Source organism: Podarcis erhardii (genome assembly GCF_964252035.2).
Source record: "Podarcis erhardii genome assembly, chromosome: 6".
Taxonomy (NCBI): Eukaryota; Metazoa; Chordata; class Lepidosauria; order Squamata; family Lacertidae; genus Podarcis; species Podarcis erhardii.
The window spans coordinates 18909568-19444306 of NC_138510.1; the positions used below are offsets into that span (position 1 = coordinate 18909568).

Consider the following 534739-nt stretch of genomic DNA (forward strand, 5'->3'; position numbering starts at 1 on the left):
AAATTTGGTTCATCACATTTGCACATCCTTTTGCATGGGATTTCTTAAAGTCCTCATGAAGACACATCATGATGGCAATATTGAGGGACCTGGAAGAGCCTCTTGGGCTCCTGGCAGCTGCCCAAGGATGCCAGGTGCTGACATCAGCAATAATAATAATAATAATAATAATAATAATAATAATAATAATAATAATATATTTATACCCTGCCCACTCCGCCACTCTGGGCAGCTTCCAACATATTAAAATAGAGTAGTCTATTGAACATTATAAACTTCCACAAACAGGGCTGCCTTCAGATGTCTTCTAAAAGTCTGGTAGTTTTTCTCTTTGACATCTGGTGGGAGGGCGATCCACAGGGCGGGTGCCACTACCGAGAAGGCCCTCTGCCTGGTTCCCTGTAGCTTAGCTTCTCGCAGTGAGGGAACCACCAGAAGGCCCTCAGAGCTGGACCTCAGTGTCTGGGCAGAATGATGGGTGTGGAGACGCTCCTTCAGGTATACTGGGCCAAGGCCTGTTTTAAAGAGCCAGGTTCTGTGGGTCAGGTGAGTGAAAACACCTGACGCCTCACAGACAGAGATCAATCTATGAATTCCACCTCTGTGCAGTTTCAAAGCTGAAGCAAGGTGACAGATGGAATCCACACACTGAATAGAGGCTTCAGAGAGCACTCAAACATGATTAGCCTAATCAGCCATTCATTCAGTGTCTCCCCTGTCTAGCCTGCACCCCAAAAGGGATGAAGTTCACAGAAGTAGGCCAGCATGATAAAACGGAGACACTGAAATTACCATCATCATCAGAAGAGCCTCAAATCTCTCACACAAGTACCCCTTTTGAAAAGGCCTCTGTTGAGTCCCCTCATTTTGTCTGATGTTAAGGACAATGCCTTTGATTTTAGTCCCTTTTATTTGAAAAGCATTTCTCATTGTCATTCAAACATGCTTCCTTTCCCTTCACTGGAGCAGCTGTTGCATTTCCTCAAGTCGGTTAAAAATATATTATTATTATTATTATTATTATTATTATTATTATTATTATTCTCATTATATGAGATTGGCCCATTTTATCTCTTACCAAGGGAGGCCATTGGGAAGCATCATCAAAAGAACAGCTGGGAAAGAGCCCTCATGAAAACAATCAAATAACTGAACCTTAGTGATAACAAAGAGTCCTTGAAGAAATGCCACAGCCCATGGCATCAAAAGTGATCGTTGGCATGATTAGAGCAAACTTCCCCTTCATCAGGACTGGGAAAGGGTTGAACATTCCTTGGTACCGATATTATTTATTACATTTTATTTTTTTATATAATTATATTTTATTAATTTTCCATCAAAAGAAAATGCAAATCACACCACATTACAACTTCTATAATTTTTTCCATTTTTGAATTCCTTCAGCCTCCCTGCCAATCATCCGAATTATATCTTCTTTAATTACACATTTCCAAATTTTGCTGTTGCCTGTATGCCTACCCCCCACTTCTATTTTCCCTTTTTACAATATTTCTTATGTTATTACAAAGCTTCTTTAAATGCCACTAACGTTATTCCATTATCACTTATACACTCCCAATACTCAACTAACTTTCCCCAGTCCTCGATGAACTTTTGATCTCGTAGATATCTGATCTTCCCAGTCAGTTTATCAAGTTCTGCATAGTCCATCAGCTTCATTCTCCACTCCTCCAGCGTTGGTATTTGTTCTTGTTTCCATTTCTGGGCCAGTAATATTCTTGCCGCAGTTACTGCATATTGGAAAAGTTTATGATCCTTTCTATTTATCTCATTTCCGACAATTCCTAAGAGAAAGGCCTCTGGTTTCTTAACAAATGTATATTTCAACATTTTTTTCAGTTCATTATATATCAACTCCCAGAAGCTTTTTACTTTCTTACATTCCCACCACATATGGTAAAATGTACCATCCTTTTCTTTACATTTCCAACACTTCTTACATGTTTTATACATTTTTGCTAGTTTTACTGGTGTAATATACCATCTATATATCATTTTCATAACATTTTCCTTTAATGCAGTACATGCAGTAAATTTAATGCTTTCATTCCATAGTTTTATCCAATCATTAAATTGTATATGATGGCCCATTGTATATCTCTGGCCCATTGTATCATAACTGATTTGACTTCTTCATCCTTTGTATGCAATTCCAACAATATCTTATAATAATAATAATAAATTTTATTTATATCCCGCCCTCCCCAGCCGAAGCTGGGCTCAGGGCGGCTAACAACAATCAAAATAATCCAACGATTCTAAAAATATTTCATTGTAAAAATTAATTAAAATCAAATTTATGGCAACCAATAAGCAAAATTCTGTGCAGATTGCCAGAGGAGGGGGGTCAGGCTGCACCCTGACCAAAGGCCTGGTGGAACAGCTCTGTTTTGCAGGCCCTGCGGAAAGATGTCAAGTCCCGCAGGGCCCTGGTCTCTTGTGACACAGCGTTCCACCAGACTGGAGCCGCAGCCGAAAAGGCCCTGGCTCTAGTTGAGGCCAGCCTAACCTCTCTGTGGCCTGGGATCTACAAGATGTTTTTATTTGCAGACCGTAAGTTCCTCTGTGGGACATACCAGGAGAGGCAGTCCCGTAGGTACGAGGGTCCTAGGCCGTATAGGGCTTTAAAGGTTAAAACCAGCACCTTAAACCTGATCCTGTACTCCACCGGGAGCCAGTGCAGCTGGTATAGTACTGGATGAATGTGATCTCACAGCGAAGACCCCATAAGGAGTCTCGCCGTGGCATTCTGCACCCGCTGGAGTTTCTGGGTCAGTCTCAAGGGTAGCCCCACGTAGAGCGAGTTACAATAATCCAGTCTGGAGGTGACCGTCACGTGGATCACAGTGGCTAGGTCAGGGCGAGAGAAATAAGGAGCCAACTGCTTAGCTTGGCGGAGATGAAAAAATGCTGCCTTTGTTATAGCTGTAATCTGCGCCTCCATAGAGAGGGAGGTATCAAAGATTACACCCAAACTCTTAACGGACGGTGCTGGCACTAATTGCACCCCCGCAAGAGATGGGAGTTGCCCCCTCAATCCCATATCGCCCCGTCCCAGCCAGAGGACCTCTGTCTTCGAAGGATTTAACTTCAACCGGCTCCCACGCAACCATCCAGCCACAGCTTCCAGACATCTGGTCAGTGTGTCTGGGGCCGAGTCAGGATGGCCATCCATCAACAGATAGAGTTGGGTGTCATCGGCATACTGATGGCAACCCAGCCCAAAACTCCGGACAAGCTGGGCGAGGGAGCGCATAAAGATGTTAAAAAGCATCGGGAAGAGAATCGCACCCTGAGGCACTCCACACACCAAGGAGTGGCGCGATGACAATTCTCCCCCAAGCGCCACCCTCTGTCCCCGACCAGAGAGAAATGAGCACAGCCATTGGAGGGCTGTGCCCTGAATCCCAACGTCGGCAAGGTGGTGGTCCAGGAGTTCGTGATCGACCATGTCGAAGGCTGCTGACAGGTCTAGAAGAATCAGCAGCCCTGACCCGCCTCGATCCAGCTGCCTGCGGAGATCATCTGTTAGAGCGACCAGAGCCGTCTCGGTCCTATGACCAGCACGGAAGCCGGACTGGAATGGATCCAGGGCCGATGTTTCATCCAGAAACCTACCAAGCTGTTCAGCAACCGCTCTCTCAATCACCTTACCCAGGAATAGAAGATTTGAAACTGGGCGGTAATTGGATAGATCTAAGGGATCTAATGATGTTTTCTTTAAGAGCGGGCGCACCACTGCCTCCTTCAGTTCCCCTGGGAATATCCCGGTGCCAAGGGACAAATTGATGATATCCCCCCAGGGGGGCCCGCACCTTGTCTGGACACGCTCTAATCAGCCAGGACGGGCACGGGTCGAGAGGACAAGTGGTGGGCTTTCCAGCTCGGAGGAGTCTGTCCACATCGGCTGGGGATATCCGGTCAAAGTGGTCCAATATTGGACCCGAGGACAGTCGAGGGGCCTCCAGTTCCTTTATTGTATCCAAATTGGCAGGGAGGTCATGGCGGAGCAACAGGACCTTCTCCGCAAAAAAGCTCGCAAATGCCTCACAGCTGTGTGTCAAATTGTTATTTAAATTTGGCTGTCCTTCAAGGGACGTTAAAGACCTAATTATACTAAATAATTGCGCTGGGCGAGAGCTAGCGGAGGCAATGGAGGCCGAGAAGTAGGACTTCTTAGCGGCCTTCACTGCCATCTCATAGGTTTTCATAAAAACCCTATAAGATGTTCTTGAGGCTCCGTCACAGGCACCCCGCCATACTCGCTCTAGCCGTCTGAGGTCCCGCTTCATTTTCCGGAGCTCCTCGGTAAACCAGGGAGCCCAGTTTCTGCGGGGTCGCAGAGGGCGCTTAGGTGCGATCTCATCGATGGCTGCCAGGAGCTGGATATTCCAGCCCTCAACAAGCTCAGTCAATGAGTCGCCAGGGGGAGCAAGGTCCCGCAAGGCCTGACGGAATCTATCAGGGTCCATCAGCCTCTGCGGGCGAGCCCAAATTGGCTTGCCACCTAAGCAGGGTGGGGGTGGAAAGTCAATCCTGGCTTTTAGAGCGTAGTGATCAGACCATGGCACCTTCATCGAAGGAGACATGATCACATCTATACCGACGCCAAAGATCAGATCCAGCATGTGGCCTGCTTGATGTGTGGGGCCCGAAACAAACTGGGAGAGCCCTAGTGGATAGAATTTTGGATAGAATTTTATATTCATTATTTATTATTTATTATTGAAATTTAGAATCTTTCTCTACATATCCATGTTCTTTAAGATCTTTTTTAAACATTTCATTTATTTGAAAATAATGCAACCAGTCATATACCAACTTTTTTACTTCTTCATAGGGTTTCATTTTCCATTTCCCCCCTTCTTTAACAATCAAATTTCCATATGTAATCCAATTCTTTCTCATATTAATTTTTTTAACACTCATAACCTCTAATGGAGACAACCAGTGTGGAGTTTTTGGTTCAAGTAGGTTTTTATACCTATCCCATATTTCTATCAACGATCTTCGGAAAATGTGGTTCTCAAAACCTTTATGGATTTTCTTCTTTTCAGCCCTTATATACGCGTGCCATCCAAATCTGTTATCAAATCCTTCTATGTCTAGCAACTCTGTGTTTTCTAATTTTATCCATTCCTTTAACCAACAGAGACATGAGGCTTCATAGTACAGTTTCAAGTCTGGCAAGGCGAAGCCTCCTCTTTCTTTAGCGTCAGTTAATAACTTAAACTGAATTCTTGGCTTCTTACCCTGCCAGATATACCTTGAAATCACTCTTTGCCATTCTTTAAAAGTCCCAGTCCCCTTGATTTTTTGGAATCGTTTGAAATAGAAATAATAACTTTGGCAGCACACTCATCTTTATTGTTGAAATCCTCCCCCAAAACACAATTTCATTCGTCCCCACACTTCCAGATCTTTCTTTATCCCATTCCACACTGGTATATAATTATTCTGATATAAATCTATATTCTTGGGGGTTATCCAAATACCCAAATATTTCACCTTTTTCACCACCTCTACATTTATTACATTTTATATCACATTTCTCCTCCAAGGAAATCAAGGTGACATGAATGGTCCATTCCCTTCTCTGTTATTTTATCATCACAACAACCTTCTTTCAAAGCCAGCCAAGCTGAAGCCCAACATTTTCTCTTGTGAGAGTACAGTGGTACCTCAGGTTACATACGCTTCAGGTTACAGACTCCGCTAACCCAGAAATAATACCTCAGGTTAAGAACTTTACTTCAGGATGAGAACAAAAATCACGCAGTGGCGGCGCAGCAGCAGCGGGAGGCCCCATTAGCTAAAGTGGTGCTTCAGGTTAAGAACAGTTCCAGGTTAAGCATGGACCTCCGGAACGAATTAAGTACATAACCAGAGGTACCACTGTAAAATACAGAGGACGCTCGGGTTGCGAATGTGATCTGTGTGGGATGCACGTTTGCAACCCACAGCGTCCACAACCCCCAGCGGCGCATCTGCACATGCGTGGGTTCTGATTTGGCACTTCTGCACATGCACAAAGTGCGATTTAGCACTTCTGCACATGCGCGACCGCGAAAACCTGGAAGTAACCCATTCTGGTACTTCCGGTTTTTGGTGATCCGTAACCCCAAAAAACACAACCTAAAGCATCTGTAACTGTAAAGTATGACTGTACTGTGGTTTCTCCCAAAGAGTCCTGGTTAGGCACAGAGAATCCCCTGTTAAGAGATTGCTAGTCCTTTCTCACAAGACTACACACAGTGTGCACAGAAGAATAAAGTCTATGGGGCGCTCCTAGTTTCTTGACTAGTAATGCAGATATTCAGGTTAAGCATGCAATGGGGCGCAAATTTGAGGCAATGGGTGAAAAGGTGATACAGGCTGGATGACCAGGTTGGATGGCTATCTGTCATGGATGTGTTAGCTGAGATTTCTGCATTGCAGGGGGTTGGACTAGATGATCCTTGGTTCCCTTCCATCTGGGACATGCTGGGGTGTGACCTATAGAGGAGATAATCAGCCCAGGAAAGGATTTGACGTAGCCATCCTTTGTAAAAAAGAAAGCCCTGGATGGTTGCAGAGTTTGCTTTTCATTAGGATAGGCTAAACACCCTGGGTTCCTTTGGGAGGAAAGATAGCATATAAATTGAATAAATAATAATAATTAAATTCTCTATTTAATACATCCAGGAGAGGAAAAACAAGGGAGGTCAAATCAATGCAGATACACATTAAAAACTGGAAATTCTGACTGGATGAAAAGCCAGGCATTCTGTGCAGAGTTTCTATTGAAGTTTCTATTAAAATGAATAGTGATATTACTCAGCAAATAAACTACCAGAGCTCAGAGTATTGGAGTGCAGAGAGAAACATTATTTCTGAATGACAAATGGTGCAAAATACCAGACCATATTACTTTGGGGACTCGGTGGGCCAAATAGTGCCAGATGTTTAGTGGTGGTGATATAGATTTTCAATTTTTAATTAAAAACTAAGATAAAAAAATCCCAAAAAAAATCCCGTGGTACAAGTGCTGGCAAAGGTACATATGAAGACAAATTCAGCCTCCATTGTGCTTCTTGGGGGATATAAATTAAATGTACACTGTAACAGGCAGTTTTATATGAGCAGTAGTCCCTTTATGGTTTTAATTAAATGTCACTCAGTCGAGTCAAATCTTTTTCTTCAAAGCCTCTAAAAAGTGCTCAGTCCTTCCGGGGCGGAATGGCAAGGGGAACGATCACAGGCATATGAAAGTCTATGAGACTGCATTTTGAATGCACTCTGAAAATGCTAGCCATAAAGATGTACTGCACTTTTGCCTAACCAGAAATCTGTGGTTTTTGTTTACAATACGGTTTGGTAACCTGTGGCTCTCCAGATGTAGTTGGACTACAGTTTCCATCATCCCTGACATTGGCTAGGTCTGATGGAGGCCACCAGCGTCTGGAGGTACCAGGTACTCCATCCCTGGCCTAAGGAGTGAGAAGTAGAGGGCAGCAAGAAGAGAACAAAGAGGTGGAAGGAAAATTCCCTGTGGCCGACCCACAGGGTTGGTGCTTGAATGATTTGCTCCTCTGCCATAACAACAGCCTGTTTCAAAAAGCAAACCATGAAGCAACATTTGAACATGGCTAAATCTTGTTTTCTTTTCAAGGTCAGTGTCTCTAAATGGTCTGCTTAAGAAGGGTAGAATTATATTTTCTGCCTCTCTCTCTCTCTCTCTCTCTCTCTCTCTCTCTCTCTCTCTCTGCATTTTGAAATGAGCTGTAGCAGGCCTTGGCTCTTAGCCCACAAAATCCATTTATTGTCTAACACTAAAAGGAAATGGGGAAACATTGGTATTTTTATTTCTTGCAAAGGAAAAGAAAACATTGATACATACCTTGTTCCTAGGGAATGACGATCTCCAATTCTCCACACAGGGACTTCAATCACTCTGCTGTGGCACCAACATCTTTCCAAATCTCAAGGCTATCATCAGTCATCATTTGCAGCTGACAATGTATTTGCTATTTTGAACTACTGAGCCAGACTTTACAATCCTAATTCCATGGCCTACTTGAGTTTGGATGACTTCACTGCTACAGATCCCATAAGTCAAACATTTTTTATTTAGCTTTTAAGTTTTTAAACCACATCACAATTTTTCAAGGTAGGAATACATTATATGCAAAATCCTCTTGTGAGTTTCACCATCTAAAAATTCTAAATGAACAACTAAGATTGTTGGCAACAATAAAAGTCTAATGGCCTTAATTACTGAGAGATGCTTCTCCTGATGGCTTGGAATGCAACCTTGAGAAGTTATCACCCATCACATTTTCCAGGGCAGAAGGGCAATGAGGCAGCAAAAGATGGTTTTGTGGTTTGAAATATCAAGGAAGAGAGCTTTGAGTTGGCTGAAGTGCCTTTGGGCACTCCTATTCTGCCTGAGAAGCATAGTTAGCTGCTATGTTGCCTTCTAAAGAAATGTGTTTCTTTCCACTAGGCTCTAGTTGTGTTACTTGTAAGCAAAGCCAATATTACATAAGACCCTGGCACTCTCTCATCCAAAAGAACCTAAGCTTCATACCATTGCCCCAAAGTTCTCATTTTTAAGTGGGGTACACTTCACACTGCTTCACACTACCATTTTACCAAGGGGAAGGGAAATGGATCTGGCCAGTGAACCAGTTCTAGAATTGGCCCAGCATCCATGGGCTATTTTAGACAGGTGGGCAGTCAGTGGTGGAGTTTCATGCTCTGGTACCGGGCGGGGTGAGAGCAGGCAGGGTGGGTCTGGTGCGTGGCACCGGGGTCTGCCACGTGTCCCAGGGTGTGGCGCACCACCCACGGGGCGGGGCACACCGTCCACAGGGGTGGGGTGTACGTCCTGGGGCAGAGCATGCCGCCTGCAGGGGTGGGGTGCCCAGCCCCCCAGTGGGGGACAGCCGCAATGGCACCCTGGGGATCACGCTGCCAGGGGTGGTGAGCTCCCCCCACACTCCTCTTCCTCCGCCAGTGTAGGCAATGCATCCAGCCCGTCAATCACCTGCCATAATGCGGTCTTTGAGGCTGCTGAGATTCCTGCAACATGAATAAGTGAACAGAGTCAAGGAATTGCGAAGTAATCAGGGCCTTATTCGCTTTAGGAGACAAGATCATAATATTTACTTGCACTTTTCAAGCAGCAGCCCATTTATGGTACAACTGTTGCTCACTTTTCAAACAAAGCAAAATGAACCAAGGCAACAGTCTGTGTGAGAAATTCAAACCTTTCACCAGTTCACACCCCCTACCACTTTTCAAGAGAGGCATAACCTGAATTCCATTTCCTTCACTCAAAATTTGTCCCTTATATACAGTTATCTCATCTTTAAACTCCCCCCCCCCATTTTGCCAATAATCGTTCTTCAACACAGCCACTTCTTTAGCCACACACACTGAGAGAGAATTAAATATTTATTCCTCAAGACCGTAATTTTGTGCAATTACTCAATGAGGGAGACCCACTGAAAAGCTTCTTATGCCTGACAGAAGACAGTACTCTGGTCTAGGGATGGACAAATCTGTCAATTTTTCTAATATTCAGTTTGCTCCATCTTTGCATCAGTTTTTGAACTTCTTTTTTAAAAAGTCTGCATGTACCTTTGTGCACATTTTATGTGCATCTCTCCCAATACTATACACATTTCTTGAAACAATTTCACCTAATATAATGCATCTTGTACATTATTTTCACTAATATATACTTTCCCCTTATACTGTACAGGTTATTTTGGTATTCTTTTTTGTTTATTGGAGAAGTGCATTGCAAAATTCAGAGAGGTGAAAGATTCATTCATCCATTCATATTTTTATCTGTATTTCCACAAAAATTATCATGCTCAAAGCTGCTTTCAACAAAGAAAACAGGAAAACTTCTCAAAATCTCCCATTGCAAGAACAATTTCATAATAACATAACAAGGGAGCCAGACAGTTTCACCTTTCCATGATGTTGGTCACAGTCCCTTTGCTGCTGCAGTTTCAAAGGATAGCTGTGTTTCAGTTCAGGGATTTACGTAAGTTCCCAGTAAAATGCAAAGTGAACAAATTCATCCTTCATCCTTATTCTGGGCACATTCCTCCCCACATATGATTTCCAGGCTCAGTGTATCTCACTTCAGTGGAGGAGAAAAGCCTGCTTGCTGCAGTTCCTGCTAGCCTTCTTGTGGCTTCCCCAGGGCCTCACATTCAGTAGGTAGGAATTACTTCTTTGTGTCTGTAACACAAAGGACTTTGTTGAATAAATATATTGAGTGAAATCCAGTGCTAGTCATACGCCGAGTAAACCCATTGAAATCAGTGAGTTTTTTCTCTTGTCTGTTTATTTCAATAAGGCTATCACTTTATTCTGCCTTGGTCAGACCACACCTGGAGTCCTGTGTCCAGTTCTTAGCACCACAGTTTAAGAAGGATATTGATAAGCTGGAATGTGTGCAGAGGAGGGTGTGGCATTTGCCCTCCTAGGTGTGTGACATCATACTGGGTTCATAAGGAAAGGGTTAACTAATTGTAAAATGACTAACCTATAGGAACCCAAGGGGAGGAGTTAGAGTTAGAGTGGTTAAGAAGTCAGTCTGGAGTTAGAGAAGAGAGAGGGGGGATAAGTCTGTGGGTTGGGCTAGTTTGACGTGAGAGAGTGAGAGAATCTGTTAAGAGGAGTCAGTTAAACAGTTGGGATAATCACTCAGAAGGTATTGGGAAGGTAAAGGCTGGTAATGGAACTAAGGTTAAGAAACTGACAAGAAAAATTATCTGAAACCATAAACTTGTTAATGTTTATAAAATAAACTTGTTTAGTTGGTTTAATTTTAACAACTGTCTGTGTGTACCCAAGAGTAACGGGTTGGTGGCAGCGGGGAAGTGAGCACAGTGGTGGCACAGGGATCAATAGACCGTCAAGCGTCCAGGGACCCTGTGTGATCGCCACAGAGGGCAACCAAGATGATCAAAGGTCTGAAAGCCAACCCTTATGAGGAATGGCTGAAGGAGCTGGATATGTTTAGCCTGGAAAAGAGGAAACTGAGAGGAGACCTGATAACCATCTTCAAATATCTGAAGGGCCGTCACGTGGAGGAGGGAGCAAGCGCTGGAGGTTAGGACACGAAGCGATGGATTCAAGTGACAAGAAAATAGACTCCAACTAAACATCAGGAATCACTTTCTGACAATAAGAGCTGGAGGATGGAGCAGCAAGCCTGTTTTCTCCTGCTCTGGAGGGTAGGACGCAAACCAATGGATCCAAGTGACAAGAAAGGGGATTCCAACTAAACATCAGGAACCGCTTTCTGACAGTAAGAGCTGTTCAACAGTGGAACGGTCTCTCTCAGGAGGTTGTGGACTCTCCTTCCTTGGAGGTTTTTAAGCAGAGATTGGATGGTCATCTGCCATGGATGCTTTAGCTGGGGTCCCTTCCAACTCTACCACTCTATGCTTCTATGATTCAACGAGTCTGACTAACATTGAGTATAACCCATTAAGGGGAAGCTTGCAAGCACAGGAAGCCTTCCTCCCTAGCCCTATATCCCAGGAGAAAGACAAGCAGGTCATCAGTTGGCCCAGAGCCCAGTGCTATGCCAGTTCTACCAGGTCTCTCTGCCAGCCCCACCAGGCAAATATACAGAGCTGTTTGCAACATGCTGCTTATCCTGCATAAGCTGCCTGGCAAAGCAAAAAGAAAGACAGAACCAGAATGCAGTGCTGGAGAATATGTGTTGAATACACAAGGCTGGTCAATCTGTTTGCCACTTGCAGAACCTGGAGGTTGTGAGGGAATATGTGTCAAGAGCAATGCTGTCTTCCACCATTCATGTTGCTTCATCTCTCCTTCGGTTGCCCACCTCTGTGCTTGCCAACCGCAAACCATGCCTACCTTCCTGCTTGCTGAATAAGGTAGAGGAGAGGTGGGTTAGTGAAGGGGCCAATGGGATATTCTGCCCTGGTATACAGAAGTTTTCTGTGTTATCAACATACAGCAACAGAGAGCTGTGTACACGTATGAGGTTTCCCTGGCCAGGAATCAGAGTTCGGCTAAAGGGAAGCAAGCAGGAGTCCTGAATATTCACATTTCAATATTTTGTTTGCACTTAGCTGTAGATCAACATGCACATAAAGAGAGGAAAGGAAAGGTGCTTTTGAAACATTAAAAAAGGCTGCACTATAAAATGGCTTTGTATCTTTTTCTTTACAGGGTCTTTTAGTCCTGTACTACCCAGAAAGAATCATGCTATAATTTCCACCATGTAAGTGCTCAGTGGGTTCAGCTGACCTTTAGAAAATATGTTCCTTTCTTTCAGCCCTTTCCTTAATGACTAGTTGATTATTTTTCACTCAGAGGCCCACTGGGTGGTCTAGGACCGCCCGTTCACAGTAGGAGTCGTTTGTACAAAGAAGAAGGAATGAAAAGGGAAGGGTTTCTGCTTGCTTTTCTGCACAAAAGAAGACCACACATGCATTGACGATGGACCGTCTCCATGAAAGGGGTGATGGCAAGAATTCAAGGAAAGCATGATTAGGCAAGATGAATGAGTAACATACTGGGGTACTTTGGGATGTCTCCCCCCTTGCCCCCCTTTTTTATTTCCTATAGCTCTGACTACTATTTTGCTTATGAAAAAAGGCAACAATCCTGCGGTTGCTCTTTGCTCTTTGCCATCAAATCTCCCCATAGGATGGAGGGAGCGAGTCACATTGGGTTGTATTCTACTAAATAAATGTGCAAGCAGATCCTCTTGCACCATGGGACTTCACTTCCTTCCCCACCCACCCACACACCCCGCCTGCTCATACACCCTGTTCCAGAGTGTTGTGGGGAAACCCAGTACAGAGTTAGGGGGTGCTTTGGAAGAAGAGAAGTGGGGGGGGTATCCCTGTTGTGTAAGACAAAGTCATTCCACTCATTCCAAGTGCTGCTTGCTGCTACACTGAATGTGACCCACACTTTCCAATATTTGAAAGAAAGGAATTTGAGACATTGGTTTTACACCATGTAAAAAGATCTGTGTGAAGAAGAAGAAAAGTGGGAAGAGAGATTGATTGTTAAACCACTTGTGAAGCTGTGAGGGAGGGAGGGGTCCCGTCATAACTCTCTACAAGCTACACTTCCCAGGATTCCTTGGGAGAAGCCGTGCCAGTGTGGTGTAGTGGTTAAGAGCAGCAGATTCGTAATCTGGGGAACCGGGTTCGTGTCTTCGCTCCTCCACATGCAGCTGCTGGGTGACCTTGGGCTAGTCACACTTCTCTGAAGTCTCTCAGCCCCACTCACCTCACAGAGTGTTTGTTATGGGGGAGGAAGGGAAAGGAGAATGTTGGCAGAGGCAGTATGTCTCTGAATGCCAATTGTGAGGAATGACAAGTGGGGAGGGAGACCGTACTTGGGTCTTGCTTGTAGGCTTCCCACTGGAATCTGGTTGTCCACTGTGTGAGAACACAAAGCTGGACTAGGTGGGCCACTGGCCTGTCCTTATGGCAGAACCAATGACAGAGGGGAGATGGCATGGGAAGAATATGGCCTAAGTAGGGATGGGAAAATCAAACACTGCTGATTAAGCCAGTGTGGTGTAAGGGCCAGTGTGGTATAGTGGTTAAGAACGGTAGACTCATAATCTGGTGAACTGGGTTCGCATCTCCGCTCCTCCACATGCAGCTGCTGGGTGACCTTGGGCCAGTCACACTTTTCTGAAGTCTCTCAGCCCCACTCCCCTCACAGAGTGTTTGTTGTGGGGGAGGAAAGCAAAGGAGAATGTTAGCCGCTTTGAGACTCCTTCGGGTAGTGATAAAGCGGGATATCAAATCCAAACTCTTCTTCTTCTAATTCTAAAGTGGCAAGATGGTGTTTTTAATGTATAGTGTGGTTCAAGGGTTGGCAACCTAAGGCCTATGGGCCACAAGCGTCCCACAGGGGTCATTTAACCGGCCCCCGAGCTGCCCCCGAACTGAGCGGCCCACTCCGCTGCATCGAAAATCGCGTCTGCGCATGCACAGATGCTGGAAATCGCCACGATCTGGCCCACAGAGGGATCGCCACTGGAGTGAACCGGCCCAGACAAGGAAAACCTTGCTAATCCCTGGTGTGGATGGAGCCTTTGTATCATGCCTAGTTTGGCTTCAGTGAGCGCACAAAATAGAAAACTGAGTGATATTTCATAAGCAGTTTTGAAGGACTTTATGCACACACTTACTCCCTACCATGAAGTTCAAATACAGTGATATTCAGAATCATACTAAGCCCAAAATACCTACTTTTTCATTACCCACTTTTTTGAAAGGCAAATGGATCTGTAGAGAGGGTAGCATAATTCAGTTGGAGACTCTAGTGCTGGGTGGAAAGGAGGGGATAACCCCCATCTCTACATACTGACCATTTTTAAAAACCTCTGGAGACCCAACTGTTGACCTCTAACAATCTCATCTTGTAGGACTCTTAGTAGTCTCTGTTTAGTACATGAATTTAATGTTTCTATTTAGTCTTGGAGCTATGATGTCTTCATTTTTATGTTGTCATTTTAGATAACACCTTGCCATATATTCATTTCCCTTTTTTTGTTATATCATTTGCTTGCTCTGTTATGCATAGGAGGGTGGCAACACGAGAACAGGCCTTCTCTGTGGTGGCTCCCTTGTCTGTGGAATTCTCTCCCCAGGGAAGTTCACCTGGTGCCTTCATTATACACCCTTAGGCACCAGGCAAAAACATTCCTTTTTAACCAGGCCTTTGGTTGATTTGATTGACATCTATGCACTTTTAAAATGTGGCTCTTTTTGGGTGGTGGTGGTTATTGGGTTGTTGTTTTTATTTTGATTATGTATTTTCGCACCCCGTCGTGGGGATTCAAACTGCCAACCTTCCAATCGGCAAGCCCTAGGCTCAGTGGTTTAGACCACAGCGCCACCCACATCCCTAAACAGCTCTATCTATCTATCATCTATCTATATCAATATGATTTTTGTGCTTAGTTTTTCCAACCTATAGTAACAGGTATTATTATTAATAATAATAATTGAATTTATAAAGAGCTATATATAAATTTAATTAATTAATTAATTAATTAATTAATAATGTTACTATAGGTTGGAAAAACTAAGCACAAATCATATAGATGATAGATGATAGATAGATAGATAGATAGATAGATAGATAGCGCAAAATATTCAGGCCAGCAGCTGTTTAAATCTGAGAAATCAAGAAGAGGATACGATAAGGTACCCAGAATTAATTAGAAGCAGGCTTCTCGAAAATGTGAGGTGTCAGATATTTCTATCTGATAAACTCATGAATTATATAACAAACATAATCTACCAGAGTATGAAGGTCAGAGGCCTGCAAATCCTCCACTGGAAAATGTTCTCTGTGAAGGAAGAGCATATGTTTTCTGCCAGTGGAATTCTCTAAATTATTCTGATGCTATTTTCAACCTGTCAGCTTTGTAACACAGAAAACTCCTTGAAGCCTTGTTACCCTTCACAGAGCAATCCTACAGACCAGGGTTAGGCAACATGATACCCTCCAGATGTTTTGGATTACAACTCTCATCATCAGCTAACATTGGCTTTGCTGGTTGGAGCTGGTGGGAGTTGCAGTCCAAAATACACCAAGGATGGCAGAGGAGAGCACTATCCTGGCAGAACAGCTGCCATATTCTATACCTGCTCAGCACAGAAAGGGAGCAAACACACAGCTCAGAAACCCCCCAAATAGCATAAAAATGGCAGACACACAACCAGCATCCATTGGTGAATCAGGGACGGGGACAGGGAAGGAAAAAGAGCCCATACGACATGGCAAGTGCATCCTCTGGCCAGAATTCCTATGACGAGAGCACACACGGGTCCCTTGGGGCAAAGGTATGATCTATGTAATTTCACAACAGTAGACATAGAGATAAATGCCGTTTGGGGCAGAAGATGAACTGCAGTGGAACGGAAGCAGTGCTGCATGTGTCAAATACAGGGTGGAACAGAGAATAGTGCTTCCTAACATCCTGAGCAGCAACTCAAGTGCACAGAAGCTGCGAATAAGGCTCCGCTCACCTTTTGCATGCCTGGGGAAAAACCAGTCCTACCAGAAGCAAATGAGAGGGAACTTCCAATATTTACATGGTGGTGAGCCTGAGGAGGCCCAGAGGCAAAAACAGCCCTCTAAGCATCTCTCTCTGGTTGTTGGAGTGGTTCCCAGGCCACACAACCCTGCATTACACCCCAAATATTTTTGCCCAGATAAAATGTGTCCTTGACCTCTGATAATGCCTCTTGCTTGTCTGGGTGGAGGATACTGCAGAGTGTGTGAGTGTGTGTAAAAACTAGATTATTACACAAAGGTGAAGATGGCATCCATTGCTCCATCTACGGGTGCCTCTGACCCTACCTAGAAAGGAATGCAACCCTAACCTGAAAGAGGTTCCCCACTATGGCTATGCTCAAAGCTACACTGCAAACACCCCAGAGTAATTCCATAACCACTTAGCCACAGTGGCAAATAAAGGATAAAGATGCCATGGGTCATTTGCCTTTCCCCAGCCAGTGGTGGTTGGCAGAGAAGCGTAGGGAGGCCAAGTGTTGCTCACCTGCCTTCCGAATGCCAAGCACCATTGCTGGTTGCTGAAATGGGGTGGCTCAGGGTGCCCAGCATGGTGCAGGTAGCAGGAGCATGGCATCTGCTCTGCCACCAGACCCCTTCTCCAGAACCAACAGTGATGCTCGGCAATGGGAACACCATCAAAGCACATTATTTCCACATCAAAGAATACAGTATTACCTCAGGCTAAGAACTTAATTCGTTCTGGAGGTCCGTTCTTAACCTGAAACTGTTCTTAACCTGAGGTACCACTTTAGCTAATGGGGCCTCCCGCTGCTGCTGCTGCCGCCACCACCGCGCGATTTCTGTTCTCATCCTGAAGCAAAGTTCTTAACCCGAGGTACTATTTCTAGGTTAGCGGAGTCTGTAACCTGAAGCGTCTGTAACCTGAAGTGTCTGTAACCCGAGGTACCACTGTACTGGGAACTTTAGGTTCTTAAGGGTGCCGGGAATTGTGGTTCTGTGAGGGGTGAACTACAGTTCCTAGGAATCTTAGGGAAAGGGAAATATGATTTAAATGTATTCCATGTACGTAGCCACAGAGTAAGTTTGCTCGTTCCCTGTGCCACCTCATCCCACCCATGACAACAGCCTGTTTGGACCGTTCCACCAGCATAACATCACCAGAGTACTTTACGTAGTGCCAGCATAGCACTGCTTTTGCCAAATCCTGGATCCCTTCAGCCAGCATAAGCTTTGGATTGTTCTGTGAGTCTTTTACTCCCTTATCCAGGACCTCAGTGGCTTTGGAATTTGATACCCATTGCTTAAGGAAACAGTTTATCCAAAGAATTCTTAATTTGCTCACAGAAACTTTCCCCTGGTTTTAGATCCACATTTATTTCCCACCTAATTCTTTCAGCCCTGCACTTTTTCAGATCTTTTATTAACATTATTAAGCTCACTGAGAGAAGAAATATCATAAACAACCCAGATATTCTCTTAAAAGCCCATGCGTTTATTTTTAAATCACCCTCTTTGTTTCAAAGGAAGAAAAACAAGGTCTTATTAATTTTGCATTCAAAGTCAGCCAACATCAACACTGTCACTTTCCAGGTAATTTATGTTATTAAAAATAGCAATGGTACCTTAAATATAGCACCATGAGGCAAACAAGGAATGAATGTAAGCATCAACTATGTCATCACATACCTAAACATTCGTTTTGGAACACCAGCTGACAGTATGTGTGGTTAAAAATTGCTGAGACAATAAGTATTAATAATTCTCCTTTTTGTTTACTGTGGTAATTGGGTTATGATTTGTAACATATTTCTGTTTGTCGTCTTATGGCTAAACTAGGGTTAAGATTTGACCAATTACTAAATAAGATGGAGGGGGCAGTCTATTTCCAGTTCATGTCATTTTCACATGTCTTCATTCATAAGCTTCCCCGTTCCATTTCTGTCTTCTGCAGGTGTTGTTTTTTAGAATTCACATGAAAAGTCACATTTGAATATCTAAATTTAACACATTGTTGATTTATCCCCCCCACAAATACGCATTTCTCAACCTATTTTTTTCTTTTAAAGCATACTTTCTATATGTATTTCATCCTAAAATAACATTTATACACAATTTTGTACTTTTTAAAGCCATTAACTCCAACAGTAAATTTGGAGAAACGTGGAACTGGAAGAACAGCTGTGTTCAAGTCCATACATGAATCTGAGATATGGAAGTAAGCCAACTTGTTCTAGAATTTATTATTATTATTATTATTATTATTATTATTATTATTATTCCTGGGGGATGCATACCCCTAAACATTTTGTGAATCTTTGTCGTTGTGTCCATTTACTGTATTTATTTCCCCCAATTTGAACTATAAAATGGTGGTTTTCTTGAGTCAAAATGAGAGTACCTCTAAACATTTTTTTAGTTTACACTTCCCTTACTCTGATTTCGGCGACCCTCTACATTTATTTACCGTTTCCCTTATTTGGTCTATGTTCCTATGCAATTACTTGCTAAGCCAAGCAAAAAATACTGCATTCTGATCATAAGCTTTAACATCTCCAGTTCACAAGTGTGAGTTGATCTGGACTGCTGACGCTTGTTTACTTATTGCAACCACATCCAGACCACAAGCACTAAATATCTCCACTTGTCTGGACTGCTGACATTTGTCTGTTACATTGGTTTGGGGAAAAGCAACACCCTCATTCCTCACACCCATAACCTGGGGTCTAAGTCAGCACCGCTTGCAAGAGGTAACTTATGAAAGCCTCCTAAGCTTAACAGTCATGGAATGAGGGAGGTCCTCTGGTGGATCAAGAATTGGCTAAGAAGCAGAAAGCAGAGAGTAGGAATAAATGGACAGTTCTCAGAATAGAGGGAAGTAAAAGCGGAGTCCCCCAAGTATTGGTATTGGGATCAGTGCTTATTAACTTGTTCATAAATGATCTAGTCCTATGAGCAATGAGGTGGCCAAGTTGGCTGACGATGCTGACTTGTTCAGGGTCATTAAAACAAAAGGATATTACAAATAGCTCCAAAATGGCCTCTCCAAACTGAGGGAATGGGTGGTAAATGCAGTTCAATGTAAACAAGTGTAAAGTGATCAGGGCCAGATTTAGGTTTGATGAGGCCCTAAGCTACTGATGGTAATGGGGCCCTTTATATGTGATATTTTAGGGAGCAGGCTAGCAGGCGGGGCCTATTACTTACATCATAGGAGCCGACAGACACAAAACCCTGTTGCTGTATGTAGGTTTTATGTTATTTTTTTTTATCGTATATTTTAGAAATGTACATCCAGTGGTTTTTTCCTTTAAATTTTTTTGGGGGGCCCCAAGAGAGTGGGGCCCTAAGCTATAGCTTGTTTATCTTATACGTGAATCCAGCACTGAAAGTGATGCATATCTGGTTGGAAATAAAATCTTAATTTCACATACACACTCGTGGGGTCTGAACTAGCAGTGACTGATTAGGTACGAGACTTTGTGGTCGTGGTGGTTGAAACTGTTGACCCAGTGTGTGACAGCTATGAATTCCTTGCTAGGAATTATTAGGAAAGGAATTGGAAATAAAACTGCCAATATCAAAGTTTTGAGCAGGAAGCTGCTGGCGCTCTCTCTCTCTCTCTCTCTCTCTCTCTCTCTCTCTCTCTCTCACACACACACACACACACACTTTAGTCCATAATAACATCTGGAAATGGCTGTACAAGAAGCACTTTATGATTGACAGGTTCACACATACACTTTTTTCAATACAAGGTCTAAGCTATATTTGTTGTCATAACCAAAAGAGGAAGCAGTCTTTACACAATTAGCTTCTTTATTACAAGAGCCTCGAAGCATAATTAATTCATGGCTTCTTCCATAATATTCTTTTAATTAGTGATAAAAAGTAGTAGTATGCCTCGTAGACAGACTAGGCAATAAATTAATAGGTATAGAACGTTATTTAATTACTGTGCTCAGTTATCTTGTTTTAAACAGAACTTGTATTTTTTTAAATACACTCGAACAGACAACCACAAATACGCTAAAATCACACCTTAAAGTATATTCTCTCCTACTTTCATTATTCTGGTTTTATATGTCAGTAAAAAATAAAAGCAAAAATCCTTTCTTTACATCACAAGAAATTCACCTTTAGATTCATCTTTAGAATGAATCTGTTGGATTTGGTGCAAGGAATTTATTTCATCGTGACCTAGAGTAGCAATGAGACACCTGCAGCCCTCCAGATGTTACTGGATGTTACTGGAGAACAAGTCCCATCATCCCTGGTCACTGGCCACACCAGCTGGAGTCCCCCCAACATCTGGAGGGCTAGCTCTTATCCAGAAACATATGCGGATTAGAAGAGCGAAGCTTATCACTGTGAAAGGGCAAAGGTGCTGTAGAGGAGATTGTCTGGAAAGACAATTATCAACCCATTTTTTAAACTTGTCCTGGGGCACTACAAACCCAGGAAAGGGAGAGAGAGAACAAAGAGCCCTTACTGATTCTGTGCTGCTTGAAATTATTCAGACACAGCAGTGCCAACACAGGAAGTTGAACAGGATGTCACTCAAAGTCAATGTAATTCCTGCTGCAGGCGTTTTTTGCTTGTGTCATTGCGCCAACTACAATGATCCCTGTTAATCAGTGCAGTCCCTGAACTGCTTTCAGGCAACAAGTACACTGGGAACATGAAAAACACTAAATCCTATAACTCATCGAGTCTGGTGACATGTTACACTCCCCCATGATTGCGAAGATGATCAAGGGTCTGGAAGTTAAGCCTTACGAGGAGCGCTTGAAGGAGCTGGGTATGTTTAGCCTGGAAAAGAGGAGACTGAGAGGATATATGTTAGCCATCTTTGAATATCTAAAGGGCTGTCACATGGAAGAGGGAACATGCTTGTTTTCTCCTGCTCTGGAGGGTAGGACTCGAACCCATGGCTTCAAGTTGCAAGAAAGGATATTAGGACTAAACATCTGGAAAAACTTTCTGAAAGTAAGAGCTGTTCAGCAATGGAACAGACTCCCATGAGAGGTGGTGGACTCTCCTTCGTTGGAGGTTTTTTAACAGAGGTTGGGTGGCCATCTGTCATGGATGCTTTAGTTGAAATTCCTGCATTGCAGGGGGTTGGACTAGATCAGCTTTGCGTCCCTTCCAACTCTAAGATTCTATGATTTATAAAACATGGCCATACACAGCAAAGCTCTACTGTTTTGGAATTCTGTCAGAGATAGCCAGAGTTTCATCAGCAAACACACATGGAAGTCACCTTTCTCTTCCTGTTGTCTCTGCTTATGAGTAGACCCACCCCCTACCTCGGGGTACCTCGGGGTACCTCAGTGGTACCTCGGGTTAAGAACTTCATTCGTTCTGGAGGTCCGTTCTTCACCTGAAACTGTTCTTAACCTGAGGTACCACTTTAGCTAATGGGGCCTCCCGCTGCTGCCGCGCCTTCGGAGCACGATTTCTGTTCTCATCCTGAAGCAAAATTCTTAACCCAAGGTACTATTTCTGGGTTAGCGGAGTCTGTAACCTGAAGCTTATGTAACCCGAGGTACCACTGTATTCTGTATTAACAGCCATCTCCATCCCTCTGCAGTGAAAAAAAATGGCACCAAGAAAGAACCCAAACCTTAAACATTATGAGCCAGTGTGATGTAGTGGTTAGTGTTGAGCTGCAACTTGGGAGACCTGGGTTCCAATCCACACTCAGCCAGAAAATTCGCTGGGTGACCTTGGGCCAGCCACCTACTAGCAGCCCAACCTTCCACACAGGGTGGTTGTGAATGCAAAACAGGGAGGAGAGAACCATGCATGTCACACTGAGGCTGGATCTAGACACATCAAAGAAGCGTTTCTGTTAAACGCGTTGTAAGCTTTCTATGAGAAATCGGGTTGGCAAAAACGGGACTCCACAGCGCCACCTGATGTCACAGTGTTATAATGCATATACAATGCTGTCAGGGCTGCCCGAGGTCCCAGCTCACAAAGAACCAACGCCAGTTCGTTCTTATATACAAAAGTCTTTATTGAAGTTCAGTTACGATTTCAAAGTCATGGCGTGCAGCTCTACGTCTCAACGCTAGACCGCTGAAGCTCCATCTGAATCTCCTCCCCCCAGACACCAGTTAAAGACTCTAGCCTTGCTCCACCTCTTCCTCTGCTCTTTCCTCCTCTGGGTCCGTCTGCCCGCTGGGGTGTTGCCCTTTCTGGACTCTTCTGATGCTGAGTCCCCGGATTCTTCCCCCTGCCTCCGGCGTGCTTTAGGACCTGGCTCCCAATCCGGGCTTCCAGCTGTCCCGCGCGCCTGTACATTTGAACTTGGCGCCCGCGCCCAGTCGGCAACCTTCCTTCTGACCGTTTCACTGCTCCTGTCACTGCTTCCCCCCTCGGGGGGGGGGGGTAGCTGGACCTGACTTCCCCTCCATTCCCTCACTCTCCGATGGAGGCTCATTTTCTCTCCCTACTGACTCATTTTCTCTCCCTACTGGAGAAGACGCTGGCCCTGATTCATGGGACTCCTCCCCCCCACTCCGCTCTGGTGGGGGAACTGGTCCTGATCTCTCACTGCTGCTTTGGGAGTCCCCGCTGGCCCCTTGCTTCTGGTGTGTCCCCCCTGGGACCCCCCTCGCCCTGGCCACTGGCGCTCCCCTCTGGGAATCTTCTGAATCGCTGGAGAAGCTCATGGAATCTCTCGGGCCACTGTCATACTCCCCTAAACTGCCCTCAGATTCCTCCCCTTCGCTCTCCGTTTCCTCTCTCCCCTGTGTCTCTGCTCCTGAGCCCCTGACAAATGCGTATAAAGCACTTTTTCTTTACCAATCTAGCTGAGTCTCGTGTCCCTTGCAGGAAAGTTGGGGTATAAATTGGTACAAGGTATGGGATGTAGGCTCGATAGTGTTATATGCCGCCCCAATCTCCAAGCAATGAGAGACTCCAGGGGTAAATAATATTTTTAACATTGTTTATAGGTTGGTCTTTATTGGTTTTGGTAAGAAAAATAGAATGAGAAAGTTAATTGTATTGTTGCACACCACCCCAATCTCTGAGCGGTGCAAGGCTCTACAGGTTCCAGGAGCTTAATCCAGGGTTTCCTTAGAATAAGAAGCAGCAGTGACTGCAGTGTCTTTATGATATATGGTTTATTTGCACATATATACAAAACCTGAGGCTATGGTGGTGGTGTTCACAGCATTAACACCTGCAGAAGTTCTTGCTTCTCCCATAGCCACAGCCTTCAATTCCAGCAGAAATCAAGCATGTCTCTCCTTCTCAGGCTTCTGCCTGTGGCCTGCTTCCAGTTTCTAGCTCATACACACAACTCTGAGTTTTGTCCTTCTCACCAAGAGCCAGTGGAGGGGGCCCCACCCATGTACCCTCTAGCACAGGGACACTTCCTTTATTACCCTAAAGGTAAAGGGACCCCTGACCATTAGGTCCAGTCGTGGCTAACTCTGGGGTTGCAGTGCTCATATCGCTTTATTGGCCGAGGGAGCTGGCATACAGCTTCCGGGTCATGTGGCCAGCATGACTAAGCCACTTCTGGCGAACCAGAGCAGCACACGGAAACGTCATTTACCTTCCCGATGGAGCGGTACCGATTTATCTACTTGCGCTTTGATGTGCTTTTGAACTGCTAGGTTGGCAGGAGCAGGGACCGAGCAACAGGAGCTCACCCCGTCGCGGGGATTCGAACAGCCGACCTTCTGATCGGCAAGTCCTAGGCTCTGTGGTTTAACCCACAGCGCCATTCGCATCCCTAGCAGCCAATAATTAGGGAACGTTACCCAGAAGCAGGCCTGGCTACTTCAACAATGGAGTCCTCCATTGGATTTTAACCCTTTCTGGATCCATGAATTAGAAGGGTCTCAGGCATGCAACCTAACACACATAACCCGCCAACTCACAACAATATGTTAACTCTCTCTTGCTGCAATCATTGATGCTGTAAAATACTTGACTTTTGCTGGTTTGTTCTCTGTATCTCTTATCTCTCACAATTCTTTTTAATCTTTTCCCGGAGTGCTTATTGCTCTTATATATTACTGCTTAGCTATCACCGCAAACATATTGCTACCACTTTTCCACATTTTGACAAGCCACATAAGGAGCAAAAAGTGGCTCCTTTTTGTGCATCATAATGAGCCTCCCCAAAATAACCAAGACAGTGATTTTTGCAAAGCTTTACCCATTAATGTAGAAGGAAAAAAGAAAAAAGAAATATATCTGACATTTTTAGGTTTGTTAAGAACCTCTCCCACATGCGAAAGATTGCTCTTAATGCAGGGCAAAATTAAGTTCTAATAGCCCGCATTTTACCTTAATCGTTCTGAATTATCATTGCTCCTTGCAGAAAGGCTCTCAGGTCTGGTGACTCGGCAGCAGATAAAAAGGTTAGAAAACATGTACCTGACAAGTGCATCAAAACTCAAAGCAGGTGCTACCTGCTTTTGAAAATTTTTGAAAGGTCGGTCATGATGAAGCAAGTCCGCATTCTCAGTGAACATCATGCTTTTGTGTAACTTTGTCACACTTACTAGAGAAATAATGGCAAGTGAAGAACTTGGCAAGTGAATAACAGGGTAATAGGTTTATTATTAGCTACCACAGGCACACACGACTAGCCTCTAATCGGGACTGGCCAGAAAATATTGTTGCCTCAGCCCCCCCCCCCCTCATCCCTTGGCTCTCCAGCTGTTCTGGGACTACAGTTCCCATCATCCCTGCCCACTGGTCCTGTTAGCTAGGGATGATGGCAGTTGTAGTCCCAAAACAGCTGGAGGGCCAAGTTTGGTCACGCCTGCATGTATACAGAAGCCAGCTGGGCAGGTGATGAGTTGGCACATTCCACCACACCCGAGGGCTGTAGGCTAGCTTAGAGGATGCTGGGCATGCCGTGTGGTACCCACAGCTCTGACCTGCAACACTTCATCACGGCTGCCTGCCTCCACCCCCGACCCCAAGTGATTTAATAATCAAGGCCTTTTCCTAGGGAACTCTAAAGATCATAGTTCTATGAGGAGAATAATCCCTTTATAAACTACAGTTCCCAGGATGCTTTGGAGGGAGCCATTACTGTTTAAAGTGGCATGATACTTTAAGTATGTAAAGTATAGATGACACACATGTGGGCTCATAAATATACTGGTTCCATTTTAAGAACGGTCTACACAGTGCCATTTTTCTAGAAAAAAAGAGGTGCCAGAACTCACCATGAACGCTTCTCTTGCTCTCTTAGAATGGCAATGGTGCCCACCTAAGAGGTGCCAGAACTGAGTTCCAGTAAGTTCCAGCTGAAAAAAAGTCCTGGGTGGGTCTAGGAATATTTTTTCAATATCATTTTGAAGCGCGCCCCCCCCCTCTCTCTGTTGTATTAACTACTTTCCCCCCATTTCCCCCCTCTTATCTGACCTAAGCATTAGGGGCTTGAGGAGGGGGGCTGTCAACCTGCAGCAAGACCCTCTGACGTTATCAACTGCAGCTTAAACCTCAGTTTATCTTTTCAACCAAAAATAAATCCACGCTAATAAAATAAAAACCCTTTTCTGCAAAACCAGTTAAAATAACAGTTACCTTAGCGACATTTAAGAATTCATTGCAGCCCCTCCCTGCCAGCTATAATGTCAACATGCCTTTGATTTAGGAACGACAGTTCCTATGACAACTGATGCATGTAGATAGAAGAGAGTCTGGACTCTCCCAAAATGTCAAAAGCGTATGTTGACACATAGGTTAAAAAACAGGAAGGAGCGGAGTATCCAGTGCAAATATAGTCTATATGTATTTGCCACCCTGGGTTCCTTTAGAAGGAAAGGCAGTATATAAATTCAAAATAAATAATAATAGTAATAGTAATGCCAAACCTTTTTGAAATATGGTGCTGGAGGAGATTCTTGAGAGTCCCATGGACTGCAAGAAGATCAAACCTCTCCATTCTGAAGGAAATTAGCCCTGAGTGCTCACTGGAAGGACAGATCCTGAAGCTGAGGTTCCAATACATTGGCTGCCTCATGAGAAGAGAAGACTCCCTGGAAAAGACCCTGATGTTGGAAAAGATTGAGGGCACAAGGAGAAGGGGACGACAGAGGATGAGATGGTTGGACAGTGTTCTCGAAGCTACAAACATGAGTCTGACCAAACTGCAGGAGGCAGTGGAAGACAGGAGTGCCTGGCGTGCTGTGGTCCATGGGGACACGAAGAGTCGGACACGACTAGACGACTAAACAACAACACATGGATGGTTGGATATGAATCATTCCCAACAGTGGGAGAGGAGACACAACACTGCTGTGTTCCACACCCAGAGTCCTGTACACCCCAATAGGCAAGCAGCGTAACCACTCATCTTACACATAGGTGGCCCCTAGTCCACAGTTCCAGCTAACTCCAACTAAACTCCCAACTCTCTTTTTTCTCTCTAAATTCAAACTGTAAAATTGTCTGCTTCTCAACCAGCCTCCTATACAGCACAGGTTCCAGACCCCATCTCCTCAGGTAAATTACCCATTCAAGAAATGCATCCTTAATCAAAGAGAACCATTGGTATTCTTTTGAGAAGTCCTACATTACTGAGCATCAGGTGCCACTTTAAGAAAATTGCAATGATAGGCCCATTCACAGAAACGAAGGCAGCCAAACTCACAATGATAGTCAAGGAATCCTTTTCATGTTCATAAGTATCTGTCTCTCGTTCTCTAAATAATCTTAAATGCTACAGCAACTCACTCACCTTCCAGCAGGGGAAAAAGGTAAATTCTGATACCCTGGTTGCCAGAAATGTTTGGAAATGCTGTCATATATACGTAGTTCCTCTCCATCCTTTGAAATATAATAATAATAATAATAATAATAATAATAATAATAATAATAATAATAATTTATTATTTATACCCCGCCCATCTGGCTGGGCCTCCCCAGCCACTCTGGGTGGCTTCCAAAAGAATATTAAAATACTGTGATACATCAAACATTAAAAGCATCCCTAAACAGGGCTGCCTTCTGATGTCTTCTAAAAGTCTGGTAGTTGTTGTTCTCTTTGACATCTGGTGGGAGGGCGTTCCACAGGGAGGGCGCCACTACTGAGAAGGATCTCTGCCTGGTCCCCTGTAACTTGGCTTCTCGCAGTGAGGGAACCGCCAGAAGGCCCTCGGTGCTGGACCTCAGTGTCCGGGCAGAACGATGGGGGTGGAGACGCTCCTTCAGTTATACTGGACCGAGGCCGTTTAGGGCTTTAAAGGTCAGCACCAACACTTTGAATTGTGCTCGGAAACGTACTGGGAGCCAATGTAGGTCTTTCAAGACCGGTGTTATATGGTCTCGGCGGCCGCTCCCTGTCACCAGTCTGGCTGCTGCGTTCTGGATTAGTTGTAGTTTCCGGGTCACCTTCAAAGGTAGCCCCACGTAGAGCGCATTGCAGTAGTCCAAGCGGGAGATAACCAGAGCATGCACCACTCTGGCGAGGCAGTCTGCATGCAGATAGGGTCTCAGCCTGCGTACCAGATGGAGCTGGTACACAGCTGCCGTGGACACGGATTTAACCTGTGCTTCCATGGATAGCTGTGAGTCCAAAATGACTCCCAGGCTGCGCACCTGGTCCTTCAGGGGCACAGTTACCCCATTCAGGACCAGGGAATCCTCCACACCTGCCCACCTCCTGTCCCCCAGAAACAGTACTTCTGTCTTGTCAGGATTCAATCTCAATCTCTTAGCCACCATCCATCCTCCAACCGCCTCCAGACACTCACACAGGACCGTCACCGCCTTCACTGGTTCTGATTTGAAAGAGAGGTAGAGCTGCGTATCATCCGCATACTGATGTACACCCAGCCCAAACCTCCTGATGATCCCTCCCAGCGGCTGCATGTAGATGTTGAAAAGCATGGGGGAGAGGACAGAACCCTGAGGCACCCCACAAGTGAGAGCCCAGGGGTCTGAACACTCATCCCCCCCACCACTTTCTGAACACGGCCCAGGAGGAAGGCGTGGAACCACTGTATGACAGTGCCCCCAGCTCCCAGCCCCTCAAGACGGTCCAGAAGGATGTTATGGTCGATGGTATCAAACGCCGCTGAGAGATCCAGCAGAACTAGGAAACAGCTCTCACCTTTGTCCCTAGCCCGCCGGAGATCATCAACCAGTGCGACCAAGGCAGTTTCAGTCCCGTGATGAGGCCTGAATCCTGACTGGAAGGGATCCAAATGGTCTGCTTCTTCCAGGCGTGCCTGGAGTTGTTCAGCAACCACTCGCTCAATCACCTTGCCCAAGAATGGAAGATTTGAGACTGGGAGATAGTTGGCCATCGTGGCCGCATCTAAAGATGGTTTTTTAAGAAGCGGTTTAATAACCACCTCTTTCAGTGGGTCTGGGAAGGCTCCCTCACGGAGGGAAGCATTCACCACCCCACGCCCAGCCCTTCCCGGCTAGCTTTTATAAGCCAGGATGGGCAAGGATCAAGGAGACAGGTGGTTGGTTTCACTCGTCCAAGCAGCCTGTCCACATCCTCGGAGGTAACAGATTGGAACTGATCCCATGCAATTTGACTAGACAGGACTCTAGCACTCTCCCACCCCGGCCTTGCTCCCACGGTGGCGTCTACCTCTTCCCGAATCTGAGCGACTTTATCTGCAAAAAACTTTGCAAAATCATTGCAGGAGATCATGTGGCCCATACTGGGCCCCGATGTAGCAGGTGGTTCCACTAAATTGCAGACCACCTGAAAAAGTCTCCTGCTGCTGTTTTCTGCAGATGCAATAGAGGCGGTGAAGAAAGTCTTCTTCACCGTCGCTACCGCCACTTGGTAGGCTCGACATTGAGCTCTAACCTGTTGCTGGTCACCTTCAGAATGGGTCATCCGCCACCGGCACTCTAGCCGTCTCAACGATTGTTTCATTGCCCTCAGATCCATGGAAAACCATGGGGCTGTCCGGGCTCCATGCAATTGGAGAGGGCGCTTTGGAGCCAAACAGTCAATAGCCCTGGTTAACTCCACATTCCAGCGGGCCACCAGGGAATCAGCTGAAAGGCCATCATCATGGGATAAAGCATCCCCTACCACTCTCTGGAAACCATTTGGATCCATTAAGTGGTGGGGGCGGACCATCCGAATCGGTCCCACCTCCCTGCAGAGGGGAAGGGTCACGGAGAAGTCCAGTTGCACCAGGAAGTGATCTGTCCATGGCACTTCTTTTGTTTCACTTTTAGTTAGTGTCAGATCACCAACATCCGTAGAGGTAAACACCAGGTCCAAGGCATGTCCGCGGCTATGGGTTGGGCCAAACTTATACAGGGACAGCCCCATGGAGGCCATGCTTTCCACGAAGTCCCGAGCGGCCCCTTGTAAGGTCGTGTTGGCATGGATATTAAAATCTCCTAGGACAACCAAACTAGGTGTCTCCAGGAGAACATCCGCCACGACCTGAAGCAGCTCGGGCAGGGAATCCTTGGTGCAGCAGGGAGGTCGGTACACCAAAAGGAATCCTGTACTGCCCCTATTGCCCAACTTCCAGAACATGCACTCGGAAAACTGGGTCTTCCCAATAGGACGCCTGGTGCAAACTAATGACTTCCTAAAAATCACTGCAACCCCCCCTCCCCGCCCACAAGGCCTGGGTTGCTGTGCGTAAGAGAAACCTGGTGGACAAGCAGTGGCACGGACAGGCCCATCTGCTTCATCCAACCAAGTCTCTGTTACACATGCCAGGTCAAATCCTCCATCCATGATCAAGTCATGGTTGGCAGTGGTCTTATGAATCATTGACCTGGCATTGCACAGCAGCACCTTCAGGTCATGTGGGTATCCCTTGCTGATTCTAGTATCCGTCCGGTCAGGACCAGACCTGGAGGCAGGGATAGTCCTCAGACAACGACTAAACCTGCCTCCTCTGTAATGACATGGTCTGGTCTTAGCGTAACTCCTCCTCCTACCCGTGATCACTGAGATCGGTTGTCCCAACGCATCCCCCCTGTGGAACATGCCCCAGCCATTTTGTGGGCTGGGGCCCACTCCCCGGCAGCCCTGACCCCTCCCCTTAAGAACAAAATAAGACCTTAAAACAATAAAAACAAAACAAAAAAAGAAACCCCAGAAAACAAAAAAACAATACAAATAAAAAACTGTAAAAATTACAAATCCATCAAAATCAAACAAATTCCCAACTAAACATCCATCCCACCCCCACCCCCATCCCTGCATATATAATAATAATAATAATAATAATAATAATAATGAAATAAAAAGGAAAAGGAAAATTTTAAAACATTTTAAAAAGAACTTTGCACCCCTCCGGATCCCCCTGAGCCGCAGCAGCAGTGACAGCAACCGTCCCTGTGAGGCCTGTGAGGCCCCGCCCTGGGCCAGGTGGTAAGTGGCAGGAAGGAGCAAGGCCCTCAGACACTCACTCAGGGGAGTCTTCCTGGGCAGCAGGAAGCAAGCAGCAAGCAGTCCTTGTGAGGCTTCTGGCCCCGCCCTGCGCAGATCATCTGTTCCCACTGTTCCTGTGACATGAGAGGAAGATTTAGAGCAAACTAAGCCTGAAGGAATGGCCACAGGAGGGGACTTTACTTCAGTGCTAGATAAAATCTTTGAAAAATTGGATGGCCTGAGCAAGCAAGTGGCTGAACAATCATCTAAAATTGACCAAAACACAGTCAGTGTTAACAATCTGACTCAACAAGTTAGCTTAAATGCACAATCTATTGGGAAATTGCTGGAGGCCACTACATTAAATCGTAAAACAGCCGAGGAGGCCAAACAGAAAGCAGAGGCCGTGCAAGAGGAAATCAAACCTATGCGCAAACAGATTGGCGAACACCAGGCATATCTGTCTATGATAGAACTAAAAACTAGGGAAAATAACTTGAGATTGAGGTCGGTTCCAGAACTTGAAAAGGAAGACTTAATTGAGTATTTGACAAAAGAGTTTGCAGAATTTTGGCCTTTGGAAGAGGATAAAGACTTTAAAATTATAAGTGCATTCAGACTTGGAAAGGGAGGGAGGAAGGTCAGGTCAAGAGATTGCCTGATCTCCCTCAGAACGAAGGAAGAAAGAGATAAGATACTGAGTGCGCACTTTCAAAAGACTCTTGAGATTCAGGACTTTAGAGTGGAAATTTACAAGGACATTCCGAAACACCTTCTGGAGCTTAGATCTAACTACGGAGATCTGGTGAAACTACTGAGAAGCAACAGAATCATCTTCAGATGGGAGTTCCCCCAGGGACTATCTTTTAACTTTAGAGGGAAAAAAGTTAAAATCAAAACAGTTGAAGACAAGGAAAAATTTCTGAGTGATTACGGAGAAGACCTTCAGAAAGAGACTGAAAAAGAATTAGGAGCCCCAGGATCTGGACCATTAAGTTCATTACTTACACCCTTGGGTCTTGACGAGCCGGAGAAAGTGATATCACCGCCAAAGGGAGAAGAACTTTTGGGAGCCGTAGGAGGAAAATAGACCTATCTCAACATGTCTCTGCAACTATTAAGTTGGAACATTCATGGTTGTAACTCCCCTGAGAAGAGGAAGAAGATCTTTCATATATTAAAAAAGGAACAATTAGACTTAATTTGCTTACAGGAAACGCATGTGATTAGGCTTCACAGGAAAGTTTTAATTTAACAAAAGATTAGGCCAAGAATTTATCTCATCGGACAGAGTGAAGAAGAGAGTTGTTATTTATGCAAAAGAAAGCCTATCGCCAAAATTCCTTTTTAAAGATGAACAAGGAAGAATTTTGGCAATTGAAATTCAAATACAAGGAGAAAAATTCTTGCTTTTAGGAATTTATGCACCAAATGAGGGGAAGTCAGAATTTTACAAGAAGCTGCATGAGACAATGCTGGACTACATGGATTATAACAACATCATTATGATGGGCGATATGAATGGGGTGGTATCTACAAATATGGATAAAGCACAAAGACAAAACATAACAAAAGATGGCAGGCTACCTAACACTTTTTTTGATCTAACTGACAATATGGATTTGATTGACATTTGGAGAACAAAAAATCCCTTAGGGAGAGAAGGGACATTCTTCTCTGAAGCCAAAATGACCTGGACTAGAATTGACCAAATATGGATAACTAGAGGACTGGCACCAAAGACTAGAAAGGTGGAAATCTGCCCCAAAACTTGCTCCGACCATAACGCCGTGAAGATGGAAATGAAACTAACATTAACTGGTTCCTTCAGATGGAAGATGAATGACACCTTATTAAGAGATCAAGAGATTGTTAAGAAGGCCCAGAAGACTTTGAGAGACTACTTTGAAGTGAATCTGAAAACTACAGTTGAAAAAAGAGTAATCTGGGATGCAAGCAAAGCGGTCATGAGGGGGTTTCTGATACAACAGGATGCTATAAAAAAGAGAACCCAAAATGAGAAAAAAGATAAAATTTTGGAGAAAATAAAAGAAGGAGAGAAAAAACTAAGATTGAAACCAAAGTCACAGGAGATTCTGAGAGAAATTAAATTATACCAAGTACAATATTTGAAATTGATAAATCAGGAAATTGAGTGGGAAATTAAACAAATGAGACAAAAGACTTTTGAATCAGCAAATAAATGTGGGAAACTGCTAGCGTGGCAGTTGAAAAAAAGACAGAAGCTGAACACGGTTACAAATCTTGAGGTTGAAGGGAAAAACATTCAGAATCCTGTGGAGATTAGAAAGTGCTTCCAGAGATACTTCAAACAACTCTAAACCCAGGGGCCACAGAATGAGACTGAGATAGACCAATTTTTAAGAATTAATGGATTACAAAAAATATCTCAAGAAAACAAGACAATATTGAACTATAAAATAACAGAACAGGAGATTGAAGGTGCCATTCAAAACATGCAATTAGGCAAGTCTCCAGGACCGGACGGACTAACCTCCAAGTATTATAAGACTTTGAAAGACTATTTAATTCAACCATTAAAGGAGGTGTGCAACGAGATTCTGGAGGGAAAGAAGGCGCCGGAGTCATGGAAAGAAGCTTTCATCACACTAATACCAAAATCTGAATCTGAAAAGACACAACTCAAGAACTACCGTCCCATATCCCTTTTAAATGTGGATTACAAAATCTTTGCAGATATTTTAGCCAACAGATTAAAAAGAGTTTTAAATGAAGTGATACATAAAGATCAGGCAGGCTTTCTCCCAGGCAGACATCTCTCTGATAATACAAGGAACATTATTGACATTTTGGAGTTATTGCAAATGAATATTAATACAAAAGCAGTTTTAATTTTTATTGACGCGGAGAAGGCCTTTGATAATATTTCTTGGAATTTTATGAAGAAAAATCTTAAGGGAATGGGAGTGGGACGGGGGTTTGAAAATGGCATAGAAGCAATTTATTCAGAACAAAAAGCAAAATTGATAGTTAATAATGTGGTGTCAGAAGAGTTTAGAATAGAAAAAGGAACACGACAGGGCTGCCCTATCTCTCCATTGCTATTTATTTCGGTCCTGGAAGTACTCTTGAACATGATTAGAAGGGACCGGCTGATCCAAGGAATTAGGGTCGGAGCTAAACAATATAAACTTAAGGCTTTCGCAGATGACTTGGTTTTGACATTACAGGAGCCAGAATCTAGTACGAAAAGGGTGTTAGAATTGATTCAAGAATTTGGTCATGTGGCAGGATTTAAACTGAACAAGCAAAAAACTAAGGTTTTAGAGAAAAATTTGACAACAATGGAAAAAGAAAGGTTTCAGAAGGAGACAGACTTAACTGTGGTTAAGAAAGTGAAATACCTAGGGATCAACATGATGGCTAAAAATTTGAATTTATTTAAAGATAATTATGAGAAATGCTGGATAGAAGTTAAGAAAGATCTAGAAATTTGGTCAAAATTGAAGCTTTCCTTGTTGGGTTGGATTGCTGCTATAAAGATGAATGTATTGCCAAAAATGCTGTTTTTGTTTCAAACTTTACAGATTGTGGACAAGATGGACTGTTTCAAGAGGTGGCAAAGAGATATTTCTAAATTTGTCTGGCAGGGCAAAAAACCCAGAATAAAATTTAAAATATTGACTGACGCTAAAGAAAGAGGGGGGTTTGCCCTGCCAGACATGAAGTTGTACTATGAATCAGCAGCATTCTGCTGGTTGAAAGATTGGCTACTTCTTGAGAACACTGACATTTTGGACTTGGAAGGGTTCAACAATGCTTTTGGGTGGCATGCATATTTGTGGTACGACAAGGTAAAAGCTAATAGAGCATTCAAAAACCATATTGTCAGGAAAGCTGTGTTTAATGTCTGGACAAGATATAAAGACCTATTGGAAAACAAGACCCCAAGGTGGCTATCACCTATGGAGGCTAAGGCTCTGAAAAAACTCAATATGGAGGCCAAGTGGCCGAAATATTGGGAGATACTAGAACAAGATCAAGACACATTGAGATTGCAGAGTTTTGAGAAACTAAAAGATAAAGTGTGAGATTGGTTACATTATCATCAAATTAGAGAGGCCTTTAACTTGGATAAAAAAATAGGCTTCCAGGTGGAAAAATCGAAATTATAAACAGAATTGTTAGAACCTAAAACTAAGATACTCTCGAGAATGTACAGCTTGCTGCTAAAATGGAATACTCAGGATGAAACAGTTAAATCAGCTATGATTAAATGGGCACAGGACATTGGTCATAACATTATGTTTGCTGACTGGGAAAAGTTGTGGACCACTGATATGAAGTTTACGGCATGTAATGCCTTAAGAGAAAATATTATGAAAATGATCTATAGGTGGTACATGACCCCAGTCAAGCTTGCAAAAATTTATCACCTGCCTGATAACAAATGCTGGAAATGTAAAGAAACTGAGGGAACATTCTTTCACCTTTGGTGGACATGCCCAAAGGTTAAGTCCTTCTGGGAAATGATCTATAATGAACTAAAAAAGGTATTTAAGCATACCTTTCCTAAGAAACCAGAGGCCTTCCTTCTGGGCATTGTCGGCCAATTGATGCCAAAGAAAGATAGAACACTCTTTATGTATGCAACAACTGCAGCAAGAATACTCATCGCAAAGTATTGGAAGACACAAGATTTGCCCACCCTGGAAGAATGGCAGATGCAAGTGATTGACTATATGGAACTGGCAGAAATGACTGGCAGAATCCAACCTGGGAAAAGAGTCGGTGGAAGAGGACTGGAAGAAGTTCAAAGAATATCTCCAAAAACACTGTAAAATGTTTGAATGTTAAAATGATGTTGGACATAAAGATAATAGGGCATCAGCGACATGGTAAAAAGAAATATGTAAAAATGTTTTGAAGAAAAAAGGGGTAAGACCAGAGTATTATTATGTCGAGACTAAACAAATGATATAAGGGATTAAGTTATAAAGAACATGTGATAAATGGTTTTAAAAGGAAAGGAAACCAAAGGCATAATAGGTTGAAAGGTATAATATTGAATAAGATTGGAAAGAGGGTAGGGAATTGCTGAACTTGATTGTGTAAAGGGGAACACAGAAAAGGGAGATGTGAGGAAGTCAGGAAAGAGGGTTATAAAGACAGTAAGCAAGAAATAATTTTTTCTCTGTTTTTTGTTTTTTTCTGATTATCTCTACTTTTTTTTCATTTTTGGACTGTGTTGTTTTTTATTGTCTTTCTTTTTTGTTTTTTCTGATTGTGATATTTGTTTTATTATGCAAAACCTTAATAAATATTTTTTTTAAAAAAGAAACCTGGTGGACAAGCAGCGGCACGGACAGGCCCATCTGCTTCATCCAACCAAGTCTCTGTTACACATGCCAGGTCAAATCCTCCATCCATGATCAAGTCATGGATGGCAGTGGTCTTATGAATCATTGACCTGGCATTCCACAGCAGCACCTTCAGGTCATGTGGGTATCCCTTGCTGATTCTAGTATCCGTCCGGTCAGGACCAGACCTGGAGGCAGGGATAGTCCTCAGACAACGACTAAACCTGCCTCCTCTGTAATGACATGGTCTGGTCTTAGCGTAACTCCTCCTCCTACCCGTGATCACTGAGATCGGTTGTCCCAACGCATCCCCCCCCTGTGGAACATGCCCCAGCCATTTTGTGGGCTGGGGCCCACTCCCCGGCAGCCCTGACCCCTCCCCTTAAGAACAAAATAAGACCTTAAAACAATAAAAACAAAACAAAAAAAGAAACCCCAGAAAACAAAAAACAATACAAATAAAAATCTGTAAAAATTACAAATCCATCAAAATCAAACAAATTCCCAACTAAACATCCATCCCACCTTCACCCCATCCCTGCATATATAATAATAATAATAATAATAATAATAATAATAATAATAATGAAATAAAAAGGAAAAGGAAAATTTTAAAACATTTTAAAAAGAACTTTGCACCCCTCCGGATCCCCCTGGGCCGCAGCAGCAGTGACAGCAACCGTCCCTGTGAGGCTTCAGGCCCCGCCCTGGGCCAGGTAGTAAGCGGCAAGAGCAGGGCCCCCAGACACTCACACAGGAGAGTCCTCCTGGGCAGCAGAGCGCAGCAGTCCCTGTGAGGCTTCAGGCCCTGCCCTGGGCCAGATGGTGAGTGGCAGGAAGGAGCAGGGCCCTCAAACACTCACACAGGTGAGTCCTCCTGGGCAGCCTGTGGAACATGAATTCCACATCACAGCAGGTCTTGGTTTGAGTGAGGGGTGGGGGGTAGGATTTCTGATGGCAGAGAAGTGACAGTTCTGAAAATGAGACAAAGCACATGCATGCCCTCCAACATTTCTCTGATGAAAATAGGGACGCCCCATTCCATAATTATAATTTTACTATTTATACACCACACATCTTACTGGGTTGCTCCAGCCACTCTGGGCAGCTTCCAACATATATAAAAACATAATAAAACATTTAACATTTTTAAAAAAATACTTCCCTATACAGGATTGCCTTCAGATGGCTCAGGGGTCAGATAACTCCATACCCTCCAACATTTCTCCAGTAAAAATAGGGACATCCTAAGGAAAAGTAGAACATTCCAGGATCAAATCAGAAACCAGGAGGGCTTCTCCAATTCAGGGATGTCCCTGAAAAATAGGGACACTTCAAGGGTCTGCACATGTGAAGAGGGCTTCTTCTTGTAGCCCAGACACATAAATACAACTTGCATTTTGCAATGTTCTATTTGTTTCTGGCTATCCCTGCACAACCCCTCTGCTCCAAAAATTGTTGGGACAAATGAAGCACATAGTCACTTGCATACGTCAGAGACCTTGCAAGGCAGAGAAGCCAAACAATAATATAAAACATGGCTGGGGAACCTGAGCCAGATCGACTACAGCTCCCATCATTCTTGATCACTGGCCATGCTGACTGGGGCTGACTGGGGAGCTGGAGTCTACTAACAACAGGATGATTCCCCATCCTAAGTCTAAATGGGAACAAATGGACCACAGCAAACCACTGACTTGAGAACAAGCCACACTTCTGTACTATGTACAAACTCAGGAAACTGGTTTGTTCTAGCCAGAGTTAATTTAAGCAACCCATGAGTAAGTCATGTATTCTGATGGCCTGGTTTGTTTCAACTAATTTTGGCTAGAATAAATCACAGTTCCCCAGATGAGTGCATAACATACAGTTGTGTGTTGTGTGTGTCTGTGTGTGGTTTTTTTTGGAAATAAAATTTTATTTGATTTTCCAAAGTATAAACATACAACAAAACCAATTCCGAATCTAATTATCGAGATTACTCTGAATCTCCTGACTTCCTCCCATCCCTTCCATTAATTCTATTTTCAACTGCATATCAATTTTCATCTTCTTAGATTATCTATACATTCTGTTACATTACAGGGGTGTTTAAAATCCTGTTAATGTTTTGACCTGTTTACAGTGATTTTGTATATACATTATAAACATTTCCCATTCTTTTTTTAAATTTATTGTCTTTTTGATTCCTGAGCTTCCCAGTTAGTTTTGCCATTTTGGCATAGTCCATCAACTTGATTTGCCATTCAGTTGTGTTGTGTTTTTGTTCTAAAGTGGAAGTGGAAGCTTTCACTTGCCTCCTCTTACACACAAAGCCACAGCTCAGTGGTACAGTGGTACAAACCCTGGTATTCTTCTTCTTCTTCTTCTTCTTCTTCTTCTTCTTCTTCTTCTTCTTCTTCTTCTTCCCTTCAACCAAAGATCTCAGGGCTAGTTAAATGCACCAATGTGATCCAAAGGGAGAAAGGGATGGGAAGAGGAACCTGTGAGCATAAAGTTAGAGATGTGTTCTCTTACTCCTCTACCGTTATCAGACCTCGGTCCCTCCCAGTACAGTTGGAGACAGCTGGCAGTGGGTCAGACCAAAAATGAAACAAGTAGGAGGCTAGACTTCTGCCCTCAGATGCAGTGGAGATAGCTGCAAAACATTGCTAAGGTACATGAAAGGAAACTCATTTTTGTATTTATAGGCAATGAAACTTTTGTGCGGTTCAGGAGCTTATTAGCTGAGACACGAGATAAGCCAAAAAAGGGCACATAAACTCATGCAATCTGCTGGGATTCTGAACAAACTTGAGCTAAAAATAACCCCTCATTATGACATCTACAAATTCAAAAGGTTGTTTATATTGTGATCACACAACACTTGAGTGGCTTTTTTGTTTGTTTGCTGGCTTGCTTGCTTGCTTGCTTGCTTTTATTGCTAACATTTAACTTTTTGGCTCAGTTTTCTGTACACTTCTTTGCTTTCCTCACTCCATTTTTCACCTGTGTTTTTTAATTTGCACTTCTTGTTCAGAAGATTACTGCTGGAAATGCGCTAATTAAGTTCAAGCAGGGACAACAAAATATCCAACTGAAGGTGTCATTTGTATTGGGCCAATACCCCAATGAAATACATGAAAGAAGAATCAATAAAGGGAGGTTGGGGAAACTGATGCAACAGAGCAAAAGACTGGGGAGTTTTTCAAAAACAGAGACTAAGAAGTACTTCCAAAAATCTATAGTATGAGATGTGTCACTTCTGAATACTGCTAATGCTTGAAGATAAGACAATGGAAGGGAGCCATCTTAAATTACGCATATATTTGCATTAAATCTAGCTCTTTCATTCTATTTATAGACACGGAACATATGAAAACCAATTTACATGTTAGTAACTTTCGGAAATGGCTTGAAATATTTGCATAATTTAGCCCAAGATGCTGTGTGAAATTAGACATGCCCCTTATTTTACAGAAAGTAGTTATATATTTCAACTAACAAGCAGGCTGTGGGAGAACTTTGTGAGGACTACAAACCAACCAGAGGATAATTAAATGGTTGTTGTTCTCCTGCAGGACTGGCCCTACCTTTAGGTAGAGTGAGACCACTGTTCCAGGCAGTGGGTGCTGGGGGAGGGGGTCAATGGTTTTGAGAGAGGGAGGTGTTTAAAATAAATAAAAGGATAGGAAAGTTTCTTCCTACAATATCTCTCCGGACTTAAATTTTTAAAGGAAGGCAGACTGGACCCTGCCTTTCTGACTTCTGAAAGTCAACAGGAGAATGCTGCAGATTTGGTTTCAAGCGATTATGCAACAGGAGAATGTTATTAAAGGGAGCAGGCATAGGCCAAGTACAGACTCTTAACTGAATGCCAGAATTCACCACTAAAGTGTTTTGTGAAGGAAATTTCAGAGTGAAAAGCCTGGAACAAGAACACTACAAAACAAAGAACACCTGATAGAACAGAACAGCCTGAAAGTATCTATATTTGATACTGAACATTTGCAGGCTGTTCACAATAACAATAATGCAAAAGATGACTATGCAAACAAATACTCCGGTTGTGGTCTTCATGGGGTATCAGAGGAGCTGTACATGAAGATCCAAAGTAAAACGCGTGCTCTAGCAGTGAGTGACGGCTCCTTGCTAAGCCCTTCCCGAGTTTGTAACTTTTTCCAGGAAACATATGATTGGACACTGTGGAAAGCAGGTTGCTAGTACATATGGGCCCTTGCCCTGTTCTAGCAGGAACTCGTATGCTTTCTTAGGGGTGTAAACCATGCCTGATCATCTCTTAAAACAGTTTTCCTGAAATTCATCATGCAACCATTTTGTTTTACCTGAGGCAACTGATTTCAACCAAAGTCCTACTGAGGCATTCACCAAAGTTTCATGTTGTAAAGAATCATATGAGTGGGTGCAGAAGAATGCTGCCAAGCTCTGCCCCTCTGGTGCAACTTCAGTATTCCATGTACAGTTCCTCACTAATCTTAGAGTGAAAATTTGCAGCAGGGAGTCTATTCTATTCACGGGCCTGCCGAATCTGGGTTTCAAATCATGCAGGGAGCCTCCAGAAGCAGAGGGTGTTCCCTGCTTCAAACTCTCACCCTTAAACTCATGGAGAGTTCTAAATTGAGTAGAATTGATGTGCCACAGGGGGTAGATCTTGACAGCGCACACCTCATGCCTCCCTGCATAATTGCTTACATGAGGCTGCATTGAACAGCCAAATAGGGCTACAGACTGATTCCTACACAGAGGTGTCATGCGAAAGCACTTAAAGAACTTATGTTTCTTAGGAATAATTGCATGATAGGTTGCATAGGAGTCAAAGATACACTTGCTCTTTCCTGATCATCCATAGCACTTTTTAAATGTTATCTCCCATCCAAATGACACGTTTGCTCATGTTTTTACAGTGGGATCCAGCTCGATCCAGCACTCTGATTACATGACTAACGAGAGCTACACTAGTGACATTTTGAAATATACACATCACTGTGCTTTACTTTTGTAAAACAATAAGCCACCAGAAAAACAAAACTGACAGATGGCTGGCAAACAACATCACTGAGAGTGATGTGCTCAGAGGAGGTGGTAATAATCCAAAATGATGTACAGGTCGCAACTCAAGTGTTGTTGAAGTGCAAAAGGCAGCATTTTGAATGACCTCAGTGGACTTCAGAGCAGGTTTCTATAGTCCTGACAGGTATAAAGGTTTAGCGCTGCATCTGGCATAACATAGTTCTTATCCATATATATATATACACACACATACACGTTCTCAAGAAAAACACCCCGATTTCCCAAATGGTACACATTCTCTCTTTCCGATTCAGTCCTAGTAAACATCGTTTCTGTTTGCATTGTTGAGCCCCATTACAGCTAAACTACTGTTCAAAACCACCAACTGGTCCTGAATGTGACAGCCCGTTGCCCAAGAAATATGGATTCTGACAGTGCCTGCACTTTTAGACTTTTTGTATCTTTTGTACAACACAAAGACCTGGCAATTTCATCCTTTTCCCCCCAATTGCACATCACCCAAATAGTGATATTTTAATCCAACGCTATTCAGTGCCTTCCTTGTTACTCTGGAGAGATACAAAGTTATTTGTATTGATTGAACCCTCCTAGGTGGGCGGGTTTCACTCTTTTAAAAAAAACACACACACAGTCTAATATTAGGCTTTGTATGTTGCAAAGTAAACTTTTCCCCACATGTAGGGCAAGCGGTTTCTATAGAAACGAATGCTTTTCTCATTCCACATTAGAGTTGCTATAGCAACATATCAAGAGTTATAGAAATATATAAGAGAAATTAACTTCTCAATCGTGTTCTCCTCCTCCTTTTTTTTCTGTGCCCCTTCAATTTTCTAACTATGAAGCCTTCATTTGTTCTCATAGTTTTCGAGTATGCAAGATGTTTTCCCAGAACAGAAAAGCAGTTCTCACCAGGTCCTACTTCAGTCCACGTCTTCGTGTGTTTCTTCAGCTGAATTAAATGACCCACTCCAAATGGATTGAGCACTTCATGTAATGCGTTCAGGTAACAAGCCCGGATCAGCTAAATTGTGCCTATTTAGAGTGGAGTACCTAGTCACAGAACATGATTATAATAATATAGTTATATGGCGGACTCCAAAAGGTGACTCACACTATTGTGTTGGAAGAGAGCATGGATTGAAATGTTCATATGCAAGAAGGTGCTGGCCTGCGGGCAATAACATGGCCTTGTGTTTTGCTTTACAGACTGCGGTCCTCTTAGGTAAGGAAATATTTGTATTATCCTTCCTTCACACACGCTAGTAAGTGATGTAGCAGAGCAAATCCCCTCTAGACTCATGGAAGCTAGTTGATTAGATTCGTTGGAATCTTTACAAGATGACTAATCCAATCTGGGTTGCCCAGATGGATTACTCCTGGTGTCCCCTTTTCTCCCTCTTAAAATACAATAAAGACTCACGAGACTGTCTTTAAAAGTATAACAATAAGTTTACTCACAAGTTGTTCACAGTACACATCCTAGAAGGCAGGCTTACATCCTTTGTGAGGATTGGCCAAAGTGCTGCTGGCTGAGAGCCGGCAGACAACAAAATGGATGAGATTTAACTTAGAGTTGAATCGACCAGAGAACAAAATGGCTGTGTGACTCTGGTTTTATAGGGTCACAAACATCTGCTACGTCACTTATAGCAGGGACAGGAAGTTACACATCCCACTCTGTCTGTCCACTCTAGGAAGTAAAGCATGTTGTATCTGACTGTACCGATGTAACGCATCCTACACTCTGTTAGGAAGCTTCTTCTATTTGAAAGGCTTTCTGATCCATGCCCAGTTTAAAGATGAAGAACCACCCTCACTCCTCCGTTGGGGAGGAGAAAATTGTAAACAGTAAGGTCAGAAGGAAAGGAGATACAGAAAAATACAGACAATGATAATTAACTTTATTAGCAGCAGACAACACAGACATCCTGGCATTGATAAGCCAATAAACGCATGTAGTGTGATAAATATCCACCATGCTGATTCAGAACTGAACCCCTTGATGAACTGTAGTTCAGTGGTTTCATGCAGTCTCTCCTTTTGAAGCTCTTTTGTTCAAGTATGACCACTTTAAGATTCATTGCAGGATATCCTGAGAGGTTGAAATGTTTGCCCATTTATTGAACTTTTTCATAGGGATCGGCCAGGATGTAATTCACAAAATCTTTTTTTTTTTTTTCCATATAATTTTTATTATTAAACATAAAACAAGACAAACGACAACAACAACGAAAAATAATATATATATATACAGTAGTTTCACATCATTTTCATCACTACATTTTCTTTCGTACTTCCCTCAGCTGTCCCGTAAATCATCCGTATTCATCACTTTCATTACGCATTCCTCAATCTTGTATTGACATTATTTATCTCTTTTCCTCCTATTCCCTTTAATCAATACTTATTACTTTTTTACAGTGCTTCTTTAAATCCCTTAAGCGTCATCTTTCCTTTACTTAAACATTCCAGATACTCTACATATTTCTCCCAGTCCCCGATGAATTTTTGGTCTCTTAAGTATCTAATCTTTCCTGTCAATTTATCTAACTCTGCGTATTCTAACAATTTTGTTCTCCAATCCTCTATGGTCGGTATTTCCTGTTGTCTCCATCTCTGGGCCAATACCACTCTTGCGGCTGTGATTGCATATCTAAAGAATTTGCAGTCTTCCTTTTTTATTTCCTTTCCTATTAGTCCTAGTAAAAAGACTTCTGGCTCCTTTCTGAACGTATACTTTAAGATCTTCTTTAACTCATTGTATATTTTCTCCCAGAAGTCTTTCACCTTCCCACAGCCCCACCACATGTGATAGAAAGTACCCTCCTTATCCTTACACTTCCAGCATCTATTGCATGTCTTATACATCTTCGCCAATTTCACCGGTGTCATATACCATCTATAAAACATCTTCATCGTGTTCTCTTTTAACGTCATACATGCCGTGAATTTTAAGCCCTCCTTCCATAATTTTTCCCATTCCTCAAATTGTATATTGTGGCCCACATCCTTTGCCCAACTACCGACTTATCATTACCGACTTAACTTCTTCATCTACCAGATTCCAATCCAATAACAGTTTATACATTTTTGATAAATTTTTCGTATCATTACCTATAATCTCGCTTTGAAATAACGATTCTTTATCCATGAAACCTCGTTCTTTACTGTCTTTCTTAAACACCTCATTCATTTGGAAATAGTGCATCCAGTCATAAACATATTCCTTCACCTGCTCGTAATTCACAAAATCTTAGGCCGCAATATATTTGTTGGCCTGTTAGGTACCACGAGAGTCCTTGTTGCTCTTGGGACTTGTGTTTCTCAGATAGGTGGTCTTCATGTCATCGTTGGATGCTTTCTTTCCCAGCCTAAGGCCAGCAGAAACAAGGTTTTAAATCCTCCTCTAAGCCAAGCATTTCTTGCATAATCAAAAGCCCATTACACCTGACATCATTAAAATTACGAATTGACCTAGCTTTTGATTAGTACTGCTGATTCATGAATAATACATAGTTGCTGAAAATGCCGACTTCTCCCCTTTCCTTCATCTCAAAAACTCAACCATTGTGAGAATCCAGTGGGTTTGGTTTTGTTTTCTTGTTTAGGCTTCAAGCTTCTAGCTGTCTCGCACTGAAACAATTGCAGTGACTCTCATTGAATTGCTAGAGAATAAGAAGTTACCTTCCGGATAAGGTCAATGTTCTATATCGTCCAACATCCAACTCACACTATGGCCAACCAGATGCCTCTGGGAAACCATCAAGCAGAACTTGAGCACAAGAACAACTCTCCCCTAATGTGATTCCCAGAAACTGGAATTCAGAAGTTATAATGCCTCTGAGAAAATTCAGTTCTTTGAGGATGGCAACTTCTGGTTACTTCGAGGCAAATGCAGCTCAGAAAGTTTGAAAAGAATCTGGTTAATGGGTCCCACAGGAATAGTAGGCCAGGGGGGTGATAGAACCCAGCTGAAATGCATTTGTATCTGTTGGACTTACAATCTATGAAATTATATTCAGTAATGATTAAAGAACCAAACTCTCACTAGAGTCAGTTAAATGTTATTATGTCTACACACTGCCAGGGTGTAGCTTCTCTTTCCATATAAGAAAATTAGGGCAGAAATAATTGGTGACCTATTTCAAATATGTTTTCTTATTGTTCTGAGCATGGCTTGTGAATGATAAACACTGCAGCTTCCTACATGCTTAAAATAGCTAATCAATACATTTATAAATCAATGAATTATATAATAAAACCCCAACTTACATGGAATAAAACCACAGGAAGACCACCTTCCCAAGAGCATAATTTCTCACCCAATGTTTCAACCTGGTCTCCAAATTATTTCATAATTATATCAATAGTGGCTGGTCAATTAAAAAAACGTAAATTAAATTCATTGCGTATTTGAATAATAGCTAAGGAAATAAGCTTGAAAAATATGTAATATCCTATTTACTGCATCATCTGGAAACTCACAACAATGAGTTTCAGCCAGAAAATGAATGAGTCTGATTGTATATGCTGCTTTCTTGCATGCTTTGGACAACATAAAGTGCTGTATTAGATTAGTTAGTCTAATTTTGTTGGACTTCCTAAATCTAGTAAAAGTTGTAGGATCCAATTTCCTGCAAAATTAAATGAGAGCAGACCTATATCTTTTTCTCTTTTTTTACCTTCACTTCCATGGACAGGGTTGAGGGTGGAATGAAGTGCAAGGAATAGTACGTAAATAGTTAAAAAAAGAATTGCGACTGGCCAGATAGTGAGAAGAATTTAGTTTACAAAATACACAAGAGTGAAGTGGGAAAGACGCTTGCTCAGCCTGGCAAAGAGTGCATTTGACACTGCATGCTATTAAGGAATCCAACTGAAATCCCAGCTTTCATGTGGAAATGTTGAGGTCTCTTTTATTTTGCATCAAATTTTGCCACGGGAAGTAAGAGGAAGCTGACTCAACACCTCATAGCTGCATAACTTTCAAAAGTCCTGAGCACTTCCATTTTCTGGCTTCTGGTCAATCCCACTATTGCGGTGGAGGGCAGAGGCCACTGATGTTAATCTATTCTTTGGAAATCAATTGTGGGACAAGCCTGAACAGTGTCATTCTATCCAAGACTGGAGTGTATTGTGATGCAACATCAGCAGCTGTTGACATTTATTCCATAATTCCAGTGGCTCTCCTTTAAAATAATATCCCCCCCCCCTTCTCTAGGGTTCAGATTGCACTCACTGCCACAATGATTTTCCTGGTGATTTATGAGCATCTGAGGAAGAATTACTATTAGTATTATTATTAGTATCATCATCATCATCATCATTTTAATTTATTTATTTGGTTTTTCAAATTACAGCTTTACAATCACATATCCAACATACAACATAAAAACAAGATTCCAAAGAATCTCCTGGACTTCCCTCCTCCAGGATTAGGATTATCATAAAAGATGCAGGAGGAAATGACCAACAATAGGACCCTCAAAGGGGAGGAGGGCATGTGAGGATCTTTAAAAATTGCAGAATCTGGTTCTGTTGTATAGTCAGTGGCAAGATATGGTATATACAGTGTTAGTAGAGCCACGGCAGGTCTGAGTTTTCCATGTGCTAGTTTACAGTTAACTCACAAATAAATCTGTGCCTTCTTCACGACATTATCCAGCTGGATAGAAGATTAACTGAAGTAACACTTTCTGCTACAATGCTGTCATAGATCTAGGGTGCTAGAGCCTGCCAGTGAATGGTAGAAATTAATAAACAGTAGTGTGGTAAGAATTCACTTCTACACTACCTCGATCATTATCCAGGTGAGACCACCTTTTAAATAAACCACAGAACCTAGGAAACTGTTTTCAAGCCCAGCATCCAGATTAGGGACCTGGCATTTATTATAGCCATTGCAATAGGACAGAGCTCCCTCAACTCAGCATGCCCGCTAACAAGGTCTGCCCTGAGGCACTTCAGAACAAAAGCTTATATAGTAGTTCAAACTCAGCAAACAAAGAGTCATAAAACATCTTCATATACATTAAGAAAGGTTACAGGTCATGGGGATAGATAACATGTATGGCAGGCTTCCTCAAACTCGGCTCTCCAGATGTTTTGAGACTACAAATCCAGTCATCCCTGACCACTGGTCCTGCTAGCTAGGGATCATGGGAGCTGTAGGCCAAAAACATCTGGAGGGCCGAGTTTGAGGAAGACTGATGTATGGTGTCTTCCTGCTCTCCACTTCCCTTGGTATCACCTTGGGGTTGACCAGAAGTGCGTAGGCCTTTTGCCCATTTTAGGTATCGGATGCCCCACGTTGCCCTGGCAACGTGGCCTATGATTAGTCTTTACTGAGATTCTTCCATCTATCTTTCAGGAAGCTTCCAAGGATTTCTGATCGACACCCTTGTGCTAGCTCATAACTGACATTGGAAAGCATTCTGACATTTGTGCCTCTTTGGGGGTCAGATAAGAAGTGATGGGATCCAGTGTAGGAGGGAGAGACTGAAAAATGCAGAACATAGGCTCCCCATCCCTGGCTTGAAGCCTAGCAGAAGCAGCCAACTGGAAGGAGTGCCACTGCAGACCAGGCTTACCTGGATGATGAGGGGATGATGAGGCAGGGTGGTGGTAAGGTTGGAGTGGTTTGGGTGTGCTAGTAGAGGCCCACCATCACTGAAACCATGGCCCACCTCCTCACTGTCCCAGGGCATGGCAGTGATGTGCTGGCCATTGCTCCCGATGGTCTTCCCAAGTTTGAGCCAAGAATATTTGCTCCTGCAGCAGGAACACAGCCTAAACTGAATGTGTGTTGCCCTCCTTTCCGCAGCTAAAGTCACCAGCAGCCTGTTTTAGAAGAAATCTTCTCCCCATCCATATTTTTTATGCCCTCCTAATGCCCCTGCCTTTCATTTTGTTTCAGCCACTGTCCTCAGATGTACATGTTCATTTCAAGTGCTTCCAAGTCAACCCTGAAGTTAAATAATCTCCCCACCCCCCAATTCTTTCAAGCGTCTTATGGAGATGCTTTCCCAGGCTCACAAACCTTAGAGAAGAGGCAGTGAGCAAAATCGAAATGGAAGCATCTGAGACACAAAACACAATTGAGCATTTGAGACACAAAACACAATGCCTTGAATAAGAAAATCTTTTTCCTGGGAAATGAAATCATGGTGACTAACAAGAAGGATGGCATGCGTTTTCATTTCTGGCAGCTTCTATCCCCTTGAGAAGATGATTGGGAAACGACTAAAACGAGCAAGATCTGCCTCTTGGGAATCTCAGTAGAGAAAATGACCTGGAGTTTGATGTTACAAGAGGCCAAAACCAAGGTAGACATCCTGCAGAACCAACTAATATATGAATTTCCACTACCCTGAATTATACTATTAGACTGCCGTCATTCTGAGGTCTTGGCAAGGCATGGTCTATGGGTGGTCTCCACATTTACAGTGACAACATCCAAGTATCTGTGGACAGAGTAACATACAGTGGTACCTCAGGTTAAGAACTTAATTTGTTCTGGAGGTCCGTTCTTAACCTGAAACTGTTCTTAACCTGAAGCACCACTTTAGTTAATGGGGCCTCCCTCTGCCACTGCACAATTTCTGTTCTCATCCTGAAGCAAAGTTCTTAAGCCCAGGTACTATTCTGGGTTAGTGGAGTCTGTAACCTGAAGGGTCTGTAACCTGAAGCATCTGTAACCCAAGGTACCACTGTATAGTCACCAAGCTAAAAGAGTTAACAAGGTGGATTTACCCACATCAGTTTCAAGCTACAGATAGAAATTTTGCAGATCTGACATCAGGATTTTAGTCCTTGGTGCTGAAGGAACAGATTACCCAAACCTGACTGTGCAGTCTCCCGAACCGGGCCCCAAAATTCCCAGATTCTTTCTTCAAGGATCCATTGGCTAAAATCCATTAGCTTGAGCTGTATAACACAAACCCAGCTGAATAAACACAGCCTTCTCCTTTATCAGTCCATAAAGGCTTAATGGGTGGCCTTGTCAGTTCCGAGGGAAGACGGGATGGCGGATCTAGGTCTTATCTTGTCGGTTATAACTATCCTGACCACGCTGATGCACAGACCTTGCAAGACAGGCCTGTCAGCCCCCGCGCCCAGGGATGGCGCCAGGAGTACTCCTATAGCTGGGTGACCTTTGTACCCCAAGATAAGAGTACAGAAACAGGAAGGTCTGTTCATGCTCAAGGATGCTCAAGGATGCAAACTTACGTGTACAAACACACACAAGGCTGGATTCCTGGGGAGGGGGAAAGGAGACCTGAAGGGGATATAAGCTGTATGTAACTGCTCTTTAAGTGTGCTTGCTGTGACTGATCACGCAATGCCTTTCTGCTATCCGGAAAGCAGAAATAAACTCTTTCTCTGAACCAACCCTCGGTGTCCATTGACTCCTTTCTCCCTCCCGGGAGCAACGCTCACCCAACCAATGGGAAGGGTCTGAAAAGGCTACATTTCCTTTGGCTGGTGTGCTTCCTCCCCGCTGCCTCCCACCCATTTCCCATTCCCAATCCGGGCATGTGTCAAATACTTCCCATATAAAACAACCAAGGAAGTGTTAGCATTTCCCTCCTCCGTTGCTGATGTGTGACTGTTACATCACGTCACATATCTGTGTTTACTTTCTAGGCTGAAAAGCCTGAAAATGGAAGTGGGCCTTACCTCTTCCGCTCTGCTGTGTTTTTATACTTTTTACTTTCTGTTCTCTCTGGCAGCTAGAGGGAGAGAACGCCATGATCGTTTGTCCTGCAAATATTGCTGAATAAAAGCTTAGAATGAACACACAATTCTCCACTTCGTTTCTGCTGATCTCTGCTGAGTGTGTGTGCACATAGGCATCTGCTATGTGTCGCTGGAGCATCCTGGGTGTTATGTACTGAGTTGAATAGGATCCAAAAGGCAGCAGTCTGATTGGTCCTAGAACAATAGGGTCCAGAATGCAGTAGTCTGATTGGTCCTAGAACAATAGGGTCCAGAATGCAGCAGTCTGATTGGTCCTAGAACAATGCAGCAGTATGATTGGTCCGCAGGAGTCACCCAATCCAGCTCCAGGTGGAAGTGAATCCGCAACCTGATTGGCCTACAGGAGAATCCCAGAATTCGGCTCATTGTGCGGCTCATTGTGTAAATAATGTATATAAAGCAGATATTTTAGGGGAACTTTCATTCCTCACTACTGTGAGCTGAATAAAGTGCATGAAATCCACACCGGGACTGTTGATTTATGGACATCCTTGAGCTGCGCAACACCAGGAGGCCTGGAGAGATTTGTCTCATCCCAGGGGCTGCGTGGGGCCCCCAGGGGCGTATCCTGACAGGAAGGACATCTATTTTTACCGGTGTAACATAGGCATGCAGATTGCCTGAAGATTTAACTTAGCATGCTGGCAGGAGCGTGTTGCCTACAGAGATGCTTCATAGGAAGCATAAGATCCTTGTCCAAAAATATCTTAGAAGGCAATCACATTAAGAGAGAGCTTACGGTATTTGAGGTTAATTACAAAAACAAACAGGGATAAGTAAAAATATATCAGCTTTTACTTAAATCAAATACAGGACAGATAACAGAATACATGGTGAAGGGAGCACAAAATGCTAGGCAGAATATTCCTTTGGATATTTGGGGAGGTCTCTGGAAATCATCTCATAAATTTTCATTAAATATGAGCATAAGAGAAGATGCTTCAAAGGCATCAGGAAACATCATTCCAGCAAAGATAAGCAAATTTGGTGAAAATTGTCCATCTTTGGGCTGGAAATGCCACAAAGAGTTAGGGGACTTTTTCATATGTGGTGGAAGTGTAAGATGATGGACAGTCGTTGAAAGATAACAAAAAAACCAGTTTCCAAAGATTTTAGGAGAGGAGGTCCCACTTCACTTTATATGGTTTTTATTAAATTATGTTGAACAATCAATGAGGTCAGAAGATAAAGAGCTGGTTTCTTTTGTGGCCACTATGGCCAGAATTCTCTACACAAAATACTGGAGATTACAAACTGTAAAAAATTAAAGAATGGGTTGAAAAAAGGGGGGATTTCACAGCTACAAATTCACATATTTTATAAAATGTTGAGAAAGAACAAAGAGAAGAGAACCTTTTGGCAAGGTGGCTTATCAAATTTATTGATCTTAGAAAGAGATATGATTTAGAATGAAATACTATTTATGGATTTACAATGCACTAATATTTGAATTATGAAAAATAGATACAGACATATCTTATTTATTATGAGAAATGTTCATGAAAAATGGAAATGATGTTCTAGATTTTCCTAATTGGGGAAGATGGAGCTTATATATTTTTTCCTGTTCAGCTTTTGGCTAGCAACATTATTATTATTGGATTAAGTAATTATGGTTTTGTGGAGTACTCTGTTATGACTAATAACGTTATTCCTCTGCAATAAAGCTATGTATGCTGTTAAAATGATAATGATGATGGATGATGAGAATATATTTTGAACTTTGAGTAAAGGAAGTGATTCTCAATTGAAATATACTAATAGGAGGTAGTATTCAACTAAGTTTTACTCAAAATAGACCCATTGAAATTAGTTTGCACAACTAAGTTATTTCCATGAATTTAAATGGTTTACTCTGAGCAAAACTTTGTTCAATACAACCAAATATATTAGACAGAAAATATTTAATAACTTTGATAAAACCTAAGTATACGTAGTCTTTCATGAAGAAATGCACTTATTTCAATTACATATCCTTAATAAAATAAAGATTTACAACTATTAATCAGCACTGAGCTCCCTTTTGTGGAAGACAACACTGATTAACGTCTAGTTTAAAATGTCTGTATTGTAAATCTGCAGTTGCTGCATTTGTTGATCATATTTGGCACATCCATCCTTGCATATCAATCCATTAAAAGCAAGCTATTTAGCTTAATGTAAATAGAAAACTCATGGGCGGATCTTTTTGCATAATTCATGGGCACTGCTTATGTTTACCAAGCTTCCCATAAATTGGCATAATTGCCTACATTGGTGTGGGATGTGAACCACCAATAAAATCGCTTACCAGTATGAAATGGCCAAGCAAGTCCACTGACCTTCCATGACTGGTTACAATCTTCAGGTTTTATCTCCACAGTACTAACATGGTTTGTTCAAAGAAGGCAGCTGAGCATGTCTGGAGCGTGTCTTCTGAGAACTGCAGCTAATGGCAGAAAGGTTTTGGACGGCAGCAGCTGATCTGTTGAGGCTGAGCTGCCCTCCTGATACTGGCATTCCTGAGGTTGACCTAGATGGCATTGGGTGGCGCAGGGTGGAGGTAAGGTATGGGCTGCACGCAGGTGCCATGGGAGCGCTGGACTGGCTCTGCTGGTGCATCTACACAACGCTGACCTCACTGTCGCCCTGCTGCACCCCAGGAAAGCTACAGTGACACATGGATGGATCCGCCCAACCACATTAGCTGCTACTGATTTTGAATCAATCACAAGAGGCAAAGCAGCACAATTCTGTGCCAAAAAATTCTCCTCCCGCCCAACCATTCTCTACCAATTAACGTGTAAAGAAATTGCATTCAAAAAGGGAAGGTGAGGGTGTTCAGAGTTATAGCTCCACTTATCTTATTTTCAAACTAAGATCAGGGCCACTGGTCCCATCACCTCCTGGCAAATAGAAAGGGAAGAAATGGAGGCAGTGAGAGATTTTACTTTCTTGGGCTCCATGGTCACTGCAGATGGTGACAGTAGTCACGAAATTAAAAGACGCCTGCTTCTTGGGAGCAAAGCAGTGACAAACCTAGACAGCATCTTAAAAAGCAGAGACATCACTTTGCCAACAAAGATCTGTATAGTTAAAGCTATGGTTTTCCCAGTAGTGATGTATGGAAGTGAAAGCTGGACCATAAAGAAGGCTGATCGCCGAGGAATTGATGCTTTTGAATTATGGTGTTGGAGGAGACTCTTGAGAGTCCCATGGACTGCAAGAAGATCAAACCTCTCCATTCTGAAGGAAATTAGCCCTGAGTGCTCACTGGAAGGACAGATCCTGAAGCTGAGGCTCCAATACTTTGGCCACCTCATGAGAAGAGAAGACTCCCTGGAAGAGACCCTGATGTTGGGAAAGATGGAGGGCACAAGGAGAAGGGGACGACAGAGGACGAGATGGTTGGACAGTGTTCTCAAAGCTACGAACAAGAGTTTGACCAAACTGCGGGAGGCAGTGGAAGACAGGAGTGCCTGGCGTGCTCTGGTCCATGGGGTTACGAAGAGTCAGACACGACGAAACGACTAAACAACAACAATCTTATTTTCATCAGAGAAATGTTGGAGGGTATGGGAAACCTGTTAGATGGCTTGGACTCCATCTCCCATCATCCCCAACCAGCATGACCAATGATCTGAGATGATGAGAACTATTGTTCAACAACTTCCTCAGGGCCTGTCTTTGCTCTAAGACACCGTATTGTGTAGAAACTGGCTTTATACAAACTACAGCTCAGTTGGTAGAGCCTGAGACTCATGAGACTCTTAATCTCGTGTCATGGGTTCAAGTTGGGCAAAAGATTCCTGCATTGTAGAGGATTTGAAGACAGGATTCTCGTGGTCCCATCCAACTCTACAATTCTATGATACAGTTCAATGAGGTTTTTTTGACACTGTTAAGTATGGTAACATAAGAGAACTGCATTTAGTACATCGTTCTTTTCACTATTAACCTATGTTAGCACATCAAGGCTCTGACAATGTTTGTTGTCTCCTGGTTGCCTAAGCACAACAAATATCAGCAGCTCACTCCCACTTAACTACTTATCAAGAAGATGGATCTTGAATGTGCTTGCTGGATGTTGGCAGCTAGTGTTAAGTAGGTATAATCAGTTCCATTTTGAGGTTGGCACGAAATATTCTTAAGGGTTTTCCCCTCCCAAAAAAGAAATCTTTATGGTCATGTTATTAACACTCTTGCTTTAGAAGCCAAAGCAGGACTGGGTTTGGTTGAGAAAATTAATTATTGTGTATAGGAACAGAGCATGTTCAACAATGTGTTATTGTGAGGAAGAACAAACATACAAAAGAATGCTTCCTTTTTCAGCTGAGAAATGTTGGAGGCTGTGATTTGAGGGAGCCTTTCTCAACCTGGGGCTCTTCAAGTGTTTGGGAACTACAATTTTCATCAACTGCAGGCAACATATGCCAGTGGTAAAGGACAGCAAGAGATATATTCCAAAACTTCTGAGAGGCAGCAGTTTGGGGGCAGCTGCTTTAAGACTTGGATGTTAGTAAGAAAAAGTTCCCTTCTTTCAATGTCATACACAGAAAGGCACATTCAACTTAATTAAATTAGTGTCTTATGATTTGCTACTGTCCACAGTCTCTCTGCCAGTCTCTCTGCCAGATATACAAGCCAGTTCAAGAAGCATTTGCTTGGCCAGTGGCTAAAGCACTAAAACCATCACAGCAAATTGTACTTTCCTGCAGAATTTCTTCATCTCAGTCAAAAGGGAAAGCCCTGCCAGTACAGGAAGTTGAGAACTTGATTTGAAATTGCAAAAAATCACATTTTCAGAGCACATATCAAGCGTTCCCATCTGCAAGGATAGGGGTGGTGTTAGTGTAGATATTACATAATCTCAGTTTATAACTAGTTTTCACAGCTGTGGAGATTAGGATCGTGGGACCAGACTCTGACCTTGAATAAAAATGTGTTTAGAAGAAGTTTTGGTGCTTGTTCTTTGCAAGACAAGCGCTTTGCTGGAGCAGGTGCATGAGAAGATAGACTTGGTGACTGTTGCAGTCAAAAACCTTGGACAAGCAGCGAATACTCTTATGGAAACCATTCAGGAACCAACCCAGGAACCTGTTTTGACAGGGCAAGTGCAAATGCAGAAGACAATGGAAGAGGTTGCCGCTGAACCTCAAGTAACACAAATGGAGAGACCCGAGGTCCTGCAGGAGCATAACCCGCTGTTCTTGAAGACTGAATTTGGAGCGGGCCAGGGGGGGTCTGGAGTTGTGGGGGCTCTTAATTTTGGAGGGACTTTGAAACATGCTTTTAAATACTTTCTGGACTACACTGCTGAATGTGGGGAATGGGACTGTGGGGAATGGGCTGATCTGCTGAGGGGAGATAGAGATATTTTTGGGTTGGAGTTTCCCCGAGACCTACTCCTCAATGAGAAAGGAAAGAAATTAAGAAAGAGATCAACAAAAGACAAGGTAAAGTGCAGGTATAAACAAGAAGAAGATCTGCAAAAGGGACATGGAAAAGATTTAAGAGCCTCGGACACAAGATTACCAGGTTGATGGACTAGATGGAAGGGACAGTAAGGACTGACATAACCCGAGACCAGGAAGAAGAGATGTTGGATGAAGATTGGAAGAAAGTTTTTAAAAATTTATTTTGGGAATTAGTGTAAAATTAACAAGTATTAGGAAAAAATGTTGGAATGAAACTATTTGGCTTTAGTAGAAATGATATAAGGAGTTATGTATAAATAAGTATTAAGTTTTAAGCTTTAAGGTATTTTATGGTAAGATAAGGTTAAAATAATTTTTTTAAAAAAATAGTATTTATTCAAATTTTAAAAATTACAAAGAGAAACAATAAAAAATAAAAATAAAAAATACATAAGAAATACAAACAAACAATTTAAAAAAACCAGATCAGACCTTTGCATAGCTTTCTTTCCTTTACTTATTTCCTTGACCTCCTCACACCTCCCTTTTTTGTATTCTAGTTCAGTTAGATGTTTCAGCAAATCCTTTCCAGCTTTGTTTTTATCCTAATAATTTATCTTAATATAATGTAATTCTTGTCTTTCACCAATTAATAAATCAATTTTAACCTAATCCTTTATATCATTTCTGCTAAAACCACTTCGCTTCATTCCAACAACCTTCTAACATTCCTTAATTTTGCAATGTTTCTGTAAATAAACTTTAATTTTTTTCCAATCTTCTTCCACCTACTCTTCACCTTGGTCTCGGATTCTGCCAGTCATTTCCGCCAGTTCCATATAGTCCATCACTTTCATCTGCCATTCTTCCCGAAGATTAAAATAAATTAAGGTAAACTGAACGACAGAATATAGTGAAAGATGGAAAGGATTTGTTGAGTTAATTAATAGGTTAGACTGTTAAGATAAATTACCCAATAAAAACTGAGAAAGATGGAAAGAATTTGCTGAAACAAATAACTAAACTAGAATACAAAAAGGGAGATGTGAGGAGGTCGATGAAACAAGTAAATGGAAGATAAAGATATGGAATATTGGATGTGTGTGTTTTTTTATTGTTATTGTTGTACTGGTTTTTATGTTTTTTTCTCATTTTTTTCTATGTATTGTAATATATGTTTTGTTAAATTTTTTGTTGTTTTCTTTTCTTCTTTTCTCTGTAATTTTTAAACTTCTAATAAATATCATTTAAAAAAATATATAACTAGTTTTCAAGTCACAAACAGACAATTACAAAACACATTTAATAAACATGAAATTAATCCTATTGGAATCTGACAATAATGAAGTTAATTTTGACAGTCAACAAATAGGCAAGCTTCTCTTTCCAGTAATTCTCCCCAGGGATGCTCGCCTGGTGCCTTCATTGCACATCTTTAGGTGCCGGACAAAAATGATTCTCTATAACCTGGCCTTTGGATGATTAACACTCTATGGTCTTTTAAATGTGTTTGTGGGTTATTGGATTGTTTTTGTTTTATTATGTATTTTGTGTTCTCATTTTGTATTTTTTTTGTTTGTGTGTTCACACCCAGAAACCTCCCCCCTAAATAAATTCAGACTTGACTCAAATTTTGGTTTTTGGCAGAATTTAGGCCACAACTTTATTGATTACAGAAAGTGGCTGATTGCATAGGCTCCGGTTCAACTAGCTCCCTGCCATGCAGGTAGCGCTGACCCAGGGTTCCAGCATAGGTCAGCCAAGGGTGAACACCTGGATAAGCGGAAAGCCAGGAACAGGCTATCTCTGCCACCCAAATGTCCCCCTGGACTCAGGCACGGGCACAACCCCCTCTCAGGGGTTGACCAAACCATCGAGTCCTTGGATTCCTTTAACGGAATACCCTTCACATAGATATGGGAAGACCGTTCTCCCATCCCTATCACCTGAACCAGACCCTATCCGCAACCTTACAAGTTGTGATGATTTGCTACGCGGCAGGCGAAACCCAAATGGCAACAGCCAATCAGCCAAGTGGGGAAAATTCCTGCCGGGACCCTGTCCCAACAATAGACGACACACAACAGCATAGCAAGTTCAAGCGCAAAGCTCTGGGTCACGTACAAGGGTATAAATAGGTCCCTCGAAACGTTTGGACTGCGTCCCATTGGCCAAATTGCACCCAGCTTCAAGGGACCTACCAATCAGGTGTTGTGGCTGACCAATCGTACCCACCCACAACACAGGGAGTCGGTTGTCCAGGACTCACCGCAATATGTGCCCTCTTTAAGGGAGGACCTGATTGAGAACCGCCCTATGATCTTTAGATGAAGTATACAAATACCATCAACACCAACATTTAATGCCCCCCCCCATCAAGTAAATATAGCTGATTAACTTACACATAGTTTCAAACTAGAGACATCAGTGATCAGCAAAAGAGGCATGAGTTTTATATGTCAGTGTGTTGCAGCAAAGGTTGGAGAGGAGCAAGCTGGAGGGTTTGTCTAATCTTGTTGGACTCTTTTTGATCTAATATGATTCTTCTTTGCCAGTCTTTCCTAACTGCCACTTCGGATTCCTTCATTCTCATTTGCAAATGGTCATTTAATGAGGCTAGCACAAAGACGTTGGTGCTAGGCATATTATAGGCACTGTAAAATTATTTACAGTTATTAAAGGAGGATAAATGATGATAACTCCAGTACTCTCTCTTCTCCAAAAGAAAACAACTTTGGGATGACTGTTCCTAACTTTCCACCAAGCAGAGAAGAGAGAAGAAAATAAAAGATAGTCTTGCTGTCAGCATCAACACTTCGAATCATTGACTTTTAACTAGGGAAGACATCCTAATGAAAATCAACATGTTTCTGAGCCTGTGTATATATTTTTGCATTTATCCTCTTTTTGCATGCAGTTTGTGATGTACCCTTTCGGAAATAGCAGCCCAAATAGTAACCCGGGCTTTGCATAATTAGCTATTGTTGAAAGTAGCTGACTGTTTAATGAAGTTCCAACTCACAATGCAACTGATGAAAAACAAAGAGAATATCTGAGACCTGCAGAAAGCTAATCAATGTTAGATGTCAAAAGTAGGAGGGCTAAACAGACCGATTATGTCATGTACTGAAGTTCTCACCCTGCGCCAGCAGGGGGATACTGTAGATAGTTTTCACTCAGGTCCACGTCAGTTATTTTAGGCGGGAAACCCTGGGTTGTTGTTGCTACAATGTTGACAGCCGGCTGCCTATAAAAGCAGGCTGGCTGAGCTGTTTGCTGTTCAGTTCTGTCCAGCTTACAAATAAAGAGCTGCTCTGGAGAAATCGCTGTGTCGTCTGCTATGTTCGCCCACAACCTAACAGATTATAATAGTCAATCCTTTGTTTTAAAGCCCGTCCATATATATACAGTTGCAGGAAAGACACATCTGGATGGACAGAGAATTGATTTTCCAGTCAAAGCCCAATATGCCAAGAAATGAGGATAGTAAAAGAGATGAAATAGTAGGAAATAAAATACCCAGCATTTCATGGGCCTGGGAAGCAATAAGTTAGTCCAAGTCATCATCTTGCCTGAGATCAAAGGCAGAGGGAAACGTATGCCCTGAAAACTTGTGAATAGATGCCACACAATGGCTTCCAGTTTGTTTCTGGGTCCATTCAACATGCTCATGTTGGTGTTTAAAGTCCTAAACAAGTTAGGCTACAAATATCTAAAAGACAGCCTCCTTCCCTACAGTCCATCCTGGGTATTAAGATAAACAGAGGGTGCCCTTTTGATAGTTCCATCTCCCTCAGAAATTCAGGGGACTGCTCTGGGAGAGGGCATTCACTGTGGTGGTCCTTAAGTTGTGGAATTTCCTCCCTAAAGAGGCGCATCTGGCTTCTTCTCAATATACAGTAGTACCTTGGGTTACAGACACTTCGGGTTAAAAACTCCGCTAACCAGGAAGTGGTTGCTCCAGGTTAAGAACTTTGCCCCAGGATAAGAATGGAAATCGCACGCGGCAGCAGAAGGCACCATTAGCGAAAGCACGCCTCAGGTTAAGAACCATTTCAGGTTAAGAACAGACCTCTGGAACAAATTAAGTTCTTAACCTGAGGTACCACTGCACAGCTCTCTGCTAATGCTGAAGACACATCTCTTTACGCTGACTTTTGACACCTGATATGTTGTCAGAGCTGCCTCTAGGTCCCAGCTCACAGAGGACCAACGCTAGGCTGTCTTAATGTACAAAAGTCTTTATTGAAGTTCAGTTTCCATTTCAAAGCCACAGCGTGCAGCCCTACGTCTTAAACACTAGATCGGCGAAGTCCCGTCTGAGTCTCCTCCCCTCTGACACCAGTTTAAGATCCTAGCCCTGCTCCACCTTTTCCGCTGCTCTCTCCTCCTCTGGGTCCTCCTGCCCGCTGGGGCATTGCCCTTTCTGGACTCTTCCGACGCTGAGTCGCTTAGCTCCTCCCCCTGCCTCCGGCGGGCTTTAGGACCCGGTTCCCAGTCCTCATTCTCTGCTGTCCCACGCTCCTGTACATTTGAACTTGCCTCTCGCGCCAACCCAGTGACCTTTCTCCTAACCGTTACACTACTTCTGTCACTGCTTCCCTCTTCCGGGATACTGGCCGGATCTGACCTCCCCTCCGTTGTCCGACTCTCCGATGGAGGCGTGGTCAGCTCTGCCTCGTCTTCTCTCCCTGGTGGGGAATGCACTGGCCCCGATACTTGGGACTCTTCCCCCCCACTCTGCTCTGGTGGGGAAGCTGGTCCTGATTTCCAACTACTGCTCTGGGAGTCCCTGCTGCCCCCTTGCTCCTGGGGCGTTCACCTTGGGAACCCCCTACCCCTGGCCACTGGCGCCCCCTTCTGTGAATCTTCCGATTCGCTGGAGAGGCTCATGGAATCCCTCGGGCCACTGTCATCTCCTACGCTCCCCTCGGATTCCTCCCCCTCGCTCTCCATTTCCTCCCCCTCCTGTGCCTCTGCTCCTGAGCCCCTGACATATGTGTTTTCAGGGTCTACGCCATGGGTAGGCAAACTAAGGCCCGGGGGCTAGATCTGGCCCAATCACCTTCTAAATCCAGCCCGTGGATGGTTCGGGAATCAGCATGTTTTTACATGAGTAGAATGTGTCTTTTTATTTCAAATGCATCTCTGGGTTATTTGTGGGGCCTGCCTGGTGTTTTTACATGAGTAGAATGTGTGCTTTTATTTAAAATGCATCTCTGGTTATTTGTGGGACATAGGATTTTGTTCATAATTATTTTTTTCAAAATATAGTCTGGCCCCCCACAAGGTCTGAGGGACAGTAGACCGGCCCCCTGCTGAAAAAGTTTGCTAACCTTTCACTATTCCTGTGACTGTCATCCGTTTCGTAAGTGGGTGGAGCAATGAATGCAAATGTTACATTTGTAAAGCAATCTAGTTTCTACCCACACTTACACAGCCCTCTCTATCCCCCATATAAACAAGCAAAAGGCATTGTGCTAAACCATGCTTTAGTGTGGCATGCGGACGTGGTCTTCGTGTACCGGACTTCTCACTTTTACCACCGCTATTATTGCCCTCACCCCCACGTGTTTGAAATCGAAGCCCAAAAGTTCCACTTTTCAGCTCCAACTCTTCACCTTCTGGCACAATTGCAAATGAACCGAAATACTAATTAATTTGCATTAATTAATGAGATAAAAATGGGGATAGATGCCTGAAAGACAGGACGCGTCAGCAAGTTTACAAAGGCAACTGTCTCAAGACAGCAGTAAGGTATATAATTGGCACAGTCAATTAGTGCAGTCAATTGGAAGAATCCTGAAAGATTTAACCAACCAGTAGACAATTAATGACATGAAAACTCTCTTCTTAATTCTATTTATAATCCTGTTATGTGCATCAGTGCATACTTTTCCCTTTTCTTGCTGTATTTCTTATGCCAGAGGTGTGTGTGTGTGTAAAAGAGTAAGGGAACAGGAACAGGACAATTGCAGAGAAGCATTTTCATGAAGTGCCAAAGGAGTGTTTAAACCTTCCATATGAATGGATTCTCCCCATGAGATCAGCTGCAGGCCAGTCACTGCGCTGGCATTACAAAACAAGCATCCCTGTGTTTGTCTCGCAAAGCAGTTCTGCCCTAAGGAGTTGTTATTATTTTCTTATTATTCTTAGATTTCTAGCAAACAATTTCCTCCAGGGGAGCCCATGGCGGCAAGTTAGGATGGGAAACCTCATTAACTGTTGGCCTGGATAGTCACAATTACCAGGTGAAGAGCAGTGGTATGCAGATGGGCTGGATGTGCAGAATTGCATGGAGAAGGGATGCAGCAAGAGCAAGTTGACCCCATCTGGACCACATTGGGAGCCATTCGGCTCATCATGAAGCACCTTTGTGTGTGCAATGATAGGCCCTGATTTAATAGTCACCTATTATAGTAGGACTACAGCCCCGCAAAAAAGTAGGTAGTTAGCCCAACCCACCATGTGATATTTTGCTCCACTTGCCATGACTCCACTGGCGGAGGAAGGGGGAGAGGTGGGTGCGGTCTACCCCAGGTGTCATCCCTGAGGAGGGATGACATTGCTGTCGAAGCTTCCGCTACGACCAAGCTAGAAAACCTCATCCTCTGGTCGAGTCCTTCAGAATTGCCTCCGACGATGATTAACGACCTGAGCCTCTGATAAGGCTCCAGGCACGTTCCCTCATTACGCAGAGTATCCAGCAGCAGGGAAGGACGAGAAATATGAGCTACATTGCAAAGAGTTTCATTTCTAGTTACACAGACAGAAAAGAAACATCCTCTCTCTGTGAGAGCAGAGAGCAAGCGAACACAAAGGAACAGGAAACCAGTAGCATCACATCCGTCCCCCGTCTCCTGTGAGACTTCCAACAGTCTGGAATGTCTGGAATGCAAAACAGAGTCTTGTGACTCCAAGCACTGCACAGTGGCAACACACAAAAACCTAACAATCGCCCCCCCCCAGGACGCTTGCCGCTTGCTGCAGGCGGTGCCCCCCTAGGATGCTCGCCCTGCCCCCGGGTGCACAGCATGTGCGCCACTCCGGGTGCCAGAGCAGCTAGCTCCACCTCTATAGGCCAAGCCACTGTTCTTCAGCTGGTGGCACGGGTGGTGTGGGTGGGCTCCCACCCACCCCACCCACTACATGCCCTGATCTACATGTGCCACAACAGCGGCAGTACCTGTCAGGGGGGTCACCTGGAGGCAGGACAGGCCCCCTGGCAAACCCTTCGGCGTGCCGCTTGGGAGGTCCATCAATCTTCTTCCCCGACGTGATTCTGTGACTCATGTCTTAGGATGTGAGCACACATCGCCTTAGCAGAGTCAATGACAGCAGAGCTAGGCTTGAGGCATGAGTACTAAGCTACTTTTATTATATACAAATCAGGGCAAAGGAAAACCATGGCTCCTCTCTCTCTTCTTCCTCGGAGAGAAAGGAAATGCAGCAGTACAACAGAGCGGAACAGTATAAAAACAACATCCGCTCCCATGACTCCATCAGTGATGGAATGTAAACACAGACATGTGATGAAACAATCCCATCTATCTGCACAACGGGGGAATGGAAATCCAACATCACCACCATACAAATATATGGTTAAAAGCTAAGAAATGGGTCCCCAAATGCATGTTTGGGTAAAAGGCAGTCTCAGGTCTTTAAAAGTTGGGCAACTGCTATCCTAAAGCTACCTTGCCTCTCAAGTATGTGTCTGAAGAGATTAATGCTGAAACATCCTTTCCTCCTTGAGATGTTTTTAAAAGGTATCATCTTGCCATCAGCAGCTGAAATAATGATCTTGTTCAGCAGGCTATAATCACCCTTCACAGTCTTGCAAGGAACTTGGGGCGGCTGGAGTAGAAATCTTAATTCTTGTGCCATGTTAAAACCTGTGTCTCTGATAATAAGCTTCCATCTGTTGCAATCAAGGGAGGGGGGATTGTAATGGAGAATGGGGAGTGACCCAAACACTTCAAGGAAATTACTGCACACAATTACATGTGAGGTTGTGATTCAGAAAGGTCACTCTTTTGAAGGTTTATAATTGCTGTACTTTTAGAAGTGGTATTTTTTAAAAAAATAAATCTTGAAAGCATTCAGCTGCTGGAGGCAGGATGTTGAAAGAGATGGACCAGGAGCAGGACCGTCTTAACCATAGGCGCCAGGGGTGCAGTTGGCAAATGTATCTGTGCATTTGCCACTCTCCAGGATTCTTGCACACTCTGGCACAACCAAGAAACAGAAGTAATTTTAGGCCTATATAGACAGAAACTGGTTCTGTGTTTGCAAAGGATGGAGAGGAAGCCAACCACGTTTCCATTTGTTTCGTGGATGTAAGCCTTTTGTTGATGGCAGAGAACAACCACAATTTTACAGTAAATGTTATCCCTTTGAGCTTCTCATTTTAAACCTCTGGTGCATGTGGATATTTATAAATGGGTGTGGATGTGAAGATAGGGGGCAGCAAGAATATTATTGGCACAAAAATGGAAGCAAGAAGAATTACCGACGAAAGAAGATTGGAGTATGAAATTGATGGACTATGCAGAACTAGACAAATTAACGGGAAGAATTCGAACCCGACGGGACCAGAGATTCACAGAAGATTGGCGTAAATTTACGGACTATTCGAAAAGTAGTTGTGATGACCAGATTACATTTGTAGGTTTGCAGGAAGTTTTGTAAGGGGAATAATTGGAAATATTGCATTATTGAACGAAAAGGATGACGTTAGTTACAACAATTAAAGGCAATATGAACTTAAGAAATGCGGAAGAAATTATAAAAATGGAAGGCCACCAGAGGTGCTGATGGAAGTCCAAAAAGATTGTGTAAGATGTGAAATTTGGTGAAATGTATAATAATTATTATGTTTGAAAATTAATAAAAAATATTTTTTTTAAAAAAAAAAAAGGATGTGAAGATAGAAGACACCAATAAGTTTATCTCCTTTGCTACTAATATCCAGGGACATCCAATGAAAGTCATTGGCAAGAGATTTGGAACAGACAAAAAGAAAGTAATCTGAAAATGATTGATTCATAGAAATTAGTGTCACAGGACTAGTGTGATGAATGCCACCATTAGTTTAGATGTTTTTTAAAAAGGTGATTAGACAAATTAATGAAGGATAAGTATATGAATGGTTAGTGGTCATGAAGGCATATGCCACTGAATATTAGTTGCTTGGGAGGAACAGCAGCAGCCTGGTTTGTGGGCTTCCCCAGAGATGTCTAATTGGTGACTTATGAGAAATAGGGTGCTGGACTAGAAAGACATTTGATTTGATCCAGCAGGGTTCTCCAAATCTTTTATAAGCTGTATTGTACCACTGGAGTGGGGAGAGCAAAACAAAGGACTCCTCCACACTATTTTAAAAAGCCTCTTTTTCCAACCTTCACCTGTCCTCTGTAGTACATTGTTCTTTTAATTCTTGGTCTGGCAGGAGGGAGAAAAATCATTTCCCACAAACTAAAACCTCATTGTCAGACTTAAAATACGAAATCTACAAGCTGCAAAGATTGCAGGTTATTTGTGAGTGCAAATGTTTAAAGTAACGTCCTTTGCCGTGCTGAACCAGTGGAGCAGGTGATGATAAGAACCACTCTAACAAAAGCAGAACGAAGGGCTGATAATGCAGCACAAGCTATCTTTTTGTTGTCGGTATATGCTAGTGCTTCCGCACTTATAAAGCAGCTCTGTTGCCAATAAGTGCTTTCTATTCCTTTTGGCTTTTGCAGGAAGGAATTTGCATTTTCTCCTTGATTACCTTGCTTGACATTTGCAATCAAATAATGGGGCAGAGTTATCCCAGAAATGAAAGGCGTTTACTTGGGGGGGAAAACTTGCAAATAATTTATCCCAGCTTAATCAAGCTTGTTTTAAGACAATTGCTCATAAAAGTATTGGGCTGCAATCCTAGCATAAGGAGATCTTAAGAAAAGCCTGCTGGATCAGGCCAGTGGCCCATCTGGACCAACATCCTGTTCTCACAGTGGTCACCTAGATGCCTGTGGGTCAGTGGCATAGCATGGGTTGCCAGTACCCGGGGCCACACAGAGTGGGTGGGAGGGAAGGAAACAGACAGAGTACACATGTGCATTCAACTGCCTAACAGCGTCTGCGTCACCCAGGAGATTACAGCCACAGAGTTAAGAAAATAAGAGTTCTGCCGTTGTCTGGAGAGGTCATTTCCTAGTTCACATCGAGAAGCTGTTTTCAAGAGAGCCTAGCAATGAAATCATGCAGCTGTATTGGAGCAGCACCAGGTGTTGAAATTGTGCATCCATAACAATTTTGCACCCAGGGCAACCAACCCTGGGCCCCTCCCCATGCCATGCCATTGCTATGAGTAACCTGCAAGCAAAATTTGAGCACAAGAGCATTCTCCCTTCCTATGCTTTCCAGGAACTAGTATTCAAAAGCATTGCTGCCTCCAGCTATGGAGGCAGAGCCTAGCCACCATGGCTAGTACTCTCCGTACCTCTCTCTTCCATGACTCTGTCTAATTCTCTTTTAAAGCCATCCAAGTTGGTGGTCCTCACTGCTTGCGGTGGGAACAAGCTCCATAGTTGAGCTGTGCGCTGTGTGAAGAATTACTTTTCTCTGCTGAACCTTCCAACTTTCAGCTTCGTTGGAAGCCCACAAACCATGAGAGAGGGAGAAAAACTTTTCTCTTTCCACTTTCTGCATGCTGTACATACTGTATCACCTCTTCCTTACCTTTTCTCTAAACAAAAAACTCCCAAATTCTGCATTCTTCATAGGGGAGTCACTGCATCCCCTTGCTGAGTCCTATACGTACACACTTCCTTGGAAGCAAGCCCCACTGAAAACAGCAGGGTTTCCTTCTGTGTAGGCATGTAAGGCAAGTTATGCAGTGTTAGCCTAAGCTTATTTACTTAGGAGTAAATCTCCATCACTTATTTTGGGTTTATCCCCTAATAAGTGTGTTTAGGACTGCAGCCTTCAAAAAGGTAAAACGAGACTGCCATTGCTTATGACAATGTGTTGCCCTCCAGATGTTTTTGGATTAAAGCTTGCATCAGCTGCATGATGGGAGTTGTCGTTCAAAATCAGGAAGGCACAACATTGGCTACCCCTAACTTATAAGATGTACAAGCAAATATGATCATGGTGGTGAGTTTTTTTGTTTGTTTTGCCCACTATCATCTCTGGCTAAACAGGTTTTAAAGGTTTTGGTAGTACTTCAAAAACTGTTTGGGCAGTGATTCCCTCTGCAGCTTTTAACACCACTGTAGTGAGAGGAAGCAGCAAGTGAATAATGATGAGCTGCTTCCAAATTATTAAGAAGGAAAAATCTGGTAAACTGAACTGTGAGGGATAAATTTAGCTTTTTCTCCTTATAAACTCCTCTCACTTCTCCTCATAAATTGCCTGGCACTGTACTGTTTGTACAACCCATGCAAGATGTCCCACCTTCCCAAAGAACCTAACTTTTTTTAAAAAAAAGGAAAACAGTGTTCCCGTTTGATATGCGCTGGCATCTGATAGGCTAAGCACAGAGATTTCTGGTGAGTGTGTAGATGGGAGTTTTTCCAAGTGAAAGCTCAGAAAAATGTCAAGCAACCTTAATGGGTGGCATACTTCCAAGGCGCTTTTTCACAAATCCACGAGGAATGTATAATTATAATTTGCTCTGCTTTTTCAGACGCTGTATTTATAATACAATGACAAAACATGCAGTGAAGTCCTTTGCATGTTTACTCAGAGGTATATTCAATTATGATGTTGTAGGTTTGTGTCAATCCAGAGTCCCTTCCGATTCTTGGTGTTCTGTACCAAGTATGGGCAGGGGTGTAGCTAGCGGAGGGGGCCCCACAACCATCCGTGCACAGGAGTGCCGCACGGGGGTGCCACAGCGATCCGTGCATGGGGGCGCCATGGCGAGCTGCCCACGGAGTCTGCCTGGCAGACGCAAGCCCCACACTGCTGCTTTGGGCAGCGCAAGCCACTGCGTCACTCCCAGGAGCGATGCGTGGCTTGGGCGCGCTGCAGGCCAGGCCCCACGGTAAGTGCCGACCCCCGCGGTGTGCTATTTTGTCACCCCCCTCAAGGATGACACCCAGGGCAGACCGCACCCCTGCACCCCCCTTCCTATGCCCCTGAGTACAGTTTAGAATCCTATAGAGGATTCTATTATTGAACTAGTCTGGCTGTTTATGTTAGCCAGATTTAATATGTTTCCCTCAATGATAGTAAGAGGAAGATAGTTAGCTCGCCCAGAAGCAGAGCGTCTCTGCACATGTAGTAAACAGGAACCTGATACTTTGGAGCATATTTTCTTTTCTTGCAATTTTGGCATTTATGCCAGAAGACTATTATTAGAGGCCTTACAACTTAACAGGCTCAATTCTATTCCACCAACAGTTCAGGACCTGCTCTCGGACAGGAATGATCAAATTACTTTAATAGTGGCTGAATTTTTGAGTGCTGTCCATGTAGAAAGACTGGGCCATTATAAAGAGATTTAGTGGCTCTTCATTGATCGGTGATGTGGTAGTGTTATATTGTATTATTTATGCAAATTGGTCTTCTCTGGAGTTAAAGATCTGACTGGGACAAACTTTGTTATGCTGAATTCGTATTTTGCACTATTTGTATACGGTGTTTGTTTGATAACGTGTGGTTTGCTACACCTAATAAAGGATTGACTTTTTAACTAGTCTGACAAGGAACATTCCTTGTTATTCACAAACGTGCCTAGAGAGCTGGTGTAGTGGTTAGCTTATCAAACCGAGGAAAACTGTAGTCAAAATCCCTTTCTGTAGGGCCCCAGCTCTCTGCCAAATCCACACACAAAGGCCTTCCTTTCTCCACAAACTGAAGTTAAATAAGTACTGTGCGTTCTGCAACATTTGTCCCCACAATATCTGAGAGCCAATTTTCCTATTAAGCCTTTCTGTGTCTCCCTTTCATCTGATTAAGTGCATTAGTCAGAAACAGATAGGATATTTGCCATTAACTTAATACGTATTTGTCACCCTAAATGATGTGTTTAGAATAAGGCTGCAGTGAAATTACACACCATTATAGATGACACCATATCAGAAATATTCTATACACAGATTAAAATGCACAAAGAGCCTTTTCTCTGCAGCTATAAAAGCCGCGGTTCCTCCCAGGCTTAAAGTGCAAAGGATAAACTAGCATTGTCCATTTTGTAAGACGAGAGCGCAAGAAGCCCCCTGCTGGATCCTGCTCTCCCTTTACCCTCCAAATTTCCATTTTCCAGGGACAGTCCTGGAATTACTGAAGCCATCCCAGTTTCTGATCTGATCCCAGAATGTCCCGGTGTTCCTTTTTTCCTCTGCTCCACATCTCGGAGAACAATTAAAAGTGGTGTGTTTGTATGTGTGTAGCTGCAAAAATGGAATCCTGTTTATGTTGAAAATACCAGTAAAATCCTTGCACCAAATGAAGGAAATGGTGAAGCTGGCCTACGAAGCTCTTCCTAGAATTTTGAAGGAAATTGTCACCAATCCACTTAAAATTCATTGCTGTTGAGAAAATTTACTGTTCCCATCCTTAATCCTGTGGAAAGCCATCTAATTCGATTTTAATTTGATCCTGACTTGTTTTTAGGAGGTAATTTAATTTAATTATTGTTTGATTTTATACCAGTGTTATATATTTGATGTTAGCCGCCCTGAGCCCAGTCCCGGCCAAGAAGCGCAGGATACAAATAAAAGTTGTGTTGTTGTTGTTGTTGTTGTTGTTGTTGCAATGCTTCAGCAGCCTGCCATTTTTAAGGAAACATGTGGAGTGTTTATTTCTTTATTGTAAACGGAGTTTTACACAGTCTACTGAGAAGTAAGTCACACTGTATTCAATGGAGCTGACTCCCAGGTAACTGGGTAAAGACTGTGCAGTCTTACACTGCAATCCTAAGCATTCTTCCTTAGAACTGAGTCCCAATGAGTTCAGTAAGATGATATGTTTCTGATCATTCTCACAGTTTCCATTACTGCTGCTGCTACTACTGCTTCTGAGAGCCAGTGTGGTATAGTAGTTAAGAGTGGTGGACTCATAATCTGGTGAACCGGGTTCGCTTCCCCACTCCTCCACATGCAGCTGCTGGGTGACCTTGGGCTAGTCACACTTCTTTGAAGTCTCTCAGCCCCACTCACCTCACAGAGTGATTGTTGTGGGGGAGGAAGGGAAAGGAGAATGTTAGCTGCTTTGAGACTCCTTCGGGTAGTGATAAAGCAGGATATCAAATCCAAACTCTTCTTCTACTACTACTACTCCTAAATTATTATTATTATTATTATTATTATTATTATTATTATTATTATTAATTTCCTACCTTTTTCCCTGACAGAGACTCAAGGCAGCTTACAGCTAAAATTTTATTTCATTCCATTTATCTGTTGGATAAATATACAATCCCTTCTCTCATACATTTTTTCTTTACAATAATCCTGTGAGGTTGTGAGGTTCGCTCAGTGTGACAGGGGGAATTTCTGGAAGGCAGTGTATCTTTGGCAAGTAAACCAAGAAATCATGGTTTTCTTGCGTTTTCGTAAAAACAGCTTTCTGTGTGTCTTGTGGTTTTTACTTTTTGAAATATGGCAACCCTACCTTAGAGCAGCTGCCACGAGGACCCTTGTGCCTTCACAGAGTCCACCACGCTGATGGCTGTCCACCCTCCTGGACCCTTCAGGCCCATTGAATTTCTGCAGCCACAACATAGCTGGCATCCACCATTTTGTTTTTCCCACAATGCCCCAGATGTTGTGTCAGTCCATGCCATTGCGGGAAAAGAACACAAATGTCACCCAACCCAACCCCCAACCAACACCTCTGGGACATTGTGGAAAAACAAAATGGCGGATGTAAGAAGGCTGTTACTCAGCAGAATTGTCATTCCTTACAGTTAAAAAGAAAAAATTGAGAATGGCTGCATATACATCCTACACATTTAAAGCAGTTTACCTTTCACAGAGCTGTAATTCCCAGAACCCTTATGATCTATTTTCTTGAAAAAGCTCAATGACTACAAAAATACCTCAACAACTTTTTTACTTCTAGAAATATGGCAACCCTGAATTTACAGTACCAAAAATCTAGCCTCCTCCCTTGAAACTTTGGGGACTCCCCCCCCCCAACATAAGGGGGGAGACAATGAGAGTAATGTGCTAAGGGACCCTCAAACCTGCCCTGAACCTATTGATTTGCTTTTACCCATATACTGTACCGGTATTCATGCCCCTGTCCTGATACAAGTTCATGTTCTACATATTCTTCCCGATAAAGGACTGAATAGCATTTTCCAGGGAGGGGAGCAGAAAACTCTGCAGTGGTCGAACTGCAGAAAATAGGCAAGCTTGTTGCCCGTGATAAGCAGAAAACAGGCATAGATAATTACGAGGGTGGGGGGATGGGGGACGAGAAGAGACATCAAGGCAGATACTTATTTTTAGATAAAGACTTGGAGAAGATTTATGGTACAATTACTATGAAACACCATTATCAGATTCTTGTGTCTGCTTAATAAAGTCCTTATTTTAGAATAATGTTTCCTAAACTTAATTTGTAAGGGCAGGAGTCATTAACCAGATAGCTAGACTGCATTTCATGGTAATTTTGCCCTATGCAAAGACGTATGTGCAGAATAACCACATTATGTATGTCTCGCATCTTGGTGTATTATAAGAACGATAAGAAGCACAGACACTGTTTGAACTTCAGGTTGTCTCCCCCGGTTCATTGTTACAAATATTCGCCCCACGCTAAATGAATTCATTATCTTCCTTATTCATGACCCTCAAATTTAGATTAAAGTCAGTCTAATTGCATGCCTTATCCATTCCTTAAGACCGTACAGGCCAGCTGCTCTCAGATCCTTCCTAAACTTGATGCTCTTGCCAGTAGGGGAACAATAGACCAACTAATTTTGGACAGCTCACCACTACTTTACCAATTAATTACTTAATTAATTAATGCCCAAAAAAAGAGGGTTGGGGTGGGAAAGCTGCATACTCGATTGGAAAACTAGCCCCCTTGGGAGAGGCTGGCCCCTCTCCCAGGCTCCAGGGGCTTGTTTGCTGGTGATCTACCCTGGCTGGCATCCCGGCAGTCCAGGGAGATCTTGATAGGCGACACCTCCCTGCGTGAAAGGTGCACATCCCCTTCTTCCTTGCATACCAGCAGGAGAAAGAAGCAGCACGCCCCGCGCTTTGGGCAGACATCGGCCAGCCCCACAAGCTCGGGGGACAGCGGGGAGGCGCAGCGCCGTCATCCCGCTGTTCCTCGACCTGGTTTGGTTTCCCCGACCTGATTTGGGGGGGGGGAAATAAAGGGGAAAAAATTTCCTTTATTCCCCCCCAAAAAACTAGGTGCGTCCTATGGGACGGAGCGTCCTATGGGACGAAAAATACGGAAAGTTGGGTAACACAAAATCTGTAACAGAGCTGGGCTTATGACAAATAGCAACAACTAGGCTTCTAGGCTATGAAGCTCAGTGGGACAGCATCTGCTGTGTATGTAAAAAGTTGCAGGTTCAATCCCCACCATCTCCAGGTAGAGTTGGGAATGTCCCAACTGGACCACCAGGGGAAGTGAAGCTGCTCATGGAGTGATATCTCATAAACAGGGTTTTTTTCCGCCAAAACTCGCCGGAACTCAGTCCAGGCCCCTCTCAAGTGGGCACCATTGCCGTTCTAAGAAAATGACGGAAGTGTTCATGGGGAGTTCCAGCACCTATTTTTCTAGAAAAATAGCACTGCTTATAAAGATGTGTTATCACTCCAACCTCATCCTATGAGTATTGGCTAGAATCCAATACGAAACCATGCTAATGAATTGTCAGTGCTGTTAACACAGATTGTCAAACTTTTGAGTTGGCATTATGGGCAATGGCAAACGGAGAAAGACATGAAGTGAATGGTTGAGAGCATGATACACACACACACATGAGGTCTCGCAAGAGTTCAGTGGCATCTTGCGCGATCTCACTGGAAGCCACTGCCATGCAACCCTGGCGAGTGAGGCTTTGACGGGGTGTGTGGCACAGCAGCCATCTCAGATAACAAAATGGGTCAGGCCACCCCTGACTACAGTACTAATTATACTTCCAAAGACATTTATCATGTTTCTATGGCAGCAACAGCATTCTTCTGTGCACATTCAGGGGAATTGCTACCTGTAACATACATATGAGAACATCCCACAAGCTCAGTGTGGAGAGCAAGGAACTGGGTTGTTTTTTAATCACACTTTCTCCTGCTTTTCACAGTGCCTCTGAGCATCTGATATTGGCTACTGGCAGACAAAGGAAACCACTAAGTGGGAGGTTGGTTTCCTCCAGCTATTAGGGCTGTTTCAATGTTCTTAATCAGGAAGAAAGGAAGTGTCATCATGAGTGTCTCAATTTATGCTCAAGTGGCGCATCCTGTGGGTATTTTGTTGCTGTTGCTGTTGCTGGCATCCGTCTGTCTTGGGAGACAATGGAGTGCGCATCCAGGGGCGCATGCCAAACTGCCAAAGAATTACAGCGCCCACTGTGGCTGCCGAGATGGATAACTCATAACTGTTGCCTTCCATGTTGTTTTTGCTGCGTTAGCAGCACTGAAGTGACCTCCTCAGGGTCACTTGGGCAGTGGGCCTGAGCAGTGTGTATGGAGGTCCTGGGCTGCCCAGATGACAAGACCCCCTCTCTGATGTGGTCCAAAGGAAAGCAGAGCAATATGCTTGGCACCAGCTTGGCTGCAGGAGTTGCCAGAAGGAGGCGTAAAAGGCACCATCCAACTGTTTTAGGGAGTCCACTCTGGATTTGTGTAGGTTTTACTCATTTCTCTTATCTTCTCCCAAACACATTCCCCAAAGCAGTGGGTACCTGTGGGTATAAAAAATCAGAATCAACTGTGGCCCCAATTAAAGAGCACCTTGATCTATTGTGGAGGGTGAAGAAGGGGAAATCTTGTTCTCACAGGCTCCAGCATGCGTCTCAGGCGACACTGCACACACATGGGTACAAACCTAAACCTACAAACCGGCAGCCCTTCTGATTTTATCTGAGTATAATATTTCCAGGTTCAGTGGTGTGGTCAAGCACCACTCAGTTAATTTATTCGCCACATTTCCCACATACTTGTATGCAGTTCACCCAAAGCAGTTCACCCCAAAAAATAAAATTGCAGTCTAAGTTAGGGATGGGGGAGGAATTTTATTCAGTTCACATCCGAAAGCAAACTTACCTAATTCACACTTCCTGAAACAATATGTGAATTGGATCACCGCCACCCTTCAAACTTCACACTTCTCTGAATTTTGCAATTATATTTAAGTATTTAACTTAAGTCGTTAATATCCCACCTTTTTCTCTAAGGAGCTCGTGTTGGTGTACATGGTCCTCCCCCCCCCCATTTATCCTCACAATGACCCTGTGAGGTAAGTTAGTCCAAGAGGCAGTGACTGGCCCCAGGTTACCCAGTGTAAAGTGGAGATTTGAACCCTAATCTCCCAGCCCCTAGTCTCCACACTAGCTCTCAACACAGACCTCCAGCCAAGTAATGTGTAGAGCTTTCCAAATTTTTCATGTTGGTGACAAGCTTTTTAGACATGCATCATATCTCAACACAGAAATTCAGTTTTGCTAGCAAAATGCAGTCAAACTAACCCCTTTCCAGCCCCAGATGGAAAGCGGAGAGCATTTGCACAACGCACCTGCACACTGCAGTAGACACATAAATTTGTCATGACACACAGTTTGGAAAGCTCTGGTGTAGAGAAATGCATATAGTAGGACAAAGTGCACATGCAAGTATATGTAAAAGTGCTGACCTTTAAAGCCCGAAACAGCCTCGGTCCTCTATACCTGAAGGAGTGTCTCCACCCCCATCGTTCAGCCTGGACACAGGTCTAGCACCAAGGGCCTTCTGGTGGTTCCCTCCCTGCAAGAAGCGAAGTTACAGGGAACCAGGCAGAGGTTGCTATCCATTCTGAAGCTATCCATTGTGAAGGAAATCAGCCCTGAGTGCTCACTGGAAGGACAGATCCTGAAGCTGAGGCTCCAATACTTTGGCCACCTCATGAGAAGAGAAGACTCCCTGGAAAAGACCCTGATGTTGGGAAAGATGGAGGGCACAAGGAGAAGGGAACGACAGAGGACGAGATGGTTGGACAGTGTTCTGGAAGCTACCAACATGAGTTTGACCAAACTGTGGGGGGCAGTGGAAGACAGAAGTGCCTGGCGTGCTCTGGTCCATGGGGTCACAAAGAGTCGGACACGACTAAACAACTAAACAACAACAACAACAACAACAACACATCGTTATTAGCTGGGATCATCCTATGACACACCGAGGCTGGCTGCAGAGAGTTGGGCACTTGCTGCGACTCAGAGCAGGCAATGATCCCCCTGCCCCTGGGAAACATCCATTGTGAATTATTGAAGGAACAGCAGCAGAAAATCAAATTAGCAGCCAGGTGTAACTCAGAAATCCTCTACATTAAAGACAACAACAGAACTGATATGGTTCTTAAACTTTGCTGCATACATCATTCTGGGTTGCTTTTTCTGGGTTGCATTGACTTTTTAACATTCAGACCAGAAAATGGCTTGCCTCTTCAGCATGTGGCACAGGGGCAGCCGCCATGTTGCTGACTACAACACCGACCAGCCCTGACCAATGACCATGCTGCCTGGGGCTGATGGGAGTTGGAGTCTATTGACTTCATGGGCGGGCACCGTGTTGGCTACCCCCGTAAGTGAAAACATCCAAGAAACCTTAAGCCCTTCAAATGTTTTCCTTTCCTTTCATTACAGACTTGGAGATGATCTGAAAAGACGTCAGGGACCAGCTTCTCCAGCCATCCCCCCACCCCAGCTTGGGTCATAACTGTTTCCCTGCTGAATAACTTACTAATCCCGATCCGCCCCCTCCCAAAAGCAATTCCCTGAAACGTATTATGGCTTCGTAAGCTTCCATTCCTGTAAATACTCTTGTTTTGTCTTTATTGGAGACAAAGCCTATTAATATTTTAAATGAATAACCCCTTGCTTTTCATTGAGCCTTCTAGAGATGCTTGAGGTTGTTCTGCACCTGCTTTTCTCTCGCTTTTACAACAAATGTTTACATCACCTGTACCGCGAAGATACAAACGGCTATGTATTTTATTAATTATTGTGTATTTGCAGCCAGCTCCATCGCACAGGCTTGAGGCAACAGCAACACGATTAAAATGCAACAATGAACTATATCCCCATTACAATTCAATTAGTTGCTCAAAACATAGTTTCAAATCATCAACCTTCCCTTTAAAACCTGCTCTCAGTAAAAAGGCCTTTCAGTGTTTCTGAAAGTTGCTTGAGCTTTGAGGAAGTAAAAGAAAGAACATGTGGTTTGCATGCAAACATAAGAGGCTGGTCACTAGGGCGAGGTGGGGTAGAGGGTGGGAAGGAATTTGCAAAATAAGCTAAGGCTGCCTTATTGGGAGAGTTAGAACAGTAACCAATGTGGAGCCATCCAGACAACAGCTCTCAACATTCCCATTGCATAGTCAATGGTCAGAAATGGTAAGACCTGTAGCTCAACAATGCCTGGATAGTATCATATTGGCTACCCCTGATATAAAAGTAGGTGACTGTTCTCCAGCTTTCAGTAAGGCAACCCAAGCTGAAACAGTTTGCTGCCTGCTTAGTTTTCCTCTTCCCTCTTCATTCCTTTTTCCTTTGGTGTTGTGTATTTTAGATTAGAAGGCTGAGAACAGGGACTGTCTTATTCTTATCAATGTTTATGTAAGCTGCACTGGGAGCGTTTTTTGCCTTAAGGGGCAGAGGTGAAAATGCTTCAAAATAAATAAATAATTTGCAAAGCCAATTCTGCATCTATCCCACATCTAGAAGTCTTCACCACTGAGCTTTACAGAAGCCACTAAGCTTAGAACAAAACAGCCCTCCCCTTCTGCTTGTGGAATAAAAAGGATGCCGAGGATCCACGAAGCTGGAATCACCCTGTTCCACCTTCAGCGTCGCTGCTGACTGCAGAACGACGCTGGTTTTATCTGCAAGGACCAGGGAGCTGGTAAAACAAGCTTTCAGCTTCAGGATTCAAAGGAACAGAAGGTAAGGTAGCCCTCAAGCAACAAACAGTAATGAAAGGGGGATTAAAATTTTCTTCTGGCGCAAAATCTTCAAGGAGGAAAGACCAGTTCATTTATTCAGGAAATCCCTTGCTAGTTTAATATGCAGTTAATTTACGGAGGTGGTTGGATCTCTGTTCAACATCTTTAGGGCATCTATTTCTCCACCTGAATTCACTGGTGATGGTATGGAACACTGCCCAAACAATATTGCAAAACACTGACAGAAGCACTCTAGCATCAAACGGGCCATATTTCAACATCTTGTTACAATTTTTTTTAAAAAAAACAAGTTGTCATGCTTCATGTGTAGCCTTCAGACTGAGAAAAATGTGTCACAAGAGGGTCAGTGCCTATATAAGCTCTTTAAAGGTAAAGGTAAAGGTACCCCTGACCATTAGGTCCAGTCGTGACCGACTCTGGGGTTGCGGCGCTCATCTCGCTCCATGGGCCGAGGGAGCCGGCATTTGTCCTCAGACAGCTTCCGGGTCATGTGGCCAGCATGACTAAGCCGCTTCTGGCGAACCAGAGCAGCGCACGGAAACGCCGTTTACCTTCCTGCCAGAGCAGTACCTATTTATCTACTTGCACGTTGACGCGCTTTCGAACTGCTAGGTTGGCAGGAGCAGGGACCGAGCAACAGGAGCTCACCCCGTCACGGGGATTTGAACCACCAACCTTCTGATCAGCAAGTCCTAGGCTCTGTGGTTTAACCCACAGGACCACCCGCATCCCATATAAGCTCTTTAGTCCTGCAAAAAACAAAACCCTTAACCTGTATGATTTGTAGTAAGGCAATGCAAATGCAATGCAAATGCAAATGCAAAGCTTGGCAACGGCACCTAGGCTGGACATACATAGTTCCAAAAGCTTCCTGAGCCACCAAACCAGTAAAGTAAATATGCACTGTATATTCTATAGCCAGTGTAGTTTAGTGGTTAGAATGCTGCACTAGGACCTGGGGGACCAGGGATCAAATCCCTGGCATGCCATGAAACTCAATGGGTAGCCTTGGACCAGTCAGTCTCTTACCTCACAGGGCTTGTTTTCTCTTGCTCCAGAGGAAATATGCTGTCAGTCAGAGAAGACACAGCTGGAACCTATGGACAAATAGCCTGACGCAGTATATGGCTGCTTCCTGTATGTTGCATCAACTGTACCTCTGTCAAAGGAACAGACTTGTCCAATGAGCATGAACAACTCGCTCTATATCTGGGAATCGGAACTAAACCAAAGTTTTCTGGTCCAAGCCCACAGCTGCAGAATCAACATTCAGCATTCATGGATGGCCTTAAAAAAAACCACCTGAATTAATCCCTCCCCCCCCCCAGTTAAAAAATAGTAATAACCCAAAGGTCATGTTCCTCAATATACCGTTAAGTTCTGCCAATTTCCTGGAAAGTAAAAGAAATTTCATGTGGTGTGCCATTTCCAAAGCTCCTGTGCTAATTTAATTGGAAGATCTTAATTCTGAAACTTATTTTTGAGCTGCCAGAGAAGCAAATTCTCATTCAGTTTTAATGGTCTCGAATGGGTTTTGTCCGACAGATTCCTTCCCCCCCCCCCATAGTCCTTTGTTAAAATTGTTCTTTTTTAAAATATAGCCTTAGGTTGCCTCAACATGTGTCGAAAGTAAGATACAAGGGCTTTTTAACAAAATAAAGGGTCATATTATAAATAGGAGCATGGTAAGCAACACATGTGCAAGAAGCCTGCTGTTCAGGCAAAAACACAGAAATGCATGAGATAATAATAATAAATAATAATAATTTATTTATATCCCGCCCTCCCCAGCCAAAGCCGGGCTGAAAGCAGCTAACAACAGTAAAAAAATAGCACAGTTTACATAAAATCACAGTCAATTAATTGAAATACATTCTAAAATCAATTCATTTAATAATAAAATCCCTCTGTCCAGCAAAGAAGTCAGCCTACAGCAATGCAGCGTCACCTAGTGGCCCAAGTGCACAATGACTGCAAGAGTTTCTGCAGAGTAAATATCTATATTTGTAGGCGCGGGTGGCGCTGTGGTCTAAACCAGAGCCTAGGGCTTGCAGATCAGATGGTCAGCAGTTTGAATCCCCTCGACAGGGTGAGCTCCCGTTGTTCGGTTCCAGCTCTGGTCCACCTAGCAGTTTGAAAACATGTCAAACGTGCAAGTAGATAAATAGGTACCGCTCCAGCGGGAAGGTAAACGGCGGCTCCCTTGGCCTATAAAGCGAGATGAGCACCGCAACCCCAGAATCGTCCGCGACTGGACCTAGTGGTCAAGGGTACCTTTACCTTTACCTTGGACGGAGATTTTATTCAGGAAACGGCATAAATAAATCATTTTACTTTTCAGTGCATGGTTCTTGGAAGCAAACCCCTCTATTAAAAGTGGATCAGAGCTGTGTCTGAGAGGGGCTGTGGGCCAGTGGTTTTTAAAAAACCCCACGCTTTGAATGTATGGTTGCGGGTTCAGTCCCTGTCCAAGTAGACCTGAGAATGACTCCTGCCTGGAGAGTCAATGTGTGTGTAGACTCTCTAGTTGGGAGGGCCGACTTTTGGTGGGTTGTTGATTTTAACACGAATATATCCATCGACTTGTTATCTATACACCAGGTAAAAGACACACTTAGAATTAAAAAAAATGATGAGCCCAGGAATATGTTAGAAGCGCCTCCAAAACGGCCTCCCACACAAAAATCCACTCCCTGCAATCTCCCCACGCCACGCTCCTTTCCTCATTTCAGTGTTATAATGCGGTGTGTGTGTGCTGTTAAACAACATGGGAATCAGAAATCCTTGTTGATCTACCACAAAACACCCTACCAGCAGATCTCGAGCTACCCTCCGCTTTCCCCGGATCCTAGGCTAGCTAGACGGACCAGGGGATCCTATTCCACCTAGCAGAATCCCACGTATCTGCACAGGGAGGACAGCCGCAACTGAACTGCAGCACTAACACGCTGCAGCGATTTGAGGTGGGGGGGGGGTGTCCTACAGAAATTGCTTTCCGGAGTATGGTAGGGCCCGGCTGGAGTGGAAGATGCCGGCAGCCTCACACACAGAAATCTAGACTATAAAGCGTTTGCGAGAGTGAGGGGATTCGTTCCTGGTATATACTGCGAGGCTCACACGCGTGCCGCTCCAAAAGGGAAAAGTGTCTCCACGACCACGTGTGTGTGTTTGCGCGTGTCTGCTGTGGTTCACTGCAAACCTGACCTCTTCCTCTTCCCGGTTTATTCCACGGATCCCCCTGCCTTTACGTGCTTAGTGGATTGGAGGCGGGTTACAAAAAGATGCATACGTCGTTGAAAGGGAAATTAGCTGCGGAAATATATCGCCGCTGAACGCTATGGAGGCGACCTACGGAACGAGGGACGCACTTTCCCCTTAATTGCATGCGGCAGAAGGAGAGCTGCGCACACGCCGGAGTCGAAGCCCTGCCGCCGGGTCTTCCTGCTTTGCAACGCTTCACTCGATGCGCGTCCCGCGGAAAGAAAACCGAGAGCTTCCTTCGTGGGAGCGGCGCTCCAGCCTGGAAAGGTGGGATTTGCTTCTTCCATGCTCACGTTCCGCGGGGATGCAAGTTGCACGCCCACTTGTTGCAGTGTGTGTGTGTGCGCGCGCGCGCGTTCCTGTTGTATGTACAGTACAGACCTGGATGCGAGAAACGTGCGCTGGCTCTCTGCCAAGCAAGAGCACGCGTCCACTGGGATGCGCGTCGGGGCGTGCAGACCTGTTGCAGGCAAGCGCGTCCCGGCGCCCGTTGCGCGCAGGGCGCACTTGGCCACCGGCTGCCGACCTCCCCAAAGGGCGGGCGCGGAGGGTCGCGCACGCGTCGGTCTCGTGTGCAGGGTGTGGCCTCCGCCTCTCTTGCGCGGGAGCTATACCCCAGGCCGGGCTTCCTTGGGTGCTGGAGCCGCCGTTGCCATGCCCGTGCGCTCTCCTTCCAAAGGGCGCCAGCCGAGGGCGTCCCGTGGGCTCAGCCCCGCCGCCGCCTGCGCTCCGGAGTCTCCGTCCTGCTTAGCGGCGCTGCTGCTCACTCCCGGGCTGTTTCTCCACCTGCTTTGCCCGCCCAGGAGGAGTCAGGAGGAGAAGCGGAGCGGCTGTTGCAAGTAAGTGAGCGGATCCCCTCCCTTTCATCGCTTTCCTCCGACAGACGATCTTCTAGGCGCGCAGCTCCTCGCCGAACTTCTCGGGCAAGTTTCTCGGGGGCAACTTTCTTCAGTTCCGGGAAGCAAACCAGCGGATCGGATTGGGGAATCCGGCATCCGGATCCGCCGCCGCTCCAAGCTCTTGGGTCATTCCGGGATCGGTCATTCCGGGCTCAAAGCGCCTAATGCAGGTTTACAGATCCCTTAACGGCGATTACTCTTTTTTCAAGCCCACCAGCGCGGAGATTTAAGGGAAAGTGCCGGCGTGTTGTTGCCCCCCCCCCTTGCGCGCCCCCCCTTTCCGTATTGGAATACGGAGCGAGGGGTTAATCCAGATTGAATGCGCGTGGTCTGCTTTGACTTTCGGTCCCAGAGACACTTGAAGAACTACCGGAGCTGGTAGTAGGATGGTGTGGGAATAATGGTGAAATATTTTGCTCGCTATAAAATTATCCACACATTCCTCTTACATCAGTCACCGTGTCTGGGAACTGTTCTCTTTTGGTGAAGATCCGCTTTCTCCTGCTTCTTTTCTGCCCCCGCTATCCCATCGGTATGTGGTCTGATTTTAGGCACGATTACTGAGAACCAAAAGCCTCCCTCTCCCCAATAATTCGGTGGGATTCACTTCCAAAGCATGCATGGGGCTGTAGCTTTAATTTTGGATCGCTCCCTTCATTTCCCTCTTTTTCACCTTCCACAGCCCCAAGGCAAGCCTCTCCAAACTGCAGTTATGGAGCCCCACCACTACAGCAGGTTGAATCCAATCTATCACTTGGCGCAGGCTGTCGGGTATGACTTGGGTGCTTTGGAAACGTTGACTGCATCTGGTACCATAACTGCATTGGATTCCATGTGCAAAACCCCAAAGCTCTTTTATTTTCACATCCCCAAACAAGACTTCTTTGCTTGGGGGGACAGAAGTGCTTTGGAACAACTGAACTTCTGCAGTTGTGCACCTTTGAAAGCCCAGGTCTATTTCCCCTCAGTTGTTTTCCTTGCAATCAGTTGAGTGACAGCTATCTGTCAATTTTTTGTGATAAATGTGGCGTATTGTTGATATGGCATATTATTGACATCAGTTCTCCTGCCTCCGGTATCACACTCTTGTTTCGTGTCGCATGCTTTCTCTCAGTTTGAGCAGTGTGGTGCATTGAAGTTGGGAAGGTGAATGAATTTCATTCTGATACTTTATTCTAAGCTAGATTTTCTGTTAAAACCAGCTTTATTAGTTGTCTTCATCACTGATTCATCTCGTTTGTCTGCTCTTTGTGGTGTTTTCTGTTGCTGAAAATCATCATGTGTTTTAGCATTTCACTGCTCTATTTCTTGAGGTGCATGTTAATAACTGTTTTGCGGCTTGGTAACAATTTCTGCAGGAGGATGTAGCCTATCTGAAATAAATTTGCAGGGGAAATGGTCACATTCCCATCCTATCAACATCCAGCAACAATAGCTCTGTAGTTGGAATTAATAGCAGAGTGGATTCTCTGTATTTGCAGAACAACCTTATGGGAAGAAATAATGTTTTTCTGCAAAATGTATTTCTTCTCCTTAATAGAGTCTGTAATAGACTTTCTGCAAAGCCCAAATTTCGACCACTATTGAATACATGTGTTGATTTTCCCCTGGTCTTTAGGTACTGAATTGTCCTGCTCCAGTTAATAGCTGCAGTGAGATAGTTAAGCATAATATTTATTTTCAGATATTGTAAAAACTTGGATATGCTGATGGACTCATTTTGTTATGCCTTTCAGGTCTGCCTTGTAGTGAACAGCAAAAGTTTAAGGTGACCTTGTCAGTGTGCATGTCTTAAATCTGCCAAATCAGAATTTGTGAGGTTGCCTTGAGATGGGAAATGAGCTCTTTGTGGTGAGGTTTAAGGTATGTTTCAACTATTGAAGAACAATCTCTTGAACCCTAAACTTCCTTTGAGCTTTACTGAGCGTAGCGTACATAAACAAAGCGGTGGTATACAGTGGTACCTCGGGTTAAGAACTTAATTCATTCTGGAGGTCCGTTCTTAGCCTGAAACTGTTCTTAACCTGAAGCACCACTTTAGCTAATGGGGCCTCCTGCCGGTGCCCCACCGGTGCCATGCAATTTCTGTTCTCATTCTGAAGCAAAGTTCTTAACCCGAGGTACTATTTCTGGGTTAGTGGAGTCTGTAACCTGAAGCGTATGTAACCTGAGGTACCACTGTATTAGAAGAGCCCCCTTGGATCACACCCAGCCCAGCATCAACATAATACAAACATAGAAAGCTGCCTTCTGTTGGGACAGATAAGTGGTCCTTCTACCTCAGTACAGTCTACACTGACTGGCAGCAGCCCACCCCAGATTTTAAACAGTTGTCTTTTCCAGCCGTAGCTGGAGATTCCAGGGATTGAGCCTTTGACTTTCTGCATGAAAATAAGTTACTCTATTATTCAGCTACAGCCATGCTTCTGTTGCTTTCCAGCAGCTGTTATTCAGAAGTAAGGATGGAAAGATCTGTCAAGTTTGAGATTTTTCCAATCCTAAATTTACTCGTTTTTTTAAAATCATTATGAAATTCTTCAGCAATTTAGGGCCAAATTCTCCTAATAAACACATATTTGTATGCAGTTTTGTCTAATTTACACATTTCTGCAAACAATTTCTCCTAATATTATGCATTTTTGTTCGCTGTTTCCATGGCTAAGCACATTTTCACCTAATATTCGCACTTACTTGGTTGGACAACTGCATCTCAAAATTCAGATAAGTGTGAATTTTGAAAGATGCCTGTGTTTTGGCCCTTGTTTCAGAAAGTGTGAATTTGGTAAATTCAGCCTTAAATGCGAGCCGAATCAAATTCCTCCTCTATCCCTACTCAGAAACATGCTTCCTCTGAAACCTGGAGGTAACATACAGGTATCATCAATTGATTTTTCTTCCCGAAGGAAAAGGCTTTCAATGAGACCTTCAGAGTGCTTAAACAGCAGATAGCTTTAGTTACTTGTAGCAATGTATTTTTTTGGCAAAGCCCATTCATTATATTGATGCTTAACACTGCACCAGGAGATGATTTGCTATGGTGGTGGGTGGAAATAATAAAAACGGTAGCTAAGACCGTTCCAGACGTCAGACGTCTGTTCAGACTTTTATGACTTGCTGCAGAACCCGTTTTCATCCATGGAGTGAATCGAAAATTGCTTGCACCATGGAATAGTAACAATCCCTTTTTTGCAAGTTCGGTGATTACATCAGAGATGCACTGCAGAAATCCAAATGCTGCAGAGGGAATTTGGAGGGGTGTGTGCAGATGATCAAGAGTGGAATGTTAACACTGAAGTTGCTGCTTCTGTTTCTTGCAAATGTCTCTGGTCTCTTTAGCCTGGCATTGTCTTGGATTCTTGCAGATAAGAGGACTGATCACACAGCTTTCTAAATTTGATAGCGGGGGGGGGGGGGGGGCGGGATCCTTCATCCTGCTGAGCCTGATTAGTTGCTTAGGAGATGTGCCTATGCATGTTTACAGAGAAATCTGTGTTCAGTGCTACTTATTCCCAAGTAGGCGCACATAGGATTGTATATGCGTCTCCCAATTCGGCCGCTCTTAATATGGTCTCTCTATGCATCCCGTTTGTTCTCATGTGAACACACACAGAAGCAGCACTGCAACACTGTGGACTAAGGAAGCTATTCAGTAAACTTTTTCTCAATTAAACAAATAATATTTTTTATTATTTATACCCCACCCATCTGGCTGGGTTGACCCAGCAATTCTGGGCAGCTTCCAACATATATAAAAGCATAATAAAACATCAAACACTTTAAAACTTCTCAGTACAGGGCTGCCCTCAGATGTCTTCTAACAGCTGTTTATTTATCTCCTTGACATCTGATGGGAGGGTGTTCTACGGGGTGGGCGCCACCACCGAGAAGGCCCTCTGCCTGGTTCCCTGTAACTTCACTTCTCACAGTGCTTGGTGCTGTATTCGCTCATAGATTGAATTGACGGCAACACAGCCCTTCATGCAAAGGACCAAGGCGTTAAAGGAGGTTTAGTCTCCACATCCAGAGAACAGTAACAGAGAACAGAACCCTTTGTAGAAAGATGCTGTCACAGCGCTGGTAGGTGCTATAGCAGGTGAAACCATCTAAACATCTTGAAAACACAAGAGGCCCACACAAACCTGGAATATACCTTGCCCTGCGGTAGCCAACGAGATGATGTTGGACTCCAACTCCCATCATCCCCAGCAAATATGGGTAATAGGGATGATGGGAGTTGTAGCCCACAGCTACCCACTGTAAGCGACTCTCCCAGCACACAGGTTGCGTGGTCCAGTCCTGCCATCTTTCTTGGCTGCCGCCCAGTGGCTGCCTCTGGTAATGGCAGGTTCCTCTTTCTTACCACCATTGGCCCCAGGTGGCTGTGCTTTCATGCCTTCCTTCATCCATTGCTATTTCATCCTATTTTCCCGCATCAAACCATTAATATGCCCTCATCGCAAATAGCCTCTTTGTAGGCTTCACGCTTCTTTCCGTGCACACACCACTTTGTTGTCTCTCTCATCCCTTCCATTGGCTGTACAGTGGTACCTTGGCTTACAGACGCTTCAGGTTACAGATGCTTCAGGTTACAGACTTCGCTAACCCAGAAATAGTACCTCGGGTTAAGAACTTTGCTTCAGGATGAGAACAGAAATTGCGCAGCAGCGGCACAGAGACAGCAGGAGGCCCCATTAGCTAAAGTGGTGCTTCAGGTTAAGAACAGTTTCAGGTTAAGAACGGACCTCCAGAACGAATTAAGTTCTTAACCCGAGGTACCACTGCATAAACAATATGCAGTGCATGGGGAATGTCACACAAACCAAGACCCTGAAATGTCTGTTTATTTTTCCGTTGCAGAAATCTTGTAGCGGGAGCAGCAAAGGGATGTGAAGCCACCTGGTGACCAAGATGACTCTCTTACCAGGAGAAAATTCGGACTATGACTACAGCGCCCTGAGCTGTGCTTCGGATGCCTCCTTCAACCACCCTTTCTTTGCTGAAACAGAAACACTCAAGGGAGTCTTTTACCAAAGGGCCAAACTCATCCACCCCTCGGAAGAACTATACGGAAGCATTCGCCCGGAAGACCGGAAGCACCACATCATCATCAACGTGGGTGGCTTCAAGTACTTGCTCCCATGGACCACTCTGGATGAGTTCCCCATGACCCGCTTGGGGCAGCTGAAGTTCTGCAACAACTTTGACGACATCCTCAACATCTGCGACGATTACGACGTGACCTGCAACGAGTTCTTTTTCGACCGTAACCCCGGGGCGTTTAGGACCATCTTGACTTTCCTACGGGCAGGGAAGCTGCGGCTCCTGAGAGAGATGTGTGCGCTTTCGTTCCAGGAGGAGCTGCTGTACTGGGGCATCGAGGAAGACAACCTGGAGTGGTGCTGCAAAAGACGGTACCTGCAGAAAATGGAGGAGATTGCGGAAATGAACGAAGCGGAGGACGAGTTCGCGGACGGCGAAAACCAGTGCGAAGCTGTGGCGGAGACGAAAGCCGGGCGTTGCATGAAAAGGTTGCAAGACATGGTGGAGAGGCCCCAGTCTGGGATTCCGGGGAAGGTCTTTGCCTGTTTATCGGTGCTGTTTGTGACTATCACTGCCGTCAACCTTTCCATCAGCACCATGCCTGGCTTAAGAGAGGAAGAGGAGAGAGTAAGTTGATTTTAAGATGCGTAGTTGATCTTAAGATGCGTAGGGAGTTGTCTTCAGGCATGTGGGGGGAAGCCATCTAAATGGAAAGAAAGTTGGTGTGATGGTTTTGCAGACCATCAGTGCAAGTACATGTGGACACCAAGTATATGTGGACATGCAAAACTGGTTTTTTTAAAAAATGGGTGGAATAACAAACTTGGAGATTCATTCGCAAAGCTGCTCCATGATCATGGCCAAACAACCAGGGCCCGTTCCTACTTCCATTAGGGTAGGGGTGGACAGCCTCTACTTCTGCCTCACTTCCTGCCTTGACGAAAACCAGAGGGAACATTGCATTATTGCCACAAGAGCTGGTAGGAAGGGAGACAGGTACGTGCTTGACCGAACCACATTGCATACACCTAGGGCAGTGTAGGGACCCTATAGGGCAGGCATAGGCAAACTGGGCCCTCCATATGTTTTTTGGGACTACAACTCCCATCATCCCTAGCTAACAGGACCAACGGTCAGGGATGATGGGAATTGTAGTCTCAAAAACATATGGAGGGCCCAGTTTGCCTATGCCTGCTCTAGGGGAGCGACCCTTTAGGACTAGATGTGGATGGCAGGGGGTGGGGAAGAAATGTGCATTAGGGTATCTTTAAGATCTGCCCTTTGGTTCTTGCTTTAGCACTGAATTGAAAGGGGCCACGACTAATTCTGCTGTAAGACCCCGTCGTCTGGAGTCCTGTGTCCTGTTCTGGGTACCGTACTTTGGGGGAGGATATAGACAAAATGGTTCAAAGGAGGGCAGGAATGATGGTCAGGGATATGGAAAACAAGTCCCATTGAAGAAAGTTGAAGGAATTGAGTAAGTTTAGACTGGAGAAGAGAAGACTGAAAGGGGAGGGGGTGATGGTACTGCCTGAAGGGCTGTGACATTAGGGATGCTCACATATTGCATTCAGCAAGCGTACATACTGCCTGTGCATGCAAATAGCTGTGCTGTGCAAATCAACAAGTGTACTCTCACACAAATGCTTGTGCATATGGAGAGAGCTTGTACCCGTGTTCAGTGTAGCACGTGAAGAAACATATAGAAGAGGAGAAAGACTTTACTGCCTCGGTGGTGAATTCTTCTATACTGGAGGTCCTCAAGTATCTGTTGCAGGACGTTCTCTGCTTCCCACTGGCTTCAGGGAGTGAAGAGTTAACCCTCCCTGCAGAGAAAGAGAAGGGGCAGCAGAGAGAAAGGGGCAGCTCCACCTGCTTTTGCTCCCAACCCCGGTCTGAGGATTTCCTACCCTTGATCATAAATCATAGAACTATAGAATTAGAAGGAACCACAGGAGTCATTTGGTCCAAACGGGAATCTTTTGCCCAATGTGGGGATCAAACCCACAACCCTGAGATTAAGAGTCTCGTGCTCTGCCAAGTGAGCTATGCCAGCTGTACAACTTCAAAGTGTGGTTAACACAGCAACATGAACAGGCACCTGGGGATCAGGGGGCCAGTCACATCTGGCTATGCAGACAGCAGTATTAAGCACAGGGTTACTGTCAGCACCCCAGAATCACTCAAGCATCAAAGAAAGTGAGGGCGTGATCACACTAGGCTTAGCAAATGTCCAGAGCCCAGATTTATTAAAAGGGTGTAGCTGGCCATGCCTAAGTTTAGCATGGTTTATGTAGAAAGGCAGTTTATAATATAAATCTATAAACCTTTTTTTTTTTTTTTAATGTAAACTCTGAGGAAACTTGGATAACCTGTCCTGGCAAATCATGTGGAAAATTTGACAAGAGCTGATAGCTGCATGTTCTAAAGCGAAAATTTAAGCCTAGTGAACAGCGCAGGGACATCTGGTGCTAAACAGGCATCATGGGGTTGATTATGTCCTTGGAAGAGAAAACCAGGTAAGAGTAGGTTGTAGGTGATTTGGAAGCACTTTGAAACAGCCAGAACACTTCATTTTAACCCATTTTTAATAAAAGTTGCAGATCAACAAGGAGCGCTATGTTGTATTGTTGAGAGTTTTTCATTTTGAAAATCTTTATACCCAGAAAGGTGGCCTTAAAATATTTTAAAATTAAAAATGAATACATAAATAATAGTCAAAACAAAAAATTCCTTCCAGTAGCACCTTAAAGACTTAGTTGGTCTTTAAGGTGCTACTGGAAGGAATTTTTTGTTTGACTATGGCAGACCAACACGGCTACCTATCTGTAACATAAATAATAGTCATACCTCAGGTTACAGACACTTCAGGTTGCATTTTTTTAGGTTACGGACTGCCGAAACCCGGAAGTACCAGAATGGGCTACTTCCGGGTTTCGGCAGTCGCGCGTGCGCAGAAGTGCCAAATTGCAACCTGCGCATGCGCAGGCGCATAGCTGTTGGTTGCGGACATGCATCCCGCACGGATCACATTCACAACCCGAGCATCCCCTGTAAAGTGAAGATGCATCACATAGATACACTCGCATAGGTGGCTTTTTAAAAGCATTGGGCAAACTTCTGCGTTCTTAGCAAAACCTTTCTGCCAGCCGTTTCGTTGCTTACGCAGTCCCCTTCTCTCCCACTCCAGGGCGAATGTTCTCAGATGTGCTACAATATTTTCGTAGTGGAATCCGTCTGCGTGGGGTGGTTTTCCTTGGAGTTCCTCTTGAGGCTCATCCAGGCACCCAGCAAGTTTGTGTTCCTGAGGAACCCCTTGACCCTGATCGATATCGTCGCCATCCTCCCCTACTACATCACCTTACTGCTGGACAGCACTTCGCTGGGCAGCAACAAGAAGCCGACCTCCGGCAACATCTATCTGGACAAGGTGGGCTTGGTCCTCCGCATCCTGCGTGCCTTGAGGATTCTGTACGTCATGCGGCTGGCCAGGCACTCGCTGGGCCTGCAGACTCTGGGGCTGACGGCCCGCAGGTGCACCCGCGAGTTCGGGCTCCTGCTGCTGTTCCTCTGCGTGGCCATCGCGCTTTTCGCGCCCCTCTTGTACGTGATCGAGAACGAGATGGCGGACTCTCAGGAGTTCACCAGCATCCCTGCCAGCTACTGGTGGGCCGTGATCACCATGACGACGGTGGGATACGGTGACATGGTACCCAGGAGCATCCCAGGCCAGGTGGTGGCCCTGAGCAGCATCCTCAGCGGCATCCTGCTCATGGCCTTTCCCGTCACTTCCATCTTCCACACGTTCTCGCGCTCCTACATCGAGCTGAAGCAAGAGCAGGAGAGGATCATGTACAGGAGGGCGCAGTTCTTAATGAAAACAAAGTCCCAGTTAAGCAACGCATCACAGGGGAGCGGCATGTTTCCGAGCCTCTCTTCAGAGACCAGGAATGACGGCTGAAACGGAAGTTTCCATGTCTGCCCTGTTGCCGAGCAAACAGCGACAGGATTTCTCTCTCTCTCTTTTTTTAATCTCGGCATTTGCTTCTGGAGGCTTTGGGGAGAGATGGCATTGTACAAATAAACACGCAAAGGGCTTTTAGCCATTATGACTGTGGGGACTTGTTTCATCATTATGTTGTATTAGCCTTGCTATTAGGGGGTGGGGGATAAGATTGTTGCTTTCCAGTAGGTTGCACAATTTGGGATCATGAAATGGAGATTTGTTTATTTTTTAAAGGAAGAGCAGCGTGCATCGTTAACCAAAAGGAGAACAGTGTAAAATTACATACTGGGCACAGCTGTTGCCATTTGTAATGTAAAGAGGCAGGCCGTTTTCCAAGAGAGAACTGACTGTGAATGTCAACATTCTGATCTTTCAGTTAATTGACCTTTTGTTGTTTATTTTTACCAAACTTTGTGAACTATAACATCTCGCAGATCCAGATTTAATCCTCGGATGTATAACCCCGTTGTTTGTACTGGAGTTAGGAAGTTTGTGGGTCACATTTGAAGCAGGCTTAGGAATGTTTTATTTTCTTGCAACTCTTCCCCCCCCCAACTTGCTGACCTCCCAAGCTTCAAACACAGGACCCATCAAGCAGTTTTGGATTATATTCTGAAGATAAGCAATAGCAGCGTCTTTCAGCTATAATTTAAATTGCAGCAGCGAGCTGCTTGTTTCTAAGGCCACTTCTCAATCAGGGCATTTCAACCTACAATTCTCATTGACTCCAGCAAGCATGGCCAGTGGGGGGGGGGAGGGATGATGGGAGTTGTAGTCCTACAACATCTGGAGGACTACCAGTTCTCCATCCTACCTTCAATGAAGCACCCACTTACTGCTGAGTCAAGTAGCAGTTCCTGATAGGCGGTCAGGCACAGCCCCAGTGTCGCTGGATGTGATTTCTCTCTTCTGCGAGATGCTCATTATGTAAAGTGTCTCATACCCGGTTCCATCATGTATCCAATACCAACAGGAGTTCACAGCTTGCTTTTAGCACCATTTCCCTTCAGACTGGTTAGGCATAGAAAGAAGACTTGGAAGGGGGGGGGGACTTTATAACTCCCCTCCTGAGTTCTCGTGTGCATCATCCTCTGAACATTTATGAGAAAACATAAGGCAGTCATCCTCTTGTCTCCAGGATACTGATTGTGCTAAATTGACCTGATACAGCTGTCCTTCTGTTCCACACCCTCTAATGTTAGTAACACAAAGCTAGATAACAGAAAATCCAAACAGAATATGCACCCAAATGCTACACCAGTCATTGTCTCACGGTTGTTTTCTTTTGCGCAGGATAGAAGGAAATAAAACTCGCTATGTCTTAATCCAGCTCCGTTGCCAAAATTACTAGTGTGATAGCTGCAACAACTTCTGGACATATGGCTCCTTTCAAGGAGCAAAGGAAAATACCGGAAGCAGTTGCTGGAAAAGTAGAAACAAGGATATTATATGGATGAGTCATTGGAAACTTAGTAAGTCTCCCATGAGTGAAACCTAAAAGGCGTAAAGCCTTTTGTTAATTGCCTTGTCCTTCCTTAGTGTGGTAAGTGCACCATGGCAATTGGATTAAATATTTTCAGAACACACACACACATCAACCAAGGGTCTGATACAAATTGAGTTTCTTTTTCAAGAATCTGGGCATTTTTGCCTGCCTGGATTGCACCACACGCTTGGCGAACCCGTTGTGTGACTTGGCCACAGTCACAAAATAATGGCTGTGTTTCCGCTGAGGAAATACACAGCTTTACCACATGAGCAGCCCTTGCAATTCAGGCTTGCAGCAAACTACTTGTACTCAAGTATCACAGCCAGTGCACTGTGTCCAGTTTTGTCAACCCTGTTGGATAGCAGTGGCTGCCTGGGATTGGGAAGCAAAGATTACCAAACAATTTTACAATTGTGTACTGGTTCCTTTGGTATCTTGAAATGCTTGGTCTGTTACACACCCTATAATCAGTGGTTATCAACCTGTTCCCTGGAAGTTTTCCAGCAGTGGCCCAATGAGAAGGCAAACAAGCTTCCCAGAAATAGTCCTCCGCAACAGGCCCTCTGCAATATGCAGTTTCAGGGGAGCATATTCTATTTGTATAGGGCGATGGGGAGGACCAAGAGGCATGGCCATAGCTTTGCATGAACAAAACAGACTCCCCCAGAATCCTTTGCAACATAAGAGGTTCCAAGGCAAATATGCAGAGGTGGTTCTTCAGCAGATGAGTCTCATCCTGAAGGTTTGGTGTTTGAATATCACTGCTCTATGAACCCCTGGATCTCGTCCAACCATTTCTTCTTAATTGCTCTTTAATTGCCAAGATCTAGTTTATTGACCTAGAAGAACCCACCTGATTTCCAGCTAACTAGATATAGTTATTCATTTGTATTGGTTTATCACTTAATGTAGAGGCAAACAATGTACCTTTCTGGTATCTTCAAATCACGTTAGTATTCATGTGCAAGATCAGTTCCCAAAATGAAAATTTGAGAGCTTAGAAGCAAAATAGTAGAATGATAGGAATGAAATACCATACTTTTCCCTGTATAAGACCAGGTTTTTTTCTTTAAAAAGTATGCTAAAAAGTGGGGGTCGTCTTATACATGGATAATGCATAGAGTGAATGTTTGATTGGTTGTCAGCAGCTATTTGGCGTGTTATTGGTTGCTATGTGAAGGGCTGGTGTTGATTGGCTGATGCTGCAGCAATTGGGCAGGCAACTGGCAGCTTCTGCAGGTGAGGGGACAAAAGGTGGATTTTGTGACACGTGCTGGTGAGCGATTTTTGGCAATCATCCCTTAAAAAAGCTCCATAGCTCTGTTCCATCTCCCCCCATTTTCTTAAATTTAAGTCCCCAAAAATAGGAGGCGTCTTATACATGGGCGTGTTATACACGGAAAAATATGGTACATTGCTGATTTACAATGCAGTTGAGAATATGATGGATAGTTTCGTCCCCTTATGCATACATTAGCATTACCTTGTAGTATTTCAGATTTGTGTCGTGCAGTCCAATCCTCTGTACAGTACGTTTATTCTAAGCCTCGCTGTGTTCAGTGGGGTTACTCCCAAGTAAATGTGTATTTTATTTCAGTCTTAATGACCCAAGAGTCAGACTCCAGAGTGAACTGGGGTTTGGTGGTATTCTGCAGGATTCTGGATGCCAGACCTGCCTGCCAAACTAGAGCTTCGAATTATGCACATTTACTGGGGGTAAGCCCCACTGAGCGCAGCAGGAAGTAGTTCTGAGTAAACATGAAGGAAGATTGAGCTGTCTGGAATAAGGATGGATTTGGCTTGCTTTGGTTTTGTATCTTGGTAACAAATTACTTCTAAGCTAGGAATATGTTCTATGAATCACTCTTTAAGAAATTGCTTCTTTTCCCCTTTCAAAACACCAAAATGAGACCCACTGTGGCTTCTTGCAATGAATACAGTTTATATGTTTCAACTTCCATAATGTATTGTGTCCCACTGCCAGCTATGAATATTTTTAAAATGATAATCAACCCTTCACAAAGTACAGTCTCATTTCGGTCTTTGAAGCCAGCTTCGGTGAAACGACAGAATTATTTTAAACTTTAAAAAAAAAAAAATCCCCAGCTCAATTTTTGCAAGTCCTGAGAGTTTTAAAAATATTTTGCTTTCGAACAGCATAAACAGGTTACACCATTCCTTTGGGAAAAAAGGTGGTATAAGTTAACATCCAAACTATATACACACAAACCAGTATACCTGAGGGAGCGTCTCCACCCCCATCGTTCTGCCCGGACACTGAGGTCCAGTGCCGAGGGCCTTCTGGCGGTTCCCTCTCTGCGAGAAGCCAATTTACAGAGAACCAGGCAGGGGGCCTTCTCAGTAGTGGCACCTGCCCTGTGGAATGCCCTCCCACCAGATGTCAAAGAGAAGAACAACTACCAGACTTTTAGAAGACATCTGAAGGCAGCCCTCTTTAGGGAAGCTTTTAATGTTTAACAGACTAGTGTATTTTAATACTTCGTTAGAAGCCACCCAGAGTGGTTGGGAAACCCAGCCAGATAGGCGGGGTATAAATTATTATTATTATTATTATTATTATTATTATTATTATTATTATTATTATTAAAGGTAAAGGGACCCCTGACCATTAGGTCCAAGTCGTGGCCGACTCGGGTTGCAGCACTCATCTTGCTTTATTGGCCGATGGAGCCAGCGTACAGCTTCTGGGTCATGTGGCCAGCAGGACTAAGCCGCTTCTGGCGAACCAGAGCAACGCACGGAAACGCCGTTTACCTTCCCGCCGGAGCGGTACCTAATTATCTACTTGCACTTTGACATGCTTTCGAACTGCTAGGTTGGCAGGAGCAGGGACTGAGCAATGGTAGTTCACCCCGTTCGGGGATTCAAACCGCTGACCTTCTGATCGGCAAGTCCTAGGCTCTGTGGTTTAACCCACAGCACCACCCGCGTCCCATTATTATTATTATTATTATAAACATATATGAACCTCCAGGTTCAAGGGCAGTTTGCTTCTGCATACCAGTTGTTAGAGCAACAAGAAGAGAGGTTTCTTTCCTTCAAGCCCACATTGTACCTGGGAGACCACTGTGGGAAAGGATGCTGGAATAGATGGGCCTTTGTTCTGATAGAGGCAGTACGAAACAGTAGTGCTTCTGAATGCCAGTTGATGAAAACCACAGAAGGGGCGAGTGCTCTTGTGCTCAGGTCCTGCTTCTAGGCTTCCCACAAGCAGCTGATGCGCCACTGTGAGAACAGAATGCTGGACCCCTGGCGAGATCCAGCAAGCTCTTACTTGTTTCTTATATCCAATTAGTTTTTCATAATCTCCTTTGGCACAGACCAGACAAACAGCGTTCGCCAGAACCTTTCATGTAAAAACCACCACAGCGATTCAAGATGTCTCTGAAGCAAAGATGCGTCACAGTGCAATGGATTTTCATTTAATTCTCTGCCCCTCCTAAGCGAATCGCTCGCTGGATCAGCAAACCTGTCTATTTCCATGCTTTGGTGTTCTGGGAAGCTTAGCGTTATTAAACAAGAGTTTGCCCACCGCCGGTTCAAAGAGCATTCTCTCCAGGGTTTGGTTCTGGTTTGATTGTTTTGTTTTTTAGTCTTGGCTAAATGGACAGCCAACTTTTTAGCTGTATCTTAATTCAGCAGAAAGTATTTGTGCTTGACCGAGTCATAGCTGTATGCTTTGATGCATATGTTGGGGAAAGGAAACGGGCATGAATTGTGTATGCACAATCCATGTGGGCAGAGTTTTCCAGTCTGTGTTAAATCCAGAGTTGCCGAGGGGAACAATGCTGGTCTCCACCTTATGCCTTTTGTTAAAGGGTTTAGAGTTTATGAGAATCCTATGTGAGGTTAACTTTTCCACACATAATATCCAACTCACAGCAAGTACAATAATCACACACTAATTCTCAGTGCTCCCATCATGTAAGCACTTGCTGTGCGCAAAACTCGGAGGATGAAATCCATTTTTTCTTGGCCCAGACAACTAGCTTCTGCAGGAAACCCATCAGCCAGTATGAATTTCAACCAATTATGGCTGTGCTTCAGTTTCTTCATTTTCATCATCAGTGTTTCATGTTCCTTCTAGGCCCCGTGCGTTTTCATGCAGGTGTTTCCTCCCATCCATGGAGTGCATTATGGGATTTGTAAACTTAACCCTATACAAAGACCAGAGACGGCCAACGTGGTGCCCTCCTTTCAGCTACAACTCTCATGACTGAGACTATGGAGCTGGCATCTAGCAACACCCACATTAGCTACCCCTGCATTAGACATAGCAGCAATTTGTCATTAAGAAGTTTTCTGAGTTGACTCCCATGTCCCATTGGAAGAGCTCTGTACATTGTGGGTGAGCAACTTCACCTGCCATCCACTCCAGCCAGCACAGGCAATGGTCCGAGATCATAGAATTGTTGAGTTGGAAGGTACCACATGGGTCATTTAGTCCAATCCCCTGCAATGAAGGAATCTTTTCCCCAACGTGGGACTTGAACCCTCAAACCTGAGATTAAGAGCCTCATGCTCTACTGACTGAGCTATCCCAGCAGGACAGTTGTTCCCCACCCCTGCTGTATGTGTTCAGCATACAGTGAAACAGTGCAAGTGTTCATATTGTATGCTCAAGATCTGTGACCTGGCGCCTGAAGTAGCTTGACACCCGAGATCCCTGTATGTCCTTGTTATGATGCCAGATAGTCCCAGCTCAGTGAAGTACTTAACACAGGATTTGTATTTAGATCTGTTAATTCAAGGCTATTGGGTAGTAGTCCACATATAGAGCTCTCCAGGAAGCTGAACCTCGTGTTCAGAGCTTAGTAGCTGTGCAGCTCAATAGAGCCCCTGATTGGCATGTCATGTGCTGCATGCCATGTATTCCGGTCTATTTTTTCTCAAGCATTGCCTAACCAACAAAAGCAGTAGGTTAATCACGCCACTGTTCAAGGGGTACAAGTCGTGAGCTGCAAAGCCTGCAGAGGCTCTGACTGACCATATCTGAAAGATTAATTTCTCCTCTAAGATGAGCTGAAAACATCTATTCTGTGGGTGTGCCATGCCTCCATGCCAAGATGGCTAGAGCGTGGTGCTGATAATGCAAAGGTTGCAGGTTCAATCCTCTTATGGAACAGCTGCATATTTCTGCATTGCAGGAGGAGGATGATTGTGAGACGAGCTCTTGCCCATTTTCTGCTATATTAATAAGCGAGGGAGTTGTCCAAACAGAGTCTCTTAAGTCTAAACTACCTCACAGAGGAGTTCAGTCGGAGCCTGAGTTGCAATACTACTGGATTGCCTGTTAGAATTCAGGCTCGGTCAGAGGTATGTGCCTATCTGCAGGCACCGGCTGAATTCCTTTGACCTCCCTCCGGCGAGGTCCGTTCCGGCGATTTTCCTCAGGCTGTGAGAAAAACACACCAACTGCTTCTCCTCCTTCTCCTCCTCCCTGCATATCCCCAGGGAGGGGAATGAGACTCAGACAGAAATGTAACTACATGCTTTTTATTCCTGTCTATAGCAGTCATATAGTAAAAGATGTCTGCTCTCTTCAACAAAACAGAGAGAAACTCCAAACTCCACCCATGTACATCCTGTACAGGTCATATGACACACACTGAGCTCATATCCTGTGCTCAATAAGGATGGACTGCCCCTTTGTTTCCATGGCAGCAGTCACACACATCCTGTTTGGCTTTCCAGCCACAAGCAGCTGTCTGAGCTGTTAGAGCCTTTGCTTGCTGCTGCATTGCTGCTTTAGAATAACATTGCCTAACCGTCTACAGCAAGTGTCGGGAACCTTTGGCCCTGCAGCAGCTGCTGATCTGCAGTTCCCATCAGCCTCAGCAGGCATCCCATCAGAGATGATGGGAGTTGTAGTTCAGCAGCATCTGGTTCCCACACTAGGTCTATAGCACCTTTGCAAGGGAGGAGGAAGGGCAGAAAAGTTGGAAAAAATGGTCCTGCCTCCACTGTCCCCCTTGATCCCACCTCCAGTGCCCCCTTTGGCCACCCCACCAGCCCCCACTGCATTGCCCTAGGCTGAGCAGTGGATCAGTCAAGTGGGGGAAGAGCCATAGCTCCCTGGCAGAGCATATACTCTGCATGCAAAAGGTCCCAGGGTCAGCCTCTAGCACAGGGGTCAGCAACCTTTTTCAGCTGTGGGCCGGTCCACCGTCCCTCAGACCTTGTGGGGGGCCGGACTATATTTCAACAAACAAATGAACAAATTCCTATGCCCCACAAATAACCCAGAGATGCATTTTAAATAAAAGCACACATTCTACTCATGTAAAAACACGCTGATTCCTGGACCGTCCGCGGGCTGGATTGAGAAGGTGATTGGGCTGCCTCCGGACCCTGGGCCTTAGGTTGCCTACCCCTGCTCTAGCACTTCCAGGCAGGGCTGGGAAAGAGGTCAACATAAAAGCCTGGAAAGTCAAGGCTAGGCAGTGTCACCAGTGGTCTGACTCAGTGTAAGGCAGCCTCCTTTGCTCCCAAGAGAAGGAAAAGGACTGCTGGACAGAAAGGGTGTCAAGGAGATCCTGGTAACCCAACCCCCCCTCCCCATTTCCATCTGAGGCTCTGAGTAGGAGGTGAAGGCATTCTCCTGATACTCATAGCAATATAAACCCTGCACAACGCAATACTCCACATTCCACTTCCAATTGGTAAGAGTCCAGAGTAGTTGGAGAATATGAGCTACGAGTGACTTGCAGACACTGAATGAAATAGAGAATCGGGGATGGTCTTTTTTTTTTTACTATCACAAGCACTGCCAAAAATAGCCCATGCATATTTGTGCTTGTCAAGGTGACACAATTTTCCTCCACCTGATCTTGCCAGTGCCAGCCTTTGTCTTCCTAACCATGTGTCCTTGGGCTGAGTGCACACCATACATTCTCCAACAATAGAATCATGAGCATTCTTTGTTGTTGGTGCTGTGGATTACAGTTCGGGGGTGGGCAGGTAAACCTGTTCCTAGGATGTGGAAGGGGGAATGGGTTTTTAATGTATGGTTTGTATGCAGCCCTTGGCTTCCTAACTTGATAGGCTGCTACTTTTGGCATTGGCTTGCTTCTGCTGCCTAAAGTTTCAGCTCAGAGTGGCAGCTGGGTCCGAGCCAGAAGGCTTGCCAAGTTGCCTGATGATTTATTGGCTTCTTAATATTCTTATTCAGCTCGTTCAAAAGGAGTGCTCCTCATCTAAGCAACAGCCTACGAAAATTTATAGCTGAAAACCTTGGTGGGGTTTCTCATCTTGACCTTTTGGTAACTTCTAATATTTCACCTGAATATTGTTTTGCCCTTTTAGGATTTCTCTGGGCTCTGGTCTAAAACTCACTGGGGTGGTAAACCTGTGTCTAGACTCTGGTAATTCAGAGTGAAGGTGAGGCTCACATGACAGGATGCTCTGCCGTAAGTTAAAAAGAAAACCAGGATGTTAGGGATGACCTTTCTTCCTGACATCTAGTTTTGTGTGTACAAAGCCATGGGGAGTACTAGATAGTTATAAGACACATGACAAATCTGCATAAAAATTGTACATGCTAATTTTACATAATATAGCCTCCCACATCAATTGCCTCTGGTCAGTGAGTTCTAGGCCCAAGTAATCACTCCAAGCATTCAAATAAGTTGCTGGTTTTCCTGCACAGATTTGTAGAGTTACCTTTCTCCACCTCTGTTCTTTACCTGATGACAAGTCATACATCAGCAGGTATTTGGGGGCCCAAACAAGAGAACTCCACAATGTCTACATCCGATCACATTCACCATGTTCCCGTGCATTTTTACTCAGAAGTTAATAGGCCTGCTTACAATAATTGCTCCGACACTTTCAAATACTTCAAAATATTAAAATGTGTTCATCAAACAGTAGTGCCTCTGCATACTTATTCCTTCTAATAATGAACTTGTATGCTTGCATGCCCAATTCTATCATTCTGGTAAAGGGAGATGGGAAGGATTTCTTTCAGTACTCTCTGTGCTTTGTACTTTGTACCTAAGAAAGGTTGCTCTCAAATACTATCTGCAGTAAAATCCTGTGCTAATCTTACTTCTGCAAATTTGGCCAGACAGTTAGCACATCGCCAGTGACTGTTTGCTAAATTCGGCTGGCAGGTCAAAAGTCCATTTCCTGCCTTGTTAGCTTGCAAAAACATTTTAGCTGCTGTTTGCAGATTTAACCAGACTTCATAAGGAGGCCAGGAGGCGCCTTCTTCCTGCCTTATGCTTACTAATGCAAAGATAAGAAAAGACACAATAAGCAAGAGGGGAGGGGGGAGTGCTTAGCTAGCAGAAAGGCACGTATGAGGGATGTTTAGCAAGCATTAAAAATGTGTTTAGCAAGCAATATAGATGTGCCATATAAGGGAATAAGTTGAACATTTGCCAGCTGATTGGGCAAATCTGGAAAGGGTATGGGAGGGGGGAAGAGTGTTCAGAAAAGTATAAGAAAGTCTGCTGAAGTGTTTTGCTTTACAGCCAGTCTTTCAGGAGGAATCCTGCTGGTTGTCGCTGTGCACAGATTGCAATAAACTCTTTTCTCCAAAGAAGAAGTTGCTTTCCTGGTACTTTTGTTCCCTCCATGGTCCAGGGGATGGCGAGGCTGATGGATCCCTAGGTAAATAAGGCTTCATTTCTTTGGGGGCTCGTCCGGGATCAGCCCCCTCCCCAATACGGACCGGAGGGCCAGGCTCAACCAAGGTGAAGAGCTCAGGCAGCGTTTGCAGGCTCCCGTGCGCACCCCCACCTGTTTCGTGGGGGGAGCCAGCCACACTGTTCTGGAGTGGAGACACCTGGTTGAGGGAGTAAAGAGGACGGCGCTGGGGGGACAGGTCCGCAGCGGAAAAAGGTAAGCCCAAGGAAAAGGGCAGGAGGCTTGATCAACCTCCCCTGGTTGTGGCAGGGTGTCACAGGCAGTACAGTGCCAGCCAGGAATAAGGGGATTGGTTGTGCAGTACAGTGCCAGCCACCAGGAATAAGGGGATTGGTTGTGCAGTACAGTGCCAGCCACCAGGAATAAGGGGACTGGTTGTGCAGGAGAGTGCCACCAGCAAAAATTTGGAACAGAAGCAGGAGGGGAAATTATATTGATGTGATTTGTATGTAGTATGTTGCATGTCAGATACTCCGGTGATTGAATTGTCGAGTGTGGGCCGGGGTATTAGTGCCCCTTGGCCGAGCGGTTGCAGGATTGTGCGTTTTCTGCCAGGGCGACCTCGTGCAGGCCACAATCTGTAGTATATGAAGTGTGAGAGAATTTTTACTGTGAATAGGAGCGGAGTATCTGGAAGAAATGGGTTCTGGCCAAAGTAAAAGCACCCCTTTGGAAGGCTTTTGGGGATTCAAGCTGATGAGGGGAGGATGAGGACATTGTGTAAATTAGATTGGCCCACCCAAAAGAATAAATTGGCCGTCCACCGGGACCCTTGATTTGCAATTCATTAATCCATTAGATCAGAACATTTTGAATGTCCATTCTGATCAAATCCCCTATATTTCCACATGGAAGACCAATGTGGAAAAGAACCCCCCCCCCCGGCTGAAGTCATGCTGCCAAGAAGTCTCAGGTAGCCATATCTGCTCAGTCAGGAAGACAGGAGGACAACCCCCAGTCCTCCAGGATTCAGAGAGGGAAGAAGATAAAGTTTTAATGCCCCCACCGCCTTATGCCCCGGCAACAGCCCTGGCACCACCCCCGCCACAGGGAGCAGATGGCCCAGCCCCAATCCCGTGGACAATGCATTGTTAGACCTGGGCAGAGATGAAGAAAGGGAAGAAAGAGAAGAGGATGATGAGGATGAGGCATTTGTAGGAAGATTGGTTAAATTGACAAGTGATGGAAAGACATGGACAGAGGAACAGGCAGAATGTTTGAGAAAGTCTGTGGAACCTTATGCAGGAGAAGTGAACGTCAGTCCCCATTTGTTAAGAACAGCAGGATGTATAGGGGAACAGAGAAGAAAGTGGTAGAAAGAGTGGGGAAGGCAGTGAAGAGAGTGACCCTCCATAGGGCACATAAAGCACAGGAAAAGGGCGCGGCCAGAGTGATGCCTCTACGTAGAGTATATGACCCTCCAGCCCCCGCGGGACCTGATGGGGTGGTGCCCAATAGAACTTATACAGTTCAACATGCCCCCTTCTCTAGTGCAGATGTCTGTAATTGGAGGAACCAAAACCCTTCATTTGAAGAAAACCCTGCCAAAATCATTAAGCTGTTTGAGGGAATTTTTTAAAACCTACAATCCCACTTTTGATGATGTGCAATATTTGATGGATACCCTGCTAACTACAGAGGAGGCTAGGCGAATTCATGCTGGAGCCCGAGCACACATGAGAGCGCAGGAGGCAGGAGATCAAGCTGTTGGAGCAGGATATCCTGAAAATATACGAATTGGGATTATCAGACCACTGAAGGGCAAAATACCCTCACCATTTATCGCTGGAATGTCTTAAATGGCATGAGGAGGGCAGCCAGAAAACCCACCAATTTTGTGAAGGCCAGAGAGATAGTGCAAGGGACAGAGGAGGCCCCTGGAGCCTACTTAAAGAGGCTGAAGGAAGCCTACCGCCAGTATACCCCTGTGGACCCAGATAAGGCTGCCAATGTCCCTATCATAAAAACTGCCTTTGTAGCCCAGGCAGCGCCCGATATTCACCGAAAAATCCAGATGGGCCACACCCTGAAATGGATGTTAGAAATAGCCCAAACCACTTATAATCAGAGGGAAGAAGAGGCCCAGAAGAAAAAAGGAGAAGTACCAGGCAAAAAAAGTTGATGGCCCTGAGGACGGGAGGTCCGCCGTTAGGAGAAACCGCCCGGGGAGGAGGGCGAGGCCGCTTAGGAAAGAATCAGCATGCCATCTGCCAAGAGGCACCTATTTCCTCTCCCAGGCTAAAATGAGGAAATGTCAGATGCTATTATTACATCCGCGTTAGAAATTCCAAGTCACCACAGCCCTCAACCCAGCTGCCCTATTACCGGTAGGAGTAGGTGAGGAGCCCACGCATGACTACATTGAAGTAATGGATGAGGTGTACTCTAGCAGGCCTGACCTTAAAGATGAAGCAGACCCCCAGTGGCCATCATGGTTTATGGATGGAAGCAGCTTCATTGAGGCTGGACACCGGAAGGCAGGTTATGCAGTGGTAGCCCTGGAAGATTAGGTAGTGGAGGCAAAGCCACTCCCACCTGGAATATCAGCACAATTGGCAGAAATAACAGCGCTCACCAGAGCCCTAAACCTGGCAAAGGGGCAGAAGCTGATAATGGACCAGCCTTTGTTCATTCAGTGTTGTAGGAGCTGGCTAAGGCACTACAAATCAATTGAAAGTTGCATACAGCATACAGACCCCAGAATCAGCGTTCCAAGCTGACACAGGAAACTGGGTCTAATTGGGTGGCCATGTTGCCCTTAGCATTGCTCAGGGTCCGCAGTCTCCCTTCAAAGCGGACCCACTTGTCACCCTTTGAGGTTTTGTTTGGGAGACCAGTCCCATATGTTAGAATGTTAACTCCATATGCTAGCCAAGATATGCAATTGAATAACTATGTGCAGTCACTCTCCCAAGTTCTCTCCTGTTTCCACAGGTGGACCCAGGCTCGCAACCCCTGTGTGTTGGCTGAATCAGTTCGAGCCAGGTGATGAAGTGTGGGTAAAAGATTGGGCACGGACGCAGCTACAACCGTGCTGGAAGGGACCTTATACCGTCCTGCTCTCCACACCCACAGCCGTGAAAGTCGCCGGCATCACCCCGTGGGTCCACCACACCAGAGTGACCACTACAGATTGGACTGTGCAACTAAATCCCGATTAACCCCTTCGGCTGACCATCTCCAGACCCTCCGCTGACGACCGCTCTGCTGATATCACACCGGAAGCTGATATCTCTACGCACAGCTGAAGAATTGGATGGGAGGGGCGCCCGCGGGCAGCGTCCCCAACGTGAAAACCCGTGCTGGGACTGATCCAGGAAGTCCACCAGGACATTTAATACTTTCATAAGGACTTTTCCTTTTTTCCCCCCTGTTATCTGCTCTATGCCCCACAGCCCTGACCCCACTGAGCCATACCGCCCTTACTGGCCTGCTGGCCTCTGCTACGAATGGTTCGTCTTGCCGGTGGTAAGAGATGGCATGCTCTTTGGCTATTGGAAACTGGGATTTGATGAGGTTGCCGTATTGAAACACCCCACTGCCCCGTTGTGGCTCCTCTCCCACACCACTGTCCAGCACGCGTGGGTAGTGCTCATACGGGAAGTTGCAGAGACGGTCGAAATCTATCGAGTTCTGGACCGCTCTTGCTGTTGTGGGAGGGTAGTCAACTGTTATCTGGGGGGTAGAGCATTGTACCAACCTCATCTGATAGACCAGGTCCTACTCTTAATCCAGGCGTTAGATGGGACGGAACCTATCTTAATGCAAGTGTTGCAGGGGTGGGAGCCTTAACCAGGTGTGCATTGAAATTGCTGAACAAGTGCCAGTAAGAGTTGCCACCCCAGGATTTCAGCTTCCATATGCTCTGGTCAGTAGGGAGGCAGCACGAGAGTTCAATCCACCCAACAGGGGTAGTAGAAAAGTTGACCCACATAGTGGGAGCATCAGCTCACCGGTGGGCTCTCATCCTTGAGGCTCAACAGGTAATCGAGCACAAATATCAGTGGGCTCTTCAACAATGAGCACACCCCCTGAATATTGCTGGGAGGAATCATGGAGTGATTGGGGATGGTGGATGGGAGTTATTTCAACTGCCCTTGCCACATGGATGTGTCTCTTTTTCTGCTGGCATGAGCGTCATAGGCTCTGCGGGAGACGACGGCCCGATCCTTCTATCCCCTTGATGATCCTCCTAGTGTTCCTCGTTCTCCTAGTTGCAGGAGACAAGGAAGGTGCTGCACCTGGTGAACATGGTCAGATGGGGACTAGATTATTGAGTAAAATATCACGAGGAGAAAATTACCATAAGATGTGGAAAGACAATATTTATATCAAGGATATGTTCAAGTTCACCACAATGTTAAATCTCTCCAATTGTTGGCTGTGTATGCACATACCACCTTATGCTAAACGGCCAGGTTTGATGCTACATGGAATTCCCATTGGTAACATCTTCAACATAGAGAGGAGTTTGTGTGTTAGTTCATTCTCATTGCTGCATGTATATCCCAGATAATAATGTCAGCATTTCGGCCACAATTGACCACATGGAAACAATGATAGCTGAGAACCCGCTAAAAACTACAGAAGGTGATTCTTGGCTGCCCGATGGTAGTTGGATCAGGAATATTATGGTATTAATAGCAGGGTCACTTATAATCCTTTTGCTTCTCTGCTTTTGTATTCCCTGCTTGATGCAGTGCTTGCAGAATATGATGGAAAAGATGATGTCTCGCATGATGGGACCTCGCGTGATTGCTGTAATGAGAGAATATAGACCCCTACCCCAGAACGAATCTAAGTAATAGATTGTTCAAAAGAAGAGGAGGGAGTAAAGGGAGATGGGAAGGATTTCTTTCAGTACTCTCTGTGCTTTGTACTTTGTACCTAAGAAAGGTTGCTCTCAAATACTATCTGCAGTAAAATCCTGTGCTAATCTTACTTCTGCAAATTTGGCCAGACAGTTAGCACATCGCCAGTGACTGTTTGCTAAATTCGGCTGGCAGGTCAAAAGTCCATTTCCTGCCTTGTTAGCTTGCAAAAACATTTTAGCTGCTGTTTGCAGATTTAACCAGACTTCATAAGGAGGCCAGGAGGCCCCTTCTTCCTGCCTTATGCTTACTAATGCAAAGATAAGAAAAGACACAATAAGCAAGAGGGGAGGGGGGAGTGCTTAGCTAGCAGAAAGGCACGTATGAGGGATGTTTAGCAAGCATTAAAAATATGTTTAGCAAGCAATATAGATGTGCCATATAAGGGAATAAGTTGAACATTTGCCAGCTGATTGGGCAAATCTGGAAAGGGTATGGGAGGGGGGAAGAGTGTTCAGAAAAGTATAAGAAAGTCTGCTGAAGTGTTTTGCTTTACAGCCAGTCTTTCAGGAGGAATCCTGCTGGTTGTCGCTGTGCACAGATTGCAATAAACTCTTTTCTCCAAAGAAGAAGTTGCTTTCCTGGTACTTTTGTTCCCTCCATGGTCCAGGGGATGGCGAGGCTGATGGATCCCTAGGTAAATAAGGCTTCACTGGTAATGAAAAATATCTCAAAAATAACTTGGCAGTCTTGTACTTGCAGGATTGCCTAAGCTTCCAGAAGTATACAAGTTTGGAATTTAAAAGAAAAGAAAAAATGCTTTTAAACCCCAAAATGGGATTCTAGTACCTTGAACAGGGCTTTCAGCTGGAGAAATTTGAAGAGATTATCTCCACAGGTGTGAAAAGCAGAACCTGCCGAGTTCTGTAGTTCAAGCTCCTATTAACTGTTAATAGTGCAAGAACACACCAGGATGATTATTTCTGGTCGGTTGGCAGCCAAGCCCTCATCCAGGTGACCCTGCCATAGCCTAAAGATTAAGAATTTAATTAGCATTAATGAAATCTCCCTCTTCGTTTCCTTCTGGCATCAATTTCCCCTTCTTTCTTCATTCCTTAAACTGGCATAATGCAGAACCCTCCACAGCAATCACCATCACTGTCAATAGTGCAGGGCACACCTGATAAACTGCAGGCCTGGAAGGAAAAAAATGGCATGTTGAGCTCGCATTCGACTAGCAGCAGCTGTGTCTTCTCTCTGCCTAATAGGAATATCACTTCCTTTCCACTTTTCGGACCTGCTCCAGATACAAACGTCAGCTAAACAGAAATAAAGAGCCCAGCCCTGCTATCCGTTATGCTTATGTAACTTTCATCAGTTTTCACAAGGCTTCAGGCCAAAGTCAGCTAGGTAATTTTAGACCCTGGACTTAATGGTCTTATGTACATGGTTCCAGGTGCTCGTTTTATTGTTTTCAACTTCAAAAATGTAGTATCATTTCCTGCTACAAAATTGTGCGTGAAAATGTGCCTAGCTTCAAGGCAGCAGAAGCAAACAAGTTTTTATTCGTGTAGTCGTGATGGTGCTATGATTTAAGTGAGTTTAAAATGCAAAACTGCACTTACTCAATCTTTCTAATGAGAGGCTGGTAAACTCTTTTTTCAGGCTGAGGGTCGCATTGACCTGTGGTCCAACCAGAGTGGGGGATGCCAAAGGGGGAGTAGCCAAACTGTAAAATTGATGGTGGCAAAAACTACGGTTCCCTAGGCTGTGGGTAGGAATGGGGGAGGAATTGGATTTAGTTCGTATTTAAAGGCAAACCTGCATAATCTTCACTTAATGGACCAATATGTGAAGCAAAACACAGCCATTCTTCAAAATTCACACTCCTTTTAATTTTGCAATCCACTTCAACCAGCCAAGTAAGGTGTGCAAAAATGCATAAACTCAAGTAAAGGTGCCTAAAAATCCATGCATTTGTGAAAACGGCATATAAAAATGCATTATATGAGGGGAAATTGCTTTCCAAAAATGTACCTATTAGGGGAAATTGCATACAAAATTGTGTATATTAGGAGAAATTCGCTGATAGGTTTTCAGGAGGACTTTTTTTAAAAAAAAAATGCAAATTTATTTGGAAATGTGGAGAATTGCAATTAAGATTGGAAAAACAAGAAACAGAGAAAGCAAACCTGACAAGTTTGCCTGTGCCTAGCTGTGGCACCTTGACTTCGGCCTGGAGGTCCAGCCATGGCTGTGCTGCTGGTTGTTTGTAGTTTGGTCCTTCCTTATACATCAGTAAATAAGCCCAGGACCTTGAATGTAAACAGCCTTACATAATTTATCCATATAAGCATGAAGCATGCTGGTAAACAAACACCTGCAAATAAATTATACACGCGGCCACAAGAGCATCCACTACATACTGATGAACTGTTGTTCTCTGCTCTGTATTACATCTTTGCAACAGCCTGAGGCTATATTTCTTTCCCAGGTTTGGATTATATAAAACCTCAAACTGGTGCCAATAGCATTCTGAATGTGTGTCTTTGTGCTGCAAAGTTATAGGCTCACCTTTATTTGGGGAGCCACGACACTAGGTGGCTCCAGAATACCAAGATACAGTGTCCTTGCTCCTGTCTCAACAAACCAGTGAGTGACTATATTGCTCCATCTATTGCTCAGGGTTCTCTGTAAGCACCAATATTTATTAATATGATTCAGACATGGCAAAGCACAGCATACACCTTGAGCCCATGACTGCTCTCCCTGAGACTGTAGCTGAAGAGTTTCCTCACCAATTTGGGAACCTTGGCCACTGAATCAAAACTTGCAGGAAAATTAAGCTTGGGTGATATTGTTGAATTATTTGCTAATAGAAAAGTCTGCAGAGCCCTGTTAAATGTGCTGCAGGCCAATAGACTGATGATCAGTCATAAGCAGTATGTTTTCATTCAAATGTAATAGCACTGTTAAATAAGTAGTTTAGTAATGTATCAGTGCTAAAAATGTTAAGTTTGTTTATTTTCACTCGGTTTTGTGAACAGTGTTGTTTTTAATAAGCGTATTAGCTATCCCATTCTGATAAATGCTGTTGATTTATTTTCAATCTTGCCCAGCCTAAGGGAAACCTAAGCCACTTCAAAGCTTGTTTAAAGAAACTAGCAAAATTTGGCCTGTAGGAAGATTTAAGGAGGGCAGTCTTTGATCGTGCATCTTGCCCCAGGTCCAGCACCAGCTCTCACCTGCCAGCTTCCACTGGGTCCATCACTAGACATCAGCCAGCTTCCAACCAGGGATAGAAGTTGCCTTAAAACTGCAATCCTGCTCAGGAAGAAGACCAGGCCATGCTGAATGTTGCAGCTGTTACTGGCTGTGTTTTGTTGGGGAAGAAGGTAAAAGGCCCACCTTTTATCCACTCAGCTGAGGAGGCATCATCATAACCTCCTTAGGCCTCACAATTGTGGATAGAGTGATTTGTGGGCCATATTAAGCTAAATCAGTGGTTCCCAACTGGTGGTCTGCACATGACAGCACAGCATGACAGCACAGCATCCCAAATCATTTGAGATAGTGACTAGGCAGGTCTCTCATGTGAGGTCATGGCACCCCAAAACACATGTGTTTTGGGGCGCCGTGCTGTCACGCAAGTCATGTAAGATGCACATCCTGGTTGTTGAAGGCTTTGGTGACACCACTTACATAACATAAACTTCCACAAAAATATCAACATTTTCAAAAGTAAGGGGTCAATGACTTGGCTTTTGAAAAACAGGGCCCTCTCAGTATTTAGCAAATTGGGAGCCACTGGTCTAAATTATTTATAGGCAACCCCTCACCTGTACTGATTCCAGGAAGCAGCATTCCATAAAACTGTTCCAGGGGCTGCATGCCAGCAGTGGGTGGGGGTCAGAGACAAAGAGGAGTGGAGCAACAAATTTGATTCTTGTCTTTGTACAGGGGGCTCCATTCCAGCTGTGCAAAAGGGAAATCCATGCACTCTGTGGGAGTGCTTTTTTCTTTTTTTTTATTTCTGTGGTTTTGTCTTGTTACTAGACTGCATCTCACATTGATGCTTTATATGCCTTACAACACACACACACCAACAGGAGGACAAGGAGAGCTTTTGCAAGCTGAAGGAGTAAGGAGAGAGGATGGGGCTTGGGAAAGCTTCAAATAAACCAACATAATCACCTCGTCAGTAGAAATGCCATGTGGTTCCTGCAAAAGAAATGAAGGAGCAAGTAACCTGCAAAGCAAATTTTTAGACAGTGCGAATGAGGCTCGAGGCAGCCTTCTAACCTAACTGTGCAGTCCAAGCAAAATTGGAACCTGCAATAAGTGTTACTTATTTTTGCATCTTACACTGCCACCTTCAGGCCCTTTGCAGAAGTTTTAAAAATATTTTTATTATTGCTATGAAAATGTATACCAAGTGATACAACAGAGTATTAAGAGTACTGAGATTGAGAGGAGTAATACTGCAGGAGCTGAAACATTTGAGGGGGTGGGAAGGCGGCAGGATAGATGGGTGAGTTCAGAGGCCCCTATTTTGCTCCCAGAGCTACTTTTCACAGGGAACTCAGGGATTGGTAGCTCTGAGAGGAGAATGGAGCAAACTAACCCTACCCAACTCTTGGCCCCCTTAACAAACTACAGCTCCCAGAATGCTTTGGGGGAAGCCATGACAGTTTAAAGTGGCATCATAGTGATTAAAACATATGGCATGAGTGTGGCCTAAGAAGCTGACAGGATTGCCACTCCCCGGGCTGGGTGTAAGTAAGAAGACAAGGCAGGTGGGGCTGCCAGAAAGCAGATTAATGGAGCAGCCACCATCATGGAGGCTATTTCAGCTGAATCTGGGCTAACAGCACAATCCCACTTCTCTCTGTGTGTTGTATGTTTATGTTCAATCAGATATTAGTATTTATATTTACATCAGCAGAACTATTCTTATATAAAAATAACATAAGGCACGGCCAGTTCCCACAACTATGAAATAAAAAAGCAGAGTCCTCCCGATGCTTCACAAAGCTGACCTTCCTCCAGCAGAGAGGACTAACTCTACCTTATGTAGCAGCAATTTTATTTTATTTTTTTATTTTGCTGTACAGGATTAGTTTTATTTTCAGCACCTGGGGTCAAGAAGACCTCCATTTGTGTAAGACGGAACCGATTTCTCAAGGTAACGTCATGAGAGGGAAAAATTTAAATTTGGAGACAGAAGCAGAGTTCTTGCTCCTTAGCAACTGCACAAATACATTCGGTGTGTTGGGTAGGGACAGCAGTTATTTTGCAACAGAGGGGCCACATGTCAATGTCTACAGGAGCCTGCAACGGTGCCCAGCAATTTCTTCCTTTTGTGGTCGATGGTGAGTGACCCCTGGCAGCTGGACACCTGAAGAGCAATTATTATTTATTGCTTATTTGACCAGAGTCAGTATGAACACTTTGGGTGTGTGTGGGAGGGATGTGAGCTTCAGGGCGGGGACATACCCACTGCATTCAGCAAGGGATAGAGAGGCCATGAGTAAGGTATCCTCAGCCCCTTAGTTGAGAGGAAGTGGGACTGAGAACTACTAAAGGAACCTGTTTTTTACAAAGCCAGACCCTGGATCCATCTAGTTCTATTATGCACTCTGACCACTGGCAGTGGCTCCTGATGGGCTTCAGACAGTTGCCCAACCATGCTGACCCTTGATGCCAGCCTCAGTCTTATACAGATACTCCCTGTTCCAGTCTCTGTCTACTGTAAGTGTTCTGGTTATTTCACCAGAGCAGGGATGTGGTGGTGCCATGGTCTAAAAACCGCCGAGCCTCGTGGCTTACTGATCGTTAGGTTGGCAGTTCAAATCTGTGTTACGGGGTGAACTCTCATTGCTCTGTCTCAGCTCCTGCCAACCTAGCAGTTGTAAAGCATACCAGCGTGAGTAGATAAATAAGTACCGCTGCAGCAGGTAGGTAAATGGCGTTTCCATGAGCTCTGGCTTCCGTCATGGTGTCCTGTTGCGTCAGAAGCAGTTTAGTCATGCCAGTCACATGACCCAGAAAAGCAGTCTGCAGACAAATGTTGCCTCTCTCAACCTGAAAGTGGAGATGAGCACCGCACCCCATAGTTGAATTTGAGTGGACTTAACCATCCAGGGGTCCCTTAACCTTTATTTCACCAGACTGCAAAAAAGGGTGAAGAATTTCTGAAAGAGGTGGTGAGCAAAATCCAGAGTAGCCACACAACCCAGTGACGGTGTAGGACCTGAGGAATCAGAAATAAAGATCTCAAGGGAGAGAAGGAAATTGCCCTATGCCAAATCAGACCCTTGGCCCATTAAGCTCAGTGGTTCTGCACTGGCTAAGCATGGCTCTCCAGGGTTTCAGGCAACAGCCTTTCCCAACCCTATCAGGAGATGGAGAGGGATTAAACCTGGGACATTCTATGACTGAGCTACAGCCCTTCCCCTGGTGGGCATCAGGCTAGTAACATATGTTGGCATGCCCTGGCATGTTGAAGTCCATCCTTGGATGAAATCATTTCCTTCATGTTTAGGGCTCTCCAGGCTTAATTAACATTTGACATTAAGCTTAATTATGTGTTCAAAGTCTTGAGCTGTCCAAGGCATTGTATAGTTCTATTTGTTTTCGAGCCAGTTCCTCCACAGACATGCTGTGGAACTAGTCTTCTGAAGAAACACACATGGAAAATATTACATTGGCATGAGAATTCTGCCCAGGGCAGACATAATTTTTTACGAGCAGCGAAGGAAGTGTCCCCCACTGTGTTCAGTACAACATGCATTTCTGCACCAGGAACCAGGATACATTCTCAAAAGCTGGTTCTTCAAGCCTTTGCTGAGGTTCAGTGTGAACTGAAGGAAGTATAGCCATGGAGAGCACCTATTGGATAGTACCTGTGACATCACTAAATGCATCTTGCCACCCACCCCAAATTCCAGAGCAGTTTTGCAATGTTTTGAAAGATGCTGTTCATTATTTTATAAATGAAAATATTATATATAAAAGCATGAAAATATTATAGCTATAAAGGTCCTTAAAGTGGACAGCCTACTTAATACATGAGGGAAAGGCAAGATTGACTGCTTAAGCAGCATGTAGGTCTGGCATGTTGTAGGGCCAGAAAGACCCCTCAAGTGAAAGGTCCACTGTGACCACTGTCCAAGTGTTTCTCTTTTGGACCAGAACAGGTCATACTGCAACTCATAAAGACTGAAATCCACAAGTTTCCTTAAGAGAGAAAGATCCTTTCAAACTGAAAACTTTACATTTATCATTATATACTCTATTGTGGTGTTTAGACTGAACCCAGGAGGAAATTTTACAATGACTTGGCTGGTTTTGATAACTTACTTGTAAATAATTCACTTTCTGCCTAACCAAGAGAAATACGTTACTGTCAGAATTGCAATATTTTCTTGGCTGCACAGAAACTGAGAACAAAATGTATTGCAACAAATGCCATAAACTGTCAAAATGTACATATGTATTAAGATGTGTCTTTAGACATATGGACTGCCTACCATCACCCTGCTTGCTTGCTTTCACTTCTGCTACAGTTCAAATTAATGCTGTATATTATTTGCAAAGATGCTGAAGTCTTGTAACGATGTAACTGGTTAAACCAGCTGTTCCTATTTGGGTGAAGTTCAGTTCCCATCACCCCCTAACCATTAGATATACTGACTGGGGCTGGCGGAAGTTCAAAAACATGTGAAGGTCACCAATCTGGGAGATGCTAGGTTCAAGCGTTGGCCTTCATTCAGCTGGTAGATCAAGACCCACTCTTGGGTCACAACTCAATGTAAACCGGGTGACAACAGTAGCACAGCCACCATAGAAATATGCTGTAAAAAAATTAAGAAGTGGGTGTCCAAGATGCACAAAGGTGGGTCCTGAACATCTAAAGCATCTCCACCCCCATCGTTCAGCCTGGACACTGAGGTCCAGCTCTGAGGGCCTTCTGGCAGTTCCCTCACTGCAAGGTTACAGGAAACCAGACAGAGGGCCTTCTCAGTAGTGGTGCCCGCCCTATGAAACACCTTCCCACCAGATGTCAAGGAAATAAGCAACTATCTGACTTTTAGAAGACATCTGAAGACAACCCTGTTTAGGGAAGTTTTTAATGTTTGATGTTTTATCATGTTTTTAATATTCTGTTGGGAGCTGCCCAGAGTGATTGGGGAAACCCAGCCAGATGGGTGGGGGAATGTATGTATGTATGTATGTATGTATGTATGAATGAATGAATAAATAAATAAATAAATAAAATTATAATTATTTATAATTATAAAAGGTTGAAGACTACTGGGTTAATCAAAACATATTTTGACTGAATGACCTGGATAGGTCAAATGATTCAACCTCAATCTGTAAACCACTACCCATCTAGCCAGGTCCTGTATCTATAGCAGTGACTAGAGGAGGAATGCAGAGAGAATAAACACCATGGTGCATGTGGATACCTTCATCTGCCCAAGCTGCAACAAAACATGTCTCTCCTGCATTGGTCTCTACAGCTACATAGCCTGCTCTTCCCTGGCTCAAAAACAAAACAAAAACAAAAAAACCCTTGTTTGCAGGCAGACATAGTAGGAAGAAAAAGAATGGACAGTTCTTTCTACTGTTCCATTAGAAGACAATAAAGCAACATAGCCTAGAAATAGCTATGAATCCAGTACAGTCTCCGTGTTCTATTTCAAACTTTTCTTTTTTTATCTAAGTCAGTGAAAGATTAATCAGGCTCTGTGCATAACAAATAACGTCATGTGGATAATTAATCAAGAGCTCTAATAGGCTTTTCAATGCTTGGAGAAGTATCCATTCATTCACCTAATTATATGAAGAGTAAAAGTCAGCGCCAGAAATTTCTTCCATAATTAGATTAAGTCTCTTGATCGTGATACTTTTTAAAAGTTTATCAGCCCTTGCCTCTTTATTTCTTACTTCCGTTTAAATCTGGCGAGTAAAAGTGGCTCATCTTAACACTTTGCTTTACCCTTTAACATTTCGCAGGTGAAATCTGCATATTTTACAACACCGCCAAGCTTGACTATCGGAGGACTCCACTGTTCACCTCTGGCTGCTGTTCTGTTTCATTAAAAATTTACTCAGCAATTGCCTGACCTATGAAGCAGTGCAGAACTGAGTGTGACCGTTTATTTGTTCCATTTATTTCCTGCCTTTACTCCAAGGTGGTAAAGGCTGTGCATAGTTTTCTACCTAAGTATCCTCACAAGAACCCTGTGAAGTAGTTACAGATAGGTAGCCGTGTTGGTCTGCCATGGTCAAAACAAAATAAAAAAATTCCTTCCAGTAGCACCTTAAAGACCAACTGAGTTAGTTCTAGGTATGAGCTTTCGTGTGCATGCACACTTCTTCAGATACTTCAGATTCTTCAGTGTATCTGAAGAAGTGTGCATGCACACGAAAGCTCATACCTAGAACTAACTCAGTTGGTCTTTAAGGTGCTACTGGAAGGAATTTTTTTATTTTGTTTTGACCTGTGAAGTAGGTGAGACTGTGACATAGTGACTGGCCTAAGATCACCCAGTAAGCATCGCAGAACGGCAGAGTTGGAAAGGACCCCCCGGGTCATCTAGTCCAACCCCCTGCAATGCAGGAATCTCAACTAAAGCCAGGTGGGGTCTTGAAACCAGGATCTCTTCCGTCCCTTTCAGCCTGGCACTCTGACCAATACAACACACTGGCTCAAGTAAATTTAATAACTTTCAGTAGAACATATAGACCCACTTACAAAATAGCTGCAGCTTAAACTTATCTAGATAGGCAGCGATGAGGAATGTAGAAGCACTGGCATTTCTGTGTCTCTCTGTGTCCATTTTCACAATGTGCACTGGAGTCAAGGTGCATCTGTCAAACTGAGATTAAGCTTCTAGAGAGCAGGGTAAGGGAGCTGAGCCCCCCAAGAACGGCAACTGTACTGCATATTTGAGCAAACATTATTTTCAAAAGAAATCCTCAGCGGTTTCCCAAATGAGAAAAAAAAAGGAACAGCGAGTACTTGAAACAGGGAGAGAAACGAAAAAACTAGGCCTGTTGGAGTGTCTATGAAAGGGCATAATTTTTGCGATCCTCTTTGTTGTTTTGAGATCCAGCATGTTTTTCAGATGCTGCCTATAGCGAGCATGCTGGCTTAACATTCGCTTTTACGCCGTTCCCGAGAACAACATTGTTATCTGTTAACAAGGCTCGTGGGGTGCTGGATTTTATATACTAGCAGTACTGGAATCAAAAGAACCTTTACAGCTGACTTCAATAAAATCAGGACTTCTAGTTCCACTGCTGTATGAGAAGTACTGAGAGCAGGGGAAAGCTCACAGTTAGCTGAGCAAGTACATTATGCATGTACATTATACATGTGCAGGAAGCTTGGTTTTCCGCAGTACAAATTATAGAGCAGCAGGGAGGGATAAGAAGGAATTTACCCTACATCACATCCTGGCATTTACTTTTGAAGAGAAAGGGGAGAAGGAGCAATGGTTGAACACTAGGTGGTTGCATCCTGTTGTTGTTGTTGTTGCTGCTGCTGCTGCTGCTGTTGTTGTTCTTATTTCTATACCATCCTTCATGCAAAGATCACAGGACAATTTACAATAAAATGCAGTGGAGCTCCATGGGCACAATGGGACTTCCATTTCTTTTTCCTAGTGTGCATTCCTCAACCCCCAGAGCTTATTTCGAGGGTGCAAGAGAGGAAGTCCTGTTGCCCGCATGCAAGTTCCTTGTGCCAGCAGTGCTGCAGCATTAGAAACTGCTCTAGGCAAGGAACAGAAGTAATAAGTTCATTGGGTCCAGAGCCTGGCGTGAAGCATATGTGAGCAAGGAGCAAGTGTTCATCAATAGAAGATTAAGGTAGAGTCTGGGCGAAAGGTGAAGCAATGGGAGAATGGATGCAATTATACTGAGTTCCAGCTGTCCAAGGATTCAGCAAGAGGGCGCCAAAACACATCATTCTTAAGGCATAGTTTTGTATGTCATTTTAGGCACGAATCAACATGAAGTAGGAATATGGGCACTGTTTGTGGCTTTGTCTTGGATCTGGCTAGCATCCCCAGATGGATGGATACTATAGATTCCAGAAAGAGAAGAGGGACAAGTCCCAGTGAGACTAACCTCAAAGACTGGTAGATCAACTTTGCACTGTAACAGATGGATAAAGCAGGATGATCAGGATTGTCAGGAACTGAGCAAAAGAATCGTTTTAGCTATTTAAGATCTGAAGGTGTGTCAGCAATGTTTGTCAGTAAAGTTTAAGTTATATACTTAATTTTTCCAGCAACTGGGGGGGGGGGGGACCTCTGAAAGCTCAATTTGCATTTCTCCCCTGGATTGGTAGAAAAGTACTTTAATCGGGACTGATAATCCTGATGCTTTAAGGGACGGGGCACAACATGAAAATCTGATTATTTACATTTTGTGGTAAAGGTTATCCATACAGGAAACAATCTGATTCTTTAAGAAACCTCCCCAATTTTCTTTGAAAGCTAAAAACTAAAATGCTTTAAGTACTGGGTAATTTTAGGTAGGATAATTGTTCCCCTAATGGGACATGAACTGGAGAAGCATTCTGAATATCCAACGGCCTGAAAATTAACCAGCAATGTTTGTGATCCTATCGTGCCTGTGCTACTTAGCACTGTCCACTCATTTCAAAGAAATCTGCATAGGCACCTGCAGCACCACACTTGAAATGAATGCAGGCAACACAGAAACTTTTTGCTTCATTCTTTTCAACTGTCTGCAGCCTGCCTTTCTGTGCTGCTTTTGAACTGCTAAAGTATACGTACCAAATTGCTGCTCTCGAGTTTATATCATTTGCACAAAATTCCAGTCCTCTCAAAAGAACTGTCTAAAACGAAGTGGCTCATTCTCATCCAGTATATTGAGATTCCCGTCATGAAAGTTAATCATCTATTACCCTGCAGCGCCACCTAGCACACATTGATTTAACTGTGCAAACTTTAAAATGCAATTTTGCACTAGATTTCACTGCAGGCAGATTTACATGCTATACTATTCCCATGATGTAAATCTGCTGTTAGTAAATTTGCTGTTAGTATGTATGTGAGGGTTTTCCTCAACAGCCATAGAGCTAGCTCATGTGTGGGCTGAATCACACTAAGAAGTGTCCAGGTTACTGCCAGTCATTGTGGCTGCCATCCGTCTGTCTCGGAAGATAATGGAGGAGTGCGCCTTTTAGGGTGAAGTCAAACAGTTGGATAGGTACAGTTCCTGCTGTGGCTGTAGAGGCTGACACAGGAGGCACGTGTTTTGTTGCAGCTGTCACAGAGGAAGGCATCCTGTTGTACTGCTGCAAAAGCACCATGGTGTTTATTTTCTCTGCGCTCCTTGCTGCAGTCATTCCTTCTCTGGTCACTATGGATGCACAACCTGACTGCCTGTCTCCAGGCACTGCGGTCTTCTGCAGGGAATTCCCGCATGGCAAGGTTGGTGTTGCATGGTAGCAGGTATCTTTGTAATGCAGAGTTGGTCTACCAGTCATTACTAAGGAATTTACTGCAGAGGTACAGGCTTGCTACAAGATGTGCACAATGGGTGGTATTAGCCACATTATAACAAAAGTCTGTAGAAACCGCCAGTGTAGATCTACAAGTACAAAATGTAATATGGAAAGCACGAATGCCAATAGCGAACATGAAAACACACATTCAAATCAACCGTAAGAGCCAATGGTTTCTCAGGAATGTAATTGTAGTGATATACATCTAAGATTGCAACATGATTTTGAGTTGCAGCCTAGCTAGGCCATGTTTCTTGAACCTAGACATTTAATTACACAAATGTAAGCTTCAACTGTAAAATTGCATCACATGTCAAAAGTCTGTAGCATGCTGGATAAGGGCACTAAGAGGGAGAAAGAATGAATGTAGTATCACAGCCTATTAAAGCTGTTAGAAACATTACCCATTTTACAGTTAAGCCATATAGAGTGGTATCCAAGTCAGAGTCCAAATAGAAACACTGAAATCAATGGGATTCAGTTAGTCATAATTAACTTGTCCACTGATCATAATGATCTACTCCAAGATGACTTTGTCAGGTACCATCCATATCACTTTGTATTTTCCCCTAATCTCCCATAGCTTGGCTAAATACCACTATCATGCTCTCTAAAGCAGTAGTTTTCAACCTGTGTGCTGTGGCACCCTGGGCTGCCTTGAATGATGGTCAGGGATGCTGCGGGCAACACTGGCCTCTGTTGCTCTTTCCTTCCCTCCCTCCTCTGATGCCCTCTCCCATCCCTGCCTTTCAAAGACTTGCACAGCTGTTTGTTGCAGCAGCCCTTGCTACAAATTCCCCAGGCAAATGGTGCCTCTGGGGCTGGGTTGCCAGGAGCTGAGGCAGTTGGGAGTAGCTGTGGCAGTTGCCTGGAGGACTCCTAAGGAGAGGGGAGATTGAGGCTGAGGGAACACTCCACAAGGGAGGGTGTTTGAAAAAGGGTAAGAGGCTGCCAGCTCAGCAGGCAAGGGATGACATAACTGGGCTCCTGAGCCCCACAGGGGTGCCGCAGAAAGAATGTAGTTGGTCAAGGGAGCTGTGAACTCAAAAGGGTTGAAAACCCCTGCTCTAAAGTATCCAGAAAAGATTTGATTGAATTTCTAGTTCACATGCACTCCACCCTACAAAAAGTAGCCCTATTTCTTTTCATTTAGAAAGAAACAGGATCAGTCATAGCTAGTAAGTGTATGAAAAGGGGACAAGAACAGTAAAGGAATACTGTATAACAGGAGACAAAGTGCCATTAGCATGCATGGTGCTCAGTACTTCAATCTAAAAGACTAGATATGCTTTTCTGTTTAAATTTTATTGTAGTATTCTATTGATTATGGCATGATTTCATATTGTCAGCTGCCTCAAGAATTATTGTGACCGAGGTGGGATATGAATGTTTTAAAGTTCTCTCTGTGTAAAAGTTCACTACTTAAACTCATAATCAGATACTTTAAAAAAGATGATTTGGGAATAATAAATTTTATAGCAAGCAACAACTGAAGTGAGAGGGACTCCCCAAACTCCAGCTTTCATCTTCATATATCTAACGCCTGTGTCTGCAAAGAAATATTTGGGGTGGGGAGAGTGTGAACAGTATCTGTTCAACTATCAATAATCACATGGCTCTCAATCTCCCTCCTATTGTGACCTTTATTGCACAGCTGTTTCACCCTATTTTCTGTCCCAAATCTCCAAGTTCTGTTTGACATCATGAATTCTGAACACAGAAAAAAGCAACGCAAATGCTTGTGAATACCTTTATATGTTCAGTGTGCCAAATTCTTTTTGATTTATGTATTTATTTTGCAGCACTGAGGAAGCACATGTTCTGTTAGTATTCTCCCAAGATCTGTTAGTTGAGTATACATATGAGCTTTGAACTTCATGCCAGAGGAAATTTGTACACTGATACAGAAGTACAGGCATAGAGATGAATACTATAGCACACAACAGACACCATCTTCTTCTTGTGCAGAAAATGGCTCTTTCCGAAATCCACTACTAGTTGGGTTCAAGCGGATATGAGGGGGGAAACCTCAAGTTATTGGTTATATAAATGTCTACCTCCAAGTTATTTAGGAATGCCTCTCTCACATGATTTTATAGCTCACAACCAAGTAGGTCATAAAGAAAAGATGGAGAGTCTGGAACTAAAGGAAGAGATGAAGTGCTAGATAACAAAAGTTCCCAGCAATAGTGTGTGGGAGAAAGCAAAGTATGTGTGCAAGATGTAAACCCCATACACCCAACAGGACTCAGGATCAAATATTCTCCAAGATGTAGAGGCAGCAAATGGCATCCAAACTGATATAGTGGGATGCAGAAAGAAGGAATACATGAGAAAGTTGAAGAGTGCTGTCTCTCAGCTTTGTTAAGCAAAATACCGTATTTTTCGCTCTATAAGACGCACCAGACCACAAGACGCACATAGTTTTTGGAGTAGGAAAACAAGAAAAAAAATATTCTGAATCTCAGAAGCCAGAACAGCAAGAGGGATCGCTGCGCAGTGAAAGCAGCAATCCCTCTTGCTGTTCTGGCTTCTGGGATAGCTGCGCAGCCTGCATTCACTCCATAAGACGCACACACATTTCCCCTTACTTTTTAGGAGGGAAAAAGTGAGTCTTATAGAGCAAAAAATGTGGTAATTATTAAAGACACACAAGGGAGATGATAGAGAAAAGTGAAGGGGAGACTGCCATTTTCAAAGTTCACTGGATCCGTGATGTTCAATGCTCTCAAGAGTATTAGATGATACATAAATGGAACCTGATATATGCCTTGATGTGGCTTTTGTCGCAGCTTGAGACAAGCATCAATACTAGTAAAAGGAAAAGTACTAGAGATTCAAAAAAAAAGGTGTAAATAAACCAGCTTATTACGGAAGCAATTCTTCTGAAACAATGTGAGTTGCATCTAAGATTTTCTCATCAGTAGATTCATTAAAAGTAAAAGGCCTAAGTTAGTGATGTCCATTAATTGCATTGGGTCTACTTTGACCATGACTAGCATCGGCTACAACCCCATACGACTTTTTAACAAATCGACGCACACACACATTTGTCTTTTATAATAACAATAATAACTTTTTTTCCTAAAAAAGAAATTTCACATATTCCAAAAAGGCTTCTGCAGGATTCTTACAAATATTTTCAGCCACGACAGTGATCAATGAAACACTTGAATAAAAACAGACTGCTATTGCTCTTAGAAAACATCAATACTGGGGGAACTCTTCGTCGATTTTGCTAGCCCATGCCATCAGCCCTCCCCTGATATCCTTGACAGAAATGGGACCAAGTCCATTCTGAGACAACCCCTGCAATATTCGCACAGCCTTCTGAGAGTCATTTCCCAATTTGCAGACCACGTAAAGGGGGAGAGCCGCGCTGTCACTTGCCCCTTGCCTCGCTTCTTGTATCCTCTGCCGCAGGGACTTCAAGGATCCTTCGTCTCCTCCTTCCAGCTTACTTAAGGGCACGTGGAGGGAATGCGGCAGGCGGCAGATGTCCACTTCCACCGGCGGGCGCACGTCTACCAGCACGTGAGGAGCCCGGCTGTCCAAGACCCTTTTGTACTCCTCCACGGACACCCTCTCCTCACTGCTCAACAGGTGCAGCGCCCGGCACTTGTCCGTTGCCGATGACCCGCAGAATTCCTCATAGTCCTGGAGGGCGGTCACCGTGGGGTGGTCCCCGCACACAGCGCACCTGGGGTCCCTGGGCCTGAGCTTGATGTGGCGGAACCTGCCTTCCAGGGCGTCAAAGAGCAGCATGGACCCGTGGCACGTGGTGCCCATGCCAGAGGCGATCTTGATCACTTCCAAGGCCTGGAGGGTACCGAGGATGCCCGGCACGACCCCCAGGACCCCTCCGTCGGCGCAGTTGGTGACCGTCTCCGGAGGGGGCGGCTTGGGGAAGAGGCAGCGGTAGCAGGGCCCCCCTCGGTGGTTGTACACCGCCAGCTGCCCTTCGAGCCTGAGGGCGCTGGCGGAGACCAGGGGCTTCCCGGCCAGGACGCAGGCGTCGTTGACCAGGTATCGGGTGGGCACGTTGTCCGAGCAGTCGGCCACCACGTCGTGGTCTCGGACTAGCTGCAGGGCGTTGCTGGGCGACAGGGCCAGCTCGTAAGGCACGCAGCGCACCCGGGAATTGAGCTCCCCCAGCGCCGAGGCCGCCGAGCGCGCTTTCGGGGTGCCCAGGCGGCTCTCCCGGTGCAGCACCTGCCTGTGGAGGTTGTCCAGCTCCACCACGTCCGGGTCCACCAGGCCCAAGCGCCCCACGCCCGCCGCCGCCAGGTACTGAGCCACCGGGCAGCCCAGCCCTCCGCAGCCCACCACCAGCACCGAGGAGCCCGACAGCCGCAGCTGGCCGCTCACGCCCAGCTCCGGGAGAACCAGCTGCCGGGAGTAGCGCCGGATGTCCAGCCGGCTCAGCGGGCCTGGCGCCTCCTGGGACACGCTCCCCTCAGCGCGCTTTCCCGCCGCCATGATTTACCTCAGCGCCTCACGGAGAGGGGAGAAACGCCTCAGCGGCGAGCCGCGGGTGTTTGGGAGGGAGGGAGCGGAGGCCTCGCCTCTTCCGCTTCCGCGGCTCTTCGGTGCTGAGGAGGCCGGTTGGCACGCAGGCGACGTCGGCTCGGCCCTTGCCAGGCCTCCGCCTCCTCCGCCGCCGCCATCATGGCCGCCTCCCGGGACAAGTACTCGGTGCTGCTGCCCACCTACAATGAGCGCGAGAACCTGCCGCTCATTGTGTGGCTGCTGGTGAGGAGTTTCGAGCAGAGGTGACTGAGGGGAGGGGACCTGTTTCGTTTCAGCGACTTAACGATATACAAAAAAAGCCCCTAGCGCTAACGAGCTCCCCCCGGAAAAATCCGCCCCGTTCCTGTACTCCGCGTTACTTAACCTGGAATAACTAGCCCCATCCCCCGGACCCCCGTTCCGTTTCCCATCGTCGCCGTTGCGAATTAGAATCCTCCATATCGTGGGGAGAAGCTTTTCTCCCGAGGCCGTTTTAAAGGTGTTGGGGGTTGTGAATCCGTGGTATATGTACCCCGAAGTAAGGGCATGATGGTGTTGGGTCTGCTTAGCTTCCAGGGGTAAAAGATGTACTGTATCTGCTTCGTTTGTTTCAGGCACCACCCTGTAACTAGGTTTTAAGGATGCGTCAGACCCATTACGCCCCCATAGAATATGTTTAGACATGACTTTTGTTTGTTGGTTGTTTTAGAAAAGCTAGGACTTCGCAGGGCAGCCCTGTGCGTGTAAATCCAATGGGGTTTTCACACTTAGGGGAGTGTGTGCATAGGATTAAAGCCTGGCAGCACAAGCTTATGCATGTCTACTTGGAAGTAAACTTTCATTTGTGTCCAAGTGAGATTTCCTTCCAAGCAAGTGTGTCTAGCATAGGAGTGAAACCTAAACATTATTTCCCCCCATCTGCATGTAAACTGGATGGTGATTTTCCAGGACATTCCTATATTATTATGAAAATCAATTTATTAATCACCTTCTAAACCACTGTCTCAAGGCAATCTATAGACGGGTTTATGTGTACCTGTAAGTAAGTGTCAGAATGTAGATTTTGTAGGTTTTCATTAAGCAGTTTTTGGATTCTTGCCTATGGTGAAAATTTTCAGCCTGTTTTCACAGATGGAGCAAGTGGTGTGTAGATTACCAGCAACTTCTGAAACATGATTTTTCACCAGCTGTAAGCACATTATTGCGTGTTGATCAAGAGCCAAAATCCAATCTGATAGCTTTATTTATTGAGTAGTAGCTTATTTGGAATGCTGGCTTTAAGGGCCAGATCCCTTGAATGGGACACCTGGAGTAGTATTTGCGAAATACTACTCTTTGCCAGTAGTATTTGTGAAAAGGATCTGGGGGTCTTGGTAGACCACAGGCTTAGCATGAGTCAACAGTGTGATGCAGCAACACACACAAAAAGCTAATGCTGTTCTAGGCTGCATCAACAGAAGTATAGCATCCAGGTCAAGGAAAGTAATAGTACCACTCTATTCTGCCTTGGTCAGGCCAGTACTGTGTCCGGTTCTGGTCACCACAGTTTAAGAAGGCTATTGACAAGCTGAAACATGTGCAGAGGAGGGTGACCAAAATGATCAGGGGCCTGGAAACCAAGCCTTGTGAGGAACAGTTGAAGGAACTGGGGATGTTTAGCCCAAAGAAGAGGCTGAGAGGAGATACAATAGCCATCTTGAAATATCTAAAGGGCTGTCCCATGGAAGATGGAGCAAGCTTGTTTTCTCCTGCTCTGGGGGCTAGAACTTAAACCAATGGATTCAAGTTACAATAAATGAAATTCCATTTAAACATCTTAAACACCTTAAGAACTGCCTCCCTTAGGAGGTGATGGACTCTTCTCCTTTGGAGGTTTTTAAGCAGATGATGGATGGCCATCTGTCATAGATGCTTTAGTTGAGATTCTGCATTGCGGGGGTTGAATTAGATGACCCTTGGGGTCCCTTCCACCTCTAGGATTCTAATCATTCAGTTTCTGAATCAGGCAAATGCCTGAGGCAACTGTGACCCATGAAATGAATAACCAACATTGGCCAACAGTTCAAACCCTACTGTTACTCTGCGGTATTTACTTGGAGCAAGGGCACTATGAAGCATTTCAGTTCCATTTTGAGAGGAGAGTGCATTGTAATAGAATTAATAACACCATTTACTTTTGATGAGGAAGCATTGGCTATTTCTTTCTGTTCCCCTACCCACTTTCATAATACTGTACTTTATATACTTTAACTTTTGAACCTGGCTTTAAAATGTAATTCTCTATTTTTTCAGTGGAAATGATTTCGAAATTATAGTAATAGATGATGGAAGTCCTGATGGGACACAGGAAGTTGCTGAACAGTTGATAAAGATTTATGGATCTGATAAGATTGTGAGTCATATATTTATTTTTTGACTTGACTTGTTTGCTGTTACAACACAAGGTGCTTAATAATATTATTAGCATTAAGGGATGAAATTTGAATGCATGGGTTGTTCGTTTTTTTAACACTGAATTGTTTATCAGTTTATTCAGGTTGATAACATGGGTAGCAACATTGGGAGTAGTTTGAAATTTCCTGAATTAGCATATTTGGATGCAGTTTTAATTTTCACTTTATAAAGTTGTGCTAATTCTTAGAGTTGTCATCACTTGACCTCATAGGATGCTCTAATAGCTGTCTGTGAGAAATCTACCAGATACCACTTTCCCCATAATTTTTGCATTGTGACACACACAGAAAAGTTTGCCATGTTCAGCCCTACAACAGGGGTTCCAGGTGCAGTGTTAGCAATGCTTCTTCAGCTGCATATACAGTGGGTGATATTCAATGTTGGTTGTAGTCTGAGTAGATCCATTGAAATCGGTGGACTCTACTTGTCCATTAATTGCAATGGGTTCTACTCTGATTGTGACTCAGTTGGATATTATCCAATACATTTTCATCCATTTGATACTGTGCCCACCCATATTTGCAGAATTAAATCCTTAAAGGCATATATGCTGCTGAATACCTCTTGATGAAGCGTTGCTAAGAAAAATTGGAAATGCATTATTTTTAAAAAATGCAGTATATATTTCTGATAATGAACAAACTTACTTGCACTAAGCCCCTGCAGTTTTTATGTGAGCGCCTAAGAGAGCATAGATGTATGGCAGGTGTATGGTCTAACACTGCTAGTCAAGCCTCCCTTATTTTGAAGTGCTTGGTGGTGATCCATACTTTACCCTAAGGGTGGGGGACTTTTTGGGCTCTTTGGGCTGAAATCAACAAGTGGGTGGGCTGATCATCTGTCAGTCACCTGACATCGCAATGACTTCAAAGACCCAAAGTCAGCACCACGCACAGCTGATTCAGCCAGCTTTGGCTCTATTTCCCATCTTCAGCAGACCATTCTAAACTTGGTCTACAGCTCTATATTCTGTAACTGTTTTGATCTGAATTAATGTCTGTGTAATCCAAATGTTAAAGGCAGCTTGCTCTGTAAATATGGAAGTGTAGCAGCCCTATTTGAGAGAAGAGCAACTGTGGTAATGCTAATATTTAGCTGAAATGATAATAAAAAACCTACAATCATGGATCATTTAATGCAATTAATCCGTTACTCATTTCCTCCACTGATATTTTACAGCTTTTAAGACCCAGAGCAAAGAAACTTGGATTGGGTAAGTATTCATTAATTTGAGGATTTACAAGTTTTATATTCTGACCTTGAACTCCCAGGGCAGTTTACCATTTTAAAAAGCATGAGTTTAATCATACCTTTAACTCTGTTGGTTAGCATGTGTGTTGGAAACTTGGAAAAAAACTTACATATGTATATATACCTTTCTGGGGGTAGGAACGCATATTTGTTGGTTTTCAACAGTGTCCAACATATCACAACTCCAGTTAAATAATAAGCTGAACCTACACAGTTTTCTTTAACCATGAAATTACACTGTTTATCCCCATTTATACACTACACCTTGGGGGTGTAGTAGCTGCTTGAAATTCATGCGTGTGTGACTAACTGTTGCCTGGGACAGGCTGGAGTGGGATTGCAGATTGATCAAGCAGCCATTCAATAGAAATGTAGGGCATTTTTTATTCCATATGTTGACTTTAAAAAGAAACTGAATCAGCCTTGTAGCTGACAGCTCACATACATGATTCTGAATGTGGGTGACAGATCTTGCCTTTGTATCATTTACACCAGGGACTGCTTACATTCATGGAATGAAGCATGCCACAGGAAACTTCATTATTATTATGGACGCTGACCTCTCACACCACGTAAGTGTTTCTGTTGTATCTGTGCATACATTTCTTTAGCCTTTTATAAAGTTTTCTTTATTTAACTTGCATTGAGCTGCAGTATATTTTCATTTTCCCACATCTCTCTTTTGTGTTTCAGCCAAAATTCATTCCAGAGTTCATCAGGTGGGTAGTATTTTTAATATTTTTAGTATTTTTAAAATATTTCAGTCAGACCTTGACATTTATTGCCCAGGTGCATAGGAAGCTGCCTTATACCAAGTTAAACTATTTCTCCAACTAGCTCAGTATAATCTACACTGACTGGCAGAAGTTCTCTAGGGTTTCAGGCAGAAATCCCTTACAATCTTACCTGGATATATTGTGGAATGAACCTGCAACCTTCTTCGTATGAAACAGATGCTTTGTCCTGTCTGCATTTACATTTGGTACATTAGCAATGGGGAATAGATTGAACAATGCAAGAAATCAGAAGAGTCTAAACTTTAATTTTTGACCAGAATTGGATACAGTTTACAGCAAGGTCAGAATCCTGCCAAACTTCACAAGGATAGCAGCACAGAAATGTGAAAGTCCACAAAAAAAAACCCTCTTAAAATTATGGTGGCAAGGGGGAACATATTCTGCATGTGCTTTTGAGTTTTTCTGAAAAATAATGAGTTATGAAATATTTTCCTCCAGAACGGTGAATAAAGTTTTTAAGACTAGGTTTTCATAAGCATACTCCCCCAGAATGATTTCTAAAAACTATGCAACAGGTAAACTTTTATGTAAAACTGTGAACAGTATCGGATCCCTGTGCACCTAGAGTACAACTCTCAAATGCAAGAGCAAGAATCGTTTTTGCCTGTAGGGGGCACTGCCGTTGTCACAAGAGAAGGGAGAATTCAGGTTTTCTTTGCTTATGGGCTTCCTTTTGTTGATGTAGTTGGTGGATCTGTTTCTGTCTTTTCTGTCCTCTTGACTTGACCTTAAACTTGTCATCGTTTGATACATATGAAGAAGCAGAAACTGATAGTGATAGCTTAGAAAATGAAAGTGATTGCATTCATGTAGTATTTATTGAGTCTTGCTCCCCACCCCTTTTTCTCTGCTATTTTTATGGAAACGAGTGTTTTGTGTGCTTGAAACAGTGAGGCACTGGAGGAGGCATAGTAAAACAAAGAAAATTATTATACTGTTGATTGTTTCTTCTGTTATTATTGCTTTTTGCCTGGTCCTCAAACTGGCAAAACTAAGATGAGAATTAAAAGGGATTAGTTTGCCAGTTGAAATTACTCCCTTTTACTACAGCCTAGACCTGCCATTCACAAATGGACCCTTTTTCTCCCCTTCTCAACTTGGTGCCTTCCTTAAGCTGAATTTATTGTATTAAATCGGACCTAGATTACTGGAAGTTAATAGATTTTTGTTAATGTAATTGTGTTTCCCTCTTCCTCTCAAATGTTTACATAGAACACAGAAAGAAGGTAACTTTGACATTGTGTCTGGAACACGATATAAAGGAAATGGAGGTGTGCATGGGTGGGATTTGAAACGAAAATTGATCAGGTTTGTAGCTACTTCTTCCATCATTCAAGGTCTGTGATAGAAAAAGCCACACAGGAGGATTCTGAGTTCTGTTATTAACTCTCCTCCTCCTTTTGTACTGTTCCAGATTAGCCTTTTATTCTTGCTTTTTTTATTATTCTTGCATTTCCCCCCCCCCCCTCCTACTTCAGAGATAGTAAACCTGTGGGCAGAGATTTGATTATCTTTTATTCTTGTAATTCTCCTGGTTGTGTTTGGCAATATATAAACAATTTACAAACTGGGATAGATAAATCTTTTTTGTTCTACATGCTTCTTTTCTTGGCTTGATGTGAATTAGCAAACTCTTCCAAATTATGCATTTGTATTGACGCAGGCCAATGTTACTATAGTGAAATCCTATCTATAGAACAGTGATTTTTCAACATCGGATTCTAAATGTTTACCAAAACTCCTTATCTTTCTTGGCAGCCGTGGTGCCAACTTCCTAACTCAAGTTCTACTGCGGCCAGGTGCATCCGACTTAACAGGCAGCTTCAGGTGTGTTGCTTCTAATGTTGCATTCAGCTTTCAAAGATGAGCAATAAAATTAATGGTCAATTTGAAATGGATAATAATGTCAGACATGGATTGAAATTGTAAAGCTTGTTTAATTTTGGGAGTAAAGACTGCAATTGTGGAGTGTTTGTATAACGGAAATATTTCAAGAGGTTTTGATTTTATGTACTTTCTCTGTAGGTTATATAGAAAAGATGTTTTACAAAAACTGATGGAGAAATGCGTCTCAAAAGGATATGTTTTCCAGATGGAAATGATTGTCCGGGCCAGACAACTGGGTTTCTCTGTTGGAGAGGTAAAGAATGTTAAATCACAAACACTACATTTTAAATATTATAAATTTACCTGACGGATAATAGAATAATAATTGGCTAACAGCTGCAAAATGGCCCAGGAGGTGTAATAAGCCTGAGAACTACTAAATCTAATATTGTGACAGAAATTACACAAATTATGTAATGTTGTGAGGAGCGTGGCAGTCAGCAACGTACAAATGTAGGCTTGTGGTAATTGCTGTTAAAAATATGAATATTTAATTTGTTTAACATCCTGTACTGAGACAGGTACCCGCTTGAGTTCCATGTGTTCACAAAAATGTATTGAATTGAGCCAATAATCCAATGATCTCCAGTCATAACCCCTAATTCAGATCAGTTATACAGACACTGTGCAACTACAAGTTAGTTCTCTCCAACCTTCCAGCAACTATTTAGACTTGGACTATCAACTTAATTGCTATTAATGAATTAGGGATAAAAGTTAATCCCTATCTATGCCATAGTACACTGGAAAGCCCTAATTAACAAATGTCTACCTAATATGTACCTAACTTCAACAGTCATTCCTTATTTTAACAAGCTTTAAACAACAGCAGGTGTGGGTGCTTCTTTTGCGGATGAAAATCTCTTCTTGGCACCCTCGCACAAACATGGTGGCCTGCCTTTGTTGTGGATTCTGCTCTGTATTTTGGAAAGTTGTTTGTTCACTATGCATTTGGACATCTCTTAAGATACTGGGCGAAATTCAGTTGTAGTGCTAAGGAAATCATTCCTTCCATTTCTGCTTTGCCCTATGGAATGATCTCCCCTTGGCTCCCCCAGTGTGTTGTTCTGGGCACTCTTCCAATCCTCCAGAATGGATTGGGGAGGCGTGGGGTACGAGAGGGAACAGGGGAACCCCATTGTGCTAATGGGAGTCCTTGCATTGGCTTCCAGTAGCAGAACAGGGCAGTTGAATCTCATCCTATGTAACCAAATTTTGCATGATGTTTTCCTGACATCAAGGAGCAGGTTTTTATCTATGCTTAGATACCATTTTGAATCAAGATAGTGGACTGAACCTTTCAGAACTGCACTGATTTTAATCACTGATTTCAAAATTGTACTTCTTTTTTGGTTTCTTAGGATTCCCAAACAGGTACAAGACTGCTAAGAAAATAAACATGTTTTATGAGATTATTTTTTTAGCATAAGCGTTCTAGACTGACTCATTCCACTACATTCCAAGCTGCTTTTTCCTGCACTGGCAAGAGCCTCCAGTAGGAGTCCCAGATTCTTTAGCAATTCTGTCTCAAGACTGTGCCCTTGTTGTCGGTGAAGCAACTGAAAATGTACTAGACAAGCCTCTGCCTTTGGCTCTCCATTGGCAGAAGAAACTATTGCCTAGAGATGCAAGAACTCATGTTTGGCAGAGCGGCATGTGTGTGGGAAGCGTGTTTTTTTCCATTTCTGCCTGCCAGCTGATTTCTGGTTCAGTATGCCAACTGAGAGTACCTAGCCAGACTTTCTGTGGATTCCACCGTCTGACTTTGGGCCCTTGGGTATTATTTAACATATAGTCTTACACGCTGGAATGTTAAAGTTCCTGCTTCAGTATAGTGAAAATAGCTGGCATTCTAAAGCACTGCAAATCAGTGTTTACTATATTTAAATGAATAGCTACTGAATTAGAACCATATGCAATATAGTTATTAAAGGAGCAGCACTTCAATATGTTTGCTACAAAAATAGAATGTATGTTAGGCTTACTGGTAATCTTATTTAACACTTAGAAGGTATATACAGTAACATTTGCCTCTCTTGTTCTCACAGCAACCCTGTGAGGTAGGTTAGTATTGTTCCCAAATTACAGATAAGGGGCTCAGGATGAGAGGTAGTAACTTTCTCAGGGCTATATGAATTCACATGCTTCTCCAGATCAAGTCTAGTATTCTGTTCATAGGACTGTGCTAATTCCCCTAACAGTGCGATCCTATGCACGTTTATCATTGAATATTTCCTGCATTCAGTGGAAGTACTGTGTTACTTCCAGATAACACTTGGCACTGCTTTTGTAAAGGGTCACTCTACTTATTGTGCATATATTAGCTCTCAATTGAATTGCCGGTATTTGTACTTTTTGCATTTTGTTTCCCCCTTATCCCACTATTTACAACCATATATAACGGCAACTGAGAATTACACTTCATGCATCATGCTAGAATAAAGTGTGCTAGTTTTTAAGGTGCTACAAGAGCAATTGTTGTCTGAGGCTAGTGTGTGTGTAGGATTGTAGCCCAAGTATGTATCCCTTGGAAGTATAACACTAATTGCAGGTATAACACTATTTTAACTACTGTTGAGATGGTGATGAATTCTGCTGCAATATGGAAAACCCACCACCACATAGATGGGGATGCTGAAAAGAAAGCCAAACAGGATTTTGTCTCTGCTTTTCCCTTTGTTTAAAAGATTTATACCCTGCCTTTTGAACAAAGAGTTTAAATAATATTTTTGCCAGGCTGTTTGCAGCCATGCCCAATTCAAGACCTTGACTTTGACTTACAAAGCTGAAAGAGGGCCTCTCCCTATATCTGCTCATCCAGGCATTGACATCTGCAAATACGGCTTATTGGGTGGTGATGCGAGATAGGACCCCCTCTGCAGTACCACCAGATCTCTGTAACTCCCTCCCTTTGGGGGTGTATCCCTCACTGATGTCTTTTTGTTCTCAAGTCTTCTTTTCACCAGGTGTTTGTGGGTGGAGTGTAAGCCAGAGAAGTAATTTTTTACGCCTGCTGTAATTACTTTTTATGTCTCCTGTAATTGCTGAAGTTATTGTTCTAATCTAGTGTTTATGCTGTTTTCTTGTACTCCATCCTGGGGTCCAACACAAATGTTTCTTTAAAAAAAACAAACCAACAACAAAACAATTTAAATCATTAAAACAACATAACAGACAGAATAACATAGCAGGACATTTTGCTGCAGAAAATCGTCAGATTAAAATGCTGTCAAAAACCTGAGTGAACAGAAAAGTTTTCAGCCACTGCTTGAAAGACCATGTTAACCACAAAGAGAAAGGAGAGCCTTAACTATTCTTCTGAGCCATTGGAGCTTCTGCCACCACATGCAAGATCCAGTCGTGCACACTAGGAACATGCTTTTACAGGAGATGGTAGCTGAGATGCTTTGGATTAGAACTAGATTTTGAGAGTGAAAATGGCTATGATAACATAGGTGCCATCATTTCATACCTTCTCACCAAAGCAGATTTTATTCTGGACATGATGCTAGATGGAGCTGAAGTGGCCCTTTTTTTCTTTCTATTACTTCTTGAACTTGTTATGTTAAAACTAAAATAATTTTGTGTTTTGTTTTTTTAATAGGTACCTATATCATTTGTGGACAGAGTCTATGGCGAATCTAAACTAGGAGGCAATGAAATAGTTTCTTTTGTAAAGGGACTGTTGACTTTGTTTGCAACTACATAATTTATTAAAGAGAATCTTCCTAGCATTCCATATACCTTTGCATTGGACTGAAGAAATTATTTTTATATGGGATAGTGGAATCTTGCTAAGTTTTCTTGTGGCTATATATAGAAAATCATTGCTAATTTCTGATTTGAAGAAAAACAATACAGTGCATATAATTCGGGCGGCATTATTTATTAAATGTGAATAATGATCACTGTGTAATGTTTACTATTCAAAAATAAACCCATTCCATTTAAATTGTGTTTAAATTTTGGGTATGTGTGGGATGAGACCACCTGCTCTGAATGGAGTAAGCTATTTGCATCCTTCTTTAACATGATATTCATTGTTTAAAGATTCACATGTCCGCTGGGGGGGGGGTGGAATGGGCCTATGCATGTTAGATTTTATGCATGTAGACTACATTTGCACGTTGCATCCCAGGGAAGCTGAAGGTGGATCAAGTGCATTTGCCCCTCTCCATGTGCATAAGTCAGAGCAACAGAAAATACCATTCAGTCTGCCCCTCCATGTATTTAAATTAAGTGCATTTGGACCAAGCAGGATCACACCCCTGATGATGAGCTAATGTGAGGAAGGCAGGTCCTATTTAGTGCTGGGTGTGGTTCTGCCTCTCATGGACCCAACCCAGCGCTAAGCAGCCTTGCTGCTTCTTCTTCCCCCATCATATGGCACAGAGGGGAGAAACAAAACTACATTTTGCAAGCAACTGCAGCAAAGCAAAATAGTCACACTTGCAAACTGCATCCTTGTTTCTCCTGTCCTTGTCAATGGACGGGAGGCGACAAACAACCACTTTGTCAGCTCTAGTTTCCCCAAGCACTGAACATGGGGCTGACAACATCCCTTGCAGTGTGGTTCCCAAGCGAAAACCCCCATGCAAGTCCCCAGGCTGTGGGGGCTCCTTCAGAGGAGGTGCTGCCCCATCCAGCATGGGAAATCAGCCAGTTTCTCAGACACAAGAACCACTTGCCCCTAAAACCTCCATTTTGCCAGGATTCAAGCCTAGTTAATTTCCCAGCATCCCCTGGTCCAGGGCCTGCACAGCCTCTTGTGATTCAGATGTTGTGGAGAAATAGAGCTGCGTTTATTTTATCAGCATATTGATGGCACTTGACCACAAATCTCTTAGTAACTATTCTCAACAGCTTCATATGGATGTTAAGCAACATAAAATGCCTTATGGCATAACTGCTAGAGGTCCAAAAAAACACACTCCTGGTGCTAAACTTTTGATTTGGACCTTTAGGTAGGGCCTGAACCACATTATGTAATTCATAATTGCATTGCTTTGGAAAATTACTACCCCTCGCTAGGAATTATGGCTGGACTTTAGCTTCCTTGAGCATTTCTATGCAAAAGCAAGGCAGGATTTTTTAACAAATAATGTTCGTTTGGGACGAGATAGGCAAAAAAACTCCAGAAGCACTTGGATATGGACACATGTACAGTGTGGCCTATTTTTCATGGGTGCACCTACATAAGATTTTTTGCAGCTAAATACAACAGTGCATACTTCTCTGAATACAGCTAGTGCAGTAATGTCTTCATGGCTGTACACTTATCCATATTTAGATTACTGCTAACATTAATAGAATCCTAATGTGAACTGTTCGTGGAAAAACAAAACAAAAAGTACACTCTGATCCCCGGCAGTAATTTTTTGTGCAGTATACCTCTGCACTTCAAGAGAGTTTGGTTATTTGTAATTCATAGTATACATGAAAGGAATATGGAAATCAAGCTCCAGAGTTCAGGCTATATAGAATTGCAAATTTTCTATCCATGAATGGTTAGGTTCTCTTCTGGAAAATATAGCAGGCCCACAGGTACTCCCAAATTGTGATTGCATTGGGGGAGCGGGGATAAAACTACAACCCAATCTGTTATGTTTGTGTGTAGTGGTGAATGCAAAAGAAAAGGAAGCTTGCTGTTGCAAGACTATGTATTTCCTGGTGCATGTGTTGTGCTTTATAAATGTTGGTTGGTTGTTTTTCAGACTCCAGTCCAAAAGCAGGACATAAATCCACCAAATAAAAAAAAACAGTAGTGTGATGGGACCTACATCTTAAGACTTGTCTGTTCACTGGAATAGGCACATATAGCCAATGCCATTGAATCTACCACCCCATTTTACAAGTACCCAGTAAGAAATACCATTTTTGGTTAATTGAATATTAATATCTGCCAAGTTTTATTCCTCTTTTTTCAACAATACAATGCAGTTTAAATTGTTAATAAGGGAGCTATGAAGCCATAATAATAATAATAATAATAATAATAATAATAATAATAATAATAATAATTTTTTATTATTTACACCCAGCCCATCTGGCTAGGTTTTCCCAGCCACTCTGGGCGACTCCCAACAGAATATTAAAAACAAGATAAAACATCAAAAATTAAATAATTCCCTAAACAGGGCTGCCTTCAGGTGTCTTCTAAAAGTCAGATAGTTGTTTATTTCCTTGACATCTGATGGGATGGAGTTCCACAGGGCGGGCCTAAGCTTACTCCAAAGAGTACAGATACGTTACGCTAATAATAGGGAAAAGCACACACTAAATATGTTCTCCTTGACCTAACACAACAAACTATTTCCCAAAAGGCACAATGCAAATGGAGAAATATTTCCAGAAAAAAATACCTCAGCAAAGTCTATGGAAGAAAAATGCACAGCATCTGTCAGTATGCCAGTCTCACCAAATGTTTAGCTTGCTTAAAACAAGTAATATCCTTTGTACCGCAAATTTGGTATGGGCCATCCACCAAGCTTGCTTTTATTACACTGCCAAGTTTTAAGAGTTGAACCATTTTTTAACTATAAGCCTTAGAACCTCGTTCCCCCAGCCATGTCTCATTATAATGACAGTATGTGATCCAACTCCCTCACCTTTAAGATAGTGCCCTGACTATAGTACTTCATATCTGAATTCATGTTTAGGAAGCTAAGATGAAAAAGGTTGACTTTAGTTTACTTTGAACCTAGTCAGCGCTTGATCAGAACTTGAGTTCATTGGGCTTAACATGGCACCTAAAGAAAATAATGTAAGGCCAAATATGCTTGGAAAACTAAATTTAGTATCATAGAATTGAAAGGGACTACAGGGGTCATCAGTCCAGCCCTCTGCAATCCAGGAGCAATGTGGGGGGCTCGAACCCACAACCCTGAGATTAAAAGTCTCATGCTCTAGTGACACAGCTATCCCAGCAGTAATTCCTTAAATGCACAGGACTCAAGCCAGGTATTACCAACCTTCTCTTCACAAGAACCCTTTAAGTTAGCCTGCTGTTATGTCCAATATGCAGAGGAAGATTCGAGTCGGGGAATAGATGGTTTCAGGCAGCTGCTCTCACACATTCCGATAGGAGCATAGACCACCATTCTCTTCACACCCTCTTGTTAGTAAGCCAGTTCTCTAACTTACCTTTAACAAATTCCATTTACGTCCTCGGTTGTCTGCATGCTGTCATTATCTTTGATTCCTTCAAAGTGACTGGAAACAGAAATGTACTACTTGAATGGAAAGCATTCCTTTTAAACGAATGCCTATTTGCTCATGTTTAATTGCTGGTGTTTACTAAAATAAGCTCTAGCTTTTCTTTCTCTCTCCCTTCCTTCCTTCCATCCTTCCTTCCTTCCTGTGGCCAGTTGATTAAGCGCCATAGTGTCATACTAATTGTCTGAGCTGATGGTGACTAACCAGAGTGGTTTAAGAATCATTCCCTCTTCCATTGTGACTCTGGGAATTGTAGTTCTCGGAGTGGAACAGAAGTCTTCTAACAACTCTCAATGCCCTTAACTAACTAGGGCTCCCAGGATTCCTTTTGGAAAGCTATGACTGTTTAAACAGGTATGATACGGCTTTAAGTATATAGTGCAGATGTGGCCTCCTGCCTACTTTTCGAAGTGTGACTCTAGATGTGCTTAATCTTGAAGTAGCTGGCACCTGTCTGTTTCAAGAGACAATGGAGTACGCATCTGGTGGCTGAAGTCAAACCGCTGCTTGCAGGCTTTTTCAGTGGGTGTTCTGATCATAGGCGATTTCACACAAGTGCGCAATGGCCTGAAATGGCCCCCCACATAAGGGGGGAGTTGGCTGTCATAATAATAATCGTAATGATACATCATCATTATTATTATTTACACTAATACAACTATTATTATAATAGTAATTTTACACCTGTGAACATAAATTGACACAACTCTGATCTCAGAAAGGGCAATATTTAGAGAATATTTCAGTGCCCTCAAACACTCTGTCGACAACCTTAATGTGGCCATTCTTGAACATAGGAACTTCAAAGGGAGACTCCAGAGTGAAAAGACAACTTATCAAGAAGTTCAAATCTATCACCTGAGGCCTGACATTTCTTTTCTTTTCCCATTACAAGTTTCAAAAGGCTTAAGGATGCCAGGATGTTTCTGTTATCAACACCGCTTTGTGAATGATCTCTGTCATTATTTTGCATACGTTTAAGATAATTGTCAGTTCGCTGCTGTTTGCATTTGATTTCCCTCTCTAACCTCGCTGCTTATAATTAGGGACACAGGAAATTGTCTTGCACTGAGCAGGGTTCATCTAGCTCAATATTGCCTAAACTGACTGGCAGCAGCTCTCCAAGATTTCAGACAAGGGACATTCATAGCCCTACTTGAAGCAGCAGGGAATTTAACCTGGAACCGCATGCATCCAAGGCAGTGGCGTAGCGTGGGGGGTGCAGGGGGGGCCGGCCGCACCAGGTGCAACATCTGGGGATTAGGGTTAGGGGGCGCAAATCCACGGGTTAGGGGGCGCAAATTACTTGCCTTGCCCCGGGTGCTGACAACCCACGCTACGCCACTGATCCAAGGCAGATACTCTTCTACTGAGCTATGGTCCTTCACATTCCCCACAACCACAGACCCTCCAAGTGTCCCTATTTTCCAGGGACAGTCCTGGATTTACAGAAGCCATCCCAGTTTCTGATTTGATCCCAGAATGTCCTGCTTTTCCTTAGGACGTCCCTATTTTCATCAGAAAAATGTTGGGGGGTATGGAGTTATGCAACCCATGAGCCAAGGAGAAAAGTAACTACTCAACCTTTAGAAGACAGGTGAAGACAGCCCTGTATAGGGAAGGTTTTTATAAAAATGTTTAATGTTTTATTATGTTTTTATATATGTTCGAAGCTGCCCAGAGTGTCTGGGACAGGCATAGGCAAACTTGGCCCTCCAGATGTTTTTGGGACTACAATTCCCACCATCCCTGACCACTGGTCCTGTTAGCTAAGGATCATGGGAGTTGTAGTCCCAAAACTTCTGGTGGGCCGAGTTTGCCTATGCCTGGTCTGGGGCAACCCAGTCAGGTGGCCATGGTAGAAATGAAATGAAATAAAATAAAATATAAATGATATGCCTATTTTCATCAGAAAAATGATGGAGGATATGCAACCATGTGTATGTACACTTGCCAACTTAGGATACTCCATGCACCTGATGAACTTAACTCTAGCCCACACAAGCGTATACCATAATAAAATTTGTTACGTCTTTAAAGTGCCACAGAACTCTTACTCATACAATGGTACCTCGGGTTAAGTACTTAATTCGTTCCGGAGGTCCATTCTTAACCTGAAACTGTTCTTAACCTGAAGCACCACTTTAGCTAATGGGGCCTCCAGCTGCTGCCACGCCGCCGGAGCACGATTTCTTTTCTCATCCTGAAGCAAAGTTCTTAACCCGAGGTACTATTTCTGGGTTAGCGGAGTCTGTAACCTGAAACGTATGTAACCTGAAGCATATGTAACCCAAGGTACTACTGTATTTGAATTGGGATACGTATCTAACAGAAGCCTTGGTGATGAAATGGAGAGTGTATTAGATTTAGGCCTCAATTCAGCTGTCTGCTTCAGCCAATTACAACAGAAAGTCTTCCTGGGCAAGTGACCCTAACTCGGACTCTTGTGTTTGCTTTGATGTGCATATGCTCTTCCCGCACATGCAGGAATAGCATATGCACATTTCATTTCAGTCAAGGGATATCTATTCATTTCAATTCATTTTAGTCAAGGGACATCTATGTAGAACGGAATAAAAAGGCACGGAGCTGCATTCTCCATTGAAGTAAAGAAGGAACGTTTTGCAGTCAGAGAAAAACTCACAAGGAAACGCTAGTTTGAGCTGTTTTACTCCGAGCTTCAACTCCCTGTGGGTACAATGGAAGCAACAGCTATCTCTCCCAGGGATTGTCTCAAAGCCCATGAAGCCACCATCGTTTCCTTCTTCATGCAGTACACCGTCAAGCTATGAAATTCGCTCCCTCAGTGATGGCCACCAACTTGGATGGTTTTAAAAGAGGATTAGACGAATCCATGGAGAGGGCTAGCTGGCTATTCCTTTTCCCCTCCACAGCTGGAGACAGCACAGGAGGGGAGAGTTGCTCTTGTGCTCCCATTCTGCTCTCTGGTTTCCCACAGGCATCTGTGAGAACGGTATGCTGGACAAGGTGGACCATTGGGATATCTACGTAAGGAAAGACAGAAAGAACATATGACGTGTAGAATGTTTTGCAGTCTTTAACTTTGCAGCATGCTGGTTAAGTAAAGTTCATACCTGGCATAATCTCGGGACTGTATGGAGCCACCGGGCTTGCAACCGAGGCAGCTAAATGATACAAATGGAAGCAGTTGCAGATAGGGCTCTAGAAGGCAGTGGTTCACACACATGGTACCACAATGTGAGCACGGTCCATCTGCAGCCAAGGTAATACTTCTGCAGGGGCCAATAGCGGGGGATCAAATGTCATCTCAGCCACATAACTCACTAGGTGGCCTTAGACATGGACGTGGCCAGGGTGCAGGGGCAGCTGCCCCCGCCTAAATCAAGTAAACAAATAACAATACTTAACTCAAAGTAGAAATAATCAGAATATTTGAAATTGAAACATTTACCGAGGTCACTTGTGAGACATTTGAAGGCAGCCCTGTTTAGGGAAATTTTTTATATTTGAAGTTTTAGTGTTTTAGTGTTCTGTTGGGAGCCACCCAGAGTGGCTGGGGGAACCCTGAAGGATAGGAGGGATAGAAATAATAAAATTATTATTATTATTATTATTATTATTATTATTATTAGGATGATGTTGCGGTGCATTATAGTGATGCCCGACTGAGCGATAGGTGTGGCTTTGTGTCAGAGGTAGCTCGGTTCTGGAACAGGTCAGGTGGGTGTCCTATCCACATACACACACACACCGCTAAATCCTAGCTACGCCCATGGCCTTAGACAAACCATTATATATACTTAGCATACCTCCTAGGTAGGGACAATAATGGTCCTGGCATAACAGTTGGGGCTGTTGCAGTAATGATTGGTACAATTATCCGGGAAACACCTTGAACCCTTGAAATTCTTGTCTAAACAAAGCTATTATTCATAACATATATTTGGAGTACTACTGATGGATTGTGACTGGCAGTACATGTGTGGACTGGTGGGAAGGCCCACAGGCTGTTCAAATCCTTGGCCATGTATTCAACATGTGCTCTGAGCACAGATATGCTTTGCTCATACTGGATGTTGTCCCTATGGATGGAAGCCAGACCACCCAATCTCAGAGGCAGTGAGCAGGTTCTTGCCTCACTGAAACACTCTCCCTAGGTGCAGAACTTTAAATCCTCCCCCACAGGAGTAATTCCCATTAATCTTCCACCGTTTCCCTTTCTTTTCTCTGTAACGGTGCTTTATTCTTTATTCGTCATCCCTGCCAAAGGGTTGTGATCTGTTTTCTTCAGCCTTCCCCATTCTGGCGCCATTCAGATTCCGTGGACCACAGCTCCCACTAATCCCTGTCCATTTAGGCTGATCCGGCTAGTGCTCACGGGAGTTGTAGTCCAAAAATCTGGAGGTTCAAGGAATGGCAACCAAAATGAGCAAGGTGGAGTAATTTATCTATGACAAAATGTTGCAGCATTTGGGACTTTTTCATTTGAAAGAAAGGCAAGTAAGAAGCGACATGATAGAAGTTTACAAAACTATACATGGAATGGAGGAAGTGATGGAGAAAAAGCTTTTCTCCCTCTGTCATAATTCTAGGACTCATGCACATCCGATGAAGCTGAATTTTGGAAGATTCTGGACAGATTTTTTAAATTATTCGTTCTATTGCAGAGTTAAACTATGGAACCCGCTCCTGCAGGAGGCAGTGTTGGCCAACAACTTGGATGGCTTTAAAAGAGGATTGGACAGATTTATGGAGGATGAGGCTACCTATGGCTCCTAGTCATGACGGTTATGTTCTGTCCTCACTGTCAGAGGCATGACTCTGAATACCGGTCGCTTGCAGGCTTCCCACAGGCATCTGGTTGGCCACTGTGAGAGAAGGATGCTGGACTAGATGGGCTATTGGCCTGATCCAGTAGGCTTGTCTTATGTTCTTAGGATGAAAGAAAGGCTTTGGTGTTTTAATTTTTGTACAATGCTTGGGAATTTTAAGAACAAGGATAAATAAAAGTAAGGGTACAGTTAAGAGAAAGGGTGGCTCCAGATTTAAGCAGGCATTTGTCAACCTTATCTGCCAATGTCAGTGGGTCCTCCCAGGATCAGGCCCATGACTGCCATTTTTAATTTGCCACAACATCCTGGAGAGTGCAGTTTAGTGTCACTCCAGAGCACTCAGAAATCAAGATGGCGGGTCCTGCTGTTATACATACATACATACATACATACATATGTACACACACACACACATATACATTTTTATTGATTTTTTAACATATCAGTTCCAACAGTCATACAACAAATCTCATACTTCTCAACATATCTTCTCAACATATCTTCTCATCTTATACAATGTTTTTAGACTTCCATCAACACCTCTGATGATTTTCCGTTCTTTATCACTTATTCTGCATTCCTTAATTTCTATATTGCATTTAATTGTCCTTAACCAATAATTATTTTCATAGTCTTTCTTGTAATATTTCAGATTTACAAAACCTCTTACAGTCCTACTAGTGTAATCTGTTCATCACAATTACAATAGTTCATATATTTACTCCAGTCCTCTAAGAACCTCTGATCCCGCAGGTTTCAAATCCTTCCTGTTAATTTATCTAATTCTGCATAGTCCAGGTGGGTCCTGCTGTTCAAAGTGCTGGGCGCTGATACCAGGCCTGCTTAGGAACTTTATTGGGGAGGAAGGAAAATCTGCCCTCCACCCCCTAGTGTTTCCTCTGTCCAAGCAACTTTTCCCGCCACCCCAACACTTTGTTCCACATTGCAACTCATTTATAGTAATATCTGCACGGTCCCCTCTGCTAGACTGAGATGGAAATGCTGGGATAATGAAATGATATACTAATAACTTTCCTTCATATAGGTAACCATATTATAATTAATCACATATATTAAGGATAATGATGATGCTTGCCAGTACAGTGATGCTAATGGCATGCTGTATAAAAACACATGCTATACAGCCACAGCAGCAGCATCTGTGGTATTATTGTTATTATTATTGCATCTGTTATTATTTTATTTATTTATTTATTAAATGGGTATACTGCCCTTCATCCGAAAATCTCAGGGTGGTTCATAACATAAAAATACAAAATAAAACCAGAAAGTACACAATGGAAACAAGAACAAATCAAACCAAACTAATACTGTTCCCCCTTCACAAACACATTTAAAAGATATCAGGATTTACAAGACAGAGAAACCAGTAGAACACTTCAATCTCCCAGGACATTCTATACAGGATCTCAAAGTAGCTGTCTTATTACAAAAGAATTTCAGAAATAGACTGGAAAGAGAAGTTGCTGAATTGCAACCAAACTTAAAACCATGGAGAGACCTGGTCTGAATAGAGACGTTGGATTCTTATCTCATTCTACATGATAAAGCTATTTTTAGCCATCTCACCCATTGCTTTTTCCTGTAAGACCAATTGCAGTTGTTAACAGTTTGTCAACAGGTTTACCATACCTATCAGCCAATCACCCATTCCCACCACCCTTCTGAGTAATACCCCTCCCCACCCTCTCACTATATATAAGGGTCTGGTGACTTCTGTTTCAGTGTATCTGAAGAAGTGTGCATGCACATGAAAGCTCATACCAACAAAGTGGTACCTCGGGTTAAGAACTTAATTCGTTCTGGAGGTCCGTTCTTAACCTGAAACTGTTCTTAACCTGAGGTACCATTTTAGCTAATGGGGCCTCCCACTGGTGCCGCACCGCCAGAGCATGATTTCTGTTCTCATCCTGAAGCAAAGTTCTTAACCCGAGGTACTATTTCTGGGTTAGCGGAGTCTGTAACCTGAAGCATCTGTAACCTGATGCGTCTGTAACCCGAAGTACCACTGTAACTACAGTGGTGCCTCGCAAGACGAAATTAATCTGTTCTGTGAGGCTCTTCGTATAGCGGTTTTTTCGTCTTGCGAAGCAAGCCCATTGACAGCTTAGCGGATTAGCGCTATTAGCGGTTTAGCGGCTTTTAGCGGATCAGCTGATAAGCAGCTTAGCGGCTTAGGAAAGGGGGGGGGGAAGGGGGAAAATCCCGCAGGAACTCGCAAGACATTTTCGTCTTGCGAAGAAAGCCCATAGGGAAATTCGTTTTGCGAAGCGCCTCCAAAACGGAAAACCCTTTCGTCTAGCGGGTTTTCCGTCTTGCGAGGCGTTCGTCTTGCGGGGCACCACTGTAACTTAGTTGGTTTCTAAAGTGCTAATGGAAGGAATTTAATTTATTTAATTTATTTTTATTTTGTTTCGACATTTAAAAGTACATAGACTATTACATTAGGCAAAGGCCTAGTTGAAGAGGAAAGTTTTCACCTGGCACCTAAAGATGTGTAATAAAGGCACCATATGAACCTCCCCCAGAAGAGCATTCCACAAATGTAGAGCAACTGCAGAAAAGGCCTGTTCTCGTGTTGCCACCCTCTGGTTCTCTCATGGAGGAGACGCACAAAGAAAGGCCTCATATGATGATTGCAGGGTCTGGATAGGTTCATAAGGGGAGAGGCAGTCCTTGAGGTATTGCGGTCCCGAGCGGTTTAAAGCTTTATAGCTCAAAAACACCCCTTTGAATTGGGCCCGGAAACTAATTGGCAGCCAGTGCAGTTGCACCAAGACTGCCATCATATGTTTAAACGGTCTTGCCCTAGTGAGCAACCTCACTGTCAAATTCTGCACCAGCTGAAATTTCCAAAGACAGCCCTACATGTAATACTTTGCAGTAATCTAACCTACAGATTACCAGAACCTAGATCACAGAAGTTAGGCTAACCCTGCCCAGATGTGGGCACGGCTAGGCCACCAGCTGAAGGTGATGGAAGGCACTCTGTGCCACGGAGGCGACCTGAGCCTCAAGCGACAGCAAAGGATTCAGAAGTACCCTCAAGCTACGTACCTGCTCCTTCAGGGGGAGTGCAAATCTATCAAGAACAGGCGATCTCCCATCCATCCAGTCTAGGGAACCATCCACTAACAGGGCCTCAGTCTGTGCCAAAGCAGTTTATGTGCCAAAACTGGGCTTAAAACCCAATTGTTCTGCTTATATTATTGCTACTGCTGTGTGTGGTTAGTATTTTCACCTCTTGAGCCACGCTGTTGTGCATGCTTGACATAATCGCATGCACAATGCAATTACGTCACAGTTGCACTGTCCTATATAGTTAGTAATCAGACTGTTACTGCTATTATATGGTTACTGTTAGGCTAGTGGTATGCAATGTATGGTTGCAGCTGCTGTGTGTGGTTGCAGCTGCATTACCCCAGGCACATCTGCCAGCATAGTGAGGGGCTACTAAAGCAGTAGTCACTAATAATACTAATAATACCTTTATTGTCAATGTACAACCTTTGTACAATGAAATTAACTTGCACTATCTGCGCTGTTGCAGCTTTTTAAAAATTGTGACAGTTGAAATGTCCTTAGAATGGCTTCCCCTGTGATATTTGGTCTCTAATTCGGCGATATTGAGTGTTACTGTCAAGGAGTCACCAAAGATTGGCCCAAAACATTTTGTTTTGTTTTGTTTTTTAAATGATATTTATTAGTTTCAAGAATTACAAAAAGAAAAAATGAACATACCACGTTAAACAAAAACCAAGCAACACACAATATGAAAAAAAGAAAAAAAACAGAAAAATAAAACCCATTAAACCAAAACAAAATTAGAAAAAAGAAAAAGCATCAAATCTCCTTTCTATTCTTTCATTAGCTTGTTTCCTTGACCTCCTCACACGATTATCTATTTCAGCAAATCCTTTCCCTCTTTTAAAATTTTTGTCCTGTAAATTGTCTTAATATAATGTAATTTTACTTTTCCTCCTTTCACCAATTAAAAGTCAGTTATTCCCAAATCCTTTATATCATTCCTGCTAACATCATATATTATTATTCCAACATCTTTCTAACAAATATTAATTTTACAATGTTTCTGTAGATAGTCTTTAAATTTCCTCCAGTCTTCCTCCACCGACTCTTCTCCCTGGTCTCAAATTCTGCCAGTCATTTCCGCCAATTCCATATAGTCCATCACCTTCATCTGCCATTCTTCGGCCCAAAACATTTTGCTGCACTCAATGTAATTGTATTACCTGATGCTACAGGCATGCCACAAGATCTCTCGCAGTGTTCAAGAAAATGCTGAGGTGCATCTCTGAGATTATGCACTCCTGCCACAATACCACAGCTTAGGTTGCTTGTGTAGTCTTAGAATTATAAAATTGGAAGGGTACTGTGGAGGTTATCTAGCACAACGCCCTCCTTAATGCAGGATGTAACCATAACATCACTGATAGATGGTTGTCCTGCCTTTGCTTAAATACCTCCAGAGACAAAAAAACAAACAAACCACCATCTCCAGAGAAAACCTTTCCACTGTCAAATACAGTGGTACCTCAGGTTAAGAACTTTATTCGTTCTGGAGGTCCGTTCTTAACCTGAAGCACCACCTTAGCTAATGGGGCCTCCTGCTGCTGCCACCACTACACGATTTCTGTCCTGAGGTTAAGTTCTTAATCCGAGGTACTATTTCTGGGTTAGCGGAGTCTGTAACCTGAAGGGTATGTAACCTGAAGCGTATGTAACCCGAGGTACCATTGTAGTTCATACCGACTTGAAGTTTCTCCTAAGGTTTTGCTGAAATATGGTTCTCTGCAATTTTCACCCACTGGTTCTCTCCTGCCTTGTGGAGCAACCGAGAACAAGTCTTCCCCAACCTACACAACAGCCCTTTAGATACCTATCGTGTCTATACTTAAAATTATCTTCTCTAGGTTAAACATACTCAGCTTTTTCAATGGCTCCTCATAGGACCTGAATTCCTGACCTGTTAATTGTCTTCGTTGGTCTCATCTGGACATACTCCAGTTTGCGAACCTCCTTCTTACAATGCCGTGTCCAGAGTACCTTTGACAGGGCCTGACCACTGCATAATGGAGTATAATTATTACTTCTCACGCTATGCATCTGTTAATGCAGCCTTAAGAGTGTGTTAGCTTTTTTAGCAGATGTACCACATTGGTGGCTCATGTTTACTTTGCTAACAGCTGCAACATCTTGATCCTTTTTTGCACGTGCATCCTATACTGCATTCTGTATTTATTCTTTATTTTTTTAGGTAATGTAAATGCTTAGTAGCCCATGCTAATAAAATAAAGGCCTGTCCAATAAAAAACACCACTGGTATGCTATCTGTTAATGCCACCGTGATGTGATGTGCAGCAGTTCACCCGTTCTCTCTTGATGGCGCGTCAATGGTGCCATGCCGCATGCTGATGGGTGATCACCATTGTGCAGGAACAAATCTGGCTGCGTGTTACTGGGAGGTGTGAGGCACACTACTGGTAGCTCACAACACAAAAGGCTTCTGCTGCCTTATTCCAAGAGCAGCCGCCAGACTGTGGCACAAGGATGCCTCTGCCACCCTCTGGTCCTCACACTCGCTCTTGCACTAGTGCAAAGGCGTGTGACCAGCAGCTTAGCGGCACGAGGTGTCAGGATGCTCGCTCAGGTGAAGCTGGGGTCACGTGGCGGGCTCACCCCCGAGTCACGTGGCCGCGGGCTCACTCCGGACTCTTCCCCCTCCCGCGCGCCACCTCTTCCCCGGCGTGGTGACCCCCTTCCCCTCAGGGAAAGATGTAGTGCCGGCTGGGGGCGGCGGAGGGATAAGCGGGCGGCTCCGCGTTCCTCTCTCTCCGGCCCCAGCCGCAGGGCGCGGCGCCTCCTAGCGGAGCCGGGGCAGATCCCGCCGCCGGCTGCCTTTCTCGCGAGAATCCCCCCACTCTGACGGGGTTATGTAACCCGCTCCCCTCACCCACCCACCTACTTTTTTAAAGGGCCCGCTTCTCCTCACGCCGGGAGGGGAGGCGCGACTGAGGGAAGGGAAAAAAAACAACCAAGTCCCATTGCCGGGGTCCGGCCTCCTCCCGGCTCAATGCCCCTCACAGGAAGGGGGGGCGTGTGCGCCCGTGCCCGCGAGTCCCCCTCCTCTCCGGCCGGACAATGAGTCCCATATGCTAATGAGCGCCCGCGTCACTTCCGCTCTTTCTCGGCCGCCATCTTGGCCAGGGCAGGTTCTGGGCAGGAGGGACCCGGCTGTATTGTCTGCAGGGCGCCTAGGGAGCCCCCCCTCCCCTTCCCCGCGGCCCGGAGCCCGACGCCCCTCGCCCCGGTGACGGAGCCGCTGCCGCCGCCGCCGCCCCCTCATCCCCGCTGAGGGCCCAGCCCCCGCCCTGCCCCCCGCGCAGCCGGCCCCCCCCCCCGGCGCAGCCCGCCATCCAGCCCCCTTTGTCTCCCCCGCACCGCCGGCTCCGCTGCCCGCCCGCCCGCCCGCCCTGCCGGGAGCCGCTAACGGGAGCAGCAGCGCCACCGCCGCCGGGGGAAAGAGCGCCCGCCGCTGCTGAGGAGGAAGCGCGAGACCCAGCCAGGTAGGTGCCTGAGCGCGCGCGGGAGCCCCGCGCAACCCGCCCTCCCTTCCCTCGCCCTCCCTTCGCCGCCGCCGCCGCCTGCTTTCTTTCTCCTCCTCCTCCTCCGGTGCAGCCGGGCCCGGCGGCCTCCGATGCTCGCATCTTTGCACATGCCGCTAAGAAGCACTCGCTCCCGGTCCCTCCCTCCTTCCTTCCTCCTCCTCCTCCTCCTCTTCATCTCCATCCGTCCGAGGCCGGGTTGTAAGGCGCGGGAGGACGCCTCCGTAGCCGGCTTCCCTCTCCCTTGCTCGCCTTGACTCCGGGCGCCTCTCCGTTTGCATCGCGCTCTCTCGCTTTCTCCCCCCCCCCCACCTCCCGTTCCTTCCAGGGAGGCGGCACATGGATGTTGCGCCCGACCGCGATTGCATGGGCTGCATCGTGGACCGATGAAGGAGGGAACGAACGAACGAACGAGGCGGGCGGGCGTGGGGGGGGTGGGCAAGAGGATGGCGAATGCAGCCCGTCCGCTCCGAGATGCATGCTCGGAGATTCGCCTTTTCCTCCAGCAAGTGCGCTGGAAGGAGAGGAGGTGCGCGGGGGGGGGGAGGAGAGGAAGCGAGGAAAGCCCCCTTACGACTGCAGAGTTGGCGCTGGAAATTTAGAGCAGGCTGCGGTGCAATGAATGGAGAACGGCCGCCTCCTCTGCGACCCCCCCCTCCCTTTCCTACTTAGAGGTGTCGGGTGTACTGGAAAAGGCGGGATTCGTAGCTGTAGCAGAGTAGCAGCTCCAAGCGAGTAACAGGCACCCATCCACCCACGTAACTCTTGTTTACTGCATCCATCCCGCGCAGTAGTTCTTCTAACCTATATTTCAGACAAAGAAGAGGGAAAAGGAGGTTGCCTTCTGCTTCTGTCGCAGACAAACACCACCACCAGGCACTTTTCCCTCTAACGTGCCTTTCTACTCCGGTGCTGTGACTATTTATGTATTTGTCCGTCTCCCCCATCCCCAGTTCAGTTTTACTTAGGCGTGTGCGTAATCAGCGCGTGGCTTCATGTTAAAACTACCGTTGCTTGGGGTTTGTGGCCATCGAAGGAAAAAAATACCAGCCCCCACCCAAACTGCACCGCAGCCAAGTCGGTGGAATGGAGAAATGAGCATGCAAGTCAGTAGGGGGCGCATTCTTTTCACTGGGTAAGGCTGCTGCAGAGAGGGGGGGGGAGGGCCCCAGATGCACGGAATGGAGTTGCCACACAGCGCCTTCTATAGGCCTGGGAAAATGGGCCTATCACTGCAGGCTCAGTTGCTCTGACAGCAGCACAGGCAAAGATTTAAGAGAGCAGAGAGCATTGATTTTAAAGAATCTGGCCACTTCCATCTGCTTTCCTGGAAAACGATGACCAAAGTGTCATCCTGATGTGGTACCTAAAATCTCTGCCGTTCTTGATGCACCTTACCTCCCTGAAGCTTTTGCTAAAAGTCATGGAGGTTGATTGTGTCTGTGCCACTGAAGCAGCCTGATGGTAGTTAAGAAGTTGCTTCCCAAAATCAAGGTGGTGATTTAAAGGAAGGGATGTAACTACAATGCATGAGGATGCTTTAAGCCTTTTCTAGGTTTAACATTAAACTTTGTTCCAGGTTTGAACATAAAACTTCATGATCAGTAAAGGAACTACACTTCAACTCATTTGTGATTGGGGATGCCATGCGTATTATTTACTTGCATGGCTGTTTCTTGTGGTGCAGTTCATGATAATAGAGATTATTAGGAATTTCCAAATATGCATTGCCTTTCCTCAGGCACTGTTTTTTGTTGAAGAAGTATTGCAGATATCTGTGACAAATATGTGATAAAAACTCGAGTTCTTGGGGAAAACAAACAACTCCTACAAGTTTATCCTGTGGCACATGCCAATTTTATTCTCAGAATTTCAATGTTTAGTGGAGGCAATGTGTCAGATAAAGAAAAATGCCACATGTGCAGTATGGTGTGACCTACATTTACATTATTAACTCCCTCATGCTTTGTGTTATAAGAGTACTAAATTCAGGTTTTTGTCCCAGGATCTCAAACACCACTTCCTTCACCTGGACAAAAGTGGTTCTATGTGAAAGGCTCTGGTGATAGATGCTAAAATGAAACGGAGAACTAGGCAGAAGCTTTAAAAGCTTATTTAAAAGATAGCTGCTTAAAAAGCAAGACCAAAATAAGTCTACTAACATTTTGTGTTTGTTCTAGAGTGTTTTGATGGGAACTGGAAGCAGTTGGATAGCAACCAATCAACACATTTATTGCAATGTGCAGTGAAGCCAGAGCATCCTAGAAAAATGAAAGAACCATAGCTTCCAAGTATGTCTGGTTGAGGTTGCTTCCTTGAACTATGGTTGTTTAAAGAGTTGACAGTGTTTTCAGTGTCAAGAGTATAAACACCTGTCAGGAAAGATGTGCATTTTATCACAGTTAATGTACTCTGCAGTTAAAAGAAGTACTCTATTGAACTTAATTCAGACAATATCTATCCACCACATTTGTATGATTCTGCAGGAATTCGTCCTAGTTAATATTTTCTTACATGTGCTTTTCCCCTTAATGTTGAGAAACATTCCTTTTCTGCTTGATTTTTTTTAAGATTTAGAAAGTTTCAGCTGTGATAAATATGCCAACTGTGAAATTCGACATATTTGCTTGCTGGAATATTTTGGACAACTGTTCTACTCTAGTAACTGATAAGGAATTGTTCTGATAGGTCATGAAACCCACTTTGAGTTGATATGATTCAATATAGACTCTATTCCCCCCCCAAAAAAAACACTTTTATACATGTTTAAAATTATGAATTTTGGAAATCCCAGGAGAGATAATGCTACATAGCCTAGTTCTGTATTGCATGATGCTACTGTGATGTCTAATAAACGAAATGCTAAAACCATTTTACTTGAGTTTCAGCATGTGGTGTCTTGAATCCTATTCTACATGCAGAAAACTACTCAGCTACAGCTTATTTTAAAGTCAAGTGTTGTCGGTTAGTAATGGCAGAAGGTAGAAAATGTGTCATGAAGCACACATTTTTTGCAGGTTTTGTAATTTTAAACAAATTAAGAGTGGTGTCATCAGGAAGAAAATAAATGCACAGGAATTCAGAAAGAGTTATTGACCGTTGCTGCAGAAAGCCCCATCCCCAGGTAAAACCCAAATATTTTGAACTTCCCAAAGTGTAGGAGATGAAAAAAACAAATATGAATTTTCTTATAGTGCTCTCATTTGATGCAGAAAGTTCTGAAATCGTTGGAAAAGGATTGGGCATTGTGTGTGTGTGTGTATGTGAAACACTTTCCTAAACAAGTACTTCGTTGGCTCCCTGCAACATCAGTCACCTGGGATGGGATGGGGAGCACACATTTCTGTTCTCAACTCTTAATTGTAATTTGAGATGGGCAGGCAGAGCCCTACTTTGCCTACAGTTAGTGCAAAGCAATACTTGAACATTTCAGATAGTTGTGAATGAAATATGCACATCTCAGTGCTCTGGGCAGTGGCTTTGAGATATTTAAGATACAGTACTTTTAACTGGAATAGTTAAAAAGATTTGGATTGAAACTTGCAGTGTTTGTATGTCAGTTTGGTAAAAATCCTGGGTACAGCCTTGTTTTATGATGCAGGCTGCTGGTGGCAAAGTTTAGAGCATTGTACATCTTTTTCATGCACAAGGCTGTGGATGCAATTCCTTGTTTCTCCAGTTGAAGAATCTTCTGCATCGGAGCAGGGAAATACCTCTGCCTGAGACATTAAGAGTTATTACCCATTGTAGTGGGATGCATAGTCAAGCAGATCTGACTTGTAAAATGCAGGATTGTTTTATTCTTATTCGATGGATGGTAAATGGACATTAAGACCAAAGCAGGAAAAAAATCAGTATCAGATTTGAAGATCTGCTGTCAGGCTGCAGTTACACTTACCTGGGAGACTCAGTAAGACTTGCATCTAAGTAAACATGAATAGGATTGTGCTACAATTCACTTGAAAGGCCAAAAATAGAAGTACATTAAACATTTTACTTGAACTGTGTACATGACAAAGCACCTGATTTTTTGCCAATACACTCCAGCAAGTGAAGACAACTATCCCATTCAAAAGTTTATCTTGAGGGTTGAAGCACCCTCTGGTGCAAAATAGGATATGATGTAGAGGGCTGCAATTAGTTAGGGGTCTGGTGAAAATTGTGTGTTTTGTCTTAAAGTTATTCTGATAGTAGGCCACTACTGAATGGAACCTTATGCTTCCCTGAAGTAAGCCACTGTCAGTAATTAACTTTATATGGTCAGATCGGTGTAGTTATCAAATGATATTTGGTGTTTATATACTTTCCTTTTAGCTTCCGTATCTGAATATAACCTATCTATATTTATTAAACAGAACAAGCTGCAAAATGGAATTGTATAGTGATTTCAAAATAATTAAACAAGTATTAAGCAGTATGAAAGTGTGATCATGTACTGTACACAGTTACTTGTTAGTCTTCTTGAATTTACGGGGATTTGCTCAGTCATGTGTCCAAGCCAGTGTGCCTGAAGCCCTGAAGATTTGCAATGTATTTTAAAAGGGAGAAAGGCAGAGAGTATTGAAACTAATCAGCTATGTGTGAGTGAATGTCTTACACTTTAGCTTGTTCTGTTTTCTTTGTCTTTTTCAATAACCTGTTTACTGTCCATGTGCCTGTCTTCATCTGTTCCTATCCTGTTTGATTCTTAGTCTATATTTTTCTTTGTTGTTGTCACCACAGGGCATAAAAACACACAACAACTTTTGTTGGATCCAACTATCCATTCCATTATCCTGTTTGCATTAATGCTTGCTTATGGGTGCATTTTAAGAAACAGCCACAACTTGGTCCAAGAGGGGAATATACTGTATTATTGCTTGCTTGTTCAGGGGTGCATGTGCAATGTTCCTGTCTGACCTAATCATCCAAGCTTTGTTTTGCTGGAGAGTTTGAATGCTTGCTCTCTACAGTACTCCTCTCCTCACATACCCAGTTGCCGGAGTTCCTTGTTTGTTAAATAAGTTACCCCATGAAACTGGCTGAAGCACTCCCTAAGAGAAAATTTGCAACTCATGATCAGTTCAGACATCATGGGAAAATTGGTTTAACAATCCAGGAAGTGTCTTCTATAGCCAAGGGGTGGGGAGAGAAAGGAAGTGCTTGAGGTCATCAGTTATTCCTGCTTCAGTAAACCATAGTTTGGACTGGGAATTTTGCATCAGACCTAGCCAAGGCACTTGATAGCATAAAGGCCAGGGATACACAGAGGAATGCGTACCATAACTCTTTCAATGTGATTTCCCCCTGGTTAGATTTTTGAAGTCAAGACATATTGTAGCTCCCAAGTTACATTGGTCATTACTATGCTGTGAAAAGTATGCCTACTTTTCTTAAGTTCACTGCAGTATTAGACACCCTTATTAGGTACCTTATAGTTTCTAGGTTTTGCATTTGTCCTTAGTACCCACAACTTAGCAGTAGGGAAATAACATACAGTGGTACCTCGGGTTAAGGACTTAATTCGTTCCAGAGGTCCATTCTTAACCTGAAACTGTTCTTAACCTGAAGCACCACTTTAGCTAATGGGGCCTCCCGCTGCTGCTGCGCCGCTGGAGCACAATTTCTATTTTCATTCTGAAGCAAAGTTCTTAACCCAAGGTACTATTTCTAGGTTAGCGGTGTCTGTAACCTGAAGCATATGTAACCTGAGGTACCACTGTGCAATTGATGGTCTAACATTTAGGGTTTTCCCTCTGGCATTTCTACTCTAATTTTTCATATGAAATAGTGGCTCCATAATGCTTTGTTTTATTTTTCATCTACTTGTTCTTACACCCTCTCTTCTGCTGCCATAAATCATTACAGTACTATACTAGGTACCGTATGCCCTATTGATATACATAGAAACATTGATGTGTTCTAAATTGTTTCCGGTTCCTTTCTTGTTAGAAATACTGTGTTAGGATAAAGTGGCTTTAAGCCGTGATTACAGCCAAAATAAGTACTTTGTGTAAGACAGGTGTCTCAGTAGTTATTAGCCATTATAGCTAAATGATAGCAAATGTCAGGGGCAAATAGAGGATGGACATTGTTTTCATGCCCTGCTTGTGCGTTTACAGGGATGGATGTCTGACCACTATCAGGAATAGAATACTGGAGATAGGTAGATCTTTAGTCTGTCAGTAAGATACTAAAACATTTCCTTCATGGAAATGAATGAAAACAACCTTTAATTTCCAACATTGGGCAACAATTTGTTAGGAAAGTGTATTGTGTAGTATAGTAAAATGTTTACAACAATGGGTAGAATTCAGTGTTGCACTCTTCCAGTTGCTCTATGTGTCCAAGCATTTCAGCTTGTTAATTGGAATACTCTCCCCTCTTTCCCTGCCTGCTATTCTGAGGGTCCTCCCTTGAGCCAATTTTGGTGGGCATATGAGCAGGAAGCCCTGTTGTGCAAGCTGATGTTCTTGCACATGGCTTCTGCTGGTTAGGTGATTCCTGCCTATTTAAAAAAAATGGCAAGCTACTTTTTGCATTTTGTCTTTATTACTATTTAGTAAAGCACCCAGACGGCTAATTATGAAAGTCTGAGCGTTCAACATAAAACTATGTAGGGCACAGACCAGCCAAAGGTAAGCAGTTTGAAGTTGTACATGTTTGAATTGGGAGTTCAGCATGCATTTCATAGAATCATAGAATTGTAGAGTTGGAAGGGACCCCCCAAGCGCCATCTAGTCCAACCCTCTGCAATGCAGGGATCTTTTGCCAATTCCATCCTGTATACAGTTACCTGGAAGCTAAGCCCCACTAAGTGTATAGAATTGCAGCCTTAAGCTCATGCCTAACTGTCCTGTTCAAAGTACTTACCTATGGCTAAAGTGTTCTCTTGAGTATTTTACTTCTTTTACAGGGATTTCCACCCTGCTCTCTAACCCTAAATGGACTTTCAGAGCAGCCAACAATTAAAAACCAGTAATTTAAACAAGCATTTATTTAGCATGTCATGAGTGCCCAAAGCTATGTATGTTAAATAATTACAGTCACAGCAGCCCTGAATTAACAGACTAGTACAGTCGTACCTCTGGTTGCACGTGGGATCTGTTCCGGAGCTCCGGTCGGATCCCGAGGAATTCGCAACCTGAGGTGCCTGTTCTGCGCATGCACGTGGTGCGGTAAAGCACTTCTGCTCATGTGCACAGCGCATAGAGCACTTCTGCGCGTGCACGCAGGTTTGCCATGTGCGTAACCCAAAGGATACGCAACCAGAGGTGTGTGTATCCAGAGGTACCACTGTCTTAGACTGAAGTTGTAAGTAGCGTGCCTTCAGCTGCCCAGAAAATTCATGGTTCAGATTGTAGTAAGCAGGCTGGGCTTTAGTTGTAGACAACAAGGGATTAATGATATGTTAGAATAGGGTGCACTGCAGTACACAAGGTTCTTCACCTTATTGCAGTTCCATACATGTATTCCTAAACAGTGCTGCACCCCCCCCCCAATAATAATGATGATGAGACCAGCAGCTTGCCTTGTTTTCTTAGTGCTAAATCTCACAGAAGCCTAAGGCCCTCCAGTTGTTCAGCTCCCATCAGTCCCAGCCAGCAGTCAGAGATGGTGGGAGTTGTAGTCCAAAATATCTGGACCAATACTTGTTACCCATCCCTGCTGTAGGCAGGTAGCAGAAAGTCTGTGTGGACGTCCCATCCCCGTCCGTCCTGTCCCCCGCCGCTTATGTCACAACTGTTTGAGATACCTATTTACCTTAGTATTTAATTTGCATCAATAGTTATCTTCATATCTGTTGTGTGTCCTTCAGTTCAACCCCCGTGACACAAACAGTCACAGGTAGAGTTGACAGAAAGTGCTCATGGCGGTGTTTTCCTTTGGCTTGCACCCATGTATTTGTCTAAGCAAGTGCATAATTGGCGAAGGTAAAGGACTGTTCATAGGGATGAAAAAATGTGTCTTGTGACCTGATAACAAAGCTGCCTACATTTTGAAGAGACTTTGCATGTTTTCCTCTTTACATGATGGGAAATACAATGGCTTTCCCATTAATTTCCACAGCAATCAGTGTGATAGCTTCGTGAAGAGTAATACGTAATACAGATTGCTCTGCAGCTTAGTGCTTCATAAGGAAACAGTTAATTCCTTTTCTGTTAAGAAGTTAGGATGCATGCCCGCTAGATGGCGTGTCAGCTGCCAGTGGAAAATTCCAGAACTCGCCATGAGTGAGAAATGTATGTGAGTCAAAAGGATTCTGTTTGCTAGGCTGCAGAACAGATGGGAAGACTAGACCAAAAAAGGAAGGTGGTCTTTGTAGGTTATGTCTCCCTTGAAGCCCTCATCAAAGTCCTTCCTTTTAACATGGCAATCAGGTGATGTATCAGCAATTGTCTAACCTGTGGATCACAAGTAAAATAACCTTGGTGCTGAACATACTTTAGTGCCTACGCCAATAGAGTTTTCTGCGTTCCAAGAATCCTGAGCCCAGCCCATGCTTGAGTGTAAGCTTTCATCCTTCCATCCTCCTCTGTATTTAACTGGAAGGTTTTGGGAGAGTTGGGTAGTCACAGAAAAATTCCAAGGGAAGTGTTTTAATAAACTTGCAACTGGAATCCTCAGAGTTAGTGTAATTCCTCTTTAAAAGCGTATGCCAAATAACACTTCACGTGTTTCTGTTTAAAAGGCTTCCTAGCAGAGCAGTAACCCTGGGACATGAAGTAACCAGTAGTGTCAAAGGCACAAAAAAATTAAACCCTCCAACGTTAAGCGACAATTTGAAAATTGCAGTCTTTTGGCCTAAATGTCGCTTCCTTTACAAGCTTCATCTCTCTTGCAAACGTGCTTGTCAATAAAAACTTTTGAAGGAATAGTGCTTCTACTCCGTAATTTCTTAGAAAACTTTCTAACTAGTGGTTGAGCCCTCTATAAATAGAAGTGAAGCTTATTTTGCTTTGTCTTTCAAAATAAAAGCAAAGTTAAGTTTTATAGCTGAAACTAACTTCACCTTTACACAGTTATAAGGGTTTTGTTTATAAGTAATTCTAACTAATTTCACTGTGAATGGTTAATACTCATATTTTCAGAAAATACATGTGCAGACAGAGGGAGAGGATTGCCCCCCCCCCACAGTAGGACTGCAGCAAGTGCATCCTCCGTTTTGAAGTGATGTTTTTATGGTAATCAAATGCCTTTTCATGAAGCATGCAGTGTTGCTGAGTGAAATTGATGAGTTTGAAAAGTAATTTAAACTTGTCACAGGATGATGGTAGCTTTCTTCGGACAGCTTCAAAGTAAAGTACTTGCTATTAGAAAGAATTTCTGATCCAGATGGTCCTTTGAAGGGGTGCACCAGTGTCTCCTAAAAATGTTACTGTTCCATAGTACAACATCAGTATATTTCTTGTATGTAGAACCAGCGTAAGCAACTCAGATAAATAACCTAATCACCAAATTGCACCTTAAACCTATGATACAGTTGCCCGAAACGAATGTCTAGGCACCATTCTTTTTAAAAGTAAAATTTTTATTACTACTACTACTACTACTATTCTACTATTTTCATTTCTATTCTATATATATTAAAGAAAAGATCTCAGAGCGGTTTACAGCACATTAAAGCATCAACTAAAACAATCCAGAATAAAAGAAATTCAAGCTTCAAGGAAAATATTTCAGGTCCTTCTCTAAGTGGCATTTTGCTTTCCGCATATTTATTTACCTACTTAATTTATATAGCTGCCCCATAGCAAAAATGCTTTAGGAAGCCAGTGTGGTGTAGTGATTAGAGTGCTGGACTAGAACTTGGGAGATCAGTGTTCAAATTCCCACTGAGTCATGAAGCTCACTGGGTGACCTTGGGCCAGTCACAGCCTCTTAAGCTACCTCACAAGGTCGTTTTAGGGATTAATTGAGGAGCGGGGTGAATCGTGTATTACTCGGAGGAAAAAGGTGGTATGCAGTGAATAATCTCTTCTACTTACCTGCAGATGGATATGTCTGTTGCCAACCTGGCATCCAGAGATCGTGGTTGCAATTAGGCTTCTGCCAGTTGCAAAATGCTCCTGGCACCTGGCTAATTTCCAACACTAGAACAGCTTACTGTGATTTGGATTGGAGTAGCTGAAGGTGAAGGTTATATGGGGTTATGCTTACCTTTTCAGAGTGGCTTTAAAAATGTACAATATATGCTGTTGAACATTTTGAAATTATTGTTTCATAGACTGAATTTCTTTTGGTCTGTGACCAATATCCAAAGAACCATGAATTGTTCCAGAAACCCAAAGTGGTTTTGGATGTTTATATCCAGCAGTAGCCCCTGTCCCCTGCAGTGTAACAAACTGCTTTTGCAACTGAGTGGATTTTCAGAAGTGGGTTATGATGAGACAAAGGAGTAATCCTTTCAAAGAAAAAAAAATGAGTTGTTGGGGCACTAGTACAATTGTAGCTAGTACAATTTGGATGCCTGGGCTTAAGAATTTTTTTCTGGATCCTGGCTCATGCGTTTAAATTTCACCTATGGTTTTAAAGCTACCACGCCGTAATCATATATGCTATAGTGCCATGTAAATAAAACAGATTGACTTGAGTGGAGGAGTCTTGTAAACAGATGACCTAAATCTGATCTCATGAACGGTCTTGGTTTGTTTGGTGCTTACATCAACAGCAGTGTTAAAAACTCAGGTAAATAAGCAAGTCACCAAATGACTCCTTAAACCAGGATTACAGTCACCAAAGTGGAATGCCTAGTTGCCATTTTAGGGCCGGACGGTTTGAAAGTTGTATTTTTCAATACAACTTTTTGGTTCCTGAAATTCATTCTGATTATGCAGATAAAACATCACAGATAGAATTCTACAGGATGTGTGGTTAGTGTCTGAAAACAGGCAAGATCCAAGGATCTCCAGGCATGCCCCTCCAGATGTTGGGTGCCATCCTGGTGCCTGGGTATCTTCACTTGGTCACACAAGGCCAATAGCTAGGTGCAAAATGTGCCTGGCAAATTTCGAATGCTGATCAACAGGCTTGATATACTCTATAGAAACTTTGTTATTTCAGAAGGAAAGTTAATGATCCCAGTTCAGCGAGTCACATAAACCTCTATTACCTTGAATAGTTCATGGAGCCGGTCCAGGCAAGATGTATTTGCTTGTCTAGTGTGTCACCATTATCTCAAGCTATTCTTCTTCCTGAAACTTCGGTTGCCTGTTATGCCTGGAAACCTTTCCCAGAATACCTCGTTTCCCTTCCTTAATTCAAATCCCTGCTTCAAACTCATATTTTCATGATGGTATTGGAACAATATCTGTGATCCCATGCCCTACTGTAACTAAGCCTAAGTCACCAGAACTGATATTAGAGTAAGTAACTGATGCAAGTTGCAGTAGAAGCAGATTCATAGCAGCGATCATTTCTGCATTCTTTGGTAGGAAAAAAAATTATGAGGAGTGCTTGTTGAATAAAGCATGTTGCAAGTCAATAGAGTTGTTTAGCCAGTAGCAAGTTCTGTAGACATTATCTACTCATAAGGTGTACAGATTTTGTTGTACAGATTTTGGATTGTGGTTTTCTTTTAAGTTGATAATGCTCCTGCTACATAAATGCGCTACTGCATGTAGATATGCTAACAGTTCCGACCTCAGTCCTAAGCCCTTTTAATTGGAAATGTCCTCTTGTCCCCAAAAGAAAGGGGGAGTCACTTGGTTGTCACCTCAGCACTAGAACTTACTTTAAGATGACCATACTCCAACAGTTGCAAGATTCCTGTCCTTCTAAAATCTCTATGGAAATCAGACATTTTTCAACTTACATTGAAAGGACAAGAAAAACTCCACTAGTTTACTATAGCCTGCTTACTACTTATAGACAAAAGCCTGTTTATTTTAAAATATGACTGTACTTGGATGATCATTTCTATGAAATGTGTCCTTGTTGTGCTCCAGATACATCTTTATTTTGATTTTAATGACCAAGTATGTCATTATGTACAAAGTTGACTAACTTTTAGAAATACTGTAGGTCTATCCTTTCATTGCCTGGGACTGTCAACTGCATCACATAGAGAGTTATGGAAGACTTACTGGGATGGGATAGTGCATTCGGAAGCCCTATTTGTGAACTTGGGATGAAAGAGGAGGGCATGCACACAAGCCTGCCTAGAACATCCCTGCATGTGCTGGTTCCACTTCCGTCCTTTGCATGTTCAGCATGAAGATCTGAAGTGACAGTCTCTCAAGTAAAGGTTTTCTGATTCCAGGGAGGATTCTAAGCATACTTGCCCAAATGCACTTAGAATCCCCTTCAGACTTCCGTGCTGAATATAGAAAGCTCTGAAGTGGAACCAGTGTGTGCAAGGATATTGGGGGCAGGTTTTGTGTCCCTCTCCCCACTTTAAGCCCACAGCCATTATTCCCAAATGCCTGAATAGGATTATAGCCATCAACAAATTCTTCCTGTTGGTGCTTTCTCTGAAAGCATTGGGAATTAGTTAGCTATTAACTTAAGCATGCATAGGTTCAAGTGCTGTGAGCAGCAATGGAGAAAAGTAGAACTAAAGGCATGCTAATGTATAGAAAAAGTATACGAGTCAGTGTTTTGATGAAATCTCAAAATATATATATATATAGGTTGAGATGCTACCCTGCTATAAGTACTACTTTGGATTTTGCTTAAAATGTAGGCTGGTAATGAACGGACTGTGGCATAAGTCTGATAACATTCCAATTTATTGCATGCTTAAGTGTTCAGTATGCTTATAGATGAACTCCTTGGCTTAATTTTCAACGAAGTACTTTGCTGCATTGGCAGATGTGGATTGGCTAGTGAGCTACGTTTTTGATCCAAGTAGTTACTTTTTTTAATAGTGCCACTTTCTACTGTAGTATGCTTTTAGAACTAATTGTCACAGCCATAACTCTAAAGTCTACCTCACTTTAATTTTATTTAACACTTGGTTTTGTTTAGGAGGATATGAACTTTTGCCTATGCCTGTGCTGTGACCTCACATAATAGGCATAATACTCGCTGAAGTGGGAGGTTCGGTAAGGACAATGATTTTTTGGAAGCTTTTGCACAAAATGTCCTCAATAAGTCTGAAACCAAAGCACCATTAATTTTGTACATAAAATGTCCGTATTATGTGCCCTGAATAATGAAGAGACTTTTAAATGTTCAATAATTGGTACTGCACCCAAGTGGTGTGTAGATGAATGCTTACTTTGGGACACGGGTAGGCAACCTAAGGCCCATGGTCCACAAGTGCCCCACGGGGGTCTTTTAATCAGCCCACGAGCCGCCCTCGAACTGAGTCGCCCGCTCGGCGAGTCCCCACTCTCTGCGCTAAACCAGTGTGTTCCGGGGATTTGCTTCCGCGGCGCCGGAAATCACATCTGTGCAAATGCAGACACTGGAAATTGCGGCCTCACACCCTCACGCAATCGGGCCCACAGAGGGATCTCTGCTGGAGTGAACCGGCCCTGGTGAGGTAAACCTTGCCAACCCCTTCTTTGGGACATGGGCTTTCATTGCCCATATGATAAGCTGGCAGAGATAACTTGCTGGGAGCTAAGTAACGTGGTGCAAAGAAGAGAATTTCTGTTTCCAAAGGTGCTTGCACAAAACCAGAGGTAAAGGAGGTGTACCACTGATGTTATATGAGCTCAGGCACTGTATAAAAGATTATAACTACAAGCTATGTCCCTCTAGTTAATCACCTTTCGTTTTTTTAATTAAATAAAAAACCTTTATTTGTCCAAATACAATGCAACCTAGAGAGTTGGAAGTAAATGAAGAATGCAACCATCTCTGAACCCAGTGTACAAAACCTTGGAACCAAAACAAAAGACCCACCCCAATCCTGGCAATACAATTAGGCAACAAATAGATAAGGAAAATACTGCCTGAAGCTGCTGAAGGCTAATCAGGGAAGCAATGAGATTAACAACCAAATTGTGAAGGAAATAATATGCAATATTAATAGGCCATGTTTCATTATAACTCCTGTCATAGTGCCATAGTCTCAGTCAGTATTGTTTAACAATCCTTAAGGTTCCTTAGTTTTCAAGAAACATTGGTTTGAAATCTAGGCGGGTTCCACATATGTTGCTACTACCCTGAAATTGACTATGTAGAAAGTAATATGACTGGCTGAAGTTAATTAAGCAGATTTGAAAACTATTTAGCAGCATAGTAATACTTGAGTCACCTTTATAAATAAGCAGTGTTTGAAGCCCAGATGGTTGAGTGTCTCTGAATGAAGTTGCTCTTAAAGAAGTTGCCAAGTTAATGCATTTTAAACAGAGATGTAATTGCACCTGTTTGAAAGCTTAATTGAAATGTTTCCTAGTTTGAGTTCCATATTTATGAACGAATATAAATACCTTATGAACGAATATAAATACCTTTCTTTTAAACTAAAGAATTCATTTTTGCATCTTCATTCACACAGACATTATATTCCTCGCAATTAATAATTTCTCCAGAATACTATTGGCACCAATTTATTGGTGATGTTTTCAAGATGGAATTTGCAACAAACTTTACAACGAAGTTAGAAGGAAGCAATGTGACAAAAGTATTCTTTTAGGCAATAGGCAAATAAATGGCCTTTTTCTCAAATGACTCCTACTGCTGCATATGCTAGAGCAGGGCATAGAATATTTATCTGTAATGACTTCTGGCGAGATACTGTTTTGCTTTTGTAGACTTTGGAAACTACAGTGGTACCTTGGGTTAAGAACTTAATTCGTTCTGGAGGTCTGTTCTTAACCTGAAACTGTTCTTAACCTGAGATACCACTTTAGCTAACGGGGCCTCCCGCTGCTGCCGCCACCGCCGCCACATGATTTCTGTTCTCATCCTGAAGCAAAGTTCTTAACCCGAGGTACTATTTCTGGGTTAGCGGAGTCTGTAACCTGAAGCCTCTGTAACCAGAGGTACCGCTGTATTTTGTAGCACCCAAGCCACACAGTAATTAAATAGGGATGAAGTGCGTGGTAACTCAAGAAAAGGCTTGGAGAAGGGGTCTCTTAACCTCCCTTTTTGTCAGCTCTTGCCCACTGATCTGCAGCAGCACTGGTATCTTATAGTTTTGGTCCTATTGAGTCCCAATATTTCTTGATAATTGGGGCTTGTAAACAAACATTTACCTGTGAGAGTTTATTTCCTGAAATGTAATCCCATGCTGTTACAGGAATGTGTATATACATGAACAGCTAATGTAGTTCCTTGCCATGAGTTTGTTGTCCTGGGCAACAGTAACATGTGAATGAACTCTAACATTAGCTCTATCTTTGCATTTGTTCTTGTACATGTTCCTGGAACTGTGGGAAATCAACTGCAGTGCTCCTGTAAGTAAGTGTAAATTGAGTCCTGGTGGACTGCTTAAAATGGTATGCCTAAAGGAAATAAAATGCAAGTAGGACTTGAGGCTCATTCCTCTTCCTGCACCCCCAAGATTATTATTAGTGTCATGAGTCCTGTGGTGGTGCTGGGGTCAGGAGTGGAGGATGACATTGGAGTGGGTGCTGAAACCAAGGAGCAGAGGTTGGAGAAGGCCAACCTCTTCCAGGACTCCTATCTACCCTCTTCCCTCCTGGAAAGAGGAGCACAGCAATGGGGGGGCATTAGCCCACCGCTAAGGGTGGAGGAACCAGTATCAAGGGGACGGTACAGCCTGGTTGCCCAAGACCCAGAATTGCTCCTGTTACTGGGAATAGACACATCCTCCCAAATGCGGTGCTCCTCTGACTAGGCTTACCTAAACTATTATAATCTGAATTGGGGAACTGGAAAACTATCTGGTACTAGATCACTAAACATCTACTAAAGGTGTCAGTATGAAAAAATAATTCTCTCTTGTCTATCCTGAAACTGATAGGAGATTCAAGGTAGGCAAGAGATCATTCTTGTTCCAACTGCATAATTTGACAATGGCCACATCCCAGGAAATGGTTTCAGCTGGCTGGCTAAGCCAGTTGTGGGTAGGTCATGGGTCTCAAACCCTCCTTGAGTCAGGGATGTGCCCTGCATGGAAAAACAGGTTCTGATGAATTGAGCAGACAAGATCAATAGTGGGCCAAATGGTCAAGAAGGCGGTTTCAGCATGTGCTATAGAAGGAAGGGAGGGGCAAATGGGGCTTGTCAACCTGGGAAGGTAGCCCATCAAGGAGAAGAAAAACCTCCACTGCCCTGTTGGCTATACTCATTTGTGAGAAAGGCTTCAGGAGTAAACCCTGAGAAACAATCCTGGCAGGCTGTGTGATTCTTCATTGGTTTGACTTCACCCCAGAAGCACACTCCATTGTGTCTTGAGACAGACAGATGCCAACAACAGGTACCAGTTGCCCCAGTTGAGATTATAGTAGTTCAGGTAAGACAAGCTGAATAAATGAATAAGGATGGGAAACACACTGTCATATATAATAAGAAAGTTGGGTAGGGTACTGAAGGATAAACAAAGGACAGGCTGAACATATGCCACCAAACTCTTGCTAATTAATAGTCAGAAAACTGAACAAAAGCAGCTGCTTTTGACATTTTGCTACCCATCCCTGTGAGCACTCTGATTAGAAAGGGTTGGGTGAAATTCTAGCCTTTGATTGGAAGCTAGAGTAGCCATTGAGTAAACTGTAGATCCCCTCCTCACCTCCCTGGCAATTTCCTTATGTGGTAGTGTTTTCCTTTTTTGCAAGCCTTTGAGACCAGGCTGTTTGGCTTTTAGATAGGTTCAGAATAACTCGTTTCAGACCAGATCTGAATCACTGCAAATTGGCTCAATTAGGTTCAGAATTTGAGATTCATCCAAAGTGGTCTTTCAGTCCCAGTTACTATGTCCCATTTGAGAAAACGTGGCTATTCTTGAAGAGTGAACCTCATTTTCCGTGCTGGTGTTTGTCTTTTAGTTTGTAGCTGTAATCTTGATTGAAACACATATTTATTAAATTGGAATAAACTGGAAAAGTTTATGTTATAAAATGCAAGCTATGTGTCTGGTTTACTGTTTAATAAGTTGATTTCCAGAGGGGTAGCTACGATAGATGAGGTTTGTCTGCTTCTTTTAAGGTGTGGTGAAGTGCAGCACAGTGACAGGCTCTGCTTTACTAAAACAATTTTAGGTATCAGTCTATAATGATATGATATGGCTATATTTAGGATTTAGAGCATTCTGGCCTTATTTATGCAGTTAAGCTGTTCAGGTGTTTCTGGGTCTGCCTTTTGATGATACCAACTATTATGTATAAACTGATTTTAAACCTAGTTAAGAACTGAACTGCTTTTTATGTTGCTTTTCCATGGGAGGTTATTACAACATTTGTTTCCAGATAAACACAGGAAGTAGTGGAAGGAAAGCACTTGCTGTGATAAACTGTTCTTAACCAGCCAGCACAGTCTGCAATTCAGTGTTTCATGTTCTGACACCCACAGTCTAGTAGTTGTCTGTCGGCAGGAGCCGCAGACGGTTTCCCCCAAGAAATTCAGTCCAATTAATAGTATTAGATTAAAGCTGCATACTTTCTAGTGCTTGTTTTGTTGTGTCAGTTCATTCTTGCTTTTCTCTTAACAACTGTCTGTGGTTTCCTGTATCATAATGAACGTGGGAGGACAATGCCACTATCTTACCTCCATTAGCTTGGTCTAAATGTTGGGATGAAAAATTCCTGCCAATTTTATGGTGCAGAGAAATTCAAAGGGGAAATGGGATCAAGAAAGTAGAGACAAAGTCCCCCTGTTTTGTAATACTGAAGCGTGGGGTCACTCATTGAAACAGATAGAAGGTTTAGGATACACAAGAGATAATTTTTCACACTGCATAATTTGACAGTTGAGTTGATTTGTAGCCATCTGATAACAGATAGTTTTCCAGTTGTCTCAGTCATGACTATAATAGTTGAAAAGTCCCTAGTCAGACTGTTCTGACCTTATAGTCTCTGCTGTAGTTTTGAAGGTGAAATTATCCTGAGGAAGTCTTGCACTGAAGAAGTGAAATTCTCTAACCTCAGGGTGCATTTGTTTTGAATGCAAATTGGTCCTTTTAAAACCCCTATGTGCACATTGCAGCTTGGGTATGTTGCTTGAGTCACCTATGTACTTCAGTCTCTGAGGTCCAGTAATGAAATTTATTTATTTAGGGTTTTTTTTTATACTGCTTTTGATGCTTGTTTACATAATAAATGGCGGCTTAAAAGTATGTTCCAGTAAAGTCATTTCAGAGTCTCCTCAAGGGATAGCCTTTCATATGTAGATCTTTCATACTCATCAGATTGTCTACACAGATTCTGGCTGTCTTGGACAGCAGTCCTCTCAAGAAATACCCAATCCTACCTCCAAATCAAATTTGGAGACAGATCAGACAATTTGCAAGGGATTTCGCCTGCCACACAGCTCTTTTTTCAGGTGAAAGAAATCTGTCACATTCCCCACCCCCCAAAAATGATTATGAAATAATTTCTTTTAAAATGGACAAAAATTATAAGACTAAGTTTTCAGAAACTGTGTAAAGGTCTTGTGTAAGATGATGTACAGTATCAGATTATTGCAATTCCTATACAGTGAGGACAAATTGGTCCTGAATTGTACCCCAAGAGTAGCACTCTCAAATGCAAAAAACAAAGATGCATTTCTGCCTCTTGGAAGGCACTGCTATTGTCAGAAGAGAAGGAAGGAAGATTTAGTCTCTTCTTTGCTTGTGAGCTTTCTCTTGTTGACATAGTTGGTGGATTTGCTTCTGTCCTCTTCTCTAGGCATTGAAGGATTGAGTGAGAGAAAGTACAGAGCTACATAATTTTGTTTCTGTATAATTCACGCTGCTGCAAGTATGTTGGATCCAGGATTCAAAGGCAGAAATGTAAGTGACGATAACATTGCTTCTGCATTTGACTGGACTACAAAACACACAGCACACTTAGGGCTTGATTTTGGGATGGTACTTTTCAGATGTTGAAGAGTACAGAACATCTCCAGGTATTTGGCCACGTGTTGTTGTGTGTCAGGTCTGGAGCTTCAGGGCATCTTTGGAAGCTGGCCTAGAAGTTTGACTTAGCTGACCACTATATTGTTTGAATGAGTCTTTGACCTAATTAATACCTAACATTCCTGGCTCAGTAGACATTTGGGGCTCATATCCTCATCCCTCACCCTGTCCCTCTCTCTCATGCTGGCTTCAGCCCTGGTCTCTTTAAACCAGGCATGGTCAAACTTGGCCCTCCAGCTGTTTTGGGACTACAGTTCCCATCATCCCTGACCACTGGTCCTGTTAGCTAGGGATGATAGGAATTGTAGTCCCAAAACAGCTGGAGGGCCAAGTTTGGCCATGCCTGCTCTAAACCATAGTTCCCTGTTAAACATCTGCAGCAGGGAACCATGGCTTATCATTTATTTACTAATAAGGACCTTAAAAGCAGTTCTATCCTGGTTTGAAGTTGTTATTAGTAAACTGTCCCACAGCTCTTTATTTTAGACATAGTATGCAAGAAGAAATGCATGGGCTGGCTTATTAAACCAGAAACTATTTAGCCAGAAATATTACAAATGAATTGGCCTATTATTTTCTTTGGGTCAGATCCAGAGAACCATGGCTGAATTTCCACACAGAAATGAACCTCCCTAATTCACAAGTGATGGGATTGAGAATTAGGAGAAATCTATTTTGCTTATGGGACACGGGTGGCGCTGTGGGTTAAACCACAGAGCCTAGAACTTGCTGATCAGAGGGTCGGCAGTTCGAATCCCCGTGACGGGGTGAGCTCCCGTTGTTCGGTCCCTGCTGATTCCAACCTAGCAGTTTGAAATCACGTCAAAGTGCAAGTAGATAAATAGGTACCGCTCCAGCGGGAAGGTAAACGGCATTTCCAAGCGCTGCTTTGGTTTGCCAGAAGCAGCTTAGTCATGCTGGCCACATGACCCAGAAGCTGTACGCCGGCTCCCTCGGCCAATAAGGCGAGATGAGCGCTGCAACCCCAGAGTCTGTCACGACTGGACCTAACGGTCAGGGGTCCCTTTACCTTTACCTTTATTTTGCTTATGCAAAGGAGTTTTTTGTTATAAATATGTGCTCCTGAAATGAAGTTGAATGAATTTGGTTTCCTGTTCTTTTATATTCGGCTTGCTGTGGCAATTTCTGAAATAGCTTAATCGAGCACTTAAAGATTGCTCCTTTAACAGTTTGTAATGCTTCAGGTGTAATACGAAACGCTTATAAAAAGAAAAAGTAATCCGTATAGGGCAGGGGTCTGCAACCCGCGGCTCCGGAGCCGCATGTGGCTCTTTTACACCTTTGCCGTGGCTCCGGGGTGGATACTAGCGAGGGGAGGAGGCGCATTGTGCGCCCTGACACTCCCCACTGTGGCGGGCGCTGTACTGGCTGTGACGTCACATGGGGCGGTGCGTGCGTTAGTCACGCACCGTCCCGACGTCACCTTCCCGCCTGCCCGCCCGCTACATTGTAAGGGGCGTGTACGCTGGTCACTGCATTGAAAGGGGGCATGTACGCTGGTCACTGTTTTGAAGGGGAGTGAAGAACACACACACACACACACACACACACACACAAAGGTAACTTGTTAATTTAACGTTTATTTCTATGAGGAGGAGTAATTCTGAGGGGTCAAACAAAGAAATAATAAAAAAGTGACAAAAAAGTTATTTTTATAATGACGAGTTTTGCGGCTCCCAGTTTTTTTTCCCTTCGGAAACGGGTCCAAGTGGCTCTTTTTGTCTTAAAGGTTGCAGACCCCTGGTATAGGGCCTTAACAACTTTGCTAAGCACTGCCATGCAACTTGTATATTTAGGCTGGTTCGTAAGTGATATAATGAAGCTATACTTTCATTTAAGATTTACAAGCTCACCCAGTCCAACTGGCCATTGAACAGTTTTGGCTGTGGCTGGCTTTAGTCCAGCTCTTACCTAAGTAGGCAATGGTTGTTAGTGTCTACATAAGGTCAGAAATCATTACTATGTAAACAGTTTAGCTTATGATAGATTATTTTATCAAAGCATCACTATGAAAATATTCACAACTTTGAATTTGTTGAAATTGGTTCTTTTTTTTTGCAGGCAATACCATTTATCTAATTGCACTAATATTGTCAGTATTACTAATGTAAGCAGAATGCCTACTAACAGGCAAAAATAAATGACTTCTAATTACATATGTGCAGTGCAATCCTATGCATGTTTGCTATTAGCAAGAGCCGGTTGTTGTGTGATAAGAGTGTCAGACTTAGGGCCTGGGAGAGTTTCAAATCCCCACTTAGCCATGAAGCTCATTATGTGATCTTGGACAAGTTACTGCTTCTCACCCCGGCCTACTTTACAGAGTTGTTGTGTGGATTAAATGAGGAGGGGGAGAACCATGCAATGCCACATTGAACTCCTTGGAGAAAAAAGTGGGATATAAAGATAAGAAACAAGCAAGACTTACTCCCAAGTGTATTTAGGATTTCATCCTCAAAGTTATGTGCAGAATCAAATTACAAACAATATAAAACATTCAGAGACAAAAACACATAGTGAAAAAAGCAAAAACAGCATTAATTCCCACATGTTCATAGTTTCATCTGGTTTGGTAAGAACGCATGAAAACTGGGAGTTTGTTGATTACTTATTTATGTATTATCATTGTAAAACTTCTATACCAGTGTATGCACTTTAAGTAGTGATCAGGTCCACCCCCCCCCCCCAATATGGAATTGATTGATTGAAACCTGAATTACAAAATTGAGAAACAAAATTGGTGACAGAGACCATGCATTTGGCACCAGTAAACCTCTTGTGAGAGGCTGTTCATAACTTTGGTGCCACCACCAGAGAAGGCCCTAGTTGCCAGCCACCTCACTTCATTTGGTAGAGGCCCTCAGAGCAGCATGTCTGACTAAGATCTTAAGGATTGGATAGGTATATTTGGGAAAAGGATGATATTTCAAGCAGCCTGGCTGTTAGGCATTACAGCCTTTGGCTCCCCAGATGTTAGATTACCACTGGCATCATTCCTGGCTCTTGAATACATTGGCTAGAGTTGATGGGAGCTGGAGTTCCATAACATATAGAAGACCACAGATTCCTCACCCCTGCGTTAAGGGCTTTGAAGGTTAAAACCAGTTCTTTAAAACGGTGCCCACAAACTGACTACAAGACATTGCAGCTGGCAAAGGGAAAATCTACTGTCTTGTGACTTTGAGCCAGTTCCTCAGTTTCGATTTCCCCTTTTGTAAATGAAAGAGCTCTATACAGGAATAAATATAAGTGGAGATCGGCAAACTCTTGTATATTTGTGTGTTTACAGGCTTGTTCCTGGCTATACGGACCTAGATTTGAAACAATAAAACTGCTAGCACATTTGCAAAGCTAAGCAGAGACTGGTATGGTTTCAAATTAGATGGAGGTCTGTTTGTTAGAGATTACTGCATTGCCTGAGGGGGGTGTTGGACTAGATGACCCTTGGAGGTACCTCCCAACTCTACAATTCTGTGATTTTAGGAAGGTACTAATTTCCACTCGTTTTGTCAACGTTTTCAAAATAATTGTCTCCCTGACCTCTCTTAAAGACAGTATGTGGAATCCAGTTGGTGCCCTTGTACACATGGAAGGGCTTTTGGTTCAGTGGAGGCATCTATTAATGGAATATGTCAGGGCACCTTCTGCCAAGTTTCCCTTGCCTGTGACTCCGCAGTGCCCACTGCCTCTGCAAATCAGCACCACAGAGTTGGGGGGAACCATCCAGAATATGTTGGGAGGTGGTATGGAGAGCAGCAGGGGAATGGGGGAAAATCAGCAGAAATCTCCTGTGCTCTCCTGTTAGCTGGATCACCTCTGCTGGATCAAAAGCCTGTCTGTGAATGCAAGATTACAGATTGGATTCCTCCCAGTGGGAACTAATTGGACCTGGATGGTGCCAGAACAACATTTTAAATAGGAACTGAATTGAAACTTTAGGTGGTTTCTTGAGAAATCATTTAGTATGTGGCCTTGTAGCTGTTAAAACTACCTGTCTTAAAAACAGCTCCATTTTCCCTCGGCGTTGTGTGATGATTGTGTGATTAAAGCTTTTCTGACCAGGAATGTTCCATGACAGACAAGTAGCTGAACCAAGCCATTACCCAAGATGCTTCATTTCAATCCGATGAAGCTAGAATTCTCAGAACTATTTCAGACAATGCAGCCTACCTACCCGAGGCTACTATTTTGTTGAATTGATCTGATTTTTTTAAGTGCAATTTTTAAAAAATGTTTTTCCTTCTGTTGTTTTTTTAAAATTATTATTCATTATAATAAGGTCCCGGGATGGGTTACAACAATTAAAAATACAGTTTAAAGTGGTTTTAAAACATGCAATTAAACAGTTGCGAAAAAGTAGGGTTAGTCCTGAAAATAAACATCTCAGGAGTCAAAAGCCAGGGTAAAGAGAAGCATCTTCAGCATTGCCAGACACTCCTCTGGGGCAAGGAGTCCTACAGTTTTGAGGCTGCCACAGAGAATGCTCTCGTTAGGGCTACCACCATCTTGAGGGTGTCAGAACCACCACTGCCATTTTTAGTACCTGAGATGGTCTGTAAAGAAGGAGGCTACTTTTAATGAACCATCTCGTTTAGATCTATGGAGACATCCTTGCTACAACCCATTATCTGAAGTTGTCTTTGAAAATATACATAAGATGATGTCTAACTGCAAAAATAATGTTGAAACGTATAAATTAATGGTGGTTGATGTGCTGAGCATTGCCAATTCAAGAAACATTCGAATCTGCCTTGTACTTTTAAGACCATTGATCCATCTAGCCCAGTATTCCCTTGCTCTGATTGGCTGTAGTTCTCTTTGTTTTTCCCCAGTCACTGCTACCTGAAATTCTTTAAGAGGAGATGCTAGAGATATCTGCCCAGCACTAGCCATAACCTAGAATAGATGGCTTGAAGAAACACTGGCACTTCTTTTCAGTACAGAGATAATGATCTGCTGATAGATCTAGCCCAGAATTCTCCGCTCTGACTGGTAGCATCTCTCCAAGATGCTAACCAAAGACCAAAGTCAGTAGAGCATGAGACTCTCAGGGTTGTGGGTTAAGCCCCACATTGGGCAAAAGATTCCTGCATTGCAGGGGGTTGGACTAGGTGGCTGCTGTGGGCCCTTCCAACTCTACAGTTCTTTGATTATGCTCATAATGGTATCAGGACTCAGCTATGCAACTCAGGGTTGTGGCCCCTTCCAACTGCACAATCCTATGATTCTTAGCTCTGCTTACCTGAGATCCTTGGATGCGGGTGGTGCTGTGGGTTAAACCACAGAGCCTAGAACTTGCTGATCAGAAGGTTGGCGATTCGAATCCCTGCGACCGGGTGAGCTCCCGTTGCTCAGTCCCTGCTCCAGCCAACCTAGCAGTTTGAAAGCATGTCAAAGTGCAAGTAGATAAATAGGTACCGCTCCAGCGGGAAGGTAAACGGCGCTTCCGTACACTGCTCTGGTTCGCCAGAAGCGGCTTAGTCATGCTGGCCACATGACCCAGAAGCTGTACGCTGGCTCCCTCGGCCAATAAAGAGAGATGAGCGCCGCAACCCCAGAGTCAGTCACGACTGGACCTAATAGCCAGGGGGCCCTTTACCTTTACCTTTACCTGAGATCCTTTGTCTGAATATGCTGTTAGAGAGCTTTCACACAAATTTGATTAAATACTGTAAATTTGTGTAGCTCTTTCAATAGTATTACATACAAAATAGGAAATTGAATGGGTTTTTATGGAGCAATGGGGACTACAATTATATTATTTCTACCACTTGAGTTTATCACTCTGGGAATTTTGATGACCCACCCATTCTCAAACCTTAATATTTCTCAGCATTAGCAGATACTGACCCTCAATATTTTTTTCTCATTGGGTATTTTTTTAGAGACTATTCAGTCCTCAGATGAGGTGGGTAGGCTGCTTAGTCTTTTCCATACACCTCTTCAGATGAATCAGTGTCTCCTTGGGTAAGGTATGTATTGTTTCAAACATTTTCTTTGAATTAATGAGAAAAGAAATTGCATTAGAAAATTATCGCAGAGGAGAGAAGATTTCATTGAAATTCTCATGGGCAGTGGGTGTAGGGATTTTGTTAAACTTGCCTGTTATCTGAGTTGGCCAAAGGGTGTTAGCGTCATTCTAAAAATCATCTTCCTAGTACATTGGTACCTCAGGTTAAGTACTTAATTCGTTCCGGAGGTCCGTTCTTACCCTGAAACTGTTCTTAACCTGAAGCACCACTTTAGCTAATGGGGCCTCCTGCTGCCGCCGGAGCACAATTTCTGTTTTCATCCTGAAGCAAAGTTTTTAACCCGAGGTACTATTTCTGGGTTAGCGGAGTCTGTAACCTGAAGTGTATGTAACCTGAAGCATAGGTAACCCAAGGTACCACTGTAGTCTGCACTCTGCAGCCCTCCTGTGTCCTGGCACTTTAATTAAAAGTTAGGGGAAGACTGTCTCCTGCCATGAATTTTTTTCAGATCAGGAAGCGTGGACAGCCAGGAAGGCTGTGGAGTTTGGGAGAAATTTATACAGTTGGGAAGTGGGACCACTCTTGCCACCTTGTAACGATAAGGTAAGCTCAAAATCCTACATGGTCCTCTTTCACAAAGGAAGAGCACTTTTGGGAAATTGGAGGTTAGATTTCAGCGCAGCACTTGTTTCTGGGCCTTCTTCACTATCTGATAGTAACATCCTCATTTTGCCCGGGTGCCTCTGAGAATGTCACATACAGCCATGTTTGTTGGCAGACCAATGTTTCATTCTGATTCACCATTGGCAGCATTAATGGTTCTTCTACCAGAAGTCATAAGGTACAGGAACAGTAGCAGAAGAGGAACTTGCAGGAATAGGAAGGCTCTGGGAACTCATTGCCTTCAGCAGCTACAAAGAAGTATGTGACTAGTTGTTTATGGGTCTAAAGGATGGTTCCTTTTCAAATGGGTCCTGGAGAAGATGCAGAAATCAGCAGTCTAGGGTGATAAATACTGATATTTGATCTCTTAGAGAGAATTATTGGAAAAATAGTCTGTGATCCCTGACCAAAAGCCTAACATACTTTGCACATGAGCTGCTTTAGTCAAATGGACTTCCTCTTGTTTTAGTTCCATGTGAAGCTACTTATGATGCTTAAATGTTGCCTTGCTGGATTAGATCGAAGGTCTACTTAGGCTAGCTCACTAACTCCAGCCTTTTAAGTATCTGAGTTCTAATATTTTGAGGTGCTAGAAGTCAGTTCTATACTACAGGGTTCCCGAACTTGAATATCTAGCTTCTTCCATCATCCCTTGCTAGCAGGACCAGTGGTCCAGGATGGTGGGAATGATAGTCCAAAAACAGCTGGAGACCCAGGTTTGGGAAGGCCTGCTATACTCCACATAGTTTTGTCAGTCTTAACACGCAACCCTTAATCATTCCCTCTTTTCCACTTCTAGTACTAGCCTTAGTATATTACTGACCCAATTTTCAGTATCACTGTATTCAGTTTCGCTGTCTCATTTTCTGTCCCTCATTTTAAGGAGCAAAAGCATTCTCCACTGGAATTAGGAAATGTACGGGCATCAAAAGGAAAACCTTACAGTCTTTTTATTGTAAACTTCCCCTCTTCATGATTCTTTTAGTCTCTCCCCCCCCCCCCACACACACTTTGTCCCTTCTCCACTCTGGTACTTGAGATACGGCAACATGATACTACAAATGTGGGCATGACGGGCACATAACACTGTTAGGATGGTAGTTTTCTTTTAAATTCTTTCCCTTATTCTCTCCCCCCCCCCTTTTTACTACCAAAGCTCATTAACGAGATACCTAATGAGCTTTGTATTATAACCTCCATATTTTTTTCCATGTGGCTGTAGCCTCTTTTAAATCCTCTTCAGAATATTTGTATTTAGGATATTGTCTCTCTCAACATCATTTAGACCAGGGATTTCCAGCCCAGCAAGCTCCGCCTTGCAGGCCTTTGTGCGTTTTTGCTGGGGTGGAGGGGCTTGAAATATAATAATAATAATAATAATAATAATAATAATAATAATAATAATAATAGGCACTTCCTATTATTATGATGGGAGAGATGCATGTTTGGTTGTGTAAATGTGAACATAAAAAAGAGCCTATGGGATCAGGTCAATGATCTATCTAGTCATTGTGGGAAACCCACAAGCAGGATTTGAGCACAAGGGCACTCTTCCCTCTTGTTATGAAGTGTATGTGTGAGAGAGATACTTGTGTGTCTGTGGTGTGTATGTATACAGTTAGCGTGTGTGAGGAGGAGTGGGTTAGCCACCTTGTGCATTTTTTCTCTCCTGGGGAATGCTCCCTGATATTAGACAGCAGTGGACAGCATCAGGGTGTAGATCTGGGTATAATCAATACTGTGTGATTGCCACAGTCAGGATGAGCAGGCCACTGATGACATCTCACAGGAAGCATGAGGTGGGGCAGCAGCAGCAATGACTGCACTCTCTCTAGGTTTCTGTTACGTTACCCCCATCCCCAGCAGTCACAGCGCTGCCTTCCAATTCAAAATGTACCTGCTGATCCCAAAAGATTGGCGACCCGGTAAGCCTGTCCAATTGTTGCTCAGCTCTCCCTTCCCTGCTAATCCCTTTCTTTATCTTGCTTACATTACCTGGAGTTCAGTTCTAGGCTTGGTAACAAACAATTATTGAGGGCATTTCTTCTTCACCAGCCAGTTTGTTTTACCTTGAAGGCTGCATCAAAGTGTATTAAATAAATATTTGAGAAGAATTGGGAGTCTAATAATTCTGCTGTTGATTCAATTCTTCAAGAGTATTCGCAAAGCAAGATTAGAATTCTAAGCGGAGAATGCATTGATTCCAGGCAGTCACAGTAGCACAAGATTCTTCAGTCATAAGGAAAAAGATTTTGGGTTCTAGATTGGAATTGTAACAGGACCTGTAGTGAGGAAATGTGCGCAGGACGAACAGTTATTTTATTTGCTTCAAGGCTCAGCTGGGTCCAGTATGGTTTCAAGTTGGATTGGGGACCGCATGTAGAGATTCCTGCATTGCAGGGTGTTTACTAGATCAGTGTTTCCCAACCTTGTGCCTCCAGCTGTTTTTGAACTACAACTCCCATCATCCCTGACTAGCAAGACCAGTGGCAAGGGATAATGGGAATTGTAGTCCAAAAACAGCTGGAGGCACAAGGTTGGGAAACACTGCACTAGATGACCATAGGGGTCTCTTCTGTGATTCTATTATTGCTTTGTAACTCATCTTTTCCAGTTGCACTTTGTGAATATAGGTCATATTGAACCATTCTAATTCAGTGAAACCAGCCACCTTCTTCACAAGTGAACTTGTACCATTATTAGCAAAATGCTCTGTGAAGGTAAAGATGCTTCTCTCTCCAGTTGTGCAGAGATGAAAATCACAGTACAGTGGTACCTCGGGTTACAGATGCTTCAGGTTACAGACTCCGCTAACCCAGAAATAGTACCTCGGGTTAAGAACTTTGCTTCAGGATGAGAACAGAAATCATGCTCTGGCGGCGCGGTGGCAGCGGGAGGCCCCATTAGCTAAAGTGGTACCTCAGGTTAAGCACGGACCTCCAGAACGAATTAAGTTCTTAACCCGAGGTACCACTGTACTCACAACCAGAATGAGACGTGCACTAAAATCTTGAATCTTCTGAATGCTATGAAGTGATCCTAGGCCCTCATAACTTTTTGTGAGCACAAAAATAAAGCAGCTCCTTTTTTCACTGACTCCAGCATCTTAAGGTGGTGGTCTGTTTGTTTTTTAAAGCATTTGGCCTTTGTTAATCAGATCACTATGCATGTGGTTGCTAACTTCTTATCCAGATGGTCAATGTGTTTGTGAATTACAGACACATCAAGAACATTAATACGTTCTCACACAAATGAAATGTTCATGTGCAAGTGTATAATCTTTTAATTGCGGTAGAATTATAATAAGGTAGAGCTGATACTTCTACTGTGAATGGGAAACACTTTTGTATTCCATGGGAACCTGCTTCATTAGGCAATCGGTTGCACAATATTTTTTCCAGAGCGGCCACTTGTAAACATGTGATGACAGCTTTTTTTTTGGGGGGGGGAGGTTTTAGTTTTGCAGGATAGAATCCCAAACAAAAATTTAAAAATCCTAAAACGAGGGTTGGGGGAGAAAAAGTTACTACAATTTTGCTGATAAGTACAAAATCTACCAGACAACTAAACATTTACTGGAGTGTTCAGAAGCTCAGATAGTCAGAATTCTCCCGTCAAGTGTGGATTTTGTGCTTCACAACTATGCAGGTTTCTAAGCTACCTTATTTAGTGTGGTCTTGTTTCTGCCCTGGCCAAACATGTTATTGGAAGTGACCTGTTTTGTATGAAGATGCCCTAAATACTGGTCATGCATTAGTGTTGTTGCGTTAGGTGAAAACACTTGAGGGAGGTGAAGCAGAGGCAGCGAGGAGTGTGACTCACTGAGAGCTTCAAAGGGCAGATGAAGAGGACTGCAGTTGATCCCCTCACCCCTGCTCTACAAAGACCAGTAGCTACAATTGGTTTAAAAACAAAGTTCACCGGAACTTGCTGCTGTTTAAACAATGCGCTTTGCTGAGTTGTCTGGAAAGCAGGGGGCATCTTAACAGGAGTGAGGGCAGGAGTCTTCTTTTTTGGTGATCACTCCGAGTAAGATTGTCTTCCATAAACACGGTTTTAACAATGACTCTGTATGTGACAATGGAGGCCAGTTCTGGACCCACACGTCCTTCCACAGTGGGAACATTGGTTTTCGGGTGGGAGTTGATCATAGTGTGGATTTGCCAAGCGTGCCTTCCTCTTAGCATGTTTCTCCCTTGCAACCTGAGTTTGAGTGTCTTCAAAGCTCATGACACCTTTGATAAATGCTGTTTTCCAACTGGAGCGCTCGCAGGCCAGTGTTTCCCAGTTGTCAGTGCTTATACTACATTTTTTTTAGATTTGCCTTGAGACAGTCTTTAAACCTCTTTCGTTGACCACCAGCATTACGCTTTCCATTTTTAAGTTCGGAATAGAGTAGTTGCTTTGGAAGACGATCATCTGGAAAGCAGGGGGCATCTTAACAGGAGTTAGGACAGGAGTGGGCATACATCTACCTAGCAGTTGGTTCTAGCTTGAGGCAAGCTGCTTTTCAAAATAAGCACTTCTTCATGGTTTGAATGAACCAGATTCTGCAGGTGCATTGTGGGAGGTCTTAGTGTTTGCAGCCTAGTATAAATTATCTCCTACATGCCCCAGGCAAAACCTTCAATCCTGCCAGCTATCAGAATGAAATTACAAGGGCAGCACAGAGGTGGCTTGTTCACAAACACACGCAAGCACATACACAATGGACAGCCCTTTGGCTTTTAAAAATCAAAATCGATCCTCATCAGTTTTACTAAAATAGGGGCAGGCAATTTCCTTGTCCCCAAAGACTGCATTCCGTGGTGGGCTATGGGCCACATGGCTGTAGTAGGCATGGCCTGGGCTCCCCCCACCCACATACTCCCCAGCTTAGTCTCTCGTACTTATCCTTCCCCCAGTGTCTCAGTGTGGAGCGAGAGAAAGAGGTTTAAGCCTTCTCTCCTGGAGCACTGAGATCCAGTAACATCTTCCTCCCTGCTGCAAGCTGCTGGGAATATTTTGTCTGGGCAGTGAGAAAAGGAGGGCACATATGTTGGGAATTCAGGGAGCAAGCCATTGCGTGCATCTTTCACATCCTGGATTTGAGTATAGTGGGTGGAATTCAATGTCATGCTCCTCTAACCATTCTCTCTGCACTGAGCTGGGGGTTCTTGCCCCCCCCCCCGAGCAAATTTTGGAGGGTGTGTTGGGGGAAGAGCAGGAGGGGGCAGCCCTGTTGTACAAGTGGAAGTCCTTGATCAGTGCTTCCACTGATAGGGCTGGTTGGGTGAATTCCACCCAGAATGTTTGTTGGGAGACTAGTTCATGGGTGACACAGGCATATGAACAATAGTGATGAACTGTATAATATATTGCAAGTCAGGTACACTAAGAGGGTTGGCTGGTTTGTTGCATGGTAGAAACAAAATATATTTGTTTCTCCACTTAATATGAACAAAAAGAAAGACTTGGGTGTTCTGCTCTTTCAACTTTTGAATGTTTATTGGCCTTGTGTGTTAATTCTGAAGCTTCTGTTAGCAATTCAGAGGGCAAACAGTCCCCAGTTTTGATAATAGAATATACATTTTTAGTCTTCTGAGGATACAAATTTTCTAGAATTGGTTTTTGCTTCATTTGTAATTTTATGCACAACCCTAAGTACAAACAGCAGATTGTAAATCGCCATCCTCCAGCTACTGTCATAATTATGGTAAGTGGTGAACTCTTAATACAGAGTCTATTGTGTGTGCTTATTCATACCTGATATTGATCAAATACCTTCTCAATTTCCTTAGAATCGCATTAAGACATAAGGTCCACTAAGGAGCAGTTTAATGTTATTACTGTGGTACCTTAGGTTACGTACTTAATTCATTCCAGAGGTCCGTTCTTAACCCGAAACCATTCTTAACCTGAGGTGCACTTTCGCTAATGGGGCCTCCCACTGCCGCTGGCACACAATTTCCATTCTCATCCTGGGGCAAAGTTTGTAACCCGAGGTACTACTTCCGGGTTAGCGGAGTTTGTAACCCGAGGTGTTTGTAACCCGAGGTACCACTGTACATTCTTCAAATGCATCATTCTATGGGCTCATAGAAGGATATTTTAACAACTTTAGCAGTTGTCATATGCTTGGGACAGCTGATGCATTTATTTATTTTCTCTCCTGCCCTTTCTTAGAAAGGAGCCCAAGGTAACAAACAAAACAGAAAAAAACAAAAAACCACAAAACGTTTAAATAAGAATCACACCTCCTCACCGCTAGATAACTTGAAGAGTTCCAGGCACAATATATTTCAGCAGCCAAATTCTAGGGTACAATTGCAAGAATGTTTAAAACTCTGCCCAAAGTGAGAATTAAGATTAAGCCAGTGCTTTAAGTTGTAAGTATTGCCAGGATACTGATGCAAGCAGTTGAAATTCAGATTTAAGGTTCTGATGGAGTTTGAAAAAGCCAAGTTGTTGATTAGTTATGAGAATGCTGTATGGGTTATGGGAGTGGAGTGGGATGTGTACATAGGGGTGAGTACTGCTGCAGTTTTGTGTATGTGTGTATGTGTGTGTTGCACTATTAAGAAATAAGTTTCAATAAACTTGGTAATTTGAAATCCCTGGAATTTGTCATACTAGTTTCTAAACAAGACTTTTCAGAAGAATGAGCTGAATTCACAATCATTTGGATTTTGAGGTTCAAACGCTTTGTTATTTGGTTGTTGCTTTGATCTTTTAGGTAGTATTCTCTTGAAATCATTGTTGAACTGAGCATATTTATCAGTCAAACTCCTAGCCTGTCTGCTATTCTTCATTGCGTGCCCATAGCCCCGCTTCCTTCATGCACCAGACTGAAAAAAACAAACTCTGCAATTTCACTGAGCTAACGTAGCCTGTTGACGAAGAGGGTAATGGTGTGAGCAATCGCTGATTTATGTGTTCTTCATGAAAATGGAAAACTATAGCATGACATAGAAAAGAGTTAACATCAGGCACCAGCTATTCTGTTTGCCACAGCGAATGTGGGACTCCACCGAGGTGCATGTGACAAGGGGCCGCAACTTCCTTGCAACTTCAGACCTGCAGAAGTAGGCTGAGATAATCCTGGCCATTGCTTAGCTGTCCTTTCCACCTTCCCAGCTCCAAAGTTGGAAGAATGGCCAAGGCTTGTACATCAGCTGTCTGGAGTCATGCAGGCAACAAAACAAGCAATATCCTAAAATCAGCCAGCCTTGTATTTTACAGAGCAGACAAGGGAAGGGTTCAGGGGAAAGGGTGGGGTATAAATTGAATTATTATTAATTCTGAAGGTGCCTTTGATTCTTTCTCCGCATTGACCCTTTCTCTTGGGAAAGGTGAGTTGTGTGTTGGGAACCTTTTCCCCTTCCCTCCAGAAAGGCCACTCTCCTCAAGCCAGCAAACTCCCATTTCTAAGGGAGAGGAGCTGGTGATTACAATTTTTGGCTTTTATACTTTTCCAATAAGACATTGGGCTGGGGTCACCTACTAAGTCTGGCTCTGAGGGGAGGGTGAACTTCCAGAAAGAGTGCACTGCCATGCTTGCACTGATGTCCCCCTTAGCGCAACATTGAATTCCATCGTTTGTAGTTGTCTTTAATTTCTGTGTATTATATGTGCATGTAAAAACATGTAAACAATTGACTTGGCCAGCAAAACCATCCAAAAACTGTAGACCTTTTGTTAGAGTAGCATCTTTTGTTGGGATGAATTTGACTTTTCCACATGAGAGCGGGTATGCAACTATCGGTCATAAAGTTGGATGTGTGTGTATTTGACCAAATCTGGATACTATATTCTCTGTTCCTGTAAGGTGTTGGTTGTTTTTTAAAAACTTTTTATAAAGTTTACTTACCTTCCGTTTGTTTTGAACTGACTAGAATCTGAGGGATATGAATTGCATAAATGTAAACAGAAAATTGAGTGATAACAGACTTTTTGATCTGAATTCCAAGTGCTTTGGGACAAAACGTTTTCAGTAAATTATTTTCTCCCCCTCCCTCTTCTCTCCCCCCTCCCAGTAGAAACTATGTTCCAACTTCCTGTCAACAACCTTGGCAGTTTAAGAAAAGCCCGGAAAACTGTGAAAAAAATACTAAGTGACATTGGTTTGGAATACTGTAAAGAGCATATAGAAGTAAGTACAATCTTCCGTTGAACTCTTGGGTTGCAGGGCTGTATCTTCCGTTGGGAATATTATAAACTGAAATGTGAATTAACAGGAGAACAGTGCTTGACTGGTATTACAAAAGTCGCATGAGTTTTTCGCTTCTTGGCTGTACGTACCTATCAAGCCAAAAACTGTGATTATCTGCTTGGCTGCCACCCCATCAAGGGAGCCATCTCCTGAGAGACAGAGAGACATGGAGCTTTCCCACCTAACCACTTCTTGGTATCTTTGTGGGAAAGGTTGGCGTTGGCTGGTTTCAGTCTGTGCCACTAAGACACACTGGTTGGCCTCTGGATGGAGAACTTCTGTCACATGCTGCACTTGTTATATAGAAAATGATGATTATGATGATAATTTTTTATTTGTACCCCGCCCATCTGGCTGGGTTTCCCCAGCCACTCTGGGCGGCTTCCAACAAAGACAAAAAATACACTAAAATGTCACACATTTAAAACTTCCCTGAACAGGGCTGCCTTCAGATGTCTTCTGAATGTCAGGTAGTTGTTTATCTCTTTGACATCTGATGGGAGGGCGTTCCACAGGGCGGGCGCCACTACCGAGAAGGCCCTCTGCCTGGTTCTCTGTAGCTTTGCTTCTCGCAATGAGGGAACTGTCAGAAGGCCCTCGGCGCTGGACCTCAGTGTCCGGGCAGAATGATGGGGGTGGAGATGCTCCTTCAGAGATGCCTCGTAGGTAAGGGGTCCAAGGAGTGTTGCTGAAGAAACTCCCAAGGAGTTGTTTCAAGGCAAAAGGATGATCTCTCTGTGTTAAATATCACAGCATTAACTGTGGTAATGTAGTACCCGTGTCTCAAACTGCTTCTCCCTCTGCAGTGGAGAACCTCTTCTGCCTACTGAAGGGTGGAAAACCAACCGTGAAACTGAGGTGGTACGGCTAGCAGGCAGGAAAGGAGAGGGAGAAAATGGGAGATGCTACAGAATACTGCTTATTTCAAGCCCAACACGTTTTGGAAAACCTTGCTGGAGGGCATGTTTTTATCAACAGTTCTGACACACCAGGGGTTACTGCAGTATCCTTTGTATGTTAGAATTGTTGCTAAAATCTGCCCTTGAGAAATGATTTTTTTTCAAAATGCATTGGGCTAAAAATGAACGCTGTCTTGTAGCCCTTCAAGTCCCCCCCCCCAATCACTTTTTTTTTGTCTGCTGAATTGTGAATCTGATTTATGCATTTGAAAACTGTGCAGCTGTAATACTAGATTCTCTTCTTTAGCTACTACCAAAGTTTTAGATTACTTCAATTAAATGGGTGCGTGCACTTTTTGCGTATAACCAACAAAATGGATTGACGTTAATGCCCAATTTATCAGTAATAAAATAAACAACGATGCACACTGTCTGTTTAGTGTTCACAACTGCAGCACTTAGAAGCAGCTATGATTGATTTCATTGGGACCAATTTAAGCATGAAATACTTTGTAAACTGGACAAGTTATTCGACAATAAATTTGTCAGTCTTCAATGTGCCACATGACTCTTGCTTTTGGACAAACGTTAAATGCATATTTTGAAAAATGTGGGCTGAAATTTCATGTTATCTGTGATTTTTCACACAATCGTTTCTAATTTTTGTGGTCTGGTATATAGGTTCTGCTCCTGCACAGGACAGATCTAGGAGGATTCTAGCCCTCTAGCCAGGGAATTGGTGCTCATGCCCTCTCCTTTTGAGGATTGGCAGTGAGAGCAGCTTCATGCTCTGTGATCTTCTGGAAAGCATTCTCAGTAAGGTTCTCACTGAGCCTAGCTTTTTAGAGACTGCTCTTTCCGTTTCTATGCCTTTTACTTTAAGGTACAAATAACCTGTGGACACACAAACTACCGTACTTTTCTGTCTATTAGATGCCCCCATATATAAAACTCCCCCTATTTTGGGAGACTCAGTTTTGCCATTATCCATGTATTTGACGACCCAAGTTTTTTGACATGATTTTTGTGTCAAAAAACCTCATCCAATACACAGAAAAATACGGTAATCTATGCACCTGCAAATACTTCCTTGCTCATATGGTCTGGCAAGCTCATTCCCTCAAATAATTTTTCATATGTGATTATCTGTATAACTTATAGATTGCATAAAAAAATTAAACTGACTTCGTAGGGGGAAACGAACAGGGGCCAGACAAATTTAAGCAATTAGTCATCTTCATTTCAAAGGAATGTTAAGAACCTGTCTTCTATTGAAGTGGTTGTATCATGCCCTTAATTAGTAAAAAAAAAAAGTGCATTAATTAGTAAAAATTATACTCCCTGGGAAGTTTTCTGTTAATGAGCCCTTTTATTTGTAATTTTTGGTACCTTAATAATTCTTCTTGAATTTTCAAGATCTAAAGAAATGAACAGGCAATCATTCTGTGGTTTGTTATTTCTATTTATGCTTTTGTCAATCTTCCACTGTTGCAGGATTTTAAGCAGTTTGAACCCAATGACTTCTATCTGAAAAACACTACATGGGAAGATGTTGGATTGTGGGATCCTTCACTTACAAAAAATCAGGTTGGTAACAATGTGGTAAAATGACCTTAAATCTGAAACCAATTAAGTTTGGAATCGTGTTTTTATGACAGACGTTAAGTGCTTTACAACCTAAATTATATCTGTTTACGAAAGTAATAATTCCTACTGATTTCAGTGAGATTTATTGCAAGATGTGCGTGCATAGGATTACAGCCCAGATGTCAGCAGAGGTGGGACAGAAGAAAAAGAGTGTTATAGTATTATGGGGATTGGTCACTATGGTGTCTATGGAAACTGCAGTTGCTGAGTGATGTCTCAGGACTGAGTAGGTCTGTTGAAATCTTTTGGCAGTGAGTGTACTCCTGAATATGACTTAGTTGGATATTACCACTAGTAGTTCAACATAATTGAAGAAATTTAAACTTAACTAGCAAATTTGGTGCCCCTTTTAAGATAAGCAGAATTGAGAAAGAACTGACAGCAGGTAGTTAAACTCTGATATACTACCAAAACATTGTTAAAGAAACTTAACAATGGTTTGGTGGGTCTGAATTGACAAAGCATAGTTTATACAGTGAGGGGGGAAAGTATTTGATCCTCTGCTAAATTTGCCCGTTTGCCCTCCAACGAAGAAATGACCAGTCCATAATTTTAATTGTAGGTTTATTGTAGCTGTGAGAGACAAAATAACAACAGGAAAGCCCCCAGAAACCCAGAAGACAAAAGTCAGAGATTGATGTGCATTATAATGAATGAAATAAGTATTTGGTCCCCTATCAGCCAGCCAGATGTCAGGCTACCTGGTATCTTCACTGTGTGTAACGAGCTGAGAGTAGAAGCACCTGCTGTAAGGGAGAGGTCTTACCTGTAATCCCACCTCGTTACAGTACCTGTACAAAAGAGACCTGTCGACAGAAGCAATCAATCCAGCAGATTCCCAAGTAGCCACCATGACCAAGACCAAAGAGCTGTCCAAGGATGTCAGGGACAAGATTGTAGACCTGCACAAGGCTGGACTGGGCTACAAGACTATTGCCAAGCAGCTTGGTGAGAAGGTGACAACAGTTGGTGCAATCATTCGCAAATGGAAGAAACACAAAATAACCGTCAACCTCCCTCGGTCGGGGGCTCCATGCAAGATCTCATCTCGTGGAGTTGAAATGATCATGAGCAAGGTGATGAAGCAGCCCAGAACTACATGGGGGGGAACTTGTCAATGATCTCAGGGCAGCTGGGACCATAGTGTAAGGTTATCTGATTTTTTCTAATAAATCTGGGGACGCAAATAAATTAAATTAAATTAATATAATATAATATAATATAATATAATATAATATAATATAATATAATATAATATAATATAATATAATATAATATAATATTTTTTTAAAAAAGATTTAAAAAAAAAATAAGAAAAAAGTCAACACCACAGATCAAAGTTTGCTTTAAAACTGAGCTGGCGAGGAGGTCCTCTCTGTGAGTGGGAAGACGGCACTCAGTGGGGACCCTGAGATGCAGCCGAGCCTCCTGCTCTCACTGCGGGGCTGCCCCAAATCTCCCAGCCACCGCCGGCTGAAGTGCTCCAGTGCTCCTTGCCACTGCCAGATCGAGTCCAAATCTTTTGCACGAACACGCCCATCCTGCACCGCTTCTTTCTCTTTCTCTCCCAGCCCACCTCCCTCCCCCCATCCCCCCTCCTGTCCTCCCCAAAGCCATGCAGCCGCAAGCAGCTCAAAAGGAGTGGAAAATGGCCAGTGGTGGCAGATCGAGCCATTAGATTATCTCCTTCATGTTTGGTACCTAGGTAAAGGTAAAGGGACCCCTGACCATTAGGTCCAGTCGTGGCCGACTCTGGGGTTGTGGCGCTCATCTCACTTTATTGGCCGAGGGAGCCGGTGTACAGCTTCCAGGTCATGTGGCCAGCATGACCAAGCTGTTTCTGGTGAACCAGAGCAGCGCACGGAAACGCTGTTTACCTTCCCGGCAGAGCGGTACCTATTTATCTACTTGCACTTTGATGTGCTTTTGAACTGCTAGGTTGGCAGGAGTAGGGACCAAGCAACGGGAGCTCACCGCGTCACAGGGATTCTAACCGCCGCCCTTCTGATCGGCAAGTCTCTAATCTGCTTTTATTTGCCAGAGGCCCCCTCCCCTCCCACCAGCTTGGGTGGGTGGCAGTGGCGAAGAAGAAGAAGAGTTTGGATTTGATATCCCGCCTTTCATTCCCTTTAAGGAGTCTCAAAGCGGCTAACATTCTCCTTTCCCTTCCTCCCCCACAACAAACACTCTGTGAGGTGAGTGGGGCTGAGAGACTTCAAAGAAGTGTGACTAGCCCAAGGTCACCCAGCAGCTGCATGTGGAGGAGCGGAGACGCGAACCCGGTTCCCCAGATTACGAGACTACTGCTCTTAACCACTACACCACACTGGCTCTCTAAGAGCGAAGAGGCAGAAGTAGCAGGGTGGTGGAGAAGAGAAGAATATTTGTGTGTGTGTGTGTCCCTCTGTATTTTTTGGCTGCCGCCGCTTCTCTACGTAATAATATGTTTATATGATTAGCTGAGCCCAGGCGTGGGTAGAAGAGAGAAAAAGAGAAGATTGGCGGAAGAGGTGGAGGCTGGAGGTGGCTCCAGTTCAGAGCTAGTGGAGAGTCCGTGTCAGGACTTCGCAATCCCCAGTCGCACACAGAGAGAGGTGCATGGGCGAAAGGGAGCTGGCAATTCAATCCACTGGGATTTTTCTTTTAAGGGTGATTTCACTTGCCCCCCACTTTCCTTTCCCTCTCTGTCTCTCTTCCTTTCTCTCCCCATTGCTTTGAGTGCGACCAGCTTTGCTCTTGATCTCCATTTATGGGGCTGCCGCCGCCGCAGCAGCAGCAGCGTCAAGGACCGGGGAGAAGCAAGGAGGGTGGAGGGAAGCAAAGCTTGAAGGAGGATTGGAACTGGATCCTGCCATAGGCCAGGGTGCCTTGCAGGGAAATGTAAATAAGGCCAATGGAGAGAAAGGGGGCTTTTCTTTCCAATTTTCCCTCTCTTGCGTGTGTGCCTGTGCTTTGCAATCACAGCGACTTCTCCCCACTTCGCCTCCCTGCCAGACAATTGAGTTGATTCTGGCTGCTTCTGTTGGCGTCATTGTTTCCTGGGGACATTTAATGAAATCCGGGGACATTCCGGGGGTGGAATTGGTCTGGGGAAACATTTGCAAATCTGGGGACTGTACCTGGGAACCGGGGACGTCAGGTAACCCGACCATAGTCACCATGAAAACAGTTGGTAACACACTACGCCGTGAAGGACAGAGATCTTGCAGAGCCCACTAGGTCCCCTTGCTCAAGACAGCACGTGTACAGGCCCGTCTGCAGTTTGCCAATGCACATCTGAACAACCCAGAGGAGAAGTGGGTGAAAGTGTTGTGGTCAGATGAGACCAAAATCAAGCTTTTGGCATCAGCTCAACTCGCCATATTTGGAGGAGGAGGAATGCTGCCTACGATCCCAAGAACACCATTGCCGCTGTCAGACATGGAGGGGGACATATTATGCTTTGGGGGTGTTTTTCTGCTAAGGGGACAGGACACCACCGCATCGAAGGGACGATGGATGGGACCGGACCATGTATCGTCAAATCTTGGGGGAGCACCTCCTTCCCTCAGCCAGGGCATTGGAAATGGGTCGAGGATGGGTATTCCAGCATGACAATGACCCAAAACACATGGCCAAGGCAACAAAGGATTGGCTCAAGAAGAAGCACATTAAGGTCCTGGAGTGGCCTAGCCAGTCTCAAGACCTTAATCCCATTGAAAATCTGTGTAGGGAGCTGAAGGTTTGAGTAGCTACACATCGGGCTTGAAATCTTACTGACTTGGAGAGGATCTGCAAAGATGAGTGGGGCAAAATACCTCCTGAGATGTGTGCAAACCTGGTGGCCACCTGCATGAAACATCTGAAATCTAATTGCCAACAAGGGTTTTGCCACGAAGTACTATAACTCATCTTTTGCAAAGGGATCAAATACTTATTTCACTCATTATAATGCACATCAATCTCTGACTTTTGTCTTCTGGGTTTCTGGGGGCTTTCCTGTTGTTATTCTGTATCTCACAGCTACAATAAACCTACCATTAAAATTATGGACTGGTGATTTCTTTGTCAGGGGGCAAATGGGCAAATTTAGCAGGGGATCAAATACTTACCCCCATCATTGTAATAGGCCAACAAACTAGAGCTGGTAAACCATAATTTAGTTTGCAAAGCATAAACTATGGTTTAGCACAATTAATGAATTGACATACCATAGTTATGGCCTTTTGTTTTCCTTCCAGAAGCTGCTGCACGATAGAGAGGAGTGAATCTGTGATTTATGAAACTAAGAGGGCAGAAAATGAAAGCAGTCTAGCAGCCTTGAATTATGGTTTGGCTGTTGTGTGTTTGGAGTCTCAAAACAGTGATTTGAGTTACACACTAAATTTAGCACAAACCATGGTTTGATGTCTGAAGTGTCAGAATATATTTACCGGAGCAATCTGAGTTTATCTAGTTACAGAGTGTATCAGATTGAAAGTTTGGAAACTTTGATAAAGCCATAATTAGATGTTGTACCAATACAGAGATTCTAAAAAGAATTTGTGCATGCTTAAGTATTTTATCACTGCTTGAGAATCTGGTATACGCTGATGAATCACTGGACTGGTTCAGATATAGTGGGAAACTGCGCTTTCGTGTTATGAGAACATGTGGTGGCACAGCTTAGGTTTCTGTGCTCTCCCATTACTTCTCTGTACATGAGAAGAGGAAATGGAAAGCTGCTTTCGTTGTTGAGCTCAATAGAAGGCATGTCCTGGTGTTTTTACTTCTGTGCATGCTAACACTTATGTGAGAGAGAATAAGAGCACCCTTGCAAGCCCTACTTCCTCTGAAGCATAACTTTTTTCCAAGTCTTCTACAAGTTGGGAGGATCAAGTTCTGAAACTGGGAGCCTCCTTTACTTCGGGAGGCTCCTTACACAATTTAAAACCCTTAGTTTGAAAGTGGTGTGGCTCTATGAAGCTTTCAGTCTCCTGAAGCACAAAGTTGCAGGAGAAGGGGGGAGGAAGCATGCAGCCCAAAGGTCACTGCAGCTCGTTCTCTTAATGGGAAACCATGGTTTGTAGCATATGCTAGCCCTACTCAGAGTAGACCCATTGAAGTTAATGAACATGGCTAACTTAGGTTCATTATTTTCAGTGGGTCTACTCTGAGTAGCACCAGCATAGGATACAACCCATGGCTTCCTATTATGTCTTAAGCAGGCAGCTGTTTGTAATTGCTTGATTTGCAGGGGCTGAATGATCAAAAATAAGGAAGATGTATTTCTCTGTGGTCTCGGACTAGTCTTTCTTAAAGACTTTCTATGAATTGCCTGATTTTTGCCAGCTAAAAAAAAAAGAAAGTTGATTGGATGATAGTTTCATAAGTTTGCCTTGAGGCTGTGATCCATTGAGTCAGAAGGATTAGGAAAGGGAATGCAAATCAAATGCAGTTTTTCTGATACTTAAGTTTTTCTTTTTTCTTTTGTTTTTAAGGACTATCGGACAAAACCCTTTTGCTGCAGTGCATGTCCATTTTCTTCAAAGTTCTTTTCTGCCTACAAAAGTCACTTCCGGAATGTTCATAGTGAAGACTTTGAAAACAGGATCCTTCTCAATTGTCCCTACTGTACTTTCAATGCAGACAAAAAGACTTTGGAAACGCATATTAAAATATTTCATGCTCCAAATGCCAATACACCAAGTGGAGGCATCAGCACTTTTAAAGATAAAAACAAGCATGATAGCCTTAAACCTAAGCAGGCTGACAGTGTAGAACAAGCTGTTTATTACTGTAAGAAGTGCACTTACCGAGATCCTCTCTACGAAATAGTTAGAAAGCACATTTACAGGGAACATTTTCAGCATGTTGCTGCACCTTATATAGCAAAGGGAAGTGAGAAGTCACTCAATGGGATTGTACCCTTAAGTTCCCGAGAAGAGGGCATGATTCACTGCAAACGCTGCCTTTTTATGCCGAAGTCGTATGAAGCTTTAGTACAGCATGTTATTGAAGACCACGAGCGTATAGGATACCAAGTGACAGCAATGATAGGGCATACAAATGTGGTAGTTCCCAGATCCAAACCTTTAATGCTAATTGCTCCAAAACCACAGGATAAAAAGCCTATGGGACTTCCTCAGAGGATGGGTGCCCTGTCCCCTGGAAATGTCCGGTCTCTTCCATCACAGCAAATGATGAACCGACTGAATATACCAAAGCCTACGTTGAATTCTGGAGGAGTAAATATGATGTCCAACGTCCATTTGCAACCGAACAACTATGGTGTGAAATCGGTACCGCCAAGTTACGTTGGTCACACGGGAGGAAGGCTAAGTTTAACAGGTAGTTCTCCAGTTTCCCTATCCCAGCAGTCTCAATCAATGAAGCAGTATTCCCCAAGTGGAAACGGGCGACCTTACCCTCTTGGAGGGGAACCGAGATCGCAGGCTACAGCAAGGTACTCTCTTTCGTCTGCCAACTCATCTTCACTTTCATCAGGCTCACTGAAATCAACATCATTAGGTCAGTCTCAGGCAGCATCCAGAATATTAACCCAGTCCACACCCAAGCCTCTTGCCGTTGGCCCTATATGTACCACTTCCGCCAATACTTCATCAACTCAGAAATGGAAGATTTGTACAATCTGCAATGAGCTCTTCCCTGAAAACGTGTACAGTGTTCATTTTGAGAAAGAGCACAAGGCCGAAAAGGTGCCCGCAGTTGCTAACTACATCATGAAAATACATAATTTTACTAGCAAATGTTTATACTGTAATCGCTACTTGCCTACTGACACGCTGCTCAACCACATGTTAATCCATGGTCTGTCTTGTCCCTACTGCCGCTCAACGTTCAATGATGTTGAGAAGATGGCTGCTCACATGCGAATGGTTCATGTCGATGAAGAAATGGGGCCCAAAACTGATTCCACGTTAACGTTTGATTTGACGTTGCAGCAGGGTAGCCACACCAATATACACTTGCTTGTAACTACCTACAACTTGAGAGATGCCCCTGCCGAATCCGTCGCTTACCATGCTCAAAATACCGCTCCAGTTCCTCCAAAACCACAGCCAAAAATTCAGGAGAAGTCAGATGTACCTGTAAAAAGTTCTCCTCAAGCAGCAGTCCCCTACAAAAAAGATGTGGGGAAAACCCTTTGCCCTTTGTGCTTTTCAATCCTGAAAGGACCCATTTCTGATGCACTGGCACATCACTTAAGGGAGAGACATCAAGTTATTCAAACAGTTCATCCAGTAGAGAAAAAGCTTACATATAAATGTATTCATTGCCTTGGAGTCTACACGAGTAACATGACTGCCTCAACCATAACCCTGCACCTTGTCCACTGCAGGGGTGTGGGGAAGACTCAGAACGGTCAAGACAAAGGTAATGTTCCCTCCCGACTAAACCAGTCTCCAGGTGCAGGACCTGTGAAACGTACTTATGAACACATGGAATTCTCTCTGCTGAAGAAAAGAAAAATGGATGACGACGATTCCCCTTCCATCTTTGAGGAGAAGCCTGAAGAACCTGTAGTGCTGGCTTTAGATCCCAAGGGTCATGAAGATGATTCTTACGAAGCTAGGAAAACATTTCTCACCAAGTATTTCAATAAGCAACCGTATCCCAGTCGGAGGGAGATTGAAAAGTTAGCTGCCAGTCTCTGGCTTTGGAAATCCGACATTGCTTCACACTTCAGCAACAAAAGAAAGAAATGCGTTAGAGATTGTGAAAGGTATAAACTGGGTGTCTTGCTAGGTTTCAACATGAAAGAACTGAACAAGGTTAAACACGAAATGGATTTTGATGCCGAGTGGTTGTTTGAGAACCACGACGAAGAGAATTCCAGAGTCAATCCTAGCAAAACTGTTGATAAAAAGATAAACCTAGAGAAAGATAATGAAAGTTCCTCAGACAGTTTTGAGAACATAGAACAGGAGTTCAACGAAAGCAATAGTCCATTTGCAGAATCTGTGTCTAACTCTGGTCGCAAAACATCTATTAATAGTATAAATGAGACACCGGATGAAAGCATATCTAAGGAGACAACTGAAGAAGCCACTTTGGAGTCTCCGGAAAAAATAGACCAAAAGGAGGATGGAGACCCAAAATACAAGGAGAGTAGCTCTGCAGAAGAACCAACAAAGCTGGTAGCTGAAGGTTCAGACAGTGAAGGTGACCAAGAAGATCAGGATGATCCCATTGAATGGAAAGTAGAAGCATCGCCATCTGAAAGCGTACCTGGTTCTCAGCAAGTGTCTGACTTTGAAGATAATACATCTGAAGTGAAACCAGAAACGTGGACGGATGAATCATCCCAAAGTGAAGATGCTACTAATAGTAAACCAGTTGCAGAAACGAAAGGTACTGCCTCTGAGAGTGACGAAGAACAGTCAAAGTGGAAGAATAGTTCCTATGGAAAAGTGGGCGAGTTTTGGTCCAAGGACCAGTCACAGTGGAAAAATGCAACAGAAATCGAAGAGAGCTTGTCAAATCAGCAGATGGAGTGGCAGAACAGCACAATTGACAGCGAGGACGGAGAACAGTTTGACAGTGTGACTGATGGGGTTACGGAATCGATGCACAGCACCCTAACTGGGGTAGAGCTGAGTAGTCAGCAAGCATAAGCTGTTAAAACTCGAGACTCCATATCTTCCACTTGACAACCGTCTAAACATTTTCATTTCAGAATGACTGCTAAGTTCATTGTAAACTGGTACTGCCTTTTGAATGCAAGGTCACCTGGTTAGTGGCTGCGAGGCTGCCACACTGATTCCAGTTCTTATTTCAAAGTATGCTGTTGGCAAATCTCACTTGAGAGTATCTGCTGTGACGAGCACAGTAACTTAATGTGAAAATGGATATGTTGGTGGCTTCCAGTTGCTCACTGAAGAAAAGCAAAGGTTTTATTTTATTGGCATTTTCAACATATTTCACTCTGTATATGTTCAGCTGTATGTCTTTTTAAACATTACCCTTTTTCACATGGTAGTTTTAGGGCCAACATATGAGCTACCAATTCAATGTGTATAGTAGGACTCTGGGGAAATTGTTTTTTTTCATGTATCATTCTGAATAGTTGAAATGTATATTTGTACAGTCTTTTAGACCTATTCAAGTGATGCTTATGCTATTGTTCTTGTGTACCCATCATAGATTTGGTTCTTTTTTCCTTTTTTTTTAGTGTTGCCCTGCTGTGTAATAAATGCTGTATCTAGTTTACCTAGCAAAAAGCTTGAAACTGCTATAGTAAGAATTTTGACAGACTTAGTTTTTGCACATAACCTTGTACAATCTCAAAACAGAGGCCAGCAACATAAAAGTATATCTGGACTCTATTGTATTATAGAATTTTCTTGTTCTTGAATATCCTTGACATTACAACTGATGACTATGTATTTCAGAGCCATTTTCTGAAATCTTTTAAGCTAAAAAAAAAAAAAATCACATGCAAGAAACAAGTTTGCAGCTACTAATTTTGACACCTTTTAGATCTGTATAAAAGTGTACTGTGTTAAAGCAGCATACGGAAATGAGTGCTGCATTTTTGGATATTTAGTTTTATCTTTAGTTAACACCAACATGGTGTTGTATTCATTTATACCATCTAATATATGACACATTGTTGTAGTATGGATAATTTGTGATCTTTATTTCCCCTTTGTATTCATTTAAGCATCTAAATAAATTGCTGTATTGTGCTTAATGTAAACATTTGCTTTATTACAAGGTCTGCATCCCTCATTCTAAAAACTCTGCTTCATTATGTTGGCTTTTGTTGAAAGGAAGCAATCTTGGATGATGATGCCTTGAGAAAACGAAAGATTTCTCCTGGAGCAGTCTCATACAAATCACAATAGGTGGCCTATATGAACACGAATCCTATGGAGCCTCAATCAAGTAATAGACAAATACAAATGTAAAAGACTATATAGGTTAACTGATGTGCAAATATGCAGCACAGCCAATTTAAAGTTGAGCATTTCAAAGTCCCATTGCTTTCTGTGGCGAAGTTAAATGTATACTTAAAGATGGGGCAGATGAGCAACATGAAGATAAATCAAGGTAGTAGTGAACATTGTAACTTTGGAAAGTGTTCATATATCACATATTTCTAATATAATTCATGCATTTATCAGCAAATGTTAAAAGTAATATACCAGGGGCATCTTATTCCATACTAGGAGTGAATACGTAATGATATGTATTTTCCCCTAATGATAGGCATAGGAAAAAAATACTCCCAACATCCCAGTTTGAACAGAGAGCATTCTGTTCAAGTGACACAGCTTACTCATTTTCTCAGTTATTGAAAAATGTAAATGTTTCCCCCTTTTTCTAAGACCTCACTTGTGCGGAAAGAAGCTTTTTAAACATCTTAGTTTTGCTTCATTGTGTTGCGATGTTCTGGAGTCAAGGATGCATCTTGTTCTAGCAGGAAGTGGCAAGAATACAACCTGGGCAACTGATAGTGGTGGACTCATAAGGCAAAAGCTCACAAGAAACCTTACAAACGTTCTGATGGTATATATTGACGACTACATTTGCAGAGGAGGGTAAGTTAGTCTGTATATTTGCAAGTTTTTTTTCCTACCAGTTCACGGATATAAGGTATTAGACAAGCTGGCAGTTCCTGGCAGTCAGTTAATCAGGTATTTGGAGTCGACCACAAAGCAATTAGGTCCAACTTGCATATTCCAGGCCACAGCCTGCCATGAACATAAAAGTCTAATATTTGCACTGGTGCCCTTGAAGCAGGTACTGTTTGTATTCACTCCTTCTTAACCTTTTAACAAAAAAACCTAATCCTTTTTGCTAGAGTTCTCCCTAATGTGTCAGCATTCCATATGCTAATAGGATGTATTCCATGTACCTGCCACATGTACTTGCATAACATTTCATAGGTTCTAAACTACTTAAACAGGACCTCTTTTCTGTGATTCATTTTTGGTTTACGCCATAACTGCTTCACATTTGCAGCATAATTTGTGAGTGTGTAATGCAGCACCAATGTCAAAAAGAGATTATAAGTTTTCACACTAGGTTTTTTATTTTGTGCACGTGATACTATAATAAGAAGCCAGGTGTTCCGTCAGATGTAGGCAACATGATTCTAGAAGACATTTTTGTGAGCCCTCTTGGGTAACCTTGGATGAGCAAGATTGCTTTCATTTTATATTGCATTCATGAAAATCAATAGATTGCAGCAGTCTGATCATATATTTTTAATATAGCCTTCAGTATTGATCACTCGAAAGGATACAGTCGTTTACTTCTGCAGTCTAAAATCTACATCTCCAGAAATTAGTAATAGTTGTGTCAATGTGCATTGCTAGTTGTGCATGTCTTAAATGTTCTAAACAGTCCATTGCTGTTGTGAGCAAAACCAATGGAAAGAGCTGGAAGATCCTAAGGTATGGGCTCTAGTAATCGCAATATCTGCAGCAACAGTTGTGTACATACACTGTATAAATGCAGATACACAGCTTGTTTTTAGCTACATGGCAGAATTTAGGCATCCTCGAAGTGCCATTCATTTCAGTAGAGGCAGAACCATACACACAAAGGCCATGTGCTGATCAACTGCCTTTGTTAAAATGAGTGTTAATTCGTTTCATCCCTTTTAGTGAAGTACTTTGTATAGAGGGATCAGAAAATGCTTTAAAATCACATTTAATGGAGAGCTGGCCCAAGACATCTTGGCACCTGAGCTAAACCACAAAATGGTGCCCCCCTGCCTGCCAGAAAGAAGGGTGAGTGAAGATCTGTATCAGGAATAGAGATCTACACTGGGATCTGCTGTTGTGTGGATTCTGCCTGAGGCAGCCTCACCTTGCCGTACATGGGCAGTACCCTGTTTCATATGGGGGAGTCTGCCTCGTATGGCTTATATGTACTGCTTCTGATCACTTACACCTTTGTAGTTGAGCTTGTAACCAAAGGTTCATGCCTCAAAAATAAGACACTGGATGCAATGGTCTCTTTAGTGCGCGTTACGTATTTTAATTTGCTTGTTTTGAACATGCTGTGGTTCAATAACAAGCATTTTCCAGAACTAAACCATTCAAGTTACATTTCAGAAGAATTTTGAATATATGTGCTATTTGGAAGGGGGGAGGTAAGTAAGATTGTGCCACTTTATTAGGCAACTTTCAAAATCGGATTTCTACACTGCAACAGCCTTGGTATAAATGAAAGATTGTAGCAGTTAGGCACAGAGTAGGAAAATAGCTTCTTGCTGCAATCCATGGTACTTAAGGTAAGTAAGTTTCATCCAATTTTGACATCTTAAATGTGCTATTCCTGCTTTGTTTACATAAACCTGTCTCAAATGCCAAATGGAAGCAAAGCAACAAGACTGTATAACGTTTTTGTCATAGCGCAAGGACCATCAATACTTGAAAACCAGCAAATCTGGGGATTAGTTTCTCCCTCATGGGAAAGATAAAAAGGCAGAAATATTACCACTCTTCCCTTCTTTGGTCTAACATCTATTTTACTCAATCCCTGTAGCTGTTCAGATCAAGTTCTCTCAAATGCTAGAGACGATTAAATGCAGCCTTAGTGGTTCTGGTACTTGCTCCCTATATATTTGATAGGAAAATAATCTTCAGTTCTGTAGAGTTCTGGCAGGCTGTAAGTGTGCTGCGAAGCTGTGGCATGTTTCTGAAAAAGAAGAAAGACATTAGTTCTCCCTCAGCTGGTCGCCAAAGAATTAGATTTTAATTAAATTGCTCTTAACAGATTAAATCAAATTTAAATGTATATTGTACATAATACCTAAGTGGAAATGGTCTTCTGAGCATCAAAAATAAATTTGGGAATTCTGAATATTTCCAATTGCTGCAACAAACTAATGGTAAAAATTGTTTTAAAACACACACACACCCCAGCTCTAGTCCTGTTAGCAGCATGAGATCCAAACGAAAGTTGATAAAAGTCTAAGTTTGAGTTGCCTGCAGATTTTACTGGTCATGGGAAGAACCAATTTTGTGATGAATTACCTTTTGAACGTTTGTTAAATTACTGAAAATCAAGTAATCTTACGTTTGATTTGGTGCAGAAGAAGATGGCACCTATCCTGGTGACAAGTCCTTCAAGCACCTCAAATCTTGCTGCCTTTGCTTTGTATCAGCCCTACCTCTTAATCTGCGGGTGTATCGAGTTATGTTGTACCATTTGAAGCTTTTGTTTTGTAAATGTATCACACTCAATACATTTAAGCTCTCGGGTCTATGTTCCAATTCTGTGCTAGCATTTAAACAGTAAATTAACACTGAAATCTTTCTGTGAGTGAAAGACCTTTCTGGCTTTTAGGCAAGTAACTTGGGGGAAGTGATTGCTAGAGAACTGGCGGGTGCAAGTAGAGTTTGTATTAGCTTGGCAAACATGGGTTTTTCGGATTCTAATGCCCCCACCGGCAGACTTGGAAGCAGAATGAAATATTCCTCTTAATCCCCCCCCCAAAAAAAAACAGCCATACCCAAACTGGACCATGTGAGGCCTGGACTGACTGATGGCAGTCAATGCATCCTTATTTCAGTCTGGCCCTTTGGAATTAATAACTTTCTGAACTTGGCCTGTGGGGCATCTGCATCCTTGTCACAGTGCCAAGCTTCATCAGACCAGGTTAATATAACCTAATGTTTTCCCCCTAAAATGTGGCTAGTCGGATACTGAGCTCACAAGCAGGGCATGAAGGCAATAGCCTTCCCCTGTTGTCTGTCCCCAGCACTATCTGCCTATGAAGGAAAAGAAAAACAAGTTTCTGTTCTGTTCTATAATAACTCAAAACTCTTCAGCTTTCATTTACATATAAAACTGAAAGGATGGGTAAGTCTGTTTAGAAGGGGGCTGGTTCTGGATTGACAGGATGAGGGGGATTCCTAATTCTTGTGCACTGCTCAAATAGCAAATTTGAGTCTGAAATTGTGTTTTGCTGGACTTCCCAGTAATTAGATTCAGCATTGCAGCTTTCAGACTTTATGAAACTTCAGCCCAAGAAAGAAGCTTAACAAGATACTTGAGGACAAGAGAACTGAGGCACCAGGTAGTGAAATCTGCTATACTGCCAGCTGTCAGTGAAAGCCTATTAGGGAGGGTCTTCTATTCTTAATCTCCTCCTCCAGAAACTGGGCAGGGGGAAAGGAATGAATAGTCAACAAGGCCTTTGTATCTTTACTGTCTCCTCTTCAACTTTTAGTTACTGATGGCTTCCTCTACAAGAACCCTTAGCATTTCACCCCAATCACATATTTTTAAAATGCAATTCATTCTGAATTTCACTTCGCCATTCCCATCACCCTAGGTCGGTGGAGACTACCACAAATCCTAGACCTGTATAATAATAATAATAAAAAATCCATATTTTATTATCATGATGGGGGGGAAATTCCATTTAGCCATGCAGAAGCACTCTCCTAACAGCCAGAGGTCCATAATGATTACACATCTCAGTGGAATTTAAGGCATTTGATTCAGCTATAAAGTTGGAACAGGTTGATATCAAACTTGACTCTCCCACTGTAGTAAGGAAATCGTAGCTGTGGCAAGGTAGGTGACTGCTTGAATAACATTCCCAACCTTACAAGGGAAATGGATAATGGCCTCTTCTCCGGTGGTTCCAGAGTGGGACAGTTTTAACTTCTGGAGAAGTATCTCCATTGTAGCAAAGTGACACCAAGGACCTCACCTAAGTGCCCAGCCCAGCAGGTAGCTTTATTTCATTTGTGCATCAGAGAGTGAGACCCTTTCTGACAGAGACACTGGCTATGTTTGGTTGCACCTCCAAAGCCTGAGCGCGTTCCTGAATTCAGATGGCCGCCTTCTGGTATAGTTAGTTTCTCGTGCTTGGCAAGAAACCTTCAACGCGGCGCAGGAAGGCAAGGGGCTGGCACCAGAGCCAAAAAGGCTGGTGAGCACTGCAGTTCCTTTGCAGCTCTTTGCTGATCTCCAGCTTTTGCATCCGTGGCGAGGCAAAGGTGCTCCGTCACGGCAACCTGCCTTTCGCATTGCATGACTGCACTTCCCATCATTGCACAGAGCCTCCCTGAAATGCTGCAGAGGAGGTTTAACTGATAGTGGCACATCTCCGTCACACAGTTTGAGAGCCAACACCCCCACCCCTGGCTCATCAGCCTCAAAATGGCATCGCGCCACAGCACAGTGAAGGCTGTTGCACATCAGCACTGAAACCAGCATCTAGTGGCTTCCTCCTGACGTTTTCTCTTGGTGACTCAGAGTCAGCAAGTGCATGGGAGGATTGCTGGTATCGGCTTTTTCCCTTCCATGCAGCCCTCCTTTCCACCGAGGTGCCGGATCAAAAATGTGGAAAGAGCACCTCTGCAGTATTGAGGCTTAATTAAATGTGATAAAGGACGCCAGCGCACTTCCCCTTCCCCTCCGGAGGCCCAAGTTTGGAGTGTGACCAGTGTCTGCACCCAAAGGGGAGCAGCTCAGATCAGAAGAACATGGAAAGGACAGGGAGCCCTGTGTAGCTTCTGAAGTGAAGGAAATGGAGATGAGCAGCGGCTCCCAGGCTCCCTCCTCTTCAAAGCAAGCTGGCCATTCTCTCTGAAAAGCAGCAGTACTGCTGCTCAGGAGCTGAGCAATAGGTGGAATAAGTTTTTTTTCTTTGTAATGCTATTTTTGTGTTCAAACAATAAGATTGGGCACTAGCCGCCTTATTGCCTAAAGATCACATCGTTCTTTTCATTAAAGCATTAAGGTTACCAGTTGACCATAGTTTCATTCTGCTGGTCCAGCTTCCTTATCCTTCTAGCAAGTTGAAGGGAGTGGATGCATTTTGTTACCTATCCATCTTAAAGCAGCACTGGCCTACAGGTGACTCCTCCCTCTGTTGCTGGCATTTCATCAGCCAGTGCAGCCAATGGTCAGGGATGGATGATGGGAATTGTAGTCCAACATCTAGAGGGCTGCTTGTTCCCACCCTCATGTAAGGTAAGCCAACTGGTAGAATGAGTGCCAAAAGGCTTTTCTGGGCCCAGTACACTGTACATGGATTGCATTTTCTGCATTCACAAATGGTTTGCATATTATTTGCCATATGCAAATTTGCACCCGCTTTTGCGGGTGGAACTGGGCCACACAGAAGGAATTGCTTTGGTAGACACAATGTTGACAGGTGAATCCCCAAAATTTGATTTCCATACCAGAAAAGGTTCTCTTTGCCTAATTTGTGCTTGCCACACTGCTGCTAAAGGCTCAGGAGCCCTGCTTTCCACCCTAAAAAATGCAAAGAACAAGTAAAGAGAAAAAACAACAAACCATTTGGGCAACCTGGTAATACATTTTTTTTAAAATAACTGTATATGTGTGATATAGTATCCACAGACAAAAAAGGTGATGAGACACCAGAAATAAAAAACAAAGCCAGGTAAATTAGCACGCCCCCCCCCCCCGATTGCTACATTCCACTTGTGATACTGTACAGCAGAGCACAACTAAAAACCAGCTTGTCAACCTTGAGAAACAACAGTGAGCAAACACAGTTTCACATTGTAAACTTTCTGCCATGAACCAGCCACCAACTCTCATAACAGGAGGAGGCATACAATGGCTGCAATTCTAGCCCTGCTTAACTGGGAGGAAGCGCCACTAGCTTCAACAGGATTTACTTCTGAGTAGAACCGGTTAGGCCTACACTCTGTATCACAGGCATCTAATTTAAGTCCTTTTAACCAGACAGATGCTTCTTTGTACTAGGGAGTGTTTTTTTACCCTCCACCCATGAAGCTCCAAGACTTCAAGCAAACTTAATCTGACCTGGTTATTGTGTGTTTACTAAGATGCAGAAGTCCCACTTGTATTCAGCTGAGCTTATTCTCAGGTTGGTGTGCACAGGAGACTGATTCCTAAGAGGAGTCACCTTAGGCCAGTCACTGGTGTTGGGAGACCAAGGAAAGCAAAACACTCTGCTTTTTAGTTTTTACTATTCGCCCTTTACTGGTAAAATAGAGGAAAGAAAAGCACATCTGATCAACATATTTCCTAATAACTTGCTAAAAAAATAAAAGCTACCCCTACTTTTCCAGTGTCAAAGCCATAGGATTTTAAAAATGTTAGATTAAATTTTTTTGTTAGAATTATTAATATTATATGCCTTTCTTTATAGCATAACTTTAGAACTATAAGTTCTGCTTTGTAGTAATACTGAACCCTTTTGCCCCTTAGAGGAAAGCCAAGACCGCAATCCTGTACCCACTTATCTGGGAGTAAGTCCTGCTAAAGGGCAAAGGAAGATGAGGGGAAATAGTAGATCTTTAAACTGCAGAGGTTTCAAAGGGAAGAAAATGAGCCACAACCAGGAAATAAAAAATTGTACTTGATGGGGAAACAGCAGCTCTTTAATATCCCAGGCATTCCAACCACCTGATGTCCAAGCATCCATTAGCTAAAGACAATGAAAGGTGGGAGCAGCGAGCCTAACTCATCTCACACAAATCACTCAGAAGTTTGCCTGCACACTTTTCTTTAAATCTTCCCCTAAGCCTAGTGACTTCACCTTTTTAATAATAGCATGAAAGCTTGCAGTCCAGGCCCCCTGCTAGTCCAGCACATCATTGCCCTCTTGCCTGCCTCTCAGCAGCCACAGGGGCAGAATTCACACTTTTACCACCAGGAATTTGGGGAGGGGAGGGGGAGGGAGAGAGGTACTTCTGCCTGAGATGCCAATGTTGCTGATAGCCATCAGAGTCAATATTACACTATATGGGCCATTGTAAAAGCCATTCCTTGTATCTTTTTTATTACAGTGGTGCCTCGCAAGACGAAATTAATCCGTTCCGCGAGTCTCTTCATCTAGCGTTTTTTTCGTCTTGCGAAGCAAGCCCATTGACGGCTTAGCAGATTAGCGCTTTTAGCGGCTTAGCGGATCAGCTGATAAGTGGCTTAGCGGCTTAGAAAAAGGGGAGGAAAGGGGAAAAAACCCGCAGGAACTCGCAAGACATTTTTGTCTTGCGAAGCAAGCCCATAGGAAATTCGTTTTGCGAAGCACCTCCAAAACGGAAAACCCTTTCGTCTAGCAGGTTTTCCATCTTGCGAGGCATTCGTCTTGCAGGGCACCACTGTATTATTATTTCATAGAATTGTAGAGTTGGAAGGGACCCAATGGTCATCTAGTCCAACCCCCTGCAATGCAGGAATCTTAGCTAAAGCTTCTATGGCAGATTTATTTATAGAATAAATGAGATCTCTGGGTATAGGGCAGCATATAAATTGAATTATTATTATTAATAATATATCACCATCCCATAAATTACTATCCAAGTTTGTATAATCGAGGGTTACCTCTGCAATGCACTCTCTGTTGATACTGTTCAAGCAGTGGTGGGTTAATATATATTATCCACACATTCTGGAACTGTCAACTAAGAATCCACTGTCTTCCAAGCTTGCCTATAACCCATAAACACCAAACTGTTGAAATCTTTCATACCTTCTGCTATGAGACAATTTGCTTGGGACGTATCAATGAAATTGTTATCTACGGGCTAAGAAGTTCAGTCAGGAAGGGCATGAGAGTGGTATTCTTGAAGACCACTCCAAAGAGAGACGCTGAGTCTAAACTAGTATTTTTTCTAAAGATACTCTGATAGGAAAGTAGTTTGTCAAACAGTACCATGGGGCAATTCAGACAGATGGGATTTTTTAATGTTGGTGTGCCAGCCATGGTGTTGCCCAACTGTCTTAGGACCCCTAGACTTCTGGTGCCAGGCTAAATTAAGGCAGATAAAAGGATTATTTGCCCACAAATACTCATGTTCTCGAAGTGTGAAACATTTTCTAGGAGCCTATACACTACTTAATAGCTTTCACTTTCCATTTTGTTCATCTCTACTCCCAAACACTGCTTCTTGAGAAGCTAAGAACATGGAGAAACAAAGATAAAATACCTACGCTGTATTCAATCACAGTGAACTGGTGCTCACTTGATAAGACTAACAAGGGAACCGTATTTTCAAAGTTACATCCATACTGAGGTCCAAGCAGCTGGAAAGATTAGTTCCTATTTCTCCTGGGGTTCACAGTCTAATAGCTGCTCAACAGAAGCAAAGAATAAAACATACATGGGGCACCTTGGCAGAGGCAGGTCTGTTAACAGCACAAAGTGACAGCAAGCAGCACTAGGCCAATTGTTAAAAAAAGGTGAGAGGCCACATCACAGATGATCTGCACAAAATCAGCAGGTTTTGCTGTCTACATAACCACCATTCTAGGGTTAGACAAGATTATCTGCTTCACCATATAACACTCCTCATACTTCTGTTTTAAGACCAAAGCTCAATCAAGAAGAACAATTCCATACTTTCAATATCACAATCTGTGTTTGTGGGGCAAGTGGCTTTTTAAAACAAAAAACACACTAATACAAAAGGAATGCATACCCAACATCTATTTCTATGTTTAGAGGGTCAGACTCCTAGCACTTTTGCGTTGGATTTCCCCTGAGTCGACAGTAGTTTGTAAGAAACACCAAAGAAGTGGGGAGAGGGGAATTCTTACAGCATCTGTCTCTGTGTCTTCATTAGTCACTGGCTTCAAAAAGGGAAAATGTGTTAATATTGAGTTAATTTTCCTTTATCAGCTGGTTTGGAAGCCTGTTGTCAGAAAGTTGGGATATCAATATTTTAAATAAGTCCAAGGTAACCTTGGGATTCCCAACCCTACGTGGCAGGAGGGAGAAAGGTTGTTTTCTGCTGCTCCAGAGAAGCGGATACGGAGCAATGGCTCCAAACTACAAGAAAGAAGATTCCACCTAAACATTAGGAAGAACTTCCTGACAGTAAGAGCTGTTCGACAGTGGAATTTGCTGCCAAGGAGTGTGGTGGAGTCTCCTTCTTTGGAGGTCTTTAAGCAGAGGCTTGACAACCATATGTCAGGAGTGCTCTGATGGTGTTTCCTGCTTGGCAGGGGGTTGGACTCGATGGCCCTTGTGGTCTCTTCCAACTCTATGATTCTATGATTCTATTCTACATTTATAGGAAAGCATCAGCAGATAGGAGGTGCTTCATGTGACTTCTGCTCATGACTAATTCTCTACAAAGGTGTCTTCCTCCCACAGCTGTTTTCACAGACACACACACACACACACACACACACACACACACACACACCATTCCCTTCTCCCTTAAGCTAGGCCCAAAGATCAAAAAGTGTCGCTGGTTGTGAACTCAAGGGAGAGGAACTTGCAGAGAAAACATGGGCAGGCAGAGAGAAAGTTTCAATATTCTGGCCCCACATGATCTCAGAAAATGCAGGTCTGGAATCAAGCATCTGCCAAAGTAACATGTAGCTTGGTCCTTGACTAGGCATTGTTAAAATTCCTTCCTACGTTTCCAGATTCTGAAGGGCCTGTATAACCACTGCCCATGAACTGCATTCTACAAAGAACCTCAGTGTAGGTGGAGTCAGAGACTAATGGCACAAACAGCTTGGGAGTTGGCAACCTGCCAAGAAGAGGCCTTCTGAGTACTTAGCAAAGGGAAATGCAGATTTACTTCAGCACATATAAAAAGTAGTGGCACAGATAGGCAGAAAGTGGGTGCCATGGAAGAGAATTTTGGTGCCATGCTAAAGCCCAATGCACTGGACACAAAAGTTGTAACCTGAGCCCTTTCTGGGCATGCAAAATCAGGAGAAACTTGTGCTTGGAGGAGAAAAATCAACGGGTTATGAGCATCTCCATCACCCAGTAAATTTGGATATATAACCAACCACCCAACACTTTAATAGTATATAGCATTAAGGATCACAGTAAGGGTAGGCTAAACGAGTCATCCTGAATAAGCATAGCGTCTTTATGAGCAGTAAACAATGATATATTCTTTAAATTATATCAATGACCCTTTTCTACTTGGAATATGAGTTTAGAAGATATACAGTTTGGGATTTTAAGTTCCTAAGGGTCACACCCCCTGACTTCCTTATGAGGCTTGAATGGGGAATGGGGGAAGGAAATGGAAAAGAAAGGGTTTTCCCCCCTTAATAATAATAATAATAATAATAAATCCTCCTCCGCCCATAGCAGAGAAAAAAAGGGGGGCTTCATATGTGTATTGGAGGCAGAGAATGTGAAATAGTGGCATAGAGACTGGCTGCATGGGTAGGAGACAGGTGCCATGGAAAACACCAGCCACCGCCTGACTACACAGAACTGAGCTCATCTCCATAGCAATTAAGGAGCCTTCATTAAGACACTTCTCACATAGTTCTAGACTTTTGAGGGCTAGATGGTTACTCTGAAACCATAAAGGCACCAGATGCTAGAGTCTATACTTGAAATCACAAAACATATATATAATACACACAGCCCTAAACCTGAAATTGGGGATCAATGTGGCAGTCCTTATGACATTAGGGACCTCTGCTCAGCTCAAGATCCCTGGCTTCTCCTCTTTTCAGCCACAAACTTAGCTAAGCTTTCCTATATGAAGTTGCCAGAAGCGACATGTCTATAAATGAGGGCCTCTGCTTGTTTTCTATCTGCTGTTTGTGATCAACTTGACAGTCTGTATCTGCTGGCACTCTGGGCTTCATGCAAGGGCATTTTGCTCTAGTTTCTAACACAGACTGTGCAACGCTGCCTCAGAACACGACACACTTGCGCTGAAAGGAAGAAGAAAAGAAAACGCTGAGGTCCAAATCAAAAAGCGCTTTAACATGCTTCATCTGCTGCATGGTCCCCCAAGTGGAGGGCTATTCTTATACCCACTGCTGCGACTGTGGTATCCACAATGGCAGACAGCTGCAGAGCTGCAGTTTCCCAGCTGATGCCAGAGGTAGTCAATTAATGAAAAGTCTCAATTAACAGCACCAGGAGGCAGACCACTATTCTCCACATTTACACACAGAGGGGAAACTAAGTTCAGGGAGGCTACAATCCCCGCTCCAGTTATAGATAAGACATGAATGCATGACCCAGAATCTGGAGTCAAATGCAGGAAAAATGCTAACTTCAAATGAAAAACAAGCCAACCATGCGCTACACCACTATGAAAAGGAGCCACTTGTGCAAACAAACTCTGCTACTTGAACCCAAAAGGGAGGGGGGTAATACAAAAAGGTCAGTGTGTGGCCTCAAAACCATCCTGATTTCCAAGAAAGGCAGAAAACTCGCACCCTGAAATAATGGAGAACTGTTTGTCAAGTAAAGGGTTAAACAGCTGCAACCCACACCCCAGGGGTCCATATAACTTTTTTGGGGTAGCAGGGAAGGTAATATTGGTGCACAGATCCTGGGGAGAAAAAAAAGCCTATTCAACATGGCAATAGCATAGCCAGCTAAGAGGGAATAAAAATAGTCTTGTGTATGACTATGTGAAAACTCTCTCTCTCTCTCTCTCTCTCTCACCATAGAACTGGCACTGCAGCATGGATGGGGGATGGGCAGCCAGAAAGAGAAGCTGCAGTAATCATGGCGACTCCTGCAGGCTGAGCTCTGCTAGGTAAACTACAGTGAAGCACTGTGTAATAGCAACCGCTGGCCACAGCAACTGCAAAGAGAAATAGCTGGAATTTTCCCGGCAGGCCAGGAAAGCTTCGCTCCTACTGGCCAGGAGAGAACACACACAAACACACAAAATGCGCACACCTTTCTTGTCGAATTAGAGGCAACAGGAGCCTCGGTGTTCTGCAGGTTAAGGGCAATTGCACGAGGGCAAAGAAGTAAAGGCGGTTTAACACTCAACCGGAGCAGAATGCGCAGCAAAGCTGCCGTTGCGGCAACGGGATCGTTGGATATTCAACTGCTTCTGTTAGCAGGAATGTTCATCTACCAACAACCATTCTGAAATAGCCTATTAGCGCCCGATTATTTGAAATGAGCTACTTAAGAGCGACTAGGGCAAAAGCTTAGATTGCAGTGCAGTAAGGAATGGCCTGTAATCCATGCAGGAAAATGTAATTATACCCACGTGTGAACGTACTGACTCAAGTTTTTAGACTTTAATAGTTTGCTAAAAACGACTGTAGTTTGTTCTGATCAATCTATGTTGTTGTTGTTGTTGTTTCCATTTATATTCTGTCCTTTATCAAAAGATCTCAGGGCGGTGTACAACGTTAAAAACATACAAGTTGTGCCATTTGTTTGGTTCACAGGAAATGCATAATGATAACAATCAGCGGGTAAAGAAAACGTAAAGGATGCGTCCAAACCAAAGGTTGTGGGAGGAAGTCTTTTCCCTTCCCCTTAAATCTGATCTTCCTTTGATCTTAATGTATCCCAAAGCCTTCTTTTCCACCCTCTTTAAGCCTGAGCGAATGGAATTTTGACATCAACTTTGGTCCAGGAGGCAGATCCTTTTAGGGATCTGGTCCATGGAGCCAAGAAGGTTCCTTCTCTACATGATCCCACCTATTCACCTTGGCTAGGGAGAGCCATTCAAGATGAGCCTGCCTCCTTGATCCATCTGGGGGAAAGCTGGTAGAAGCTTCCACATGCTTCAAGAAAACGGGTGGATAAATAGCACAGAAATATAAATTCTACACTTTTCTAACCCATACCGAGGTTGAGGTAACAGATACTTAACCTAAAGAAGGAGTCTGATTACTAAATACAGTTGTACCCTGGCTCCCAAACGCCTTGGTACTCAGACGTTTTGGCTCCCGAAAGCCACAAACCTGGAAGTGAGTGTTCCGGTTTGCGAACGTTCTTTGGAACCCAAACATCTGACAGGGCTTCCAATTGGCTGCAGGAGCTTCCTGCAGCCAATCAGAAGCCACGCTTTGTTTTCCAAACGTTTTGGAAGTCGAACGGACTTCCGGAACAGATTCCGTTCAACTTCCAAGGTACAACTGTATATCAACACATAATTATATTACCTTTCTTCAAAAAGCAACAACATATGCCCACCTCCCTTGTCTGACTTGTCTTTCAGACTGTAAGTTTCTTGAAGGCAGGCACCTGTCTCTTTTTTTCCGAAAGATGCTCTGCGTTGATGGAATGGTACATATAATAGGCTTTGGGGACAATCCTATGGCAAGATTGACTGGAATGAGCAGACTGGGATGCAGAGGATCTCCATCAGCATCAAGTCCTTGACCCTGGCTCAGCCAAAGATACATTGGCTTAATTTGCTAATCAGGGCTCAGCCATCTAAGTTGAAGCTGGCTGAGCCAAGGCCAGTGTAAGTCCCAAAAGGAGGGCATTCCAGGGGTGTGGCAGGCACAGGACCCGAGAGTGGTGACTTAGGCTGCATCTCAAGCCTGCCCAGCTCAGCCATGTGACTTGGCAACCCAAAGTAGAAGACCATTTTGAAGGCTCACTTGTTTTCCTTCTGCTGGGCTTGTGCCCTGCTATGGAACAGAGTTTGGGTCTGCTGCACTTTACTTTACTTTGCCTTAACTTACCCCACATGCCTTTCACTAGTTGCTTGTGCATAGGACTGCTCCCCGAACCATTATTTAATTCTCAAGGAAGAAAATATGACAATCCTAAAAAGAGGTTCACATGACACACATGCCATCATGTTTATGCTATGTTAAGTTGCACCATTGTGGTGTCATGCTGGTCACAACAAATGTGGTTTGCACATTTTCTCAATGGTAAGAAAATCAAAGAAGAGAATAAGGTTATAGACATAATATACATATAGATATTTCCTTTAATTTCTCAAGTAAAGTAAGTTTTACTCTCCCAAGTTCAGCTGACTGTGCTCCTAACATAAAAAAAATCTTGTCATATTCACCACATGAGAAAGCAAACTGTCAGTACAATAAAGGGTCATTAACCTATTCTCTATTTCATTGGAGAGATATTTAACTGAACTTTAGGAGGAGGGAACAGAGAAATTCAGAGTCATCTTGCATGTCATGCTTCTGGTTGTTTTGCTCATGTGTAAAACGCCATTTTGAAAAAACTGTTTGCCAGATAATGAAACTTTGGAAAATTATATTGAACAAGTTAGCTATATATGAAAATGAAAGATGAGTCTGTAGGTTGACATTTTCATAAAATTACCCATTCAACTATGAACAATTACTTTCTTCAGAAGGAAGTATTTGTATGGTAGGCCACTGCCTGCCTGTTGTTTCATATATCAACCCTCTGTTTTGCCAAAGGTTTGCCTCAGTTTAAGCATGAATATAAGAGAAACGCACCCTTTTTAAACTAGGGGCTAGGCTTCTGAGCACTATTTCTACTTTTTCTTGAATAAAAACTAGCTAGAATAAAGGAGACAAATATCAAAGAAGTCCATGTTTCCAAATCCCTGATATCTGAAAAGTTTGTGATGGGACCATCCATAAAATATTTCCAAAATATGATTGTTGTCAGCCCAGTCAATAACAATGTACACTATTCAGTGCCTTCATGTTTAGAACTTGTCAGTTGAACATATCAAAAATAAGAAAGCACATCATCAGATACAGGGCCGTGTTATGATAATAGTATTTAATCTGCATTTGCTAAGAGCCCAATCACTGCAAGATTTATAACAGCTTAGGGTACAGGAAGCCATGCACAGCTGCTCTCTATTTTTTATTGTGTTTTGGAATGCTGTGAATATTTGCAATTTCGGGGTGAACAACAAAACTGCACATCCACTTTCCCCAAATGGCAGCAGGTATTACAAATATTACCAGATCTGTAAAAAAAGAAAGAAAAAAATAAAAGAGGCAGCTTCATCGTGCAAGCTGTTGTGCATTTGTGTCAACTGCACCTGCAGTGCTAACAATGATAAAGATCTGTATTAAATTACGGTGCTGTGTTTTTGAATGGGCAACATGACAAGCATATGTGATGCACATTAATGATTGAAATCTACTTTGTGAAAACGGCATAGCCACTTTTGTGGACAAGTGTCACAATCGCGTGATGCTAAGAGACATGAAAGCAGAAAAGGCTGTGGAAATAAAAGGAACAGGTTTTGCACACCCTTATTAATTTTCATCTCCTTATTAAAAGTGGGTAATTTACATTGTGGACAAATGAATGCGTTGAGAGGAGGGGGAGGAGCTGGTTCCAAAACTTCACACTCCTCAGTTATTCCTCAAGGACTCATTGATCGCCGAACCTCAGCACATATCAGATATTTCAAGTGGAACAAATTCATTAACTTGTAAACACTACTTAACTAGCTGCAAGTCCATGACAGAAGCCTACATCATTGTTAAAATCAGCGTCTAGGGGCAAGGATTGTGTTTTGTGTGTTAATACTTGCCATCTGCTCATGTTGCATTTTCACCACAGGAAAAAAAATATGGAATGGCAAGAGAGTGCTTCTAGCTTATGCGGAGCTACTGTTTGTATAGATGTACAAAGTTGAATGAAGCAAAGCAGACAAACCCACACCACAGGGAAAAAAAGAGAACCTGAGCAAAGTTGAGTGGCTTTTCAAGGTATTGCTTGCGCCTTACAACCACCACACTGGGGAATCCTTTGGAGGGAGGGAGAGAAAGGGGAGGAAAGTGCCTGTGCATATTTGATACTCCAGACAGCAAGAAATTTGCCTCAGGGAAAAGCTCTGTGGAGAGAGTTGGGGGAGGTGCGGTGCGCTGAGAGTGGAGCGAAAATGCCTTGTGTTGGGAGGCAGGCGAGAGATCAGCCAAACGTTATGACTCCTATAGGCCACAGTGAAGAACAGCACCTTTGCTGCAACCACCATTACATCACAGCCAGAGAGCTGCTAGCAGCCTACAGAAAATGGCCATAATCCTACCCAGCCAAAAGCAGATGCAGCAGCACACACCCCACCTCTCGCCATGCCGCTGGAGACTTACATAAGTGCTTCTGCTCACCAGAAATCATTATTTCCTTGAAAGCAGTTGCCCTTTGAAAACGTCCATCGAAGGCCTAGGTTTTATTCATTTTTAAGCAGAAGACTGGCCTGTTGCTATTGAAAGCCTGAGCCTTGGTTTAGCCAGACCTTATTGAGCTACACTCTTCCTGCTGCTCCCCTTGCAGAACGCTGGTTTTAAGACTGCGCAAGGTATTCCATGCGGCATGAGTCGGCTGATCTTATGATATAAAATCCTTCAACAGGGAAACATGAAACGGACCTTTGGAGAAGAACACAAAACTAACATGCAGCTTTATCAACAAATTGGTTTCCTTGGGGCTTTTTTGCTACCAAACAGGTCCATAAGAATGTGCTGCTGTTTTCAGAGTTTGGGTAATAGCAGTTTTTGATTATGAATTAAGGAACATGCTGCCATTTTGTAGGTGTTCAAAAGGACTGCAGAAATATTTACATTCTGCGGTGTTAAAACCAAAGCAAGTACATCTCTGTTAGGTGTGTTCAGTTTGAGAATGTTCTCATGTCTCATCTAGTTTTTTTAATTCATCACTTACATCTCTTCTGTACACTGCAATCTTATTTCTCCATTCAGCAAAGTATCCTTGTTTATCATTATGAAAGGCAAGGGTGCTAGACAGAAGTCTTGAAAGAAAAAAAACGAGATTGAAAATAACCCTTCTTCCCAGGAAGATGATAAGTTTCGTAACTCTGCTCATAAATTTCTCAAGGTATTGACTATTAAAATACTTTAAACAACTGATAGAATAAAGGTTTTTTTTAAAAAAAAATTGAAACTTTCTGAATGGAAAACTCGGCCATGTAAACATGATTTTATTCAATACATAGCCATTTGTTCACCATTAGCCAGACTAAAGTATAACATTTTCATAGAAAACCATGGGACACAGATATACAAACTTTGCCCTCACCAAAAGTAGTGTTATGATTCACAATATGTACAAATTTAATTAAAACCTCCAGCAAGATTAAATTCACAATTCTTCACCAGCAACAGGCAACAAATATTGTTATGTGAGATTTTAAAGAAATAGCCTCCCAAAGTGAGTTTCTCGTATCAATATGTTCCTCAAAGATAAAAGCCACGCCACCTTTTTTCTGATTTAAAATGGAAGCCATTGCCTTAAATCTTAAGATAAGCTAATTTAAGGAAGCCCAAAGAAAGTAAGTCTCCTGTCTCCTCTTCCCCTCTGCAACTACTCACGACCCCCAAAATACCTATCCATAGGGTTAGGGGTTGGTGAGATGGAGCATGGGAACCTTTCCTGTCAACTTCCTGTCAAGTTATCCTGGGATCCAAACTAATAAGTAATTCTCACCTCAAAGGAGCCCCCCATCCTTTAAGGAAAGATAATAGCTCAGTGCTAAAGCACAGAAGATTCAAGGGCTGGGAAAGAACTCTCTCTAAAATTGTGGTGATGTGCTGTCAGCCGGTATAGATGATACAGTGGTACCTTGGAAGTCGAACAGAATCCATTCCGGAAGTCCGCTCGACTTCCAAAATGATCGAAAACCAAGGCGTGGCTTCCGATTGGCTGCAGGAAGCTCCTGCACTCACTTCCTGTTTTGTGGCATTCAGGAGCCAAAACGTTCAACTCGCAAGGCGTTCGGGATCCAAGGTACGACTGTACTGAGCTTTGGTCTCTCAATGTAAGGCAATTTTCACACTTGTATTTCATACACAGCCTCCTCTGAAAGCGGTAATCCTGCTGCATTTCTGTATTGGGTGTGATTGCATACTCTAATTACAATGCTGCAATAGGGGAAAAAATTACCTCCCCACGCCCCCGGTGAGGATGTGTTAGAAATGTTCTAAGGCCAAAACATAGGTGCAATATGCACTTACTCCAAGGCTGATATTTTGGGCTCACCAGAGCCTTTGTTTAATTTAGTCTCATGGTGCACTACGTAGCAGTTCTCTAATGGCAGCAAACCGTTTTGGAATGACAGCTATAAATTGCTAATCAGAACTTTTTTCCATCCCAAGTCTCATCAACAACAGCATGACTTTCAGAATAGGGTTGCTATTCTCGGCTTGAGAGGGAGAGGGAGGGGAAAGAAGATTAGAGTAAAATAGTGATAGTAAGCAAAATGAATGAAGGGAAAGAAATCAGCCAAAGTGTAACTGTCCAAGAATGATATTTCTGTGCTCTTACTACCACATTAAGCTTTTTAGAAGCAGAACAGGGCAATCTGAATCAGCATGCCCTCTTTCATATTTACCTTCCTGCTTCTTTGTCAAAATCCTGAAAATCCGAAGGGGGAAGCAGAGAAGAGGAAACCGATTTAGTAGTTTTTCCATTACTTCAGTCACCCTTAGTAGTAACAGATTCCAGATGTTTATAATCCTAAACAGGGACAGCTGATACATCGGAGAAGTGGGGGCGCAGCAAGCCCCACCCAGACTGCCAACAAGCCGCACAACACAAAATACATAATAAAACAAAAACAAAGAAATAACCCCCCTCCCACAAACACATTTAAAAGGCCAAAGAATATTAATCAACCAAGGGCCTGGTTAAAGAGAAATATTTTTGTCCGACGTCTAAAGATGCATAGTGAAGGCACCAGGCAAGCCTCTCTGAAGAAAGCATTTCACAAATGGAGGGGGCACTGCAGAAAAGGCCCGTTCTTGTGTTGCCACCCTCTGGACCTCTGATGGAGGAGGCACACAAAGAAGGGCTCAGATGATGATCACAGGGTCTGGATTGGTTCACATGGGAAGAGGCGTTCGTGGGGGTATTGCGGTTATGAGCTTGTAAATTAACTTGTAAAGGAAGAACACTACAATTAATTTAGTTAGAGTCCCTGTGCTAAAGAACTGTTGTTATCCAGTGCTTTACATCCCTAGATCTTAAATATATCGGTCTTAAACCCAGCTCTAATTTGATACGATGTGTGTGAAACTAGTAGTAGCAGCAGCAGCAGCAGAGAGAGGCACATCCATCAAGTTCAATGAGGCCCAAATGACTATTTCAAGGCAGACACACATTAGATGTGTGCAAATGGAAGCAACCACCAAGAAAATAAAGGAAACTTACATTTAGTCACCCTGATCCAATAAGGTTCAAATAGGCTGCAGTCTATGTGTGATATCCAAAGTCTTGAGTAGTCCCATTAATAGCACTGGACTTGAATTCAACAGGCCTGTTCCCTAACAATCAAAATTCAAAAGGATCCTTGCATTTGGTGCTGAGAGCCACACTGCAAGTGTTTCATGAGAGCAGCACAGAATTGGCAAAGTTGAGCTTTCATGCAGTTAGCACAAAATTTTCAGGAATGTTACAGCTACCCAACTGCAATCAAGGGCAAATGTGGAGCAGGAGGTAAAATTTGAAAATAGGATGTGTCCCAGATACACTTTAACTTTTGCAAAGTTCCTACTCCACTTTACTTTCTCCCAATTATTTAAGTATTTCTTGCAGTGTCCCAAAAGCTACTTGAAACTGAGTTGAGGGGATGGAAATGCAGTCCTGCAGTTCCCTTGTGCTTCTTTCTGCTGTATCATCTTTGCCCTTTGCTGCCCTTGATATTTTAGAGTTCGGAAGGAGATGGGGGGGGGTTTCCCCCACATCTTTAAAAACAGACCCTCAACAAAGCCTTCTCTCATTCTATCACTCTTCCCATTCTTCTTCTGAATGGCATCACTTGAAAATTATACATCTATTTACAGGATTTAGTAACACATTAGGCTGGGTTTGTCTTTGCCCAAGTGTAAATGTTAGGTTCCAAGTTAAATTTCATGTAAATCGCCATGCCCTCCCAGGGCATTACCTAACATTACAGGCAATCTTTACTAAAGAATATACTGATGGAATTCACATGCTGGAAAACAACCATCAATATTTAAATTACGTCAAAGGCTTTCCAGTCACTGGTGTCTCGAATTTTCTCTCTAATCTCTCTCAAAAACAAACAAGAACAAATATTTGAAAACATCATGAGCATCCGTAGATAGAACGGCAAATTTACTATATGAGTTTGCCGTTATCAATCTGTCTTGTGAACCAGAATTTGAGATGTGGGATGTCCGTCCCCCCCCCCATAGTTATACACGCTTTCAGAACTTGTTCTAAACTTTGAAAAATGAAGTGCCTAACATTTCAAAAAAGCAACAGAGTTCTATTTCCAGCAAGGCGGCGGCAACTGCATTGGAGAAGTGTTGCTAAAATACCTTTCTAAAAAGTGGTAGGTGTCCAAAAAAACATGACTAATCTGACCTAACCTAAAGTGGTAACACCACTCAGCCGCAGCACTGAGGAAATGGCATAGGAGGGGTCTAACCAGAGGCATGCATGGAGTTGGGGGAGGGCGAGACAGGAAGGCAGCAATCAACTCCCCAGACCAGACTGTGAGAGGCAGGGCTAAAGTGAAATCCTAGCTAGAAGCAGAGCTGTACAAAGCCATGCAGATGTGCTCCAATACACTCTGGGAGGGAATTTTAGTATTTACTATACTGCACCACAAACTCAAAGCTGTGCCACTGCCCTTTCCAAATGAATCACTTAAATGATTTTCAGGAGATGTATCACTTTAAGATGTGTCTGGGGTGGAGGTTTCTGGAGTTCCTCTTCGTACATATTAGCTTTCATTATGGGTGCGAGTTTCCAGCCAAAATTGGAAAATACAAAGTAATGGACACCTAAGGGGTGTCATTATGGCTCAAAACTATGGCTCATTTAGCCACAAATTACGATTCCAGCAACCTACCAGACCAGCCTATAAACTCCTAGCAGTAATTCTTTATTGTTATTAACACAACTCTTTGAGCACTCATGATTCACAGGTCTCTCGTATGCTTCACTCTCGCATTTTTGCTAGTTCTGCTGGGTGGGTCATGAAACTTGATCTATGATGCCACTGGCACGATCGTTAGCAGGCTCACTTTTTATTAAGTCTAACCATTTCCTGTTACAGTATTCACAGGTAAAACGTCTTGTACCAATGAGTTCCACAGATTAACTGTCTATTGCATTAAAAAGTAAATTCATTTTAAATAAAGGCTTAAGCAGTTACGTTTTAAGAAGTGGTTACACCCCACCCCCACCCCACATAACACTATCCTACCATTGAGTGATTCTTAGTTAACTTTTCTTTAAAGAAAAAAAAAACCGTATTAAATTCACAAACTTCTCCCCTCTTTTGCCACAAGTCTATTCAGAAGATTTGTAAAGATTAGGAACCCCCTTGCTAGATCAGACCATATCTAACTAGAGCAGGCTTCTTCAAACTTGGCCCTCCAGGTGTTTTGAGACTACAATCCCATCATCCCTGACCACTGGTCCTGCTAGCTAGGGATCATCTGGAGGGCCGAGTTTGAGGAAGTCTGAACTAGAGTTTAGCATCTTGTCTCCCACAGAGACTTGCCAGAGGCCTTAGGACCACAAGTAGGATAACAGCCTCTGCTACTGCTGTACCCTAGCACAGTACAGTGGTACCTCAGGTTACATACGCTTCAGGTTACATACGCTTCAGGTTACAGACTCTGCTAACCCAGAAATAGTGTTTCAGGTTAAGGAGTTTGCTTCAGGATGAGAACAGAAATCGTGCTCCAGCAGCATGGCGGCAGCAGGAGGCCCCATTAGCTAAAGTGGTGCTTCAGGTTAAGAACAGTTTCAGGTTAAGTACGGACCTCTGGAATGAATTAAATACTTAACCTGAGGTACCACTGTAACTCATAAGTATACTGCCTCTGAACCTGTAGGTAGCATATAAGCATTATGATGTGTCTTATCCCCTTTCAAAGCCATCAAAGCTAGTGGTCACCACTGTAACTTGCACAGTGAATCCCATGGTTTACTTATGTGCCATTTTAAAAACTACATTTTTTTTTCTTGTTTCACTGGATGGCCCCAAATTCTAGAAGAAATGATGGGAAGAAAAAGCCCACCTTTCCCTATACATGATTTGAAATCCCCGCCTATAAAACAAACCAAAATAGCAGTGGTGGGACTGACTTGAGATGCGTATATAATTTGGAACTGAGAAAGAAAAACAGAATTAGAGATCTAGCCTCAGAGCATAAAATGTTGACTAGCAGACAAACGGGGTGAGGGAGGGGTGGGGAAGCTAAGTAGCAGGGAATATCTTTAATGATAATGTAAACATTGTTGGCTCTGCACTGATTTATTTCATCGAGGGCAATCAGTCCCAGAACACGACAATCCTTGCTAAGGTTGTTCTAGTTAAAGTACAGTAGTAGAACATTAGCTTCTCCTGTATCAGCAACAAATCCATTCATGTGACAGGAACATGCAACCAAATGCCAGACTTTTAACTACAGCTCTGCCCCCTATGTGCATTCCACTCGCACACAACCACGTTTTTGTGGGACACTGTGAAATAAATAAATAAATTGCCCTTCCCTTACTCGGGACTGCTGGAGCGAGGGAAGGTGGCCTTCGACCGATCAGTGGCGCTCCCTGCCTCTGCACCGATCCTGGCCAGCTGCTGCACGCACTGCCTGCCCTCAGGCAGGCTGTGCAGCAGCCCTGAGCAATTTCCAGGATGAGTCTCTCTCTCCCCCCCGCTTCCCGCATGGCTTCCCTTTTAAGTGGGGTGCTCCCCAATTTAAGTGATTTCACTTATGTGTGCAGAGGCTCAGACCGTAACCCCTGCATAAGGGGAACGTCTGTAATTAGCAATGGCAACTGCTTGCAGAGACAACCAGGCCCAGATCAAGAATGTAATGCCCTTCCTTTGTAAATTTGCCTGTGCATGGCTGGAACATATGCAGACACTTAAGTCAATAGTGCTGCAGAAAACACTGTCATGCTGCAGTCCCAGCAGAAGGAGCAGCTACAAAGGGACACAGGAAAAAGCAGGAGACTCCCAAATACTTTCCTCTGGAACGAGTTATGCTTCCCTGTCGTAGCTCATAGATATCGATGCAGCACAGGACAAGCCTGACAGTGCAATTCATAAGGCACTCTCCCAGGTAGAAACATGAATGCAGGGTTGTGCTCTACCAAATCTGCTGGGAGGCACAATAAATGCTAAGATAAAGTTACAATATTCACATAAAATATGATGTTTTATTATACTGACCTGATATCAAATTCATATGGACTACTGTCAATAGCTGCAATGCTCTCGACACCATTTATTTTAAAAAATATTAACTTTGAACCATTTACTTAGGAAACAAATGTACATTCCTGTAATAATAATAATAATAATAATAATAATAATAATAATAATAATATTTATACGCCGCCCATTTGGCTGGGTTTTCCCAGCCACTCTGGGCGGCTTCCAGCAGAATATTAAAATACAATGATTCATCCCGTCTTAAAAGCTTCCCCAAATAGGGCTGCCATCAGATGTCTTCTAAAAGTCCAATAGTTGTTTATTTCTTTGACATCTGCTGGGAGGGCGTTCCACAGGGCAGACGCCACTACTGAGAAGGCCCTCCACCTGGTTCCCTGTAACTTTGCTTCTCGCAGTGAGGGAACTGCCAGAAGGCCCTCGGCGCTGGATCTCACATGTGCAGGCAGAACGATGAGGTTGGAAATGCTCCTTCAGGTATACTGGGCCGAGGCCGTTTAGGGCTTTAAAGGTCAGCACCAACACTTGGAATTGTACCCGGAAACGTACTGGGAGCCAATGTAGGTCTTTTAGGACTGGTGTTATGTGGTCTCGGCGGCCACTCCCAGTCACCAGTCTAGCTGCCGCATTCTGGATTAGTTGTAGTTTCCGAGTCACCTTCAAAGGTGGCCCCACATAGAGCGCATTGCAGTAGTCCAAGCGGGAGATAACCAGCGCATGCACCACTCTGGCAAGACAGTCCACGGGCAGGTAGGGTCTCAGCCTGCGTACCAGATGGAGCTGGGAGACAGCTGCCCTGGACACAGAATTGACCTGCGCCTCCATGGACATCTGTGAGTCCAAAATAAAGAAAGCACATGCATTGTTTGATACCATATTGCAGAGATTCAGCACCAAAGAAACTGGACTGTCTTGATGTACAGTGCATCCCCACATAACAGTCTCCATCCACAGAAAAATTATGAGGATTGGAACATTAGGTCACAAAGCCCACCTCAGTTCTTTCCTTTCCTTTCAGGGATCTGAAGATCTAAATTACCCTATACTGGGGAAGAAGGACAAGCCAATGTTGTACCGATATAGCACAAAACTGACATGGAGAAGTTCTGAAATTTGACTTATTTGAGTTATTCCAAAGAAAAATGTGATCCAATCCAAGACTGAGTCGAGTTTCTTCTGCTTTCCACAATAGGTCAAATAGGCCAATGGAAAAGAAAAGTAGCAATATACTTGGGGGTTTATAGCATAGTGGCAGCTAGGAGTGGGTGGATCTATCATTTTCGGTTTCTCAATTTTTCAATCTTAAATTCAATTCTCTATATTTCCGCATCACCCTGCATTTTTAATAACAGTCCTCATAAAAATTCATCAACATTTTAGTGCAAATTTCTCCTGGTATATACATTTGCTTGCAATTTTGCCTAATATATGCATTTTTGCAAAGCAATTTCCCCTAAAATAATGCATTTTTGTGTTATTTTCAGTAATATGGAAATTTGTAGATGCATTTTTGTACTCATTACTTGGCAAGAGGAGGTTCGGAGAAGCTGCAAAATTAGAAGTGCAAATTTCAAAGAATGGCTGTGTTTTGGTAAATGCAAATTAGGTTAGTTAATCTTAAATGCAAACTGAATCCAGTTTCTCCCCCATCCCTAGAGGCAGCTCAACTGTATTGCACCAAAATAGGATCTTTGAAATCTGGTCGTAACATTCCTTTCTAGTGATTTCATTATGGTTCAGTCTTTGGCAGCCGAAAACATGCATTTTTATCATCTGGCGATGGGCAGCCAGTGGTCTCATAGGATCTTGGTTTCAGAACTGTCTAGAAGCTGTAGTTTTAATCAATTCTCTCTAGTTCTCCTGAGTAAAAATGATGTCCTGTCAGCCAATGTGACCTCAAAAGCAACAGAACTATCTGTGCTGTTGTTTTCTTTAAAGAGTTTAGTTATGCAGGATAATGCCTTTGCCAAAAAGACAAAGCAAAGTCCATGCATTGCACATCAGTTGGCTAAACAGCATATCAGATGGCTGAATCTGTATTGAAGTTTTTAAGCATTTAAAAAATGTGAATGCTGGAGGAAGACATGCACACTTCTGCACCACCCCCTTCAGCCAATACAAGTGGATTCTCTCTCCAATGTTTAGTGAAGCCAGGGCAACTTCCGGTCCAGAGTTCCTGAAGAATGCTAAAAGGGGTGGGGGGAGCAGAGACAACAGTATACAATGCTGATGTGCTGCTCTTCATAAATAGAAAAAGAATGCTAGAAAAGTATTGCAGTTGTGCATATTGCCTCAAGGCTCTTTAAGGCCAGAATACAGCACACATAGATAGTTTAGCTGCAACTAGCTCCTATTCCACAACACATAGAAGCAAACAACACAAAGGCAAAAAGCCTCACTCCAGAAAACTGCAAAAAAGCTTCAAGAAGAAATGAAACTTGATGTAAAGCACCAAACACACATCTGTTCTAACACATATGGAACAAAAGTCTACATTCTATTTTCTGATCTAGATGATCCCAAAGCTGCAGACCTGCACCAATGGGTAACAACCACTCCATCAATTTCTGCCTTATTTAAGCTCTACTCTCACCCGCAGGGCACAATAATTTCCACAAGCATCCTCTCTGACTCGTCTAGATTTTATTTCAGTCTGTTCTACTTAATCCTTCTGACCAGCTTTAAAACACACTGGTGAAGGACGGAAAAGGCTCCAGATATGTAATAGAGACCAATCAGCATATTGATGACAGCCAACGGCAAATCTCAGGAATCTCTCTCCCAGGAGTTTAACTTACACATTTAAAAGCACTGGTGAAAGAACTAAACCTTGTGGAACACCATGCACCACTGGGTTGAATCTGTGTCTCCAAATATCCAGTTTAATTGGACAATAAAACTACCAGAGACCAGCCCCCAACACCCAGACCAGAAAGGACAACTTGCCCTTTAGAATAGCATGGTCCTCTGTAGAAAAGCTGCTGAGAGATCCAGTAAGATCAGCAGGGAAGTATTCCTCCTGTCGGGATCCATGAGCAGATAATTCACCAGGGCAATCTATGTATTCTCTGCCCCAAAATGAGGTCTGATACCAGACTAAATACAGATAGGTAGCCGTGTTGGTCTGCCATGGTCAAAACAAAATAAAAAAATTCCTTCCAGTAGCACCTTTAAAGACCAACTGAGTTAGTTCTAGGTATGAGCTTTCGTGAGCTTTTCGTGGTATCTGAAGAAGTGTGCATGCACACGAAAGCTCATACCTAGAACTAACTCAGTTGGTCTTTAAGGTGCTACTGGAAGGAATTTTTTTATTTTGTTTTGACCAGACTAAATAGTGCATCTTTCCTCAATTATTTTCAAACACATCTGAAGTTGCTCTACTACCAACTGCTCAAACAACTTCTTTAAAGACTGGACACAGGCCTATAACTGGCTAGATCGTATTTCTTAAGGAACTGGGTTTGCTTTTTTAAAGGAAGTCCAAGTCACTACTACTTTTACAAGAGAGATAGTCTTACCCTTCTTCAAAGGGGCATCTAGAATACATGATGATAATTTGCCAGTCCTGGCTGCCCAACTATTCAGTAAGTTGGAGTACGAACCTTGGGCCCTCAAGATGTTGCTGGATTCCAACACCTATCAGCCTCAAGTCGGCAAGGTCAGTGGTCAGGGTGATGGATGCTATAGTTCAACAACATCGGGAGAGCCACAGATTCACTCTTCCTGCTGAGCAAGTAACTGTTGTCTTCCATTTTCTGATTATTTCCTTTCAGTGAACACCAGAGCCTATGAAACACCAAATGAGTGAAAAATCTGAATATTTACAGAAGAGGAGGCTACCTCTCTGTAGTTCCCAGCTACACACCTCCAGTTGCCACCTCTCCAGAGTAGTTTAACTGAGAAGAGGAAGAGAAGGAAACTTAGGTCTCCCATTTGCTATCCTAGGAAACTGCAACTTACTGCTGGATTCCTCCTTGTCCTACACAACTGCAATGGGGCAGAAGTGGGGGGGGGGATCATGGGAACTGAGATATGGGTCTGTAAGGTAGCTAGCAGCAGGGCCAAACAGATATGAGGTATTCCAACCCTAAAATGTTACCTGATGTAGCATGCCAGTTACAGCTTTCAGTGAGAGTCAGCCATGATCAAGATGACTCAGAAATATCTATTATGTATTCGACAGCAGAAGTTGTTAAAAGCTCCTCTGTAGATTGCACACAAGGACCCCTAACCCTTACTTCTCTTTCCTGGAGGTTTCCAGCATTGCTCAATATTGCTTCTGTTAGCCTCCTGTTTTTCATGCACACCAGAGGCAGCTTCTCTGACAGTTTTCCAGTGACCCGATAAGAGACATCAACAAGCTTCTGTTGGCAAGTAGCCAGATCTTTGAGAGTGTCATATGTGCAGTGACAGCAGTAGTGAGACAGCAAAAGGGGCATGGGCTCAGGTGATGCATACCTGCATTTATCAGCTACAGGGCTACCACTTTTTAATCTAGAAAATGGGCAGTCTAATTACATCAACTAAGGCAAAACTAGGAGTACATGCAACCATATATAAGCAAGTGGTGGTTTTTTTTACATACCCTTATTAGCCAAAGCACAACTTCAAACTAAGTTTGGGTTTGTTTGTTTTTGGCATACAATGTTTGTGTAATTCAAAAACCTTCATGTGCTGCCTTAAGAAGCCCTTCCTCCCAAAACACAAAGATATTTTTCGAACTGATGACACCAGGGATTTTATTCAGACAGACAGTTCTTCCTTCGCTGAAATATGGATAACAAGCATCTACTTATTATGGGCAGAGCTCCAAAATATGAACAACTTAACATGGCCATAGTGCTACCAAATATCTGCAGTATACTGTAGTGTCCAACCATATAGAACAGGTTGGGAACCTGAAGGCCAGGGGCCAAATGAGGCCATCCAGGTCCTTCTATCTGGTTCTTGGGGCTTGTAGGGGGGCCCTCCACTCATGAGGGAATGCAACCCTCGGGCTAGAAAAAGGACAGCTCTGATTCTGATCCACTCTTAGCCATAAGCCTTCGGACCAGTCACTATTTTTCTGTCTTGCCTACCTCCCAGGGATGTTGTGTGGGTAAAATGGGCAGTGAGATAACATTCCATTTAACCTGGGAGAATTAAGAGGGTGGGCTTTAAGGAGCTGAGACTGCAAATTACTGTATGTGTGAATACCAAAACTCAGCAGAATACAAACAAAAATTATCATTGAGTGCTTTGTCTACTTTATTAACATTGATATTCAGCTGTTGAATAAGCTTCCAAAATAGTGTAAAAGCCGTATTAGAATTTTGATTACATACCTGCATGGTTGATCTCTCACTGAAAAGATTAGCTAGTGAAATAATGAAGAGAAAAGGGCGGAAACATTGCACAAATAGAAAGGAACAATGTCCTACATATATGGGGGCGTGATCTTCCTCTAAATGTCAAATGCATTTAGCAATATTTCAAAAGCAATTCAAAAGCAATAATTTCCAACATGGGTGGAGCCAATTGCAAAATACTATTGCATCTAGTGCTCTGGTGGACTGGGATAAATATTTTTCTTCTGTGAGCAATCAGAAATATTAAACTGTTATGCTGTCTTACACTGTTTTGCATGTACATGTGTGGATGCTCCAAAGTCAATTGTAAATCTAGTTCCTTCAATGTTCCAATGGCTTCAACAAAACATTTTACTCATTCAGTTCCAATTCAATGCAATAGCTAGGTAAGTTTTAAAACTAACTTTCAAAGTCAACTGAACTAGGATTTCTGACCTAGCTGTTACAGCCCAGATGACCTTGTCTGTCTCTAACGTGGTTTAGCTAGTATGATCTTGTGAACAAGAAACCTAATCTATCTCAAAGGACAGAAAAAGCAGAAAATATTGCACACTGCTTTGAATTCTTTAGCGGAAGGATAAAATGAAAATGCAACGTTTAAATGTTGGACTTGCTTCTAATCCCACAAGTGACAGTAAACCTAAGGCTAGGGTTTCACACAGACACCATACATGAACGTGGTGAGATTCATGAGTGGTAACTTTGCACAAGTTCACACATGAAAGTTCATCATTCACTGATCAGGTGTTATCATCCAATCTGATGCTCCTGCCACCACACCTACATCAAGCTGATCTCCACTACTATCCCTCTCAGCAAGCAGCAGCAATGCTCAGCATTGGGAAGTCAGGCATGTCCCACCAACAACACTGTTGAAAACTAAACAATAGTTTTCAACTGAGACAATTAAAACATTCTGTTGACTGCCTTCAAATACTCAGTAACTATGTGATGAAAAATCTGGAGTTACTAAATAATATTCTGCTAACCAGTTCAAAGGTTCTTTTCATACAATGAAATAAACCATGATATTTTCTCCTACTGTTGTGTGAATGTTGCTAACATGGAGGGAAATGCAGAAGGATTTTTAACTTGAAAGTACATTTTAGCTAATATAGATTTTCCATTTGCATGGCAGCCCTATGTAAGCAAAACTCTTAGCCTAGTATGCAAAAATGGCATTCTTTCTGCATTTCCAGAGTTGGGTGCTGTACCGAAAATATGTTATGCAGCTGTATGAATGTGCCCTGAACAACATAACTTCAACTAGAAGCCCATTGTAAGTATCACTGCAGTAGCAATGTTTTTCATTAACTGACCTCTGTGTTGGCACTTCAGAAAATTATACAACAAAACAACACCATCACAAACTGGCTTATAAGTACTGTATAAACCAAATTTACTAGAATAATAGCTAGAATAGACTTATAACCAGTCAAACACTAGCTGTGCCTATGAATACCTTCTTTATCCTGAGCAAACCGTTTTGTATGACTGGGTAAGGTACAGTATGAGACTGATATTTTCTAATTTTTATGGTTTACCACACATTGTAATTGGAGTGCTATTTTGTACCATGCAGCTTTTCGGACTGATGTAGCATGTAGCGAAACCTGTAATATATCCGGAGAACAGGTCTCCTTTTGCCCACTTGCGTTCTTCTCACCAGGGTGGTGGCTTTGATTTGCCTTCCCATGATTGAACCATGTACACAGCTTTGTGTTTCCAACTCAAGACCCATTGAAGAACATCTCATCCAGTTCAGTCTTTGAGAAACAGCTGTGAAAAACTTTTTCATATTCCCCAGTGTGCTACCCTTGCCGTTGTGGCGGCACGGGGTTGCCGTTCCACGATTGGACTTACGCTGCTTGTTTAACGGTTCATTAATTCAGTCTATAATGTTTACTGTACTGTACTGTACTGTACTGTACATGTAAACATTGTTAAGATAAGAGTTGTACATTTATCCACTCCATGTTTACAGTATCTCCAAGCTTTATCTTGCACATGGCACCTTAGTATGTTTGTTGTTTGAATGGTTATAAGTCTATCTCTATTCTAGCTATTATTCTAGTAAATTTGGTTTATACTTGTAAGCCAGTTTGTGGTGTTGTTGTTTTGTTGTATTATTATCATTGTCACCACATTTGATACTTTGTGTATATACTTCAGAAAATTAAACAGGATTTTAAAGCAGACATATTGCTTTAAAGTTCAAGGTGAAAATAACCCTCAAAAAGTTCACCTTTCTACGACTCTTTCAAATGTATTTGTAGGAAATACATTATATTTTAAACTATAAGAGATCTGTCTACAATTCTTTTCTGTTTAAAGAAGATGGCAGAGCTTTTAAGAGCACGGCAAAATGAGTCATTAGCAAGGAACAGAACAAAACCACATTCACCTACAAACAACCTGAATATGAACTCATCTCACCACAGAGATGACCTGGCAACAGCTTACTGTGTTCTAACAAAATCCAGGATAGACTGCTGCAATGAATTATACATGGGGCTATCTCTGAAAAGTGTTTGTACTTTCAACAAATTTGGCAGCCAACCTTTTAACCAGCACTGGCTGCTACGAAAACGTTACTCCACTGGTTAAAGATTTGTCAATGGCTTCTGTGTTGTTTCTGAACTCAGGTAAAAGAAATGGTTGCAATATTTATAGTGCTAAACAGCTTGAACCACAGTACGTAAAGACCATCTTCTGCCACATGAACCTGATTTGACAAAATATGTCAGCTTCTGGGGACCCTTCTCTTCAGAAATTAGGGAGATGACTATTAGAGAGATGGCCTTTTATTAAACTCTACATGCTTGCTTCATGCCTTCATTGCTCTTTTGGGAGCCAGGGAGTAGTCTGTCCTATTCTCCCGTACTTTTAGGAGTTCTCTTTTTTATACTGCTCTTCTGGTCTAATGAATTTATTAAAATTTATAAATTTTGTTTCATTTCTATTAGGTTTTATCTTCATAAGGGCTTTCTTTAGATGAAAGGTGGGATAAAAAATTGCAAATAAATAGATAATAGTTTCTTGGGCTGCCATTGCAATGCCTGCACACAACTTGGCATGGAAAGAGACTAATCTGGTGATTAAGAATTGGAGGTGTGTAAGGTACATAACTCAAGATTACTTGGGTAAGTGATATGAGCCATCTTTTTGTGGTCAAAATAGAGGTTGTATCCCAATGTCTCAGGTTCATGAACTGCTGCGGACTTGAATTCTAGCAGTGGTATGATGGACCAAATAATCATTTTGTCGGCACTTAAGATGTAAGTGGGAGGTGCATTTGAGGCCACAAATTGCAATTCTAAACAGGGCTCCATGTCTCTAAAAGTGATTCTCCACCCACTGTCAAAAAGCATCAATTCCAGGTAAGAAAGAAGCACATAGCAACATTCCACAACACCCTGTTAGCAGTTAATAATTTCATTGTTTTATTCCACTGTATGCAAACCACTCTGGGAGCCCTTTTTTGGCTGAAGATTGGGTTAAATGCTCTAAATAAATATATATATATATATATATATATAAATATAAACAAAGAGTAACACCAGATGAATGGGATAACTGTAAGGAGGTTAAAACAAAATAAAAAAATTCCTTCCAGTAGCACCTTAAAGACCAACTAAGTTTCTTGTTGTTGTGTGTGTTGAAAATACTCCTTCAGGCGTAAACGGCGGAAAAATGCTTCCAAGTCCCCACAGAACTGAATCATGTGCGGGGATTTGGCAGGGCAGAATGACAGTCCACTGGAAGGAATTTTTTTATTTTGTTTTGACTATGGCAGACCAACACGGCTACCTATCTGTAACTGCAAGGAGGTTATTTCAACAGGCATCCCCCCCCTCCTCCAATGCATCACAGAACTTTGACACTTACTTTTTTAAATGAAGGTGTAGCTACTGAGCCAAACAGCTTCTGTACAGTGTAGGGAAAGATGGCATGAGCCTTCTCCGCCTCAAGGACTTGTTCTTCTAGGAAAGAGACATGGTGTCCTGCCATTTTCACAAATGCCTAGAAATGCCAGAAGATAATAATAATAATAATAATAATAATAATAATTTATACCCCGCCCATCTGGGCGGCTTCCAACAAAATATTAAAATACAATGGTCTGTTAAACATTAAAAGCTTCCCTAAACAAAAATAAAGCTAAACAGTCTCTTTTTTAACTTGGTTTCAGTGCTGCCCCAGTTTTATATCCCAGCTTTAAGAACATCTCTCCAGGGTCCCTGCTTCCTCCAATAACTCAGAGTAGTTTTTTGTGAGCAACGGTCATGCTAAATCAATGCACGACATGTGAAATGAAGAGGGCTGTACCAATTTCTGTATACAACAGAAAATAATACTTAGAATTTATTGGCCTCCACTACATCTGTACAGAAAAGGATTGTCGAAAACAGCATTTTCTTGGAGATGTAATAAGGATAGTGCTTCTTTGAAATACATGTTTTTACAATGTCCTATACTTACTAGTTTTTGGGAGAAAGTAGTGGATTATGTAAACAGGAGTGTATGAAAAAAGCTAAAATGTTCAGAGGATAATATTCTTTTGAACTACATACCTACTATATGGAATTTGACAACTGGACATTAATATTAATAATAATACCTTAAAGCATATCTAAAAGCATAATAAAAACATCAAGCATTAAAAACCTCCTGATTCTCCTTGACATCTGATGGGAGGGCATTTCACAGCGAGGGTGCCACTACCAAGAAGGCCCTCTGTCTGGCTCCAAGTAACTTCACTTCTCACAGTGAGGGAACCAGCAGAAGACCCTTGGAGGAGGACCTCAGTGTCTGGGCTGAGCAATTAATGAATTCATCAATGAATTCCCTGTGCCCTTACTATGGCCAAAAGACTGGTATTGCTGCACTAGAAAGATAAATGTGCAGATCCATTTATTAAAAGGACTGAAGATCTGACTACACTTGCCACCTATGATTGGATTGCTTAAAGATGTAGACTTTTGCATGGGCACATTCAAATGCTTTAATTAACTATGCAAAACTAATATAATATAATAAGAAATGCAAATAGGTTCCTTCAACTATCATACACATAAATAATGCTAACTTTCCAAACTCAATTGTGCTAGGAAGAATTTCCATCAGTGCACGCAGAGGTTGGGTTTGAAATTTGAGAATTTACAATCCTGATAACACAAAGACTTCTGAGTCACTTAAAGTGATATTAAACAATGCCATATGTATATTGCTATGTTTTGCTGCAGAAGCAGACTTCCTCACAGCCATTACAAGAATGTGGCTTGTTAAAAAGAGAACATAATTCTGTTAAGTCACACAACCTTCCCTCACATAAACATCCGGCATTCACAACACACATGCACTGTGGAAGAGAGAAGCAAGCAAATTTGCTATCTAATAGAGTAAAAGAAGACGTATGAATGTTTGTGTGTATGCAATACCTTATCTGTATTCATTTTTATTCACACACATAATCCTCATAATACATATATGCACACATGCCCATCTCTCAACAAAACCATTCACACGCGACCACAGTGGTACCTCGGGTTAAATACTTAATTTGTTCTGGAGGTCCATTCTTAACCTGAAACTGTTCTTAACCTGAAGCACCACATTAGCTAATGGGGCCTCCTGCTGCTGCTGCGCCGCCGGAGCACGATTACTGTCCCCATCCTGAAGCAAAGTTCTTAACACAAGGTACTATTTCTGGGTTAGCGGAGTCTGTAACCTGAAGTGTATGTAACCCGAGGTACCACTGTATCACATACATAGAACATTCACATTTTCAGTCTATCAGTTGACTTCAGGATTGGTTCAGCAGAGAAGACATCAGGTAGTACAAATGAACTGTACACTCCTCAAAGTGCCCTTGGGCCCTGTATGTAAATTCTAACACTTCTGAGTAGTTAGAATATTTATAAATGTCCCATGGATGAATCAATGGCCTAAGAGGTCTCATTTCAATCTACTGAACCCAGAGTTCTTGTAGCCAATAGCTATGAAGATTTCAAAGACTGCAGATTGTATTTACCTGAGTTTTTATTACCTGGTTTTTTTGGGGGGGGGGAGGCTGACAAAAGCATTATATTACTGCAACTCTGCATGTTCTAGGCTTTAGTTTGATGCTTCACTGACCTCTTCACAGCATTCAAAAAACATGCAACAAGAATTAAAAGCTTCATCGTGTCAGTCCTGCAGAGAGCTGAATAATGTTTTCATGTTTCTAGGCATGTGCACCAGATTTCTACACTCACTTTTAAATCTTCAACACAAACGCAGAAAAGAACTTTCACATGCATAATCTTTGGGACAATTACTTGATGTGATAACAAACCTCTAGCTTATCCACTTTGGTATAGATGCTGTTCATTTCTATCACCTTGGCTTTAATTAGTGGAATTGCCTCATTCAAGAGTTGGGATGTATTGCTTCTAATCTGTATAGACAAAGAGGGAAAAATCTGTATCAGAAAGCACTAACAATAAATACCAGACATATTTCACTCACTATTTAGAAACTGAAGTACTATTACTGTGTTTTATTTATTATATCAGTACTGTGCAAATTACTTGCCTTGCCCCGGCTGCTGACAACCCACGCTACGCCACTGGGCGTTGTAGTCATACAACATCTGGAGGGCCTCCATTTCCCACCCTGCTTTACACCAACAAAAGATGAAGCAGACAAAGGTGGTATCATCACCATTTGACATCCCTTTGACCCAGGTCTTTGTTGTCCAAACATTTACAAAAGCAACAGAGCACTTCATGGAATAAACAAAGTTATGACGGCATAAACCATGGATAGGCAAACTAAGGCCCAGGGGCTGGATCTGGCCCAACCACCTTCTCAATCTGGCCCACGGATGGTCCAAGAATCAGTGTGTTTTTACATGAGTAGAATGTGTCCTTTTATTTAAAATGCATCTCTGGGTTATTTGTGGGGCTGGTGTTGTTACATGAGTATAATGTGTGCTTTTATTTAAAATGCATCTCTGGGTTATTTGTGGGGCATAGGAATTAGTTCATTCCCCCCCCCCCCGCCCAAAAAATATATAGTCCAGCCCCCCACAAGGCCTGAGGGACAGTGGACTGGCCCCCTGCTGAAAAAGTTTGCTGACCCCTGGCATAAACTCTAATCCATGAAATTTTATGCTATAATAAAAATGTTAGTATTTGAGGTGCTTCAGAACTCTGTTGTTTTTGCAGCAGCAAACAAGCATGGCTAATTCTCTGGAAATATTTAAAAATCATTGGTTCAAGGACAAGGAAACGGAGCTGAGGTTAGAAACTGAGCCTTAATTTACCAAAGATAAGCAAGCGAAGGTTGCTTGTTAATGTTGAAAGAAGCAACCTCAAAAGGCCTTTTGCAAAGCCAACGTAAGTTTGAAATGTAGACAAAACAAGCAGATATTAATCTACAGAAGAACACTAAAGGTAAGCCCTATAAGGTCAAAACAGGCATCTTCCTCCAGATGCAGAAATATATAAGAATCAAAGAATGATAGAATTATACTGTTGGAAGGGACCACGAGGATCATCTAGTTCAACCTCCTACAATGCAGAAATCTGTTCCTCAAGAAATAGAACACCTTTTTGCTAGAGATTAGCAGGTTGAATTAAGAACCATACCAACAAAGAAACCAACATAGAAATATGCAGCAAGCCCTTATTTACTCCTCACCCTTGCACCCCCTTTGCTAAAAAAGAAATTCCATTCTATCCTCCCCTCTTAGATAAAGAGAGAGTGTTGTGAACTCTGATGGGATCTTTGCTTCTCTCCTCTCCTCCCTTCCCCCATGGCAGGTTCTTGAAAAATAACATAATTCCTTTTCCCCGGGAGTAACCAAAACAAACTGAGCAAGGTAGGTCCTCCTAACTATCCCAATTGGTATTGGGTGGGTGGGTGAGAAGAGAGCAGAGGGTTCTGTGTTTATCAGGGAAACAACCAGTATGAAGAAGTTGCCACTACTACATGAGGGAGAATGCCTTTGATTTTTTTATAAAAAGGAGGTGATCTGTCACTTCAAAATACTTTTAGAAAAACATATTTTTGTTTCTTCTTGCCCACATTATTTTTGTCCCGCTGATCTGACACAGGATGAGAGAAGGCAGTAAAGTCTTGGTGTGTGCTGGTGCATGTGTCTGCCTGTGTTGAGACAGAATGGCGATTCTATTTTCCCTTTCCTCTTTTGTGTCTACATATTTCCCGCAGTGAGCCTCAAGCTTGCACACACTGCCCTTCCCAGCCAGCATGGCTGCAACAATTACTCTGGACATTTTCACTTCTGTTTTAGACCAACCAGTTTGCTGTGACATTCACACTCAGGCAAACTGTAGTACAGTGGAACCTCGGGTTACGTACCGTCCTCCTTACAAATGCTTCGGGTAACAAGCTCCGCTAACCCGGAAGTAGATGTCCCTAGTTGTGAACTTTGCCCCGGGATGCAAGCGGAAGTCGTGTGCCAGAGATGCAGCAGCAGCGCCTCATGTTAAGAACGATTTTGGCTTAAGAACGGACCTCCTGAACAAATTAAGTTCGTAACCAGAGGTACTACTGTAGTCTTAATTACGGTTGGTGGAAACAAGTCAACTTCAAAAACACAAGACTGGCTCACATGTAACACTAAAAGAGCCTTCACAGATCCAGCGGCCTCCTGACGTTTTGGTCTACAGATCCCAGTTGGCAAACCCTATGCCGAACCATCAGGAGGGAACCAAAAAAAAACACGAAAGCGAAGATGTAGAGATCCCAAAACATGACTGATGGATGACCAGATGGGCTTAGGTATAAAACAACCTAGTGTGCCATTCTATATCTAAACCCTTCTGCTTCGTAGATTAAATGAAATAAGTCTCACCAGGTTTACTATGTTCAGCAAATCTAGCTTCCCTGGGCTAGAAATCATTACATCAGTAGGCTGTTTTTTAAAACCCTCAAAACATGAGACTTTGCTGATTAGTTCTGTTTCACACACCCTGCTGATCAAGGCTCTCACATCTACAAATACGTGAATTTGATAAAAATGTATGGCTGTGTAAAGAAAATCTGATGTCATACATGTCTAATGTGATGGATCTCATTTTATATATTTATATAACCAGCACTCTCAGTTCAGCCACATCTTTGCCCAAAGATTGTTTGAAGTTAGGATTCTCATAAATCACAGGAACCAACAAATTTATGCAAATATATAAATAATCATTGAGCCCAATAACTGTAACAACTAAACATACCCAGAGAAGCAGGATACCGAAAGCAGTGAAACAAATTAATGTAGAATGTTTTATTGACTCACTAATTAAAACGATGCATCCATTTCTTCATGACAACAAACAGAAGACTATAAATTCCTTGGTTTGTTTTTATGTGCAAAAATTGGAATGAATCTGAAAGATGACATGAAATTTTATTGGATACTATTTCATACACTGCTGAAAGGAAGCTGCCACTACAGGTATTTAGCACTGCCAAGCACAAATTCAGCAGACTATGCATAATGCTTTGATGCTGCCATAGCAAGTCAATAATTTGTACACAGCCTAATTATTCATACTTCAGATTCTCTAAAAATGTTTTCATGGGTAAAGCAAAGATGAAGCAAGCAAACAAACCTCCATTGAGGAAAGGGGTTTTTTTGGGGGGGGGGATCTCGAGGGAGCACTCAGTTTATTGAACCAACTTAAGTGATTTTTGAAAGTTTTAAATAGCTGAAATGCCAATAAAATGAAGTGTACCTCAAAACTCAGTATAGGCAAAAGTTTCAGTTAAACTTTCCCTATAGGGAAAATGAAAAAAGTAGTGGCTATTCCTTCAGTGGCCCTGAAACTTGCAAAAATATTACAGAGCCACAAACTCTAACCATTTTGTTTGAACAGTTCCAAGCTTGAAACTTAAAGCACTATAATAAGATTGATCAGAATAAACCTTTGGCCACTTGCAGAGTTGAATCAATTTTCCGCATTCATTGAAATATTAAATCAGTAACAGGGGAGTAAGCAACATTGCCCCTGTTCCAGCTATTATGAGCAACATAACTTTAAAGTCCCAAGAATAGTGGTTTGCGCAATTCCAAGCACTGGTACTTACCTTTAAAGGCAGCCCTACATGGCTTGGGACCTGGATAATGCTTTCACCTACATCAACCAGCCTGTACACTAAAATCTTCCCCAAAGGCCTTCCTCTAGGTGCTGCCGCCTAGCAAATGGGAGAGGGCCCTTTTGGTTGTGACGAGTCGCTTACAGAGCCCTCTCCCTATGGAGGTTTGCCTGGCAAGAATGCAGATGTCGTTTAGATTCCCAGGCTTTTAACCTCCACTGTAATTTTCTCCTGCTGCAATAGTCAGTGTTGCCTTCTACTGTTTTTGCTTGTTACTGTTAAGCAAAATTTAGGAATGAAGGCAGTGTAAAAATGCTGTCTGCATGTGGTAGTGTTGAAAACAATGGCAAAACTGCACTGGAAACCAAAAATCAGATTTAAAAACAAGCAGGATTTTAATTTCCTCACCTATGGAGAGTTGTTTTGTTTCTTCAAATCACACAACTGTTTTCCGGCTTATGTAAACATTTAGACTAGTATCACAACCCTATCCATGATTACTCAAAAGTATCCTCCATTCAATTCAGTGAGGCTTACTTCCTGGTAAGTGGGAAATAAGGATTTTGTGAGCTGCAACTGTCACAGGGAATTTAGATGTGGCAGAAGCCAGATACAGTGGTACCCTGGGTTAAGTACTTAATTCGTTCTGGAGGTCCGTTCTTAACCTGAAACTGTTCTTAACCTGAAGCACCACTTTAGCTAATGGGGCCTCCTGCTGCCTCCGCGCCGCTGAAACACGATTTCTGTTCTCATCCTGAAGCAAAGTTCTTAACCTGAAGCACTATTTCTGGGTTAGTGGAGTCTGTAACCTGAAGCGTATATAATCTGAAGCGTATGTAACCCGAGGTACCACTGTATCAATAGTTAAACAGAAGGCTAACTTACTGTTTCAGCATACAGCGGTACTTCTGGTTACGTACTTAATTCGTTCTGGAAGTCCGTTCTTAACCTGAAACCGTTCTTAACCTGAGGTACCACTTTAGCTAATGGGGCCTCCCACTGTTGCCGGGCCGCCACGCGATTTCTGTTCTCATCCTGAGGTAAAGTTCTTAACCCGAGGTACTACTTCCAGGTTAGCGGAGTCTGTAACCCAAAGTGTTTGTAACCCGAGGTACCACCGTACTAATTATGTTACAAAAATATTTGATGTCTTTCTTGGGAAGAGCTGCTGCAGCATTGCTGCTTTGGGTGGGTTCGAGACATGTCATAATTTTCTTCATTTGCACTTTCCTAACTAATTCCTATTAAAAAGGGGCCAAGTTGGGCTGCTGTGACAACATATAGCAATTCCACTTCTCCTAAGCATTTCCAATCGCACTGCATATACTGCAGTGGTGGGGAAAGATGCTGATAGCATTCTTATCACTATTTTGTTGTCTCAAATGAGTTTGCACCTTGTGGCAACCAGAAGACTGCATCATTATCAAAGCTATTGTTCAGCCACCCCACCCCAAGTTTTAAACCATCAACTGCGGGGGACGCCAATCATCATGACAGGTCAGCATGGAACCTCCTGAGAAATGCGCTTTGCGACCCCACCAAATAATAAGGGCAGCAGTGCTAGCAAGCAACTTTTCCCAAAATGACCTTTAGGTCTGTTGTACTGAATGCCACCGGACTTTAACCTCTCTGGAAATCTAGAAGAGGGAACATACAGAACGGGGTGTGTGGGTGTGTGTGAGATGAACCTGCCAGAGTGCTTAAACAACAAAAGCCAGAAAGGCATGGGGATGATCTAGGTTCCTCGATGTGCGTGTGTGTGTTGTAAGGAGCACATTAAATTTACAAGCAGAGAGCACTAGTCTAGGCCCTTAAATATCAGTGCGCCAGAGTGCCACCTTGTGGCTAAACCATCGCTGTAATAAAAAACCATTTCAGGGAAGGTTGTAATCAAGATGGCTGCCTCGGGAAGAGAGAGAGAGAGAGAGAGAGAGCGTGTTCCCTCCCTCCCGTCACCACAGCTGCCTGCTGCCTTGCCTGAGCTGCCTGCATGGCTTCTGAAACACTCACAAGATGGCCTCCACAGGAGCCAAACAGAGACAACAGTTACAGTGTTCAAGGTCTACAGAGGTGGAGCTTAGTACATACCAGATCAGTCATGCCACAGAACTCATCCAGTCTTATTAACATCTCTTCTATAGACTCCTCTATTTCTTTCACCTGGAAACAAACAAACAATCTTAAGGAAGTTGCATCTATGAAAGAGCGAGGCGATCGCCTTCCAAGAATAGACATTAGCACGGTCTGCATTTCAATAAAGTACAGCGATGCCACTCAGCTATTAAAAATAAACGCTGGTAATCAAATAAAATAATCATTTGCCATTTAGCAATTAAGGGTCATGCACAGGCACGCAGGCACAAAATCAAGGTTTTTCAAGAAATAGGCTACATTTTCAAAACGGATCGCCTCTGAAGTTTCAAGACTGCCCATGGCAATTCTCAAGCATACGATACCTTCAAATTTTGAGTATTTCCTGCTTGGACAGTCTGCACACATTATAGTTGGTACGTTGCTGAGACATAGGTCTACTGTCTGAGAACAGATCAATTTTTAAAAATGGAAATCACATTTAAGTTGATGGTGCTGTTAAAGAACCCAAATTATTTCTCCATTTTACAGCGATCACTCTTGAGAGCAATTTTAGACAAATACAAATCTTAGTTGAGTTTTTCACTTCTTTCAGAGTGGGATTTCCAAGGAAGTACTGTATTTCTATTGTATAGTTAGCAAAAGCAACAGAAACTCTTGGGATAGCATGTTGTGGAAAGGAAAATAAGTGAGGCGGTTTGGCCACTCGCAACATCTATCTTCTCTCTTTTGTGCGGATGGAAGTTTAGAACTTCTGTGTATACTTATAGAATGGCGACATTTTCTCTAAAATTGCTGTTTGGAAGACAATTTCAGAGTTAACAGTCTCAGCAGCCAATCATTCACACTCGTAAAAGTTTGACCGCTTTAAAAATTGAACAGGTTACTTAGGGTCTTGAAGTGAATACAGTCATACCTCGGGGGTTGAAGTTGCTTCAGGTTGAGCGTTTTTGGGTTGCACTCCACGGTGACTCGGAAGTAACGGAATGCGCTGCTCGCGCATGCACAAACGGTCAAAATGACATCACGCGCATGCGCAGAAGCAGCGAATTGCGACCCGCGCATGTGCAGACACGGGTTGCGTCTGCTTCAGGATACGAACAGGGCTCCGGAATGGATCCCGTTCGTATCCAGAGGTACCACTGTATAGAGAGAGAATCCTGGTGAAAACTAGTTTTCTCTACCCACCTCTGGATCATCTTAGGACTGGTGTAGACAACCTGGGATACAACCTCAGATTTATAGCCCACCCCACTCAGGGTCGGCAAGTAAACCAAAACGTAATGAAAATAAAGGAAAACCATTAATTTAATGATTTTTTCATAGCATTTCTCAACTTAACCCATAAATAATATGGCCTGAGTCTTAACCATAGTTGACCAAGGCTAGTAGCTTTGTCACAAACTGCCCTCTTGCCAGCATAGATACCTTGCCTTAACCATGGCTCATGCTAACCGAGGTTACTGTGTTAACCATAGTTCCAAAATCATATTAAGATCCATAAAAGTCTGGGGTTGTGGCACTCATCTCGCTTTATTGGCCGAGGGAGCCGGCTTAAAGCTTCTGGGTCATGTGGCCAGCATGAGTAAGCCGCTTCTGGCAAACCAGAGCAGCGCACGGAAATGCCGTTTACCTTCCTGCTGGAGCGGTACCTATGTATCTACTTGCACTCTGACGTGCTTTCAAACTGCTAGGTTGGCATCAGCAGGGACTGAGCAACGGAAGCTCACCCCGTCGCGGGGATTCGAACCGCCGACCTTCGGATCGGCAAGTCCTAGGCTCTGTGGTTTAACCCACAGCGCCACCTGCATCCCGCATTAAGATCCATACTGACTGCCTAATAGCTTCCGAGCCAAGTTCAAAGATTTGCTGCTGACATATCAGGCCCTAAACAAGCTGGGACCAGTTTAGCAAACTTTCTGCCCCAGTACGGACTAAGGGTGGTATCCAACCAACCTGTTGAACCAGTGCAAGGATTTAATACAGAATAAGTGAATTAGGGTTGCCCACTGTTCAAGATCAAAACCCTCTTTATAATTTCATATAGCGGTTTTGCCACAGAGATATTACCCTTGGGATAAAAACACAATAGTTATAGTATGGGGATGAAAAATTATAAGACTGAAGGGATTTGATGGAAAAATTTTCAGTTCCAAAACGTTGCCACCAATGTGATATTGCAGGCTTTTCTTTAAATGTGTAGGCAACACCTATCATAGCACCTCAACCATCTAGTAAACCAATAGCTTTATCTTAAAACAACGAATCAAAAGGTATTCATAGGAAATTCTTTGAAGAAGGCACTTCCTATAATGTCTCTGTGCTAGTATTCAAATAAATATTTTGATTATTTCTACATAGAATTATTTCTATATCACCAGACATTAAAAGAAATCAACATGGGCAGTGAACAATATAAAATTATTAATAAGATTACATCAAGAACTCAATAAATCAGGAGAATAACTCAATTTAACTGGATCACCTCTTAGGGAAAGCATGGGCGAACAAATAATTTTAAGTAGGCACCAAAACGCCCTGTGGGTTAAACCACAGAGCCTAGGACTTACCGATCAGAAGGTCGGCGGTTCGAATCCCCGTGACGGGGTGAGCTCCCGTTGCTCGGTCCCTGCTCCTGCCAACCTAGCAGTTCTAAAGCACGTCAAAGTGCAAGCAGATAAATAGGTACCACTCCAGCGGGAAGGTAAACAGCGTTTCCGTGCGCTGCTCTGGTTCGCCAGAAGCAGCTTAGTCATGCTGGCCACATGACCCGGAAGCTGTATGCTGGCTCCCTCGGCCAATAAACTGAGATGAGTGCCGCAACCCCATAGTGGGCCACGACTGGACCTAATGGTCAGGGGTCCCTTTACCTTTACCTAAACACCAATACTGTAGGTACCTGACTACTATTCACTGGGAGCAAATTTCAAACAGCAGGTGACACAACACTAAAAGCCATTTTTGTGTGGACTTAAGACCATGCAGCACTACTTAAGAGCGTTTATTTCAAAGATCCAAGTGACCAGACAGAGGCATATAAATCCTGGCGATCCCAATTTGCTTGGGGCTTTATTTGCTAAGAGAAAGACCTTAAACTTGGCCAACTAGCTTATTGACAAGTCAGTGCTGTTCTCTCAGCAGTGGTGTTACATGTTGTTGAAAGGACTCCTCCTTGAACAACTTTGCTGCTGCATTCTGCACCAGCTGTAGCTTCCATCCAACTTAAAGGAAAGGTGCATATAGAGTGCCTTGCTGTAATTTAATGGTTGCTGACCTTCTCAGGCATATGGACACATTTCTGAGAATGTATTCTGGATACCAAACATAAAATGGCTACGATGCAGTGAGACACAGCACAAAGTAGCTGCCGCATCCAAAGGCGCAGAAAAAGAGGCATGGCAACACAATTGTGCAAATATGGAAAACTTTAATTTAAAAACTGCTTGAAACATGCCAACAGCCAAACACATTCTTAGAATCTCCTTTTCCAAGCATTATTCAGTCTTATCTGTTGCTGGTGAGGTGTTGAAGATTTAAAGCTAGAAGAATATAAATAAAACGTGTTTCAAAATTATTATTGAACTCGGTTACTGAATGAATATAAATACATGCACTATCTATCACAAATGAAAAGATTTGTTTAATTCCGGCTGGCTAGTAACCATGCTATTTTTATTATTTAAATAATTTTTATTCCACTCCTCAGCCAGAAAAGGCTTCCAGAGTGGCCATTCAGGTCGTTAAAAAGAATAAAACACAGTCTTACAATCTGGAAAGGTATGGCACAAAAGGAAAATGAATTGGGAGGGAGGAGGAAATGATCAAATGCAAGTAGAAGTTATTTGCTACAAAAGTATGAACACACAGAATAGAAGAGAGTAACTGATGAGAGACAACACACCAGAGTTGTGGTTGAAAAACACTGCCCCAGCCTTGCTGACTGTATAGACTATGCTGCCTTTTACTGGTGACAAGCTTTTGAAAAGCACAGAATTCCACTTCAAGGAAGAATAAAAACAGAAAGAGTTGTAAACCAAGGAACAGACTTACTACTCTCACAAACTGGGACCACACCCATTTTAAATTATTCTGTCATCAATGCAAGGGGGGGGGGAATCTTGCAAGTACTCAAAATGTGCAAGTACTGTGGGTATGTGGCCTTAGGTTCTCACCTGTCTTTGGCATTGCTCATTTAGTCCCATAAACAAAAACCCATCTTAAACAGAAGAGAATCAGAAAACAACAGCAGCAGGTTGCATTAATGTTTTAGCTTGTGCCAGCAGCTTGTTTGCTAAATTAAAATAAAAACAAAATAAAATAAAATTAATATAATATAATATAATATAATATAATATAATATAATATAATATAATATAATATAATATAATACAATACAATACAATACAATACAATACAATACAATACAATATAATATACCAACACTATCATACCATTGCTAAAGCCTATACAGGTACTTACTACATTATTTCACCACTTCCTGACATTAAAATAGAGCAAGTATATTTTTGCAAGCATGAGGTTCAACTACATGATATGTCAGTTACTTCTAGTGCTTATAGATTCTATGAAAAAGAACACCAGAATGTACATATAGGAAACAAAACAATGTTTAAACCACAGCAAAATGAATACTGAGGTCCATAGCTCAGTGGTAGAGCCCCTTGCACTGCAAGCGGAAGGTCACTGCTTCAATCCCGGCATCTCCAGGTAAAACAGGAAAAGACTCCTACCTAAAATCCTAGAGAGCTGCTGCCAGTCAGTGTAGACAATATTGAGCTAGGCAAACAAACAGTCAGACTCAGTATGAGGCAGCTTCCTATGTTCCTAATGCAAGTTCATAGCGTTTTACCCATGGCAATGTCTAAGTCAAAAGCAAGGAGTATGTGATGTTTCTTTTAGCTTCCATTTTAGCAAAGTTTATTGAAAAGCTGGAACCTTGGTATTTTTAGATTAAAATCCAAGGAGTATAATCTACATCAAATCCATTGCAGGAAACCTATAGCTTCACACCTGGAGAATCTTGAGATCCAATCATATAATGAGATTGGTTCCTATGGAAACATGCCGAGTTACGTGTTTCAATACTTTTACTATAGGATTTTGTGTATCCTTCCTGTCTGAGAGTTGGATTAAAAAAAGGAACACTATTAAATCATTAAGGAGACTCTGCACACATAATATTTTAACATCCTTAGCATTGTTCTGTACGTTGCCTTGAGCAGTATTAGACACGTGACGTACACATACAGTCATACCTCGGGAGTCAAACGGAATCTGTTCCAGAAGTCCGTTCAACTTCCAAAACGTTTGGAAACCAAAGCACTGCTTCTGATTGGCTGCAGGAAGCTTCTGTCAGACGTTCGGCTTCCAAAAATAGTTCACAAATTGGAACACTCACTCCCAGGTTTGCGGCGTTTGGGAGCCTAAACTTTCGAGAACTAAGCTGTTCAAAAACCAAGTTACGACTGTATATTAAACAACATTTCAGGGGCAGAACGGAAATTGTACACAATTCAAAAATTAGCAACTGTGCACAGTTCTGTGCCAAGTGACACATTTCAGTCACATAAGACCCAAAACAGTACCACAAAGAGCTTTAGCATCTCTATATGTGGCACCACACGAACCCTGCAATTCCCCCAACTGGAGGGGGTCAAAGGAACATTTGTATCACATTCAATTCAGGCAGAACCAAGGTGCGTTTAGACTTTTTTAACCAAGATAGATCTGTACGCTCTGTAGTTAGTAGCCATGGTACTGGAATGATATGGATTCACTTGGTCAATTCAGAGTAAAAAAAAAAAGCAGGGTCTAAAAGGCACAAGTAAACCAACACAGCTTCAGCTGTACAACTTACATTACTCTTAGCACTGCAGCCACCATGGAATGAACCCTTAAGATACAATGAGAAGGCGGGGGGGGGGGCAGCATGGACCTCAACACAGCCTTCATCCTATTCTCTCCCTAGGCCAGTCTGGGCACATTCAACAATACTGCTGCAAATCACAAAAACAGGAAAGGGACGCTGAGCCTGCAGCTCATTCATTCATCTTTCTCCTAGTGACTCTGAAGATTTGTATTTGTCAAAGTACATTAAACACACAAAACAATTTCAGACATCTGCATGTGGTTATTTAACGTGAATCTGCTAAAATATGTATTAAAAATGACTATTAGGTGACAGACAAATTAACATATCTATTCTACAGCAATACGAAAGACAAATGAACACACACAAAAACACAATAAACAAACAACGAACACCGGATCTTTTGCAACCTTAAAAGCTAATGGATTTCTCTTTCCCCTTCTAATTTTTTTGCTGTATTCTTTTTATTCTTATTCTTATTCCTTATGTATGGTTTAATAGATCTGGGGTGGCTAAGCTACAGCCCCCCAGACACTGCTGAACTGCAACTTCTGTCATCGCTGGGCCACTGGCCTATTGCAGTTTGAACCCCTTCAGATATACTGTGCAGATGTGCTCTAGCAGCAGCACCATCTGCAACAGCAATTTGCTGCAGCTGCTCCCCCCAAGGAGTGATCGCTACTGTTGATTTACCGTATTTTTTGCCCTATAGGACGCACCGGCCCATAGGACGCACCCAGATTTTTTTGGGGGGGGGGGATAAAGGAAAAAAAAATATTCCCCCCCCCCAGGCGCGGGGCTGGGGCGGGGGAAGCCCGAGCTCCCCCCTCCCCCAGCCCCCAGAACGGGACCCAGAGCCATGCCGAAGCTGCTTGCAGCTTTGGCATCCCTCTGGGAGCTTGTGGGGCTGGAGGAGGGGGAAGCCCTCTGCCAGCCTTCTAACCAAGTCGGAGGACAGCGGGAAAGGCGCGCTGCACCTCTCCTGCTGTCCCCTGAGTTTGCAGGGCTGGCGACGGGGAGGAGCAGGCTTCTCCCCCCCGCCAACCTTCTAACCAAGTCGGATGACAGCGGGAAAGGCGCGCTGCGCCTCCCGCTGTCCCCTGAGTTTGTGGGGCTGGCGGTGGGGCTCTCCTGAAGCCTGGAGAGCGAGAGGAGTCGGTGTACACTCTCCAGGCTTCAGCGAAAGCCTGCATTCGCCCCATAGGATGCACACACATTTCGCCTTCATTTTTGGAGGGGAAAAGTGCGTCCTATAGGGCGAAAAATATGGTACCTCTTCTTGCCCCATATCACAGATAAACCAAGGGTAGCACTGCCAGCTCCTGGGCACTGCTCTTTGTGGTGTCTGTCCCCACCTAGTTTTCTAACTGTAGCAGATGGAACGCCAACACAGAAAGGAATCAGGGTGTATTACCTGTGACAGTACAACTTTGGTATTTTCTCAGCTCCACTGACAGATACCTCCTGCTCTTGAACTGTTTCTATTCCAACTTGTCCTTATAAGACCTGCTATTTAATTTAAATAACTGGTACCCGAGTTTGCTTTTTTCATCTTTCCTCCTTGTCCCTTTTATGTCATGTCTTTAAAACTATTAAGAATAAGAACAGGGGTTGTCCTGTTTTAAATGACTGCATATAAGCCACTTTGGGAGCCTTCTGGAAGTTACATTCTAAATAAATAAATAAAACCTTTTTTTATAGTGCAACTATGCACATGCTGACACAGAAGCAAGTCTGGGTGCATACAGCAGCATACTTTGCATGCAGGTCCAAATTTCCATTCCTGGCATCTATATACATCTTATACTGTACTCTGTACAAGGCAGCTTCTTGTATTATTTCTAGATAAACGGGCACAGCGCTGTAACCTTAGGATATAAAATTAATTTTTATAACATTAACTGACATCTGCAAGCAGATGTGTCTGTGCGTATGGAATTCTTCAGCTTTCCTATGCTTCAACAAACACTGAAGGGAAGGTGGCTAACCGTTAGCTTTGGTGGCGATCATAGCTTTTTTAAAAAAAAGAAAATGTGTTTATGTTTTACAAAGTAGTTTGTTTGTTTGTTTGTTTGTTTTACTGCATTGAGGCTTTCTCTGAATTTCAGCCACCCAGACAGCCCAACTTGGTAGAGGAGGTGGGACAGAAATCTTAAATAATAAAGTGGTTTGATTTTAAAAAGATAAAGGCTGCCTTCACCAATCACACATGCTCCCAGTTTATTTATCTGCTCTTCTAAGAATAGCAGTGTCAAATAAGTTTGTGTATAGCAGAACGTCTTTGCTTGATAATGCTAACTAACCATTCCTCAATTATTTTCCAGGTTGCATTCATGTATTAAGACAGACCATCAGAAAGCCAACTAGCTCAAGTTAATTAGTTTGGCTCCACACAGAATTGTTTTTACAGAATTAAAACCTCCTTTCTGGACAGCTGCTATAAGAAGCTGCCTTTGGAACAGGGTTTGTGAGTGGGTTTAAGACAGTTATATAAAATGTTATTGACCACATTCCTTTATATAAATATTATTATTAAAAAATCAGGAAAAGTTGTCCCTTCAAGTGGGAGTTGAGTGTACTTGTTTATTTATTTAATAACATCTTATATACGACTTGATGGTTGTAGATGAAACCTCAAAGCAGCTTAAAAAAGATAGCACAATAAAATGATCACCTAGAATATTACAACCCTAATTAAAAACATACATAAAGTTAATACCAGAATAGATTAAAATGAACTAAAACTAATACAAACTTTCTAAATATCTGCGTAGGCTTGTCTAAATAGGAAAGTCTTCGGCAGGCACAAAGACAAATACCGTTGCGGGACAAGGGAAATAATGCAACCTTGCCTATTTTCTCTATTTGCACTGGCTGCCAGGAAAATAAGACCCAAATTTGTGCCTCAACTCTGAATGGATCCCCACCTCCATGCCCTTTGTTATGGCTTATCTTAGAATTATAGAATCGCAGAAGCGTAGAGCTGAAAGGGACCCCAGGGTCATCTAGTCCAACCCCCTGAAATGCAGGAATCGCAGCCAAAGCCTCCCTGACAGAGGCCTCTGCATAAAAGCCTCCAAGGATGGAGAGTCCACCGCCTCTCGTGGGAGTCCATCCCAAATGACTCTTACTGTTAGTTTAGTATTCCATTGTGTGTGTTTGTATCTAAATATATGTGTGTGTACACGTATACACACACACACACACACACACACACACTGATAGGATACTAAACGAAGCCTGGCATCTATCTATGTGTGTGTGAACGTATACAACCCCCCCCCCCAGACACGCGTCACCCCCCGCAGCGTGGCTTTCAAAGTCTCAATACGCCTCACACATCCGCCAGAGACAAACGAATCCAACCCCACCCCCCACCCCCCACCCCCCACATATTTTGGCGGGAACCCCACCCCCGCCGCCACGCCCGCCTGTCCTTCCCACCACCGTAGCTAAGCAACGCTTCCCCCTCCCCCCTCCCTCCGCGGGCGACCCCTCAGCCGCGGCCGTTAACCGCCCACGCACCTCCTCGCGCCCCTCTCGCCCCGCCTCAGGGGCCAGGTAGAGGGCGAACTGCCGAGCCTCGCGCTGCGCTTCTTCTTCCGCCGCCTCCTCCTCCTCCGCCCTCAGCTGGGGCTCCCCGTGGCCGCCTCCCTCCTCAGCTGAGGGGGACAAGGTCGACGACGAGGCCGAGGCTTCCTCCCGCTCCGAGGCCGCCGCGGCGCTCATGGCGGCCGCCGGCAGTCGACTGGGCCCGGAGGCCGCGGGTAACGGCTTCTCCAGCCCCGGCTCGGGAATCCCGCCGCAGCCAAGCGCCGCCGGCCGGATCCGAAGCGGCTCCCTTTTTCCTGGGGCCGCGGGGCGAGCTCGGGGCGCCCCCTAGCGGCGGAGGCGCGGAAGTGCTGCTCCTCCCGCCCAAAGGGGGAGAGAGGCGAGCGGCGGCGCCCCCCATCGCCCTCGATTTTGCTTCCCCCTCGCACGGCTGGGGAACCTATGTCTCTCTCCAGACGCCGTTGGAAGACGGGTCCCATCGGGGCCAGGGTGAAGCAGCCACCTCGGGCGGAGGAAGCACAGGCTCGCAGACTCGGAAGGGACACCGAGGGTCATCTAGTCCAACCCCCTGCAATGCAAGAATCTTTTGTCCAAGGATGGGCTCGAACCCGCGACCCTGAGATTAAGAGTCTCATGCTCTACCCAACTGAGCTGACCCAAGGCAGCGCCTGGCAGGGAACTGTCCACACAGATATCTTGCACCGCCAGCACACAAGCTAGGGGGGTAAGGGATGCTGTGGCAGGGCAAGGCAGCACTCCCTGTTTCGCATCAAACAGTAATTATCTAACCCATGCAATAACCAATAGCTCATCATATGGAAAGATCATTTGACAAAATTAGAGCATTGCAGTGGAGAAGTCAGAATGCACTGCCTTCCTTCTTCTCTATAAAGGGACCCTTGACCGTTAGGTCCAGTCGCGGACTCCTCTGGGGTTGCGGCGCTCATCTCGCTTTATTGGCTGAGGGAGCTGGCGTACAGCTTCCGGGTCATGTGGCCAGCATGACTAAGCCGCTTCTGGCGAGCCAGAGCAGCGCACGGAAACCGCCATTTACCCTCCCGCCGGAGCGGTACCTATTTATCTACTTGCAGTTTGGTGTGCTTTTGAACTGCTAGGTTGGCAGGAGCTGGGACCGAACAACGGGAGCTCACCCCATCACAGGGATTCGAACCGCCGACCTTCTGATCGGCAAGTCCTAGGCTCCATGGTTTAAGCCACAACGCCACCCGCGTCCCTCCTTCTTTATATCATTGCACAAATGTCTGGCTGTTGACCAATTACAATGCAATCTTTAAATGCGTGGCTATTCAGGCATAAGCTCTGCCAAGTTTGAAGGGACTTCCGGGGAAGTGTACTTAGGTTGTTTGGTGTTATGTTGTAGAGACTGCCTATTCTGGTGAGAACAAAAATGAACATTTTTTGAAATATTTCAGAAATTTTCTGTGGGTATAGTAACTGTACACCTGATTATCTGCTCCTTTGTTCATTTAATTGTTGCGTTTGTATGCTACCTTTCTGCCAAGACACCTTGGGGTGGTTAAGAATTTGAAATATTAAAATAAATAATGAAAAACTCTTTTCAGGGGATGGAGGATACTTTCAGGAGTTTATTATGGGATGGGTTTCCTAGCCCAGGTTACATTTCCTGCCTCCCACCCCATTCTGTTTGTTCTAGAGTTCTTGGATTTGTTTGTTTGTTTAACCCAACAACTTTTTGTTGTGTTCCTTTGGTAGCTGCAAGACAGACAAGAAGCAGACTCCACAGCAGGTGGAGCTTTCCCTTCTCCACTATACAGTGATGGGGAAGCTGTAACTGCTGTAGAGAAGAATAAGAATGAAGCCTTTACATGCAGCATGATGCTTTGCATGCTTGCCCAGAGATTGCCCACGGAGTTCAGTGAAATTTACTTCCAAATATTTGGAAACAGGATTACAACCTAAATGATATATGTCAGTATTTAAAGGCAGAAGCCTATGTGCACTGAAACAGTAGACACAACCTGAACAACAGGCAAACACAACTGGCCAAATGCAAAAATGTCCCTTTATGCAGATAGCAGACACTGAAAGTCTTAAGGAGCATGAAGGTATTCCCAGAAATTTTTTTACACACTCCAACATCAACCATGCTTGCCCTAGTCTAGGACCAGCAGCAAGATTCTTTACATAATGGATGTGGGTGGAGACTTGTTCATAGAACAGGCATAATTTACACTGACCTGTCACCAAAAGAAATTGCACACAATAGACATTAAGACTTAGCCCCACTCATTTTATAAATTTATTGCTGACCCGTTCAGATAGTGAATATGTATATGTCTCTGTCTGGACATACAGTGATATGTATATTATTTTAGCAAAATAAATAAATACTTAAAAAAATATTGAGATGTGCCTCTATATTTGTCTGCTGGACTTATATATATATCTTAGGCACAATTTTGTAGCCTTTAGTGGAACCTGAGATTATTACTGTACTTCCACCTTTTGTTCCTTTTTTTTTTTTTGCACTAGATATGCCCTAACCTAATTAAATCTGTTTAACAATGTTTCATCTTCAGTTATTACAGGCTGAAGATTTTCACAGTGCACAGCAACATCATTTTCTCTGTCTGTGGTTTTGTTCTACTTTTCATCCTATCTGATGAAGAATGTTGATCAACTGTAATTTTTGCCCATTTCTTTGTAACATTTTTGTTGGACCTGTTAAAGGTATAAAAGTAACCTACTGTTACTTTTTGGATTCTGCCCTCCACTCCAAATGGTCCAACACGGCAGCCTGCTATGTTATACCTTTAGGTTGTTGCACCTTTCCTGGAATGTGAATTCATTTTCTGAAAGGGCAATTTCTTTCTCTCTCAATTCTTTGACTGATGTTTGAAAGCAAAGATTACTGGCAATGTGTACTCATGTCAGTAACATGCTCACCATCTGCAAGAGGAGGAAGATCTGGCTGTTTCCTTATAGCTTGGTCTAACAAATTACTTACTGGGTATTAAGAAATAATTGGGCATCACAAGGGAGACATCTTATGATAAGATTTAAACTGCTTTACTTCAAAGTGATTACATTCTCAGGACTTAACCAAGTTGGCACGTTACCTCGCAGAACCTCTTCAAAATGAGGGGGTACACAAAGTAACTTTCTCATAATCTATTGTAGAATTCCCTAAAGTTTGACGTTGCCAACATATTTTCACTGGCAGGCAAGATTTGTTTTAAAAAAGAGCCATCTAATCTTAAATACATGGGGTGGGTTTTTTTTTAAAAAAAGAGAATCAAGGCTTAAATTTCTAATTAGCCCCTTACTCAAGGCACTGGAGGCTAAAATTTCTTAATTATCAGAACAGTTGAACAATGGAACCAATTACCTGGGGGAGGGTGTCTCCCATGCTGGGGTTCTTCGATCTTTGTATCCAATTTCCTACGATTTTCCAACTCCAAAGACTACCCATAGTGAGTACATGTAAGCCTCAGCCTCTCCTTGTTTCTCCTGGGGAGTTAGGGGAGGAAAAACAGTAACCCATAAGGAAGAAAAGAGAATCTTGTTTCTCTCCCACATTAAATGAAATATTCATTTCATATTCCCACTAGTATATGTTGATATTTCTCTCGTTTCTCAGCGATGCCATTCTGGCTGCAATGGAATCGCCCACCAACTGAGTTTGCTAATAAGAAGAGTCATATTGTGGTAAATATAAAAAATCTAGTGAATACTTCACTGGCATTTTTTAGTAATCCTTAAGATGTTAGGTGGCTAATGGAAAATGTATAAAAAAATACACAGAATTTACTGGTACTGGTAATTTTGAAACTAAGTTGGAGTTCCTCAGTAAGTGATGAAATTCCTCCCCATTTTCACCATTTATTGTTGAAGGCAGTGGTGGATGCTGGCACCTCAAATTTCAGGGGCACCCTGTGCGACACCAAAATCTGCTCCAACAACTTGATACCAAGGCTGAAGAGCACCAGCCTAAAGCACTTGAAATAAATCTGCTCATGGTCAGATGAGTATTGGCATACCTATTGAAATAACATATTGGGCATTTTCTTGTGGATATGCAATGCCAGCCATCTTTTGTATGTCACTGCCAAAACAGATCTACCCTCACTATTTTAGAACTATCCCTCCATTTCCTGATTCTCTGCAGCTATACATGTGACTTGATCCCCTCCCATCTGTTCTCATCAAGCTAGACTTTGCACCCATTTCTTCACGCAATCTCTCTCTTTACCACCAGATGGCAACATTTTGGTGGCTACTATTGATGACAACATTAACAACAATCACATTCAGCCGCCATACAAATTGAATCAATACTTTTATAAGTAGTATGGAGGCATGGCAAAAAAAAAAAAAAAGTATGCAGGGCCATCAAATTGGCATGCATGCAATTAAACGGCTGGGTTTCCCTGTAGTAAGCACAAGTACATAGGAATCCATAGGAAGTTGCCTTATTATATTAAGGCAGACCATTGGTCCATTTTGCTCAGCATTGCCCACTCTGCACATACTGGCAGTGGCTTTCCAAGGTTGCAGACAGGACTCCTACCCCCAACCCTACCTGGAGATGTCAGGAATTTAATCAGGGACCTACCACTGAACTACATCTGCTTCCCTAAAGGATCCTCTCTTAATCACCACATCCACTTTAATGCTGGAAGATAAGGCCATTTGAGACAATCAATGAGTTGGAGGCAACCAATGGAGGAAGTGAGACATTGAGTGGCAGAATTCACATTAAGGTTAGCCCTATTTAATGACTTGCATACCCCCCTCTGCAACTAGGATAATGAGAATCAAGCGAATTATGTAGTATTGCATAATTTACACAGGTTGCTTTCATTGTCTCAGTATTTGGCTTTATATTACGCACAATTCTGTTTTAATTCTGTGCTGGGTGGGGACATTGCTGGCCTCAGTTATGGTTGGATGGCTAGTATTCTGAATGAGATTTCACCGTTTGTTGACTTCAAGCAGCTTTCAAGGTTTGTTTGGGTGCAAACATGAAATGCAGCAAATGCAAAATACCGTGGGGGCACATTCTGTCTAACTAGCTCCAATCACAACCCTTCCTTGCAATTTTATTCGCATCTTTCATAAATAATGCGTTCCCAGACATTAATGCTTCCTGCAGGCCATGGCAAGTTTGCCAGCCTAATTGGCATTACAATTTAAATGACAACTGAATGTGGGAGTTACTCCACCCTGGCTAATTTATTTTTCTCTAGGGAACAGAATGAGCTGCTTGTTAAAGCAGAAGATGGGATGCCTGGTTGCCTTGTAACCTTGTTTTGCTTGCCAATTGGCCCAAAATAGATGACTTAGGGTGTTTTCACACTTTAGCTGTTAGAGCCCAGTGACATAATGTCAGCGTAAGGTGTTCCTGTTTGCAGTCCTGCCCAGAGTTAAGTGAGATTTAAATATAAGTCATATTGGGCTGAATTGCAACCCATCAGAGGCAAGAGAGAGAATGATTTACACTGCCTTGAGCTTCTTTGCGGAAAGAGGAATAGAAAGGTAAGAAATAAATGCTTCCACTTTTTTCTCTTCCTGTTTTACACAATGCTATATTGACTAGATTATAACAGGAAACAACCAACCATATAAGAGTCTCTGCTTGGTTGCGATCTCTTTTCACCTAGGGTCCAAACAAATACTATTTGCTTATTTTATAGAAATACATTTTACACACATTTCAAAAAGAAAATGCCACCTGATAAATCGCTGTAATAAAAATAACCAGCCTAAACCATGATTTAAAAGGCAGCAACAGCATCTATCTCAGTAGAAAGGTAGCTTTCCTACCGAAAAAGTAGTCAGTGGGAAGAGACTGGGTAATCCCTGCTATGTAAAAACTTCCATGGTTTCAAGTTTGACAGCTTCCCCCCACCCTCATTGACACATTCATGTCCCAACATTTCATTGTATTCCTGCGTACTTTACTCTTCCAAGGCTCCAGGAATTTGAGCTGTGAGTAAAACCACGTATGTAAACACAACCAAGATTGCAGAACACTAGCTATCTGATTAGCTCAAAGAGAAAAACCTGAGGATCAAGTCATTGTGCAGTGCAGGTGAAAGGCCACCCAGCTCTCATGTGAAAAATAAGCAATGGGTGCAAGGTACACACCATTTGTTACACAAGTAGTGTATGCAACTATCAGTCATGCAGAACTGGCTTCACCAAAGGAGGAAACAGTTTCTATATCATTTTAGGGATCCAAGGCAACACTAGCAATATTTCAGGTCGTGCCTGAGGGTATTTTTGAAAACCCAGCAAGCTGTTGCAGGCACTAATTGCAATATACATTTCACAGAAAACCTCTGATGGGTCAGACCTGCCCCCTAAAACATGCAAAACACCTACATGCACCCCAAAATCAAACAGGTGAGGAAGAATGCAAGCCTACCCATCCATACAAAATCCAAGCACCCTTAATTTTTAAAAGGGGGGAGTGCAGGGGCCTTGGCACACTCGGGGGGGGTACCATAGTGCCCACAGATGCCACTTTTGAGAACCCCAGATATAGTTCCAAAGGATCTGGATAGCATGAGGGCTATGGAAGGCTGCTTTGTGAATAGCAGGCATTGGTATTCTTATCTGCATGAATGTGCCTTATCTTTTAAATCCGTCTAAATTTATGTAGCCATATCTTGCAGCAGTAAAGTCCATCGCTTCATTATATGCAATGTGAAGTACTTTTTCTTGTCTGTCTCTCCCACCATTCAGCTACACTGGACTATGTAGTGTACTGGATACGGTACGAGGAAAAAAGAGAAACACTCCACACTATCCATCTTTACCAATCCAATAACTTCTTCCTTTCCCCTTTTCAAAACTAAAAAGCCCTGGGTAAATAAATATCTTTCTCATAGCGGAGTTATTCTCATCCAGGTGATGGGGTGGACTTTGGCTCTCCAGCTGTTGTTGAACTACAATTACCATCATGCCTAGTCATTGGCTATGCCTGCTGGGAGATCGTTGTAGTTCATCAACATCTGGAGGATGAAATGTTTTCCATCCTGCTCCAGCCCCTTAACTGTTTTGATGACCTTTTCTACATCTTTTTTAGCTCTGTAATATGTTTTTTGAGACGCAGCAGCCAGAACTGTGCTCAATATGCCAGACGCACTTGCATCAGTAAAAGTATTACAATATTGGCATTTGTCAAAAGAGCAAAGGAACTTCTCTTATCCCATGACTTCCACCTTTGCATTGACTGAGGTTCTGACCACACAACTCAGGGTGTACTTAGATTTAAATCAAATTTATTCATTATCCACACAGGTTTAAATTGGTTTTTGTTGTTACTCTTTGCCAGTGAACCCTGGACCTTGTAGCTCCAACAGGCGCTAGGAAATTCTAGCAGAGAATTCAAACATCCTCACAAAACTATAACCCTCAATACACTTTTAGGAAATCATAGACTATTAAACTTAGTTCCGTATCTGAAGAAGTGTGCATGCACACGAAAGCTCATACCTAGAACTAACTTAGTTGGTCTTTAAGGTGCTACTGGAAGGAATTTTTTATTAAACTTAGGTTTGCACTATAGAGATGCATTCAGTGGGGGCTGGTGTTAATATACCACTGTTTCCATCAGACTTAGTATATTTCTGCAAGGTTCTTTCTGCTCTTTGTATGACATTCTCTGGGCTTTCAGGCACAAGTTGTAAAGGCCAGTGTAATTTGCACCTGCCATTCCAGTGATAAAGGGAAAAGGGGGGACAGCCTTATCTCCTCTGTCAAAATCCGCAAGTCACCAGCTTAAAATGCAGAGTCATAAGATAATTTACAGCATTTAAGCGGCAGATCCAACTGAAGTCACAGAAAGTGACACAGAGTTTTATTTTGCACATAAATGCTAAAAGGGGTTGGGTTTTCAAATCCCATGGAACAGGTAAGTACTTGTGTCAAGTTTCTTCCCTAAAAGCATGAGAAATTAAATTATACAACTGGAGTCGTAATTGTCTTTCATGTTTTACAGCAGAAACCTTAGTGCCTGTTCATTTATTATTTCATCAAACTTCACCCACATTTAACACTAAATTGGATTTAAATGCAAAATACTCTATCTAGTCTAACTGGCTTTGTGGATCACAGCCATGATCTTACAATTTGAAACACTTCTTATGTAGGAGTGAACACACCCAATGCCAATTAATTGGTGAAACTTGAGGTAACAAGGTTTCGCAATGCATTGAATTTTCATTTTAGATTGAAACTTTTATTCACTCCTGCAGACCTGGTCTGTGCCTTACCATTTTAACTTTCTGATCATACGCTAAGGGAACTTATGAATACCTATGAAGCATATTTATGTTTTTACAAATTAAGGACATAAACTGCATCTCTAAAATCTAGCATGATGAACTGACCTTTTCAAACATGCCTTTCATGTTGTCCCCCCCTGAGGTGTCCAAAATGAAATAATGAAATATTTAACTGTCCCGTATTCATTTCTTTTCAGAATGCTGAAAATTTATGCTAGAAAAATTAAAGTTAGGGTATGAAATCAAGTTACTTGCCTTAATAAAGCACTGTGAGAATGGAGCCTTTTGCAGATTAAAACATGTTGATTTGGGTGGTGATGCAATAAGAAGGAATTTAAGGGGACAGTAAGTAATAGGAAATGTTAATCTTGGGTAGGGGAAATCCAAGTTCTACATCTGTAGGAAGCAAGGGATGGGTAGAAAGGCAAAACAAAAAACTACACTGTCTGAAAGCAAGACTGGACACTTGAGTAAAAAAAATGGAACAAGGTGGTTAAACTGGATACATTTTCTATATAAAATACTGTGGAATGAATTGTAGAAAACAAAGATTGGTTCCCTTTTCATTCGCATTACTACTTTAAATTTAATCTTCCTTGACCACCTAACTACAAAAGTTGAAAGGGTTTTTAAAACTGAAAGGTCTTTGGATGAATTGTTGCAAAACTGGCCTACTCCCTTAGATAAGATGGGACTATAAATCAAAATAAAAATGCAGAATTTTCTGGAGGACAGAGAAGGAGCAGAAGCAACTTGGAGACTCCTCTGTGAGACGCAGTTATCTAATCAGTAACTTCATGAACACATACAACACAAGAGAAGAAATAAATCATATGGTTACAGGGCATGGCCTAAAGACACACAATATAGCAGACCTGCTGAATCTAAGCAGCTCAGGGGTTTGATCACTTCTTGGATGAGAGACCACATGTGTGGTGCTATTAGCTTCTTTCTTTCATGGAGCAAAAGTGGGATACATATGTAATATAAACAGACTAGTTTTGAAGTGACTTCTACAACAGAAACTATGGTGGTCATTTTGATTGAGGTGATGAGCGATTGTTTTTAACCCTTTCAGAATACTCTAGGAAAAGGTAATGTGATCCTGGTCCTTCCTTTTTCTAGTGATTGGCCTGACTGTGGAAGGATAAACTCTGTGCTTTAGCAACGTCTGGGATAGCTCCAATGAAATTCTATATAGACCTGGGGAAAATCAGGAAGTAACTTTTGAGATTTCTTAAGTAAGTAATAAAGCATTCTTGAAGGCATCTAAGTTTAAAATTAGCAATAGTTACAGTTTTTTATTATTGAGTCTGTAAAAATATGACTAACATACAACTTATGCCAATTTGATTTGTAAAATCAAAGTCCATTTAGTGGTATTGACGTACATCATACATTAAAGTGGTAAGAAAAATACTGACATTTGACATATTATACATGTTCATGTAAAAATCATGTTGCATAAAGGTTTTAATTAGAAAACACACAAGTCACAAAAGTACACAACAACATCCTAAATAACATAGCTGTGGAAGAACAGAGATTTCACAGTTTAGCTTGACTTCATCTGAAACTATAAAATTGTTCCAGAAAACTGTACTACTAGCCATATTCTGCTCTCTTTCAGATAAGGTGCACTTAAAAGGCAAATCAGTCTTTAAATTGCTGAGAGGGTTTTTTAAAAAAAATTCTTTTCATTTTTGTAAATCAATACAAACATCAAAAGAATTTTGATTCTGTGAAGTTGTCCATACACATTCATTGTAAGATTCAATCAAAAATTGAGAATGCATTTATGTATGTTCGTGTATATATACACACACAGACATACAGAGCAAACAGCATATTAGAACTTGTAGTAAAATTTTAAGTATCTCTGGGTTTTAAAGTAAAAATTGTACATACACGAAGCCTTCATGTCTTCATCTAGCAGACCGACCTTGTCCCCCACAAGATGCTAGCTGTCAAAGTTTAAGAGGTAGTATATGAAAGTCTAATAGTTTCACTTATACTGAAGCCCAGTACCGTTATATATATATAATTAAAATGTACTATTATTCTCTTTCAAATTGATTTTAAAAGGCTTAGTAAAAATAAGGTAGTGATAAACCATCATGGCAACTGCATTACTTTGCAATTAAATGCAGTGCAGCCTGTCATTTTAATAGCAAAACACATTGAGCCTTTTGCTTATCCTCTCTAGTGTTCATTGATTTCCCCCATCCCCCAATGTTTAATTTTATTAGGTATAATTACATTACTTCAAGCCAAGATTATTTTATGCATTACAAGGATATGTATAGATATATATGCTTTTTAAAGAACACACTCCATCCCGTAAAACAAGCTACCTGATTGAGGCTAGTATCATAAGGAGTAAAATTTAAACACAGTTTAATAAAATATTTTCTTAAGTTTGTAATTGCACTAATATATCCAAAGTGTTCATGCACATGATTGCAGTACAAGTATCAAAAAATCAAACTGAATGTGTTAAGCAGCCCAACAACCCTATGTGTGTTTCCACAATAAATTAACATTCAACTCTTTCACTAATGTTTTGGTTTCCATGCTTCTGTGTAAGTGAAAAGTTCATTTTACACCTTATCTACCATATAATGAACCATGGTAAGATCCATAGTCGTACCAAACATATGCATCCATGAAAATGGCTACCTGATTGCACACATTATCTGTTTGTGGAACCCTCTTCAAGTGGACTGTACTTCAGTCATAATTATGTGAAGAAAAAGGAATAAGCACATGCCCAAAGGATAAATATTAGGATGCCCTTTGCTTAGAATTCTATAAATAGAAAGCATTTTGTCAAGGGGAAAGTAACTAAAACCAACGTTCTAAACTGGTTTATTTGTGGTTATATAATTTGCCTCCTTTTGGGAACTGTTCCACTACAAAAGAACCTTCATAAGCAATAAGATTTATGTTAGCCAAATCTGTCATTAGCACTTGCATTTTTATATTCATTCCATAACAGTTACAGCAGTAGCGGATGCCATGAACCAAGAGAACTAATTAGGGAACAAAAAGGAATAATATTTTAAGACTTTCACATTATGGGTTACAATACAACTCCCACTGACGTAAATGGAAAATCCAATTGGTTTTCGTGGAGCTTGATTGCATTATAATATTTCAAGATCACAGTTTTTCTCTTAAAAAGGGTAAATGTACACATCTATATGATATGATCAGACAAATAACTTCATTTTTTTTAGTGAGCTATCCAATCCATACAAAATAGCAGTGATTTATCCCTCCAACACCAGTAGTAGATCACAATACAGTTTAAAAGGTTTTTTTTTTTAAAAAAAAGTTACACTTCATAACTATCAAATCAATAAATCCAATGGACAGTTCTCTCCCTTCTGATTTTGTGAACTGCTTCAAGAAATTTTAGAACAAGTGAAGTCAATCAACTCATTGAATGCAATCCAATACCGACTTGCCTGTAGTAAGCAGAGTTCAACTCAATGGAGCTTACTTCTGAGTAAATATGAATAGGATTGCACTGATAATTAACATTCCAGATTATTTTAATTTACACATGTCTGGAGTATGGAGTAAGAAGGCCAAAAATTGTTGAAGATTATGTTTGGTAATTTTATTAACATTCTCGTGTTGAAAAATGGTTCAGGCTGGTTCTCCTACGACAATACTCAAATCCACAATTAAATGAAAACATGTTCCATGAACAATACATGGAACCAGATCACAGGACAATAAACTAAACGGTGGGGCTCCTTCTAGACACTGACATTCTGAAAAATAGACCTGCACAATTTTAGGTCATGGAAATGCTGTCCTGCCTTGAACCACAAAACCAGTCAGTGTGTGTTCCTAAAACACTTGTTTCTCAGCTGGGTATCAAAATGGAACAGTTCCTGTGAATCACAGCAGAGTGCTGTAATCCGTTATGCAGATATCAAAAGTCATTGGAGTATGGTAGTTGAGAGGTACGTCCTGCATGAATACAGCCAAGTAAAAAAATTCTTATGGCCTTTTTAGCAAATAAGCTGTTGTAGTTTCACAATGTTATGATTGTCCCATCTTCTTCTAAAGTCTTTGGGTCTGAGTCCTGGATTTCATACTCCATGTTAATGCTGCCAGTTGAACAATACAAGTTTACTTCTCTGGAAGAAATTAAACCATTCTGCACAGATTCATGATTGGTTTCAGTTTGTGTCAGTGACTCAATGCTGTCACTGGAAGGAGCCGCTTTTGGAATTTGTTGTGGCTCACCATTATCTTCAATAATAATATCATCTTCATCACTGTCTTCCTCTTCTTCGGGGTGGTATATGGGCACAGTATGTGGAGTGTAACTTGGAAGGCTGGTATCTGTAGACTGTCCTGAGCTACCAGAAGTCCGGCTGTTCCTAACAACATTGTTTCTCTGATTCGCTGGTCTCACAGTAATTATTAAGTTTCGACTGTTAGCAATCATCATATCTGTAACCTGATCAAGGCTTTTACCTGAAACTTCTATACCGTTTACTTCCAGAACTTCATCATTTACAGCTAATAAGCCCGTGCTTTGAGCCAGTCCACCAGGAACAAGCCTAGAAATGAAAATTCCTGGTACTTTCTCTAACCCATGAGGCGTTACTCTGACACTAGAGCCATCCCGTATATAAAATCCTAGAGGCTTGTCCGTTCCATATTTATAAAGCCGCACTCTGCGATGGGTTTCTGGAAGTATGTCTACATCTATAATAGAAGATACTGGTCTGAAGTCTTGCGGCATGCTAATGACAATGTGAGGCTTTTTTCTATGGTTATCTGGACGCAACACGTTTGTCAAGACATTTTTCTTCCTTGTTATGGTATCCATCCCAAAGGCGCTGTAGTCTGCATCTTCTGTACAAATGAGAAGAGAAAAGGGGGGGGGAGTACATGTTAATTTTTGGAGTACAAAATAAGCCCAGTCAGCATATATGGCACTAGCCATTAAAGAGCTCCTAAATAAATAGTTCTCAGCATTCTGTAATGTTTTGCTCCTGATCTGCTAAATGGAACTTACACAGGCTGGCCTAGTCCAAGAAAAATGGGATTCAAGGAACAAGGTAGCTGCACATGTCTGTATTGAGCTTTATTTTATATAGCCCACTAAATGTGACACATGGCTCTCAACCGGAACATCCTTAGCTCTAGGACTTTAAGCAAAGAAGTTAGCACTGGAAGAGCAAAACTCAGAGCTTTCCAAAGAACCGTCAATGGCTTATAAGATATGTACTTGCAATTCTTTAGTCAATGTGTAATTCTAGGTTACATTTTTCTTCTTCTTGAGTTTCAGTATATTAGAATAAAAAGAATGAGGAAAGGCAAACAGCCAGTGGACCTAATGCTGCCAAATATTGGGATGGTGGCCAAATGACCTGGTTTTAATCTCCTGAAAACAAATACCATTCCACAAGCTCCCTTCCTTGCCCCTCATCAAGAGTAGGTAAAATGGCTGGCAACAGACTAAATAAGTAACATATTTAAACATTGGAAGACACTTCTAACAAGTGGTTTAACAGCAAACTAGTACTACCAACGCCTTGCAACTCAAGCTGAAGAATGTTCTTCCATGGATTTCATTCAGTTATTATAGCAAAAGGTGTTTTAAGCAGAGAGAGATAAGCCTTAATCCACTGCTTAATTGAATTTATATACTGATTTTTAATTAAGAAAATTAATTATAATAAAGCAGGCACCCCAAACTCAGCCCTGCAGCTGTTTTGGGACTACAATTCACATCATCCCTTACCACTGATCCTGTTAGCTAGGGATGATGGGAGTTGTAGTCCCAAAACAGCTGGAGGGCCGAGTTTGGGGATGCCCATAATAAAGTATTATAATTGATTATAACTGAGAAGATTATAAGTCATTTCTTCATATTTCAGGTAGTAGTACATCTGTTTAGCATACAGTTCCTAAGGACCAAGGGTAATATTAAGTCAAGTTTTACTCAGAGTAGACCTATTGAAATTAATGAACATGACCAAGTTAGCTTCATTAACTTCAAAATGTCTACTCAAAGTAAATCTTAGCTGAATACCACCCCAACTGAATACTTCATCCAATGATTTGATTATATATTTGCTCCTAAAATTAATCCAGGTCCTTTCCCATATGCCACAGGACATCAATATGAATCCCATCAGTTTCAAGTCTTAGAAAGTTGTATTTTGGATCATGCTTTAAAGTTGCACACTCAGTTCATGAGGGACATTTATATGAGTCAATGGGTCTCATCTGCTTTTCTGCATATACTCAGAACACACCCTACTTTGTAGCTACAGATTGCAGGGGAAGCCCAGCAGTGGCAGGAAAACAGTTCTTCATGCAACCTTGTCTGCTATTACTGGCCTTTGAATTTAAAGAATCCCAGATATATTTTTTTGAAAATTACTGTTATGAAAAAAATGTTTCTTATGGCTTTAGCACAAGATACCAATGCTAATCATATCTGATACACCTAACAGTGCAATTCTACACAAGTGAATTCAGAAGTGCTTCTCTTCAAGTTTGATGGGACTTACTCCTAGGTAAGTGTATAGTACTGAAACTTGAAGCTTATTTTAATCTGCAATTATGCACAGATCTTATGGCAATTCTAAGTGAAGACCACTATATAGCTAGATGTAACATTAAGGGGAACAAAGACAATGGAATGGTGGATTAGGTACTACTGTTGAATAACTTTCCAGCTTGTGTGTGCTAGGGATTTTAATATTTAAAAGGTATGTGTTCTGCATTCAATTGTATAATTAGTAGCAGTACCTAGTCCTAGTTCTAGGCATGTCTGAAATCAAATACACTATCAAGTACTAACACATTCAAAGACTCAGGATCCAAATGCTAGACAGGAAGGGTATTCTCGGGTTGCCATAGTTTGAAGAGCCAAAAGGAGGACACATTTGCTGACTTTTAATTTTAACTGTGGATTGCTATGACGACGCTCCCCATGAAAAAAAGGTTGTGTCCTGGAAAAAGAGAGTTGGTAGACCCTCTGGAGGAGATTGGGGGGCATGTGGGGGGGGGAGGAGAGAACTGAGAAATCTCATGTGCCACAACATGTCACCCAATATGGGAACTGAGCAGATTCCAGAGTAACTGATACTACAAATGGACTAGTATGACTCTGACAGCCACCATCACACAAAAGCATTGCCAACAGCACAACACATCTGTTGCTAGAAAGTATCTCTTCTTAGAGGTATGTTTATCCTATTTCCTGTTCATTGTTACCAGTGCTTGGGGGAAAGAGAAAACTAACATTTCCGAGCACAATTCAAAGTGTTGGTGCTGAGCTTTAAAGCCCTAAAAGGCCTCTGCCCAGTATACCTGAAGGAGCATCTCCACCCCCATCGTCCAGCCCAGACACTGAGGTCCAGCTCCGAGAGGCCTTCTGGCGGTTCCCTCACTGAGGTAAGTGACATTACTGTATACGGAACCAGGCAGAGGGAAGTCAAGGAAATAACTACTGTATCTGACTTTTAGAAAACATCTGAAGGCAGCCCTGTTTAGGGAAGTTTTTAATGTTTTGATGTTTTATCGTATTTTTTATATTCTGTTGGGAGCCGCCCAGAGTGGTTGGGGAATAAATATATTATTATTATTATTTATTTTACTAGTTTTGTGAGTATAATTAGCAGCTTGGTTCACATATAAAAGTGCTGTACTCATCGTTATTTTTAAAGACCAGGTTAATACAACAACAAACCTAGACAGCATCTTAAAAAGCAGAGACATCGCCTTGCTGAGAAAGGTCCGTATAGTTAAAGCTATGGTTTTCCCAGTAGTGATGTATGGAAGTGAGAGCTGGACCATAAAGAAGGCTGATCGCCGAAGAATTGATGCTTTTGAATTATGGTGCTGGAGGAGACTCTTGAGAGTCCCATGGACTGCAAGAAGATCAAACCTATCCATTCTTAAGGAAATCAGCCCTGAGTGCTCACTGGAAGGACAGAGCCTGAAGCTGAGGCTCCAATACTTTGGCCACCTCATGAGAAAAGAAAACTCCCTGGAAAAGACCCTGCTGTTGGGAAAGATTGAGGGCACAAGCAGAAGGGGACGACAGAGGAAGAGATGGTTGGACAGTGTTCTCGAAGCTACCAGCATGAGTTTGACCAAACTGCAGCAGGCAGTGGAAGACAGGAGTGCCTGGCGTGCTCTGGTCCATGGGGTCACGAAGAGTCAGACATGACTAAACAACTAAACAACAATACAACCAGATATGTTTCTATGATTAAACTTTAAGCTTGCAGGGTGGGCAGAGAGATAGGCTTGAATCCTGAGTTGTTTTACAATCCATCAGAGGATACTGCTAGTGCAATGATGTGATTTTCACTTAGTCCTCTTTCCCCTTGTAGGCCCCCCCCCCCCAATATGCCATCTTCCAGAGTTTTGGAAGGTTCCTAGTTAGGGGAGCTATAAAAGGAAATGGGAATAGTAAAAAAAAAAAAAAAAAAACATCTGCTTCTGCAGTAACTTAAGTTCTAAGCTTCAGCATGCCTACACCTCTGAAAAAACTGTCTGCCTTCTCCTTCTGAGTTGCTTTGTCACACCAGGTACAACTACCATCTGAAAGGGGGTTGGGGCACAAGGGCTGGGGAATCTTGAACATTTCACCTAGAACTGACCACCTAAGAATTTGGCAGTATGTAAGGAAATGACTCTGCTTTCCTTGAGAACCAGCAATGCAAAATGATGTTAATTGATATTAGACAGCATCTCAGATGTATTAGAAATTGGATCCCTAGCAACCATCTTCTTGCACTGGAGAAAGGTGTGAGGGAGGGCAATAGCTTATGAGGGCTGGAAAAGAAAAAGTCAAGAATGGGTAGACAGAAGTCAGCAAATTATACTAACAAAACATAATGGGTTGTATTCAACATAAGGAAGTCCATGTGCCCCCTCCAACACCCTGTATGCCCCCAAACCACTCCTGAGGATCAGGGTACACCCAGGAAAGGCCTAAGATGTAAACAAGTATGGGAATAAAATTAATAAATAAAATTAATCTGGAAATGTGAAGTTATGCAAATACTATCAACTCCTATACTAGAAAGAATCTCCAAGTACATCCCTCAATAGCTGAGCTGAAAGAATATTAACTTGAGGAATGAGTAGTGCATGTACCTGAAACCAAGAACTGAATGAAATGCACTTATTCCAAGACAGCACCAGTAAGAGAATTTTTAACCCAGGTTAAAGTTAAATATGCTGTTATGAACACAATTTCCCCAGTGTTCAACTTCAGTCCAAGTTGAAAGTTCATTTACTGTTTGTCTTTATCAGTAGCAGTTTTCCCTTCAATAGCAACGTAACTAAAATGTTAAATTCAATAAAGTCAAAGATTCTTCTGCTTTAAAACCTTCTTTTATTCAGGTTTTAGTTTAAGAATTAAGGAACAGCAACTCATGTATACACTGAGATTTTCATATTCCCAAAAAGATGCAGATGTGGTGCTTCATTTTGAAAGGACAATGCCCTTGTCAGGAAACAATTTTTAAAATGCTGTGCAGCACTGGAAACAGAGACCAAGATACCTACGTCATGCAGCTTATCTGGGTGTATATTCCATGTTTCTAAACAGAATTGGAGCAATGTAATACCTACACAGCTGAAGGAAGTCTATTGATAAACACTTTGATAGTCTTGAACATAAAAAGCCTTTTATGAAGAAAATATACTAGCTGAGCAACAGTTACTCTTACAGAAAATAAGCAGTTGAAGAATGTGCAAAATAAAGTTCTCACAACCTCTTGTGGAAACTATTATAGCAGGTTGTGTTTTAACCTTTTATCAGCAACTCCTTTCTACATTACCAGTACTTCCTTTCAAATAAATGTTCCCTGTTTTTCCAGGTCTACCTTTCGAAACTCATTGGCATAGTTCGCATGTCATTTTGAGTCATAGCCTAAAAGAAATTATGGCTTACCATGAAAAAGTGTCTTGGTATGTGCACATAGCTCAAATCAGGCTCATCCCACTCCTCCCCTTACTGAACCAGGAAGAAGCAAATCAGAATATTGCTTTAGTGCTGCATATGAGCCAGTACTCATGGTCTGTTTCTAAACAGTGAGTGGAAGCTAAGGTTTGTTCTTGGCTTTTAATAATAATAATAATAATAATAATAATAATAATATACCCCACCCATCTGGCTGGGTTTCCCCAGCAACTTTGGGCGGCTCCCAACAGAATATTAAAAACTTCCCTAAACAGGGTTGCCTTCAGATGTCTACTAAAAGTCAGATACAGATAGGTAGCCGTGTTGGTCTGCCATAGTCAAAACAAAACAAATTCCTTCCAGTAGCACCTTAAAGACCAACTAAGTCAGTTCTTGGTATGAGCTTTCGTGTGCATGCACACTTCTTCAGATACACATCAGATAGTTATTTATTTCCTTGACATCTGATGGTAGGGCATTCCACAGGGTGGGTGCCACTACCGAGAAGACCCTTTGCCTGGTTCCCTGTAACCTCATTTCTCGCAGTGAGGGAGCCACCAGAAGGCACTCACAGCTGGACCTCAGTGTCCGGGCTGAATGATGGGGGTGAAGATGTTCCTTCAGGTATACTGATTTGTTTTTCCTTTCTTTCTTGGCAAAGGTAGGAGTGGTGCAGGGACAACTTGAGCAGCATGTACCAGTATACTGCTTATTCAGGGTAAGACATGGTTTGTCTTGGACTAACTATGACCCAATGACATGTGAATAGATCCACTGATGTATGACAACACATTCTAAATAAAGGCAATATACTGTATTTTTCGGCCCATAGAGCGCACGGGCCCATAGGGCGCACCTAGTTTTTTTTTGGGGGGGGGAATAAAAAAAAATGTTTATTTCCCCCCCAGCCCGAGCTTCCCCCGACCCAAGCCCCCAGAACAGGCAGCTCTCCACAAGCCGTGGGAGAGCTGCGCAAAGACTGAAGCCTGGGGGGCGCTGAGCTCAGCGCGCCCCCAGGCTTCGGGGTGCAGGCAGCTCTCCACAAGCCATGGGAGAGCTGCGCGAAGTCGGTGCGCACCAACCCCTCTCGCTCTCCAGGCTTCAGCGAAAGCCTGCATTCACCCCATAGGACGCACACACATTTCCCCTTCATTTTTGGAGGGGGAAAAGTGCGTCCTATAGGGCGAAAAATACAGTAACTGCTATGTAAGGCAAAGAAATATAACTTGTTTTGAATAGGTGAATACAATAAGGAGTTTATGGCATGGCAATTCTAACACTAGTTTTGAGATAAATAAATGCAAAAAATGGGAAATAATAAAGTCTGATCTTTATAAACTTAGTCAGGCAGCATGACTGTTTAGCCTCTCAACAACCCTTGAATAAATTCTTTTAAGCAATATCAGTACAAAGGTACTATTGTTCTGACATCAACCAATCAGTTTAGAACAGTGAAAAACTTTTGGCAAGAAACCAGAAGTAAAAAGTGTTGCCATAAATAAGGTGAATGCCTATAAGGTACAAAGGTGAACTGCTTTTAATAACCATGCTCACTGGTGTGAAACCAAATCAGCATATTGCCAACTCAACACAAAGAATGAGACATTAGGTAAAGCTTATACTGACCTAACCCACACAAGAGCCTTTATCAAGCACTGTGCAGTTGTCTATGCTTGGTTGCCAGTTACTCAGCTCTTCTGAAAGCATGTAGTAGTACACAAATTAGAAAACTGTCACACCTATTTTTTAAAAATGACTGCCCTTGAAACTCCACAGATGAAAATGGTTATGTATACAATCATTTACACTATTAATTGTTTAACATGTGCTTGTTATTAGCTTATGTTTTGAAACACAAATACTATTTGCATTTGTTTAAAGTGTACTGTTAAGTTTAAAATTCGGCATAACTGATTACAATGCACAAAAGCTAAGCAACTAGTACTAGTATATGCAGAGTTTGAGAACCTCAGAGCTGGTTTTGCAATGAACACATTTCTAGGTCTATTCCTAATAAATTCTCAAGTTACAGCATTTGTTTATTAAAAAAATAAGACATAGAAAGATTATATTGTATTTAAGACAGAAATTTTACCCTTCTGAATATTATTTCTCCCTCCTCGCCCAATCTACCTTCTAAAATACTCTACTATATATAGTAATAGGCATATTTTGCTCCAGACATCTCTGCCAAATACATCCTGAATCAGCCAGGACATTTATTTTGCAACTAGACGAGAAAAGGCTTAGAAGTTTGCAGAATTTATTTTTAATGCAGAATGTTAGATGCCCTTTATAAAATCATTAAATGTGGAATGCTTCTCAACCAGGGAATTGTACTAGTTAGCTCTTTCTTACATTGCAGTCAATGGCATGACCACTCTGTGCAGCATTGTTTCAGAATTACTTTCAGAAAGACCAGTCCCATACATTTGTATTAGATTTAAACTGCAGAAGCCTGGCCATTAGATTCTCTCTCTTTTTAACTCTTCCAAAAATTATAACCTCAGATATTCCAGTGTAGCAAAATAACTGAATTAAACGAGAGAACAATTTTAAATGCTTCAGTATAAAACCTAATCTGTTGTTTTGCCCCCTATATGCTGTATACTGGAAATACTGTGGTACCAGAATAGCATTCCAAATTAGGTATATTCCTATGGCAAGTCTCTCCCCACCCCCCATCTTTATTTTAATGTCTTGTACAGAAGAACATGTATACAATTACAGGTAGGTAGCCGTGTTGGTCTGCCGTAGTCGAAACAAACAAACAAAAATCCTTCCAGTAGCACCTTAGAGACCAAGTTTGTTATTGCTATGGCCTTTCGTGTACATGCACACTTCTTCAGATATGTATACAATTGTTAATTACTGCATACTGAGTGAACACAGCATAATCATGAACAAAAAGAGCCTAAGACTGAAACTTCAGAATTGCTTTCTGATCTACAAGTTTAAAAAACTGGATATAGATTCACTTTAAAATCTTTTAAAGTAGGCAATGAATTACATACAAGATTGTGCCACTTGTAAACTAAAGAAATATATTCATATTTTTGTCATTACAGGCAAACCCCAATTTGCACAGGGTCATTGTGTGTGACAGCGGAGTGCACATAAGCCCATTCCACCCACTTTTCTGGCCACTTCTGGGTCGCCGTGATACAAGTGTCAATTGGGCACACATAAATTGGGTCGTTGCCTGTATGAACCGGTATGCCAGTTATCAAATTCTGGAATATATTCATTGTATATACCCTAAGTCAGAGTTTTCTAAACTGTGTGTCGCCACATGTTAATGTGTCGGCTGCAATGTGTAGGTGTGTCACGCAAATGCTCCCCACACTCCTCCCAGGGCTGGAATGGGTTAGTTTAACCTCTGGTTTGCTAGCAAAACTAAACTACCGTGTTGCGAAATGATGCATGTCTAAAAAGTGTGTTACCAACATGAACATTATGGAAAGCCCTGCCCAGGTCAAGTGAGGACTTACCCTCTCTGGAACCAAAGAAAGAAAAGAAATGGCTGTTTCTACAGATTTAAACATTAACATGAGCACCATGAATTGGATGTTAAAATGAACTGGCAACTAATGCAACTGTTTAAAAACAGGGATTATGAAAGATCTAAATGGAACTCCAACCATTTTGGACCAAACAAAGTTTCTGAGTAATCTTCAAGGGTAGCCCCACAGAGTGCATTGCAATAATCAAATCTGGAAGTTATGAGAGCATGGAGTATTATGAGCTAAGTAGTTTCTGTCCAAACAGGGGTGTAGCTAGCAAACAAGCCAGAGCTGGAAATATTAAGTTACAAATGTAGAAGGTAAGGCTGGAGCACTGGTAACAGCATTCATACAGTTGCTAATGAACTGTTGACAGAAGCTAGCATTGTATGCTGAATAAATGAGAATTGTAATTTTGAATAGATCTTTTGAAGGATTTTAGAGCTTTAAAAACCACTGAAGTATGGAACAGGGTGATATGAGCTTGGTGGCACTCCTAGCCACCATGGCCACCCAAGCCTCCAGACCTGCTCCCTCCTGGGGAATACCACCCCTCCAGAGCAAGTCATCTTCCCACTTCACGAAGATGACAACTTGGGATACAGAACACCTGTCTATCCAGTATTCAGCTTTCATTTTGCTATTTTAATGATACATTGCTTTTCAAACTGTACACTACTTGGAGATGTTTAAAATATTAAGCAGTTTAGAAATGCTTTAAAATAAATAAGTAACTGTTAAGTGAATAACTCATATAAACACACACATATGGTGCTAAAATGTTAAGTAATAATCCCAGCCCAACAAAGTAGCTTATCTGCTCTAGTCATATGGCTACTGAAAGAGATTAAGCAGAACTGCTGAATATGACCTCACCAGTCCATCTACTTCTATTCCAGATTCAGCTTCTATCTTTTTTATGAATATTACAAAATATAAGGGATTAGAAAAAGGTAGCTGGAATGTGCCACTTTACATATTTTAAGGCATTCTATTTAAACAGTTACATATAACTATTTTCTCTTCTACTTACAGCAAATATGACTTGCGTCAGTATTAGGGAGGCTGTGACCATTTCCCATCTTCTCTCCAAACCAGACTAGAGCCTTTGTTTTTTACTGGAAACTCCAGGAATTACACTGTCTGGGTTTCCCCAAGCTATTCAGATTCCCGGGTACAATACAGTGACTTAGAGCCCTTATTATACATAAAAACTGCTGAATATTTTGTTCGTTTTTCATCAACGTGAGAAAAACCTAATACATAATTTGTGAGGAGTTCAGAGTAAAGCTACATTTTTTCTTTGCTTATCTATCAATGATGTGCTTTTGGGGGTAAGTGGTGCTTGTGATTTTATTAAAGAATCTCTCTTTCAGTATCAACAGATTCTATATCTCTTCATGATATGCTAGGCAACAAAGTTTTCAGTAGGGAAGGCAAGATTTGTAGCAAGGTTAAAAGGCATGATCTTGTGTATGAATCAAGGTTGTATTTCAAAAAGATTTAACTATTAGATGAATATGGCTGCCTCTCTAAATGGTTCTATGCTCCCCTATCTCAACTTCTCTCTATGCATAGCAAAGGAAATGCAGCAGGATGAAATCCCACCATACACTGCACAACTGTGCAATATTCTTTCTCAATAAATCAACAGGTATCAAACAATGCATCAGTGTGAATACATATAATGATGCATTTTCTTCCAAGCCAGTAAACTGCAGTTTGAGCAATGATCAGGAAAAACACACAAAGAAATTTAGCTCATTGAAGGATGTATGATGAATATATGCTTACCTTTTCTTTGAATAAAAATTCTAAGCAAAGGATTAGCTGTAGAAACTGCTTTATGATAATTGTCATCGTTGTTGATAGGCAAGAGATCTCCATGAATGTCTATATATCCAACTAAGACATCAATGTTGGGTATTTTGTGAACATGCTGCAGTAATCCATAGAATTCCTCAAATTTTCCAGGCTTCGACCTTTCCAAAGAAAAGCGCCGGAATTCTGCACCAAACTACAAAAATAAACAAACAACAATGAAGTTGATACAGTAATAGGAAATGTTCACATATACACAAAGTCTACTTAAATTTAACACCAAGTTGTAACGTGGTGTCATGAACAGTGTTGAACTAGAATTGAGGAGAATAAAGTTAAAGTTCCCATTCATCTAAGAAGTTATTTGGATGAATTTTCACAAGTTACCAGCTCTTAGAAATCTTGTGAAAGGGAGATCCAATGGATGAATGCTGCAATATAAATGTAACCAATCAATGGAGTTCCACTTCAAATACAAATTCTAACATGAATCAAAACAGTTTTCTGCCTCACTGTATTATGGAGGAAATCATTATGAAAACAAAAAATAAAATAAATCCAAGTATTGCCCACAACTGCAACCATGGCTTAGTACTTGCAGATATAATGCATCTCTGACAATGTTTGGAATGCATGACACCCATCAAATTAACAGAGTCCATTCCTCCTAGTCAACTCCTGTCAGACACCCACCTCCCTGCCCGCAAGGTTACCCAGGCTTCAGCCAGAATTTGTGAAGAGCTTTGCTCAGAAACTTGTTTTCAGTGCTAGAGCTCAACTCTTAATCATGTGACGTAACTAACAGTATCTGAGTAGGTGCAGAATATTGTCTTTCATCACTAAGTAACCACTGCATGTCCCAATATGTATAGGATTAGTGGGCAGGACTTCCAGGTTACAAGGTGTGGCTTTCATTCAGGCAATTTTACACTCCAGCACCTATCTCTTATATATTATTTGGCATTATTTGCTTGGCCTTCACCATGCGTTCTCAGCTCAATTGTGTAATGTCTTCCACCCACAAAGGCCTGTGCAGAAACGTGCACTTTAATCTCTATGGACAACATGACGCGCCAACCTCACCCCACTTGTCTGGACTGGTGCTCCACTGAGGACCCAAGTATCCACTTGCCCTATACAGTGGTGCCTCGCAAGACGAAATTAATCCGTTCCGTGAGGCTCTTCGTATAGCGGTTTTTTCGTCTTGCGAAGCAAGCCCATTGACAGCTTAGCGGATTAGCGGCTTTTAGCGGATCAGCTGAAAAGTGGCTTATCAGCGGATCAGCGGCTTAGGAAAAGGGGGGGAAGGGGGGGAAACCCGCAGGAACTTGCAAGACATTTCGTCTTCCGAAGCAAGCCCATAGGGAAATTCGTTTTGCGAAGCACCTCCAAAACGGAAAACCCTTTCGTCTAGCGGGTTTTCCGTCTTGCGAGGCGTTTGTCTAGCGGGGCACCACTGTATTAGAATTCTCCAAACCATTTAAGTGCTCTTTCCACTAGCTACTGTTCACTGCCTGCCAAAACCCTCTCACTGGTATCACCACCTGCCTATCCTTCTGCAGATCCCAACAATCCACAACTGAAGCTCCCTCACCCCATGCAATATTTGCCTGCTTGTCCAAACTCTATTAAATGTCAAACTACCTGCCATTCTCACCATTACAAACATTCCTGCAATTAAAACACACAAATTCACAAGGCACAATCACCCCTGGGCCGTTCCTAGTCCCATTGCGGCTGCAATTTCCATACTCAATTCTACAGCAAAATGTTCCACTGCAGTACTGCTTACTTACCACATGCCTTAAAATCCATGCTAACTGAAAGGAATGCCAAAATGATAGCCTTCATCCTTCTAGAAGTTTCCTAGCTCTGAAGATTATGCAAATTATTCAACAAAGTGCAGCACATATAGTGAGAAAGCAGATCTTCTGTTTGATGCACACATTCTAATAAAGTGGAACCTCGGTTCCTGAACACCTCTGTAGTTGTATGTTTCAATTCTCGAACACCGATAACTCAGAGGCAAATGCTTCCATTTTTGAACGTTTTTCAGAACCCAGATGTGCAATGCGGCTTCCGCTGAGGGCAAAAAGCTCTTGCAACCAATGGGAAGCCATGTCTCAGTTTTTGAACATTTCAGAAGCTGAACGGGCTTCTGGAATGAATTTCAATTGAGAACCGAGGTACCACTGCAAAGTAATTCGGCAAACAAACAAGCATTCAACCTATTCCATTAATTTAACTGTGAACCTAACCACTTATAGGGGAAGAGACATATAAATATATAAATATAAGACAGCTACTTAGTAGTAACACTGTTGGCTACCTATTTCAGTTGTGAGCACAGTAAGATGTATCAACTTTTCTACACACCTCACTCTGCCTGTGCAAAAGCAGTAGCTGAAAACAGTCTGAAAAACTGGGTTCAATTCTATAAACTATGTCCACCAAAGTTTAAAAGTAAGCCAAGGCAGTAGTATCAGTCAGCCTTTAAAATCAAAATAGCCAAAGAAAGCAAAACTTAGCCACAAAAAAGATAAACGGATGATAGAAATTCGGAATGATTAAACCAACAAGAACGGCATACACCTATAAATCATGCTAGGGAATTTTTAAAAGTTGACATTCAAGCAGACATGGGATTAAAACTATCCTAACAAAGCTAAAAGGGCTGACCTGTGCTCAACAGAATTTTTCAATCATTGCTGCTTGTTAAAGTAAGCTGATAGGTATTAAAATTCTTACATCAGCATGCTTAAGTTCAGATATCTCTTTCTCAACTCTTTTAAGCTTAAACACAGATTGGCATCATCATAGAACAACTCATATTACCATTATCTTTTGTTGTTCCTCTCATGCTATGAAGCTACCTGGACCCTTCAGCTGTCACCTGAGGCCCTCCCACAGATGCTCCTCCTGAGTGAGGTTCAGAGGGAGGCTACTGTATTGCAATTATTATGAGCCACTTTAAGCTCAACATTTGTTGTTGGAAAAGTGGAATACAAACATTAAAGCAAATCAAAATCTGTTGAACACTCTGGATGCTGTCATTAGCATATTCCAGGTGCCAGGTTAAAACTTCTCTTCTCCCAGGCATTTTATGACAAGCTAGCCAATTGCTTACTTGAATTTTGATTGTACTGTATGTTTTCGGCTGGGTTCCCCCCTGTTCCCCTGCTGGGTCTGTTTAAGTTTTTGTTATTGCTGCTGGGGTTATGGATTGTTGAACTGGTTTTATTCAAATGTATAATTTCTTAGGTTTTGTATTACACTTTCCAACTCAACCTTTTCAAAAGTCACTTAGAGCCTTCTTTGTAGCAAGTGCACGGTAGTTAAATAACCACCACCACCACAGCAAGTAGCAACTTGGGAGCTCAGGAATCAAGTATGAATATTTGCTTAAGGGGGCAATTTAAAATGATACACTTTTTAAAGAACACAAATACTTGGTAGAAATTAGGAGTGATTCAAATTGAAACTTAGTTGGTATACAAACCCTAGGATAAGTGCAGATTTCAAATTGCTAAAACAGTAGTTTTAGTACAGTAGTACGAATTTAAGACTGAACTTGTACAATCCATTTTGGAAAATAACTATAGCTTATTGAGGAAATGGACAAAGAAACATAAAAATAACTCTCATGAAGCTATTGGCATTGAACATGTACCTACCAACTACAGTACTTGTTTATATTCCATTTTGCCTTCATTTAGATCTTCTAAAAGCAATATATTGCTGCTTAATTGGGACTATTTTGGCCACTACAAGCAAAAACACATTGCCCCTTGCTCTCTAGCACTATAGTCATCCAAATGTTGTCCACACACCAGATGGAGATAATTTAAAAATAAGGCACAAACACTGCACCTTGGCCCAGAGACATTTAAATTTAAGGAATTATGGTAATCACAAATAGTTTTGTTCTCTGTATATTCTTTAAAGCCTATAATAGCTGGCAGCAAGGCAGAACAGATGAGTCATTTTGTTTTATTACACCTGTGCCACATGAAGTAATTTTAAAAAACCAAACAACACTGTAGGAGTAACTTCCCTTACAAAGGTAATAGATTTATGGTGCCAGGTAATGTTGTCTTTTCTATTTGCATTCTACTCCCTCACAATTTTAAAATTTAAGGAAACCTACACTCTGTTACAATACAATATTATTGTAATTCTTCAGAAGATTGACATGTAGTACCAAAAAATAACTACACACAACCCAGATCCAACAAAAGAACTAACTGAAGCCAGTAAAATGTTGAGGGAGAAAGTACAATTCTAATTGCCCAGAGAAAGAAATAACATTTTTACTTTAACACGAGAAACGGAACAACTTGAGAAGATGGGTTAGGGCCTTTCTGTAACACTAGTTTTACCTTCAGCACTATGCTTAAACTTGCCAAAGGCAATTCAAGATCCTGACCTATGTAATTGTTAAGTGTGTGTATGTACGTAATGTGTAAGTGCATGTACAGCAAATGTGAGGGATTAATCCCATGGTGCTTAAGTGATTTTAAAAAGCTATTTTAAAAATCATTTTAAATATTCAAAGTTATTTAAGGGAACAAGCCTTACAATCCAGCCAGAAACTAGCTGAGGAGTGTCTGTAAGGACAATTCTGCCTCTGGAAGTCCCATAGCACACTAGCCAACTTCATCCTCCCCAGCAGGCCTTCTGCTGGTGGAGTGAGGGGAACTGGGGCATGTTGGAGGAAGGCAGTGAGATGCAAAGTCCAAAGGCCCTTCATTTCTCTTACAAAGCTGGGTCTTTACACATTGCTAATTCCCTCCACTGACTAAAAGGGGAGGAACGAATATAAAGAGATGTGGTAGCTGCTCTGCCAGTGGATTTCCCCAAACCACCATCATATGCTGCCAGTGAACTGTAGGATTACACTTCCCAAAAATTTTATTCTCTATTTCGGTAAGGAATTTTCCCTGTCTAATTGCACCATGCTTCACTACATATTGTATGAGGATGTAGATTTTAGGGCCCTCAACAGATTAGTTGCCCCTTAACACTGCTTAATTACCCACTTGTGTTCACAATCAAAGTGACTGAAGAGAGTGGGGCTTCCCATTATATATAGGTGAAAGACAGCTCTCATTTACACAAGTGACTGAGTACAGAATGTGGAATGGTAGGTATTTTATGTCCACGTGGAATTCAAGGGTGTGATCTTAGCTACCTGGTATAGAATTTTTCTAGGTGGCTTGTGATGATGAATACTAAATTACCCCATAGGTCAACTTAGGAACAAGCTGGGGTGGGGATGAACTTAGTGCTTTAGTAAATAGACAGGAATGCCAAGTAGAGATCTTGTTAAACAAACAAACAAACAAACAAACAAGCAAGCAAACAGGAAAGAGCAAGAATAATAGTGTTTATTTCACATTAAATAAAAAAACTCCATTATGAGTAATATGTTTTTAAGTCTCACTTTGCCTAAGAAAGAAAGCTCTCCTCTTCAAACATATAATTTCCCCCCCTCATTAAAATGTAATCTTAAATATAAAGCATAGCAATTTGCACCAAAGAAATACTCCTTCATTGTCTCCTGAGACAGATGGATGCCACCAGGAGCAAACTAGCCATCAGAAGTACTGTTTTCCACATAAGTATATGTGGAAATAGCCACGAGACCAAAGTAGTACATGGATGTTCACTGATAATTAGGAATAAACGCAAAATGAGTGATAAAACGCTTCATTACAGCCGCAGTCTATAGTAAGACATATCCTGTTACTCAGAGGCTGTGGTGTTGGGATGGCTCACCAGTTTAATTTGTGGCATGACCATACAAATAAAGAAAGAACACTTTAATCTCCAACAAAGTATGCCAGGGTGTGTTCACTAACATAAGGAGGTTCTGAAAACACTCCAGGGTAAGTATTTTGTATGAACACAACCAGCTAAATTGCCGGCACTCTGAACATTCCAAAGGCCTAAAACAGCCTATGATGCCCCAAAATTATCCCCAGTAAAATTTGTGGGTCTCTTTAGCTTCCTTTTAAATCCAAATAGCTACTCTGTTTGTCCCAGGAAGGTGTGCACAATTTGTGAAGTCCTCATGCTACCCTGGTGATCAGTGCCAAAGTTACAGCTGAACTAACATGGCTGAACAATTCAGGGGCTGCAGGAAACAAAAGGCTGTTTCATTTGCTCAAAATGGCATTCTCTGTACCCCCTTCTCCAGAAGAGATTGGCAGCAAGTGCTTTAAAAATGCCATTCTGACTTGCAATCAGGTTAGAAATGCACAACACAAAAAAACAACTGTTTACACAGTCATTAAGAGATTCTAGATATTAGAGAAAAACATTTTTTTTTCTATGCAAACAGAATAGTGTATCACTAACAATTGTGTTGCACATTGTAGAACTTTTATGGTCATGACACTCAAACTATGTCTGAGAATGGATACTTAGCAGTCCCCATAATACTTCATAGAAACCAATCAATCCGAAGACCACTTTTTCAGACCACATTAAAACACAGAGCAATACTCTCTCAATGGTTTAACAAGCTCATTCATCAAGCACTGGCAGAAGCACAAACGCCCAGGCCATATGGGATCCTTGTGTTTGGGTAAAAGGAAGTGTCATCAACACAAGGAGAAAAAGGAATAAAAGTACTGAGACTTGAGGGGTGGTGGTGACTGGCAAAGCCAAGACAAACCAGTAATGCCTACACAAAATCACACCCTATTATTCATTCATGCTAATCATGGATAACCTTCACCCCCTAATTCTGTAATCACTCTCAGATTAGAACTACGGTACCTACCACTATACAGTACACATGCTCACACCTTGAAAATATCAATGAATTGTAGAGCTGGAAGCAATCCCAAGGGTCATCTAGTCCACCCCCCTGCCGTGCAGGAGACTTTTGCCCAACGTGGGGCTCAATCCCACAACCCTAAGATTAAGTCTCACACTGAGCTATCCCAGATGGGGTGGGGGAAGGGGGGAAAAGCTAGTGTTTTGAAAGGGCTCTTCAAAGGTAAGCACAGCCGCATTCTTAATAGGTTACTCTTGGAAAATAAGGCATCTGCAAGTGGCTCCTCAAGCGCATTTTTGGTAACAACTCGCCCTAATTACACATTATTCCAGGAGCGAAATTACTACCTTGACTTTAGTCACCCCAAATAAATGTCACCTGGCACACTATTGGGGCCAGAGATGAAAGATGAAGCATTTAGCTGTTGTCCCGCCAAAATAATAATAAAAATTCGTGCTGACACTCTCTCCCGCCATCACTGCAAGCGAAGCAGAAGATATGTACAGTATATCGTTTCCTTCTCAGCATGACCACCGTGCCTTTTCCCCACATACAATCTTAAAGGGGAAAAAAAGAAACTGCTGGGGCTTAAGACTGCCTGCTAGTTGCGGCCAGTACCCAGGACGAGAGCACCTTCCCACACCCGGTTTCAGGTGCCTGGTACGGACCGGGGGCCGGGGATTGGTCAGCCCTGAAGAGAATGCCCTTTGTACGTGCTCAGAAACACTGCTGCGCGCGGAGGTTCTGGGCTGCGGAATTAAACGCGGCCACCCGTTTCCTTGGTAACCATTCCCCCCTCCCAAAAAAAAACCCCCACACAGACCCCGAAAGAGCACCCCCACCCACCCACCTCAGCGAGACGTAACAAACCCGAGTACACCCCCCCCCCAAAGCCGAGGCGAGGGCCGGCGTGGGGACGCCACCCACCTTGCTCTTCACTTCCATGGTGCCGAGGCCGCCGCGGCTCCCCGCTCCGCCGGCTCCGCGTTGGCCCCGGTTCATGCCGCGGGCGAGTCTGTCAGCCAGCCCGTCAGCCAGACGCTGGTCCGCTCGGCGGCGCGAAGGGAGCGAGTCTGAGGGAAGCACGGAGCACCACCGCCGCCGCCGCCGCCCCTCTCAGCCTCAACCTGCCGCCTCCCGTCTGAGGAGGAACGGCCGCCGCCAGACCGACCTCGCGAAGCCGAGGGGAGGGGAAGGGGGGGAGGAGGAGGAGGAGGAAGGAGAGGGGGAGGGGCCGCCGCCGCCGCCGCCGCCCAGCAGCCTCCTCCTGGCACCTGCAGCTCCGCGGAAGGGAGGAGGCGAGGGGAGCGGAGCGAGAGAAAAAGAGCGAGCCACGAAAGACGACGCATGCGCACGCGTGCGCGGGAAGGAAGGGGGGGGGAAGCCAGGAGGAGGGAAAGCCCCGGCGCACCTGCACCTCCAGCGCGCGTGCGCAACCTGCCGCTCCGGCAGGAGGAAGAAGAAAAGCACCTGCTCGTGGCAGGAGCGGCCGTGGCCCGTGAACGCGCGTGCGCGCAGTTCGCGCGCGGGAGGGGAATACCTGCCGGGCTGGATTCCAGAGAGAGATGGGAGGGCGGCGCATGCGCGTTTAGCAGCCGTCCTTTTCTTGGTTTTTTTTCTTAGTTTTTTTTTCTAGCAACCCTCAGGGATAAATATATACAGTGCTTTTTTTTCCCTTTAAAAATGTTTAGGGGTACTCTCATTTTCCTACTCACATTGAAATACTGCCCCTCAACGAGGCCAAATTACATTCACAAAATGATTAGGGGTATGCGTACCCCCAGAAAAAAAGCACTGAATATATATATGTTTATCCCACTTCTGCACCACCCAATAATAATAATTGCAACCAAATAATACAACACAACCCTCCCACCCCAAATAATTATAATTCAGTATTTTTTGTGTAATGTGAAACTCCTGGAGAGGGGAGGAGGGGTGGGGTAATGGGGGGGGGGAGGCATGAAGTATATAGGCTGTGAGTGTGGGACAGAGAAACAGAAGAGGTTGATAATATGGAACCTGCTATATTTATTTACTCCATTTATAGCCCCACTTTTGACCAAGGAAAGGACTATGTTTTCATCCCCACAACAGCCCTGCAAAGTAGGGCTAGTCTGAGAAATAGTGATTAACTTGCCCTAAGGTCACCCAGTGAGCTGGGATTTGCACCAACAACTCTGAGCCTAACCTAAGACTGAAATGAATTATTGTATTTTAAAGGGGAATGGAAATGTCTGGAAATCTGCAGAGAGAGGAAGGTGCAGTAAGATCAAGAGGGATGTAGGAAACCGTCCATGATTGGGATTGGGATTAATTAAAATCAACTGTATAGTGTTATGATAAAAATAAAAACCATTTGGCATTTACTCATTGTTAGTAAAACTGACTTGTCATTCTGTGGGTGGAGACTGGAAGAATGGGACTGTATTTTAAGTAGCATCTGTATGTATAAGCAAAGTGTCTCTGGGAATTATTTTCTGTTAGTAGGCCAGCAAAAACTTGCAATGGTCAACTGGGAGGGAGGCTGGGTTTGTGATGTTGGCTGATGTACCATAAAACCGGCATCTTGTTGCATAAAATGTTTCAGGTTTTGCATGACTTCTAACAACTGCCATGGGGTGGGGAAACATTTCAATTAGCAAATTGTGCCCTCCCAGTCCACTGAACTTTCACAGTGGGCTTTAATTTTTGCTCTTGCTGCTGCTTAAAATGTAAGATAAAAGTCTGTTATAATAAGTCCTTTGGAAAAATAGTAATGAAGTGTGTTCTAAAGTAATGTACATAGATCAAATTTAAGTGTTGTTAAAACAATTACAAGTCTTCTCATTTCACTCAGGTGGCACATTATAGGATCTGATAACATAAGCTGCAACATAAGCAACTCATTCACTGACCTGATCTATGCCATCACCAACCCAGCAAAGCTCATCTGCTTTTTTCATAGGATAAAAATAACAATTCCTACAAAAATAATAATAAAGGGACACAAATCTGACAAAATAAATTATTTTGAAACATTCAGAAACCAGTAGGAGAACATGACAGTCTCTTGGAGCATTCTACAAGTGACCTTAAAACTGCTGTTCTTCAGTAAAAAAAAAAAAAAAATTAAAGGAAGACCTCAGGGTACAATAGTTGAATTAAAACTTATTCGAAAGTTTGATTCAGTTAAACTTTAACAGAGACTTTTGTTTCCCTTTGCACTACAGATGTCAATTAACATAACATATCTAGGATGATAGTGTTTTTAGTAATTCGTGATAACACAACCATCCTAGATTTTCTATGTTAATTAACACTTGTAGTGGGTCAGGCAACCATTGTCTCTTTTTGGCATCCAACTGATGGAATCAAACTTCTGAATAAGTTCTAAATATCCTTTATAGAAGGAATTGATTACTGCAGTGAATGGTCGGTGTGCTTATCTTCCATACAGTTGAAATTCAGCACTTTAAGGGGTTGTAAGACTTCTTGTTCTTTTTGCTGCAACAGACTAATCTGTAGCTACCCCTCTTGTGGCATTGTGGCCCCTTGACTAAAAGATGTCTTGGGCCGGTATTATAGACCAGAGCACATTTCATCACATGCCTGAAGAAGTTAGGATTTGAAATAACGGTAATATATACAAACATGCCTGCTTTTCCATCTTCCATTTCCATACAGAGCAGCTTTTCCATCTTGCTTTTTCAAGGACTTTTAAATTTTGTGTTATGTGAAGTAAAACAAGTGAAATTTTTGGGAACTAACTTGAACAGTGGGGTAAAAATCCATACAATGGGAATAGAGAAAACGTTTTAACTGGGATGCAGTTCAAAAGGAACATTGGAAACTGCCTTATAGTGAATCAGACTATTGGTCCATCTAACAGTTGGCACTGACTGTTATCGACTCTCCATGGTTTTGGGGGGGGCACTCCCTGAGCCCTACGTGGAGATGATGGGGTACTTCTGGCGGTTCCCTCATTACGAGAAGCAAAGCTACAGGGAACCAGGCAGAGGGCCTTCTCGGTAGTGGCACCCGCCTTGTGGAACGCCCTCCCATCAGATGTCAAAGCGATAAATAACTACCTGACATTCAGAAGACATCTTAAGGCAGCCCTGTTCAGGGAAGTTTTTAATCTGTGATATTTTAATGTATTTCTGGTTTTTATGGAAGCCGCCCAGAGTGGCTGGGGAAACCCAGCCAGATGGGCGGGGTACAAATAATAAATTATTATTATTATTATTATTATTATTTTTGCATGCAGAGCAGATGCTCAGCTACAGAGCTGGATCACTTCCCCCAACTCCATAGGGCTACAGTCCTAGTCACACTCACATACTTGGGAGTAAGCCCTGAGGAACTCAGTGGAATTTACTTCCATGTAAAACATGCATACGATTTCGATAAAATTGTACTTAAAATCCAAATATTTTTTGACTTAACTGGTTTGTGGGTTGGCCATTCTGGGCATGCACTTGAAGTATATCACATGTTGCTATTTAAATGATCAAAGGTTGGAGAGTACAGGAAGAAGGGAATCGGAGCTCGGTTTCCATTAATTTTTATATTACCAGAATTACCAGGCCGATTCTGCTTTTCTTCTTCCATTTTCCTCTCTAACTTTCTGCTGGGCAGTGCAATGGAAAATGGAGGAGATCACAGCCAACACTGAGGATTTGCGTGTCAGTTGAACCGACCCGCTTCTGAGATGCAAAAGCTGAGCTCTGGGTGCTTAAACCCATCATGTGGCTGGTTTTATCGCTAAAGATTTATTAGGTTTCTATGAAGGAAGTTTATTTCTCCCCCTGCATTCCTGGAATTGTTGGAGTGCCATAGAAGGAGGGTGTGGCAAAAGGTTTCTTGAAGTCAGCAAGGTACGGTCATATGAAACCTTTGGAGCCAGTCACAAAATATTAATCGCTGCTTACGTCACATGAATGACTTGGTAGCCAATCAAGGAAGCAAACCAAGGAACAGTTCAGTTTCTGATCATAGTAAAGAAATGGGCAAGTCTTCTGCTCCTGGAGAGAAAGTACAAGATTAGAGAGCTATTTTAGTCACCCCTCTGCAGAACCTGTGAGTCAGACTTACTCGGAGGTGGTGATTTATTTATTTTTTACTTCCCCAAAAGAAAGGAATGTTCTATTTCTACCAACCAATTCAGAGCAAGATGGAGAGGTTTGATTTCTTCCCCTAATGCTAACATTTATCATGGTCAACCTTAAAATCCAATTTGCGACTACCAAAGTTGATAAGAATTTATTGGAGAGAAGTTGTACTGACCGCATATTAATATTAACATTTACTCAACAAGCATGAAATCCTATACCCACTTAACTGGGACTATGGCTGCTTACACAAGCAGATACATTTAAGGCATCCCTCCAAAAAAATAATGGGAACTGTAATATGTTAAATGTGCTGGAAATTATAGTTCATTGAGGGACAAACTATCCAGGATTCCAGTGGGGGGGGGTGCACTTTAAATGTATTATGTGTACACAGCCCAAGTTACATTTAACTCAGTGTGACTTACTTCTGCATAGGATTGTGCTGTAAGCATCAAGTACATTGGGGGGTGAGGGTGGTTTACAATGCAGGTCAAGTCAGAAGTAATTGCAATTAGATTAAATAGTTCTCAATCCCATGTTAGGGAGTTTAGGCTTGCCCCCTCAATTTTCAGAACTAGAAATTTTGGGCACTGAGAAAATCCTACACATGACCAGACTTTTCCACCTGCCAGATTAAGATCACTTGTAGCATCTTAAAGACTAGCACGTTTATTAAATTTATTTAAATTCCTCAGATTCATGAAGTGTGATCCTCACTTGTCAGATTTCTATACACATGGGCATAATGCGTGGAAGGAATGTAAAGGCTACAATTAAATGGCAATAGAAAGAAAAAGTACAGGGTGGGGTTTTTTTACAATTAAATTAGAACTTAAATGTATGCAAAATGACTGCTCACAAAAGCAACAATCGGTGATACTGATAACGCAATCATCTTGCCATTGAGTTGCTGAGTTTCTTTTTTATTCATTTGACCTGAATAGGGACAACTGTTTCTTTAGCAACACAGGTGGTAATTTCCTCAGTAATGCTAAAATAATTCTGTTATTGCTGGTAACAACTAAGGATGGTAGCTGACTAAGTCACACCCATTGATTTGAATATCACCCAGAGAGTCTTATGGCACTTGGAGGAGTTAACATCTTTATTATGGGCTATGCTTCTGTGGTCTAAAGTCCACTTACGTCAGTTGCAGGAAGGGCAAAAAGCTGGGTCTATACAGTAATGAAATAAAAAAAGCACGGTCTGTGACAATGCAGTTTGAGGTTAATGGTGTAGTCCCGTGGGTGTGTACTCATAAGTAAGCCCTACTGGATTGAATGGGACTTACTCTTAGGTAGGTGTGTATAGGATGGCAGCATTGATATATACAAAATAGCTATAGATACATTTTGGCTGAATAAAATAACACTTGTAGTTGGGCAGGAGACCACTGCTTCTTTTGGGAAAGGATTTAATGGAGTAGCAAAGCACATGAAAAAGATGCTAAATTCAATGCCAGTACTGCCAGGTAGGAGCAGGAAAGACCCTCCATCTGAACCCCTGGAGAGTTGCTGTCAATCATAAACAATACTAAGCTGGAGGGACCAGTGGTTTGTTACCAAACTTCCTGTTCAGACTCAAACAAAGAGAATCAAACTTTGTTATTCATTCCAATTCAGCTATTTTAGGGTGGTGTGTCACTTCGAAATTATGAGCTCTTATGTCACAATAAATGTTCTTAAGGTGAGTCTACAAGGCTCTTCATTTTTTTGCTGCAACAGGACAACACAGCTATCCCTCTGGAAGCAGATTGTTCACGGTTGCAAACACGCAGAAATGACATTTGCGGCAGTGGCATGCAAACAACTTAATCCCACCCATGGATCACTTCGCACAACCAGCATCACCTCCTCACTCGTGATGCTGATGCTGCACGTGCCAAGATTTCAAGATGCTACAACATGCCCAGTGGTCATGTGAAGCAACTCTTTAAAAGATTAATAAAGCTGGTATTGTCGCTGGTTTTGTGACAAGTACACAGAGTGCAATGAGATTGAGTGTTGGGGGGGGGAGGCTCGGTTAATTTCATTGTACACAGGTTGTACATTGATAATAAAGATACTCTGTTGTTGTTGTTGTTGTTGTTGTTTATACCTACTAAAATCCATGAACATAACTAAGTCCAGTCCATTAATTTCAGTGGGTCTTCTCTGACCATTATTGGATATAGTTCGCATATACACGCAGAGGGAGAGAGAACGACATAGAATCATAGAAACAATAAAAAGTTTATGACATTTGCACATTTCTTTACAACATATATAACACCCATTTATGTCTTTAATGTATAGATCTTTTCCTCTATAAGGAAGTTATAAGTTAAATTATCTTGTAAGTTAAATTATGCACTGCTCTTAAAGGGCAGAACAAACTGGCAATCAAAACTTTAACTAATTACAGATGTTTAGGAACCTCCTATGAATCACTTGTTCTCAGAGATGAGACAGATAAGATTATTTAAGACGTTCATAAATGTGAAAAATGTAGTCTCCCGCATAACCATTTGAATGTTCTTCATTCCTTTGGAGTGATGCTCCTGATATTTCAACATAAAACTGAGTATGTCCTGGATCTTAGGTTGCAATCCAGAAATAACCAGTGCTCAGATAGGCACCAATGCTGGACTGCAGCCTTAAGCAATTTGTTCCAGATGTGTTCTTTGAGGATTGGGCCTGCTTCACTGTGTGTCCCCCCCCCTCGTCCTACACTTCCTCTGTTGTCTGCTGAATCTAGGGCTACACACAGCATTTTATTCTAGAACCAATGGAGACCGCTGCATTGAGTGGCAAGATATGGAGACTTGTAAACTTTTACAAACCTCCCCATGACTGCACATCCCAGGGGAAAGGAGATTGTGAGCACATTCAGGTGAATACATTTACAAACCTCCTTCAGACCTTGCCTCTCACTGTGGCAGGGCTGGCGCTAAAGGGGGCAGGGATGGCACACAGGGCCCCGTGACTCCAGCATGCTTGCGGTTTAGTAACACCTGAAGAGTGCTTGTGGCTTTGTAAACGCACTTATCCATTTGTAGTGCGAAGAAGTCATATTTCTCAATAAGGAATCATGCCCGATCAACCTCAGCATGTTGCCTTCATTCTAGAAATTGATACGAGATTCATTTTGCCTTGCACAAGGTTGGGTGTGGTTACCTGATCCGGAAAAGTTCCCCTTGATTTGGTTATCCGTGCCTTTTCTCCTCACCCATGCCCCAGGTGAATGAAGGAAGAAGCCGTAATTGTGATCTTGGTATAAAGGTAAAGGTAAAGGGACCCCCGACCATTAGGTCCAGTCATGACCGACTCTGGGGTTGCGGCGCTCATCTCGCTTTATTGGCCGGGGGAGCCGGCGTACAGCTTCCGGGTCATGTGAGGGACCAAAGCAGCGCACGGAAACACCGTTTACCTTCCCGCTGGAGCGGTACCTATTTATCTACTTGCACTTTGATGTGCTTTCAAACTGCTAGGTTGGCAGGAGCAGGGGCCAACAACGGGAGCTCACCCCGTTGCAGGGATTCAAACTGCCGATCTTCTGATCGGCAAGTCCTAGGCTCTGTGGTTTAATCCACAGCGCCACCCACGTTCCACGATCTTGGTATAAGCTCACCCAAAGTAGGTCTTGATTATGTGTGGATAAGGCAGGAAAAAAAACAAGATCTCAGTCGTCTGTTAAGCATGCTGGGCATAGCCAAAAGGGGGCAGCCGCCCCCCAATCAATTAATAAAAGAAAATAAAAACAACTGGCTGACAAATTGCATCAAGAAAGCTCAGTTCTGCCCGCCCGCAAACATAAAGCCCGCTTCCCTTCCCTCCCCCACAAAAATCCTGGCTATGCCCACAGGCTGTGTATTATAATTCTGTGAGGGGTAAACTACAGTTCACAGGATTCTGGGGGCTTCAGATATATTACACAGCCTCAGTTTTGGTCCTCAGCAGAGAGGAGGAAGGGGACAAACTAGGATCTGCCTTTCAATGTCTCTTGTCCTGCCTATTGTTTGGGCTCCCTGCCTTCTGGTTCACTAGTACCAATGGGCACAAGCCACTGCTGCTGCCCACAGTGTCCTTGGGCAGCTGTGGACCACCTACACCTGTTTTCATATTGACACACTGCAATGTAGTGCAGAATTGCTCTGCAATAAGCTCTTGTTTTCTGAATGCCCCGTTTTTCTGGGGCAAAAAAAATATATGTAATGGATCCATATTGTGCGTGGAACTCTGTGAAAAAAGCAAGTATTTGGTCTCCATCGAATCTTCGATTCTGTGCATACACAGGCTTCTTTTTCTGCATCTGTAATCTTTCCCACTGGAGACCTCTGTTCTGCCACTGTCCCTGACCCAACTGCTCTCCCGATCAATGCATCCTAGAAAATAGGCTTCTGCTTCGGAGACTGAAGGCCACTTTATCTCATTCTGATCCTGCAAAAACCAGCTCCTTCCATCTAGTAAAGTTAGCTCCCATTGCCAGCACCATGTGTGGTCTATTGAAGTGAACTTTGCTACGGATTTCAGGTTCTATGCAGGTTGATTACGTAACGTATTTATTAACACTGCAATGCTGTGTATGTTTACTCAGCAAGTTAAGTCCTCAATTGTTTTTCAGTGCAGCTTACTCCCAGAGTGAAACATGCCCAGGACTGCAGTCTAACAAGGTGTCATACAGCTCCCTGGCAGAAACCTTCAGAAGGCTTTCTCTCAGGTCCAAGGAAGAAAGAGCTGTAATAGGGAATGTGGAGGCTGGAAGTGTTTCAAAGGGCACAGCTAATTCACTGATGTCGATGAAAGCAAAGGATGTTGATGAAAGCTATGCTAGGTGCCTGCTTCCAATATTCAGACTTCTGCTGTCAAAAACTGGGATTCCCAAGTATCCCATCAGGAAGTATACAGCAAGTGAGTTTCAGCAGGTGAAATTCTGCCCAGCTACAAGAGATGCCTTGCTTTCATCTAGTCACCCTAGGCCCCATCCAGCCACCAAACTCACTGACTGATTTGACTAAGTCTCTCAAGGCAACCTACCTCACAGGGTTGTTGTCTGACTGGGACAAAATGCTGCTTCGAGCTCCTGAGAGCAAAGATGGAGAACTCGTGGTCCTTATGATGTTCTTGGACCTCCCATTTTCCATCAGCCCCAGTCAGCATGGCCAATGATCAGGGATGAAAGGAGTTGTCGTTGTCTTAACAACAGCTGAAGGGTCACAGTTTAGCCACTTCTGCCTTAGTGAACAGACGATGTAAAGGTAAAGGTAAAGGGACCCCTGACCATTAGGTCCAGGTGTGGACGACTCTGGAGTTGCAGCGCTCATCTCACTTTATTGGCCGATGGAGCCGGCGTACAGCTTCCGGGTCATGTGGCCAGCATAACTAAGCCTCTTCTGGCGAACCAGAGCAGGGCACAGAAATGCTGTTTACCTTCCTGCCGGAGCGGTACCTATTTATCTGCTTGCATTTTGATGTGCTTTCGAACTACTAGGTTGGCAGGAGCAGGGACCAAGCAATGGGAGCTCACTCCGTTGCGGGGATTCGAACCACCGACCTTCTGATTAGCAAGCCCAAGAGGCTCAGTGGTTTAGGCCACAGCGCCACCCGCGTCCCTTTGGGTAGGCTTGTCTAAACACAAGTGTATTTAGCAGGCACCAAAAAGAACACAGTGAAGGAATCTGCCTCTTGTCAATAGGCAGGGAGTAAATAATAATCCATTTTCTTTCTCAGCTGTCTGAAAACTTACTCTCTGAAAAATTTCTAACTTTCCATGCTGCACAATGAATAATTCCACAGAACTTAAAAGCTTGCATATTCCTATCCCAGCAGCAGTTCGCTTCATTAAAAAAACCCAACCCAGTCGATTAGCTTTATGTCCTCTATATTTATATTTCCTTTTGTCACGGAAGAGTAAATAGAGAAGCTACCCATTAGGATCCACCCTATGCAAGCCCCAAACTCCCATTTACTCACCTTAGGGTGGAGGGGATTTTTCCATCACATTTATTTGAAAGTGACATGGTGTTGCAGCGAAATATTCCAGGCTGGGCCTTTTAAAACATTCCTCTCCCCCACCCCCGACATGGGTTTTGGGGCCCACCCCAATTGACGCTGGAAAACTCTAGATTTGCTTGAAAATGGAAATAATCAAGTCCTCCAAGCTTTGCTTATCACGCCCTGCCTTTCACCCTGCTTTATGTCTTAAGCAGCCTTATCTTTTTCAGGCATGGGATTTTAGTTTGAAGTTTGCAGGCAACAGAGAGCATTTAACACTTTCCATTCTCAAAAGCGCTTTTCAGCCACAGTTAACTTAAGCCTTGCAGAATTATTGCCCTGCGTTTAAGGCTCTTCACGTATAACCTCTTTTCCTCCTGGTACAGACAGCTCCATCTGTAGGCGTGTGGGTCATAGCTTTTGATGAGTTTCAGTCCCATCAGGATAATGTGTGGCTTACAGTGAATCTGGCATTTTCGTTCAAGGAAAGTGTATAAAATGGGGCACAGCTTACTTAGCGATAAATTCTGAAACACACCCACAGAAAACCCCAAAATGCAGAAATCTGTTATTGCACACATTCCTTTAAAAAAAAAAAAAAAGCGCAGCAGTACACAGTAGAATACTGTACCAGCTTACTGAGATAAATATGCCTGCAATCCTTGGACTAAGCTTCACCGGTCAATGGTGCTTAATTCTGACTGCAGAGTTTCAGACTTGAGCTTAGACAAAATATATTCGGCCTAGTAGAACACAAAATGTAGCTTTTAATGAGATATACAAACCATCTTGCATTGCCCAGTCATTCTCAGATGAAGTAGTTCCCAATCAAAGAAAAAGAAGTATTCAGCCTCTGCTGAATTATTTTGCTAATTCTCTGACTTGCTGTGTGCGACTCTGCCACAAACAAACTTGAAAACCTTGTTGTCCCCTCATTAACTTGCCAGAGCAAGGAAAATCTGTCAATTACCCTGGCAATCCAGCAGATGGTTGCTTCTACTCCAGGAAAAAGTCCTGGAGCTGTCCTCCCCAGCATTCTCCCTCTATAAAACTACGGGTAAAGAGATTGTTGTGTTGATTTAGCATGCAGCCCAGTCTATAACTCAGCCCATATTTATCCCAGTACCACATCCACCCACTTTGCATATAATTTGTCCTAGTGTTCTTGGGACCCCAATCAACCACGTCAGTTCCTGATCGCAGATTCACACAACAATGGGGAATTCACTGTGAAAGTTGGAAGAAAGTGCTTGATAGTCCTGCACATGCTGGCCTTCTAAGCCTTTGGTCAGTCATGTTCACCTCTTGCTACAAGCAGTATTTAGAAACTGATATGCAACTGTAAATTACTATTTTGTCAACATGTCCAGGAAGCTGAAACTTGCTTGCAGCAGTGTCTGCATATGCAATTGGCTGCCCACAGGCAGGCAGCTGCAATATAGGTGGAATTTACACACATATAAAAAATGCTGTGAAAATGCTTTTATTAAATATGTTTTGAAAAATACATTGAATTTGGCATAACTCACTGTCACCATCTAGTGTCTCATTTGTACATTGCACTTTACAACACAAATAAGGAGAAATGCCCAATAAGCAGATTGTCTGAAAGTGTGCTGAGTCTTTTGCATCTGTTTAACTTTAAAAACAAAAAATGGAAAGGTGAAATGTTCTCCTACGTCTGATTTGCTAGCCACCCCACAGAGATATTTTTTTCCCTGGCTTGGCTCTTGGTATCTGAAGGGATGTATGGAACTGGACTTTCCCAGAAGATACCTCCTCTTCAGAGTTAACTCTTTGTTTACTCTTGCACTTTGCTTGTGAACAAAACTTTTCCTCACATTAAAATAAAAAAGACACCTCCTGAAGTTTCTTTTGTGATAAAAGCGCCAAGATTTTCTGCTGTGGCTAAAAATCTTGGGGTGTTTTTTGTAGTAAATCTATCTATCATTTATCTATCTACTATCATCTATCTATCTATCTATCTATCTATCTATCTATCTATCTATCTATCTATCTCTATCTATCTATCATCTATCATCTATCTATCTATCTATCTATCTATCTATCTATCTATCTATCTATCTATCTCTATCTATCTATCATCTATCATCTATCTATCTATCTATCTATCTATCTATCTATCTATCTATCATCTATCATCTATCTATCTATATCTATCTATATCTATCTATCTATCTATCTATCTATCTATCTATCTATCATCATCATCTATCTATCATCTATCTATCTATCTATCTATCTATCTATCTATCATCTATCTACAACTATCTGTCTATCTCAACTATCATAGTTGAGATTCCTGCATTGAAGGGGGTTGGACTAGTTGAGTCCCTTCCAACTCTACAAATATAGCTATCTATATCTATATCTATATCTATATCTATATCTATATCTATATCTATATCTATCTCTATCTCTATCTCTATCTCTATCTCTATCTCTATCTCTATCTCTATCTCTATCTCTATCTATATCTATATCTATATCTATATCTATATATCTATATCTATCATCTATCTATCTATCTATCATCTATCTATCATCTATCATCTATCTATCTATCTATCTATCTATCTATCTATCTATCTATCTATCTATCTATCATCTATCTATCTCTATCATCTATCCATCTTAATTAATTTTATATTTACTGATAAGCTGGAATATACTTTGGATTTCTATCCATTGGGGTTTTTTTTGGTTACTTACCTGTTATATTCCTCTTTTCTACCAAACATTAATACAAATATATATCTATATTTTAAATAGTCACTGGTTCCCCTATACTTTCCTGCTTCTTCTCATTCCTCAAACCACCCTTTAGTTCAGCAGATTGTAGGAGGACTTGGTTATTCCCACAGATCCTGGGCTGCTTGTATTTAACTAACTTTTACTCTGTGTAGACCCATTGAAACCAGTGAGCCTAATTTGGTCATGGGTCTCCTCTGAGCAAAGATTAGCTGACTACAACCCACAGCTTCCATAGTCCCAAGGCAAGATGCAATTCCTTCCATCTATCTCCCAATCCAGCCCACGATTTCTGCTTTGGATATGGGTAGGTTGTGCTGCTCTCACTGGCAAGCTACCCACATGCATCTGGGCCCATGTTACGGTTGAGAATGGGCAGGTCTCTGGTCATCATGCACAAAGAATGCCTTTGCATTCCTTTCAACATACCTTTCAGCATTTCTGTCATCTGGCTTTTTTGTGGCTGACAGCTACTTTTGATCTGTTCTGAGCTATTTGTTAGTGCTGGGGAGGGTGCAGCCTAGAAGCTAAGAGTGAGCTGGAAAGAGATTGCTTCAGATCTTGCAGCAGAGGACTGGGCTAGAGGGCCCTTTGCTCCAAATAGGTGATCCTATATTAAGCCCACGCAGAGTTTAAGACAACATTCCCTATGACCTCCCCACCCCAAGAAAAGTGAAAACTTTATACTTTCCCCACCAAATTTCCTTCGGTCGATTTGTCCGCAATTTGACAGGTTGAATCCATTCGGGATTGCCTGTAAACTGCATAAACTTTGGCGGGTGGTGATGTTATTTCAATTGTAGTGAATGGGGAACACAAATACAGACAATGTGCACAGTGGTTCAGTGTTGCTGGTTTTTTTAAGTGTTGTTGTTGTTGTTGTTTAGTTGTTTAGTCATGTCCAACTCTTTGTGACCCCATGGACTAGAGCACGCCAGGCACTCCTGTCTTCCACTGCCTCCCGCAGTTTGGTCAAACTCATGCTGGTAGCTTCAAGAACACTGTCCAACCATCTTGTCCTCTGTCGTCCCCTTCTCCTTGTGCCCTCCATCTTTCCCAACATCAGGGTCTTTTCCAGGGAGTCTTCTCTTCTCATGAGGTGGCCAAAGTATTGGAGCCTCAGCTTCAGGCTCTGTCCTTCCAGTGAGCACTCAGGGCTGATTTCCTTAAGAATGGATACGTTTCATCTTCTTGCAGTCCATGGGACTCTTAAGAGTCTCCTTCAGCACCATAATTCAAAAGCATCAATTCTTCGGCAATCAGCCTTCTTTATGGTCCAGCTCTCACTTCCACACATCACTACTGGTGATTTTAAAGTGCACAGAGCAATATACTAGGTGCATCTTGGGTCCTTTGCACATCTCTTCTAGGGGATGCTGTATGTCAACCCAGGCCTGCACCTGGACGTGGGTGGCACTGTGGTCTAAACCACTGAACCTCTTGTGATTGCCGATCGGAAGGTCGGCGGTTCGAATCCCCGTGAAAGGGAGAGCTTCCGTTGCTCTGTCCCAGCTCCTGCCAACCTAGCAGTTCGAAAGCACGCCAGTGCAAGTAGATAAATAGATACCACTGTGGCAGGAAGGTGACCGGCATTTCCATGTGCTCTGGTTTCCATCACGGTGTTCCATTGTGCGGTTTAGTCATGCTGGCCACATGACCTGGAAAACTGTCTGTGGACAAACGCTGACTCCCTCGGCTTGAAAGCGAGATGAGCGCCACAACCCCACAGTCGCCTTTGACTGGACTTAACTGTCCAGGGGTCCTTTACCTTTTTTTTTACCGTTTGCACCCAGCTCATGACATACTGAACAGGAGTCGGCTACATTAGTAAAGAAAAAGCGTTTTAAATGTGTTATAACACTGTGACACCAGATGGCGCTGTGGAGTTTCGACTTTCGGAAACTTGATTTCCTATTATGTTTACAATGTGTTTTTCTGAATTTTTTGGAGGGATGTGTCTAGATGAAGCCTGAATCTCCATTACTCCATATTGTTATGAATGTACTCAGATTAAAATAGGGCAACCTCGCCTTAATTGAACTCTTGTGTGCCTAGCCAGTGTATCTGACGTGAACTTCCACAAGCGGTTAAAGATGGAATGTGTTTTGTCTCGTGTCAGCCACAAGCTCGTGATATAAATGCCTCGCAAGCGCAGCAAAGCCAGGAACTTTCTGGGAAGAACAATTCTGCTTCAAAAACTACCTTGAGATTTAATGCAAAGTTTGGAAGTCCTCCTTGCTACAGATGAAACCTGGCAGGCATTCATTAAACCAAAGTAAGGAAACAGCATTGGAAATTACAGCAATAACCCAGAAGAGGGCACTATCCATTTACACAGGCCTCTGAGATTAAGAACAGATTTACAATGGTGAAATCATTCAAGTAATAAATTCAGTATGAATCTTAAATTCTGGATTTTGTGAGTAGTTATTGTGACAGATGTTTAATGTCATCCGTTTCCTTTGCAGGAATAGCATTCAACTACACAAATGTCTTCATATTTTCACTAATTAGATAACCTCTACTGCTGAGTAATAAAGCAGAAGGTGATGCGTTTTACATCTTACATTTTAAAAAAACCCAGTTCAAATCCATGACATTTTAACAACAACAGCAATTTATTGGCACATTTTATAAAGAGACAAGAATAGGTTACACGTAACGCTTTCAAACTGGGAATTTCAACTATTAAGACATTAAGTAAAGCATTGCTGTAACAGCATTTTTACTGATAAGAATAGTTGATCCCCTGCATTTTTGCAAATATAAAATGCTGCTGAATGAAGAGTTCTGGAGAACTTGAAAGCTTGGCTATCCTAATTATTTCCCTAATATGGATTTTGGAATTTTCCAGATGTATTTGTTGATGAATGTGCCACATGTATTTTATTTTTTGATGCCCTCTTATATTTCACATATGGATTTTTCTGATGGTTTTATAATCTACCGGTTGTATTTAGTGCTGTATGGTTGGTGTTGCACTCATTCAACAGGATTTCCCCATCCTTTTTTTCCTCCTCCCTGCCTCCATCTGCTTCCAACCCTCTGGAGCACCTTGGGCTGGGGGTGGCAGAGTGCATGGAGGAGGAGAAGGAAGTTCTCTTCAAGGGGAAGTCTGTTGTGCAAGTGGAACAGCAACACTGAATATGACCCACTAGTGGAATGTTCTCCCTTGAGAGGTTGTGGTCTTTTTTTCCTTGGAGGTTTTTAAGCAGAAGTTGGATAGTCATCTGTCATAGTTGAGATTCCTGCATTGAAGGGGGTTGGACTAGTTGAGTCCCTTCCAACTCTACAAATATAGCTATCTATATCTATATCTATATCTATATCTATATCTATATCTATAGCTATAGCTATAGCTATAGCTATAGCTATAGCTATAGCTATAGCTATATCTATCTATCTATCTATCTATCTATCTATCTATCTATCTATCTATCTATCATCTATCTATCTATCATCTATATCATCTATCATCTATCTGCCTACCTACCTACCTACCTACCTACCTACCTACCTACCTAAAGGTAAAGGTAAAAGCACCCCTGACCATTAGGTCCAGTTGTGGCCGTCTCTGGGGTTGCAGCGCTCATCTCGCTTTATTGGCCAAGGGAGCTGGCGTACAGCTTCCAGGTCATGTGGCCAGCATGACTAAGCCGCTTCTGGCGAACCAGAGCAGCGCACGGAAATCTGTTTACCTTCCCACCAGAGTGGTACCTATTTATCTTCTTGCACTTTGATGTGCTTTCGAACTGCTAGGTTGGCAGGAGCAGGGACCGAGCAACGGGAGCTCACCCCGTTGCGAGGATTCGAACTGCCAACCTTCTGATCGGCAAGCCCTAGGCTCAGTGGTTTAACCCACAGTGCCACGCGCGTCCCACCTACCTACCTATTGCTTATTAGTGCTTCATGGTGTGTGTTTTGCAAAGTTAGCTAACCTTGGCAAAGCTTTTGATACTTGGGTGGATATTTAATCGTGTCCTATAGAGATTGCAAGTGTAGCCTGAAACATTTCAGGATTATTTTGAGTGTAAGGCTCATAAGGAGCTGTCATGATGAATTGTCCAGGGCATGTTCGCAACTCAAGAAAACTATATATATGCAGCTTTAGAAAGCAGATTCCAAATATGCAAAATCAGCCGGGGAACAATAAATTTGCAGCCTCATGCCCTTTGTTTTCCAAAGTATTCACTGGATCATGGAATTCTTTTTCGAATGCCGTCTGAGTAACTAATTAAATGATCTGAACACCAGTTTCTATCTGGAAGATTTATAGCCAAATATATTATTAAGAGTTTGCTGGGAGGGGATGAGGGTGGAGGAATGAACAAGCCCCCTGCCAGCAAATAATATGGGGAGACTGTTAAAATAATGCAAACCAACTACAGGAATTGCAACTATGCCAAAGGAAGATATGGTTCCAAGCAGTGCATTGTAAAAAGATATGTTGCGATGAGTCCAAGAGCACCACCCAAAGCCAGCTTCACATACATACGCACACAGAGTAAGAAAATATCTATCTGTAGGTTCTGAGAACTCAGGCACATGCTATGGAGCAAAGCATCAATAGTCCCTGCTGCTTAAGGCAAGGGGGACAAACTACCAACTCACCATATGCCAAGCTTCCTTCAACCCTGTTTACTGGTGGCAACCATTGGTGCAACTGGAAAAAAAACAGTCCCCTCCCCATAGCCACTACTGAGATGCACTGTGAGGCCCTGGCATACCGTGGGTTGCCAGCACCCGGGGCTGTGCAGAGTGGGGCTGGATGGGAGGAAAACAGATGGAGTGGGCATGCACACTCCACTGCCAACCAGTGTCTGCATCATCAGGAGATTGTAGCCACTGAGATAAGAAGAGTTGTTCCAATGGTATGCACTTTCTGGTTGGCATGCAGAAGCTGTTTTCCAATGACCCCCAGCGATGGATACGTGCAGCTGTGCTGAGGCATCACCAGGCGTTGAAATTTTGTGCCCCTAAATTTTGTGCGCCTGGGGCAACTGCCCCTGTGCCCCCCAAGCTATGGCCCTGCTACAAAGTGGTGCTCTGAAAACAGGGAGGAGATGCTTTACTTGCATACATACACTGCTCCCGTCATCCCTGCTGTTATGTACTGAGTTGAATAGGATCCAAAAGGCAGCAGTCTGATTCATCCTATAACAATAGGATTCAGAATGCAGCAGTCTGATTGGTCCATAGGAGCCATCCAATCCAGCTCCAGGTGGAAGTGAATCTGCAATCTGATTGGCCTACAGGTGAATCCCGGAATTAGCCAATCACGTGGGGCCCATTGTGTAAATAATGTATATAAAGCAGACATTCTGGGGGAACTTCCATTCCTCCTCACCACTATGAGCTGAATAAAGAGCATGAAATGCACTCTCAACTCCGAGTATATTTCACCTGCTTAAAATGACCCAATGCAGGGCCAAACAGCGAGACCTGCAACACTGAGTGGCTTCCCCATTCCCAATGTCCATTTCTTGGACGTGCATATGTCTGAACAGGAAGCCTACAGGACTAGAGACCTATAGAGGTGTCGGTTTCTGTGGAAGCTGGAACTCTGTGGAAGCACACACACACACACACACACACACACGTCTATGTGCATAGGCCTCTCTGGATCAGTCATCCTCACTCAAGATGTGAAAGTCAGGTGTGAGAGCTGAGAAAGCTGTACAATGCTGGGGTGTGAACGCTGGCCTTTCAACATTTGGATTTCATTTGGATACGAAAGGGGTTCAAGAAGGGCTAGGGGTTGTTGAACACAAACTCCTATCAGCCCCAGGCACCATAGCCAATAGCCAGGGATCGTGGGAACTGCAGTTCAGAAACATCTAGAGAACCACTAGGATATGACATCCCACGAAATACATAAACGTTACTGAATAGAGACGAACAGAAACGACGAAATTCAGCAACTTGAGACGCTCCTGCTTATAATATATAAGACACCAGTTCCCATGAAATGTTGGCAGTACAGCAAATAAAATTGACAAATCAGCAGATACCCTACAGACAGGTCTTTGGTTTTCTGGTGTGTTTGTGAAAATAACAAAGCTCCACCGTTCGCCTGTGAAAGTATGGATATGTTTCTCTTGCCATTCTCAACTTATGTGTTATCTTTTCAGGGGCAGCTATTTGCCACACCCCCTTGTACCAAGATGTTAAACTAGCCCTGTTAAAATCTTTCCAGAAAGTAGCAATGGCCATATGCACTGCACCGTTCCACGTAAAGCTTAAGTGCACCCAAGACAAGCTGAGCAGTTACTGACAATATCAGTAATTGGTGATAACACACTCAACCTGGCTTTCTTATGTTAATTTGCATCTATAGTTGGATAGGAAACCTTTGTCTCCATTCAGACCTTGTGGGCTTTTAAGGAATTTATCAAAGCTGACATCACCTAAGAGAAAAGGATTTTAACAGGTATGGAACACAGATATGCCGCTTTCCCTAACTTGTGCCCTCTAGACGTGACTACGTCTCCCATCATGCCATCTGCTGGGCCTGATGGATGTTATAATCCAATATATTCAGAAGTCCCCAGGTTGGGGGAGGCTAAGATAATGAATTTGCTTTCTGCAAAGATAATAATAATAATAATAATAATAATAATAATAATAATAATAATAATAATAAATTTATTATTTATACCCCGCCCATCTGGCTGAGTTTCCCAGCCACTCTGGGCGGCTCCCAATCAAGTGTTAAAAACAGTACAGCATTAAATATTAAAAACTTCCCTGAACAGGGCTGCCTTCAGATGTCTTTTAAAGATAGGATAGCTGCTTATTTCCTTCACATCTGAAGGGAGGGTGTTCCACAGGGTGGGCACCACTACCGAGAAGGCCCTCTGTCTGGTTCCTTGTAACCTTGCTTCTCACAATGAGGGAACCACCAGAAGGCCCTCGGCGCTGGATATCAGTGACCGGGCTGAACGATGGGGGTGGAGACGCTCCTTCAGGTATACAGGACCGAGGCTGTTTAGGGTTTTAAAGGTCAGCACCAACACTTTGAATTGTGCTCGGAAATGTACTGGGAGCCAATGCAGATCTCTCAGGACCGGTGTTATGTGGTTCCGGCGGCCACTCCCAGTCACCAGTCTAGCTGCCGCATTCTGGATTAATTGCAGTTTCCGGGTCACCTTCAAAGGTAGCCCCACGTAGAGCGCGTTGCAGTAGTCCAACCGGGAGATAACTAGAGGAATATTGCGACATCTGTGACAAAGAGAGTGGAACAATAGGATTTATATCAAATGACAAAGACAGATGAGGGCTTAACAAACGAAACTGTTGGCAAATTGTTTACACAATTTTGCTTAATTGTTTACACCTTCTTGATCCAATCTGGTTGAACTATGGAAAGCACCTTTGAGGATTAGGGCTGGATTGTGGGTCCCCTGTTGGCCTGCAATCCCTGCCCTTTGCATAGGACTTCAAACCACTTCGTACACTTTGGACCCACTATTTAAGTTTTGTTTCCACCCTGGTGTAATGTCATGACATTTCGGTCTGCATCTTTTTTCTTTCCTTTCCATTAGAGAAAGGAGATGCAGAAGCTTCCTTTGTTTGGCATGCTACGCACAATGCACTTCCAGACTGAGATCTGGTGTGCTACACACAACACATCCCCTAGTGTGATGCGGAACACAGTTTGGGTGAGCTGTGCCAAACAGAGCAGATGCGAAGAGGGTTTCCAACTCCGCCCAAAGAGCCTTTGTGCCTTTAACAGCTTAATCTGTAGACATCTTCAGGTAAAGCTTTTTGCTGCATTATCACTATGTTCTAGGGAGGTAAAGGACCCCTGGACAGTTAAGTCCAGTCAAAGGTGACTATGGGGTGTGGCACTCATCTCACTTTTTGGGCCAAGGGAGCCGGCGTTTGTCCACAGACAGCCTTCTGGGTCATGTGGCCAGCATGACTAAACCGCTTCTGGCACAACAGGACACTGTGATGGAAGCCAGAGCGCACTGAAATGCCATTTACCTTCTGGCCGCAGCGGTACCTATTTATCTACTTGCACTGGTGTGCTTTCAAACTGCTAGGTTGGTAGAAGCTGGGACAGAGCAACGGGAGCTCACCCCGTCGCACGGATTTAAACTATTTGAATAGGGTAATGGCATGATTTGGTGTCTTCCTCACCAGGAAATCGTGGGCATGATATTTCCAAGAGCCCAGAAGTGGAATGATTTACTTATCTAAGAGTTTTCTTACTTGCTGGTGTAAAGTCAGAAAAGGGAAAAGGCTCAGTGGTAGTGCAGAAAGTATTTTATCTGGTCCCTGGCATCCCAAATTAAAATACTTCAGGCACATGGACCAGGGGGAAACCCTACCTGAGGCAACAGTCAAGATAGACAGCACTGGTCAAGCTTCTGTTGTTTCCCTCTCCCAGCATTACTCTGTGTAAGTGAAGATTTATTTTTGCACAAGGTTAAACCACAGAGCCTAGGACTTACTGATCAGAAGGTCAGCGGTTCGAATCCCTGCAACAGGGTGAGCTCCCGTTGTTCAGTCCCTGCTCCTGCCAACTTAGCAGTTCGAAAGCACGTCAAAGTGCAAGTAGATAAATAGGTACCGCTCTGGCAGGAAGGTAAACGGCATTTCCGTGTGCTGCTCTGGTTCACTTAGTCATGCTGGCCACATGACCCGGAACCTGTACGCCGGCTCTCTCAGCCAATAAAGCGAGATGAGCGCCGCAACCCCAGAGTCAGCCATGACTGGGGTCTCTTTACCTTACAGGTAAAACCTAATTAATCTGCACAAAGCTTCCTTCTGCAGTACTGAAACAAACTGAGATCGGGTTTTAATTCCAAACCCTTGGGAACAATATTTTTCTTAACATCCAGCATGCAGAAGAGTTCTGCTTAACGTGAAAGCACGCTACACTATGCATTTTGGTCGACCCTAATTTCTGTGTGTTGCTCTTTTTTAATTATCCCAAGAACAAAAATATACTTACTTATTGCTACCAATGGGTGGCAGCAATGGGTTCTGTTGCACCAAGACGTGTAGTTCATGCAGTTGGGAACAAGATCCTTAGGGGGAAAGGGATTAAAATTTAAGATATTTAGATGGGGAGATTAATCAATGGAGAGCAAAAGCTTTGAAAGATAAGAAAGCCTTGTAGAAAAAGAAAAACAAGGGGGAGGGTCAGTTGGCTTATAGTTAAGGTGATCTAATTTAACATTTCCCATCTTCCAAAGTCCTGACATTTCTGTATTGTACATTTGCGTGAAACTATTTAGTACAGTATATATGTTTAGATAATGATGAGTATGATTATTATGGATCAATTCAATCATACCATTGAAATCTTCTCCTTATTAAGAGTTGGGGTTAAAGATCTGCCTGTTTTAATAGGCAGCGAATATCCAAATGTTGAGAATGTTGAGCAGAAATCACAAGGAGACATTGTTAACCCCGCTTGCAATTTGTGAACATACAGAATCATTATATACATACATGATCAGTGGTACTGAATGCTCACTAAATGCATAAGGGTCAAACTTAATACGTTTCGGGATGTTGGAGACAACCAAAACAGAGTGGACATCCAGCGAGGGAAGGACTGCGGCGCAAAGATACATAATCTTTTCGGCATACAGAAGGCCCCAGGTTCGGACCTCAGCATCTCCTGGTAAGGCTGAGAGAGACTCCCTTTCGAAATCCTGGACAGCCACTGCCAGGTAGTGTGGACACCAGGTAGTGTGGACACTACTGAGTTAGATGGAAGGACTTTTAAAAGAAAGGCCACTTCCCATTCGCCTACTTGAAGGTGCACCTAGGGGTTGGTTAGGTTGGCCTCCGCCAAGGGTGCAGACCCAAGCGGTGCAAAAATTGCGCCCCTGAACTGCAGCTCGGAGCGACTAGAGGCCGGACCGCTCGCCCACGCGCTCCCGGGCTACTCTCTGCTGTTCTGGGTAGCCGGGCGAGGCGCGCAGGCTCCTTTGGTGGAGGAGCGCAAGAGACGCGGAGGGGGCGGAGGCGCCACTCCAGCTTTTTGCACAAGGGCGCAAGGGAGCCTCTGTCCACTCGCCCTCCATGAGGGTGTGCACGTGTATGTGTGAACTACCCTAAGCCTAGGGCGCTGGAGAGGGGAAAACTTTCAGTTTCGACTCTCTTCCCCTTTACCTTCCTTTGCCTGCCCCTTCCCACCCCCTCCTCTCAGGACCCTCCCCTGCAAGGTTGTGTTTGGCCTTTTTCGCTCGCTCGTAGCCGGCCAGGAGGGAGGGGGCGGGGGGTGTGAGGTGCTCCCCGGCGAATACGAGCCGAAGAAGGGCTGGCGATCGCAGCCTGCGTTGGAGGCGCCTCCATTTCCAATCCTCAACGCCCCCCCCCCTTGCGGGCACGGGAGGGAGGGTCGTGGTGGAAGGGGAGAGGGAGGGGAAGAGAAGAGAAGAGAAGCAGCCAGGCAGCAGGGGGTGGGGAGGAGGACGCGGGAGGCGATCCTCCTTGGAGGCCGCCGCTGCCGCTGCTGCGCGCGTCTTCCTGGAAGAGGCGCCCGGTGGTGGCACGCGCGCGCCCAGACGGCGAAGGTGGCGCCCGCGATAAGGCGGCCCCTATCGGGACCTCGCAGGCAGCAACAGCCGCCGACGGCGAGGAGGAGCTGCCGGGGAGACGAGCAGCGGGCACATCCCCAACGCCGAGAGGGAGGGAAGGAGAGCGCGCGGCGTCAAGGCACCGCGCTGGACGCGCACCGGAGGCTCGACAGCTCGGCTGCCCGGGCGGACGGAGAGACGCCGCGGCAGAAGCCCACCCGCCGCCCAGGTGCGATCCTCGGAGGAGATGTAGCAAAGGTCTGTGGCGGACGGGGGGGGCGGTCAAGGGGGGCGTCAATGCACAGACGTCGGGGATGTTGGTGTTTGGAGACTGGCGCCTCACCTAGAGGAGACCCGGCTGGGCACCTGTATGGAGAAAGGTGCCGTCGTAGAGTCTGGAGAGCTAGGGGTCAGCGTAGGAGAGAGTTTGCAGGAGGTCCGCAGGCAGCCGGTAAAGGGTTTTTCCGTGGGATGTTTCCAGGGCGTGCTATGAGGGCTCTTTTCGGCCGGACGAGAAGCTCCATGTAACGCGGAAGTTCGCGACTGGTCCGGCAAACGCCTCTCTTCTGCCTTAGGGTTAAAGGGTTCGCCCTGCTGAACACCTGGGACTTGCTTCCCAGGAACCAGGCAAATAATTTCGCCACACGTCTCCCCCACTTTTCCCCATTATTTAGCTCCAGGTGTCCTGACTTCCTGGCTGTGCTGAGCCACCCATAATGAATGTACCGGTTCATGGGAATCGTAACAAATATACTTATTCTTATGCTAGAAGTACCCAGGGCACTTTATAATCTTCATCCTGTTTGCTCTCAGGTCGGTAATTACCGCGTTCCCATTTTAAGGATGGGGAACTGTAGCTAAGTGAGTTGCTCAAGGACATAATGAATCTGTGGCACTTCAAATCATCAAATCTAGGTGTCAGTCCAACATGAGTCGACCAGGCTACCATGCAGCAGAATGTGCCTGGTGATCTCTAGAAAGCCAGAGTAGAATGAATGGGTGGAAATGTCAAGGGCGCATATTTTGACTAAGCATCGCTGGTATCTTCCTATTGGGACAGGAGTAGCTGGTGCCCATTGGGACTGGAGGACAGGGAGCCCGAACAGTAGGTGGGACCAGAACCAATGCTAGGCAGAGCCAAGAATCCCAGCTTTGTCCCCCCCCCCATCCTCCTCCCCGCTGAAGAGTGGTAACACTGAGATGGAGGCTATGGAAGGAGAGGTTGACAGGCAGTAAGACCTCCCTGGACTGGTTGTAGGTAAGAAGGCAGGTATGTAGGTTGGGGCAAACTGGGGCTTGTGTGGCAGCATCTCATTCGCCCTGATGGACCACTGGCAAGAGCTGTGTCAGAACAATAGGAATCTAAGAGGCTGCCTTATACTGTGTCAGACCGTTGGCCAGTCTACACTGACTGGCAGAGGCTCTCTCAGCCCTACCTGGAGATTCTGGAACTGTGGGGGCTTGGACGAAATGACCTTCAAGGTCCCTTTCAACTCTATGATTCTATGCTGGGATTGAACCTGTGGCCTTCTGGGTGCAAGGCAGATGCCTTGCCACTGAGCTACAGAACAGGAGGGTGTGAGCTCTCCCTCATTGCAGGTGTTTAAAAAGAGTCCAGGGTACTGCAGATTCCTGCATTAACTAGGGGATTGCGCAAGATGCCCTTCAGAGATGCTTCCAACCACCTGTTACATTAGTGTTGCCATATGTCTGGATTTTCCCAGACTCAACAAATTTGGGCAAAACTGAAAAAAACTTTTGTGTCCCGATTTTCACTTTCTGAAATACGGCGTCCCTATATTACGTGCCTTTGAATTTATGATTACTTTCATAGCCTGCCTTTCCTGCAAGGAGCTCAAACTGGTGTCCCACTGCCATGTTTTATCCTCGCGACAACCCTGCGTAGTAGGCTAGACTGAGAAAAACATGATTAGTCCGTGACTTTATGGATACATGGGGATTGTCCGTTGTAGCACTAAGGTGAACACACTAGCAGTGCAAGGATTTCTGCTTGTGCAATGGGACGTTCTCCCCATCTCCTCCCCCTGCACCGAGGGCTCCTCCAATCCCCTGGAGCAGATTTGGGGAGGGTGTGATGCATGCACAAGGTGGGTTCAGGCAGGAGGAACATCTCATTGCAAATGCAGAAACTCTTGTATTGACAGGACTCAGTAGATAACCACCTTGGGTATCCCAGGCCCTAAGTCCAGCATTCTGGACCACCACACAACACAGGTTCTACTATGAGCATAACCTATCTTAGCTTCCTCCTAGAAAACAGAGCCCTCCAGCATAATCTACCATCCATTGTCTTTGAAGGAATGCGTGGGATAGACTGAAAACAGAGGTTGCTTCCACATGACCTGTTCATTGAACATTCATCCTGATTTGTTTGCCGGGAGATTAGACCATGTTAGCTATTTAATGAGCGTTCATTGTGTTTCGTTTGTGTTTGATAATGACATTGTGTCAAGGCAAGTGTTACTCCACACTTTCACGTACAGCTTCCCATCACTTTCCTTATGGCAAAAAGCCTGATCTTTTGGGGACGTGGGTTTGTTGCGCAAGACCAACCCGTCAAGCATAATTGCACAAACTGAGTTTGCTGGCAAGTGATTGAAATTCACCCGAAAACACTGACAGTCTGCAAGCGCCCAGAGAGACAGATCCACTTAAATGAGGCGTAGAAGAAGCAAGTACCTACAGTAGCAGATGTGCTGGCTTAACTGTATAATACTTGTATAGCAGAAGTTCTCAAACTGTGGGGAATGTCCACAGTGGGGAGTGTGGGGTCAGGCACAAGAATCTGGAAGAGGAGATGCACACTTTCAGTGTGGGGACAAGAGATCCTGCAGCAGCAGCAGGCAGAGGCAGATAGCAACTTAGGAACATTTGTTGGCATCAGTCTGTCTCAAGAGACAAGGGACTGTGCCTCTGGGGGTGAAGCCAAACCACTGTGTTTAGTGACCTTTCCAGAATGCAAGCCTGGGCAGTGTGCATGGAGGAGGTCCCAGGTTGCCCAGATGACAAGACCCACCTTCTCAGCCTCACTGATGTGGTCCAAAGGAAAGCAGAGCACTGTGTTTGGCACCAGCTTGGCTACAGGGGTTGCTGGAAGGAGGCATACAAGGCGCTGTCCAACCATCTTAGGGACTCCAGATTTGTGGAGGGTTTTCTCCTTAGCCTTTCCTTCTCCTGAAGTTATCCTGCAAGGCAACGGAGATTTAGGATAGGAGTTTTCCTTCTCCTAGGTGGGCTATCTTCCCAGGTTGATGAGCCCCATCTGCTCTTCGCTTCCCTCTACAACATGTGCAGAAGCGGCCTTCTTTTGACTGGACTCACTATTGGTCTCATCAAGAGACAATGGAGTATGCATTGGGGGTGAAGTCAAACCACTGGAGAATCACAGTGCCTGCTGGGGCTGCAGAGACCGTTAACTCGTAACTGCTGCCTTCCGCATTGGAGGTGACCTTTCCAGGGCACAAGCCTGGGCAGTGTGTATGGAGGTTCTGGACTGCCCAGACTTGTGCCCCTCTCTTGGTCTCAGCTGCTGTCGATGTGCCATGTGGTTTCTGGAATTCTGAAGGGTGGGGAGGGAAAGCACACAGATAAAAGTCCCTTGATGAAACTGATGAGTCAGAGAGGTTCTTAACTTACAGCTGTTTGACAGAATTTTGTGGAAGAAGTGACAATGGGCCAAAACCATCCGTGTGGGAAAATACTTTCTTTTCCATTTCACTCTACAAACTGGAGCAAAGCTGCTAAATTCTGGCTCAGGAAGGATGCCACACAATGAGGAAAAGGGAGGGAAAAGTGCCAATATCAGATGGGGAGGAGACTCATTGGAAACCATTGCTTGGTGAGAGAATGAGGAGCCGTTTTATTGCATAGGTACCAAAAATGCTAGAGAGCTATCTGTTACCTTTCATGCAGGCGTAAAATTGGAAGCATAACGAGTCCTTGATGTTGGAAAGCTTCCCACCACTCTGAGAAATGGTGTCTCATACAGTATGTGCATGCAAATGAAGACTTCAGGGTCCAACATTTTTCAAAGATAATTCTCTGAGGCACTTAGATGTTGAATGATATGTCCTCAACTCTGCTCCCAGAGGATGCTGGAGGGTGGGGTGTTGTGCTTTCAAGGGTCCTTGAAGAACAATGACCTTCAAACTGCCTTGGGCAATGAAATCTTCATTTCTGCACACCTTTTGAGACTCTACCCCACACAACCCCCTGCTCAGGATGTCACAGGGCCAGATGCAAAAGGATGTTGGGATGTCAACAGAGCCAGATGCTCCCTGGGGAAAGGGGAGCCAATTGCCTACTGCACCCAATGAACAACAGCAATAGGATGACTGGCATTCAAATGTAAACACACGTTGGACCGAGTAAAGATAAGAGATTCTAATAGCCCAGTTTAGGTAAAAGAATCCCGTTTTGTTGCTTTCATTAAACAGTCCATAGAAACTCCTGCCAATCTATTGCAACTAATCCAGCAACCTACCTGTTCCTGTCAGGGCTGGCCCATGGCAGAGCTGCAAATAATACCCAAGGCCAGTCAAGTTATTTTGGTACCTGAGGCAATAAATCCCACAAGCACCCCTTCCATTCCCTGGGAACAGAAATGCAACAATAATAAATCGGATAACAATTTGTTGCCTTTCCATGACATCCAAAACCAACTGCTTGAAGTGGGCACCTCTCAGCTGGGCGCTGCCCTCTTTTCCTAGCTTGCCACCTGACTTTTGATGCTACAGTCAAACCTTGGCTCCCAAAAGCCTCCGTTTTGGAACGTTTTGGCTCCTGAATGCCGAAAACCCGGAAGTAAATGCTTTGGTTTTCGAACACTTTTTGGAAGCTGAATGTCTGACGTGGCTTCCGCCTGTGTGCAGGAAGCTCCTGCAACCAATCAGAAGCCACGCCTTCCTTGCTGAACATTTCAGAAGCCTAACGGGCTTCCAGGACAAATTACGTTTGACAACCGAGGTTTGACTGTATTTCTGAATGCACCTGAGCCGGGGCAACTGGGGAGAGGCAGGCAGGCTGGTAGGAGAGGAGAGTGGGCAGAAATTTATTGCGCATGGGCGGAGGACGAGAGGTGAACAGGCGGCGGGGGCAAGAGGAGTCCTGTGTCCAGTTGTGCCTGGCAGAGGAAGGTGTGCTTCATAGAAGTTCTGGGATGGGGGGAAGAAGTGTGGGCGGGCTAGTGGGCCCCACAAGATTTTGTTCAAGTTGACGCCTATGACTCTGCCTAATGATAGGGCCGGTCCTGATCTTCTCATCCTGAAACTGCATTGTGGAGATAACAGTTATATCTCTCTTACTTACGTTTTGTTTTTGTTATACTTACTTTCTAGGACTATGTAATGATTGTGTATTATTTGCTTTTAGTGCTGTTTGTGGTTTTTGGGTTGCAGCCCAGCTACGTTTTACTGGAGTTGTGTTGTTTCAAAGTCTCTCTATAAATAGCGCTTTTGATATCCCTGCCCTATATAAAACCTGAATTGACCATACTGTATATAAAGCCCTGCATTATGTGAAAAGTGAAGTAACGACATACACGCCACCTTTCCATAGTTAAAACCATGCACATGGTTGTTTGCAGCATGAAAAAAATTACATAATTACAAAGGTAACAAAAGTAGTTCTAAATACATTAAATAAAACATCAAAAAGTGTGCAACCAAATTGCAACAGTTTCTATATAAACCATAGTAAGATCTAAAATATACACAAAATTAATATAAATAACAGCAACAACTCATACCCCAATCCCCCTAAACAACACCCCAGCCTCAGTTCTGCAGCCTCAGCTTTTGTAGCTGGAGTCAGTCCAGGCCCCACCCTCCCAGGCAAGGTGGGAAATGGCCTGCAAGGCAGGGAGCAAGTCTTCCAGGACTCAGCCATGTGAACAAACTCTGTGTTGACCACTGCAAGATCACCAGGTCTTGAACGCTTTCCTTTATCTCTACAGAGGATGTCCTCCTTGTCCCAAACCTCTTTGATGCTTGGACTTCTCAGATTATGACTTATTCTTTCTATATACAGTACTTGTATCTTTCAGGAGCTCAGGGCTGCAAATCTGTAGGCTATCCCAATTCACCCGTATGGCATACGTATGGCAACTAAAACTAGTAGTACACACACACCAACTTGCCTTGGAGTAAAGGTAAAGGTAAAGGTAAAGGTAAAGGGACCCCTGACCATTAGGTCCAGTCGTGACCGACTCTGGGGTTGTGGTGCTCATCTCACTTTATTGGCCGAGGGAGCCGGCGTACAGCTTCCGGGTCATGTGCCTTGGAGTAAATCCCCTCAAAAGTAAAGGTACTTCTGAGTAGACATGTATAAGCTTGTGGTATAAAACTGACACAGTTAATTGAATATGATATTGTTAATTGGGTGACAGGCCTAGTTATCATGTATAGCTTCGCTCTGTGACAAAGCAGAAATGTGTTGCAGTGAAAAAGTTCTACTCGTATTCCTCACTTTGCACATGAAAATTCTGTTGTCAACCTGCCTCACTTTCACTCCACATGTGAATATCCTGAAGATTAAATATTTTTGATGTTTCCAGTTTGAATACATTTTCAGGTTTTCTCTCTCAAGAATCTGGCTTTTAGTTAGCATGGATGAATCTGTCAGTTTAACTTTCTCTGAAATTTCTAATTGTTCCAATCTCATGTTCTGTTCACCAGATTTTCACATCAGTTTGCATTATTTTTTGTAATTAAAAAATGTCCTCCTGAAAACAGCAGCATTTCTCCTAATACAGTTGTAACTTGGATCTCGAACGCCTTGGCTTCCGAACAAATAAGCTTCCGAATGATCAAAACCCAGAAGGGAGTCTTCCAGTTTCTGAACTATTTTTGGAAACCGAAAGTCCAATGGGGATTCTGCAGCTTCCAATTGGCTGCAGGAGCTTCCTACAGCCAATCAGAAGCCTCCTATAGCCAATCAGAAGCCGTGCTTTGGTTTTCGAACGTTTTGGAAGTTGAATGGACTTCCGGAACGGATTCCATTCGACTTCCAAGGTATGACTGTATACACATTTCTTTCTGCAATTTTGCCCAGTATAGACATTTTTGCAAGCAATTCCCCCCAACATTTCTTATGCTATTTTCATGAACATAATGCATTTTTATGCACGTGCCCTAACATATGCCTTTTCGTAAACATTTTTTGGCTGGAGAACTACTTTGAAAATGTCAGAGAAGCGCTAATTTTGAAGGAAAGCAACATTTCAACCAGCGTAGTCTTTTGGAAAGTACAAATCAGATAGGCTTGCAAAAAAAAAAAAAAAATGTGGACCCAACCATATATTTCCACTGTCCCTAGTTTTCACTGAGGCCTTGTGTAACTTCTTTCATTTCAGTGATGAAACTAAGATTTGGGGTGGGGTGGGAAGTCTCATTTTTGAAGGTGACTTGGCAAGTTTATCTGCTATTTCTTAAACACACCAAATCATATCAGAAGCAAACCTTTGTGCCATTTCCAGCTCTGTCTTGGAGCAGGGGTGGGGAAACTTTTTGGCCCAGTGGGCCAGATTTTTATCTCCCCTATCCCAACCCCATAGGACAGCTTCTATGGGGACTACCACCTGTCTGTCATCTGATGCCACGATGATGTCAGGTGCCTTTCTTTACTTTATGTTAATCAAAAACTTATCTCTCTATTTACAACACTATTTTAGTACAGTGGTACCTCGGGTTACATATGCTTCAGGTTACCTACGCTTCAGGTTACACACTCTGCTAACCCAGAAATAGTGCTTCAGGTTAAGAACTTTGCTTCAGGATGAGAACAGAAATCGTGCTTCGGTGGCGCAGTGGCAGCAGGAGGCCCCATTAGCTAAAGTGGTGCTTCAGGTTAAGAACAGTTTCAGGTTAAGAACGGACCTCCAGAACGAATTAAGTACTTAACCCGAGGTACCACTGTACATTAAAACACATATATTTGAACACATGGCTTATAAGGTCCACCTCCATTGATTTATATGTTTAAATCAGGACTAATGGAATATTCTTATTGTTACTGAAATTGCTGGGAGTGGTGTTTTTGTTGTTAAAAAAGAAACATTGATATTATCTATTTATTGTTTCTTTTTGCAATAATTTTTTAAAAGGCGTTATTTTAGTACAAAAGACTGTTGAGCACTTCTTCTTTTTGAAACAATTTTTATTTGATTTTACAAGTGAAGAATTATAACAATACAAAATACATATCCATATTTACAGATTTCCCTCCCCTCCATGTGGTCCTATTGTCAACTTTTTCAACTGCATATTATTTCAGAATCCATATCTTGTATCTCACCATATTGTCCATGATACTTGCTACATTACAAGTGTTATTAGAATCCTGCTAATGTTTTTATCCGCTTACAGTGGTCTCCTAGATAAATTATAAATTTTACCCATTCTTTATTGAGCTCTGAGTACAGTCAGAGCACGATTTCTGTTCTCATCCTGAAGCATAGTTCTTAACCCGAGGTCCTATTTCTGGGTTAGCGGAGTCTGTAACCTGAAGCATATGTAACCTGAAGCGTATGTAACCCAAGGTACCACTGTACTTCTGAATGCCCTTTCCTCCCAATTTATTTGTCTTCCTTGCTTCTTGATCGGGATGTTCAACGAGGAATGATAGGTGCTGAGAAGCCATAAATTGAAGCAATGTTTTGGGTGTCCCATGCCATCTGTGTCAAACACTTGGCACATCCCACTCATCATTATCCATTCTGAGTAGCAGCAGTTCTCCAGGGTTTCAGACTGAGGATATTCCCAACCCAACCTGGAGATGCTGGGGATTGAACCTGGGTCCTTCTGCATGCAAAGCAGCTGCTCTACCACTGAGCTACACCCCTTCCCAGATCTACTACCTTCTTGAGTTGGAATTCCATCCATCACTTGTAGTGGCCAAGGAAGTGCTTGGCTCGCCCAAAGCTTTCCTCCGCAGCAGCTCCATTCCTTCAAGTCAAGTGAGGACATGACAACAATGTTTGGAACTGCAGAAATGATCGAACTGTGCTAAATGTCAGAAAGAGTGTCTTTAGTGGAACAAGCTGCTTGGGAGGTTGTGCAACAATGTGCACCCGAGGAAGCTTCCCAGAAAGGATTGGCGAGGTGTCTCTGGTGGAAACGGAGACCAACTGCTGGCCTGTAGGCTACATCCAATCCACGAGCCCATTTTATCTGGCACAATGCAATCAAAGCCTTGATAAAAATTCTGTCCACAATTACAGTATTATGCGCAAGGAAAAGAATGCTGTTTTCAAAAGGTTGGGATAGACAGATGCCCCATATTTCCGTGCCACATTTTTCCCTTGGGTACGTTTGCAATGCTGGTTACTTTTCCATGTATAATTCAGAAAGGCAGAAGAATACTTAGCATTTGACCTTTGAGGCATTCTTTCCTCAGTCTTACCCATACGAATGATCTCATGTTTCCTGTGCAGTCTTTGGTCAGATCCACCCCATACATTTCTAGCACTCTTATTCCACTTTTATAGTCATGGTTTCCCCCAAAGAATCCTGGGAGATGTACCTAATTCATTAAACGTGCTGGCCTCACAAAGTTACAATTCCCAGCACCTTTAACAAATTACAGTTCCCACTATTTTTTTCAGTTCTCGCACTAGATGCCACAAACTTTATTCTAGAGCTTGAACTCTGTGAATGGGTTGTGAGGTGTTGCAAAAATACATAAATGAGGACTGAACCACTGTCTGGAGAACAGAGTGCACCCCCTTAAGATTGGATTGAATTATTATTATTATGGCAGGTTTTGAATAAATGTACACAAACTTTTTATTGATAACATATATATAGATGACTTAAGGATCTTTACAATTTTATAACACGCAGAGAATAACATGTGCTAAGAAACTAGAGAGAGGAGCTCAGGGAAGTATGGGGGGTGGGAGGGAGGTTTTTTTTCTTTTTGGGGAGGGAAAAAATGGAGGGGGAATGAGGATGATGTATTTTTGATTGATTGTTATTTTGAAACTCTTAATAAAAAAAGAATTATTATTCCTCCTATTTGTGATGTTCAGGTTGTGAGTGCCATTTATTATGTATCCAAAATGGCGCCATCCAGCCAGGCTCTGAGCGTCCTGATAACCTCAGGCTGCAGTGTAGCAGGAAATGGAGAAGAGTTTCCCACCAGCCTTAAAACAATCAGGTCCCCAAGGGAATCCTTGCTGGGTGATGGACCTGAGATGAGACGGGGATTACAAAGGCAAACCATTTTAAAGAGGAATTTGATGGATGGAAGTACTGGGAGTAGACTGAGAGATGTGTTTTTCAGACATAGTAGTCTTTGGTTCTCAACATCCCTTGCCAGTACGCTCCTTGTTTGCATCTTTGGGGAACCATAACGTTGCCAGTCCTTCAAGGACTGGTGTATGGCAAGGAATCTGGGTGAAATAGAAAAATGACAACTAGAAGGCAATTAATCATATGCTCTTATTGGAGAAATGGAAGGACTGTGTGGAAGGACTGAAAAGAAGACCTGTGAACAGAATTGTGTAGGCATAGTATTTGTGCTGTATCTGTTTAATGTATTACAAACATGACTTTCACCAAGGGCCAAGAGGAAATGAGCTGGCAGAATGTAATTAATCAAGCTGTAATTTGGCCCGTATTGAACTTTGGAATGAAAAGTAGCTGATGGTAACAGCCAAATGTTCCTTGGGGAGCAGCTCTTTTAATAAGCATATTTTAGGGCGTGAAGGATTTAATCTATTTCCGGAGATGGTGAGCACAGCCCATTGGGCATGAATTCTACCATGCCTGATTGAAATGAACAGGGTGATGGGCAAGAGGAGAATTTGCTGTTCTCCCGGTGAGATTGGATTATGCTTGGAGTCTTCCGTAGCACAAGGACAGGCAGATCTATTTTTGATGTGCCATTTCCCCTCCAAATCTGTTTCCATTGCCAACTAAGTTCTGCAAAAGCAGAGCTTTCTGTTTTGGAAACTTTCTGTGCAGCTTTAAAGACAGAAGGTCTACAGTCACAATTTCTATGGCAACTCTAGGGAGGAGAGTGAAGAAAATAATTCCGTCTCAGCCATTGAGACCTTGAACTCAGTGATGGTTACAAACAATAGGTTTTGACACTTCTGCTGGATGGAGTGTGTGCTGAGTTTTGTCCATCGTTTGGGAATCCTCCTCTCTCAAGACTGACAAATTGTTAGGGATAATATTTTGTACAGTGGTACCTCGGGTTAAGTACTTAATTTGTTTTTTTTTTTTATAAATATTTATTAAAGTTTTTAAATATAAATGCACAAATAATAAACAATCTTACTTCTATCACAGACATAGTTTCATCCCTTCTTTGGACTCCCTCACGTCTCCCGCTCCCATTTACATCGTTAAAAGTTTTTTCCAAACAAATTATCAACTTGTTTACAATCTCATGTCCACTCATTCAAATATAATCTAACACTTCTTCCAAAAATTTTTTTATATTTTCTTTAGTCTCACTTATCATCAAATTTCAAATCTAATTTAGTGGTGGCCAGTTTTTTATAATCTAGCATCCTTCTTAACATTCAATCAAATTACAATGTTTTTGTAGATACTTCTTGAATTTCTCCCAGTCTTCCTCCATCTTCTCTTCTCCCAGGTCACGGATTCTGCCAGTCATCTCGGCCAGTTGCATATAGTCCATCAGTTGCATCTGCCACTCTTCCAGTGTGGGTAGATCTTGAGTTTTCCAGTTTTTTGCGATGAGTATCCTTGCTGCCGTTGTTGCATACATAAAGAATGTTCGGTCCTTCTTTAACACCTTCTGGCCGACAATACCCAGAAGGAAGGCCTCTGGTTTCTTAGTGAAGGTATACTTAAATACCTTTTTCAGCTCATTATATATCATTTCCCAGAAGACCTTCACCTTAGGGCATGTCCACCAGAGGTGAAAGAATGTTCCTTCATTTTCTTTACATTTCCAACATTTATTATCAGACGAATGGTATATTTTGGCAAGTTTAACTGGGGTCATGTACCATCTATATATCATTTTCATTACATTTTCCTTCAGAGCATTACATGCGGTGAAGTTCAGCCCAGTGGTCCACAACCTTTCCCAGTCCTCAAACATAATATTATGCCCAATGTCCTGTGCCCATTTTATCATAGCCGATTTAACCATTTCGTCTTGTGTATTCCATTTTAACAGCAAGTTATACATTCTAGATAATACCTTAGTCTTTGGTTCTAACAATTCAGTTTCTAACTTCGATTTCTCCACCTGGAACCCTAGCTTTTTATCGTTTTTAAAAACTTCTTTAATCTGAGCATAATGTAACCAGTCTCGCACCTTATCCTTCATTTTCTCTAAACTCTGCAATTTCCAATTGTCTCCATCTTTTTCTAATATTTCCCAATATTTTGGCCATTTGGCCTCCATATTGGGTCTTTTTAGGGCCTTAGCCTCCAGAGGTGAGAGCCACCTTGGAGTTTTATTTTCCAGTAAGTCTTTGTATTTTGTCCAGACATTAAACACTGCTTTCCTGACAATATGGTTCTTAAAGGCCTTATTGATCTTGGGTTAAGTACTTAATTTGTTCCGGAGGTCCGTTCTTAACCTGAAACTGTTCTTAACCTGAAGCACCACTTTAGCTGATGGGGCCTCCTGCTGCCGCCGGGCCGCTGGAGCACAATTTCTGTTCTCATCCTGAAGCAAAGTTCTTAACCCGAGGTCCTATTTCTGGGTTAGCGGAGTCTGTAACCTGAAGCGTATGTAACCTGAAGCATATGTAACCCGAGGTACCACTGTACTAGAGAAACGAGTGGATAGGGAACTGGGCCTCCCATTTTTATCCTAGGAGCTTGCTACATCCCTTCCATCCTGGCCCTTTGGAACTACACAGTCTAACCTACCCCAGGCAGGTCAGTCATTGCCAGCAGCACAAGGATACATGGCCATAGAGGCTGACCAGCTCAATATTGCCATGTACCACCAAATTGTGTGGTTTCAGAACTTTGGAAGAGGAAATATCTCCGGAACAGAAGTGCAGTTCTGATGGAAGATGGGAGGAATTGCTCAACAAACAAGAAATCAACTTACGTCAATTTCTGATCTGATCTGATTGGGTGGAAAGGGTCCCCAGACAAGAGCTTTTTATTGGCTCCTTGCTAGGGGCGGGGCGGGCCAAGGAGCACATACTGGCAGCCAGCTCCCCTTCGTGCTAATAGCCGCTGCATTTAGTGCTAAAGTGAATCTAACTTGTACTACATTTATATAAATAAGCATAAATATTTATGCAGACTTTTCAGGAAGATAAGTGTGATTGCTAGCTGTTTTCGGTTGGTTGGTTTCTGGCTAAGGAGAAGATCCAGGGTTTTCTCAGTCATAACGCCATGCAAGCGCTTCTGTCTTCAATTTATTTCACACCCAGGTGGAAATGGCGACAACCAAGTTTGTGTCGTTTTTTAAATAGAGCTAGTGTTTAAAAATTCCAAAGGCTGTGATATGGTATATATGTTTGCACATTTTTTTTTTTAAATCTAAGCAAGGGTATCTGAAGAGATATTCCATGTGGCTGTGAGTGGAGATCATAATGGTGGAAGAGCTCTTATCGGATCAGATGCATCTCCCACTCTGTGCTTCACATTCTTCTCGCTGACAACAACAACAACATGATTTGCTGCCTTCCAAGATAGTTAGCATCCTGGCTCAAGATTGCACAACCAGATGTGTTACCACAGAAACAATCTAAACAGTAAAGCTCTTTTTCCAGTTCCAACCCACCCCTCCAATGATGGTGAATCAAAATGTTGCAGCCATATTTCAGCTTTCTGTATATGTGTGTTTGAGAAAGAGAGTGTAGGAGGACGATACTTTCCTACATCTGTTAACATTTTAAGGTTCTCCATACAGTCCTGGAAATTGAAATATACTGTATTAGGAACGTGATTTATATGCCTCAGAGACAGTTTTATTAAAATCCTGAGGAGTTTTTTAAAACATTTTTTTCCTAAAGAGCTGCTCATTTCTTCAGAACTGATTTATTCTAACTCACTCACAACAGGCTTAGTGGCAACGGCAGATAAAGGCTGTCTCTTTGAAAGCAAACAAAGTAGTTGAGTACTCTCAACTGTGACAGATTCTGATGCTGACAAATGTTAACTTATTAGTAATATAAAGTGAATGTATATTGAATTAAGGGAAGCCTCTCTTTTTTAACCCAGTAGTTCCCATTCTTGGGCATCCTAGTTTGCCAGAGAACTGCTGGTAGACCACGCGAGGAATAAATAAATGAAGTTTGCAATCCTAAGTACACACTGGGCTCCTCCACATGATCTGTTTATTGAAAATATATCCTAATTTGCTTGCACTAAGCTTATGCAGAGGTCAATTTCTGGTCTTTATTGAGCATTTCTTCTGATTTGTTTGCGGGGCAGCTATATGACAATGAGAGTCCATCCAGCATTTATCCTGATTGACTTGTGGGGTGTTTATATGTTTTCTCATTAACCACCTGTTCATTCCCTACATTGCAGTGCTTTTCCCTGTCACTTTCCTAACCGCAAAAAGCACTTCAACCCACAACTGAAAACCATGGTTTGGAGAGGGTTTCCCACTCCACTTTGAAGATCAAGTGCTAACCATTGGCTGCTGTGGTTTGGAGGTCCCGCTGCATTGAACCATGGATAACCAAACCCTAGAGAGATAAGCACTATGCTGCTGAGGCGTGGGCCAAATTAGATGCTGGGTTTTCTATTTTGTCTCCCCGAGGACAGTGCTCTATTTTCTCCAATGTTACTGAATGCCTGCCACTCATGCCTATGGGAATAAGAGACACCGTTTGCCTGGGTGGCCAGACCTGTCCTCTGCTCAGTGCTGGCAATAGGTTATGGAGATGCTAGCAGTATTTTCCCTCTTTGTGTAGCCTTGTCTTCTGCTTGGCATTGTCCTATCTGCTCCCAGACTTTTCCTAGAGAAGTCTAGACTCTCTTTCCTAGAGAGCCTAGACTGGCTCCTTTCTTCTGCTTGCAGGCAAGGACCTTTTATTCCAAGAGGCCTTTAGGAACTGACTGGAAAGGGCTTGCACTGTGATTTCCCCTACCTTCTTGCAGTTACATTACCTGTGTTTTTAGAAATATATTTTTATATTATTTTAATTCTATTAGTGCTTCATTATTTTTAAAAATGACTATTTTTTGGGCTTTTGCTATTTTATCTTTAAGCTGCATTGAGCCCCAATCTGGGGGAAAAGGTGGGATAATAATAATAATAATAATAATAATAATAATAATAATAATACATATAGTTCTTGGAGGTGTTATGCTGAAAAAGCCACATTGATGCATATGGTATGGGCTTGTGTTGTGACCTACTGTATTATTTTTTGGACTGTAGTTGTTGTCCATATCAATATTGTACTGGTGGAAATCCTTGATAATTGCAGATGTTCATGGATTTTTAAATTATGTTCCTATAGTATGGGGGCTAAAAGCAAGACGGCAGAAGTGGATTTTGTAAGTCCTTACTAAGAAATGTGTGCATCAAGCCTGGAAGGATAAACATCCACCATCTATTATGTAATGGCCTGATAGTCTTGCTGTCCTGGCTGCATTCAAGCATGTTTCCTATAAACGATAATCTTACGTGGATACCTATTTGGACATCTGGAGGGCTTATATTGATTTATATGTTTAACATGGGTATTGTATCCTCGCTGTGACCTGATGATGTTTCTTGTATTAGTATTTTTATTGTTGTTCTTTCTTTCTTTCTTTCTTTCTTTCTTTCTTTCTTTCTTTCTTTCTTTCGCTTGCTAATAAAAGATTCATAAAAAGCAAAAAAGAAATAAGTGGTGAACTATAAACAGGACCCGTATTGGAGCTGAATTACACCCCTGCCCAGTCATATCATTAATTTATCTTCCATACTATGGGATTGCACTTTTGTGGCACTGCCATTGGAATTAAAGTGTTTAAGATCGAGCTGATTGCGCCCTTCCTTTCTCCGAATCTCCCAGATGTTCCTTAAGGCTGAGGAAATGTTTTCATTCTGAAATTGCCCGATGCTGACTCCATGTCCCCATCATTTTATTGCTAAAAATGCCTTGGGCTCGGTGTCAGCTGAAAGTTTAAGCAACCCGCTATGCTATTTTTGGATTATTCAAGTGCATTAAGATGGATGTTTTCCATGAACAGCACGCTCCCCCCCCCCCCCCAGCCTGGTCCTCCACCAGCATATTTCTCTCTGTACTCACATAACCTCTTTGATTTACTGGTTGAATCATCACAAACTTCACAATCTCACATATGCTTCCTCCAGCCTGGACAGACGGGACCAAGAAATAGACACAGCCAGATTCCAGCGTAGTGCCTAAAGGGTATATATGCCTATACCTTTTGTGTTCTTGTGAGGCTGTTTGCATTGTTCCATCCCTACAGGTGAAACACAATACAAATAATCTCCAGCTAGTTGTATAACAGACTCTTGAAGCGGCATTCTCATTGGAAAGGCTGAGTCTTTTAAAAATAGCATCCACCTTTGCGAAGCCCATCTGGTGGTGTCTTCCCCATGGTCTGGTGGTTTGTAACATGTTACGGAACAGAGTTATGAACTAGGAAGTCCACAGCTAAGATAGGGTGCACTGAACTTGAGCTGTTGATTTGCTGGTGGCAAGCAGTGTAGGGATAGAGTAAAAAAGGTAAAGGGACCCCTGACCATTAGGTCCAGTCGTGACCGACTCTGGGTTTGCGGCGATCATCTCGCTTTATTGGCTGAGGGAGCTGGCGTACAGCTTCTGGGTCATGTGGCCAGCATGACTAAGCCGCTTCTGGTGAACCAGAGCAGTGCACAGAAACGCCGTTCACCTTCCCGCAGGAGTGGTACCTATTTATCTACTTGCACTTTGAGGTGCTTTCGAACTGCTAGGTTGGCAGGAGCAGGGACCGAGCAACGGGAGCTCACCCCGTCGCGGGGATTCGAACCGCTGACCTTCTGATCGGCAAGTCCTAGGCTCTGTGGTTTAACCCACAGCGCCACCCGCATCGTGGGGATAGAGTAGGGATCACTCAGTTCTACATACCCACCCTGTAGACCAGCTGCCCCACCAACTGATCATCAACAAGCAAGGGTAGAACTTGGAGGAGGTGATAGACGATAACTTGTTAGGAACATTCCCACCCCATGGAGTTTTTAACCCGTGCTGTTGCAGTCCCAGATGGAGCAGCTCAAAGGAGATGACACCGATGGGTAGCACTCTTTTCAGATAGCACCAAGGCCAAAACTGCCACCCCTGTTTGTTGTTGTTTTTGTCTTGATAGGTATTAGGGGAGAGGGAGAATGATTGTGGGTGCTCCCTTATACCAGCAGGGAGTTATAGGGGTGGGGAGCATGCAGTTATCCCCCAAAATATGCTAGCTACATACATAGCAGAAGTGATTGTGCTGCTGCTGTCCATAAGTACATGCTTGCATAATTGGAAGGCGGACTTGGCTGTCTCCATTTTGGACCTGCTAGTAGTTATTACGATCCCCATAAGTTACTCGTTTCAGTGCATATTGGTGTTTAATTGCACATCAGATCCAATGTGCTATCCTAAAATGTGAAATGTTTTTTTTTTTGTATTTGACATTTTGATATTTTTAGGTTGTTGTAAACTCCTTAAAGTTTTCTTTGAAATATGAAATGGTGTATATATAATAACAAACTGGGCAATCTTTGGCATGCCACTCTCTCTCTCTCAGCCTCTGCCTTCCATTAGCCCTTAACAACTTGGGGCCAGTTTATCTGCAAGATCGCCTTACCAGTTATATATGCTTCAATCTGCAGAACTGGTTCAGTTACAGGTCCCACATAATACACCCTCCCATTTGTTAGAAATCCATCTTTTAGTGGTGTGGCACCCACACATTGAATACCCTGCCTATTGACATAAGGCAGGAGCCTGCTAAAAACAACATTTTTGTTTAGCCAAACCTACCTAGATGTGTAGAATATTATTTACATGTGTATTGAGCTTATCACTAAGTTGATGCAGAACCAGTGGATGATCTGTTCTCTGCTAGGGAGCAATCTATTTATGTCCATGAAACATGTTGTGGGCTGGGTCATGATGACTGTAACCCAGTGCTAAATTTCTAAAATGGGAACTGTCAGTGCTCCAGCAGTTGGGAAGTCAAGTCCAGAGCCCTGAAATATCTTTTCCTTGATACATGAGAATCTTTTACGTTTACTTTGTAGTACAGTAGTGTAGCCTCGCCTTTGAATGACTATGTTGGCTCCTGCTGGAGTGACTTTGTTTTGGTAAAATCTTGAAAGAACCTCCAGTCTTCAGTTTTCCTCTTCCCCGCTGACAATATATTGTGACTAAATGTGCTTTATGGTGTTAGGCTGTGGGCACAGACAAAGTAACTCTGCCTAGGCAGTTGCCTCCACTAAATACCTTTTAAAGAACATCTAATTTTTCCAATCAGAAAAGAAAACAATACGTAATGTAATTTTTTGGGAGGGGGGTTAACTATGTTTATATTTGAATAATTCTCCAAAATGTGGGTATTTATTTGAAGAATCTGGTTGCTTTTTTTGCAGGGGGTACTGATAACAAGATTACATTTTGGCATCACTGCTTGCTGATCATAGTAGGGTGAAAAAAGGTAAAGGACCCCTGGACGGTTAAGTCCAGTTGGACTTGACTATGGGGTTGCAGCACTCATCTTGCTTTCAGGCCGAGGGAGACGGCGTTTGTCCACAGACAGCTTTCCGGGTCATGTGACCAGCATGACTAAACTGCTTCTGGCTCAACGGGACACCTAGTGGAAGCCAGAGCGCACAAAAATGCTGTTTATCTTCCCACCACAGTGGTACTTATTTATCTACTTGCACTGGTGTGCTTTTGAACTGCTAGGTTGGTAGAAGCTGGGACAGAACAATGGGAGCTTACCTCGCCGCGCGGATTTGAACGATTTGAATAGGGTAATGGCATGATTTGGGGTCTTCATCACCAGGAAATCGTGGGCATGATATTTCCAAGAGCCCAGAAGTGGAATGATATACTTATCTAAGAGTTTTCTTGCTTGCCGGTGTAAAGTCAGAAAAGGGAAAAGGCTCAGTGGTAGTGCAGAAAGTCTTTTATCTGGTCCCTGGCATCCCAAATTAAAATACTTCAGGCACAAGGACTAGGGAAAAACCCCACCTGAGGCCACAGTCAAGATAGACAACACTGGTCTAGTCATGCTGATTCATTATAAGAAAGTCTCATATGCTTTTATCATGCCATTGGAGGAATGGACTTGCAATGCAAACAGGAGGCCATTAAATTATACATTCTTACATTATAAGAAATGTGCATGCTAAAGATCCGTTTAACCTCTCTTGGCCCTTATAATTAGATGTTGTGAGCTTCCCAGAAACACTTAGCTGCCCACTGTTGGTCTACAGTTCTTGTCTAGAATGACCTTGGTCTGATCCAGCAAGTCATTTCCTGAGATCTTGTGAACTTGGCAAGAGAATAAGCCACTCACTTAAGGAATTGTTTCTTAAACGCTGGTGTTGGCTTCAGAACAACGAGAGTTCAGAACAATGCAGCCAAGAGCCTCCCTTCAGTTTCTAAACACACATTAAGGCAACCATCATTAATGGGCACGCCTTCCTCAAGAACAGGAAGGGGTCAGGGGCTTTACGCCTCTCCTTGAGCTGTAGGCTGTTGTCCCTCAGGCCAAGGCCAGATCTACTTAGCAGCTTCCCTTCTGAGCTGAAGCAAGTCAATGTCCAGGTGGGCAAGCATCCTGGGCTACAGCCCTCCATTTGAAAGAGTCCTCTGCTTGAAAGGCTATCTAGCCCTTAATGGTTTAAGGCAGGGGTGGGAAATCTTAGCCACTCCCCCGCACATCCCCTCAGGGCTAAGCTGTCAGAGGGCGGATGCTGACTGTGTGTGAGACTGAATCCAACAGGAACTAGAGCAGAAAATAGGCAGAGCCACACCTTTTCTCTCCCTTTTATAGCCACATCTGTTCTATCTTTCCATTTCTGTCATTCTCTTTCTCTCTTTGTCTCTCTGTTTCTGCCAATCTCTCTCTCTCTTTCGGCTGCCCTCTTCTCTTCTTGTCTGCTGGCTGGGAGAGCAACAGGTTTGCTCTGAGCCAAACTGATCCTTTGCAGAGGGTGTTTGAAATTAGGAAAAAGGGCTGCACGAGATTAGTACAAGGGCCACATAAAATCAAATTAGCCCGAGGAATGCAGAATTGCCTGCCTGCGGTGCAAGGGAACGCAGCATGAAAACCACCATGCTTAAGACATGCTACCCATGCTTAAGACATGGCCACCTCATGAGAAGAGAAGACTCCCTGGAAAAGACCCTGATATTGGGAAAGATGGAGGGCACAAGGAGAAGGGGACGACAGAGGACGAGATGGTTGGACAGTGTTCTCAAAGCTACCAGCATGAGTTTGACCAAACTGCGGGAGGCAGTGGAAGACAGGAGGGCCTGGCGTGCTCTGGTCCATGGGGTCACGAAGAGTCGGACATGACTAAACAACTAAACAACAACAATGCCCTTGACTAACAAGCTACTGCACATGATGGTGATACAGGAAAAATAGGAAGCTTCATTATAAAGTCAGGCAATGGCCCATCTAGACCAGTGCTGTTGACACTGGCTGGCAGTGGCTCTCCAAGGCCTCTTGGAGATACTGGGGACAGAACCTGGGACCTTCAGCACACAAAGCAGATGCTGTGTCACTGAACTAATAACACACCTATGATCTTCCTGGTTTGTGGTCCTAGATTGTGGTTGGGGATGAGCAATTCTCGTTGAAATATGGAAGGTCAGGCGACTCCCTTGGCACACTTTGCAGCTGGTGTTGGTTGATCTGGGTGCAACGTCTCTGAACCTGCTTCAGTTGCTGCATGCCCAGACTCAAGAGTAGTAATAGTAACTGTGCAGGCAAAAGTCAAGGTAACTGTGGAAAAGAATCTGACCCAGTCAAGGAGATTTACGCATAGATTTTCCTTATGGTTTAACAATCAGGGAACTCTGGACTTTGTAGCTCTGTGTGGGGAATACAGCAGCAGACTTTTAAAAACTCTCAACATCCTTAAACAACAACTCTCAGGATTATTTGGGGTAACTGTTAAATGGTATGGGACTGTTTTAATTGTAGGGTGAGGGTGTGGCCTTGTACCACTTTAACAGTGTTGGCTTCCCCCAAAGAATCCTGGGAAACGTAGTTTGCTAAAGGCCCTGAGAGCTGTAAGGAGGCCTCTATTCCCCTCCTAGAGCCTAAGTTCCTTGGGAAGACAGACTCTTAAACCACTCTGGGAATTGTAGTTCTGGGAGAGGAATAGGAGTCTCCTAACAACTCTCAGCACCCTTAACAAACTACAGCTCCCAGAACTCTTTGGGGGGAAGTGGTATAATACTGCTTTGAATGTATAGTGCAGACGGGAGCATGCTTAGGAGGTAGTACTAATGGCTGTGTCCGGGCAGGTTGAGCGGCTGCCACTCCCGCCAAAAGGCTCTGCATGGAACCCTCTGCACAGTGCTTCAGAGTTACTTTAATTTATGGTCCTTTCCACCGAGCCATCTCTTGTGTTTACATTTTTCCCTTTAAATGGTGTCATACATAATTTGTTCTCATAAATAAAGAAGAGAGCCGTGCTCCTCTGAATTTATTATCTATTTTTGCAGCATGCTCCTGCCAGCTTTTTATGATTATTTGAAGACACTGATAAGTGCTTACTTTCACAAAGGCTATCATAACTGTACACTTTGGATCCCATTCCTACCTGCAGAAAAATAAGACCCCATAAAAATTTACAGTGCAAACCTCTGCATGTATGCTCAGTCCTATGGAGTCCAGTGGGGCTTATTTCTGGGTGTGTATAGAATAATAGCCATAAAGTAAAATTCTAACCATGTCTACTGAGGAGTGAATCCTACTGAATTCAGTGAGGCTTATTTTCAGTTAAATGGGGTTAGGATTGCAGCTTTAATCTCATTCTCTTAATTTATTATGACTATATTAAATTTATCCCATCACATGGTGATTTTTAGAAATATAAAGCATCTTCCCTAACAGTCAAGCCAGCCGATTCAGAATCTGCTAACTTGATCCCCTCGATTCAAGATTCAAGCGCTCTCGTTTGGTTTAAAGGAAACCCAACACATTTTAAACATTTCTAATCAATGATCTGACATTCATATGGCTAGAGTATAGTAAACTGATTAGATCTGCATGCTGTGAGATCTCAGTGAAATGTGCATCTTCAGGTACGCAGAATATTCAGGTATGCAGAATATTCCGTATTATTCCAAGTCCTTATTCAGATCCAGAGGAGGTGGGAACCCCAAACAACCAATAAGAACTAAGTATACCTAGTGGCCGTATAATGCTGAGAGTGTCGTTTAGGTAGAAGACCCAGAAGGCAGGGGAAGAGGAGAAACGGAATGAAGTACCCTGTGCCTGGAACCCCGAATGTTCGAGGATGTCATGCTGCAACATTATGTTGCAGGCCCCGCTTGCAAATCCATTTGTGACCACATTTCCATACACATTCCAATATTGGGTGGGTGTTACACTAGTTTATGATATAAGTGCTTATTTTACGCTGTAATAGTATGGGAGGGAAGGAGAAGTGAACAGTACAGGCACGTATTTCTTGAGGCTCAGGTTGAGCTGGGAGACCTGATCGTCATCAATATTATTCCACCGTTCTCCATCCATGTGGCTTGTTTTTAAAGAGCTAAAGTGCTGTTGGACTCTCTGGTTCCTGCGCTGTGAGAGAGCAGATGGTATTTCTCACCATCATCTAACTAATCCCATAGCAGAAGTAGAAGAAGAGAGCAGGTCAGTAAATATTTTTCTTCCTTCCTTCCTTTTTTCTTTTCTTTTTTTAAAATGAAACCTTGGAAGTAGGAAAAACCCTGATGTATCTTTCCTATAGAAGGCCATAACTAATGTGTTTTTCCATCATTCAAGCCAAATCGTGATTATAGAAGTCTTGCTCTTCCTCCCTCCGAAGCCATGGCAAAACTCCCAGGGCACTTGCTAGGATCAGGATTGGGCCGGAGAAGCAGGAATGGTGCCATTTCTATCATTATCTTAGCAGCAGCAATTTCCCCCTTCCATTACGGGAGGCACAAGCGGTCATATCAAAGCATGGCTAAATGCAATCGCAGGAGCTGTGTTGATTCTGGGCAAACCTAAGCCAGTGGTACAGAGCCTGTGGCTCTGTGGATGTTGTTGGACAACAACTGTATTCAGCACCAGCCAGGATGGATTGTAGTCAGGAGTGTGCAGTGTGTTTGGGGACGGTAGTGCTCACCTGACCTGGCCTGAGGCGGGGGGGGGGGAGGATTGAGGCAGCAGGGAGATTTGGCGCAGTGCAAATACACCAGCAGGAGCATCCAGTTTCCTCTGTCGATGTGCTTGCACCTCACTCAACTCCTTACTCCTCCACCTGCTGGTGAGCACCAGCAACTCAGCCGTCAGGAGATCAGTTGCGTTCTGCCCTCTTGCAACACCATCTACTACTTGTTGTAGTCCAGCAACTTCTAGAGGGCATCAGGTTGGGGAAGACAGCTCCAGGACAACCACAGCACCTCTGCTAAATGTCAAGTGCTGGACTTTGCATAGCTCCACGCAGCTCACATTCTAAGTGCATCCAGCTGACCTAGGAGGCATTTTGGGATGGGGCCTTTTCAGTGGTGGTGCCAATCTCGTGTCATTCTCTCTCCAAGGAGGCTTGCTTTTTGTCCTTCTCCCACTTTCCGCCTTCACTTTTTAAAAATTGCTGCTCTTCATTGGTGGGTTTATTCTGATTTGCTTTGCTCTGGTTTTATTGTTGTTTGCATTGTGTTGCAAACCGTCATTTGGCTAATGGGTGGCATCTATATCTAAACCACCAAATAAATCAATTAATTTGTGCCAATTGCCCCTGGAGATAGGGTTAACAGCAAGGAGAATGTCTTGAGAGCTGCATGCAGCCTGAAAGATGTGTATTTCCTGGCCTTGTTCTTTCCTAAGGCTTCTCCCCCTCCCTTGATAGTTTCCTGAAAGTATGCCCTTACTTTTAAAGGGCTTATTAGCATTCAGCCAAATGCAGTTCTGGTTCCTGCCAAGACTGAGCAGACTGTCCAGCTAGATTTTGCTGCATTCCAGGATCTGCGATTCAGGCATTTGAATTTGTCATCAGATTGAAATGGAAACCAGCGGAGGCAACAGTGGGCTCTCTCCGAGCTCGTAAATCAGTCTGCAGCAGAGTGGCTTGTTCTGGGCCTTTGGACTGAGTGGAAAGGAAACCTTGCAGGAGTGTGCTTGGAGCACCTTGTCTAGGTCTTCTGAGCAGTGACAAGATCTCGCTTTGCTATTGATCAGAGTGGAGCTCAAGGAGAGTGTGGAACAGCCCTCCAGATTGTGCAGCGCAGCTGATCTTGTGAAGGCGCAGACAATGACATAGACCGAGGGGGAATGCATGTAGTTCGATGGGAGATCACAGGATTAGCAGGCGTAAGGTCACGAGTTCAATTCCTGACATCTCCAGGTAGGGCTGAGGAAACACTCGCGCCTCAAATCCCAGAGTGCTGCTGAAAGTAATACTGAGCTGGATGGACCCATTGGCCAAACTTGGCAGAAAACAGCTTTTGTTGTAGAACTGTAGAGTTGGAAGTGACTCATCCAGCCAAACCCCCTGCAATGCAGGAATCTTAACTAAATCCTACATGACGGATGGCCACACCTTGACTGATTAATTGGAAAGACACCTGATTTGGTATTTAAGCAAAATAAAGGAAGGAGGGAAGGCGGGAAGCCCGCAGACTGTCTTGCCAGAGTGGTGCATGCTTTAGTTATCTCTCGCTTGGACTACTGCAATGCGCTCTATGTGGGGCTACCTTTGAAGGTGACCCGGAAACTATAACTAATCCAGAATGCAGCAGCTAGACTGGTGACTGGGAGAGGCCACCGAGACCACATAACACTGGTCTTGAAAGACCTACACTGGCTCCCAGTACGTTTCCAAGCACAATTCAAAGTGTTGGTGCTGATTAAAGCCCTAAATGGCCTCAGTCCAGTATACCTGAAGGAGCATCTCCACCCCCATCGTTCTGCCCGGACACTGAGGTCCAGCACTGAGGGCCTTCTGGCGGTTCCCTCACTGCGAGAAGCCAAGTTACAAGGAACCAGGCAGAGGGCCTTCTTGGTGGTGGCACCTGCCCTGTGGAACACCCTCCCACCAGATATCAAAGAGAAAAACAACTACCAGACTTTTAGAAGACATCTGAAGGCAGCCCTGTTTAGGGAAGCTTTTAATGTTTAATAGGTTATTGTATTTTAATATTCTGTTGGAAGCCACCCAGAGTGGCTGGGGAAACACAGCCAGATGGGTGGGGTATAAATAATAAATTATTATTATATAAGGAAGGTAGCTAGTGGACAGCAGTGGAGACTGGTGCCCACTGGAACTGGTAGGGCAGAAGGTAGAGAGGGCAACAGTTGGTGAAGCAGAAGCCAATGACAGGTGGAACCAACTTCTTCTTCTTCTTCTTGTTGTTGTTGTTGTTATACTTCCTTATACTCATAGAACTTGGGGCAGTTCACAACATAAAATTGCAATACACAAAGCACAAAATAAACAACAAAAACAAAGGCAATCCAATCGTCTGCCCCCCCCTTCCACAACACATTTAAAAGGGCATCGGATATCAATCAGCCCAAGGCCAGGTTCAAGAGGAACGTTTTCACCTGGCACCTATAGGTGTATAATGAAGGCACCAGCTATTTCAGGTTTGGTCCCCATTCTCCTCCCTGCAAACTTCTACAAAGGCAAGAGATGGAGGAGGAGGAAGATGATGGCAAGAGCCACCTTTGGACGATATGTAAGGAAGACGGCAGGCATTGCTGCAGCATCAATAGCCCTTACAGACCAAGAAACCCCTTCCTTGAATCCTCATCTCCCTCTTGCCTCGATGTCCAAACTCCCTGGATTTTTATTCTTATAGCAAAATGTTTAAACTCTGAAATATTCAAGGAAGTATTATGGAAGGAAGGGATCAGTATATCTGGAGAAGCTGGCTTGGCTACAAGGGTTAGCCCAAAGGTACATGAACTGACCGCTCCAGTTTTGGTCTCAACCTTCGAGGCTCTGGGAGAAGCCATCTAATTAATTTTCACATCCAGTCTCTACTGGAGGCTGCTTCATTGTTTGTGGTTTGTGGATTTACTGGCAGCAAGACCACTATGCCTCAGGAACACTGTTTCCTAAGGATCTTCAGAACAACCTTGTAAATTTCCTTGTTCAACAAGGATGTTATTTATACCCTAATCTAGCTGTGGTACACACAGGGCTCCTGCATGCTCAGGGATTCCTCTTATCCATCAATGGCCTTTGCAGATCTGTATGTGAGACTGATGAACTCAGGGAGACTGTGCAAAGTTTTGTGCATGCACCAAAGCTTCTGCCTGTCTTTGGGTTGCAATGCCTGTGACAGGGACAGAGCCAAATATGTGTGCAAACCGCACATGTATAGGAGCCTGTGGCAAGTTCTGCCAAGAATGTTGGCAATATTAATTTTAAGAGTATAAATTTCCTTGCAACCAAGAATGCACATGAAAGAATTTAGAAGTCTTGAATCCACGCATTGTAGATTTGTAGAATGCACACGGCTCTGGTTATATATAACTTGTTAGCTGTGCTGCAGCTTGGTTTGCTGAGTGCTGGGTGATGCTTTAATTGAATTTTGTGGGTGAGGCATAGACTTTCAGTCTAGGGTCTGGGGTTTTTTTTTACAGTCTTTTAAAAAGAAATATGCATGCTTTCTATTTTGCTAATCAGTTTTTGATGTGCGTTTCCTATTGTTTGCTCTGTTTCCCTCTGGGTTGAAGGCACCACCCTTTATGGGCTGAAAACCTGGAGAAGTTGTCTAACTTGTTTGGTGGGTGGGCTAGCTGCTAGATGGAAGTCAAGTTCTTAATTTGTCCCAGTGGGCAAGAAGGTGGTGACCAAACAAGACTCCAGAGGCCATACTCTGTTTGAAAAGATTTATTTTAAATGCATCAGCAGAAGACCAGTGAATGCATTACAGTTTGTAAAAAAAGATATAAGCAGAATAATATCAAAGAGGAAGCAACAGCACATCGTGCGCAAATGAATCTTGGGAGATGCCAAATACAAAGTGACTATTGCATGCATAGTGTGAAATACCGTATTTTTCGCTCCATAGGGCGCACTGGACCATAGAGCGCACCTAGTTTTTAGGGGGGGAATAAAGGGAAAAAAATTATCCCCCCTCAGCCCCAAAGAGCAAAGAAGCCAAGACAGCGAGCGGGATCCATCCCGCTGGCTGTCTTGGCTTCCTCTTTAGCCACGCGCAACCTCTCCAACTGGGAGAGGCTGCGCGCGGCTTTGGCAGAAGCCAAGACATAGCTTCTGCGGATATGTCCGCAGATTGCGGATAGCTGCCTGAAGCCCAGGGAGTGCAGCGCGAGTTGGCGCTGTGCTCCCTGGGCTTCAGGCTTCAGGCTGCTATCCGCAAGCCTTGGAAGCCCGTGGGAACTCCCGCCGCACTCCGAAGGCTTGCAGATAGCTTCCTGAAGCCTGGAGAGCGAGAAGGGTCGGAGCACACCGACCCCTCTCGCTCTCCAGGCTTCAGCGAAAGCCTTCATTTGCTCCATAGGATGCACACACATTTCCCCTTCATTTTTGGAGGGGAAAAAGTGTGTCCTATAGAGCGAAAGATACGGTATGCCTTTTAGTTTAAGAGAAGGACATAGCTACCAATTGAAAGCCAAATTCCAGGAAGCAGGCTCCTTAGGTGCATGTTTCTACATATCAACCAGGTGTCCTAGAAAAAAGAATCCAGGAAAATCCAACAGAAAATTAGTAAAAATCAAATCAAATAGTAAACCTAACCTGAGAACTAAAGTAATCTATATTCAAAGTTGTCTATAGACCGAAGCTCAGGAAAAAACAACAACTAGTTTGTGTGTAAAATCTCAAGGAACAGTGCGGATACAAGGGTAAAATCCTCCCAAAACAAGGAACAAAAATTTAATCAATGCTGCATAGCTCAATATCTGGAAAACTCAGTACAGGAAAGCCTAACCCAGTGGAAAATTATTACAAGGAGAAATAGCAGAATCTAAAAACAGAGGTTTTTTTTCTTTGTGTGTTCCAAGCAAGATATATCTTACAGCACAAAAAGACATAAGAAAAAACTGCTTGTGTAAAAACGAGATGAAGCTAAGTTGGAAGTCCAGAGAAGAAACAAAAAAGTTCTCTCTGTTCCCCAATATCCCCAAACCCCCTTCCTGCTCTCTGATTGGTTCCTTTAATGTTGTGGTGCAAATGCAGTGGCAGAAGGGCAGGATGGTTCAACCAGTGCCCTTTGCACTGTACCAACCCTCCCCTGCCCCACCCAGTAAGCAAAAGCAGCTCACCTGCTGGGTGGCTAGCATGGTGCCTTTTGCCTCACCTGGCAAGCTGCTTCTCTCTGCCTATCCACACACACAGAGAGAGCATCAGTAGCACTGCATAGCATGGTGCATGATTTATTAGGATCAGCAGACAATTCTACAGTGGTGAGCCAGCAAAGGATGTTGCAAAAAGTTAGTGTGTTGCACTTGGCTGTGAAAACCTGGGTTCACCTCTGTTATGTAGTGAGTTGAATAGGATCCAAAAGGCAGCAGTCTGATTGGTCCTAGAACAATAGGATCCAAAAGGCAGCAGTCTGATTGGTCCTAGAACAATAGGATTCACAATGCAGCAGTCTGATTGGTCCTAGAACAATAGGATCCAAAAGGCAGCAGTCTGATTGGTCCTAGAACAATAGGATTCACAATGCAGCAGTCTGATTGGTCCTAGAACAATAGGATTCAGAATGCAGCAGTCTGATTGGTCCTAGAACAATAGGATTCAGAATGCAGCAGTCTGATTGGTCCTAGAACAATAGGATTCAGAATGCAGCAGTCTGATTGGTCCTAGAACAATAGGATTCACAATGCAGCAGTCTGATTGGTCCTAGAACAATAGGATTCACAACGCAGCAGTTTGATTGGTCCTAGAACAATAGGATTCACAATGCAGCAGCCTGATTGGTCCATAGGAGCCACCCAATCCAGCTCCAGGTGGAAGTGAATCCGCAACCTGATTGGCCTGTAGGTGAATCCTGGAATTAGCCAATCATGTGGGGCCCATTGTGTAAATAATGTATATAAAGCAGACATTCTGGGGGAACTTCCATTCCTCCTCACAACTATGAGCTGAATAAAGAGCATGAAATCCACTCTAGACTCCGAGTACAGTGGTACCTCGCAAGACGAATGCCTCGCAAGACGAAAAATACGCAAGACGAAAGAGTTTTCCGTTTCTAGAGTCATTCCGCAAGACGAATTTCCCTATGGGCTTGCTTTGCAAGACAAAATGTCTTGCGAGTTCTTGCGAGTTTGTTTCCTTTTTCTTAAAGCCGCTAAGCCGTTAATAGCCGCTAATCCGCTAATCCGCTAATAGCCGCTAATCCGCTAATAGCTGTGCTTCGCAAGACGAAAAAACCGCAAGACGAAGAGACTCGTGGAACGGATTAATTTCGTCTTGCGAGGCACCACTGTATATTTCAACCTCCCTGACCAGCCACAAAGTTCACTGAGGCTGCATCTACACAGCTATAAAAAAAAACGCTCAGAGAACGCTATGAAAAAACGTTTTAAAGCTCACAATGGAAAACTTCTCAGTGTTCCGGTTTCGGCTCTACAGCACCACCTAGTGCCACAGTGTTAGAATGCATTTATAACTACTTTTAAAAAAACGAATGTAGCTGAGTCCTTAAGTATCTGAGCCTAGTCTTCTTACAAAATGGGGTACGCTCCACCCATGCATACCACCCTGGGCTGTGGTGCTCTGGCAGATGATGACATTGCTCCTGTTCTGTTAAAAAAGTTCCTTATTTGTAGAATTGTAGAGTTGGAACTTGGAAGGGACCCTGAGGATCATCTAGTCCAACCCCCCTGCAATGCAGCAATAGGCAGCTGTCCCATACAGGGATCGACCCTGCCACCTTGGTGTTACCAGCACCACACTTTAACCAACTGAGCTATCTGTTAAGTTGTGGGTGAACATATCAGACGACACAGCGATTCTTCAAATAGCTCTTGTTTATTCACAGGCCAGAACTGAACTGAAGAGTTCAGCCAGCCTGCTTTTATAGAGCTCCAGTACAACACAACTGTAACAACTTTCTGTAACTATCCAATCACTGAACGTCACTTTCAATCCCTTATATGCATATGTGGACCTGAGTGAGAACTATCTACATAATCCCCCTGCTGACCCAGGGTGAGAACTTCAGTACATAACACTATCCAGGCCCTTTCTTCAATGGTTCCCAATTCATTCCCAAGGGAAGGTGGTGCCTATGACAAGCAGAACCATCTAATTCCTGTTTGGTCCCCATCCCCTTCCCTGGTACGCTGTGCTAAGATGAAGGAGGAAGGAATCTGACACACCTTGTACTGGTTGCAAGTAAGAAGGCAGGCAAGTGGGGGGCAACTAAGATTGGCAGGGCAGCTTGCCAATTGCCCTAGTGGACCAGCCTCCGCTGCCTGCGTTCTTCCTCTGTCCTCTGTGAGTGTGTCTGTCTGTGTGTATTCTACAGCTGCCAGATTTACAGTTAATAATCCTCCTGTGCTTCACATGAGGCGCACTGTTATTTCTGTTTCCTTAATTTGATCTGTCTCCTGGACATCCTAGTCATGCAGTTCCCCAGCTGTAAAATGTAAAATCCTTACATGATGGTTAAAGAGGATGAGGGTGTAGTCAAAGCCTTTCGAGAAGACAAAAGCCAAGATTTTTCCTTTTAAAAAAAAAGCATCGTATTAGCATGTATCCAGTTTAAACAGTGCAAGATTCTGTGGTGGTGGTGTTAAGGTGGAGAATGAAGACTTTCTGTTGGAGAATAGCTTGTTTGCTGCTTAAAAAAAGAAAAGGAAAAAAGCAATGGGGCAGAGAGGTTTTCCACAACCAGGGAGGCAAAATGCACAGCCTGGAAAAAGGGACTCACAAAATATCAGGGATCGATGGGCAGTACTGCAGATGCTCACCATTTTTTCCTTAATTTTGAAAGGGAAATGCTCTCATTCGTGAGCTTTATAGTGGTGGACATCTTTGTTTCCAAGGAAGTCCTCCCAAACTGCTGTGAAATTAAAAAAGGGTGTTTAAATGTCCGTTTTGTGTTGTTGTGGCAGCGGAGTAGGAGTGTGTCTCTTGCCCCCAGTGGTGTCACAGGCCCTAGCCTGATTCCCTGGAAAATGCACGCATGGTCTGTCTCCAGGTGAAGACAGAAAAGTCTTCATTACAGTGAGTCTTGGTCCCTAAAATTTGTTTTAATTTGTTGGAAGCCGCTCAGAGTGGCTGGGGCAACCCAGTCAGATGGGCGGCATATAAATAATAAGCTATTCTTATTATTAGCCAGAAGGAGACAAAAATGCTCAACAATCATGTCCCACAAAGCACCCGAAACTGCAATGAATGTGCTGACTGGGATTAGAAGAAACCCCCCCAAAAAAAACATCCCCTAAGTGATTGAAATTCTGCAGTTTCTGTGCTGGGAAAACATGATTTCCTCACAACTGAAGCAATCTGGGGAAAGAAACCCAGACCCCTCACAACCAATGAGTAACAGCTGCCCTTTTTATTGTGCAGTAAAACAATCCTCTTGTTTAACATATGGTCGAGGATGTGTTGATTCTGTCTTTCTGTAATTGTCTGCATTGGTGATCTGCAGGATCAGAAACACAAATTCCTGGGAATCTTGACGACTCATATTTTAAAAGCCACAAGTTTCTAGTCTCTATGATTCCAAGGTAAAACAATACAAATGGGTGTGAGATACCACATGGCTGAAAATGGTGTGTTTACTTTGGTTAAAAGTACATGTGTGTTGTTTAGCTGATGTTTTAAGGGCCATGGATAGTGCCCCAGAGACAGGGTGACCATACACCATACTTTATTTGAAGGATTGTTCAGTCCACATGTGGTTTAAAGGTAAAGAATCCTAAGAAGGGATTGTAGGAGGGGGTCCTTCAATAGTGAAGGTAAAGGTAAAGGACCGCTGGACAGTTAAGTACAGTCAAAGGTGACTATGGGGTTGCTGCGCTCATCTTGCTTTCAGGCCGAGGGAGCCGGTGTTTGTCCACAGACAGCTTTCCAGGTCATGTGGCCAGCAGGACTAAACTGCTTCTGGTGCAACGGGACACCATGACAGAAACCAGAGTGCATGGAAATACCGTTTACCTTTCCGCCACAGCGGTGCCTATTTATCTACTCGCACTGGCATGCTTTCGAACTGCTAGATTGGCCGGAGCTAGGAAAGAGCAATGGGTGCACACCTTGTTGGGGGGATTCGAACCACCGACCTTCTGATTGGCAAGCCCAAGAGGCTCAGTGGTTTAGACCACAGTGCCACCCGCGTCCCTAATAGTGAACACCTGGAGAACAGACTGAGCAGGCACACAGGCCAACTGGCCACAGCCTTTCCCATTATGGTGGTTTTTCTATTTAAATTATAGCAGTCTCTTCTAAATTTACATTTATACATATCTATGCTTTTGTAAATATTACCCACATCAATGTCCTCTTTCGCTCCCTTGTTTGGTGATGCATTTCCTCCTTTTTGATTATGTGTACTGCTCTCCCCCACAGGATACAGAATTTCTTCTATCTGCCTTCACATCCTTCACTTTCTGCTTAGCGTTTGTCTTAACCACATCAGCCCTGACCAAAAAGCCAAATTTTGTTGAAAACCCAAACCTTAGGTTCAAAATACATGATGCTAACCAACACATTTCCTAGAAGTCTGCTTGCTTAACTTGCACAGATGAGTACACATCGAGGAAAGAGGATCCCATGATTAATAATTTGGGTTTGTCCAGTTTGGTGAGCAGTGTACATTGTTGGGGCGCAAACACACACTCACATTTTCGGTGCCTGGTTAATACAAGTACAGTGGTACCTTGGTTCTCGAACTTAATCCGTTCCGGGAGTCTGTTCGACTCCCAAAACCATTCAAAAACCAAGGTGCGGCTTCCGATTGGCTGCAGGAGGTTCTTGCACTCAAGCGGAAGCTGTGTCGGACGTTCAGCTTCCGAAAAACGTTTGCAAACCAGAACACTTACTTCTGGGTTTGCAGTATTTGGGAGCCTATTTGTTCGACAACTAAGCCATTCAAGAACCAAGGTAACACTGTAATATAGTAATGCAGTCCATGGCCAGCCAACAAGCATGTTTCTTTCCATGACTTGATGGCTGCTGACGGCTGCTGATAAATTGGTTGCTTCACACTGTGGAGTTGCGTAACTGTGCCATTCGCTTATTTGTAACAGAAGGCTGTTGAAGCATCTTGCGCAATGCCAGCACAGTGGTTTCCAAGCTTTTTAGGCCGTCTGTATTTAATATACTGTGTACCCGTTTTTCTCTCCCAGGGAGCCTGGTTTCCATATGCCCTTAGGGCTTAGGGCTGAACTACATGTTACATACAATTGTGTGCAAGTTTCCCCAGATGGCATTTTCCCTCCCAGAGAAGCAGGGTTGAGAGGGAATGATGTAAAGGGAAGAAGCCGTGGGGGAAAGAGATGCCTAGACTTTTATCCACCTGCCTCTTCTCTTTCCCCCTCCATTATATTTTATTAAGTTTCAACATTTTTAACATTTGCAATCAAAACACAAGTTCGTCTTTTCTCTTATTTTTATCAACGCCCCACCCCGTCTTCCATGGGGTTGTTGTCTCTCCCCTTCTGCCACACCCTATGTTCTATCTATTAAAACATAACCACAGCATTATAATCTAATTAATTGTGATGCTCATAACTCAAATCCTGCTTGCGAGTTCTTCATACTATAATATTTCTTTAACTAGTCCTGAAAAAGGCTTCCATTCTCCCATGAAACACTCACCATTAGAGTCTCTTAATTTTGTTGTTAATTTTGCCAGTTTCATTACCATACCTATCCTTTGCCAGTTCCATAGTCCATTACCATACCTATCCTTTCTTCTTTGCTTGTTTGTCAGCCTTGTTGACAAGTAGGGCAGGACATAAGGAAAACAAAGTTTCTCCGCTTTGGCAAACTGTGACAGCATTGCTCATCATGACCTCATTTTCTTTTCTCAAGTGCTGCTCTCAGTTGTTGTTTTTTTAGTTTTGTACAGAAATTGCAAATCAGAAATGTGGGGTGGTTCTGTGCATAAGTGCTTTTAATGGTGTCACCCCTCTCCCCGGCGTTTTATTTACTGTATGAGCTGAAGAAAATCCCCCGCAAATGGTTGAAGCAGCAGTGATGGAGGAGGGGATACGCCATCATTTCCCCAGCACCATTTTGATGTTCGAAATTGCTCTCTCTCCCCCCGCTGCTCCCAAGCTAAAGAGAGGTACCAATATCATACTCATAGTGGTCTATAGCATGTGGGGCGGGGAGGAATTTAGATAGGAAAACGGTGCTGCAGGTAATGGTTTGCCTCCCTCTCCTTGTCCTGCACCACTTTCTCCAATCAAGAAAGAGCCCATATTTTGTATGACATCTCTTTTGCCCGTATGATGTAAAACTGGAGCGGAGAGCCTCAGACCCTGTGGCCCTCTGTAGTCTCTCTAGGCGGCCCTTGGAGCTTTCCACAAGGCATACCCCGTCTCTACAGGCCCTCCTTTCAACCTTGAGTGTTTTAGTCTGGCTGGATCGTGTCCTTCTACTCGAATATTTCTTACTTGTCTTGCTTGAGATTGCTGTGTGTGCAAAGGTCAAATTCACATTCATTGCTCCACCCACATTTCCTTTGATTCTGCATGTGGCCTCTGAAAGCTTGACCAGAAGGGAATGCGGCTCTGCTGCTGAAAAAGAATCCCCATCTCTTGGGGGATTATCTATCATCTATCTATCTAAAGCAATGACAAACCTAGACAGCATCTTAAAAAGCAGAGACATCACCTTGCCAACAAAAGTCCGTATAGTTAAAGCCATGGTTTTCCCAGTAGTGATGAATGGAAGTGAGAGCTGAACCATAAAGAAGGCTGATCGCCGAAGAATTGATGCTTTTGAATTATGGTCTGGAGAAGACTCTTGAGAGTCCCATGGACTGCAAGAAGATCCAACCTATTCATTTTGAAGGAAATCAGCCCTGAGTGCTCACCGGAAGGACAGATCATGAAGCTGAGGCTCCAATACTTTGGCCACCTCATGAGAAGAGAAGACTCCCTGGAAAAGACCCTGATGTTGGGAAAGATGGAGGGCACAAGGAGAAGGGGAAGACAGAGGACAAGATGGTTGGACAGTGTTCTCGAAGCTACTAACATGAGTTTGACCAAACTGCAGGAGGCAGTGGAAGACAGGAGTGCCTGGCATGCTCTGGTCCATGGGGTCACGAAGAGTCGGACACGACTAAACGACTAAACAACAACAACAACAATCTATCTAATCCCCATCTCTTGATGTGAAAAGGATGCCATGTGCACCCTTGTGGAGACCACTAGTAAGAAGACCTCTGTGCCTTCTGATGACTCTTGCTTACTGACAAGGCCACAGCTGTTCACAGTTTTGCAGAGCTGCCACTTTAAAAGAATAAAGGCCAGTGCCAGTGGGGCAGCCAGCCTTTCAGATTTAGGGAAAAGATGACGGAAACGATTTCCAAAGTCCTCCTCATTGACCTTGGAGCACAGCACTTCGGAAAATCCCATCCGAGTCAATGCCAGCCCTTGAGGGAGTGAAAACATAACCCCAACAAAACAAATTAAAAATAGATGTTTTGCAAACTTTGGGCCATGATTCATTCTCCGAAGGAGATAATACTATTATGTGTTTCCACTTCTCCATTAAGAAATTCCAGGGGGTGCAGAGCTCAGTGGGTTTGGTCTTCTGTGGGTTGAGTTCACTGGAGGCTTTTGGCATTTTGCAATATTTGCATTTATTTACAAATCTACAGGTTGTACACAGGTGAATGGACTAATGGTCTGCCTCAGTATAAGGCAGCTTCTTATGTCCAGGAAATATTACGTTCATTTATCCCAGGGAGCCATTTAGGGATGTGTTCTTTAATGCATCCCCATACCCCCAGAAATTTTGCTCTGTGGGACAGTTTTTGAGGCTCTGCCTCAAATCAGTTTAGGAATTTAAACATTACTAGAACTTGTGTTTATTTTTCAACAGACACATATACATTACAGTGAATGTCAGAAATTTGGTGGCTTATCAGCGTTCACATGGGAATGCACACAATCCGAGAGAAATATTGCCTGAAAACTCAGAGATTCACTAGTGAACATTGGCCATTGCCTAATATAACTGCCCACATTCTCTTATCTGTATTCCAGATTTGAGGACACCCACACTTGTATAGCTCTTTCTAGGTATTCACAAAACTCATCCACCTTTATTGGTATTCACATGTCATGTACTTAATGTTTGACATTTACCATAACTGATAGTTGATGCTTGCATGGAAATAAAAATGAAATAAAACACCACTATTCAAGGAACCTCCATAAGGACTTTTGTGGTGCCAAAGTTTTTAAATAATGGGCATCTCAGCTTCTAAAGCATAGATAAGTAAATGCAATTTAATTATAGCACCAACAGCATCATTACAGTGCCAGTAATTGGATCGTCTTACAGATAGAGGATGCTGATTCTTAAGATCATAGTTTTGGAATGTTTGTGTAGCGAAGTATCTTGTTAGGATGACACTGCTACTGAGGTCAATGGTCTCTCTGAAAAAATGCCTGGGAGCAGAGGTTAAACACAGAGTTTATTTTCCCAGTAGATTTAACACTGCGGTGAAAGTTAAGAGCTGAAACTTAATTAGCCCTGGTATTTAAGTACTTTGATAGTAACGGCGACCCAGTTCTGATGTTTTTGCACAACAGCAATGTTCTTGCCATTTCCCTAACATTTTATAAGCTTTAACCCTTACCATGTTGTTGTGAAAAGCCTCTGGGCAAAATCTGCCAGGAGCTCAAGATACAGTGGTACCTTGGGTTAAGAACTTAATTTGTTCTGGAGGTCCGTTCTTAACCTGAAACTGTTCTTAACCTGAGGTACCACTTTAGCTAATGGGGCCTCCCACTGCAGTCGCTGCGCGATTTCTGTTCTCATCCTGAAGCAAAGTTCTTAACCCAAGGTACTATTTCTGGGTCTATAACCCAGAAGTGTCTGTAACCTGAAGCACCACTGTATATGCATTTTTTATGTGGCCCAAGATTAACACACAGATGCACATGTGCCCATGTGTCTTGGAGGGAGAGAGAGAGAGAGAGAGAGAGAGAGAGAGAGAGAGAGAGAGAGAGGGAGGATGTCAACCTGTTCCCCTCTGGCGATGCCTGCTGTAGTTGATGGCTGCAGTCCAGGGAGGGGTTGTTCTAAGCTCTTGGGGACCAGTGACATCAATGAGACGTAATCAGGCATAACTTTGCTGCTTCCATGCCCAGGGTGAAGGCAGCCCTCAACTCTGGACAAAGCAGTTCCTGTTCTGCCCAGGTCAGTCCTGGACATCTGGCAACCATGCACAGAGGTAGTTTACTGAACTTAAGTAAATATTATTTGAGCCCATAACTAAAAGAAAAACATCACCTAAAATGGTTTTAGGAGGTAGAAAGGCTAATGAGTCATTTTTTCCTCACAAAACTTTTGAACTGGCAGAGTCCAGAAACAACCAGTCAAAGGGGGTAGTGTTAAAGGAAAGTAGTCAAAAGTGTAAATAATTACTAGAGGGGAGAATATATCTTGCTGTATCATCAATATTGTCAGCAATGTGTGCATTGCAAAATTCAAGAGGACAGGTCTCTGTCCCAAGGGGCTTACAGTGTAAAAATTGACACAGTGAAGATGACAGGAGAAGGGGAGGGAGATACAGTGGTATGTGCTGTGGCTGTATCAGCTGTAACAAGACTTGAGAGGACAGGAGTGATTTTATCCTCCAAGTGTCTTGCAAACTGACTCACAGCTATCTATGCCAAGGTTTCCATACATCTGTCGCTGAATTCAGGAGGCTAGACGCAACTCAGAAAAGCACAACTGAATGATTTCTTGCAGATGCAATAGAGGAGGCAGCCCCTCTTTTTTCTTTTTTCTTTTTTTTGCTTCCTTTGCTGCCACATAATAGGCACCCCTACAATTGTCCATTCATGCACATCAATCTCTGACTTCTGTCTTCTGTGGGTTTTCCTGTTGTTATTCAGTCTCTCACAGCTACAATAAACCTACCCTTAAAATTATGGACTTGTCATTTCTTCGTCAGAGGGCAAGCAGGCAAATTTAGCAGGGGATCAAATACTTTTTCCCTTCACTGTATGCCACCACTGCTGAAGGCCAGCACTGCATGCAACTCCCTAAAAAAATATATCAAGGAACTGCCTGGGCTCTGCAGCATCATATCCTGACTTATAAGCAAAAAAACAAACCACAATCTAGGCTCAGACATGGTAAGGATCCAAGCTTAAGCATGGCTTCCTGGTTTGTTTCTCCCACTTGTGCGGGCGGAAGATCAAAGTGGAAATGATTCAGCAGCATGCACTGGCTTTTCATTTGCAACAAACCACGATGAACCTGCAACCCCGTTTTACAAAGTACTTCTTTTGCAAAGAAAGTAATTATTCACACAGTACACATAGGTAACTATGGCACCCACTCCCACAGGAGGCAGTGAGGGCCAGTAGCCTAGATTGCTTTAAAAGGGAGAAAGACAAATTCATGAAGGAGAGGGTTATTGATGGCTATTAGGCATAATGGCTATGCACTGCCTCCACTGTCGGAGACAATATTACTTCTGAATACGAGTTGCTGGAAATCACAGGGCATGGGTCATGCTGTTGTGCTTGAATCTTGCTGGTAGGTTTCCCACAGGCATCTGGGTGGCCACCCCAAATCGGAGTGCTCCTTGATTCTTCTGTGCATGAATTGTTGTGGAATGAATGAAAATTGAACCCTCAGCATTGCAGGGGGTTGGACTAGATGACCCGGGTGGTCCCTTCCAACTCTAGAATCCTATGATTCAATTCTACGATTCTAACTGACTAGCCCCCATTTCATTTCAGTGTTTTGTCTCCCCCCTGCTGAAGCTGACTGTGCACATACCCCAAGTGGAGGGCAAGGGAAGATAAATACTCAGAGGCTTGAGCTCAGCCTGACCGGGCCAAGCGAACTTTGCAGATGGATTTCAGCAATACATCTTTGGAGGTCTCCTTCCGAGCTCCTCCCTGGCAGGGAAAGAAGCATTTGAATGGAGGCCAGATTCTATTTAATTAGGAGCAGTTGTAAATATGTTTCTGCACTTCCTTAAATCTGATTCCCCCCCCAAAAAAATCCGAATTAGAGCTTCATGGTAAAGCTCACATGTTCTACATACACAGGTAACGCAGAGAGAGCAGAGTGGACACAGACGCATGCCAAAAGTAGCCCCTGGGATCCTCAGAAATGCCTAGGGTCAGCTCCAATTTCCCACTCACTGCGCTAGCATAATTTCTCCTAGGCTAGCACTGGGATCTAAAGGAACAGGGGAAGGGAAGGAGCAGCAAAGAAAGCCAAGAATGTGTGGGGTCTTCTAGCTGGCTTTTGTTCGAAGAATCAGTGCGAAGGTCTTGGGGTTCATGGTGGATGACCCAAGGCTGGTGTTATGTACTAAGCTTGGATCCTAGAACAATAGGCAAGTAGGAACCTAGAATGCAACAACTGATTGGCCTGCAGGAAAAGACCAATCAGGCTCCAGGAGGGAAGCAGAATCAGCCAATCAGATGGGACTCATTGCGAAAATAATGTATATAAAAGCCTGAGGTTTGGGGGGCAAATGAACCACTGTTTTACAAGCTGCAATAAAGAGCATGAAATCAGTACAGAAGAAGAAGGAGTTTGGATTTGATATCCCACTTTATCACTACTGTAAGGAGTCTCAAAGTGGCTATCATTCTCCTTTCCCTTCCTCCCTCACAACAAACACTCTGTGAGGTGAGTGGGGCTGAGAGACTTCAAAGAAGTGTGACTAGCCCAAGGTCACCCAGCAGCTGCATGTGGAGGAGTGGGGAAGCGAACCCGGTTCACCAGATTATGAGTCCACTGCTCTGAACTACTACACCACACTGGCTCCCTACAGTCCCCCGAGTATATTTCAGTTGGTGACTTTGTGCACTGCCGCACCTACTCCTTTGCAAGCACCTTGAACTGAGCTTTAACAGCAACAAGAGCCAGGTGGTAGAGTACGAGGCTTGCATGCAGAAAATCCCTGGTCCAACCCCTGACATCTCCAGGTAAGGATGGAGGAACTCCCTGGAGAGCCAATCAGTAGAGAGTCTGTGCTCTAAACTGTGTAGCCAGAATTGTGTCCTCCAGATGTTAAACTGCAACTCCCATCACTCCCAAGCAGCATGGTGAATGGTTGGGGTGGTGGCAGCTGTGGTCCACCACCATCTGGAAGACACTACTGAGCTAGATAGGCCAATGACCCAACTCAGCATCTGACAGCTTCTGATGCTCTTGTATTGCAGCGGGCTGAGTGTACGCATCATAAGCTGTGATCCCAGTTTCAAACTTTCTTCAACCTTTTTAGAAAAGAAGCAGTTCTGGTGCCTGTTTCCAGACTAATAGAACCTGACAGGCATTTGTCCGGTGGACCTTCTCTTCTTCTTGGCTGCTGCACTTCTGACTTGGTGCCAAAGTCTGAGTTCAGCAGAAGATGATGGTCCTGGGCGCATATGAACTGATTTTCTGGGTGCAACAGAAGCGGCCCGAAAACATTCTTTGGAATGTCAACAAGAGGGCAATGTCCTCCTTCCCCTTCCCCTTCCATTGCACTCTTCCAGCGGCGGAACACACACCATGGCAACTTTCTTGGGTTGATATTGCAAAGATTTCCACACCAGAGAATAAAACAGAGGCCTCAGGAATTTATTTATTCCCTGCACATCTGGTGTCATGGGAGCGGGGTCAGGAAATAACCACAAGGTCAAGCCTGCAAATGTCTTCTTTTAATTGCTTCTTATGCAAGGTCTTTTTTTTTTTAAAAAAAAAAACCTTATTATTAAGTGGTTTATTTACTTCAGCTCTAATGATCGCAATGATGGAATGACTTTTTTCTGTTTTGCACCAAGTCAGCTTGCAGGCCTCGTGGGAATATCCTGCCACTGAGCCTCTTGGGCTTGCTGATTGGAAGGTTGGCGGTTCGAATCCCCACAACGGGGTGAGCTCCCATTGCTCTGTCCCAGCTCCTGCCATCCTAGCAGTACGAAAGCACACTAGTGCAAGTAGATAAATAGGCACCGCTGTGGCGGGAAGGTAAGCGGTGTTTCTGTGTGCTCTGGCTTCCGCCACGTTGTCCCGTTGCACCAGAAGTGATTTAGTCATCCTGGCCACATGACCCAGAAAGCTGTGAGTAAATGCCAGCTCCCTTGGCCTGAAAGCGAGATGAGCGCCGCAACCCCATAGTCACCTTTGACTGGACTTAACTGTCCAGGGCTCCTTTACCTTTTATCCTGCCAGCCAAACCAGGTCAGCGGATCACCAATCTATTGATCATGTTGAGCTCTGGAGATCATTAGAATTTCCCTCATTGCACAGTTGGAACAACTGAGTCCCCTTGGGGGAAATGACACATTCAATACAAATATGTGCAACAAAGCGCTGACTTGTGGTGAAAATGGTTGTGGTCACTACATAGATCAGCACATTCGCTTTTTGTTGAGAGCCTGACATTGGACGGCTGCTGAATAAAGGCAGCTGGATGGTACAATATGGGGGTCCAGGACCATTTAAACCTCAGTACCTTATTCAGACTACACATGCAAATATTTCATTTTTATAGCAGTTGCCAATGGGAGCTCCCTCTGGCCAGGTTTAAATAGCAGGCATGGGGGGAGCAGATTTGACTGCAGCAGGGTGGGAGGGAGGTTAAAGCTCTTCCCTGCCCACCCCTGGCCACTGCCCAAAGTTTCCATTCAGTTCAGGCCCCCTACACATGCTGTTTCCTCCTTTAAAGCCCATCTACACAATTGCTAATAGCATTCAAAAAGGCATTTTGTCTGGAAGTTAGAGAAGTTCTCTTCCGGATGTGAATGGGAGCTTTGCTAGGAATGAGTGGCAGGATCTGGGTGCCTCTCAATTCTTTTTTAAAGGCAAACATTTAGATTTGTTGCTTACTTTGCAGCTCAGCTCTGTGTGTGTGTGTGTGTGTGTGTGTGTGTGTGTGTGAGTGTGTGTGTGTGTGTGTGTGTGTGTGAGAGAGAGAGAGAGAGAGAGAGAGAGAGAGAGAGATCTTCATTGTCATCCTTTCACTGCATGGACTGAATTTACATGTATGTTGCATTTTAAGACGTGGGTCTAAATTCTACGCACATGCAGCACTGGGAATCTAGATTCCCCCAAGGAACAAAAGGGAGTGAGTGATGATGGGAACAGAAGCAGCAGCCAAAGGAAACCACGTTTGTTGGGGGAAGCCAACATGACCTGAGTTAGATTAATTAACGAGAGGCAATGTTGTGCTTTGGGAGCGAAAGCCTGCCAGCAACCAAGATTTTGATCCTGGTGTGGTAAAGCTATATCGGGCAACTTCTGGAAAAACAAACAAGAGTCCAGTGTAACTTTCAGTGGAAGTCTGTGCAAGTCCGTTGGTGTGGATCCAGTTACAGAATTATGCAAAGCGCTGCCAGGCTGATGCTGGGGGGAAGGGGTATTTTGGTGCCGATGAATAGTCTGACTTCATCTCTTTCTTCCCTTGACAGCTGGACCATTGATTGGAAATTGTAAGAGAGGCAGGGACTTCTGTTTTGCTAGAGATGCTAGCTTGAAGCAGCTGAACAGTTGCCCAGAAATGAGATCTCATGTATGTGTGCGTATTTTGGTAATAGCAGCAGCAGCAGCAGCAGCAGCAACAACAGTAGCTTGGTGCTGCATTGTTCCAAGCAAATGTACAGTATAGGAGTTGGGCTGTAGGGTAAGTGGTGCAACCCAGACCATGCATGTGGAGAAAAGTCATAACTCAGCGGTGGAGTGCATGATGTCCATGGAGAAGGTCCCAGGTTCAGTCCTTGAATCTCCCCAGAGAATCACTGCTTGTCATCATAGGCCATCCTGAGCTATTTGGACCAATGGTCTCTCTCCACATCACCCATTTTATATGCGAACTGCATACCGCTCAACCGTCCCAGAACAGCAACGATTGAGTACAGTGGTACCTCGGTTTAAGAACAGTCCTGTTTATGAACGATTTGGTTTACGAACTCTGCAAAACTGGAAGTAGTGTCCCGGTTTGAGAACTTTACCTCAGTCTAAGAACAGAATCCGAATAGTGGAAGGGCACCGGTGGTGGGAGGCCTCATTAGGGAAAGCGCACCTTGGTTTAAGAACAGTTTCAGTTTAAGAATGGACCTTCGGAACGGATTAAGTTCGTAAACCAAGGTACCACTGTACTGCTAAATCATCCACAACTACAAGCACCCTCAGTGTTTCCTTGGGGCAGCAGAGGAAGAACACAACTGCAGCTTGCAAAACAGATTAGCTGGTGCAGCTGCTGATACAATGGAGGATGTATTAAATGGGTTGTTTGTTGTGGCGGGGAAATGTAGAAAATGCATTTAGCAGACAGATCTGTAGGGGGACGATGGGAATGCAGTCAATGCATGAGCCAACTTTTGCGCAATACTCCTGCAATTCTCTTTTTAAGGACAATGCATTATATCAGTCGATACGTGGTATCATAGAATAATAGAATCGTAGAGTTGGAAGGGACCATAAGGGTCATCTAGTCCAACCCCCTATCTTTCACCCAATATGGGGCTTGAATCTGTGACCCTGAGATTTAAAAGTTTCACGCTCTACCAACGGAGCTATCCTGACTGCAGGATGTTTTGTTTTGTTTTGTTTAAAAAAATAACCCCTTGTTCTGTACAAATAGTTGAGCATTTTATCTACTTCCTGTCTAATTTCACCTGCTTCTCCTTTTATTTCCAGAGGCAAGAGACCCGCTAACCAGGAACCATGTCAGTGAAACTCACATTTGACTCCCCTGCTGATGGGGGAAGGATCAGCAGGAGCTGCTCCTTTGCTGGGTTCAGCAACGCGCAGAGCCGAAAATTAATGTGAGTCGCACAGTTACAAGCAGCAAGTTCCTTTTTCTTTTCCTCAGCTTATATGCCTCTTGTTATTTTGGCTCAACCTAGCCATTCAAAGCCACAAGCTGCTCTCCCATCTCATTCGTTTTTGTAGCTCCTCGTTTCCCCGCTCCCCAAATTGGATTGAGAGCTCTGGGCAAGGAGGGCTAGCTCAGTGGTAGAACATCTGCTCTGCATGCAGAAGGTTTCCGGTTCAATCCCCGGCATCTCTAGATAGGACTGAGACCCCTGTCTGGAATTCTGGAGAGCTGCTGCCAGCCAGTGTTGACAGTGAAGGGCTTGGGTAACCTGTCCTGAATCAGTACAGGGCATCTTCCAATGTTCCTGGGGTTTCAGTTCTTGCCCATGTGCCATTTTCATGTGAAACCCCCCTGCTATTCCCCCACTTAGATACTTGCAGATATGCAAGCTGAGTACAGTGGTACCTTGGGTTACATACGCTTCAGGTTACAGACTCCGTTAGTCCAGAAATAGTGCTTCAGGTTAAGAACTTTGCTTCAGGATGAGAACAGAAATTGTGCTCCGGCGGGGCGGCGGCAGTGGGAGACCCCATTAGCTAAAGTGGTGCTTCAGGTTAAGAACAGTTTCAGGTTAAGAACAGACCTCCGGAACGAATTAAGTACTTAACCCGAGGTACCACTGTACTTAACAGTCAAGCAGGGTGCAAAATGTAGAGAAACCAAATGTGACAGATTCATCCATTCCCAGGCCCAGATATAACTGGATGCCAAGGCTTCCTGGTTTATTTCTCCAGCCCATTCCAGAGGAATCATAAAGTGGGATTATCCAGGAAGCATGCAGGATCATGCTCCTTGATCCTATCAAACCACTAAACCAGAAACCCAGTCTTATTGCAGTGCCTGAATGAGGCCTATGTGCTTGCATGTTGTGTTAGAGTGTTGCATCTGACGCTTGTGTACTCAAATGAACATATGTGGAGCAGGCATGGATGCATGTGAGGGGTCTGAACACAGAGAAGGTACTATTTTAATTTAAAATATTATTCAGCTGCTCTCCAGCTATGACTCTCAGAGTGGCTCACAAGATTGACACCCAGTACCTTTTAAAATGAAAGCAATAAACAATGTACTGCAGTCGCACAATCAATCAGTAGGTGAACTGGGTTCCACACAGTCGCAAAAACAAAACAAAAAGACCCGCAAAAACCAAAATGCAAAATAAATAGCAAAAACAGGCAGACGTCAGCGTAACACTCAAAATGGAAGTGTGGCTCTCAAATTGGAAGTGTAACACTCAAAATGGAGCATGTTTGGCTTCTGAAAAAAGTTCACAAACTGGAACACTTACTTCCGGGTTTGCAGTGTTTGGGTTCCAAGTTGTTTGAGTATCAGGGCGTTTGAGAACCAAGGTACCACTGTACTTATTTTGTGGTTTTTATATTGTCATTTTATGTCATGAACCGCCCTGAGATCTGCATATGAGGGGCGGTATATTTATGATGATGATGATGATGATGATGATGATGATGAATCTATTATTATTATATATTGAATTTATATACCACCCTATACCCAGAGGTCTCAGGGCGGTTCACAGAACAAAATCAAAATATAAAACCACAATATATATAATCAAAATAAAAACAGTAACCCAATAATGCTCCCCTCCCCCCAAAGAACCACATTTTAAAAGGGCATAGGATGTCAATCAAATCAACTAAAGGCCCGGTTAAAAAGGAATGCCTAAAGGTATATACCGGTAATAAAGCAATCATCATCATCACCATCATCATCATCATATGAATATAGTGAAAGCAAACACAGTAAAAACTGAGTTAACAACCTCACCTAGGATAGACATATAACTAAAAGGCATGGGCAAATCTAAAAGTTTTAATGTAGCACTAAGCAGAAAATAAAGTAATCTTCCTTGTGAAGTGGTTTCATAACCTCTGATTTTGGATGATGGGAGGATATGGACTGGTTAGTCAGCATGGTGCCTTCCAGATATTTTTGGACATCAACTCCCATAATCTCTAACCATTGGTCATGATGGCTGTGGTGAGTCCAACAACATATAGAGTGTTGGCTACTGTTTGCTAGGGCATCTGAAGATGATATCACCAATCTGGAGAAGGTGACAGACTCTTAGGTTTATCACACTCACCCCAAAATGCATCCATAAACGTACATGGATTTCCACTTCCATTATAAAACCTGAACAATATCAAGCTCCAGCAAGTCCTTTCTGCATTGTGTTGGTTGTCTAAACTTCAAAAGGCGGGGATTGGGGGGGGGGCAGTGAGAAGAAAACCAAGCAGTCAATTGAACAAACAGACTTGAGACTGCAGTACATAGTGGGAGTTCTTGCAGGGAAAGGAGTCGAACAGCTGTTTCCAGGACCAGAGCACCTCCAGCAGAGTAAGAATGCTCCAAAGAAGCGAGTTTACATTTCCCCAAAGGATATCCAGTTACTATCCAGTTGTAAAGCATTTTTAAAAGCAACAACAATCAGGTCTTTATGTACTTTTGCAGGGTGGTGGAGAGATTGCAAAACCGAAGTCCTATTTTAGCTAGGAAGGGCTTGCACTACGAGTAGGCTTCAGAACTTCCAGAAAACAGATGCTGCTGTTATTTATGATTTCTGCACCACTTGTAGGCAATGTTTATGGCCAGACGCTCAAACTACAATGAGTTTGGAGCTTGAACATTGCAAGATACAGGCCACAATCCAACACTGTCTTAAAAGGCACTGAAGCCAATTGACATCAACATTCTTTAGGAGGTTTAACAGTGCATTGGGTCTTGACCACAATAATTTTTGGTAGAATTCCACCTTCTATTGCATTTAATTGTCCTTGTTTCAGCTTAAGTTGAAAATCAAAGGATAATGCACCTGGATGAGTGTTTTGATAAGGCATCATCTTTGCTGGGTCAGGATAATAGGTCCCAGGGCCCATAAGCTAAGCAGGTTGGGGTGTGATCATTGACTTAGAACTTTGGGTCCCATGGCAGGTGGTAGATAATAAGTAAGTTGATATTTGCTGGTCTGATAATAAGGTTGAAGACAGATGGAGCACCCTGTGAGCTTTCCACCCATAGTGTGAACTCAACTTCATAGTTTGCATTAAAGTCAATGCAAGTAGAGACTTGTTTCCAATGCAGGGTGGCCAGATCCAAAAAGGGCTCCCAAACCTTTAGAACAGTGTTTCCAGCTGTGGTGGGTTTTTTGGACTACAACTCCCATAATCCTTAGCTTGTGGGTCCAGTGGTCAGGAATGATGGGAGTTGTAGTCCAAAAACAGCTGGAGACCCAAGTTTGGGAAATACTGCTTTAGAAGAAGGAACTTCAGCAGGCATAAACTAAGGCCAGTTGAGTCAGCTCTTAGCCACTTCTGATCCTTGCTTTGCCACATAGTTATGCAAAACAATGAAGGATCAACTGGCTGCCCCCCAAACATTTCTGATTATGCCGAAAGCAGTCTTCAGGGGTTAGAACTGTGCAGGTCCAGACTCTGCATATTTACTTAGTAGACAATCACACTGAGTTCAATGGACATTACTCTGATCTTGGCAGAGAACTGCAGTATGATCTAAGCATACATCACTGAGATTCTTAAGTAAGTGACTGGAAGCTTTAATAGGATCACATTATCCCTCTCGTCAGATAACCTTCATTCATTCCTAGAGAGGGCAAATTCTAGGTACACATCAATTGCTGCATATAACGGAGGGTTTTATTCGACGTAGTGCTAAATTAAAGTCACTAAGTGGCATATTTGTTGCTGCTGGCAAAATGTTTTGCACCAGCAGAATGCTACCGCGTAAGAGAAGGGCACAAGCAGTTTGCTGATAACTTTGTTGCCCAATGGATTGTGTAATCGCTTACACAATGAGTTTCCGCTAGTGCAGCTTTTGCACTGGATCTCACTGTTGCACAACCCTAAAACTCACCCATCCACTAACCAAGAGCTCTTGCACTAGCAGACATTGTAAAGAGCCCTGAGGCTGCAATGGTAAATGTACTTTCTTGGAAAATGGTGGGTCTTGCTTCTGAGTAAGCATGGGTAGAATTGAGCTCCAAGACACCACTCTCACAACAGCTGACAGAACTAGCCAGGTGTGTCTGCTGCAGCCTTTGTTTGTTTGTTTATTAACAGGTGGGGTGGAAATCCAGTTGATTGCAAGGAGAGAATGGATGATGTTAAAGGAGGCAAGAATTTACTGAGCTTGACTTTCTGAAAAGTAAATAAATGATTAAAGGACAAGGGAGTTAGTAAAAGTCAGGTACAAATCATCAAGTATTCCAAGAGAGGGAGAAACTCGCCAGGAATCTGTCAGAAAAAAGACCACCTTCAACAGAGATTCCCTGGATTGCCTTTACTTGGATAGGTGAGCAATGCTCAGTGGTTCAGTGGCTCTTTGTATTTACACAGCTACATAGTATTATGCTGTAAAAGATACTGAGTTTTTTTGTTCCATGTGGGACTTTTAAATTAATGCAACTTGTTCTGTCCTATGTTCCAAAGGAGGAACAAAAAATAAGTTGGTTTAGCAAGGAGGGCAGAAGTTTAAAGATTTAGTTTTCTTTATCTTACAGAGAGGTAAGATGACTCACTGTTTAAGTAGAGAGAATGATAGGGACTCTTTCTTTCTTTCTTTCTTTCTTTCTTTCTTTCTTTCTTTCTTTCTTTCTTTGAATTTCTCTCTAGACAAATAGCGTACAACCTAATTCTTCTGAGTGGTAGTTAATGCTGGTCCTACTCAGAGTCGCCCCATTGAAGCTGAGGACATGACTAACTAAGGTTTGTTAATGCTCAGGGTCTGCATAGGAAGGGGGGATGGTGGGGGCGGACTGCACCGGGTGCCCTCACTGAGGGGGGTGACATTTGGTGCACTGCTTGCCCGCAACTCCCAAGCCTACCTTGAGCCGTCGGGGTAAGAGAGGGAGCTGCTCCACTTTGCCGGCAGCATTCCCCTCTTCCCCCTTCATTTTGACAGCTTGGGGGAGCTTGGGAGTTACGAGCGGGCGGTGCGCCAAATGTCCACCATGGGTGGCTTGCTCTGCCCCCAGCTGCAGGGCGCGCGTGCCGCTCCAAGTACCCAAGCGGCTATCCCGTACCTGGGAGGGCACCTTCTGCACCACACCCCCTTGGGAGTGTGCCTCCCTGCCCTGGGCAGCATGGGCATATGCTCCGCCGCTGGGTCTGCTCTGAGTAGGACTTAGTAGGGTGTCGCCCACTATGTTTAACTGAACGTAGTCTCAGTGACTTCAGTGGGGCTTACTGTCAAGAAACTGTGCATTGTGTAAGTGAAACAGATGCTATTATCCATTAACATTGCAGTGAAACGCCGCAGTAGTTTAGGCTGTGATCCTATCCCCACCTACTTGGGAATTCATGTCCACTGAATTCATTAGGACTTCCTTCTGAGCAGACATGGTTAGTATATTCTTCCCAGGTTAGTATATTCTTCCCAGGTGGCCGTTGGTTAGGGTACAGACCAAATGGCACTGGTTAATACATGGATTGAGGGCGTGTGTGTTACCTGTGGCTCTTCAGATGTTGATGGGACTCCATCTCCTGCCAGGCCCAGCCAGCATAGCCAATGATTGGCGGTAATGGGCAATGGAAGTCCAGCAACATGTTTAGGCAAGCATTCTCCTGATTTGAATCTCCAGATCTAATAGCTGTTTTAATAGTTTCAGTGGCTACTCTGTTTCAGTGAGTTTGTTCCAGTGCCCATTTTAATCATGGGTGCTTTTATTATGTCTGTATTTTGGTTATGTGTGTATGCTCTTATAATTAGTTTTACACTTGCAAACTGTTTAGAAGCCATTCTGATGCCTGTATATAAATAAATATGGAGATTTTCGCTCACTCAACAGGGCTTCTCTCCCGCCTCTTTCCCATGCCCCCCCAAATTGGCTAGGGGTATGGGTTGGTGAACCCCAGACCTGCATACTGTTTGGCAGGGAGAGAAAGAGGCTGGACGATTGTTCCATTTGGTGAGCTGTAAAGTTTGTGAAGATGGAACATTCATCATAGCATGACGTTGAACTCTACCCCTTGGGTTTAAGTTAGCCATGCCCATGAATTTGAATGGGTCTACTCTAAGTAGGGCTAATATTGGATACATCCTTTGTCCTTTTTTATAGATGAATCATTCTCTCTCTCTTTGGCAATGCTTAAATGGCTACTCTACTAATACTGTTAACTCTTCTGTTCCAGGGAAACAATTTATTTAAAAATGAAATAAAATAAAAACATCTCAGCCTTTTTTTGTTGTTGTTTTTTGTTTAATACTGCTTGCTAGCTTGTTTCTGACTGCTGTTTTGTCTTTCAGTAGATCTTATAGTAACCAGCTAGGAAACCTTTGTGGAGGGATGGTGTAAAATTCTATCAAATAAATAAAAAAATTAAATTCTGGGGGAGAACTGGCAAGGATAGGAAGGTTTAAATCAGGCTTTCTCAAACTCAGCCCTCCGGATGTTTTGAGACTACAATCCCCAGCATCCCTGACCACTGGTCCTGCTAGCTAGGGATCATGGGAGTTGTAGGCCAAAAAACATGTGAAGGGCTGAGTTTGAGGAAGCTTGGTTTAAATGCTCCAGAGGTACAGGACAACCATATGTCAGGAGTGCTCTGATGGTGTTTCCTGCTTGGCAGGGGGTTGGACTCGATGGCCCTTGTGGTCTCTTCCAACTCTATGATTCTATGATTCTATGAGTATCAGGAGGGTATGTGTAAAAAGCAACCAATGGGCAGCATGTGATTCCCCCCTGCACTGGTTTTGGAAGATGTGTTTGTTAAGGTAGCACTGTTCTCTTCCTAACCAGAACACACTTCGACTGGGTAGTATTTAATTTTTGAGTTAACATGCAGAGGATTAGGTTTTGGAATTAGGCTCGTCTTTCTTACATCCTCATCATGGGCAGTGAAGCCAAGCTATTTGTGTTCTTGTTTAAATTCATCATATTCCTTTCTCTCTTAATTGCCCTTTCTGCAGGAAGTCTCTCAGCAAAGGTTCTACGAGGTCTAAAATGTCAGTGAAGTCTGCCAAGACCTATCCCTCTCTGCAGAAAGGGATGGTCATCTGGGATCCCAAGCCACAACAAGTGAAGAAGGTTTTTGAAGCTTTGAAGAAAGGACTCGAGTAAGGCTTTCTCTTCTCTCCCCATCCCAGCCCATTCCTTTTATCACACTAGAATGTTGGAATATGCTGTCTTCTCTGTGTTAGCATTTACTCAGCTGCTGCTAAGTGCATTTATTAATCATTATTATTATTATTTATTCAACTTATGCACCGCCCTATACCTGGAGGTCTCAGGGCAGTTCACAACAAGACCACAACATATAAAATCAAGCCAAAAGCAATAACCCAATAAACACCCCCCCTCAAAGCCACATTCTAAAAGGGTCTTGGATTTATTCACTGTCTTCTCTGTATTAGCATTTATTCATCAACTGCAAAGTGTTGTATAGCATAAGGAAATAACTCACTCTGTGCTCCAGGGCCCTGCAGGGAGAGATGCCTTTTCTTGGTACTTTTGCAATAGCTGAATATGGTTCCTCAACCAATATTGACAACTGGAACGTGTCTGCTTAAATGGGCGTTCATGGCTGGTGGATGCTAGCTGCTAATCACATTATGCATGGGTCTGAAGAGTAACTGTTTGCAGTTGGCCTAGTCAGCAAGAGAGACAAAGTTTGAGGAGGTTTTTGTTTGTTTGTTGTTGTATTTATTAGTCATATTTTCCACAAATGTAACTCAAAGAGACTTACAGGAACATTAAAAGCAAGTAAAAAGCAGCCTAAAATACTCCTTGGTTACATTTATAAAAGGGCAGATGTAGCTCAGCCCACCCAACAAAAAGGGTGATCAGCAGAAGAGGCCGCAAGCATAATTTACCCTTCAAAACAGGGTCCAAAAGCCTGGGTGAATAAAAATGACACCTAAAAACAGATAGTGATGGTGCCAGCCTAGTCTCCCTAGGGAGAGCATTCTGAAATGGGGAGGCACCACTGAGAAGGCCTGTTCTCATGCTTTCGTCCTCAATACCTCTCTCAGGGAGAAAGGCCTCAGATGACAAATGCAAGGTCCAGTTTGATCCACGAGGGGAGAGACGGTCATACAATAGATTCATAGACTTGTAGAGTTGGTATTGTGGTCCTGTGGAGGACTTTATAGATCAAATCCAAGATTTTAAACTGGGCCTGGAAACTAATTTGCAGCCAGTGCAGTCATCCCAAGATGGCTGCTATATGGTCAGACTGTCTTGCTCTGGTCAGCGGTCAGGATTCTGCACCAGCTGCAGTTTCTAAACCACCCTTCAAAGCAGTCCCACTTACAGCCTTTTGCAGTCATCTCACCTTGAGGTGTTCTTGCTTACTGGGAAGAAAGAGCCTTGGGGAGTTCAGTGGAACCAAGAAAATGTGCCATTTAAATGCCACATGGCCATTTAAATTGTATTTTAACCCGTATTTTAATAAACTGGTTTTTGTTTGTTTGTTTGTCCCCCCACATTATGTTTTCAAGTAATTTTATTGGTGTTAGCCGCCCTGAGCCTGGCTGGCTCTGGCCAGGAAGGGCGGGGTATAAATAAAAATTTATCATTTATTATTATTATTATTATTATTATTATTATTATTACTCAGCCATGTGGAGAATGCCCAACGGATAGTAGTCAACAAGGTAGAATCATAGAATTTTAGAGTTGGAAAGGACTATGATGGTCTTCTGGTCCAACTCATTGCAATGCAGGAATCTTTTGTCCAACGTGGGGCTTGAACTCACACCCATGATATTAAAAGCCTCATGCTCTACCAACTTCTTGCCACCAATATCCATTGAGGGAAAGGATTGTTGTGTTATAATTAAAGATAGCGCTGCCCTGATCCATGCCTTATACTTTTAATTTGACAAACGCTGACCCCCCCATATATATATATATATATATATATATATATATATATATGCCAAAATCACTAGCGATCATAAATAAATAGCTAGCTGTTCAGCTCCTGAATGGCTTTCTTGGATAATAAATTTCCTTTGATGCAGGTAGCTACTTGTTTTGTGTTATCTTTGCTTGGCTTGGGAATTTATGAAATAAGAGCAAGCTAACCTTTCGCTCCAGTAAGTTTACTGCGCTGCCGTGTTTTAGAGGTTGGAGTGCAGAAATATTTAAACTAGCTTCGGAGACCACTGTTCTTGTGTTAACTGGCAGATGATCAAATGGCTGGGTTCTGGAGGAACAATGTGTCTCGGGTGGATGGGTGGGACTGTCTTTGCAATGGTTAGAGGGAGGGGAAAATGCCCCCAAAAGTAACTTGGAAAAGGCACAGGCTACTTAACATAAACACATTGACCTGTTTAGGTTCTGCATCTTGTAAAGAAGCACTGACTGCATCCTTTTTTAAATACAAGAGGAGAAAATTGAGTTATTCATGTCTGGTCTGAATTAACTCACAAAGTTAGAGGAATGTGAGCCTAGGAGGTTTTTGCCCCCTGGGAGCTAACATGGAGTTTTGAGTCTGTAACTATTGCTTCTACTTTTTGTGTGTTGGGGGGGGGGGTGTCGTCCCACTGAACCCAGCAGGAGCTAAGAAGCCAGAACCCTGAAGGGTAATTGTTCAGTGGCAACAGGCATTCTCCATTTCATTCCCTTGATTTCCATGGACTCTCCAAACTAGCAGTGGAGTAGAAGAAGGGTAAAATGGGAGAGTGAAGTTCTAGGGCTTTATTCAGCATTGCAATGACAGCATCTGTTGAGTGCCAGGGAACCCTCCTTGCTTTGGCAAATGAATGAAGTAATAAGGAGGCTTTCATGTTAACAACAGATGAAAGAAAGAAAGAAAGAAAGAAAGAAAGAAAGAAAGAAAGAAGATAGGTAGATTATCATAGAGTAAGGTTGGGGAACTGGATATTTCCAGTGGTGGGTGAAGTGGATCTGGATTCCCCCCATCCTTCCCAGGCCTACTTTTACAGGTGGGCCAGACTACCCACCTGTCAATCACCTGGATGTCATAATGATATCAGGTGATTAATACCTGTTAAAGTAACCACCAATCAACCTCCTTTGAAGATGTGCTGGAATTGGAGAATGAGGAGAGTAATTAAGCAGAGGCTGGGTACTTTCCTCCTTTTCTTTGAAAGGGTTCCTACTTCAGGCTAGCCAATTAAATTAGAACACTTCATTCCAGGATTATCGGCATTTCTAATTAAAAGCTGAAAATGTTGCAATACAGCTGGTTGAATATCTTTTTTTTAAAGCTTAGTTTATTATTATTATTATTTTGCATGTTTAATTCATTCTATAAACATCTGTTCTAAGCTGTTCCTAATGTTTTGCTTTTCTTGGGAGCAAGTATATACAGGTGTGTGAAGATATAACCTTCCCATGCCCAATACTCTTCTGCATATCTCCCACTTCCCTAAAACATTCCCCTCTGATTTATGCATAGTGGGCGGCGCTGTGGGTTAAACCACAGAGCCTAGGACTTGCCAATCAGAAGGTTGGTGGTTCGAATCCCCGCGAAGGGGTGAGCTCCCGTTGCTTGGTCCATGCTCCTGCCAACCTAGCAGTACGAAAGCACGTCAAATGCAAGTAGATAAATAGGTACCACTCCAGCGGGAAGGTAAACAGCATTTCTGTGCGCTGCTCTGGTTTGCCAGAAGCGGCTTAGTCATGCTGGCCACATGACCCGGAAGCTGTACACCGGCTCCCTCGGCCAATAAAGTGAGATGAGCGCCGCAACCCCAGAGGTGGCCACGACTGGACCTAATGGTCAGGGGTCCCTTTACCTTTACCTTTATAATAATCACATCTGATTCTTCTCTTCCTGTAGTGAATATCTGGAAATGCATCAGGCTGAGCTGGATTACCTCTCAGAATGCCACAAAGATACAAGAAGAAACTCAAGGCTGGTAAGTTGTTCTCTCTTTCTAACTTCAATAACTTGCTGGTAGACACTGTAAACAAAGAGTAGGGAACCTGTGGCCTGCCATATTTTTATAGGACTCGGTCTTGGCATCTGTGGTGGCACAGAGCTGTGTGCACCACTTGTTCCAAACATTGAGCCTTAACTTCATGCTTTATACATGACCGGGCCAAACCGACATCTAAACAGAAAGGATCTTCTGTTGCCCCACTCCAATTTTGTCCTAAATCATAGGAAGGATAAAATATATTTCTGCAGAGCCCAGCCCTTTTATCTCCTGCTGGCGCTGTGGTCTAATCCACTGAGCCTTGGGCTTCCAATCAGAAGGTTGGCGGTTCGAATCCCTGCTACAGGGTGAGCTCCTGTTGCTCGGTCCCTGCTCCTGTCAACTTAGCAGTTCGAAAGCATGTCAAAGTGCAAGTAGATAAATAGGTACCACTCTGGTAGGAAGGTAAACTGTGTTTCTGTGCGCTGCTCTGGTGTCAGTGTTCTGTTGCGCCAGAAGCGGCTTGGTCATGCTGGCCACATGGCCCGGAAAAACTGTCTGTGGAGCAGACAAACGCCGGCTCCCTCGGCCTGTAAAGCAAGATGAGCTTTACAGTTGCGACTGGACTTAACTGTCAGGGGTCCCTTTACTAGTAAAAATAGCTTTTAGAGCTGCAACAACCCTGCCTTAAAAAAAAAAGGCAGTACAGCCTTTTGGACAGAAGAACTTCTCCTCGCTCCCTTCAAAGGACCAACTGAGCTCAGAAAGGCTGCAAAAAATGGGTTCTTTGTGGACATCTTCCAGACCATGTGGCTCTTGGGATACAGGCCAGAGGTTTCTCACTGCTGTGGCGGTGAAAGCTTTCATTCAAGCCCACCTGGACCACACAGCTAATAAAAGCGAAAAAAACACCCTCTTGCAATTAAGATGCTGAGAACTCTGGAACACAAGGAAGAGGAGCAGACTTCTACATAAAAACAATATATTGAAACAATAAAACCAGAACTTTTTTCTGGGGGTACTCAAAGGTTTGCAGTACCAGCAACAACTACCCTCCCCAAAATGTTAAAAGTGTGGCAGTTACTGTAACAACTTCATGGTGAGTACCAGCATCTTTTTTTTCTAACCCCCCCCCCCAAATATAACTCTTTTCTAGCACTGCACTGTATGATTGTGGATGTAGTAATCTGTATGCTAAAATTTAGCACATTTCTCTTTCAGGCTTTCTACTATGATTTGGATAAGGTAAGAAATGTATTGATGTATTCTGTTTTACTTTTGTTTGTTTTTTAAAAATCAAGCTTATTGTGTTTTATGTAGGCTACTTGTGGGTTTTTGCATATTTAGTAGCATAAAAATATTATTAATGATTATGGAAATTGGCTTAAGGTGACTGAGCATGTGTGCACTGAAAGCAACACAAGGTCAAAGAGCCATATTTAAAACCACTGACGGATCTTACTCTCCCTGACTACCCCCAAATATTTGCTTGAATGCTTATGAACATTGGAGAACTCTAGTGGCATGAAGGCTGGGTGTTGGGGAGTGTGGGATTTTGATTGGTGCTCCTTGGAGTGTGAGCAAGAACACAAAGGAGCTCCCACAAGCCTGCATCTAAAGTACCAACTTCTGGAACCTATCTGCATGCAGGGGTCAGTAATTCTGATCTGACAGGGCCTTCTTTGTGGTGGCTCTCAGACAGTGGAGCTCTCTCTTCGCTGAAGGGTGCAATGTGCGTGCCTAGATGATTGTTGACATCCGTCTGTCTGGAGAGCAATGGAAGAATGTGCCGTTGAGGGTAAAGTCAAACTGTGGGAGAGTATGTCTATACGCTATGGATTTTTTAGCAGGCTTTAAAAATCCATCTTTCCCAAAGTATTCCCCCCCCCCCCGAATTCTGTTATTAAAAAATTTAGTTGCTTTGCTAAACTGTTATGCTTCATCTTTTAGTAATTGCCAATGCTACTCAGTGTTAGAAACTGAGATATGAAAGCGAGGAGCTAAATGGCACCTTAAACCTAGGTTATGGGCGCAACAACGAAATGTCTAGGTGCTTTTTTAAATAAAAGAATACAAAGCTGAAAATGAATGAACCGCAGCTAAAACCTTGTGTTCATTTTTCACATGTTCTAGTCCTTCCCCTGCCCACCCACCCCTAATATTCTTAAGAGGGTCTCTTCTCCAGTCTTCAGAGAGTAGGAGGCAGAAAAAGGTCCTCCTTTCCTTCCACTCTACACTTTTAATCAGAAATCTTAGGCGCAGTACTGTGCCCAGAGCTCAGAAATGGCTTGCACTAATGAAATTCCCTGTCGCAAAATGTTCCTAGAACAATGGGAGTTTCAAATACTGATTCACTTTGTTTATAGCTCAGTTGCTTAGAGTGTGGTGCTGATAATGCCAAGTTTGCAGGCTTGATCCCCAAGTGGGACAGCTGCATATTCCTGCATTGCAGGGGGTTGGACTAGATGACCCTCATGGTCCCTTCCAACTGTAAAGGTAAAGGGACCCCTGACCATTAGGTCCAGTCGTGGCCGCCTCTGGGGTTGCGGCGCTCATCTCGCTTTATTGGCCGAGGGAGCCAGTGTACAGCTTCTGGTTCATGTGGCCAGCATGACTAAGCCGCTTCTGGCGAACCAGAGCAGTGCATGGAAATGCCGTTTACCTTCCCGCTGGAGCGGTACCTATTTATCTACTTGCACTTTGACGTGCTTTCAAACTGCTAGGTTGACAGGAGCAGGGACCGAGCAACGGGAGCTCACCCCGTCGCGGGGATTCGAACCGCCAACCTTCTGATTGGCAAGCCCCAGGCTCTGTGGTTTAGACCACAGCGCCACCTGCGTCCCCTTCCAACTGTACAATTCTGATTATTTCAGAATCTTGCATTTCTTCTACACAGTGGAGGCCAGTCCATTGAAGTGAATGGGGCCCTACCCTACAACCAGTCCAAGGGGGAACATTTGCCTTCAGCTTCTTTCTCCTCTTTAGTCTCAGTGTTGCCCCTGTAGAACTTGGGACGGAGGGTGTTGCTAACAAAACCAGCATTGGTAGGATTTCCCTGTCTTGAATTCTGGCTCCTCTTCCTGTTGGTCTCCCTCCCTACCAATCCCAATGGGCACCAGCCGCCACTGCCTTTTTGCCACCAAAGGTGGCATATAAATTACAAATAATGAAAGAACCTGCAGCTTTTTCTATCTCTCTTTGGCACTTCAGTTTTTAAGTGGTGTTGCTTTAGTTGTCAAGCTGAGTCAATCGGCTATGTGGTGGAAAGGTGACAAAGATTTTTTAAAAAACAAAAAATAAAGCTCGCTTGGGACAGATGACAGTGGTAGTGACCAAAAATGTGGATGCAGTTAGCCCTCATTGGTATGCCAATACTGGTTCATCGTAGTCTTCTTAAAACAACACCACATGTTTAGGCAATGTATCATGGTAACGAGTTAAATTCTTTCCCAGCAGTGCAGTGTTTGGTGATGTATAAATAACCTCTTGCATGTCTTTTTGTCCCTCCCTTAAAAGCAAATCCGCTCTGTCGAAAGGTATGTCAGGAAACTGGAATTTCATATAAGCAAGGTAAGGGCTTATATTCTCTGTCTGCAAGGTTATTGCCATGATATAAACAAATGTAGGGCAGGAAAAAAAATACTTTTTGCCATAGTCTGTTTGAAGGCAAATCACATTAGGTGCTTTCTAAAGCCACAATAGCTCTCTTTGCAAAAGGAGGAGACCTTCTTTTCTTTTCTTTTTTCTTTTGCGGTGCCTCCATGCAGAGTGATTACTGAGCGCAGCCCAGGTTTAGCCTGTAGAACCAGTTTGTATGCCCTGCTAGCATATTTGGAAGAAAGCAAAACTGCTTGAGGTCGGAGAGAAGGGAAGGAAGGAGCCATTATTAGCTGCATGACAGCTAAAAGAAGGCGGCCCATCACTCTTGTGCCAGGCGATTCCCAAACTACAGAAATATATATATTCCTCTCTCTATTTTGCTGGATTCGTGACTAGTTCATGAGGACTAGTCTAATTCAAGACCCTTAACTCTCAGAGACAGAACCCGGTAGGTTTAAATGGTGCTCAGCAGCCCCCCTTTGTCTGACTTCTTTAGAAAGCCAAATAAAGGATTTTTAAATATTTTGTGCAGAATTACCCATTGGTGCTTTTGTTGGCTTGAGTGAGGAGTATGCCTTCATTAAGGGTTTATGGATTTTATTGGCCTTAAAATTAGAGCAAACTGTGCTTTAAGGTTGCATATTACAGTGGTATAGTTGTTCCTCTTTGGCATAAGCATTTTCATTACTGCCATATGCACTCAAATTTTACAGCTGGTATAGCATCCTGTTACATGTTAGATTAATCCCTCCTTATTGCCACAGCTCTGAAAACAGGCTTTGTTTGTGGGTGCCTGAGTTGGATTTGAATGTGGACAGTAGGCCAGGTTTATTTAGGCAAATTGCCCTCTCCTCAGTCAACCAACCTCCCAGGATTTTTGTTGGATCAAAGGCCGGTTCCCACATTGTCCTGTCTTCCACATCTGCCTTGCCAACCAACCAGGTGTTCTCCAGGTGTCTCTGGATTATGGCCCCTGTCTGTCCAGCTTGGTGTGCTTTCTAGAGTTGATGGGAGTTGTAGCCCAAAACACTGGAGTTTGGTGAAGGCTGCTCTGTGCCTGGCAAGATGGACTGAACCTTGGACTTTGGTGTTGTCCCAATGAATAGCATGAGCCGAGGCCTTTGCAGATTTCTTCTGCCACAAGAAAGTGGGTAGTTAGATTGCAGAAGTGTCCCAGCTCAGTTGCAAAACATTCATCATGCCTCAGGTTCAATCCGCACCATCTCCAGCTTTAAAGACCTTGGGTAGGGTCTCTGCCTGAAACCTTAGTAACACTGATGGAGTAGACCAGTGTTTCCCAAACTTGGGTCTCCAGCTGTTTTTGGACTACAGTTCCCATCATCCCTGACCACTGGTCCTGCTAGCTAGGGATGATGGGAGTTGTGGTCCTAAAACAGCTGGAAACTCAAGTTTGGGAAGCACTGGAGTGGATCAACCTGTGCACCCCCTGCAATTGTTATTGGACACCCATCAGCCTCAAGTATTCAACAAGACCCGATCTTGACTTTTCCTACTTGATTTCACTGAGTATGATCAAATCAAAGACAATACTTTTAGCTCCCATTGGTTTTTGTCGAAGAGAGCGCATGCTGAACGCTGCAATTCAGAGAGTACCTTGGATTGTAAACTTTTAAAGAAAAACTCCATTCCTATAAAACAATTGGTTTTATAAGAATGTTTATAAGAATGTTTTTACTTGCAATGTTTCCATATATGAGCTCTGGGAACGTAAGAAGCTGTGCTGGCTGGCAGTGGTTCTGTAAGGTTTCAAGCAGGCGACATTCACAGCTTTATCTGGGTAGACCAGAGACTTGGACTTTTTGCATTCAGCAGCATAACTGTAAGGTGTCAAGCATTATTGAAATCAATGGGATTTGTTGTTGTTGTTGGAATGAATTGCAATCTTTTTACCTTTCTTCCCCCTCTTTTTTAAAAAGGTAGATGAATTATATGAAGCTTACAGCATCCAGTGCAGGCTGCGAGATGGTGCTTCAAATATGAAACATGCCTTTTCCTTGTCCCCGACCACAAAAGCATCAAGAGAGAGCCTGGTGGAACTTTATAAAAACCTTCAAGAATGCACAGAGGTACAATTACTTTTGTATCTATCAGTTCTTCGTAATCCACAGGTTTTTTGTGTGTTTTATTTTAACGTTGACATTGACTGTTCTTGAATGTCACCCTTGTAAAATCTGTCTGGAGAGCACTTATTACATTTATATTCTGCGCCGCCTAATGAGGATGCTCTGAAATGTGTGATTACATCACTCTTATCGGCTTGATGCTGGCGAGTTTGCAACGTGATCAGTATTAATTTTGCCAAGGACAATATAAAGGTGTACTAATGTATGTTTCTTTTCTACCAGTCTAATTTTCATGGCTTCCCCACAGAATCATGGGAGCTGCATTTTGGTAAACGGGCTAAGATTTGTGTCAGAGATCCCTAGTCTCCCTCTCTGCGGAATTGCAGCTCGCAGGGTCCTCTGGGGGAGACATAATTACCGTTTAAACAAATTAAACAGATTTGAATCTGTGGTGTGAATCTCCTCTTAGCTGAATTTAGGACTCTTCCAAATTCTGTCTGTTGTAAGCAGATGAAAAACACAGGAGGCATTTCTGGGGAACCATAATAAAGGAGTTGCAAGCTTACCTGAAGAAGATTCCCCCCCAGTTTAAATGTCCAGGAATTTTATTTATTTTTTACAATTCCTTTTTGCATGGCTTGCATTGTGGTATGTGAAATGGTAATGAACTTGCTTAACTACTTCCAGGAAAGATTTTCTTTGTAGGTTGTAAATCTGCCAGCTCTTGCCTTTTCCATCCATGTCTATGCTGGGATGAGTCCAACAAGTAACTTAACAGGCAAAAAGAAACCAATTCATGTTGGTCATTTTGGGTTACATTTATCGTAGCATTCAGGAGATCATTCCATCAGTGCAACAATTCTTCTAACCACCCGGAGAAGACTGGGGGACAGTGGGTTACGGGAGGGGAGAGAATGGGGGAGATCCTGTTGCACTTGTGCTAATTGGTGCCTAGCGCAAATATTTGACCATCACTCTGAAATGCTAACTTGTGCTCAGTGCCATTTTCTTTCTTTCAGGATATGTGTCTGATAGAGGGTACCCTCGAAGTGCATTTGGGAGAGTTTCATCTGAAGATGAAAGGTAAACCGAAGTTTTTACTTAGGGGTTTGGCATCACTGGGCATGAAGAACAAATCCTGGATTCAAGAACAGAATTGTTGCATCGCTTCTCTTTTCCACTACTGCCCCCTTGAGAATAAACCGGTGTGGTTCTCAAACCAGCCATTAGTTTTTCACTATAGATGTTGGCAAGGAGTTTGGGATGAGGCAGGTTCTTATGAAACTTCCATTGAGTCTTCTGCCAGTAATTGAATAGCATCAGACATCTTCAGAATCAAGAAGCCAACCCACTTTTGGTGGTTCTAATAGTAAATTGCCACCATGTAATAATCATATATAGTGGTTTAGAGCAGAGATGTGAAACAGTTTCTGGCTGGTAGGCTGAATGCTTTGGTCTTCCAACTTCCATGATTTGCACTGCCCACCTGCCAATCACTTGAGGGCACCATGATGTCAGGTGAAGCATATTTCTTTGCTCACGTGGTTTGAAATGGGTGGCTTTGCAAGTGCTGATGGTCAGCTGGTTACCAGTGCTTTAGAGTGTTCAAAGCACCCTTGTATCCTTATCCTTCTTTTGTGTAAAGGGCCAATTGAAAGTGAGTAGCTGAAGACTACATGCTACAGAGAGATGCATGTAACTTCTTGCTGACTTTTTTAAAAAATGAAAAGGAGCCAGTTCTTTTAGATTTTGGCAAAGGAAAAGGGATGGCAGGAGAAGGGTTAAGAACATACTCCCCAAAGACTCTTCTTCTTGTCTTCATTGCAGCTTGCAGTGGCTGCTTTTCATTTAAAATAAAATGTCATTTGAACATATATGCAGCTCTCTCTGTAGTGCTGTTTTCCGACCCTCATTTGTTCTCTCAAGAGGTTGTCCCATATAAGCAAGCTGCTGGTCTGGTCTGTGCTCTGGAGTTATTTACATCTGTAGCAATTATCTGCTGGATATGGTTTATTTAAAAACAAACCTTGCCACCACCTCCCCATCCCAAGAGATTTGCTCACCCATAAATCTTCCTTGTGGCATTTACTTGAAGGGACGGTAACCAGAACTGTTTTGAGATCTCTAACAATTTATGTTAACGGCTTCTGTTCTCTGAGTTGATGAAATTCCTTCTGTGCTTCTTTCCAGGGTTAGTGGGATATGCACGTCTCTGCCCAGGGGACCAGTATGAGGTATAGTATTTAGCAGTCCGATTGCAAGAAGTTGCTTGAAGGTGGCAGAAGGGCTTCAGCTCAGTGGCAGGAAGCCAGACCATTGGTCCATCGAATTCAGTATTGTCTACACTGATTGGCACTGGTCTTCCTGGGATTCAGGCAAGCATCTCTCCCAGTCCTACCTAGAGGTACCAGGGATTGAACTTGGGACCTTCTGCTACAGCCCTTACTTACATAGTAAGGCACATGCTTTGTTCGCAAACAGCCCCATGTTCCATCCTTAGCATCCCCATGTAAGGCTGTCAACTCCAGTGTGACATCCTGGAGAGATTTGGTCCATTGGTGAAGATAAGCAATGGGATATTTCAACTCTCCAGGTCTTGCTGGACTCCCTGACCATTAGCTGTGCAGATGGAGGATGATGGGAGCTGGGAGTTGAGTAACATCTGGAGGGCCACAGGCCCTCCTATTTATGGTGCATGGAAGACTGATCTAGATGACCCCTCATCTGAGTTGGTACAGAGTAGCTTCCTATGTCCGTATAAAAAGAAATCTAGGATGCTGTGGAGATGGATTGAGCCTCCAAAATACTGAATTTGGTTGTTGCCTCTGGTAGGATGGAATAAAGAGGAAGCATACCAACTCATATAATATGCAAATAAGTCATAGTATATTTGCATATTTTAATAGTTATAATGGTTTCTTGTTCAGCACTTCACAAGGCTAGGAATTGCCTACTGTGTACTTACCTAATTCATGATGGTTTGATGAAACTTGGATTATATGTTTAAAGGTATGCATGCATTTATGTGACTTGGATAGCTCAGTCGGTAGAGCACGAGGCTCTTAATCTCAGGGTTGGGGGTTTGAGCCACACGTTGGGCAAAAGATTCCTGCATTAGTCCAGGGGTTGGACTAAGTGACCCTCAGCCTTTGGCCTGATCCAGCAGGCTCTTCTTATCAATCTTTTGAGATCCCACAAATTAAGACAAAATACATGCTCCTCCAAAACCTTGGGTTTTCTTTTTTAGGTGTTTGTACGACTGGGGCGGCAAAAGTGGAAACTGAAAGGCCGGATTCTGACCGACGACAGTCAAACTTGGGATGAAGAGGAAAAAGTTTTCATACCCAACCTCCATGAGAAGTTTGAAATCAAGGTAATGGCACGTGTTGACTCTTGCTAGCAAAGGCAGTTGCCTGCTTCACATTTCTCCCTAAAGCTCCTGAAACAAATTTCATAACTGTTTGCTGAAGACCCAAATGTTAGCTTCTTTGAACCAGCCATAGCTTCACTTCCTTGCCTTTCCTCAACATTTGATTTCTTCTGTGAGGCAACATGGTTAACTTTGGTATGATACATGCGAATCTTGAAATTCTGGTGCTTAGTGATCAAAGAACGGACTGGAGAGCCTGTATTTAAGACTGGGATGCAATGAACATGAATATTTGAACTAGGACTGAGGGACTCCAGCACTGGATCCATCAATGACACAATGACATGGCACTTTGAGGGGTGTATGGCATCAGAGTAAACTGGCAGATCTTCTTGTCAGTCGAGTTTGAATTAGTGAGTAGGAACTAGTGGCAGGAAGCAGTCCAGTCATCTGCCCAGAACTGTACTTCTGACAAGCTTGCATGCAGGTTCACACAGCTGCCACCTGTCAACACACCTGCAAGTTATCCAACATGCAGTGAACCTCTCTTTTGTGATGAGTTACTGGGAGCCAATCAAACTGAGTGAGGGACTCACCTTAGTCACGTTGTTTCAGTGGCGTAGCGTGGGTTGTCAGCACCCGGGGCAAGGCAAGTAATTTGCGCCCCCTAACCCATGGATTTGCGCCCCCTAACCCGTGGATTTGCGCCCCCTAACCCATGGATTTGTCCTAACCCCAGATGTTGCGCCCGGTGCGGCCGGCCCCCCCTGCACCCCCACGCTACGCCACTGCGTTTTTTGAAACCAGCTTTCCACACGTCAAAGCTCTGAATTTGACTCTTTCTGAAATGCGCTGTTCTCTGAAATGACAGTCCACTTGGAGCTTTCAAACTCTCTGAAAGAACTGTTGCAACACTCCTTATTTGCTGGCAGCGAGAGTGCTGGAGATGGGTAGAGTCTCATTGGGAGGAATTCCTGATCCCTCTCCAGCAGAGCTTTTGGAATGTGTTTAAAATGTTCCTTTATTTGCTGCCTCCCCTGCTCACTCCGTGTTGAGTGGTTAATTGAGATGCACTGTGCAAACACTGTGAGAAAACATGCGAGTCTTGCACTTTGCCAGTGAAGATGAGTCATCTCCAGATTCAATGAAGAAGCGATAGACTTGGCTTTTGTGTCATTGGCAGAGCTCAGTCCCACACGTTTTAAGATTTTCTTGCTTTCTTTAGCCCATAACATTTTAACCATGTTGGGGTGTATTCATATACAGGCCCTGACGGGGGGGGGGGGGGGCATATGGGCCACTTGGCCCGGGCCTCCGATTCCAAAGGGGGCCTTGGTCAGCATATTCACAATCACAGGGGATGCACTGGGGTGAATGCGGAGGCGCAAAGGGGGCCATGGCTGGCAGCACAAAAGAAAAGCATCCATGACGTCCAGGGTGGGTCCTGCTATCGGCTCTGCAGAGGTACCGGGTGGGTGAAGGCGACCAAGGCTCCAGCAGCCAGCGTGCTGCAAACGTGATGGTGGACCATGTTTTCCATGCTGTTAAAAGTTGGTGAGTTTTTGTTTGAAATCTTGTTTGCCAAAAATTAAAACCACACGTACCTTAAAGATAAGTGTGCTGGCTTTCTTATCGCTATTTTTGGGTGGGGAAAATGATGAAAAATTGATGAAGATGTGGCCATTTGTTTAAAATTTTGTTGACTAAGCCAGGAATATTACTTGCATATAGCTCAATGAGGATAAAATTTGGTGGAAACCATGTTTTTTAAAGAAATAGTGGCTTATGAGCAATAGTGGCTTTCTCACAAGCATACATCTTTTTTAAGAGTGGAATAAGAAGACGGAGAATGGACGTGGGTGGTGCTGTGGGTTAAACCACAGAGCCTAGGACTTGCCGATCAGAAGGTTTGAACCCCGCGACGGGGTGAGCCCCCGTTGCTCGGTCCCTGCTCCTGCCAACCTAGCAGTTTGAAAGCACATCAAAGTGCAAGTAGATAAATAGGTACCACTCTGGCGGGAAGGTAAACGGCATTTCCGTGCGCTACCCTGGTTTGCCAGAAGCGGCTTACTCATGCTGGCCACATGACCAGGAAGCTGTATGCCGGCTCCCTCGGCCAATAAAGAGTTCGGAGTTTGGATTTGATATCCTGCTTTATCACTACCCGAAGGAGTCTCAAAGCAGCTAGCATTCTCCTTTCCCTTCCTCCCCCACAACAATCACTCTGTGAGGTGAGTGGGGCTGAGAGACTTCAAAGAAGTGTGACTGGCCCAAGATCACCCAGCAGCTGCATGTGGAGGAGCGGAGACACGAACCCGGTTCACCAGATTACAAGTCTACCGCTCTTAACCACTATACCACACTGGCGAGATGAGCACCGCAACCCCAGAGTCGGCCACGACTGGACCTAATGGTCATGGGTCCCTTTACCTAAGAAGACAGAGAAGTTTTAATTATGATTATAATTTAATTATAATTAATAGTCAAATTTGTCTACTTAAAAATAGATTTATATACTTATTATTTATATACAGTGGTACCTAGGGTTAAGTACTTAATTCATTCCGGAGGTCCGTTCTTAACCTGAAACTGTTCTTAACCTGAAGCACCACTTTAGCTAATGGGGCCTCCCGCTGCCGCCGTGCCACCGGAGCCCAGTTTCTGTTCTTATCCTGAAGCAAAGTTCTTAACCTGAAGCACTATTTCTGGGTTAGCGGAGTGTGTAACCTGAAGCGTATGTAACCCAAGGTACCACTGTACTTATTTATAAGACTTCAGTTATCCCCAGGGTAAAATAAGGTGGGGGCACATTATCTACCTGGCCTGGGCCTCTGTCTGGCTCTGCAAGGCCCTGTTCATATGGGCTTTCTCATCAGTTCTCTAAAAAAACCATCCAGTCAGGTGTTAGCTTCTATCAGTGGAACGGACACCCTGGGAAGGTGGTGGACTCTCCTTCATTGGAAGTTTCCAAGCAGAGGTTGGATGGCCACCTGTCATGGATGCTTTAGTTGAGATTCTTGCATTGCAATGGGTTGGACCAGATAACCCTTCGTGGTCCCTTCCAGCTTTACAATTCTAGAATTATATGAAGAGCAGCCAATATGGTGCCCTCCATTTGTTGCTGAAGTACAGTTTTCATCATCCCTGACCATTGGCCATGCAGGCTGGGGCTGATCAGAATTGAAACTCAACTGGAGGGAATACAGTCTTTCAGATAGCTTGGACCTAAGCCGTGTAGAATGAGAGAGAGAACTATTGAGGTTGGTTAGGTTGCACTTCTGCTGTCATCTTGTTGACCCAGTGAGGGGCAAGCACAAAGTAACCTCAAGCACCTGACTGAAATGCTTCTTTGCATTGTTCTATGATTCAAAGTTCTGTGATTGTGGTTTTATTGCTATGCCTACTGCTAATGCAACTACCCTGTCTGCCTTGCTCTGTGGCCTGGGCTATTGCAATTACCCTGACCTGTCTTCCCTCAGGCCCTGGGCTGGTATTTTGGCAGCATGAGGAAAGCAAGTGTGCAACATTCCAATTCTGTGTGAGCGTGCTTCTTCTACCCCATCCTATTGTTTTTCTGCAAGAATAGGGGTCTCTTATCCTTTCTTTTCCAATGCTGCCCTTCTTTCCCCACCCCCTCCATCGGGTCTCATCCAGTAGAGATAAAGGTGGCTTTGCCATAATCTAAGCAGGAAGTTCTTATGATGTTTTGGTCTGTCTGGAACAGCGCAAACTCATAATTATATCCCGTAACCCTTGATCTTGGCGCTTCTACGAAGGGTGTCTTGATGTCTCACCCAGAGATACCTGGCAGTTCTCCTGCTTGCACAATGCAGCACTGGGTGCTCATGTTAAAAGGAAGGAGAACAGCATATTCCAAGCACATGAAGAACTCATTGCAGCATCCAAGTACCTGAGAAGTCTCTCTGAGTGTTGAAAGCTTGTAATAAAAACACAGCACTGTTTGTTGTGTATGCCTTGTACCAGGGCAGCGGTCTGTATGGGGATACAGCCGTGAACAGTTTGCACTACAAACTTCTGTATCAGTTTACCTTATCTCTCCTGGATATTCAGATTCTGAAATTGAATATTCTACCTTGATGAAAGGGATAAGATCCATTAGAAGTCCCTTACACCCTTAATGGGACTACAGTTCCTTGGGGCTCCTGGGGAGAGGAAGTGGCTTGCTTGAAATCTGTAGCACAGATACATCCTGTGTAATCTCCAACTGTTCTGAATCTGTTTTTCTCACTGGCCTGTTCACACTTAATGGCAAGCTATGATTGCTGTGAATGGGAGGCGTGTTGGTGCACAAGGATGAATTTGGATGTGTCTTGATTTGCTTTGCCGGATGGAAATGAAACCCAAGGGCTGGCTTGGTATTGACTTCGTCTCATGTTTGTCTGGGGAGAAACAAACCATGAGTGCTGATTCATGCCTACTGCTGAGCTGGTTCTCTGTTTGGTGTCTCCTTCTGGTTGAACACAGGCAGGAGTGGGGCAGGTGCTACTTGAATTGTGCTCAAGTTCACAGTAAACCATAGTTTGTTCAGACTAGAGATGGAGAACTCATGGCCTTAGAAACATAAGAAGCTGCCTTATCCATCGATTCATTGATTTAGCTCAGTGTTGTCTACATTGACTGATGGCGGCTCTCCAGGATTGCCAGTTGAGTTCTCTCCCAATTCTACCTGGAGATGCTGGGATTGAACCTGCATGCTATGCCACTGAGCTATGGACCTTCCCCGCCAAAGGTCGCCGGACCACAACTCTCATAATCCATGACCATTGGCCATGAAGGCTGGGGCTGATGGGAGTTGTAGTCCAACTTCTTCTGGAGAGCCATCACTGGTTCACACTATGGCTTACCATTATGTGCCAACGAGGCCACTGTGGGTACAGCCTTCTGGTATGTAGTGAACAGGTATGGTTTGCCTGGAATCCAACCATTCTGTTCTGCTGAAAGTTGAGATGCTTTTATTTTGGGCTGTTATGCCACACATTTATCCATTTATGATAGGATCAGTGCACATGTGCTCTGGGAGATGCATGAGAATTGAAGTGTCTTGGGTAGAAGACTTTGCTACTGTGCTGTAGACAGCATGTTCATGTACCTGTTTCCACACCCAGAGGTTGGTATGCACATAGCTACCCTTGAGTGATAGCACTGTATCCTTTGTTGTTTTTGTTGTCCAGGTCACAGAACTGCGGGGACTTAGCACCCTGTTGGTTGGCATGGTGACATGCGACGGCATCGACTTCTTCACAACCCGGCCTCAAGCCATCATTGTGGATATAACTGAACTGGGCACCATCAAACTGCAACTGGAGGTCCTCTGGAAGTAAGTGTGTGCTGATTTCGCTTGCTAAGATCACAACGTGTGCTGCGCCAACTGGTTGCATGGAAAGCAGTTTTATGTGGTCCTGGGTAACGTGGCCACCATTTCACTATGAAGGACAAGCTGTATAGTGAATCTGGTGGTTTCTACGTCTTTGTAAGAGAGAGAACGTGACTGTGTTCAGATGACCACATTCATCTGAGGCATGTATGAGCTTTATGTCCTTTCTATGCACACAGACCCTTCACTCATTTCTTCACCACAAGCACAACTCAAACCAGGGGCAGAGCAACTCAAGCTCTGTTTGTGCAAGGCTGCATGCTGGTGGACTGGGGGTGGGGGAAGATGCCCTTGAGCTCCCTCTTCTATCCACTGCATGTGTGAATGAGAGGAAGTGCCACCAGTGAGAATGGCACTGCTGGCCAGTAGAAAGCCCCCAAATGAGGCTTTCTAGGGAAGGATGGGGCTAAGCTGGCCTGGTAGCCAGTGGATCGCAAACCAGGCCTGCTGCCACCATATGACAGCATCAGACCCAACCTGGTCTTACTCTATGGGCCATTATCATGCTGGCACATCAACCTGCCTGCTTCCTCCATCTTCCACCATGGCCACGCGTGGCAGGGCACTGGATGCAGATTGTCCTGCAGCTCTGCAAGTTTGAATGGCTTTCAAAGCCTCTGATAAAGTATAATTTTCTCTTTGGGCTAAAGCAGCTTGGCATTGGTTTATTATCCTGGCTTTCCGAAGCTGGCACCCGCTGAAGTTTGATCAGTTACTTTTGTGATTACCCAGCCACAGTCAGGGTTGAAATTTGTCCGCTGGCAAGCCGGGGAGATGGTAATACATAACCAGTAATGCATAAAATAGACTACAGACTCAGGATTGTAACTTAAAGAAACAAACCCGTCATTTAAGGCATAGTATGATTATCTTTGCATAGAAGATAGTGCTATTATGAAATCGGAAGAAGATAAAGCAACTTAAAGCAATGCAATATGGGGATATAGTGCTTTAAATAAATAATACGGATTAAGAATTGTATAAGAATATCATTATGTTTGCGTTGACAATGCAATCAGTTGTAGTTGGTTTATACCTATCCTGGTTGAAGATTTGGGCTCCTGAAGCCCAACAGTCCATATTATTGGGAAACAGAATTTCTGGATTTCACAGGATATCTAGGTTTCCTAGCTTGCTTAGCATTTTGGAAGCTCAAAGTTGCATATCCAGAGCTCTGAAGCAGCACATGCAAAAGAGTTAGGCAGCAAGGCTAGGAGAAAGAGAAAATTTTCCAGGACAGGAACTGGACCAATAGGGTAGAATTTTCCACCTTTCACATCAGTTTCGTTACTTACATAAGTGAACTTGTGTAAGTTGTTGACTTATGGACTACACTTTCTCCCAGATAGATTCTGATACCATTTCCAATAATGTAATGATTGTCCATTTTGAAGGTTGTTGTTTTTCCTCTTTGCATTACTTAGCACCTTATTATGCAGACCTTATTATGCAGAGGTTTTTCCAAGATGCTGGAGTCTCCTGCACTGTCATCGAGAGTCAGCAAAAAATTCCAAGCACCTTACACAAAAGTGACACAGAATATTTACATTCTCGACATCCATTTTAATCCATCAGGGAGTGGCTGCTGTACAGTCAACTGAAGTTGATGTGTGCTCCAGATTGTTGTTGTTTAGTTGTTTAGTCATGTCCGACTCTTCGTGACCCCATGGACCAGAGCACGCCAGGCACTCCTGTCTTCCACTGCCTCCCGCAGTTTGGTCAGACTCATGTTTGTAGCTTCGAGAACACTGTCTAACCATCTTCTCCTCTGTCGTCCCCTTCTCCTTGTGCCCTCAATCTTTCCCAACATCAGGGTCTTTTCCAGGGAGTCTTCTCTTCTCATGAGGTGGCCAAAGTATTGGAGCCTCAGCTTCACGATCTGTCCTTCCAGTGAGCACTCAGGGCTGATTTCCTTAAGAATGGATAGGTTTGATCTTCTTGCAGTCCATGGGACTCTCAAGAGTCTCCTCCAGCACCACAGTTCAAAAGCATCAATTCTTCGACGATCAGCCTTCTTTATGGTCCAGCTCTCATTTCCATACATCACTACTGGGAAAACCATGGCTTTTACAATACGGACCTTTGTTGGCAAGGTGATGTCTCTGCTTTTTAAGATGTTGTCTAGATTTGCCATCGCCTTTCTCCCAAGGGGCAGGCGTCTTTTAATTTCGTGACTGCTGTCACCATCTGCAGTGATCATGGAGCCCAAGAAAGTAAAATCTCTCACTGCCTCCATTTCTTCCCCTTCTATTTGCCAGGAGCTGATGGGCCCAGTGTCCATGATCTTCGTGCTCCAGATTAACATGCCCCAAATGGCAAAGTATGGTTTATTAGAGGCTTCCTAGCTTAATTGTGCGTTTTGCACAGGCAGCAGATAATGCGCTCCATTGTGTACACAAAAGGCTTGTGCATATCTCGGCTTAATAAACCAAGATAGAGTGTTTGAATTAGCTCTGTGTTTCAGTGCACACTCTACACCTGTTTGTGACTTTTGCTGCATATATCTGAATGCATGTGAAGCCATTTCTCGTAAATGGTATCTGTTGGATTATAGCATCTCACTGGGGCCTAGGGTCTGTTTGTGATTCAATGTGCACTTCCAGCTATCAGGCTGCTGAAACAGGGCATTCCTTGAGCCCACAGAAAGTAGCCACCTCTGCTGTCTAGTGAATTTGGTGCTCAGGAAGGTTGGTGGCAGTATAGAATTATATTGGCAGTTCTCTTTCTGTTCTCGCCTGCAGGCCAAGCTCAGCTTAGGTAGGAGCAGCTGCCCCACAACACCTTCAGCTTTATAAATGCCACTTCTGGAAGAAAGGATGTTTGGGAGAAGAATATATTGCCCAGGCTGTATTGCTGTCTTCTCTCTCTCTCTCTCTTTTAAAAAAGACTTTTGATTCTTTCTGTTGGTGGCAATTCTGCCAGTGGCTTTGTTCTGCCCTTAACAATGAACTGCTCTGGGTGAACTTGAAGCTCACTTCCCTAGTTCACTGGTAATGTCTATACAAATAATGAAGAATGGAATCTGAAGATGAAACACAGCTGAGAACGAAAGCTCTTTAAGACTGCACAATAAACATTTGGCCGGTACCCAAAATAAGGGGAAGGGAAGGAGGCCACCTGAAACAAATTGTTTATACGTTCATCAGCTTTCCCATGTTTGGATCTTAACACAATGACCTGAAATGTGTGTTGTGTCAAGTTCCTACTTAGCCATTCCAGCACAATCACTTGTCTTCCACTTCAAAAATTCACCAACAGTGGTCTTGCTTTTAAAACTTTTTTTAGGGTCATCCTTTTGTAAACTTTTTTTGTGTGATAAATGATTTGCTATTAAAGATTGGCTTGAAATGCTAACATTGACTGATGCTTGCTGCTGGGCGAGGCGTGTGAAGCGATTTTTATTTTTATTTTTTTTAAAAAACACTTTTTGACTAGAAAGATGGCCTTAATCTTTGTAAAAAATCTACTTTGGAAAGCAATAGTTTTATTTATTAGTTCCTGTTATTTATTAGTTCTTGGACTTGTTTCATGTTTCCTTTTTCCATGTGGTTAAGATGTCTTTGTTTTGACAGAGTTTGTGTAATACGTTAAACCTTAAACCAAATATTACCATGCACAAGTAAGTGTAGCCCACTTTACTGTTGCTGGGGAGCACCAGTGAGGAGACTGCTGTTGCACTTGGGATCCTCATAGACATCTGGTTGGCTACTGTGAAATCAGGATGCTGGCCTAGACAGGCCTTTGGCATGGTGCAGAAGGATCATGATTGCTGCTCCCCACTCACCCTGGGAAAAAGCTAACCAGGGTGTCTGGCTTAGCATTGTGTGCAAACCAGGAATTATGGTTTGTTTTGCTTCCTCCAGAAACCATAATCTGTCACCAAGGTTTGTTTGGAGCAAATGAACTTGGATTTGATGCAACACTCAATTGGGATCATAGTTTGTTTCCTTCCAGAGCAATCTCTTCTGCACAGTAAGCCATGGTTTTGTGCTTATTGCAAATGTGGGAAACCTTTGGCCCTTCAGATGCTGCTGAACTACAACTCCCATCATCCCTGGCCATTGGCCATGCTTCCTGGGGGTGATAGGAGTTGGGTTGAGGTTTTTTTGCTGCATTAGCAGCAATGAAGTGAGCTCCCTGGGGTGCAAGCCTAGGCTGTGTGTATGGAGATCCATGCTGCCCAGATGACAAGACCCTCCCCCCTCGGCTGATGTGGTACAAAGGAAAGCAGAGCAATATGTTTGGCTCCAGCTTGGCTGCAGGAGTTTCCGGAAGGAGGCATTAGGGACTGCACTCTGGATTTGTGTAGAGTTTACTCCTTAGCCTTTTCTGCTCCTGAAGATGTTCCACGAGGTAGAGGGTAAGGACTGGTTTACTCTTGAAGCCTTTCTCACAAATGGGTATAGCCACAGGACAGTGGAGGTTTGTGATCAGTTTTCCTTCTCCTAGATGGGCTACCTTCCCAGATTAACAAGCCATATCTGCCCCTCGCTTCCCTCTACACTACATGCAGAAACTGCCTTCTTGACCGTTGGACCCACTATTGCTCTCATCCACTCAATCCACTGGAGCCTGTCTTCGCATGCAGGGCAAGACCCTAACTCATTGAGGGTTTGAGACCCATTGGCTACCCTCACCCAGTTTAGCTGGTCATTTGAAGCTGTTTCCAGGGTGTGGCTGCTATCGCATGCTGACAGCTTCTGGGAGCCACGGATGAGAGCTGTGTGCAGAGGGAGCAAACCAATGGTGGACAAACTGCCCAGAAGGAGCACGATACGTCCTTCCCCAGAGATACTGCCCCTCCCCTAACACCCCAAGTTCAGCAACATCTGGAGGGCCAAAGGTTCTCCACTCCTGCCTTACTGTGACATGCAAACATGGCCATTGCACCATACAAAAGCTGGAATAAATCGGGTGTGCTTGTGTGTGTGTGATCTCCCCTTTACTTCCTGGATGTTTACAGCGGGATGCTATTGTTTCTCTGTAGTGTAGGACGGATATAATTCCAGGGAGCTTCTCAGAATCGGTGCTCAGATTATGGGAGAAAAATGTAGGCCAGCCCTTAATGAAATCCACAAGTTCCATTTTCCTCCCTCCAATTTTAGCCAAATAATTGTCCCCCGCTCTCCCAATATCCTTGTAAAAACAGTAGCTAAGGGCGTGTGTGCCAGAAAAGGTAAGAGGCCTGGGTCCTTTGGCATTTCTGCTCTGACTTCCCTGCAGCTCAGGTCCCATCTCTTGTTTTCCGTATAGATTTTGCACATCTCTTTCTGGCTAAACCAGCTTTGGTGGTGACTATATTGCAAAGCCACAGTGCAGAGAAGCCTCTTTTGTTTCCTGGCTGGAGCACTGTAGCGAGCGAGCCGTTTGAGAAGCCAAACTCGGAGCAAGTTTAATTGATTCCAATTCTCCCTTTCTGTGTGCCAAAAGTTTCCACGGCACTCTGCAGCAACTCCTGTCTCACTTGGGGTTTGCCAGTGCTTCCCTGCTGCTAGATCTGCAAATCCAAAAATGTGTGTGCCAGCTCTCCTAAGGCTTGAATTCTTTTCTAACAGGGAAATGTTTCCTCTCCAAACTTAAATGGGGACCTCTTGTGGCAACTTTGGCAATCCCTTGTACAAACACCAGTGAGTAAGGCTGCACATGGAGGGATTGTCTGTTCAGAAGTTGCACAGAGGAGAAAAAATTTCGGATTCACTTTTTCTTCTTTCTCTTTGGCTGAAGCTCAGACATGCTTGGGAGGCTGGGAGCCTCAATGACGCCCCTTTGGAGGCTTCACTTGGGGCAGAAACCCTGGCTAGACCTCCCCCCCCCCAGCCCAGCTACAGCTCTGCCTAAGAAGTGCTGGGAATTCTTTTGAGGCATGGAGTCATGGGGTTCCAGGAAAATACAAATCTGTTAGGCTAACTTCTGTGCTAGGTAAATTGTGTGTGTGAAAATATATTCCGATGATATACTGGATCTGCGTGGAAATGAAAACTCCAGGGGGATTCCTGCAATGCTGTTTGTAGTGGAAAACTAACACACAAACAACCCTTATTGTTTTTCCTCCAAGAAAGAAACATTTTATTCCGAGAAACTCTTTTAATTGGGGGCATGTTTTATTTTGTGAGCTAATCCTTGGTAGGAAATCTAAAAACATTTTTGCAGTGTTTTGAGTTTGCACAATATGTTGGTCTTTCAGCAAGTGGATTCTCATGGGGCTTTGTGCAAAAATCCCCCAATAAGTTGACACCCCCCCAAAAACCCCAGCAGACTTGTTTGCTTGCTTGTAGCCACTTTTTTAAAAAAAAATACACACCTTCCCCCCGTTTTCAGTGGATATTGTTACACTATAAAATGACTTATTTACAAACCAGCTGCGCGCGCTCTCTCTCTCTCTCTCTCTCTCTCTCTCTCTCTCTCTCTCTCTGTGTGTGTGTGTGTGTGCCTTTTAAATCTTATATCTCAAGAGCAGGGAGAGACAGCCTTATGTTCTGTGCAGGGCCATTGGCCCATGGAAAAAGCCCACCGGGGTTGCAACTGGTGGTGGGTGGAGCCAGAGCATCGCTCACTCCATGCCACACCCCCAGGGCTGTATCCATGATTCTCTGTCCACAAGTTCACTGGTCTTCAACTGTTGAATTGAGACCCATGAGTAGGTCATGGCCTGATTGAAGGTGGGTCGCAACAAGAGTATTACCACCTTGCAAAGATATGTGTTAAAAGATTAAGAAATGGGTCCCCAAATGCATGTTTGGCTTAGAAGTAGCTACTGGATCTGAAAAGGTTGAATTCTGCTGCACCTAGTACAAAGAGCTCTTGCCCTACATGATGGGTGAATTTTAATGTTGTGCACCAGCAGAATCCGGTGCAACAGCTTTGCTAGCGGAAACTTGTTTTGCACAATTGATTGTGCAACGATGTTACCACAGCAACGCCTTCTCTTGTGCAACAATGTCATTCTGGTACAAAACATTTCACCAGCGTAACATTCGTAAATGCATCGTTTTATTTTTTATGCCCCCTTTCCATAACTAAAACCATGCTCAAGGCAGCTTACAATGCAAAAAATAAAAATACAAACATAACAAAAGTAGTCATAAATTATGATCAGAGCTCATCAAAAAGTACACAGCCCAACTGAACAATTTCCACATGAATTGTAGGAGTTACAAGTAAAAAATAAAAAGCAACAATACTCCCCCAAAACAATACCCAGATGTTGCACCCACCCCAATCTCTGAGCGACAAAGAGACCCCAGGGGTTCCAGCACTTACCCAGTTTTTGTTTTTCATGGAATGAAAGTTAATTGATGGATTTATTCACACACACAACCTGAGCACAGCATCATCCCATGTGCTCTACATTTTTGTAGAGCTGTGAAGAAGAAAGAAGACATGGTCCTGTTCCAAACCAATAGCTGAACCAGAATAAAGAAGGGAAATGGGCACAGATCCAGTTCCGTGGCATGTTTCCCCCCCTAGAAAAGTAAGAAAATACAGGCAGCAAAACTTAGATTAGATCAACAGTGGTGAAAGTTCCTAAATTATTTGTATAGGGACACAAGAATGGCTTTGTAGAAAAGGCCCTGCGTTACACACCAGAGTTCACATGGTAGACCGAGGAAACAATATACATTACAGTCATACCTCGGAAGTCGAATGCAATCCATTCCGGAAGTCCGTTTGACTTCGAAAATATTTGGTAACCAAGGCATGGCTTCCAATTGGCTGCAGGAAGCTTCTGCAGCCAATCAGAAGCCATGGAAGCTGCACTGGACGTTCGGGTTCCAAAGAACATTCACAAACCGGAACACTCACTTCTGGGTTTGCAGCATTTGGGAGCCAAAACGTTTGAGTCACAAGATGTCCGTCAACCAAGGTATGACTGTACATTACTTCCTTACTCCTATGATGAGGGGGAGTGGCCAAGCTTAGCCTGACAGCTTACTCTATGATATTAACTACTTCATGCATTAATTAGATGTAAGCATTTTGGTTATATGAGGCTGGTGGTCCCACATATTGAGGTTTTAACATTGAAAACCATACAGTGCATCTTTTCTGCATATCGGTAGTCAGGTGAAGTGTATACATTTGAAACAAGCCAGTGAAATGGACTTGTAAGTAACTGTGGCGTCTGCTTTGGATGGAATATTCTCTGCCGTTCAGAGATCTTCTCTTGTTTTGCTACAAAGGGAGAAAAAGCAGATGAGTTGCTAATCTTCCTGTGTGGCACTGACTTGCTTTGACGAAGCCCAGCTGTGTGACACTGGCGAACTTAGCCAATTAAACTTCATTAGCCTCAATGCTCTGTAAGCCTTGCCTCCACAGTGGTATCGCAGCAGCACCTTCAGAGTAAAGAAGTTATTATCCACGCTCAGGTTGTCTTCAGGCTGAGATAAAGTGGTGCCCCGAAGTGCACAAAAATAGAAGAAAATCTGAATGAAATCCATGGGACTGAGCAGCTGAAATGCATCTGGCAGAAAATTATCTCATAACTGGTCTTCGCTAGGGTATGTCCATCTCCCCAAGATTGATTGTTATCCATTCAGTGCCCTTGCTAGATGGTGTCCACCACTGTATTTGAATACAGTGGTACCTCTGGTTACGTACTTAATTTGTTCCGGAGGTCCGTTCTTAACCTGAAACTGTTCTTAACCTGAAGCACCACTTTAGCTAATGGGGCCTCCTGCTGCTGCTACGCCGCTGCTGCACAATTTCTGTTCTCATCCTGAAGCAAATTTCTTAACCTGAGGTAATATTTCTGGGTTAGCGGAGTCTATAACCTGAAGCGTATGTAATCCTAGGTACCACTGTATCTGTGTTTTGGGATGCTGCTCTGAGCATCTTTTTGGTGGTAGAGTAATATGTGCATGTAAAAATAAAGATGTATCTGCAGGGCCCTGCAACAAAATGTTGCAGTGTGGATTTTGCTCCCTTCCTCAGTTTTCTACCACCCTCACCTCAAGCCGCATTCTGTGCACACTAAGTGTACTCTGGACAACACTACACTGCTCTTGTAAGCTACTCAGAACCTTTCTTGTATTCAGTGTGAACTACAGTTCACTCCAATTGTTGGTCACTCTCTTCCTGCCCCTTTCAAACTGCAATTTGGGGACAAACACATTCATTTGCTTTGGGATTTGCATTAGTAGTGTGTGTGTTTAAAAAATGCTACACATGAACTTGGCTATAGCATGAATGCTGCTACCTTCTGCATTTTTGCAGGGGGGGGTGGGGGATGTGAACACACTTGTTTCCTGAAAGCATCATGTTTGAAAACTGCTTTGCTAGATGAAGAATTATTTTGGATGAGTGTTCAGCTTCTGAAGTGTTAAAAGCAAATCAAAGCTTACGTTCACATGACGGTATTCCAGTGGCAGGATGTGCATTCATGCTGCTCCTCGTTTATTTTAATTTATTTCAGTCATATCTTTTACCCGCATTTTAATGAAAGCGTTTTCAATGTGGCTTTTACAGCAGAGTATCTCAAACAGTAAAAAAACAAGGCGAAACAATGCTGTAGGCTAGTAATGAAAATAAAATTAAAGCAAGGGACTAAACAGCAATAAATCAATAAAAACAGCCAGTGGATAAAAGCATCATAAATATGCTGTGTTAAAAGGGCTTGAGCAAATGAAACTGTTTTGATTTGGCAGTCAAACACACAGTAGTGGGGACTCATTCCCTATGATGCTAGCAATATCATGGGCGTAGTCTAATAGGTTCTCTCAACACTCACAAAACCATATTCTGTACTGTCCTCCCAATTGCAGCAGATATCTTAGCTGGGTGAAAAAATTGCATCGCCCCCGCCAATGTACATGACATTGGTGTTTTTCTTTTAGCTGTGGAAACAAGATATTCCTGCAACGGAACTATCTCCTGCAACAGCACTTAACAATCAGCCTGTTTAGGGAAGTTTTTAATGTTTGAAGTTCTATTCTGTTTTTAATGTTCTGTTGAAAGCCGCCCAGAGTGGCTGGCATAGAAATAATAAATTTGTTGTTGTTGTTGTTGTTGTTGTTATCAAGCATTTTTCCGTACAGTGGTGGTGTGCAAACATACTATGGGGGAGAGGAATGACATTTCTTCAGTGGGTATGGCGCATGAAACCTTTGTGTTCCGAGTTCATCCTCTCTCTCTCTTTCCCTCTCCCCGTCTCCCCCTCCCGCAGCCCTTTTGACACTGAAAGCCTCGTCTTGTCTCCCGGATCTGCCTCCAAGTTTTCTGTGGGGAGCAGGAAAAACTCCATATACAGCTGGACCCCACCAAACACCCCCAGCTTCCGAGAGAAATATTACCTTGTAAGTATGAGCGAGATGCAAAGAGCTTCTGCGCTCAAGCGCTTACCCTCCCAGCCACTTTTGCAGTGTGTCATGACAAGCCTACAGGGAATTGTCCCACTTGCTGAAATGTATCAGGCAAAGGAAAACAAAAGTACGCTCAGTTAGCAGCCTCTGATAAATGAGTGTCAGCTCCACAATATACTAGGCTTTTCTGGCTCTCCTGAAACAGGAGCCATGCCGTTTAGAACTGCTGCTAATTAATGAAATGAAGATGTAAAGCACCAAGGGCCTTCAAGGAGCTGAAGAAGCTTCTGGTGAGGCGGAAAGACTGAAAAACAATGGGTTGGGGTGGAATTCCATGTACGTTTACATGGGGGTTACGTTCTGAGGCACCACACCTTTAAGTGAAATGGTGTATGTTGGGAACACAATTGCAAAGGCCTGCAAACACCCTCTAAACCTCTGGAAACCCTTTGAAAAACAAAACCCTGAGGGGGGAAAACAAAAAAATTCACCAAACTCCACCACAACTGCTCCCTTCTTGCTCAAATTCCAACTCTCCACAGGCCTTAAAGGCTTGTGGGATTGCTGGGCGCTGTTTCTGTGCCATTTTTGTGCGATTTTAGGGTCATTTCTGCCCTTTTCTGTGCCACTTCCAGGTTTGCTACAATGCATGCAAGTGGGGCATGTGCACAGGGGATGAGGGCCACTTGAGCAATGAGATGTTCCCCACCCCACCCCACCCTCTGCCCATGCTCCCCCAATTCTCCAGTGTGGTGTAGTGGTTAAGAGCGGTAGACTCGTAATCTGGGGAACTGGGTTCGCGTCGCCGCTCCTCCACATGCAGCTGCTGGGTGACCTTGGGCTAGTCACACTTCTTTGAAGTCTCTCAGCCCCACTCACCTCACAAAGTGTTTGTTGTGGGGGAGGAAGGGAAAGGAGAATGTTAGCCGCTTTGAGACTCCTTCGGGTAGTGATAAAGAGGGATATCAAATCCAAACTCTTCTTCTCCAGAGCAGATTTAGGGAACGTGGGGGAAAGAGGAGAGGGTGGAGGAAGTCCCATTGTACAGGAGAACCTCATTCCACATGCACAACAAGTTAGTTGAATCCCTCCCTGGATGAGTAATTTTGCAATTGAGGGACATGGTGCTGGGAGAGCTCAGCCTCTAGAGAGGAGAACTGAACTTAGCACTGGAAAAATGAGAAACTGAGAGAAAATGAATTGCTCAGTGTAGCCGTTGTTCAGAGATGATGGGAGTTGAGGTTCATCAATGTCTGGAAGGTCGCAGGTTCCTTTTAGGAGTTGCGCTTACTATGTGCTGTAGAAAGGCACTGGTTGCGTAATTCCACCTCTCTCTTTGCCTCAGTCTGTTTTGCAGCAAGGGAAAAAACAAGCAGATATCAGGGATGAGGCCCGAGATCCCTGCATCCTGAGCTACTTGGCCGACTGCGATTTTGACATGAGTCTGAGGAGCACCAGCCACAGTCTTACGGAGACAACAGAAGGCAGCTCGTTCAGCTCAGAGGACCCGAAAGGGGCAGAAAGCGGGAACGTGACACCACCTTCGAATCAGAGGGCGCTGCCCATGACACTGACTATCCTACAAGATGCTTGTGTGGCAGGAGAGCAGCAGGACCTTCTGTTGTGCCAAACTCCCAGCCGCAGGACTCTAGACATCCTACAAGAGACCACCCATGCTGACCCAGCTCTCGCCATACCAACGCGCCCACTGGATCAGGAGAAAGTGAGGGGCAAGTCCACCGTCCAGGACAGGAGTAACCATTTAGTACAGCAAAGGAAGGTCCTCTCTGCTGGTCGAAGAGGATCGAGAGGCAATTCTGACGTCAGAGGTGGTAGAAGGACTAAGTCAATTGAGAAGACACTTCAGGAAGTGTTGCTTTTGTTGAAATCCCAGCATCCGAGCCCTATCCAAATGGAGGAATTGGAATACCAGCTTTTCTGCATCCGGGGCAAATTAAAGGTAAAGAATTGTTGTTAATTTTTAGCTCTCGGTACTTATCCTTTCTACTCCTAGATTCCCAAAGATGGCAAGAACGTTTGCGCAGACATATGGATTATGCCCGAGCCATGCACAGGGGTGAAAATGTTCCTAGAGAATGCACCCTAAAGCAGGTCTGGGGAATCTGGCTTTCTAGATATTATTGAGAGCCAGTGTGGTGTAGTGGTTAAGAGCGGTAGTCTCGTAATCTGGTCAACCGGGTTCGCGTCTCCGCTCCTCCACATGCAGCTGCTGGGTGACCTTGGGCCAGTCACACTTCTTTGAAGTCTCTCAGCCCCACTCACCTCACAGAGTGTTTGTTGTGGGGGAGGAAGGGAAAGGAGAAGGTTAGCCGCTTTGAGACTCCTTTGGGTAGTGATAAAGCGGGATATCAAATCCAAACTCTTCTCTTCTTATTGGACTATAACGCCCATCATCCCTGACCATTGGCCATGGTGGGTTGGGGCTAATGGGAATTTGGGAAATCAGGGTGGTGGTGCTGGAATATTCACTGGTGATATCTGTGCTACTGATAGCCCATGGGGATGAAAAGGGTTTCTACTGAAAAGGAAATGCAACTCATTTTGCATTTTCCAACAGCCGAAAAGGTACCAACTGAAACACTCCTCTGTGGAGAGCTTGATGGTTGAGACAGTGCTGGAAAGCTTTGACTTCCTCAATGCTGACGGCAGTGCGGATGAACTGTCATCCCTCGGGAGTGTAAGGACCCGCAGTACCAGGTAAGGCCTTCTATATAAATTTGCAACCTTCTTTCCCTATCTGCAGAAATGCTGTATATACACAGCCCTGCCTCTGAGAGGTTAGAAGACTGTGAGAAAGAAGAGTGGTGGCCCAACAGGGCTAGATTAAATAATTATGCTGCCTATAGTATTGAGTCGAGGGAGCCTTCATGCTCTACCAACCACTCATCTACCAAATGTGCTACTCTGATAGCTTCCCAGAAGCTTCTGGTTGACCACTCTTGACAAGCAAGGTGCTGGAGTGGATGGATTGATGAACTGATCTAAACAGCCTTGGTCCAGTATTCCTGAAGGAGCGTCTCCACCCCCATTGTTCTGCCCGGACACTGAGGTTCCAACGCTGAGGGCCTTCTGGCAGTTCCCTCACTGTGAGAAGCAAAGCTACAGGGAACCAGGCAGAGGGCCTTTTCGGTAGTGGCACCTGTCCTGTGGAACACCCTCCCATCAGATGTCAAAGAGATAAACCACTATCTGAGGTTTAGAACCATCTGAAGGCAGCCCTGTTTAGGGATGCTTTTAATGTCTGACATTCTAATGTATTTTTAATCTTTTGTTGGAAGCTGCCCAGAGTGGCTGGGGAAACAAATAATAAATTATTATTATCATTACCCACCAGGGTTCTTCTGATGTTCTGTTCTTATGCTCCTTTCACTGAATTCCTTTGTATCACTGGAATCTGATCCCAGATCATAACCCAGAGGAAGCATTGACCATATTTCCTCAGTAAGATAGGGCTTGGTTCACCACTTATCCCCCTGCCACCGTGCTTTATTTTCATTCTATTAATTATTTGCTTCCTTATCCTTGTCCTTAGCACCAGCAGCTACAACAAAGCCACGCTTCCATCCCTGGGCTATGATACCAAAAGAGAAAAGAAGGAGTTAACCACAGGGAGTGATGACCTAGATACACTTCTGGAAGCTCATCTGCAGTTTTGCAGAGCTCTTCTGCAGGTGGGGAATTGTGTTTGATTGCTTTCTCTTTTCTTTTTTAAAAAAGGGGGAATTGGAGTCTTATTACTATGATTAATCTCACGGAACGGGAGACACAGGACAGTCGGTCTTTGGAGAGAAGATTGTATTGTTTTAATGAGCACAATCAGCAAACATTCAAACCGGTTGTCATGAGTTGGGATTGGCAGGAGAAACTCAAGTTAGTTCTCATTCAAAGGCGAACCTACCTGATTCACACTTTCTGAAGCAATATGCAAACCCAAATACAGCCATCCTTTGAAATTCTCACTTTTCCGAATTTTGCCTTGTAGGTCTCCAAGGCATGTGTTCAGCAATGCATATACTAAGGCAACGTGTGTATGAAAATGTACATATTGGGGAAGATAACATACAAATGGGAAAATCCACTTTGCAAAAATGTGTATTGTTGCATACGAATTAGGAGAAATTCTCACTTTAAAAAATGCTGATGAATCTTTGTGAGAACTTTAATAAAAAATCACAACCTGATGTGGAAATGTAGAGAACTGAACTTAAGGCTGGGAAAAAGAGACTGGGAGAAACCAAAATTGAGAGATTGCTGCATCCCTGTGACTCATGTGTAAGAAGAAACTCTGCTAGATTAGATCAAAGATCCATCTAGGCCATCATCCTCTTTCCCCAAAAGATGCTTCTTGGGAAGCCCACTAACAAGACAGGGAAGTAATGGCCATCTTGTGCATGTCTTGGAAGTCTGACTTTTTTGTGTAATTGGAACTCTGACTTTCCCTTTTCTCATCTGATGACAACAGAACCGGACAACCCTAGGTATTTTTCAGGTTGGCTTGCTGCCCTATCCCTGCATCTTTTGAACATATGAAGCAGCCTTTATGCTAGTTCGGACCACTGGTCCATCTAGCCCGGTACTGTCCATTCCAGGGGTAGCCAGCATGATGGACCACAACTGCCACCATTACTGACTACTGACCATGCTGGTTGGGGTGATGAAAGTTGGAGTCCAACAACTTCTAAAGAGCATCGCCACATCGAAAGGGCTACCTCTGGCCCAGTCTCATTGGCAGCAGCTCTTCAGGATTTCAGGCAAGGGGTCTTTGTCGACATGCAGAGGGCTGGGAGGCTCTTATTTGGCGCTCTGGTAAAAACAAAACAGACACCCACCCTCTTTTAAATCTGCTTTCCTAATACATGCTCGTCAGACTATTTGCAACTGATAGTTATGTTTCCAGGGCCTGAGCAGAAATTCTCAGGAAGCCTTTGAAGGCACTTCCAGATGTTGACTTCCCTGGGGACATGACTACCCAGTGCAGAGCTGAACAAGGAAGCACTGTGATGATTGTGAGGTCCCAGGTAACTCTGGCACACAGGGTGACTTCCAAAAAGTCTCTGCTCCTGGCTATATCTCTCAGCAACTAGGCCCCTTCCAGCTCCATTGATTGCTGGCTGTTCTGTATCTGAGAACAGGGCAGCCAGCTGCTCCTTCTTTCATGCTGATCATCCTTATACAGTAGTAGCAGTCAGGAGTGGGAAGAGCACAATTCACATAGGAGAGAGAGAGAGAACGATTTTTGGAAGAACCCTGAAGCCTTAGACTCCCAAAGGTTCTGTTAATGCTTACTCATGAACAGATCTTCTGGCTAAGAACCATTCTCAGTCAGCAGATGTTCAATGCTCCATACAATGTCTGTTGAGATACTACAAGGAAATGCCTTCTGGTGAGAACTCATTATTTTCAGCTGTAAATGTGGAGGCAGAGCATCCCAGACAGGGGTAGGGCCAGTGTTACAGTCTTGCTCCCCATCCTCATTCACTTATGAATCACATGGGTATGGGGGTGGGAAGTTAGAATAAGGCTCCAATAGCAAACCTATTTATTCATTTGTGTCAACTTAATATTGAGCTAATCTCAGCTCACTAGTGAGTGTGCTTACATAGTTTGCATGTTTGCCAAGGTATTTGTTGCCAGTGTTGGGGTTTCTGTGTCAGTTTATGCTGTGCATAGGCCCTTTTACAGGAATTTTCGCACGAGGACGTATCTTGTTTGCACTGGCCTTTACGACCAGCTTTGGATTGCAACTGAGAATGGAGTGATCTGTCAGTTCCAGTTCCCTCAGTTTCTCATTTTCCCAGTCTTAAGATTCAGTTCTCTCCATTTGCATGGCAGATTGCAAATTGTTTTCTTCTAATAATCATATTTTTATATGCAGCTTTGAGTTAAATAAACACATTTCTGCAAGCAGTTTCCCCAAATTTAATGCATCCTTGTGTGTTATTTTCACCTATGTGTTCAATTTTTATATCCACACTTTCACCTAATTTTTGGAAACATTGGTTGGATGCAGAATTGCATTGCAGAAGTCGGATAAGTGCAAATTTAGAAGGATAGCTGTGTTTGTTTCAATTCTCATATTGTTTTGGAAAAATGCAGATTTGTTAGATTCACCTGTAAATGCGAAATGAACGGAAAAGCCTTAATTGCAGCCCAAGCGCTGCAGTATTGCAAGAGTTAGTTCTCTGTGGTCCATAATATTGGCAGCTGCTTATCCGCATGCACTACAACAACACAGTAATTTCAAAAGGAAGAAAGTGGCTTTATTCATATCCATGCTCAGCGGAGTGCAATTAACTCACAGCTGTTGGGTTGCATTTGACAATGTGTGTCCCAGCCGCAGCGGTGGGAGGCAGGTGTTCTCCCTGATGGCCCTGGGAAAGTTTTGGATCATGTGCAGATGAACTTGGCTGCTTCGTTGCTTAGTATACAACCCTGAGCAGTAGCCTCTTTACTCCTCCCTTCTTTTGCTTCCAGAAACTTGTCCTGCCAAACCTAGCTCCAATTGTCCAGCAGAGCCTTTTGGAAGAGGTGTCACAACAGAAACACGTTCTGGAGATAATCTCTGCTCTGGCTGCTCCTGTGCCGCGGAACCTGACTTCTGTGGAAGAGAGTAAGTTATGAGATGTCCAAAACTTTAAGGTGTGGAACAGACACTCCCAAGAATCCTCTGTTTTCAGCCCCAGTTTAGCAGGAGGTGGGGATGGAGGACCTGTTATGACCAAGGGCTGCATTCGCTTGTGGCTAACGTTCAAGGAGCCAGTGGGATCAAAGCAAAAGTGGGTGGAATAACCCCACACAGTTTCTCACACACATCCCAATTCACATACCTGCATGTGCACAGCTGGACACTAACACCAACAAATGCATTCCTACATGATCTGTGCATCTGTTCTTAAACGTATAGCACACACCCATTCTCACTCCCCCATCTCTCAACCTCCCTGATGGACTACAGCTCCTAACATTCCAGGCCATTGGCCATGTTGACAGGGCTGATGGGAGTTGGAGTCCAGCAACACCTGGAGAGCCACATGTTCTTGAATTCCTTCCTTAACCAAGTGCCACTCCTTCAAATAGATCTTCCACTTCTAATGGCCTCCCAGCTCTCACTTGCGTGCAAAACAAAAAGTCTGCATTGGACATATCACTCCCCTGCCCCGCATACTTTTGCACGTCATATGTGACTCAAACTCTCAAGAAGGCAGATATTGATCTGGGAGCTTGGGATCAAGCTTTTATTGAGATTAGTAAAATGCTAGTGGAGTGATTTGGTGACATATGCATCCATCTACGTATCCCTATCTGTGCATATTTTTCTTTTGGTGTGTATACTGATTAGCACAGCCTCAGTTTAGGCTTATTATTTTATACACCTATACCTATACCTATACCCACCCACCCACCCACCCACACACACACACCACCCTATACCTGTAGGTCTCAGGGCATTTCAAAAGGATAAAATAAAAAATAACAAAATACACATTCAAAATAAAAAAATAACAACCCAATAACAGCCCCCCCCCCGATTTTAAAAGGGCATTGGAACATTTTTGCCTGGTGCCAAAAGCTGTATAATGAAGGTAACCCTCCTTGGGGAGAGCATCCCACGGATGGGGCAGCCACTGCAGAAAAGGCATACCTTCTGGTATTTCACTTTTAACTTGCAAATGAGTTTCAGGCCCCTTGCTGACATTCATATTATTATTTTTTTGCAGTCATTCAAAAAGCTAAAAAGCAGAAGCGCTGCCTGAAGATTTGGAGTGAGTGCACCGAGCGGGGGAGCATTTTATTCTGTCCAGCGGAGAGATTTTGGAACCCTTTGAAATACATACTGATGTTCAAAACGAAAGAGAACTATCAAGGACACATAGAAAAAGGTAATACCTGTCTACCCCGGGTGCATGAGATGCACGATTGTATTTGTGCCTTTGCTTGTGATTGCCCAGTGTTGATCACTTTTAAAACTTGGCAGCTGTTTTGGATTTCAGTTAATCCAAAGCGGTGCAATGATTAAAATATCCACTGACTGATTAAAAGGAAAATGTATTCATTTATAAAAATTACATTAAAAATGTAATCTGTGTAATAATAATTCTTCAGCATTTATAACTTGCCCCATTACTGCATTCACAATTTCAACTTCCTTAAAAAACAACATCACAGCATTATTGTTTAGTTCTGAATGCATTGAGGATAGGCTTGAAAGTGTTTAGGTAATAGTGGTTACACACAAAATATTGATCTAGATGCACATTTGTTTTGATCCAGCAAGGCTCTTCTTATCTTCCAATGTATAGGAGGAAATTCAAATATCCAAGCCCTGGCCATCTCTAGATAGAACTGCTTGCCTCACGTTTATTTCGTTTAAAACATCCCACGCCTCATTTCTATGCACCCCCATTCAGTTTTGCAGGTGTTCCTGGAGCGGATAGTTGGAGGCAGTCTGCTCTTTCCCTCAACGGATCTCCCAGCTGAATCAGTGACATTATTCCAGTTTTACAGCTACCTGGAGAAGCACCACGTGAACAATTTGGAAAAACACCTGGCCAGATTTGCTAAAGAAGGTAAATGAATGGCTGGCGAGATTTGAGATTTGGCCAGGTGTCTGCCAGGTTAGGAGTTACTATATAGGGTGAATCTCCAAGGCCCACCACTGGCTGTTGCATATTGAAATGGTAGCTACTTGAGAGACCGTCCTGTCCCTTGAGCTGTACCCAGCAGCTCACTGTGTTCTGTAGGAGAGTTTCCCTTTCAAGTCCCAAGGCTAGCAGAAGCTGCTCCGGGGCAACTCGGAACAGGGCTTTTGGTGTGGTGGCCCCTGTTCAGCAGGGTTCATAGGATAAGTGCTGGCTATTTGCACTTCCTGGAAACAACTGAAGATTGTTCTAGGTGCCACCATTTTGATTTCTCATAACAGTCCCTTCCCCAACCTGGTGTCCTCTGGATATTTTGGACTACAACTCCCATCATTTCTGATCATCAGTGGCGTAGCGTGGGGGGTGCCAGGGGTGCCGGCCACACCGGGCGCAACTTCTGGGGGGGCGCGAGTCCAGAGGGAAGGGACAAGTTCCTTCCTCCGCCGGGCTCCCCGCCGCCACCGCCAGCCTTGCGCCCTAGTGCGCGCGCGCCCCCCGCCGCCGCCGCCGCTGCGGCTGCGCTCCACTCACTGCTCGCAGGAGGAGCAGCCGCTGCAGCAGCACCGCCGCCGCCACCAACGCCTGGCCGGCACGGGCAGCCTCCGCACCCCGCCGCCGCCGCCATCCCCTCGGCCCAGCCACAGGTGGCGGCTGCTTCTGCCGACTGGGGGGGAGGAGAGCTCCGAGGGGCCTCGCCGCGCCCTGCGCTCCCCAACACCCTCCGAGAGGAAGCCGGCGGGTGGGCGAGGGTCTCCCGGCGGAAGGGGGCGCCACTGGCTCCGGCTCTCAGCACAACTCTCAGCTGCGGGGGGGGGGGTCGGGCGAGGACGGAGCGCGGCTGGAAGCCCCCGGTCCAGGCCGGGGGGAGGAGAGGCGCTCGCCAAGCCCCGATCTGGAGCGCCTCGGAGCGCGGGCTCCACCTACAGCCCAAGGAGAGGAGGGGGCGGGGAGGCGCCCGAGGGGAGGGGGCTTCGGCTGCCTCGGCCCGCGGGGGCGCCGCAAATAATAAATTTAATAAATTCCTGCTGAGCCTTAAGGGGGGGTCCTTGGCTCCTTCGCTCGCCCCCAGCCCCAGTGGTGTAGCGTGGGGGGGTGCAGGGGGGCCGGCCACAACATCTGGGGGCGCGCGCTCGCACTCGAGTGCTAAAATCCAGGGGTTAGGGGGCGCAAATTACTTGCCTTGCCCCGGGTGCTGACAATCCACGCTACGCCACTGCTGACCATTGTTTGGAACTGATAGGAGTTGTAGTCCAAAACCTCTGGAGGGAGCTCAGCTGAGGACAGCTGACCTAGAGCAGGGGTCAGCAAACTTTTTCAGCAGGAGGCCGGTCCACTGTCCCTCCGACCTTGTGGGGGGCCAGACTATATTTTTTGCGGGGAAATGGACAAATGCCTATTCCCCACAAATAACCCAGAGATGCATTTTAAATAAAAGGACACATTCTACTCATGTAAAAACACACTCATTCCCGGACCATCTGCGGGCTGGATTTAGAAGGTGATTGGGCCAGATCCGGCCCCTGGGCCTTAGTTTGCCTACCTAGAGCAGCCTTTCTCAACCTGTGGGTCCCCAGATGTTGTTGAACTACAACTCCCATCACCCCTAGCTAGAAAGGTCAGAGCTCAGGGATGATGGGAGTTGTAGTCCAACAACATCTGGGGACCTACAGGTTGAGAACTGCTGACCTAGAGCAACACAGTGATATGAGTGCTGCTGTTGCTGTCTGCCACTGGTAGGCAATTCTTTCAGGCCCCACCAGGGGGCACTTTACCAAGCGCTCATTCAAATTGGTAGCCTTGCAGGTAACTCTTAGTGGCACACGTGTGGCGCTGTGGTGTAAACCACTGAGCCTCTTGGGCTTGCCAATTGGAAGGTCGGCGGTTCGAATCCATGCAAGGGGTGAGCTCCTGTTGCTCTGTCCCAGCTCCTGCCAACCTAGCAGTGTGAGTAGGCACTGCTGCGGCAGGAAGATAAACGGTGTTTCCATGCACTCTGCCACTTGTCACAGTCCTCCATGCACTAGAAGCGGTTTAGTCGTGCTGACCTGGAAAGCTGTCTGTGGACAAACGCCGGCTCCCTCGGCCTGAAAAGCGAGATGAGTGCCTCAACCCCCTAGTCTCCTTTGGCTGGACGTAACCATCCAGGAGTCCTTGACCTTTACCTAGGAATGGAAGGAATCAAGTGAACACAAATATGAGGCAAAACGTGATTATGGGCCAGGGAGACATGACAGAGGTTTATTCAATTATGCCTAGGGTGGTCTAAGTAGATAGAGAGAGAGAGGATTTTCTCCTCCTCTTTTAACATACTGGTCCTCAGTGTCATCCAAACATCTTCACCGTCATTGCATTGTGTGTTACATAATATCCACAATTAATTGCCACCAGGTGTGGCCCTGGTGCTCACCTAGGTGACTTAAGAGGGTGATTAAACAAATTTACGGAAGGTGAGTCATATGATCAAAGAAGAGTAGAAGTGGAAGGTGTCGGAAATCAAGCCTTTATCAGGAGAAACTGGCAACTCTCCCAGGCACCCGGCATGATTCCCTGTTGACCTCCCTGGCTGCATTCCCCAGCAAAATCCAGGCTAGGTCTCGATAGGCGATTCTTCTCAAACGTGAGAAGAACACCCCCCCCCTTTCCTGCCCCCTGGCAGGGGAAAGAGATAGACAGAAACGTATTTACATGCCTTTATTTCTGTCTTTGCAGCGTTACAAAAAACACGACTGCTCTCTTCAAACTCCAGCAGTCTAGTGACAAACACTTCCTGCACTTCCTGGACAGGAACAAACGGAAGAGCTCATATTACACTCTGAGCTAATTCCGGTGCTTCGCACTGTGAATTGACTGTCCCTCTGTTTCCCACAGACAGTCCCAACATTCCCATTATGTTTTGCTTTCAAGCTAGCATTTTGCAGCTGCCTTGCTTCTATATCGTAACAGAAGGGACCCCGAGGGTCATCTAGTCCAAACCCCTGCAATGCTGGAATTTTTAGCCCAACGTTGGGCACAAACCCTGAGATTAAGAGCCTCACATTCTTCCAACTGAGCTGTTGGGTTGATCAGAAAGATAATTCTCTACCTGTGACCTAGTCAAAGTTGCTAGCGCATTGGGTGGACCAGTGTCTGATTTAACAACCTTAAATGTTAATTTGTACCGGCAGTTGTATACCTTTAAACAAAAAAAGGCATTGGGGTTGTGTCCAATGAAGTTGTCCTTTTAGTACAATATTTCTCAAGCCTGGGTCCCCAACTGTTGTTGGACTACAACTCCTATCACCCTTGCTAGCAGGACCAGTGGTCAGGGATGATGGGAGTTGTCCAAAAACAGCTGAAGACCCAAATTTGAGAAACATTGTTTTAGTACAAAGACTTCTGCCTATGCGATGGGACTTCCTCTCCCTGCATACCTCCCAAATTTGTTGAGGTGGTGTTCCTTCAACTCTTTGGAGAAGATTTTGGGGTGTGGGCAAGGGAGCCCATGGGGAGAGGAAGTCCCGTTGGTGCAGAAACGTCATTGTGTGTAAATGCTCAGACTGCACTGCATGCAAACTGTTGTAGAATAAGTTACCTTGACATTATGCTGTGGAGGGAAGAGAGAATAAATCGGAAATAGCTTTTCAGAGCCATAATCCACTTATGGTTGGGTTCCTCCTCTGCAGTGATGCTGACTGAGGACCTGCAGCGTCCTGGGAGAATGAAGAAAATAAAGAAACTGAAAGGGAAGCGACTCAGCCGACTGCAGCCCCTTCCACAGACCTTACAGCTCCTTGCCATCCTGCAGCTTGATGAAAACCATCGTGTGGGCAAGGCAGCCATGTCGTGCCTCTCTCGGGCAGCAGCTGATAGGAATTTCAGGGAAAAGGTACCGGCTTTCCACTTCGCTTGACATTCCCTCGTTTGCTGTATCCAGATAATATATACCTATATGTATGGGAAGGGGCCATAACTGAGTGGTAGGGGCATTGGTTTGCAGGACCAGGCCAAAGGCCCATCTAGTCTACCATCGTGTTCTCACTGGGGTCAACCAGGACTCTTGGCTGTTCCATGGCCCTCAGATGTTGTTTTGAGGCAGTGAAATACTAAAAAGTTGTGCAGTTTTCCTCACCAGGGCCAAAACTAGGCTTTCTGTCACCCGGGGCAAAGACCTAGTTTGTCACATTACCCCCCCCCCCACTTGTTAGCATACATACACACACACACACACACACACACACACACACACACACACACACACACACTTGTTCATAAAGGGCATAAAAGTAGTTTGAAAGAGGACAAGAGAGAGTCTCTTTAAAGAGTAAAATTGTCTGTGTACGTACCTGACTTCCCTTCAGCCTTTAGATCTCCTCAGAGAGTAACAGATCATTTGAGGAATTCTATGAAGTACAGTATTATGACTGTATGATATAATAATAATAATAATAATAATAATAATAATAATAATAATAATGGAAACTGTGATAATGATCAGGACACATACCAGCGAGTAAGTCCTAAGGAACTCAGTGGGACTTACTTCTGAGTAGAAATGTTTAATATTGCAGTATAAGACTGCAGAATCTTTACACAGTTACCTGGGAGTAGACCCCATTGAATTCAGTGGGACTTTCTTCTGAGTAGTGAAGGCTTCCAGTTTAAGGCTCGAAAGAATAAAAGAAAAGAATAATTTTCCTTAAAAAATTGCTGGCTGCTGGACCATTGCAATTAAAAAATTTAAAGTGGATTGGCTACATTTTCCTCCCAAATTACAGGAAGGGACAAAAACAATGTGCTTCGCATGTCAGCACCACATTTCTTTCATTGCAGGTATTTTATTTTCAGTATAAAGAGGATTTGGGTTTTGTAGCTGATTGTATGCATCAGTGCCCTCTTCATGTATTCACATGGTGTAAACATGGTGTTACAGGCAGGTAGCCGTGTTGGTCTGCTGTAGTCGAAACAAAATAAAAAAAAATCCTTCCAGTAGCACCTTAGAGACCAACTAAGCTTGTTATTGGTATGAGCTTTTGTGTGCATGCACACTTCTTCAGATACACTTCTTCAGGTCATACCAATAACAAACTTAGTTGGTCTCTAAGGTGCTTTGTTGTGGTTGTTTAGTTGTTTAGTCGTGCCCGACTCTTTGTGACCCCATGGACCAGAGCACGCCAGGCACTCCTGTCTTCTACTGCCTCCCACAGTTTAGTCAAACTCATGCTGGTAGCTTCGACAACACCGTCCAACCATCTTGTCCTCTGTGGTCCCCTTCTCCTTGTGCCCTCCATCTGTCCCAACATCAGGGTCTTTTCCAGGGAGTTTTCTCTTCTCATGAGGTGGCCAAAGTATTGGAGCCTCAGCTTCATGATCTGTCCTTCCAGTGAGCACTCAGGGCTGATTTCCTTCAGAATGGATAGGTTTGATCTTCTTGCAGTCCATGGGACTCTCAAGAGTCTCCTCCAGCACCATAATTCAAAAGCATCAATTCTTCAGCGATCAGCCTTCTTTATGGTCCAGCTCTCACTTCCATAAGTGAGAATACATAAGGTGCTACTGGAAGGAATTTTTTTATGGTGTAAACTTGTATGCTGTCCTTTAGCTCCAAACACACACACACACACACACACACACACACACACACACACACACACCAGAGAGAGAGAGAGAGAGAGAGAGAGAGAGAGAGAGAGAGAGAGAGAGAGAATACATAAGCAAGCAATACTCCAAAGTATCAACTTGACATTTAAATTATTTAATCATGACAAAAGCTTCTGTTCCCAAAAAGGGCAGGAGGTGGTGTTCTTATCTCTTTGCCACTTTTAATTGATCTCTGAGATTTTGAGGGAAGAAGAAGAAAGCAACAAAACTTCCCCTTTTCAATTTTGCTTGGAGCAACCTTCTCCAGGATTTCTCTTTTGCACACAATTCCCCCCCCCCCCAAAAAAATCATTCCAATAGCACCTTAGAGACCAACTAAGTTTGTTATTGGTATGAGCTTTCATGTGCATGCACATTTCCACGAAAGCTCATACCAATAACAAACTTAAGTTGGTCTCTAAGGTGCTACTGGAAGGAATTTTTTTATTTTGTTTCGACTACAGCAGACCAACACTGCTACCTACCTGTAATTAAATTCCCAAAACAGACAGGGGGAAAGGGGAAGGAGGATTGAATAGCTAGCCTGTTTTCCTCTTCCCATCCTTTCCCGGTATCTCCCAGAAATATCAGTTCACAGGAAGAGAAGCAGTGGAAATGGTGGGGGAAACAGCAGCTCTGCAGGCTTAAGTGTTAGGAGGCTCCAATATCTTATGTTAGGGCACTTTGGAGCAGAGGAGGAGGGAATGTTATCCATGTCATTGAATGCTCCATTGTCTTTTGCAGGCTCTGCTTTTTTACACAGATGCCTTAAGTAACGATGATGTGAAATTGCAGCAAGCCGCATGTCTGGCCCTCAAAAACCTCAGAGTGAGTATTTTTAAATTCTTGCTTAGTGGGGTCGTTAAGAGAGGTGCATGTGCAGAGTCACAGGCAGCCAGGAGAGGGCGCGAGAGTCACCAAAAAACATGATCATTGCACAGTATTGGAAACTGGAACACAGAGAGGGCATAAGAAAACACATACATACACGAAAATGAGTGTTGTTAAAGGGTGAACCTGGTTGAAAAACCACCTTGAGATGTATGGATAAAGGGTGGAACACAAATGCAATTAATAATAATAATAATAATAAAGAGAGCTACAGATTATTTATGATGATGATTTATTAAATCTCCAATTTATTAGATCTCCAGTGCCACAGGCTATCCATCCGTCTGAGTCAGTGCATTGATGTAAAGAGTTAGGAAGCATTCTGAAATAATTTAACAGCTGCTCCTGCACTGCTTCTTTTATATAACAGGGTGTGGAAAGCATAGAGCAAATTGCCAGACTGTGTCTATCAGAATCAGAGGAAGTGCGGAACGCCGCCAGAGAAACGACTCTTTCATTTGGTAAGTGCTTATAACGATTCCCTGCAGATGGATTTCGAATGAGCGAATAGTGAGCTGAAAAGCAGAAGCAACAGCTAGTTGGCCTTGGCTTAGAGAGGCATCGCTGCTTGCTCTGAGGAAGTGGTCTCCATTTTCGTTGCCCCTGCAGCAGATCTTCTTTTGCCCTCAGTTCCCAGCACTATTCTTGTGACAGATTTCTAGAAAAAGAGCACGGCACGAATGGCTCTTGCAAGGGAAGGCCACACCAACAGAAACCCTTCTACCCCATTCCTACAAAGCTCTGTGTCTTGTTCCTGCAGCGCCAACCGCCTCTGCCCTTTTTTCTTCACGAGAATTGACTTTGGCCTACACCCTGAAGTCTTGTTAAATCATTTCACCTCCCTGTCCACCCTTATTCAGCTTTGTAAATTGCTCTACTGCTTAAAAACCTAAGCTTGGTTCTGATGCATCAGACCAATGGTCCATCTGTTCCAGCATCCTGTTGCCACAGCGGCCAACTAGATGCCTGAGAAGCCCCAAGCAGGACCTGAGTAGAAAAGCACTCTTCCCACTTGGGGTTCCCAGCAACTACTTCCCATACTGCCTCCAACAGTGGAGGTAGAAGACAGAACGTATCTATAATGGCTTGTTGCCATGGGTAGATCCTGTGATAGTCATCAACTTCACGGGTTTTAGAAGACGACTTGGACCTATTCATGCCTCCATGAATAGGTCCAAGTCTTCTTCTAAAACCCGTGAAGTTGATGACTATCACAGGATCCTGTAGGAGCAGGCTCCATGGTTTAACTATAAGAACATAAGGTGAGCCTGGTGGATCAGGCCCATCTGGTCCAGCATTTGGTTCTCAGTGACCAACCAGATGCCCATGGGAATCTCCAAAGCAGGACTTGGAACACCCTTGTGACCTCGAGAGACCTATAGTGAAGGTGGAACAATACAGCCATTGTGTCTAATAGCTATGTGCTGATGTGACTATGTGCTATGTAAAGTAATATTTCCTTTTGCCTGCCCTGAATCTTTGAACACTGGATATTAGCTACACTGGGTGGGCCAGGTTCTAACACTATGTGGGAGGGAGAAACGGAGAAACTTTCCTCTCCATTCTCGTACTATTTTTTCTAAATTGAAAAGCCCCCAAGGTTTCATCAATGGAGTTTTGTTCCAGCTACTTGAGTCATTGGGGGGCAGATCCATACCATACACTTAAAGCAAACAACTTCCCTCCCCCAAATCACGAGAACTGTAGTTCCCCCTACAATTCTCAGCACCCTTAGCAAACTAGAGTTCCCAGGATTCTCTGGGGGAAGTCATCAGCTTGAAATGTGCAGTGCATGTTCCCTTAATGTAAGCCATGGCTCTGCTCTTGAGCTCACCCTTTGCCATACCTGTTCCAGGTCAACAATATCCTTTTTTTTACTTTTGGATATTGCCAGGGGAGCCATTAGGCAGGCCCTAAACCTTTTCTTCATAATAAATTCTTTCCATGTGGTTGGGAAAAATTGGTCGCAAAATTGTAAAAGAGGGAAGAGTCGTGCGCAAGGAAAACTTCGCTTATCCCACAATGGCAGTCAACCTCCTGATTTGTCCCTTTCTTCACAGGTGACAAAGGGAGGCTGGCTTTTGAAAAGATGGACAAGATCTGCTGTGAGCTGAGGGATACCATGTACCAAGAAGCTGAAATAGAAATCACAGTATTTTAAGCAGTGCCTTTGAGGGAGAGGCCAGATAATCTTGCACCATCTGCAATTTGGGTACAAGAGTGTGGAGAAAAGCACACAAATGTTAAATCTGTCTCGGCTGGATTTAAAAACAAATTATCTCGAGAATGAGCAGAGTTTCCACACGGTGCAAAATCTCTTTGGGTGACTCTGATCTTATAACCAGAAAGGTACTGTGTAAACCATTAAATACCAGCATCCCCCTGTCTTCAGTATCACAGGAAACATTCACCCTGAACTAAGAAGGCATCTGAAAATCTTGCACTGAAATTCTCCATTTGGAGGAGAGGAGACAGAAGCAGCTTCTTTTTTGACTGTGAGATGTTTTCTTAGGAATAACCAAGGTGTTTCAAAAAGGAGAGAAAAAGAAAACCACAAGGATGGGCCACACTGGGATTGCAGTGAGTGGCGTTAATGAAGATTTTGCAGCCCTCTACAACTTCAATCCAACCTGCCTCCTTTTTTAGGCCATAGGAAAATAACTTGCATATTTATTTGCTTAATATTCTGGACAAGGACTTCCATGCAATCTCTAAAGTAATTAGGGACAGTAAATTAACCTGAAATCTTCTTTCAAAGGACACCTTGTTCTGGCAGCGGATGTATTGAGGTCTTAAGAATGAAAAACATGGGGTTTGTGACCCTAGAGCCTTGCAGAGTTGGAAGAGGTTAACAGCTAAAGAATCCTCACTTCTCACTGGTCACTTTCGACCATTAAGCCCCTGAACCATTCTTCTAATATACATACACACACCAGAATCTAGCGCCAGGAAAAAATGAGAAGCCATCTATTCCCATGAGTGCTTAATCTTGGGTTTATAATCTTAACCGAGAAGCTGTTTTTAAGTGGACTGTCGCTGCAATACTAAGCACATTTACATTCATCTTTTACTGAACTTGGTGAGATGCACATTTGAGTAAACAGGTGCAGATGCTGAACAATGCCTACCATCTTTTTTTTACCACTGATGGTGCTGGCAAGAGCTGAATGCAGTTGGGGGGTGTAGGTCCTTTGCCTATTGCTGAGAACAGAAACGCTTCCATCCCTGAGTGTGTTGTTTGTATGCAGCTGCCCATCACTGGATCCTGGCCCCTTGCTTTAATGTACATATTTTATACAGAACTTTGTGCTTTTTTATTATGAAAAAAATCACTTTTCAGTATTTATTGCTGGGGCTAGTTTACATATTGTTCTTTTTTAAAGTTTAATAAAATGTTTGAAAAGTCAATTGCATTCTTCTTCCAGTTATAATTTAAAACACAATGCAAAACACAGCACTACAAGAGAGGTGCTTTGGAGGAACGAATGTATTCAGCAGTTTGACAGGAAAAATATCAGGCAGGTGCTGCTCCTGGTTCTCTTGCTAATGCACAGTTGCAGTGAACCAAGTTAGGCGACGCTGATGTTGTCGGTAGGAAAGCACACAAAGGAGATGGCTTCAGCAGCAATATGAAGTTTAGAAGTTCAGGACTAGAAAGAGGAAGCGGAAGACACTCCAAGAGACATGCTTCTTTACAAAAGAATTTTATTGTTGCAGCTAAAATGAGAACTGAAAATCTTTATGGGAAATTGAAAAACTGTACAGTTTTTTACTGAAACTGTGAGGTCATTGCAGCGCCTTACACAAAAGACAATATACCTGAAAACGTATTATACCAAAACATTTAGCTTGTTCGTTGTTTTTTTTAAAGGTTTTATTTTATTTTTCTTAAAAAAAACTTTTCTATGGCAATCTGTAAAAAAGAAAGACCTGATGAGTATATATTTGCTTAAGGCATATAGCAGAGCAGCTCACTAACTTTCTAACAAGTTTAAACATGGATATTTTTTTTTTCCGGCCCCCACTTCCCACCCCACCCCTGCCCCCATCCCAAGAATAGGTTAACCAATACATCCACTTTGAAATGCTACTTGTATTTACACACCCAAACTACTACATACATAGACAGGACACCAAAACAAAATGCTTACAAGTTCAGCATTATAAGCCTTAAACACACCTCACCGGGCTTTTGACTAGGGCAATTCCACTGCATGTTTTCACTACAGTACGAGTCCTTCTCGAGTTCAAATAGGATAAAAAGGCAAATCACTAATACTGGCAGACCCAGGAGAGACGTGGTAGCCAGTCCACCCTCCCCGTTATCTCTGGCTAGCAAGGGAGATCTTTAGTTTCTTCCCCGCAGAAGGGGATAGACGTAACAGTACAATCAAGTCACTGTGGATTTTAAGGAGAGACATTCTGAATTCAACCATTCCCCCCCCAAAAGAAACAACAACCCCAAGGAATAATATTACCATTCATTTATCACCTGCTGCTAAGTTCAAGAGCTTTGATTTTCATATCCTCTATATAACAACAAAGCGCAGATTTCAAATCTCACTTTGGTTCTGATGGCCTATGCAAAAGAGAGAGAGAGAAAGAGAGAAAGAGAGAGAAAAGCTGCTCCTTTGGGGTTTCAGACAGCAAGCTCCATGGATCTGGGCACCTGTTTGCTGCAGGGAACATGTGTGTGTGTGAGAGAGAGAGGGGTGTGAATATGGCTTTGTACACCCTCTGGAATGTTTGTACAATATTTACTCAGTTTAAGAGTGGCATACAACCGGGTTGCACGGCAGACGTATAAAACTGAATAGAAAGTCACGCCAAGTTATTAGGCAAGATACAGGTAACCTGATGTTTGTGGGTTGTTGGTTTGTTGTTGTATTTTTTAAAAAGAGCACACCTACCAATCTATTGGCTGAACGAAGACATTTCAGCAACACTCTTGGAACCACGGCCATTTAAACAATCAGATCATGCAAATACAATCTGGGTACATCGGTAAGCAGAAATATATATATATATATTAAACTCTTTTTCAACTTTCAAGCACATGGATTTTGACCAGGACACTCTCTTTTTTTGCGGGGGGGGGGGGACTTTATACATGCATCTGAATAAAAATGTGCTAACTAATGTTGCTTCTCAACAAGAGCCTACTGAATGAGAGAGGGGGGGGGACCAAAGCAATCACATACTGTATAGTAAAAATACACAGATGAGCATTATATAGTTATACCATTTTCTATACTCATAATCAGTATTTTTCACACTTGCACTATTACTGTACTACTGAAGATTGACTGCTTGAGTATTCCTCCTTTCAAATTCTGGTCTAAACAGCAATCTCACAGGTAACTTTGTCTGTCTGTCTGTCTGCCTGCGTGTGTGTCTTAACTTTCCCATTACTACCTGAAGATTATTATTGTACTTTTGAAAAGCCCTTGATGCAAAGCTTGACTTCATTTATTTTTGATCCAACCACTCCTTCCTTCCTTCAAGGGAAAAAACCCCAAAGAGCTAAAGTTTGTGAGCGTCGTGGCAAACCAAAATAAATATGGAGTGAGAAGTCTACTCTGTTGTTGTTGTTGAAGGTAGATGGTACTTAAGTGCTATATAACTAGAATTTTGCAGAATTTTTAAAGCATTGATCAGTCACACTTGTAGGTCAATTGTCATGGTTTTACTTTGAAACAGGCTACAACTCTAATGAATGCATTTGTCTTGCTCTCTGCAGCACGGACAAAGGATTCTTCTGCGTGATTATTATTTCAGTCGAATGCAGTAAGAAGAGTGGACAAAGTCCTAGCTTACTACTCCCCATCATGTCATTCAACAAAGAGACAAAATACATGATTGGTCTAAACTTTTACCCTCCTTTTAGCAGCTATGGTCAGTTAAGCTATGCTATACTAAAAACAAAAAACTCAAATCTTCATCTTCAGATGGAGCAGAACACAACCTGGATCTGTTCCAAGTTAGGCTGGACGCTCTTTTCTGCAGAAGCAGACAGATGGCTTTAGACACTTAAGCCTGGCCACTGAACAGCATGATCTTAAGCCAAATAAAAGCCAAACTTGAAATCTTTGTTCAAGGGCGGGGGGGGGGGGGGGCAATAAAACTAAAAGCCACCAGCAGTGACTTGCATCTTGCAAAATGACTTGTTGATTTGGAGAGCCAGTTCATTTGCTCAGCTTTTCTCCAAAAAGGAAGTCCCCCTCCTGCCCAGCAATAGCTACCTGGGATTCCTTGAGATGCATTTCTGCAGCATAAAGGAGCTCTAAGAATTATTTTAAACTCTTCTTGTTCCATTTTGTACAGAAAGCGTATTCTTTTCACATGGTAGGTCTAGAGTGAAATTGCATTTTACAAATTATGATACCGATGCTTAAGAACACTGGTCCTTTCCAAAACAATTTTGCAAATGCTAGTGGATATATTTTGGTTGTATTTTCCTTCCCCTCTCCCTAAAGGACAGGGAGAAAGAGAGAAAGAGAAAGTGTGTGTGTGAGAGAGAGATATGGGATGGTGCTATGCAATGGGAATAATAAGGAGTGCGACAGAAGACTTGCGTTTGGTGTTGGTGGTGAGTGGGAGATTTTGTCTTAAAGGAAGAAGAAAAGAGTAGCGTTTGACCTGCTGGGATACCCTGAGCAACAGCAGATGCCCGTTACAACTGCGCTGAGAGCAAGAATCTATTTAAGAGAAAATCTATCCATGTTTCCTGCACTGCCAGAAAACCCCACATTTCAGGGTGAAATTCAACTTGCAGGGGCATGTATTATGTAATCTCCATTCATTTACTGGGGCTCCTGAGCAGCAGCCAATTTAAGCAACAGAACTTACAAAAAAGTGGTTCTTTAGAGAGTCCTCAGTCTCGAAAAGGCATGCAGTAAAGAGCTCAACCCTCTCAAATAAAAAATAAAAATAAAAAGTTGTACATTCTTCAGGGGCGTGTGCATGTGTGGGTGATTTAAGGAACCCAATAGTGGTGATTTAAGGAACCCAATCATGTATTTGGTTACAAACACTTGGAGAATACAAGCAATTTTTCACTTGCTCCCCCCCGAAAAACAACAACCAAAAGAACGAAAACTGGCTTTAAAAGACTTCTAAAAAACAATGTGTTGTAAACTCTTATTATTCCATTTTTAAAAATAAGGAAAAAATTATGAAAGAAAGAAAGAAAGAAAGAAAAAACCCCACAAGACTTATTTGGCATATTCTCTGCTTACTCCTGAATATCTTAAGGCCCTGAGATTAGAATAGTATGTTCTTGGGACCATAGGGCTAATATTAAACCCTAGTGCATCAATTTTCTCTTTAAGCCCTAACCAAAGTTCCAGCATCTCAAATTTAAGATATACTTCCACTGGGGCAAAGGCTTGGATGCCCCCCCGCTTTAGCTTTCTTTTATTGTAACAAAGTTAAAACGCCGGCGAAGCCAAGGGCGTTCTCGATACCATTGCTGGCATGTCTATCAATGGAAACATACCCTGTAGCAGAGGTATGCTCCTGCGGTCAGAACAGTGAACATGCAAATGTTGACCAGAAATGGTTTCCAAGTTGACATCATGTTCTCATTGTCTTCTTCTTCCGACTTGACCATCTCTTCACTTTGTGGCGAGGCATCGACAGTTCTCTTCCTAAGCTCAGTGTCTTGACTAGTGCTGAGGAACAAGAGAGAGCATATACATTCAACATTCGTTTTTATTAGATTTTTCAAAGGTCTTAACAAACTGACTTCACATCTATTTTTCTTTGCGACTTCCTGCCCTGATGTTTTCCATCCTTATCCTTAATTGCTGCATTCTACTTGTTCCTAAACCCCCTAACTCCATCTTTTCTCTCCCCCCCCCCCGCTCGTATCTCAAATCCTGCTCGTGATTTCTTATCACTAAGATACTTTGATAGTGTAAAAGAAAAAAAGGCCTCTGGTTCTCCATAGTACAGCCTAGGACCCTCGTACCTACGGGACTGCCTCTCCTGGTATGTCCCATGGAGGATCTTACGGTCTTGAAATAAAAACATCTTGGAGATCCCGGGCTACAGGGAGGTTAGACTGGACTCGACCAGAGCCAGGGCTTTTTCAGCCGTGGCCCCAATCTGGTGGAATGCTCTGTCACAAGAGACTAGGGCCCTGCGGGACTTGATATCTTTCCACAGGGCCTGCAAGACTGAGCTGTTCCAACAGGCCTTTGGCCAAGGCACAGTCTGACTCCCTTTCTCCTTCTGTAGTCCTCATAGAACTCTGGCTCAATGGTTGCCATTAATTTGATTCTGAATTGATTCTAGAATGTATTTTAATTAATTGACTGTGCGATTTTATGTGCACTGTGCTATTTTTACCTGTTGTTAGCCACTCTGAGCCTGGCTTTGGCCGGGGAGGGCGGGATACAAATAAAATATTATTATTATTATTATTAGTAGTAGTAGTAGTAGTCCATCATTTTGATCTCTTGGTTTTACAGTCAATTTCGCCATTTCAGCTATTTCGCCATTTATTTTAAAGCCATTCTTCTTTGGTTGGAATCTTTTCCTCTTTCCATTTCGGCGCATATAAGGTTCTGGCTGAGGCTGCAGCATATATAAAAAGCTTCTTTGAACCTCCGTCCCAGGAAAAGCATATCCATTCAAAACCAGCAGGAGCCACATCTAACATTGCAGCTCTGCTGGCTCCCATGTCGGGGCAGAGTTTCCTCTTCTGTCTCTTCCAGCCTCCAAAACATCCTCAACATCAGCTCTGAAGGGTTGGGACTTGGGAGACCCCCCTGGGGCATATTTATTTGGGGTGGGTGGAGACCCACAGGAGGAGGAGAGGAAGCAGAAGTCCTGTTTCGCTACCAGGCTCCTGCCGGCACAGCACAGGCTACAACTCAAGAGTTCCTTGCCATCTGAGAAAAGGAACTGCAAAAGTGTTTTGCAGATGCTTATTTTTGTGGAAGGCTGATCGCCAAAGAATTGATGCTTTTGAATTATGGTGCTGGAGGAGATTCTTGAGAGTCCCATGGACTGCAAGAAGATCAAACCTCTCCATTCTGAAGGAAATCAGCCCTGAGTGCTCACTGGAAGGACAGATCCTGAAGCTGTGGCTCCAATACTTTGGCTACCTCATGAGAAGAGAAGACTCCCTGATGTTGGGAAAGATGGAGGGCACAAGGAGAAGGGGACGACAGAGGACAAGATGGTTGGATGGTGTTATTGAAGCTACCAGCATGAGTCTGACCAAACTGCGGGAGGCAGTGGAAGACAGGAGTGCTCTGGTCCATTGGTTCACAAAGAGTCGGACACGACTAAACGACAACATTTTGTGGAGGAGAACGATGGGACAGAAAAGGAGCATCAATGCTTCGGGCATGGTGGAAAGCCAAGGAGCCAGGTTTTATATATCATAGAATTGCAGAGTTGGGTTATCGAGTCCAACACTCCCTGCAACGCAGGAATCTTTTGGCCAATGTGGAGCTCGGACTGAGTTACTGGGAGATGGGGAAAAATTGAGCGCTGAGAGAAAAAAGGACTGAGAGAATAATATAAATGCACTTGTAGCTACTGCTACAAAACTGGCAAAAATGGGAGGTTGCTTTTCAGCACACCTGCAGGGGAACTTGAAGCTGGTTAAATAGGTTTTGGCTCAGTTCTAGATAAAAATGGCCAAGTCAGACTCCAGTATTGCTGAACCAGGAAAAGGAAATCTCTTGACATTATTGCACATGGAGCAGTAGTGACACCTAGTGTTCAAGCGGTGCATTTTCCACCTCTCTTCCAGCTTTTGATAATTTTTGCTGGCTGTTTCTAGAGTTTTTCATTTCAGCTGTCTGGAATGACAGGTGAGCAAGCCCCTTACTGAAAAGATAAAACCTCAGATTTTAAGCTTTTTCTACTAGAGTAGGAAAAACTTTGACCATCTCTTAATTCTTTTTAAACTGTCTGATATTTTGCAACAGCCTTTAAGCTATATTTTGGTTAGATCCATAATTAAGTCGAAACAATTTTCTTTCTCTAAAAAAAATGGAAGTTGGGTTCCACCCCAACAATGTTTTAGTTCCAATGGAAATACTTCAGTCCTACTGAGAAATGGGGAATTTGCTAAATAAGTGACCTCATTCACTCTTCTCTAGTGCAAAGACTTAAAATGCTCTTTAGCACAAGCAGACTGCAGACAAACCATCTTGTGCCCCTGCAACGTCTTATTTGAACTGACCTAGTTTCTCAAGAAATTCCGAACATTTATGCTTTTCAGAAGATTTTGAAAGCATGCAAAATCAGTGTAGCTGCTTTCAGAACTTCTTTTAATAAATTCACAAAACAATTACAGTATAAAGAATACTTCCTGCTATATTTAAGTAACAAAGCTCAGTTGCATCTTTGGTTTACTAAGAAGCCTGTGTACAGCTTGGAAATGACCACATTTCATTCTCCACCACTTGTTTATTCACTTGTTTATTCTAGAGACTTCACTTCACTTTTTTATTCTAGAGACAGATCCCCCTCTCTCCTGGCTTTTTTTTCTTCCTTATAGTAGAGGAGCAAGGAGTTAAGAGGAGTAAGGAAAAAAATACATCAAAAGGGAACTTCCTCAAACCCTTTCGTTCCTTTCCCCTCAATCGCTGCCTCTCCACTCCTATTTTCTACACGAACGTATAAAATGTTATTGGGTCGTCGCTCTGCTTTAGTAAAAACACTGGGAGACAAAAGAGACAGGCGGCTTGCTGGCTGCAAGGCTGATGGCAATCTGATGCAAGTGTTACCCCAAAGAAATCCTGGCCAACATTACCTCTCCGTGTCTAGATGTTCAGAGGGGTGATCTCTGCCATCAGGAACCTTCGCCACCAGAGCGCTCACGGCACACGTGACTTCCTCCTCCGTCACCCGATGTTTTGAAGAATTTTCCATGTGGTCGTGCACCCTTCCGTTATTCATTTCTGAGGTTCGCTTGGGTGGTCTTGGGGGTGGGGGAATATGTTCCGGCGGGGGGTCCAAGTCTTCTTTGGAGAGCTCTTTCCATTGCTCCTTCAACAGAATCAGGAGACTCATTAAACCTTCTTAAAACACGGCAAGGAAAATGCACACACGCTTTTTCTGTACACGCCCAGGATGCACCATTAAGGTGTTACCATTTATACACTTTTTAAAAAGAAATGTTACTGTGCAGTTTGTTGTACCTATTGTCAGTGGGAAAATCTGAAGTGCCGGAGCTCACCATGACAGCCCCTATAGCCACGAGACTGTGTATTCCCTTAGGCTCCTAGCTAGACCAAAGACAAAACAACAAGATTTACTATTCCTTGTGATGTAACTGGACAAAAGGCCCGTTCACAACATGAAAAGCCCGCAACCTGAAGCGCCGTATCTGCGCGGGTGTGCGGCATGATTTGGTGCTTGTGTGCATGTGCGAAGCGCAATTTAGCGCTACTGCGCATGCGTGAGCAGCAAAACCCGGAAGTAATCCTTTCCAGTACTTCCGGGTCTCCGCAGGACACAACCTGAAAAAACGTAACATGAAGCAAACGTAACATGAGGTATGACTGTAATCCTATGTGCAGTCACCTGGGAGTAAACTCCACGGAACTCAGTGGTACCTACTTCTGACTTGGCTGCATAGGTTCAAGTTGTGAAATGCATTGGAAGGGCACAATTCACCTGACCAGTCCCAACAAAGGAATGTCTGCATCATCATCATTTTATTATTTATATGTTGCCCATCTGACTGGGTTGCCCCAGCCACTAAAGGCAGCTTCCAGCAGAGATTTCTGCTTGCACTCTGGGGGCTTCCCTCCTGCCCACCCCCTTGGACCCCCTGAAAATGGGTTTTGGGTGAGTGTGTCAGGAGAGCTCCCAGAATAGCATGATGGAGGGGGAAAAGGTCCAGCTGGAAAGTTGCAATGCTTGCACAGACAGAACGATGTTGAACAAAATGTACTCTGAGTCACTTTGAAACACCTCACTGGAAACAAGTCATAAATGGAAATACTAATAATAATATACAAGGACCCCATCAAAAGAGGGGGAGGGATCTAGCCTCTGCTTAATTCCCTTCCTCATTCTCTGACTTCCTCTTTGCAGTCTTGTTATCACCTCATTCCCTTTCCGGAGCAAGGAGAGTGCATCAACCACCCGGGTGCTTGGGCACATGAAACCATCACCCTGCTGTGAATTTTTCTTTTCTTCCCAGAGCTGCATTCCCCCCTCAACTATTCCACCGCCTATTCAAATAACGTTTAAGTGACAATGGCATGATGTGCCTTAAGCAACAACTCTCAGCTCAGCGGATACCCTTGTCCTGCTAGAGTCTTCACATCTACAAGACACAGGAAGACACGGGTTGGATAATGAACTACAGTACTGCAGTGCCAGGGCAGAACCTGCTATTCCCCAGAACTGTAAAGCAGTAAGAATCACCTATTGCAATGGCAACAACACATGCGACATCCTATAACCTGGTTTATACACAAGTGTGTGTGTGTCTCTGTATAAGTATCTATGTGTGTCAAAGGTGCATTTGTGAACCACTTTGTTTTAGCACATCTAATTGCCACTCGATTCTACGCACTGCTGTTCCATAAAAATCTTGGCCCATTCACACACAACTTTAAAAAATGAAGACAACCTATGCCTGTTGAATTCTGCTAATGCTGCTCACCTGCACAGATGAGTCTCCCATAATGAATTTTGATCCTTCTAGAACAGCCAAATATGAGAAGCGAAGCTGGTCTGCAGTCTGTATAAGCCCCATGCGGTATTTCCTCATTTCTAAAAGAACCTGCTTAATGTCGACGGAAGAAGGGTCTTTTCTTTTGTCCATCTAAATAGAAAAAGGTGAAATTCAGATCGTTTTTTGAATTACCTCCGAAGCAACAGTACAGCTTCTCATTTGTGGAATATCTGGAAGACGTCTTTATCAAGGCTGCAGTCCTAACCCACGTCTACTCAGGCCTTACAGAATGATGCCCAGTGGAAATTCACCAGATCCAATATTTTTTAAGAATAGCCAACAAGCTATTATTGGGCCCTCCCCCTTCATCCCACTAAAACTGGTGACCCCAACAATATGACTTGTCAAAGACACACATATTCTGACACTGAACTTAAGTAAACTCCCATGAATGCAATGGGCATTCATAAGATTTTGTTGAGAGGCTGTCGTTCTCTGCACATTTATTCAAAAGCAGCAGGACTCATTTCCAACACATGCTTAGGACTGGAATGCCAGAGGAAGGAGAACAGCTTCTCTAGCTGCAGTGCCAAGGATCATGTCAACAAGGATCATGTCAACATACTCAAAAATCATGGCGATAAATGTGAAAATTAAGGCAACAAGTTTTCAGAATGAAGTGGATAGAACATAGCGTTTTCGTAGTTTTCCTACCAAAAGCACATCTACTGAAACAAGACACAGCAAGGGTGTAGAAAGAGAGGGTGTTAGCACCTGGCTAAACAAAGGCCTCACTGAAAGCTAGGCTTGATTTTAAACTTTGAAGCGGAAATAGATTACTCTAGGATGGGAGTTGTCTGTAGGAATCTCTCTCTCCCCCAAACCCTTTTCTTTTTCAGGGTGAAGATTCAGAAGTATCAGGTTCTCCTATGTATGGGCCTCTATACATTGCCACAGTTTAACTGTGCACTGGTGGTACTGTGGAACTGTGTGCTGGTTCCTCCATGACATAAAGATTAGTGCCAGCCCAGCACAAGTCTGAAACGGAGTTAGGTTAAAGCAGAATTCAGACAGATGTCCCACACAGTCACTGCTACAAAGGGTTTGCCGAAGTTTATGAAACCTATTTCGCTCTGCTCTGCTTAGCATGATAGACTTGTGGAGTTGAAAGGCACTAAACAAAATGGCAGCCAACACTCCCTTCCACCTTACAAGCAAGCTTCTCTTACCAAAAGGAGACAAGTGTCAACCAAGCAGAAAGTTCCTGATCTTCCAATCCCTGCACTGCAGTGTACTACAATGGGTCCATGTTCGGGGCTCAGTGACCCCGACTCTCTCACTTTGACCAGGAAGTTGAGGAACGAAGCTGGAGACTCGGGGACTCCAAAGTCAGGCCACGTTGTATAATGAAAGTGCAGGATTTCTCGAGTTTCATGTGTCTGCAAAAGCCAAAAAAACATTTTCACCCAAGGTTTCAAGAAAATAAAAGTACGCAGCGATACTCGTTATGGCCTGCAACAACGCTTCAGTGATTAGGAAACTTGACATTCAGTTTATTTTCATATATCTTCTAAAAAAAAAAAATTACACGTGCATGGAACATAACACCCGACAACTCCCCACACCTGCCCTGGCCAAACTTCAGAAAGTTGATTTCAAGGCTACATTTGAACAGGCATTTACTTCATGAGGTGCCACAAAAATTTTACTCAAGTGTAAAAAGATTCACAGAGTATCTCAAATTCCACTGTAGGGACACTGCAATTCATGATATTCTAGGGCAAGGCTGTGGATTCTCCAGCCCAGGGGCCTCATCACACTGGCTAGGCCTCAAATCTGGCATGAGAGACCATTTTGGCCAGGACAAGTCCACCTGCCCTGTGGGACTGGTACAGATGCAGTTTCCTGCTGAAAGTGGGCTTTGCGGGCACTGCTGATTGTCAGCACTTGCAAAGCCCTCTTCGATTTCAAACTGCACAGGCAAAGGAAAATTCATCAACGGATGTCATGGTGCCATTAGGTGACTGGGGATTGCGGTCTAGCGCACCTGTCAAAATCGTTGCGGGAAAGAGATGAACCTCAGGGTCACTTCCAACTCTACAATTCTATGGCTTTGTGCACTTGGGTACCAAAGCATCTCTTCTGCTGGCTGGGAACTGTTCCCCATATCTGCCCTAAGATCCTATATGATTATTACATGGTAGTTGTTTACTACTAGAACCGCTAAACAGGGTTTGCCTCTTGATTCAAATGTAGCCTGATTCTGCGGTTTGCCATCAGCTATTGGCACAAGATCTAGGAGAAAGTTCATGGGAACCTGTTCAGTTGAAGGAGAGTTTGCAAAGCCCCGTGCAAAGCGATCCACAAGGCCTGGATATCACTTGATTGTCTGCGAGATAGCTTTTTTTGTAGCAAGGGACTCAGCAAAAGGGTCTGACTGAGACCCTTGCAAAGCGCTATCTTGTTGAGTGTTTTCCAAGGGTCTCAGCAAGACTCAACTATCAGCTGATTGTTGGGTCCCTTGCAAAGTGTTTTGCAAAACCCATGCTGGCGAAAAAGGCTCACCAAGCATAACTGTGTCAGGTGCACTAGACCTATACAGTCCTCCACCCTCGTTCTAGGAAGTACTTTACTATGGGACATGACCTAATTGCGCTTCTCATTAAAAAAGCGAAAAATTGGGAAATATGGAAAACATACTGCTTTCCCCACTTCTATTTCCACACAACTGCCAAGAATGTAGAGACAGGAAACTCTTGAGAATTCCTGCGGTGTTTCTAGCCCCCATGGCTGCAAAGATGTTTGCAGGTACGATGGCAAAAAAACCCCCTGATGTGCTTATCTGTGTTGAATGTGCTGCCCATACCTAGGAACTAGAATCCGAAGAGCCAGTGCGGCAACTTCTCAAATGTTAGAACAAAATACCTTCAACGCAACTGAGATTCTGCTACATCAGCATTAAGCAGATCTTGAAGCTCTAGCAAAGAGTCATCAAGTATCCATCTTCTTAATGCAGGGGACTAATATAGCAAAATACGGTTTGTAAAAAGTGTGCGTATGTGTGAGAGAGAAATGGTTAACGCTGAGCTTCCCCATACTTACTGTGAGGTTTTCCAATTCTAACTGTCGTACTGTATAGTAGGATTTTATATCTTCTGATATCAAGGTTAACGTCAAGTTTGTATCCTCAAAGAGCATCACTTTCTCCTCTTTTTGCGGCCAGTACTGTGCACATTTTATCTAGAGGGGGGAAACGAGCAAGACTCGTGTTCAAGCTGCTTGACAAGGAGTCGCCCAGAACGGCAAGCATTATTTACAAATCATCAGCATGCATAGCACTTATAGACAGCCCCTTCGCACTATCCGTGTACATGTGGCACACAGACGTAGTTTACTGAATATCTAAAAGCAGACTTGCAGAAATGAAAAGGGGGGGGGGGGCTGTCGTTTCCCACAGGCTTCCAGTCAATAAGAAGAGGAAGGAAATTGTACAGGGAAGGACTTGAGCAAAGAGGCGAGTCTTTAAAATCAGCGGTTGTGAACCTGTGTTTGGCTTCCACCGTAACTGACTAATGGTCATTCTGGCTGCGACTGATGGGAAGTCGACATCTGGAAGGTCACAGGACCCCTAACCCTCCTTTAAATGCTCCTTGAAGATGCTGGAGGACGCGTGAGTGATGTTGGAAGAGATCACTTGCAAAATGCAGTGATGGAATGCAGAGTGCATCAGTTCTGGGGTTGGAAGTGTGCCAGTGGTGTAGCACATGAGTTTGCATGCAGGTCTCAGTTTGCCACTGAAAGGTGGCAGGATGTGGAAAGACCTTTGCCTTGGATACCGGCTGGAGTGGAGTGTACTCTAGATAGGCCGCAGTTTCCAGCTTCCAGTGCTTGTGTGTGTTCATCCACCCCTAAGAATTTACGCTGAAAGTCTCAACCGCTAACAACAGGAGAAACCCCTGTGATTACCCCTTAAACCACTGAAACCACTGAGTGAACAAAACATATTTTCGAGTGCCATGGACTGGCGCTAGGCACCGGGTTTCTGGAACCGATCTGGGATTACAGAACATGGCAGCTAGGGAAAACCTCATTTGGGCAAAACTGACAACTGCAACGAGCCAACAAAATTGCCTTAACGATTTATGGGACTCTATTTAGGAGAACAGCTAGAAGTATACATGCACACAACTGTAGCTTTTAATTAGGAATCAAGAGACACAGATGCAATTGAGTTGTTCAGTTCAGTTCAACCCCTTTCCCCCAAATCCCAATCTTATGAGATCATTTTGATGCCATATGGGATAGTTTAAAGGTTACAGCGGTTTGTTCTCACTGAAAATGGAGTCTGGGCATTTCAATTACCTAAGTTCTTGACTGATCATAGTAATTTTCTCAATAATAATTTCCCAGGAAATCCAAGATTTGCATCGCTAGAATGTTTATATGCCATGAAGCTGATGGTGTCCAATGGTTGAGACAACTATCAAACCTACAATTGTAGACACCAAGAACTTGGGTTCATGGAGAACGCTGTCCTGCAGAATTCAATACAACTTCAATGACATTTGACGAGGGAAATGTTTACTGTTCTTGGATTTTTAGTGTTCCGTTTTCAGTGCAATAGCCTTATTCTTTCTGCTTTCTCTACCATATGACAAAGAGATGGATAATTATGCTATTTAATTACTGATCAAAAATAGTCCAACATGGGATGGTAATACTGGAGACCTTTTATAGAACGGAAACTGGTACAATCCAGTAGGGAGTATTACACAAAAGAAGTGTTTGAGGCAATAGTTTACCAACCCACAAAATGTTTTATCCAGAGGGGGGGGGGGGAAATGAAGGAATTATGTGTAGGATAGCCCATTGTAGAAGGCACCAATGTCTTTTCCCATTTAACTCCTGAACAATACGACTTGGTTGGAGACAGAAAGAATTTTTAATCTTCTGCAAATTTATTTTTAATCGCAGCTTGCAAGAGAATCTGCTCCATGTAACTTTTTTTTTTTTTACACTAAATGGTTTGGCAAATAATGTTTTTGCCAAGTTCCCATTGAGTATCCCCCCTCAACCGTTTGTCGAGAAGCATTAGCAGCCTTCCCTCAGGGGATCTCAATAATTCTGTGCTTTGTTCAAGCTTACTGGCAGTGGAGAAAGAATGAGTGGGGGTGAGTGGGAGAGGAAGGAATGGTTGAGTCTGTGGTTACTGTACTTCTCGTTTTAGATTTGTTTCACTACGCATATTACTGGGGAACTGGAAACCTCCACTCAACAAGACAGTGATTACTGCAGACGACTTCTCCATAAATCTTTCCTATATCCTATAAGGAATACAATTCGCTCTTCACTCCAAGGACTTTTGAAAAATGCCTGCGAGGTTATTTATGACAAGTGGTCGACTGACTGTTGTTTGGAAAGAGAAGCATTGGCAGGCGAGCTCGGCAACTCCTTCAAGGCCGAAGACTTGAAGGAAGACAGAAGAAGAGAGCTCGAAACACAGAAGTAGTCAACGTGGTGCCATTCAGATGTTCTTGAACTCCAACTCACATCATCCCAGAGGCTGATGGGAGTTGGAGTCCAACAACAATCTGGAAGGCACCATGTTGACAACTCCTTTCACCACACGTTACTTAACAGTTGGGTGAGCTTCACAAATGAAATGAGAGGCATGGAAGATGGCTCAGCTGTCAACCCCTCGCACACAGGCCACGTGGCACATGGACACCCATGTGTTCACCACTTTAACTTAAAGGGAATGATTTGGATGTCTGCGATGATAAATTCAGAAGTCAACTAACCAGCTCCACGAACCATTTCCAGATTAACCTGTGTAAGTGGTGGAGCCACTGCCTGTTTTTTTGCCTAAGGTGGGGAACCTCAAGCCCAGGGGCTGAATGCTCCCCAGTCCTCTCTTATCTAATTCTCAGGCTCTCTGCAGCCTCCTCAGATGCTTTTGCTTGAACGGGAATGTGTCCTGGAACTGCCCTTGAATAGTACCTTTTGCATGCATGGATGGTAGATGGACAAGTGCATTTGGGGGTAGGGGAGGTTGCACATGGCCACGTGAAGAGTTACATCCATTGTTCTGTCCACTTTTGTCTTTGGCCCCGAAATGCGGTTCCTGGGACGTTCCCCACGAAGTAAGACGGTCCTTGGGGTTAGAACAGTACCCCACCTGTGCCCTAAGGTAAACCTAGGTATGAATTTCCTAACTATTTAAAGGTAAAGGGACCCCTGACCATTAGGTCCAGTCGCGGACGACTCTGGGATTGCAGCCTCATCTCGCTTTATTGGCCTAGGGAGCCGGCTTTCAGGTCATGTGGCCAGTATGACTAAGCCGCTTCTGGCGAACCAGAGCAGCACACGGAAAAGCCGTTTACTTTCTCGCTGGAGCGGTACCTATTCATCTACTTGCACTTTGACGTGCTTTCGAACTGCTAGGTTGGCAGGAGCAGGGACCAAGCAACAGGAGCTCACCCCGTTGTGGGGATTCTAACTGCCGACCTTCTGATCTGTAAGCCCTAGACTCTGTGGTTTAGACCACAGAGCCACCCGCGTCCCTTCCTAACTACTTATAAAAGTGATTTATTCATCAGTGAGTGCACCATCTGCTTTACAGCACCCACACACAGGGCTGTTTGTGATGCGACCCAAAAATGCATTATGCAAAAACCCTGAAGCAAGAAAAATATGCATATCAAATGTGCTTACTAAAGTGTTTGAAGAGCTTTCAAAAACACACATGCAGCAGCAGTATGGTTTCGGGAGTAGTAAGAGAATGTGAAGACCAGAGGGGGAGCAGGAGGAGAAGAAAGTAAAGGGAAAACGAGGAGGAAAGGGACTATCATTGTAGCTATGGCAGCCACAGAAGTCCCTGGATTGCCTGAGAACCACATGGACACTGGCTTGGGTTCCACAACAGAATGAAGGACATACACAACTGAAAACAAGTAAAATAGTGGTATAGTGTGGTTCTTCTTTGGACACGTGCAAAGGGTTGAAAAAGCAACAGCAATGTCAGCTGAAAGTTTAGGTTAATAAAAGGTCTGATCTGGAGGGCTTTTAATAGCTAGGAGTTGACACAGCTGTTATTGTTGTACCAAGTTTCCAAGCTGTTCAATTTTCAATATGAAAGTTGCTGTTTTAATGGGTACAAAAATGTCCCCAGTGTCTCCCTGCTTTAAACACTTACATGCATTTTTTCATACCTGTTTGCAGTCATCTGTAATCAATACACTGCTGCTTCAGAGCCACTTTTAAAATCCTGAACAGACTTCTTCACTGTGTGATCCCAGCCATTCAGGGATCACACGGTGAATGCAATGACATCACTGACCCTGGTTAACCACATTTTGAGGGCTCTGCTGATGCACAAAAACACCTGAATTGAAAATAGTAATAACTGAGGAATGTCCCAAGAATTTTTCACACCTTTCCACGTGGCCCATCAATAAAGGAACCACCAAAAAATTGGATACGGAATAAAAAGTCTGTGCAACTCGTTCTCCTGGTGAAACTCAGTGCTAGCTTCTGTACTTGACACTGGCTACCACATCTCTATGAACTAACTTGGGACTGAGAGAGAAATGAAATACAAGTAAATAAATATGCTCAGCCCCTTCATTACACCCAAATGCTGATACTGCAAAGGAGCAAAGTAAAAAAGTTCATTGCACTGGGTTGCAGGCTGGTCATATATTGCACTCATACTGCACAACTGGTTCTGAACATAATAGATTCCATTATATTTCTAGGTTGTCTAACAAATACTTATTTTTCTTCACTTCTGGCATGTGTATTATTGCATTTTTTCCCTTACAGGACCATTTTCATCAGGTTTTTAAATTGTGCATGCACCATGTGCTCAGGATCCCAAAACAAACATTTGGGGGGCGGGGATGATTTCGTTACTTACTGATCCCTTTTCCATCACTCTGTTGAGCATGACAACGCCACGGCTTTTCTGTTCCCAAATCATCTCCCAAAAGTGACCACAAGTATTTGGCAGAGGCCCCTGCAAAGATACAAAGCCTTAATGTGGTACAAGTTCAGAGAACAGCAGCCTAGCAACAATTCTCTATTTCTAAACCCAACACAGGGAGTGGCTCCTCTTTTCAGATACATAAAATGTGAAGTTTTAAGTGATTTCCATCCTGCTTCATATTGTGAAGTTGCCAAATACTAATCTTTAAGGATGCAGAACTTGAAAGTTTTATAGATAGAGAACCATGCCCTTATTTCATTATTTGCTAGATAGGAATGGTAAAGAACAGTTCTAAGAAAGCTTGTCGAGAAAAAAATGAAAACGCCACTCCGCATGATAAATTTAAGATGCTTGTTCAATCAATGGAACTTACAATTCACAGAAACGAGAGACAATAAAAGCCAACTGCTAGGAAATTCAGCCATCTTTATCATTTCATGAAAAGTCTTGGCATAGCATTGACACGCAAGGTCAGGAAGAGTTTACTATTCCTGCTAGATGTTTACCCGATCCACTTTCAAAGTAACCTCTCTTCCAGGTCAAAGGTTCTTCCTTTCCCACCAGTCCCTCACATATCAACCCATGAGGTCCAATGTATTAAAATGTATCTACAAAAGACTTACTAAGGATATTAGGCTGGCCAAAATGGGAACCCTGCACTCACCAAGCTTGCAAGTGCAGCGAACTAGCCCCTTGGAAAAGAAAGTGACTGATGGCCGAGTGGCTAAAAGTCAATTCCATTAGCCCACAACTGGCATTTAATATCACCCGAATGCATGCTATATCCTGTTGCTATTCAAGTAACTAATCCAGAATAGATATTGCTAGGAATTGGGAGTCAAAGGGATTTGGATTGCCCAGTCTATCCAAGTTTAGGAGGTCAGGAACAAAGGCTTCCTAGTCTCTTAACTTCTGATTACCTGCACATGGGTACATGATTGAGCCTTAAGTCCAGTGGTACCTCTGGTTGCAAACGGGATCCATTCCGGAGTCCCGTTCGAAACCTGAGCAGAACGCAACCCGTGTCTGCGGGTCGCGATTCGCTGCTTCTGTGCATGTGCGTGATGTCATTTTGAGAGTCTGCGCATGGTACTTCCGGGTCGCCGCGGGATGCAACCTGAAAACGCTTAACCTGAAGCAAATGCAACACGAGGTATGACTGTATTACAAAGCTTATGGGGAGATGCTCAGAGCAAACGAAGGGCTGCTTCACCACTATGAATGTGATTACACCAAATTTAACTTCTCATCCTTGCATTTCCTCTGTCTCATGTACATCTCTGCCCACCCACAGTATTTTGCCTCTGATGCACCCTCAACAATGCATCCTTGAACCCTTGTACCCTTGAGCAGATGTTGCCTGTTTACTTGACTCCGTGATACTGTATTCGCCCCAGCTCAAGAGGGAGACTGGTTGCTCAGGAGCAGTTTATGCAAATATTCGTTAAATTTAGATGGGACTTTGCCACCTCGTTTGCTGGATAACCGCTTTGGTACAACTCAGGGCCGGATTTAGGTTTGATGAGGCCCTAAACTACTGAAGGTAATGGGGCCCTTTATATGTCCAGTTGTTCTTTGTCAACAACAAATTGTCGCTGTTTTTTATGTTGAATATATGCTATATGGTAATTTATGGATCTAATAGTATCTAAAGCCATTTGCCACTGTTGCTGCATGTAGGTTTTATTTTATTTGTTTTTTATCTTATATTTTGGAAATGTACATCCAATTTTTTCCCCTTTACATTTTTTGGGGGGCCCCCAAGAGAGTGGGGCCCCAAGCTATACCTTGTTTAGCTTATACGTAAATCCGGCACTGGTACAAGACCTTGAGCCTTGTAGGTCTCATTTCACATGATTGTTTTTCTATATGGGTGAGACTTTGCTCTCAATTTTCCATGCTGTGGAGTAGGGTGAATGCACCCTATGTAATATAATCATTATTTAGGACACCTACACATGGAAGAAAAGGGATATGGGTGGCGCTGTGGGTTAAACCACAGAGTTTAGGGCTTGCCGATCAGAAGGTTGGCTGTTCTAATCCCCGCGATGGTGTGAGCTCCCATTGCTTGGTCCCAGCTCCTGCCAACCTAGCAGTTCGAAAGCACGTCAAAGTGCAAGTAGATAAACAGGTACCGCTCCAGCGGGAAGGTAAACAGCGTTTCCGTGCGCTGCTCTGGTTTGCCAGAAGCGGCTTAGTTATGCTGGCCACATGATCCAGAAAGCTGTCTGTGAACAAACGCCTTTACCTTTACCTATGGAAATCCCAAAGTGAATTGAAAAGACATTCTCGGTGCACAACAGAGGCACCTGGAGACTTGATACTTTACTGATTCTGTCAGTTCAGCCACATTATCATCACTATTCGTGGAGTATGCAGAGTGTTAGAAACTGAGATATGAAAGCCAGGAGCTAAATGGTACCTCAGACCTAGGTTATGGGTGCAACAATGGAATGTATAGGCGCACTTTTATAACAAGAATAAAAAGCTGAAAATGAAGGAACTGCAGCTAAAATCTTGTGTTCATTTTTCACACGGTCTAGTCCTTCCCCTGCCCGCCCCCCTAATATTCTTATGAGGGTCTCTTGTCCAGTCTTCAGAGAGTAGCTGGAAGTGGAGAGGCAGAAAAAGGTACTCCTTTCCTTCCACTCTGCGGTTTTAAATTGAAATCTTGGGGGCAGTACCGCGCCCAGAGCTCCCTGTCGCAAAATGCACCTAGAACAATGGGAGTTCTGAACACTGAGTGTGCATTATTAATTTGTGTAATTTTTGAATAGAGAGGTAGCCGTGTTGGTCTGCCATAGTCAAAACAAAATAAAAAAAATCCTTCCAGTAGCACCTTAAAGACCAACTAAGTTAGTTCTAGGTATGAGCTTTCGTGTGCATGCACACTTAGGTATCTGAAGAAGTGTGCATACACACGAAAGCTCATACCTAGAACTAACTCAGTTGGTCTTTAAGGTGCTACTGGAAGGAATTTTTTTTATTTTGTTTTGAATAGAGGTTACTTTTCCTTACAGATGTTCCTAGTCGACTGCCACCACCCTTTGCTTTAATAAGATTTAAAGCTAAGGAAAGGCTCTTCAACTTGTCCATGGGGACTTCCTCGAGTCATCACTGGCGTTTCGCATGACTCCTTGTGCAAAACTGAGACAAATAGACACGAGAAACCAAGATGGATCGAGCCCAAACAAATCAATGGAAAAGAATTGGAGTAATTTGAAGTGCCTGGGCCAATGAGAGAGGGAGGAGGCAGAGTGAAGATTCTATCAAAGGAAACAGCTTCAGAAAGAGAAAAGGACACGGCTGATCACAAAACCGACCATCAACAGGAAGGGGACTGGTGCACAGCTTCCTGCACTCTGCTTTGGGGGAGCAAATGATCCCGGTTCAGTAACAACAAAGACATAAAGCTGGGAGGAGCCAAGGAGGGATGCAAAGCTCTGCTGGAAATTACCCATGCCTCCTCTCTAAGGAGATCTATTTTTGAGAGTCACTGAAGAATAAGAAAAGCAGCTCTACGGCCTTCTACATAGATACGCTAGGAGGAGGGGGGACTTGAATAGGCAGCATCAAAGTTACTTAGATCACAAAAGCATGGATATACTATGCAGTAAGAAATGCTGAAGGAGCAATCCCTTGTTTAACTTGAATGGATTTCAGAATGCTTAAATCACAATTTGCAATTCATAATTCTAGGCATACAAGTGACAAAAAGAAAAATCCTTTGTGTAAAAGAATCTATATGCTTTTGTCGATCTTATTCCACGTAATGAAGCCGTAATACAAACAGAAGCAGGCCTTATAAACACATTCTTCCAAAGGGGGTCCCAGGTCTTTGGAAGTCATATTTCATGTCAGTAAGTACCTCAGGGTCCAGCATTATCAAAACACTGGCAGGCCCTCTTTTCTAGATTGTCACTCTATTGACTTTCCCCAGTTCTCAAATGTGAAGAATGCAATTCTTCACACAGTGCATAGTTACACTATAGAACAGACATAGGCAAACTCGGCCCTCCAGATGTTTGGGGACTACAATTCCCATCATCCCTGACCACTGGTCTTGTTAGCTAGGGATCATGGGAGCTGTAGTCCCAAAACATCTGGAGGGCCAAGTCTGCCTATGCCTACTATAGAATATACTCCCACAAGAGGCAGGGGTGGCCAACTCTTGATGGCTTTAAAATAGGATTAGATTAATTCATGAAGGAAACGGCTAACTATGGCAAACTTCTCTTATGGGCATTTCTACAGCAGTGAAATGTTGCACAACAGGAAAAACGAATGCCTTTAACCAATTCTCTCTCATGCCACACACAAGCTATGCATTTATAAGATTCAAAGACCGAACAAGAGGTAAGGAAGACTATGAAATGGGTTCTCCATCCTTCCTCCTCTCTCAAGCACTTACCTGTGTGAGGATGTAGCTCCTGTTTGCCTCTTCCACTTTTATCAAACTGGCATTGATATAGTCATTATCATCCTGCTGCAGCTTAATTCGACTGTGGTCAACTGTAGAATGCACAGTAAGAAAACCACTGTGTGTTACTCACTTTATGCGAAGCAGCTTATTCAAAAAGAAGGGCTAACATCTGTCATTTCAAAATAATGAAGTATAGAACAGCACCCATTTTCTTCTGAAAAGAGTGTGTGACTGATGCTTAATAAGATGTGTTACTAACAACAACTTAGTTTGCACGTCATGTTAACCCATAGTTAAAATAAGCTATGGTTTAATGTCAACAAGCATAGGCTCATGCTGGTGTACACTGCTGATATTGTGGGTGCTTTGACCTTTCCCACTCCTGCTGTGCTGGAGGGGAGACAAGCCACAGTTTGACTTGTAACATGCAAACCTGGGCTTGAGGTTTGTTTCCCGCAAGCTAACCACAAGTGGTAAGTGAAGAATAAACCTTGGCTTCAGCTTGTGGTTTGTTTGGAGAAACAAACCATGAATCCAGCTTGGGGTGTAACAAGAAGCCAGACTACAACGTGTCTACTTTCTGGTACAGTTCATACTGATGAAATCACGGGCGTCCATGATTTTATAAGAATGAACCAGCATGCTGATCAGACACATAAAACCATAGTTTACTTTAACTATGGTTTAATGTGGTGTGCAAGCTGGACTAAAAGAGATGTTATGTTTGCATTTTCACTTTCAATCAAGATAGATATAAGCAGACCTATACCAGGCTGAAGTTGTATGCTTATTTTTCAAAGCTTTTTTTTTTTAGCTGTCACATACTTTTCAGAAGAGATTGGAATCTCAATAATTCCAAAACATAATCCTTCACCTGCACTGTTGCGTATCTTTTATTCAATTAATGTTTCACCCAGCTATTATCAATAGTCAAGCCACTTTGACAGTATCTGCACTTCGTTTCAAAAGATCTGAAGTTTGCTCTATTTAGCCTACCCAGATATAGAAGAATCCCTACATTTTACAGGAAAACCAAACTGACTGGAAGCCGTTTCATCTAAAACAAACAAAAATCAATGGTGGTTACCACAAAAAGAACCCCTAAAACTGATCAGTAAGCAAAATTACGTGCAACATTATAGCTTCTATTGAGTTTTCCTGGAAGACTCAGCTGATTTTTAGTCTATTAAGTGATGGTAGAGATTTTCCAGTACATGGCGATACCGTATCTTCAACATTAATGTAGATAGGAGATCTATGACTGAATGCACATGACTTTTTTTTTTTTTAAAAAAATCCTCATGAGATGCAGGTGGTCATTATGACACACTTGGGAGTTGAACAGCTAGAAAAGTTCACCGCGGCTTGTTTGAGAGCCAGTGCAGTCAACGTGGAGACAATTATGGATTGGAACCAGGGAGACTTAATTGCAAATCCCCACTCATCCACCTCTTAGCCAAACAGGCCTAATAATAATAATAATAATAATAATAATAATAATAATAATAATAATTTATTTATACCCCGCCCATCTGGCTAGGCTTCCCCAGCCACTCTGGGCGGCTTCCAAAAAATATTAAAATACTGTAATACATCAAACATTTAAAACTTCCCTAAACAGGGCTGCCTTCAGATGTCTTCTAAAAGTCTGGTAGTTGTTGTTCTCTTTGACATCTGGTGGGAGGGCATTCCACAGGGAGGGCGCCACTACCAAGAAGGCCCTCTGCCTGGTTCCTTGTAACCTGGCTTCTTGTAGTGAGGGAACCGCCAGAAGGCCCTCGGTGCTGGACTTCAGTGTCCGGGTAGAACAATGGGGGTGGAGACAACGTACTGGGAGCCAATGTAGGTCTTTCAAGACTGGTGTTATATGGTCTCGGCGGCAGCTCCCAGTCACCAGTCTAGCCGCCGGGTTCTGGATTAGTTGTAGTTTCCGGGTCACCTTCAAAGGTAGCCCCACATAGAGCGCATTGCAGTAGTCCAAGCGGGAGATAACCAGAGCATGCACCCATAGGATTGTTGCAATGATAAATTGAGATAAATTGACATGGTCCTGAGCTTTCTGGAGAAGAGGTAGGTAACAAATGGAATTCACTGTTATGAATTGTGGCAACAGCCACTAGCTTAGATGGCTCGAAAGCCAATTAGACAAATTCACGTAGGACTAGGCTATTCACGGTTACATGGTACAGCCAGGTCTAGATGCAAGATTCCTCTTAAGATCAGTTGGTGGGGTAGAACAGCAAGATGGTGCTTCTGTATGTGTCCAGTGCTTGTGGACATCCTAACCAGAGTAACTGGTTAGTTCCTCTGCGAAACAGAATGCTGGACGAGAAGGCAAAGCGTTTTTACGTGATTAAACAGGAAATCACCCAGCTTTTAAACTAGCCACTAAAAATGAAAGAGACTGAGCAACAGCAGTTCTTCGCTTAACTTCTAAAAAGCTGAGTGTCTGTGCTCACTGCTTGCCTCGGAACCCAAACCCACCATTCTGGAAGCCTTTGCTTAGTGCATGGAAACAGGCTGAGCTTACTCAACAGGGAAGAGAAAATGCAACCTTCACAAGCTCACAGGCACATCTCTTTCACTATTGCAGGCATTCCAGGACGAAGGTCTGATATTGGAAAATACCATTCCAAGGTCAAACCCTTGCAAAGTTTATCACTGGCATGTAGAGAAAGCTGGGCATTTGAAAGGTTGGGGGGGGAGATGAGCAAGGTGGACATACTGCAAGTTCTCTACAGCTTTGGGACAAACTGGACTCCATCTCTGCTTGCCCCAGTTGCGAATTTCTCTGCTTTGCATGTCTGTGCCCAATTACAATGCTGGAGGACCAGCGGTAATATTTTGGTATATTATCAAAATAGCACAGAGCAGCCTATTTTGAAATTGTTATTTAAAGCAACAGAAGGGTGCTGTTTTAAAGTTGCACACACATTGGAAACAATACAGTTTTACCTTGAATTGTTTGGCATTGCATCTGCACTACTCCACCCTTTTGTAAAGACTCCTTGAACGTATTGAGAGGGATACAGTACTTACATGGGCTGACATCTCTGTATCTGTTGCGATTTTTGTTTCTGGGAAGTTTGGCCACTTTACATGGAAAGTCACTGGCTTCATGCCTTATGTCCTAGAAGGAAATAAATTAAGAAATTTAGCTGTGCTGTAAATCTACATGGTGGTCTCAGTTCGTTCACTGTACATTATTATTACTACTACTACTACTACTACTACTACTACTACTACTACTACTACTACTTTCTTTTGGTTGGTTCAGGAATAAAAAACACTGAAAGCTGATGGCTTATCACAGTGCTTGATTCTGTTTCGTGGAGTCTGCAAAGAAACCATTCAAACCAGTTTTTAGATTGAATCACCCAAGGAGAATCCTTGCCATGTTCAATCTTACATTAGAGGCTGAGCAATATATATATATATATATATATATATATATATATATATATATATATATATATATACATACACACACACACACACACACACATATATATATATATATATATATATATATATATATATATATATATACGACGTCACTGAAAAACGATTTTGCACAGTAAAGATTTTAGGATAGAGACCATGTTATTTGCCAGATTTCATTTGTGTGACATACAGGAGAAAGCATAATTTCACTTCCAGACCACAATTACCAGTAGTGGGTCTTGTATTAATTGCAAAATAAGTAGATAGGCAGGGATATCTCTGCCAGAACACATTTGTCCTTTGGTATCCTACATGCCACCATTTCGTAAATACGTATTAATAGCTAAGGGCTGCACATGTCTGGTTAAGATAAGAACCCAAGTTTTCTTGAGTCATCAGCGCCATGGGCTGGAGCCATAGATTTCAAAAGAATCCTTTGTATGTAGTGTGTTCTGTGCACCAAGTCAGCAGTACAGTTTAGAAGCAACGAACTTAAAAGATTTTTGTGCTGCCTTATTATAAAACCAAACCTGTCTGAAATTGGATTGCGCTATGTAGCAATGAAGTGTGGATTAAAAATATTAAGTAAATCAACCATTTTAAAAAATGACAGGGACTTGGTATAGGAAACACACAGCATTAGAAAAATACGGAAGACCTGGTATAGATTCAGAAACTGAAATGCAAACTGCTAGGTTTTAACTTGAAGCAGTATGAAAAAACAAGCTGGAATAAGAAAACTTAAGAAGTTCCAGGAGAGGGATCTTCCTTGCATATGCAAAATGAACAGTAAAGCTCAGCTTAAATGGTCGTCCAAGAAAATTAAACAAATTTGGCTGGGCCAAATGCATCATTTTTGACTAGGCTTGGAGTGAAGCCATTTTTTATATTTATTTTGTTAACTAAATAAATATAAGACTTACATGAACACCATGCAAGTTCACTTTGTTTTCTGTACTCAATTTAGACATAATAGAGAGTTAGTGCCAGATCCTAGTGATTTTTTTTTTTTCAGGAACACACTCTCTCTCACACACACACACCCCACTGGCAGAATATACACAGTTCTGCCAAGTACTAAACTTGCAAGTGGCCTCGTAAACCCTCTTACATTCAGAGTGTTTTCTGACTTTTTATAACATTTCCCAGCACATGGTAGAGAACTATTGCTGAACTAAAGAGACTATGGTGTAATTGCTTCTGAAGAAACTTTCCTTGGGCCCAGAAGATGTGAACAGATGTCCAATGAAGGCTAACATTCTCTTCCTGGATGCAGAGTAGCCAGTCAACTTCTAGACTTTCTAGATTTATTTTTGGAAGAAAAACTCCTTTGTCCACTCCTATAGATGACATGGGGTGTACAACACTGTTGATGCCCCTGGACCTCTTTGTGGCTTTTTATGCCATCAGCTATAGTACGTTTTTAGAGAGGCTGATCATGTTGGGTCTTGTTGGATCCTGCATTTCGGCTGCTCCACTCATACTTGGATGTCTGACTCAAGAAGATGGCATTTCCTCAACATTTATACTCTGGGATCCCACAGCACTCTACAGTCGTACCTTGAAAGCCAAACACCTTGGCACTCGTACGTTTTGGCTCTTGAACTTTTTTAAAAAACAGGGTAGCTTATAAATACTGCAAAATGAAACAAAAACCAGAGCATGGAATTTCCAATTCCCCAGCCATAACGAACGCCTATGGAGCCACACCTGTCTTTGCCCCCAACCACAATAGTCTACTTCTGCATCAACTTCTGCAATAAAACACTTCATCTTGGTACTGTTGGTACAGATGCTTTGAGAGGTGAAACCACTGCTGTTCCTCTTGAGAAGGACATCTAGCTACACCCTTTGTGACAGGCAGAGGAACCAAAACCGTACGCTGAGTTTTCTGTTCTTATGAGACGTCTCAACGGCACTGAGCTCATTAAGCAAAGTTCTAGTCACAAGTGGCCAACTTCTGCACCCTTGGGGAACTGGAAACATCCCCCCCCCACGTGGTAAGACTGAAAGAAAGCCCGTGCATGTCCTCTGACATCAGTGAAAGGGGAGGAGGCTGTGGAATGAATGTGTTTTCCGAGAGATCTCAAGAGACAGATTGGCATCAACTCACTTCCTTCCAAGAATGAGCATGACCGACATTTATACAGAGCGTGCAGGATGATTCACTGCTTCTTCTAGATACATTTTTACTGTGATAAAAAAAACCCAACCTTCTTGATTCAAGTATGGAGAAAGCCCTGCTCCAGGTGCCCCCACCAGGTGAAGTGAGGCGGGTGGTCACTACAGAAAATGCCATCTTGGTGCAGGTACCAACCTGGCTGTGGAATTCCCTCCCCAAAGATTCTTGCCTGGTACCTTCTTTATGGTTGTCCTGGAACCTGGCGAAGACTCTCTTTTTCTCCCAACAACATCTGGAGGGCAACCACATTGCCTACCCATTTGAACTGCATTTTATCATTTATATGTCTGTGAATTGCCCAGAAGACAAGGTTAAGACTGTGGTGGCCTAGTGGTTATAGTACCAGGCTAGGACCCAGGAGAGAGGGGGCACATACCCACTACTAAGTGGGTATGGCGAGAGACAGAGGTATGTGTAGCAATAGGCGCAAATATTACCTCTGTACAGTGGACACACACCTGTACACACTTAACCTCCATCCAGAGAAGCAAGATGCATTATAGCCCCAAAAGAAAATGGTGAGGATTGTGGCCTGGGAAGAGACAGTGTTGCTGAGGAGTGAGGGTGGCCTATAGGGAGAGTCCTGAAAGCCAGATTGAGAAGGGTATTCTCTCTCTCTCTCTCTCTCTCTCTGTGTGTGTGTGTGTGTGTGTGTACGTGTACACATATGGCTCCCAGTCTGAGATTCCCCACTCCTGTTGTGCAGTATATCAAGGACAAAACTTAATAATAATAATAATAATAATAATAATAATAATAATAATAATAATAAATACGACAACAGGATTTAGGTTACTGGGGTGCAAATGTTTTAGTGCAGAGTGTAGACACTTGTTCGCTGTCCGATATCCCTCCCTGTTTAGAATACTTCTTTAGCTCTACTGTAAAAGTTGCAGCGGTCAAACATCACAGAATCGTGCTGTTAAGAGAGATCTGAGATAAGCAGACACTGATGTAACTGAATGCAGATGACGTGCAGGGAACAAAAATAGAGCTTAGGGCTCGCTGAAGTGGCAACCTTTTGTCTGGGTAGTACCACTCCCAAGTCTTCAGGTGGGAGGGGTCTCACATGATTGAATGCTCCTTCATAGAGGAATGAATACATATATACACTGGGTATACATAATCAATAATGACATATTCAAATCAACCATATGTACAATTCTATATACCTTAACACTCCTCCCTCCACAAGGTTTATTTAACTTTTAACATTTTAATTGCCCCAAATTGTTCAAACCTGCCCAAATAGCTTCTCAAACCAATCCTCCTCCTCCTCATTGACCTTATACCCTTTCATTTTATGTATCTTCACAGTTAGATATTTTAAGATTATAATATTTTTCCGTTTTCCCCTCCATTGGTTCAATGGGAGAGGAATATATATATCTATATATATATATGTATGTCAGTCACGTTGAAAACTGGATGCCAGGGCAAACCTAGCTTAGTTCCGCCCCCCACAGATGGATTTTTCATTTTGATTTTGATTTCCGTATGGAGGAGCACTGAAACGCTACAAAAAGCAGCCCAGACGCAGGTTCACCACTTACTCCCACTGGAAACAGCCCCGTCATTCCAAGAAATAGGTGGCATTTTGAGTAAACCCTAAGTAGAAAGAAGAAGAAAAAAACCTCGAGAGGAAGAACCTCACCAACACAAGATTTCCAATGTTAAATACTTAATGTGCTTTAAGCATGAGTCACAATAATCTCATGTGCCTGAATCGTTCAGGGGGGAAAACAGACATGGCAGCAAAGTGCAGCTTGTGAATGGGGGGGGGAGGGGAGGAGGTGACAGATCACTACCCCCCACCTTTCCAGAAAATCTCAACTGAATAGCTTCCCGTTTCTTTCATGAATAAGAGGCCTGATTAAAGCTGCACGAGTGTGAAGATTCATCCCTGGTCTACATGAACCTAAAGGGAACAGGCACGACTTTGTCTTGCTAGAGTCGCTATACCAAATCCTCATCAAATGATTAGGTATTGTACAAAGTATATTGGTGCTAAAATGGGTTCCTCTGTTTGGAAATTGCTCTTCCCACGGCGCCCTGCGGTGCTCACTTCCATCATCTCTGTTCTTCTGCATTAGGCCACTGAAAGGATTGCTGTATTTTTTGCTCCGTAAGATGCACCTGACCATAAGATGCACCTAGTTTTTAGACGAAACAGTGGGTGTTATGATTTTTGTGGTTCATGCTGTGGCCACACACATGTGATTTGCCAGTGAGTTTGGGATAGCCCAATGCAAAAATCCTGAGTATCCATGTGGATCCGTGCTTTGTAACCGCGTTTTTGCACCATTGCTGCCCCACAAGACAGTGGATGCGTGATTTTTTAGTGCAGGCTATAGCCATGGACACGCTATGTGATCTGATGGCGAATTTGGGGTGACCCAATGTAAAAATCCTGAGGATCCATGTGCTTTTACTCCCCCCCTCTCAGGCAGCCTCCTTTATCGCTAGTGTCTCTTATCTCCCTCCCGATCGCTTGCTGATCAGCTGCTCAGCGGTTTTGTTTCAATACCCCTTCCCTCTTTTTTTCTTTTTTTTTTTTTTAAAAAGCACAATCTGGTTTTCGCCCCAGGCAATTCAGCTCCAGGGACCACACATTCGCTTTGTGAGACGCACAGACATTTCCCCTTACTTTTTAGGAGGGAAAAGGTGCGTCTTATGGAGCGAAAAATACGGTATGTAGAAGATGAGCAGACTCAGTCGTTTGCATCTATCAGAATCTGGGAGATTCAGTGTTCAAATCCCCACTGGGCCATGAAGCTGGATGGTTGATCCCGGGGCCAGTCAGTCTCTCAGTCCAACCTACCTCACAGGGTTGTCGTGAGGGTGAAATGGAGGGGAGTGGGGAGGACCACCACACACACCATGTTGAGCTCCTGGGGGAAATGTCACTTCTATTTATGGAGGAGACTTAAAAGTAGTCTTTAGAAGTATAAACTCCTCTCCAAATATGATAAACATAATCAAAGCATTTTGAGTGAAAACATTTAAACACAGTTACCAAGATTCACGATTAAACCCCCCCCAGAAAGAACAATAAATCTATTTCATTTCATTTCAAGCCAACCATCCTCGCTGTAAGATCTAAAACCCTAACCTACAACCAGTGCAAACAACACACAGGAACTAAAATGTCCACCTACACTCTTTAATTAATAGGAGACTGATATAAAAACTTATTCAGCCCCCCCCCCCGAGATGAAATCGGTGAGTGAGCTAATTATACCTTTCAGGAAAGGGAGTTCCTTAAATATAGGGACACCACCAAAGAGACTCTGCCTCTTGTGCCTGCCATACTAATCAGCCATATGGGGAGGCACACAAACAGGGACCCTGTAGTGTTTTGGTAGGCATGGCCTCCTGCATAAAAGGGAACACTAATTGTAAATGAACTCCAACATGACGGAATGCCCGATAGTTTGGGTTTTATAAAATGATTATATTTCTGTGGCAGTTCAGGTGGCAATGCTCCTGGATCCAGTAATGATATGATATGATATATGATATGATATGATATGATATGATATGATATGATATGATATGATATGATATGATTTGATTTTATTTTATTTTATTTTATTATTTTATTTTATTTTATTTGCCAGAACCCTTTTTATTAAGTCCATCTGATCATGAGACCCCAACTATTTCCAGACCACAGGATTTGACAATCTCCTACGCCTATATAGCTGTAAAGATTGTCTATTTCATTCATACAGAGCTGTCCATGAATGCTCGTGCATTATTAACACAGCCACCCACCTTCTGGTGGGGCGGGGGGGGGGGTGAAAAAGAGGGAAGCAGTATGCAGTATCACCATCTACTGAAAGCAAGGAGCGGCCACAAGCAGGTGCTCAAAACTTGCAAGGTGGCAGAGAGAAGCAACTGCAACACGAAAGCTTATGAACCAAAGAGGTGAGTGCCAGGACCCTCTGCACCATAGGTAGGCAAACTAAGGCCCAGGGGCCGGATCCGGCCCAATCCCCTTCTAAATCTGGCCTGCGGACGGTCTGGGAATCAGTGTGTTTTTACATGAGTAGAATGTGTCCTTTTATTTAAAATGCATCCTTGGGTTATTTGTGGGACATAGGAATTCGTTCTCCCCCCCCCCAAAAAAATATAGTCTGGCCCCCCACAAGGTGTGAGGGACAGTGGGCTGGCCCCCTGCTGAAAAAGTTTGCTGAACCCTGCTCTGCACCAACGCAACAATTTTGCAGGATTGCAACACTCAGCCCATGTTATCCATGGGCTGCATGTTGCAGAGCTCTTTAAAACTGAAAAGAGACCTTTGTTTCTAACTCATCGTGGAATTTAAATCCCTTTAAAATAAAAAGCTCTGCAGAGGAAAAGAAGAAACAATGTTGCTTGCTAATTACGGTAACCTAGGTCTGTGAAAGAATATACAGAACAAGGAAAACCATTATTTGGCATGTTCTGCTACAGCTTTGTTGCACTTTCTACTTGAGAACCTCTGCCCCTCCAAATATTTCCCAATATGAAACTATCTTTAAGTGTGTGTGTGTGTGTGTGTGTGTGTGTATGCGCCCAGTTTGCATACAGCACTAAGTCTTGATGAGCAAACCCAGTCCTGCAGATTAACCATGGTTTGCTTTCTGCCAATAGACCACAACTTGAGGCCACCTTTTGCTGTTAGCTTATGAACCGTGACTTGGTGTTCTGTCCAAACAGAAAGCCTTGCTTGGCAAGGCAACTCTAGGTGCTACATGAGGCAAGAAGAGCTGGAAAGGAAATGAAGCTTTGCAGAAACAAGCCATGACTAGTCTTTGGGATAACTAATGGTTTGTCGGACAAACCATAGTTCAGTGCTAACTGTTAATGCAGCTCTGTATGAATGAAATAGAAAATCTTTACAGCTATACAGTGGTACCTCGGGTTACATATGCTTCAGGTTACAGACTCCGCTAACCCAGAAATATGACCTTGGGTTAAGAACTTTGCTTCAGGATGAAAACAGAAATCATGCTCTGGCGATGCGGCAGCAGCAGGAGGCCCCATTAGCTAAAGTGGTGCTTCAGGTTAAGAACAGTTTCAGGTTAAGAACGGACCTCCGGAACGAATTAAGTTCTTAACCCGAGGTACCACTGTATAGGCATAGGATATTGTCAAATCCTGTGTTCTGGAAATAGTTGGCGTCTCGTGATCAGATGGACTTAATAAAAAGGGTGTCTGGCCAACAAAATAAAATAAAATAAAATAAAGGCTCTACCAGCCAGTCATATTAGTGCAGCTGTCAAAGGTTTCACATTTATGCTGGCTGACTATGTTGTTACAAACTTTTTGCCTCAACGTGGCAAAGGGAGAGGACATCAATCACAAAGCACTGGAAGGTAGTGAAGTCAAGCTTATTTCATGTACACCTTTTCTGCAATTACTGCACTCAAAGTGGGGTTGCAATAGATAACAAATGTTGCAACTTAATGATTCAGTTCATTACAAAAACTGATAAATCAAAAGCAAAGGCAAGTATCAACACAGCACTTAATTCAAAATAATCCATTGTACTAAAATTACTGAGACTAATTGTGACACAAAGTCACAATTCATTTAACCAATCTAGCAAAAAACCCGAACAAACTCAGCAGCAACAAAAATATAAATGAATTAAGGTACTGAAATGGCAGCAATAAGGGCACATATTCAGGTAAAATTACTATCTAAAGTGGTGAAATTGCAGCCAGGGGAGGGGAGGGGGGCCTGAAACCACACAATAACCTTTAACCCCAGTAAGTAGTCAGAATGAAAGAATTATTTGGCAAGCAGGAGATGGAGCTAACTCTTCCTTCACACACAAACAAACATCCACACAAACACATGATTAGCAAGACTGCCGATCAGATAAAGTTTTGTGTGAAGTTCTTAGGAGAGAAAGAGATAAACTCTTACAATGAACAATGGATACCGAGAGTTTTGATTCTTGCAATTATTTTATCACACTGCTTCGCATTTGCTTGACTACACAGCTCTACTTGCTAACATGGCAGGGAAAGTAAACAAGTAACTGGGACCTTACCCTTACAACCGTACCCTTGCAATGTGGTATTCCTAGAAAGCCCCTTGCTGCTTCAAGTCCTAGAGAAGTAATTTGACGCACGCATGCGAATTAATGTGAGCAGCCATTCAGGGACCACATTCGGCAGGCCTAAGTGCTGAAACACACAAGCCTCAGTATGCAAACTAGGTGGAACCATTAAATCATGTCAGCACTTGGAAAGAGGTTAATGCAGAAGCCTTTGCTCCTTTCCTAGTCATCACACCATGTTGAAACCGGAGAAGTCACTGCTCATCCTCAAGTCTGCCATCTTTGCCAGCTTATGACGGTAAGGGCACACAGACGGGCTGTCAGCACCCCTGCCCTTCTTATTCTGAAATGGCCCAGTGCTGGGAACTTTCCAAAGCCACATGAGCATTGCCTGGAAGCTTTGCAAATCTTATTTTCGGCAGCTTCAGGAAGCTGGAGATAAGGTGTATACGACTGCCGAGTTTTAATAAAATAATACGGCGTTACAAGCATCCTGTTCGTTTGAAATGGTAATCTATTGTTCTTCATCGCCCAACTTTTGGGATGCAAACAAAAGATCAATCAATCAATCAGATTTCAAATATTCTGACCAACCCTTGTAAATGCAAGTGAATGCACACAATAAACAAGCCCAGGCAAAGGAACCATTCCAAACATTTGTGTGAATATGCAATTCAACTGTCTTCTGTAATACACAGTACTGTATTTCTGAATAAGATACTACTAGTTTTAGCCATACAGGAGTTTCGTAGCTTGCTCTAGTGGTGTAGAGCTTGCTGTTTTAAATGTGTTTTGTTGCTTTTATGGTATGGTGTTACAGCGGACGCTCAGGTTGTGATGCACGTTGCAACCCGCAGTATCCGCAACCTGCAGTGGCGTGTCTGCGCATGCACGGGTTGCGATTTGGTGCTTTGCACATGCATGGCCGCCGAAACCTGGAAGTAACCCGTTCCGGTACTTCTGGGTTTCGGCAGTCCACAACCCGAAAAAACGCAACCTGAGGTATGACTGTACAGTGGTACCTCGGGTTACATACGCTTCAGGTTACAGACGCTTCAGGTTACAGACTCTGCTAACCCAGAAATAGTGCTTCAGGTTAAGAACTTTGCTTCAGAATGAGAACAGAAATTGTGCTCCGGCGGCGCGGCAGCAGCAGGAGGCCCCATTAGCTAAAGTGGTGCTTCAGGTTAAGAACACTTTCAGGTTAAGAACGAACCTCTGGAATGAATTAAGTACTTAACCCGAGGTACCACTGTACTGGTATTTTTATGGTTGCACCCCATATTGGGATCATTATGATGAACAGCAGCCTACACGTTATTTCAGATAAATAAACTAAAATGTGCCTACTCGGCTTGTTAGTGCCATTATGCCCACAAGTAGCACATGTTCTTTTGGCTGACATGGAAGACTGCCCCCAAATACCAAGGTAATCACAAAAGATTCTCTACTGCGCAAACACAGAGAAACAAAAGGACACAAAAGCTGTTCAGAGCACAGAGACACGAAGTAATCAGCTAGAACAAAAGCTATCGTGCTTCCTAATTCCGGCTGCAAGCTGAAGAGAAGAAATCTACCCCAGCAAACAATGCCCATTGTTCAACAAAAGGCCCATGCTTTGCTTGGTCCCTGGCATCTTCAGCTTGAAAGGATCTCATGTGAAGGGGCTGAAATAGAGATCTTGGAGATCAAGACAAATAGTAATGGCAATATGAACTGGCTCTGTGCAAGATACCCAGTGAGGTAGGTTAGGATGAGAGGCAGTGAATGGTGGCTGAGTGGGGATTTGAACCCTGATCTTCATGGTGGCTGAGTGGAGATTTGAACCCTGATCTCCTAGGGCCTAGTCTAAAACTCTAACCACTACACCACCACTCCCTTTTTCAATGCAGACTTAGAATCAAACCATGCACAGCAATAATCATGCAACTTGCTGGGATAGCTCAGTTGGTAGCGCATGAGATTCTGAAGCCCAGGGCCATAGGTTCGAGCCTTACCTTGCGCACAAGTTTCCTGCATTGCAGGGGGTTGGACTAAATGACCCTTGGGTTCCCTTTCCAACTCTACAATTCTACGATTCTATGACTGGCCATGGTGTGTTTATTTAAACACACACAGCAGTAGTGGGAAGGGGCTTTATCACGGCCCACCTGCCGCTGCAGTTACTAATTATGTAATTATTGTCCTAATTGTTCTGGCCCTCAATAACAAAGGATAACCCAGTTTAGTGTGGAAGGCATATATCTGGGCTTCCTCTAGAGGGGTTACTAGATTAATGAAATGCAAGTTTCCTATATAACAGAAAGGTGTGGGGTATTTTTGGGAGGGAGAGATCCCTATGTCAAATCTGTGTGGGCTGGTGGTTGCTAACTGAAGTTTAGTTCTGTTCTCTTAGGAAAGCTCACCACAGTTGCCTCCAAGTTAAGAGTTAAGAAAAGTTGATAGGTGAATGGAAGAGAGAATATTAGCTTGCTCAATTTGGTTTACAGATCTCTAAACGTGTTCACTGCTGCACTTTAACCAAATTTCGCCCAATGAATCATCATCCACAACGGCACATACCACTGCGATTAGCTATGAACGAATGCCACAAAATAATCAAAACACGATCCACCGTTAGGTGTTTGTTGCCTGCCATGGTAATACGTACAATTCAAATGACAGAAAAGGCACCTAATTGTGTGAATTGCTCCCAGACCCAAACCACCCCGACAACAGCTATTATTTCTGTTCAGGGGCCGCCATTACAAAAACTCCTCAATGTGCATTTGTTGGTAAAGGGCCAGGGCTTTATTTAAACAGAAACACATACCGTATTTTTGGCTCTATAAGACTCACTTTTTCCCTCCTAAAAAGTAAGGGGAAATGTGTGTGCGTCTTATGGAGCGAATGCAGGCTGCGCAGCTATCACAGTAGCCAGAACAGCAAGAGGGATTGCTTCTTTCACTGCGCAGCTGTTCTTGCTTTTCTGGCTTCTGAGATTCAGAATATGTTTTTTCTTGTTTTCCTCCTCCAAAAACTAGGTGGGTCTTGTGGTCTGGTGCGTCTTATAGAGCGAAAAATACGGTATATTCTGGCTCATTCGGCTTTACGTGTACCTTTTTGAAAACACAAAACGGTTCGGAACTTGCATCTTTTGTTACGACAACCTTACATTTCAAGGGATTTCTCAACTTCAGCTGAATGGGGAAGGGTAAGGACGGCGGTGGTCTTGAAAGAACAAGAACAAACGCTTGGTTAGGACATTCCAAAATACCCAGCGGTGATGAAAGAAAAGTGAAGAAACAACATCTGACGCTCAACCCCACCAGTCCTTCTAAGTGCTTACAAGTCAGATGTGAGCAGACAGGAAGAGTGGCAGAGGGGGGAAACTGGCAACACTAAGTCCATGTTTGGACAATCAACTTTTGGCTTAACCAGTGAGAGATTAACAAACTCTCCCGCACATTCATGCAGCTGCTTCTGCTGATCTTCTGGATCAGGCCACTGCCCCATCGAGTCCAACATCCTGTTCTCAGAGAGGCTAACCAGATGCCGGTGGGAAAGCCCAGCCCAACAGCACTCTCCGCTCCCATTGGGTCTCAGCAACTGGGATTCAGAACCCTTACTCCTCCGACTATGGGCTTAACCTTCGCCCAAGCAGAGAAACAGCATTGTAGCCGGTGTTTGGAATTAGCCAGGCACCAGGAGCATTTTTGTACCGGGCTATCAGCCACTTGTGACCCGGTGAAGATGCCTGAGTGCCAGAATAGCACCATCTGGAGGTACATGCCCGGGGAATCCTTGGACCTTGGCTGTTTTCACACTCCAAAACAACAACAACAAACCTATGGTTATGTGAAACATAATCAACACACAAGAGAAAAATAACTACCAAACTTTTAGAAGACATCTGAAGGCAGCCCTGTTTAGGGAAGCCTTTAATGTCTAATAGCTTATTGTATTTTAGTGTTTTGTTGGAAGCTGCCCAGAGTGGCTGGGGAAACCCAGCCAGATGGGCGGGGTATAATAATAATAATAATAATAATAATAATAATTATTATTATTATTATTATTATTATTATTATTATTATTACAAGACGTAACCGGCTGTACTTTTGAATAAATAAGGTATACTATTCATTGTATCAAGTTGTAGATTTCAACGGAAGTCTCATAAAGTTCAACAAAAAAAGCAGAAGACCCAGTGGATCAGTTCATGCATAAGGTCCATACACGTATAAGTGTCTATTCCACCTGTCTGTTCCTAGAGTCCAATAATCCACATGAAGGGTTGTTACAGTTCCACAGAATCCTTTCACAGAGTCTAAGACAAGGATTTCTGGAATATTAGCCTTGTTTCGCCATCCTAGGCTTCATCAGTAGAACAGGCATATGTAATATTACAGGATAGTGGATCTTATAGCATAGTAGTGGTTGACTGTTTTCACACCCCGGCAACAAATCCTGTAGAATTCTATCTGTTATATTTTATCCGCACAACCAGAATGGATTTCAGGAACCATAAAGTCGTAGGGGGAAAGTAGGGGGCTGCCTGGCCCCCCAAATGCCTATGCATTCTGTTCTGGCGACTGTAACCCTGGTTTAAGGAGTCATTTGGTGCCTAGCTTATATATCTGAGCTTCTAACACTGCCATCAGTCCCAGCCAGCATGGGCCAATGGTCAGGGTTGATGGAAGTTGAAGTCCAACAACATATGGAAAACCACAAATTGCTCATCTCTGCCTTATAACATTCCTGAGTTTACACAATCAGATTATTTGCACCATTCTCCAATTATGAGGGAGGGGGAACTGTCACTGAACGATGTGCTTGTTAGAATCTATTTTGTGCAAGTTTCACTTGTCTGTATTTAATTAATTCCCATTAAAACCCTTTCCTTTTAAAAACAGAGAGGGCTTTTTCTTAAATAAAAAAAATGCTAACACACCCCATTGATTTTTATCTGCCTTAACTCCACACCCCAGCCCTTCTCCAGAACACAGCTCAGAAAGTATGCGATGGAGGTGGAGAGGAGAACACAGGATATCTCTAAGTCAATGTAACTAAAATTCCCAAGTCACTCACACAAAAAGGACTAAAATATTTTTTTGCAAATGAAAACTGCATGTGTTGCTATTTGCAACATCAAGCAGAAACCCGTGCCAGAAAAAAACAAACTATCAGCTCGTTATAGCATCAAGATTAAATAACTAATTCAACTATTCAGTTCAGCTCCAGATAGACTAATGAAGTCCAGAACCAGAGCTGAAACTGCCTGTTCAAATTTATGTCTATACAGTTGCAGCCCAGCTCTAGCGTGTATCTGAGAACCTCTGGCTCCATTTGGCTCCTCAAGTCTCAGGAAATATATCCTCAGGCAAGTCTGCCTAAATTCAGATAGCCTCAGGCAAGTCTGCACAAGTTCAACTTTTGAGACTGAAGAGCCAGGGAAAGGGGAGGGGAAACCAGTGTGGCTAAAATATAGCCTATGGTACGAAGGTGAACATCACATCTGTTTGCTGGGAGTGGCAGCCGAGACCACATAACACCGGTCTTGACAGACCTACATTGGCTCTTAGTACGTTTCCGAGCACAATTCAAAGTGTTGGTGCTGACCTTTAAAGCCCTAAACGGCCTCGGTCCAGTATATCTGAAGGAGCGTCTCCACCCCCATCGTTCTACCCGGACACTGAGGTCCAGCACCGAGGGCCTTCTGGCGGTTCCCTCACTGCGAGAAGCCAAGTTACAGGGAACCAGGCAGAGGGCCTTCTCAGTAGTGGCGCCCGCCCTGTGGAACGCCCTCCCACCAGATGTCAAAGAGAACAACAACTACCAGACTTTTAGAAGACATCTGAAGGCAGCCCTGTTTAGGGAAGTTTTTAATGTTTGATGTATTACAGTATTTTAATATTTTTTTTGGAAGCACCCAGAGTGGCTGGGGAAGCCCGGCCCGATTGGCGGGGTATAAATAATAAATTATTATTATTATTATTGTTCTGCTTGCTTTGGCACCTGGCCTCCAACCCCATCCCGGCTGACAGCATGTGGCCCCTGGAAAGCTGCCCATGAGAAAATGTGGCCCTCTGGGTGAGGAGGGTTCCCCTCCCCTGGTTTAAGGGTTTCTCCTTCCAGAATCAAGTTGCCTACACACAATATATTTAAAGCATATGCTTTCCCCTAAAGAATACCGGGAACAGTAGTTTTAAAGGTTGCTGGGAATTATAGCACTTGGAGTAGCAAACTATGGTTCCTAGGATACTTTAGGAGAAGTGACACAACCTAAATGTATGGTGTCGATGTGACATAGCTCTAAAGCAGGGTTTCCCAAACTTGGGTCTTCACTGGGGGGGGGGGTTAGACTACAACTCCCATCATCCCTAGCTAAATGGTCAGGGATGATGGGAATTGTAGTCCAAAAACAGCTGGAGTCCCAAGTTTGGGAAACCCCACTCTAGAGCTATGTCACATCCACACTTGGGTCTCCAGCTGTTTTTTGGACTGCAATTCCCATCATCCCTGACCACTTGTCCAGCTAGCTTGGGATGATGGGAGTTGTAGTCTAAAAAAAACACAGGTGAAGATCCAAGTTTGGGAAAACCTGCTCTAGAGTTTCTCCTTTTCCACTAACAAATTCCTAGGAGGCAGCAGTGTTATTCTGCTGCAGAAAACGTAACCACAGATAGTATTATGACGCCTTCAGGACTAATAGACTTAAAGACTAATCCTATGGCGATATCCGCTGGAATGAGCAGCTTAGGATCTCTGCAGATCTCTGGTTCAGCTGGCTGATTAAGTGCCCTATGCCAACTCAGTCAAGGTTTTGGTTTTTTTTGTTTTTAATTAGTTTTTATTAAACATTTTCTTGTGAAACAACAACAAAACCAAAGAAAAGTACATATAGTGTGTCCACTTTCAATCCGTTTACATTCGGCATGAAACACTGTGGTCATAGACATTATGTGGTGGGGGAGAAGAGAGATGGGGCGGGGGGGAGAAAACAATCCTTTGTTCCATTGCACAGTGTTTGTGCTGGGCTTTTGTGTCAGCGTCAGGCAGGTGTGTGTGTGTATATATATATATTTATTTATTTATATGGGGGGGGCACTGAGAGAGATTGGGGGCCCCAGAGCTTGGTTGGTTGTTTGGTTGGTTGTACTGTGGTTTCTCTGTGTGCGGGGTGTGTATGTTGTTGAGTTAGATAAATATACAGTGTACCTCGGTTTAAGTACTTAATTCATTCTGGAGGTCCGTTCTTAACCTGAAACTGTTCTTAACCTGAAGCACCACTTTAGCTAATGGGGCCTCCCACTGCTGCCGCGCCGCTGGAGCACAATTTCTGTTCTCATCCTGAAGCAAAGTTCTTGACCCGAGGTACTATTTCTGGGTTAGCGGAGTCTGTAACCCGAAGCGTATGTAACCCGAGGTACCACTGTATTGATTTGTACGCTGGTTGGGTTTCTTTTTTTTGGAGGGGGTGTGTGTCCTCCTTTGCTCAGTCAAAGTTAAGCCGGCACAAATTCTCTGTACTGGCTCAGCTGACACTCGCGGTGCCAAGAGTGGAACAAGTTCTCCAAAAGCGGTATTCTGGGGGCAGGACTAAGGGTGAGATTTAGGCTGAATCCTAAACCCATCCAGCTCAGTCATGTGAGCTGGGAACCCAGCACTGAACACCATTTTTAAGGCTTGCTTTCCCACTGCCAGGGCTTAGGCAGAGCAGCAACCCCACTACACCAGCTTAACTTACACCGGCTTGCTCTATGCCGGGGGCTGGGCTAGATGACCCTTGGGATCCCCTTCCAACTCTTATGACAGCTTCTTGCACATAGGATTGCTCACTAAGTGCAGATAACGGTACTATAGAATCTAGAAGGGAACGAGAGTCAAGTTCCCCAAAACTGATGCAGATTCTTGCATTCCGTTCTATGCACACAATTATATATGCAGATAAACTGAAAAGCCGAGAGGAAAGAAGTATCCAAGGATTCCGAAAGTTGGCTATGTCCTAATAAGAAAAGCTTGATTTTAAAAATGTATAAAACTGCTGTCCAAGAAAGAACACAGCATTTGACAGCGGAGTGGGAGGGATAATAAAAGAGAGGGATAACAAGGAATTGCTTCAACATTTTATTTATGCAATTTGTGCCATAAAAGCTATTAAAATTTCTGGATGCAGAGATCTGTAGCCGTTTTAGACTTGCATACCTACAAATAATCATTCTCTTGTGACACACACTGTACAATTGCACGGTGCTAAAAACCCTTCCAATACAAAGCCATATGCAACAGTTTCAGCAGACAAATGCGGCAGAACACTGAAGAAAATCCATGGACTATTTTTTTAAAAAATATATTTTATTTTATTATTATTTTAGTAACAATAAAAGCTTCCCATTGCATCCCAATGAAGCCAACAAATCGGTAATGCTCCGAAGGAAAAAACAGAGGCATGTTTCCATCAAACTTTTGGGTTCTATTAAGTAAAGGTAAAGGGACCCCTGACCATTAGGTCCAGTCGTGACCGACTCTGGGGTTGTGCGCTCATCTCGCTCTATAGGCAGAGGGAGCCGGCGTTTGTCTGCAGACAGCTTCCGGGTCATGTGACCAGCATGACTAAACTGCTTCTGGCGAACCAGAGCAGTGCACGGAAACGCCGTTTACCTTCCCACCAGAGCGGTACCTATTTATCTACTTGCACTTTGATGTGCTTTTGAACTGCTAGGTTGGCAGGAGCAGGGACCGAGCAATGGGAGCTCACCCCGTCGCGGGGATTTGAACCGTCAACCTTCTGATCGGCAAGTCCTAGGCTCTGTGGTTTAACCCACAACGCCACCCGCGTCCCGTTGGGTTCTATTACATGACTATTAATATAGGTCTTGTGTGGTTAGGTATAATTCGGCCACATAATTGTATTTATAACTCCACTCCAAAGCTGAGAAGCCTTCCAGAGTGGCTTACAGACTTGCCCTAAGGGTTACAATCCAAGAGACACAGCACAAAATGAAAAAAGGAGGAGGAGGGATGAGGCAAACAAGGAAACTCATGAACCAATTGTTAAAAGTTACAAAGTCACTGTACGGATGGAAACAGCTTCATAAGAGGAAGAGCCAAAACAGTCAAACCATTATCAGGACTGGCAGGGAGCAATTGGGGGGGGGGCAGAGAGAAACACCATGTATTTGATGCTGTGACTGGTTAATTTCAAGTGGTTGCCATCATGTTAATCCCCCCTTTACTTATTAAAAAAGGAAATCAGAACATTTACACACACACACACACACACAATTAATTTTCTGGCAAGCATCTAATACAGTGGTACCTCGGGTTAAGAACGTAACTTGTTCTGGAGGTCCGTTTTTAATCTGAAACTGTTCTTAACTTGAAGCACCACTTTAGCTAATGGGGCCTCCTGCTGGCACTGCACCACCGCTGCATAATTTCTGTTCTCATCCTGAAGCAAAGTTCTTAACCCAAGGTAATATTTATGGGTTAGCGGAGTCTGTAACCTGAAGTATATGTAACCCGAGGTACCACTGTACAGTGGTACCATGGGTAAAATACTTAATTCGTTCCGGAGGTCCGTACTTAACCTGAAACTGTTCTTAACCTGAAGCACCACTTTAGCTAATGGGGCCTCCTGCTGCTGCCGTGCTGCTGGAGCACAATTTCTGTTCTCATCCTGAAGCAAAGTTCTTAACCTGAAGCACTATTTCTGGGCTAGTGGAGTCTGTAACCTGAAGCATATGTAACCCGAGGTACCACTGTATTAGCATCCTAATCAAAGCCAGCATGGGTAGCCTGTGTGGCATATGACCTTAAACAAGCTTCTTGGCATGCATAGAGGCAGAATATAACAGTAGTACTTTAGTTTTTGTTTTCCACAATCACCATTAAGGTCAGAGCTCAGAGGTAGAGCTCATGCTTTGTCTGCAGAAGAACAAAGCTTTAACCCTTGGCATTGCTAGGTAGGGCTGGGGAAAACTCCTCTCTGAAATCTGCCACTCACTGTAGGTATTTCTAAACTTCATTTAGCTTGTACCTTTGAGTTGGAATCGTTTAAAGCGCTGCTAAAGTTTTCAGACAACTACACTGAGCAGCATCATGAAATGCGGGGCCCGTCAAACGGAGATTAATGTATGTCTGTAGAAGCGAAGGCAGCTGGACTGCAACTGTCTATTAACAAAGGAGTCTGTGAAACTGTTAAGATGAGAGCAGGACAATTGTCTCTTTCACAGATCATATTCTTCCATCCGCCAGTATAAGCTTCTGCAACGAAGAGTATCCGAGTACGAGGAACGCTGCCTGTTTCGCACCAAGAACAGCTGACGCTTTTCATACTTATCGCTGGACAGATGAAATATATATAGATCAAATGAAAACTAAAGTTCACTAAATCACATTTCTGTAACGAAAACACTCTAGGCAGCGCATAATAATTGCAAAAGCAAAATAAAATAGGCGGCTAGCTGGAGGGGTACAACCCTCATATCACCTATTGGGCTAATTTTAATTTTACCCAAGTAAGTAAAAGCACTGTAAGGTGCACAAGTAAGGCGCCAAGTAATGGAGTGGCCACCCAAGCAGTCTTCCTTCAGAATAATAATAATAATAATTTTTTTATATCCCACCCTCCCCAACCGAAGCCGAGCTCAGAAGCCATTCCAGAACAAGAGCAGCACCAAGTCCTAATCAGTTAGGAAAAAAACCCTTAACAGGAACAAGGAGAAAAGAGCTTCCATGCTGCAGGAGATTAATGCACTTATTATTCAATGGAGTATGACCTCCTCTCAAACAGCATGCCCTTGGAAGCAAGCTCCCTTCAGTTCAGCAGAACTTGCTTCCCATCGTGCATGTTCAGGGTGCCCCTTTTCTTCTCCAGCCTCGGAGAAGAATTATATTTCCTTTTGCATAGTTTCACCATAAACCTTTATGCCTCAGCGGCTGTGGTCTCTGCTCATGCCTAATTCATACACTTGCTGTCAAAAACCCTGTATAAAAAAAATAACGACATGCTATAAATTTACCAACATCAGGCACGCTACTTAAGTGACTTTGCAACATCTGGATGGGCTAGGAAATAATCTGCAAGGCTGAAGCAGAGAGTTTCGTAAGGATACACTGGCACACACTCTACTAAGCGTGGCCTCAACATGCCAATCAGGAGATGGGGAACCTCCAGGTCACAGAATAAATACCGTATTTTTCGCTCTATAAGATGCACCAGACCATAAGACGCATCTAGTTCTTGGAGGAGGAAAACAAGAAAAAAAAATATTCTGAATCTCAGGAGCCAGAACAGCAAGAGGGATAGCTGCACAGCGATCCCTCTTGCTGTTCTGGCTTCTGGGATAGCTGCGCAGCCTGTATTCGCTCCATAAGACTCACGCACATTTCCCCTTTTTAGGAGGGAAAAAGTGAGTCTTATAGAGCAAAAAATACGGTAAGGCCTGCCAGGGGCCCTATTTTGGCCTGTGAGGATGCTAGGCATGGTACAGGTAAAGCTGCAGATCAAAATGGATAACACCGAGGTCCTTGAAGTGCTCATCTGGAAGCAGGACTCGCACCCTGTCTCTTCATTTGGCACCAGGCACAACTCAGGTTCAACTCAGGCACTCTCAAGTGGGGCCAATCCTGCTGAAAGCGAGGCCGGCAGTACAGTGGTACCTCGGGTTAAGTACTTAATTCGTTCCAGAGGTACGTACTTAACCTGAAACTGTTCTTAACTTGAAGCACCAATTTAGCTAATGGGGTCTCCTGCTGCCGCCACACCGCCGGAGCATGATTTCTGTTCTCACCCTGAAGCAAAGTTCTTAACCTGAAGCACTATTTCTGGGTTAGCGGAGTCTGTAACCTGAAGCGTATGTAACCTGAAGCTTATGCAATCCAAGGTACCACTGTACTCACTGATTCAGCCCCAGTCCTGATGGGGACTGGAACGCCCAAGGGGAGCCAATTCCTGCAGAAAGGAGGGCTTCCAATTGGTGCACCAATTGCAATCCCTGCCTTCACAGTCACAGGGTGGCAAAGTAAGAAAAGAATCTGATATTAGATTACTGTAGGAAGCCCTAAACATTTGCCAGACGTGATCTGCAGAAGGTGGGTCAGATCCTGATCTGGCTTGCCAGATCCAGTCCAGTCCTGCCCCACCCCAACCCCTTTGGTTACCATTAAGGGTTTGCAATATGAACTGTAACTGCAACCCACACATTCCCAAGCGACAAAACTCAGATTTCTCTCCATTGATTTATTCTAACCGGAATAGCCCATCAGGGACAATCAGGGGGGAATTTAACCCACAAAACATCTGCACAAAAGCTCATGCTACAGAGAACTACCACTGTTATTTGGATGCAAGGTGGGGGGGGGAGCATCTTGTTTACACGGCACATTTGTGGCAGAAACAAACCACGATAACGTCTAGCAAGATATTGTTGTTCCCCTGTTGTGTTCATAATGTTATGTTCAAACCTCCTATAGGTCTGCAGGTTTGTCTGTGTTCATAAATAACATTCATCCTATACCAACACTGTGGGTAATCATTGCTATCAACAACACTTAAGAGTATTCAAAGCATTTCGCATAAATTATCTTGTTATAAGCCTTGCAATAACCCTCAACAGTAGATCAGTATCACCTCCACGTGGCAGATGCAAGCAGTCTGTAGCGAGCTGAGTGCTCTGAGTACATGTTTGCATTCTGTAAAAATGAGAATCCCATTGATCCCAAATCCTCTTTCCCTCTCTACATAAGCATGAACGATTTTTCTTTGTTCATGTTTTAATGATTACTACGGGTGGCATTTGAGGCATTGAAATCAATGTACTTAAGTTATTCATGACTCTACCAATCCACAGTTTAACAAGTTGTGAAGAGGAGGAGGAGAAAAAGCAGGTGCTTGATAAAACCTTGTCACTGACTACAAAAACAAAATTTAAAAAGGTGCAAATCTGGTCACATTGTTAAAAGCTGCAAGGGTTCATCATTTAAGAGAATCAAGATTCAAAAAATAAATTAAGGCTGAACTTCATAATTGATTTCCAGCAGAAAACCAATAGAATAAGAAGCACTGAATCTCGTTTGTTCTTGTAAATAAATCTGGAAACCTCAGACCAGAGTGAGAGATGGTAAGTTCAGGCTCCAGTTTTGTATGTGTGCTTACCTGAGATCAATGGGGCTTACTTCTAAGTAAACTTGCACAGGACTAAGCTGTCATCACAACAACTTGCAGAGGGCACTTGCATTTGCCACAGCAAACACAACAAGCTGTCTTATGACACCTTGAAGATTTAACAGATAGCTCTGAGTAGTAGAAAGCTATTTTTTTCAGATGGAACTGATGAGAAGTAGATTCGAGTCCACAAAAACTTGTGTTGCAATGCACGTGGTACGTCTAAGGTGTCACAAGGCTTTTGTTGTGAACAGCATAAACCAGGCATAGTCAAACTCAGCCCTCCAGATGTTTTGGGACTACAAATCCCATCACCCCTGATCACTGGTCCTGTTAGATAGGGATGATGGGAACTGTAGTCCCAAAAACATCTGGAGGGCCGAGTTTGCCTATGCCTGGCATAAACTAACACAAGCATATGGTGCGCTTCTGGATTGCACGGTCAAGAGAAACAGTTTTTCAGTCATTCTTTCCCCCTTCATAAACAGTTTTACGTATTCAGGGGTTGCTAATATGGCACCCACAGGTCCCAGTAGGCCTTGAAGTACCACTTATGACACCCATGAGAGGTATCAGTATGCATACATTACCATCAAACACTCACAATGCCCCAGAGTCTGTTGCTCTGTTCACTTCCTATTTGCAATGGCTTGGCCTCTCTTGCATTGAACACACATCCTAAGACATACCCACATCTACTTGGCTGCCAGGACTGGACACCAATCCTTTTTTTCTGATCTGCACGTGAGAGAGGTGCAAGGATCTTCTCTCTGTGAGCAATCCTGGTGGTGGCTGAGATGTGCCTTTCCTCCCACTGATATGAGGGGGGGTTACAGTGCTTGCACCATTTCGCAGGCCTTCTCTCTCCTCCCCCACCCCGCCACTCTTGTAGCAGCCATTTTGTGTCGGGCCACGCATCCCACGGCAGCCATTTTGTGCCAGTGCTGACAGTGTGTTCCTCTCAAGATTCCAGATGTGCTCACCAGCACAGAACCTTTAGTGACCCCCTGATGTATGTGATCACCTACGGTAGAGCATCTAGGGTAGAGCAAAAAAAGTGTGGCGCTTCGTTAGTCACCGATTTGAAGATTTTTCATTTCTCTTGATCTTGTGAGGAATTATATAGCGTTAAATTTTCTACCTTCCCTGTAGAGATTAGGCATTTGGGGTGGCTTAGTTCGTGAAGGTTCAATTAGCATGTTCTTTATTTCCCTTTTATAGCAACATACTGTGATGGGAGTGCACAGCTGCTGATCATTCAGAAATGTTCTGAAACCTTACTGCACTCCTCCAGCTTCGTTCTTCCTTTCAAAGCTATGAACTTATTTAGGCTGCAACATTCTGTTCTTTCTGGAAAGTTAATAGAACTAGCTCTCCAGTTTTTTGTTCAAAAAATATCTTTGGAGATCTTTAAATGATGACTTTCCCAAATGATGGAAAAGGTCCCATTAATCCAATGATGTCCAGCTTATTAGAAGGGGTGAGCTCTTCATAGAAGATCTGTATCGCTGTACAACTTAGAAACATGGGTATTGTAAGCAAAAAAGAAGGGCACAGAACACAGGAAACCACCTTACGCAGAGTCAGGCCATTAGTCCATCCAGCTCAGTAAAGTCTACACTGACTGGAAGTGGCTCACTATAGTTTCAAGCAAAGTAATCTCCTTGCCGTACCTGGATATATTGGGGAATGATCTTGAAACCTTCTACATGCAAAGCAGATCTCTAGCACTGAGCTATAGCCTTTCTGCAGACAGACTAAGGACATGCTTCTGGGTCACGGTGCAATTCTGCAGAGCCTGGTCAAAAAATCCAGGGCATGAAGCTTGGGTTACAGTAATGCATTCTATTTAGGGCTGCTCTTGAGAACTGAATGGGAACTTGAGATAGTCCAAAATGTGACCGCTCAATTATTGGAGTAGATCATCCAGTCGAAACCATATTTCAACAGTTCTCGGGGGTTTGGACTGGCTGCCAGCTTGTTTCTAGTTATTGTGAATGACCTACAAAGCCATGAAAGTCATGTGACCTAAACACTCGGGAGTGCCTCTCCCTACACAGTCCTGCCCATACGCTACTATCTGATGGTGAGGCTCTTTTCAGTGTCCCACCAGGGTTTTCTACAGTGATATATATAACAGGACCTTCTCTGTAGTGGCACCCCAATTAGAGAACTCTCTAATGTCTGAAATCTGGCCGGTACCTACTATGGTACCCAGCTAAAAACCTGATTTCTCAAGCTTTCGACTGTTCAGCTGAAGCCTTTAGATATTATGAAGTTTACGATTGTTTCAATTTTACGAGTGCCACCTGTTTCTTTTGCAAATGGATTATGCATAATATATACTTTTATTATTCTGTGTCCTAAAATCTTAGGATAAAGGGCAGGCTCTAATTATTTTAAATAAATGAAAATTAATTTCTGACAGGTGTCCCATACAGAGTGACAGCCCTATTAAAGAGTTCTCTAGGGCATTTATGAAGGGGACGGCGACTAGTCAGAAACAGAATGCGGCCAGTTTTGTACATCTGCTCTTGATACCACCAGAGCTCCTGTGGCAGCCTCACTTTTCACTGTGTGAAGAACAAGAGCCAGGAATTGGATGGTACCTGAAGGATAGGATGAGCTGGTCATACCTGCAGGCTGAGAGTTAGCCATCATTGTATTAACCCCTACAAGCACATTATAATAAGGTGCTCAAGAAAGTTTAAAAAACGCTAGCTGCATTTAGGAGCTTCTCATGTAATATTTGCCTTTACTATTATCAACACTCACTTTGTTGGGCATTAAGGTGCCACAGTTGTAGTTTTGGGTTATGTGCACTTTACATAACCAGTAAATTTCAAGCTAGCCTACATATTAAACTTGGCCTGCTTAGCCTTTCCTCTTTTTGGAATTGTAATTTACAGCTGCTTAAAGTTAAATCAAGCCAGGGGAAATAATACAAGACGAAGCACAAAAATAATAAAAGATGAGGCAGCTTCCCTGTTTCAAATTTTCACGCATTTTTGTCATCCCATCCCTCTGTAACCACGAGGAATAAACTCCTCCCCAACCTGATTTTAAAAAGAGAGTTCACTGTATGAATGAAACAGTTCCAGGTAACATATGTTGCCCACGTTAACAGGATATATAGGAGGACTTCTGGTTCTTAAGTGGGTCTGAGGAACCTGCTGAATCTCTTCAAAAGTTGTTAGTTGCCAGGATTAAAAATTCACCCCCCTCCAAAAAAAAGTTTAAAAAAACAGCTGAAGACTCTTGAGATCCAGCCACTAGAGACTGCCAAAGCCAGGCTGGAAAAGCGAGAGCTTGATTTGGGCCAAAGCAAGACTGCCAGGAGCATCACTTCACTTCCCCCATCAAATTTGGATGTGGCAGAATGGCTCTATATAGATGTTCAAAAGCTTCCCAATTGAACAGGCATGTTCCTTCCTTAGCTTGTAACTGCAAATCGTATGCCAAGTATAGAGAGTTTCCATGGACGAATATTTCCATCAAACGCATTCACCAGTGCTTTAAAGGAAACGGACAGCTTCAATGCTCTTTTAACAAGTGGCAGATGTAACATGGACCTTCGAATACCATGCAAAGAGGAGAAACCAAAATTGAAGTGTCCAAAGGCATTCAGATGCGTCAAGTCCACAGGAGTCCTATGTTCTTCTGCCTTGAAAATTGTGCTCTTTGAAAGCATGTAAACTTAGAATTAGATAATTGCACCGTTTTGCTGCTTTTCCAAGGCAAACGGTAAACAGCTCACACTTTTACACTGGGGCATTTGCTTTGAGTTCAGAAAACAGCAAATGAAATTTGTTTGTGGGATGTGTGATCTTCCACCTACGGCCTATAAAGTTCATTTGGCTTTTAAACAACAAGTAGCAATGCCACGTAAAAGCCAAAATCTGAAGATATTTCACTCAAGCACAACCTACACAAGAAATACATCAACCCAACCTTCAAAAAAGTACTTCCAGACCTTTATAAAACCAAAGCAAAAAGCAGATCTCTAGTGTTTGGACAGCTTGCATTCAGTAAGGGAACATTCAGAGTTTTGAGTTGGAACGGCACCACATAAATGCAAACCCATTTGGTATTGAGATCACTGCAGAAACCTTTCAAACCAAGAGAGCTTTGTCCAATTGCATTATTCTCCCAGCTACAATACTATATGTATAAATATTGGGGTGGGAGGTGAGGAAGGAGAAGGGAATTACAAGGAGGAGGAAATGCTGATAGCAACTTTGACAGATAGATTGCATGACAGGCAAACGTTTTTGGCTAAATTCCAATCCATGTGCAAACATTCAACTGCCACATCCACGCCCCAGGCAATTTCTTTGCCCTCTCTAGCCCAAGGCTATGCGAAACATTTTCCTTCAACCTCCTTTCTCTCCATGGCCATCAAACCTTGTTGCTGCTGGTGTTCCTCTTTTCCCCAAGAGATATTTCCCTTTGTTTTCTCAAAGGAAAAATGGAATTCATGCACACAGGGTCCATCACTAACAGCAGTAGCAGCCACAGCCACCTGCCAGGACCATAAACAAAATGGTGCCCTGCACAGGTCTTCATTTATGCTGTGGTTTACTGGGGGGACGGAACGGGACAGAGATATGCTTTCAGTAACAACGAGGAGACCAGATGCAACATGTCAAGCATGATGGACAGTATACAATTGTAAGAAATAATGATGATGACTGTCAAGCATGGCTTCCCCAGCAGATCCTTCTTTTTAGAAATTAAAAAACGACCATACCTATTTGTCAGCACAAAGCGCAGAGAATCAAGGCCTGGGTTCGCAAAACTCTACCCTAAGTTTTCCTCCCAGCTTTTCCTCACCCACCCACTCCAATTCTTTGCCATCGCCACCCCAGGACAATTCTCCATTCTTTGCTTCCAAAATCAGGGCTACACTGTGCCAGGGCTCCATCCAGGAATCTGTTTTTAATCTCAGGGCCCCAATGGACATCTTCCCCCACCCGGATCCACACGCCCCCATCTTCCTCCCAGACCGTGTGCTGTCTCCTTACTCCACCCCCATCAAGAACGATGCTGTTCCTGCCCAGGTTTCACTGACACAAGTGCATTACAATGCGAGCGACAATGAAGCTTCTGTAGTTTGGAAATCCGGTTTTAGGCATATAGCATCAGCCCCAGTTGGAAGTCGTGAGAACAAGACACAAGGTCAAAACCTGAGGAATGCAGTGAGTGGGCTAGAGCTAGTGGAAACACAGGAAGCACATAAACAATTCGTGAATGATTTAGGAACAGGGATTTGGAAGAATGAGCCAAGTGTCCTTGCAGAGGTGTGAGCAAGCCCTACCTCGTTTGATCATCTGCCAGAGCACTGCCTGGGAAAGAGCAATTTTTTGCAAACCAAATTCCATCCCTCCCCTGTCTCCTTCATTTTTGGGAGGGATTCACTGAGGAAGTTTGAAAACTCTTATAATTGGGTGGTAATGGAATGGCGGGAGTGGGGAAGAGTGAAGAGGTAGCTTGCCAGGTTTTAGGTACCAGTATGCAGAGAGGCAAAGGGACACGGGTGGCGCTCTGGGTTAAACCACAGAGCCTAGGACTTGTTGATCAGAAGGTCAGCGGTTCAAATCCCTGTGACGGGGTGAGCTCCCGTTGCTCGGTCCCAGCTCCTGCCAACCTAGCAGTTCGAAAGCATGTCAAAGTGCAAGTAGATAAATAGGTATCGCTCCGGCGGGAAGGTAAATGGCATTTCCATGCGCTACTCTGGTTCACCAGAAGTGGCTTAGTCATGCTGGCCACATGACCCAGAAGCTCCCTCGGCCAATAAAGCGAGATGAGCGCCACAACCCCAGAGTTGCTCACGACTGGACCTAACGGTCAGGGGTCCCTTTACCTTTTATGCAGAGGCAAGGGAAAAGATGGAGCCAATTAGGAAATTAACAGCCTTCCAGAACAGGGGAGATCCATCTCAGGTGCTATCAAGGGTGAAACATCAACACAGACAACAATTCAAACCCTGGCTAGCAGAGTCAGCGACAGGCAAGAAGTAACATCATTCTGTATCAAGGAGCACAGTTTATGGGAAATTGAGAGCTTGGCTGCAGGTCAAAATCCTATGTCCCCGTTATGCTGGCTGCTGCACCACAAGGACTTAAAACATTGCTAGAAAATGTTTGCACCCCTGGAAACCAAGAGCAGAGTCAAAAGGGAACAGCTGCCAATACAACAACCTGCCAACACCAACCAACACTCCCACAGTGTCACCAGAAACCACAGTGCACTGAGAAACCACACCCCCATGGTACCATCAGGAATGACAGCTATCGACTCAGGCACACTTGCAGGAATAGACAACAGCACCTGCCCCATCAGAGACTGACCATCACAACAGCATTCAGGAAGCACATGTTTGGAATTCTGAGGATACTGAGGAAAAGGATTACAAGTCCCACCCACCGAAACGATTCTGCACACTCTAAGCTAGGAATACTGTGCAGAACACATCTATGGGTGTCTGTGGAAGGGGAAGCAAAAGTTTTACTCCCCCATGGGATAGGGAACCACATGAGGAAGAATTGACATTTAAGCAGCACCCACGAGCTGCCAGATACACAACTGGTAAGACAACACAAAAGAAAGGCAAGGGATGTGTGTTTGAGTTCCCTCCTTTGGGGCATGCAATGTGGCAATGCTTACAGTCTATGGCAATAATTATGGAAAGGCAAGCCTTCCATGTCACAAAGCAACAGCATAACCACATAGTCACAGAAGCAAAGAAAAGACAGGCAAGACCCATAATGGGAACTTTGTAGTCTCCCAAGAGCCACAACACACCCTTCCCTCCCCCTCTATCCCAAACATCACATCCAGGGACCCTAGAGACCGTATGGAGCGCTGTATCTCAGTGAAAAAGCACAGGCTTAGGCTTTGTGACATCCCAAGTTCAATCTGGGTAGATTGCCAGAAAAAAGGGATGGACAGACAGACCCACAGAACGTGATAGCCATAGCCAAGGTCATAGGGAAGATGCAGATTCTCAGTATTGATGGGGTATGATGGTAAAAAATCTACTGGTCCACCATGAAGCCATCCAGGATGAGTAACATGGACCATGGACCAAGGACAATGTCATGGAGAAGATGGAGACTCTCAACCCTGATGGGGTTTGTTGGTAGAAAACCCACTGCCCTATCATGAAGCCATCCAGGATGAATAACTAAGAGTAGTTTTGAGAACAGACACACAGATGAAATAGTCACAACTTTTATTGAGCAGCATCCGTTGCCAAAGGAGTTCTGAAGTCAACTCAGATGAGCAGGGCTGCCCACTCTTTGGTTTATGCAGACCTGCTGTGCCTTCGAAGCCCACAGAAAATCAGCAGGGGACAGCTGTTTCCATTATCCACATCACGCTGTCTGTCCAGCATCCTGGAAAGGCACAGGAGCCCTGCTTGACGGAAAAGGTGGCAATCCCAAAGAAGAATAGCTGGCTTCCCTCCTGCTAAATGCTGTTGTTGTTGTAGGCCTCTCAGGCATCTGCATGGCAGGGGGAATGGGATGGTAGGAAAACACTTTGCCTTGATGCATGTTAAATGGTTGCCTGAGGGGAGATGAGACAGATATGGGGAGATAATGAGAAGCAGCTGCAGCAAATAAGATGACTAAATGTTTATTGTGGATTGGTGAGAAAGTGTGTTATTATTCAGGTGCCATTCCACTGCCAGTTGACTAGTTTTGCATCTTCCAAGTGCAAATCATTAGCCCCTGACATCTATGCCTGGGCGTTCACTATGGAGAGATAATGTAGTCATCATAACAATACCCACCTATCCAACGCAGAGTACTGCACTAGAACATTGCATGCAGCTTAACACTTGCCCTGTTCCATGTGCTTCAGCTCATAACCTGTAAAGAAAAACAAGTCCTGAATTATACCATCAATGCTTGGCGTTCTCTCAACAAAGGTGGTTATGCCTTCATTGGTGTATTGTAGGATCGTGCATACATTTGGGAGTTTAGGGCCCCAAGAAACTCTTTATGTATAGTGTACACACCCATTCATAAACAACCCTACCCACCATTATGCCAGCTCATACCATTACCCCAAACTACATGGGGTCTTGCGGCAGGGGGACACCCTTTGTGACCTAGGAGTAAAGACAGATGGCCTCTCTGTTTGCTTACCCTTTGTGCATGCCTTGTCCTTGAAGACCCAGTTTCAATCGTGGAGCTGAGGTTCTGGTTGGCGTTTGCCCCAAGGCAAGGTATCTGTAAGGGTTCTGAGAAGATAACATTACTCACTTGTTCTTTCCTCTCCCTGGCTGCTGGGTACACAAACAACTAAACGCTGCTTCTGCACCATCTGTGAGTTCTCCAGGCATGGGAACAAAGGGATATGGCCTTGTGTCGCACAACTTGATATATGCAATCCGAGTTCCTAGTCTAAGGAGTGCAAGCTCTGGTGTTGTGTCATGATTAGCTGAAGACCGCTCTGGATCCTAGAACTGCGCCCAACTAAGTCACTGAATGGAGTAGAATGATTTTTACTTGTGCAGTGGGACCTCCCTTCCCTCTGTGCACCCCTTGCACTCCCCCCAAATTTGCTCAGAGGAGGTCATGACTTAGTTGGATGCAACCCCTTGCCTCCATGCGTGTCAATGGGAGCAGTTGTTTTGGGCACGATATTTACTTGTTGGAAGCATTTGAACTTGCATATGCTCTTCTGCAAAGATAATGCACTGGAAGTGCAACTAGCCAATGGACAACCACCTGATTCCAAGTAAACTCTCACTTCTGCCTCAACAAGCTCCAAACTCCACCGGGCCTTCCTCATACCCCTTACTTTTGCAATGTACCATCAGTGCATGGCTTCCTCCAGCGATAGGTACTGCCAGCATAATGGACTGATATTTCTTATGTATATAGGAAGAATAGAGAAATCCTACTCAAAGGAGTCTGCCTTGTGCAATATTGTCAAAAGACAGGGTGGTGGCCAACACAATAACTGAGATCCACAAGCCAGCACTTATGCTATTTTTATTCATGCTTTTTAATAGCTGGTTGCTGATTTATGTAGAATGATAGCTCTTTGGCTTTAAACTATACCCAAAGCCCCGTGTTCGTTGCGCTTTACTGTTTTATGATGCTGTTATAGTTTTAATTTCCAGTTTTGCAATCCACTTTCAGAATGCAGACAGAAAAGTCTGCTCTAAAAGGTATAAACAAAAAGGATAAAGATTTTAATTTTTGATATAGAGAGGCAGAGTGATTATTTATTTCAATGTAATTTTAGCCAGAAGAAATAGCTCATAAAGGAGAAAATGTGTAAAATGTTCATGCCTTGGTATCAGCTAATGGAAGCCAGGCATGTTTCATTATGCACGTCCTATAAATTTGTTTATCTATACTTGTGCTTTCAGACAATGTTGACTTCCGAAGTTCACTGCTTCATTCGACAAAAATGTTATTCAGGAGAACCGCAGGCTTAAACTTGTCTGACCAAAACTGTATCTAGATGGGACCATTTCTGTTGTATACAATTCGTTGTCGTTTTCAGGCCAAGAGAAGATGTTCTGTATATACAGACTTAAAACTAAGACACAAAACTGTAGAGCTAAATTAATAATAAATAGTAATGCACATATAGCATATTCCTTTATTTTGTATCATCATCATCATCATGGCACCATGTATTGACAGCATAATTTACCATATTTTCCTTAACCAAAGACAGACTGCAAGACTATGACTGGACTGCACACTTAAATGTCTCGAGATTATTTTTTTAAAGCACTGTTCTGCAGCCTCTGCCACATTAATCTCAGAGTTTCTTTTTGCCAATATTTTCCACTCTCCTGGACAATACTCCTTGGAGAAATCTGTAGTGAGCCTTGGATTCACATGTTCCATCTCTCCACAATGACTGGGAAAGGTATGAGCAAGTCCAAAGAAGCTTCCTAATATTTATCTAGGTATAATCCTGGTTAGGAAAAGACACCGGGCAGATCCATCATTCCAAAATATAGTTTCACAGAGTGTGCAATGAAATAGTAATGTCCTCAAAGGTATGTGGATACGAAGGGTAGATGTAAACCCAATATAAAAGGTACTATCAGAACACCAGCACAGAGATGGATTGCAAAAAATAAGTTATAGAGTAGTAGCTGCAAAGCCAAACATTCACCTTAAAACTATTTAAATTATTAAAGGGCGGGATTAATAAGCCCAACTAATTTCAGAGTTTCATGAAGAATCAGACCTATGGTCTCCAGCTGAAGAGGTAACTTGGCTATTAGCAACGCTAGCTTGCAATTTGTTGTGTTAATTATTGTTGCCAGTTTATTATTGCTGTCCGAGTGGTTAAATGGTTGTGTCCTTCAACTGAGCAGAACAGTTGCAAAACACTTTGTGTCACCCCAAAATTTATTTTGTCTTCAGAAGCTGCCCAGAGTGGCTGGGGCAACCCAGTCATATGAGCGGGATATGAGAAATAAATTATCATCAGTCTTTTTGAGAAAATCGTGTAAGAAAGCTGTATGCTTACATTTACATTTTCCTGACCATTAAAAGTTAAACAGGATTATTTGACATTGTGGCTTTACTCCAAATCAACAAATAAAAGGATGTCTGGGAATTAGAACTGGGAAGTACTGCATTTCCTTTTAAGTTCTCTTTTTGGCAAGAAGAAGAACCGGAAAATGATCTATCGTTCCAGTAAAGAGTGTTCTTTACTGACCTTATATCAGGATCCAAAGTTTCTATTCTAAGCCTAGAGAGAGCAATCCTGTTTCTGCTGTGGGGTGTCGATATTACTTTGAATGAAGGAAGGTACAGACATTTAAAATGTAGTGGAAACAATCTGAATGCACACTGCCCTGGTCCGTACATAATGTTAAACCAAGATAATATCAAGTCTCTGTGAGGCCAAGCAAAGTCTTGAGTTTCATTACTCCTCCAGTCAAGAGTAACAAATCATGGTTCGGTTTTACTTTCCCCAATTTCTGACTTGTTGCAGATGAATCAGGAACTGTGGTTTGAAATCAACTCATTGGTTAAACAAACTAGCTTCATAACTCAACGAGTCTATTTCAAATAATGATTCCTGGCTTGCACCTACAGGCCTTGTTTGTATGACACAGTAAACCACTGTTAATGGTTTGGTGTGATTGTGCCTTTCTGAACAATAAACTATGGGCTGCACATTAAAAAAGAAGATACAGGAGTACTTTTAAAACAACAACAAAAGTTTATTTTTAAAGCTTTTAGTTCATACATTAAGGACGTCTTCGTGCAGAATACATATAATGTAACATAGCATATTGTAATATAATCATTTCTAATTACCTAAGCAGCCAATATTAATTACACCTAAGTGTAACCTCTTGTAGATGTAATCTTAGCTATACTTTCAACCTCTTAACGTGCAATTCATTTGAAATTCATAAACTTATCTCCAGATTATATTTCTCTTTCATGGACACAATGCAATATTCACCCTATATTTAAAATATTTATCCTAAGATTTTAAAATAAGTTTTGCATCTATTGTAAACTCTGTTTTGTTTTTTAATGTTTTGCAACTAAAAATAAGCTCGGGTTAATGAAAGAGGGGGAAGCATTCTCATTTTCGCAAAGCTAGAACATTTCTCATAAGTGTTCTGCAGAAAACAGAACTTGGATAGATTTTTAGTTTGAGAAATTCAACGAGCCCTGAACTTGGATCTGGCTACTAACAATTTACCTGACCTTTGACAAATAAGACAGGGATCTGTTTCACATGATTGTTGGCAATGATGAGGAGATAAGAGGAAGTGTATTCCTGGAAACATGAAAATTTTGCCCGCCTTGTAAATGTGTAAATGGGTTACTGACGAACACAAACAAATGGTAAGAGGCTTAGTTTAGTGGTAGAACATCTGCTTTGCTTGCAGAAGGTGCCAGGATCCCAGTATCTCCAGGTAAGGCTACACTTGATCCTGGCTGAAAACTGGGAGAGCTGCTGCTAGTCAATGTACACAACACAGATCTAGATGGAACAATGGCCTGACTACCTAAGTCTTAGGCAATTTCCGAGGCATGAACTGCTCCCATACTATTTTTCCGTAGCAGGTAGGAATACAGCAAAACCAAATGGAGACACAAGCCCCTCATTTGGCAGGATAAGAATGGATGGGAGGTGACCTGCTCTTGATGGGGATTGCCCTCGATGGGGATTGCCCAAGGAAACATCTTGGAAACTTTACTGTCACTTGAGGCTCAAGTGGTCTCAGTGGTGACTTCCATCAGTTTTGGCTGCTGGTCTTCCATCAGTTTTGGCTGGTGGTCCAGTTGCAGACCTATCTGGGCAGGGATAGCCTAACTTGTTTTGAACTGGAAAGATCTAAATGGCTCAGGACCACAATACCTCAAGGACCGCCTCCCCCCATATGAACCAATCCAGACCCCGTGATCATCACCTGAGGTCCTTTTTTGTGTGCCCCTTTCGCAAGAGGTCCGGAGGGTGGCAACACAACAACAACAGGCCTTTTCTGTGTTGGCTCCCTGTTTGTGGCATGCTCTCCCCAGGGAGGCTCACTTGAGGCCTTTGTTAAATCTCCTTAGGGGCCAGGCAAAAATATTTATCCCAGGCCTTTGGCCAATTAAAGAATCTAGGGCCTTTTAAACTGAGTGTGAAGTGGTGGGGGGTTATTGTTTTGCTAGCCATTATGTACAGTGGTACATCAGGTTAAGAATTTAATTCGTTCTGGAGGTCCGTTCTTAACCTGAAGCACCACTTTAGCTAATGGGGCCTCCTGCTGCCACCGTGTGATTTTTGTTCTCATCCTGAAGCAAAGTTCTTAACCCAAGGTACTATTTCTGGGTTAGTGGAGTCTGTAACCTGAAGCGTATGTAACCTGAAGTGTATGTAACTCGAGGTACCACTGTCTTTTGGTGCTTTTATACTTTAAACTGCCCTGTGATCCTCAAGTGTAGGGTGGTATATAAATTTAATATAAATAAATGAATTTGAAAGGGTCTGTGCCAACACTTGTTTGGCTTCATTTTGACCACATTTTCATTTCCACCGAAGGCTTTGTGCAGCTGAGGTTCCACAAAACGGGAAAAGGGTAGGGACTGAGCCATTGGCACATATTTCATTGTTCCCGTGTCAGAGAGTATGTCTCCTTTGGTGGCATGCTAAGGACAGACAGTGTTTGTGCCATGAAAACTTGGACTGGGACACAATGTTCAAAGTGCATCTCAGTTTACAACATGATGTTTCTCCCCCCCCCTTTTTTTTTTGAAGAAACCAAATCATATCTCACTTTTTGTATAAATCACTTGAAGCTTCATGCAACTAAGAGCTAGTGCCCTCATTGTCTAAGAGGTTCTTTTTCCACCTAGAAAGCTTAAATCTCCGATTAGCAGAAAACCAAGATATGGAAGAACATTTAAATCAATAATTTCACCCCGGTGCATTCTGAAATGGTGCAAAAACATCAGCGCCTTCCATATTTATACAAGTTCTCTTGATTGCTTTGCCACAGCAGTAGTCCAAAGTACGTATCCATCTTCCTTCTATATAAAGTTATGCTCTACAGAGGAAGTACCAAAATCTACAAGTCAGAAAGTTACAGGAACTTCCAAGAACGAAGCTGTGATCTCTAAACTTCATTTTTCAAAGCTAGGTCAATGTTTCAAGTCTCAATTTGAGGGAGAGGTTACAAAGCACAGACATTTATTTGTACAATACACTGTTTTCTACTGACTGTATTCTGCAGCAGTCTTTCTAAAATACGTTGGCCTTGTTTGCATGTCACAGTAAACTCTGTACGGACCTATCCTGGCCATGTTGTTTCCCCCTGAGTTCCCAAGCAGTAATCTGTAGCCAAGGTTTATTCTTGGTTTGTACATCATGGTTTGGACATAACACTAAGTCAGGGATCATGGTATGTTTCCTCCATGTGCTAGTGGGAAGGAGTCAAACATACCGAAGTACACTATGGTAAACTATAATTTACTGTGAAATGCAGACTGGACCATTGGCTGTATGATGAATTTAAATTTGATGCATACGTAGCAACTCATACAAATTAGGGGGCGGGAATCATATAAATACACTCCAATCTTCCTCTGAGGCATCTAAGTAGTCAATGGAAGGGGTGAGGAAACTCAACAAGTATGGCTTACATCACAGTTAGCAAACCACAAGCCTGTACAGTGGTGCCTCGCAAGACGAAATTAATCCGTTCCGTGAGGCTCTTCGTATAGCGGTTTTTTCGTCTTGCGAAGCAAGCCCATTGACAGCTTAGCGGATTAGCGCTATTAGCGGCTTTTAGCGGATCAGCTGATAAGCGGCTTAGGAAAAGGGGGGGGGAGGGGAAAAAACCTGCAGGAACTCGCAAGACATTTTCGTCTTGCGAAGCAAGCCCATAGGGAAATTCGTTTTGCGAAGCGCCTCCAAAACGGAAAACCCTTTCGTCTAGCGGGTTTTCCGTCTTGCGAGGCGTTCGTCTTGCGGGGCACCACTGTATATCCATTTACTTCCCACTGCCAGGTATGTGGAAGGGGAGGTCTGAAATGGCCTTGCATGGTAATGAAAAATCTCAGTCTGCACACCCCTCAAAGCAACTTCAGCGAAATTGCAGCCAAGGTGTTTTATTTAGGGGTAGGTAAGTTGCAAGTTGGGACGTGGGTGGCACTGTGGTCTAAACCACAGAGCCTGGGGCTTGCCGAAGGTTGGCAGTTTGAATCCCCATTACGGGGTGAGCTCCTGTTGCTCGGTCCCAGCTCCTGCCAACCTAGCAGTTCGAAAGCATGTCAAGTGCAAGTAGATAAATAGGTACTGCTCCAGCGGGAAGGTAAACAGCGTTTCCGTGCGCTGCTCTGGTTCGCCAGAAGAGGCTTGGTCATGCTGGCCACATGACCTGGAAGCTGTAGGCCGGCTCCCTTGGCCAGTAGAGCAAGATGAGCGCCACAACCCCAGAGTCGTCCGCGACTGGACCTAATGGTCAGGGGTCCCTTTACCTTTACCTTTTAAGTTGCAAGTTACCCAAGGCCTGAAAGATTCAATGAGGGCTAGAGACAAGTTTGATAAAAAAATGCCTTATATGCACATGAACACATTGTTCAACTCAGATAAGAATGACTGCTTACTTAAAGGTGATATTTATTCTGGATCTCGGTTGCAGATTTCTTACCCAGATGATTCAGAGAGACACCATGTATGTTTATTAAACTTGCTCCTTGCTTCACAGAAGCATAGTGCGATTCTAGCCTGTTCTCTCCGATGCACATTGCAATCTGCACAATCACACACTGTACTTTTCTCAAATGACTTATCAGAATAGATCTAAATGGTTCTAAGAAAATGGTTCTAAGAAAAACTTTTCTTTTCTTTGGAAGGGAACAAAAGCCGCACAATGGAGTGCTCATTTTTTAAATCTTCAAAACCAGTTTAAGAATCTCAGGTAGCAAATGGCACCAAGAAAAAGTCAGATATGATTAACGAATGATGAAGACTGAATATATCTTATACTGAAGTTAAAAAAAGAGACCTAGAGATTCAGGAAAATAAATCTTCCAATCTTCAGGAAGGAGGAAGATAATCACATTATTAGAGGTAATAAGAAGCACTGCCTACAATTCCAAGCCTTTTCAGTTTAAGGTTCGAAAGACAGCTTATGCAGCACGGGCATGCCATGAGAAATAAGGAATTTGTTACTAGGTCCAAAATTCACTTCTCAAGAAGCATGCTTGCAAGACTGAAGGTTTTCCAAGGGCTAATTCAGACAAGGCCACCTACCATTAAATCTTCAAGTATTCTTGTCCCCCCCCCCCCCATGGATTCACCTAACGTCCTGCTGCATACTGACTTACAGAGCGAAAATTTGTGCTGCAAAAGCACAAATCTGAAATCCTGGAGAGCCACGGCTAGTCAGTGCAATGATAGAAAGCAGTTTCCTATCATTTACGCCCTTTATCTTTTTCCATATTGTTTTTTATTGCTTTGCTTCATAAAAAAAAAGAAAAGGAAAATATATATATACACACATACACACAGAAAAAAATAAAAGTACAATACAACATAAGAGACAAAGTAAGAGTAAAATAAATAAAAAAAGAAAAAGATATATATATACATAAACTTAGTATTTACATCCACCACGTATCCTGGTCTTTGCTTTCTAGACTTCCTTTAGCTACTCCCAGAATCATTCGAAGTGATACTTTAAGTTACACATTTCTTAGTCTATATTGTCATTATATCTCTTCATATACAATTCTTAGTTTATATTAACCTCATAAATTATTTAGTCTCCTATTATCTTTCGACAATAACTCTTATTTTTTCACAGTACGTCTCTGTATCCCTTTAGCGTTATTTTCCCTTGGTTAATGAATTCCAGATAATCTACATATTTTCCCCAATCCTTGGTGAACTTTTGGTTTTTTGTATATCTTACTTTACCTGTGAGTCTATCCAATTCCATATAATCTAACAGCTTTGATCTCCACTCCTCCACCGTTGGAGTTTCCTGCTTTTTCCACATCTGGGCCAGCATTACTCTTGCCGCTGCAACTGCATAGTATACCAATCTACAGTCTTCTTTTCTTATCTCATGACCTAATATACCTAATAAAAAGATTTCTGCTTTCTTTGAAAACGTATATTTTAGGATCTTCTTTAATTCCGTGTAAATCTTTTCCCAGAACTGTTTCACTCTTCCACACTCCCACCACATATGGTAGAAGGAGCCCGCACTAACCTTACACTTCCAACACTTGTTATTCACCTTATACATTTTCGATAGTTTCATAGGTGTTAAATACCACCTGTAAAACATCTTCATTACGTTTTCTTTTATCGTTATACATGCAGTGAAACTAAGTCCTTCCTTCCAAAGTTTCTCCCAATCTTCAAATAGTATATTTACGCCCTTTATCTTTGCTGCACAAGCGGCAGAAGAGCAGGCACAGCGATAATCCAAGCAAGTGAGAATCCTTTCAGTTTAGTGACCAAGCAAAGCCATGCCTTCACTGGCGGCCTTGGTGTGTCTTGCAGTAATGCACTGCTGCTGTATCATTTACACCAGGGTTTCCCAAACTTGGGTCTCCGGCTGTTTTTGGACTACAACTCCCATCATCCCTTGCTAGCGGGATGTGTGGTCAGGGATGATGGGAACTGTAGTCCAAAAACAGCTGGAGACCCAAGTTTAGGAAACCCTGATTTACACCAATGTGTTAAAGGCTCAAGAACGTTAGGACAAACTGGACCGAAATGCAGAGCGTGCCCCCTCCTCCTTTTTCCCATACCAAGAAAATTAAGACTTGTGAGCAAAACAAGTTAGACAGCCCGCAGTTGGTAGGCTTGTGAAATGAGAGTGTGTTTGTTTGCAGAGCTCCAACCCTGTTTGCAGAGCCAAGTACAAGGAACTAGCAAGGACTTGCATCTCTAAATATAGAAGAATCCTCTTTGGAAGATCACACAACTCCCATGACATTCCTCCCTGCAGATTTCACCCTCCAGACCATGTCGACACACCTTTACCACTGTACCCTGCAACTAAGCTTGTTCCCTCCTCGTAATTCACTTTTCATCTGCATGTACCATTATCACTTACTAAATCCCAAAGAATGATTGAGAGATTACCTCAAATCCCTGTTGGCCCTGAAACTTGAGAACACATCTAACCACCAGCATGAAGATTTAATAACCCGGGTGGATAAAGTGAACCGTCCACCTTTCCAACTGCAAAATTGTTAGTCTAGTAGAAGGAAGCAAGTCTACAAGCCTAGGAGGAGAGTATAAAGGCAAACAGAAATATAATTTACATCAATTTATACTTGAAAAGCATGCCGAAGAAACCACTTGCCAAGGTAAGAGGGAAACGCATGGTACATATATTCATATAGTAAACAGGACTCTTTTTTGATCTTGTAGAATATACAGTTTTCATAGTTTTAAGGGAAGGGTAAAGATGCTACTGTTTTGGTAGACACCCCTAGGTCTATTCAATCAGCTAAATACAAAAAAAACACCTGGCATCTATAGGTGACCCAAACCCAATTTAAAAAGCAAGTTGATATGTGACCACATAACACCACGACAATATCGTGGCCTCCCACCGTATAGGGGACGTAGATACTCATGTGTTCTCACCAGGGCGAGTGTGTGCTGCACTCTTCCAAAGCTGATGAAAGGCGCTCCATGCCATCTGAGCCTCAAGCAACAGCCATGGACCTAGAAGAACCCCCAAACTGCGTCCCCGCTCTTTTGGAGAGTGTGCAACCCCATAAAGAGCAGGCCATCTCTCTTCCATCCAGTCTAGAAACTGTTCATTAATAATGCCTCAGTCTTATGTGGATTGAGCTTTAGCTTGTCGGTTCTCATCCAGTCCACTAGCGAGGCAAGACCAGCACATCCATTGCCTCACCTGTAGATGTCAAGGAGAAGTAGGGCTGTGTATCACCAGCATATTGCTGACAGTGTACAGTGGTACCTTGGGTACCTTGGGTTAAGAACTTAATTCGTTCTGGAGGTCTGTTCTTAACCTGAAACTGTTCTTAACCTGAAGCACCACTTAAGCTAATGGGTACTCCTGCTGCTGCTGCTGCGCCGCTGCTGCACGATTTCTGTTCTCAGCCTGAAGCAATGTTCTTAACCGAGGTAATATTTCTGGGTTAGCGGAGTCTGTAACCTGAAGTGTATGTAACCTGAAGCGTCTGTAGCCCGAGGTACCACTGTATTCCAATTCGTCAGATGATCCCACTCAGCGGTTTCATGTAGATATTAACCAGCACAGGGGATAAAATCAAACCCCGAGGAACCCCAACCATGTATACTCATCCCTCCTAACAGACAAACACTGCTTTTCTCCCACCCCACTCCTTTATTTACCTGTCTTCTGTGATCACCTCCTGCTCTGAACTCACTTTTCACTGAGCTATAAAGCCAGGAGGTTGCAGCCAGCTGAATTCTACTCAGAGTAGGACCCACTCAAATTCATAAACCTCAGTTGGTCGTGTCCATTAACTTCAATGGGTCTACTCTGAGTATGACTTGCACTGGGTAGTGTGTATGTGTGTGTGTGTAAGTATAGAGGCCTTTCAGCAGCGACGCCTGTTCCTTTGACAGAAAACAGGAAGCCAAAAGTCTCTTCTTCAAAGATTTGTTTCTAAAATAGATTGCTCATCTTCTACCTCCGCCCACAAAAAGGTCATGCTGCTTTTGATGCCTTGGCCTGCGGCTATGGAACTCTACCATGAAGTACAGTCAGGGAGGTTGGGGTTGAAGAATGTTTCTCACATATAGTGTAATTATGCTGTAAACTTGTGTCTTGACCACAGCTCTTTAGCTTTGCAGTTCCTGCTTAAAGTATGGCATGTCCATTAGCTGAGACCCCGATTAATACTGGTGCATCTTGTAAGACCTTGCCTCCCAAATTCCATGTGCTTCTTTCTGTTTGAATGTGGTTTGAACTTGTTGCACCGTTGTTATCTATATAATAGACAGCCCACATTCTTAATTCTTATTCTTACTTTTCAAAAAATATAATTTCTATTGCTGCCCCAAATAGAACATGGGCAGCTCACAAAGCAAAAATTCAGACTACAGTGAACATGCACAACCAAAGAACTGCTAATATTTAGATAGTTAATACTCAGCATGTCTGTTAGCAACTGTTGAATCCCTCCACTCCCAAATAACGGAACAGATCGCACTTGCCGTTTTGGTTTTCCTTCTGACTTTTGAATCCATAGTTCTTTATGTTTCTGACACCGACACATTTAATGCGTCACATCAGCAATTGGAGCCAATATAAGACAACGGCTTGTTTCTCTCGCTACTTGAGGACCACAGCTCAGGGCCACAACACCCTCAGTGGAGAATTAGGTTACTCTTCCTCCCTTACTTAACCTCTGGAAGGAGAAACCTTTAATCTCCATGGCTATTTCAGCACCTCAGGATCAAAAAATGTCTCTCCTTCGTCTCATAGTGGCTGCAAAGCCCACAGCAGGAGCAGGAGCTGACTCAGCTGATAGAGAAACAAGAACGGAAACAGCAGCACAACACCCATGTTACAGATGAAAGGGGTGAAACAGCTGCTGCACACGGCATGCTTTTTCCAGCTCAGCGGATCAGAGGAGCTTACTGGCTAGTCACTTGGCTTAAAAACTTAAAAGTTTTAAGTTTTAAGTTTTAAGACCCGCTTAAAAAAAAAGTTCTTCTTCAAGAAGGGATGCTGACGTACGAAGGAGGAGGTGGGGCAACGTAAACAGCGAGAAACCCTCAAAATGGTGGGTCAGAAAAGACTCAATAACATGGAAAGAAGGAAGCAAACTGTGAACGGTCAAGGTAACGCCTGCTAGGAAATGCTGACTAGCACAGAAGGAGGAGTACAGCCTGTGTATATGAGGATACATGAATGTTACTGGTATCTAGGCTGCCAATAAAAGTCAGCAGCAAAATTTACATCAGATCGGACTGGACTGGAGAGACAAGCCAAATGGTTTGGTTTTTTCACTCCGGTATCTCAACAGCCACTGTTTGAAAAGTTATCTAGCTGGTGACAACAAACTTCTGAACTATTCTTCACGCGAAATAAGAGCAGGCGAACTTCTCAACATCTGCATATCTTCGCTTCCTTTCCCCCCCCCCACTTCTCTCCCCTCTCATCCTGAAAAATGAAAAGGGGACCTTCAGAAATAAATCTGAAATAGTTCACAAAGAGACTGCTTACATGCATTTCCTGTCCGCTTGCATAAGAAACAGGAATGCCATGTACCGTAAGTGTATGCTAATAAACAAATCTGAAATCCTGGAATAAACAGTATTATTATTTTTTAAAGCACCCTCAGCTTGCCTTGCTCCACAAACCTCTCACCTGGTTTTAAAAATATATATTGACATCTTGTGACATTCCATGTGGAACTGTCATTGTATTGCACCATGCTAGCTTTTCTTTAGAATTGCAAACAGGAAGGTCTGTGCTTGAAATAATTTTAAAAAGCCAAATATTTTTTCCCTGATGCTGTTGAAAGGAGAGAACTTAATGAATGATGACAAGTTTGCATTAATATATGCATTTTCTGTTTATGTGACCAAGGCAACACAATACAAAAGAAATGGATTAAATACCTATTCAGGGCCAGCTAATGCTATAGTCTGAGCAATCTAATTACATTAAACAGATATATGGGCTTTTAGACTGGAGTGATTAATACGGAAATAAGCTGATGAATCAATTTGGAAGTTTTTACTCATTCCAGTGCCAACAGGCACACACATTTGCCAGTCTAGCCAGCTAAAAGAGGAAAATGCATGTTTGTGCACATATTGTTGAGATATTAAGCCCCTCGGCCATGATTTGCCAATCTGGATCTTAGTGTGAACTCCCCAATCCAAACCACATCATGCTCAACTGTATTCCAGTACCAGCGTCCGAAACTCACATTGTTCTAGATGCGTTTTGCAGCAGGGAATTCCATTAATGTGAGCAGTTTCTGAGTTCTGGACACAGTACTGTGCCTAAGATTTCAGATTAAAACTGCTGAGTAGAAGGAAAAGAGGACCCTTTTCTGCCTCCCCACTTCTAGCTACTCTCTGAAGACTAGAAAAGAATACTATTATTATTAAGAATATTATTAAGAATATTAGGGGGTGGGCGGGCAGGGGAAGTACGGCCTTGTTTTTTAGCAGTCTTCAGATGAGGACTAGACCATGTGAGAAATGAACATCAGATTTTAGCTACAGTTCATTCATTTTCAGCTTTGTATTCTTTTTATTAAAAAAGCATGCCTAGAAGCTCCATTGCGGCGCCTCTGACCTAGGTTGAAGGTGCCATTTAGCTCCTAGCTTTCATATCTCAGTTTCTAACACTGGACTATACACAAGCAAAGGACTCCCAAATAGCTTCCGGGATGAACAGCAACAGAAACTTCTGCAGAGTACTCTGTAAGCTCTAAGAAACAGGGAAAGGGCTCAGCCCCACTCCTCAATGTGGACAGTAGGAGCCTCTCCTTTTAGTCGCATCAGCTAATAGCTCCAATCCTTAAGCCAAGACACTATAAACTGATGCCTAAGCAGAGATCAGTGGAGAAAGACAAAGTTAGACAGTCAGCAGTGACCCTTCATCTCCTCCTCAACTGAAATAATTAGTTGCTAACCAGGTGCTTCATATTGCTTTCTGTTCCAATATGCCTGCCAAGCTCCAGTCCTAGGCCAAGAGAGCTTTAGCTCCTTGTGCTGCACTGCCCCAAAGTTGCATTGCACAGCAACACCTAGGGAGCGTTTACACATAATCATCAACACAGCACAAAAGATTAAAGCGCTCCAAACAAAAATCTAGTAATGCCAGTAAGATGTGTTGCTAAGACCAGGTAACATTCCGAAAGCCCATGTCAAATAAAAGAACTCACTTGGCACTAAGCCTTGGAAACTGAATCTCAAATATGGGGCAGCATTACCTAGTACAGGAGTAACTGAGGTGGTGACCTCTGAAGGCTGTGGACTACAATTCCCACGAGCCCAGGCAATCATGGCCAATGAACATTGCTGATGGGAGTTTAGTCCAACCACCCTGGGGCAGGGGACCAACTCTCATCCGCCCTGACCATTGCCCATGCTAGCTGGGGTCGATGCAAGTTTTAGTTCAAGGTCTGAAGGGCACCTGATAATTCAGTTTAGGTCCCAGTCTCATGACACAATGGCCGGATGAAGCTGATCATCAACAGATCAGTGCCAAGTGCCCTCTCCAGCATACTGAATTGCTCCTTAGCGTTGTGGAGAATGAAATTAGTTGGGCAACAGCTGGAGCTCAAATGACACAGAACTTATTGTGAAGATGATGAAACAAAGAGTACACAGGCATGCCTACCACACAACAGTGAGGACTGCATTGACCACGTTCACCCTGATGGATGCCCTTAGGGACAGGGTGTGTGCAATCTTTTTGCTCTTGGTCAGTCTCTCACTTCTAAATACTGTTTTACAGTCCTTAAAAGTAAGAAGAACAAGTGTCTTATCTCACAAGATTCAGAGGGGTAGACATGTAAGCTACTTGCAGCAAACACCATAAGGTGACTTGGGGCATCCTGAACACCCATTAATTGTATATATTAAAATTCTTCAAGGTGCTGCACAAGATGAGTCGCTGTGTCTGCTGCAACAAACCAACATGGCAACCCCTCTGAAAATTGTTAGTTGCCAAGATGAAGAGCAGACATTTTCACTTCTCCTAGCATGAACTGTGCTTGCCAACAAGGCAACTGGCCACTACATTCCCCACCCCCCACCCCAAAGGCAAGCACAGATTTATTCAGCACTGGTTTCATCTTCTAATCTCGGTAAGTGATTTCCACCCCCTCCTTGCAAACGTTTAGGCTAATTACTCGGCATTCCTGTAAGTGATGGATGACATTATACTGCACTTCTCATCATTTATATGAAGAGTGGGTGCAAAGTATTTGAAAAATAATCAAGTTTTTTTCTCTTTTCTTTTATACAATCAAGTAAAGCAGAATGTTTTTCAGAACCAGCATGAAGGAGGAGGTGCCAGGAGGTTTTTAAAGCAGCCGTTGGGCATGTATGCTTCTCAGTGACTGAAATGCACCAAATGAATATTTTAACGTAAAAATGTTTTAGCTTAAACGACATTGGGCAGAAAATGGGTTTCCAGACCAAATGATATTTGCTTCGTTTGCTCATGAGGAGTCATAAACTCGCTGGATAGCCGTGTGCAAGTTCATTCCCTCTCTCATCTACATGAGAGCAGTCTAACCATAGTAAGCAATGCAGAAAGCACACATACACATATAAAGACTGCACAGCTGTACCTTGTGTAGTACTTCGTGAAAGGATATATATAATTATATATTATTTGCACTATGGGACGCAGGTGGCACTGTGGGTAAAACCTCAGCGCCTAGGACTTGCCGATCGCATGATTGGCGGTTCGAATCCCCGTGGCGGGGTGCGCTACCGTCGTTCGGTCCCAGCGCCTGCCAACCTAGCAGTTCAAAAGCACCCCCGGGTGCAAGTAGATAAATAGGGACCGCTTACCAGCGGGAAGGTAAACGGCGTTTCCATGTGCTGCGCTGGCTCGCCAGATGCATCTTGTCACACTGGCCATGTGACCCGGAAGTGTCTGCGGACAGCGCTGGCTCCCGGCCTCTAGAGTGAGATGAGCGCACAACCCTAGAGTCTGTCAAGACTGGCCCGCACGGACAGGGGTACCTTTACCTTTACCTATTATTTGCACTGAAGTACTTATCAATTTCAAGCTCCAAGGCAAGTGTGTTCCCATAATTTTACCTCCAACACAATAGTTATGCCACCTTTATATGCACAGTTCACTGAAAGTTCTTTTGCAAAGCCAGTTCGAAGTCACCAGAGCAAAGGAGGACGGGCGCTTAATATGGTTCTACCACAAGTTCAGTGCAATATTCGGCTTCATTAACATTACTTGTAAGTGCTTTATGTATTGCTTGTTTTCAGATTGCTGAAAAGCCGTAGTAAAGTTCACTAGCCGTGATGATGCAGTAATACTTTGATAGACTTGCAGGGGAAATACATTAGATGAAATCATTAATGTGTTTTTCCCTGCAGTACTAGCAAAATATGACTTTAATTCTTTTCCCATGCAAGAGATTAAGCATCACTAAGCTTCTGCATCGTAATTTATGTTATAATCTCCATAAAGTAATTACTGGTTATAATCTCCATTTCAGATGTATGGGAATTAAGACGGTAAGGCCACCAATTCTGTAAACCTCCACAGGTCTACTCTAAAACAAGAAGTAAGCCACATGAACTAATTTCTGCCTATAACCCAGAGTTACGTTTATTAATAATAATTATTATTATTACTGTTATTATTATTCTATATCACCCTTCACCCGAAGATCACAGGGTAGTTTACAATATAAAAACACAAAAATGCATAACATTTTTTTAATATATTTATACATTTATGTATAATATAATTGTACATTTTATAATAACAAACAGGAGCAATACCTTCCTCCTCCTCCTCCCCATTTAAAAGTCCACAAATTATTTAATTAGCTAAAGGCCTGGGAGAAGAGGAACGTTTTTGCCTGGCGCCTAACAATATGTAGCAAAGGCACGAGGAGAGCATTCCACAAGTGGGGAACCCTTCCACCAAAAACAAACAAATCAGCATAGGGGCAAATTAAGAAGCACAAATGAGTAGGAAATATTAACTGCAAGTCTACTAAGCTAACAAGCGATCAGGTTCACATACCGTTTTATAGCACAGTTGAATTTAAGTATGTTTTAAAGATGAACACACAGTATGGTGGCACACAAGGCTAAAAGAACAGCCAAATCCTGCTAAACTATGGTTTTGCTCTCCAAACAAACCATAAGTTGTAACAAAGCTTTGATGTTGGATTACCACTTGTCATTTGTTCATGGGAAACCAAACAATGACCTCTAAGAATCATAGAGTTGAAAGGGACCTGGAGGGTCATCTAGTTCAGGCTTCCTCAACCTTGGCCCTCCAGCTGTTTTTGGCCTACAGCTCCCATGATCCCTAGCTAGCAGGACCAGTGGTCAGGGATGATGGGAATTTTACTCTCAAATCATCTGGAGGGCCGAGGTTGAGGAAGCCTGATCTAGTTCAACCCCCTGCAATGCATTAAAGTGGTACCTCTGGTTACATACCTAATTTGTTCCGGAGGTCCGTTCTTAACCTGAAATAGTTCTTAACCTGAAGCACCACTTTAGCTAATAGGGCCTCCTGCTGCTGCTGCGCTGCCAGAGCATGATTTCTGTTTTCACCCTGAAGCAAAGTTCTTAACCCGAGGCAGTATTACTGGGTTAGCGGAGTCTGTAACCTGAAGCGTATGTAACCTGAAGCATATGTAGATCATATTTGGATTAAATGGACAAGGCAAACCATGGCTTGGCTCTCGGAGGTGCAGCAGCAGACAAGGAGCAAGATATTAGTCCTATGCGCTAGCAACACTGCACATCCACCTTTAAAACAAAGCTATGCTTTAAAACAAAGCTATGCTTTAAAATAAAGCTATAGCTTTAAAACCAAACTATGCTTTTCTTGGGAGAAAAGCGATGACAAACCTAGACAGCATCCTAAAAAGCAGGGACATCACCTTGCCAACAAAGGTCCGTATAATTAAAGCTATGGTTTCCCCAGTAGTGATCTATGGAAGTGAGACCTGGACCATAAAGAAGGCTGAAGAATTGATGCTTTTGAATTATGGTGCTGGAGGAGACTCTTGAGAGTCCCATGGACTGCAAGAAGAACAAACCTATCCATTCTGAAGGAAATCAGCCCTGAGTGCTCACTGGAAGGACAGATCGTGAAGCTGAGGCTCCAATACTTTGGCCACCTCATGAGAAGAGAAGACTCCCTGGAAAAGACCCGGATGTTGGGAAAGATGGAGGGCACAAGGAGAAGGGGACGACAGAGGACGAGATAGTTGGACAGTGTTCTCGAAGCTACTAACATGAGTTTGACCAAACTGCGGGAGGCAGTGGAAGACAGGAGTGCCTGGAGTGCTCTGGTCCATGGGGTCACAAAGAGTCAAACACAACTAAACAACATGCTTGATTGTGGTTCACAGCAATAGGTACACCAAAGCAAGGAGGAAAAAGCATAGAAAACCAAACCGGACAATTACCTGCAACCTCTCAATATTTCTTTACCAGCTTTTCAAACCATTTACAGCAATATAGCTTTGTGCATCTTTAAATAGGGGTAGGAGCCGGGATCAGTTTTCCTTATTTTTATACGCATTAGAGTGCACCTGTTGTATATATCCTACCTCTAAATCCTCGTGTATTTTAATCACGGCCACAAATGCTGGACAACTGTTTTGAAGCAGAAGGGCTGGTGAGACAAAGCATAGCTCAAGAGAAGTGAAGCCGTGGCTGCTTATACAGAGTGCTGGGCAGAGGAGGGGATCAAAATCCTGTGTTGGCACTCCACGTGTGCCCAGAGAAGAATAATTATGCCAAGATGTACAGATTACACACATTAAAGACAGCCTACATATATTAAGCAAAAAATCAACAGAATAAAAATACATGGGTGTATTATTTTTTTAAAAAAGGATAGAGATAAATAAATAGATCAGTCGGTCAAAAGGAGGTTGAATACTCTTGGAGCATATTCTTCCGTAATATATAATTTCTTCTATAAAGAAAGCATTATAAATCAGTATGATTCACCTCTAATGCATATATTAAAACAATACGAGCAGGAGCAGAGCCCTAGGACTGTAATTTCTTTTAAACTGTTCTTAATACTGCATTTTTAAATTGCTGTAAGGATGGGTACGAAACTGACCATATAACAACAAAAACAGCAACACAACTAGAACAGTTGCAAAATACCTAACACATACCTGAGATCTGAAATCAATATATTAAAAAATAAATAATCAAGAAGCAACAGGTTTTTACCACGTTCGGTAAAGAAGATCCACTTTATTATAAACTTAACCTGTCATCACCTCCCCCTCACTATCTCTCTCTCTCTCTCTCTCTCACTTATTCTAATGTGATGTATTCCTTTGGCAAATTCTCACATTTTCTCCTATCCACCCTTTTACAAATGGCAATGGTTTAATCTCCCCCCCACCCCACTTTTCTTTGGGCAGCAAAACGCTTGCTGTTATGACCACACATGAAACTAATTCTTTATGCTACACGTTTAACGGAGCCATCTATAAAATTCAACAGAAAAAATACCAGATCCTGTGGGGTCTCATATTCTATAACCGGTGTGATAATCTATACACCCTGTTTAGTCTCAGAACAACAATATGGCCTAGTTCGAGAGTGTGTGACTGGTCCAGTCTTACCCCAAGAGCTTTGTAGCTTTGTTTACAAAGCTATTGTACTACCAACCTTACTATATACTTGTGAAACATGGACCACTTACAAACACCATCTCCAACTCCTCGAAAGATTCCATCAATGGTGTCTCCGAAAATTTTTACACATCACTTGGGAAGACAGGCGAACTAGTATCAGTGTATTGGAAGAAGCAAAGGTCACCTGTGTTGAAGCAATGATTCTTTAACATCAGCTTCGTTGGACTGGTCATGTTGTGCGGATGCCTGATGATCGTCTTCCAAAGCAACTACTCTATTCCGAACTGAAAAATGGAAAGTGTAATGCCGATGGACGACAAAAGAGGTTTAAAGATGCTCTCAAGGCAAATCTTTTAAAATGTAGTATAAACACTGACAACTGGGAAACACTGGCCGGCGAGCACTCCAGTTGGAGAACAGCCTTTACCAAAGGTGTCATGGGCTTTGAAGACACTCGAACTCAGGACGCAAGGGAGAAACGTGCCAAGAGGAAGGCACGCTTGGCAAATCCACACTGTGATCAACTCCCGCCCAGAAATCAATGTCCCCACTGTGGAAGGACGTGTGGATCCAAAATTGGCCTCCACAGTCACTTATGGACTCATTGTTAAAACCGTGTTTATAGAAGACAATCTTACTTGGCTACGAGTGATCAACAAAGAAAAAGACGACCCCAAGAGCGTCAAAGGTGCAAGGGGATTTGAACAGACTTATTCCTGCTCCAAGTCCAATGTATTCTGTCCACAGTGTTACCCTGGCTGCTGATCAAAGACAAGGGCAGCCTGTTCAGACAGACCGCTGCTGTCTGAGATGTTATTAGATATTACCCACATACAAGCAGACCCATCTTGGAAGCCTTCACATCTATTACTTGCTTTTGAAAACAAATAAATAAAACCGGAGATTTCTAAACTGATTGGCACTCAGATATCTTTCAGGCCATTATGTTCCTTCCCCTGCATGCTCCATTCAGAACACGAAGCCTTGCTCTAGATTCCTTGGTTGTTGGCTGCAAAGTGGAGAACCCACCACGGGGATTATGCCTGGCAGGCAAGATCCTTCAAGCACTGTGTGCTTTTAGATGCTTGGAAGCAAAGCTGGCTATTCAAGAAGGCTTTAGCCGAGTACTTGCCCTTTTTGTGCTATGTTCATGCCGTTCTCCTTTTAAGCTAATTGGCTGGTTCACATGCAACAGTAAACCACAGTGTAGTGCCACATGGCACAGTGTAGTGCCCAAGCACTCGCCCTCCCTGCATGGCCAGAAGGAAGAGGACATCTGCGGAGTTTGCATTCAGTTTCAAAGAACCTTGGCTTAACATTACGTGAGAAACAGAAATCCTGGTTTAAAACAACAGTCGCGGTACAAGCCAACATCAACCCATGGCTTATAAAATTGGCTTCTTTAAGTCTTCCTCCAGTGGGATAAGGGAGGACATGACGACAAAGCTTTGCTCAGGGCCATCCATGTAGCTCTAAGCTGAGCCAGGGATTACAGTGCCATGGGCACAGTGGCACTCTTGAGGACCTCTTTTGGTGCCTACAAAGCCCCTGGCCTGGATCTACCAATGCCCAATCACTGCCTCTTTGTCATGAGGTGGCAAGGGTAGTTACACTGATCCCCTTTGCAAAGCATAAAGAGCTGACGGGGAAGTTGGAAGAGGTACACTCTCTCTCACTTCCCCTTTCATCTCTATGTACTTTTCAGATTGTACCTAAGCAGCTGAACAGAAAGTGGAGCAGATGAATGGGAAAGAGGTAGTGATCTGGGAGACCAGTGGAAGGAAAATGGAAAAGATGTGCTTAATATCAGATTTCATAAAATGGCTCCTCTTGAAATTGTATAATTGCCCCCCCCCCAACAAAAGAACCATAAAATCACACATCACCTCTGTCTCCATTGACTGTAAAGACTCATGGATTCAGTTCTCTTCAGTGCAGCCATGGAACAAAAGTGTGCATCTGATGCATGGATTGTTATGGGTAGTCAAATTTAATAAACTTTTTTTTTTTTTGTAACAAGGACACCCCCTTAAAGCTGCCATCAAATCACAGGTTATCTCTATGTCCACATATATATTCTGCAAGTCAAACAGCCAATAAATAATTTCAGGATGCTGAGTTTTGTCCTCACGTGATTCTGTGTTTGCTGGCAAACAGAGAGAGCACATACAGCTCTGAAAGTAGTCACCTTCAGGTTGGCACTTAAATTATTGTCCCATTTGTATCTTACTTGGAACACCTAAAATTAGATTTGAAATCTCAAAACATTTCAGCCTAGGTGCTGTGTCCATCACAGCCCTTTGTGACAAGTCTAAGCCACCTAATACCGCACAAGATAACAACAGATTATCACCAACAACATTTAGTCATGTGAATGAACCTCATTCCATTCACAGCGTACAATCTAACCACAGGCAGCTATTAATGCCATATGAAGGGGTAACCTGTTTACACAGACGGTAATCACAGATACACGGTAGTTTTGCTTCTATAAGAAGTTACCTCCGCTGGCAATATGCTAGCAGAAGTATTGGTTATGCATAGCCTGGGATATTCCTGGGTTCAGGAGCACAGCAACCTAGCAGTTTTTGTTAAAGGGCAGTTTCTCTGCCTTTCAGGCCTACTGCAGAAAACAGAACCGATACACAACACATAATATCAACCGACTGATCACAGAAAAGGGTGGCAAGTCCATGAATGAGATGAGTTTTGCCAATTGAGCAGTAAGTGAAAATAATTAATAGGCTGTAAGAACAAAAACTTTGCTCCTCCCTCTTCTAAGTCCAGTCCAAGGTTAACAATAGTAAAAGGAAGCTTCTGATAATTCTTCCTGCCATATTTTTGGTGGGACAGCAACAAAACAAGTCTCTGTGCATATCAAACCAGGCACTAAATCAAGGTGACAACAGCCAGCAACTTTCAGCTTAAGGTAAAGGTAAAGGTACCCCTGCCCGTACGGGCCAGTCTTGACAGACTCTGGGGTTGTGCGCCCATCTCACTCAAGAGGCCAGGGGCCAGCGCTGTCCGGAGACACTTCCGGGTCACGTGGCCAGCGTGACATCGCTGCTCTGGCGAGCCAGAGCTGCACACGGAAACGCCGTTTACCTTCCCGCTGGTAAGCGGTCCCTATTTATCTACTTGCACCCGGAGGTGCTTTCGAACTGCTAGGTTGGCAGGCGCTGGGACCGAGCAGCAGGAGCGCACCCCGCCGCAGGGATTCGAACCGCCGACCTTTCGATCGGCAAGTCCTAGGCGCTGAGGCTTTAACCCACAGCGCCACCTGCGTCCCTTTTAACTTTCAGCTTATCCAGTGCCAAAACAGTGAGCCCCAGATAAAATCAAAACACATGCATAGATGACACTGCGAAACATCCTCCTCCCAATCTGGTACTTTGCAACAAACATGGTCAATGGTGGGAATTGTAGTCCATCATCTAAGTTGGAGACCCCCACCCTGAAGCGTCTGTTCTGTTGTCCTAGCTGGTAAAGCTGTCACTTGTTTTCTGAGCAGAATAATTTTTGTCATCCCAAAAGAACTGACTGAAGTACTGGGTTAATTTCCGTTTTCCACATTTTGTAATATTTAGGAACAAATTTGCATGTGGCATTTTAGTCTGGAGAGGATGAGTCACCCGAGCTTTGAAAATGATGAGTTCATTTTAAAAGTAAGAACCCATTAAAATTAACACACTGGAAAAGTTGCAGACAGATTAGAGGGTTGGCTTTCAAAATTAATAGGTCCCAAACCACCACCTCCTCCTCCTCCTCCACTAGATTTTTACAAAGATTTCGAGATGCAAGTTTCCAAAGAACATGGTCTGTAAAATGCTGGCTTCCAGTTGAAAAATATATCCATCCCAGCGCCCAACGCTCTAGGCAAGTAGAAAATTGTGACCACGAGAAAGAAGATTACAGTAGTACAATTTGTAGGCCTTTAATCTTCTGCTGAATCCAACCTTATTTTCAAAAAGCCCAATTTCTACCATTACAGAACTTTCTGTGCCTGAATAACTCATGTAGATTGGGATGGCCTGCCCAAACTATATTCACAGAAGTAACGTTATGCTCCCTGACGCTGCTGTAGAGTTCACTATCGGAGTTTTGGATTTTTTTTAACAAACTGTTTAGGATTTGCTTATACCAGAGACCAATATTACTTAACTGAAAACCTCATGGCATTTTAAATAAAAGAAAATGCTGTTTTAATTCAGCGTTAGCTTGAAGGCATGAGGCCTTAGAAGTGCTCAAGATTTTAAGAGACCAGACTCTACAAGAGAGTATTGCAGGTTGAATGTAGACCACAAGCTGCTCCCTTGCATCTATTTTCAATTCTTAGGAACTTCAGTAATATTAATTGCTACTTTAGCAGGAAATTCTCTTCAGATACCACCCTCTTGCTTATAAAGAAATTGCCAAAACTTGCTTCCCTTGGCTGCCAGCTATTGCTCAATATCCTTCACATTGAGAGTAAATACGCCAGAGAGATCCATGTACTAAATGACATGTTCTGAAAGGCACACCATTAGCTTTGTCAGAAAGATTATCACCTACTTAGAAGCAGTGTTAGAAACTGAGATATTAAAGCTAGGAGCTGAACGGCACCTTAAACCTCGGTTATGGGTGCAACACCAGAATGTCTAGGCGCACTTTTTTATAACAAGAATACAAAGCTGAAAATGAATGAACTGCAGCTAAAATCTTATGTTCATTTTTCACATGGTCTAGTCCAGGGGTAGGCAACCTAAGGTCCGTGGGCCGGATGCGGCCCAATCGCCTTCTCAATCCGGCCCGCGGATGGTCCAAGAATCAGCGTGTTTTTACATGAGTAGAATGTGTCCTTTTATTTAAAATGCATCTCTGGGTTATTTGTGGGGCATAGGAATTCATTCATTCCCCCCCCCCATACAGTCTGGCCCACCACATGCTCTGAGGGACGGTGGACTGGCCCACGGCTGGAAAAGGTTGCTGACCCCTGGTCTAGCCCTTCCCCTGCCCACCCCCCTAATATTCTTAAGAGGGTCTCTTCTCCAGTCTTCAGAGAGTAGCTGGAAGTGGGGAGGCAGAAAAAGGCCCTCCTTTCCTTCCAATCTGCAGTTTTAATCTGAAATCTTAGGCGCAGTACTGTGTCCAGAGCTCAGAAACTGCTCACACTAATGAAATCCTAGAACAACAGGAGTTCAAACACTGCTTAGAATATGGTTACCAGATTTTTTTCAATGAATCCGGAGACACTTTTTTTTTTTTTTTTTTGAAGCTGAGTAGCAGCAGGGAGTCAGTAGTGGGGATGGTGAGGCAAAAAACCCTGGGCCCAAGCACACATGCATATTGTATAAAGGTGCAAAGCCCTTCTTTCACACCCTGTGAAGAATAAATGCACAGAGTTTTTAAAAAACTGGGCAACGGCATGCTGCCCACCTGTGACTCCTGAGCCTACCCCCTTTGTTTTGACGGATCGGGGGAGGCTCGGGAGTCATGGGCAGGCGGCCATTGCCCAGGAGGGGCCAGCCTGGTAGTGCAGTTGGCTCTGGCTGGCTTCAGGAGATGCTCGCTGCTGTGGCGCAGGAAAAATGGCAGGCGTCATGGCAGCGAGCAGTGCTACCAGGCTGGTTCCGGGCTGCTGAGGCTGCTGCTGCCACGTTTCCCGGAGACAGATTTGCAAATGTGGGAAAATTCCGGGGGTGGAATTTGTCCGGGGACAGATTTGCAGATCCAGAGACTGTCCCCGGGAACGTCTGGTAACCCTAGCTTAGAAGTCTCCTTTAATCTGGCACTTGCCATTAGCACTAAGTTGGGGCTGGTCACCATGTTGCTCAGGAGATATTAATGGACTACAACTCCCACCAGGTTCAGGTGGCATTGTCAATGGCGAGGGATGGTGCCAGTTGCAGTGCAACAACATCTAGCTGGTGCCACGCAGGCCACCCCTGCTCTTTCTCTGATAAACAGTGTAAGCCTTGGCATGCTTGTTTGCATGAAAGTCCCACAGCTTTCAATGGGCTTACAGCTTGGTTTAGCATTGCAGCTGGCTGTTTCTTTCAGCCTGCAAGCTACTTATGCCACATTTATATGAACATAAAGACACCTTGCTGAATCAGGCCAGTGGTCCACCTCATCCAGTAACCTGTTCTCACAGTAGCCAACCAGAGGCCTGTGGGAAACCAACAACCAAGATGTAAGAGAAAAAGGACTCTGCCTTGCCGTTTCCAGGAACTGGTATTCAGAAACATGGCTGCCTCCAGCTGAGAAGGCAGCACAATAGCCTCCATCGCGGCTAGTAGCCATGAATAGTCTCATTCTCCATGTTAACATCACCCCATATCCTAAAGTCTAGTTCTCTCATCAGGTGATAAATATGCGTCTAGACTGCGCCACTTAAGGAGGAGACTCAAGACCAAAGTAGATGTGGCAATAATTGCATGGGTGCAATTAACTTGCATGTTTTTTTGCTACACATGTAGCAGCCTCAGGGGATCCTCCGACAGATCCAGATCACAGAGGCTGGGAGAGAAGAGTTGTAACCCTTTTCCATAAAGTCCCTCTTTGCTTAAGAAGGGAGAAACCTCCCTTGGTGCCAATGCAGGCTTCCTCCCTGGTGTAAAGAGGAGCCATTGATTCATTGATTGATTGATTGATTTTATACACCGCCCTATACCCAGAGGTCTCAAGATAAACTCAAAATATAAAACCACAAAATACATAATCACAATAAAAACAGCAACCCAATAACCCCCCCCCCATTAGGGGCATGTTCTGTTGGGGCCACAGGAAATGGTAAGATTAAACTCTTATTTATTTTTTAAAAATTTAAATCCCACTTTTCCTCCCAAGGGCAGCTCCTTAGCACCATCCTCTGCACTCATGGTGCTGCACAGACTATTTACATTTTGTTTTAAACATGCACATTTCTAGCATTCATGCAATTAACATCACAGAGACTTCAGTCCAAATGTAAGATAGCATTCAGTTAAAGTGTGTTTCAACATATGAAACAGAGATGGATAACCTGAGCCCAATGGCCATGGTTGATAATCACTGTCGTCCCACCACATGTGGAATTCAGCAAATTCATCAATCCCTGGCCTAAAGTCCAAAGTACACCTGAAGTCCATTCGACCATATCAGGTCTGGTCTGTGCGTACAGCAGAATGAGATAGGTTTGTTTTTCGTACAGTGGTGCCTCGCAAGACGAAATTAATTCGTTCCGCAAGTCTCTTCGTCTTGCGAGTTTTTCGTCTTGCGATGCACGGTTTTCCATAGGAATGCATTGAAAATCAATTAATGCGTTCCTATGGAAACCGCCTTCCCCCGACCTCTTCTGGCGGGCGGCATTTTAAAATCGCCCGGGACAGCGGAGGACTTCTCCGCTGTCCGGGCGATTTAAAAGCCCCTGGGAAGGCAAGCAGGGGGGACAAAGACTTTTGCCCCCCGCCTGCCTTCAGAAGAGGTCCAGGACAGGCTTCGCGGACCTCTCTGCAAGCAGCGGGAGCGCTCCTTGTGGAGAGTTGCCAGCGCGCCCAGGCTTCGCGGCCCCGCCGCCCGGCTTCGGGACATCGTTCCGATGCCAGGCGGCGGGGGGAGGCTTTCTCGCCCCGCCGCCCGGCATCGGGACGATGCCCCGAAGCCGGGCGGCGGGGGGAGGCGTTCCTCCCCCGCCGCCCGGCATTGGGACGATGCCCCGAAGCCGGGTGGCGGGGGGAGGCTTTCCCGCCCCGAAGCCGGGCGGCAGGGGGAGGCGTTCCCGCCCCGCCGCTCGGCTTCGGGGGGAGACTTTCCCGCCTCGCCGCCCGGCATCGGGGCATCGTTCCGATGCCGGGCGGCGGGGGGAGACTTTCCCGCCCCGCCGCTTGGCTTCGGGACATCGTTCCGATGCCGGGCGGCGGGGGGAGGCGTTCCCGCCTCGCCGCCCGGCATCGGGGCATCCTTCCGAAGCCCGGCGGCGGGAGGAGGTGTCCCCGCCCCGCCGCCAGGCTTCGGAGGAGGTCCGAGGACAGCGGGGAAGACGAGCTGCGCTTCCCCACTGTCCCGGAGATTTCCCTATGGGCTGTCGTCTTGCGAAGCAAGCCCATAGGGAAATTCGTCTTGCGAAGCGCCTCCAAAACGGAAAACCCTTTCGTCTAGCGGGTTTTCCGTCTTGCGAGGCGTTCGTCTTGCGGGGCACCACTGTATGATGGAATTCTCCCCCATAGGAATTCTCAAACACAGAAAACTGGATGTCAAAGAGGGTGGTTTTAGCATCATTCTCTCTACACATCATTCTCTTTATGCGTAGAATTTCCTCCCCCCAAAGGTGGGTATTTGCACGGTGAGATGCTCATCTGCACTCTGAAGGGATACAACCAAGATGCAAGTTTACTGCCTCATCAGCTGCTTCCCAGAACTAGACCACTATTGCTTCAAGAAAAGTGGCGAGCTATTTTGAGTATTTTCTGAGACATTGGTACAGGCTGGAAAACAGATTGGATTCTTTGCCTTTGTCCTGGGCATCCTTCCCAAACTCTTATGCCCTGAAGAATTTGTGGCAAACCATCTGGCACAAAAATGCCAAAGTACTTTCAGTGAGAACCCTGTGTCATAGTCATTCATGTCAGATTGTGTAATATATGAACAGGGAACTGATATTATATTTTTTTTCAGAAAGAAATGTCTCTCCCCCCCCCTTGGTTTCTTTCTTTCTTTCTTTCTTTCTTTCTTTCTGTTCCTTCTCAAAATGCTCACATTTCATTGTTTAATATGGATTATCACTGCTATTGGTCAAATGTAGTTCACCCCATGGGAAGAGGGAGAAGATACAACCTCAAAAATTATAAGTGATGCCAGAAATAACATGAAGGGGGGTATAAATACAGCCAAGTTAATAAAGTATGTATTATTATATGATACGGCATCAAACACTCTCACTTCTGCCAGAAGGCTCACCTCTAGGCTGGAGTTACATGTCAGAGACTTATTATCCCCAACGTGTTTTAAGGACCAGCTCCTTCTATGTGTTCTGCTTAAGCATTATAGTGTTGCTTTGCTTTTCCCCCCCGAACAAAAAGTGTGACAGGTAAGTACATGGCTTTTCAGTTTTATTATGCAATGACTTCCCAGAAAAACCCACCAAGCTCTTTAAATTCAGGGATGGTCCTTTAAAAAAAACAAAACCCCACACCAAAAAAATTGGAATTTTTTCCAATGCCCTAAATAGCAATTAGGCTCTGATTGGTATTAGTCCACTAAACAAGTGTGTTGTGTTAATTTTTCATGCAACATAAATCCATCAAAAGGTTTTTTCCCCCATTAGCCAAAAGTAGTTGAACTGAAATATTTGATTAGGGAGGAAAAATCAATAAAGCACATACAATAAATCACAGAAGCTGCCTACTTGCGATTTTTCCTGGTTTCTCCCTCCTGTTGAAGCCCCTACTCAACATCCCAGACTCTTCCAGTGCCACCCAAGCTATACATACATAAATATATATATATATAGCCAGACACCTCCATAGATTATTACAGCTGGCCTTTAGTGCTGGCATGAAAATAGTCGCTCAGCTAGTAACTTTTGGCAAATCAGCACAACCACCAGGCAGAAAAGCTTCTGGAAGAGGAACAGATTGTGCTGTAATTTATCTGCGTGCAAGAATTTGTTTTCACATAGGTATGCATGGGAAGTAAACATTTGTGTAAACTCGACGTGTCTGTGGACTTACTTGCTGGTGTTCAGCACACATTTACTTTTATGTAAAGCCACAGATGTGGAGTACATAGACCACCATTCCACTGCACAACTCCAGTCAAGGCAAGGCCTAGAACTCCACCATAGGCAGCTGTTCAACAATGATTTTAATTCTTCCTAGACCTTGGGAACCAGTTGTAGTGATTACAGTTATTTCCAATGGAGGAGCGCAAAAGGATAATCAGAAAATGTAACACTCAACATATACAGTGGTGCCTCGCAAGACGAAATTAATTCGTTCCGCGAGTTGTTTCGTCTTGCGATTTTTTTCATCTTGCGGAGCGCGGATTCCCTGGGTATTAACGGTTGTAAGAAAAAGGAAACAAACTCGCAAGACGATTTCATCTTGCAAAGCAAGCCCATAGGGAAAATCGTCTTGCGAAGCAACTCAAAAAACGAAAAACCCTTTCGTCTTGCGCGTTTTTCGTCTTACGAGGCATTCGTCTTGCGAGGTACCACTGTAGTCTGGAGTTTAATGCATCCTACATGCTTCTAAAGACAGCATACTCTTTTATTAAAAGTTCATGTATAATTAAAAAATTAATAAATAATAATAATAATAATAATAATAATAATAATAATAATAATAAACTTTTATTTGTATCCCGCCCTCCCCGGCAGAGACCGGGCTCAGGGCGGCTAACATCAAATATAAACATTGATATAAAATCAAACAATAATTAAATCACCTCTTAAAAACAAATCAGGATAGAATTAAAATCTGAATTAGATGGCTTTCTGCAGGATTTGGGTTGGGAACAGTAAATGCTCATCAGGTCCACTGTGTACACTGATCTTATATGGGCCTGTGAGAATGCTGGGAGGCCTCTTTCGTACTAGTTCTTATACCAAAGGGGAAGGGGAGTCAGGCTGAGCCCTGACCAAAGGCCTCTAAAGGCACTCTAAAGGCAAGTAGCCTATAAAACTATAAATTGTTTTATTCCAGTCTTATGACCAAGCTAAGGAAAGACATAACAACCCCAGACCCCTTGAGCCCCACACGAATATTGATAATGAGTTTACCACGGGCAGGGACCATTTTAGACACATCTGATATGGGGGAACGGGGCAGTGGGGAAAATGGGGCGTTTTCACTGGAGTTTCAAATATATACAATTTCACTTAAACACGCAGTGCCGTGAAAGGTAACTCCTAGGTAAATTAGGAGTTGCCTGTACTTCATTATTAATATTTATTTAGTGCCAGCCTGGGTTCAAAATGAGCAGGGTCCCAGGCACATTTAGGCGCATTTTACACCTAAAGATTCTCCATTTCTGAGCACCTTCCGAAGTTTGGGTGCCATTTTTTTTTTGCGCCTGGCTGGCACTCAAGGATTACTGAAATGTATGTGATTTGAAGCCTCAAAGTACCGTATTGGCCCGAATATAAGCCGCACCCGAATATAAGCCACACCTTTAAAACTGGGGAGCGGGGGGAGAAAAAAAGAGAAAAAATACCCGGATTTAAGCTGCTCCATTCCTCGCTGCTCCTGGCTACACACTGGGCGGGGTGAGGGGAGCCGCGCTGCGTTGCCCCTTTGTTGCTTACTCCCTTCCCAGCCTTGGGGGAGAGGATGGGGGACTATGTGTGGGGCAGTCCTGTTTGCCCTGTGCTCCTGGCTGCATACTGTAATGTCGCGAATATAAGCTGCACTTTAACTTTTTAGTCAGGATGGGGGGGGGGGGGGGAGTGAGGCTTATATACAGTATATGTTAAGGATCGACAATATGTTTCACAATAAAGAGTTGAGGGTTTTGAAAACTGAAGCATGGTACCAATATTTCTATTGTAAATACCAAATTAAACATGTTATTTACAGTTTCTGCTAAAAATGTGATATTAACACCGTGTAACTTATTTGAATTGCGTATTAGTTTGTGCTGATCGAAATAATAAATAAAAAGTGTTGCCCCCCCCCAAACAGCAACTAGACATTCTGTTTTGGCGCCCACAATCCAGGTCCCAGAAACCATTTGGTTCCTATCCCAGTTTCTTACACTTGGACTTCCGGCAACAAGCTGGATTCTAAACCCAAAAGCAACTGATGAAGCTGTTTCTCAGGCAAAGAACCTGCGGCTCTCCCAATGTGTTTTGGATTCCAGTTCCAGTGCCAACCAGAATGGCTAAAAGTCAGGGAAGATGGGAGTTGATGGCTACGCTCTACCTCCACGACTGGAGGCAGTATGTCTCTGAATACCAGCTGCTGGGAGCCATAAGTGGGAAGACTGCTGTGGCTCATGTTCACTTGCAGACTTCCGACAGGGATGCTAGAATGGATGGGACATTGGCTTGATCTAGCAGCCGGTGGAGGACCACAGGTGCTTCGTTCCTGCCTTCTAGGATGAACAGTATCTTATTCCAACAGCATCTTTTTTCAAGGTTAGCTGCAAACCTTATTGCTAAACCAGAAGTGGAGAGGAAGGAGTACAGTGATTCCTCCGGTTGCAGACGGGATCCGTTCCGGAGCTCCAGTTGGATCCTGAAGTTTCCGCAAGTGGAGGGACCGCTTCTGCACATGTCGGCGGTAGAGTGCTTTTGCGCATGGCAAAACCCAGAAAAATACTTCCAGGTTTGCCTCGTACGTATCCCAAAGGATACGGAACCAGAGGTGAACGTAAGTAGAGGTACCACTGTACAGCTGTAGGGCAAGGTGCCATCCCACCGATTCATAATTTGCTTTTGCCACATGGACTATACCACAGGTCTGTTTGTTTTATGGGTGTTACACACACACCTGGCAGCCCACCTAGAAGCCCCCAAAGGCCAGCACCACAGAGATGAAGCGAATGGATATGGCTAGGTAAGAAACAGCGAAGGGAAGACCACTGCGGCGAAGGTTGTTTTTCGGGTGCGGGGAGGACAGATGAACAGGCGATTGAGGAAAGTCTTTGAAAACGAAGGAGTTTTTTGAGAACAATTTACTGCAAAGGCAAGCTGGCTTGATAAAAGAACGTGGCAATGATCCCACATGCAGCATGTACCTTTGTGTCAAAACTGAGCAAGCCGCCCACATTTCCACTGAAGGACTTGGTGAACCTAAATATTTCAAACTGCTGTGAAGTTTGCTGGTTTATTCAGGAACTGGATGACTCTGTGTAAGACTGAAGCAAGGGTGGGATGGGGGAGGTTAGGCTGTTCAACTCCATGGTCTAGTCAATACCTGACAGCTCTACTGACCCCAGCACAGGTGAGAATTTAAGTGTTCTTCAGTGACAAGTGCACTAGAGAAAACATTTAGATGCATTTCTCCAAGGCCAGAAGATGCCAGTGTTTATTTCTGACCTGAACTGAACTTGAAGCTGCGATCGTGGAACAAGTATAGACATTTTTCTAAGAATTAGCAGTTAAGTTTTGCAGCGCTCTCTTAAATGTGCCTACTGTGCTTTTAGCAGCGAAGTGCTCACAAACGCTGTGAAGTGCTACCACATTAAGGAGTGATTTTATGCAAAGCACATGGTGTAAGACTAGAGAGAGTGTGGAGCAGCCACCTTGACCTAATTTCCTTACTTTGGCTGACATAATTTACCATCCAAGTGATACTATACAATGAAGCTACGAGGAAAGGACAAAATTAGATTGAAGCAAGAGTAACAGCTACACTGGCCTAATGCATTTTGCAAAGTCCTTTCTGAGTGTTATGCCTTCACGGTATCTTCTGTTCCAAGGACATTTGGGCGGCGGGGGGGGGGGGGGAACAAAATTCTCACTTTCATAACACAATGAAGAACATAAATGCCACAAGAAGAATCACGGAATTGTAGAATTGAAAGGGACACCCCAAGGATCATCTAGTCCAACCCCCTGCAATGCAGGAAAAAGAGCAACCCCCTACCCCAAACCTAAACCAATTGTGTATCCCAATCCTACTTGCAGCTAGGTGTGTTGAAACCGGCTGAAATCAATGGGCTTAACTCTGCAAAGGCCTACAGTCTTGATTTCTAGTTCAGTGGTGTAAACATCATTGCTCACCTTCCAAGTTATGCAAAATATTTCCCTCAATCCTTCATAACATAACCGGAAGGAAAGGAATTGATTTTGCAACCTTTCCATTCTCCAAAAGCCCCAGGGCAAGGTATAAATACATTCACCTCCCCTGCAAAGGGAGTAGTAGCAAAGCCCAATCTCTCATATTGATTTAGCCTGGCAGCGTATGAACTAAAACCCCATCAATATCCATTAAAACACATCTTACAAATTCCATGCCAAAACAGATGCTCATTAAAGAATTGGGGAGAAAGCCCTTCTCTCAACCACACCATTGATTCACCCCAAACCCCGAGGCAGCAAAATATTTGTACAAGTATTTGTGCACGGTTATTAAAAGATATACAATCATTTTTATAATAATGGCAACTGATTTCAGTGACTATTCTTGCCTGTTACGTCCTACCTAATGCAACTTACTCGAGGAGAGAATTGTTCCAAAAAACTTGTTAAATATATGAGCATGACTCCAATCTTCAGACCACTGTTATGCAATAGTGTTAGGGAACATTTTCAAAATTAAAGTCAGCATTATAAAGACTGACAAAAAAAGAGGATTAAAAAAAACCAGTTTCAAGCTAATACATACACATGTATCACAAAATATCCACACACAAAAAGATAACCAGGTTTTTCAGGTTCCAGGTAGGCTACCCTTATTAGTACAAGAATATATAGGAATATAGGACAATAAAGCAAAATATGCTTGTGGAATTGAGACGCAAACGACTCTTAATGTCCTTAGCCGGGGAAGGATGTAAAAAAGGTTATTTAATTCTAAACCTAGACTACTGGAAGACAAGTAGAGTAACACTCTTCTTCACAAGGGGAAAAGGGATTACTAGAATTATTTCTTGGCAGGGCAGAACGATGGGTTGTTGTAGGAAGCTGTTAATTAGGGAAGAACAAACGGAGAAAGAGTTACCCTAAGCAGATTGCACACAGACATGTCTGGGAGGGCATGCCAAGAGTCAGCCCCCCCCCCCAGCCCCCAAGAAACCTTGTACAAGGGGGCAGAGACGCTGGAGGGGTTTGGAAAGAAAGAGCATTGCTTCGAGGGGGGGGGACAAGGATAAAAACAACGGAGCCTCTCTCACGCTTCCCAAAGCAGATGTGTTAGAAATGAGATAAAAATGAAACACACCGACAAGACCCACAATTGTAGCAGCATAATCTCTAAAGGGCTCGACAGAACCTGACAGGGAGATGCCTCAAAAGGGAAGCTGACCCGAACCGGAGAGCGCACACAATGCGCTCCCTTCTATGTCTTCCATGCTAGCCGAGCAACAAGGGAAAGGGGGTCAGAAAGTGGGGCAGGAGGAGGAGGAGGGGGGCTCTCCATACACACACAACCCAAAATTAAGGCTGAGGAGAAATGCAGTTTTTTTTAAAGTAACACAAAACTCTATTATGAGTGAGAGGAAGGAGTAGGAGCAAGGAGCCCGAGGCAAGGGGCGAGTCTCTAGGGCAGCAGAAAAAGGAGTTGGGGGTGGAGAGGTGGGGAAGGGCGGACAATGGGGCGGCGGCGGCGGAGGAGGACGGAGGAGCCCGAGCTCGCTCGGTCGCGCTCCCGGGCGCCGGCGCTGCCCGCCTGGCTTCTTCTCCGCGCCCGGCCCCGGCTCACCTGGTAGATGGCGGCCCAGCTGTCGGCCTGGTCGAGCCGGCGGAACTCCTTCTCGATCTCCATGGAGTGGGGGGCCCGGGCCCGGCCGGGCTCCTCCGCCTCTTCCTCCTCCGGCTCCTCCACGGCGTCTCCCGCTGCCCTGGGCTGCTCCAGCTCCGGCTGCTCCCCGGAGCGCCGCGGCGGCTCTTGCTGCCTGCTCTGCATGGGCAGCGCCTCCCCTTCCCTCCGCTTCTCCCCTTCCCTTCGCCAGCCCACGGGAAGCGACGCAAGCGGCCCGGCCCCCGAGCCTTCCGGGACGGCCCCCTCCTCGCCGCTCGCCGCCTCCCCAGGAGGCGAGGCCGAGGAAGGAGGGCGCCAGGCCGGCCTCCGAGCGAGGAGGGGAGAGGGCAGGGCGCGCAGGGCGGAGTCTGCCCGGGGTGGAGCGAAGAGCTCGGATGAGCTGGGCCGGCCAGGGCAAAGGGGCGGGGGAAAGAAGCCAAGAGAGCCTCTGAGCGCGTGCAGAGCTCGCTTCCTGGGATGGCCGGGGAGGGGGAAGTTGCGCAAGACGGAGGCGTCGGCTCGCCCGGGCATGTGGCGCTTGAGCTCTGCGGCGTTTCTCCTTATGGAAAAGGGTTGGGCCCCAGCGCAGGAGATTCCCGTGCTGATCCAGGCTCCTCTTTGCAAGAGAGAGAGAGAGAGAGAATTGCAAAGCCCCCCCCCCCACCGTCCGCTCCTTTAATTGTAAGAGGTGGGCGATTTTTGTTGCGTTTACTTTCGCAGGTTTCCTCCCGGGACCCCTTTACTGCCGACGCTCCCGGGCAGGAGCTGGCTGCTCCCGTTCTGGAAAAGCAGAGGATCTAGATCTTAGGGGGAAAAGGACAACATTTGTGGGTCTTGTGGCACCTTCGAGACTTCATAAGCAGCGGCGTAGCCAGTGTGGTGCCATCCAATATTCTGGACTACGGCTCCCATCAGCCCCATCCATAATGATCTGGCATTATGGGAGTTGTAGTCCCAACTCCTTTTTTTTTTTTTAAGAGTGCTCCACGTTGGGTACCCAGGTAGACGAGAGACGACTTCATCAGATGAACGCCATATTAAAACCTATTTCTTTTGTGGTTTTTAGTGGCATGGGCATGTTAATCTGTTGCAATAACAATTACGAAAGAGTTGTGAACCTTAAAGAATAACCAATTTAGTAAGGCATAAGCTTTCATGGGCTACATCCCAATTTGTTCCACGTTACAGGTGCATATACATATAACTGGGGGGAAGGGAATTGTAAATAGTCGGGTCACAAGGAGACAAAAGTGTAGAAAATACAAAATGTGATGATTACATTAACCTGGACCATTCACCCACGAAAACGTCTACTTTGCATCCATGCTCTGGGACTGTTGTATGTGACTCATTACTCTCTCTAGCCTGGTTCACAAACTTCTTATTATTTGAATTTGTCATTTGCTTTTTCTTGCCCAGGCAACTCCAAGCAATTTACAACCGAGCCAATAGACAGACGGAACTACTCACATTGATATACATTAAATCCAAGAGGGGGAAAAAGAAATACATTAGAAACATCCCACCCACTTCTAAAAGGCCACAGATATTTCAAGGTCAAAGGCCTGGTTATAGAAGAATGTTTTTTGCCTGGTGCCTAAATATATATAACAATGGTACTCTAAGAAGAGCAATCCACAAGAGGGGAGTCACTGCAGAAAATGCCTGTTCTTGTGTTGCTACCCCCCCCCAGCCTCTTGTGGAGGGGCCACACGAAAAAGGGCCTCGGATTACGATTGCAAAGTCCAATGCTTTATTATACAGTACTATGGTTTATTAAACCATGGCTTATGGATGAACCCACCTGGACTATGGCTTATTAACTATGGTTAAAGTTCTCTCATTAAACAAGGTTTGGTGTATAAACCTCCTGGAACGTTAACCATAGCTTACCATTATGTGCAAACTCAAACCTCCTTCTTAATCATGATTAATGAGCCATCTCTGACCAAAAGGTATGGAGCCACGAGTGAAGAGTAGCAAAAGAATTCCAACAGCTCTCTAGGCTTGGCTGCTCTGTGGCATAAGGTTTAGGTGGTCATCTGCCAGGCACCACAGCTTCAACTATGGTTTATTAACTATGGTTAACATTAACTATGTCTTAGTGTTATGTGTGAACCAGGCCAATGGCTCTCTTTGCTCTCCACGGGTTGCTTTCCCACTAGTACGGCATCCATCCCACATCCTGCTACATGCAAACCATGAGTAGGTCTTGCCCCATAAGCAGTAACAGTGATGCTGCTAAGAGCAGCTGCTCCTCTAGGCTGGCTGTTAAGCTACTTGCTCCAGGTGCAAATTTCATGACAGACAGTTGTGCAACAGGTGAAGGTGTCTGTAGCATGGAGTGTGTGTCATAAACAACCCTGCACCTGCTATTCTGCTGTCAAGCCACTCTCAAGAGCTTTACTGGAGCAACCCCATACACAACCCTTTTTATATTAGATTAGAGTTTACCTTGTTTTTATTTTATAAATGTATTGCTTGCCTTTTGTGAATATTCTCGGAAGGCGGTGAACAATTAAACAAACACGTAGTTATCTACAGTACTTTTTTTTCTGGGGGACGCATACCCCTAAACATTTTGTGCATCTAAGTTTGGCCTCATTGAGGAGCAATATTTAAATATGAGTAGGAAAATGAGAGTACCCCTAAACATTTTTTTTAGAAAAAAAAGCACTGGTTATGTATAATATGTTACAGGAAAGCACACACACACACACAAAACAAAACTGTCTTTGCTGTTCAAGATCCACTCTCTCCTGGATGCAAGATCAATCACTGTTTCTGTGTTGCTAAGGAGTGGAAGATTGGGATCATCATTATTATTCTTTATTAAATTTGTATCTCACCCTTCATCTGAAGATCACAGGGCAGTTCACAACACAAAAATACAAAATCACAACACAAAACACCTAATATAATAAAAACAAAAGGAAAACAAACCGATAATCCCCCCCGATACATTTTAATATTAATCATGCTCTTTCCCAAAGTCTAGCTTAAGCCAGCACCATAAGGTCTCTGGGGAGGGCGTCAAATGTTGGTCTCGCACAGTCCCTGAGGAGTTAGTCCCTGAGGAGTTGAGTCCTGATAGGATTTTACTCGGCCAGCTTGACCTATCAAGCAAGATAAAGGGTGTCACATGGGTTGCAGGGAAAAAAGGAGGGACAAAAGAGTTGGCTGACTCAGGCTATTGGTCCAGTATGTAATGCTCCTCTTAGTTGGTACAGATGTGCCAGGGCCAAGTAGAGCTGTCTCTACTCCTGCCGTGACATGAATACAGGATTATTCTGCTTATGTCTTATCCAGAGTATAGTTATAAACTTAAGTAGGGATTATGAGTATTAATTTCCTGCAAAAATGTCATTATAAATTTTTAAGGCTTAGCTGGGTTTAAAAAAAATTAAAAAATGATGTGCCAATTATGAAGCAGTCATTAAAAACTCACATTTGCAATTATTATATAGACTATGGTGCACAACACACGTTTGCAAATTGTAGAATAGATGGACCCTACAGACCTACCAATTTTGAAACCTGTGGAATGGGGCTCTGAGTTTCATTTTTCAGCTAAGCCAAAGCATTTCACCTGTGATCATTGTATTCCGGATTTGAAGATGAGCTACAGTGACATCATTTTCCTGCTCAGCTCTTGTAAGATCTATCTGTAAACAAGATCCACAATGTCCCTGCACTCTGGCGTTGTGAATACAACTCTGTAATTGCGTTTGGCTAACAAGCAGCAGTTCCAGTAGACTGGTTCTCCATTTACAAATGGGGAGGTTAGTTGTCATTCCCATTCAGCTCGCCTCCTGCTATCAGATTCTACATAATTGCTCCATTATTCCACATTAACATCTCTGTTTTATTTAACAGGAAGATGGTCTTGTATTAAACAAGGCTGATACTTTCTGGCAGCTGTTGGAATGCCTTTTGGGTATTGAGAGCCGCAAGTATGTTCCTTATTTCCTTTCTTGCTGTTGATGGTAATTTAAGTTTTCAGAATGTTTTGTATCAGGAGCCAACATGATTCAGTCATTCATTCAGCAACACTATAATTTCCAAGAAAAGCTTTTGGAGCCAACGTATTACAATAAGCAAGGACCATCTTAGTATTTCCCAAAATTCTCATAGCTGAGGTGCACTACATATGAATTAAAATGGGAAGAATCAGCAAGCTGCATGCTTATATCACAGAAAATTTAGGGGGCCCCCTCACCCCATCATGTTTCTGGAAGAGTCAGTTACCCCCAACAGTCCTCTGTTCGAAGGGCTGTGCAGGATAAAAAATGGTTTCACCTTCCAGTAAAACAGGATGTTTGGGTAGTGGTGGGTTTCTTTCTCACTAGATGAGAAGCCAGTGGTCTTTCAGGTGTTGCTGGTCATGCTGGCTGGGCCGATGGGAGCTGGAACCTCAGTGTGGTTTAACTATCAATCTGTTTTCCCAGGGCATTCTGGGAATTGTAGGAGAACTAGGGGTTCTCCTAGCAACTAAGCACCCTTTACAAACCACAGTTCCCAGGATTCTTTGGGGGAAGCAATGACTGTTTAAAGTGGTATGAGGCTCTGTTTTGCACCCAGGATTGGGGGGCAGACAGTGCATGTCACATGAGTGTGACGTCCGGTGTGTGGCGCATGTTGCACGTGTGTGAGATCATGTGCCTGTCACACGCCACACACATGCGATGTCATGCACCTGACACATCACACGTGCGTGATGTCACACGTGTGACGGAGCCCAGTGAGGCATGGCTTCCCCTCTCGCGCTCAGGAAGAGCCAGCCACCGAACTGCTCCATGCTCAGCCATTTCCACCCCCTCAACATGGAGAGGGCCAGCAGGTTTTGAGGGGGCCGAAGGCACCTCTGCCCCTAGGATTTTGGTGTGCCTGATACTGCTTTAAATGTATCAGGCAGATGAAGCCCAGGGATGGGCCTCATTCAAAGAAGTGGACTAGGACTTCATGGAGACCTCCAGCACCACTGTGGATCCTGTTTCAGGAGAGCAGCCCAGGTTGGAGGAACTTCTCTATGAGGAAAGATTGCAGCATTTGGGCCTTTTCTTTAGTTTAGAGAAAAGGCAATTAAGAGGCAACATGACAGACGTGTATAAAATTATGCGTGGCATACAGAAAATTGCTAGAGAAAATTTTTTTCTTCACCTTTTATAATTCCAGAACCCATGGCTATTACTGAAGTGCGAATTGAGTAGGCTCATGTTTTAAATGCAAACTGAATTGGATTTTCCCACAATCCATCTCCTCCTTTGAGTTCCAGCTTTGATTTTCCTACTCTCCATTATGGGGAACTGACAACAGACCATCTCATCAGGCCTTCTGAGACTACATCTCTCATTGTAGCACATCAGTTGTATAAAATCATGGTTTTGTTTTATTAGGCTTAGCAGAAGAAATATTTAACATGATATATTGGTTTACTTTAATACTTTATTTTTTAAAAAATACCTTGCTAAGTTAACTTATTCCAAACCATTACTATAAACAGACTTGTATATATTCACATTAGAAACTCGCTCATCGCATGAGTGCTGTAGAAAAATTCTAGTTCCTCCCTTGTCCAAAATTTCTGTTGTCCTTGCTCTTCCCGAATTAAAGAAAGATAAACAGACAAATTCCAGGAAGTGGGCAGAACTCTAAAATAAACTCACACACACACACACACACACACACACACACTTCTCTACACACAGAAAGCAAACAATGAATCTACAAACAACCATCAACGGAACTCAGCAAAAATGCAGCCATTCTACGTTCATTGGTTGGAAAGAAGCGCTCATCATCATCCTGTTTTGCCTGGTTCCACCAAATTCCTGGAAACCAATGCAAGCTTGGCTGGCAAAGCTGGGGGGGGGGGGAGGAGGAGAAAATTAACACAACATTTCATTCGAAAACTCAGAAGGTAGCCGTTTATTCAGATCACCATCACTTCAATCCAAATTATTTAATAGCTGTTATCAGTCATCAACATTTGCTGGAGGACAGTATTATGAAACAGGCCCCTGTTTGTTTTTTATAAGGGGTGTCCACTCTTTGAAGGCCTATATGGCACAAATCTGGTAATAAACCTTAAGAAGGGGGAGGAGGGGTCTTCAACAAGTTGCCCAACAAGAGTTAGCCCCTAGAGAGGAGGCAAGTGTGAAATGGACCACAGTCATGAGACATGGTTATGGATGGAGTAGAAGTCAGGCAGACAAGGAGTGCATTGCAGAACAAGCCAATGAAGACAAACTACGCCCCTTGGAAAATGTCTCTGATCTAAACCTCCACTGCCTGGAGGAAAAAACTGAGGCATGGTTAAGGAAGGTTGATATAAAGTTTACAGCATGCTGTGCGTTAAAGGAAAAGTACATGAAAATGATGTACAGTGGTACCTCTGAATGCGAACAGGATCCGTTCCGGAGCCCTGTTCGCACCCTGAAAGGAACGTAAGACGCGACTGCATGTCTGCACGTGTGCAGGTCGCATTTCGCCGCTTCCGCTCATGTACGTGATGTCATTTTGAGCGTCTGCGCATGCGCGCGTGGCGAAACCTGGAAGTAACATGTTCCGTTACTTCCAGGTTGCCGCGGAGCACAACCCGAAAACATTCAACATGAAGCGTATTCATCCCGAGGTATGACTGCATAGATGGTGTTTAACTCCAGTAAAACTTGCGAAAATGTACAATTTTTTTTTGTTAAATATGTGTTGGAAATGCAAAGATAATGAGGGTACATTTTTCCATATGTGGTGGGCCTATTAATCAGCAAAAGCATATGGGGAAATGATATATAATGAATTAAAGAAAATGTTTAAAATGACACTTAGTAAAAAAACCAGAGGCTTTTTTATTAGGTATAATAGGAGAAGAAATCCCAAAAGAGAAAAAAGGCCCTATTCATGTATCTGACAACAACAGCGAGAGTGTTATATGCCCATGGATGGAAGGAAGAAAGAACCCAATCAAAAGAAGAATGGATAGTGAAATTGATGGACTATACCATACCATAAAGGTGAAAATGACAGGGAAGATCAGACACCAAGAAGACAAAAGGTTTTAAAAAGAATGAATTAATTGTGTGGAATACCTGAAGGAGCACTGCAAACACTTAAAAACATTAGCAGGCTTATAATAGCACCAGTGATATAATTAGGGTAAATTTTGAAACAAGGGAGATGAATAAATTAGATAAAGATATAAAGACACAGAAAAGATAGTAGGCAATGATGGGAAACCGGGGAGGAGGGTGGGCGGAAGTCCGGGGGTTGAAAACCCCCAAAACATAAATGTTTTGTTGTGTTGATATGAATGCAAAAATGTAAGCAAAAAATCCTTAAAATAAAATATTTAAATAAATAAATAGAAAAATCGGTGCCTGCTGTCTTGCAGGATATCTTCAGGAGAAGAAAAGGCTGCATATACAAATCTGCAGCGGAGTCCCTAAGACAATTGGATGGCGTCTTGTATGCCTCCTTCCGGCAACTCCTGCAACCAAGCTGGTGTTAAATGTATTGCTCTGCTCTGCTTTGGACCACATCAGCAAGGCTGGGGGGAGGGGTCTTCTTCTCTGAGTATCCCAGGATCTGTAAACACACTGCCCCAGGCATGAGCCCCAAGGAGATCACTTCAAAGCAAAACAAAACAAATTCCTTCCAGTAGCACCTTAAAGACCAACTAAGTCAGTTCTTGGTATGAGCTTTTGTGTGCATGCACACTTCTTCAGATACACTGAGTGTATCTGAAGAAGTGTGCATGCACACGAAAGCTCATACCAAGAACTGACTTAGTTGGTCTTTAAGGTGCTACTGGAAGGAATTTGTTTTGTTTTGACTATGGCAGACCAACACGGCTACCTATCTGTAACTTCAAAGCAAAGTGCAGCAAAAAACACACAACAAAAATAAAAAACCATGGGAGACAGACAGTTACCGATATCTGCGGCCACAGCAGCTGCTGTGATTCTCCAGTGCTTTGACTCCATCCCCGGAGGTGCACTCTGTTGTCTCTGAAGACAAATGGATGTCAACTTGTAAATATCAGTTTCTGGGAATCACAGGTGAGCAGAATGCTGTTGCGACCATGTCCAGCTTACAGGCTTCTCATAAGCATCTGGTTGGCTACCATGAGAGAAGGACGCCGGACGTAAGTTCTTAAAACAACAATACCGTAAATTTCCAACATACTGTACATAAAGTACGGACAACAGCAAACCAAGACAGAATCAAATTAACAAAACCCCTTTGCGGGTCTTTGCAGCAGAAACGATAAAGCTAGCAACTGGTTCCATGATGATTTGGCTTGTATGAGCCACTAAGCAGGCCGAATGCCATTCACATGTCCTGGTCTAGTCCTGCGAACTGAAAGGGTAAGCAAATTGCTTTAGTCGGCACCCACAGCTACAGATCTGGAATTCCATCGCTCCTGCCATGTAATTTTGGTTTAACTGATGCTTCTGTGGTTACATTGTGTTGTTTGTGTCCATGGATCATTTCAGCACCTAGTGAACATTTGGGGGTTGGAAGCAAAGCTTTGGGATCCCACAAAATGACTCTCAGTGCTTAGGACTTTTTTAAAAAATGGATATTAAATTTGATTGTCTATAACTGCTTCCTGGCTTTCCTAAATTATGGTACTATTTCAACCACTTTTCAGAACCTGGCAATTTAACTTGGAATTAAAGGGGAGAAACATTTGTAACGGATAAATGCAACTGGATGGTGCAGGGTAAAAACAGGGCAAAACTGGAGACATTCCCTTCATGTCAGTCTTTGAAAGCCATTGAAGCAGTAGAGCATATATAACGGAATAATGATATCATTCAAAAATAAATCTATTAGAGTTCATATATACAATATAACAGACTAGTGGCACAGAATGTCAAGCCATGTGTTCAAGATAGGTGTCAAAGGTCAGTCTCACAATGGTTATTCAAAGCTTTCAACAGAAGACGTCTCAAAAGTCTAAAAAGTAAAGTTTTCTCAATAGTTTTTCAAAAGTTTCAACGGAAGATGTCTCAAAAGTCTCAAGGACAGTGTTTCCAGAATGATACTACTGTTTCGTAATAGACTTCATCAGCTGAAAATACAATACAAAACATACAACCATTGACATTCGGACACAGATTTATTATTTACAGTATTATGGGTAAATCAAAAGAAATTTGGTATTAGGCAAGATTTTGAACGGCGGTTATGTCAACAAGAAACCTGTTTCATTTTTCTGTTTAAATCTATTCATGGGGGGGGGGCTAAATTCTGAACTTGATTTTAATTGCTTTGTTTAAATATTGCTGTACGCATTATTGTTACATGTTTGTCCTGTGTAACTGCTTCTTATGGGTCTACTTTGTATTCATATGCTGTACTTGCTATACTGTCTCTTTAAGCATATCGTCATTAGAAACACTTGCGGTTTACTTGAGATATCCTATGCAATTGAGTTGCAAGTATCAGCAGCTACATTACTAGTGAACACTGATCCGTAGCATAAATCTTACTTACATATTATTGTGAAAAATATTGGGTACGTACCTTTCTTTATACACTTTATACACTTTGTTTTGTATATTCTGTTTTATTATACAATGTGTATGCAGGTAGCTCAATTCTGTTATCATTCATTGGTTGTTGCTCTAACAGTTATTAGCCTACGTGTTGTGTCTATATTTCTGTGATTGGTTCTCATTGCAACACAGAGGTTTGTTTTGGGCACATTGAAGCAGTATAAACAGTATGGCTTTGTTTTGGATCATTCTTGCTTCCAACCCTCCTTTCCTGCATTGCTTCCACTGGCCTTCTAACTATTGTACGCAAACACAGGGGGGGGGGGTATCCCTAAATTGCACGAAACCCACAGAGAAAGCCAATGGGATGTGCAAACAATATAAGGAGTAATCAATGGCAACAGCTGGTTGCCACTCCCTAATTTTGGGAATTGATTCTAGTATTGAAGCAATAACCCCCCATTTGGGGAAAGCTGGTTACATTACTTTGGATTATTTACATCAGATCTTTCTTTCTTTCTTTTAAAGAGACGCATAAGAGGCTAGAAGGCGATTTTCAGCTGCCATCCTTGAGAACTATATAAGTTTATTTTAATGAAGCAATGAAGTGAGATGCAGTCCAGAGATCTCATCATCAACAATGCTGCAATACATTCTGCGTAGGTTCAGCTTCACAGGGAATTTTACATTTTCAGTTTATTTGGTTTTTTGGCTACAATGCGAATCTGTTTCACTAAATGTTACACTACGAGACTGCATATTTTCTTATGTACTGTTGTGGCAGTCCATTGTACTGCCGTATCTTTCAATTACATTGATTTCTTCTTTGTATTATTTCTTTTATCAAGCAGATGTGTGAACCACTTCATAGCCAACACAATCGAAGCCGTGTGCAACAGGACAGAATGAGATAAGAAATACAAAAGATGCCATTCTCAAAAGCAATAAAACAGTTACTACAGTTGTGCAAATAGTATTCTGTAAAATGACGGGGTCACAGTTCAGGGGAAGCCTTTGTAAACAAAAATGTCTCTTTTTTATGGGTCCCAGATTATTCCATCTGCCAGCTTTGCTCTTCTAGAATCTGGGCAGCTTTCGGCCTCAAGTTAGAGTTTATAATAAAAAATACACATAAGGATCTCCTCTGATTTTCATAAGGCTCCTGTACATGGGAATAGGAAGTTTAAACCCTCGTCAACCACAATTCTGATAAAAATCACACCCACCCTCCGATTTGCAACATTGCTATTAGCTTTAAGAAAAAAGAGCCCAGTGGAACCAATAGCATATCTATTTTATTAAGGCTAATGACAGTGCACAGGGGTGGGGTGAAAGGCATGCGTAGTTTGGTCCTTAACCAGTTGACCTGTTGCGCTGGGAACAGGTAATGATTTTCCAAGCCCTGGAGAAAAGATAAATATTACTGCAAAACTCAAGATTGTTGCTAGACGTCACTGTATAAGTCTCTAAGCAATTGCTTGTCTCTTCCCACTCCCTGCTTTTTTGTGTTTAGTGTGTTTTTTTCTATGTAGTGTTCATTACTTTATTTAAAAAATGCTGGTATTAGGGGTTTAAAAATATGTGTAACTCCTGGAAGTAATGCATGTGGTCTACACAACAAGGAAGGGTGACTGCTCCCTCTGCCCTCCCTAAATGGTACCTCTGATTTTTATTTCTTTTCTGGAAATGGATAGTGCAGCATGTATCCTTATCTAAATGTAGCTGATAGTTTGTTATTTATGGGGTGCTGCAGAGCTGTGAAACAATACCTTGCCAGTAGGTGTCACTGCAGTCCATGTAACCGCTGTATTATTCAGTTCACTTAAAGGCTTTTGCTCTCCTGCGTTTTAATTCTAGGTAACCTGAGATAATGTCACATTGGATGCGGATATTCCCTGGTACAACTTGTACTGTCAATAGGATGCTGGAAATAGTTGAAGAAAAATTAGAGAATGAGCAGTGATGGTGTGTGTGTGTGTGTGTGTGTGTGTGTGTGTGTGTGTGTGTGTGGTGGTGTCTTTTCTCAACACCTGATTTTGCAGATACAAAATATTTCATTCTAACATAAGTGTCACCCCAACATATTCTTAGCTATGGAATATGGATTAAGGGTCTACCTGTTATGTATGGGCATGCTCCAGCTACCTTTGGGGAACAGAGAGATTTACACCCAGTGTGACTTTTGCATCCCACCTATGCATCCATTAGGGACGTGGGTGGTGCTGTGGGTTAAACCACAGAGGGCTTGCTGATCAGAAGGTCAGTGGTTCGAATCCCCGTGACGGGGTTTGCTCCTGTTGCTTGGTCCCTGCTTCTGCCAACCTAGCAGTTCGAAAGCACATCAAAAGCAGTTCGAAAATACAAGTAGATAAATAGGTACTGCTCCGGCGGGAAGGTAAATGGCGTTTCCATGAGGTGCTTTGGTTTGCCAGAAGCGACTTAGTCATGTTGGCCACATGACCCGGAAGCTGTACGCTGGCTCCCTTGGCCAATAAAGCAAGATGAGCGCTGCAACCCCAGAGTCGTCCATGACTGGACCTAATTGTCAGGGGTCCCTTTACCTTTATGCATCCATTGTGTCCAGATGTTGGCTGCATTCCACCAACGGACTATGAAATCTTATTGATGGAGGTGCTTCCCTTTCTTCAACGTCCATCTCTTTCCATTTTGTAGTGATGGAGTCCTTCTGCCTCTATAGGATGACTTGGGCCCTGAGATCAGCAGGGAGGGCCCTGCTTGTCCTGCTGACAGGCTGAGACCCAAGTTTGGGAAACCCTGCTTTATTGTACACTTCCCGCAACAAGTAATAGACCAGGCATTCCCGACCTGTGGCCCTCCAGATTTTTTGGCCTACAACTCCCATGATCCCTAGCTAACAGGACCAGTGGTCAGGGATGATGGGAATTGTAGTCCAAAACATCTGGAGGGCTGAAGGTTGGGGATGCCTGTAATAGAGGGAAGAGCAGCACTGGTGAGATGGTCTGAAGACTGCAGCAATTGTTACTAGTCACTTTTGTGTTGCTGTTGTTTTACCGTAGTGACTGAGGTCACTGTGAAAGAAGAAGTCAACCTAAATTCTGCCCAGGGCCTTGAAAGCCAAACAATGAATTTCAGAGGAAGGGCATGGAGGATTGTGGGTGGTAGGAGTACATGCTACTAGCGAGAGGTTGGGTATGTTCTGGTAGGAGGACAATGTCCTTTTACTCCACCTAGGCTTGCAAGCAGCAACAGAGCCATCGGCTGATGATGAAACTGGTTGGTGTGGGGACATTAGAAGTGAGGGAACTTCAGGCCAAATGGCAAAAATGCTTCAGGGTCCAGGGAGGTGAGCCCTCCAGCGGCTGATATCATCAGTTGCATTTGTCAGAAAGAGAGTTGCAAATCAGATGTTGCCTCATTGGCTCCTCATTAGCCTATCCATCAGTGCAACCCGTGGAGAGGGCAGGGTCTGTATATCTGGGCATGAATGCAAGGAGTTGCATCACCTTTTCACCCAGTCAACACACACACACACACACACACACACACACACACACAATTTGGTGGTGGAGAGGAAGTGGGTAGGGTGGATTTTGTCAACTGCTTCATCTTGAAGAGAGACAGTGTGGTGTACTTGGTTAGCGTGATGAGCTATGGCCAGGGGAGAGCAGAGTTCGAATCCTCACTCTGCCGTGGCACTCACTGGGTGAACTGGGGCCAATCACCATCTCTTAGCCCAACCTACCTTGCAAGGTTGGTTGTGAAGGCTAAACGGGGTTGGAGAGGGCCATATATATTGCCCTGAGCTCTTTGGATGAAAGGCTGGATAATAATGTAATAAACAATTAATTTTACGAATTGTTTTCCTGGCTGCTCCCATTGGCACCTGCTGCATCCTGTGTACCTTGCTCAGGTCAACTTCAACTTCGCTCCAAACACTTGATGGTGTGGGTGGGGATGGGGGAGAAAATCCATTTATCTTGCATTTACAGATGATCCTGTTTAATTCACACTTTCCAAAAACAAACAAGTGAACAAACAAACCATGGTTAGAGCATGGTGCTGATAATGTCAAGGTTGCCTATTCCTGCATTGAAAGGGTTGGATTAAATGATTCTCAGGGTCCTTTCCAACTCTACAGTTCTGCAAGTCAATGATTCTAAACCAGAATCCAGACAACCTTCGAAATTCGCACTTATCTGAATTGTGCAATGTGGTTCTTCAGCTGAGTAATATGTACAAAAACATAAAGCATGCACAGAGATGCATCCAATGGTGAAAATAACACACAAACATCCAATATGTATATTGGGCATTAAAAATTGCATTAAAAAGGAGAAATTTGCACTAACTTTGCAATGAATTATCGTGTGTGTGTGTGTGTGTGTGTACACACACTGATATGGAAATGTGTAGTCTGGAAAAGTTTGGAAACTGCAAAAAACTGGATGGATATGCCCATCCTAAGCCCTCGCTGATAGGGATCTGCAGCAGAAACCACATCACCCTCTCACTCCTAATGATCAAGAGCCTGGGCTCTTTTGTTGTTATGTCACCAAAAGTGATTGGACAGGTTGAGGCAGAACATCATTTTCCAGTTAATAACAGCGCTTACCTCTTGGTTGTGGTGCCCACACACACCCATTAAAAAAACAGTTTCAGACATGTTTTCCCCCAGAGATGGTGGTTGTGGCAAGCTGTATGGTGTTTGACGTGCCTAATCGATGAGCTCTCTGCAACTTGAAAGCCTGCAGTCTTTGTGTCCTCACACGCACAGGAGTCCGTCTAACGAAAGATATGGCCTTATCTGCTTGCGTCCCTTAACAAGGCCAGACAAGGCCAGACTTGGACGCATGATCTGTGCAAAGTTCAGACCATGTCATCTGTGATATCACACAAACAGGAGACTGAGGTTTCCAAGGGGTTTCTACCTCACAAAGCGTTCTCGTTTCACACCACAGGCTTCTTTGCCATTGGATCCAGCACCTCTCTCCATCTTGGGTGGAGAAGCTATTGGCCACCCAGGGATTCATTTATCTTTCAGTGAAGTTCTTTCAGGACGGCAGTGAAGTTTATTTCCTTTGCTTAGAGCATTTGTGTCAGCCTGGACAGCTCAATCGCTTAGGGCATGGTGCAGATAACACCAAGGCTGCAGGTTTGATCCTCGTGTGGGACAGCTGCTTATTCACTTGGACTTAATAATAATAATAAATTTTATTTATTCCCCGCCCTCCCCGGCCAGAGCCGGGCTCAGGGCAGCTAACACCAATAAAATAAAATCACAGTAAAAACATAATAGGGGAAAAAGAGAGGGAGGAAAAAAAACCCAATTTAAAATACAGTGGTGCCTCGCAAGACGAAATTAATTCGTTCCGCAAGTCTCTTCGTCTTGCGAGTTTTTCGTCTTGCGATGCACGGTTTTCCATAGGAATGCATTGAAAATCAATTAATGCGTTCCTATGGAAACCGCCTTCCCCCGACCTCTTCTGGCGGGCGGCATTTTAAAATCGCCCGGGACAGCGACTTCTCCGCTGTCCGGGCGATTTAAAAGCCCCTGGGAAGGCAAGCAGGCGGGACAAAGACTTTTGCCCCCGCCTGCCTTCAGAAGAGGTCCAGGACAGGCTTCGTGGCCCCGCCGCCCGGCTTCGGGACATCGTTCCGATGCCAGGCGGCGGGGGGAGGCTTTCCCGCCCCGAAGCCAGGCAGCGGGGGGAGGCTTTCTCGCCCCGCCGCCCGGCATCGGGACGATGCCCCGAAGCCGGGCGGCGGGGGGAGGCGTTCCTGCCCCGCCGCCCGGCATCGGGACGATGCCCCGAAGCCGGGCGGCGGGGGGAGGCGTTCCTGCCCCGCCGCCCGGCATCGGGACGATGCCCCGAAGCCGGGCGGCAGGGGGAGGCGTTCCCGCCCCGAAGCCGGGCGGCGGGGGGAGGCGTTCCCGCCCCGCCGCTCGGCTTCGGGACATCGTTCCGATGCCGGGCGGCGGGGGGAGACTTTCCCGCCCTGCCGCCCGGCATCGGGGCATCCTTCCGATGCCGGGCGGCGGGGGGAGACTTTCCCGCCCCGCCGCTCGGCTTCAGGACATCGTTCCGATGCCGGGCGGCGGGGGGAGGCGTTCCCGCCTCGCGGCCCGGCATCGGGGCATCCTTCCGAAGCCCGGCGGCGGGAGGAGGTGTCCCCGCCCCACCGCCAGGCTTCGGAGGAGGTCCGAGGACAGCGGGGAAGACGAGCTGCACTTCCCCACTGTCCCGGAGATTTCCCTATGGGCTGTCGTCTTGCGAAGCAAGCCCATAGGGAAATTCGTCTTGCGAAGCGCCTCCAAAACGGAAAACCCTTTCGTCTAGCGGGTTTTCAGTCTTGCGAGGCGTTCGTCTTGCGGGGCACCACTGTACAGGTTAAAATGCAATTTAAAATGCAGCCTCATTTAAAAATAGCTGATAAATGAAGTCCATAAGGGGAGGGAAACACAAGGGTCAGTCTGAGCCCAAGCCAAAGGCCAGGCAGAACAGTTCTGTCTTGCAGGCCCTGCGGAAAGATGTCAAGCGTTCCACCATGTCTGGGCCAGTGCTGAAAAGGCCCTGCCCCTAGTTGAAACCAATCTAACCTCCTTGAGGTTCAGGACCTCCAAAGTGTTGTTATTTGTGGACCTTAAGGTCCTCCGCGGGGCATACTAGGAGAGTCGGTCCCATAGGTACGTGGGCCCTAGGGCTTTAAAGATCAAAACCAGCACCTTATACCTGACCCTGTACTCCACCGGGAGCCAAGTCAGTTGGTAAAGCACTGGATGAATGTGATCCCGTGGCAAGGACCCTGTAAGGAGCCTCGCCGTGGCATTCTGCACCCGCTGGAGTTTCTGGGTCAGCTTCAAGGCCAGCCCCGCATATGGATGATCCTCAGGGTCCATTCTGACTGCGACAATTCTGTGATTCTCTGCTTCTCAGCCAAAAAGGCTCCCAGAGCAGCTTACACACAATCAAAACACGACCATCCCTACCTGCAGACTTACCATCTAAAACAACAACAACAACAACAACAAAAGATACACACAGGAAAAGGGAAGAGGAAAGCAGGCAAGTGTATTATGGGTGTGCGGGAGATCCAAGGCATCCATCCCTAATTCAGATATTTAACTTCTAGAGACTCTGGAGAGGCAGCCAAAATCTGAAGGTTTGAAACACTCTCTTTGAAATATTTCTTTTAAGGATTTTTTTTTTATGTATGCAACAACAGCAGCAAGAATACTCATCGCGAAGTATTGGAAGACACAAGATTTACCCACCCGGAAAGAATGGCAGATGAAAGTGATGGACTATATGGAACTGGCGGAAATGACTGGCAGAATCCGAGACCAAGGTGAAGAGTTGGTGGAAGAAGAATGGAAAAAATTTAAAGTTTATTTACAGAAACATTGCAAAATTAAGGAATGTTAGCAGGATGTTGGAATGAAGTAATGTGGTTTTAGCACAAATGATATAAAGGATTAGGTAAAAATTGATTGTTTTAATTGGTGAAAGACGAGAATGTAAAATTACAGTATATTAAGATAAATTATTAGGATAAAGACAAAGCTGGAAAGGATTTGCTGAAATATCTAATTGAACTAGAATACAAAAAAGGGAGGTGTGAGGAGGTCAAGGAAATAAGCAAAGGAAAGAAAGTTATGTAAAGGTTTGAGCTGTTTTTTTTCAATTGTTTGTATTTTTTCTGTCTTTTTCATTTTTTTTGTTTTTTCTATTCTCTCTTTGTAATTTTTAAAATTTGAATAAATATTAATTTTTTTAAAAAATGAAACATTTCTTTTAAGGTATCCCCGAAAATGGATCCCCGACACTTAACAAACAAACTAGGACTTGTGTAATAAAATCAGAGCTGGCTGTAGTATGAAGGTATTATAGGAGTGTGAGTCTGTATGCACGCCATACATTTGAGATGCCTTTCCCCTGCACTTGGCCTTCCCAAGAACCGTGGGAGCTGAGCTGCTATTCTCAGCACCCTGAACAAGTTCCCAGGTCCCAGAATTCTTTTAACATGTACTTTAAATGGACGGCGTGTGTGCAGCTGGGGATAAATTATAAGGTCAGAAAGAGGGAAAGGAGGAAAGAGAGCATGGAAGGGGTGAGAATGAAAGAGCAGAAGGAAGTTTAGTCATATGGATCTGCTTGGATTGCTGAAAATGTCATGTGATCCAAACAAAATCCCTGACAAAATTCTGACATGGTTAATTCCTATAGGAGTGCAGTGCCAGACATCAGTAGGGGTACAGGATGGTTAAAATTATTTTTACTTATTTATTAAATTTCTATACCTGCCTTCATCCTAGGATCACAGGGGCAGTTTACAATATGAAAACAGAAAAATACATAACATAGTAAAAAAACAAAACCAATAATCCTCACCCCCTAGTTAGCACATGGGCCCTTATTTACACAAGTAGCCTTTGCTCAGGTGAGATAACAGTTTGTCCAAATGGCATTATGAATGTATTTCAATCTCTACCTGACCAAGGCAGAAAACGCCGCCCTGACATTTCCTAGGTATGCTTCATGCATTTCCCTTTACAGGACAATTACTGCCACCTTGTGGCTCTTCCTAGACTGTTTCCAATAACATACGCAACTTTCACTCATGAATGAGATTACGACAGAGTACGTGGTTTAGACATCACGGTAGTGATGGGCATCTAAAGGCATTAATCTGTACCCTGGGCTGTGGCATGCAATCTCATCGCTCCAGGTACCTATGGAGCAAGCTTTCCTTTTTCTCTGGAAGTTCTTCAGTTCAAATGTTCTGGTGGCTATGTGTTAACCTGTTTGTTTTAATAAATACGTTCTTAGTGATACACACTTGTGACCTGTTAGTCAATGTGATATAGTTGTATTGTCCCCAGTGGAATCACATTAGTTTATTGAGGTTGGCACCCATCTGCTGCAGGAGACAATGGAGAAGTGTACCTTTGAGGGCGAAGTCAAACTGTTGGAGGGTTACAGCGCCTGCTGTGGCTGTAGAGACTGGATACAGAAGAGACATGTTTCGTTGCAGCTGGGGCAGTTGGAGGCAGTGCCAGATTTACGTATAAGCTAAACAAGCTATAGCTTAGGGCCCCACTCTTTTGCCCCCCCCCAAAAAAAATATTAAAGGGGGAAAAAACTGGATGTACTTTTCCAAAATATAAGATAAAAAACAAATAAAATAAAACCTACATACAGCAACAGTGTTTTGTGTTGTGTTCGCTCCTATGATGTAAGTAATGGGCCCCGCCTGCTAGCCTACTCCCTAAAATATCACTGGTTTGCTCATTGCCATATATAGGGGGCCCACATTCTGCATGGACTGGTTGCATGGAAATATGTAGTATGCAGCTGCAGACTGCAGTGCAGCACAGTTGAATGTACGTCAAGCTGTTGTACCTGTTATCTAATATTAAAGAGTGCTTGTAGACTGATGATCAGGCAGTATAGACTAAGAGTATGAGCAGGGCCGTCTTAAGCATATGCAGCGCTGGGGTGCAGAGATCCGCCCTGCCCCCCCCCCCCAGGTTGCCCAGAGTAGTCGGTCTTTTTTTTAGGGAGCTGACACCACTCTTATCTCTGCTCAGGAAAATAAAACAGGAAACATAAGGAGCCCAGCGCAACAAACCAGCCCAAGGCGTTGGCATTGGCATTGGCGACTGAGTGAAGCCAGGTGCCTTGTGGTGTAAGCCTTTCCACGGCCCTACACCAATCCCAGGCACACAGGAGGGCAGAGGCGGCCAGCCGCCTCAGTGCCTCACTGGCTCACTTGCCCCCCGAACTTGCGGGGCAGAGCTGCCCGCAGCAGAAGAGCCTGCTGTGGCGCTCCGATCAACGGGCTGGCTCTTCCACAGACTCCAACTCTTGGGCCCTGGACTCTTGGCCTGGTGCCCGGAGCCCAGGTGCCCCGCACCCCTGGCACCTATGGTTAAGATGGCCCTGCATATGAGCATATATTCAACACACAGAACAGTGACAATTTGTTGTTGACAAAGGACAGCTGGGCATATAAAGGGCCCCATTACCTTCAGTAGCTTAGGGCCTCATCAAACCTAAATCAAGCCCTTGTTGGAGGTGTGTGGTATTGCTGGTGAAGATGCTCCATGGCCTTTTTTCTCTCTGCGTTCCTCTCAGCAGTCATTCCTCCTCTGGTCACGGCTATGGATGCACAACCTGGCTATCTGTCTCCAGGCAGTTTGCAATGGATCATCTGCAATCGTCTCCAGGTTGCCTGCAATGGATTCCCACAGAACGAGGTTAATGCCACCAGCCTTTGTGCATCATTTGCAGACATCTTTGTAACGCTGAGTTGGTCTGCCAATGGGCCTGGTGCCTGAAGCCAGCTCTCATTAGAGCATGTCTTTGGGGATCCTGCCTCCTTCCATTCCATGGAACTGACCGAGCCAGCGTAGGGGTAAACTCTTGGTTACAGATTATGCTTGGGATGGGTGAGTAACACTTGGCATTCACCTTACGAATGTAACTGCTACTGGATAGCAACACATTACAAAAGCGAAATGGCTATGAATTCTGCTGAGTGCTGAACTGCCGCTGAACATAATAACTCATAAAGACGTCAACAGTGAGTCTGTTCCATCATTTTTCTCATTTGCAGCATCTGCGGCAAACACTCGGAATGCTATGCAGAGTATTAATTGCTGCTTCTGTTGCTTTTATGGCTGCCATTATATTTCAAGGCAGGTTGGTTATTGATGACTGGGGAAAGAGAATGGGTGGTAGGTTCTGTGATGGACACCACCTGCCTTGTAGGAAGGAAGAAGGGAGGATGGGGTGGTGGTGTAGGAGAAGACAGTATCAGGGCCTGTTCACACAATGCCTCCAGAGCTGCTTCCAGAAAGTAGATATGGAAGGCAACTGTTTGGCACTGTCCTGCAGTGCTCTACAAGGTTCATTTCCCATGCTCTTTAACATCTATATGAAGCTGCTGGAAGCTGTCATCAGACAACATGAAGTGGACGACACCCAGCTTTATCTCTCTGTTCCATCTGAATTGGAAGAGGTGGTGGAGATACTCCAGTAAATCAGTTTCTTGGAGGCGGTGATAGCCTGGAATCCTGAAAAGATAAGAGATGTTAACATGTCCTGTGTTCTCAAGTATAGGAGATGGGGAGATGGCCTGAGCTGGCCTGAGCTGGCCCACAGCCTATGGATGCAAGGCTCAAGCGCTCTTGGTGGCTAGGAATGCCCTTTTCCAGCCCTGACTGGTTTGCTGGCTATGACCCCTTTTGGCCAAAAATGACTTGGCCATAGTATTCCATGCTCTGCTAACTTCCTGATTGGATTATTGCAATACACTCTACACGGGAGACCTGGAAACTTCCATTGGTCCAAAAGGCAGCACCCAGATTACTGGCTTGGGTTCCATTTAGATCTCATATTATCCCTGTTTTAAAACAGATGCATCAGTTGCTAGTTTGTTCCCAGTTTGAAGTTCACAAACATAACAGCAGAGGTGGCAACTGCTGTGTTTTTGACTTCAAGGCCACATCCTTGCAGGAGTTGTTGTCATTGATGTTAGCTGCTCAGTAGTTCTCGTGGTTGGTATTCATGTTAGAGATTTAGGCCCCAAATGTCTGAAAGATACAGGCCCTCTTGGGAGTTAAGATGAGCAGAGGGGGCCTTCCTGGTAGTTCTGCTGCCCACAGAAAGTTGGGGGAGTGTGGCGGCCCAATAGACTAGAGGGAATTCTCTGTGACATCCACTAAGTTGTGGAATCCCAACCCCCATTGATGTATGTCTAGCATCTTTATTATACATTTTTCAGTGAATGCTGAACATGCACCTCTCTTTATCCAGGCCTTTGACACCTGAGATGCATATTTTAAAGACCAATTGCAATTGTAAGTTGCTTTTCATTGCTTTTAACATTGTATTTTAAGTTGTTGTAACCTGCCCTGGCTATGTGTGTGTAATGAATGAAAGCACTATTATTAATAATAATACCACATCTGGATGCAGATGTAGTTGGGTCCCCTCACCATCCATTCACTGTATGAACCTGCAATACAACATGAGTGAAAGTAATCCATTAACCTTGATTGGGTAAGCCCAAATCAGCACTGACCTAGTGATTTAAACCTACGGTATATGCTACTCAACCCTCTAAAACAAAGGATCCAAAACAATTCTTGGAAATCTGGGTGAGGTTGAAAGATGCACATGAAGATAAAGCCAAATCAAACTTCACATCAGACATGTATGCAGATTTTAGTATCTAGGACTGAAAAATAGAGAACTGAACCATTGACACTGAAAAGGGCACTTCATAGTTTTTAGCAAGACATGTTTTCTTTACTGGTGGCTGTTCTCAGCTCCACAGTTCTCTCCCTCTTGAACTTCCTCAAAGCCTGAAGATCTTCCCACAGCAAGGCAGATTTCTCTTTCTATGAAAGCATTTCTATGAAAGCTGGAAACGAGAAGGGTGTGACTGGAGAAAGACTGGAGACTGTTTGCAGTACATACAATTCCCCATTTGTGCAGGGGTTGCATTCTGGGTCATCACCCGTGTCAGTGCAGTGTGCTTAAGCCCACACCACCCCATTCTGCCCCCTTCTAGGGCCAAAAATGGCACACACGTGGGCAGTTGTGCCCCAATTGAATGTGTGCAAAATGGTTCCCACCTGTGTGGGTAGAGTATTAGGGGAGAGAGTAGTCCCTCTGGTGGGGGACACATTGGGCTCCTTCTGGGATAGCTTGTCCACCTTTGGTCCCACCCTGCACTCAGCTCTCACCTGTGGCTCCTAGATGTCAGCATGTGACCAGCGGCCACACCCCGGGAATGGCTTTGACTGGCCAACTAAACCAGTAGGGTAGCTGATGAGTCTCAAAGCCTTGGTGAGTTAGGGACTTTTCCCTACATTTGAAGACAGGCTTTGACAGATTGAGCAGACAAGAGCAATAATGGGTCCAACAGTCAAAAAGGAGGTCTCTGCATGTGCTGTAGATGGAAGTGAGGGGCAGATGGGGCACATCAACCTAGGAAGGTAACCCCTCTAGGAGAAGATCCTAAACCTCCACTGCCTTGTGGGACATCTTCATGAGAAGTCCAAGGAGGAAACCCTACACAAATGGTGTTTCATAAGCCTCCTTCCAGCAATTCCTGCAGTCCAGCTGGTGCCAAATGTATTGCTCTGCTTTCCTTTGGATCACCTCATAAAGTATGAAAGGGAGGTCTTGTTGTCTGCGCAGCCCAGGACCTCCACACACACTGCTGAGGCTTGCGCCACACAAAGGTTAGCACAACGGTTTGAGTTCACGCCTGGAGGCACACATTGTCTCCCAAGACAGATGGACAACAACAACAACATGGTTTTTCTAATGGCTATTTTTATGTACAATTTTCCTGTTTCACAAAGGATGTCACCTGCCCTAACCCTAATCCCAAATAGTTTGGGATGGTGCTGGTTGACTGGGGAGATAGACAATGCTTTTATGTGTGTGTATGTGCCCCCAGATCTCTGGTGCCTCCTGATTTTAGGTAGCTGCTGCAGACCACCCAAAAGAACGTTTGATTGAGACCACTTCACTATGTAGAAGGTTGTAAGAAGACAGCCCTCTGTTTGAAGGAGTTTTCTGTTTGAAGGGCAGTCTGGTCCTAGTCCTGTTTAAAGATGATAGTCAGGATTCAACGAAGAAGCTCTGCTAGGTAAAGCCCATACAAGGACTCCTGTTGTGCAGTGGGGCTTCCTCCCTCTCCTCCCCTGTGCCCCATGCCTCCAAAAGTGGGGGGCAGCTTTGGGAGAATCCTCTTAACAGAGCATGGCAGTAGCAGAGGGCAGGTCACTCCATCAGGAAGCAGAAATGCCCTGCTGCTGCTTAGAGGGGTGAGCCAGGGATGTGGTTGGGACCATATGAGTGCCTCAGCAGGAGTACCGTATGGGAGACAGTGGATCTGCTGGTGCAATTGCACCAGCTCAACCTTGCTGCTGCTTTGCCCCAGTCTTGTCCATGTAAAATAACAATAACACTGGAGTCTGGAAGTGACTCCATGACTCTGCCCCACCACACTCTCTGCTGGGACTGGGCATGTTCAGAGCATGGACTGCTAACTAACTGTTGGAGGGAGATGGTGGAAAACTGGAGCTGGGGCTGGAATGGAATGACTGGACTCCTGAACAGGGAACACTCTGCACTGCAACATTCTGTTGCAGGGCCTCCCTTTTCTCATTCACCTCCTGTACTAGATTTCCAAGCGAATTTTTATACAAGAAGCGTTTAATATTTAACTCCAAGAAGGAGCATTTACTACGCTACTCAAAGCAAGCAACCCTCTTGGCATATTTACTTTCGACGTTTTGTATTTATTTATTGAAAAGAGCTTTCTTTTAACAGCTTGGTAAACATAACGAGTACCGGAGGGGAGAGGAGGAAAGAAGACCAGCAAAAGCTATTTAAGTCAGCGCTGCTATTCTTTTGTCTGTTTGTCCTGCCGTTCCAGCTATACTACTTAATCAGAAGCACACTGGTTTCTGAGCATGTATGAATTTCCTAAGTGTTAATAATAATAATAATAATAATAATAATAATAATAATAATAATAATAATAATTTATTATTTGTACCCTGCCCATCTGGTAAGGGGGCAAAAAAAAGAAGAAGCAAAAATTGGGGGGGGGGAAATTATGGTACAATTTATATTTGCATCATTTTCAGTTTGCCCCCTCTCGATTAATGCCTTCTGTATGTTTCAACTTGCTGCTATGTCGGCCTGCCCCCCCCCTTCACCACTTCGTAGTAAACTCTTGTCCCATAGCCAGTACATTAAGTTCTTGGTTAGATCCATGACGTCAAATGGTATCTGGCTCCCAGCCATGGAATGATGCTGGGAAGGAATGCATGAATGAACTGGGTTCTCAGTTCACATGGTTCGTTCTGTGTGTGTGTGTGTGTGTGTGTGTTATAAGGCAGAGAATCTCCGTCTTTTAAACATTTAGCCATGGGGGGGGGGAGGGGTTGGAATGGTGCCCTGTGGCATATGCGCTCCAAGCAGAAATCACACAAGACAGTTTTCCTTCTCTTGAAAGGTGTGAACAAAGAAATGTCACTCCAAACTAGCGTTTCAACAGAGGAAAATGCAAATCCATGATGCAACTCATGCTAGAACAACCTTTTTTTTTAAAAAAAAAGGCTGTTTTTTTTAAAAATGAACTTTAATCATCCCCAAGTCCAGTTACAGCTCAAGACATAGGGATTTACTTTATTCTGGGTTTTTTTTTAGGGAAAGAGGAAAAAAAGAAAATTGACAGAGGACTGAAGACTTCAATAATTTATAAATGGAGTGGCAAGAATAAACACAAGCTCATCTTTCTGCAAACATGGAATTGCTCCAATGAACAGGGAGTAAGCTGCACTGAGTTTAGTGGGACTTACTTCATGCCCTCCAGCATTCCTCCGATGAAAATAAGGACGTCCCATTCCATCAAGATAGTTTTACTGTTTATTCCCCCACACATCTTACTGGGTTGCCCCCGCCACTCTGGGCAGCTTCCAACATATATAAAAACATAATAAATCATTAAATATCAAAAAAACCTTTGCCTATGGAGGATTGCCTTCAGACAGGGTTGGATAACTCAATAATAATAATAATAATAATAATAATAATAATAATAATAATAATTTTAAAAAATATTTATTTATTTTTTTAAAAAATATTTATTAAGTTTTTATACACATAAAACAAATCCAAAGGGGAAAAAAAAAACAACATACAGAAAAAATAAAATTAACAACAATAATAAAAAAGAAGTAAAAACTCCAGCTTTTAAATTCATACTTAATTAACTTTCTTTCTTGACTTCCTCACGCCTCCCTTTTTTGTGTTCCTCTTTACCCAATCAAATACAGCAAATCCTAATCCTCTTTCAGAAATCATTTCTAATTATTAAAATCACTCTATTATGTCTCCAATCTTTCCTCCTTATATTTAAATACCCTTAACATATTATTTACCTTTGACATAATAAAACTTTTGTCATTCACCTTTTTTCTATTACATTTTTGCATGTTTTTTCACACTGTATCACTAATGCCATATTATTTTCATATCCAACATCCTTTTAACATTCATAAACTTTGCAGTGTTTCTGCAGATAGTCTTTAAACTTCTTCCAGTCCTCTTCCACCGATTCTTCTCCCGCCCTCCCCAGCCAAGACCAGGCTCAGGGCGGCTAACAACCAATAATAAAAACAAGTTGATTAAAATACAATTTAAAAAACAAGATTAAAATACAACATTAAAACATTAGGATGCAGCCTCTTCACAGGAAGAGAAAGGAAAAATAAAGAGGGGGAGGGAATCAAACTAATTCTAAGCCAAAGGCCAGGTGGAACAACTCTGTCTTACAGGCCCTGCGGAAAGAAATCAGATCCCGCAGGGCCCTGGTCTCATGAGATACAGAGCGTTCCACCAGGCTGGACCCAGTGTTGAGAAGGCCCTGGCCCTGGTTGAGGCTAATCTGAGTTCCTTAGGGCCCGGGACCTCTGGGGTCATACCCTCCAACATTTCTCCAATGAAAACAGGGACATCCTAAGGAAAAGTGGGACATTCCAGGATCAAATCAGAAAACCGGGATGGCTTCTCTAAATCAGGGACGTCCCTAGAAAATAGGGACCCTTGGAGGGTCTGTTACTTTGCAGTAAACATGTTTAGCATTGCATTGCACAGCTTGGAAAGTCCGTCCAGTTGGTGTGGATGTTCAAAATGAGCAGAAAAGGAAGTCTTTCTGCATGCAAGAGAAACCTTGTGGAAATTATCAAATTGTGAAGCTCAGTTTAAAGATGATGCTTGACATGCTGTAGTGTAGTCATTGCTGCCAATACTGTTGCAGCAGTGGGCGATGCATTCCTTGGTGGCCGGATCTGCTACTCTAATGGATCTTGTCACCCAAGATAGTTGCTTCACCTTGCCTCATGTGTGGGCCGGCCCCAATTCCTGCATTTGGTAACATATTAAATCAGGCCGCAGCATGTTTAGCAATAGCATCGTTAGAGGCCTGTAGTGAACCAGTTTATATGGTCACATGGAACTCACCCAAAATTACACTTAAAGTAGGCCATCATTTTAAAATGATGATCCAGTGATGGTTACTAGTTATAAAAGCTAAAAGAGTAAAAATAAACACAGTATTGATATTTAGACATACTCTAGCTCTGATTGCCAGGTGGTGAGGACAAGGAGTAGGGAATAATTATCTGCATCAGGACTTGCTGGTAAATATCTCAGTTATTTTGCTGTCCACTGTCGGAGGCAGCATGCTGGATTAGAATGGACCTTTTCTCTGACCTTTTCTTAATGAAAGCAATGCTCAGGAACGCATCCCAGAGAACCAAACACACAAGTTCACACTTATCCAAACTTCACAATGCAAACAATGTTTGCAAAAAATGCATATATTGGGGGAAAAGTGTGCCCAACATGAAGATATTAGTGAAAACAATACACAAAACACATTACATTGAGGAAAACTGCTTGCAAAAATGTGTACATTATTCAAGACTGCATACAAAATTGTGTTTGCTGGGAGAAATTAGCACAAGGATGCAGATGAATATTCACGAGAATTAAAAAATAAAAATAATCGCAGATTGCTGCAACGTGTGGAGAACTGAATTTAAGATTGGAAAAATGAAAAATGGAGAGACCCCAAACTGATAGATTCTTTCATCCGAAGCTGTGACTATTGGTCATGCTGGCTGGGGCTGATGGGAGCTGGATTCCAACAGTGTCTTAGAGAGGAGAGAGGAAATTTAACCACTGCCCTTTCCTGAACCTGCAGCAGGGACTAAAAGTTCAGTCTCCGATTTGCCTTATTTCACCTGCTAGGGGATTAAAACGTGGTTCAGGCCAGGTGATTGGGCTGGGTTGTAGGGGACATTCTAGGATAAATTGTTCTCTCCGCTGCTACCCTGAGTGTGATTCATAGACAGCGTTGGTTGCTTGAAACCTAAGATGACCTGGCATTGACATGCAGGAAACAGAGCAGTTGGGTTCTCTCATTAAACTAGCTGTCACAGAAGCTGGAGAAGAAACTGCTAGAAAACAAGAAAATATACTTTATCTCTGACTCTCTTTTAAGATAAATAACAAAGGCGCTGACTGACCAGTTCTGAAAATTCATCAGTCAACGGTGGCTTGGTTTTTTTGTTCTTTGTTTTTAAAAGAAGGCCTTTTATTCATTTACGTAAATGGCTCTGATTTCATTTGATGGAGGGCAGTATAAAAACTGATACAAGCCACACACCCCTCTCCAGGCCACACCCCCCACTGTAAGATGTGTGGAGAAGATGGTATCCAAAGTACTTCATTCATAACAAATTCAAACACACCTTGTTGTTGTTGTTTAGTCGTTTAGTCGTGTCCGACTCTTTGTAACCCCATGGACTAGAGCATGCCAGGCACTCCTGTCTTCCGCTGACTCCTGCAGTTTGGTGAAACTCATGCTGGTAGCTTCAAGAACACTGTCCAACCATCTTGTCCTCTGTCGTCCCCTTCTCCTTGTGCCCTCCATCTTTCCCAACATCAGGGTCTTTTCCAGGGAGTCTTCTCTTCTCATGAGGTGGCCAAAGTATTGGAGCCTCAGCTTCAGGCTCTGTCCTTCCAGTGAGCACTCAGGGCTGATTTCCTTCAGAATGGGTAGGTTTGATCTTCTTGCAGTCCATGGGATTCTCAAGAGTCTCCTCCAGCACCATAATTCGAAAGCATCAATTCTTCGGCAATCAGCCTTCTTTATGGTCCAGCTCTCACTTCCATACATCACTACTGGGAAAACCATAGCTTTAACCATACGGACCTTTGTCCGCAAGGTGATGTCTCTGCTTTTTAAGATGTCTCTGCTTTTTAAAAAACACACCTTAGGGATAGTGAAACCATGGAGTTAGGAGTCAGTGATGGTCACCAACTTGGATGGCTTTAAAAGAGAAAAGCACTTTTGGTTTGATGGAATGTGTCCTTGAGTGAGGATAATGCTTCTGTTTTTCCTGAACGGAGATATGCCTGTGTGGGATTGTGGGTAGAGAAATTTGACTGCAGGCAGCTGTACAATGGGAAAAGACCCATATAAGGAAATGGTCCTGTTCGATATAATGCAGTTTCATCAATACATCCATAAAACAGACAACTCTACCCAATTGGGGGCCCTGCTATTTCTGGGCCATTTGTCTATGGAGATAACTCTGGCACAGTGGAACAAGACCTGTGGTTTCACGGCCGGGGTACCAGAGCTTTCAAGCCTTCTCTTAGAACAGCTGACCAAAGGAAAGAAGAGATTTGGGTTGCCAATCTGCAAAGCTAAGCAAGAAATGTGTCATGGGAGTTTTCATTGCATTGGCATGTTTTCTTTTAGCCCATGCCAGACGTTTAAATATGTAGAGTGGGAAGAAGATAATGGACAGAAATTAAGCGGACCTCCCTAAAGGTCCCTCTGTTGTGCTGTGTTTTGTTTTTGTGTGGGCAAAGGTTCAGAGAGGCTCTTGGTTCAGCTTCAGCCACTTTGCTTGTTTCTAAGTGAAACCAGCTGCGGACATGATCCAATGTACATAGCCTCCAGCGCTGCAAAACATTTGCATGAAAAGGTCTTTTTCTTTGCCTTATTTACTGCCTTGAAGCAAAAAAGAAAAAAGAAAAAATAGGGTAAAATGTCAAAATTCTGTTCCAGAACAAATTGCACATCTCTACCTACTCTTGGCTAAGCTGATTGTCCTTCACCTTTTTGTGGGGAAAATCTGGATGAAAATGTGAAGATAATGGATACAACCAAGAACAGTGGAACTGCTTCTCTCTCTCTCTCTCTCTCTCTCTCTCTCTCTCTCTCTCTCTCTCTGTGTGTGTGTGTGTGTGTGAGAAAGAGAGAGAGAGAGAAAGAAGGGTGTGATTTTATTAAAGGCAAAATGCGTTGTATGTTTGTGACACACAAGTGAGCAAAGTTCCTTATTATTGGTATACGGAGAAATACAACAAAAACTTATGAATGAACAGCCGTAGCAATTTCACATAGCCAATGAGCTAACCTAAATAGTATTGGTCCAAGCACCACTCAAACAGCAAAACAACCGTAAGTCTGAAGTATCACTTCTCAAGACAATTAGAAAAGCCAAGAAGATTGTTAAATCTTTGAAGGTGACCCAGAAACTACAACTAATCCAGAATGTGGCAGCTAGACTGGTGACTGGGAGCGGCCGCCGAGACCACATAACACCGGTCCTGAAAGACCTACATTGGCTCCCAGTACTTTTCCAAGCACAATTCAAAGTGTTGGTGCTGACCTTTAAAGCCCTAAATGGCCTCGGCCCAGTATACCTGAAGGAGCGTCTCCACTCCTATCATCCAGGCCGGACACTGAGGTCCAGCGCCGAGGGCCTTCTGGTGGTTCCCTCACTGTGAGAAGAGAGGTTACAGGGAACCAGGCAGAGGGCCTTCTCGGTGGTGGTGCCTGCCCTGTGGAACATCCTCCCTACAGATGTCAAGGAAATAAACAACTTCAGAAGACATCTGAAGGCAGCCCTGTTTAGGGAAGTTTTTAATGTTTGATGTTGTTGCTTTTTTATTGTTATTGATGTTCTGTTGGGAGCTGCCCAGAGTGGCTGTGGGCAAGCAGACAAAGACTCCACCTTCATTTATCCTGTTTCTGCTTCTCCCTCTTCACTCCTCTTCTGGTCCTGGGAGACAGTGGAGCAGGAGAGGTAGAGGCAGGAGGCAAGCGAAAGGTTCCAGGTTCAATCCCTGGCATCTCCGGGGGGGGGGGCAGGGGAAATTTCCTATCTGAAACCCTGGAAAGATGCTGCCTCTCAGTGTTGACAGGACTAAATCAGAACTAATTTTCATGTAAACTGCTTAGAGGTGTTGATGATTAAGTTATATAGGTCCTGTTAAGGCAGGGGTCAGCATACTTTTTCAGCAGGGGGCCAGGCCACTGTCCCTCATACCTTGGGGGACGATGACTATATTTGGGGGGTGGGGAAATGAACGAATTCCTATGCCCCACAAATAACCCAGAGATGCATTTTAAATAAAAGCACACATTCTACTCATGTAAAAACACCAGGCAGGCCCCACAAATAACCCAGAGATGCATTTTAAATAAAAGCACACATTCTACTCATGTAAAAACATCAGGCAGGCCCCACAAATAACCCAGAGATGCATTTTAAATAAAAGGACACATTCTACTCAGGTAAAAACAAGCTGATTCCCGGACTGTCTGCAGGCCAGATTTAGAAGGCGATTGGGCCGGATCCAGCCCCCAGGCCTTAGTTTGCCTACCCATGTGTACGATGGGCACATGGCCTGATTTGTTATAAGGCAAAAGGCAATTTCCTATGGCTGCTCCCAACCCCAGACTTCTCAGTTGAATGATGAGACATTTGCACTGAATGCAGAAGCTGCTGCTGAGACATAAGGGGAAGCTCAAGGAATTATGATGACTAGACAAGATAATCCATTCAGGTGCTTCACAAATATCTGGCGTATAGTCGAAGTGTGTTGTTTTTGTCAACAGGCACGTCCAATTGAAGAACTACCTGGGACCATGGAAGATGCCGTACATTCTGTACTCCAGACCCTGCTGACATGCTAAGGCTGCCTGCTTGTCTCAGAGCCCCGTGCAGGTGTGTGGTCTGCAGCTTGCAGCAAAGTAAAATGTTGGCAGAGAGGAAGAGCTGAACACAGGAGAGAGAATATTTAACAAGCAGGGATGATTAAAAGCCTAAAATTGGGTTAGGCAGATGTGAACGAACAATAGGAGCGAGCTGATTGCAAAGTGCATCCTAATCTAGTTATTCAGTCACCATGGAGATGATTTGTGTCATGAAAATGACTCCAGTAATGCTCTGGAACATGAGCTGCAATCAGGAGTTAACCTTATGCTTAAATGTGGACTCAGCACCCACCATGAAATCAGCAGCAAGGAATGTATTGCTGTACGCTACCTCCAGTCTCTAAGCATTGCAAGATTCTGGGGTTCCTAACTATCAGGCACTTGAAGTAGGGGTACCCACCCATTATGTACTCCGGCACAAAGCCACTTCCTTTGTTACTTAGAGAGGCATTACCTCAACAGGAAGCTAGCCTAGCTATTCCAGGAATTGAATCCGTGCTGGATTAATTAATTTCACAATTGTTCACAATCCAATAAAAACTATGTAGTTTAATTAATTCAATAACATTGATGCACTTGATCCAGAGATGCCAGCTTTTCAAAGCCTGACAGTCGTTTGCACCTCCAGCACCCCCCAGCTTCCCCCTTGACTCTTCGCACCCACCTACATAATCCCCCCTCCCCGGGAGCTGTACCATTCACTTTGGGAACCGCTTGGGACATAGGAATCTGCCTTATACTATTGGTCCATTTCTGTCTACTGGCAGCCGATCTCCAGGATTTAAGTCTCAATGTCTCTCCCAGACCTTCCCGAAGACGCCAGTGACTGAACTTGGAACCTTCTTCATGCAAAGCAGATTTTCTACTGCTGAGCCACATCCCATCCCTAAAGGGCTATATTGGCATGAATCATTATTTCGGCTTGAGTGTGTTAATTCTGTGCTAATATGTTTAATTGCAAATGTAGTATGTTGCGCATAACCGGGAGAACACAGAGCTTCACTGGTGTCCTGCTGATTTGTGAAAGTAACTTATTTGATCCTGAGGCTACCGCTTGGCAATGTGGCAATCATTTCAGCTTTTTCTAAATGCAAGCGCAGTTCCTGATTATGATTCACCTGTTTGATTAAAAATAATTACACAAGGGAGATATGGAGCCCTCTGGGAACTTGGAAGGAGTTGGAGAAGCAGTACCAGGACCGTTTTAATGTTAGTCATTTGATAAGTGGAGACTAATTTTCTCTTCCGCCTGGAACTGTGGAGTAAAGTTTTGCTTAGATGGTATCACCAAGAGGAAATAGAATTATTATATTGAAATGCTTCTGGAATCTGCAGAGTATTCACAAATATAAACATGATGAAGAGTGTTGCATGGGAAACCCCAGATCAATCCCAGCTGCACTTGCCAGCTACTAGATCAAGCTGCCTCTTATGTAAGAGTCATCTTATTATGATTTTAGTATGATAAATATAATTAATTATACTGAATGTTGATTACCTTTCTTCCTCTTCCTCCTCCTCTTCTTCTTCTTCTTCTTCTTCTTCTTCTTCTTCTTCTTCTTCTTCTTCCATTAAGATGTTTCTGACCTCTGCACATGCATTATTTCACTCCCCACTATAACCCCATACAGAGTAGGTCACTATTCTTATATCACTATCTATATTATAGATGAGGGATGTGGATGGTGTTGTGGTCTAAACCACTGAGCCTCTTGGGCTTGCTGATCAGAAGCTCAGAGGTTCAAATCTGTGCAACAGGTTGAGCTCTCCTTGTTCTGTCCCAGCCTCTGCCAACCTAGCAGTTCGAAAGCATTCCAGTGCAAGTAGATAAATATGTACCACTGTGGCAGGAAGGTAAACAGTGTTTCCATGTGCTCTGGTTCCGTCATGGTGTCCCATTGCACGAGTCATGCTGGCCACGTGACCTGGAAAGTTGTCTGTGGACAAATGCTGGCTCCCTTGGCCTGAAAGCAAGATGAGTGCCACAACCCCATAGTCGCCTTTGACTGAACTTAACCCTCCAGGGGTCCTTTGCATTTACCTTACCTATAGATGAACAAACCATCCATGACTGGTAGGGTTGCTTGGTTTAAAGTTTCTGGGTCATATCCAACAAAATTCTTCTGCTAGTGCAAGGATTTGTGCTCGCACAACAAAATGTACCTTCCCTCTCCCCACATAGCCCCCAACCTGCTCCAAAGGGGGGGGTGGAACTTCCCCAGAACAGATTTAGGAGTGTTCAGGAAGAGGAGAGGAAAGGAAGGGAAGTGTCAGGATGCTGGCAGCAGCTCCTAGCTGATTGCCTGGAAAAGTATAAAGACAAGGGAAGGTTTCTTACCACCTTTTTTTATTCAGTGATTACAGAGAGAGGCTATAGAACCCAGCCTCTTGGTTAATGGCGTTGTCCCGAGTAAATCTCCACTCCCCTGTCTCTCTCATTTCCTCATTGTCACTTCTACGGGAGCTGCTACGTGCCCTCTGTCTTTGAGCTCTTTGCTCTCCTACTTTCAAGGCTCGCTGGGTTCTGGGGGGTGGGTGGGTCTGGAATGCTTTCTAAAGACTCTTGTCACGGCCCTGTTTACGGATGATCGAAGTCCTGGCTGGGGACTTCGGGACCAGGGGCAAGATGGCAGGGTGGGAGCAGGAACGGAAGTCCAGAAGCCAGGAGTCAGAAAGCCAAGATCCCAAGGGTCAGAGAGCCGGGAGTCAAGAAGCCAAGGGTCCGAGGATCAAGAAGCAAGGAGTCACAAAGTCAGGGGTCCAAGGATCAAGAAGCAAGGAGTCACAAAGTCAGGGGTCCGAGGATCAAGAAGCAAGGAGTCAAGGGTCCGAGGATCAAGAAGTAAGGAGTCACAAAGTCAGGGGTCCGAGGATCAGGAAGCAAGGAGTCAAGGGTCCGAGGATCAAGAAGTAAGGAGTCACAAAGTCAGGGGTCCGAGGATCAAGAAGCAAGGAGTCACAAAGTCAGGGGTCTGAGGATCAAGAAGCAAGGAGTCAGGGGTCCGAGGATTAAGAAGTAAGGAGTCACAAAGTCAGGGGTCCGAGGATCAAGAAGCAAGGAGTCACAAAGTCATGGGTCCGAGGATCAGGAAGCAAGGAGTCAGGGGTCCGAGGATCAAGAAGCAAGGAGTCACAAAGTCAGGGGTCTGAGGATCAAGAAGCAAGGAGTCAAGCAGTCAAACTCAGCAAGGCAGGGAACGTGGTGCTGTGGCAAAGAGCCGAGGGGAAAATGCTGACCTTATATCCCTTCCCGGCTCTGGCCACCAGGTGCAGTGAGTTACCAATCGGCCTCACCTGTGTGGCTGTGCCTTGCCTCTTCAGATCAAACTTAGGAAGGCCTGAGTCCTGCAGGGTCCTATTCGTCACAGGGCCTGCCTCCTGCATGCACACCTGACAACACTGTGTCCATCAGCTGTCGCCCTGCTTCCTCCTCCTCCTCCTCCTCTCTCCCATGATCTCCCAACTTTCCCCCTTATCTGCCTCTGAGCTGGGACCTCCCGCAAACCCCTTTGTAAATCTAAACTGTCTTCTTCCTCCTCGCTGGAAGGTTCAGCCTGGGGGGTGGTCTCCACCATTCCTCCTCTGCCCATTCCCTGACAGGAAGTCCCATTGCACATCCACCCCTAACTGGAGATTGTGGGGACTGAACATGGGACCTTCTTCAGTCAAGGCAGATGGTCTTTCCCTTCAAAAACCTATAACAGTGGCAGGGATGTGGATTCATCATGTGCCTTACTATAGGCAAAGGGATGTTCTAAGCATGTGAAATGCTGGAAGGCATGATATGTGAGCCAGTGTGATGTAGTGGTTAAGAGCGGTAGACTCGAAATCTGGTGAACCGGGTTCGATTCCCCGCTCCTCCACATGCAGCTGCTGGGTGACCTTGAGCTAGTCACACTTCTTTGAAGTCTCTCAGCCTCACTCACCTCACAGAGTGTTTGTTGTGGGGGAGGAAGGGAAAGGAGAATGTTAGCCGCTTTGAGACTCCTGAAGGGGAGTGATAAAGCGGGATATCAAATCCAAACTACTACTACTACTACTCTTCTTCTTCTTCTTCTTCTTCTTCTTCTTCTTCTTCTTCTTCTTCTTCTGTGCTGTGTTCCTATAAGAAAACGTGTCTTGAGTTTTTAAAGTCTCAACAGGAAGATGGTGTGGGCAGGGCAGAATAAGCATGATGTTACTAGCTGACACGAAAAACTGTCCTGATGCAGGGCAGAAGGAATACTGACCTTGGTCCTTGCCAGAAGAACAAAATAATAGTTCTGAGGACTAGGTAAATACCAGAGTAACTGTACAAAAGAAGTAAAACTGATCTTCTCCTGTCCGACTTTTGCAAATAATAAAATAATAATAATAATTAAAAAATCATCTACTTAAGAGAAAAATTATTAGTCCATTAGAAACCATGTACAGTCCAGGCAACAATTCAATATGTTGAAAAAGCCATTTGGGCTGAAGATCAATAATTGATACTGGCCGTTAATTAAACTGGAGTTCTAATAATTTCAGAACAGTTGTTAGCTCCCAAGGCATATGTGTCACAATGAAATGTGTGTGGTAATCAGTAATCAATAATATTGTGTAAACAAAGCATTGCCCTGTGAAAGCACAGCTAAGCAACCTTTGTTGGGGAGTATTTAGGGAGGGGAATACCTCTGCTTTGATTGAGGTTATAAATCCCCCAAAGTAGCTTTGCTAATCTTTTGCAGCAAAAGCAAAAGATTAGCAAAAGCAACAAAGAATTTTGCAGCACCAGGGGTGCCAACTTAGGTAAGCCCTGGCACACATAATCAATCGTATGATGCAGTACACACACACCATTTGAGGGGCAATGCCCATCAACTTTGTGGGCCCCGGCCCCCTCAAATATTTTATTGTGGGGGGCCAAAGCCCCCACAGCCCTTAGGAGTTGGCTCCTATGTGCAGCACCATAAAAGATTGTCACATTTGCACCATGGAAACATAGCACTGTAGGGATGGAAGGGACCCCGGGGTCATCTAGTCCAACCCCCTGCAATGCAGGAATCTCAACTCAAGCATCCAACCTTTGCTTAAAAACCTCCAAGGAAGGAGAGTCCCTCACCTCCCTAGGGAGTCCATTCCACTGTCAAGCAGCTCTTACCACCAGAAAGTTCTTCCTGATGTTTAGTTGGAATCTCCTTTCTTTTACCTTGAAACCATTGGTTTGGATCCTTCCCTTGGGAGCACGAGAAAATAAGATTGCTCCATCTTCCATGTGACAGTCCTGCATCTCTCTCTATTCTGCAATCTCCTTTTGTGCGCACACCCCAGGATGATATATATTGCTTTAAGATGCATGCAATCTTAAGAGCAAGACTGTTGGTTACCTTGTTCAGTTAGAGAAGGTTAAGTTCAGCTGATGGATGGATATGGAGGTTTGCTTGTTCATAAAATACCTGTTCTAAACTACTACATTCAATCTGAAACTTCAGGTTGAACACAACACATGGTTCCAGGAGAGAGATGTACTGTGTATCAGTGCAACAACCAAGATCCTGAAAAGCTCTGAAAGACTTCCATTATGGGTTATTCTCAAACCACCCAAGTCCTATTTTCTAGGATGCTGTGTAGCTATTTTCCGCCATATTGGATAAGCAATTATAGTGATTGCAGACACAAACTAGGTAACTCACGATGCTATGCTTCCTTCCTGGCTATTTGAACTCCTAATCATAATCTTCTCAATGCTTTGACATTTCCCTGCTTGAGAGTCCATTGGAAGCCTCGTCTTCTTGGTGTATGTTATTCCCTCTGGCATCCAGGGAACTGGCACAGCTTTTCAAGATCAGCTTAAGAGAATACAACAAGGCCGGAGCAAATATACTGGCACAAAGGAGGCCTCAAGGCAATTATTCAAAAGGGAATGCCAAAGAGAAACATAAAATTCTAATGGTTCTTAATTCCGGGCACTATCATCAAATGCTCAGGAGTGCAGCTCCGATCAGAGAGATAGCATTCCTGCCTGGGTGAGCAGAGTTTTTACACAGGCTTTATCTTTGAGATGGAGGAGGAATAAAACTAGGAGGTTGGCAGGCTGGGACTGGCAGCCAGCAAGCTGCAAACTTGGCAAAACCCAATCTTGATTTCTTCGTTATTTTGTTACCGGTCCACTGTGGGGCTGGTAGTTCTGTTATGATCCTCTATATTTGCTTGATTGTTTATTTTCATGCATATGGATTTTATCTTCTTTTATCTCATCTTGTTTTGGATTGTTACACTCGCTCCAATTCTCTGAGTGGCCGTAAGCTCCAAAGGCACAGTGCTTACCATGGTTTTCTTCTCTTTCAAAAGAGTTCCCCTGGAAGTTTTACTGGTGCTTTGTAATGTTTGCATTTATTTTACAAACATACAGGTTGCAGAAACACATAGATGAGGAGGGGGATGCAGCTTAAGCCCTCTGACAGACCGCGAAAGTCCTCTGCTCCTGTGTCAGATCTCTAGGGAGACGGGTGGCATCCTAAGATGCTTTCATGAAATCCAAAGGCATGTCTGTTTCTTGAGCACTATTCAGATTTGTTTGTTTGCATGACATTGCCTCATTCCAGTGCATTTTTTGGAACCTTCCCAAATTGCAAAAAGATTTGGCCGCCCTCTATTGCTGCCATGTTTCCCCAGTGTATGTGTGTTCAACATGCATATAGTTCTATGCATCCTCCATGTGAAGATGGCACTTTCTGCCAGTGTCCCAGAAAAACTGGGACAGCCCATTTTTTTCCGTGAAAGAATGGCATCCGTGTTGGTTGTCACGATCTCACTTGATTTTGCAGTGCAAGACGCCCCCCCACAAGAAAATTCTTTTTTGGGGAGGGAATACATGGTGTGGAATCATGTGAGATCATGGAAACCAAAATGCCCACCATGCTCTCAAGATAAAAAACGGGAAGAAGGCGTCCCGGATTTGGTCTTCAGAATGTTGGAGGGTATAAGATGGACCCTGTGTGCTTGTAGAACTCCTTCCAGTGCCCACTGAATGCATGTCAGGCTTCAAGGAATTGGCTTCCTCCCCCCTTGGCAGTAGATAAGCAGAACAAAGAGAAAGGAGTCTTCTTACCAGTTAGAATTCTTAATAATCACAGTGAGGGACCAAAATTTTTAATTAGCGAAACCAGAAGATACTCGACTTCCCAAATGACATACATAGCTAACCTTGAAATACCAAAACAATGAAGGGCTTTCACTTTGGCCCGTTGTCAGGGGCCAGTTCAGGAAGGCTGTTATAGGAAGATACTATACGAGGAGAGGGAATGGCCATGTGGCTCTGGGCAGCAGGAAACAACAGAGCATGCCCTTCTACATTGCCAGTATTATATAGACATTTGAGCCAGGTTTCTCCAGCCCATCCTATATAAGTTCCCTGGGAGTTCAGAACAACACTACATCTCCCTGTTACTACACGACGAAAGCCCAGAAGTAACATATTTAGTCGCCAGATTCTGCGCTGCATGATAGATATTCGTCGAAGGATGGTCTATGTTAAAAATCAGTCCTAAATTGAAGGCCCTTATTGTTAGAGCTGCACCTCTGAAGCCCCACCCCATATGGCTGTTTTTAAATGATCTCTTTTAATTTTTCTTATCATTTTTTACTAATCCATTACCTATGCTTAATCAAGTATTTTATGTAAAGTGGTACCTCGGGTTACAAACACCTCGGGTTACAAACACTTCGGGTTACAGACTCCGCTAACCCGGAAGTAGTACCTTTGGTTAAGAACTTTGCCCCAGGATGAGAACAGATATCATGTGGTGGCGCGGCGGGAGCGGGAGGCCCCATTAGCTAAAGTGGTACCTCAGGTTAAGAATGGTTTCAGGTTAAGAACGGACCTCTGGAACGAATTAAGTTTGTAATCAAAGGTACCACTGTATATGTTTTAATCTATGTTTGGTTCTTGCTCCCATTTATTTTATAATTATCCGCTTAGAGATACTGTTATGCTATTTATTTAGATGTTTTGCTTATGCTGGTCTGTGACTGTAATAAAGTAAATTCATTCATTCATTCACAGCAAGGGATAACAAATGTCTCCCTCTAAGAATGGCAGTGCTTCCAATTAAGAATGGCAGTGCTCCCTCTAAGAATGGCAGTGCTCCCTCCCCCCGCCCCTCTCAATACACGTCACCCCTATGTCTGGTAACCTGAGCTTGTAGTTGCTGCGCTTTCTGTTCAGCAACTTTCTCAGCTCTCCTAGAATGTGGAGAGTGGTGAAGGGGGATGCTATACAATGACTGTGAATCTGTTAACCCTCTCTCTCCCAGTGTCTCTTCTCCTAGCCGCTCTTCAGGATTTCCCAGCTTTTCTCTTCTGAACTATGCCCCTCTGTAAACCACTGTTCTAAATCTATACTGTCCTCCTGCTCCTAGGGAGATTCAGGGGCAGGGGCAGGTGGTGGCACCCACCATTCTTCCTCATTTCAGCCCTCCTCAGCACAGTCCCTGACAATGCATGATGGAAGCACATGGTGGAGGTCCATGCACAGTGGTGGTAGGTGAGATCAGAGCATGCAGTGATGTTGGCAGACAGGGTTAGGCTGGGTGAAATCATGATCACTCCCAGCATGTTCTTTCAAAGCATGGAAGCGTTTGTGTGGACACCCATATATTTCTCAATCTAACACACCTCAGAGGTTTGTTGTGAAAATAAAATGAGCAGCGAGAAAGAACCTTGTCCACTTCCCTGAGCTCCTTGGAGAAACGGTGGGCTAAAGACATAATGAGTACAGGAAACTCTGAGTGGTTTTGTGTTCCTTTATGTCTAGGCCAATTTCAAGCAAAGCAGATTTAACATTCCGCTGTGATCTCCATAAAACATACAGTATTTGGCAACCCTGCTGTGGAAATAGGTCATGTTACAGCTGGACACATAGCTGGAGTCCCCGAATATTGAGAGCGTCTGCATTTGTGGTATAATTTATAGCTGTATGGAGGAAACAGCAATTAAATTATCATGCAACGCCCGGACAGGAACGTCTCCTCCACAGCTCATAAATGCATGTGAGAGGGGAAGCAAAGTTCCCGAATAAAATCAAAGTTCTTCCTTTATCTGAACATTTCCATTTAGGAGGATAGAGAAAGAATCTGAATTCTCATCCAAAACGTATTGTTATCTGTTTTTCACTCAATGAATTTAGCAGGAGCACAGCACAATTTTGGAATAAGGTCGTATGGCATTCTTTTGTTTTTAATTTTTGGTGCATGAACTGCTCTACTAGGCTTTCCTACTAGCTGTGGGAATGTAGTCCTAATATTACATCTGAGAATCTTTGTGGGGCAGTTAAAAGTGTGAGCCAGGACATCCCTAGTTCAATGCTTGCCTCTGCCATAAGCTTGCTATAAGCCTTGTGGTCACAATGGCATTGGTGAGCAGCTGTTGGGGCCCCACTTCTGTGTAGGGCAGCTGTGTGTCCTACTTTACAGAGAAAATGGCTGTCGGAGGGCAGCCTGCTATCTGAAGACACCCCCTATTTGAATGGCTGTTTGGTCCAAGTTCAGATTAGAGATAGGAAAAGATGGAGGGTCTTGAAGTTGCCTATCAGCAGTGAACACCCAGAAAGCAGACTTGGCAGGCACACACAGGTCACCTGTTCATAGTCTTCCCTATTCTGATGGGCTGCATTGTATTTTTATCTAAATTACACTCCTTATTTCTAAATTTGCATCTATACATATGAAGCAGCCCATGCAGACTTTGTGCAGATCTGTATCCTTTTTCTTCCTATTGTTCAGTGATACATTCCCTCTTTTTGGTGATTCTCCATCCTTGGCAAGGACCACTTGTGCCAATGCTTGTTCTGATTACACCTGCCGTGCTTTTAATGAGCAGCAGTGGGATGCCATGGTGAAGCTGCCATTTTGAATTGGCTTCCCTGGTGCGATGTTCTCTCAGGTACTTTTAATGAAGGGTGTTTTACAGCAGATCATGGTGCTATTTCTGCTGCTAAGTTCACTAGGGTGGGTTCACTGATGCCATCAGAGAGAGGGCCCTCATTTGGCAGAAGTCCTCACATTTGCCACTGGTCCTTGACTCACACAGCCACCACTCTTTCAGGCTCCAGCATCTGCATTAGCTCCCAAAGTTACATCAGACCCTAATGCAATCAAAACACAGAACCCAGGATTAGGCTATGCAAATGAAAGGATCCAAACGCTTCTGGTAAAGAGAACATACGATTCTCAACAGCACCCATTAACTTGCATGGAGTAAAATAATAATTTGGGACACAGTTTCGTTGCATACTAAAACACTTTAGCATGCCCCAGGCATTAAAGGTAAAGGTAAAGGGACCCCTGACCATTAGGTTTAGTCGTGGCCGACTCTGGGGTTGCGGCGCTCATCTTGCTTTATTAGCCGAGGGAGCCGGCGTACAGCTTCCGGGTCATGTGGCCAGCATGACTAAGCCACTTCTGGCGAACCAGAGCAGTGCACGGAAACACCATTTACCTTCCCGCCAGATTTACCTATTTATCTACTTGCACTTGACGTGCTTTCTAACTGCTAGGTTGGCAGGAGCAGGGACCAAGCAACAGGAGCTCACCCCGTCATGGGGATTCAAACCACCAACTTTCTGATTGGCAAGCCCTAGGCTCTGTGGTTTAACCCACAGCGCCACCTGCGTCCCACCCCAAGCATTGCTTTTCTACAATTAGCTTGAAGGGGAATTAAAATGGAGAGCCCACCCAACGCTTGAACATAATGCAATATATATTCCCTATGACTAACTAATCACCATAATTTAGGAGACTTGAAAAGCGTGAATAGCACCTTAAGTACATTATGGCCAATGGCCCATCTAGTCCAGCATTCTCTTCTTATAGTGGCCAACCAGATGCCTGTGGGAAGCCCACACTGGCCAGAGTGGTGTAATTGTGTGCAACACACACACACACACACACACAGCCCTACACACACCATAGATCAGGTTCTGAAAAAGACAGGAGGAATACTCAGAAAATAATGGAATGCAGCAAGCTAATGTCATCATGTAGATGAGATGTAAAAAGTGAGAGGGCAAAGAATGACAATTCTAAGCAAAAGGTTTTGGTTTGGTGCAGAACTGAAAGAAGATTCGACCGGCCGCTGCTGTCACCAGCTACAGGTTTAAGCAAAAGCGTTTTAGGGTTAGAGTGTGTGTGTGTGTGTGTGTGTGTGTGTGTGTGTGTGTGTGTGTGGAAGAAGGGCATGTTTGGTTTTCCTTTGGAAAGTAATCTTGTTCAAGAAAAAGTAGAACCAACCACCCTCTAAATGAATGTACTTGCACTACTTACTTGCTTTCAAATTCTTTGAACTATGCAAATGAAAGACAGGAATCGTCTGATTTTACCCACCTGCCAAAGATCATCGGTTGATTGTCCATTAGGAAAGACACAAACAGCAGAAAAGGCAAACTGAGTTTTTCTTGTCTAGATTGCACCAGCACAACAGTCCACATTGGGACTGTTTGGCCAAGCAGATAAATCGTGCAACAAATCTGCTCTTCCAAAGAGTCTGTTGTGTATGTAATATAATAACTTTGCAGGAATTCAGCCCAGCATATGAATGCACCACGCTAGTAAAAGTTAGACAAATGGTTCTTGAAGATTGTCAACATCCCCAATGAATGCTACAAAAATCATTCAGTCATGGAACATTTTGGAATCCGCTCAAGCTGGCTTTATTGTTTTCCTTTATTTTCCATGCATGTACAGCCTTGAACAGGGAGATTTCAGGAACGGAATGTGTTAAGATTTCCCATTCTATTACTTCTAAATTTCTGTAGGGGCAACTTCTTTGGTGATCACTCGAAGCCAAGTAAGATTGTCTTCCATAGATATGGTTTTAACAATGAGTCCGTAAGTGACTGTGGAGGCCAATTCTGGACCCACATGTCCTTTCACGGTGGGTACATTGGTTTCTGGGCAGGAGTTGATCACGGTGTGGATTTGCTAAGCGTGCCTTCCTCTTAGCACGTTTCTCCCTTGCATCCTGAGTTCGAGTGTCTTCAAAGCCCATGACACCTATCACTCAACATCCAAAAAACCAAAGTGCTGCACCAACAAGTACAAAATAACCCCTCTGCAGTGCCACAAATCCAACTCAGTGGTGTAACGTTGGAAAATGTTGATCACTTCTCCTACCTAGGCAGTTATCTTTCTACAAGGGCCAACATTGATGCCAAAATCCAGCATCGCCTGAGCTCTGTGAGTGCGGCTTTCTCCCGATTGAAGTGCAGAGTGTTTAAGGACTGGTACATTCACAGGGAAACCAAATGCTTGTTTACAAAGCTATTGTACTACCAACCTTACTGTATGCTTGTGGTGTAGTGCCTGTAGTGCCTGTATAGTGCCTATACTATGGTATAGGCCAGTGTTTCCCAACCTTGTGCCTCCAGCTGTTTTTGGACTACAATTCCCATCATCCCTTGCCACTGGTCTTGCTAGTGAGGGACGATGGGAGTTATAGTTCAAAAACAGCTGGAGGCACAAGGTTGGGAAACACTGGTATAGGCACTATACAGAACATAGGATAACATATTTCCCGCTGCATCACACTGGTGACTGATGCTTAGCTTGTGTGTGATGACAACCCTGAGATCCTTTCCACATATGCTGCAGCCAAACCAGGTATCCTCCACTGTATACCTGAACATTTGTATTCCCCACTTTTTGACTAATTTATGCTCCCCCATTATCCTCAAAATGTGCCTCAAAATCCTCTAGTTTTTGGAATTGGTTGGTAGATTACGAATTCAAGAACTCACATGGTGAATCCACATGGTGAATTCCTGCTGTCGTGAGTCATCATCTGAAAATACATTTTTTTAAAAAAAATTATCTTAAAAATGTTTCATTTTCTATATATTAAACCCCCTCTAGTTTGATTTAAAGCAATTTAACACCCTCCTGTGTTTTACTCAGAGTTGAAATTGATGGACCTAACTTTGTCAATGTTCTTTAACTTCCATGAATCTGTTCTGAGTAAAGCTGAACATCACCCCTTCTGCTTTTAGTTTCAAGGCCTAGATTCCTAGCGTAAAGTTTTTAGTAGTTTTGGACACGAGAAGCCTATTCAAGGCCATCTTATTCTTGTGCTAATGCAATTAGAAGATCTGCATTCATTTTAAATTGGTACATTTTATAGGCATTTGCATGGAGCCAAAATTAAGTTGGAAGGGAGGCAGAGGGGAAGCATGGATAAAAGCTTTCTGATGGGTTTCAGCTTCAGAAGCCAAGAATGAGTTTTGTCACTTGACTTCAAGCCCTTGAAATGGAAATGCTGGCAGACCCGGAGCTATTATGATGCCGAGATGAAGAAAATGTATATGGCAAAGAACAAGGTGAAAATGCTGAAGGCTTTCTTTTTCCAGAGTAGTTACATCTGTTCGAATTCCAAGGCAACAAGCAACATCCTGATCAAACAGTAAGAAAAACATAGTACTGCATCCAACAGAAACATCTGGATTCAAGTGTGAGTGCCAGCATGCAGTTCTTCTCTTCACTATTGGAACACTGCAAAAAAAAAACCCCCCACATGGAACCATAGAACTGGATCAAAAGGCTATCTGCCACAGTCCTTTCCCCAAGGTGGAGTTGTATATCAACACACTCCCTGCAACCAAGGCCCACAATCTAGGTCAGGGGTGGGGAAGCTTTTTGGCCCAGTGGGCCAGATCTGCAGATGAACTTTGAAAGGTGGGCAGGACAACCCAGTACGTTTCCGAGCACAATTCAAAGTGTTGGTGCTGACCTTTAAAGCCCTAAATGGCCTCGGTCCAGTATATGTGAAGGAGTGTCTCCACCCCCATCGTTCTACCCGGACACTGAGGTCCAGCACTGAGGGCCTTCTGGAGGTTCCCTCACTGCGAGAAGCCAAGTTACAGGGAACCCGGCAGAGGGCCTTCTCGGTAGTGGCACCCTCCCTGTGGAACGCTCTCCAACCAGATGTCAAAGAGAACAACAATTACCAGACTTTTAGAAGACATCTGAAGGCAGCCCTATTTAGGGAAGCTTTTAATGTTTGATGCATTATTGTATTTTAATATTTTTTGGAAGCCGCACAGAGTGGCTGGGGAAGCCCAGCCAGATGGGCGTGGTATAAATAAATTACCATCATCATCATCATCATCATCATCAATTATTATTATCTGTTCTTAAAATTACATAGTGGTGGGCAGCAGGCAGTGTGGTGGAGTAGCTTCAAGAAGACCACCAGCTTTCTCCCCTGGAAAAACCCACAGAGCATTCATAAATCAGGTCCCATCAGTCTCCCTGGATGGGTCATCCAATTGAACTCGCTTCTGCCATGTTTCTTGCCACTGACTCTCTCTTTGGCTTGCCCCTCGGTGCTGGCTTCCTGGCTCTTGACCCAACTCTGACAGCTGTGTACCACTCAGTCCTGATAATCAACCAGTGGGCAGAGAATATGGCAAACAACAAGGTGGCCATTTCAACAAACAGCCGTGCCTTTGCAGCATCATACCCAGTATTCCTCTCCTGTGCAGAAGTCCTTCCACACCATTACTGTTTGGTCTTTGTGGGGGCCGTGTCTCCATCATACATTTAAAGCAGCCCCCCCAAACCCTCTGAGAGCTATAGCTATAGCTCTGCAAGATGTAAACTACAAATCCCATGATTCTTTGGGATACATGTTTTTAATGTATGGTGTGGTTTGTATGCAGCCGGTGTTCACATTATTAGATTTCCTATAGGTTTGCATTATACTGCAGCAGTTGAGAGGTGAGACCCTTTTGTGCTTTGACAATAATGATCTTTTAAAAGGATGGTGTATGCCTTTTCATGCAAGTCTTTGAAGATAGTTGGCTCGACCTATTAATGTAATGCAAACCATCTTGAAACCTGTGAAAGCACAATTTGTGAAATGGGAAACCTTCCTGCTTAAAGTGGTACCTGATGTTATCCTGTTGGTTTAATATATTTACAGTATTTACTTAACATTAATGTGTTGGTAGATTTTAATGAGATATTTATAAAGTTCTACTGAACATCTACATTCTTCTTAGGATTTTAAAAAATCCGACTCAGATTTCCTGAAGATGTTCTTTTAGGGCTCTTCCTCAGCAAGCTTCAATTTAGGTTTGCAGATGACGGTTGTCGTTCAGTGTTGTTTGGATGTGTGATTGCTTCTCTGTGGGTGGGTGATCTGTGGTTGCTCAGATTTAATTTAAAAATGCAGATCAGAGGCAATCAAACGCTCTGGCATTCCTAGTTAGCTATTTGCTTCGCTAGGCTCGCTGCTGAAGTTGTGCACACACAATTGATAGTGCCCTAGATTTCAGCGAAAAACTATCGCTGTCTTTCTGGGAACTGAAAGAACAGGAGAACTAATCCTCTTTATGATAAATAAAGGGCAAGCTTACCTGGCAGGGCATGAGGAGGAGGTGATCTAATGCCAAGTCATGATTTCATCAGGACGTTTCTTTGGAAATGGAAAACATTTTATAGGCTCTTCATTTTTATGGACCTTCTTGCAAGCACACGCACTCACGTGCGACTACACCAAACATATGAAAAGATCAGTAAATGGGAATGTATTCCCTCCATCTCCAATAATCCATGTGGATTTTATTATAGCTGTAAAAACAACCAAATGCTGGGAGAAATCCTGAACACAGAGAAGGCTCTCGTGATGTCTCTTTTATTTGGCCTGATTTGTTGATAGGAAGCTTTAAAAACCAAAGACATTCTCCAGCTACACTCGGGGCTTAGAACAAATGTGCTAGAGCAGTCCAAAGCTCCATCTGATGGCCCAGCATTTTGTAGACTCTGTTGATCCACCCAGATGTGCCATCTGGAAAACTCACAAACGGAACCATAGAAGGGCTGTAGCTCAGTGGTAGAACATCTGCTTTGCATTCAGAAGGTCCCTAGCTCAAGGCAGGACAGGGAGAGACCCCTGTCTGATATCCAGGAGAGCTGCTGCCAGTCAATTGGGGCAGTATTGAGTTAGACAGACCAGTGGTATACATCTTCCTTCCTGTGTTGCTATGTCATGAAGACAATAGCCTCAGCTAGGGATGCAAGGATCCAACAAATTTAGTTCTCCGGGTTTCTCATTTTTCCAATCTTAAATTCAGTTATCCACATTTTGCAGCAATTACATGCAAATTTGAATACATTTTTATATGCAGTTTTGACTAAAGCACACATTTTTGCAATCCGTTTCTCCTAATGTACTGTTAACCATTTTTATGAACATTCTCCTCTAAAATATGCATTTTTCTGAACTTTGGTTGGAAAACTGCATTGCAAAATTCAGATAATTGTGAATTTTGAAGGATAGTACTGTTGTGGGACGCGGGTGGTGCTGTGTTATAAACTACAGAGCCTAGGGCTTGCCAATTGAATCCCTGCTTCGAATCCCCATGATGGGGTGAGCTCCAGTTGTTCGGTCCCAGCTCCTGCCAACCTAGCAGTTCAAAAGCATGTCAAAGTGCAAGTACCGCACCGATGGGAAGGTAAATGATGTTTCCATGCACTGCTCTGGTTCAGAAGCTGTGCCAATCAGAAGCTGCGCCTTGGATTTCGAACGTTTTGGAAGGCAAAAGGACTTCCAGAACGGATTGAGTTCGAGAACCAAGATAGCACTGTATGTTTATGAGATCTCAGGGGAAAAAATCTGAGAAATGTCATTCCATTGATCAACACAAGAATTACAGTTTCTCACAGGGTAAGTTCTCCCATCCCTTGTACACTTACATACAAAGCAAGTAACAAAAATAAAATACCATGCAAATGCAAAAGCATGGAAATTGCTAATAAAATCCCATAATAGGTCACATTTAATAGGTCACAAACTGACTCCACCGACAAACACCTTGTTTGATGCAATGTGGAAATCCTACCAGCACTGTTTGATTTGAGACGGCTCATTCATGCATACATGTTGCCACTTGATGCCACAGCCATCAAGAGACAAACATGCAGGTAGGAACCAGCCTCTCCCAACTTGCAGTGGGGAATAAGTATTCAAGATGCCATTTTCGGTGCCTGCTGCACTTGTTGAAGATCGCAAACCCTGATGCTGCAATGGTTTCTACAGAGCCATCAGCATTATAGTGCTGACTCAGCACTCCAAGTCAGCATTGCCAGGTAGCAAGGGATGCTGTTGACAGATGCTGCTCAGCCATATCACGTGAAGGTGCGCAGCGCTGAACTGTGTGGGGAGGAATTGTATGGGGCAGAAACAATGCGCAACTTAGCTGTGCGAGAAAGCTTTCTGGGATGGAAAGAATCCAATCTGATAGGCAGCACAGCAAGAAAAGAACGTTGCTTTAGCAAGGACATAACCAAACACCTTGTGTGTTGTGTTGCAAAGCAGCCCAGGGCAGCAAATGTCAAGTGTTAAAACATCTTAACATTTCCAGGACAGATGCAGAATGGGAAATAGCTCAGCTTAAATGGCTTGTTGGAGGAGGAAGCAGGTGCCAAAAAGCCTGGAGAGATGAT

At 43.5% G+C, this 534739-nt stretch overlaps 8 protein-coding genes and 5 long non-coding RNA genes across 27 annotated transcripts; 6 read left to right on the plus strand and 7 right to left on the minus strand.

Annotated features, from left to right (window-relative positions):
• Window positions 1-79135: 79135 nt before the first annotated feature.
• Window positions 79136-90604, plus strand: KCNG1 (potassium voltage-gated channel modifier subfamily G member 1). 4 transcript variants are annotated; one of them, XM_081867828.1, is made up of 3 exons: window positions 79136-79601; window positions 85091-85900; window positions 88464-90604. In XM_081867828.1, exons 2-3 carry the CDS (start codon window positions 85142-85144, stop codon window positions 89232-89234), a joined length of 1530 nt encoding a protein of 509 aa, XP_081723954.1. In that variant the 5' UTR covers window positions 79136-79601; window positions 85091-85141; the 3' UTR covers window positions 89235-90604. The 4 variants fall into 4 exon arrangements, with proteins under 4 accessions (XP_081723954.1, XP_081723955.1, XP_081723957.1 ...); XM_081867829.1 differs by lacking the exon at window positions 79136-79601 and adding an exon at window positions 79710-80173; XM_081867831.1 differs by lacking the exon at window positions 79136-79601 and adding an exon at window positions 80547-80765.
• Window positions 90605-119854: 29250 nt separating this feature from the next.
• Window positions 119855-121284, minus strand: MOCS3 (molybdenum cofactor synthesis 3; the record flags this gene model as incomplete). Its single annotated transcript, XM_081867926.1, has 1 exon — window positions 119855-121284. One exon carries the CDS (start codon window positions 121282-121284, stop codon window positions 120013-120015), a length of 1272 nt encoding a protein of 423 aa, XP_081724052.1. The 3' UTR covers window positions 119855-120012.
• A 140-nt stretch (window positions 121285-121424) lies between these two features.
• Window positions 121425-131655, plus strand: DPM1 (dolichyl-phosphate mannosyltransferase subunit 1, catalytic). Its single transcript, XM_081868111.1, has 9 exons — window positions 121425-121577; window positions 123607-123706; window positions 124948-124981; window positions 125515-125591; window positions 125713-125738; window positions 127029-127124; window positions 127575-127643; window positions 127842-127956; window positions 131308-131655. The coding sequence occupies exons 1-9, from the start codon at window positions 121474-121476 to the stop codon at window positions 131410-131412; spliced, it is 726 nt and encodes a 241-aa protein (XP_081724237.1). The 5' UTR covers window positions 121425-121473; the 3' UTR covers window positions 131413-131655.
• Window positions 131656-146155: 14500 nt separating this feature from the next.
• Window positions 146156-192406, plus strand: ADNP (activity dependent neuroprotector homeobox). Of its 8 annotated transcripts, none has more exons than XM_081867535.1 (6): window positions 146156-146337; window positions 148557-148667; window positions 180003-180118; window positions 182572-182664; window positions 183513-183800; window positions 188184-192406. In XM_081867535.1, exons 3-6 carry the CDS (start codon window positions 180011-180013, stop codon window positions 191319-191321), a joined length of 3627 nt encoding a protein of 1208 aa, XP_081723661.1. In that variant the 5' UTR covers window positions 146156-146337; window positions 148557-148667; window positions 180003-180010; the 3' UTR covers window positions 191322-192406. The 8 variants fall into 8 exon arrangements, with proteins under 8 accessions (XP_081723661.1, XP_081723662.1, XP_081723659.1 ...); XM_081867536.1 differs by having other exon boundaries at window positions 180006-180118; XM_081867533.1 differs by lacking the exon at window positions 148557-148667.
• Window positions 192407-193725: 1319 nt separating this feature from the next.
• Window positions 193726-243819, minus strand: BCAS4 (breast carcinoma amplified sequence 4). The gene is made up of 6 exons (XM_081868136.1): window positions 243471-243819; window positions 234053-234124; window positions 228201-228302; window positions 225752-225886; window positions 221840-221871; window positions 193726-195360 (listed from the first exon to the last, which is right to left on the minus strand). Exons 1-6 carry the CDS (start codon window positions 243672-243674, stop codon window positions 195279-195281), a joined length of 627 nt encoding a protein of 208 aa, XP_081724262.1. The 5' UTR covers window positions 243675-243819; the 3' UTR covers window positions 193726-195278.
• LOC309345192 lies at window positions 237463-240633 on the minus strand. The gene is made up of 2 exons (XR_014158078.1): window positions 239934-240633; window positions 237463-237594 (listed from the first exon to the last, which is right to left on the minus strand). It is a non-coding gene; the product is annotated as an uncharacterized lncRNA (long non-coding RNA).
• Window positions 243820-255373: 11554 nt separating the features above from the next.
• Window positions 255374-275145, minus strand: PARD6B (par-6 family cell polarity regulator beta). The gene is made up of 3 exons (XM_081866712.1): window positions 274770-275145; window positions 267032-267254; window positions 255374-256654 (listed from the first exon to the last, which is right to left on the minus strand). Exons 1-3 carry the CDS (start codon window positions 274842-274844, stop codon window positions 255822-255824), a joined length of 1131 nt encoding a protein of 376 aa, XP_081722838.1. The 5' UTR covers window positions 274845-275145; the 3' UTR covers window positions 255374-255821.
• A 23034-nt stretch (window positions 275146-298179) lies between these two features.
• On the plus strand, window positions 298180-397569 carry RIPOR3 (RIPOR family member 3). Of its 4 annotated transcripts, none has more exons than XM_081867591.1 (22): window positions 298180-298481; window positions 342147-342274; window positions 349276-349422; window positions 353118-353196; window positions 354418-354441; window positions 356713-356766; window positions 358734-358883; window positions 359900-359963; window positions 361071-361114; window positions 362128-362253; window positions 367443-367588; window positions 377808-377937; window positions 379289-379903; window positions 380522-380661; window positions 381497-381635; window positions 384439-384574; window positions 385683-385844; window positions 386373-386531; window positions 390266-390468; window positions 392964-393047; window positions 393481-393571; window positions 395171-397569. In XM_081867591.1, the coding sequence occupies exons 2-22, from the start codon at window positions 342174-342176 to the stop codon at window positions 395269-395271; spliced, it is 2895 nt and encodes a 964-aa protein (XP_081723717.1). In that variant the 5' UTR covers window positions 298180-298481; window positions 342147-342173; the 3' UTR covers window positions 395272-397569. The 4 variants fall into 4 exon arrangements, with proteins under 4 accessions (XP_081723717.1, XP_081723718.1, XP_081723719.1 ...); XM_081867592.1 differs by having other exon boundaries at window positions 298180-298452; XM_081867593.1 differs by lacking the exon at window positions 298180-298481 and adding an exon at window positions 299382-299481.
• A 632-nt stretch (window positions 397570-398201) lies between these two features.
• Window positions 398202-486436, minus strand: PTPN1 (protein tyrosine phosphatase non-receptor type 1). 2 transcript variants are annotated; one of them, XM_081867735.1, is made up of 9 exons: window positions 486142-486436; window positions 421215-421305; window positions 418164-418264; window positions 413684-413782; window positions 408868-409005; window positions 406995-407204; window positions 405754-405915; window positions 403888-404120; window positions 398202-400783 (listed from the first exon to the last, which is right to left on the minus strand). In XM_081867735.1, the coding sequence occupies exons 1-9, from the start codon at window positions 486343-486345 to the stop codon at window positions 400594-400596; spliced, it is 1428 nt and encodes a 475-aa protein (XP_081723861.1). In that variant the 5' UTR covers window positions 486346-486436; the 3' UTR covers window positions 398202-400593. The 2 variants fall into 2 exon arrangements, with proteins under 2 accessions (XP_081723861.1, XP_081723860.1); XM_081867734.1 differs by having other exon boundaries at window positions 403888-404123; window positions 486142-486430.
• Window positions 450223-451137, minus strand: LOC309345171. Its single transcript, XR_014158050.1, has 2 exons — window positions 450799-451137; window positions 450223-450572 (listed from the first exon to the last, which is right to left on the minus strand). It is a non-coding gene; the product is annotated as an uncharacterized lncRNA (long non-coding RNA).
• Window positions 486437-488744: 2308 nt separating the features above from the next.
• On the plus strand, window positions 488745-493008 carry LOC309344400. Its single transcript, XR_014157706.1, has 3 exons — window positions 488745-489962; window positions 490057-490133; window positions 491356-493008. It is a non-coding gene; the product is annotated as an uncharacterized lncRNA (long non-coding RNA).
• Window positions 493009-505631: 12623 nt separating this feature from the next.
• Window positions 505632-518761, plus strand: LOC309345208. Its single transcript, XR_014158095.1, has 3 exons — window positions 505632-506115; window positions 507453-507528; window positions 517182-518761. It is a non-coding gene; the product is annotated as an uncharacterized lncRNA (long non-coding RNA).
• An 848-nt stretch (window positions 518762-519609) lies between these two features.
• LOC309345184 lies at window positions 519610-523132 on the minus strand. The gene is made up of 2 exons (XR_014158068.1): window positions 522935-523132; window positions 519610-520252 (listed from the first exon to the last, which is right to left on the minus strand). It is a non-coding gene; the product is annotated as an uncharacterized lncRNA (long non-coding RNA).
• Window positions 523133-534739: the final 11607 nt, after the last annotated feature.

What these genes read in the sequence shown, in the direction of transcription:
- KCNG1 (XM_081867828.1), top strand. Translation starts at nt 85,142, where the DNA reads ATGACTCTCTTACCAGGAGAAAATTCGGACTATGACTACAGCGCCCTG. An exon ending in TAAGAGAGGAAGAGGAGAGA is followed by an intron (nt 85,901 to 88,463) that starts GTAAGTTGATTT and finishes CTCCCACTCCAG; the next exon opens with GGCGAATGTTCTCAGATGTG.
- DPM1 (XM_081868111.1), top strand. Translation starts at nt 121,474, where the DNA reads ATGGCCGCCTCCCGGGACAAGTACTCGGTGCTGCTGCCCACCTACAAT. An exon ending in GTGAGGAGTTTCGAGCAGAG is followed by an intron (nt 121,578 to 123,606) that starts GTGACTGAGGGG and finishes CTATTTTTTCAG; the next exon opens with TGGAAATGATTTCGAAATTA. An exon ending in TGGGTTTCTCTGTTGGAGAG is followed by an intron (nt 127,957 to 131,307) that starts GTAAAGAATGTT and finishes TTTTTTTAATAG; the next exon opens with GTACCTATATCATTTGTGGA.
- ADNP (XM_081867535.1), top strand. Translation starts at nt 180,011, where the DNA reads ATGTTCCAACTTCCTGTCAACAACCTTGGCAGTTTAAGAAAAGCCCGG. An exon ending in ACTGTAAAGAGCATATAGAA is followed by an intron (nt 180,119 to 182,571) that starts GTAAGTACAATC and finishes CCACTGTTGCAG; the next exon opens with GATTTTAAGCAGTTTGAACC. An exon ending in CTTCACTTACAAAAAATCAG is followed by an intron (nt 182,665 to 183,512) that starts GTTGGTAACAAT and finishes ACCTCGTTACAG; the next exon opens with TACCTGTACAAAAGAGACCT.
- BCAS4 (XM_081868136.1), bottom strand. Translation starts at nt 243,674, where the DNA reads ATGAGCGCCGCGGCGGCCTCGGAGCGGGAGGAAGCCTCGGCCTCGTCG. An exon ending in TCTGTGGCATGACTGATCTG is followed by an intron (nt 228,303 to 234,052) that starts GTATGTACTAAG and finishes TTGTCTATACAG; the next exon opens with ATTAGAAGCAATACATCCCA. An exon ending in GTGAGAGATCAACCATGCAG is followed by an intron (nt 195,361 to 221,839) that starts GTATGTAATCAA and finishes CTTCTTTTTCAG; the next exon opens with AAACATGCCACAGCTTCGCA.
- PARD6B (XM_081866712.1), bottom strand. Translation starts at nt 274,844, where the DNA reads ATGAACCGGGGCCAACGCGGAGCCGGCGGAGCGGGGAGCCGCGGCGGC. An exon ending in CCATGGAAGTGAAGAGCAAG is followed by an intron (nt 267,255 to 274,769) that starts GTGGGTGGCGTC and finishes TTATTTTTGTAG; the next exon opens with TTTGGTGCAGAATTCCGGCG. An exon ending in AATTTTTATTCAAAGAAAAG is followed by an intron (nt 256,655 to 267,031) that starts GTAAGCATATAT and finishes TCATTTGTACAG; the next exon opens with AAGATGCAGACTACAGCGCC.
- RIPOR3 (XM_081867591.1), top strand. Translation starts at nt 342,174, where the DNA reads ATGTCAGTGAAACTCACATTTGACTCCCCTGCTGATGGGGGAAGGATC. An exon ending in TCCGAGAGAAATATTACCTT is followed by an intron (nt 377,938 to 379,288) that starts GTAAGTATGAGC and finishes TCTTTGCCTCAG; the next exon opens with TCTGTTTTGCAGCAAGGGAA. An exon ending in TTTGCAGAGCTCTTCTGCAG is followed by an intron (nt 381,636 to 384,438) that starts GTGGGGAATTGT and finishes TTTTGCTTCCAG; the next exon opens with AAACTTGTCCTGCCAAACCT.
- PTPN1 (XM_081867734.1), bottom strand. Translation starts at nt 486,345, where the DNA reads ATGCAGAGCAGGCAGCAAGAGCCGCCGCGGCGCTCCGGGGAGCAGCCG. An exon ending in GCTGGGCCGCCATCTACCAG is followed by an intron (nt 421,306 to 486,141) that starts GTGAGCCGGGGC and finishes ATTTCCTTCTAG; the next exon opens with GACATAAGGCATGAAGCCAG. An exon ending in TAGAATTGGAAAACCTCACA is followed by an intron (nt 407,205 to 408,867) that starts GTAAGTATGGGG and finishes TGGCTTTTGCAG; the next exon opens with ACACATGAAACTCGAGAAAT.